This window comes from Cygnus atratus, chromosome 1 (genome assembly GCF_013377495.2).
Source record: "Cygnus atratus isolate AKBS03 ecotype Queensland, Australia chromosome 1, CAtr_DNAZoo_HiC_assembly, whole genome shotgun sequence".
Lineage (NCBI taxonomy): Eukaryota > Metazoa > Chordata > Aves > Anseriformes > Anatidae > Cygnus > Cygnus atratus.
This window is the reverse complement of record NC_066362.1, coordinates 64,690,397-65,177,735: the sequence shown is the minus strand read 5'-3', so window position 1 is coordinate 65,177,735 and position 487,339 is coordinate 64,690,397. Positions and strand designations below refer to the sequence as shown.

Here is a 487,339-nt window from a genome sequence, read left to right as displayed (position 1 = left end):
TACATCTGGGATTCAGTCACTCATTAGCAAAGCTGAAGTCACATTTATTTGGAAAACAGGCGAGAGACAAAGGGAACAGCTCACTTATCTCCACTTACCTGGCCCATGAGCTCCCAGGGTATTTGGGACACCCCTACGTTGATGCTTGCTCACATTTACCTTGCAGCAGCCCCTCTACGCCCACCCACACCACCACGTGCAGGGGGGAGCCGAGCCCCCCAGCAGGGTTGCCCCAGATCTGGGGCAGCAGATCCGACCCTGAGCCTGCTCTCGAGGAACAGCCACGCAGCTGCCCAGACCTCCTGCATGCCCACCGATCCTTGCCGTGCAGGGAGGGTACCAAGCAAGATGCACCGAGATTCACTGAAATGAAGACATGGCACAGAATTTTTAAATAATTTTATAATTTCCTGATGAACTTAGTCTGTGAATAAAAAAGAAGAAAAAAATGAACAAAGTGTTTATATTATCAAGGCAAAGTTGAATATAACACATTTTCTTTGCAGTTTCATTATCCTGTCAGTAACATGACTCCAGCGATAAAACACATACAAGTTGAAGGCAGCGTGCACACTTGCATCACGGACATCAATGTCTCCCGCTGCTGTTATTTCAAAAAGGAATTCAAGTACACTAGATCCCATACCCAAAGCCTGTCTCCCCCTCCACTAAAGTGCAACACGTCTCTTCCAAAGCAAACAAGGGACACAAATCTGCAGACTGGATGGAGCATCCCACAGCTTTTTCAGTCCTTGGGGCAATCCTCCAGATTGTCTCCCCCCAAACACACACTTTGTGAACCAGAACCTGGTGTGTGGCCCTCATCATTTACTGTCTTGGAGGGAAACAGCAATGTACTATTGTAGTGGGCTTGGAGCGGCATGTTAGACTAGCACAGGAGTTATTCCGCTGTTCATGGTCCCATTTGATTCATCCTCCTTCAGACTCTGAGCAGATAAAGGCATTCGCCACCCAAACCTCCCCAGATATACTGTAACAAGCGTCTCAGAAAGGGCCACGTGCAGCCAGCTGCCCATGAGCAGGCACAGAGGACAGGGCACATCCCAAGCACTGCCAAATGAAACGCAAGGGGTGGCTGCGCTTCATGAGGACTGAGGCTTGGCCATGTCCATGCACAGCTGGCAAGGTGGGGGAGATTAAAGGAACGAGGCCTACTTGTAAAATTTGGCTTCATGTTTGGATTTTAGATGATAACCACATTTCATAATAAAAGAGACTACACATGACTGATGAAGAGATCAATGTTTTTGTCAGTCCAAACGGAAAAAATAATGTTTTGAGCAATAAAACCAGACAAGCATTGAGAACCCAAGGCAGAAAAATCTACTTAAAAGCAAAATCAATTTACTTGACTTTCAGGATCCAAACTGGAAGTGCAAAGTGAGGACAAATAGCATATGATAATTAAATTTGAAAGAAAAAAAAAATAATTTAATGAAGTTCTTTACCTAGTATCATAGGCAAAGCAATTTGTGTTGTTTTTTTGTTTGTTTGTTTACATTACATGCCAGTTTATCCTCACATTGTTCCTTCTAGGTCTGAGGTAACCACAGCAGAAGGCAGCTGCTAGTCCTTTAATGTAACGTAAACTGCTGTGGATATTAAGTCATTACTGGACACAAGGAGATACAAGTCCGAAAATGGGCCTACACGCCACTCGTAACTATTCCAGCCAATCTGCACTTGCATGTGTCCCTGGCATTTACAGGTGCAATCCAGAAGACCGTGAAAATTTGGCCAAAGTGTCTGATCCATTTACATCAATGGTTCATATTTTAAGGGTCACCCGATGTAGGAGATTGTTACTAGAAAAGACTGATTTCCAAAATACTCCTTCATTCTGCCCATTTCTGTATTACACGTGTAGCATGTACAGTATAAAACTGGGAAAGCAGGAATTTACAATACAGGGTTCGTAACATTTTCGAAGAGGCCAAGCTCTCCTGGACCTCAAAAGCCTGCAAAAGGTCACTAGTTATAATTATAAGCCCACAAATCCTTTTCCGTACAATCCTGAGAGGAGGAGTCAAGGCTTTGTTGCTTCTGTACTTGAATTCCTTTTGATGAAATTTATTTTTCATATATTTTTAAAACACATCTTTTTCGGTTCTACTACTATCTTTTTTAATCCGACAACAGACACACATTGTTGGTAACTGCCCCAGCCTTAGGACCACACAGACAATATCGACAAGCAGAAAACAGAACAGGAGAAAACACCCCTGAAAAAGTCAGGAGAGATACTGATGACAGGGTTACAGCACTCACCACACACACTGGAAAAAGTCAGGATTTCTGTGTTTATGCTTTTGACACTAAAAAGTTTCAAAACAGTTTTTCTTTTACTTTTTCTTTTTCTTTTTCTTTTTTTTTTTTTTTAATAGTCAGTGGACACAGCCATTTTGTTCAGAAGGATTTGCTGATGTGTAAGGTTCCTCCCATATATGTGGAAAAAAACAATTAAAAACATTATTTTGCTTAAAAATCCCCCCAGACACTCGTTTTCCTCACTGTGCTGACAAGACTGATTGGCGGGGCTGCTCTCGCCAGCAGTGGCCGCCCAGGCCGCCCTTCGCCTGACCCTTCCACCCCACCAGCTTCACTGGGGCAGTGTTAGTTATCCATTGCCTTCTGCTTCCTCCCCGATTCCCTGTTTCAGTGCAGACATTGAGCTGAGTAGAGGCTTCCTTTAATGTCAGATGCCTTGATTGTACTATTTCCCTTTTTATTTCATTAGTGTCATTGAGAAATACATATGTTATTTTATGTAGTGAAATTTTTGCTTTACAATGGTATCAGCACACGGCTCTTCACATTCTTTGTAAAGAGCCCTTCAGTGCCAGATTGGCAGTTAGTACAGGAGTGGGGACTCAACCCTGTTAACCTTTTATCAGTTGCAGAAATTTCCCAACAAATTGAGCATTAGCAGCAGAATGGGTGGAACTAGAGGGCAAATGAAAATAGGTGCCCCTTTGGTTCAAAAAACAGGGTTATGTGTACAAGCTTATAACATTAATGCTCCCTTGTGCAAAATACTGAGAGCCACAAAGTACCAGCAAATCTGATAGAGAAGGTGTATTCCAGCAGTGCAACTGGAAACTGCAACAGTCTTGTGCATCGCATGACCTTCGCCTTCCATCCCCTGGACTTGGCAAAAATCGGATACTCCAGAGAGAGTTTGGCATTTTCTAGAGGGATAGCTGGTTAAAGGCAGTCAAAATGAGAGAGAATACCAGAAGCTTAGAGTTTCACTTGGGAGCACTCCAGTCAATTCTTCTTCCAATCACAAATAGTGCTAATGTTCTCACACTGCAACTCTAGTGTTATAATGTCCTTTTAGTGTTTTAAATGAGGCTTGATTCAGAGGAAAATATGTACTTGGGCTCATGGATATCATCAACATCATGGTTGGGGTGTCAGCTTTTACACTGTACATGGGCTTCTGGCTTGAGTTATTTTTTAGCCCAAACACAGCTAAAATTACCTATTTAATTTTCTACAGACAGCTTCTCAAGTCCTTACATCTCTGTTTGTCTACAAATGACAGCTTGTAAGAAAAAAAAAATCAAAGCAGTCAGGACTTTCACAACTCCCACAGCAAATGGAAGTTCACAGAAGAGGAGAAGAACAAGCAAGTTTCCCCAGGCACACTGGGAACTGGACAGGGGCCCATGAAGCAGGAAGGGCCCCCGAATTTCCCAGAAGTGCTGCAGTATAGGACTGTTGTGCTAGGAAACTGTCTGCATCTCCCTGGCTGCTGACACCTGGATAGCAGATTTTAAAGGAGCTGGGGAGGGTTAGGCAACTGGATGAACATCATGGTATATGCACACATATGGCCCTTCTGCATGTGCCTGATATGCAATTTTTTGATGGATTGCAATAACCAAATCCATTAATTACCCTAAGGCCAGCAGTGTGGCACTCCATACAAGCAAAAGGAAAAGCTTTCACTGGTCACGCTCAACAGTGACCAGCAGCATCTCCCAAATCCTATAGTTCCCCAAGCTATTCACTGTGACAAGATCTCTATCTACACAGGATCAGAGAGATTATCTGAAATAGTTCAATGGAGATCAAGTCGGATCAAGTCTGTTCCCAAATGAGATCTGCTCTCTCCCTGAAAGCACTTTACTGAGGTCTAAGATCAATGTTTAAGATGGTAAGTCTAGAAACCCCAGAAGATAACAGTAGTTAACGAGAAAACTTACAAAGGCCCAATAATCCAGATGGGAAGAACAGCAGGTGTGTGGCTTGCAGATAAAGACCAAATGGCCAGTGTGAAAACTAGCCAGGCTTGACAAATCCTTTCAGGGATGAAGCTGGGAGATGTGTAAACAGTGAGATTCACCTGGTTTCAGATGCATGGGTCCTAAACATGCTATCATGACCGCAACATGCCTTTTTCTGAGGCACTTTCCAACCTAGAAACAGAGCCTCAGGCTGGCAGCTGAGTTAAGGATGCACAAGAACCAGCACTGAAACTGGGAGCTTTCCTGTGATGTACGGGCAACGCAGCAAACAAATGCAATTGAAATAACAGCCAGAAATGACCACCCCTTGCTCCCATCCCCTCCCCCTTTCCCTGCAGCAGAAACGCTATCAAGGAACATCTCAGTAAGAGGTTTACAAGCAGGAGTCATTTGAACCATCGATAAGGGAAATTCCACAGCTTCTCACAGAGGAAGGATTGTTTTACAGCAGGGAACCAGGGCAGCTGGAGATTTGACCATATAAGTTAATGAGATAGTCAGGAGTGGTGGTGGTGGTGTGATGATGTTAGGCTGATGGCCCTGATGGTTTTACAGGCAGCATTAAATTCCTGGAGTGAGTAATTAGGGGTGATGAAGAAAAAGCAAGAGGAAAGATTTCAAAACAACTGCTCCTATCAAAACGTGCTGACTCAAATAATAGGACCAAAGGGGTGGTTCTGGTATGAGGCATGGCTCAGTGGTATGTACAGTCACTGTCTACATACCTTCCGGTATTTCCCCCTTGCAAACATTCAGGTTCCCATTACTCTCCTGTTCCATGAGAAAAAAAAAAAGCTTTGGGACACAGGCTGTTACTACACTGAGAACTAAAGCTACATGTCCCGATTTGCAAAGCGCTGGCAGTTCAAAACACGGAAAAGGCATGAACCACCTCTTCTTTGGAGACTTAGATATTTCTTCCCAGCAGACACCATGGTTATGGATACATTGCTTCTTTAGAATCATTACAGCAGAATGAATTTGGGTGTGATTTATTTCAATATAATCTATAGGTATAACAAGTTTTCAGTTTTGCCCAATTTTCAGTGGTTGAAAAGAAGACAGGGTACAGCTTCACTTATTCAAACTTTTGCTGGTCTCCTTTCTATTAGAAGCAATCAACCAGTCACTTCTAAGTATAAAAATACGGTGTGAAGCACCTACAGAGGAGCTGTGCCATAGATTTGAAAGACATAAGAAATGCAGTTTTTCTGAAAGGGTTTGAAACATTTTACTTAGCGTAGCAGTTTAGTGCTTAAGCTCAAAATAAAGTAAGTCATGGAATTAAACTGAGGGCTCTGAATGGGAGGTTTACTGAGAGAGATTATGAATGCTATAATCAGCTGATGTTTCTAAAACTTGTAAAATCTGTTAGAGTTACAGCAATGGCCACAGGAGTCAGAGGGTTCATAATTAGCTGGTGACTAGAAAGCCAAGATCTCATCCACTGCTGTGTTGATATTTGGTCTCCTTTCCCCCTCCCCTTGTTCTCTTAAGTAATATGAGAAAGCCCAAGGAGAATACCTCCTTTAAGGAGTACGCAGGGACTTGTTAAAGGGTTCTGTCCTGCAGATGCCCTCAGAAACACAACCACTGGCAACTAGGAGAAAAAACATGTCTCCCCTTTAATGCAGAGTCCAAGAATGAATGTGAAAGTCCTACCCATAAAACAGGATTCTGATTTGCTACCATAATGACAAATTGACCTACTATTTCAGGTCATATTACCTATCAGCAGGGGCTTGAATGAGTGTCAAAGATGGCTGAGAGCAAGAGTAAGGCCTCTCATATACATATAAGAATTGCACTGGTTTAGCTAAAGCCGTGATTTTATACCTATCTACTCCGCAGGGTGCCAACCCCAACAGAGATGCTCCTCTTTGTAAAAAGGGGTTATTGCTCTGAATTCAAACTCATTCCTTGTCAACCTAAGCTAAACCAAAATAAATTAAATTATAATTATAGTAAGAACTATGTTACCAATTTACCTAAATTAGTTTTAAAATTATACTTCTAAGCTAAATGATGCAATCTGCTCATGTACAAAATGCCTGAAACTATTCTGATGGCAGCTAGTGTTCACAAACCTGTGGCCTGAAAAATTAGCAATGGTCAAACTATACAAGTTAAACCTGGGAGCTGACCTGTTGACCACACCTGCTTGAACGGAGAGAGCTCTCTATAAAATAAGAACTTAAGAGGTACAGACCTATGATGAGAAACTTCAGCTGAAAAAAAAAAAAAACAAGAAGCCAACAGATGAAAACAGTTATCTGAAAATATGCCCCACTCAGCATTTCAGAGTCAAATCAGTGAACAATAAAAATCAAAGTTAAGTAAACAGAAAGTACCAGTATGCCTACCTTGTTTCCCAGCTGCTAGATGAAGTGACTAACAGGACCAAATAGGGAAACTTTCCTTTTCTCTCCTCTCTCTGTTATTTAAGAACATAAGAAGTATTGAGACAGGCAGTGAGACCTGAGCTAGCTAGCTGATACTGGCCAATTGTGAGCCATAAACAGAGCACACTCAGGTTTAGGTTTTAGCACTATGAAATTGAGGCTTTCAGCTTTTATGAAAAAAAAAAAAAAGAAAAAAGAAAAAAGAAGCAATAAATGAATGAAAGGCAAAGGCTACCCATGGAGAACTAGAGCTGCTTGCATTCAGTGGATCCCCTCTTCTTTGCTCAGGAGACTTGGAAGAGCTCTGCTTAGCTGCATCCAAAAGTCACAATACCATCAACAAAGTCAGTGGGGAATTGGATGCTAAAGTAGAAAGGCAGTGAGAAGCTGAACACAAGCATGATTGATTAATCACAGACTGGAAGAACCTAGAGAGCATGTAGTTTTTAGAGTTTGGTTTTTTTTTTTTTTTGCTTTTGTTTTCCTTGTAGAAGGTGCACCAGAAGTTTCTATTCCATTTTCTGTCTTTCATACTCCTCTCATGGCTCCTTGGACTGACTGGGCTTGGCCACTGGTGTGCTGCTCCAGCGGGGCCAGCGGCCGAGGTCATGATGACTCCTCAAGTGCATTGACGACTTGCTCCAGGATGTCAGGGCAGTGATCCGCTATCTGCTGTAAGATGGCATTGGCAAACTCCTGCAGCTCTGCGCTTTCCTTCTCGCCCTTTTCTAACTCGTCACGAAGCTGCAAGAAACACACAGAGCCACGATCATTCTCTTCTATTAAACATGTTCACTGTATAACAAGTCCTGCCCAACAGGCTCAGCTCTAAGCTAAAATGCCAGCTTTAGAAAGGCAGCTAGCAGAGTGCTCCACACTGGGCACTTCCAGGATTGACACCTTCCCTTGGTGGCTCCATCATCAGACTGCAGACACTGGGCAAGTTCTCCTCTCTTTATGTCACTTTTTCTAGTCTGCGGGACCAGATTTGTGACCTTCCCAGTAAAGGCCATGTCAACACGGGAAAAGTAAGTGGCTTACCTACTCCCAAATAGATTGTTTTATGATAAATATTAGAAAACCTTCCTCTGCAGAATGTTTTTTTCTGAAAGCAACTGTATTGCACAAAAAATACAGTATTTTGCTAGTATATTAAATAGTTTGACTTTTATTCATGAATAACAGGATGCAATTACTTAGGAATTACTTCCTATATGACATCAGTAGAAATGTTACATAACTATATGAAATACACGCAGTGACAACCAGAATTCTAACTTGTCTGTGGAAATAATCACTTTCAGATACGGTGCTTCCTCACTCAGTCATAAGGTTACCATACAGAATTGTGGTGGAGCATACATATTTGTTGTTTACTAACTATAAACTTCCTATTGGATTATTCTTTGTTCAGAGTAGTTGGCTCAGAATGAGACATGAAACTTCAAAACTTTATCTTATTCACTCTTTGTATCATCTACAAACTGTTTGTCCAACAAATGGTGTTACAAACCACACCACACAACACACTGGAATTTATGTGAACATAGTTTTTAGCTCTGAATCTAATGGCACTGCCAGAATTAGGGGCCCGCAGCCTTAGCAAAGAGCAGGAAACATCTGCCTTCAGTAACCTGTTTATCTGACCAGCAATTGATAAAGCCCATGCTGGCCTGTGAACTGTGCAGAAGAATCCCAAGTAAGGCTGTAATTTGTGCAAGCATTAAGGGATTACTGTAGTCAGAATGGTCTGAGGGTCTAACAGAACAAGGAGAAGCAGCATCTCTTACTAGCCCAGATGATATTGTTAAACAGATTGGATAAGCTTTCACGTATACAGCTTTTTCATATACCATATTGCAAAAAGCCTGCTCTGTTTTATCGGTGGTATTACTTCTTCTAATTCATTCTCTATAAATATAAGACAAGAATATTTGTAGCAGGTACATATTGGATTGGGCTCTGAAGTTCATTGCAAGCTTTTGCATTTAAAGATCTTTGTTGTTTTGAGCAGCTGTAGTGATTAGCTTATCAGCTTTTGAACCTTCCTTTAAATTTGATTTTTTGAGTTTATAATATTACCCTTCAGCCCTCTAACACTTCTTATTCTTAAGTTATTAATAGTTTTATTGGAACTCTACGGTGTTCATATGTGACACGGAAAGAATGTCACACTGGAATTTCTCATCTGTGAAGGGATACCTGCTCACCAGCATATTTTGTACTTCTATAACACTGATTGTTGTAGGTTTTAACAAGGAACAATGGTCAGGCAGCAGGACAACAGATCAGTTTACCTCAGTAACAGTGCAATGCAGGGGGAAAGGTTACATTTCTACAGCTAAAATTCTGTTCAGATAGATTTCTGCTTAGTGGTGGTATCAAGGAAAGATTGCTACGTTGTTACTGGAAGAAATACTGCCTATAACCAAACGGCCTAAGAATGACTATAGAATAAATACAAATGCTTTTTAGGGAAGCTATAGGATACACTTCTATAGACAAAAGTGAGAGAAAGGAAATTAAAAGGGCAGTCCAGCTCCACTACTCCCTTTACTAGGCAGGGTAGCATATAGTAAATTATTTGGGCTTTGCATGCTGAATGTTAGTTTAATGTGCTCTTATGTGCCTTGTTCCTACTGGCTGCCGTACTCACAGAACAGCTATATGAATCTGAGAGGGGCTTGTGCCAAGAATCACAATGCAAAAGCAACCCGATCCTGCTCCACAGAATGACATGAGCCGGGGAAGGGGGGAAACGAGCGGGAGGGGAGCACGCAGGGCTCTGTGAGGGCTCTCGGGGGAGCAGGGAGGGAATCCAGCAGGAACCCATCACGGCTCAGGAACGGCACGCTGCGGTTCTGCGATTAGCCTGGTTCCAGCAGCCTGGCAGAGTTATTAGTCAGAAACCTGCAATGGATGGCTAAGTCTAGGGGAGGTCCACTCAGCAAGCAGGATTGAAAGAGCTGGCACGGCCCGCCAGGAGCAGTGCTGCACGTGAGAAGCCAGGAGATGTGGTCTGAGGAGCTACGTCCCGAGTCTCTGGTTGCTCAGTCTAGTGAAACGCCAGTAGCTCACGTGGCCCCAGAAACAGCAGCCTACAAACCACCTACTGCTGGGAAATTCATGGGGCTGGTTTCAATATGAGACTCTGAGGCACGGCTTCCTTGGCTTCTGGGGCCAGAGCAAAAATTTCAGTGCCATTCATCAGAAGGTCGTGGAGGCTAGGGGAGACAGAGAGCAATGGGAGAAGAAGCAAATGATGTCATTCTCCTTTTCTTTATCCGTTCCCTTGCAGGAGCCTGTTCTGGGCTCTCGAGTCAGCAGAGGAGGACCAGGAGAGGGCAGTGTTAGCAGGGAAAGCACAGCCCGGGCTCCCCATGGGCCATGCTCCACCACCTTCTGAGCAGAGATCTGTCCTCCAGGTACACCAGCCAAACCTTCCACGTAAGACTCCAAGAAAGGACAAAAAAATGTAAAACATCAACAGAACTTAAAAGTACCTCGGTGATATTAACCTTCAGAAGTGAAAGGAGGTTGGTGGGCAAGGGAGAATCCTGTTGGCTGTTGTCCTCAGCCAAGGAGTACGGCAAAGTCAGTGACTTGTCAGTTTCTTGCTGCACAATTCATTTATGTGAAAGTATGCATAATACGAATATTTCTTATAAAATCAAGAGAAGCCCAACAACTTAAGCCCACACCAAAGCTGAAATAAATCAAATGCAATCAAACAAAAGTAACAAACTTAACCAGATGAAGAAAATATTCTCAAAAAGTAAGTTTTGGGCCATCAAGAGGAGACTGCTCTGAATGCTGAAGGCAAGCAATAATGCTCTGTAAATCAGCATAGACAGAAAGTCTGTGCAGCTGTCTGGCAGATGTCTGTGATGCAACATCTTTGAAATAAATAGCAATGACAGCCTCGCATCAAGTTTGCTAGCTTCAGAACCATGTAGGTTTAATAATGAGATTTCTACTTAAACAAAGTCATCTTAATTGACTGTGTGGCTGGTTACAGCATTTCTGTATCATCTATGTCATCTCTGTTTACATCATTCCTCCCAGAAACAGCTGTGACCAGCATACGTCACTCCTCATTCAGACAAGCTTCTTAATGGGGAACATCCGTGGTATAACTTGATTCACCTAGATGTTTGGCAGTCCAAAATTTAGAGAATTTCTTTAAAATTATTACTATCAGCTCTTCTCCTGGTAACCTAGGTTTTCTTCTTGTGAATGCAAGTGTAAACAGTGCTATGCCATTTTTCTATGAAAATAAAGAAGTGTTAACCGTCTTCTTCAGTTGGCATTTTCAGCTCTGAATATGATAAGACTCATACACTTGCCTCATAGAAATGACAAAAAAAGAGAAGGCCAGATATATTTGCCTAGTTGATGACAAGTAAAAATAGACGACTTGGAAAGAAAGGGATTGCAAGGACTCCCAAAGTGCTTCATAGCATTTATGCTTTATCTAGGGACAGAAGAACAGAAGGGACCTTCTGTGTCTCAGGGGGATGTAAGCTTGCAGATAACCTGCAACAGATTCAGACACTTTTCACCACTGTTGCCTTCCTGGGTTTAGAGCAAGTCATGATAGGAATGCTTTGCCATTTATAGTTAAACTTCACTAGTGAAAAATAAATAAATAAATTCACCATGAAATTACCTTGCATTTGTACTTTTCTGGTTCAAGATATTCTGGAAGTTATTTAAAGATTAATTGTCATTCAGAGGGAAAATAAGTTCATAGTTAAGAAATATGATGCCATGATTCTACTAGGTGAACCACAGGGCTGCTCCGCAGAGCCTCAGTGGCCTTTGCTTACCCTATCATGTATGCAAGGCAACATTAAGCTAAGAACCTTCTATATTTATTTATACAGAGGATATTCCCCCTGCAGCGCATTATTTTCCTCTCAGTAATTCTGCACAAACACGGATGAAAAAAAGGCAAATAAAAAAAAAATGTATCTCACGCAGATGAATTCTGGCTATGGACATTAAAGCTGAAAGTAGGAAAGGAATTGCTTGTAGAGAGAAGCACAAAGGCAAACTAACTGCAGGGCTTCTATAAGGCTATAATGTTGGGATCTCTAATCACATTTTCCCCAAAGTTCAGATGATTTTGCATCAGACTATGGCTACTCTGAAAAATAGTTTTAGAGCTTAAAATAACAGAAGTAACCAACAAAAAGAAATTCAACTGATTTATCTTAGCCTTTGCTTTGTCTGAAAATAAGTTAAACTACAGTGTACCTCGGGCAAATGTCAACAGTTTTTGCATCTTCCCAAACACACCAGTCTAAATATGTATGTTTGGAGTAATGAGAGCCAATTATATACAGCCCTTTATTTCTCAACTTTATTAGACTTAAAAAATGGCCCAAAGAATGGGTTAGGAATATAGAAATCCCAGTCTGCCAAACATTTTTTTCAAACGTATATCAAAAAGTTGTTTTTTTTTTTTTCCTGATTTAGACCCTTAAATACTTTTTTCTCTATCCAGAAATGTTTTCTTTTATCTTTTATCAAAATATTTAAAAAAATATTCATTTAAAAATTAAAATGAGATTTCAAGATAAGCATTCTGGCTTGCCTTTTTAGAGTAATACAAACTTTAAAAATATGCTTTAAATATATCTAAACACACTTTAATAGATTTCACCACCTATTTTGAGAAAAACACCCTTAAAAATTTGTTGAGGGCTTCTGAGGCATACATTTGAAAAACTTTGTACACGCGATTTATCCTGCATTTCTGAGCATCTCTAAGCTTTGCAAATAGCAGAAATATTATTTCTTTGGTAGTTCATGAAATTTAAAAATGAATAAATGGGAAGAAGGAATGAAATAAGGATTTGTAAGTTATATGTTGCATTTGGCTGGAAAAGTTTGCCTGTGAATCCTGTCCTTGCAGGTAACAAAGAGTAATGTTTGCCTGTGTCACAGGGCTACCGGTGAGGGCAAGGCGCCACCGTGCTGCACATACCTGGTACAGGTGAACCCCATTGCCCTCATCTGTAACTACTCACAATTTGGCATCTTACTGGGATGGTGAAAAGCAGTTAGGCAGCAACTTCCCCTGGTCTCGGTTGTTAAACATTACCTTATATGTCAGCTTACTCTCGTGAAGCAAGATGACTAGGCACCGCAATTAGTCTGTAATCCCCGCTTCATTCTGTACCTACACCTCGCCCCTTCCCTCCTCTGCTGGTGAATGGGGCTGCAGGGCTCCACTGGGACTCTGCGGAATTATTCAAGGCAGTGACTGATAGCAGCAATCACATGACAGGGAAACTCACCTATCTACACAACAAATCTGAAAAAAAAAAAACTCTTTTAAGTCCTTACTTACAACTTTTAAAAGGTTAGAAGACAGGGTCGAGGGTCCAGTTATGGTTTTGTACCTTCCAAGTGCTAAACACAGAGGAGAGGATAAAGCAGCGGGTTGTTAAATGAAATTAAGTTACATGCCTCCATTTATTTTAGGATCAGAGCTTGAGCTCTTCCTACTCGTTTCACATTACTTATTTCTCTTTAAGAGGAAGTTCAGGACTTTGTTTATTAAGAAGTGATGGAGAATCCTGATAGCTCGGAAATTTCTGACAGATATTCCAAGAAAGAAAATTCTGTGGAATATTTTGTTTTTGTACAACCCAGTGAGGCCAACAAGCAACACAAGGACGCAGCTGCTCCTGCGTGTGATTACCTTCATTCATGAAGGACACCCCACAGACCTCCCCAGCTGTCCCTCTACGCAAGCAAACCACAACCCCTAGCGATGTCTCATGCCAGTGGAGGCTGCAGAAGAACTCCTTGAGGACCACAGCATCTGAGAGAGGCACAGAGTAGCGGAACCTGTTACTAATAACAAAACGCATGGAGAGGTGAGCTGTCCTTAAACAAATGCGGTAATAGCTCAGAGGTTGACACTCCATCTGCTTGTAGGAACTGCCTGAAATGAGACCACACAACATTTTAGGCACTTGCCCCACCGAACACTTGACCTTATCCTGAAAGCAATGTTTTTCTCTTTATATCTCTTTCCAAAGTATGAATAATTAGAGTTATTGACTGATAGTATATATCTTAATTAACATTAATTATACTAATTCCATGCACAAATAAAAACGGACACTATTATATCAGAATCAACTTATGGATAGTGTTTGTAACTTCAATCAGTGTTTAAGAATTATGACACTGATTCCAAGTTCTTATCCTCACCCAAAACATTAATTTAATATAAAGGCTCCAAATGCTACTTACTGTAATAATTTTAGAGAGTTCCCGTATCCATTATTTTCCCAGCTAACCTCAGCAAGTACATTTGCACTTAAAGCAGTATATAAATTGTTGCAATTATTAATTCTAATTTCTAACAGAGACCAGAAGTGGGCTGTTTAACTTTAACATACATTATGCATTCCCATAGGATTACAAATTAAAAATAAATGACATAAATCAGGTGGGGGAGATAACAAGCTAATGGAAGAGCAGTCCAAGAAGGAACACAGGATAAACTCTGAAGTAATGTAGTAACTTGGAATTACTCAATGCAAAACCACAGAGTAATTTCTTTACAGAAACTAAGTAAGTAATTTCTCATAGATGATACAGAAGTAGGAACGCAAGGGGACTCTGAACAAAGAAGTATACAGGAAGTTTATAAAATAGATATTTGTAATTTAGAGTTAAGTTTATCCCACTTACAATATTGTTTGTATAACAAAATGTGTGTTTAATACTTGAAAAATTCAGCAGGGATATATGCCATTTTAAAATTGATTTTTAAAGCTACGTATATGCAGTCTGGTGTCCTTCTGTACGAAAAGCTTAACATTAACTCTGATGAGAGTGAAATGTGAGTCACGTACAATGTAAATTATGCTGCTCCTTGGAACTAAGCCATGACTAGTTAGCTGATGCAGCAGGTTTTGACTGATGCAGTGAAGTCACATTATTACCTTTTTCCTTCCTCTATTTTGAGCAGCCGAGAAGAGAAATTCCCAGTTTCTCAGGAGAGGATTAGTAACTAGGAATCCCTAGACAGTCTGTGCTTTGGCTGAAGCTTGTACACAGGGAGGGGAGGTAATCTTGCTTCACTACAAGGGCTCTTCTGTGACAATGAAATTTTTCAAAAGTGCTTCCCTCTCTCAACTCATGGCCGAAGCTATGGTACAACACTGGATTAGTAGTGGTGTGAGACTGCCTTCCATCACAAGTGTCCCCTGAGAGAGCACCTCATGGAAATAAGCCTGCCCAGCTCCTACAGGCTGCTGTTGGTGCCCAGATGACAATACAAATGGTGCTGGAAACACCTCTGGGGAAACAGGAAGAGGCCTATTGTGCAGAAAAAATGGTGCCTGGGGGTGGGCAGAAATAGCCAGGATGAATGAAGCCTGGACATGTCAGAGGTGGCTGGGAAGAGCCACTGATGGCTGGGAGCTAGGGAGCAAAATGCCACCCCCTACTACTTGCAGGGGTAAGAAAATTATTTTAATCAGACAGGTCCTTTTCTGATAAAGGTTTTTTTTTTTTTTTTTTTTTTTTTTCGCAGAATGACCTTCAGCTGGATTTGAAGTGATGAGAAACATTTTTTATACTGGTTAAGCTACTGACGGAATAAATACTGTTGTCTATCTGATTGCTGTATTAGGTTGTCTCTTTAATTTCTCACACTGCTGCCTTCCAGCCACAGTGCAGCACAGCACCAACAACATATTTAAATGATGGTTTTCAGCAAGTTCCTGTTTCTTTTCCATTCTTCCCTTTTGTAAAGATAAGAAAAAAAAACAAAAACTGAACTATAAATAAAAATGTGGAACATATCATTATGTTCTTAATGTCATTTCCTTTCATATAGGAACAAAATCCCTCACTTCAAGGCAACCATCTGAAATATGAAACGTAGCCGAAGTTCTACAGAGCCCAAGAATATTAACATAATGATATGTTTAGGGCAAAGTGAAAGAAAATATTATATTTAATCGAAATTGCTAGGATAATGCAATTATTTATAATGAATGAATGGAATTTTTATTTCTCAGTGTCAAGATTTGGAACATTCATCCTTCCTTCTGGTAACTCCAATTTTTTAATAAGGAAGGTTGAACAGGACATGAACTAGTCAAAGGAGGACAGTTCCAGCAACAGTGCTGGCTAAAATGTTTGGGTATATTGGGTCAGAACTGACTCAGAGTAATATTTTCCACCACATGAATAACTTAACGACATGGTTCGAAGCACCGTAGATTCCCTACTGCCCACAACTTAGTCTCATATACCCAGTTTAGATTAGTTTTTGTGATACCATATACTCATAAAATACTGCCTTCAGGACTTCATTAAAAGTGCACCAAAATTTTACTACAGTAATGCAGCTTTAGAAAATGTCTTTGAAAAAAGGCCAACAAAGTTAATTCAAACAATTATATAGCATTCTGGTCCCAGATTTTGATTAAAATCAATTGAAGTCACTAAGGAATACAGTTGAACTCAATGGTATCATATAGAAACTATTATACATGAAAGGTACCAATTATCAATCAAACTTTGAGAATCCACAAAATTATTTATGTGGCAACATAATCCCCTTTGAACTACGGTGTTGATGCTGGCAGATGCTCTTCCAACAATGACTTGTATGTTAGTTTCCGTGGGTCACTGCATATGTGCTAGAAGAGTGAAAAGCTTCCATCTACTTCATACACTGGTTTTACCTACCAAAAGAAGCCACAGAAAACGCCTACTATTTGTACCCAGGTCTGCCCAGCAGGTATGAAAAATCTAAAGAGTATTGACTACGAAACTCATCAATCTAAAGAGTATTGACTATTGGAAAACAGCAGGACCAACCTTCACCAATAATAGTTGCTGGAGTGGGAAATCACATCTCTAAAAGCAACAGCATGAAAATGAATTCTCAGCTATTTGTCAAAAAAGAAAAAAAGGAAACTATATAATCTAATTGGTGAGAAGTGGATACATTGGCATCACTCTTAAGTGTCATTGGTTTTCAGTTAAATGTATCCTCCCTAACCATGGTAACACTTCTTAACATTCAAGAGGATTAATTTTTTCCCACTGAAGCTTGTGAAGCATTATCTACAGAAGATCATATTAGAAGGGACAGGAGAGAATTTAATGCACTGGATTTGAAGTAATTTACAAAACTCATTAAAATTCCAAAGATGCAAAATGGGTATTCTGTCGTGGGCTTCTGCAAATCTGGAGAACTGACCCCTCCCTCCCATGGGAATACTTTAAACACAAAGGAAATTCTGCAATTAGAAACAGAAAAGCTCCACAGACATAAATGAAAAATGTGTTTTGTAAATTGAAATATATTATTAGTTTGTATTTTCCAACTGAAGCTTGTTAAATGCAATCTAAGTGAGCATGGGAAAGCAGAAGAGACTGCTATATTTTATTTTAGCAAATATTAATGATGCATGGCAATCACAAATGGAATAGTAACTTTAAACAACTGAGGGGATAGTAATGCAGAATTAAGGCAATAATGGGAGAGGACAGAAAAATCTAAGGACAACTTAGATCATTTCTTTTCTCACAATTTACATTTGAATGCTTTCTTCACTGGGTAACCCATAAATGTTGCTAGTAGACTAGCAAAGTTCAAATAACCTTTTATTAGACCAGGACACAGAACTGGAAAAAAACAGATGCTGTTTTGGGTAGACTGTTTATTCAGAAGGACTTGCCAAAGAAAGCCTTTTCCATTTTCTTCACCTATGCCTCTTGATTATAGAATCATAGAATGTCCCAAGTTGGAAGGGACCCACAAGGGTCATTGAGTCTAATTCCTAACAGACCTAATAGAAGACATCACCTAGTCACATTGGTCTTATATTCAAAGATCGTAACAGATAATAGACTAGCCAATTTCAGGTGTATCCAAACTTTGCCCACATACACCCTTTATTTTTGTTGTCAGAGATGGCCTCCCATACCGGTTTTACATTCATTGATTCATCTCAATCTGAAAGACATGCTGATTCAAAATCATGTGTCATGTTTTGATCTATAAAGTAGAAGCTGTACCTCTTTAATATATGAGGATGGCATGCATTATACTGAAAACCTTTTAATCCTGGATCAGCGAGTACAGAATCCCAGAGACAAAAAAATGCTGACTTAGTGCATAGGGGATAGCAGGCTCTGCTGGAAAAAGGAATGTGCCAAGCCTGTAGAGACAAATGTAGATATTGAATGAGGCACACAGCACATGTTGAATCAAGGAAATGTATGAAGACAGGTAGAAAGACAGAGACCAACTGTCTTGTACCATCTAGGTCCTGTTACAGGCATATTTATCTCTAGAGGTCTGCTCTTCTTTCCGAATTGTTAGACGTGCTCCTGTTGGCTTCCTGTAATTTAATTTCCGAGCTGCTGTCTCAAACTTTTGAATAAAAATTCAGCCTTGAATTGAAGGAAACATGCTTAAACATCACAGAAGAAGAAAACCAGAGCTGAAGTGTTCAGGTTGGACTCAAGATAGTGTTCACTGACCTGCAAATCCCCTTTTAATTACATTGGCCTTGCACTATTTCATCTACATACTGGGTGTGGTGTGTGTATATATATATATATATATACATACGTATACACAGAAGTGAATAATTTAGTAAAAGAACTGGCATTACAATTCAAAGTCAGGGTCAAAAGGACAAAATTAGTCACATTTATTTCTGGTACAAACTTCTTATATTCATTTAACTAATGTGTTTGTAATATAGGAGTAAAATTAAAAATTAAAATGTTGAAATAGGAAGGAATGAGAAAAAAGGGTTGTGGAGAATGATGGATTATAGTATGAAAACAAGAGATAAAAACTGCCAGTGAAGGGATTAAGGAAGGCAAGACATCACTAGAGTTGGGAGAAAGGGAGATTATTTCTGCAGCTGAATTATAGCTAGATTGACAGCCTCTGTAGAGACTTCATCAGACAAGCTGTTATTAAACCCTTTCAGTTCTGTATTCCAAAACTCCTGGAAATACAGTGTTGGATTTCTGAAATCACTCTGTGTGTATGTGTGTGTGTGTTCACATGTGCATGGGTTTGTTGCACTTAGCACAATGGGTCCAAACCTCAATTCAGGTATCTGGGCAAGGTAGTAATACAAAAAAAACAGAAAAAAAAAGTATTGATAGAACATACTATTGCAGATGGCAACACTGCTTATATTTACGTAAAGCGTGTGACTCATAAAAAGGTGCCAATTAAAATATAAATGATTAATGTCCTTTAAAAAAGATTTAAGATCCCCATGACTATGTTAAGTTATAAAGTACAGCTAAAATCTGTTAACAGGTAAAACATGGCAAAAGCGGTATCTTGTGTTAGTGGGTTAGATTTCCCTTGTGTATAAATATATGTCCTCAAACAGGGAAAAAAAGCAAATAAAATTCCACAATAAATAATAAAGGCAATAATTTCAAAAGGCATTGACTCCTTCCTCCAACTGAACGCTGGGTCTTTGCTACCTGTTTTCATGACTTAAGGAATGGTTTCACTTTTTGGTGTGGTGCATCACTGAGACCTACATCAACATTTCAGGCTTTTGTTCAGATCTTCAGACCACAAACTCACCTGCTCCTGGGTCATCTTCTGCAGCTCTTTCTCCCAAGCTGTCCGGTCATCATCCAGGTGGTAGGAAGCAGGTGGGGTGAGTCCACGCAGAATCAGGGGGTCACGGTCATGGCAGAGGGCTGTCAGATGTCCAATGTATAACTTCAACTTGCTGCGATTCTGATCGAGTTCTAAGAGGGGCTGAATTGTCTGAAATAAGAGAACAGAAATAGTCAAGAACTGTCTGAGACACAAGCAATGATGAAGGAAAAGATCAAGGACAAGGTTACATACTTGTTCAGCTTTATACTGAAAGAAACCTGAACACTCTCCCTCCCCACAGTATTCGTATCATTTAGTCCCATAACCATCCAGCACTGAGTCAGAAAGAAATGAAGGACATCAGGAGCAGAGACAGATGACAGCCATCTTACTGATATATGAAATAATGATGATATGGGGTGACAAACGAAACAGTATGAGTTAAATGGATTAAGTCTATTGATTATCCAGCAGCACTCAGTCAGCTATTTCAACTCCCTTCTTTAAAAAAAATATTTTTTTTGGATAAAAGGTACCTGTCAACAACAAAAGCAAGTGCAATTTAAATTCTACCTCATTTTACAAACAACCATTTCACTGTTACATAAGTATGCATTAAACATGTTCCAAAGAGTGACATTTCCAATGATGTCAAGTTGCTGGTTTCTAAGATGAACATCTCTCTACGGTAGAAACCGGAGAGATGTATCTTAACCAGAAAGTCTTCTGTTAGTTTTGAAAAGGTGATGACTTTCAATTACTATTGCAAGCCAGATTCTATACAACAGACTAAAAAAATAAAATCAAAGAACTCTAATGAGTACTATTTTATTTCATTATACATTACCTAATCTGAATCTAAAATTAGTTGCTCATTGCAAACCCTGGAATCATCCAGTTCCCACAAAAATTATCAGAAGAGCCATTTTTCATCTGCTTTACCAAAAAATAGAGTTCAAGTGGATAAATATATATGTGGAAACCCTCACTATGTCCCCACCCAAACTGTTTCATATTGTTCTTTGTATTCATGGGCATATATTCCAAAGTGCAGTATACAAAGCTTTGGCTCTAAGGTTTGCAGCTGATCAAAAATTAAAGAAGAACCAGGCACTGTGCCTCCACTCCGTAAAACGAGGTGTTGAAGCTAAGAGCACTGATGCGCACCAGCTACGAGAGCTGGAAAGCCTTGCTACAGTGCTGGCAACTTGTCTTCGTGTTCCCAGGCAGGGGCTGCACCTGCTCTCTGCTAACAGGCTGGGGATATCTTTTCAGTAGGACACCTCTGACCCGGCTAATGAATAAGGAGTGAGATAATCTCTGAGTCAACAGAAACAGGGTGCTGGCACCACTTTCAACAAAGACCCTGGCTTCGAGCCCTTTTAATAAGCCTGTCAGGGCTCACTTATTTTGTTTCTAACACTGTTCTACATGGATTAATTTCTGTAGAGTGAGAGGATCTGAGAGCGGTGGCTAAGCAGCTAACTAATGTCAAACTCCTTGTCCCACAGAGAGCCAGCTGCGCTCGACAGCCAGCATCAGAACATCAGGGTGGCGGCAGCGAAGACAAGCCAACGGCAGCCAGGCTGAAGGGACGGACAAGAAACCTGCAGAGAGAGTAAGCTCACGTGCCTTGTTATAAACCTTACCACTGTGTGTGGCCTTGGGGCGACATCTGTTTACAGATATGTACATGTATAAAAATATGGTTTGGTGTATCAAGACTGCAAACTGCAGCAGGGCAGACTACTGCTCTCTTGTATAGGGCAGTAGGAAGGGATATTTTAGTAACATCAGCACAGTCACACTTCACTTCCATCACCAAGTACAATGGTCTTTAACCAATTGCACCCATCAGCTTTGGTTGCTTGGTGAATTTACACTACCTATCCCAGTTTCTTATAATGTGTATCACGCGGATTATGATCTGAAAGCGCACTGCCTATACAGGTGTAAAAAAACCCTGTGACATTTCTAATTTAACTAATGTCTTTCCTTACTATTCGGTTTCTCCACAGGGGGAAGAATGACAGAAGATCACACCCTGGAAAAATACTGTTTCATTGAAATGTGGAAAATAAGTCGTCAATGTCTAATAAAGCTGACCAATCAACACAGTAGGTGCCTTGTATTCTCTTTCAGGTAACACATTCTATCAAATATCCATCAGATGTGCAAATTTCACTCTGTAAAGACCTGGACTTGCCAACCTTCCTGACTGTTCTTTGTGATAAAGAGAAAGCAGAGCTATCTGGCAAGTTGTGATGGAAGACTTTAATGTAAGAGTTGAATCTGATTGCTCGGGGATGTTCTTTCTGTACCCTTCCCCCTTACCTTGAGCAGCACGTTCCTCCCTTTCTGGAAATAGGCCAAATGAGGCATGTGAAAGTTCTTAACTAGCAGCGCTCCCAAAGCTGTTCACAGAGCAATCATTTCTCTCACTTGGAATCCATTAAACCCTGCCAGTCAAGTAGGAAATGCCCTTCTATTTGCGTTCCTGCCATATCTACTCTGAATTAGACACTTAGCAAAAGGCACCATGCTTCCCACGCAGCAGAGCTGCCACTGCCTTATCTCAAGAGGGTGTAAGAGCACTTGCTAAGTGGAAAGGCAGGGCGGTACTGGATGCATAAACCACATCATGCTCCCATGTTCAGCTCAGAGCTGTAGAGCTTTCTAAGAAAACAACGGGTAGACGGACCAAGCCCGGGAAATCTCTTCTAAAGCAGCCAATCTTCATTAGTCGCACTGATACGTTTGGACCATCCTCATCAAAGCATGGAATGAAGTCTGCTTAATGTACCACCTAGTTCTGAATACTGCAAATAGCCAGCTATGCGTGAAAGTTCATTTCACTAACAAAAGCAGTCACTACAATGCTGAAGTGGAGACACAAAATGTCTAACAAATCTCTGATACAAAACCAAAGCATCTCTTCTACCAAGAGATACAGACATTTCGGAAGGTGTTTCAAAACAAACCCAACTTGGTAACAACATGCTCAGTCTTTTCTGAGATTTCATACACACAAAAAAAACCTTTGAGCATGACAAATGGGAGTCTATTTGTAGCTCTGCAAGCCATTATGACAAAAATATGCTTTAGAATAAAATTAATACTGCTTCTTCAACTGTAGTTCTGCTGTTGCTGTACAACGGTCAGCTTAAATACAAGCAACTGTATTTAAAAGATTTTATGATAAAAGCCTGCATTTAAATTCATATATGTGCTGCATAGATAAGAAAAGGTACTTGTAACTGAATCTGGCTGGAAAGACTTATCTAAATGTTTAGTCACGTTTATTGTGAAAGATGAATACACCTTAGATACAGAGACTGTTGTGTCTAAAAGTTTGTCTGAACAGTGTCTAATGTAAATATGCAAAAACATGTAGGTAGTTATATGAGAAAGAAAGCCAGTGAATGGGTGGTATAAGTGCAGCAGTGTCGAACTGAGACAAATGCGATATTGACTATCCATAAATGTCTGCCGAGTAAAGTATGGTTTTAATCAACATGTAATAGGACTCAGTCACCACAACCACCAGCTTTAAATTACTGGTTCTCCAGGCAAAAGGACTAATGACCCAGTCACCTTTCTCCCTGCTAGAATTCCCTTCTTCTCCAAAGGAAGCAACCACTTTTCTTTGCCAGAACTAACTAATTAACTTTAGTTAGTTAATTTCAGAGAATATGTTTTAAATTTCTACTTTGCAATAAATCTGCAGCTCCCCATTTGGAGTGGAAGGAAGTCTTTTATGTGTCCAGTCTGTTTTTCCATTTGCATCAGTTGATCTAGAAAAGGTTAGTTGCTTACAGAACCTCCTTACCCCTCAGAATCACGCATATGGATCAACAGCCGTAATCTTTTTTCTTACAGAAACATACCTCTGAATCCTCTGGGCAAACAAAAAAGAAGAAAGTAACATCTTGACACAGCAGTGCTAATACAGAGTGCTATGCATACACTTGGCATCGGCACGACTGCTGTCATTAGCTTGCCTATGCTGCTTGCAACGTAACATTGCATGCGTTTGTATTCACTACAGAATGCAACAAGGCAGAGTAATGCAGATATGCGGTCTTCATTTTGCAACCAAATAATTCAGTAAACTTTTCTCCACTTACCGATAAATATTTGAGAGAATCTCTGAGGAACAGCTATATCAAGAAGAAAATGAAGAAAACAAAATGGAACTGATAAATAATCTCAGGGTCAAAGTAAATAAAGTGAGGTCAAAATATAACTAGATTTGCAAAAGTGTTTGAAAGAAGTGTGCACAGAAGGAATCAGGAAGTTTCCAAGGAACTAACTGGTTTGAGAAATGCTCTAGCTTGCTAACCTGGTCTGTGGACCTTGACTGTACTTTGTAGATTCTGCAAAGGCACAAAACCAATGACAATGATGACACCTTCAAAACTTCAGACTGGATATAGTAAATAGGCTTCGAAAAGAATCAAGTTAAATCAGGTAGCCCTTTATCTCTTATCTAGCACATCTATCATGCAAGCACAGCAAATTATTTTCAGCTCCAGTTTTCAGACTTTGTTGCTTACAGATGCTGCCCAACAAAGCTTGCTTCCCAAACTACCATTACACAGAAGATGGGCTTGAAGTCTCAGTAAATAGAGACTTGATTTGTTAAAAAGAAATTATTCCAAGGAGGACCTGAAAAATCTAAAAAAAGATGGAACGGATCATAGTGGGCTCTCAGATGCCTAAAGAAAAAAAGTCTCCTGTATCTGGGTTTTGTTACAGATATCATCATAAAAGAAAATTTTGCCAATATAGCAAAATTTCTTGTATTGTGAGATGTGGAAATAAACTAAGAAACAGAATGATACAGTCTGGAAGAATTTGCATGGCAAATTGAATTATGCCTTTTCCCTGCTCAAACCATTTGTATTTGTTTGGCAACAAATGCAAGGGTTCAACTATGATCATCGTGCAACCATTGAATGCAGTGGAGTTTTATGAGGCATGAATTTGGCTCAGAAAGTGCAAAGCTTTCCCAAATTCAGAACAATTTATCACTGATGTCTTCCCTTCATTATTTTAAATGGAAACAGAAGAAAGTTCTCAAAAAGACTCTGCCTGACCTCAGTTCAGTTCAGCTCAGTTCACTGCTGTACAGAGATACTTGGTTTCTTCAAGAGACCACAATACAAAGGCTCAAGGACAGGCTCAGTTTTCTTTAGATTTGTTTTAGAGACAAAAATGGATTTAAATCTAACCTTCATCATTTTCTCCTCATAAAACAAAACAAAACAACATGCGTGAGGAGGTGAAAGAGATTCTGGCTATTTTGACAGAGCTGTCTTACTCAGTTCATTTCTGACAGAATCAATTAGGAAGTCATTTTTATAAAGCAAATTCTTTTTGAAATTTTTATACACCATGAACAAATCCCATGGATTAATGATTTCCAGAGTTCACTCTCTTCATCTTGGGAAAAATCCAGACCAGAAGAATAGAAAAAGCACAAAACAGGGAAAGTAGTTTTTTGGTAAGTTCTCTCATTTAAGTAAAATCTTTTTGCCATAATGTAGGTGAATCAAATAATTGCAGTGGGTTGGTAGGATTCCTAAAGCACTGAAAAAATAGTTCAAAAATATTTTTCTACATAACAAATCCAGAAGTGCTTTTACATGACACTGGCAACTTTTGCTTACATGGGCCATGGAGCAAAATTTTGTGGGGAACCATGTTTGGAATAGCAGGGACTACTACAGATCAGAACTGAAATACACTGGCAGGACTGTGTGAAGCTTATAATTGGCACATTGGGAAATACTAAAGTTCAGCAATGGGGTACTTCAGCAGAGCTGAAGGGTTTCTCTACATACGGCGACTCCAGCTTGAATTTTACCTGTTTCATCAGTCCCTTGCTTTCAAAAGCAAGAGCATTCACCGAAATCCTCACCTACTAAATATAACTAATTGCGCTATGCATACATGGCATCTCTTTCTTCTGTAACAGTCCGTATGTCTCTTTCCTAGTTGAGTCAAAGGAGAGAAATTTGTGACTTAATTGCAAGATGAGATCAGAACATGCAACTCAAATGTTGTATTTATTTGTCTAAGTTTTCTTTTGTTTTCAAAATCTCTTGGGAATCTATCAACTCATCAACTTAACTCTCCTAAAAACAGGTGGAACTAAGTAGAGTAAGGTCTACAGAGAATCTAACATCTTCCACTGCTTTTTAATACGTCAATATCCACTTAATTTGAGAATGTCATTCCTATAAGTTGTGATAGTTATCAGGTTAAAATTTTCAATAATAAAATCAATTACAGAAAGCTGTGAAACTGGGTAGACAAACTTGGGATACTGAAAATTAGGATATCATCAAGAAAAAAAAAAGTATTCCTGTAGCAAATGAAAATGGTTCAACAAGCAAAGTGCTCACAGCTTGTACAATGACACTGTGGACTTAAAAAAGCATCCTCTTGATCAAACTTCTGAAGATGCAATTAAGGAAGTGAAAGTTTTGATTTCACAGAATACACTTTATTCAGATTCCTTCATCACAAGAATATTGTAACTTGAGAATAAGTAACAACAATCTGCTTATATTTTTAATCTGTTAAAATTTTCTAGCACTCATTCTTTTAATAAGAGTGAACATGAAAGCACGTATATTCCTTGCTATGCTGTAGCTTGTCTATTGCTTCTTCCTATTAGAAGAGATAAAAGGAAACAGCAGCTACAATGCTTTTGTTTGAAAGCCGAAAATTTTATCATATATACTGGGAGAATCTGTCCATGTGAATGCTTATGTATCAGGGACTGCATTCTTTCGTCTCCCTGCTGTCTGATACATTGTTAATGGAAAACAGAAGGCATTTCTTAAGTAGTCTACCAGAGAACACAATCAGTGTTCTTCCTGTTCAGATGAACTATAACCTCCCTGTTCACGGGTGATATGAATCTTCGTCTCGTCCCTCTCTAACACTGAGTCTTCATTCAGTTGTTTCAGCTCTATACCTGCTACATGACACTTTCAAAGCAAAGCCACATGAAGCCACAGTCTTCCTGGTTTGTCTGTCGTCAGGATTTCTTTGTGGAATTCTTTGCTCTCCATTCAAATGCAAATTTCTATTAATAAATATAAATACACACACATAAATATCTATATAAATTCTTCTCTATAAGTTGTATTAAACTAACAGATGTAGTTGGATTGCCTGTGGTGAGACTACTATGAGTTGGAACCTGGCATCTCTGTCAGTAATTACAAACTTCACCAGCCAGGAAAATACAGCGTCTAGATTGGCCACACGCCCTTATCAGTTTTTATTTTAGTCATATTTCTCTCAAGATTGTTTCCATAGTTAATAAATTGGAAAGCAGGTTTGGGCTTGATTCTTTCTCTACTCTAATGCTGTTCATCCTCCCCCATTTCTTTTCTCCTAACTTACAACTAAAAAGCATTGGCACACCCCGGCTGGCTGCAGCTACTCCACTTCTGTCTCTGTCCTGTCTATGAGTGCCAGAGCTCAACTTCACTCTCCTTTATGCTACCAACGGCATACTCACAGTGCGCAGAAGCTTCCTCCATGGTTGCACACTGGCATGTGGATGAAGGCTATAAGAAATCTAAATGACTAAGTAATTGGGAGATAGTACAGACTATCAAAAAAGTCTGTAAGTGACAACGCTCTCCTGGAAGTGGCCAGAAACAAATAAAAATGTTTGAGTATAGAATTCTTACTTGCTACAAAGAACAAGCTGTGAGTAGAAGAACATATTGAGCTGTAAATCAGAAAAGAAAATAACACACAGACCTGGAATAATCTGATTTGGTAGATATGAATGATAGCCTCTTTGCAATTGTTTTGCTGAAAAGCTCAAATCACTACAAAAAGAAACCAGCCATCTGTTTTGAATGTTTTAGAATATAAGTATCTACTTGTGTTCTTCTTTGATCTGTAAGAATAATAGGAAGACAGTGATACAATCCAGTTACACCTCTGTTGTGAGTGCTTAATTCATCCCAGAACTGCAGATTACAAAATTCCATCTGGAAATCTTAGTCTTATCTTTCTGGGATCAGAAAGAAGACTAACAGTGTATCAAGATCAGTTCTTTTGTGCTGCTAGATAAAACATTCTTGGACAGAGAATATATTCTTCCAATATAAAATAGTTATTAAGATAGCAAAATAGTATAGCTAAAAAAACCAAGCTAGCAAAAGAACTGTTCCCAGAAACAGGGAAAGGACTGGGAGCAGAACTTAATGCCTTTTTAAAGACAGCATTCTTCTCAGGCTGGCCCATCCCAGTCTAACAATACTCTATTTACTGGCTAAAAGATTGCATGCCAGTACAGGAACAGAATAAGAGAGAAGGTGGAAAGGAATGGTTTCCAAACTGGGATGACAGAACATTAATCATATAACAAAATACTAACGTTGATATCACTATCTCTTAAGTTGGTCACTCCAACGAAATGGTATTGTTACTTACACTGAAATAAGAAAGTCACTGCAAAACGCTTTCCATTATTCAGTCATTACAGTCAAAATGCTTGAAAAGGCTTGAAAAGAATAGATAACTGTTTGATAGGTAAATCAAACATTTTGATTTTGAACTGTACTTCTTGAGTGAACAGCTGTCAGTCCATGCACCCTCCTTGTGCCTCCCTGCCTGAGCTTGATGGCAGAGAAGTCTTTCAGTTTCGTGATTAACAAAGACGCCTACATAAACAGGGCTCCAGAAAAGCAGGGATGGAAGGCAGGTCCTGTGATTAACCAGGACAACTGTATTCAAAGTGCTACCCTTGTAAGGATTAATTAGTTACATCATCTTATTGGAGTGCATTGCACCAGGGTTCTTACTGCTACAAGTTTAGCCCATCTGGAAAGTGGGAGTGAGGAGTCCTGACTGTTACAGTATGACAAAACAAATCTGGCATCTTATCTCTCAGTCAGGCCAAGCGATAACGTTTAAATAAAGTAAGATTATTTCATGTAGCCGCCTTCAAATTTTGCACAGTGAATGTCTCTAAGGCAAGGCACATTCTTTCACAGTGATTTTACACATATGAAAGAACTATAACAGATATTATACAGATACACCACACAATCAATTTGTAGATTTTTACGGAGGAAGAAATAACCCTTCGGAAAACAAAAGATGACAATGAAAAGGAAGAGAACTGTCTAAAGAGTTTTGTTCAGTATGCTGGAATAGCAGCTCCTTGAAATATTTAACACATGGGTTATTTTCCCTTTTTTTGTGAAGGAATAGGATCTTGGAAAGAAAAATAAAATTATTAATAAATCAAGTTGAACACAAATCTAACACAATTTTGGGAACAAATTCAAAATGAGGTATCAGAATCACCATTATACCACTGTAACAACACAGTTTTAGGACATTGTGTAATAATATTACCTAGCACTTGTGTAGCACTTTTCCCAAGCAGAACTTACACTTCAAAAAACTTCAGCTCATTTTACGATTACAGAATTTGAGACAGAGAGAAAGAGAACAAGCGAGTGGTGGGAGACAATGCCAGGAAAGAATTTATCTTCTGAATCGTGGTCTAGTACCGTGTCCAGTAAAGTATATTGTAACATGAGTCAGGCATGAAAGTTTGATGTTTTTGACCACTCTGCATGATCTAACAATTAAAAAAACCATACTGAAAATAAATTTATTTAAAAAGCATCCGCAGAGAAGCTTATTAGGTCACAGTGTAGTAAGTGACAATACTGAGAACCTAAAAGAATTGTGACAGTAGGATGAGCAGCCCTCTATATGCTGCAAGCATAAAATGTGCCTCATGTTGAGAGAAAGATCACATTTATGCAGTGAATGAATGTCCATGTAATCATCTGAAAATGGATCTCATCATGAATAAGATATATCCTTTGCTGAAGGAAATCAGTATATTTATTCAAGCACCAAAGAGTGCATGAAAAAAATGAGTATTCTTCTCAAGCTTCCCAAAGTACAGGCACTTCTTCTGCAGTGTTCTCAATGAGAAGTTCATGGGGTTTGGCAACTCTGGTAAGGGTTGCATTAAGTCCTGAGATGTCATATCCTATCTCCCTCAATATCATTACTTCTGTCCCTCTTACTCTACCGTCATAGTAGCCACAGCTCTTCAGACTACTGTCATCTGTCTCCTACTTCTGCCACCACCCTCTAAATCTGTTTGAATAGCTAGGTGTGCTGCCTGACTAGGTGCCCATGCTTATGCATTTCCTTTCAGCTGTCAGATGAAAATAAATAAATACCCCCTCAAAAGGAAAGAAAAAGGAAATCATGAATGTTCATCTGGGGCATTCCTAAGGGTGAGAGAAAATTGCTCTGCAGACACCAGAAACATGGCTTACAAGCTTGAGCACTGAGTTGTTTTTTTTGTCTACATCTGCTTGTATCAACTTCTCTGGGAGCATAACTGTTTCTACTGTTTTTACTTCAAGACTTTTTAATACCTTTATCCTAACAGATGGAACACAGAAAGGTCATTCAAGCTACATTACCCTTGAATAGTCACAAATGTCTATTTAGTATAAGACTGTTTTTGGAAACAATTTATTCACAAGAGATGTCCTTTAGAATATTATAATCTAATGACGAGAAACTATACTTTAAAGAAATCAAACAATTCATTTCACAGAATCGCAGAATGGCCAAGGTTGGAAGGGACCTCTGATGATCATCCAGTCCAACCCCCCTGCTGAGCAGGATCACCTAGAGCACATTGCGCAGGATGGCATCCAGGCTGGTTTTGAATATCTCCAGAGAAGGAGACTCCACAACCTCTCTGAGCAATCTGTTCCGGTGCTGTCACCCTCACAGTAGGGAAGTGCCTTCTCATATTCAGCTGGAACCTCCTGTGCTTCAGTTTGTGCCCGTTGCCTCTCGTCCTGTTGCTGGGCACAACTGAAAAGAGACTGGCTCCATCCTCTTGACATACCCCCCTCAGATATTTATACACATTAATGAGGTCTCCCCTCAGTCTTCTCTTTTCCAGGCTGAACAGGCCCAGTTCTCTCAGCCTGTCCTTGTATAACAGGTGCTCCAGTCCTCTAACCATCTTAGCAGCCCTCCTCTGGACTTGCTCCAGTAGTTCCATGTCCCTCTTCTACTGGGGAGCCCATTAAACATATTGATGACTTTTTTTTTTTTTAAATTTCAGTTCTTAAGTTTGGATGACTCTTGTCTACAGGAAAACCTTAAGCAAAGCCAATTATAAAATTAAAAATATAGCCTTTCCTACGCAATACACACATGTAATCGGTTGATGTCGCCATTATAATTTACACTTTTTGACAAGAAATCTATGAAATTTACTTTACTCTTAGCACAGTTACGTTCTCTTAGCACAGTTACGTTCATAGATGAATCAGTAGATGGGAGAAGAAAAGAGAAAGATCTTTCTATCAGTGTTCGTTATATAATCTTCATTTTTGCTCTGGAATGAAAATCAGAATAATCCCTAAATTTTTACTTTTTTTTGACTGTTTTTCAGTTCTCAAAAACAATTTAAATATTTTCCTGTTATGTCACCATCTTCTTTCCACCACAGACATTAACTCTGAAATCTTAAAAAGATGTGTTAAATTATGCTAATGTCTTCAGGAGTCAACTAACAGTACTGACTGTTTCTGCATTAAAATTTGTGAAACTCAAGTATTAGAAAAACGTCACAAAAAGAGGTCTTTTGTCTTGCAAAGTTTTTTTTTTTTTTTTTTTTTTTACAGTAATAGTAATGTTCTAATATTTTCATCATCTTGAAAAATTTTATGTGCTCTAGTTTAATGCTAGATCTTTGGCTATTCCGCTGTTACTTTAACAAGCATAAAATTAATTTTCAGATTTTGTTCCTGGAATTCAAGCACAGCAAAGCCAAATGTTCTGCTCCTTAGCAGGCATATCCGTGACTTCAGATTTTTTTGGCAATCATTATTAGAAAATGCTTCCACAGAATGAGTTCCAAAATTGTATGGTGATGGCATCTCTTGGGTTCCAACTCCTACTGCAAGCCAGAGCCATGGAATATGGGAAGAGGAATGCTATATAACGGCATGCACGCTCAAAAACACAGACATAGTATGTATAAATTATAAACTGGGATAAATGTCTCAGTTCTCAGAGTTTCACTTTTGCTCTTTCTGTATTCTTACTCTTAGCACTTTTAACTTATCCTTGCTTTTCCACGTGTCCTTCATTCTGATTGCCTTTCACTCTTCTGACAGCTTTTATGTTACCCTATATCCACAACAGCCATTGAACAAAATCAGTTCTCCTTTTTGATGTGCAGAGGTAAGACAAGCAGATTTCTGAACCCTGCTCACACTTTCTCACATAGTAGATAGCATGGCTGTACTTAACAAGAAAATTAGATGAGTTGAGCAGCTTGAGAAATTTACGTATGGAAGCTCTGCTTCTTCTTTCCCACATATAGCATATACATGGCACATGTTTACAAGAATATACACATGCATACATACATATCGTTAATATGTATTAGATACCATAAAGTTTAAATTCCTATTAATTTTGATAAAAGTAATAACTGATTAAGCCATTGGCCAGACCATTTTAGTATTTGAGAAAGACACAGGGGCACCCTCATGAGAAAGCACATTCAAATATGCTTGGATATAGAGAAGCATAGAGCTCCATCTGGGGAATAAAAGGAGTCATGAGAAATTCAGACAGCAAGGAAATGAGAGAATCTGTCCTATAGAAAAAGGCTGGTATTCACATTGAACTGTAAATTACCATTCTATGAAACTACAGGTAGGGCACATATGTTTAGAAGTAGTACTGCATTTCAATGGAGCTGTATCTGACAGTGCTGTCATTTTTAGCATTAACATTTTCAGTCAATTCCAGAATTTGGAAGGGAAAAGGCCTTTTGTAATACATATATATATATACATATATATATATAATGTAGTTTGTTACTGTACATATTTTGGTGGATTCCATTATCTTCAGTATTGACCAGAGAAGATTGTATCTTCAGACCTAAAGGAATCTTACAAAAATAAAATTATCTCCAAGTCCTATGCTATTAGACACTTTTTGAAAGTCATTGTAACATATCCATTTCATTTAACACATGCAGATTAAGTACTTCATGGCTTAAAATCTTTTCTTTACAAAGGGAAGGAGCAGGAGTTTTTATTTGAATGTACGTGGAATATCATGATAAAAACATATACTTTGTTAGGAATAACAGGATTGGGAGGCATCAATCAACTATGCTTTTCTCCGTTGATGTATGCCAGACAAGACTTGAGACTGACATGTTTCTCAGATGAGATGCCTGTTAGGTGAGGATGCTGGCTGCCTCATTATTTTCACTAGGATATTCTGTAACATGCTTTCCTTGCTCTGCTGTCATAGCGTTGAAACTAAGGAAAATGCCTCAAGTACAAAGTAGAAGCATATACTGTATTTAATTGGTATGAGGAGCACCTATTCAGTAAACTAAGAAGTCATTCTCTTAGCACAGTTACGTTCATAGATGAATCAGTAGATGGGAGAAGAAAAGAGAAAGATCTTTCTATCAGTGTTCGTTATATAATCTTCATTTTTGCTCTGGAATGAAAATCAGAATAATCCCTACCTTCACAGCAAGTGTCTTCTTCCTTTTCATCATTTACTTACCTGATCATTCCTGTTTAATCGCCATGCCTCAGCAAAACTTTACAAGCATTCTCTCTAAAACCTTTAGCATCATATACTAACACGTAACCATTGCAAGAGCAGTGATTCAAAAAGAACGCAAAATCAACAATGAGACTAAATTAATGAAGCATAGTTTTTTCACTAAGAGATTTTCTCAGTTCAAACCCCAAGGCATGAAATTCAAGTTTGACAATGCCACAGTTGGATTAAATTTTCAGATGGTTGACTTGAAAAGACATATCTGATCTATAGTCAGACAGACATATAACCCTGCAGTTAATTGAGCAAGTGTGAAGAGATGAGAGTAACTTGTTCTTTCTTTCTTTTTTCTTTTTATTTTTTACAAATCTGATATAAAGTAATAATTTCCACAGAATTTTTCAGAAGAGTTTTCTTACAAATAATTGATATGGAAAAATCAAATTCTGAGAAAAGCTACAAAGAAACTCAAGTGGAATATTTTTTCTTAAAAAATACATGAAAAAGTTCCATATAAATTTTTAAACTATTATCATCACATCTCAATCCTTTAAAATACTGTAAGTACTTAAATAAATCTATTTTGCTTTAAAATTAATACTACAAGGCTCAAATTAATTCTATGCACTGTAGCCTTATAATCAATATCTGATCTTTGCAGCTCTGAATGAAGGCTCCTGGACAAGAAAGCGTTTTCTTCTTTGCTAGAAAATGGCTCTGTCCTGTGCACTGCCTTCTGTTCTGGAAATGTTTTTTTTTTTTTTTTTTTTTTTGCAGAGACAATTTGACAGCAGAAAAGATAAAAGTATGCGGGCAGATACAGAAAAACAAAATGCAGTTTAAATGACAAAGAGCTACCAATTTCTTCCCCATTTTTTTGAGAGAATGGACGATATGGGAGGAAGAGGGGAAGCTTAAGGGGATGTTACTCTTTGCCTTCAAATTTACAGACAATTTATATTCTGAATCAGTATCAAGAATCATCTGTTCTGAGCTGATAAATATTTGTGAGTATTTAGGTCAGCCTGTATGGCAGCAATCTCAGCAGCAGATCTCAACATGCTTAAAACCTTTAGGAGGAACATTATCTGCAGGAGGAACATAATCTCTGAGCAAATTTTTTACCAACCAGAATCGAAAAAGCATACATAGATTTGGCTACAGTGCAAACTACTTTGAAAAAGATTCTTACTGAAAACATTTCCTCTGTGAAGTTAATGATAAATTATGAGAGACATTTCCTGTTCTCTCATATGCACTAAGAGTTTGCTTTGCATATAAACTCAATTACATGCCCGGGAAAGTTTTCCCCACAACATCATGAAACAATGACATGATTATTAGAAGAAGAAAATCGCAAATGACAAATAAACACACAAGAAACACCCACATGCAGAGACTATGCAAGCAAGGGAGAAGGGGTACGCCCCGGTTTCATAATGCACGCAGCAGCAAGATGGCAGAGTGACTGTTGGAAACTTTTCTAATGGCAAGAGAAGTTGATTCTCACCGTTCTGAACAAAATGGCTGAGCTAAGAGCATCTGACTGGTTATGCCCAAATACCCTCCTCCTCATCCTAGTGGTGCAGAGGTGACATTGGGAGAAAAGCCCCAGAGCAGCGTGGGAATGAAATAAAGAGTTGGTTAGTATTTAAAGCACATATGTAAGTACGAATAGTAGTAAAAAGTGTGGTCTTAATTCCTTATGCAATATTCAAAGTTAGACTTTGAGGTACAGCTTGCTTTGCTTTCTTGTAGGCTTTGCTAACTTTTAAAATGCCCCTTTGCAAAAGGGAAAGTACAGTTGGACCCTCCTCCTGCCCTCTCCTTCCTGCTGCCCTCTCTTTGAGGCCTTTGCAAGAACTTCCTTAAATATTTAATCTTTTCATTTAATCTGTTAATGCTACACTGCATTCACTTGCAAGCATGTACTACAGTCACACCGTGGAAATGGCTTCATTTCACTCCACACTTGCAATGCAGAAACAACAGATATTCTAATATTTCATCTAAAACAAAGTTAGGAAAGCAATTTAATTTGTAGCCTTAACAATTGCACTTTCCTGAAGGAGCTAAAACCAACATTTTCCAAAAACATTTCAGGAAATTTAAAGACACTCAATTTGTAGTTCTTTCTTTATCATTTAGAGGAGGGTATTAAAACAAGATGCAGAAGGAAGTTGCTTTGAAAAAGAGAATTTTTCTGCTTTCCTTTGCACCCCTTATTATTTTCTGATACAGACATAAAGAGAAATATTTAATTATTTGTTTTTTTCAAGGTGAATATATATATATTTTTTTCATCCCTCCATTTTCCTCATAACTGAGTACCTCACTCAATTTCTGTATTTCACAAGGTTGGTGCTTAAAGGTCTAGAATGAGATGCCTTCCTTCAGATCTCAACAATTTCTAGCTCAGCCAGAGGGCAAAGAGGAGTGCCAAACATTCCTTCATTTTGTCAAGGCAGTGATTAATGATCGCTAATATTTTAATTAAATTGGAATGGATGAGATTACAACATGGGATATGCAATTACGTTGGCATTCTCTGTGCTACCCAAGGGATAGGTAATCTTTCTGATAGTTATCAAACACACGGCTGTGCTTCGTAAATGACACAAGAGGCTCCTCACTGCCTTGGAGATGGTAAATTGATTTTCCTTCAGTTCATGGCCCATTGAGTTTGTGAGGGAGCAGTCTGTGCTCATTTGGCACAGAGGCCAGGATTTCCTCATGGGAAATGAAGGGAACTGCTCATATACAATGCATAGATCAGAAAACTGATCCTGGAGCATGACTTCCTGCTACTGAAGACAAGAAACAGTCCTGGACACTCCACACATTCAAGCAGCAAACCTGAGTTACTAAAATCTGAATATGCTACACAGGACTCCAGTCTTGCATTTTAAGACAGTAGCATTTCTTTCTTCTCTTTCATTGTCTGCCCCCTCTTCTCCACCCACTTAATAACAGCTTGGTACCAGGAACTGTTTGTTCACATTTTGGGAGTTTTCAAGGAAGCCTGCACAACAGCAACATCAGTTTCTGTTTTATAACTGCACTGTGGAATGCTATTTTTGTTCCAAGGTACTGCAAGCATGTTGGGGAAAATTACATATGACTCAAAATAATCAGCCACCATAGTAAAATTACTTGTCAAGAGAAAAAGAGAGACACTTTACCTGGTCTGGGGAGGGCTTGTGGTTGGTTTGGTTGGAATGGGATGAGGATTTGAGGTGGTCATCCTCATAGTTGTCAGCCATCAGCTTCATACGGTTCTGAGTCTATGCAAGAAACAGAAGAATTTCAGCCTAACGTAGTCATAGAGACTAAAGAGACCATAGGCTATTTAGGCTATTCTGTATATCCAAAATCCATACATGTAAAAAAAAATTCACACAAAACATTAGTAGGTATTACTATACGAATAGGAAACACATTCAAACTAGTTCACTGTGAGGCAAAGTTAGTTTTGCAATTAACTGTCTCATCTGACTTTTACCTACTAAACCTGGTGCTGTAGATGTGTGTGCAAAGAAGCCAATTCCTTGTTAAAGAATCTTGGGATTAAGATTGAAACTCCAATTTGGAGAAAAAAACAATGAAAACATCAGTTGGATGTACTTAAGGAATTTAAAAAAAGAAGTCAGCTTAAAAAAAAATGGTAAACAAGGTGATAATAGTAGGAAAGTTGAATATTGATTATTAACTGAAAAAAAACATTTAATCTAAATATGCAACGCTGTTTTCAATTGATATACCAGACAGGACAAAAATCCTGAGATTACTGAACAATAAAAAAGCTTTCCTGTGAGGAAGTTAGAAAGTTAATAAATTAGTCTTTGGGAAGAAGAGGTGACGTAATAAAGATGTATAAAATTACGAACTGCATACAGTCAAGCAAAGAATTAACAAAATTTGAAATGAGTTTCTTTACTTTTCTTAGATTTTTTTCAACTTCGCAGGAAATGTCAAGATTCAAAAGATATATATATATATATTAATCACAAAATATAAAATACATATGGAATTATTGACTACTATATATATGGAAGATACATTTTGTATGAGTTTAAACACAAATGAAAATTCAAGGGGCACTTTCAGCTTGTACAAGGACAACTGACTGAGTACAAGGTTCTCCTGTTCTCCTTATTTCTAGGCAATACATTGTTTAAAAAGACAGGTAAAAATAAATTGAATACTACCTTAACATTACCACTCTAGTTAAGCAATTTCAATGAACATGAAAATACACTACATGGTTGTGTCTGCAAAGGAAAACGTTAGTGACATGAAGCCCTGTTAACATACAACTATCCTGAAGGGAGGTCCCCAGATACCTACAAACACACACACAGAGCTCACAAGAACCATTCAGACAGAAATAACACTCTGCAAGTAGATTTCAAAAGACAGCTGGATCTTGGGTCTTGCAATGTGAACTGCTGCCTTCGTGTCAGCTGCTTCAGTTGAGGTTGTCTGGCTGCCACTGTCACTGGGCTCTCACATCTGGAGCAGACCCCAAATGGAAAGATGGCATTTCCCAGTTTATAACGTAGATGAAGCCCCACTTTGAGCTTTGTAAAATTCCAGTATTACAAAAAGCCAAAAAGGCTAGCCAGACCTGTGTTAGATATGATACATAGTAAATTATGTATGTAAATTATGTATAGCTAGACATATTAAAATCATCAAAGATTTACTAAAATTAAATGTCTTAAATGAAAGCTCAAAGCTCACTGGAAAAATGCCAGTTGTTGATTCAATCTCTTCATAACTGAATGAATTTCTCATGGAAAAGTATAACTTTAATGAGTCTCAAGGCTAGAGAATGTAGATTCTAATTGACTGTACTCAGATCATTATAGAGAAGGTCCAGGGCTTGAATCTGGATTTGATTTTATTTTGGATTAATTTAACAAAAACTAATAACAAACTGAGCTTAAGCAATAAGCAATTTAATCACACGAAATCTTTATATTGTTTGCTCTGTTTTTTCAAACAAGTTTTGAATTCCAAGTCTGACTCATCATTCATAAATCATTACTTGAAGTGTTCTACATTAATACTTAAACAACCAGTTTACTGTCAAGGTACATTCACTATATTTATTATTTTATTACATTTAAGACTGGATATTTAATAAGTTCTTCTCTGCAAGGAGACCTATTGATTTTAAATGATTTTACCTTTCTTTGGAATTTTTTCATTTTGATAATAACTTTTCACATGACTTTCAATGTGTATGTGAATGGATCTGTTAAGAAGCAGAAGTTTACCAGAAGACTGGTACAAAACATTAACTTTTGTGACAAAAGAAAATAGCTACTCCCAGACAGAGGCAGCATACTTTATGCTATTGCATGTAAAAAATACTGTCTTAGTGCCAATATAGGAATGAAAGAATATACAGATCTAATCATCTGAAGCACAGCATCTCTCACAGAAAATTCTGAAGTGGAATTTAAGAGGTTGCATACCCCTGACATTTAACTTCAAGTAGAATATCCCACTATTAATACTTAACAGAAAGCGTGACAATAGGCTGAGAGAACTGGGCAGGTTTAGCCTGAGAAAGAGGAGGCTTCCTTAATTATTTTGATAGGAGGAAAGCCACATTCTTCCTGGAGGGGACAGGACAAGAGACAGTGGATACAAATTAGAAAACAGAAGGTTCTAGTTAGAGATCAGGAAAAACCTTTTCATAACAAGTATTATCCAGCACTAGAACAGGCATCTCCATCCTTGCAGATTCTCAAAACTCAACCGGACAAGGCCTTGAGCAGTCTGCTCTGATCAGACATGCTTTGAGCAGGTGGTTGGACTAGACGGTATGCAAAGGTCTATTCCAGTCTAAATTATGCTGTAATTCTTAGTATTTGGACTTTTCATTTTCAAATAATTATAGTTATCGAGGCTGGAGTTTTCAAAAGTGGAAAAAGCTCAGTTCCAAAATTCTTCCTCTTTGCACAAATATTTAGCTGCTTAGCTCCATTACAGCCCTTTGAATATTTAAGCCAGAACAATGTTTCCAACACCCCAATGATGACAAACATAAAGAATCAGTTCACCTAGAAGGAAGTTTTCTATGTTGCTCCTTTAATCCAACTTTAGCTTCCATTGTTTCTGCTGTTATTCTAAGAGAGCATGTGTCTGATACAAATGTCTTGGCAAGAAAACAACAAATTCAGTATTGTGATTTCCCTACAGGAACTAATTGACACATATATATCCTTGGAATGAGGCAAAAATTATGAAATGGAAGAAAAAAAGTTTATTTCCTGGTGTATACTACAAGTTATTTTCCAGCATTAAAGTTCTAAGCAGTGTTGCAGACATATTTCTAATATAACGTAACAATTTTCTAATTCTCTCTATGTCAGACATGGAAATAAAAAGCTTCTGATTTAGATTGAATGCTAACTGAAGAACTTCTAATTGGGAGATTTCAAAATAACTGGAAATACATGAACTGAATTTTCTCCTATTGCTTCTCTCCAGAAAAAAAAAATGTTCACACGGATGGAAATTTCTAGAGTACTGGCATATGGCTGTTGTAATGATTTAAAAACAAACCATTTACTTTATTGTGGGGAACCACTCCAACATCCTGCAGTCCTAAAATGCGTGTCATTGTGCTATTATACAATCCTCTCCCACCTTATGAGGTTATGGCTCAGATCCTAGGGCAAACATTTCTACATCACTGTAAAAAATATGAACAACAAAGTGGTTTAACCACTGTGTCCTGTGAGAAAATAAATGAGCAATGCAGACAAATCAGTTGTGTCAGGAGAACTTTTGTCTAAAACCTACAGAGCTTGTAATCAGAACTAGTGATGATAAGAACTGGATGTCAGATCCAAATTTTGCTTAAAAAATATAATTTGCCATTACAGGTACCTTCTTCATGCATGTGAAGATGAAACACTAGACTGAAAAAAAAAATACAAAACCCCACAAAACTCAGTAGGTTTCTTGATTTTTTCCAGAAGGTTTCTTTCTGTTTTGACAGAGTGGATTTCCTAAACTTATTCTTTGCCCTCCAGTCACAAAACAAACAAAAACAAAAAAGCACCAAAACCCCAAACAACATCAAACACACACACACACACATGAAACACACCCTGTCAAAGCCTTAGATATCAGTCTTCAGTCTCCCTGTAATCACTGCACAAAAGAACAGTCCCACAACCCTTTAGACTAGCGTCAATCCTCAAAATTATTGAAGAACCAATGCACAATTTCAGGCTCCTAACTGAAAGCCAGATAGCTTGCCACGAGAGGTCTGCAGGCCACATACAGTGAACTGCAGGTCTAGGACATAACATATGAAAAAAGCTTTCTCTAGTTATATATGACTATGCTAAAGAACACGCAGATCATGCCTGCCACCCCCTCACACTTCTTTTTTTCCCAGAACTTCTGCAGTCATTTTTTCACCTCCCTGATACACGTATCCTTAATGCCCTTCCTGTTCTAGTCATTACTTAACCTCGGCCCTTGTCCTATTCCTTGCTACAACAGGTGGTTATATTAAAAGAAAAAGCACCCTGAGAAAATATGAGATAAACTTGTTTTTAATTATAAATGTGAATGCTCAGCATTAACACTGCTTTTAAACGCGCTCTTTTCTTCTGTTGCTTCGTGGTTCTGCACTACACACTCACTGTTAACTGTATATTCCCCATACTTTTTCTGGTTATCATACAGTTTGTTTCTGCCTGCCTATTATATTCAATAAATGTTTGGGTAAACAAGGAAATTACCATGGAGCAGAGTGGTTCTAATGCAGCCAACACCTGAAAGCTTTCATTCCAAACAGCACTTGTATAATATTTTAGCTGCCAAAACTGTAGCCATGGTGAATTTTGTTTAAGTATCATTATGTTCCTACTTCATGGATGTACTGCTTCAAGGCAAACTCACCTGCAGGTTCCTAAGAGTAAGCTGTTTTATGTTCACTGCAGGCTACACCAGTAGCATGTTTGTGCACCTGTGTTCTGAACACCAAATTAATAGATTTTATCACAGCTAAATTACTATAAGAGAAAAAAATAGACCTCAAGCTGATCAACAATGTAGGAAAGTCAGATTCATATCCTGCTGGTAAAACCCAGAGGAGTGCTGCCCAGGACTGACAAGCTCTCTATAGTGGAATTCCACACATAAACTTGCAAACTACAATTTTAACTTCAGACATTGTTTATATTTTAGAGAATATTTTTATTTGAAAGCTTGTACTACGTTATATGTTGCAATGAGAATACATAGCTTTCTTAAGCATTTCAGCGGGATAGCTAGTGTTCTGGTAACCACGACACTGGCAAGTTTTTGAAACCAAATTTTATTTGAAGGAACAGCATACTTCTGTATCTCTGCACAAGACCTCTAATAAACATCAGATACTAGCTCATAAGCTATGTATTACCTATATTAATTTAGGCAGTTTCATACATTGCATTAACTTACTCAAAGAGTTCTCGTCAAATCTATTTCTCCACCATGGGACACTGTGGAAACCATGACATCAGTGACTGCTTCCTCATTTTTTGTAAAATACTTGAGTAATGTAATTCTGGCTTTGCTAACCAGTCTAAACAAGCTTTATTAATCCTTTAATGTAGAGTTTAAAAAAGCCCCACATTAAGTAAACATTAATATAATGACTGTACTTGTGACAAATGGATATGCGGTAGAGAGAGTGTGTCAGTGAGTTAAAGGAGTCATCCCATTTCTTTCATAGAATCATATGATTCAGCTCTCAGAGCTAGATGTTTCACTGAGAGCAAACACATATAACTGCAACAGTCTGAAAACTTTTTCTCTATTAATAACATAGCAATATATATATATTTTTCTAGGTCATTAGCCAAATCCAGTAACTGAAAATCATGCTCCTGCAAAGACTTTCAGATAGTCCTTTTTTCCTTTCTGAGAACACGCACTGAGACATACTCTCTGCAAATACCCAACCATCTCCCTGCTGGAATCTGGCTGCCAGAAACAATGAGAACAAACCCTCTTCACCTGTCATTACAACGTGATGCTGTGCATAACTACCTTGGGCATAATATCCACCTTGAGCATGGGGTCTCTGAGAGACTGCATCAATTGTTTTATTGAATGTGCCCTTTACATTCATAATATTTAATGGTCCAGGAGACATTTTTCAGATTTGTGAAGATATGGTACATGCTGAATTGTCATTTTTATTTATAAAGTTTAAAAGACACATCATTAGTAAGGTTTGTCTTTCCTTTTGGCTGTTTCATATCTGCAACTGAAATTGCACTATTAGCAGCAAACAAACACAATGTTCAGCTGAATACAAATGAAAAACCTTTTCATTACTGAAATTCTGTACATCCTGGAGTCTGTGTTTTAGCGACGGCGACAAAGAGCAAGTGTTCCATGCACCTGACGGGGGTTTTTCAAAGCCCACAGGATTTAACACAGATTCTACCTGAGATAAAGGCTTCTCCATCAACTATTGGCAATGTTACAACAATGTTACATTATAAAGTGAACGACTTTATCAGCTCAGTTAATTTCTCTATTTAGTTATTTCATTTTTCTGTTCATCTCCCCACCTGCAAAAATTACAGACAACCTTCATTCTGGAGAATTCATATTCAACTTCATATTCAAACTTTGAACTAAACTAATGGAGATCATTTGGATATGAAGTTCTCTCTGATGCTTGACATATGCAGATATATGTGGACGGATTTAAAAAACAATCTTTGAACCAAAACCTTCCTTGTACAGGAATGTGTCTCTTGGAGCTTTAATAGTTCCCTAGGAGATGAACAAATAACCAACTACAGGTTTGCCTGCTGACAAAGTTTACTGAAGTCTATTGCTCTGGATCCTCTCTGGTATAGAGAAAACCAGTGGTACGACTGACAACCTAAATCAGACCTTGTGCTTAGGATGCATTATTGTGTTATATCCACATGAGCATTATTCCATCTGTTCTTTTAGCCCTCATGTACTCTCTTTAAGAGACACATCAAGCTGTGTTTAGGTCTGACTGAACAGTGGTAATATAACTGCTTCTCTCGTATTTGTTTCACAAGGCCTGGAATCTACCAGACCCAGACTTAAAAGATAAAAAAACTTAAAGAATAAAATAATAATAATAATAAAAAACTTTTCATCTCATGGCTAACTACTCAGGAGCAAAACATATTTTTGTTCTTTGGCATCTTTTCATTACATGTAAGGGTGTTTGGCAGAAAGATCAGTAAGGTGTGTTTTGCTATACCTTAAAGACATGTCAACAAGGACTGAAGTCTAAGACCGTTTACCATCATATTGTAAACCTAATTTATACAGACTGGGTGACTTTAAAGCAGGATCTAAAGGCCAAATGCCATCCTGTGACAATATCCCCAAAGAATACTGGATCCCTCATACTACACAGCCCCCCAAAATTATTTATTGAAATTGATCTGAAGACAGCAAGCAAACCAAATGAACTGCTGTTTTAATTCTTAGGACAAAATCAAAGAACTGGTTCTATTTACCTTCCAGCAGTGAGCATATACAACCTCTCCATTCTAGGTTTAAAGTAAGCAGCTATTTTTATGAGCCTGCCCTATGGTACTACCTATCAGGGCAAGTCTGATCTCAGCTCCATGCCAGAGCAGAAAAGAAGGTCCTTGCTGTGCCTTTCCTGCCAGAGAAAGTATGAGCTGTAGCCTCTGCTGCCACATGCCCTGAAAGCAAAAATCAACTCATTTATTTAAATCAGCTTAACAGCAACTGGTTGTTGCTAAATCACACTGCTACATCCATTCTCCATCTATTGTGTAGTCCTCATTACTTCTTTCATCAGTTAAGAACTGATTTCTTTTGCAGACAGCATGGTTACACTTGAAGAGCATAGGAGTCCACTCATTTTATGCTAGCTAATGAAATCTGCGTGCTTTGGATTTGTATTCTACGTCTTCTAAGCATGGCCTTCAACCCTATAATAATCTCTTTCTCCAGTACTCCTCCCCCATGGTGTCTCCAGGCAAGAGTCAGCTGGGACCAGTGTGAAAGTATGTATGTTCTGAATGCCCAGGCATATGCATATGCTATAGCCAAACAAAATACATCACGACGCAGTTCTTCTTGCCTTTCTCTGTGTGGGAGCACTACTTTAGACTTTCTTCTCTTCTACCCAGCTGTGGATGTTAATTAATTTCCTGTAAGTTTCACGATCTTTGAGACTTCTTTCCTTCCATCAAATTTGGTTGGAATAGTCGATAAATTCAAAAGCTACTTGGTGGGGACTACAGATCGGGTAAACAAATGGACAGTGCTGTCATTTAAACTCTGCTATGGAGTACATTAAGATAAAAGCTGGTCCAAGCTAGTATGTTTTGCTCAAGTTGTAAAAGTTTGTATGTACTCTCTCTGTTCTGTAGTTTTCTGATGCTACTCTCCATGTCTTTTCTTTAAGACTCTGGGAGGCCAAATTGCTACAAATTCTCAAATGAAGAGCAGTGAAACTCATGTTTAGCTCATGTGTCTGCTGAATGTTTAATGTATACAGTTTATTCAGTCTCTTTAACTTACTTTGATGCACACCACTAAAGACAACTGACTTCAAGAAAAAAATGAAACGCTACTTCTATAGTAATGTGACAGGAAATACCATTCTTTGTCATGGTCCTCATTACTCAAACTGTTGAAAACTGATTGTACTTCTCCTCCTGCTCATTTTCCCCCCTCTCGTAGTGTGTTTGTGGGCCCAAGCTAAAAATCCCATTTTACATTTTATCATCTGTGAGAAAAATAAGGTGAAGCACAATTTGCTTATACATAGAGCATAAGCATTTCTAACAACTGTTGGTGATACATGTATTTTACAAAGGAAAATGAAAAAAATAAAAAATAGTCTCATTATGCTAAGTAATTCCAAGATTAAAAAAAAAAAAAGATTACTTTAAACTTGGGCAATTTAAGTAACAAGGTTAAGCACCAGAGATAGGTTTGTCTTACAAAATCTATAAATATCTGAAGGCAAAAACTCTAAATTACCTATATAGTACCCCACAGGACAGACAAATATTTCTATTACAAACTGGTTATTTTAAATTTTTTATTTTACATAGATAATGGGGCTTTCTGTTTTATTATAACTTGAAATTTCTCCTTCCCTTTTCACTTTGGCTTATCTCCACACCCTGCTCATTTTACTCTCTTCTGCCTTACTTCATCCCTCTTCCCTTCATTATTTTTTCTGTTTGGCTCTCCTTTCCAAAGTAAACCCACTTGCTTATCCTCAACTTAACACAGCTGCCTGTATAACCCCAAATGACTTACTCACTCTGCTTCTGTGTCATAGTCTTTCAAATAGTTTTTTTCAGAAAGTTTCTCAGTCCAGTGATACTTACAAAAACTGATTGGCAAAATCCCACCTAGGGCTTTATATGGAAGATGCATCCTATTGTAAAATCTTAAAACCTAAGTCATTATCATCTGCTTTGACAAAATCATTTGTAGGCCATCTGCTCAAGTATATATACTTACACCTTTCCTAGTTGATGTCATTTAAAAGTTTTCAAATCTTTGTCTATTGTGACTGCGTCTTTACAGTAAGTATAGTAAAAGTATTCAATTTTCCAGGTGCTTTTATTTTTTGAAGGTATATACTAGTGTTTTAACCACAGCTCTTTTAGCCTTACATATTTTCACTGTTATTTGACTCACCACTTCAATTGCATTTGCCTGCAGCTTCAAAGAGTTGTTAATAGCAAACCCCCTCTACGCAAGCTGTTCCTGGCAAAAAAAATAGTTATGTACAGATACGAATTCCTAGATTCTAAAGCGATGTGAGCTGCTCAGTATCATCTCAACACAGACTGTCTGTAACAGCCCAGAACCTAACTCTGGGTGTATACATGAATGTGTCTGTGTCTACATGATATAAACAGTGTTGATAGCAACATTTATGGAAAAAAAATCACAAACCTTTAAGACTATTTTGCATGTTCTGAAATTAAATTAAAAAGCTGTTGTGTATGAAAGACAGAAGAAGAAAAACAATGCTATTTTTTTTTTGCCTCACTTTCGTCTTTCAATCTAGGCAAAATTCCCCATATCATGGAGAGAAGAGTTGAAAGGGCATTTCCTTTGACAGCCAACAGGGCTTTGCTACCCTGATCTAAATTAATGCTAAGAATTCTCTTTGTATGGCCAATTATTAGGGCTGACATCCACGTAGAACAGCCCTGTCTCATAAGATTCATACAAACACACAGACATTACATTCCTGTCTGTCCGCACCATCTGTGCGTGTGGTCTGCAGACACAGAATTCCTGTCCATCTACACTGTCCCTGTGTTTGGTCCACAGAGGCAGAATTCCTGCCCAAGCACAAAGCAGCACATGTGCAATACAAGGTTGTGCAGATGACTCCTGTCCATCTGCCCTGCTATTGCATGCAGTATACAAGCAAGGGGAATCACAATAAATTAACAATTTTTTTCTTTTTTCCCCTGCAGAGGTTGGTTTTTAAGTCTGCATCAATGCTTAGATAATAGTACTAGCTGGAAAACTGGAGAAACAATCAGATTTTCTACTGCATTTGTGCCAAAATTATTCTTATTAAGGAAAAAGAAATTCATGGCACACAACATGTAGAAATATGCCAGTTTTGTCAGATAAGTTTACCTAAGGTGTCTGCATTTCATACATTACTCCTGCTACTGCCTTCTCTATTTCTAACCTGTTGTCTTTCTATGATTTACATTACATTATGCCATGAAATAGCAGTAGAGGCTCACCAACTGAGCACCATAAAGCACACTGTAAAGCTTAGAAAAATCTTAGAAAATTCCATCTCTGCTACAGAACCAGCAAAAGGAAAAGGTCTGTGGAACAAGATGAAAAACTAGGCAGACCATACCTTTGCTGTTTCTTCCTTAATGATCATTTTAGTGCAAAGTCATTAAACTTAGAGAGGTAATGGGAAAGCAGATAAGAGAGGAGAAAATCTTTTCATCATCTGATAGCAATGAAAAGGATAGAGATGGACAATGAGGAAATACTCTTAGCTTGTGCTCCCCAGTATCTCCCAGTCTGTGGATCCTTCTTTTTCCAGTCCAGGAGCAGGCACTTGCCTGTCTCTTTGTGAGATACAGAAGAGATACAAAATGAAAATTTGTGCATATAAATATTTTCCTGCCAAAGAGAAGAAAAATATAGAACAAGAAGGTACAGTACTTATTACTTCCACAGAGCAAATAAACCCATGCAGTCTTCCAAGTTTAAACAACTTATGTATGCATGTTTTCTTAAGGATCTCTATATTGCTTTTATTTTTTTTTTCCCAACAACATTAATGTCAGCAGTTGGCAGCAGTTTGGGTTTCTAGCTGAAACAAAGGAGGTGAGGCCAAGGTTTTATCTACTAGAGTTTTGGAGACGGAGGGCACACTGGCGTGGTGTCAGAAATTACAGTTAAGTTTCAGCTTAACGTGAAAAAAGTGGGAAGATTCATTTCTTAAACTATTAAAAGGATCAAGTATGGTGTAACAGTGAAACCGAGTGTTTAAAAAATTAAGTTCCCTCCTTAGTAAAAATCCCACTGTGAAAACAAGAGATGCCCGGGTTGTTCAAATCCTATGAAGAACTTGGCACGGGTCAGCTGTGAGAGCTCCATTTATTTTTTGTTTATTCAACTACAGGAAATATTTGTATTCACTCTAGGAAAGACAGGAATTGGTGGTAAACAGAAAGGGAACAAAAGACTGAGTTCTGTGATTGTAAAGTTGTGATCAAACAAAGAGAACAATACCTCTAATAAAGCAGCTATCCCTTAACCGGGGCTGTATTGAAGATAAAAGACCATTACTTCCCCCAGTACCGATACTTAAGATCAGACTTAATATTCATTTGGAGACAAAAGCATTATGGAAGTTGAGAGACTAATATTCACTTATTGATAACCTAAAATTGTGTGACATGTTATTGCAAAGGTAAATTTACTCATATATGAAACTGAACATGCTTTAGTACCTCATTGATCTTATCTCCATATGATAAACGTGTGATTTGACCATGTAAATTCAGATAGCAATCTTCTGTTATCTGAGTTTGAGACTTATTTGCTTTTACGCACAATCTTTAAAAGCATTTCTTGGTACTGAAAAGACTCAAACCTTTGGTACTATGTTTTAAGGAAAAGAAAGGGCAGGAGAGAAGCCATTCGTTTACTTTGAGTTCAATAAATGTCCACTCAGAGACAGCAGAACACAAATGCCCTAACACAATTTGTCAAAATCACTACCTCGTATTTGACAGCATTGTCCACAGACCTGCATTCATGGCAGGAATGGGAAGCAGGATCTCCATCAGTATCAACTTTCTCATCCTTATCTTTCAGAGTTGGCAGCTGTTAACAGAATCTTCACAACTTCCCAAGTCAGAAAGGAGCAAAAAAGTCTCCATCCTCTCCTTACACACATTTACAAATGTCAAGTGGCAAAAACATGATGGCTAGGGAAAAAAATACATGCCTTTTCTTTGGTTATGAATATTTCTTCATCTCAGAGAGCAGGGCATAGAGAACATACTGTACTTATGAAGGAATAAGAGTCGTGGATTTACTTAGCACCAAAACCTACTTGGATTCTTCAGAACGTAAGAGCATGAATTTAACAGAACTGAGGGGAGTCTGCAGCCATCAGCACCAGTCCATTTGCAGATGCTATCATAAGTAACTGATACCTAATTTCATAAACCTGTGACTGATTTTGATAAACCTGATATGCTATTCTACCAGTTTAGTATGCAAATTAGTGAAGGGTTAGAATCAAGAAACTAGATCTAATTGCCAGCATATATCTCAGTTTTCCAACTGCAATATGAAACTTCTATTTTATTCTGCACTATCTATTCACTAGCCTGAGATACAGTGTACTGGACTAGGCTCAGTTGGATTGATTCAGAAAGGGGAATTATTTTCAGAATTTCATGGAGCTTAATACAGTATATGATGAAAAACCTGTGGACAGAGATATTGCAGGGCATAAGCTGAAAAACATCCAAGACCGCTGTTCATCAACAGCTCACTATTTACTGAAGCTGAAGTACATTCTGTAGAGTTAAGACTTAATTTTCATTTAATTTGATGACGGGGATTATAATTCTCTATTGCCGGCTATGTATTTTTCCTTTTGCAAGCAAAAAACTCACTGATTTATTATGTTATTCCCCAGATAAAACCCCAAATATGCAACATATGCTATCTTATAGATCACTATTTTTCACTGCATATTTCTAGGCGCACAATTCTTTCCACCATTCCTCCTTCAAGTAAAGAACACAATTACTTGCATATTAATTTATACAACTGCTAATCTGCAATCTACTTGAAATCTACATCTTTTGTTTACCTCTATGAGACAAGCAGCCAACATGGATCTCTGACTTCTACCTTCTCCTTAAGTATTTTTGGAACACGTTGCATTATCTATCACCTCACCAGTTACAATTCTTATATGAATTAAAACCAGTACTAAAGCTGGTAAAACATTTTTGGCTTTCTGCCTCTACCTTTCTACCAGCTATCAATATGTGAATTTGATATCGGCTGTTCAATGGCATCTTTCACAGTAAACAGATTCAGAATCCCTTTGTAAGGAATATCCTCTGGAAAGTTAATGCAAGGCTTTTCTTCAAAGTCATTTTTGATTATTTGTCAATTCTTTAAAAATATTTGAAGAAATGGGGACTTCCATCACTTTTCCTGCAGTCTGATCCTTAATCATTTAATGCTACAGCCAGAAAGTTGCTATTTTTTTCCTTTCAGCTTACCTCCTCACAGTTTGTAAACTAATGATGTTTTACCTTACTTAGTAATGATTAGGACAAGTTTCCAGAATACAATTTTACAATACTCTGCTAGAAAACACCTGTAACAATGAATTAAATTTTGTAAAAATGTGTTATGTGAGCTATGCCTGTAGCAAAGATTCTGAAACTCTAAACTGATAGAAAGGCATCAGTAAACCCACTGAAGTGGGTTTCAGACAGTTGAAAGGCGAATTGCCACTTATTTAAGAGAGAACACTGAAGTGACACGTTCACTAGGCTTTTCATTCAAACAGAAGTAACCACAAGTAAAGTCTTGCTTTACAGCTTAAGTATGAAACTGTTCAATGTGTTGTGTCTTCCCTGTGCAATAATACCAATAAATGTAGGAACAGATAATCATAACATACCAAGTTGGCACATTTTGACTGGAGATGAAGTTAACAAGACATGTGTGTCTTCTAGACAATTGCTGATGCCAGGTAAAACAGCTTAAACTAATAAGAATTATTATTATAGAAAAAGACACATAAATCAAGTAAATATTAAGGATGATCACATGGTCATCTTGGAAAATCACTGTATTTTTACTGCATTACAAGTCATTCTAAATTTTCCTTTATTAGAACTGAAATTGTAGTGTTAAATCCCTTTTTCTTCACACACAATATATTCCCGGGTTTGTTTTTATCAGGATGAGATCTGATCTCATCCTCTTTGTCATCAAAACTTCAGAGTTCAGTAAACAATGTGTCTAAATGACAAGACTTAAATGTAATCATAAACTCTCTGTTTTTCCGGTCAGCATTCAAACATCATCAATCCAAATACCAAAACTGTGATGCCAAACCAGCCCAGCCACAAGAACCAGTTGTTGGAAAGTCTCAAATATTTTATCCCTGAGGCACATCCTGCCACTGGACAACAAACAGGAAGTCATTGTGTATGGACCCTTCCCAACTACCGCACAAGCTGTAACAGTCAAGCAAAAGAAGATGCACCCATAATTTTATTCCTTGAATTAAGGACTATTGGCAATCTCAAGCACTTCTAAACTGCTGGTTCTAAGCTTTTGTATCTATCTCATGAATTCATCAGCTAACAGAAAGACTGTCGGAAACTGAGGGTAGCTGTTTTCAACATAAAATTTATAGCACGGAAGTCTTATAAAAATTAATAAACACATGATCTGTTCCAACATCTTCTCTTTATTTAACCACAAAACAATGCCTATCTGATCAGTGGTTTGTGCCACGATAACTACAGAAAATCACCATGTAGTACAATTCCAATGTGAAATGACAATGGCTATATCTATACTGCACTAGTGTCCAGAAACAGTATTCACAGACTAAGGAATTACTATTTTTAGGTCCCAAACTAGGTTTCCGAGTAGAGTCTTCTGGAGCCACTGAGCACATCCATTGTTCTTAACTCATTACTACTTATTAGTAGTAAGAATAAGAAGAATAAGAAGCTTATTACTACTACTTAACTTATTACTACTCTCAAGCCAGTACTTCCCAGTGTGGGCTTAACAAGTATAACTGACGTCAAGAACCATCAGACTGGTTGCCACTTAATGGAGAAGGCAAATAAATGGGATGCAGTCTCTAAACTGCTAACCTAGATTTGTCCAGCAATCCTGATTTTCTAGCCAGGGACAACGATGCTTCAATAACTTAGGATGGGACTTTTTAATCCTTGAATGAGAGAGACTGTAAATGTGGCAGTGGATGCTGTCAACAATTATCCTATTAATTTATATTAATTTGTGCAAAGTTTTAGTGAATTAAAAAGCTGTAAAACTATAATATGAAAATCTTATTACATTCAATAAAATGGAGGAATATTTCTAATAGACTGAAAGAGATTTTTGAAAACTGAGATCAAAGATGGGAAATATCAGTCCATAGAGTATTTTTGTAATGTTACAAATGTCTGGAAAGAATGGGTAGCAAGCGCTGCTTTGTCATCCGAGTTCTAAAGCAATTTTAAAAACCTCAGTCCTTCAGTGAGGAAACGAACCTTGGCCTCCAAGCAAACCTACAGAACCACCATTGCAATGCCCTAAAAACTGCTGACTGAAGCCCTACTCAAGGCACAAGCAGAAAACAGGCATGGCTGTTTACAGCAGGGCCAACAGACAGTTTCTTTCTCTGGAACCATGAGGCCTGCTACAGCAAGGAACTTGCTTGAACATACATCATTATTTAGTAATACAAGAGGTAGAGTGTAAAGGTAAAAGGAGGAAGGAGAGGGGAATGAGTGTATATGTAATACCACAGGAAGATGAAATGCTGCCACAGAAGACTGCTGACACTGCACTGAATGCTGTTACTGTGCTAACAGATGATTAAAAATGATGGGAAAAAAGGCTGGAACACATGGCAAGGAGAAGGTAGTTTCTTTATGTTGTACTTCAAGGCTGTGTTCAAGGGCATGACAGAGCCTCGCTTTCTGTGTCTGCTTGGCTTTGTCAGGTTGCTCGGGTCTGTTCCTGGCAGAAGTCTCTGCTTGACAGAAACAATTACTGAGGAGCAATGACTGGCAAAGCAAGCAGTTCCGTGACTGATAATCTGGGTGGATTACAGGCCTTCGACAAAAGCCATGATGCTTAACTTTGACAGCTGGCAATGTTTGATGAGAGCCAATTAGTGGATATACATCCACTTCAGCCAGAAGTCTCTTCTGTTTCTAGTCCAATAGCTTCCTGAATAGGAAGTGTACAGAATGCTTTCCCTAACTTCTGTCTGCTCACAGATATGCCAGCTACACCATCATAACCACTAAAACCATACTATAAAAACTATGTATTTCGGCATCTGTGTATATTAAAGACTGTAGATTCAAATTTCGTAAAGCTGCATTTGACTCTTCAGATCGTGGTGGTGGTAGACCATGAAAAAAAAGATCACTTTGCCATGACTCTACATGCCCTACACTGTGTAAATGAGGTTGTAACAGCACTATTAAGGTACCAAGTCCACTACAAGTGGCAATATTTCTCAAAATGCTTCACTATTTCTTTAAAATTTCCTAGCAAAGTAATCTGTCCCTTGCTGTTTCAAACAGGTTACCACAACACTTGGAGAATACTAGCATTCAAAGAATACCTTCTGTTCTGCCCAATACTTGCAGGAACCTTTGATGTGCAAGTCCCTTTCAAACCTTTCTGTCTGTTCTTAGCTTTCTTATCACATGGGTTTTCTTTCCCCATTTTTTCATCTGTTTCCACTCTTGCTAGTGCAAGCATGCAGATACTGCAGCAAAAAAGATCAATAAAGGAAGATGAATCCAAGTTCCCTGATCTCATCACTTATTTCAAACATTTACTTTTGCCTTGTTTTCTCAGCTACGAAGTCACCACTACCACATTCAAAATAACTTAAAATACATCTTCCTATACTTCCTAAGTCCCCTTCTGACAGCATCATGATTTGAGAGGTACCTCCATTCATTAAACTCAGTGAGCACTATTGCACCACCAAGAACTCTCAGATGCTCTTGGAGAACAATGGTAGTTCTGTCACAGAAACAGCTACATTTAGTCATTATCTGCTGTGATTGTATCCATATCACCTGAAGATGAAATTCTTTTGCTGCTAGGATAATCATTCATCAGACATGGTTTCAAATCAGTGCAGCTAAGGCAAAGCAAAGACTAACTGCATTACTTACAGAATCTGTATTATTTCATCAGCAGGGTGGTAATAAAAACCTACAGAAGTGTGGTAGTTCTGATACAACTCCATGGCAGTGAGAGAAAAAAGCTTGCCTGTCAGCTGCCTCTGACCCATTTTACATTCTCCTGTTACAAAGAGAAATCACTCTAACCAGTGGAACTTCACTTTGGAAAAGTTCACAGCAGAGAAGTGTCAAGTGTCAGTGTGCTGGGTTTCCAGGGAAACAAGCAACAGTGGAAAACGAGTATTTTCAGGGGGGAGAAGCTATTCTAGAATCTAAAATTCTTTCCTTTTCCTCATGATGCCATGAACCACATTTACTTGACAAACGAATCTTTGCAGTACCTTGGCCTCATAAGGAAAGTCAGCCAAAATCTTTGCAGGAAAGAAGAACAAAGTAGCACAGAGAAAACATCTTTGAGACTTGAAAGTCTAGATTAAATATGTATTAAATATTGCATAAATGCTGAATATTACTAGTCATCACCAAATAATTTCTCTCAGTTTATGGGAATGGTAAATAACAGCCCCTCAATTCATGTTGGACTACAGAGGAAGGAATGATTATGATAAGGAGACGGAAGCAGAACAGAACTACACATATCAAAGATTCCTCTGAATGGCAAGCAGACTTAGTACATAACCCATACTTTCAATAGCATGAGGTTTCTTATCTCCCTTCACTAAGACAGAAAGGAGCTTTTTCACAAAGTTGAGAGTAACTGAACAAGAGCGTATATGGGTAAACAGGAAAGGTGAGGTACCAGATGAAATGGAAGCGCTGAGGGACAAAAAGTAGACATTACTGACGTACATTAGAATGAAGAAGAAGCCGAAGACAATGGTCAATTTTCTACTCTGTCAAAAGTGAAAGCTATCAAAAAAAAAAAAAAAAGCCAAGAAGATCAGAATCCTCATGCCTTTCTCTGTCTATCTTCCCTAAAGACTGTACTCAGTTGACTAACAAAATTAATTTCAATACCCAGATATTATCATTTTAGGTCAGAAAAGAAGAAACAAGATGGTACTCAGAAAAATCAGATGTCTTCAAATTTACTAATCCTGATAAACTCTTTGCTACTATAGTATAATCTACTGTAATGAAAGCTATTAATGATTATTTTTGGGAACCTGTGGGGATTCGTGGGGTTTTGGAAGACTCTGTTAAGGTTTCTGACACTGTCTCACATGACACACTCACGAACAACTTCAGGCTAAGGGAAAGCCTCATTTTGAGTTTTGTCCAGTTTTGGATACCACACTTGGAGAAAGAAATAGACAAATTAAATGAAATCTGAGAAAGCACAACAGGAGGGATCAGATATCTAGAAAACATGACATACGAAAACTGGAAGAACTGAGACTGCCCAATTTAAAGAAAAACACAGAGGAGATACCATCATAAACCAAAAGGGCTGCTAAAAATAGCTAAGAAACAAGTCTTTTTTCTTTCTTTCTTTCTTTCTTTCTTTCTTTCTATGCTCATACCAGATAGAAAAAAGTAGTAATGAGCTTAAATTGCAGTAAGGGAAATTACAGATCACAATGACATTATAATGATAAAGACAGATGAGCCATAGAAAAGACTTCTCAAGATTGAAAGTCTCCACTAAGTATTTAAGAAGAGATTACAGGTATAATTGGTTCTGCTTTAAAATGAGATGAATTTTCTATGATTAAAATATAAAAGTGTGGGCACTAAACCGTTTAGGAAATTATACTCCAAAGTAGTTATCAACTGTTCACTAACAAAATGGATGAATAAATGACGTGTGTTACATGAAGCTCTGTCCTGAGCCCAGTACTATTCAGTATTTTTTCATTAACAACCTGTGTGATAGAAGAAACTGTTTATGAAATATGAAGGAAGAAGCTTAGGTGAGTGATTTTGCAAGCATGCTGAAGTACAGGACCAAAACTCAAAATGTTCTTAAAAGACTGTGAAACTGACTGCAGGCAGAGGGGATACTCAATAGAGGGGTTTCCCTATCTTTTCTCCACCCAGCTGAAAGCACTGACCTAGAGGATAAGGGGCAACGGCAACAAGTCCCTGCCTGGTGTGGCAGGCACGTCTCCTCATGGACTTCCCAACCTTCCCACATGCCCGTGCACAATAGGCATGAAGCTTTGCAGGTTGATCTGAACGATATTGAGGAACACTGTACATCTGGCTTGGAGGTGACAAGGAAGTCACGTTGACCTGTGCCCTGCATTGAAACCGTTCCCACCAAGAAAAAAAAGATGGGTTGTTGCCATGGGAGACTCCCTTCTGAAGGGACAAGAAGGCCAAATATGTAGTCTGGACCCACTTCACAGGGAGGTCTACTGCCTCCCTGGGGCCTGTATTAGGGACGTGAAGAGAATGCTTTCTGTGCTCATTCAGCCCTCAGACTATTATCCATTATTGATATTTCAGGTAGCTGGTGATGAAGCTTCAAGATGAAGTCTGAGGGCAATCAAAAGAGACTTCAGAGTGTTGAGACAACAAGTTAAGGGGTCAGGAGCACAGGCGGTGTTTTCTTCTATCCCTCCAGTTGCAGGGACTGATGAGGTGAGGAACAGGAAGAGCCAGCAAATCAATATCTGGCTCCAAACCTGGTGTCACAGAAGAACTTTGGGGATTTTGACCATGGGTCATTTTACAAGACACCAGGCCTGCTGGCAATGGACAGGGTTCACCTGCCTCTAAGTGGGAAAAGGATCTTTGCTCAGGAGTTAGCAGGGCTCATTGACAGGGCTTTAAGCTAGATTTGAAGGGGGAAAGGGATAAAACTAAGCTTGACAGAGACAAGCCTGGGGGTGGTACAACAATGGTTATGGGATGGTGTGATAGCAAGATACATCAGTTTGCCGCCCAGTTGAGGTAGGGGTTATATAGCCATGTGGCACCAAAGGCACAAGGGATCACAATCACAAAAATTTTAGAAACTCTTCAGAAGGGATAGGTTAGGAAGGAGAGGCAGTGGGGTAGCCCTTGTATGTTAGGGAGTGTTTGTATTGTCTTGAGATTAATAATGGCGATGACAGGGTTGAATGTTTATGGGTAAGACTTAGGGGGAAGGCCAATGGGGCAGATGTCCTGGTGGGCATCTGTTATAAACTGCCTAACCAGGCCAAAGAGGCAGATGAAATATTCTACAAACAGCTGGGAGAAGTCTTGCAATTGCTAGCCCTTGTTCTCGTGGGGGATTTCAACTTACCAGATGTCTGCTGGAAATACAACACAGCAGAGAGTCTAGGAGGTTTCTAGAGCATGTGGAAGAAAACTTCCTGACACAGCTGGTGAGTGAGCCAAGTAGGGATGGTGCCCCGCTGGACCTCTTGCTCATAAATAGAGAAGAACTTGTGGATGATGTGAAGGTTGAAGGTCAACTTAGGCACAGTGATCATGAATTAACAGAGTTTTTGATTCTTGGAAAAGTAAGGAAAGGGGTTAGCAAAACTGCCACCCTGGACTTCTGGAGGGCAGACTTCAGCCTGTTAAGTAGACTGGTTGCCAGAGTCCCTTGGGAGGCAGTCCTGAAGGGCAAAGGTGTCCAGGAAGGGTGGACACTCTTCAAGAAAGAAATCCTAAAGACACAGGAGCAGGCCATTCCTACATGCTGAAAAATGAGCCAGCGTGGAAGAAGACTGGCCTGGCTGAACAGAGAGCTGTGGCTACAGCTCAGGAAGAAAAAGAGGGTTTATGACCTCTGGAAGAAGGGGCAGGCCACTCAGGAGGACTACAAAGATGTCATGAGGCTGTGCAGGGGCAAAATTAGAAGGGCTAAAGCCCAACTTGAACTCAATCTGGCTACTGCTGTTAAAGACAATTAAAAAATGTTTTTACAAACACATAAACAAGAAAAGGAAGACTAAGGAGAGTCTCCATCCTTTATTGGATGTGGGGGGAAACACACTGACAAGAGATGAGGAAAAGGATGAGGTACTTAATGACTTTTTTGCTTCAGTCTTTAGCATAAAGACCAGTTGTTCTCCACATACTCTGTTCCCTGAGATAGCAGATAGGGATAGGGAGCAGAATGATACCCTCATAATCAAAGAGGAAATGTTTAGTGACCTGCTCCTCCACTTAGATGTACACAAGTCTATGGGGCCAAATGGAAGGGGTACTGAGGGAGCTGGCAGAACTGCTCACCAAGCTGCTTTCCATCATCTATCAGCAGTCCTGGCTATCATGGGAGGTCCCAGTCAACTGTTGGCTAGCAAATGTGATGCCCATCTACAAGAAGGGCCAGAAGGAGGATCCCAGAAACTACAGGCCTGTCAGTCTGACCTTGGTGCTGGGGAAGCTCATGGAGCAGATTATCCTGAGCACGATCACACAATACTTACAGGACCACCCAGGTGATCAGGCCCAGTCAGCATGGGTTTAGGAAAGGCAGGTCCTGCTTGACGAACCTGATCTCCCTTCTACGACAACGTGATGCGCTCAGTGGTTGAGGGAGAGGCTGTGGATGTGGTCTAACTAGACTTCAGTAAGACTTTTGACACTGTTTCCCACAGCATTCTCCTAAAGAAGCTGGCTGCTCAAGGTTTAGATGGGTGTATGCTTTGTTGGATTAAAAACTGGCTGGGTGGCCAGAGTTGTGGTGAGTGGAGTTAAATCCAACTGGAGGCTGGTCACTAGTGGTGTCCCCCAGGGCTCAGTATCGGGGCGAGTTCTCTTCAATGATCTGGACGAGGGGATCGAGTACACACGTGGTAAGTTTGCAGATGACACCAAGTGCACAAGTGTTGATCTGCTCTAGGGTAGGAGGGCTCTGCAGAGGGATCTGGATAGATTGGACTGATGGGCCAAATGTATTAAGTTCAACAAGCATAAAGGCGTGGGGCACAACAACCCCATGCAATGCTACAGGCTAGGGAAAGAGTGGCTGAAAAGCTGTCTGGCGGAAAGGGACCTGAGGGCATTGGTCGACAGCCTTCTGAATATAAGCCAGCAGTGCGCTCAGGTGGACAAGAAAGCCAACAGCATCTCTTGCTGATACAAGAAGGCTTGTGTCAGAAATAGTGGGGCTAGCAAGACTAGGGAAATGATTGTCCCTCTGTACTCGGCTCTGGTGAGGTCGTACCTCGAATGCTGTGTTCAGTTTTGGGCCCCTCACTACAAGGAGGCCATCAAGGTGCTGGAGCATTTCCAAAGAAGGGCAACAAAGCTGGTGAAAGGTCTAGAGACCAAGTCTTACGAGGAGTGGCTAAGGGAGCTGGGGTTGTTTAGTTTGGAGAAAAGAAGGCTCAGGGGATACCTTATTGTATTTTACAATTACCTTAAAGGAGGTTGTAGCAAGGTGGGGATCAGGCTCTTCTCCCAAGCACCAAGTGATGATGGCCTCAAGTTGCACCAGGGTAGGTTTAGGTTGGATATTAGGAGAATTTTCTTTACTGAAAGGGTTGTGTGGCATTGGAACAGGCTGCCCAGGGAAGTGGTTGAGTCACCATCCCTGTAGGTCTTTAAGAAACAGATTTAGAACTTAGTAGCATGGCTTAGTGGTGGACTTCAGTACTAGGTTAAAGGTTGGACTAGATGATCTTAGAGGTCTTTTCCAACCTGAACGATTCTATGATTTGAAAATTATGTTAAGAAAAGGCAGTATAATACAAATGTACCCAGCAACCCAGTATGCACTGTAATCTGGAGTCACACCACTTAGAATGAAAATTTTGAGATCCCATCATCAGTAACACTGAATCAAGCTAGTTTCTGATAACTTCTGCAACAATATATTAAAAAAGAATTGGGAATAATTGTGAAATATACATAACAGAATCACAGAATCATAGATGGTTTAGGTTGGAAGGGACCTAAAAAGTTATTTAAAAACAATTTAATTGAATAACACTCCAAGCTCAGAAAACAGACACTGATACAGTTCAGAACCTCCTAACAATTTCAACACTATTACTTAACAATTAAGGCATAGTAGTGCCTCGAGATGTCGGTGAAGCTGGGCCCCCACTGTGCTAGACACTGTATTAGACACTGCACAAACACAGAAAATGACAATCTTTGCTCCAAATAACTCTTTGTAGAAAACCCCAAACTTCTGAGACTCAAAGCCCACAGACAGGAAAACCCCAGCCCATTCATGTATGCCTTCCACTTAAAACTCAAATCTACAAGAGTAGGACTTCACACTGGTATAACAAATATATCTTGATTTTTAAAACTTAGCCTGACTAGAAGATGAATAAATGGCAAATAGGCTCTTTTCTAACAGATGAGTGGTAGATGTGCTGCCACAAAGCAGGCCAGAGTTTGTTGGGACTCTTTCAATTCCAGCATGACACACATTGCAGGGACTTCTGTATGGCATATAATCTGAGCACACTGGCTGGCACTCGCCACACTACATCTGGACTTTGTTAGGTAACCTTCAGCTCTGTTTTTTTGCATCAGACCTGGCCCCCTCATGTGAAGCAGCCTCCCAACCACTCTTTCACTATGAGCTAGTCAAGGAGACAAAGTACTTTGGGAGGAAGTAAATTGGGACCACATTAGCTGGTGACCCTCGCCCTGCAATTGGCCTCCCTTTCCGATGATAGAGGAAATCCCTCATACAAACTGACAACCAATATGAAACAGGCAGCTCCATTTACTGGAAAGCCTGGTCAACGCTGAGTGCCTCATTAGGAAACGGTCTCTATATTGAGCCACATTCCTGCAATTCAGAGCCTAGAAACTCTAAATTAAAACAACATTGATGCCATATCCTCTTTCTGAAATGCCTCTCTTCATCCAAACTTTAACATACATACTTAAATAAATTAAAGACCCAAAATGTCTTTGGCAGTACTCCTTCCTTCTCTTTCACAGTAATACCCTTCCTGCACGAGTGGCTTGGAATGTGACAATGTTGAGAAGGGACAAAGGAGAATTAAAGCAAAGAATAACTGTGGAATCTTCCAGAGTCAGTATAACCTTTTCTTGATGAATGTGTGTGCCTTCACCTACAGTTTTAAGTGAGTAAAAATCACTTGAAATTGTGGGGCTGAAGAACTTGGACATTATTTTTTAAGATGTAAATTGAGGTTTATCAATAGACAGTTCTTGTTTTAGGAAAGAATTGCATCTTTATACCCCCTAAGAAAGGTCAATTAACAGTGAGTCAGTCTACTAACAGCAGAAGCTATTGTAGCCACACAATGATTATCAGCACAAGCAATGAAAAGGTATAATCTGAACCCCATGCATAGACAATTTGATCCATTCACATTCATTATTGCAGGGTAGTCAGAAAAAACACTTTTCTAAAACGTTATCTCTCTCAGAGGCTTTTTACCAGTTTGCAGTTGGGTTCAGAAATAAGGTCTATGGTATGTACCACAGTATGTGTAACTCTTCACACAAACCACCCGCTTCCGATATTGCTCAGCACTTCTGTTTGTGTCCTACATACATGGAAACGGGAACCTCTTAGTCAACTGTGCCTACCAGCCAACTGAAAGAGCTGCTTTCCCACAACCAACTGTAAGCGTTTCCTAGAAATGGGATGGACTGAAATATAACATGATTATCAGGGAGGTCAACAGTTCTGAAATAGTATTAAAGACACAAGGAAGGAATTAGAAAGGTCAGAATTCCAGATCTGAACCTGAAGGGTTGAATGAACTTTTTAAGATCCAGAATTGATTTTCAAAGTCTTCCAGAAGATCCTGATTAACTAGGATCACTTGCCTTTCTCGAACAGATGTGTTTAATACATCTACAAATTTAAATGACTTTTCATTCACAATTTCTACTGGAAATTTAGGAATTTCTACTGATGAAGAAGCACAGCAAAATACAAGGCTGTTGACCTGTCTGACCTGCACTAACCAAAGAGGACCACAAGGGCCAAGTACACCGATAACTTGCAAAACGTGGAAAAATGAAATTCCCTTTGACTATAGCTGTAATGAGGATCATGGAAAATTTAATAGCGTCTCTTCTGCACCATCTCCTACTTCTAGAGCTGTTAAATTCTGTACAATTTGAGTTGGTGACCTCAATGCAGAAAAAGTACATATCAAAGCTGCTGGTATTGAACAAATAAATGTGATGTCATCCCCTACAACTTAGAGAGTTGGTGAGTTCTCTGTTGGTATAATTACTGTCCCATGATAAGTAACTTTGAAAAGCTTTTCTTTCAATAGTATTGAAGGTGGCACACACACAAAAGGATAAAAGATGATACTTACATCCTTAAGATGTAGGATAGATTTTAGGGAGTGTATGTCAAGTCTCTGTTAGGTCAAATAAATATCTCTCAGGTAGAGCTTAAATATAGCACAGATTGTTTATCTATAAACATATATTCTACCTTAGGGACTGGGGATGGACTGGACTGTACCTTGCAGTACTTTTATCTGTGATTTTGTATTTGCTCTTATACTCCTTATATGTAATACTCTTATCAGGCATGTTTTGAGGAGATTACAATTTACAATTTGCTTTCTTCACAGTTCTTTTTAAGAGAAGGAACAACGACAAGTCTCTACAGCTGATGGCAGTTCTGGAACCAGAAGCTTCAAAGGCATTTGGATATTCCAACAAATTTTTTGAAAGAGTGCTACTGTTTCAAAACAGAGCATGTCAGCCCAGAATTGGTCTCACTTCATAGCAAGAACAATTTCAATTTCTTGTGCATTTGAAGTTTATTTTGGAAATGAATTATCCCATGCCTATGCACAAAAGCAGTTAGAATGGGCATCCTTAAGGGAAATGTCTTTTTAGGAACAGTATATATTATGTGACTTACCATCACTGAAAACTAATAATGTGAACTACAGCAATACTAAAAATCAACTACGTGAAACCTAAGTCACTACAGATAACCACAACATTAATACATAGATTGCATACACACAATCTTCGGTAGAAAAAAAAATCCCTAAAGATCATTCTGTCTACCAGCCAAGGATAATCAGAAGGAAACTCAGAAGGACAAGTTGCATGAAGTAGCTAGCATTTAAACTCAGGACAAGAATTACTAATAAAAATTTCCAATTTCTCTTAGAACAAGTATTAACATATCCTAAGGCTATTACGTCTACCAACAATTAAATGAAGAAAATAAGTACTTTACATTGCTGTGAACACTTCTGAATCCCATTCTAGTAGGAAGTCATTTGGATGACAAGTGAAAGTAAATGCAACTGTTGCTCAGAAGTAAATAAGTATACTGTATTTCCCGCTCATTTTAAAGCTGTTGTGAAACTATACAATTACTGTTGTCAAATTAAAATAATTGCCATCTTAAAAATACACAGCCAGTAACCTACTTGTGTTTCCTAAGGAAGAAGCAGAGAAATCCCTTATTACGTCAGAGACCTGGTTTTGTCTTACTGTTTTTGACCTCAACTGAAATCATCTGTTGATGAAATGCTGTGCATGATAAAACTTTTTGAAGACGGAATCAATGGTACTGAAGCAGTTGATACTGGACTGACAGCAGTATTACATGTTCTTACAGGGAATGTGGCATGGCACTAACACAGAAGAATCGAACAAAAGTGCTGAAGTGAAAAATCTACACAGATCCTGGATCTCTTATTGTCAGGGTTGCCTTCTGCTTCCACAGTGTTTTATCGGAAATATATTTTTCACTTTGCATTTAATACTGAAACAAAATTTTATGGGCTTGAATAGAAACATACTTTTTCTGATTGTTATACTAACACAGAAAGGCCTTAGGAACAGGAGAAGGACAGAAATAGAAATGGACCTATCTCCCCACCCACATGGCGTCCCAGATTCCACTCAAGTAACCAGCATTCCTTTATGAGCCTCTGTCACAGATTAGAAACCACAATAGAGACCGTGTGGTGTAATATGGTTCAATTTGACCTTTATGGCAAGGACAAATTTCATCCATTTATGCTTCCTCCCTGACAAGGCAAATATAGAACACCAAAAGAAGTATCACTCAATTTCCCTGAGTCTCTGGAAGTTAAGAATAAATGTCTTTTTCATTCACAGTTTCCTACATACTGTAGCACGTGTACGACAGAAGCAGTGACATAAGGAAACCCCTCTCATCATGGAGGCTGTTTAATTCCCACCATGTTTTAAAGTCTTCATGATCAGTAGCTAGTTTGAAATTGTTATTCATGTACTTTTTGTCCCAACAGACAAAGGGATTATATATTACTGTTTCCATCAACCAAGATAGTAACGTCACACCAAATTACTAACTGGTTTCTTTCCTCTCCCTCCTCTACCCACCTGCTGCTTGAGCTGTTGTACGAGGCGGTCTTTCTCTCGCTTGAGTGCAGCCACTTCATCTTGGGTCTTCTTCTTGGAAGATGAAAGTTCTAGCAGAGCAATATTGGCATCTTTTTCACTAATGGCAGCAAGAAGGGCTTCCTGTCTGAAAAACACAGATACATGATTATCCTGCAAAACTAGGAGCATTGAACAAAGAACCATAGACATACCATATACCACAAACATTGTAAGAGCGTGCAACTCTGCTGGGCAGAAATAAATGTGGTTGTTGCGGTTATGTCCATTGGTGGAGCAGGAAGTCAGACCCAGCTGCCTACCCCAAGATGACAGTGCTTATAGGATAAGAAAAACATATAATAAAGTTATCATTCTGCATTTGGCTCCTAAATTTTTTAATAACAACCATTTATTGCTTCTTCAGATGAACATTTTCATTCTTTATAATGTTCTAAACATTTCCAGAATGGATTTTAAGAATGCACACAGAAATACTTGACTAATCGTAAGACTTCCGTGCTAAATTATTGTTAGGTTATGCTGTCTACTCATGCAGCTATTTTAGAAGGAAGGTGGCATGTGACAAGTTTACTGAAATCACTTGAACAATACAGTGTATTCCCAGAAGCATACAATGACACAGACACTTTTGTGCTACATGACAGATGTTGAAATAGATGCCCTCAAGGATGCTTGATCTATTCTTTGACTTTTTTTGTGAGTAACTAACATAGTGATGAGCTCTTCAGATGCATATCTGAAGAGAAAGGTAGGCCTGCTCTCATCACAAACTTTTTTCAGCTTTGCAAAAATGTTGTAAGCAAAAAAATTCTGCAGTAATATAAGAACTCAATATAGAAATACCTCATCACACTCCTCCCCAATTGCAAAAAATCTCTCACAAATACCCTTGCAGTTCAGAAACATTTTGTAGATACTGGAAAGAGGGGAGACACAGATAATAACCCTGTCAATAAAACAGCAGTTCTCAAATGAACTCAAAGGATTGCTATATGTTAGGAAAACCAACTATTTCTGCCCTTTGACCTTAATTCTCACCTTTAGCTGCCATGCTCAAGTCAGGATGTGCAACAGGACATAAAGGAAAACTTTGACCTTATTCTCCAATAGGGGTGGCTTGTCCCCCCTCTCATAACTTAAGTATTCACCTTGTGAAGAAGGGATAGAATAGAAATCCTTTCTAACCTATTGTGGACATTTGAAAGATGGCATCATGCAGGAGTGACGAAGAAAGAGGAACTTGGAATATTACAGATTTCCTACCTACGTTTTCTTTAAAAATTTAGTTGCAAATGGAGCTAAAGTAGTAAAGATCCCAAATTCCCAAACGATCCAAATTTTGACCTCATTATAAAAAAAGCATATTAATGTTAATAATTTGAGGAAAATTTTTAAAGAATAACCAAAGGTGCTAAAATTATTCTGCTAATCATGTCAACAGCAATTATTATGCTAATAATATTGCATAAACAGTTGTTTATTAAAGATATAAGAAATGTTAAAGAAGCTTAGTGTAAACAATTAAGATTGATATTAATTATACCATTACATCCTTCTGTTGTCAAGATCTTTTTTAATCAGTGTCACCATCACAATCTGGTGAATTAGGATAACAATGGCAAACTGTTGAGGGTAGTATTGACACTTAATCTGCTTTTTCTAATTCATCTATTATCAATCCTTAAGGAGACTAAGAAGTCAGCTTTCTCATTTCCTTTCTGTATCCTCTTTCTAAACAACTTAATCTCAGTGACAAAACAAAAATACTTGATGCAAAAAGTACTCATTTGGCTCCCTGTGAGTGAAGACATGACTGAGAAAATTTGAAAAGAATGGGACAAATGGACGCTGCTACCATTTAATATTGATGTCTTAAACATATATATCCAATATATATCCTTGGGACTTTGAAACTGATGGCTTAGAAAGGGAACCAACTGGTACTACTGGAATACAGAAATTTTCATGTTAGATGCTGAAAGCCTCACAATTTTTATGACCTTGCATGAAAAGATGCATCTATTACTGCAGTGTGTCTGAGAACGGGGAGTGAAATAGTTCCATGAGCGAGTTCAGGGCTTAAATCAAGGGTATAGGGAGATGCATACCTAAATAAGTAGGACATAATCAGATTGCATTGGCTGAAGCGAGCTTGATGAAGAATTTACTGTCCTGGATAAATACTAATCCCCCCTCCAAACTGTAAGAATAACAGCACATGTATTTGCTTCTTGACCTTGCTCTTCTAAAAAGTCTGAACAACAGTTTTTCCTCTTTAAACACCCTCAACACATCATTTTAATAGAATGGGACCAAGCAGTGTCTACACATGCAGTTATGCTGACAGATCTGAGCAGACAGTAGCCTCTGAGAAGCTCAGGGTTGCAACCCTTTAACCCAGCACAACAGCAGCCAGCACAGCACTTTGAACCACAGATAAAAAAGAGTTATGTGAAAGGCATGTGCACTCCACAGCACCAGAGAAGAAGCCACTTCTCTTTGGGACTTGTAGGCATGAGACATCCCATTTAAAAAAACACTGTTATTTTTACAGGTGAAAAAACCTAAATACACAGCTTTCACTTGAAAGGTACAGAGTTTTGCTAAGACAATAGGTGAGTTGATGAGGTTCATTGATGAGAAAGTTCACGACTGCATTCATATCAATGACAGCTGGGAATGGAAGAACTTTTTCTTATGGCTAACAGATTAAGTGAGAAGAGGATGATGGTCTATGACCAGGCTTCCTTCCGATCCCAGTTTGTGACCATGCTCTTACAAATATTTATACCAGTTAAAGCTGAAGACCTCTGCACAGGCAGAGCATAAAAAAAACACTGCTAAGATGTGATCTCTGTTTGTCCCCTCTGTTGCTTCAATGACTGCTAGTTTTGCTGAAGTTACCCATATGCAGATGTTTGCTCTTATAAGGATCTCAACTAAAGCCATATATACAGTACATATATATATATAAAAGCAAAACAAAACAAAACAAAATAAACAAACAAACAAAAAATACCATGCATTACAAGAAGAAAAAGTGTGTATATCAACAGAAAAAAATTTTCACTACCTGACAGAAGAGTGGACATAAACAATGGATTTCTGTGGCTGGAATTCATCTCTGGATTTATACAAGCATTTTTTGTACATACTCACAGAGTAAGCTTGCCTTAGGTGGACTACCAACACATCAGAAACTTGACAGATCCTGTTTAGAGGGTACCTAGATATTGCCTAGACTGTATGTAGAAAGAACAGCACCTTACAGAATCACAGAATCATCTAGGTTGGAAGAGACCTCCAAGATCAGCTAGTCCAACCTCTGACCTGACACTAACAAGTCCTCCACTAAACCATATCACTAAGCTCTACATCTAAACATCCTTTTAAGACCTCCAGGGATGGTGACTCAACCACTTCCCTGGGCAGCCCATTCCAATGCCTAACAGCCCTTTTGGTAAAGAAGTTCTTCCTGATATCCAACCTAAACCTCCCCTGGCGCAACTTTAGCCCATTCCCCATCATCCTGTCACCAGGCACGTGGGAGAATAGACCAACCCCTACCTCGCTACAGCCTCCTTTAAGGTACCTATAGAGAGTGATAAAGTCGCCCATGAGCCTCCTCTTCTCCAGGCTGAACAATCCCAGCTCCCTCAGCCGCTCCTCGTAAGACTTGTTCTCCAGACCCCTCACCAGCTTCGTCGCCCTTCTCTGGACTCTCGAGCATCTCCATGTCCTTCTTGTAGTGAGGGGCCCAAAACTGAACACAGTACTCGAGGTGCGGCCTCACCAGAGACGAGTACAGGGGGACAATCACTTCCCTAGACCTGCTGGACACACTGCTTCTTATACAAGCCGGGATGCTGTGGCCTTCTTGGCCACCTGAGCATGCTGCTGGCTCATATTCAGCCGACTATCAACCAATACTCCCAGGTCCTTCTCTGCCAGGCAGCTTTCCAACCACTCATCTCCCAGCCTGTAGCTCTGCTTGGGGTTGTTGCGCCCCAGGTGCAGGACCCGGCACTTGGCCTTGTTGAACTTCATACAGTTGACCTCAGCCCATCAGTCCAGCCTATCCAGATCCTCCTGCAGAGCCTTCCTACTCTCCACCAGATCGACACACGCACCTAACTTGGTGTCATCTGCAAACTTACTGAGGGTGCACTCGATCCCCTCAACCAGATCATCGATAAAGATATTAAAGAGGACTGGCCCCAGTACTGAGCCCTGGGGGACACCACTAGTGACCGGCCTCCAACTGGATTTGACTCCATTCACCACAACTCTTTGGGCCCGGCCATCCAGCCAGTTTTTAACCCTACGAAGCGTACACCAGTCCAAGCCATGAGCAGCCAGTTTCTTGAGGAGAATGTTGTGGGAAACAGTGTCAAAAGCCTTACTGAAGTCAAGGTAGACCACATCCACAGCCTTTCCCTCATCCACTAAGCGAGTCACTTTGTCATAGAAGGAGATCAGGTTTGTAAGGCAGGACCTGCCTTTCGTAAACCCATGCTGACTGGGCCTGATCGCCTGGTTACCCTGTAAGTGCCGCGTGATGACACTCAAGACAATCTGCTCCATGAGCTTCCCTGGCACTGAGGTCAAACTAACAGGCCTATAGTTCCCCGGGTCTACCCTCCGGCCCTTCTTGTAGATGGGTGTCACGTTTGCTAGCCGTCAGTCGACTGGGACCTCCCCTGATAGCCAGGACTGCCGATAAATGATGGAAAGCGGCTTGGCCAGCTCCTCTGTCAGTTCCCTCAGTACCCTCGGGTGGATCCCATCCGGCCCCATCGACTTGCGTACATCCAAGTGCTGTAGCAGGTTGCCAACCATTTCCTCGCGGATAGTGAGGGCCACATCCTGCTCCCCATCCCCTTCCACCAGCTAAAAATTAAATTAAATTAAATTGTTAAATTATTAAAAATATAAATTAAATTATTAAATTATTAAAATTAAATTATTCCTTGTACTTCATGACATGATACCATAAAGTCAGGCATTTTTAGATGTTTTAGAATATTTGAAAGATAATCCAAATACATTTATTCTGTGGAGAAATACAGATACTCTGATGATCTAACAGAAATGAAGAGAAGAAGAAAAGAAAAGGTGCACATCAGAATCCCAGTTGCAGTGTCAAGATTATAGGTGTGGGAACAACTGATAATGGTTGCACTATTACTGCAACTTTGTTTCTGTTACTTTTTCTGTATGGAAAAGTATCCAGCTTTGGATGTCTGCCTGAAACATGAAAAATATCAATAGAATGAAGTGACAGAACATGATACACGACCTCTGCTTTTTCTGGCTATCGGTGTCCTGGGAAAGACAGACTGGTTCGGAGTTCTGGTAATTTTCACTTTCTTTACAGTAATCTGTTTTGATTCTAAAGAAACACTTATTCTTTTAATAGTAAATCCACAATCCTTGCTGATGATTCAGGACCAGAGCCAAGAATATCTCTGTAACAGTATCTATGTAGCCATTACTCTGGTATGGAAATTTGAGGTGCCTCAAATAGCATATAATGCATACCTTCTGCAATCAAATCCTTTGTTGCTCATCTCTACTTAAATGAAAACTCCAGGACCAGGACAATGAGATATGAGAAGCGATCTGTTATCAATTTATTGCTGCATAATACTAATCACAATGGCTTAGAAAAAAGCATCCTACTATCCGAAACTTCAGTTCTGCATTGTGTGTGAAATGGGGTTGTTGGTCAAGAAGTGGTGAGAAAGTTGTTGTTTCTTTCTGAATCTTTTCTGGAACTGATGTAAGATGAAGTTTGAACCAAAATAAGAAAAATATCCTCTGATGTGATACATGTATTCTAGCTGTACTTTTTAATTCTACAAGCTAATTGGATAATCTTTAATAAGAGAGAAGTATAAATTTCACTGTCACCTCTGCTGAAAGGAGACATGTCTGTAATGGTGCACTACTGTGTTCAGCAGAACCTAGAATTGCTAAAATGCTTCCAGAAGCCAGGAAAGAACAAATATCACCAAGTAAAATAAAATTTTTGTGTCTGAAGAGCAATACTAATTTCTAGTAGTTTCCCTTCTCAAGTGCTGCTATCCCCACACAGGCCAGAAGAACTTATGGTAAGATAGGTGAGGTTGTAAGAAGGAGAAAATGGGCTGCTGTGAGAAGGTTGCAGTAGCACATGAACAAACCTAGGTCAGAAGTGCTGGAGTCAGTAGTATAGGCTCAACTTCAGTTTAGGTAGCAGTCAGTGGTATAGCCTTTGCTTGGTCTGCAAAGTGTGTCTCTAGTTTACAACATTGCAAATGTCCTAAGAGGTAGGCAAAGCATGTACTTGCTGCAAAACCCAAGATGGTTGATCTTTTAAAATAACGTAGGTTAGGTCGGGTATTTCTGTGGCAACTGTAACTCAGCAGGGGGAACACCGCCTATAGGATGCAAGGAAATGGCCTCAAGTTGCACCAGTGGAGGTTTAGGTTGGATATGAGGAAGAATTTCTTAACAGAGAGGGTTGTGTCAGGCACTGGAAGGGGCTGCCCAGCGAAGTGGTGGAGTTCCCATCCCTGGAGGTATTTTAAGAGTTGTGTGGACACGGTGCTTAGGAACATGGTTTAGTGGTGGACTTGGTAGTGTTAGGTGAATGGTTGGATGTGGTGATCTTATGGGTCTTTTCCAACAGAAATGAGTGCATGATTCTATTTATCCCCCCATTTGGGCAGGTGCTGTAGCCTGTACCAAGGCTTTACTGCCACTCATAAGCAGTAAGGAGGCTTTAAAGTGGCCTAACTTAGTATTATCAGAACAAGATAATCTAGTGAAAATAGAATTAGGCTAAAAACACCTTTCACTGAATGGTAATTATGATTGCTACAGACTGGAATGGTACCAAGACAGATAAAATCAATTCAGCGGTGGATATATTCTGAAGCTCGATATGGCAATATAGCTGTCCTCTGGCATACTTCTGATTCACCCACCAGTCTCCCTTTTCTTAGCATTTCAGCTAGGACTGAGTTCTTACAGCTGATACCAAAGACAGTGATAATGAATGACTCCAACTCTAAGATACAGATGGATTCAGCGGACTGAAATATTTTATGGAAGGTGGTGAAGATTGCAGAGGTGAGAAGTCATTGAAAATTGCCATGACTGAATTTTTCTGATGGCAAATATTCTAAGCCTATGAAGCATTCCTGATGAGGTTGTCCTGTAGCATCTACTGGCTATCCTAATACTTTTGTCAAGACACAAAAAAGAACAGTATGCAAAAACACATCTCTTGAATGTAAATGTCTGTCTTTGGAAAGATAACAGGACAAGATGGCAACAGTTAAAATTTCATCTTGGTTTTCACTACAGGTCTTGAATCAAGGCAAAGCTTTAAGAACATCCCTCAGCCACAGAAAGCATTTTATTTCTTTTTGGTGAAAGCTAAAAAAGAGAACAATGTACTATTATACAACTATGTATTACTAAGACTGTAGAAATAGAAGGCATTAAGCAAATCAGTATTTTCTAAACCTCTCTGCAGCATAGAAGACAGGGCTTAAAGTTACGCAACACTTAAATTCAGATGCTGAAGAGTATTATTCTTAAAGACCACTTCAGCTGCAGTGACTTCAGTAAAAATGGCAGGTGCTAGCATCTTATATACCTGTTTACAGAGGCCCTAGAAAAAGACAAACACAGCAGAGATGAGATTTCTCATATGGGCTTAGGTGAGGATAAATAAGTGATCTGCAGCTTGAGTGACCAGGTGTTTGAATGAGCCTGGAAAATGGCAAACTGCAGCTCATACAGATTTAGTTACCAAGAACCACAGCATATTTTTGCAAACAGGGACATGAGACTTTCTAACTACTCAGTAATGCTCAGCACTGCAGGACTAATATGCTGATAATGAGTTGTAGCAGGGTAAGCCAAAGAAGATTTAAAAAGGTTCATCGACAACATTGTAAGTGTTTTAACTACCAGAGTAGCCATGCTTGTTCTCTGGCGTACAAATAATAATCAAATCAAGATGTCTTTAAATGGTTCCCTATAGCACTTGGTTTCAGGAGACCATGCAGTCCTTCACAGCTATTTCCTAGTAAAGGAGAGGAATCCTTTTGGCAAAAACTATCAGAAAATGAACTTTATAAAGAGGTTTTAAACTACACAGCACAGTTCTGAGGATGTTAACATAGGAATAATTATTAGCTGTATAATTAGGAGGAATAACAGGCTGCAATCAACACTTAATGATGCTTCAAAGCATAAATATTTTAAATATTCATTAAAATAACATTTACATATTTCAGGAAGAACACAAATTCTGTATATAAATGTTACAAACATATTATCTATATAATTTCAAATTATGAGATTCATTCCTATATGGAATATTTCTGAAAGTGCAAATGAAATAACTTAAAAGCAGTATTGAGATCAGCAGCAGCACTGATCTTAATGCCACTGAGGACTTGGGTTGATTATATGAAGTCTAGTTTCATTATACCTGCTCAGGCAGGTACAAGCTCTACAAGCTCACAGCAATCCAGTCACCTCCTTCAACGGAGACTGTTGCTCTTCTGTGAGGAATGACTGACTGACCTGCCAGGGTTCTCAACTTGGTATATTAGGATAAACTGTAATTATGCCTGGTATGCCTTTAATATGGAAGGTTTAGATGTAGAAAGGTTCTGCTATTTTATAAACTGTTTAGTCTCCAGCTGTACTGGCATCAGTCACCACAGAAGGAAAGAGCTACTAGTTGGACAGTACTTGCTTCAGTTGTGTGATTTTAGTTCACAGCATTTACTCAAAGCCTACAGAAAATGCTCATCGAACTTCTAATGTTTTTCTATCACAGATATTTGTAAGACTTAAAATGGCAAATCACCATTAAAATAAGAACTAAATTATTTGCATATGAATTAAAAACACCCCTCCCTTCGAAGTAACAACAACATAAAAAATTATCAAAGAGATTCTGATAAAATTTCCAGTTTTATGACAGACAGACATTTAGGCGGCAGCTTAGAACATAAAAGTGTTAGGACACAATATTTAGTAATTTCATAAGTTTAGTAGAATAACACTGTTTGGTTGGGTGACATTTGATAAACTATTAAAAAGTAATTAATAATATAATACACAAAACAGCTGACCCAATGGGATGGTTATCCTAGCATTAATGCCATACTTTTCATAATAAACTGTGTCAACGCATCTGCAATGGTAGTTCTAAACTCAGCGTTGTTTTTTTCCCCACTTTTTGTCTGGTTACAGAATATCTTCAGAAAATTAAGAAACTTAGACTGCTCTGAACCACATAAAGAGAATGCCAGATTCTGACACTCTGAGCCCCTGGCAACTGGAGCCCACCATCCTGCAACTCTGTTTACTGCACCTGCAGTACCTCTTAAGGAAGGAGGCAGCTCACACAGGATTCTAGACACTAAAATTAGGTTCTTAAACAACTTGGAAAAATACAGACAGGCAGATTAGAGAATACCATTTTAATATACTAACAGACCAGTGCTTTACTTGAAAACAGCTGCCAAATGCTGCACCAGCTACAATTTCATCAGTATTTAAGATGCTGCCATACAAAACACACGAAGAAGGAGTACAAACCCCTAGTGAGTAAAATACTTATCTAAAAGAAACAGTAGCAACATCGTGCTGCAATAAGGTAGGAAAAATGCAATATACTACCTGTTCTTTTAATTACAGCTGGCAGTATTCAAACCTCAGGCTGGAATTAATTTGGGAAATTAATTTGGAAATGGCAAAAAAAATGCAATTAATTTGGGAAATTATTTTTCCAAACACAAACATACACCCTCACTCAAAGGGATAATATTATTTCTTCCATTCTTGTACTTCCTTTCTGAATCAACAAGTTACCTTTGTCTTGTGTGGACAGCATTTCAACAGTCTCTCAACCCCATGATCTAAATTTTCACAGCTGCCATATTTACTCAAAGCCTACAGAAAACACTGATCAAGATTTTACTGCTTTTCTATCACAGACATTTCAAATGTGATAGATTCAAATTTAAAATGTCATTTAAAATGTCTGTGATATAAAATAGCAAATTACAATTATAATAAGAACTGTATTCTGTAAGAAAGAATTCAAACTGAGAAAAAAAATCAGGTCATTTGCCATCAGCAAATTGAAGCCTCCTGAATTTACACCTTTTCACTGTTCTCTTCAATGTCATCATATACAAGTGAACACAACTAGAAAACAAGAGATAAACATATACATTCTTTGTGAATAGAGATCTCTTCAGAATCTCTTCTCAGAATACATCTCTTGTGGTCACAAGAGATGCTCCTTTAATTTTCTATTGCACGAATAGCGTGATAATAGCAAATGTTGCCTTTAGACACAGGTAGCATTATCACATGTGCCGCACTTCTTAGAAAAAAAGTTTGCTAATATCACATTTGGACTTTTCTATGCAATTTTTCTCTAACATCCTAACTGCTTCGAATCACAGAAGCATCGTAGTCGTGCTCACGTCTCAGCTCTGAGTACTCAGAATTTCAGTACAGCTCTTGACTGTGCCTGCCAATGGTTCCAGAAGAAATTCTAAGGTTTGTGCAGAGGGACTTTCCAATCAACTCCTAGTTTACTAAACTATTTTTATTGATTAATTCCTCCAGTGACAGAGGGGCTTCTACACACAGCTGCTAGACTTACTGAGTATGAGCCTTACCTACTTGCCTCTGAAGAGCGGTGGATTCTGAAGATGGCACATTTTAGAATCCTGACATTTGATATTATAAGTGATTTGTCCCTATAAAGGGTAGTAGTATTTTTTTTTGCTTTTTTGTTGTTGTTGTTTTTTTTTTTTTTTTTTTTTTTAAGATAACTATCCTTGTTTGACCAGCCTTCGGTGTAGAAACCAGAGAAGAGGCAGACATACTCACAAGGCTTCTGAGTTCCACAGAGCTGGCTTTTCTGAGAAGGAATTCCTTGCACTGTCTGTCTTTTTCTACAGTTTAACAGCAGTGCAAATAGAGCATAAATTAAGGCATAATTTCCATCCAGGCAATACAGTCCACCAGAATATGTACAACAGATTTTGAAAAATGACATTATAAGAAAGGCAGCTCTTGTTTCTTTCCTGTGACACAGTCAAGTACAGGTTGAGCTTTGGCTTAGCGTGTGGTTTCATAATCAGCTTAAGCTGACATAAGACAGGGCTCTTGTTGAAGAAGTTGTTTCTGTCCTCCCATTTTCAGGTTCCTGCTCCCTCCCTGGTGTCAGCACTAGTGACTGTGTATCCCTGAAACCTGTTGATCCAGTTAAAACTTCACCCTGACTAAATAGGAGAAACCAAAATCTGTCCACAGGTTCCTTATCCCTAAAGGAACTGGAGCTCAAGACACTGTTACAGCGTCAAAGCTAGTACACTCCAAACTTAAGAATAAAAGTGAATCATGGAATTCACATTGATTATAACACATCAAACAACTACAATTGCTAGGGTGAAAACAATTGTTCTTTAACTAATTTTGTCTGCATGAATCACCCTCCAGGTGAAAGCTGGTAGAAAGAAATTTCAGCTGTGTCAGTCAACAATGATTGCAATACTGCGGTCTTGGTGTGGTCTTTGATCCTGTGAAAAGATCAAGCCATGACTTACAACATAGTTGGATTAAGAAACTATCCAACCTATAGACTTGAATCAAAGATTTTAACCGATGGAGAATTCACCTCCTTGCTAAATGACTATCATGACTGTTATTTCTGGTTGGTGTAATTATCACTTATTTTTGTATCTGTCTTGTTTCCATAATTGATATACTCATTCCAATATGTCATCATGCCTTCTTTTCTTTATATTTTATCAGTCTGCTCACTGGAAACTAAGGTGAAGGCATTCATTTACTTTCAGTATGATATGTATACTGTTGCTAATCCCAGCCCTGTCCCCACTGCATTGTGAGTTCCACTTCTTTTCCTGATCTTTTTATTTCATACATGTGTCTTATTATTTAATTTCCTTTGGATAATATAATACAAGATTAGTTATGACAATTCTTACTTTATTCCTGTAATGTCTGCCTCCAAAAAACAACTCTCTTTCCTGGTTATTTTTTAAGGTGATATGCAGACTGCTGCATACTCCTAATTTTGTTTGGATGCAGATAGACAGTCAGTTAGGTTTGTAACTCTTCCTTACACTTTCTTCCCTTTGTTTGGGATGCAAAGACCTCAAAGTTTTGTTTGGACTTTTCATTTATAAATTCCCTGCTTCCTTTACACTCAAATCCTTGAGTTCCTCTGTTCAATTTACTTGCAAATATTCTTAATTTTTCAAGTATTTTGTACAGCTTTTAAAAATTTAAATATATGTATACTCAATTCATGGTCACTCCAGATGAAGTTGGTTTTGGTGATGATTTCCTCTCTAGCATCATCAACACTAATTACAATCCTGAAGTCTTACAACAATGTTACTTCTTGGTGATCCAGTAAATATTTTGTCAAGAAGTGCCGCAATTTCTCTGATTTGTATCCAATAACTAAATGTCTGAGAAAAACACTTTTCTCCATTGTTATTTACCTCTACCACACCTCTATGGCTGAAGTAAATAGCAGGCTATCATCCACTCATTTTGTATAACTCCTTTTATGGTCCTGAAGTTATTAAGTCCTCATACTGTCACTTTTTTTTTCTTTTAAATTTCCTCAGAATCTCCTGTATCTTTAGTGTATGCCTACCATTTCTAGCTTTCCTGAACAACTTCTACACACATTCTAGCTGCGCATATTATCCTATTATCCATTAATTGCCATTATCCTGGTGACAACTGGTTTCATTTTACATACCAGATGTGTAGAGCTACTTCTTTTTGTTGTTCTTTTACAAACAACTCAATTTTCCTCTGCTCTTCAACAAATTTTCTCTCTAGAGTTACAGACTGCTTTCATTACTTACTGACTTTGACGACCAACCTGGATACATCTCTCCTAAATTCCTCCTCCTTCTTTGAGGGTTCTTTTGTATGCTTGTGCAAGCCTTTCTTCCAGAACCACTTTGTTTCATCTCTAAAAGATATATTTCCTCTAAGGTCAAACACAGCTTATGGGATTGTTTACATTACCTCTGCAAAGGATGTCTTAGCATTTGGTGATAGTAACTACAGCAGCACTAATGCTGACATCTGTTCCATCCTAATCCTAACACTTACTACCTGTACTTCAGTCTTTTCTCGTTGCTGCTGCTGCCCAGGGGATGGATTGAAAAGGGAGTATAAAAACTTCCAAGTGTCTGGATATGGCTAGGGATAGCAGCATCAGACAAAAAAGATGACGGAAGCAGTATCATTCAACACTGAGGCATCACTTTGCTTCCCGCTCCTGGTAGCTTCAATGACTGCTGTATTAGTGCTAAAAAAAAAAAAGTGTTTCTAAGCAAACAGAAGTTGTTGAAAGGTTCAAGGACAGGAATGGAGCAGTTGTCAGTGGTTATGGATAAAATTTGGATATGCTTAGTTTCGTAATTGCAACAGAAGAGGCCTGAGAAGTTTCATTTCCTTTCTTTTTCCAGACCAAGGTAGGTGCAGCTACCTGCAGACTCTCAGTGCAGAAGATTTGTTTGAATTGGCATTACAATATATTCTGATGAGTTCTGAAGATAAACAATTTTCCAAATGCTTACTCTAAAGCAGCTGGCATTCAACAGTACGTAGGAAGCATCCCACCCTCTTCTTCTCTGTTTTATCTCTATCCAGTCCCAACTCTGGGGAAGAATGAGAAGAAACTGGAGCTATATGCTGTAAAACAGTTTAAGAGACTGAGTATGCATGCTCTGCTCCAGAATAAGCACTGTTAAGCCTGATCTAAACCCTGAAAATAGACTCCTGACAACCCTTTATTATCAGATCCCTGCTCATCATGATATATGATGTTGTACAAAGCTTTTTTTTTCATGTACAGATTTAAGGTTTTATAAACAAATTAATGAAGACCAATAATCTCAAAATAAGCTTTTATTGTCTATGTTTTATAATGAGAAACAAGTGCATAAAAATTAAGCAACATGTTGAAAGTGACAGTAAGTCATTCATGTGTGAGGAAATTTGAAGAACAAACAAACAAACAAACCACCACCATTTTAGCACATATTCCAGCTAGCAACACCTTTTCTATCGAACAGATTTGAAGTTGTATTTATCCTTTACTTTAAAATTACATGAAACACCCATGAAAATCACTTCACTGAAGAAACATCACATGTAAATGTACAGCTGGACCTCTAGTATCTTCGAAAAAGTAAAAAACTCAGATTTCAAGCATATGAAATAGAAAGGAATATGATTACCTTAAAACAAACTTAAACCTGCTTGCTATCACAGAGTCCGTCTCTCAAGAAATCTTGTCTGCACTATGGATACCAGAAGGCATGGGAGCTTCCATTTTAATAAATTCTTGCTTGTTTTGATATAGATGCCCTTTAATTGGTTGTACTATTGCTAAGAAGTATAATTTGGCATCTACTTAGGTTTGAGATTTGTGGCTAGGTTAATTTCTTGCAATAAAAATTCTTGCTAAATTCCGAGTTGTTTAACTTCTATCTGCTTTACAGAAGAATTGAGCATATTTTCCAAGGCTGATTTCAGGATGAGAAGGTTAAGGCAGACATTTGAGCATGTTGCAAAGAAGAGGACTGCTTTCTAGGTTACAGCTTCTTCATTCTAATAGTATTATTTACAAAATATTAGACTTCTGTCTATTGTTTCCTTATAATGTCTAAACTATTTTAAATGATAAGATTAAGACAGACAAATTTGTTACAAGAATACACAATGGAGATTTACACTCAGTTGTATGGAGATTCACAGGGAACAATGGCAGAAAATAACTGAGGCAGGGTGAATGTGGGTGATATGGACAACTTCTGATTCTGAGACTATCCTTAAGTGATAGGTATTTTGCATAACACTGGGGAAAAAAAAACTGAGCATTTTGTGAGGTATATGGATCAATGAATGTACAAAAAAGTATAAAGATGCTTTATGTAGAATAAATCTTTTAAAAACTGAGATGGAAAGACCACCAACACATCTAACACAGGTGTTACATTTTTAAAGCTAACAACTGCTAACTGCAGAACACATAAACAAGCATAGTCAATTGAAATAGAAACATGACTAAGTATTTAAAACAGAAATGGAGCTGAGAGTTAAGATATATTCTTCATGCCTATCACTGGTGATCTGACAAAGAGCACATCATCTAACCACCTCTGTAAATACACAATACAGTGACATCCTGAGCTGAAGAGAGTCAGGTTTTCTTTCTCTCTCTCTCTTATTTATTTATTGTTAGCATTAAGGAAAAAGGGAAAAAGGAAAACAAAATCTTGCACACCTAAAGCTTGTTTTTTGCTAAGAGTACCATGACTGCACCATGATTTTCACTTCTTCACACAAGAAGCTGAAGGCGCTACACACGGTCACAACACTGAAGCAGTGAAGAAACGCCCGAGGAGCAAGAGGACCCCCCGATCGCCAAACCTCTCGCAGACACACAACACAGAGCTCTCGGGCAAGACAAGTGAAACTGCCCGCTCCGAGCAAACTCACTTTATGGATTTATGGCAGCCTCTAGTTAAAGCCCATCTGGGTTGCACGGGGGGGCCGGGACGACCATGTGCTGGTTACATTTTTGCCATTCCTGCTGCGGTATGGCATGAATAAATCACAGGGCTGAGGTCAGAACAGCCAGCCCATAAAGTGATTCATGGACCCAGCAGCACATTCCCCTAGGACTATGTACTTTATTACAGTAAACCTCAGAACAAGATACAATTTCCTGTCTCAAGGAGCAGCCTTTAAATCAGGACACCTGGACAGCCCTGCAACCACTTAAAGAAACAATAGGCCTCAGCCCCACCGCTGCCTCTCACGCTGGCCTGCGCTTGCCCCCAGCCTGTTGCGTTCGACAGTAAATACCACCTCTAGGAACAACCTCCTTCCGCAACAGATCACGGGGGGACGAGACTGTGGAGTAAACCTACTGATACCATCCTGTTCTTCAGCCGTAGCTTCCCCACCCAAGAAATACACGTTCTCCCGCTGTTACTTTTCTTTCCACTTGAGCTTTTAGTTCTCTTCTGCACTGTCAGAATTTGACCCAAAACGTTAAGGCAGCAAAGGAACTTGAAAGGTAATTCACTTGTTTCTCTATTAGTGAGCAGATCCTTCACCTACAATATTTCTTAGTTGCAAGCTGAAGAACCTGCTGTGCAATTTCAGTTACAATATGGATGTTCTCCTTGCAGTCTAGGGCACTGATCTGACTTTTGGTTTTGGCACCTGGAAAGCAACCCAAGTGGTGACAGAGATTATGGTATTGTTAGACTTCTGAAAACTCACAGTTTCAGCTAAGAGTAATGTTGCCTCTTATGCCACAAGTTACATTTTCAGGAGAAAGAATAACAGAAAACTCATTTTAAGCCAAGAAACAAAGCACTGGGTATTTTCTGCTCTAATTATTCTGGGGAGCCCTGTTTCTTAACACTGAAATCCCATAGACCCGTTGGCTGCAGAGGAGCAAGCTGTCATTGACCTGCCTTATACTCTTGTAGTCCCTCGGACTTGTAGTGCCTTGGTTAGGCATATGCTGGATGTATTTTTGCTGTTCTCCTTAGAAACAACGTGAAAAATTGCAAATGGAGGTTTCCCATGTCCACACAAATTGTGGCTACTAAAGTTGGACAGAAGAAGAATTTGCTTTGCTCCTTCAAATCCATAATGGATCATATGAAAGAAAGTTTCACACAGGTATACTTGTTCAGCACACATCATTCAACGAGGAGCATGAATAAGAAAAGAGAAGGAAGCTTCCTTTCAAGCATTTCATGGCTATGGCCATTCTGTAGAATCACTCTGCAAATAGTGGAAGAGATCCTGATTATTTTCACCCTTTGAGTTTCTTTCAAATCTTAAAATTGTAAACATAACAAGGTAACATTTCCTGAGAAGCTGCCTCATGAAAAACAGCCAGGAACATAAAGCTTACATATACTGAAACACACCTAAAAGACTTGATGACTTGGAGAGAATGAGAATGTAAGAGAAAGTGATAGAGAAGAGAGAGTTTTAGGGAAATTTAGGGGAGAATTCAAACATAGGAAGTAAAGAATGCTATTGAAATGGTCAAAGTAAAAAAAAAAATAAATCAAAAATCTAGATAAGGAAAGAGGAAAAGAGAAGGATTGGTAAAGCAGATGTAAGTAATACTAAACCCATCAGATTTGTCCAGGACGGAACCCTCTCAAAGCTATTTGCTTCATGATTACTTTTCCTACAAGTGAAAACAGTTATGTAGAAAACTACTTCCACCACCTCCTTATTTTCTTTTATTCTACTTAAAGGATATCCTTCACTGTTGTAGATTGTTTCAGAGCTTACAGCAAGCAGAATCAAGGCTTATTCATAGATTTTATCCCATATGATTTCCTGTACAGAACAAATACTTACATCGTATTCAGTTACTCCCACTGAACCCAGTGACTTGCTCTGGAGGATAAGAAAATCTCAGAAAGACAACCACTTGTGACTGAAAGCCATGAAGAATTAACTGTTATTCCTCTGAGTTTGTCCCAGTGGCTAGTCATTGCCAGTGTCAAAAAGTCAGGTCTCTTGCTAATCCTATTTTTTCTGGCCTCATTTGCTAGATACCGATCCTTGTTTTGACTGTTTGCTGGAATAAACATAGTTTTAATATCATTATTATTTCCTTTCTAGACATTAGAGCTCTACAGTATATCATAATAACCAAGAACTTACCATAAAATAAAATTCATATTCTATTCCTAGTCATTAATCCTACTTTTATATAGCCAAATTTTTTTTGCAGCCAATATCACACTGCTTTTTTCCATAACATCCCAACATCTTTTCCAAGCCATTCCTCTCAAAACAGTGTATAATAGTCTCCATATTATTCCAATTTATATCCCTAGTATTCAGATGCACTTTGTGTAAATGCATTCACATTAAAAGAAGCAATTTAAATTGTTATACACGACTTTTTAATGTTAGGTAATGTTATGATGTTTTATTTATCATCTGCAGGTTCTACTGACTGTTATTTTACACTTATCTACAGCTCACTAATAAAATGATTATTAGCATCAAGACTAGTACCAATATTAAGGAAGCTCAAACATAAATACCTCTACTCAGTTTTAATTGTAAATGGTAAATACTGATAATGCTCACTTTAAGAATATTGTCTGTTCAAAACTAGAAATATGATGGTAGGAATTGGTCATTTAGAGAAGTCAAATTTAAGGCAAAAAAATATTTGTATTGAACAAGTGGTTTGTTTTCTTTTAAGCAAACTTTGGATATAATAAAGGAACATTATGTGTTTTTGGCATGACATCTTACACAAACCAAGTTGACTGATATTAATTATCTAATTATTTCTTTACACTATAAGAATCCTTTATCAGATTATTCATTATTTTGCTCATAAATTGTAACAGTTAATCCAGTTAATCAACTTACAGCTAGTTAGTCATCCTGCCTCCTATTCTGCAACACTTCCACAACTTTAGCATTTCCTTAACTTCTAGAATTTCACCAGAATTCCAATATTTATTAAACTTTCAAGAAGCCAAAATTCCCTTCAGCCAATTCCTTTAAGTGTTCTTAGATACCAAAAATCTTGGCCTACCACCCCTAACACATGCATAACATCTTCAGCAGTTTCTTATATTGTAAATGGAGAGATATGGAATGCCATAGTGCTTTTCTAAGAAGAAAGGCAAAACATTTCTGTTCAATTCACGTGTGATCCAAAGAAATATGAAAAGATGTCTAAACAAGTCAAATAGTAATTTAGTCATATTACAAATACACAAAAGGGTTTAATTGAACTGAAGAAAAAACGGAACAAATTAACTTTGCTTTTCCAGTAATCTTAATCAAGCTGGCTGCTTTACTTTTACTTAACCAAACCCATAAAAGTTTTATAATTAAACAGCTTTTTAATAGTTTGAATGCTGGCATTAAAAAAAAAAAAGAAAAAAAAAGAAAACTCCATCAGTTCTTCACCACAGCATATATGAATGATGAAACCAAAGACAACACTCCTCTTGCAAAGGGGGTGCATTAGGAAAAGTGTTGCCAGCAGGTTGAGGGAGATGATCCCGCCCCTCTATTCAGCCCTGGTGAGGCTTCACCTGGAGTACTGTGTCAAGTTCTAGGCTCCCGACTAAAAGAGGGACATAGAGCTCCTGCAACAAGTCCAGCATAGGGCTATGAAGATGATTAGGGGACTGGAGCATCTCTCATACGAGGAGAGGCTGAGAGAGCTGGGTCTGATTAGCTTGGAGAAGGGAAGACTGAGAGGGGATCTGATCAACATATACAAGTATCTGAAGAGAGGGTGTCAAGAGGATGGTGCCAGAATCTTTTCAGTGGTGCCCAGCGACAGGACGAGAGTCAACAGGCACAAACTGAAGCACAGGAAGTTCTGTCTGAATATGAGGAAAAACTTCTTTAATGTGAGGGTGACAGAGTTCTAGAACAGGTTGCCCAGACAGGTTGTGGAGTCTCCTTCTCTGGAGATACTCAAAACCCATCTGGACATGATCCTGGGCAACATGCTCTAGGTGATCCTGCTTGGCATGGGGGTTGGACCAGATGACCTCCAGAGGTCCCTTCCAACCTCAACCATTCTTTGATTCTGTGATTCCCATTGACTTAATTTAGTAAGGGCTGTATTAAGAGAAATGATTCCCTCTGCCTTCTAAATGGCTTTAAAAATCACTAAATACTACTGAAAAACTTCCATCATTACAGCTATCTACTTAAAAATACACATAAAATCAGAAAAAAAAGTTGCAAAGTGAAATTTGCAGAGGTTAAGAAATGTAATCATAACACTATCTACTTGTAGGTATGCTTTATACTTTTTATTTGTCTTTTATTAAATGAACATATATAGGTTTGACCAAAGAGCCTATATGGCATTTCATCTTGACAAGCTTATTTATCGTAACAGCAATATATTCAGTGACTGTGGCAGGAGAGCACCTTAAGCTGCTTAACAAAATCAGATGAAACAGAAATTAGCACTGGCATACTCCAAAGAATTTTCTAGCTAATCATTTGCAGCAAAGTTTTTAGCTGTGACATACAGAATGGCGTCCACGGTTGAGTGAAAAAGCAAGTTTTTATTTTTAGGTTTTATCTAGAAAGGTATAATCTTATTTCTGAAAGCTCTGCCCGGTAATATTCTATTATCAACATGAGTTCAATGCATAACTAAGTCAAGAAGCAAAAGGAAATATAATTTATACTTTTTATTTCCTCACATGCCTTGCTTTTTTACTTACTTATGTGGTAAAGACAAAGTAATGGTAGCAAAGATTATGGTAATTAAGTAGAATAAATTGTAGAAGTGAGGAATCTCTCCTCCGTTCTCTCCATTTTACGGCAGCACTCTATATAACTTTCTATTCAAATGTAATTAATATCACATCTGTTTCTATCAAGACATTTGTTTTTGGTGTTTAGATCTGAGAGCTCAGTTGTGCAACAATAGTGTGCGCATCAGTGATACTGTGAAATGCTTAGAAACATGCCAAATTTACTAGATTTTTCCCGGTGGTATTTTTTAGGTTATAGCAAATACCAAGTGGACTCTTTTTTTTCTCTAGATGAGTGTGTCCTATGAAAGCTTTACCCGTGGTGTAGCTTGGTAACCAAAGTTTACCACAAGCCATAGCAAGGGGATTAACACGACTAGCTTTCATGTGGCTCCAGAGCTGTTACTGTGTTCCTCGGAGAGATCAGCGCCTTTTCGTCTCACTGCAAAGAGAACTGTGTGCTCAGGGGTCTATGAAAGACTCTCTTCCCCATCAGGACATTGACAGAGGCCACTGCATGTTCATAGCAGAGGTCACACTGAGGGGAGAAAAGCAAAAACAACCTGACTGGAACAGACACCTTCTTCACAGAAAAGTCAGTCATTCACGCTTTCAGTCTTGTACACCTCACTGCAAAAGATTTTGAAGTAGTTCACTTAAAAATAGAGCAAGGAGCCTGCTCTTGAAGCAGAAATAAAATACACACACTAAATATAACCTATTCCACCCTACTAGAAAATACTGCTTTGAGTAATGGCCCAAAAAACTCTCTGGGAAAAGGCATGTTTTAGAACAAGAAGGCTATCATGCTGTAGCAGTTTTACAACATTAAAGTTAATGGCAGTTTTTCATTAATATGGCTAGTCAATATTATTTTGTTTAAATTAGCATTTCACAATCTTTTGATGTCTCGAGTTAGCTACCTAATTGTAGACATTTTCTTTTCCTTTTCCAATAGCAAAGACTACTGAAAAGAGCAAAAGAATGCTACCTATGGGAGAATTTGTAGTTCTTATTAAGCCCTCCAGAATGAGGAGTGTTGGAGCCATAAACCAAAGCAGTGGAGGAAGAAAATGAGAGTTGAGAAGAAATCCCATGTTCTCCAAGAACAATGAGAATGGGTAGCGGAGGTCTGCCTGACCTCAGACAGGGCATTTCTTCCTCTCTCAAACAAAATGCTGTTTATGACCAATGAGCAATTCGACCATGAGAAACAAGATCAGACAATTTGCCTCCCCAAAGGTAGCAGATGAAAGCTGTGCTTATATCCACTGACACCTCTCTTTTTAATTTTCCATGCAATTGTATCACTAAAAGCTCTCATAGGTTCTGTGGAGTTTGCACAGTCAAAAAAAAAAAATCAAAATCAACAACATAAAATGAGTGGATCCAAATACTGCATGTGTATGATACCCACCCATACGCGTATCTGACGTTGAATAAACACACCTAAATGACATGGTAACTCTCCATAATTCTAAATAGCATTTTCTTAGAAAGTCTGAGAACTTTTCCAGAATCAGAATAGGTAAAGGTGGAATGTCCAGGCTACTCAGCAATTTTAGGAGGGGAGGGTGTGGGTAGAGAAGAAGGGGTTTTTTCAGTGCAATTTGGTTACAAAGCTTGTTTGCACAAGGCTGTGCTGGCCTCATGGTGACTATTCATAAGAGATCCCCAGAAGAGCTGTAAAGTCTGCCTATAGCCCAGGTGCTATAATTGCTGTCTGTCAAAACAGAGCTGTTTTCTCAGCAAACATTTCAGAATGCCCAATGCTAAGTTGATTAGTTTGGGGTTTTCTGGGGAGGAGTATAAGGATGATGATTGAGAGACAGAGTAAAACTGATGACTCGGAGACAAAACTTTGATTTCATTAAAACACTCCAGAGAGTGTTTAATTTCTCAGTTAAAAGAAAATTCCTGCCCTTTGAAGGGAAGGGAAGCAGGCAGTGAGAAGGAATTATTGCCAATAACATCCAATGTAAGAAACATGAATCAGTTCAAGAACCAAACAGATGGAGGTGCTATCAGTAATGAAAATGGCTTAGCTGCCCCTTGAGCATAGCGTTCATACAGTGAAACCATTCCCCGGCCACAGAGATGACTCCCTTTCAGCACACTCTGCATTCAGCACAAATAAAGCTCCTTCTTGGGGAATTTCAGACTTTTCTTGCACACAACAGCTTTGAGAGCCTCCATCTTCACACTAAGCCTATTTTGAATCCAGCCTGTTACGTGTTTGTAATGGGGAGAGACAGATCTGGCTCCCTCAGGTGCTGGCAGCAATGCTGACCACACAGAGCCTATTCAAACCACATAATGAGATCATCTACAGGATTTTTAAACAGGCTGAGCCTGTGCAGGTTCCAGACACCTGAGTATGTGAACTCTATAAAAAAAAACACTTCTTGCACGAAGCCTCACGCAGAAATGTTCGGGGTGGGAGAGGGGGGATAGTAGGCGGAGTTGGCACTAGGGGAAAAGGAAGGAAATGAGGAGCATATAACGGAGTGAGACTTCAGGCATCTTTTGCAATTAAAGAAACTCTTTACAGGCCCTTAAAGTGGCAGAAGGCATTACTTGTGTGTTTAGGCTGTGACTTACAACTTCCTACCTGGATAGCATGCTTAAGAAAGGCAACACAGATATAAGTCACCTATAACCATAGTACCCTCTCACAAACTTCTTTAGAAAGGACTTGGTGAAGCAAGTTCATAATAGCTCTTCCTGTACATTATCTGCACTTCTGTATCTTCCATTAGAAACCATTGCTCCTGAACACCCACAGTATTAAAGCAACTTCATTTGTACTGCTCAGGTTACATCAATGTCAACGCTTACTTGAAGTCCCACGGTCTTCAGGGTTTGGAATTTTGCCATAAAAATTCACTCCAGACTGAAACGTGGCAAATTAGGGCTCAGCCCCTCCTCATTTCCCAAGCAGTTTCACACAAATTTTTTTTACAAAAAAGCCTCTGCAAACATTTAAGATATTTTTGTTTTTCTCAAACTAGAAATGTCTTCAATTATTATTATTATTATATTTGACAAATGTTAATTGTAAAGTCTCAACATGTACACTGAAAGTTTTAATTAAAAACAAACATCTTGTTAAATCCAGTGCAGCATATGTTCTTACTAGCGTGCACCTCGTTTTAGCAACAGTTGATACGTCTAATAACCATAGAGGGCATGAGAATGGGTGATTAGAAGAGTAGCGCAAACAGTATAGGGAACAAGTAGTAACATTTTATGATTATTTAGAAAAAAAATATTGAAAGGGTAACTATGCTTAAGCATAGCAGTAATTTTAATAAATAATAAATAATGCAATGGAGTGATTGGAAAAAAAATCTGAGATTTAATACTGATTAACTAATTTAATGATTTCTAACAACACCGTGTGAAAAACTAGACTAATATTATTACTGGACCTTTTCAAGCTCATGGTCATTCCCAGCACTGTGGGAAAGCACCTGTGAAGCAGACAACATGCCAAAGGTCTTCAGAAAGCTCTCTGGCCCACTTAAAAAGGCATTTTCTTGTTATCACTCTCAGCATTGCAATCAGGCCTGATTCTCAAATCAGGCTCTTGCTCCATGAGTAGAATTCACCACCCAGATTTAAGTGTACACGTTCCCCTGGCAGCTAAAGAGGAATGTCAGGCATCTCACGATGGGATTAATGACATGCAACAAAATGGTAAACACTTTAATCAACAGGAGAGAGATCTAGAACTTGTTTTGTTCCTAGTTTTAGGAATTAAAACTATTGTCATGAGAGGATCTATCTGTAAAAGATGGATCCACAGCCCACAAGTGCACCTGAGGAAACACACCTGAGACAGGCATTTGTGCACAACTGACTGGATCAACTTTTACAGCATATGCATAAGAACTGAATGATGACAGAGAAAGGACATGGCAGTGATCACTACAGTGACTATCTACACCAATCCATTTTATAGCACTGCCCAGGAACTGTGAAATTCAGTTATGGTCCCTCCTTAGTCTCGGAAAGCTCAAACCCGCACTGAAAGACAGGTGCTGGAGTAACCAGGTTATCAGTATTCTAGGATGTGACCTTTTTATGCAGAAGGAAATACAAAACTGGAATCTTTACTGACAATACTCAACAAAATTCCTCATTTCACATTAAGCTATTACAAATGGTATGTCAGGTTTTTTATTGTTTTGGTTGTGCATTTATGATTTTTATGCTCTTAAACAAGCTTGTGCCAGGCAAACAGAATGCCCTCTTAAAAACGTGCAGAAGACAGGTTTGTATTTAAGAACAGTAAAAGAACATGTGGACTCCACAGAAATTCCGCAAAGCCTCCTTTGCACATCCAGCCAAAGGTGAAGTTTGAAAGTTAGGCCTCTGTACTCTGAAAACAACTGTATCAGATATAAAGAAACCAATAAAAGTTAGAGCCAATGCCAGTAAAAAGATGAAAGATCTGAAGAGTAGTCAAGTTGTTAGCCAGTGCAGTGGACCTCATAAATGCCAAAGAGCATTTTTGCAACATTCAGCTATGAATGTATGAATCTGTAAGTTAATAGAAAAAAAATGGATGCACTTATAAATACAGAATTGTATTAGACAGATTCTAGCAGGTTTTTAAGAGCAGTAGTCTTACATGCTGATTTCCATTCTAGAATTTGTTTTCCTTCTTTTCCTTTCTTTCCTAACTTGCACACAAATATTTCTCCTTTTGAATCGAGGAATGACCACATCAATGACACTGATGACCACATCAATGACAATGAGTCACTCCTTTTATATAAGGTTCCAAAATCTACCAAAAAAAAGGGGGGGGGGCATCATTTGCAGTTGGATAATCAATGACAATACCAACATATCTGAAATTTCAAGTCTACAACTGATATCTGAGCTGGCAAAGGACCTTTGGACTACAGCTTTAACAGCACTGTCCCACCATGAAATACATTCATTTAATGCAGATTGTATGCTGATCAGATCAAGACCTTATATGACATGCTAAGAAGTTACAGTAATAATGATTTTTGTGGATGTTTCCCTCTCTCAACAACAAAAAAAAAGGACACTTCTTGTGGTTCTGTATTGGCATCCTTTGTCTAAATCACAGGTTATTGCATAAAAAGGAGGATCACATGAATGATCAAATTAATGTCTTATCAACTAAATGGCTGCCACTCACTGCAATTTTTCTGTGTATTTCTGTTTTAGTAAGTTCACCAAGTTCAATGCATTGCCATTACAGACAACCATACCATATAATCACTTTAAAATGCAGTTCAATTTTCTCCTCAGTTCACTGCATCTATCTGAAGACTTCAAGAACTGTCATCAGTCTGCTGTCTAAGAGAACAGAATTCCAACTAGAACCAGAATGGGGCCCATGGCTTTAGCATGAGATTTTCTTAGGCTTGATGTAAAAGGTGGAGAGGTTTACAGTTCAGGATTACTCTACATTTTATGATTAGAAAGGATGTTTCTAGCCAAAGTCATGTTACACCGCAAGTTGTGGTAGCATCATATATAAAAAGAGTAACAGGAGGAAGGAGATTTTTTCTTATGAAGTTCCCTGAATAATCTAGATTAGTACGCCAGCAGAGAGAGAAATACTTTTAGAACTCTCAACTGGCATGTATATGGCAAGTCCTCCATATGCTCAACAGTGAAAATTACACAGCTCAAAATACTGTATGCAAGAAGCTGAAATACTACCTGCAGCACCACTTATTTTAAGTACTAAAATTGTATAGATCCAGGATTGGGCTCCAGTCAATTCTGTAGCCATTCTAGTATCATGGATGTAAATTCTCATGTTCTTACACTTCAGCAGATGAAATGACCTCTGCGATAACCTTTTCCACTCTAAAGAGATTTTTAAAAAATATAACTCACATCGCTTTTTGCATACAAATAAACAGTAGCAAACAGGATACAGTGGGGAAAGTTCACCCTGCAAAAACTGAGATGTCTCATTGCTGCAGCCACAAGACAATAAAAGAGATTGGTTGAGATTTTTACAAGTTCTGACGGCCAATTCCACTACTGCTGGCTTGCTCATAGGATTTAAATATCTGCATCTCAAGTTTTATAACTTGCCTCCCTAAGGAATTACTAAGCTTTTTTCCAGAGTCTGTTTAGAAGGGAAACCATTCAGTTTGGAAAAGACAGGACTAATGCGCTTACTCTGGGGGCTCTGGTTTTGGCTTAGTCCGCTCTTATTCCCTGTCAGACACAACAAGAGTACACTTGATTGCTGGGAGTCAACAATTTTAATCCATAAAGTTCAAACACCAGGATGCCAAGGACCAGACTTCACTCACAAGCATTACCATGTCAGGCTCTTATTTCCTGAAATTAATGGAAAAATCTGAGGTAAAGTAAGATAAAGTTACAATAAGGAGGAATGCAATCAGTGATTGCAGTCGTAGCAAAAGGGAATCAGATATTTCCACTGTAGGGAAACCTAAAGCAAATATCACTTTTCGGTTGAAAAGAACCACTGTGTGATCAAATTGCTTGAAAACTATTTGGAGGCACGTCTGAAGAAGCACCAAATCTGCTTCCTCCAATCAATTCTTGCTTTTTTTTCCTTTTTTTTTTTTTTTAATTAATTGACAGGGTAATTGAAGCAATCTCAAATCCAACTAAAAACTTAGATCTGATCCACTTTGACACTTGATAATATACAGAAGCACTGTACAGAAGAATGAGGCATTCTTAAGAGAAGCTGGATTAAAGCCATGTGACAAAAAAGATCTGCAGATTTTTAATGTTATCCCATACCTACCTACAGAAGAAATAGAATTCTGCTGCTTGTCTTTTCATGTAGAAAAAAATGATTTCCTTAGCATCTTCCTTGAATTATGCCACTGATTCCAAGTCCACTTGGCTCAAAGCTGTTTCCTTAATTTCAATACTTCCACAGATCTATTCCAGCTTTCCTATAATTTTGATCTTTTTCTATTTCTCTATTTCACATTATCTAGCAAGAACTTTTCTTTCAATGTGTAATACTATTACTCTGACTAGTACTCAGTTCCTGCTTCCTAAACAGACTAATCTTCCCTCATTGCCTGTATCTTCATTTCTCTTTCCATTTGTTATATTCCTCTTTAAATCTTTTTGGCATTCTTTATATTGACATTATCTAATCTGGGTGCCAAAAAGAGAAACACAATGTTTTACAATGATTTTTTTATACAATCTTTAAAATTCCCCAATGTCTTCCGTAATATTTTTATAATTGCCACCTCTCAGATTATGGTGACAATCACCATTATGCTTTTTTTCTTGGTTGTATTATTTTTTCCATTCTTAAGCAATCGACAATGTTGCATAGCATACATACATCTACTTGTGCAACTTTGTTCCAAAGCTTTATCTCAGCTTTTATCTTCATTGGCACAGTAACAGACATTTGCCATTAATATTGCTGTTACTATCAATTGAAAGATCTCATTTTGAATTTCTGGTATTTGAATTACATTTTTATTCCTAATACATTCAGTGATATAAGTCTGGATTCTAGTGGTACAAGTTAATAAAATGTTACTGCTTATGAGAATGTACGAACATGAGAAATGCCATAATGGGGCAGATGAATGATCCATCTACTACAATACTTTGTCTTTGAAAGCAGCAACTGAGATGCCGTTTAGGGAGAGCACTAATCATTTTCTGTGGTCTATTCACCTCATATTCTGTCAACATTGAGGATTATAGTATTAAGGATATTATAGGGCACATCCCTGTCTAATCTCATTCTAGTATCCACTTACAGACCTATTGTCCATGAATCTGTCTAAACCATGTTTGAACCTGCTGACACTTCCTCTACAGTGTTCTGTAGCCACAAAACTTCACTATCTGCTGCATAAAGAGGTGCTTTGACGGGTTTTAAACCAAACTTTAGTTTCACTGAGTAAAGCCCAATTCTCTTGCAAAATTTGGTTTATAACAGTCTTGCACCAAGCTTATCTGTAAGTAAGCTTTCATGAGCTCCTGCCTGCTTTGCAATGGATCCACCACAGAACACAGCTAAGCGCATCAGGCAAGTTGGTGGCATCCCCATGATCTTACTCAAAACTTACTTTGTCTCAAAATTGAAAAAACAGTCTCTTTAGTCTCTCCTCATAATGCAACTTCTCCATTTCCTTCATTATTTTATCTGCCCTCTCTATACCTTCTCTAATGCACTGCATCCTCACCTAAATGTGAAGACCAGAAGTGTCACAATACTGAAAATGAAGTCACTGAAAATGAAGCAGCGAAGTGATATCATTGTCTTGTTCTTGATAACCTCGCCGCACAGTATGGAAGCTATATTCTTCTTTTCAGAGCAGGTCGTTGATATTCAGCTTGCAGATCAGCTATACACCTGAGACACACTGGTCAAATCACTGAAATTAATTTTGTCTATCCTTGATTTGCCTACAAACAATATAGGGATAATACATACCTTCTTAACTTCAGTAACTTGATTAATATTTGGAAAATACTTCAGGTAATTTTAATTGCTTTACTGAAAGAAAGCAATGCCATATCTCAATTCCCACTAAGAGAACAGATTTCTGTAGCCTCTGGAAAGAGAAATAGCTGGAAAAAAAAGCCCTTTCTTCTTATTGTTAATCTCCTGAAGGAAATTACATCATTTACCCTATAATATCACTGTGAGATCTATGCAACCTTGGCTATACACCTATGCAAAATATATCTACGACATAAATACAACACAACAAGCATTACAGGCATCACTCATTCATAAAAGACACATAAGATAATCCCCCCAAAAAAGAAGGAATCTTAACAATTAGGATTAAAATCGACCTTGAATTATCATTGCAAATACACTGCATAGAAATGGCTGAAGTGCTTGAAAAGAGACACACACATTTCCTATAATTTTTAACAGCTATATGCTTGACCGAACAAAAACATCAGCTGTAGAATCTGATGTTTAAAACACCATAGGAAAATGTGAAGACAAAGTAGCTCTTTCTACTGACAACATTCTACTAAACTCCTAATGTGGAGCCTGATCCTTTTTAGCCATGTCATGCAACTTAACAATGCAAAATACAGCATGAAATGCAGGGTCAGCCCACAGGAAAGATCATCTGAGCTGAAAATAGAAAACGCTCATCTTCACCTCAGTCCTCTACTTATCAGAGAAGTGAAGCCTCCACACAAGTAGTCCTGTCCTCCTATACAACATCTGTGTCCTCTTGTCAACATCTGCAAGAATCAGAGCCCAAGGTGACGAATACCCTCTTCCCATTAAAAGCACATCCTTCTTCACTCAGAAAGTGGCACAGTACTACACCAGTAAGCACTGTTATACTGTCCTAACTTCCCCTATAAATACAAATTCAAAAAATAGTTTCTTGCTCTACTGAGTGTCCATGGAAAGGTGTTGGCAGTGGAAGGGCTGCAGGGGGAACCTCTGTGAGAAGAGGCCACGGGTTGCCTCTGTGCCAGACACAGCCAGCTCCTGCCTGCTCTGCAATGGATCCACCACAGGACACAGCTAAGCCCATCACGCAAGTTGGTGGCATCTCTGTGAAAGGGCAAGGAATGCCAGACAGGCAGAGGAAAAGCAGAAAAATATATACCAGAAAGAGTGAGAAACAGCAGTGTGAACACCAAGGTCAGAGAAAAAGGAGGAAGAGGTGCTCCAGTTGCAAAAGCAGATACCTGCTGCAGCTTGTGAAGAACCCATGCTGGAGCAGATTTTTTTTCCAGAAGGACTGCTGCCCCTTGGGGAGAATTCATGCTGGAGCAGGGTAAAAGCGTGAGAGGGATGAAGGGGCAGAGAGCAGCTCTGCTGAGGGTACCCGCCACATCTCTCCCTGCACCACTCAGAGGTGGGTAGAGTCTGGAGTGAGAGAGTCAACCCAAGTCAAGACTGATTTCCCCTTGACAGCAATTGGTAAGCAGTCTCCATCTCAACACATGAGCTTTCTCATCCTATTTTTCCTATTTTCACCCATGAAATATACTAAAAATTACAGTGTTAGAAAAAAAAAAAGAAAGAAAAAAAGCTTCATTTCTAATATGATACTGAACATACAAGAATCAACTTTCCAGTCTTAGCAGTACACATTTCCCCCCCCCCCCGCCAAATACACTTTTTTTGGCCAGCCAAAAGTAACAGCGATTTTGGCTCTACGCCATTAATATAATCAGTGATACCAAGAAACTTAATCATGATGACAGCAATGTCAATAAAGTCCTGGAAGAAGCCAAAGAAGTTTCTGTACAAACTTATTCAAAAGGAAACGTTCCCTAGACTAAATTGCTTCTCTTTAGCTGTACACATTTTCATGAAACATAACCTCATGCTATCCAGATGCTTTCTGTGGATGAGCAACCACCTTGTTTTCTGAGGACAATCTTCCCGAAGGAAAGAGGCATTTACTAAACAATAGTGAGAAACTATGGCAGAAGAGAATGGTTACTGGGCAGGACCAGCAACTCTGACACACCCTTACTCCTGAGTACGCTTAACAGAAAATGAAAAAGAAGAAGGAGAAAAAAAAAAAGAAGTGAATGAAAAATGATTTCTGGGCAGATAATTACTTGGTATTTTCTAACCCATAATCAAGTTTAAAAACAGTGTGCTCTGGTTTCCTTGAGAGAAAAAATATAGAAAGCTAAATATGAATGGACTGTGAAAGTTTAGCAATATTCATCAATATAAGTTCCTTCCTAAAGCATTAAGAAGTGTTTTTAACCAAGGCATGTCTGCTTTTCTACTTAATTTTTTGTTAGAATATATTGTTATCCTAATTCTCCTGAGAGTTAGAAGACATTACCTGTAGGCTAAAACCCCACAACTCAGTGAAAACTGAAAGGGAGATTAGATAGGAGACAAAGCTGATCTCCCTTATGCCCGAATACTGCCTAGAAGAAACCTGGAGATGAATTTTTACTTTTTATGCAATGCCTCCAGTTTCCAGAGTGTTTCGCCCCCCCCCCAGACCTTGCACAGAGGAAGGTGAGGAAGTTAAGACTCACACAGATAAATGGACCAACAGGACATCAGAGTCATTCTGAAGTGTGCACAAATGGGTTGTCTTCTATGGCAAACATTTCTATTTCGTATTTTATCTCCATGCTATGTAATTCCAGAATGAATGAGAAAATTTTAATTCTGTTCAGACAAGAATATTTGAACCCAGTGCTCCAACTTATTTTTGGGGAAATTTTCACAATACTGACCTGATCAAAACCAAAAAACAAAAACAAACAAACAAACAAAAAACAACAACCAAAAAAACCAACCAACTCTTTTCTGTGACAGATTCAAGAATGCCATTTGACAACCTTTCATTCTGTTAGAAGAAAAAAAAAAGATTTAAAGAAATAACATGGCCAGAGTTTATTAGCAACTCTACCCAGTACCACTGCTGGCTCTATTTGAGGGAGGCTCTTGAGAAAGAGTTGCAAGAGGTCAGACTAATTTTAGGGATTCATCAGTGGGCCATTTAAAAGCTAAATGGGGTAGCTTTTAAACAAATAAACTCCCTAAAAATCAAAAGAATGATAAAACAGATATACTCACTTGTATATTAATTTGTTTGTAAACCATGAACTACAACAATTACTTGCATAAAAAGTTATTCCTTCAGTACTGATGAAAGTTGTTAGAGCATTGACTGTACACCATATGAGATGCACTGGTACAGGTAACAAAGCAGTATAGTTCACCATTTAAGAAAGGACAGATCTAATCCGAAAGTGATTTGTTGCTTAGATGGCATAAGCAGGACTACTTGCTTCCCCATTTTTGCTAAAATTTGTAAATGTCTATGTGAACAGGGCTGATAAAGTAAGAATTTCTGGAATTCCTGAATTTCTTCCTGTGGAGGGGCATATACAGGAATCAAATAAATTGTATGAAAATAGGTCTCAATCTAATTGCTAACAATAAAACAAGCAAGTGAGGTTCTTATAAGGTCTTTACATGTTTCCCTTTGCTCCCAACACCCCTCACACTCCAATCCCCTCCATTAGAGTTAACTTTTCTCAAGGTTGGAATTTGGGTACCTACAAAACATACCAAAGTAACTGACATACAGTCTGATAAGTGCAAACATTGTCACAGTCATATAGACATACAGAGACAATTTGGGTCTATGGAATTAGGAAAAGCATCTATATATATACTAATACAAGTCATATTTATAATAACAAAATTGAATTCAGTCTAAGGATTGTACAAATGATTGTGCTGAGTTAGCCTGTTTTGTTAGGGCCAGAAGGGGGGTAGGGAGAAAAAAAACACACCACCTTTTACCAAAAGAGTTAAAATGCTATAAAAAAGTCTGTGTATGCAGCCCAGGTCTTATAAGGAAATGTTCTTAAACATCTATTTCTTGAAACACAAGGTTTCAATCAACAGCCACTGGAGACTCTGGGGTCACGATCTTCCCTGTATGCAACCCCCTCAATGTTCTGCATAAAGGTCAGAGAAGTTTACCCTCTAAGCATGAATTTGCCTTCCAAACACTTTGACTATGGAATAAACAGTTTCTAACCCAGACTGCGAAACTCCTAGCATTGTTTTCTAAGAAAAATGCAAACCCCATACTAAGAGATTTCATATTCACTTTCTGTAGACTCTACAAAATAAAGGTCTGTAAAATCTTGAACCTTTATTAAGTCTGCCAGCAACAAGTTGAGAACACCGTATGTTACAAGGTCCACTGAGTGCATACACTGTATTCCTCAGTTATCTGAAAGTGCTTCTTACAATTTGATATGCTAATATATCCATATAATGAACGCTCATGCTTGCCATCAGCTGAACTTGTATCAAAAATGAAATATTGTGAGGTTACAGATAAGCTGGAATATGATCTGATGGAAGACGTAAGTTTGAAGAATAAGTCAGAGAAGTAACACTTTTTAGCACCTAAAACAGTGAATGAAAACGCAAAACAATGCCTTAAGGATGCATCTGCAAATCCTGATTTGAATACTTTAAGGATTAAAAATTAAGGTCAAGAAATTTCTAATAAAGCACCACAAGAAGTCCAAGCTAAAATGGAAGAATTATATCCTGAAGAACTTCATACAGTATTTTAAAGGAAGCTACATTTTATTTTGCATTTGATAAGCATTCCAGCCCTGTTTCCACCATTGCTTCCATTTGATTGGGCTGTCTGGTGCCTGAACCCTACAGAGCTGCCATGCTGCACATAACACGATATATATTTCTTTAGTATCCGCTGGTGATAAGTTACATTACTGAAATTCGTCCAGGAAAGTATACCTGTTAATTTTACTTTAGATGGATTCTATTAAAACGTGAAAATCTTGGCAAGAACTGGAGTGAGACTTGCCCACTGTCTGGGTCCCTTTCCCACCCAGCCAACAGGGCAGACTTTTTAGTTCATTATCACCTCATCAGTGTTCCTGTCAGCTGCCAACAGTGAGAAAAGACTAAGCCACTCACTAATTCCTGGCCTTCCTGCCTCCACTGAAGGAGTAGTAAATCCAGAACATATGGATGCTCTTTAACCCCTCTCAATCCAGACACCTACTTTAATCAGTCTAATGAATCTGCTCAACTCAGAACAAAGATTGACTGGCAGATGCACAATGATGGAGGGATCAACTTGTTGCAGCTCAGCTCCAGCACAGAAAGCACTACTCTATCTCCAATACACTACTGTTACAGGAGGAAGCTGGAGAAAGGCACCAGTCCAACTGGCTCAAGAGTAGGATAGACCTTCTAGAGAAGAGAGGAAACCAGCAGAGGAAGGGATTGTGAAAAATGAAAAGATCATTAAACATTAAGATCTCATCATGAGAAATCATGAATGAATGAAGACCAGGAAACATTCACTCAATGCAAGGGCAATTTCTTATTTGGTAACAAGTTGCACTTCAAGCAACTGAACAGCTTGCTGTCAGTCAGTACACAAGACACAAGAACAACCTTGACTTGTGTCATCTCAGACTTTTCTGAACACGGATTGCCATTTCAATGCAGTAAGCCAGAAGAAAAACAACTTCACAAATATGGGAACATTTTTTGCCAGGTTCGTATGCTGAATTATACAGGGGAATTTAGTGAGTGTTGGGTACCATCATTATTTCTAGAAATGCTCTTGATTAAAGACTATAAAGACCATCCTACCCCTATATCTTTGATAAGAAAATTCTGTCCCTTCTCTTACAATTTTGAATGTTCAATTATAAGCCATGCACTTACAAATTCTACGCTACATCACCACAAGGTTTTAAATTTATGTATATAACCACAACATTAAAAGTTGTCAAATGAGGAATGTAAATCACAACAGTCCATTTATTCACTAACACAATGTGTTTAGTGCAAAACTTCATTCTAAGAGTGGCTTTCTATGTATAATTTGATAAAATTCATAATTTTGCTCCCTACCTTTAAAAGCCTTCAATAATGCTCACCCAAAGTTCCAGGATTAGAAGGCTCTTCTGGAAAAATCGAACAGTCAGCCTTGTGTGAGCAGGAGAAAGACTCTTTCAGCAATTGGCCAATTAAATTAGAACACAATCCCAGACTACCTTTAGGAAAACTACAAAGTATAGTAACTACAGAAAAAGATATCAAGTTTGGAGATATTAAGACATTTGGTATCACTCCAAGATGACCTCTTTTTGTGCTGAGAAGTTGTCTGACCAGACTGTACTCTTGTCCCTTAACTGATGTCAATAGGGATGGTGATAATTCAGTCATTTCTGGTGTGTGTTTTGGGATTCAGTTACCCAAATAATGGTATCTAATGCCGCATTAGCTGTCCTAGGATATGTAAGACATTCACAAGAGGCTGATAATGTGACACACAATATCTGGAAAATCTATGCCTTTCTGAAGCAGCACTTAGAGGTCCAGTGGGATATTCTAGTGCACCTGAAATGGCAATAGACACCGAAGTTCAGACAATGGATCTGCAGTACTGTTCTCCTTAAAACCAGTAATCAAGTTATCAACAGGTATCCCAGAGATATAAATTGGTTAAGAAAGGAGCTCATTTCTATCTTGTATGTACAGTGGTGGAAGTCTTGAAAAAATAATTCTTAGAGAGTAGGCACACTTAGGATGGTAGGCAGTGGTAGGCAGAAGACCAAGGTTCTGAAAGCCAACTAACCACAGAAGAGAAAGTGAAGACTTGAGGAAAAGAGAAGACAGGGAACAACACAGGTGTGCATCTTTTGGTGTCTGTCCTAATCAAAAAATCATCATTAATATTACCCTTTCAACAACACTTTAATAACTTTACTTTATTCACCTGCAATGGAATATAAACCATATTTATGGGAAAATACCCTCACCTCCTAGTAAATAAAATTTTATATTGGAGTGCAAATTGCCTTTTGGTACATAGTAAAATGTCTTCAGTGTGGTCTGGAGGTCACTCTGCTAAAGCAACCCAAATGGTTTTTTATGCCATTTAATTTTTCCATGCTGAGTTTTCCTTATCCATAAATAAGATAAATAATACTGACTTTTTTTCCAGAGGATCATTTTGAGAATTAACATGGCACTTTTAAGATTTTCAGATGGAAATTGCTCTGTAATGTAAAGTAGCATAGTTAAGAACCGAATGGCATAGCATAAATTAAAATTATAGAAGGTTGCATATATATATATGTTAATAAATCTATTCCTAGAGGTATTTTAAGGTCACAAGGAGAGAAGATATACTATTCTATTTTGGTCACCAAACTCTTGTTCATTAAAAGTTTAGGTGTGTATTTCCAAGTCACATGATGCTGCCACCAGGAATGTGATTTTTTTTGTTGTTGTTGTTCCTTCAGTTAATATTTTTAAAATACTTTTTCTAACACTTGTAGGATTTCCTTGGGAAAAGAGCAACAAAAAAGTTAGATTTTGTCCTTCACAATACATGTTCCAGATATATCAGTATATATAACGGAGATCAAAGTTTAACCAAAAATCTGTAACTGTTGGTCATGAGAAGTCAAATTCTCCATCTTTTCCAAGCAGGCATCTCCTGACAAACTTATGAGGCAAAAGTTCTGCTTATTAAGGTACAACGGCTTCAAAATATGAATGACTTGACAGTGGGAACAAGGAGTAAAGCAACTCTGAAAGAAAAGTAGAGGGTTTTATTCCATGCCTCATTCTATAATCTGACAGTAATCGAATGGGTATTTCTATGCTGCAAATAATAATCATTATAAAAATAATCATTTTTATAATTATAAAAAATAATCATTAAAGCATTCTAGCAAAATTATCAGAATCTCAGCAAATTAACTGTACTCATTTCTAAAATAAAAATGACACATACTCTACACAGGTCAAACAGAACACAAGCTATACATGTGCATCACATATACTTGAGTTTCTGCACAAAGAAAAAGTAGAACAGCAATCAGGCTAAGCTCTATGTACACTAAGGAAAATGCATTTCATTATTAGGACTCATTGGTATGAATAAAGCATACCTTGCTCTACTTTTTACATATTCATTCCCTATTGCTTTTTTTTTTAATTAGTCAGTAAAACAAACAAACAAAAGAAATCAGAATGGAGATCTATTAAAAGATAATGCATCTCCCATGTATGGGAATAAAACTTTTTTGTTATTCATATCACTGAGACAAAAACCAGATCATCGCCCAGTGTAATTTCTGTCTCCCTAAAACTGTATCTTTATTAAAGTTCCACAAGTTCTGGTTCAGAAATAGGTAACAAAAGAAGAATTTCTTACACTTTGCTATATTTAAGTTACACTGAGAGCATATTTGCCCATAAAATGGAACAAGAAATGTAGCATTTGTATAAATAATACACTTGAGGTAATGGAGATGTAAACATACACATCACAAAGCCATCTGGTGCACAGTTTTCCCCAAATTTCGGCACAAAGAGCATAAAGAAATGTGTTGTCCACTAGGGTTTCTCTAGGCATCTTTTGTACTTTTCATCTTCCCACACTGAGGAAGTGATACTCCAGTGCTCCATGTTGTAAAGGAGGCAAAAGGTCCAGCAGTTAAGACCACTGGAGTGAAGCCTTGGTAAGAGGTTGCCTGAAGTGATTCTGCATAGCTCCGTAGTTATTTGATTAACATTGACTCTAGCCCACAGGCTCCTTCTGTTTGGGCCAAATGCAATGCTGACACACTCTGCAGCTCAGCACCAAACACCCTTTCCATTCTTTAACAGTTTACTTGCATTTCTGTGTGCTGGTTTCTTTTGGCTCCAAAGACAGCTTCACCTGCAGGGTTTCGTTTTTCTGTTTGACACCTTGCTGTTGATTTTCCCTTATTGCACAAAAGAACTTGCTCCAGTGCCTCTTTCACAAATGCCTCTTTGTAGTAAATGAAAGCCTTAATGATCATATTTTGATTGTAGACTTGATTAATTTTGACTTCGATTAATTTGCGACCTTTGCTGAGATCTTTAGGGCTGGGAATTAGAGAGCACACTGTACCACTGTACTTTGGACATTGCAGGTTTGCCAATTTGTTTCATGCCTCATTTGTCATAAAACCTATGAAATTGTAGTCCAAAGCCAGCTTCATATTTTTCAAGGCGAGGCAAAAATGTATTTGTTTTTGTTTTAAATTAACATCTCCTTGCTAAATTCATCTAGTTTTTCAAACTCAAGACCAAAGCCTCACTAACAATGAGAATATAGCAAGCAAGACAAATCTGAAGATCAACTTATCAAAAGAGAACAGCTTGCTTCTCCACAATTACAGCACTAAAGTGGTAAGATAGGCATACTCAATTTTAGGCACAGGCATACAATAAAGAAAGAAAATAGGGATGTAGAAAGGATTTGCATGAGAACATGCTAGAAGAGAGAAATAAATGAGGATGCATATATCTTACTCGCACAACTTGTTCTATTAAACATTTGTCTCTTAAGTTATTTAAAAACATACAAACCTAATATCTTAAGATTTTAATTTCTGACATCACTGGAATTCTGTGGCCACATGATTCCTTCATGTGTGAAGGAATCACATCGTGTTTCTGGCTTCAGTTTACTTCTTTGAGAAACAACAACAAAATTTCTCTGTTTTTATGGAAAAGACGACTTTGATAAGCAAGATCCTTCAGTGAAAAGAACTAAACTGCACAGTATTATTATTAAAACTTGCATTATTGATATCTTTAGAAGATAATATGGCTAGCAGAAGTCATAACGACTTTCTCCAAATACCAGAAGATATCCTTGGCATTCTTTATAAGCTAACCAGGCTTAACCCTTTCACATCTCCAGCCTACTGAGGGCTTGAGAGGGAAAAAGAATTTTTAGCTATCTTTAACCAACAAACTGAATGATCTAAAAAAAAAGGTGGTTTCCCTTACATGAAGAATATTCAAAATGGATTACATACAAGAGCAAAATTTCCCTTTAGAAGTTGAATCTGCAAACCTGAGCTGGTATTAATAGAGAGAACTGAGCCCTCAGCATGATAAGTAAAACAAGTCCATATATATAATATATATATATTTTTACAAGAGACAATTTTGGTTCTTATAGACATTAACTCAGGGAAGTATATGATCTGTGCTAAAGAATCTGCAAGACAACACCCTCTCTATTCTGTTTCATCTCCATGAAAACATGCTCAACCATACCTAAGCTATTTGTGATAGGTTGGTGTCATCTGCGTGTAAATACCTTCAGGGAACAATATTCTACACCCTACCCACACCCTGCTCTTCAGTTTAGTGAGATCATTTTGAATTCTCATCTTGTTCTCCAAAGTGCCTTAATACCCACATTGGCATTTTGGCAATATGTCTTTTGCCTTGTCAGCCACATCATTAATGCACATTTTGAACAGTAGGAGACTTGGAGGAGACCTTTAAGAAAATCAGGTAATACAGGTTTCCATTTTGACAATGAACTAATTGTTCTTTTCCAGCTACCTGCTTATTCACTTTATAGTAGCTTAATCAGGAATATAATCTCTACTTTGCTGATGAGACAGTTCTGAGAGATAATGACAGAAATCCTCCTGAGATCAAAACATATCACATCTACTGTATTACCAATGGCATATGGGAACACCTTGTTGATTTGTCATGATTTAGTCTCCACAAATTCAGGTTATCTGTTACTTAACACTTTACTGTTTTCTGAGTATTTACAAATAATATTTTTTATTTACTCCAACGTATAGCTAGGAACTGAAGGTAGACTGATGAAATCCTTTGGCTGCTTAAAGCTACCTGCAGTTTCATAGCAGTATTGTTGGCCTCAGAGATTAAACTAAATGTTCAAACTAGTTGGTTTCTAGATTATTTAGCAAATACTATTTTATCATTTAGTTCAACTTAGAATCACAGAGTCATTAAGGTTGGAAAAGACCTCCAAGATCATATAAAAAGCTTGATTCCTAGCTTACATAGTGGATATAAACTAGTGTGATCTTTTATTTTCCAATGCTTTCTTGACGTAAGTTTTAAAGAGATAGTCTGTAGGAAAGAGCTGTAAAGTTCCAGCAGACTGAAAAAGAAATACAGGTTTATGGAAAGCTATAGCATTATCTGTTTCGTGCTTGAGCAAGGGCTATAAAAAGGGATCTAGGGGACACCAAATACAACATTGTGTTGAATTTTTCAGTCTTCCCTACAATTCTGTATGTTCTAGTGCCTAGTACTAAGAAAGATAGTTCTCTCTCTCCTGTAATCTACATGAACTATAATGCTATATATTGGACTGAGAGAACTGAATTAAGCAATGACAACAGCACACCTTAAAAAAGATGCTTTTAGGGTACTTAGTGTCTTCTCTTAGGATTTCCAAACAAACAGTTCTGGTCAATTTTCCTTTTTTTAACTCCTCTTATGACAGTCCCTTGTGCTGCACACAAGACACCGCCAAACAAACCAACAAGCTCTCAAACCCTCTCACTATGAGGTTTTCTCAGAGATTCCTTAGACTTGCAGATGATGCTTTTTATTTTGCCTAAAGGTCTCAAAGATACTGTTTGAGAAGGGAGGAAAACAAAAAGATATACTGAATATTACTTATTGTATATTCACATACAGAGCAATTTCAAAGATTATAGGGGCTGCCAACAATTTGGGTCATTTCCCCATTTTTCTTATATGACTCCCATTTCTTCTCAGTTTGTCCTCCAGGACTGTAGGGAACCAATTATTTGCTTTAGAGGTTATTTCTGTAATTAAAGTAAATTGACCTGACTTCTCTTGAAAGAGGAATTTCTGGTCAACTACAGAAAATAACATGAAGTTACTAAGCTTTGCCTTACCTACATCCCGCAAAGTTTCACTGCCATTTTAAAAACAATAAAAGAATGACTTACATATGCACAGTGGCCATATGAGCACATCTAACCTTTGAGATTTCCCTCCTTGTATTTTGAACTATGTTGACGATGTCCGGATGGGATTTACAATGGCTCAAAGCTACTATTGTTCACACTACATTAAATCTACAATATATGCAATGAGATACCATAATATTTTCACTTGGAACTTCTATTAACCCACAACTTGACTGTATTTAATGAAATATGTAGTGCTCACAGAGTTGATTTATATGCATCACTATTTACAGTGCGCGTTTATAAAAGAGTAAAAAGCACCCTAAGGAGCTCATGGTTCTTTCGACTTTAACAGAAAGTAAAAAGCGCCTGATTTGGTTTAGCTCAGTAACACCCCTGGAAGCCCCAGAATCTTATAGCTGGATTAGGAATGGCGACAGGAATCACTGATGCAGCTGAAACAGCTAGCATAGGAAATGTACTACTGCTACCAAACCTGCGCCAAAAAGCACTCATGCATATTTTATTTTTAAAACAAAGACCATAGTCATATTTATGTTTGTTGTATATGTATATATCAAGTATACAAAAACAATAAAAAGACATGCTGAAAACCAGGAAGTCCATTTCTGTCTGTGCTGTTCTAGAAATAATTGGAGTGGAGCATTCATACACCCAAAGGAAAATAACATAGATTCTCCTGAACAGATAAACCTTTACTTCTAAGAGAACTTCTGACTGTCTTTCATTACAGAAAGTGTATTTTAGAATATAGTAAGAGGAACAGTGCTTTTTTCCTGAAAAGGAACGCTGAATTATCTAGCAGAAGGTGGTATATTGGTGTTCTCAGAGCTATTTTACAAGCAATCTGCTTTATATATTAGTCAAAACAAATCTGTCACTGACTCCATTCTTCTGCCAGTTTAACATTAGTTAAGCTGAGTGATTATATCTAGAAAAAGGGATTATTATTTTTATTCTTTTAGATAAGATGATCTGTACAATACGCAGGTTATGGTAAACACAAACTTTCCCCAAAGTAATGGCAGTTGGGCAATGAAGAACACAGGGCACTAATGACTTCCAGGACACTGTCTTGTGCTGCACCTGCTCTAGGTTTGCAATAATGAATTAGAAAACTGAGAAAAGACAGGAAGGGTGTTCATTCGCTAGTGCTAGGACTGTGTTAGCCTAAAATGTTATACATTTTAGTACTCTCTATGTATGCCAAAGATCTCTACTGATGAGATTTTTCATGCTAATTTCTATAAGAATACTGTAATCTGTTAGTAGAAAAGAAAAAAAAAAATGAAACCTGTGCATTGTTAACACTAAGGCTATACGCTACGCTTTTTGCATTCTGTCTTGAAAGAGGTGTAATTTCATTGCACCATCTAGAAATTGTGTTCCAAGAACTACTCAAGGGATCACCTAGACTCAACCCAGACCCCGGAAAACATCCAGTAGAAAAAACACCTCCCGTGGAAAGGCATAGAAACAAGAGCACAGTGTAACTTACTTTTCAGGAAGTTAATGACTGGACCTCCTTTCCCCAACTCCTCCCTATAACATTAATAGTCATAGGAATTACTGAATGGAACAAACCTTTAACACCACCTGGTGTACTTTTCAGCAGTTGGTCCTGCTTCCAGGCCTGTCATGCCTCATTAAGATAGTACAGTACTTTCTCTATACAAGACTATTCTGGGGGACCATAGAATTCAAGATAAAATGAGATGGAGGTTTTATCATAAGACAGAATGGGACTGGGGCAAATAGTGCCAAGATTTTAGTATCTGAGAAAACCACAGAAGAAAAAATTTTTCAAGGAAGGTGAAGAGTGAAAACAAACCAATTACAAAATACATACATAACTTCTCAATAGTTAAAGAAATGGAGGAAACCACAACAATCCAATTCTGTCTGTGCTCGTATGGGGCACCTTGTTTACATAGGCTTCACTAAAGGTCTCACTTCTTTTCTACTTTGCAGTTTATCCTTTCTGCTAAACTTTAAGATTTACATTTAATAGTTCTCTCACCCACGTGAATCATATGACCAAAGAGCTTTGTACTGGTGCCCATAAATGGGTTGAGCTTTTCTGTTTCTTTCCATGATTCAGGATATTCTACAGTCAGTTTCACTGAAAACCAAGTGGCAGGCTGCCTCTGATATTATCGCCTTACTGATATCTAAGGCTGCTTGAAGGCTCACTGACAGTGCAGCAGGACAGAAAGGATAACAGACGTCAAAACCTTACTTGCCAAAAGAGGAAAAGTGCATAAGAGATTGTTTTCTATCAAGCTTTCAGCTGAATGAAATAATTACAGCAGAACCCACCAAATGTCAAGGTAACCGAGATCTACTGTCATGTTTATGAAGAGACTAATGGTTCACTATAGAGAGGAGAATTGTGAAAAAAAAAATGAAAATACATTTTCTAGCCCTTCAGTAACCTTTATCCTTACAAGACACACAACATATCTACACATAGTGTTTCAGCTTTCCTGTTGGCTTCTGTGGGACTCATTTTGAGATTAACAGCAGTTCCAAGTTCAGTTTATTTCCAGTCATTCAATCTTAATGTCTTTATTTTCCAGTAATTAGAAATGGGCATTTTTTCACATTTCAGACTACTGCAACTTAAATGTCAAAATTTTACTGGGTAAGTATATCAAAATAAAATAAACACATTTTTTTATGCTCAGAAATTAAAAAGGACAAAACAATGGGAATGGGATATTTTTTGTGTTCATTTTCACTTTGTGTCCTCCTACGAAATAGGCATTTTAATGAAAAAAAAAATCTAAGCTTGGAGGGGAAAGAAGAGGCTGCTGCCATGCACTTGTTCAGCTTTGCCCCAAACAGTAAATCCTATGTACATGGAGTGCCCCCTGTGGGACTGGAGATTACTTAAAATCACAACAGTAATTACAGGAGGAGTGCCGGCACCATTGCTGCAATTGCCCATTGGCCTGATATACCAAGTGGCTCACAGACCTTACAGTCTAGTTCAACATGATGAAGAGTTTGAGCTTGCTGTAGAAAGCCATACCTTGCAAATGCAAGGTTAAGATATTACTAATTTGTAGCACACACGACAAATGTGAATACACTTCAAACTATAGAGACAACCGTTTATATACGTAGAACATACACGTACTTCCTTTCTTCCTTTGCAACTAGGAATCACTCTTCTCCTCCGGAGAACTGTCATTAGACCATAGGCATAAAGTAAGACCCTATAATGACTCATTTCAACAGTGACAACATTTCTTTGATTTCCAAAAGCACATTTTCCAGTGCGCTGACAAGCTATTGGATGGACACTGATACTTTTTTTTTTTTTCAGGTTCTGCTCATCATGGATATATATAGCATGAAAAAATTTTGTTTGTTGAGTCTGTTTGCTGCGTTTGAATTACTTCACACATCATTTTGAACCAGCAAAAATTACTTTTCTGGCAAATAAACTCTGTGCCAATTAATCAGTTGCTTTTGGACCACTTTCAATTTCAAACTCCTACTCATACCTCCAGACAATACTGCTTTATTGCTGAGAGGATGAACTTTTTAGAAGATAAACAATCGTGGCTTTTGCTGACTTCTTTTTCTTATCTAACAGCCAAAAAATGAAAGTGTGGACTTATCAACCATCTACCAAATATTTTACGGAGACTTGCATGACATACAGGAAAACTGTAGCAGCGAGAAGGATGAACATAACACTGCCTAGGTTGGCATCTTGTTTTTAATAGTAGCCCTCATGTAGCTCGCAGCAGGCCTTCCAACTCATGGATAAAATAAAAAACGAATGCAATAGACAGCTTAATTAAGCTACACAGCCCTGGTTCATTTCTGATCACCCCCTACACTCTCTACCAAGTTAAACACTATCTGGTGGAAAAATGGGATGCATTCACGTAATTAAATACTACCGTGGTAAATATTCAAAAGACCACTCGAATAAATTAATGAGTAGTTAAAACGCATTTATGAGAGTTTGATTTTGAAACAAATTATGTTCTATTGTAACAATTCCTTTGTAATATCCTTGATTATTTTTAAAGAAAAAGAAAAGATAATAGTAAATTATTCTTGGACAAGTAATACACTTTGTGATGTGTGCCAGCAAGATCAAGGATTCAACTCTGACATGCCAACTACATTATATAAGTCTGCATCACTTGAATTACAGAGCTCGCAAAGACTTCAATTAGCAAGAAAGGGCATAATTCAGGAAAGGGCTGTCGGACAATTTTCTAGGTCTAAAAGAACAGATTGAGAAATGCTCCAGCTGGGATTTATTGACCTTGAAGCAGATGACTTGGGAGAATCTTCTGGTCCTTCTGACCAAAACAAAAGGCCTGCCTAGACAAAAAAAAATAAAAATAAAAAAGTCTCTTCTCTACATGCGGACACAGTGTCTGTTCTCCTTCCCTATAAGTAGAGAGTCCACTGCTACAGTTTTGGCAATTGCATGAACTCGGCCCCAGATTAGAATGTTTGTGCTCGGTTATTTTCACACACTGCCAAAATTTGCTGACAACACCAGGAGAAAAAAAGGGAAAGGAAAACTGGTGATTTTCAACAGTTTATAACTCAGCTCAGCCTAAGCAGGTTTTTATGGGACAAAGAACAGAGATTTCTCTGTAGACAGCACTTTATTCCTGCCTAATTTAAAAGATTTGCTGTGAATGATGGAAACATTAGAACTCCTTAAAGAAAACATAACAAAACAAAAATCCTAGCAGTTCACTAACGTGTTTTTTTTTTTTTACAGTAGATCATGTTTGTTGATATCAATAGAGAGACCATTATCTAGCTGTTTCATAATTATTTACAACAAAGATTTTTTTTTTAAAGAAAATAAAAATATTAGACTTAAAGGCAGAGGTGTTCAAAATACATAGTACTTCTTTAAGGAGATAAATTTCTTCCTTGGAATACTTCATATTTCTGCTGTTCTAATGCCACAGTAGTCACTAAAGAGTGTGAAACAATCTTCTCAGAGTTACAGAGTCAGTAGTAAACACAAGTTGTACTCTAAGAAATGTTATTTTAAATATATATTATCACTAACATAATACCTAACAACTTCCTATCACAGCCCCACGGTAGCTTTCTGGAGTAATCTTGCTGCTTTAACACTTTCTTTCAGTCCACATCCAGAATCTCCTAAAGCAGCATATCCTAAGCTATTTTTCTTGTATATTCCTCTCATTCTCCCCTACCTCATTAGTTGACTGTAGGGTCCAGGCTGTTAAACTTACACCTCTAACAAATTGCAAATTTAATCAGAGCTGCATTTGAGTATCTGAAACTTTTCCACTGAAGTGTGCCCTAAAACTCGGGCAACAATATTGCTTTATGGTAATCATGAAAAGTAGATGTACAGCAACTATTGTTTTCTGTTAAGGATATCAAAATCTGCTCAAATGCTTCACAAAACTGACTAATCATTCAGTTGCTGTTATTTTTTAATTGAGACAGTAGAAAACATTTTGTCAACATTAGAAACTTCTGCAAAACTGGAAAACAGCTGAGAAGAGTACTTTTCAAAAGAGGCATAGACTGGGAAAATGTGGCAACAAAGAATATACTGAGGTTCCTGTATATAAATATAAGATATTTAATTGACTGGGAGTCCTCACTAGAGACTTGTTTGCAACAGAGCCTCTCAGTGAGCATGAGTTTTTGAAGTTTGAATGCGTTTGGCAGCTTTATAGAACTTTAAGACAGATCAGCTATGTCTAAAACATGTTTAGCTAGTTAACTATACAAATGTAATGTTTTTTCCATCTTTCCGTCCATGTGCTGACAGCATTACCATTCTCTCCAGTGTTCTTCTTCCTTCTGAGGTACAATGGATCTACCAGTTTATGCAGTTCCCAATACTAAATTTCAGTACAATAGCTTTCCAGCAATAACTTACTTAGCTAAGAGAGGTCATCATTTAAAAGAAGCGAGTAGTTATATTGAAAGTGCTAGAGCTACACAATTTGAAATACATTTCAGGATATACTATACAATACGTTTATATTTTAATGAGAAGGTTTGGCAGAGCAGTTTGGCAGAAGAAAGTACTGCCAAGTGATTGGATATGGGATATATCTCCAGTTGCTTTGGATTCCCACATCACCTTAAGAGCTATTCTTCCCATCCCCCAGTACACCAACTCTCAAGCCAGTCAAATTTATAGCTCAATAAAACTTTTTTATTAAAAATAAGAAGTGTGGCTTTTAAGTACTGCAGTCTTCCAATGTCCCTATGCCAGGTCTAGATCAGACTGTAGTAGTTGAATATGATGTAGAAGAAGCTTGGCCCACTTTGCAGAGCACTCCTAAGTTAGAGTTTCAAGATCTAAGCCACCTCTCTTTCCATTTTGTAACAGCTGTTTTTCTATCCAAGAAAAGAAAAGGAAAGAAAAGGGAAAAGGGAAAAGAAAAGAACAAAAGGAAAGAAAAAATGAAAGGAAAAAGGAAAGAAAAAAGGAAAAAAGAAAATAAAGAAAAAAAGAAAAGAAAAAAGAAAAAGAAAAGAAAAAAGAAAAAATGAAAAGAAAAAAGAAAAGAAAAAAGAAAAGAAAAAAAAAGAAAAGAAAGAAGAAAAGAGGTTAGTATAGAAAAGCTAAATAAATAAATAATGGCTCACAAAAACCACAGTGGAGGAACCACTGCTGGTCCTGCCAATAAAAATGTTCCTTCTCTTTCAGGGCTGGCTAAACAACTGAAAGTGTTTCTAATGAACTGCTGGCAGCACTATCCATCATTGCACTAAATGGATTCATGTCTCCCTAAACTAACGATAACTATTCATCTATAATGCGCAGTCAGAAATTAGGAAGTATTTAAGCCTTAGAAGTCTAATTCCTCACTTTTCCCCATCTCAAAGCTTGGTTTCATTCAGGTCTCCTTATGTAAAGATGACAAGAGAAGTCTGATAGAGAAATTCAGTCTCAGTTCAAGTACCAATGAATCATCCACATGAGTCTGAAAAACACTTTAGCAGACCAGACATCTGCAGTATCATTTCAGCATTGCAACTATCTGACATTATGTTTGTCTCGTCCCTCCTTCCTTTTTATCATTTGTTACACTGATTTGTGTCTTCCCTTTAAGTAGATCATAGGCCACTCTAGACAAGATGGCACATTCGTAAGACTTAAAATAATTGGGTCCCAACAATTGTTTAGGAACATTGAAGATGCCATTGTGCAGATAATAGCTTTCTACTGCTAACGTTCAGAAGGAAGATGTGTTTTTGAGCCCCAACTCAAGTATGAAAGTAATGTAGATAATCCCTAGTCAGAAGTCACTTCTGAAGACTTGACTGATTATACAGATAGCTGCCTACAGAGACATATTTGTACAATGGTTGTCTTTAGGTCACTGGGGATCAGAGAAGAATTCAGAAATATCAATAAAACATGCTTCCAAATAATGGTAAGAAACACTTACTTCATCTCCAGGACTTCCTCCAAATGTTTTCTTCTTTCCGCTCGTAGGTTGGTCAAATGGGTTTCCTTCTCAGCTAAAGACTGTTGAGTAGAGGACAATTTTGCTTTCATAGACTCCAGCTCCTGCTTAACCTTCTCCATGGCCATCATCAGCTCTTCTACCTAAAACATTTTTGAGGAAGGCAGGAAGAGAGAAAAATAGTACAACGTGATCAACTTGAACTTACTAAAGGTCAAAACTAAATTAGAGTCCGAGGTTACCAATGCATGTACACTGCATAATACTGTAGACCAGAAGAAGCATCATCTAGCACTGTGTAAACTACACCCACACTTGATGGAAGCAGCATTATATTCTGTGGCTTAATATGATCTGGTGACTGGAACGTTACCGTTATAATACCATATTACACATCTTCAACTCTTCAATATTTCTATTTTAGAAAATGTACCACAAGGATAAATAGATGATCTATATGAATTAAGTTAGCTCAGAAAATCGCTAGGTATTAAATAGAACACATGAATAATATTCTGAAAATATTCTCTGTAAGTAATCCCTAAAAAGAAGCTACGTAGGTATTTAAGAATAAAGTTAAGAATGTTTCTTAAGTAGGGAGAGGACTGGGTTACCATGCAGATGTAAGTAAGGATACTTCCTCAAAATATCTGTTGAATAATGCTTATAACCACGTTTTGTAATTTAGCAACATAAATGACCTTCAAAGAGTTGCTGATAGCAGACTGGTAAAGAACAATGCTCTTATCTCCAGGTTATTACAAAATGGGAAAGGTTCACAATTATCATAATTGTAAGTTCTAGAATAGATACATTTACAGATGAATCTAGTTATATTTTGTTCTGTACTAGGAGTAGGTTTTGTCACAGCTACAGTTCATCACTTTAACATGTAAAACCACAATAAATGCTTAAGTATAGCTATATGTAGTATAAAAAAACTGGATATTTTAACAATAATTTTATAGTAATGTTAGATGGCACAGAGATTTCTTTCACCAACATCATCCTTATAGATTTTATCTATCACAACCAATCACTCATAAATAATTTTATAATGTGCTTCAAATGTGAGAAACTCGGATGTTACTATTGCACATGATCAAACATTTGTATAAATTTAGTATGACATTACAGCATTGTATTGCATATCCCCAGACAACAATCAACTTGTGCTTCAACCTAGAAGTGAATTACTGAAATTATATTAAGCTCAATTTCTACTTACATGTTTTTACAATGAGTTGGGAGCATCACTCACTATACAGGTACTAGAGGATGTAAGGTGTAGAATATACCACTGCTTGCTTTAATAAATCAAATACTCCAAAAGGCAGAGCTATTGGCTCAGGACAAGCATTGATAATCATATAATCATCCTCAATCAATGATAAAGCAAAACACTGTGATTTAGAATTAGAATATTCATAAAATCTAGCATAGACATACATTGCTTGAGGCAAAATGCCTATCTACTTCTGCTAAACTGCAGCTGACAATAGAAATTCTTGTGCTCAGCAAATTAAGAAAAATTTAAGAAATGTGATTATCAAAAACTATTCAAAATGTACAGCCAATACTTCATCCAGCAATCAGCAGACTGAAGGGGAATTTCAGTGATGCATAGTCAAAACTGGCTAGCATGCATAAAATAACCAAGTTTTCCTGTCTTGTTCATGTGCAAAACAATGACCAGAACCTCTGTCAATTTTTAAATAAACAAAGAGAAAGCTCCATAGAAAGAAATGGGGAAAAGTTAGAAAAGAAAGTAAAGAAAAACTGCAGAAACAATCAATAGCAAAAGTACTTCTGGGAAGAAAACTGATACCTAGAAAGAGAAAAATAGCAACATGCTGGGCAAGTGAAGGTGTACTAGGGTATCAACTTCTACTTCCTATGGCTGGATCAGAATTATCTACATAAACATTTTCCTTTAAATCAAGGAGAGAAGAGGCATGGCATCTATAAAATCCTCTGCTTTTAACAAAAAGCAACCTCAAATAAACAAGTCCCCAGCCAACTGCAACAATCTAAAAGGTTTGTGTCAATCTGTCAGTTGCCAAGACAAAACAATCTTTGAAGCAACAACTTTTCCATAATGAAGTTTGAAAGATTTCTGCCATCTGTCATTCCATTCCCAGTCATCCAAATTTGTGATACTAACACCAAAGGATCCGTTTGCTTGATGCAGATCTGTAGCATAACAGCTCTGTGCTACTAAGACACAATGAGGCTGGAGGCCAATAGCTAGGGCAAGGCAGTCACTGCTGGGTGGCAAGATCAAACTCTGCAGCAAAGGCTTATATTAATTGGAGTACTGACTACTGTGGATATTATATTCTTTTTCTAATCACTCCATTTGGTAATTTTTTCATTCTAAGGTTTTATTCTATGTTTGTGAACGTTAACATAAAATTGATCTAATCATATATTGGGAATAGACAAACTGTGAGTAGCTTTCACGTGGCACTAACAACTTTGCTCACTGAACTGTCATTACCTTCCATTCTGTCTAGAAGACATCATTTGTCATGCTACTTACTAAGGACAAAATTCACTGAAGTAGTAATGTCTGTATTTACAATAAAGACTTCATTGTTTGAATTCATCAAGCTATAGATATTCCATGGCAGCATTTCAATTAAACTTATAGAAAAACAAAACTTTTTATGTGGCAAGTTATGAATCTTAGTGCAGATTTGTTTATATGTCCCTGTAAGCAGTCCTCTGAGAAATGATACAGAAATAGTCACTGGAAGCAACTTCCTTGCAATAGATGTCTAATTTAGCCTATACAAGAAACTTTAAATCTACCCTTGATTTTTTTCCCCTGAGAGCATCTAATTAAATAACAAAGAAAGTGTTTGCCAATAACCAGAGTTTTCTGAGACATGCTGTTGACGTTTTCAATTTAACTCAAGGTAAGCTTGTGCCCTATGCCTAGAAAGTTTCTATTTCAGAATGTGTAAAGAGCATACTCTCACTCCTCTTCTCTCTGTGCTCAAATGATAGTATAATGACATGAAAGAATCCATAGTTCAAATGTAAATGGGGTTTCAATCATGCAGATGGTCCAAGCTGTTACTCTTGTTATATTTCTTTCCTTATTCTTTTTCTTTTCCTTCTGATCAAGTATTTGAATACTTTTATGATCAAGTGAAGAAGACTTTTTTAATGAAAGGTCTCAAAGGGCATGACAAAAGGGACTTGACTATTAGACTAAGAACCATGCATACTCCTAAACTGGAGATATGGTACCTCAGATGCAGTGATACATGGGAAACTTACAGTTTAATGTCTAACTACTGAAAAAAAAAAAAAAAAGATACATTTTCATTTTTCTGACTTAAGGAAAAAAATTGTATTTCTTCCAGTATAAATACAGGCACTGTGGATTATGGAATAGCTGTTTATGTTTATTAATGTATCTCAAAAGTTCCATGCAGAACACAAAAAGATGGGATTTTAGAAAACAAAGATAAAAGTACCAGTAGGAACAATTTATTTTCAGTGAGCATTTTATAAATCAATCACTAGAGATCTTGTTTTCAAAACCACCTCAGGAAGCTAACTTACATATTTAAAATTATTGGCTTTCTGAACATAGGCCTTTCTTGGATAAACAATGGATTAGTATTACAAGACAAAATGTACTAGAAATCTGTACTTCTGTCCAAAATGAATTAGGCCACCAAAACAAAAGGTCTTGAAATTACAAGTCAGTAGTAAGAATACTACAAGTCCTGAAAAAAATAATTAACATTTCTCATGAAGTTCCACTCAGTGTCTTAGAGGACTCTCTCCAACTTTTTTTCAGATCCTGAGTTTTTAAGCTATTTTTCATTTCACTGTGTACATTAATGAAATGATAAAGGGACTGCAAATTTCTGCATTATCTTTTACTGAGCTGAACTGATTAGACTGCAGGACAGAGAGAAAAGAAAGAAACAGACACGCAAAGAAAGACAAAGACAAGAGTTCTGGCTCCATGTAAACTTGTTTGGATACCAGAAAATTTTCCCAGAACAGATGTTAAGACATGGAAAAAGCACAGGCCAGACTTGGGACTTAAGTATGTAATTTAACTGCCTCAAGTAACATATTACAGGGAGAATGCATTGAGTCTGACATAACCTGGATTGCCAGCAGGACCAGATGGTTTGCTTAAATCACGAGCTAATAAACCTTTACACAAAATAAGAAGGAAATGAATTATGGTTTCATCACAGCCCCATTTTTGTTAAAGCAGTAGGGTGGCTTTAGGTACTCCTAAAGACCATAACCAAGACACTTAACTAAATTCTTGGCTATTCTGAATTGAGGGAACAACTTCCAAATTCTTATAGCTATTGGGACAGCTGATGGGTATAGCTTTTTGAGAGCTAAAATATCAAGAGGAGAATGAGAGAAATAAGTAAGCAGTAAAAGGAGAAATCTTAGTTTTCAGTAAAATTAGAATGTTATTTCTGGTTTGTATATTAACGACAGCCATCAACTGAAAGACCTGTTGAAAGCTCTGCCACACTGGCAGCAGAGCAGAATGGTACAGAGCAGAATGGCTCTGCCCCTACCACGTGCACAGCTCTGGCTCTGCATCAAGCCCCTCTTACTCACTACCACTGCAAGAACATGCATATTCTGGAAGGTGTACAGAGAAAGGGGGCACAGCTACTACCTTCTCTGTTATGCCAATGCTGTCACATTGTCACTAATCCTTTCGAAGCACATATGTGAGGTTAAGATGCTTTACCTCCGCTTTTATTCTGTAACTGTGAGTACTGTAAGGATATCCTAAGGTGAACAGATGTTCATCATGTAAAGAGAATGTTCTTCCCTACACTGTACATGCTCCACTTGTTCTGCATGGTCATTGTTAACAAACACTACCATGAGATACTACACAGACAAGTGAAAAAAATTTTTTTGAATGTTGGAATTCCTTAGCTGAGATCCTGCCTAAAGAAACTGGGAAATAAACATAGCAGAATGTTGTGCAACAGTTACAGTGTTTCTGTATATCACATTTTCCTCCATCCCAGAGGATGCCAGATTTGCAGCACCCCTTTTGCCAAAGTCAACCGTGTCTAGTATTACAGGGCTGTGGCAGACTGCATGTACTTAGAAGAACATTTTTTTTTGTTTTGTTTTGTTTTTTCACAATAAAGAGGGGAGTTGGTGTCAAAACTGAGAAACTGGCTGGTGGATTATCAGTTCTGAGACAAGGCAAGGTTTCTGATTATCTGTAATATATAGCAATAATTTTAGGGATAAACTATATATACAAGATTTTTAGAGATGAACTGCATGTTTCTTTACATTAATGTGTAGCCTTCTTAAGTCTTTGAGTCGCTGATGACTCTAGGCAATGAAGACTAATAGTCAGACTGACCAGAAGATATCTGACATTACAGAGTCACTCCTGTAGTACGCACAGAAACAGAAACACAGGAGTCTTTGTCAAGGAATATGTTACTTGAGTACCATCAGGAGTGATTTTTGCTCATATTCTGAGAGCCTTGTGCTCTTGGTATGAAAGAGAAGGAATCAAAGCTCACAGATGTTTGGAAAAGAGAAATGTCTCCTGAGCTTAGACATTAGGACTGAAGAAGTCACAGCTGTGTCCTGTTAGGATGTTTGGAGGTAGCTTTGACAGTTGTATCTCCTAAATGAGGGCTGTAAGCCATATAAATAAGCAATGGCCGGCTGCTGGGACAAGAGCTCTTGAGAAGGAAGCAATAATCCTCTCTGCTTAATACACACACAAAAAATGAGTCACACCAGGAAAAAAAAGTGAAAGACTGAATTCACATTTGTGTTAAGGACAGAAGCCTGTTGCAGTCTCCATCATCTGAAGACTATAATAGGTTAAAATTGTATTTTTACATTTTCCTGAGCTAGAACCTTTATCTGATGAAGTATATTCACTATGCTTTTTAACCCTTGCAACCATACCAAAGGAAGCTGACCAATTTTATTTTATGTGGATCTACAGTCATAGTAAACTGTCTTGTGTTTATCTTTGTGACTAGCAATGAAGTTCTCCAGTCCCTTGAGAACAGAGCAGCAATCACTACTTTGAAAGACAACAAACAATCTTGCCAAAAATTGGATTTAAAAATTGGATTTAAAAATTACTACATTACTACAATTTAAAAATCACTACAGCGGTAGACAAAGTAGAATTTAGCACACTTAGCACTTTCTGCAGAATTTTGCACATACAAATTTAGCACAATTTGTTAATCCAAACAACCTCTTCAGAAAAGTGGCTAATTCATGATACTGCAAGCACAGCTCTAAACAAAGACATCTTCAAAATAACTTGACCTTTCTTAGGGTACATCTGTGATTGCTGCTACAGTAGTAGTAGTAATTGGGCCAAAGGAAGCCTTTCAGCTCAGACTTATTACCAAAGGATCTAAGCTCACAAGCAGTCTGCAAACCACACTGACTTTCATTTCGTTGCATTTTAGATAGTTCCATGTTAACTGGGGTATGTCACCATGGCAGACTGAAATTTAGACATACCCTAATAATATTCCAAGTAAATATTTAATGCTGTGCTACACAGCACAGATTGTCAATTTATATAGTTACAGATTGACTCTCCAAAGAGAAAAATTCTGGGATGATATATTAACTCACTACATGTAGTGAAAAATGGTATGCTAATTCACCATTCAACTTCAACACTCTTCCCAGAAGATGTTAAGGATCATGAACAGTTATTATGTGAAAGCACATGCATTTACATGAAGGTTGAACATATGGCTAAAGTTTAACTGAAGAAGTACAGTCTCATTGGCAAGCTCAGGAAAGTTTCCACCTCTGCTAACTTGAGGAAGCAAATCTTTAGCATTGTAGTTAATAGAAAACAAAGATCAGAATCTAGTCACAGCAACTAAAAAGTAATCCCACTGTTCTGAGCCAGCTGAACTAAGGCTGAAATTCATTGAAGGCTTTGAAGGAATCTGATGATAAACAGCAGTACAGCAATGTCTGGAAGCTTTTGCGTCAATAGGAAATGTTTCAGAAAGAATCCTCAATTAAATTAACCTCAAATCTCTCTCTGTCATTCTTTTGTGTTTTTCTGTATAGGAGAATGGTCTAAAAATGAATACCATTTCTTTTCTTGCATTTAAGGTATTTTGGTGAAAAATCACTTGTCACAAAAAAGTGTTTTTCTAATTTATAAATTTAATATACAAGTCTTATGATTTTTTTCTAATGCTTTAATCTACATATTATTGTATTAAATTGCAACCTTAGATGCAAGTGTAAGATCACAACTCGAAAATGGAAAATAAATTCCAACTGGAAAAGTTACAGGACTAGCTTTAAGCAAATATTAAAGCAAGTATTTGCTCCAGTCCTTACAATTCCAAGTGAGCTTTACTGTAAAAATCTGCACGACTTTCTCTTTCGAAGCAGACTTAAAGGCAACTCAAGACTTTGATTTTTTTTCTTGAGCCAGAGCAAATAAAATACTATGTAGAATTAGGCACTTGAGGAAATACCATATCAGGTAGAGAGGTTGCAAGATGGAGTTTTCTCTAGAATGCTTGGCTATATTAAAGGAGATAATTTGAGATCAATACTTGTCTATTAAAAATTAAAAAGGAATAAAAATCCAGTCAAAACCATTGTTAAGATACCTCTTTGCATCAAATTTCCATGAAACAGTTTCCATCAATATTTCTCATTTCATTAAAATTAAAAGCTGGTTTATATGGAGAAATGCTCAATGTATATTTTGAACAGAAGCTAGCTATAATTTCAGTATCCCCAATTCTCTTAAAAGTCATCAAATTTTGCTCACTTTGCAACTGGGCAACAAGTTTAACAAAATTAAAAATTTGGTTTTTTTTTTTTCCACTACAATGTTAGAAAAAGATTTCTGTCCCAAAGTCATCTTTGGTTATGATTTTCTATTTGTTATTATTTTCTGTTAATTCTTCTTCACTGAAGAAAAAAATCCCTAAAGCCCCCCAAATAGGTATAGCTGAACACACCTATGACAAGAATAAAAACTGTACTCTGTTACACCTCCTAAAAAGTACATTACTGAAATCAGAAGGAATTACATAATTTCCCTGACATACTGAATCACCCTTCCCGTGTATGCAGTGTGACTTGATACCAATCTGGATACTTTTAAAGGGAGAGGCTACACAATCCATTGAATTACTCTGGGAGGAAGAAGTAAGTTTAGGGAGAAGCGTCACTTCTAAAATGACTGCCACCAGCTTCATTACCATGGACACAGTGCACCTTACATATCCAAAATACTTTCTCTAACCAAAGAAAAAAGAATCAGACAAAAGAATGAAAACATTCTAGATCTTGAAAAACAACGGCAAGACTTCAGGCTAACCATTTTGTTAAAATGTTCTAAAAACCATTTCTATCAGTAGAGGAAATTCAAACCCAACTTTTTAGTACAGATTTTAACTTAATATGAATTAAATACACATATGACTTTGTACGTGTATGTATATACATACTCTCACAAACCAGACTGAGTTTGGCAGACTGTTATAGAAAGGAGTTTTGCAGAAAATATTCAAGAGTTCAGCCAAATAGAGTGTAGACTGCTTAGAGAAATCAATGGGAAGCAATCAGGCTCCAGCAGCTTGGATAATTGCCTTGATCTTCAATCACTTGATTTATCAAACTTCTCAATAAGAGATAGAGAAGAACAGCCAAAAACATTAGTTAAAAGCAAACTATCCAGCATCTGTTATAGAGGAGACAAGATACTGACATTTCTACTGTGCTCAGAAAACAGCTGTAGGTAAGTAGCTCGTGAGAAATTCCACTTTATATTTCCCACTTACAGGGCCCTACAGGAGTCTCTACTAATATGTGAGAATTTGGGCTGTGAAATAACTCCAACATTAAACATATTTTAGAAAATATTTTAGATCTATTCCAGTAACAGAATAGCACAGCAAAAAGGAGATATGTTTAAATTTATTCTGCATTTTTAGAAGATACTTGATTATAGTCAGTGCTGAATGTTAGGGTCCAATACATAATAATTATGTTGTAAATGTATTTTCTATTCTTCCAAGAAAAACAGTTAAAGCAGTATATGTTAGGAAGTTTAAACAGGATCAGAATGGTGGTCTGATGGCAAGTGCAAATGAGAGGTATCATCCAAAACTTGGGTAGACTTTTTGTATAGAAACTTACGGATACAACAGAAAAGGCTCTTGGAGGCTGAACTGTATATTCAAACCTCTGCACACCCTGTACTTACAATAGGGAAATCTTGATGAACAGGAGGTGGGGAAAAAGGAAAGAACTGTGAAGGAAGTTCTAGCTGACTGACTTATTAACCAATTCCATATTTATTTTTCCTAAGAAACAGATGCAAATCCGGAAGTGGGCACATATGATAGAGAATTTCAAGAGTCTTGTTATCAACATATTTTACACATCATATGTGCATGACTGAAGATTAAAACCTGCTGAAATAGCTTATAAAGACATTGGGAGGAACAAATTAGCATAAGAAAGTACATTTAAACAATACATTACTATTACAATATTCAGTATTTTATTTCTTCTCAAAAGGCTAGGCAGAGAAACCTGCCATGTGCAGGATAAAAATAGACAGTGTATGACCATAGATAAAGCTATTTATAGCTGTAAGTTTATATACTTAACCTAAGTTAAAATTTCCCACTGAGAACTGTAACTTCAAAAAATGTTGATGAAAGGTGTCAAAATCAGACTGCTAACTCAGCAATTTCAATTTAAGTAACTACTTAAGGAAGAAAGCAAAGAACAAGCAATGGCTAGTCTTTCATGTGTTTATTTGCCATAACCTTTTAGGGTACGGAGTTGGATCTTAGCTGACACTGTATAGAGTGAGATAGCACTTAAGCAGGATTTGATATTCATGAGAGAACAGAGTTACACTATTATCAGCAGAGATACTACTGAAAACTCTGAAACTATTGCTTTTCAAATTTGAAGGAAATAAAATAGGATAGAGGATAAAATGTGATGGTCAGGCAGTACACCATCACACTCTTAGAAGTATCAGCCTACTGTAAAGGCCACAATAACAGCTTTTGGTAAAAACATTTTTGGCAATAACAGTAATACAATTTTGGTAAAAATAATACTAAGTAATTCCTGGCTCCATTTCTGTGTCCTGCTCCCACAATTCAATGCCTCCACAGGTGTGCTTCTGTTCTGTGTGGGGATCCATGAATGAGATTAGCAAATCGGTCCGTGTGAAAAAACTCATTCAAAAATATAAGATAATTACTAATGAATTAGGTCATTCCTCCATTTCACAACATGGCCCCAGCAAGACTCAGGCTGGTAAAACTGAAGGGATGGTCACTGAAGCATGGGGATAAAAGTGAGCAAAGAGAGGGAGGGCGCAAGCATCTCAGATTAGTACAATTGCTAATTTCCTGTATTTGTGAACTATGCCCTCCAGATTCAATTATGGATCAAAATGCAAGTAATTGTAATATTGTGTTCCTTGAGCCAAGGACCTGACACTACCTATTATTGTCACTGAATTATAAAATCTGAACTTCTGTTTCACTTTATTGCACAAAAAAGCCTTATTTTTTCATGAAGAAACACACTCCAAGCATTGTTCTGGGAATGGTGCTGATTATCATTAACATGATAAATACGATAAATTCCTGCCTCCTACTGCAATCTTATGGAAACTATTTAAAAAAAATAAAAAAGAGGTGTCCATATACCCATATACTTTCAGACTTCAGTCTAATAGGTTGAACTAATGGGATCAGGCAGAGCCTACAGCTATAAGTAATTTACAGTAATATTTACATACAGGATTCAACACGTGAAGCAACAAAACCAGCTGAATATACTGGAAATAAAGAAGTTGTTGAAGAACTTTCAAACCTTCATATCTGCGAAGCTTTTGTCAGCTGGAGAAATCTGGCCAAATATGAACCGTGTGTTAACACACTTAACCCTAACCCTTCACACACATGGCCAGGATATTCTCAAACACTGGATTAAAAAGAGCAAGGTTTTAGTCTGAAATGGGTATCTAAGGACCATGAAATCCTGAGTAGCTTCACATGCGGTGTATTTCAAATCTGAAGCCTGTAAAATAGCAGGAAACCACATATCATAAGATGATGGAGGGTAGGATTACACAACACAGGACTACAAGAACAACATTAAATATTGGGGTAGAGGTACACACAGAAGAGATGTCCTCATACCTTGAACCACTTAAAGCCAAAATGGTTGACCCCATGCACTGATTCATTAAACAGCTTCAGACAGGCAGTGAAGTGGCAGAATGATAGAAAACAAGATAAACAGAAGAGAGGAAAGAAAAAGCATGCATTTAAAAGCAAATTATAATCATTTTGGACGATATTAAAATTTCAAACACACACCATTCATATTTGGTCTAAGAATGTTTCTAACCCATTATTATCACTTGTAGAGGTCAAAAGATTAATATCCTACACAAAACAAAGCCTTGCCTTTGTAAAACTGTAAAGCTAAGAGTTTTTCACAATTCTACAAAAAAAAAAAAAAAGAAAACCTCACCAGAACATAAAACAAAGAAAGCATTCTCTTAAGTTATCGAAGAAATGAAAAATATTTGAAGGGAAGTTCCTTCCTCACTTTTGAGGTGAAAAGTAGCCACTTGCCATCAATCTATTACTTGACTAATCAAGACCAAAACAAAATCCTATCATTTTTTTTGCCCATCAGCTCTCCTGATGCTGACTGGAACAGGACACTGGTTATTTTTCCTTCGTGCTGCCTTGTTGGTCATGTTCTATAAAGTACAATGTGTCACAGCTGGTGGTTTAGTTCTTCTGCTGGAGTAAGACACAGCTGTCATAATCAGCGCTGGTATGGACTAGAGTTTTTCCTCTTCTGATCCCACTACTTTCAAGCCACCCTTCTTCCTCCTCACTTCCATCCTAACTACTACATCTAAATTCCTTTCCTGTTTACAATGCTATTGCCCACCATATTCCACCAATCTTTTCCCACAAATCTTACTTCTTTTGGCTCCCCTCCTGTCCTCACAGCCTCTCAGTGGTCCTCATGGCTTATCGACCCTCAAGCTGCACAGTTCCCTGCCTTGCCTCATCTTTCACATTGTAGACCCATTCAATCTATTTGCCAGTTGTCTCCCCTTTTCTCCAAGCTCTAACCATCTGACCTCATTGTTTGCCTCTCATCAGGCTTTGCTGGTGAATTCTTTGAAAAGTTTCCTTGCTGCCAAAACTGAAATTTGTGGATATTCCCTAAGCACTATTCTCTTTCTATATTTTAGTTTTAGGATGTCTCAAGTATAAATAAAATTTCACTTCTATAACAGTTTCCTGTTTTACTAACCCAGACTTATCTCTTCTCCACAATAAACCTGCCGCTAACAGCTCACAGTGGACAGACATCCACAAGGAGCTCATGCTAACAGGCTAAAAATGAGTCCCTCCTTTCCATCCCGTGACTGAAACGTTCCTCATTACTTCATTTCTTTTCATCTAGGACAGAACAGATTTCACATTTTTGTTAATCTCGATATCTTTGACTCAAACATCCTTGTACAAAGGTTATTTTGAAAAACTTGCAGAATTTCTTTTATGGAATATCTCTAATATCTGTTTTCCAATTGCACTATATTGCTATAATTCTTTGGCTGGGTTTCTTTTGTGTCTGAATCTGCAAAAAATCTTGTGCAGATTGGGACAATTTGTGCAGTAAACTTGTCTGTAGCTTTTATTTGCATTAATCTTAGTAGCATGCTTCTTTGCTAGGGAATCAAATATAAGTTACTCATCATCTACAAACTGTACTTCACCCACCCTTCACTTTAAATACTGAGATGACCTGTAATCAGCCACTAATACAAGCCAACATCATAATTATATTTTTGTAAATTTACAAGTTACATTTACCTTTGTAATTATTTCCCTAACTTCAGATACTTCTAATACCTACAAAATCAGCCTACAATCTTCTTCAAAACTCTCTCTCATAAACTCACTAAACCTTATGCATCTTGTTTTGTGTCTATAGCATAGCCATCACAAAAGGTTGAACTCTACGTGGCTTCTGTGTGCCCAAAGAATACAATTATCAATGTCCTCTAACAAAGAAATTAAAACATTATGACATCCTAGGTAACAAATTGCATGCTATTTTGGTTAATTTGCATCTCAGCACAGAGATGGTTAATTTGCATCTCAACGTAGTGAGATACATATTTTTCTTACAAGGAGATCTATTCTTTGATGTCCTATTCACTACCAAGGTAACATTTCTATAACAATTAAAAAAAAAAAAAAGTTTAGAAAGATGGCACTCTTCAAAGTGAACTCCATAAGGTTATCCAGAATCTTAGGATGTAGAAACCAGAATTATCCTCAATAATTCTACCAGCAAACAGTTGAGCTTAACTCTAGCCTGAAGTGAAAGAGTTGCTTCCTTCATGAAAACTTGGACTATTAACTAAAATACAAATATATTTGGAAAGCATGTGATATAAGAATACATGTTGAAAAAAAATTTTAAATGGTTTTAAAGTGCAGTTAGTCAGATCTTTTCAATTTAAATAACAAACAGAAAAAGTCATTGCAATGTAACTGACCCAATGCTCCTTGTTTGCTAATTATGGTCAAGTGAGGAACAGTGTAACTGTGGAAAAACACTGAAGAGGTTCACAAAACACACAGTAAGAATGTCAGGTTCAGCTTATTCTACTCAAAAGCTTTATCAAAATCTCACAGAAATTTTATTTACTACATATGGTGTGGTTTCTTAATGACTACTTATGGAGGTTAAAAATCTGACACATACATGACACTTTATCTAAGCAGTGGTACAGAATAAATTGATGCATAGAAATTTACACCTGTGGCTTCAACACACAAGTGTGTATTTTCTCTGTGTATTCTTTCCTTAAATCAAGAGAATTGTCTCTCTGTCTCTAGCTGTGCAACTGTAAATGATATGAGGCTGAAGTCCATACATATGACCATGCTAATAAAAATAAGCTTCTTCAAATATGCTCACTGAACAACACAGTGAGTGTAAACACCTTTACACATAGGAAGATAGACATGATGGGCAAGACTGGTCAGAAGAATTATTACAGAAAATAATATCTTAAAGCACAGGGTACCTTATATTTCTATTTTCAAGAAAATATTACCTATGAAAAACAAATCATCATGAATGCTTTGCAAACTTTATGGGTTCAGTTACCCTGTATTTGAACAGAGATAGCTGATCGTCAAAGAAAACCATCTGTGTTTCACAGTAAAGCAGGGGAAACAGTACTTTACTGTCTGGTTAGTTTCCTAAGAGAACTACCGTTGACTTTATGAGATTGCAGACCTGTTTCTCAGCATTGATCCTGGCTGACTCCTCTTGTGCTAGCACCATTTCCCGCTCTGCAGTTATCTGAACACTTTCTCTGAGTGCCTCTTCCAATTCTTCAATCCGATCATCCTTTTTACGTAGATTGTCCTGGAAAATGACGGGAGACTAGGTGAAGAAGACTTGTTTGGAATGACAGCCTTTTAATCAACCAAGTTTTATGCCAAGCAAAACGTGCTTCTCCCTACCAAGGCCCAACTGCAGGCAACTTATCTTCACACAAGGGAAAGAAAGATGAAGGAATGCAAGAATAGGAGGAAGATCACAGTAAAAAGAAGGAAAAAAGCTAGCAAAGCAGGTCCTCAACGCAAGAGTGTTTGCCCTCTGCATCAGACATACCAGTCTTGTCAGATCACGCAGCGTAGCTAAGCAAGGTTTGTTTGTAAATAAAGATTAGTATGGAGTTCCAAAGAAGGAGAGTAGCCAGAATTGGTGGGAAGGTAGCAGGCACGCAGAATTGCCCATTTGCTCACACATTCACCAGCAGGCATGGTACAAAGGGAAACATAGCACTGCAGTCTTGCAATTTGCCATTTCCAGATTCAGTGGGAGAAAAGCAAACATTAACCCAACGGAGTTTTCCATTGTTCACGTAAGTCTTTAAGGAAGTTTTTCATTAATAATTCTCTAGGAAATATGAAAGGTTCATCTGGGAAGCTCACATTGGGAACCTCAGACACCCAAGTATTAAGACTGTCTTAAAATACATCCTTCAATTAAGAGCATCTTCACAGTTGCAGGTTCGGAAGTCCAACCCATGTACGAAGACCACTGAAGAAAACCATAACTCTCCTCAGAAAATTTACCGTTCAATTGGTTTATACACGCAAAATAACTTAGAAAAATGATGTACAAAATAAATGGCATTCTTATTTGTTCAGGAGACCCTCCTTATCTTAACATTGCTAAGAAAATAAATGTCTATCTCCTGCCTCTGCTGTAGTGGCTTGGACAAAAGATTGCAGAGCAGACTGTCCTGACAGATATATGTGAATGTCTTGGAGCGTGGCTGCTTAACAAATCCATCAGAAAGGAGCTGCTTGACAGAAGATTTCTGCATTTCTCATCTTGCAGATCGTTTAGATCATATGGTTCAGATCAGATATTAATGCATGTTTAAGTTAACACAAAGGTCTTTTAGCCATCTCAGCAACAGAGGAGGAATGAAGTATTTTTCTCTTCGGTTTTTGCATTTCACTTTTTGCCAGATTTACCCCTTGGTTTTCTGTCCTTACAGAAATTTTCCACTCTCTCTGTGTTTCACACCATATAAAGAATAAGGAAAAAAGACAACTAGCTTGGAAGAAATTGACTTTGCAACCTTCGTAACACTAAAAATAGTCATTGGAGTTTAAAGAATGAGCCTTATATCTTAATTGCTGCTTCCTAGAACTTTGGATACCAGGGATACTGTCATATGAACATCATTTCTGGCGGTCTCATGACTATCACTTTTGAAGACAGCCTTTCAGCTGAGATGCAATGCTTTGTATCAGACTAGTGCAAGACCCCTTGCACCCCTGCCCTTATGTAGAGGAAGGCTAGTATTCAACCACTAGCAAAGGCAGAATAATTTGTTACACTTTGCAGATGGACAAGCTTTCCGCTGTTGGTGTGATCCAAAGTGGATCACAGGGCAAGTAACTGCTGATTTCTAAAGAAACAAATGGAGAGACTTTCATTTCAAAAAATCAGAGTTGCAGAGCATGTTTTCATATTTTTTGAATCCTTCTGAAACACTGATAAAGTCTTCCAAAACTGCTTCATGGTTATGATTAGCCTAACTGAAGATTCAAAAAAGTTTACAAAACACTCAGCACAGAATACTAACTGTGCCAGACATGAAAACTATTTACTTGCCAATCTGCATTCCATGAGAAATATCAGCTGTACTTCTTGATGTATTATTCATGGACAGACAAGGAAGTGTGAAAGTGCATCTCTCCATTTCAAACAACTGAAGTGGGAATGGTTCATTTGAACAGCTGCATGTAAAATGGAAACTTTTAAAATAACATTGCAGAAAACAAACATTATAACGTGTACTGTGTGCCCACTTTTCTTCATTACAGGCAAACATTTAAGAGGATAATTTGACACAGTAGAGTGCTCTGTTCAGACAGATAAATCCTTTAGGGACAGGGGGAAGAGTAATTGACGGTACCAAAACTGTTCAAGACAGTACCACACTACCTGCACCCGAAAAATCTGCAGTCACATATAATAACTTTTCCAAAAATATGTGAATTTTTACATATAGGTTCAAGATTTGCAAGTTAAAAAAAAAAAAAAAAAAGACAACAGTGTTAACTTAGAAAAAAATGCCTACAAGTAATCATTTTAAACTTCAGTTTAATATGAATTACCCATCCAGTAAGGTAAGTTTAGTTACAAAAGTTCACCTTCTGCCTCAGATAAACAAAAGAGCTCTGACAGCTTATGTTTGGTGCCACAATGGGTCTACCCACCTTACAAAATGACATCCATGTCTGGGTGGAGCAGAAGATTGCTGCTTAGCCAGACACCAGAAGGACTCCAAAGTGCAGAATAATTTCAGGAGACTTTTAAATAATTATTTTGTTTTCAACTCTTTTTTTTTTCCATGATTAAATAATCAGTATTTGATATTTTTTATTTTTAATACAAGCTGCTGTTTCAAACCAAATAGAGAAAAAGTAAACAAAAGCAAACTAGCATTTGCCTTTTAATGTACCAGCAATGTTTTCCCAACTGTTTGGCTCTAAACTCTAAAACATGATAGGCTCATGTTAACTTTCAACCTGTGCTGCTGCTTTCCTCTTTTTAATTACATTAAATATTTTATCCTTATTGTTACAAGCATTAAAATTTGGAGAAAGAACTGGGCTAATCGTAATTACCATTACCTAGCAAGTTATATTGGGAGTTTTCTATGGAAATAGAAGATTTTGATTTTTAATTCTACAAATTGTTCTGGCAAACTCAAAAACAAAACAAAACAAACAAAAAAACACCCCACCCTACCAAACAGGAACAAAATAACAGTTTTAGAATGGAACAGAGATCAGAACATGAACAGGATACAAATACGCCCTATCCAGATGATGAGGTTGTGATAATAAAGGTTATAACTGCAGGAAAAAGATAACTGTCATCTCATGATTTTTCATATGCTGCTAAAGTAGGTAACCCCAATGGTGAAATGGATTGATCCTCTGAAGTAGAGGCTTAGAGTACAACTTGTGTTGCTTCATATATACAATAGAGTGTGACAAAGAGGGCAAGTTTATTTTAATAGGATTGCAGAATGATAGATCATAGCAATCTCATTTCATGAAGCTTATACATGTGACTACAAAGAAAGAAAAAAAGTGTTTCTTACCTGTAGACTACCTGGATTCTTCAAGATGTATTACCTACCCTACATCTCAGTGACTCTCCCTTAGCTCTGCTCCCAAGTTCCGTAAGTGTGAGAGGCCATGGCAGAGAGGGAATTAAAGCAGGACAGGGGAGATAGCTCTGCCTTTATGCTCATTGGTAACACCACAATGAAAATGAAAATCCCAGTCGACACTGTGGGATTGCCAAGAGTTCAGCTCCAATACACATTTTTGCTACAAATTACTATGATCCTGTAGCTGACTTGTAAGCAAAACCCATTCCAATACATGTCCGTCTTAAGGCCTGAAAGGAAAAGGAGGTGTGACTGACACACATTTCTGGGCTTTTTCTTTCACTTCAGGAAGGAAGTGGTAGGATGTTCAAGTGATGCATATTAAAAGAATGTATCAATTTAATCTTTCCTGCATTCATGTAATGTGTAATCTGACATGAAGCTTTGTGAAAATGCATGAAATAGGATGGAAGTTTTCACCAAGGCATTTAGGTTCAATGAAGTCTGAGGTATCCTGGCAAACTTCTTCATAATCGTGTCTTGAACTAGATTCACAGAAGTTTTTATTGCTTAATTTCACTCTTTGAATTGAAATTAAGATGGATTTCTCCAGTTAACTCTTGGGAAAGATAAGTTAACAGTTTGCGAAAGCAATGAACTGCTTCTTTTGACTGTTAAAAACATTTCTAGGACTAGCCAATCACCTAGTTAGGGCAAGACCATTCTCATATAAACCCATAATACGTGTAATCATGCACATTTTGCCTTTTGTGCTTTCATAGATGAGAAATGCAGAACACAGTACTGCAGTGCTGATTGCACGACCGCACTGCCAAACGCAGAAGGAAAGATGCTATGACAAAATCAGAAGGCTGAACTTCAGAATTTTGCAACTGATGAATACAAATCAATTTGTTAATGAATCTTTACTGTTCTCTTCTTTGAAAAATATTTGTAAAAACCTGCAGGCCTTTTTAAGAAGGTCCTGAAGCTTTAAGTGAACATACAATGCTGTAGTACCAAAAGATGGTATTACAGTCTCATTTGATTTCAGAAGCAAATAATCATAGTGACGTTAAAGCTCAAGTGGACATGGTGAATTTCCTTCATTTGGTTCCACATGTTGATAAACTACTTCTAGAAGTCTCTGAACAAGAAAAGCATGAAAAAATGTTGCTCACAAACGGAGAAATCTCTCTTACACTGATTAGAAAATATTTTGACTTAGTAGGTTTTCAAGCATGTATATATTGAGTAAATGTTGAAAGACAGAACACGGTGGTACATAATCTGAACGGTAGTTATCATAGAATAGAGCTCAAAAAGAGCATTTGGGGTCCTTGTGCAACTCATCCAAAGCAGGAGATGCCCACTGTGAATTGTTTCTTTCTCTGTATTCATTATCATTTGCTGAAGAATATGGCAATAAAAGAAAAAAAACATGCTGTCTTGAAGAGTGGAATAAAAGAAGACTTTGTAAATTCCTAAAGAGGGAAATATGTCTAGGGTAGTTTATAGCTTTGTTCTAAGATGTTCATGAACCACAAATAAACACAGACCCAATATTAGAGATTCTGAAAACAAAGTAGCAGAGATGCTGGTACTTTATATATTGCTGGACATGAGCAAACAGTGGAATTGACAGAATGGTAACTACAAGTCCTAATGCTAGTATCAGTGTTGCATACAGCTGCCTATCAAGTCCCTGTCTCTCACAAAGTGAGCCAAAAAGGGTTTATTTGGAAGTATAGCAACAGCATATATAGTTACTGGGAGTTTCTGAATGAAAGAAGTCTGAGAGCTGAAGAGAACTGCCAAGTAGGAGATCCTCAAACAATGTTTCCATATCATTGGTGAGATCAGAGACTGAGATGCATGATGACCAATTCATTAGGACAACATATGTCAACAACTGAAAAATTATGTCTGCCAAATAAGACGTGGATTAGAATTCAAGCCTGACAAGTTGCATAAATGCAGAAAAATAACTTAAAGAGATAAAAGAAGAAAAATTGCAGTAGAAGAATTTAATTCCACTAGGGGTTGAGAGGGAAGTGTGATAAAGCTAGCCACAGCTTTACAAACATGAGGGACAGCAGAAGGGGTTGAACACGTTCTCTTGAGAGTACCATAATAAAAAAAGAGAAGACGCATACATCCAGAACATGTGTGCACTTGCGGATCATCAGTTGCAGAAAGAACAAAAAATATATTTCTAGCAGAAAGAGAATATTGATGAAAAATTATTTCCAACAGACAAAGGATAAGTATAATTGAATTAGTGCACTAAAATTAACTGTGAAAGGAAACCAACAGTTTGTGAGAAACGGCCTGTGATTTTTTGTTTTGAAAGAGAAAAGTAGTAGAAAAATGGAGTGGTGTTTGGACAACATTGTCCTTTGGGTATCACTGCTGCAGAGCAGGAGGACACGGACGAGTGATGCAGAGCTATAAAAGATGCCGCTGGCAATATCTGCTCTTGTACATGGGATGACTGCACAATTTAAGTGTTACATGTACGGACAATCACTTGAAAGAAAATCATTAACTTCTGTGCTTGAGCATATTTTATAAAATGCACAATAATGAAAACAGCCATATGTCTGTTCTACCCTGCACAAAGTCCTCATGACTGTCTACCTCATGGCTCTTAAGGAAGTCATCATGGCTACTAAGGAAAGAAAAAAATAAAAATATGTAGATAGTAAAATATGTCTGTAAGACATCATGACAAGTTTATGATGGGAAGCATATTGGGTGTCAAGATTACTTACGTAGAAGCTGACTGGTGTGTTGGGCATCTGTAAGGAAAGAAACACACCATGCTCTTCTCTCCATGTTAAGAAAATGAATACGGAACTAATTAATCTATTGGAAGTTATGTGCACTTATTTCTGTTCTTAAATATTGAGGTCACAAAGAAGCAGTAAAACAAATACAGAAGTGAGAATGCTACACAACGGTACTAGCACTAAAAGATACTAAAAGCAAAAATTTTAAAGTATATCAAGATGTAAATAGTGTTCTGTATGTAACACATGTACAATTGTAAGGGCAAAACAAGCACACATTGTTCCCTACAACACATTCATGTGGAAGAAGAAAAAAAAAATCATTTAAAGCCAAGAAACATATCAGTGGTAAAGACACATCACAACAGGTAATACCCAGATCCATATATATTACTATTAATGGATCCACTTTAAATGAAAGGGAAACAAAAGTTAGGAAAAAAAGTTAATCAAAAGAAAGTTTTGTAAGGAAAAAAACTTAGTTAAGAGAAACTTCTCACATTGTCTGCTTCTTGAACACATATTAAGTGTTTAGCAAAACTCGTACCTATTGTTATTATTTCCTGAAAGGGGCTAGAAATGTTTCTGAGCACTATATGTGTCCACAAATGTGTGAATGGTGCCAGCCATTCAGATTTTTTTTTCATCCAAGATATTTTATGTGCTCCCACTCACAGCTATGTTATTTTCAAAAAGCGTTTCCAGTATATATACAGCAGTTTTGTTCAACATCAGCAGCAATCTGAAATACACAGAGCTTGTGGGTAACAGTAAGAAAGGATCTTATCAATATTAGTTTATTATCTAATAAATCAATATTAGTTTAATTATGTCCACCTTAAAGCTTTGTACTTCCAATATCTCTCTCTGAAACTGAAGTGGAATTCCATTGCAATCTAGATTATTTATACACTACTTGAAGGAGGATGGAGAGGAAGGAGAAGAAAAGGCCCAACAGACAGCATTACACAGAGAGGCCTAAAAGGGAAAGGCATAACAGATTAAATCTACGAGAAACCAGCAACTTCTCTTACTGATAGCTACCACGCTTTTGACACTTCTTTCCTGTTACTCCAAGTTTGGCATGCCTAACACAGTAATCAGACAGGTATGTTGATTTTGTATATGCACTTTTCATTAGTAACAACCTAGACAGACTAAAGAACCTCGCCAATACTAACAACCAGGTTTACCATTTAGCAGCTCGTGTAGGGTGCCAACAGCTTTAACATTTACTTCAGCTGTTGCAAATTACCACATTTGTATTTTTTAGAACCTACAGGGACTATGCTTCTTTATAACCATAGTGGGTCACTGCACTGATTATTGGAATGAGACCTGAGGCTGACAATACTGCTGTGAAAGTGTTCTGAAGTGAGCAAAAGCAATAGATTTCTCTCTCTCTTTTTTTTTTTTTTTCTGTGAGAGGCTAATTGGGGAAATGCTATGTAAAAAGATTTCTTCTTCACACACAAATCAATACTATGACCCAAGGCACCTAAATTCGTATGAGATTACAGCAAAAAACAGTGACAGTTTTAACTAACCGCACTATTAATAAGAAGCTTGAACCCATAAGTTATTCCCTTGATATACCTCTATTCCTCTGAACTCTCCTTCACAACATCAGTCCTGTCATCATAATTGTACTAATATATCACAGTAGCTGTAAAACCTGCCTTTCTTTGCTCATTTTCAATTATTCAGCAGAAAAGAGCAGCGGAAGCAGCATGCTTGGACAGCCAGCTACAAGAGCATGTTTCTCTCTTTTCTCTTTTTCGTAGCTGAACTATATGACAAAAGATGCTAGTGATACACCACCACTGAGGAAATGTTTACCCAGCAGTTGATTCCACTGAATCTTTCTTGTTTTCTCAAGCTAGAAGGGAATTCCTGCAAGTTACCTCCTGTCTCATACATTCATTTTAGTCTCTGATACCCCTTTCTTGATTTTCATCAGAGTAGAATAGCCATTGTATTTGTGCTCTGACTGCAGAACTGTTTCCTTTACAGCAGCCATCAGTTCCTGGATAGGACTAACAGTCTAGTGAGATGCAAATGCTAACCACTATTCATTTTACTTAATGTAAAAAAGCTGTAATTACTTTCACCCCATGCAGGCCTTCTCCTACCTCCCCAGCTCCAAACAAGAGATGATCAATACCATTTCACATGTCAGAATTAAATCGTCAGTGGGTCTCACACCATGTGGGAACACAACACCCTAGCCTACCTGCAATGCCTCTGGATGCCAGATGCACCAAATTAAGTTAATTTCAAGGAAAAGATCTGTCTCAGTACATGCTGAATTCATCTGCTAACCAAACATATATACTGATTTAGGGAAATATTTGCTTAAAATATTAAAAACTTATTTTTCTTCTCTCTTCTTCTTTACCAGTAACTGCACAGATCAGCTTTATCACATATGAAAATCTAAGGATACACTTGAAAACAGGAAATGAACATGTTTATGTATTAAAAAAAACGAATCTGTCATGTACTTTAACCTATTGTTTATTACACAGGCGGTTTTACACATAGCTAGTAACTCAACAATAATGATTAATACTGTTCCAAAATAAACAGTTTTTCAACTTTAAAATGACTTGGTAAAGCAAAGAGAAAAACTTAACAGCTCATTTAAAAATGAATTTCTCATGTTCTTTTCTGAGAAAATAGCAAATGATGACTTTTGGTTAAGTTTTGTTCTGTCTGCATCCTGGTCAAAGGTCATCTAAGTCAATGTGAATTATGCTACTAACCAGAAACCCTTTAAAGAATGCCTTTCAGCCTATAATCTTCATGATAAAGTTAGGTATGACCTCATCTTGATATGGAATTCCAAGATGTTTCTTGCTCACTGGTACATCTTTCTGACTTGGATATAGTAACAGAATCTTTAAAAAAAGAATAGGCAAGAAAGACTGAAGAAGAACTAAATGACTTAGGTGCGTGGCAATAGTCAATTCACATGCAAGTATGGAACACTAAACCAGTTAGATACTGCAGATAAAAACACAATACTGAAAAAGATGAAAACTGGAATTTTAGATATTAATATAATCAGAAAATCATGAGTTGAAAATACTGAAATGAAGTATTTGAAAAGCTTCTTGTTGGTATATTTTCATTGCTACACTCATAGTATGATTTGAACAGGCAACAGCACCACAACATGCAGAAAAATTGCCACAGCAATTCAGTGGTATAAAAACCAAAAGGACAAGAAAGTGGAAATTCTTCACACTCTGAGATATTCTCCATTTTTTGTATGACATTTTTACTGTTTCTATAAAAGCCTGAAGTAGTTCAGAGGAAAGAGAAAAATAGTTATTATTTTTCTTTAGTCCTAAATATTCCAAAATTATCTTGTTCTCAGCCTGCAACGTTGCAAAAAACCTCCCTGGCTCCTGACTTCGCTCATTTCTTTTCCACATTCAAGTGTTTAAATTTATTTAATATCTGTTTGAATGGAAGCTTGTTCTTACGTTGATAACTTTTCTCCTTTTCTTTAACTTTTCTAAATTCACTATATGCTTTTTGAGGTGGACGGCCCACATCATTACCCATTATTCAAGAGGTGAATGCACTGCTGATGTACTTAATGGCATACTGATATTTTCTGTTTTATCCTTTAGTACTTCTCAACGTGTTTTTTTTTTTAATAATTTTGTTAACCAATATTTTCATGAAAATATTTATTCTAATTACAAGATTGTTGTCAAATATTAACACAGCTAGATCAGAACCTGCCATTGTACACATATAATTAAGATTGTTTCTCCTGACATATATTAATACGTTCTCAAACTGAATTTCACTTGCCTATTTATTGATGACTTGTAATTATGAGATACTTGTGGAACTATACAGATTATCTTCTATATAAGTATCCAGGACAAATTAATGTAACTCAGAAATTTAGCCTCATTTTCAGAAAATATTACATTTGCCATGGTGACCAGGTACATTATCTCAACATAAAGCAAGAACTGTACCATATAGATCTAGGATATTAAGGCGTATGAACTTATGACGCAACAATTGTTTACAGTTTAAGAGCATTCAATGGTTCTTCAAAAGGAGGAAGAGAGAGGTACAAGCATGGTGATTGGCATAGAAAAGAAAGCTCTGCATGAGAAGGGCATGGATGAGTGTTGTTGGGACACTGAATTCCATTAGCTTTTACTACCTCTCTTTTCATGCCTGGCTTTGGAAAACCATCTGACCTCAAGGACATCAAGCCTTAAGAATTAAAGCATCAGCAATAAAAGATATTGAGTTGCTGGAATGCATTCGGAGAAGAGCACTGAAGCTGTTGAAGGGACCAGAAAACAAGACTCAGGAGGAGTGGCTGAGGGAACTGGAGTTGCTCAGTCTGGAGAAGAGGAGGCTGAGGGGAGACCTCATCACTTTCTACAACTACCTGAAAGAAGATTGTAATGAGGTGGGTGTTAGTATCCTTTTTCAGTTGACAAGTGATTTCAAGTTGTGTCAGGGGAGGTTTTGGTTGAATATCAGGAAGAACTTTTTCACAGAAAGGGTTGTTAGGCAACAGAAAAAGCTGCCCAGAGAAGTGGTGGAGTCGCCATTCTTGGAAGTATTTAAGAGATGTGTGGATGTGGAGCTTAGAGACATGCTTAGGTGGTGGACTTTGTAGTGTTAGGTTGATGGTTAGAATTGATAGGTCTTATCCAACCTAAATGATCTTATGAAATGATTCTGCGGGGAAAAAAACACAATGTCCTAAACTTAATTTTCTGGTAAATTTTAACTGAACAGACATTTTCTAGAATGTTAAGAAGATAATGCTTTAATCATCAGTAAAAGACTAAGTGATACAAACAGAGGTGTGGTTTTTTTCCCACCACCTGTATTCAGATCCCACTGTATCTCAAAATTCAATAGCTGAAAGGACTGACGCTAAGTATTTCACAGCCTTCTGTCAATTACAAATACATGACTTGCAGCCTAAGCCTCAATGCCAGATAATATTTGCACATCACAGTAAGAGCAGTTGTTCATATACATATGAAGAGTGTGTAAAATTTCACTAAAGAGGAAAATTCAATAGGGAAAGTGCTCATTAAAGGCAGAATAGGCTTGTTTCTAGAAGGAAAACAGAGTATTTTAAGAATGACAGCAATTTGGGCACCTTGTTAAGCAAGGTTAAGGAATAATACTGAATTAGAATGAAATAAATCAGGTTTATTACTATGTGAAATCAATCAGAGGAAATGCCGAAGCATTTGTTGCCACAGGTATAGATCATATTAAAAAATAATCCATGTGTATCATTATGATTTTAAAATAAATTATGAACATTGTTTTTAGGTTCCCAGCATCACCCTATCCCCATTCCTTTTCTGTTGGTCAAACCAAGTAAAAGGCAGAATAGCAACTTTACTCAGCAATGAGACTATGAAATGAGTGGCAGCAATTGGACATGTCTATTCCCAGGCAGAAATGAGTTAGAAACAATTTTCAACACAGCAAGTAAAAAAAAAAGTCTAACAGAGAAAGAAAGAAAAAAAGAAAAAGAAAAAGAAAAGAAAGGGAAAATGCAAATTTATTGCCATTTCTCAGGCTCATGAAATAAAACACCAAAGTGAAAAGAGAGCTGTTTTTCCCCTTGAATGTACTCCTATTGTTTTGCTTAAATCTGGCCCTCAGTGTTTTCTGCTCTCAGGAGAGACCTCCTCGCAGGAACCACACCATGTTGTCAACAGTTACATTAATCTCTCTGACAGTTTTTAGGAAAGGAGTTTGAACTCAGATACTAATCTTGGAAAAAAAAAACCTTGCAAAAAACATCTAGTGGTTAAGGTTGCTGGCACACACTCAGCAGTCCAGTCTTCACAGTGCTTAGTTTCTGGCATATCATAAAGGGTACCAATGCTGCTCTTTGCCAAACAGGCAACAAGAGTACAAATAACAGGTTTCTTCTTCCACTGACACCTAATGTTTCTGCAGTAAGGACTGGGTGAAAGTGTGTCTGGAGAATAATATTCCTGATGGATCACAGAGAAATGTAAGGATGGAGGGAGTCCTCTTTCGTCTATGAAAAACTCTCAAGCCTTATAATAGCTTTCTCTCACTACAAATCTCAATTTGCAGTTAAGGAAACATTGGAATAATTGGGAGACTGCCTAATTCCAGTTGTAAGTAGTGACTTTCAGGACTTTTTTTCCAGCTGTCTGTTCAAAACTGCAGAGCATTTTTACATTATATAAGACGACAGAGTAACATGGTTCATCTTTTTTAAAGAAATGAAGGCAGTGTGTTACGTCTAGCCTGAACATAATAAATGTATGGTAAACTAAACTGTAAAGTGAAAACAAACAGAGCAGATGGTGAAGTGTCTGTCCAGGGAGACACTGATCCATTCTAAATGTCAGGTCTGTTCTCAGGCTTAGTTTCTGTAAACTTTATAGTAACAAGTACTCTGCAAGTAGTGCTCTCATCTGGTCAAATACAGAAGAAGGCAATTCCTTAACAATTCTTTAATGGCATAAACGTCTATTATAGAGAAATGACAGATTCTGTCTCTATAAGAACTGCCATAGCAATCTAAGAATAAGGCCATATATGTATTCCGATATTCAAAAATGTATATTAAATTTCAGTGGGAAGAAAAACATACATCTCCCTCCTTTAACACAAACAATTTTTATTGCAACAGAGAAATACATTCCTGAGACAATCATTTTTCTGTTCAAAAGTATATTATTTCAGTTGTTGCTTCAACATGCAACACTGCACACAACAGCAACAATAAGGTTATTCAGACCTTGTAAATATTCATCAGAAAAAAATGTTTTTCCTAGAACTTGACTAAAACTTGTCACCACAATTTGCTTATGGCTCACAGCTCACATTGTAAGAATGCTAAAACATCAAATCTCAGAAATACCAGAAAATTCAGAAATGGGATAGATAAATTTACACTTTTTAATGGTCACCCACACTACCATATACTCTGTTTGTATGCAGTTATTTGGAAATACAGATATCAGACTTCTGTATAGAAAACTGGGAGAACTAGTATTATAAACAGACCCAGATAAATACTCCTGAGGCTTAATGAGCATTACAGGTTGTCTTGATGAGCTTCCTTTTAGTAAATAAAGACCCACTGTCTTGCAAAGTCCTTCAAATCTGTGTGTAAAAGTCTAAGAGTTGAATAGTACTAAGACTCCTAATAATGGGACCTCATCTGAGCAGATGCTGCAGAACTTGACTTCATTCCTTTTTGTTTATCAAGAAGTTTTTGCTACCTTCTCCTGTTTACCTTCTGACAATGTTAGCAAGTCTTCATGATCTTCCTTGAAATAAAGTTGTTCTTCATGACTTCAAAAGAGAAAATAGAATTTTCCCATTAAGCTAGAAGCTCATTTTTATGTGCACTACTGTTTTGATGCAATTGGAACCCAGGCATGCCTAATTATGAATTTTTAATTCCTGAAAAAGGCTAAAATTCAAAGTAATCCCCAAATAGAAACTTCCCCTCACATTAAGTCATGACAAGCTTAGCTAAAAGGTCATCATTTTTGGAACTTCTCCCAGACATCCAGGAAAGTTAGGAAAAGCTCTCTTGACAGAGGGAGTTATGACATGATAAGAACAAGACCTAGTTTTTCTCCAGGCATCTGCCAGGGTTAAATGTTTGCTTGTGTCTACAGCAACTGCAGTGTGCTGAAAATTACAACCCTACAAATAAGCAACGTTTGTGGAACGTTGTATTTTCTGTAACATATTGTAAAAGCTGATGGAAATTAAAATTACTACTGGAATGCTACATCACTAACAAAGCATGATGCATATTAAAGTGACTACTGCATATGCATATTCAGTTTTCTAATGCATAGCCAGCTGTCACAGAATGTGTCGGAAAAAGGGATGGAGGGTCAATTGATCCCCAAACTACTTACTGGCTACCATTACATAGCCCAAATCTAAAAGGGGAAATAATTTGCATAGTCATCCATTAAGTTTTTTACGAGGCATGATTGTCCTTTAAATCCTGTATTTGTTCATATCTGCTGTGTTTTCATTAACAAAAGTTCTGTGTAATACCGGAAGCCAGACAATACAAATCCCATTCAGACTATGTGTGAACTTAGAATCACAGTTTTGCTTCATTATAAAGACTCAAAACAATGTTAAGTTCCATCCTTTGTGGTAAGCTATGGAATGATATAGTGACTAACAAGAAAAGTTAGACCTTCAAAAATGCCAATGAATTTCTTAAAAATTGAATTGCAAAGGGAATTCACATTCTCTCCATGCTTTATGTGCTAGGGGTTCTGTTCTAGAGGACAGAAGGATAACCTAGAATTGAATATACTATTTAATGAGATTAGAGCCACCTGAGCAAGAATGACACCTTCAAAGCTGGGCAATACTGAGAACTATCCACTAATAGTGAATCCACTAAGGCCCAGACTTCTTTCTGAGAAGGCATCTAAAAAGTACTGGGGCAGGAATGGAAAGAGAAAGAACGTTTTGATCTGAGTAATTCACAAAGGTGGATCTGAGCTCAGTGAGAAAATACATGTCTGATAGGTCAGATTGTTTTCTGTAATAAAATCTGTAGATGCAAGATGGCATGAAAAATGGGTTTCTACCAGGCTGAAATTGAGTATCTGACAGTTTCATGGGCCTTAACATGTTGAGCTGTACTATCCAAGGGATAAAGAAAGTATACTCCACTTAGCTGGCAGGCTAGGTTGGAATTTGATATGCCAGCAGTCTATATGGAAGAGAAATTAGCCAGGAACTCAGCACTTGAAATTCACTTATCCTAGAAAAACATGTAACACCATTTTACCTAGCATAACCAATTTGCTTCAAAGCTGATGATACCTACTAAGTTATGGAGGAAATCTTGAACTTCAAGTTTGGAGAGCTTTTCTTTAAATCCGTTTAAACTGTTTCTTCAGTAGCTTTGTATATACTGTCCAAAAGCAAGTTCATTGATTAATTAGGGAAGCATGATCTCTCTTCACTAATAGTTGAAAGAAGACAAACCAAACTTATCCTTCATCATGCCATATTACCATCAACAGATCAGACTAAAACACTTCAGCTATCTACCCTCAAAATCTGATCACAGTGTGTCAGGATGAAGTTCTCCAGTAATTTAAGACCAAATGCATTGGGCTTCACTTGGGTTTTCAGAGTTTTGAATTCTCTACTGACTGTATGTACATGCTATGGTGCCTCATTACAAACAGTTCCTGATACGTAAAGAATTCAGAAGGTTCAATTGATGAGAAGGTAATTTGATTACCTTTCCATTTTATCCAGATAAAATCATAACTGAAAAAAAGTTCCCCCAAAAAACTGTGAATCTGTTTAGACTGAAATTCAGTTCTTTCCACTATAAGGATATTTTTTCTTATTGAATACTCAATAGTTAGAAAAATCATATAATCACAAGGAAAAAAACAACAGTGTATATTTGCCTCTTTGCATATAATTTGTGGATTAGGAACTATATATTAAATTATCCAAATGTGGGTGTGTAAAAAAAAGAAAATAATTACTAAATTTATGCAGTATTACAGTTGCGTATTAAAGCATCCAAATATATTTTACACAGCTTATGGATATGCAGTTCATCAGCAGCAATTTGCTGGATTGCTGGATAGTTGCTGCAATATAGATACAATAGTAGACAACTCCAGCCACAAAATATTCTGAAAATTCCTCCTGAAAACTCTGGAAGATGCTGGAGGAATGGGACATGAAAATACACATACTACCTTCCAAATATTAGTTTCAAGTTCCTATTCAAGTATCTCGAAATTTCAGCAAATGTTACCTCTCTACAAAAAGATAGCATATCACTTCCTTTTCACAATAGCCAAGCTTTAGTTTCTTGAAGCAAAAATTTTCTACACCAGCCCTTGAGCCTCTTTTTTTATCCTGTTTATAGACCAGACACTCGTTAACCTCTCAGATCCCTGGAGAATTGAGGTTTAAGGGAACCCAGGAGGAAAAGACAAATTTGGAAACCCATTTATCCAGCTCACTAGAATTGAGACATTATGGTTTTCATTCTTCCCCCACTCCCCAAAATACCAAATTTCCATCATCAGAGCTTTCTGAATAAACGAACATTTTGTTACTGGACTCAGGAAGAAAGAAACCACATGCCTGTTAGGGACAGAGACAGGAGGAGTGGACTATGTGCTTGGGAGTGTGTTTATTTGACTGGATTGCAGACGGTCAACCAAAGAACATGCAGATCATATATTTTTAAGCATTTCATAATGTCTTATTATTAATTCCAGCCAAAACCACCAAGACCAAAATTATCTGAAATTGGTGCTTGTGTGTCCTGACCCCAAAGCCAACAATGGTTGCATAAAAAAAATCTATGTTCCTCTCAGGTTTAATTTTTTGTAATCAATTAGAAGGCAGTGCCCTTTAGAGTCTTTAGAGAAGACAGGTCTCCATAACTAACAAATTGAAATGTGGTCCTGGGTAAATTTTACTTCCAGGAAACCAAAATGTTGAAATCCTTGAGAGAGGGAGGCTATAAGCAGAGGGCTCTTCTAAAGGAAGGAGTTTTTATTGAACCTGTCACTTGTCATTAAACACTCCATATTTTACCATAGCCTGATATTTTCATTAGAGCATACAGACCTTTTTCATCCATGAATGAAAGCATTCCCTTCAGCCTTATGTTGAATATGGGGAAAGACTCCTTAAAATTGAGCCCACCCAAATGGGACAATTAGGTTCACAAAAGCAGAAAAGGAACCAGCGAAGGTCAAGTAATATTAACACCGTGATAACTTATTCATTTTAATTTTGAGTACCACATGTTACTTCAATCTTAAGTTCTAATTTGCATTTGTTAACATCTATTTTTATCTCAGAAATACTTACATATGATTATAGAGAAAGCAGCAGAACTACTGAAGACACCAGTGCAGAATAAAACACAGCCTAAGCAAAGTGGAAAAAATGCATATTGCTGTATAGAAATATCTGATTGGAAAAACCTGAATGTAAAAGGGTAAAGATAATGAAATTACACACTTTGACATATTTGTTCTCAACTGTAGCTTCCCTGTTAGACCTCCAACCTGCAACAAAATAACACTAGAGAAAAAGAAAAAAAAAATCAAACTTGGCTTCCTCAAAAGAGACAATTGTTATGTGTCTAGTTTCTATATTTAAGATGGTTATTCTGACATTGATATTAAAAAAGAGGAAATATTTACAGTAATTTTCTGCTAACTATGCTATTCCTGGTTTTATATCTATGATATCTCTACTACTAAAACACTTTGCAAGTAAAGAATTGGACAGTACATTCAAAAGACACGTGTACATTCTTAAACAACTCTGATACAAAGCAGTGTCGTTCATTAACATCACAATTTCTGAGTAAAAGCTGTATCACTGCTGTCACCAAAGCTATAAAATCTCATTGAAGTATCAGAAACATGTCTTAAAACTTAACTTAACAGGACTTAAAGTTACCAATAACCCGAATATCACTGTCTGTCCATTTCTATGTAATGTGTTTGTACAACTACACACGTAACTTATTGTTCTAAAGAAGAGCAATTTTAATATGCTAACAGGAGCTGTGAGAGAACAAATTTCAGGCTTTTTTTCAATGCATTCCATTTGTGTAACAGAAAGAAAAACGAAAAGGGAAGGAATAATGTTGGGGGAACAAGCCAGTACAGAAAGCGTTGCGTTTTAGAAACTGGAAGTACTACATCAAAAAAAAAAAAAAAAAAAGATCTTATGGAATAGTATCACCTGATAAATACAACATGCATATAGTTGAAAGACAGATGTCAAGTACTACTTTCCTTTTCAAACTTAAAATATAGATTTACACAAATACAGATTAGAAATCTAAACAAATATTAGATTATTTTTAGAAATTTTAAGACATTTCACTAATACAAGGACGATTGTGTTATTTCAATTTAAGCTGCCACATAACAAGAGCCTTGTGGATTGCCATAGCATTACAGCCACAAAACCCATTAGCAGATGTAGAAAACCCACATCCCAGCCTTTTATAAAAGTCTGTAGTTATGAAATCATTTTCATACACTTGGAACTTAACTATTTCAGTGCACTGCACATGTAGGACTTGAACTGAGGGGGAAAACCACAAAATGTTGCATCTGAGAGCATTCCACATGGACACGTTTCTGCGGTTCTTTCAGAAGTTCTTGAAGAGTTGAAACCTTCCCACTGGAATTTCACAGAACAGAGTAAAGAAGTATCTGTTTAAATTAAGGAGGGGATTTGTCTCTGCTAGTGAGCTCTTAGGATTTATTCTATGTCTTTAGCGTAGATGTAGCAAGAAACATAGCTGGTAACAAGAACCAGGATTTAATCTAGGATAACAAAGAAAATACCTATGAGAAGGCTTGCTCCCTAAGGAATTAGAAAACAATTTTAAAAGATCTTAAGGGCAGATTATGATTTCCATGTTTATTTTCACTTACCAATAAGAAAGTTATTTTTGTAAATCCAAGAAATCACAGGCAAAATATTTATTATTTCTTGGCATCATGGGATCTTCATTTTATTTCATGGCAATAGTTTAACATTTCTACGAGAACACTTGAAAACTTAACTGTTTGATAAACCACCCAGAGCTGATATCAACATAGAGCAGACTGAAAAATATTTCACTTGGTTTCATACTGGTGACTTTAATATGCCTAGACATATTTGAGATAACCAGTTAATTCTGTGTGGCAGGAGCATGTTACAATTTCAAAAATAATGCAAACTGTCTAGTAACCATACTGAGAGTTCATGGAGTAGGGTTTCGTTGTCAAGCAAGGCTGAGTAAACACAGAAAACAAGGTCCTTCAGTTACCCGAAAACAATTTCAATTTACTATAAAAATATTTACTTGGTTATCTTTCATTTGCTGAAGAATAGGCACCAATATAAGGTAATATCAGCTTGGAAAACACACAAAATAGCTAAAGAAAAATGCTATTAGAAGAGCAGTGAAGGAAGAAACATCACACCAAGCTCAACGTCAAAATGATCAAACTATTTCAATGATACACTTCATAACTGAGTTGACAGTTAGAAACCTTTTTTTCTTTTTCTGAAGATGGAGTAAGCTATGAAGAAAACGGAGAGGCTTCTTTCTTTGAAGTGCTCTGGGATAGATGTGTCCTTTTAAATAATGAATAACAAACTCGTATGTAACAGCTACGAAAATAGATCTGGGGGTGATGTAGCTAAGGCTGATTGTCCATACTACTTTTATTCAATTCTTATGTTACCTGAAGCTGTTGGGAGCTGTCGTTAAGATTATCCTCCCGTCTCCTGGCCTCCTCCAGCATCTGTGCACTCTTCTTCTTCTCTACTTGCTCTTTGTGCTTCAGATTTGCTACCTTCTTATTTTGATCTTTAACTTGCCTGTAAAAGAGAAGAGCATTCAGAATGCAGTCCAGCGTACGCTTCCAGTCAGGCCTAGCACTTGTGAGTTGTACTGACGAGAAGTGGTACCCTCAAACGTGGTGACTTTGTTTGCACACATTGTAAAAACCAAGTTTATCCTCAAGCGTTACCCTCAACTGTTAAGTCAACCTAAAGAACACTTCAATTTACTCACTACTATTAACTTAAATGTGGAAAGTTCTGCAACAAGAACCTTAAAATGATTATATAGTATATAACCTATTAATCAAAAGATGCATTTGTCTTCTTATGACTATGTGGTATGGGTTACGCAGAAATCTTTTCTCTGTTCATACACACGTGTGCAACGCATGCATCTAATAGTCCATTTTGCTATGGCTACCACTGTATCTAATGTAAGGATAATAGGAGGATTGAAAGGAACAAATACTGCAACATGATTTGAACATAGAAGAGTACCTACAAGATCTAGGCAGTCTGTTTCCAGAACTAAAGCTATTTATGTCTTTTCAAGCTCAAGTTCTACTTGTTTACTAAATATTTTGAGGAATTTCATATCCTTTCTTTTTACAGAAAGGATCAAGAAAGAGCAAGTAAGAGCAAACTATTTCAGAAAGCATAATTTCCTTTTCACTTGCATCTATGAATTATTTTTGATGATCCTGGCAACTACCATTGCCTGCAGACAGGGTTTGGCCTTTCTGGGCATTAAGACACATGGAGTATTGAATCTAATTACAGACCCTTTAATCTCAGCCTCCTGACCACAGGGAACTTAAGTTTAAACTTTTAGTCCAATCAAAACAAAACAGGCTAGCTTTGCTTCCTCAGCCCTTTTCTCCATAATTATATCTGGAGTTTGGATTTTGGAATAAAAGACAGATTCTTTGGTTGCAAGATTTCCCCAAAACATCATACAAGTAGTAGAGACAGCTCTTTAATTTACTGTTTAGAAAGCAGAATGATATACTAGCTTCCTATTTGGTATGTTATCCACACAGAGAAGGAAGAATGTTTCTTCTGTATTTCAGAATACTTTTAGAACAGATCACAAACAACTTTGCTTTAATATTTTCTTCAGAACTCATAACAACAGTATCATCGAGAACATATCTCCGCAATATATATATATATTCAAATTATGTGGCATATGGCTAGTCAGTGTTTTAAATTCTCACAAAAATGTAGGTTCAACACTGAGCTCTGCTTTTTGCAATGTAAGGCAACCGGAGATGGAAAAATTGCAAAGATAGCAAATTTTCCTTGGTGCTAAAAAAACTTCTATTAGTGAGAAAAAGTGCTGACATCCTCCAGAGACTAAGAAAAAAGGAAACTCCTTTTCTGATGATGTTAAAGAATTATTGGCATACTTAACTACCTTTTCCAACAGTTACAGCTGATTTGAGTCAGAATGCTTTTTAAACACTACTAGTGTAATTGTTAAGTTGCTCTAACCCAGTGCTACACACTGGTAATGGGCGCACTGCCCAGTTTGAAAGCAGACTTGCTCAGTGATTAAACAACTTATTGGAAATATTATATTGGCACCAGCTCAGCTTGTACAATACACGGCTCTAGCTGTCCTATAAAATAAACAGAGAAAGTACAGCTAAGTTAACACAGAAAATGAAAATATGCAAGCCTGACACATTCAGATCCACATAAGGATTCTTATTCAACATCTAAATTAAAAGTAAGGGAAATAAGTATTTTTGATATACTTGCAAACCTGGATTCATCTGCTGTAAAAATGGTATTTGTTACTGTAATCTACTGGTTAGATAAGAGAAAACAATATTAATAAAGCTATAACCCTGATCAAAACACGTATAGGGAAGATCATCTCCTGCACAGTCCAAAAATGTCTTCAAACAAAATATGCACTTCAAAGAAAGGAGTAATTATAAGGATCTGTGCTATTATGTATACCTTCTCATGTCTGAACCAAAATTAATGTCTTCCTAACAATTAGGTAGATATTCTGAGACAAATTCAAGCTTTCCTAAAGCAGTTTAAAAGATGTAGTCTTGAAATTACCTAGTGCTTATAATACTCATAGTAATGTTTGTAATTGCCATATTCTTTGGAAACTTGAATTTATGTTCAGGATACAACTGTCACTGTTCCTTTTTCAAAAAGCAACAAAAAGTTGGGCAATGAATCTTTCAAATGATACACGTATCTACAGCTTTATCTCACTGCTGGGTAGTCGTAGCATTGCTAGACCAAAATTTTGGATAATGACATTTTTTGAGGTATGGCTCCTAAAAATATTTAGCACTCAAAAGAAAAAAAATCTTTTCCAATGCTTAGAATCTTTCTCCATTTTTGCAATATGTCTTGCCAAGTACTGGTAGAATGGAATCTATCAGAGAAAACAAAGTAGAATCAAAATCAGGCTTCTAATATGAAAACAAACAAACAAAACCACCACCACCACCAACAAAAACACAACATCCATGCTTTTCCTTTATGAAATTCTGAATTTCTAGCAATGAGGAATTGCTGTTATCCTAAACACCATGGGAAGTGAATTAAAATATTCAAAATAAACAATAAAAACTTTCAAATGAGAAGTTTCCACATTTTCAAAGACTTTTTATATGGGGAGAATAATTTAAGCAATGGAAAACCAATGGAGAATCAAATATTCCTGAAAAGTGGAAAGAAGACTGATCTAATTCACTTTACTACCTGCAAGTGCTTTGGAATATTTTTCATTCCTTTAAGATTCAATTCCAATAAGATTAATTGCTTTACAGACCCTATTATTTATTAAGGTTTTAATGAAATTAATTTATTCCATGCTAAATTGAATATTTTTGCATTTTAATACTAATCTCATCATCTTTTACTGTTATGCACACCAGCATATATAGCTGTTAATTCTTTCCTCGTATGGATTTTTCATGCTACATGTTAATGTACTGTACGTTGTTATCATCTGGCTATCTTTTCTGGAGTAATTTCAGATGTTCTTCTTGTGAAACAGAAGATGACAAAATATTAACTGAAAGTATGTGGAAGTTAGTTAATTTTGAATTTTCTAATTATGTTTTAATTTTGTCCTTCAGTTATATACCCAAACCACAACTGCTTTTATACTAATCCAAGTGTAAGTATATATTTACAATGCATTAAAACCACTACAGAAGCTTATCTTCAAAATGAAATAAATGCATATACATACTGTATTTTGAATAATGAATGCATGTGTTAGGAAAAAATACACTGATTTCATGCACATCAAAAGATATTGCCTGTTTTATTCATCTTACTTGGTTTTTTGGAAAATATTTCTACGTTAAAAAGTAGACATACTGTCAGTCAGCCATGTCAGAAATACTGTGTTTAGCTAGAGCCTTCATTGATGTAGCATTACCACCACCCACAGGACAGTCCACAGTTGCTGCAGCTACTAATCCTGATGGACAGAGGAACTTCACTGGCTTTAAAGCACACTGTTTCTCAACATAATTAAACTGGTGCAGTATATATATATATATATATATATATAAAATCAACATTGCAAAAAATGTAAAATGTCTGTATGCAATGAATGAAGATCATAAGCACAGTAATATAGCTGAGGTGTGGGATTTTTTATTTGATTTTTTTTCTCTGTGTATAGTTTTGGTGCACAAATAAAAATGTTCACGTTTTGGAAAGTATAATAGAAGGAAAGGAGGAACTATTCCCAAAAATGCTACTTAACATGGAATATAAGAAAAAAATATTTTCAAAAAGTGTTGTTTTAGCTTTTAGTTGCTTAAAACTCACTTTACCTTATAAGTAGTTGATCACCTAACCACAGAGAAGAATGGCAGCATTTGGAAAGGTTAATTGCTTAACCTCAAGAAAAAGAAAATGATGAATGAAAGCTAAATAAGTGATGTAGGAAACAGGACTGACCACATCACATAGTCTCATCACCACAGCTGCACATCTGATTGACAGTCAAAGCAAAGCTGCCAAAGCTCGAGCTCCCTATCTTACTTAATGAAAAAATAGAATCAGGGAAGTAACATACTGCTGAAGATCTATCTGAAAGCTAGTATGTCTGGACTTCTTTTAGAGCCTAAGCATTATCTGGGGCTGGTCCTTTGCTTCATAGGGCACTATCAACAATCCCAGCTTCTAAAGTAGTTATACTACTGCTAAAAAAGAGGTGCATTAACTTACGAAGTAAAGGAAACAATAATTTCATTACAGTTTTCAGACAGCTTGGTCTAATATTATTAACTCTATTCCACTTCGTGTCTGAGATAAAAGTCCAGACAACATACTTTCAATGAGCTGCTTTAGTTCAGACGCACAGCTGGCTAACTCCAGCATCCAATGACTTCTGCTTGTGAGTCTCCTTCAACAACCTCTCATCATTTTGTTGCACTGTTTCTTGCTGTTCCGTAACATTTATATAACAAGCTAACACATGCCAATGAAAATATTAACAGATCCTGAGAATTTAACTGGTCTGCTGTATGTGAGTCAAGAAGTCCCACAGTGGCTTTAAGAGATGGAGAGGGTGGACTTCATTTCCTGAAGCTAGGAAATTTTGGTTTTTAAAACAAAGTGAGTGTTCAGATCAGCACTGGAGGGGACAAGGGATGAACATCAGGAAGGCTATGGGAAACCAGCTTGCCCCAAATTTTCGCAACAGGGGCCTAACAATGTCTGAAACAGTAGGTAGGGAAGTCAAATACTAGATGAAGTTCTCAACTCTACACGGGTTGTCTTCCTTCCTCGAAGTTACGAATCATATGCATGGTATCAATGGATGCTTTCTGGTGTTCAGCAAGCTAGTCATCTCACCTCTGTCTCTAGCTTAAAAAAATAAATAAAAAAAAAAGAGAGAAGTTTTTTTTTCCAGAAACAGCTGATAGGAAGATAGGGAAAGTGAAGCACATGGCATATAAATCTGGCACAAGTTAGAGAAACTCTGTACAATCAGAAACATGGTCTAAAACCCTTATATTGTTTAAAACCACCTTTAACAGAAATCCATTACCTGACACGCAAGCAATACATAAAGCTTATAGATAACACATTCCAAGAAGTGAGATAGCACAAGTTATTAATGGTATATGGTATGTTTCATGGGAAGATGTAAGCAAGTCCTAACCAGATCACTCTATCAGCCTGCAGTAGAGATAACAGCACCAACATGCTACCTTTGAACATTATTTCTCTGAGTAACTAAAGGCCTTCAAACTCAGGTCCAAGCTTCTCTGAGGTAAATGTGTCAACTGTCAAACACAACCAACCTTCCGTATTTCTCCATACAATGCATAATTACAATATACATTAATACATAATACATATTAATAAAACAATACAATATGTATTATGTATTTAAGTTTGCTCTTCATCTTATTGTTCTAAGCTCTCTGACTCATTCTAGCAGAAAACTAAAAAATGTAATCAAAACTACACACACTAAATCTGAATGTTACAGGTGCTTCTACTGTGAAGTGTTATTTCTCAGTGATCTCTAGGGAACATACGTTTATAGAAACATGGAAATAATTTTCCTCATGAAATGATGTAGCATCAACAGTCAGTGAATTTAAAGAAAGGTATGTAATAAATACAAGAACAAATAGAGAAATTTTACTAAAGATGAGAAGCACATGTGTCTCCAATGCATACTCTAAGCACTATCAGGCTATTCTATTTCAGAGAAAATATATTTTTTCCTTTCAATCTCTTGATTGAACAAAAACATAGAATAAAGGAGGCTATTCTCCAGTCAGGAGGTAGCAGCCCAATTACACACAAACAGTGGTGAAGTGTTCTCTTAGTATTCTCAAAACAACTGGAAGAAAAGAAAAATGTGCATTAATGAACTGGCTATAACTGAGGGATTAACAGCAGAGATTAACAGGAGATCTCTCATTTTAGTTCAACAAGTCCATAACAAATTAAAGAAACCATATGTTCACTTTTAGACAGGGTCAGATACAACATGCTAAAAAGAAGACTGAAGCAAAAAGCTTTAGCTAAGCATCTGTTGCACTACATGTTTTCATTCATCTGTACTTCCATCGTTGTAGATATAATCCGCAACAACTAATCACACCACTCTTTTAAAACTAAAGTGCAGCTTCCCAACTATTTAAACTCTCAAAATCTACTTAGTAGGAAGTAAGTTTTGTGATGAAAATAACGAATACATACCATAATTTCATAACTGATGATAAATTTGAAATCGGGTTTCAGAGATTAAATGTCTAATCAATTGAACATCAAGTTCTATAATTACCTTTAACCTTAAACCTTGCATGCTTTAATTTTTATTGAAGTTAAGAGCTTAAAAAGTACAAACTCAGAGCGAACCCTAAAACAGAGCTGTAAAATAATGATAGGGGTACTCCTTTGTTAAGGAAAATACTAATGCTTTAAGACCTTATGACCTGTTATGACCTTAATACCAGTATTCAGTAGTTCAACAAATAAGTTTGTTTTGTTGTATTTTTTCTTCTGCTTTTGTTAATTGAGCAAACAGATGCAAAGCCAAAAATGACATTTGTAAAATGGTTGATGAGGCCTCAGTGTGGATTCCTTCTCCCTGCTACATGCTGAGTTAGTTGAATTTGGCCCTAGCAGTGTAGGAAGAACTCCCAAAGGTGCTGTTCTTTTTACCTTCAACTCCAAATCATGAGCCAACCACCCTGTGAACAGATCACACACAGCCAGTCACTCTCTGCTCAAGAGACCTGCACAATTTGGCTGAAAAAAGTATTTTCTAAACAGCAATAAAATCTTCCTTATGAATGGCATCTTATTGAGGTTTCAGAGGGTATTTTTATGATCTAAGATCACACACATCTCTTTTAACTGCAGTCCCACCAGCCAGAAAAGAAAACAAATCAAAACAGAGCAGTTGTTTTCTTTCATAAGAGTATGCAATCTTTTCATTCCTGCTAGAATAATACCTGATACATACAATAATAATAAAAAAATGGAATGTAAAAATCAGCCATTGAAACAAAAACAAAAATTAAATATAACGTAGGGGGAATAAAATTCTAAAAGCAAAGCATTAAAAAACTATGCTAGAGTAGCTTATGTTTATTTTACATCATATATTAAACAAGCTATCAATAAGGAAAAGTCCTCTTCTAAAAGCTTTCATAAATGTGGGATAAGGGTTGTATATTATCCTGTTATTTTGAAATAGGTCACGTTAAAGAATCAAAATACATCTTACACTTTAAAGCTGACAGCTATTGAAAAAATAGTTTACAATGAAAGATATTAAAACGAGCAGTTGTTAAGGACAAAAAAAGAAAGCAAAATGAATGTACCAATTCAGTGGAAGAGGATTTCTGATACCAAAGAAAAATAAGCATGAGAACATTCAGAATCTTGACTGTGTAGGGAAGAAAAAAGTTAATAATAGCTCCAAGGAAATGATGTGAGAACAGAGATGCTAGCAGGACCATTCTGAAAAAAAAATATAAAACGGTTTGTTTCAGGGCTAAAAGCCTGCTGATTTTTACTGTACTGGGATGCCCAAATAAAGATCACATTCTTTATCTGTTCTCCTTAAAGACAAAATTGTTTTCAAGAAGAATCTTCCAAGCAGACTCTCACTATAGATGTAAACGGATAGGTGTTTATCCTGCTGGCTACAAAGCAGCAGTACCAAATTTGATGCTTCTGACAAGACCAAACTCTGCCATGCTCAGAGACCATACCGGGAAAAGTATGCAAAAATCATACGGTTGATTGCAAAGCAATGGCATCATGGCCATCAAATCGTATTTTGCTACAAGATCTTCATTAACATCAGAATCTGAGATGGGGAATATATAGCTCTATTTTGGTATCCAGTGGGTGAGACCGATTTCTGGTATGGAATGCAGACTACAATGTCTCAGGACTGCATGTTTCGCATATTTCCTTCTGGTGCTTAGCAAAGAGATTTATTATTAAGAGGTAACTCCTCATATGAAATACATTCTGTAGCACTGGCTTTGACAGCTCACATCAGGTTAATATGAAGAGTGCCCACTGAGATCATTTGTTACAGACTTTTGATTGCTTAGAAAATGGGGAACAGCAGCACTATTTGTAACAGACACACCACATACAGGGCTCAATTGCCTGTCTAAATAGTGCATATGGCTTAGTTCTTGTTCCTCTGATATAGCTGTAATACTGTCTTCTCAGTCTGTAGCTGTAGGTCTCTGGAGTTCTGATAGGAGAACTTCATGAGCCAAGTGAATGCAATGAAGTTTGTGGAGAACTGAGCGAGTACAGAACCTGTGTTGCAAGCAACACTTGAGAGCATCTCTTAATCAGATGTTTCTCTTATAGTCTTGGTAATGTGTGTGCACAATGTTACTGGCTGTGCATTTCAGGACTTCCACCATTTCACAATAAGTGGATCTTCTGCAGAACAAGTACGTCCATGAGCCTTTTGAATAAATACATTCTTTTGGACATTATCTGCATGAGCATGGAAAAAAATGTGCTGAAGTGAGTCCACAGGCACAAGACACGCCACGCTCCAGATTCCAAAATATATCGTCACTGATATCCTTAGTGATCATGAAATTTGTTAATTAAGTTATCTCTAGTTTAGAGTATCTGCTGAGGAAGATAAATTCTTTATCTAGAAAATTATATTACTCCAGTGAACTATTTTTTATTCCGTGACCTTGAGACAAATGAGACAAAATGAAGATTTGAATTGATTGCATTTGATCACTTTACCAAGACAACTGCCTTGATGCAGACTGTCACTGAGTTACAAGCAGGTATGAATCATTTATGACTCCTTCAATGAATTAATCTTCCAAGTAATCAGGAAACACTTATAATCTTAGGAAAGATCAACAAACAGCCTTTACTGTCAAAAGGAATATTCCTAATAGGAATCTCATGTGTTTTCTATAAATTGTCTCTGTATATGAAGTTATATGGTGCAGGTTGAGAGTATAACCCGTGTTGAAAATCTGACAAAAAATTATTGAGGCTATGGTCAAAAGGGGATACAGAAAGACAACAGAAGAGTTCAATACCCTTTCTACTTCAAAATATTACTAAAAATTTCTTTATCTGTTATTCAAAAAGCATCCTCCACTATTCCAAGATGCAGAAGAAAATATGCTCCTTCACCCCTAGAAAATTCAAGAAATCAACTACAATTCCTTTAAAGGTTTTGGTGTTTTTTTGTTGTTGATAGCTTTCAGCTTGTGCAGGTAGGTATAAATAAGAATGTATTAGTGGACAGTCCTTTTAACCTAATTAAATTAAAAAGACATGACACTTTAATTGGAAAATCACTATCTCTTGGATTAGGGATGGATTTTCCCTGCTGATATTTTCAAAATAGTAAGTGATGTATTTCTGTCCAATTGAAATATATATATATATATATATATATATATATATGGAAGATTATGTCTGTAACTGAAAACTATTAGCAATTCATAAGCACTCCTGAAACTGTTTCACGTCCTTCAAAGGAAATAAGACAAACATGCTGATTTGCCATGCTGATGGGATCTCAACTGCAGCTAATTTTTAGTGAGGCCTTTTTTTTTTTTTTTTTTTTTTTTTTGCCTCAGCAGGTGTTTATTCTGAGGAAAACAAACTTCAACTTGATAGCAGGAATGGTTCTGAGTTTGGGGATCTGCCGTTTCTTCAGAGACATAGAAAGGAAGCAAATAAAAAAATTGCATTCAATAAAAGTCTGAGGTACCCATAAGTGTAAGAGTGCTTTCTAATTTGTTAAGCAAGCAGGAGAATTATAAAACGTGAACTGGTGTTCTAGGCACTGTGTAAAACACTATTAGGTCCTGAATATGTGAATTAATTTCTGGAATGTAATTACAAATATTGTTTTTATATATTTGTTTGTTTGTTTTTAATAGTGTCTGCCATCACCCAAAGTTGCCCGGAAATAATTTTAGGGTATCAACCGCATCTCTACCAGTGCTACAAATAACAAAGAAATAACTGGAGAAACACCAACCACCTTGTTCCTGGACAAGAGAAGGGTGTTCTTTCTTTGAGCTTTTTGCAGTGGAGAAGACATGGATAGTGAAGGACGAAGCAACGCTGTACATCACATTGCAGAGCATAAATCACTGCCTATATCCCATCAGAAGAGTATGACTACACTAGGGACCCTAGGAGAGAAAGTGCTGCTGCATCTCATTTCCTTGGACAAGACTCTTCTAAGCAGTTCTAAGACAATTCATTGTGGGATCCTCTATGATTTGTTTAATGATATTAACAATAATGTGTCTACTGAAATATGTATTTCAGGTGTTGGCATCCAAACCAAGCACTCCTGACAAATTGAAACTAAGTTGCAAGGCCTTGCTTCTAAAACAGATCTTCAAATGTAGCATGGGAAATTTAACCAAAACAGACTGCTATCAAAAGCATCACATCACAACTTAGGAGAAAAATTAGAATAAATTGGGAATAGCACATACTTATTCATCCTATTTAACATTAACCAACAGAATAATGCTTTAAAACAATCCTCTAAATATTAGGAATTTGTTTACACTATAAGGTTTTTGCCCAAGTTACAATAATGTTTGAAGCTTTAAGCGTTAAATAATACAAAACAGACTCCTTCAGATACATTTCAGCTGTCATTTGTTCATGTGATCCAAGTATACCCATAAAAATCATGGAAGTAGGCAAAGGAAACAAACAATCAAATACTGAGTGCTTTGACCCATCCCTTTGAGCACTTGCATATTCCATATTAAATGTGAAATCTGTGCTGAAAGCAAGAGATATGAGAAAGGGAAGAAGGCATATCTTGAACTAAGAAGTAAAAAACAACAGTTACTTGCATCTTCTATGATCTAAAAAGATCTTCTATGCAAACTGCTGGAGAACAGACACCAAGCAATGCTAAAAGGAAAAACAAAAACCACCTTATCCTAATTAATGACATTATCATCCTTTAAAATATGTTATGTTAAATAATGAAGAAATGTTTACTTTTATATTCTTTATATATATTGCTACAAAGAGTTAGTACTGAAAATATTTCTTAGCTGTTTATTCAGATCTCTGTATAACATTGCCACCATGTTCTACCAGTAATATCAATGCAAAGTTACAGAATACAAACTCAAAAGTAAATTGAGGGTCTATATCTATGTAGTATTTGGTTACAAGAAAAAGCTATTAACGACATTACTGCTGGTATTTATTTGGTATGATTAGCTGAGGAATTCAAGTACATCCAGCATAACCAAGAATCCCACCAGCTGAAAATTCAGATTAAACAGTCATACTTTTTCTTTTTTAAACACTGCAGACTAAAGGAACTAAGGCTTGGTTTTTTGTTTTTTGTTTTTTTTTTGAATATTTTGAAATTTGTGTCTGTTGGCTCTTGCCATTTTACTGAACAACGTGAAAAGAGTCTGGCTGTCTCCCCTGTACCTTCCCATTAGATAGCCAAAAGACCACAGCATGATGTCCCACAAGGCTTGAATATAGCCAGTTCTCTCTGCCTCATCTCATATGTCACATGCTCCAGCACTTAGTCAACCGTGGCTGGCCTGCCGGCTGGACTCACTCTACTATCCCAATATCTTTCTTCTACTCAGAAGCCCCAAAACTCTTCCAGGTGCAGCCTCACAAGTACAAGGTAGAAGGAAGCAATCACTTCTTTTGACCTGCTGGCTATGCTCATGGTAATATAGCTCAGTATGCATTTTGGCCTTCTTCATACCAATGTGATACCGTTGACTTGTTCAACTTGTCCTAAACCACACCTCAGTCCCTCCCTACAAACCAGCCTTCTCGTTGGTTGGTCCTCAGCATGTACAGATGCAGGGGCTACTCAACCCCAGACGCAGAACTTTGCACTCGCCTTTACTGAACTTCATGAGGTTTCTGCCAGCCCATTTCTCCAGCCTGTCAAGGTCACCCTATAAAGCAGCCCTGCCCTCCAGCATATATTCCCTGTAACCACTCCCTGCCATTTGCTATCATCCTTGAAATTTTTGAGGACACAGAGTCTCATCATCCGCATCATTAAAAAAACATTAAACAGTGCTGATTCCCCTCTGAGCCAGTAATCTCATCATTGAAGGCAATCAGGTTGGTCAGGCATGATTTACGCTTGTAAAACCATACTGCCAGCTCCCTATCACCTTCTTGTCCTTCAGCTGCTTGAACACGGCTTTCAGGAGGATCTGCTCCAAAAACTTCACAATGACTGAAGTGACACTGGCTAACCTGTAACTCCTGTAATTCTCTGGACCCTCCTTCTCATCCTTTCTGAAAATAGGTATGATGTTTGCCAGACATCAGAAACACTCCCTGACAGCCATGAGCTTCTGAAGATGATAGAAAGAGTCCTTGCAATGATGTCAGCTGGCTCCCTCAGCAGCCTTGTATGTATCTGATCTGATTCCATCAACCTGCATATTTCTAATTTGCTTAAATAGTCTGTAACTTGGTCTTCCACTTCTGTGGGTAATGCTTTACTCCTGCAGACTCTGCCTCTAGGCTCAAGGACTTGGAGATCTGAAAGCAGTGATTATCAGTAAAAATTGATGAAAAGTTACTGAACTTCTCATCTTCTTCAGTAACATTTTAAGAAGGTCTCCTGTCCAATTGAATTCTCTGTAACTTTAGTAGTGTTTTCTTGTTGTTATTGTTTTTTCTCTGAGTCCAGGATCTGCTAAACCTTTTGGTAGTCAGTAATGCAAACATTTGTACAAAGACTAATCTAAAACACAGATTCACTATCTGTCCATATACCTACCTACCTTTCAGAGTTATGACAGAAATAAAAGTCTAACCATTTTCAAGGATACATTTTTTTGCACAAAAGTAAGCCATTAAAGAAGAGAAATAACATTCAGATTTTATTCCTTTGACTAAATATGATGTGACACATATGGGTTAGTCAAAATGTTTAATGTTGCATGAAGTTTGAATGATAATTTCAGTTAATCTTCTGATGGTGACATGCTAGACAACCTATTAACTTTACAGTTAACATAAAGACATGTTTTAAAATATATTCTAAATTAAGTCATATTTTGATTTTTCAAATAGTATGGTAGGAAGCTATCTTTTCTGTTATAGATAGAAAAAAAAGAAAAAAGAAAATTGTGAGGGGCTGCTCTAACTGCATTTGACTCAGCTCCTCAAAATTCACAGCCTCCTGTTGGCATACAAACATTCCGCCAGTGCCATATGCAGCCACAGGTCTTTCTGTGCTCCCTCGATTCTAATTCCCGCAGGAAAGCTGCACACTTCAGGAATACATGTACTGAAAACAGTAATAACAACAAAAAAAAACCCTAATTGGCTAATTAATTAGATTTCAGCAGGTAATAGGAAAGAAATCAGATCATACAAGACTACAGAAAAGGGAGAATTCTGAGATGACGTACAGCTGTGAATAATTGTACTTTGTTAAGATGCAGTGAAATGAGACAAGAAAAAAGGCCCTTTGTCAGAAAAGTGAGATTCCTCTTCGAATGGATGACGAAAATTCTGATAATCATTATTCCTAAAACAAATGCTAAAGACTATGACAGTAACGTGTTTTAATAAAAAACACAGTTCCATTTTGTGCTCTACACATTACTACCCAACCTTAACAGCCAACAAGTCTGACTCCTTCATTTTTTTGTTTCCCACTATCATCTTGTGGATGCTGTACTTCTTTTCCTCACTCAAAAGGAATGGAGAACTTCTACAAGTAAAGAGTACTTTTCTATGTAAAGAATTCCATAAAGCCATTACTGATTTAAGTAGAATTAAAGGAAAAATATGTGAAATTGAAAGCAACTATTAGAGGCCATTACATTTTAGAGACAACCAAGGAAATTTAAATGGAAACTCCTTTGAAAACAAAACTCTGCTGACCTAAAACTAACCACTGCTGATTCTACATGCTTGACATTTTTATCACTTGCTGCTGTGGTAAATGACCAGCATCATGGCAGAACAAAGACCAGAGTCTCCTGAAAGTAAGAAATTAAAGAGCCAGCCAAACTTCCAGTGAAATTGGTCCAGATTGCCCTGGCACTTTCTCAGAACACAGAAACACAGCTTTCTAGAGATACAGTATATGACACAGTTTATAAAGGTTATTTCCATAAGAACAAAAAAACTTTAGTACCATAGACAACTATTCATCTGTGTGCCTGTAATTAACTACTCCACATTTATGGTTTTTTTTTTTTTTTTTGCAGTTATTGAATAGTATCCTGAATTTTCTGAATTTGCTTAACTTTCTATGAAATATTATCTATCATTTTCTTATAGAAGGATGCTATGCTTTAAATACTTCTTTGGTGGTTAGATACGTAGCAGAAATTTAGGACTCTGGAAAAAGGACTGAAACCATTCCTTCAGATTTAGTACTTTGTTTTTACTTTGATTTTATAAGGCTATAATATCCTTGAGTTGCTATATTGACATTTAATTTTACATGGACACTCATAACAGGCTTCTATCTAGATCCATGCCACCAGCCTGCACTTATCTAATCGCCAAACCACTCTGCTGTGTGGAAATAAGGTTTACAGTATTTTTTATTACTTCCTATTGCATAAAATTCTCTTTGGTACAGCAAAGAATCCAGAAAACTTCTGGATTTCTATATCTTGCTATCTTTTTCTATTTTATAGTAATAACATCTCAACTTTTATGAAATGTATCCATAAGTACATAAGCTTGAAAGTACTGTAGCACATGACTTCATGGTGTTTTTCTAATTTTTCCACCACTGGGGCTAATGACACCAGAATAGTTTTATTGGTTTTCTTTTCTCTGGAACTCAACATTACATAGTTCTTTATGTAAAGCTCTCATCAACAGAGATGCTTAGCAAAAAATCCTTATGGAAAACTGAGTTAACACCCATGCCTTCTCAGTCTATTTTATTTACTACGAACCATTATGAAATCCACCCTAGACCCTTGGAATTTTAAACAGTAAGTACATGTCACAACAGCAATGATGACGTAGGTTAAATTATTGTTCTCGTTCACCAAGTTTATCAACAGGAGAGCTTAATAGATCAGACAATTCAGAAGTTTTGCACTGATAACAGTAAGCAAAGCTGTTCTTGATGAGAACAGATATCATTTAAAAGTATTTCTTCCTGTTTCTAGAAAACAAACATACCTAATGTACTTTTGCACATATTCAATTCTTTTACAGGAAGACACATTTTCTTTGATGTCCAAAACAAAATAAGTACTGTTACACCATTAGGAGAAAAAGAAGTTATGGCTCCCATAGTAGCTTCCAGTGTAGAATGGAACTTCATGGAATAGAATCATAGAATCATGAGTAAGCTATGTCTTCATATCTTGCAGCTAACAGTAATTAGGCAAACAATTAAATGCATAGGAAAGAAAAAGTTCTGCAACCCCTGTAATTTTCCTGTTGTCCGTAGAAGAGTATTTTCATTGTGTTTCTGGCCAGCAGGGATTTTGTTGTTCCAAGAGCAGTCACTCCAAATATTCCCTTACACCCCACATTTATTTTAACAAATACAGGAAAACCGCAGCAACTAGCCATCATAGCAATCAATTAAAAATATGTATCAATAATAAAACCACTAAGAAACTATGTGGACCAAATGGAGAATCTCTTCAACATCAGTCAGACAACTTTCCATCTCTCCAAAGATCCTAACACTTGGCCACCTCAAACTGCAGTCATATCTTCTCTAGACATATTTTATGTATTTTACAATATGTTCTGAATCAGAAAAAAAAAATCACCCAAACACCCTAAACCCCTCTCCTCTTCACCACAAATTCCAATATAGGTGCAGATTTGATAAAAGCCTATAGCCTATAGTATTGAAGCCGAAATATCTTTGACAGATGGCTTTTATAATATTTAGGACTCCATCAGCCAAACACAGCACATCAAACTCCATTCACAGGGGCAACCAGCAAACACAAACTACCCAATATAAGTACTACTCATGCAAGAAAAAACATGGTATCTATTTCAGATGAGAATGCTCACAGGGCAGAAAAGCTTCCTGGCAGTTCCGTTCTCAGGGAACTGAAAAAAGAGGGTCATTCAAGGATGGTCCTCCTTTCAACAGAAAGTACAAGTATGCCAGTACAACACACTAAAAACAGAAGGTATTGATGGACAACAGCATGATTAACTTCCAATCTTTTTCCAGTTTGTGGGAGGAAGGAAAATATGCAGCCAAGGCCACAAGTGCAACATCTGTGCCAAACCAAGGTCAAAACACTGACAGTTTAAAGGCGTCAGCAGCATCACGCCATCGTGGGATTCCATTTACCACCAGATTTTTCACAGTGTTAATCAGGAATAGAAAAGCCAGACATTGGTCAGTAACGCAGAACTTTAGGCTTTAAAGCAGAGGCTTTCTGGGCAAAGACACCGCCTGAAACAATTGCAGTCATTCTCTCATCAAGAGTCATGGATGCTTTCAACCAAACAAACTTTATCAGCAAAGACAAGAATCCAAAATGGTTTTTTTGAGTGTTTTAAAGGTAACTAGGGGTTATTAGGTCATGCATGCTCACTTACTGTATTACATAGGTCATAGAAATTTGTTCCCAGCTATACCTCTATTGAAATTCTGAATCTACATTTAATGACTGCTTTAAAACAAAGAAGTAAAAAAATTTCAGTCATGGCTACAATACTTCAAAATGTTGTCTTTTGATAGTTTTTTATTTTTTTTAGTAGCTTATAAATTTGTTGAAGGCACAAAGTGATCTTGCTAATTTATGTATCACCCTTAATTTCATTCCGATAGCACAATGCACTGAATATGCAACAATTATAGTATCATAGTTTCTAAAATTTCAGTTTCTGTTCTGAAACTGCACCAAAACTAGTTCTACAACAACACTACAAGATTTCAGACACAGATGCAATGGTAAAAATTCAACAGTTAAGGAAGCACAATGAATAGTATTTTAAAGCAACTAGTTTTGCAGTCAACAGCATGTATCACAGCTAAGAATATGGCTGAAGTTCAAGATTCTTTTTTTCTTGACATGACAGATAAAACCATAGATATTTAAATTGTTTTACGATCTTCTCCCCCTTCTTCCCTGTGTACTACAACATTGATTTACAGTGGCTTTAATACAAATTTTTCCTTCAAGTACAGATTTCTTCTAAACATCTGCCCTATCCAACCCATCCTCCTACACAGACTTGACCAAATCTCTGATCTTTTATTTTGTGGATCATGCAAATTAATGTGCAATCTTCCGTGAGATCTCAATTTTACCTTAATAGACAATAGTGTTATAAAAACCCTTATTAAAAATGAATACTGACCTTGACGTGAGGCTGAAGGAAGCAGCAAATCCAGGAAGGAGATGCGAAAGAAAAAGAGTTAGAGTTTGTGAAAACAGTGTCCAGAGATAAGACAGTTCAAGAATTCAGGACAAAACAAGCAGATCTAAATCAGGTAATGACACAAAGACACACAATCCTTCACAAACACAAAGAGCTGCGTGTTTTATAGACATCTAATAAAAAAAAAGAAAAAAGAAAAAAGAAGAAAAGGACACTTAGATTACACCATTTCACTCAGAGGCAACTTTCCGTAGACAAAATAGTCTGTAAGTCTATAATACACATATGAATTCTTGGAAAAAAGGAAAAAAAAACAACTGTAGAAAACTTCGGATTTATATCACATCACTAGCAAGTTTCCTTCTTCCAGAATTCTTGCTAACTTTGCAAAAACATCAAAGTTGACTGTCTGAGACGAGCCCTAAGATGTTCCTTAATGCCATCTTCTCCCAGGGGCTTATTTTGTCTCCATAATCAAGAAACATTTACTTTTTTTTTCCTGCTGATGACCCAGACTTGTCAAAAGGGAACAGAAGGTAAAAAAATACATAAAGTCTTCAAGTCCTGAAGACCTGTCAAAGCTAAAAGTTCATCTTTCTTAATGTTGACATTGAAGTCACCTTTCCAAAAGCAAAAAAGGAATCATCTGCCTCTTCCTACAGCGTTCTGTCTCAACTCTCCCACATACGGTGCAATCTAAAAACAATAATGATCAAATGGGCATATCTTTGACAGTTCTCTCCAACATTGTTCAATAGCAGGATTGGACAAACCAAAATGCTGGAGTTCTCTGTAAAACATGAGACCCCATAGGTTCATTATTGCTTCTTTTCATATATCTTCAATATCTTTTCATAGGCATCTGCTGTCAATTTCACTGATAACAGCAACGTAAGTCAACAAAGAGCCATAAATACAGATTATTTTATTTTGATTTTAAATTTTATTCTTTTTCTATCACCAAAAGAGAAAAAAAGTAAATGTCCTGCTGCCCAAAACATCAATTTGACTTCTACAGCACATGTTGTGCTTTGTTGATGGACAGATTTCTCTTTATAAAGGCCTAAAGGTAGGCTATTGTCTGGAGAAAATATTTCTATAGAACAGTCTAGTTGCTATATGCCTTATTACTCTGGCTATAAGGAACTATGTAAACGGAATTTAAAGTCCTTACCTCTGGCATAAATTTTACAATCAGCTATGTTGGATATTGAATTTGTACAAGCAGCAGTTTCAAAGTGAGTTTCAAAGTGTATTGTTGGTCTATAACAGATAAACTAGTGTAAAGATATATTTCTTAGGCTTTTAAATTCATATTCTTCATATGAGTTCTTCCAGGATTGCTGTTTTAAAGGCTGTGTTATTTGGGGACTTCAGGAAAGATGAGACTTGGAAAATGCCAAATACCACATACTCAGTGTTTGATCTTGAAGTAAGTCATAATGTTCCAAAAGCCTCAGTTAATTTGTATAGAAAATGGTGCAACTGTAATTCTGACTAAAATCCAAGACTATGCTCTCTAAACTGAACTATAGAACTATGTCTGGTCAATTACATTTATCAAAAGGGAACAGAAAAGTGAAAACAATGGCTTGGCTAGATGTGGGACTAAATAAGAAAGGAAAAAAGAGTTTCTCTCTTTTTATAGCTGTTATTGAATCCAGATTATGAAAGTTTAAGAATTCTCATTTGTGTTACAGGGACACTTTGTAGTTACTGCTTCCATTACGATGATATTATGATATTGTTTCTTCAAAATAACAGCAGAAAAAACTATAGGATAAAATCCAGGATAGTTCTGCAGTATTTGAATGAACCGCAATGTTCTTTCAACTGGCATTAAAAGGTAGTATCTTTTGTTGGCATAAGATGAAGGCAAAAGAGAATCTGAAAAGCTGTGCTGAGGTCACTTTCAATTTTCTCTACAGTACAGAAATATTATTTAGCCAGCTGCACAGGATTTGAATGGAGAATAATTATTGCTACATCTTCATTTTGCTATGGAATAAATTATTTCTTAGTAAGAAAAATGCATTTTGTGTTATCACTAGTCCCTTTTTCATGCTTTTACAAGGGTTCAAAATATTAAAAAAATATATGAAATAGGATTTTAGGATAATCGCAATATTTATCCAAACGAGGAATGTGTAAGTTGCCTTTGAAAGCACATTACAATTAGAAATAAATCTGGAACTGTGCTGGCACTCAAACTAACAATGAGGCAGACAGCTACAGTCGTCAGCAATATATTAGGAAAGTGAAGGGTGATCTGCAGCAGACCAGGGGAGCCCCCAGTGCAGGGGCCACATCAGTGAAATTGATCAGCACAGCACAGAAAGCGCCTGCCCCACGGAAGCAGCCCAAGCAAGCAGACCCAACACAGGGTGAAACACACTCATGACACGGCGAAGAAATACTTTTTGGTTTGCACTATTTCACTCTGAACAGGAACACACACTTGCAGCATTCCTTACAAGATCCAGCAGCAGCTCTTCAGCCCAGCCCCATTAATTGTGTACCCTGATGCAATTGTCACACCAGGAGACAATACATCAAATGGTAGTCTCAGAGAAATCCATTTTATTTTAAGATGCTAACTGATTAATCTTAAAGATACAGCCAATTTAAATACAATTTCTGGGCACAGACCAAAAGATGGTGAGGTGTGAATATTCAGTATTTTAATTAATGTATATATTTGAAAAGCTGTTTATCATGCTAGCTATAATCTTTTCCTCATGCTTGTATATAATAAAGAGTGGAATAGGTCTGCCACGTTAATCTCAGATGTACTTAGGGAGATGTTTATGTAATGATTTCTAGTCAACCTTTGAATTCTACTTGCTTGACAGTGAGTGATTGTGTACATTTACTACTTCGTATTTCCTTCAAAGTAATCTGACAGCGAAGAATACACACGTGATTTTCCTTGTGTCAGTTGGAAGTAGAAAGGCCATTTATGCTTTACCACTTCTGAAACCTTTTCTTGGTAAAAAAAAGAATGATGGCTGGTCTTTTCCTTTCTTTTTAGCTGATATTTAGAGGGATGGAGAAGAGACGCAAAGAGGTTTTTTTTGCACACACATGAGCACAAACATGAGCTTGGGTGTCCATGAAAAACCAACATTATTTCACTGGCATAGTGATGATTACTGGGTTTTCTTTTTGCTTTTACTGTGCTCCAAGACAACGTGAGGATTTATCACTTTTATCCTTACTGTGTCAGTTGTACAAAAAGGAATATATATACATATATATATATATTTACTCTTTACATATTAGCATTGTGAGTATGGGTACCCTCAGATTGCTTAAAGATGTTGACATAAACAATGAAAGACAGCTTTTAAAGAGGCGTAGCCAAGGCAGGTAACAATGAAACACCGATACGCAAACTAGGTTCATTATTTACATAATTTTCTTTCTCCCCTGATTTTATAATTATTTTAATTATATCATAGTTCTTACATTCCACTGATCTACCAGTTGTGTTGGGAGATATTTGCTAAATAAAACCCATCACTGGTATAATGCAGGCATCATCAGATGACAACTCCTATATTCATTACCGTTAATAGATGTGGGCAGGAGAAGGAATGCTTGATAACAACCCTGACTTAATGATAAAAACAATCAGAACTTTAACACTACAGTAAAGCTGGCAGGAATAGAAGCTTTCTAAAAAGCTCACAATGGATGCTTCTCCCTAGTTACAAGTATTGCTCTAGCATAAGATCCTTCTTGGAGGACACAAGATGCTTAGTCTGGGAAGACCAGATTAACCAATGCTTTCAGACTATTGCTGAATGCAATGGAGGATACAGCCTGCACACAGCTCTGTAGAGACGAATCACTGTTGAATAGTGTCATTCCTGCCTGCCTGAACATGGAATTTCATGCTTGAACACCAGATTAGGAGGTTCAGTGATGGGGTACCACAGCAAGCTCATTCAGCCACAGCCTGCACCAGCTCTGACTTCCTGATGTGCCAAGAGCTGGACTATTTGGGGTTCTGTGGCTATGTGTGTTTTTTTTAAACAGCTGTTTCTGCAGTAACACAAAGTTTCAGTTTCCCACAAAACAAAGGAAAAGGGAGAGAACGGGAAATAAAGGACAGCTAAATAAAGAACAAATGAAAAAAGGCTATACTATTATAAGAAAAAGGTGAGGATGGATTGAGGAGTCACCATAAAATCATTACAAGGGCTTCTTTATCTGATCCTCTCTACAGATGGATTTACAGTTGCTGGCAATCTCTCTCATCTTTTCTTAGAAGTAGGTTTCAAAAGTGATTTCAGTGTTGATCTTAAAGCACCTTAACAAAGGTTGACTTTCCGAAGGCAGACACGTGCCTTCTAAAAATCAGAATAATTTCAAATGTCTAAACTTAAATACCAATGCGTAAAAGTGTTTGTGTCTTGTATTCTTATCTGTTTACAGCAGTTATGGTGTTATAAAATCTATTATTTTTTCCCCTGTGAAACACCACGTGGGACTTCAGGCCTAATGTTCATTTTGTACAATTTAAAAACAAGACTGAAAAGAAAGGATTTCTTCATTTCCAAACTTGGAAATCATGAAAATCTTTACTTTTAATGTATTTGTGTGGTCATTGATGGAGCTGGACTAGTTATGGGCCTAATCACTCTTTACAAGACCTTATTCTCAAGTGCTTGTCAGGTATTAACAAATTCTGCTGAAATTTTCCATGAGAGGTGTCAGCCTCACCCTATTTTTTGGGGGGACAATTACAGCTGTGTCCTTTACACACCAAAGGCAGCATTCTTGTGGAAAAATGTGTTCATGTGGTTAAAGACCGTGTCACTTCACTGTGATATATCAGCTGCCAAAGGAGGTGAATTAATGTTACATGGCAATCTTCAATTTGGAATGTCTGAAATTTTGAGTGATTAAACTTAGAAACTTAATATTCACTTAATCTAGTGAAGGGAAGTAGATGAAAATCTTTAAATTTTGAAGGAGGTGAAGAAAAAGAGAGAAAAAAAAAAGTATGCACATGCATGCACCTGAAAATATAATCAACAACAGAGAATTCTGCTTTGTATTCATACCATGCAACCATGATATAAAAATACTCAATTTGCCTTTATGATTTAAAATACCCAAATGGATTAAAGTGTTTTAAATTGATACTTAATTATTTCATTTTTTCCTATGCCCAAATAAGAGTTCACGTTATTTTTGGATGACTTTAATGAGCCTTCCCATATTATAATACAGAATTACAGATATACCATCTCTCAAGGTTAAATTTAACTGTGATGATTATGAGTTTATAAATACCTTTTTGTTCTTTGATTTGACATCATCCCTTTCACTTTAAATTCCCTATATGCCCTGATGCAGTTCTTGTTTATAAATTCTCTTTTTAAATTCTTTTGAAATGCACAGAAGCATCCAACTTGAAAACCCTGAACAACTATTGGAAGATACGAGAAGTGGTTTGAAAATATGTATTTCAACTTCAAATTGTTGACTTAAGATAAGCTTAGGGCACAATTTACTACTATAGTTTTCTTTATACTAGTCTAAAAACGATAAATCTGATGAAACATGCAGTTAATTTCTCTCCTCCTCTACCTTCCACAGATGCAAACATACTGCCATCTTATAGACAGAGTAAGATACTTCCTTCTACTCTCCATGTTTTTCAGCATTCCTTCTGTATCACCCTATATTTTTGAACCTTTTGTTCTTTCTTGAGAAGAAATATTTAAGAGGAGGAGTATCTTTTAGCTTCAAAAAAGCTATACGTATCAAAAGTTTGAAGGTTTCTTCTTGAACAAGGCATCCTTAAATTCCTTCTAGAAAAACTCACCAAAATCTCTCCCTTAAAAGTCATCATCTTCAGCTGTCCTTAATGGGACTGCTGGTACTCCAAAGGTGGGCACTGTCTTCTTTTGGTCCCCAGTCAAAGTCAAGTTTCCTTCAGAAAAGAAGTGGTAGTGCCCTATGGGCTTACAAGGACTACCTATCCAATACAGTGAGCATACCAAGTTAAAATCAGGTTAAAGTCCGTAACTGGTATCAGGACTTCCATACATACTCACTCACTGCTTACTTCCGAAGCAACATCTACATATGTATTTACTGCTGCCTCTTAAGTACATACTTTTTTTTTCCTCTGTACAGGACAGAAAACACAATAAAACTTAAGAATGAGGCAATACTGACCTCTATCAATGACACATTTTAGCGCACTTGAGTTTTAGCTGGTTAGCAGAACTGATAGCAGAGATTAGAATCAAAGGTAAAGTAAAACACAGCAGAAAATTAGACTAAAAAGTACCAGTTTCTACAGAGTTTAAATTAAGAATAGCAGCAACCCTGCTTTGGACTGTGGTCATAACCACCGTGGCAGGACTTGAACGCAGAGACTGTTAGAGCTTGTATTTGACATAACTAGTTCCTGTTTAATCTAAGAAAACAAGCGTAATTGCAGCAGCCCCAAACAGCAGCAGCAGCAGCAGCCAGCAGTGACATTCCACCCCGTACGGAACAGTAGCCTTACAGAGCACTCACTTTCCCAGGAAGTCCCACACAAACCCCCCTACGTGTTGCGGTGCAGGGACCGACACCTGGTAGGGAGGGTGCAATTTGCGGGAGGCGTGCTTTCTGAGAAAAGGCATAGTCAAAAAACCCCCACACGTACAAAACAAAACAACTCGTGGAACCAGGATGTGACAATATAAATGGAAAGAAAAAGCAAGGAAGGAAACAAGACACAAAATGAAAAGTTACAGAGAGACAGGAGATTATGGAATGGCAATACAAAAAGCAAACAGTTCATTAGAAAAAAAGTGAATAACCAGACAGCTACAAAACCTCTACAGCACCACAACTGGGACAAAACCAAAACTTTTAGGGCTGTTCACCCATAGAAGAAATGGAAATTTATGGCCCACCCCCCCCCATAAAAAAAGCAAAATCCTGCTCACAGAGACTATAAATTAGTGAGTTTGTACTCTAAATATGATGTTGATACCAAAGTGTTTTTCAAAAGTTTGCATAGCATGCACCACATTTAATACATTATTTTTGGAAATCTTCCCTCCCATTCACAGTTGAAAAACAAAGTCCCCCACCCAGTAATTGCAACAGTTACTAAAGAGTGGAAGCATCTCCCCTTTTTTTTTTTTTAATCTGAACTAAAGGGAGTTTTGCAATCATTGAAAAGGTTTATAATGACAGTCTTCTGCTTTCCATTTCATCTTCCTCTCCTCCTACCTTTCTCCTTCTGTTTCACTGTACATACCTCTCTAACAGGTGATTCATTTCTTCTCTTCTATGGACAAAACCATGTTATTATTTCTCTTCTCCTCCTAGTCCAGTTGTCACATATAACTAGCATAAGGAAAAACTCCAGGGAGAGACTGTCTCTTTTGAAAAATCCCATTTTCATTAGTACAGTTACTCTCTGAACGCGACTTATTTCTTCTCATGTTGCCCTACATAGCATAATAACAGTTCCTAACAGACACAGCTATATTCACTCTTGTTTGCTGACAAATGCTTCTGCAAGCATTGAAATTCTTATTTACACAGAAGAGTTTGAACAGCTGTAGAGGCATTAGAAGTCATGATTTCTAGCTTACTCTGCATGGACTGGTTTAGGAAGGACTCTTACAAGGCAACATTATCAATTCTTTTCAAGAAACCAAGACTGTAGCTCTAGAACTTCCTCATAACATGCCTGGACATATCTGTTTAGCATGAAAGAATAATTTATAAACAAACATGGTAAACACTTACATTATACATATATATATATATAAACAACTATATATTTAATAGGCATGTTAAAATCTCTGCTTTATGTAAAAACTCACAAGTAGAAAGCAAGCTTTCAGAGAATAGAGATTGGGGGGGGCAATTGGAAAGAACTTAGGCAAAATAGAAAACTCAGCAATTATTCAGAAGATGAGAATGTACTAGTCACTACAAAGTATCTGAAATCTTGATATTGTTTTCCCCATATTGTGACTATATTGCAGTTCCACCTGAAAAATCATTGTTATTTTGCTAATTCACCACACTAACAATAGGTACCTTGGGTCTCCAGATCTTGAGGACCCTTTCCATTCCCACTTACAGTGGTTAATCCTAATGGCTCAGGAGCAGTCTGTCCCCACGTGCCCAAAGACAAACCGGCCCAGAAGAAGACCGGCCTGGCTGAACAGAGAGTTGTGGCTTGAGTTTAGGAGAAAAAAGAGGGTTTATAATCTTTGGAAAAGAGGGCGGGCCACTCACAAGGACTATAAGGATGTTGCGAGGCTGTGCAGGGACAAAATTAGAAAGGCCAAAGCTTATCTGGAGCTCAATCTGGCTACTGCCATTAAAGATAACAAAAAATGTTTTTATAAATACATCAACACAAAAAGAACGACTAAGGAGAATCTCCATCCTTTACTGGATGCGGGGGGAAGCTTAGTTACAAAAGATGAGGAAAAGGCTGAGGTGCTCAATGCCTTCTTTGCCTCAGTCTTTAGCGGCAAAACCAGTTGTTCTGTGGATACCCAGTACCCTGAGCTGGTGGAAGGGGATGGGGAGCAGGATGTGGCCTTCACTATCCGCGAGGAAATGGTTGGCAACCTGCTACAGCACTTGGATGTACGCAAGTCGATGGGGCCGGATGGGATCCACCCGAGGGTACTGAGGGAACTGACAGAGGAGCTGGCCAAGCCGCTTTCCATCATTTATCGGCAGTCCTGGCTATCAGGGGAGGTCCCAGTCGACTGACGGCTAGCAAACGTGACGCCCATCTACAAGAAGGGCTGGAGGGTAGACCCGGGGAACTATAGGCCTGTTAGTTTGACCTCAGTGCCAGGGAAGCTCATGGAGCAGATTGTCTTGAGTGTCATCACGTGGCACTTGCAGGGTAACCAGGCGATCAGGCCCAGTCAGCATGGGTTTAGGAAAGGCAGGTCCCGCCTGACAAACCTGATCTCCTTCTATGACAAAGTGACTCGCTTAGTGGATGAGGGAAAGGCTGTGGATGTGGTCTACCTTGACTTCAGTAAGGCTTTTGACACCGTTTCCCACAACATTCTCCTCAAGAAACTGGCTGCTCATGGCTTGGACTGGTGTACGCTTCGTAGGGTTAAAAACTGGCTGGATGGCCGGGCCCAAAGAGTTGTGGTGAATGGAGTCAAATCCAGTTGGAGGCCGGTCACTAGTGGTGTCCCCCAGGGCTCAGTGCTGGGGCCAGTCCTCTTTAATATCTTTATCGATGATCTGGTTGAGGGGATCGAGTGCACCCTCAGTAAGTTTGCAGATGACACCAAGTTAGGTGCGTGTGTCGATCTGGTGGAGAGTAGGAAGGCTCTGCAGGAGGATCTGGATAGGCTGGACTGATGGGCTGAGGCCAACTGTATGAAGTTCAACAAGGCCAAGTGCCGGGTCCTGCACCTGGGGCGCAACAACCCCAAGCAGAGCTACAGGCTGGGAGATGAGTGGTTGGAAAGCTGCCTGGCAGAGAAGGACCTGGGAGTATTGGTTGATAGTCGGCTGAATATGAGCCAGCAGCATGCTCAGATGGCCAAGAAGGCCAACAGCATCCCGGCTTGTATAAGAAGCAGTGTGTCCAGCAGGTCTAGGGAAGTGATTGTCCCCCTGTACTCGTCTCTGGTGAGGCCCCACCTCGAGTACTGTGTTCAGTTTTGGGCCCCTCGCTACAAGAAGGACATGGAGGTGCTCGAGAGAGTCCAGAGAAGGGCAACGAAGCTGGTGAGAGGTCTGGAGAACAAGTCTTATCAGGAGCAGCTGAGGGAGCTGGGATTGTTCAGCCTGGAGAAGAGGAGGCTCAGGGGCGACTTTATCACTCTCTATAGGTACCTTAAAGGAGGCTGTAGCGAGGTAGGGGTTGGTCTATTCTCCCACGTGCCTGGTGACAGGACGATGGGGAATGGGCTAAAGTTGCGCCAGGGGAGGTTTAGGTTGGATATTAGGAAGAACTTCTTCACCAAAAGGGTTGTTAGGCATTGGAATGGGCTGCCAGGGGAAGTGGTTGTCACCATCCCTGGAGGTCTTTAAAAGACGTTTAGATGTAGAGCTTAGTGATATGGTTTAGTGGAGGACTTGTTAGTGTTAGGTCAGAGGTTGGACTAGCTGATCTTGGAGGTCTCTTCCAACCTATATGATTCTGTGATTCTGCTAAAGAACATGAATATTCCCAGATTTTTTTTTCCTTGATTTACATGGCTGCAGTAAGTCACATGATAACAAAAGCAGTCTCCTCTTTGACATAGCTGAAATACATGTTAGAATTACTAGAAGCAAAAGAAAAGAAATATTCTATCTCAGTACTGGCAGGAAAGAAAACAAGCTAAAAAGAGAAGAGGGCACTCAATTTTTTTTTAAATAATAGGAGAGATCAGTTGGTAAGAAGGAATGGATAGCACTGAATAGCCAAAGTATTCCACAAAGCTGCTATGGAATGATGTCCAGTCATTTTGGGGTTTTATGCTTTCATTGACATAGCATAAGTTTGGTTTGTGACTGGTAAGCAGCAAGAAACAACCACTGTAGCACAGAAAACTCAATAACTGCTTTGCTGATCTCTGGAATTTCATCTTTCAAAGAAAAAGGGCCTTTATAACTCTTTAATGACTGGGTGCCAGTGCTTTTATCTGTAAAAGAGAAAAAGGTCCGGCTTTGTTTATCTTCTTTGTTATCATTTTGTAGACTATAAGCTATTTCGATTATAGGCTATTTATATGTATTCATTCAGTTTTTGACACTGAAAGTCCCAATCTGGACTGGAATTTCAGAATGCTAACGTAATTAAAAAAAAAAACAGTCGGACATATTAAAAACACGCATCAGAAAATTCTCTTCCTGCCATTCCATTCTCCTCTAGGAATCAGGTTGTAAGGTATGATTAATATTTCCAACTCACTTTTCCTAGTCAGTAATTCCTTCTGCACACAGAAAGAATTAAAGCACTATGAACAGATTTCTTCCCCGTACCTTAGTTCTTTTTGATGTTTGTTGCTCCTGACCCCCTTGTCAACTCGTAATAATGACATCGGGAATTCAGTGCCTGAGATAGACACCTGTAAGGGACTGAAAAATCCTGCAGAAAAACATGACTTGGAACTACTATTTAGCTTTCTTCAAGGCTATACTTAATGCACCTTCTCTACCAATCTATTGCCCAAATGCTCTGCTGAATACATGATGTATGGAATGGGCTGAAAGTTAAATTATTCAGAAAAAAGGGAAGATTGTTAGGAAGTTCATTATGTTCTCTTTTGAGTGTTTGAACTTATACCACAGGTGTAAGAAGTAACAAAACAAGATGATCCTTACAACCACAAAGAGAGAAGAAACCTAGCTGACAAGTTGAACTGCTCTATTACTTTCAGGAAAATAAGAATGCATCCTACAGTGAAAGATAGAGTTGAGTAAAGCTATTCAGTCCAGTAGTTTCACTGCAGTACAAGCAAATTATTTGAAGTTAGTGGACTCAGAGGATCTTCTACCCACAGGATTTATCACTGAGATTTTCTTGCACAAGATGAAGGAAGAAAAATGAAGGCACACAGCAGATGCTGCAGAAGTTAAAGAGATATCTAGACCTTCCCGTTAATGCTTTCTCTGAACACAGTGAAAACAATCTCAGATCCCTAGGGTGGACTTTCTATTAGCAGAGCTTCTTAGAACAGAATTTTTCAAATCATTCAGAGGAGCCCATTATTTGACTATCATCAACTAAATGAAAATCATTATCGCCCTTGTGAAGTACCTGAAAAATCTTCTCCTTAATTTCTCTCACCTCTCGGACACTAAACGCAGAGCAGTTAAACAGCAATAGGATAAAAATTAGAAAGACTATTCTGGCACAAGGCAAATGCAAAGGCGAATAATCAAATTTCCATTTTGCTCTTCTAAGTAAGTGATTCTTTATCATGAATGGTAGAGTAAAAAAAAAAAAAAAAAAACACAGGTATTTCTGCTTAGAAACTCTCTCTCGAACCATTAGAAGGTGAGAAAATAACAGAGAAGAGAATCTATTTCAGGTCATTCCCAAGATCTATTGGATTGTGATGCAGATGTCATGGAATCATAATACACTACCATTTTTGTTTGGGACATTCAAGAGTAGAAAAAATATCTCGATATCCTGCCTCCAACACAAAGATGGAAAATGTTTTATTACATTTGGTTTGGACAAACACAGATCTATTCATTCAGCTTTACATTAGCCAAACTTTACCTGTGTCTCTACCATAACAAAGAGTTTCAATGCCATTTGTCAGAAGAAGGTAACCATCATGAGTTCTTAGAAGTCATTTTTCCTGTTTGATTTTTTTGGGAGGGAGAAACATACCCGAGGAATTTATTAAACAAAATGAATAAATTGTTCTCCAAATACACTACAGCGCTGGCAACTTTTCCTACCATCTCCACTCCCTGACAGCTCTATCTACCCCTCTAGTTCTATCTGTATGAGCTCTGCTTTTGAACAACTAGTTAAAGAAAGCACCCAGTAAGAGACTTTTTCAATACTAAAATTAAGTACTGAAGCAGAAAAACGCTAAAGAGACTTTCCCAAAATAGACACTCCAAGGTTTCTGAGACAAGAAAAATGGAATAAGTTAGCTCTACCTTTAGGCAGCTCTTTTGTGACTAGTAGCTTTATACCATTCTCACCTTTCCAGTTCTGCAATCTTCTTATCCTTATCATTCTTCTCATTTTCCATCTCTTTCAAGATTTCCAGAAGGCGATCCACTTCAGCTTGAGCCTTGCCAGATTCTTCCCGATACCGTGTTACCTCCCGTTCCAGCTGCTGCATACGATCACTCAGCTCTGGACTGGTCCTCGCCTCAAGAGTTGCCTCATGAGCCTGTGAGAAAAAGGGTCAGGAAAAACACTTTACTCACACTCGTATTTTACAGATACTATAATGACTGCAAAACTATATCTACTTCAAATGAGAAGATTAATTATTAAGGAGAAATGAGCATAGTGTGCATATACCACTTTAAGTATGGGAAAATACTCTCCAGGAAGAGAAAAGTTCGGAAATGTTTAAAAATTATATATATATATATATATATATAGTTTAAAAATTTTAAGTGATTTTTAACTGAAACAGAACTGACAAAAAAAAAAGTAAAAATATGAAAAACATTAAATCTCTTTGAAAGGAAGGAAAAAGAAAATTCCTAAAATACACTTCTAAAACAGCGATATAACCATAGAATTAGATATCTGAGATATTTTTAAGCTGGATAATTTAGAAAACCAAATCACAGGTTAATAGCTTCCAATTAATAAATCTGTATGTGAAATTTCAGATAGATTTGCACAGACAGTGCTCTTGAACTGATGCCCTTGTTAGTTATCTCAGAAATATAGATTAATATGAATATGGCTACATAATGAAATTATCTTTGACTAGTTGTTTAGGAAGCATGTTTTAAAATCAGGCTATGAGGACAAGAAGCATCAGAGGACTGAGGATAAAATGGCTCCAACTAAGACCCTTTTAATTAATTAATTAAATTATTTTAAGTGGCCTGATTTGTTGTAAAAATGGCTAATTTATTAGTAAAATCAATTCAATGGTTCCCACACATAGCAAAGACAAAGGAAAGGCAGTATTTATGCTTGAGTTTAAACCAGCAGACTGAGGACTATCTTTTCAGGGTCCTAAGTGTAGTTGTCAGCTTGCATCAGGAGAGCTGGGCAAACCATACCTTCATAAGACATTCTCTCCCTCCCCCTACACCTGTGGATCTTGAGCTGCTATTTGATATTAATCAAAGCTACTTCCGAACTGCTCAAATTTGCTTTAGTGAATAGCAGGTTTGGCGGAGCTATTCCGCCAACCAAGACTGCCTGTGAACTCAAGGCCTTTCTTTTCCCTGGAACAAACCTACAACAGAATATAAAACTATTGACCTTTCCCCCTGTTGTGCAGCTTGGAAATTTATTTTACAAGCTGCAAATGTTCTGCTCCAAAGCACAGTAAGACTAGATCCAACAGGATAGGACTCTCTTACTTTTAAAGGCAACTGGACAGAACTGCAGCAAAATAAACCTCTGGGTTTAAGCTGCTGCTTCTCTAGAACCAACCAACAGCAAAGACACACTTGGAGAAAGCAGTTTAGTTATTCAGCAAAATGAGACTGAATGAAAATACCTATTCACTGACCTCAGCGTTTTAACCTTGGAATCTCCTGTTTTTAATTAAATCTGTTAAAGCCCACACCCTATTCTAGTGAAATTCTGCTGAATCTCAGAGCAGAGTGTTCCAGGACAGAAGCATGCCTCAATGCTGTTCTTTACTGGGAGTGTGAGATGGATCTGAGTTGCCCAAATACTGGAACACAGAATCATCTAGGTTGGAAGAGACCTCCAAGATCACCTAGTCCAACCTCTGACCTAACACTAACAAGTCCTCCACTAAACCATATCACTAAGCTCTACATCTAAACATCCTTTTAAGACCTCCAGGGATGGTGACAACCACTTCCCCTGGCAGCCCATTCCAATGCCTAACAACCCTTTCGGTAAAGAAGTTCTTCCTAATATCCAACCTAAAACTCCCCTGGCGCAACTTTAGCCCATTCCCCCTCATCCTGTCACCAGGCACGTGGGAGAACAGACCAACCCCCACCTTGCTACAGCCTCCTTTAAGGTACCTATAGAAAGCGATAAGGTCGCCCCCGAGCCTCCTCTTCTGACTAAGCAATCCCAGCTCCCTCAGCTGCTCCTGATAAGACTTGTTCTCCAGACCCTTCATCAGCTTTGCTGCCCTTCTTTGGAAAGGGCACACTCCAGCACCTCCATGTCCTTCTTGTAGTGAGGGGCCCAAAACTGAACACAGTACTCGAGGTGCGGTCTCACCAGAGCCGAGGAGTGCCAGAGCACTTCATGTTCCAGAGCCTTGGCCATGCAGCAGCCTGCCTGAGGGCCTATGCTAAACAGTTTTGGGTTTGTTTTATTTGAAGCAGGAGTTCCAGAAAACTGGATAACCTGCACAGTATTTTATCCTAGAACAAAATGCCTGACAACTACCAGGTCTCTGGGGCTGGGCTCTCTGCACATCCGCCCAACAACCACAGATCCTGGAAGAACAGAGCCCTTTCTGGAGGCCGTGTGTTTAGGCTCCCCACTTCTGAGAGACTTCCATGTCAAACCTCCCCACTCCTCTGTCACTGAGCTGTAAGTTTGAAAATCCTGCTTCTGAGCTGCTGAGCCAGCTCCAGATCCAAGTGCACCCCTGGTGAGCCTGAGAACTTTGTGAAACCTTTTGGAGTTACAGCTGCCTACGTTTCCACATTCCTTACCGCCAAATAAGCAGTTTGAATTAGAGCGCACTTTCCAAGGGTTCATGAGGCAAGTGGAAGTCTAAATAACGTGTTGCCAACACAATGTTGAGGCTGGGAAGACCTTGCAGCAATGAGACAGACAAGTGCATTAGTTCCACTGAACAGCCGCAGGCATCAGGGAACGTACTTTGTTTTTGAAAGAGTATCGTTGAGTGTTCCTGAAATGTGTTATCAGAAGAAAATGCAAGAAATCTGAAATGTTTGATCTCATTTCCTTTTCAATTATACCTACATTTCAAACAAAAACTCCATCATTCTCTCCCACTTGCTGGTTTGCAGGAACTGGGAATACTGTTTTTGAGGAGTGTCTATAAATCTATTGGAGGCATCTATTTTTTCCTAAGAGACACTGTGTATAGAGTTAAGTCTGGTTTTTCACCGGAGGCACAGCCTGAATTCTTCTATACTGGATTTGGGTATGTTCCCAACATCTCAAATTGTTTGTTTTAACAAATACTCCTCCAGGTTCTTTAAAGTCATCCAAAATACATACTCAGACAGTCAAGAACAGTGTTGTTTTTTTTGTGTCTTTTTGCTGTTGTTGTTGTTTTGTTTTTGTTTTTAATAAAAAAGCAAAGCTAGGCTGTTAGCATGGATTACAGACTTCTCTAATTCCAAAGAAGTTATAAGACCTAATGCAATTCTACAGTCAAGACAGTTCTGATTTATATTACTCCATGCTACTAAAAGCATCTCCACAACAACCCAAGAGACACTACCGAGAAGAGGAAATCAATTTTATTTTTTAGAAAATTAGCCAACAGCTCAGTGTGTCTGGTTCTTATAGAATGAAAGAGCTATTTACACGACATAAATTATTAGTTAAGACACGTAACACATGTTATTTGTATATAATGCACATAAGTATGGATACTTTCACCTAACACAAAGAGAATGTTATGTGATATGGTGTAAACTGGAGACCACTTCCTGAGCTGTGAATTACTGACTGAGTGACTTTGGTCCATTTTGTGGCTTATGTACAAAATACGTGTTACATGACCATATCTACAATCCTACTGGATTCATTTATTGTATAGGAGAGAAAACCAATGCATTTAGAGGTTTCCCACAAACTCACATCAAGATCTGAAACAGATGAAATTGGCTGCCTTCCCAGTGCAACATAGTGTGAAATAATTCAGCAGTGTATTAAAAAAAAAAAAGAAAAGTTGAACAGAAATAATGAATTCCTATATTCATAGTAGGAAAAAAAAAATCTAAAATCATACACAAAAAACTTTCCCTGCCCACCAAAGGTACAAAATTCCAAATACCATTTTCAAAACAGAATAGATATGTAAAGCGCCAAATGAATTAAAACAGTTTCTGCTGTATTAAGAGACCATAAAAAGAACGTATTGATAGGTCTGCTTTCAGGTCTGACTGAGGCTTGCTTGTAAATCTGCAGCCTCTTAATATAGTTACAAGCAAGTATGAAAATGTATAAATATATGATTAAAAAATAAATTGAAAAAACAACTTGCTTAGGGTGAAGGAAACACTGAACTTTCCTCTGACAAATGAGGTATACAACTGAAGGTGTGTCTACACAGGCCATTGAGTTTACCTGATTACAAGCTATTTAAAGCCTCTGTTACTATTACTGCTGGCCCTGTCATTAGCTCTTCAAATCTGATTCAGCATGGAGTCAAACAGGTGATTTCAACCTACTTTCAAGAGTGTTTTAAGCTTGCATGTTTCATTCTACATTAATCTGCATGAGAAACACACACCCAAATTTTAGCCAAAAAGCAGCACCTTCTTAAACTATGCTTTGATTAACAAAGCTCATCTGAGCAGTTTTCATCCCCTTCAGTGTAAATTTAATTCCAAATTCAAAGTGGTTCGGGACTGACAATAGTTGATCTTAACACTCTGGATTTGTTCTCAAAGTTCTTAAGAGTGACTATAAACTAAGAGGTGGTTTAACAGCTTTCTGCTTTTCTGCTCCTAGCCATTATTTCCCATCTGGAATGTGGTCAAGTGATGGGGCGAGCACTTCAGGTACCTACAGAATAAAAGAAAGAGTGATTGTTCCTCAAATAAACGTACTATAGCTTCTATTGCTTCCACAGAAAATCATTGGATAAAGCCAACTTCTGCATCTAGAGCAAAGATGAACAACGTTTCACAGAAATAACCACTATTTGCAGATGGAGAGGAGAAGAAGGCAAAACACATTGAGAAGAATTTTGTAAGTTAGTATTTCTCATGCCAAAAAACTCTTTACTAAGAGGAAAGGTGATCTTATACAGCTTAAAGTATGTCAGAGGCAAGAAAGAAAACAATAGCACAGATCTAATTCAAAAGTTCTAAAATATAAGTAAAAATTCCAAACATTATGACTAAGATTCCAAATCAATATTCCTAAAAGGTTAGCTAAATCAAACAGCAAATAATTCACAGCACTTTCTACTTTTACCTATGAACAGAGACAGTAAATTCAGTTTAACATTTCACATACAAATGTTGCCAAGAACTTTTGGCCACAAAGTAGAAGTTCCCAGGAATATGAAATCCCTTTTTAATTCACCCTCATACCTCCAAGTGTGCCTCACATCTCCTGAAAATAGTAAATGCATACACAAATATGAAAAAGTAACATTACTATTTATTGCAAAAGATAAGCACATATAACGATTTTTTTTCCTATTGTGACGGCAGCAATTTAAATGATAAAACATTTGCACTGACTTCCACCATGCCTTTATTAGTTTCGACAAAATTATATATTTGAAAGCAACCCTTTAGCTTCAATGTTCTAAACAACGTACTGTGATGGTTTTTCAAAAGGGTTGTGCTGGAAGTAAAAGGCTTAGTGAACTCTCTGATATACTTAGTACCAGAAAAAACTTTAGTCTGTCACAAGAAGTTGTTTTTTATCTTATTTTTAACAAATTCTTTTAAATCCCCTCCAGGAACTTTATGATCTTTATTAATGTGAATGTAAAACTTTGACACTTGAAAAGCAAGTATTTGGTTGGAATAATTTTATAAAGAACGCTGAAGGTCTAAATGAGAGGAAGATGTCTCAAGAGAACCCATTACTCTAAAAAGAAAACGAGAATGGAAACTTGTATTTTTCTGAAGAGATCAGAAAGATACGAATTCACATAGTTGATACTAAACATTACCAATTTGCTGTCTTTGGAAATTCCACCAACACAAAAAGTATAGAAGGAAAGAAAGGAAATATCCAAACTATGGTTGTCTTTGCAAGCATACTTCAGCATCCTTATGCATTCCTCTTCTGAATCACGCTTCAGTGACATGACCAAAAGCTAGTATTTTAAGAAACAGTGCTTCATTCTCTCTCTTCACGCACAGAAGAGATTTACTCAAAGAATCAGCAGATATTCAGTATTTGTGAGGATTTGGGGGGCTGGGAGGTTGATATTCAGTGTGTGGCTCTATGCCTTATTTACTCTGAAGTATACAAACCGAACTCTAAAAGAATGTATTTTCCCAGTTTTCTATCATGCGAATCATGACTGTAGGCTATTTGTTTGCAAACAGTAACTAACTTCACTTCATAACACCAGCATTATTATGAAGTTACCAGGATGTAAGGATGCACTATTATACCTACTGTGCAGGTAAAAGATTAAAAAAAATGCTAGGTATTTTTATTATTCACTTAATGCTTTCCTACTATTAGAAATATATATTTTCTAAATGGTAATCTTCTTCCTTATATACCTCTGGCTCATTCTCAGAATATTTTTCACAGAATACTGAAGATTGCAAGAGGCTGGTAGACAACATTTTAGTTATGAAATACTATAACAACCACCTCATAATCAAAAATTAGGAAGGCCACACAATGTTGCAACAGCCATTTCCTAGCTTTTGGATGTCTAATTTTTCAAAATTTATGTTATGTTCACAAGGCTTTTGGAAGGGGAGATAGAGTTGGTAAGTTTAATTTTTTAATTATGATAAAATCACGTATGGGGGAAAAACACCCCCCTAAATATTATATAAGATGATGTTGATAATATCATCATCCATCAACAAGGCTTGTACTTTAGAAAACACCCCACAGCTTCTGCCAGTTCTCTAAAGGGAATGTATCACTTGTACCTTAGCTTCCTTATTGGTTATATCATAGGTGGGAATAAAACACAGTTTGTTCAAACATTTTATATTTTCTGACTTTAGAGTAATGGAGACATTCAGAAATCTTGCATTTTATTAAAGATTTCACAAAAAATATGCTCTCCTGGGCACAGATTTTCCTGCCTATTTGCAATAAGTACAATCCTTTTGTGCTATAATTCATTTCTCCAACCTTTTGTCAATGTTTATTTGGCCAGGTTCAAATTCCTCTTCTCCTACCCAGGCGGATTCCACTAATCTGCCAGGTGTCCCCATCTTTCTCCTTCCACTTTCTTCAGGTTTGGGGACACAACCCCTTCCCCACACCATGTCCTCCCTGAGTCCCAGGTTCAATACAATTTTCCTGGTAATGTTATCTACTCATTCCCTCAGCAAAATCCAATCTGTTTTTCTCTTCCCAGGGGCTAAATTCCAGTACTGGCTTCCAATCCTAGCAGATTATTTGTCCTGACCTGTTCGGCACAATGAGATGCTGCTTCTTGCTTCTGCTGTATTTGTATCAAGCAGTTGCTTGGAACCAGCAAGGTATTTATTGAAGAGTTTACTTAGCATTTACTGCTGCTTGCTCAAATGACCAGACATAGAAAGCATTATGGCAATGATGAGAGAAAACAGTAAGTTCTTCCTTTCACTCCAGGCCAGGGTATAATCAATGCAGATATAATCCCTGGGAAGTTCTATTGCTAAGTCTGTATCTCTACTGAGCACGTGCAAATAGGCAATGCAATTAACTGTTAGCCAGTTTAGGTAGATTTAAACAGGGGCCTAATAAATACCTGTTATAAGGACCATATCCTTCCATAAGAAAAAACTACTGGTCTAAACAAAGAAAGATTAAAAACCAATCTATTATATATTTTGTTTTTGAAAACACTGAACTGTTATGGCTGAGAGATTATTTCAAGAAGACACAGTATCAAACAGTCTCACATTGAATCAAACAACAAATTTCAAATGACAGGTTTTACAAAATCATAAACAATTAATTATAGAATCTATTTAATAGGACACATTAAACACATTTAGTAACAGATTGTACCAATAGCCTAAGCTATAGCAGAAGAGGATGGCAAATTCCTTGGAAGTGAAGAAATGTATTAATTTAACAGAAAATTCCTGAGTGCCTGCTTTTCATACCTGAACGCACAATACCTTTGGGAAAAAATACTCTGTCATGAAATGCTAAATAATGTAAAAGCCATATACACTAAACTTATATCCTTTAAGGATGTTACTCTGTGTGCACCAAATACCTTAGAATACTTATTAATGACTTTTTCTTTATGTGTAATAAAAATTTCAAAATGCAGCATAGTAGTTTTTATGCTCTAATTGACACTTGGTTGTTATTTCTGATAGTTCTAGCAACTACTTTACCCTGTTGCACATGCAACTCTTTTTCTAAATCTAGTCATATAAAGGCATTCTAGTGTCCCCTTTACTAAAATAATTTTTAATACAGAATGTCACAAAAACTGGGAAAAAAAAAAAGCCCTGAAAAAGCACTGGGAATTTTCTAACCTTCCAATAATTGTTGTCAGGATAGACAGCTACATTTACCCTGAATACTGTCAAAAGTAACACAGATCATGTTACAAAACTTTCTGAAGGCAGTAACACAGCCTTCAGAAAGTTTTGTAACATGATGTTTTATGCATGCATTCACAAAGAAATCTCTGATGAAAAACACCTTGGATTACATAATTTGCAGCACCAAGATATTATTATACAAACACTCCTTGAAAGGAGTGCTCTTTGACATCAAACAGAAAGTTGGTGATACAATCCAAAAATAAACTGACATAATACCAGTGAGCTTATTAATGATTATATTTTTTTATGGAATCTTTTACTTGCTTTATCTTAATTATTATTTCTAATGCGCTGCTGCACATGGTGTTTCAGAATACCTTCATACAATAAGCTTGATTTGCATGGAAATTCTTCTGCTTTCTTGGTCTGAAAATGCACAGGCAATGGAGATGAAAGAAAAGCTACAGGAGATCACTGGCAGCAAAGGGAAACAAAAACATTGGCACAACATTAAGTTGTCCAAGCAAAATGAATTTACTAACACAGCCAAAAAGTAAAAGCATCTTATAAGACTTTTCTGAACCTCACTAGTCAGATGTACCATTGCATTTGTTTGTATCCCACTACATTACCCATACCCACAACACTAAGTAATTCACCGATATATGCTGTGGTAGCCCAAATATGAAAGCACAGGTGAATACACATCCAACACACAAAAACTTAAATGGAGTTGACAATGGCCTTACAGCCATTACTAAACAGCTTTTGTAACAAGAAGAATATGGAAAGGTACCCTTGTTCTAAATTTGATCATGATTTCTTACTGTAAGACTTTTGTCCAGTCCTCAAATCTTGAATGTAGTCCAGTGTGTGATGACAGATGACAAACAGCATCAGAGCCCATATAAGACTAACCAAGCCAAATCTTGGGAAAAATACAATTTGGGTCAATACTTCATTTAGTCTGTTTTTCCTGTCTTTTGAAAGATATTACCCTCTTTAACTTGAGGGAAGAACACCACAGCAGGAAAAAATCCTACAAGTGAGCCTGTTGAATCTTGAGGTATTTTCCTGGCAGGGAATCACTGTTAACATTTCTCTTATGAAAAGTCCCCAGAGCAGCACCAAGGGGAAGTTTGTTAACATATGGTTTGGGACTCTTTCTTTTCTCTACTCTTGATCCCTTTCAAATGAGCAAAATATCTAGAGGGAGAGAAACTATTCACTGGCAACAAAGACCTGCTCATCTTTGCTGGAACAAATTCTAATATTAGTAGGTCTCTCCCAGATTAGAAAAACAAAATGAAACAAAGCATATTGGCTGGGAAAGATGAGAAAGAAAAGGCTAGGAAAAGAAGACATCCTGAAGACAACACAACTAGAAGAAAACTTTGCCACTAGAAAAATATTACCAACACACTTCACAGAAAAAAACATCTTAAAAAGAAACACTTGGAGAGAACCCCCTATATTCGGTTTCCCTCTAATAATTCCATCTCAGCATAAAAGGAGACTATTTAATGTATGACATCAAACCATGTAAACTCAACAGGGATTTATGGCTAGCTTTCAGCATGCAGAATGTCCCATAGTATCTCCTGGTGGTAGGTTGACAAGTGAGCACAGAAGCAATGGCAGTAGAATAATAAGAACATTTAGCACAGAGATTTGCATAAACATAATATTGTTATTAAAGAAAAAACACCACCAACAACAGCAACCCCCCCAAACAAGATGAAAAACACTGAAGTTCTATTTGCTACAAAATAGTCATTAGTAAGAAAAAGAAGAGTAATGGTAAGAACTAGACAGCTAGAATCAGAAATTGGACACTGCCTACATGGAAAGAAAAATAATATCAGCAACTTTTCAGCATCCCTACGCTGCACTTGGTTTATAATATTTCACTTTAGTATAATGTTAAATATCTTTTACAGACAAGGTGGAAGCTTGCACTTCTCATGATTTCTTAAAGGCTCACTTTTTAGAGATTAGCAAGAGTTTTTTCCCAAGGACTGCCCAAATCTTATTTACTTCGTGGTTTAACAGTGCTCAAGTTCAATCTCTTTTGAACTTCTGAGGCTAATAAAGTTAACTGAAAGTACTCAAATTGTTCAGTAGAAATAAGAGGCAATGGAAACAACAGTGATATTAGACATATCTCTATTCATACTGTAAGGGAAAGAACTTAGAAGGAAAAGCTTCTTGTCATTTGCTGTTAAGAGCTACACAAGTGTCCTTCATTCATGTGTCTTATGCAAAAAAAGGCACTATGTTACTGCAATAAAACTTAACATAATAAAATTCTTCTGGTCAATGTTAATTCAGTTTTAGACTGAATCTCTTGTGCAGCCATTAGTAGTAAGGTTAATTATGGCAGTTATTTGCAATGGTTAACAACGCAGATGTGTAAAACTGGGTTTTTATAAAAGTTTTAAATTGGAGCTGGATTATCTATCATATAATTGTTTCAAGGATGACAAGAAACTAATCCACCTCGAAAATGTCAAACTGCCTGAATAGCTAATGCACTTAAAGAGAGAAACCCTTTAAAAATATTTTTCTACTTTTCTGCAAATGACAAAAGCCATTGGCAAATTAAAAACAGCTGGGAAAAGATTATTAAAGAAATACCTAAACTTACTCGTAACTATAAAACATATTCAAGTGGTTAACAACTATATTTTCTGCTGTAACAAAGAGAAACAGTAACTTGATTCTAGAAAGCAAGGAGGATCAGTGGTAGAAGTGGGCTCTTTCATCCAACATGAGGAAAGCAAGATACAGTTAATTACATGAAAGCACACTGGGATCCTGTAGCTGTAATTCCTTTCTAAGAAGCCAGACTAGAGTGACTTATTATCACCAAAAAATCTTTCCTTTGAATTTTCCTTGAATCAGAAGGATGCAGTTGTTGAATCAGAAGGATAACAGAATATTTTTTAAAATTAACAAGATATTGATACTTTCGTCTCAGTAGGACTTCAGAGAGCATTTTAGGCACTCTGGAAATAATTGCCTGAATGTCCCAGTGATCAATAATGTCTGAAGTAGAGGAGATATCCAGAGTATTACAGAAGGGCTTTATATCGTATATAGGTAGTAGTATGTTATGTATTTTCTTGCTTGTACAACTGAAACTATCCTGACTAACTGAGATCGTGTATCTTTTCTTTGGACATGAGGATGAGAATGTACTTGTGTTTACAATATAATGAACGTATACTATTCTCAGAACCAAATAAAGAATACAGTTATTTGTACCACAGCTGTCTTGCATAGTTAAGAGTGCTCTTTACATTTGAGCTATTTTCCTATTTTCAGCCTCAGGATAAAGATCACAGGAGAATAATTCATTCTCCTAATTATTTCCTGAAACAAAGAGAATAGATTATAAGAAGATAGGGTCTTATGAACTGGCTCAGTGTCCTTATGTAACATTATTGGATACCAGTTATTAAGCACAATCTTCTCTAAAATAGAATGAGCAGAGGTAGGCCTGAAAGTATTATAATGTAGAACTGTCACTGCAGTGCAAAGTAAGTGCATGTTCATCTTCTAGGTAGCAGTGCTTCACCAGATTTTGCTCACCCTTCACAGGTGCTTGCTTATACTATAGAGATGCTTAGTGCATATAGTGAGAAAGTGATCTCTGGAGAAGCAGTGAAAAGCAGTACATTTAAGAATGCTCAATATAAAACCACATTCTCTAAATAATTGAATTTCCACAACTGTTTTTCCATTATCTAACTTTACTTGTTATATACTCTCCCAGTTCATACTATATTATTTAAGTAATTGTAACAACATTCTCCACTGCATGTGTGTATCTACAAACTATTACTATTATCCAGATGCTATAAGAACATCTGGCTAATCTTAGCTACAATAATATATTCCTCAACTCGTTATCAGTAACACACTGACAAGGCGTGAAACTGCAATTCAAAAGAAAGGGTCCTTCAGGACTTCTGAAGCACTCACCCATTCTACGGTACATTGAAAACAACCTGTAAGACTGATCAAATGTGCACAACAACTATTTACTCTCGCTAATGTACTTTTCTGAACAATAGAACTATTTCTTGGGGGTAATAGAATTAAAAAGAAGGGAAAACATGAGTCTAGATATGTATATACGGAGTTTCACTCTCAGAATTCTTATGTGCGTTATTGTTGTGTCACCTTGCACTCACACAAAAGTACTGCTAAACAGCTCTTAACTGTTCCCTCAAAATTTAATCTCATATTCATCTGAAAAACTAGGACAGAGTTCCAGACTAGAGAGAGCACATGCACACCTCATTTTCCTGGCTAGGTATAAAGAAGTGACTAGGACTCCATAATCTAAAACTTAAATTTCTTTCAAATGTTGTATTTTGTATTGTTCTAATTTTATGAATAAAACCATTATTACTAGTTTGCTTACTGTGTTTTGTGCTTTTTTATTACCTACTCTTCTAAGTTAAAATCAAATTAATATTCCTCTAAAAAATATAGTATATGGGCTACTCACATCTAAAGAATGCTTGAAAGATTCTATTCAAATAAATTAGCTTGCCTGTAATGGTGTCCTACTCTGCTAAACTGCATATTCCTGCTTATCAACTGCGACTGGCAATGAGATTAAAACAAAAGATTAGACACTTCACTGGTGATATTCTTTTCATTTGTTTTTACGCATTCTCATGTGCCAACCATGCAACTGTATTTATCACATTAACACCTACACGTGCTGATAATTTATAAGTGAAATGTTTGGCTGTTAAAATGTTAGCTGTTACACCAGTTTAATGGCACAATAGCTACTGGGAACTGTACTGAAGCAAACTATGTGTCTAACTTCTAGTACCTGTTAAAATATACACAGTCAATAGCACTGTTGTTGCATGAAAATGAAGTCCAAAATTAGCACCAGTCTGAAAGTTACTTTCTGATAGGCTTAACTTGCAATATTGTTTGCATGGACACAGCTCCAGAGTACTTGCTGAAAAGCAATTCACAAACCCAAAGTTTTCTGTGTAGGCATGGACAGTTTGTCTAACACTTGATGTTTATTTTGCATATATAAATATGAAGTAAGATTACCTTCTTCAGTTGAGTTTCCATCTTCAAACATTCTTCCTTTTTCTGTTCCAATGCAATTTCCAGTGTCTTGAGCCTTGAATCTTTCTTCAGTCCCGATGAAGCTAAGGATGAAGCATGTTCCTTCAGATCCAGTAACGAGGTCTAAAATAAAAGATGCAAAATAGCTATCAAGTAAATACTTTCTATGTGTAACAGCTAGTTTTTTTGTGTTTTGTTTTTTTTTTTGTCTTCATTTTCTTCCTACCCCTTCACATGATGCTCAGGATCCAACTTAGAACAATGTATTTTGTTGGGATGTTCACTAGATGTTCACAGAGCTGACTTAAGACAGCTTGATTTAATTCAGGTTCTCAGGATCAAAATGAAACATTGTCTAAATTTGTTCCAAAATCATTTTTAAAGATGGAAGATTTTGCAAAGATTTTGCAAACTAGAACTAGTTCTTCAGTGAAAGTCATATGTAAGATAAAAAGCTTTTAAATAAAACCATATTCAAAAGTCATCTGTGTTTAGCAGATTTGGTCACTGTATCTAAAACTGAGTCTCCTCAAAGCTTTTTTTCCATAGAGCTGCTATGGGATGAAACTGATTTAAGCCACCCGTGTCCAGAAGAAATCTCAACTTTTTGCTTTCTGAACCATTTTTTGCGTTGTTTTTTTTTCCTGTTAAATGTTGACTTCCCTGTAGCACCTCCTAGATGCGTTTTTTGTATCATTTTAATTTGATAGTTTTGAAATAATATTGTAAGTAGACTTGAATGTTATTATTCCAAGAAAGGAACAGAATACTTTGATATATCTCTGATATAATCAGGCTAACTTTTCTAGCTGGTTGGTTCATTAACAACAACTAACCTAGTTACCAAAACCAGACTCTTGTGAGTCAAAAGAACTAGTTATATTGTTGGCAAAAAGGCATAAACACTATCTACTATCTGTATGCTTTCTGTGCCCACAGCTTTGATCTGCCTCTGTCCTTCCCCTTCTATATTTAGCCAGGAACAAGCTTGTTCTCAGTCGTCTTTAAGCATTGCTCCAGTAAATGCTATCATTGACCATTGGACATTCGCTGGTATAATTAACTGCTGCTAATAATGGGACTGTGTACTATCCATAAAAAGATCGTTCTGAAATGTTTATGATTTGAAAAATTCTCTAACGATGTATTTTTACTAGATAAACTTGTTGAAGGACCTTTACTGTAAAGGAACAGTTTTCTTCATCTAAGATATAATATATACATATAGAACAAACAACTCAAATATAACAGATTCATTTTGCTGGTCAACCTCTTTCTCTGTGAGATCTCCTTGCAAAATGCCAACTTTCTCTTTCAGGTCCTTAATGTCTTTTTTGTAGTTGTCAATCTCTTCCTGTTTTTCCCGTTCATCTCTGTCACGTTGCTCCTTTAGGCGCTCAATGGTCCTTTCCTGACAAAAGAAAGAACTCTGTGAGGAAAATCCATCTTAGTCATTCAAATTCTGAGGCTTCTTATCACAACACTTTACATAACGTAGAGAATGATGAGTGTAGGATACTGCAATTTATTTTGATTTTGTATAACAGATCCTCAAGAAAGAGAAAATTTGTCTTGAAAAATCGATGGATTCATTGCTAAAAAACATCAGGCTTTTTGTACCTGAAAGTTCACATTACTGCTAAAGTGTAACAAAATTTATCTGCTTATGATTACTAAAATTACCCTAGACTAGAACATGTTACGTATTGCTTCTTTATTTAAGTCTTATTTTTGAAGCATACAGTTAAGCCTGTGGTCCTTCAAATAGGAAGTGTGTAGTGCCTGTGTGACATCAGGATCAATGTGTGGTAAGAAAGGCAATAAAACAACTTTGCTATATACCAGATACCAACAGAGCCTTGGTTATCCTGGAAGCTGAAGAGGTGCAAGCGAATTCCCCAAGCTCAGTCAAAGCTTTACCATAGCTTTACATTTACATTTATAGAATCTGACAGGTGCTGTAACCCTGGTTCTCCAGGGATCAAGAAAAAATATACAGAAATTCTAAGAACCGCCCCACCAAAACAGAATAGACAAGGTTGTTCCCTCAATCACTATCTCCTGAGAACCGGGCAAGCATACAAAAATACAATGAGAATAAAAAAGCTGCAAATGAAGTGAGACTGAAATACAGCTACATCAGGATAGCTATGCATTTTGATTCAATACTTGGAACTAATTTCATATAGCTAAACTTTAAAAATAAAGTTATTATTAAAATATCTGAGGAATGAACATAAAATGAAATTAGATATTGGCTAGACTTTATAAAGAAAGAAGGAAAAAAGCAGATGAATGCACAGCTGCAATGTAGCGCATCCCACAAGAGCAACAAAGATGTACCATGCGAACAGAGGACAGCATGAGCAGGACCCAAGCATATAAGATGATATAAAGAACACATTTTTCTTTCACAAAAAAAAATATGGTAAGTAGCTGATGACTAGAGAAATAGCTTGTGGCTCAGCTCTGTCCTCAAGCCTTACTCGTAGTACTACAATCACACTGCGTGTTGCTATACAGGACGGCAGCCCAGGCTGCCACTCAGAATATCCTACAGTGCCCTCTAGTGAGAGATGCACCTCAGCAGAAACATCACTCCTGATGCCTCAGCTGTCAACGACAGAAGACTTACATTGCATAAAAGACTTCTTTTATGCACAGCCCAACAAACACATAGTAAAACTGACCATAGAGAGGTTATTAGTAGAAGGACCTTTATTCACTAAGGGACTTAGGCGTCAAACTCACTTTTTCTGCAAGTGCTTCTTCCAGCGTGGTCAAGGCAGTATCAGTATTTGTGGTGTCCGCCTGCAAAGATTTCACTCGATCCTTTAAGCTGCTCATTTGCTTTTCCTTGTCTCTTAACTGTTCTTGAAGATTTTCAATCTTAAAGAAGAAAATTAAATTTTAAGAAAATAGTGATCAAAACCATCCAAATCATCCAAAAATATTACATTTTTAAAAATGCTTTTAAAACAAAGGAAGTAGGTGAGGACATCATTTCTATAATCTTATGTGGAAACATCAAGCAATGCAATCAAAACCATCAAATATTAACAAAGAATCAGCAACCTTTTTGGAAACTGGGATAGAACTCAGGGCAAGAAAGTCTAAATATTTATCAAGGAAAATAAACTGAAATGAAGAAAGGGTATTATACCTAATTTCTGAGGATGTTGGGCACTGATTGAAGGATGTTTGAAGGAAACAATTAGGTTTGATATTAAGGAAAAGCTGTTGATGTAATAACATTATGAAAGGATAAAAGCTGAGAAAAACATTACTGAAGATATAAACAAAAAAAAAGGCTCTTAATTATTAAGAATCTGTTAAGTATTCTCCTAAGTATTTCCTTTGATACTGATGCATTCTCCACAATACTGGTACGCTGCTTTTTCATCTTACGAAGTGTTTTCCTATATGGTATACTAACACGAGGCATCATTCTCTGAGTAGAAAATATATCATCCTTGTTTTCTCCAGATGTAGAATTCAATTGATTTATGAGATCTGAATATATCTTTTGACAGACCAAGAGGACCCAAAGGTAAACTCGTATTATACATACACATGCATCATAAAGAACAGACACATTAGCACATTATCATTGCCTGTCGAAAACAAATTTATCAGCAAAGGATTAAAGTGGGTATAGATTTTTCTTTCTGCTGTTATTGCTGACAGGTTCTTCTTGCATCAGCAAACATAAATCATACACTGGAGAATGACATGTGGCAAGCAAGGTGCCTATCTTCAAAACAATTGTAGCAGGATATTATTTGAAATCCATTTATACAATAAGACAACCCCAAGGACTATCTAGTCCATTATTTAGTAAACTTTTTGAAAGCATTACTAGCCTTTTTGCTTCACCTGTCTAACAACAGTTAGAAGCTCTTCAGTTACTGGAAATACATCAAATATCCCCACTTTTTACTGCTCTACCCTGGAAGAACTGAGACATTGTGATCTAAGAGCAAACAGGTATTTAAAGCCATCAACTACTACTTTGTTCTCTATTAAAATCACCTCTGGACCATTGTTTTGTGAAACAGTCTAGATCAGTAACGATATATTTAAAAGAATCTGCAAGAGGCTGAACATTTAGTCACAAAAAATGGTAATTTATTATATGTGGAAGTTAGGAGGAAGAAGGGAAGAACCACCTAATTCAGGGAAACCCTTGCTAATGGTCTTCTGTAACTCAGGGCCACTGAAGAAATCTCCTGGTATAAGATACTCCATACTGGGTTGGGTTTTTTAATTTTTCTTATGTAAGCACCTGTAAACTTATAATCCAGCTTTATACACAGTTTATATATTACTGATAGCAGTAGAATAACATACATGTTTTGTTTTGTTTTTTTCCCCCAGTTTTTAAGGAATGTACTAAAATTGGTTTTAGTTTACCTTCCTCGTTGTTTTCTCTTAGAGGAAAAGTATTAGGCCTTCAAATTATGCTTAAAATTTTAAATTGAGCACAACAGAAATGACTTCATAAATTTTGAAGAGCACCAAAAAAGCATAACCTAGTAACATCTCATGTGACTTGGAAATAACTGAAAATTCCAACTTTTTAATGCACTCCCATCTATTATTTAATGCCCTAATAGCATATGCATGTAGCACACGGAGTCTGAGAGAGAACTCCAGCAGTTGTGAATGGAAGCCGTCATGGTGCCCACACATGCAGTTGCCAACTAGGTAACATCCCTGAGAGTAGCCTATGTGGCTGCTTTCGACCTTTGGAGCTTTCAGTGTCGTCAGCTGTCTAGACAGACTGGCTGTTTAGACAGCCAGCCATGAAAATACACTACAAAGAAGTGTGAGCTATTCTTAGACTTGTGTTTACTTCTAGAGGCGAAACACTCCAGCAAAGGCACCAACTGGCCAGAGAGGGGAGAGTGCAGAGTGACTTTCTGCTGTGAGCAAACTGCACACAAGAGACAGCTAAATAATTCACAACCAGCTATGTTAAGATGCTTGCCTAGGCAGCACAACCATTTGCACAAGCACAACATGCATTTACATGTGTGACGAACACTATTTACTGTGATGAGAGTAAAATAAAGCTATGTAACAGTGCTGTATATGACTAAAGCATCTTCCCATTACAACCGCACCCTGTCATATATATAAAAAAAAAAAAGGTTATATGCAAAAAGGATGAACTTATCTTTTCTTTCTGTCTACATACATGCTTTGCGGTCTGGAGTAATGAATGTTTTCTTTATCCTTCAGGGAACAGCAGGTACAATAAACTGTTCCAAGTCACACTAATACCTAGGCAGTATCAAAAAATAAACAAACAAACAAAAAACTAAAACAAGAACACAAAAACAAACAACAACAAACAAAACAAAAACAACAGCAACAAAAAAACAAAGCTACCTACAAATGTGCCTTTTGCAGAATGGGATAACTGATAGTTCCCAACAAGGATGTGCCTTTCAACTACAGAAAACTGGCTCAACTCATGAGTCCAAATTTAAACACTTATACAACACCAGATGCAGAATTTCCTTTACAAAATCACAATGAACAATAACTGAATTTCTTTATTCCATTTTTCTCCCAAACCTGCACCACTGAAACAAATAATAGCTAAACTATAGGTTATCCAAAATTATATAATCAGAAGAAAAAAGCAACTAATATTCTACACCTAGCCTTTGTAGTCTGTTAATATAAATGACTTTGCTATTATGACTTTGCAAGTCGTCTGAGTTCCCTCACTGAAAAGAATATATGATGTACCTCATCTTTGTTTTATCATCCTCTTTTCCTATACAACAGGAAAAATGAAAAAGTAACACCAAACAAATTCTCAAATAATTGACAGAAATAAAGCAGATGACCAAAATAGGGTCTTTTTCCCCAAAGAAAGATGAAATAAAATGCAACGGAATCTCCAAGCCCTCTGGAATACAGAAAGGGACAAGAACTGAAGGAGCACTGTTTAGTCTTGAAACAGTAAGATGACAAATTTTCCCTGAAATGTTCTAGAAACCTAGGAAACATATATATTTATGTACAAACTTTCTAAATAGGAAAAAAATATATATACTATCATTAGATTATTAATCGTATTTACTCTTCATATGCATACTTATTTTGAAGGGTAAAGACAGGGATCTTCTAGAAGCTTAGAAACACTAAGCTTACTATAAAGGTATACATACATACACTGGAATGATCTGCTCTGCATAGCAATTTCTTCAACAATAATGATTTACTGAAATCTTTTTCTCCAACTTTACCTGGTGTCAGGCACTATTTTGTTTCAACCTGGATGATTTACTCCTAGTTCTGTGAAACCAATTATTTCACTTTCCAGCCCTGAAGCACAGGAGTAGAGGCAAGAGAAGTTGCCTCTGGCATGCTGTTCCAAAGGCAAGGAAACTTCTACTTTTTGCAAATAGCAGTCCTACTGAAAACCCCATGCAAACACAAAGAACAAAAAACACCTCAGGGAATTAAATTAGACATATCTAGTTTAAGACCCATAAAGACCATTAGATTCCCTAATTCCTCTAGTTACAGGTTATCAGTAGATCCTTTGTACTATGCTTCAGCCAAGAAAAACTTTTGTAGAACCACCATAAACCCTGAGGTGTGGATAAATACAACACTCAAGAAGCTGAATTCTACTGTGCCAGTGACTTCCGCATCAGAATAAATACAGTGGGTTTGTGAATTGGTAATTCAATTTCTTTTTCTCTTGCTTCCTGTTACTGGAAAATATTTTTTTCCTCCTTCAAAATGTTTGTTTTTAATCAAAGATCAACAGCTTCCAACAGCTTCTTTCATGGACTGAAACATGATTTAACTGTATTTATGTTTCACTTCCAACTTTTAATTTTCTCTTTGATATTTTGCTTGTCTTCTAAAAGGAACAAAATGATGAAAAAAAGAAAAAAACAGTTTTAAGAGCCCTTTAAAAGTTAGATCATTCTTTTGCATATTCAAGGTCCTTTTCAATCTTGAGGAATTTCATTGCATATTCTGTTTGTAATTCCAATATCAAAATAACTAGCTATATCACTTACCTACAGACAAATCTTTCACCATACTTTTTTGTATAAACAGGGGAAAATGCTTATGTTCTGCACTTCCCCAACACAGCTCAGCAAAGAGATTGTTTTCATCAGTAATATTTCATCTTCATCTTAATGTACACTGAATATATAAAAGACAATCACTGTAACATAGGATAATATTCCTTGACTGTATTACAAGAGCAGATGTACATGAGAATACCTCAGGAGGCTGCTAAGCCTCCCACTTTTTGATCCCAGGTTTCATCCAGTGCAAGCAGTACTGTAAAAAGGACCTAAATAACCAGGTGGGACAAGAAGTTTTCTATTCTATTCCTATGGCAGAGCTGCACAAATAAATAAAAACTTTATATAAGTTGTGAGTTTTCTGAACAATTCTTCCATGGTTTTATAACAGCACTATTGGCCATGTCAGCTTCAGCGTCATTGACTAGAATATGATGGAATCTCACCAATTATAGGCAGAGGTGAGTCTGTCCATGTCAGGAATAACAACATGGAGGAGAAAAAAAAGATAGCGTGGGAGACAGAGTTGGCAACTTAGCAAGTATGTGATGATAAAACAGCTACAATTCTTTCTGGTTGAAGAGATGTCACTCCCTTCAATGGCAACGTAAGAATACAAATCCATTGCAAGAAGTTGATAGTCTGTAGTCATACTTTATTTTGCTACAATCCCACGATATCTGAGAAGCTGAGAAAGGTGGGGTTGCATCAGAATCAAGATGAGAATATAACAGTTACAACAGACAAGATCACATCATTGTATCTGACATATGCAAAAAAATGTTGCTTCAGAAGGGGTAAGGCATTTACACCAAAAAATTGAGAGGGAACTGAACTCATAAAATTTTGTTCCTAAAATGTGTTGGTCACCTTAAATCCCAAGAGACTGTTAAAGAAAAATTTACTATGAGTTTTATAAATATTACTATGCTTTTAAAGTAACTTTTGGAGACCAAAATGACAGCATATAAGCAAAGATTACTGGTCAGTTTTATAAGATTAAGCTCTAGTTTTATAGACGTCATACTAAAAATCTCATCATTATGATTGTCTTTCTATTGTGGATGGAGACACAAAATTTGATCTTTTGTACGTGTATTGGCTCTGTTTCAACCTCCAATATAAGGTGTTGCTATTCAAATCCAGAGTGAAATAAGATATGTCATTTGTGAATATCATTTGTATCACCGAGTTGTATCATTTAGACTGAAAGTAATATTCTTGCTATTAATTTTTATAGTTAAATTTTGAAGACTAGCAACAATGTGCTACGCTGAGGTTTCAGGCATACCGTGTCTTGTTCCAAGGGTGAGATTTTTAACCTGTTTTGAAGTTTAGTATAGATCAAAGAAATTTTTCTTTTTTTCACTAATGTTTTGGCAAACACAAGTGAGAGTTTCTTCCAAAGTTCATCCGCATTCAGTATGCTCTTTTTACTTTATGATTTAAGCAATGGATATAAATGCAGTTAAACTATTGTAAAGTAATACTCTTGTTCTTGAACAAGAATAAAAATGAACAAGCTAAAAATGATTCTGGAATACTTTGTATATCAGTTAATTGCATAAAATTTGTGAAGCATTAAGTCAATTAAAGACACTCTAAAAATGCAAGAAACCAGTGGTTGTCTCTCTCTCTTCAGTTTTCTCTAAAGATCAAATTCTGGACTACCGGTTAACACTTCAATGTAGGGATGGTGAAATGTTCAGTTAAGTGCTAAATCTGTTTGTTCAATTTACATTCCTCTTGCTACTCCTTGAAGACATGACTACTTTTTATTTTGCCTCACATGTAAGGTGTTTTTTTTCTTTTTACCACTCTCCTACTTCAATGCTTACCTGGAACATCGCTCTCTTTGCAACATCATACCAGAATACCAATTCAAAATGCCCTGATGTTGCTGAAACTAGTATACTGAGATTCTGGGATGTACGATGGGATCCCTTAACACCTTGATCTGTACTGGCATAAGAAAGAAACAGGCTAAAAGGGATGGGGAGAGTATGGAGGAGGACACAACTGAAAAAGAATTTGAGATTGGGAAACTCCAGCACAGGAGTACATCACACACAGTACATTCTTATTGACTTCCACCCAGGTCCAGTTATAATTCAGAATAACTTCCATGGGTGGAAAAAAAAAAAAAGAAAAAAAGAGAACAAAACCAAAACAGTTGCTTTTTCTGAAGATTAAATCTTTTTGCCATTTTTACTCTCATGATCTCCAATCTGATGAAAATCCTTAGAAATTAGCATGATGATCTTACAGTATTTCGTTTTACACAAATAAAACATTTTGTAGCTATGCAGCTTAGAAAGCACAAAGAATTTATTATTGTGGTTTCTGTTTAAACAAACAAACAACAACGCCAAATAAATCTATGGACCACAAACAGGCACGTTGCTTCTGCTTCCAAAGGAAGAAATGGTTATGAAGTGAAAACAATGCCTAAAAAAGAAATTGGGGAACTGCTAATCAAATCAACATTTTATTCTTGACCTGACTTTGTATTCACATTTATGCAATAATACTGACTTGAGAAAAGAATAGTATGGAGAAAGAAGAGCTGCTATAACAAAGCCTGACTTAATAACTTGTATAGACAGTTAATTATTTTGTACCTGTGGTGAAGGAGTCACAAACAATTGACACTGATCCAAAAGACTATTCTCTTTTCAGTGTTGTTTTTTTTTTCCACACAAAGGTGCTTTGCTAGCATATTTGTATCTACCAGAAAAATAGTTCATCTCTGTTTACAAAAATAATCTCTGAGGACATTTCCATCCCTTTGTTTTCTCTTGTCCTTCTTTCCCTCGCATACTTAATCACCCTCTGGTAGCTCCGGTTTGCTGACAGATCCCTGCAAAATTGAACTAATGAACTGTCGCCATAAGCTGAGTTACAATTATAGCATCTTCTGAATAGAAGAGAATTTTTCCTGTGCTATTGTATTCCCTATATCAAGCAGCATTTAAACCAGATGTTTCAGATCATACTCTCAGAATATAACTATTGTGTTTGCAGTCTTTCTGTCCTGCTAGTAAATAGATTGTGTTGGAAGGTTTGAAGGAAATTCAATCTTATTACCAAACTTTTCAGTTTCTGAAAACTTATGCTGAGAAGCATTTTCCTTATAAGCTTCTAAGGAGAATCTTGCAGAGTTCAAGTCAGAAAAAAAAAATAATAGAAGGAATGAAGACCTACAGACTGTAGACTGACTCTTGAGTTGGCAAATAACCTGAAATTCACATTTTCAAGGGAGCTAATTTACACATTCTTAAACATTGTCTCGGTTCCAAAGTATTTGCTTAGAAAAAATTACACATTAGCAATGAGTCACGTCCTTAGACAGCTGTAAAACAGTTAAATTTACTTAAGAAATTACTTCATTCTGAGGAGGCTTAATAATATCAATAGCCCAATCTACTCAGAAACAGTCTTTGTACTGTAAAAATCCTTCCATGGAGTGTTGGCCAATATAAGAGGGGTTTTTGAAGAGAGGGGCGCAGGAGGAGGCACTCTTTCTAACCCACAGATATTGGTTATATTGCAAAGCATACAGGTTTTAATATGAATGGACAATATTTAAAATGCAAATTAAATAACGAAAGTATAAAAGCTGATCATAAGAGATTTGTTTCAGCATTATCTGAGCCAAGTGGTTAATTACATAATCCAAAAAAACACATCTCTATCACTGTTTTATCTTAAAGCCTCACTTGCTGACCTCTTGGTTTTGCCAGTATTTATCAGCTAAGAACATGTATGCATTACCCACCAATATCAAGATTTCCAATTGGGTTGTTTGTTAAGACAATTCATTGTTTCCAACTTCAGGACAGTACTTTCATTCACCCATGTAATTTAATACAGAACAATGCTATCACAAATAGCAAAACAAATTCATTTAGACTCTGCTTCTCTTCTCCTAAAATGAAACACTAAGCTTATGTATTACTCATTTATTTCACATGTGATAAAATGTCACTTGCACTGAGAACCATAATCAAAATCAGCTGGTAATTTATTTCACAATCTAATTATGAATGACATCTATTTTGTTGAAATCCTGGCCTAATCATGAAGAATAGCATCATGCTAATTTTCCTTTCAGCTGTGTCCTGACATTTTGAAGCAATGTCTGTGACTATGCTTTCTAAAGATTTCCTCCTAAGAGCCACCAAATACAAATACATTGGGGAAGAAAAAAAAAAAAAAAAAAAACTGAACAACAACAAAACCACAACCATTTGGGGGATGTTTCCTCATTCCTGTACCAAGTTCCAGGAAGGATTTTGCTGATATATGTGCAGATTTGATTTAGGAAAGTTCCTTACAGAAAAAAAATACAAATACTATAATTAGGAGAATTTTTATATTGATGGTATCCAAACATTCAAAATACGGAAAACCAAAACTATGTCACTGTGGAAGAGTCTCTCCCTTTCTTACAAAAGGCTGATAAATCAAGGAAAACTTGGAACCAGTAAATGTCAACATAGATCTTACATTCTGTTTTACAAGAAACAGAGTAAAACTAAGAAATTGTGACATTCCTTTTGGAGTAGTTCAAGCTTTACAAGGCTACATAATGCTTAAAAAATGTAAAGTGAAAAACTTAGTAAATTATGAATTAAACTTCTACACTTGAATAAACCCTAAGTGCAGTGTTTCATTGAGTATTACTGTCAAATACTCTTCGTTCTATGGCAATTTGATCTCTCATACTCAGAAATACTGATGCTATTTTCTTGATGTGCTTTAGACTTTGATTTTGGTTCTACATAGAGTAAGGATACCGTAACTAGTGAAACATCCACTTAGCAGTATAGTGCTACAAATCACATACTCATCACAGAAAAAAAAGGAATGGAGAGGCTTAACTTGCAACGGCACTGCAATAGCTAAGAATGGAAAATGGAGAGCAGAGAAGACAAACACTGAGACAGACCAGTGGAAAGGATGGGAATATGGGGATTTAATGTTGACTAAAAGGAAATCCTCACAGCAAACTAAACTTCATTTTCATTTACATTATCATTAAGGATCACTCAAGCAATACAGCTCTATACCTTGAACGAAGATTTTAAATGAGATTTAGACAGTCAATTACATTGTCCAAATCACTGATTTATTAAAATGATCAAAGAAATACTGTAAGGTAAAACTGCCCTAAACCAGAGGGGAGAGCTCTGGAAAGGATAGATGTTTTTAACCCCATTGTAAAACATGCCCAAACCACTGTCATTATCCTGTTTCATTCTCCTTGAAAGGAAATACAATGATGAATAGGAAGGGAGGAGTAAGGTATTACTGTAAATACTAAACCCAAGAGTATGTATGTATATTTTGAGTATTTACCTATTATTGCTTTTACAGAATTACTTCAGAACACACAGTGACAGCTGACAAAAATATCAAACTCCCAAATAAAATTCTTTCATGGCCTGTGCTCCAAAGATGTATGAACCTAAGAACCCAATATATTAAATTAGTATCATCATTTGATCACATTGTTTTCCATTTTATACCACAGATTACTTTAGGCAAATCATCACTCTACTAAACCTAAAGGCTGGAAGAGTGGTTCTCTTTATGCAGAAGTTCTGTGTTTAAAACCATGCTCTACTCATCTTTGCTTGAAGATATGTAAGCCCTTCATCATGCAGAAGGGCATCCTAATTATCAACGTCATGTTGTTCTAGGACAACGCAATCTTAGTTGCTCCTCGTGACACTGCTCCATAGTGACCACATAGTGGAATGAAGTTTTCTTAACCTTTGCTTAAGTGAAGTCACAAGCTTGAAAGCTATTCATATACTTGTGCCTTATGACAGTCCTAATAACTGTATACATATTGAACAGACACCCAACTTAGAAGATTACCTAGCCTAGCGGATTCAAAACCCACTCTTGAAACCAGGAAATATTGATTTATACTGAAAAATTACTTCTGCCTTGTTGTAGTGAAGATCATTAAGTTGGCTAGTTGTATCAGTAATGTCTGTTCCAGACGCAGCTCAGACAATCCCCTGGGGAGCAGAAAACGCCTGGACAGCAATTCAGCGGTGACCAAAGTGTTGGAAATTCTGAAGTCTTGCAACCCAGAGAGCAATGAAAAGCCGTGTGAGGAAGACTGATGTAAGCAACCTCAAAAAAGGCATACGCCCTTGCTTTTCCTGTCTCTTCAATCATAAGGAACTTTGTATTTGTCTAGCATGACAGGGAACACACCAACAAAGCTTATTAGCTTTATCTTGCCAGAAAAACTACACGTTTAATTTATAATGAAACCAAGAGGCCCCAAAGTTGGCTGTTTTCCCAGATCCCTTCAAGAAACCAGAATTTGTCAGTCCCACTACCTATGAGTAATGTTCTGTCTTGCCAATCAAGAGGTTATCTCAAGGCACAAGAAGGACGTAATATTAAAATGCTCCTCTTTGAGGGATACTCAAAAAAATCCCTTCTGTATATGACAGATTTGCTGAATTGTGGTTTCAGTTTTTTGGAACATTGGAGCAGAGATAACACCAGAAACCCCACTGAGTTTTCTTGTAACACTGCTGGTGCTACCAATCTTATGTAACACTATTACAGCAATGCATATCAGTTGAAAACCCTACATTAGCCAGCTACAACAGCTGAACTACAGAACCAAAATCATTAACCCCACAGTCCTGTTTTCCTTCTCTCTTTGAAATTACCTATCTAAAAGGACAAGTGAATATTCATTATTAAAAAAAAAAAAAGGCAAGTACTCCAGTTACCAAAGGCAACAGGCAAGATTCTTTAATAACATCAGTATACGTCAAGAAAATGTTCTGTACATTACTATATCTCAAAATGAGAAATTGGCTTGCTATCTTTCACACACATCAGAACAGCACCTGATTTTTGAAAAGAGTATTATCATTCATCTGGGAATAGAGGTACATGTGTTACGTACGATCCAGATGTTTTTATTTTTACCGTGGTATCACACGGTGCTCCAAGCAAAAGAGAGAGCATATATTAAAGAGAGGGTTATATAAAAATAAAGCAACATATGCTCCAATTACAAATTCTAATTTATAATATAACCAGACATAACATTTGTTGTGAATCCAGTGGGTTTCTCTAACATAGTTGCTGCATTGGCAACCATAACTGTACACTAAAAATTACTGGATAACATAAAATGTGTTTTGTTTAAAACTGGTTTTTCAAATTTAAATTTTTCTTTCTGCACTAGGTCAACATGCTCCATATAATTTACTAAACAATCTTCAAAGTGCACATGAGTAAATTCACTTACAGATTTCACTACACTGAAATTTAATAACAGTGAGTTTTATGCAACTTTCAGATTTATTTTTAAAATGTGCATTTAAAAAACACATTTTTTGAGTTATTTTTCCAAATCCATGCAGTATTTATTTGGAATTCTCCATCCATCCTACATTTTAGGTGACTAGTAATAATACTTATTTAGATTATAATGATTGTGCTTTTCTGAATGATTCCACAAGGCACCGTAAAAAGAACAGATCACATAATCCTTGTGGCCAACATATCAAACATCATGGCCACTGTTGGTAAATTACCATTGTTAATGCTTTTTAAGAATAACCAGCCATATCATTATTTTTTCTTACAAATTTCTTAGAAGTCATACATGTATAAGTTAATAGGTGGCAAATTGCTTGAATAATGATTACAGAGTTAGGTTGATCCTACTGCAGCTGCTACCCTTATGAACAGATAATTGCAAGGAAAACAGCAGTAAGTGCATGCACTCTAAGTTCATATATGAAAACCTAAATCTAACTAAATGAAGAGAGCATTATTTGGATAATTTTATATAAATATAATTCTATATAAATACTAACTGCCCTCTGATTCTTGAAAAAATTCCACGAGAAGCTTAAGTGCTCCAGAATAATTATGCGATATTCAAATATACTCTTTCTGGTATACTGTAGAATCAAAGAATGTTTTGTTCTAATTTACATGAAAAAAAGAAAACACCAAGAATAAAACTGATATATGTTGAGCCTGGAAACTGTATTCGGAAAGATTTTTGATGAGGCTACAGAAATAATATTCAAAAAGGAAACTGAACAGGCTCCAGGTTTCTCCCAGTCTCCTGCATGATAAAATCACGATCTGTACACTGATAAAACATGAACTAGATGCTAGTGACTTGAAGAGGGGATCCACAAGACTCCCAGATACAAAATTTATCTCTCAAGTAGAAGAGGAAACCAGACACCTGAGGGATTCTAGAAAGAACAGATATACTCTGCAGAGTGCAGTCTGCTATCTCCAGGATATAGTGCAGAATATCAGAGACACTGCGGAAAGATACATCTGTGGAAACACTGAGGTAGGAACTTGGCCAATGTGCCTTGTGCCATCCCGTTGGTTAGAAAGTCCTTTCTTACAAGACAAGTGTGTTTTGTTCACAAAGCTACTAACATCCATGCAATGTGATACAACATGGCCAGGTGCCAGAGTGTGCTAGAAGTTTATGTAGGTCTGGGAAGAGGGAGTAAGTAGCTGGACTTGATAATAACATACCAACAGAATCCTTCCACTAGAACTAAACCATGCTCAGATCATTAACACTTTTCCTAATCAAAATTCTTAGAGCAATGAATGACAAGAAAAGGCACAAGGAGGAGCACTACCAGCAGGTCAAGGAAGGTGACACTTCCCTCTACATTAGCACTGGTAAGGCCATATATGGAGCACTGCATACGTGTCACCCAACTCAGCTGTGAAACATCTGTTCCTTTGGAAACCAAAACCCCTTAAAATGAGAATGCTGGAGTGCACCTCAAGCTACAACAAGACATCTGCCATGACTAATCTGGATTAGGCAAAAAGATCAGAAATATATTCCTTGCTGAGTCCCTGAAAAATACACTGTCACCTCTACCAGCAACTGTAAACTAAGGATACCTGCCACTGAAAAAACTGTCTGAAGCTATGCTTGTAAACCTTCTAGGACCAATATTCCAAATCAGAAAGATATGTGTTATTATATGGCTAAGAAATTATTTAAAAAGATCAAATCTCATGGGCTAAAGTCTTTCCTGAGAGGTATATGATATCTTGTTGACACTGAATCTGAAATGTTTTTAATAAACTCTAAGATCTTTTTGGTAATCAGACATCTTTAAACTTAAACTAAAAACCTACCCTAATAGACTCTTACTAGCTGCTGTATATTTAGAGAAAAATAAAAAACAAACAAACAAACAAAAACCATCATGCCAGTTGAGCTGGGCTGCAATTGCTCAAAAGTCTCAGTGGATTCTCAGAGAAGTAGGAAGTGAAAGAATAAGGGTAAGGGATCTTATTTTCAAAGTGTTCATGGCTCACTGTGAAATGAAAGTAAATTGTGTGTTGCATCCTCATTTCCCATGCGGAAATTAAACAACTAATCCCCCTGAATAGTGAAAATTAAGAAAACCCACAGGATCATTATGCCGAATTGGAACTCACAGAATGAAGACTCTGCAGTTGCCTTAGTTGCTTTCACTGCTACTACAATATTCTATCTAGTGATACTTTGATAGACATCAAGGACAAAAGGCTTGTCTAGTTTTTCCTATTATTACCCTAACAGAAGATAATCCCATCCCACATAGTAAAACACTTCTAAGAGGGTGTTCCTGAAAAGAAAAGTGACTATACCTCTTGGAAATTTCTAAAAGCCATACATTTCAAGTTTGCTGTGTTCAGTGATAACCAGCCAGCCTGTAATAGAAAGGTTGGAATGAAGGAAAAAGGAGCAGCAAAGGTCTGATATCCCTTCGGGGACACGGAGGGACAGGTCCCGTCATGACCCTCCAGGACACATCTTTGAGGTCACGACAGCCAGTTTTTATAAACAAGCTGGCACAACCCTGTGGGGACTCTACGTCCTCTTTGTGGTAGTTGAAATCTCTAAATTGGGTTTGGAACCAGTTCAGTGGCATGCATGGAGACATGGTGTAAAATGAGCGGAAGAATGGCTTTTTCTGACAGAAAAATATTTATGGAAATACGCCCAATCCCTGCTTATTAAGACACATTGTTCCTGAAGAAAAGTAACTATTTTATCAATCCTGTCTGAGCAGAGAACACATCAAATACTTTCATTCTGCCTCCCTGCAGAAGCTGGGCTGATTAGCAATCTAATATAATCTTGGAGCACTGTACAGTGCTCCTCCTTACATGCTCATAATTCAATCATGTAAAAAGCAGAGAATAAGCTTGCCCACAGGTATATTACCTAGGCAAAAAATTATCCGGTCTTAAATGAGAGGCCATATGATTACTCACTCTGTAAACATACATCTTTGATAGGACATTCTTACTTTGTTCTTCTCTATAGAGAAAGCAAAACCTGAAACTCAGACACACGCTGCAGGTTTGAACAGGTCATCAAGTGAAGTGTTAGTAATACAGGATTTTTAAGCACTAAGTGTCATCTTAGAGAATCTGAAAGGCATATCTAAAATTCCACCCTACATTTTATTAATTCTTAGAAAATCATATATTCATTCATCTGATAACGAATGTGAAGGCCACACCAGGGAAGATGAAACTACAATAAACTGAGTTAAGGTTTGAAAATGTAGTTCCTTCTCTATGTTCTCTTGTCTCTTCAGAGTTGCATCAGAAGAGATGCTTGAGGAGGCGAATCTACTTTATGGATGAGGGAATGGAAACAAAATTACCCTTAAAGTAAAAACACTGAACTTTAGAAGTTATGAATACTAAATCAACTCTGTTCTTGCAGTAACTATGACCAATACTGATTTTAAACAACAGAGTTATAAATTCAATTTGCAGTCCTTCTCTCCTGCTACACAATATTTCTTATCATTAAGCATAAATATTTGTTTTGATTTCTAAGCTTTTTGAAAAGTAGACAGAATTTATTTTCCTCTGGGGAAAGACAATGCTTCTTACTCAAAAGAGCAGGAGGAATGCACCTGGAGTCTTCCTGAATACTGGCTAAACAAGTAACATCACCATAGCCACAAAAAAATCTGTGTTCTTCCTCTACTTTATCACAGGTCAATTACCACACTATGTGTAGGGAGCTGCCAAAAAACACCCCTATGTTCAGACACTAGAACTTAATTTGCCTGCAGCTGCATTGCACAATGAAGGGAGTATTAACTACACTCCCAAAGACGAAACGTGCCCCTCCACCAAGCAAAGGGTGAACAATTCACTGCTTTTATATATATATATATGTATATATATATGTATATATATATGTGTGTATGTATATATACATACATATATATATATATAATTTTTTTTCTTCATTGTAACTGTTACTTACCTTTTGTCGCAAATGATACTTCTCTAAAATGCTTTGATTAGAAAGCACTGACCTTTTTTTCCCCACTCCTCTCCATTCTGTTCTACCAGCACTGACAGACAGATGTGGCAGAGAGAATAATGAAGCACAACTTAATCTTTTTCAGGTTCTGACTTGCTCAGAATGCTCCTCATTTTATTTTCTGATGTCTTCCCCTTATTTGGGTTTCTAACAACTGAAAATGAGATTTTATGCTAGATTTATTTTCAATGAATTAAAAAACAATAATCCCGAAGCTCTACAAAACAAAGATTTTCGTCAAAATTTCAGACATAAAGACCATTTCTGTAATGTCCAAATTTCTAGCATTTCTACTGTTTCTCTTGTCTCAAGTAAAGATGCTATCAACCACCTCCATTGTAGAAGCTTCCAGTTCTGGAAAGATTCCAGAACTGAAGATATGAAGCATGTGTTTTTCTCAGCAACCTGGAACATGTATTTTGGTACCTACTGGGTATCAGTAGTGATGCCTATTGTCATGTTAATTTTTCAGATTTTTGTTGCTCATAATCTTCTTCTGTGTCTTTTATTTGATCGTTAATCAGCCAGTAAACATTACTTTCTTCACCTGGATTTCAGAATGACCGAAAAGTATACTTTACTATATTAATAAAAGCGGTGAACTAGAATGATACTAACAGTTCATAAAACAAACCAGGCAATGGCCTATGTCAACGAATCCAAACAGAGACTCAATATCAAAGGGTGTATTTAAAATAATTTTTGTCTCAACAATGGAAATTGCAGAAATTTAGCACAACGCAATTTTGAACACCATACCAAAGTATTTCTTGTCAATGTCATCAGAATAGGTGATTACACATCTAAAACAGCCACAGAAAATATAAAAATTTAGAACAGAAGTCCAAATGCCCAGCATAGCCATACATCATTTGGCTATGCCTATATTATTAGTAGAGGTGACCTATGTAATCTTAAAAGAAAGTAAAAAACTTTTCCTAAATTGATGATATATAAGTTAATGATTTTCCAATAAATATTTTTCTTTGAACATCTTTATGATTTTAGTATTTGATACAATTTAATTTTTTTACCTAGCATTAAAAATATGTTAGAGTTCAAAATCTAGTTCATGAGAGCACACACTTCAAAACTATCCTCGATCTGCGCATATGCTGAAGGAAAAACAGTTGGTAAATTCTGATTAAATAGTATCTATTAATCAAATACTTTATTTGGTTAAATTCCTTCAACATGCCAGTACGTGTACCCCATTCTTCCTCATAACTGCAAGTAGCAGTTTTATGCTGCTGCTGCTGTTTTCAGAAATCCACAGAAAAACATTTCTTAACACTATACAAGATGAACACTTTTTTGTACCACACATCTTTCATAGTCATTCACTGTATTCACTTAAAATGCCTAAATACCGCTTAAATCACTTTGGTAAACTTAAAATAAGCATTTAATAACAGATAACTATGCCAGTAGAAAGATCTGCTGCTACCAGATCATCCAGATCTTCAATTAGAAACCTGATCTTTCTGAAATTACCAGTTTATAATCAGAGGGACAAATAAAAAAAACTACCGTCATTGTATGGATGTGAATGTTTAAAGGCTACACATTTTTTAAATGTAAATAAAATTCTGAACTGCCATTAGAAGATCTGAAAACACTTATATAAAGCATAAAAGAGGCTGTGCACTTCAATAAAAACGTACTTAAGAAATGCAAAAAGGTAAAAAAAAATAGAGGGTTTTTTCCTCTTTAAGAGAATAACATTCATATGAGAGGAGATACAGGCTTCTGAAGTTTCAGGCAGAGGGCTGACATAACTATCTGTAGAGTCAAAAACAGGAGAGACACATATCAGAACAAAATGAGATTTCAAAATTTTCTCTAGCACTTTAAGGTAACAGATTTTATGCAAGAAAGTGCAAAGCAGAATCTATAGAAATTCCCAGACTTAGTCTTAGATTTCAGGTCTGAAGTAACAATTAAGAAATTCAGTTGAAAGTCTAAAGGACTGAATTTGTGCTCATTTACCTTGGACCATACAAACCAAAAATAAATTCCATATTGCATCACAAACCTCAGGTTCAAGGATTGTCACCTGAATTCTCCATAAAAATATTCTAGGTTTGCTAATGATAGATACTGAAAACAATACCTTTGGCTTTAAAAACCTAACAATTTAATAGTTCATGTTAAAGAAAATGATTCCAACAACTTGAAGGCTAAAGCAAATTCAAATCTGTGTGTGATTCTAGTTAGCAGCAGGAAAGAGATATTTTTCTATAGACAGGGTATATGTTTCTTTGTTTAAGAAGTTCATAGACAGGTTTTCAAAAAGAGCTCAAATCACTTTTACAGTAATATTGTCCTTTGTTGAGCTATATAGGAAAACAAGAGCTAAAAAACTTCACATCTAAAAGTTTGGGACCTCACTTTCTTATCTGGAGAGATCAAGTACTTTTACATGAAATCAGCAGCAAACAAACCTCAAAATCAGGGTAGCCACATGAAGAGGCAAGATGAAACTGTCTTAATAATTGCTAGAGTGGTTTCAAGAAGTACAAGTACAGAAAACGAGCAAAAATAGGGCCTTCAGCACTGCTTATGAATGAACCAATAGAAGATCATTCTAAAGAGTTAAGTAGAATAAATGAGAAAAAAAAGCCAACAATGTAAGAGTAAATGAAAGTAAAATAACCTTGCTGACATTTAACATTTACAAAAATGTCTGATTCCCCGCTTCTTGGTTAAGCATTCTGCTGGGATCTCAATCAATGTTTGGAGTGTGCATGACCAATTTTGAAAACAAAGAGAAAGTACAGTACAAAAATTCGAAGTCTTTAAGTGTTCCACAAAGATGAAAAAGTCAAAAAGCGAGACCATGAACACTGGGAATAAGGCTGTTCTAGAATTATTAATAACACATATATGGCTAAACTCCATGGCTGAACTTCCATTCCCACATGAATTTTGCTGTAATGGAACTGATCATTACCTAAATGTTCATGATTTATAGCTACATACTCAAAGAAAAGGCATTGTCCAGGCTTGAGAAATTAATCAATATTCTGAACTATTAAAATTACAAGAACTCCATAGAATTGCTAAAGGATCTAGAAAAAAAAAAAGCACATTCAGAGCCTAATACATACATAACAAGATCCAAGAACATCTTATGTACAAATGCAAACAGAGAAAAAATTATTCCATAAACTAATATCTCTCTCTCTCTCTCTCTCTCTCTCTCTCTCTCTCTATATATATATATATATATATATATATATATATACACGTATTCATTGCCCTAGGATTCAAAGTCCTTTAGGAAACCTCTCTAATTTCTGTGTCAGGGTCTACATTTTTTTTTTACCCAGACCTCCGTAGTTTCAAAGACAAGGTCTACATTTTCTTATCCAGAAAGTTATGTAGGATAGTCTGAACTCTGATTATCCTTTTCTACAAGTTCCTGAGAAGAATTAAGCATGATATAACTGCATTTCTAATGAAAGTTATACCTACTGAATTCTTCTGAATTTTTCTCAGTAAATTACAGAGGAATAATCCTAATTGCTTCTACTGAGACAACCCTTCATTCATTTATTCACATACTGGTATCAGTCACACTGTACCCAATGCTTCACGTCAGTGCGGCTTTAAGGTGGTTGGTGTGAAAGGATTGATTTTCCATAAGACATGCGTCCTACAAATACTTCAGGCATTTTTTAACAGTGCAGTGCAACCAGAAGCAGCACCTGCACCCACTGAAAGGGAACATTTGCTTTAAAATTTTTTTCTTTTTTCTTCAAAACTTTAAATTGAAATTCATCATTCACCATCTTCTCATTAAGTGAACAGACTGAATCACTAACATCCAAAATGTAAATTCTAGTTCAGACGTCTTGACAAGCTTAGGAATGAGGCTGTGTCAAAGATGGGTATCTGACTTAGACATCTACAATCTTACCTTCTTCTGAAGAACATTAACTTTGCGTTCCTTCACCTCTAGCATGTCCTTCAGGTCATGGATCTCTCCTGCTTGTGTCCCTTTCTCCTCTGCTATCTCCTGAATCTGCTTTGTCTTCTTATTTAACATAGTCTCCTTCTCTTCCAGACGTAAGCGTAATGCATCCACCTAGATTCAGACATGCAGAAACGGTTTGTTTAGCAATGAAGGAGAGAACTTTTAAAAAGATAAACTGCTCTTCCACAAGGAAGTGTGTGCTATCAAATTACAAATAGATAGGAGACAAAACACTGAAAAAATCATGTTTTAATCTCCAGTTATATGACATTAATGTTCCTTCTTGAAGTATCTCGAACCATACCTCAGACATAGCTCAGTCTTACAGGATACAAGTTAGGCATTTTTCCCCCTCAAAGTAGAAGCCAGAAGAATACAATTCTTCTAAGCTGCAGAGGTTCTCTCATGCGTAGGAAAATCGACCCTTTTATTTGAAAGATTACTAATGTTCAGAGATTTAAATGTTTACTGTTAGTACCAAATAGTCACTTCGTATTCCAGGTTGTAATCAAAGTATTAGCTCAGCCTGGACGTAATGAAAACACAGGTCTGTGTGGCCACTTCAGATCAAAACATGGGAAGAGGGTTACTTTACAAGGGCTAAGAATATTTAGTTTAAATAGTAATGAAGCAGTTTAAATATATTTTTTTCTGTAGGATGCAGCTTTGTATTAAAGATAAAATGGAACAAATGACATGCTACAGGATATTGTGAATGCAATTTGGACACACAAACATACTTAAGAGTCTCAATAAACTTAGAAACACTCTCTGAGAATTCTGTGGTACCCTCAAACTTCAAAACTGCACATTGAGAAGCTTTTGCTTTTCCTTCTACAGTTCTCTCGCACAAATGAAACACAGAGCTCACAAGAAAAAAGAAATGGGAGAAGGAATCAGAGCTACCCGAATATAAATTTGATGAGAAAAAAAAGGTCACCACAGAGCACAGACTAATCTCAAACACCTTTGTAGAATACGAAATCCAACACCAGCAACCTGCTCAAGATAGCAACAGAAACCCACTGACCCCTATCCACTCAGCATTCAGACAAAGCTCAAATCTGCCAGCTTGGCTGCTAATCTTATTTGACAGTATCAGATTTGGTTCCTGTTAGCTGAAGCCATTACAGGACATCAGTCACACAGAGTAAACAGGGTGATTACTGAATTTCTTGGTCCTTCTGCACAGTGGAGACATGAAGTGAAAAGACGACAAGGACAACTCCAGCAAGGGGAAGAGTTTAGGTAGTCACTTGCTTATGGCATTTTGAGCAACATTTAGTTTTAATGAGTTATTCTAATTCCACTTTATTTCAATTTGCTAATGGAAAAGTTGTCTCTAAGGCTCTATGTTTACAGTATGTTACGCCCACAAAAGCCGTTGTTGTTTCGTCTGATTCTTTTTACACAGAGCAACAAGTCCTTGCCAGAGGGGAAAAGAACTGCCCTGTTCTTTCCATCAGCACTGCAGTCCTGCTGCCACCTTGATGTCTGGAGCCTTCTCACTTACACATACATTATTAAAAGCACATTCCTAACCTCTCACCCAGCAAGCAGTGCATGGAGTATATTTTGTAGTGATATTACAGTAACAGGTACTACCCAAATGTGATATATGGAATTGACACTGTTTGTAATGAAAAGTTTAGCAGGTGGAGCAGACTTTGCCTTCTTTTAAGAAACAGATTCAGAGATTGATTAGGTATGTCCTTCTCTGCATATACCTAATAGTAAAACTAATTGTCATTTTCATTCATACTTGAAGGGAAACTGAAAATCTCTCTCACAAGCATATCTACATACCCTCAACATTTGTGTTACAAAATATTTGAGACACTCCAGATGTCTACAGCAAAGTATTACATGAACACAGAACATCTGCAAACAGAAATTTATCCACAGAAAGCTTTCAATTTTCTGATTGATTATCCTCTTTGAACTCTATATTAGCTTATGGTTTGGGGTAAATTGCATTCCTGGTTTTATTTGTGTGAGGTCCCTGCCTAGGAAACCACAGAAAACACTTTCAGGAATATTTTCAAAGGCTGGCAGGATACACAGTCATCACCTTAACACTTTTCCTGGCAGAACACTGCACTTGTTTATTCATGTCAACTCAGTTTATGTATGGCATCCTCCCACAGTGACAAGAATTGAGGTCTGTGGGAGTCAGGTGATGCCAACTTCAACAAAGTCAGCTTAAGATTTTCTCTGCACATGGAAACGACTAGGCAAACAGCTACTGAGGTGCTGACGCCCCTTCTCCTGACTTCTGTGTCCTGGATGGTGTTGTCTTAACCCAGACTTAACCCAACTGCTTTCACAGTAATAGTCTGCTATGTCTTTAATTACGCATGGCAAGTAAAATCTTACAGCACAGCTCAGGCAACTGCTAGTTCTTCATAAAACAATGTGCTTGCTAACTTGGCCTGCACGTACCATCCAATTTTCCAAGAAGCTTTAGTAAAACAAGAACATTTCTGGCTGCCTTCAACACAATAGCCTTCCTAGACAGGCACCTCTTTTCAGCTGCATACCATACATAAGATTTTTCAATTTCTTCCTTGTAAGAAGCATGTACGAAAAACGGTGTTAGGAGCCACAGAATCACAGAATTTTCCTGTAGCAGTAAACAATACTCTGTGACTGTTCCTAATAGCCATATATAAAGCATGCAGAATTCTGAATTTCCAAGAAAAACTAGAACATTAGTAACTCCAATATTTACCAGAATTAACACAAGAAATTACATAATATTTAAACTAAATTTATTCTTAAGCCTTTTTTTTTTTTAAATCTTGGGTTTTATAATTAGTCTTAACTTTAAGAAGCAAATAACCAATTTATAGCTTAGGGAAATCACTAAAATTTTCAAAAGTCCACAGAAATTTTCAGAAGCGACCAAGGAGCTTGAGACAACAGGACTTAGGTTCCACATATTTTTTTCTTATTTTTCCCATCATCTCTAGCATGCACCAGCAATCAGGCTATTATTGTGATGCTGGTGGTTTGCACTTGGGTTTATGAAGATGTCAATGATGCCTAGAAAAAAACATACTTTACTCTGTTCCTGAGACTGAGTGACTCTTCACATCTGACTGCCATGTGATCAAGCCATGGTTGAACCATTCATTTGGATCTGTGAACAAGGCCATGCTCCATTCAGCCACATCAGAAGGTAGAATCTCCCACACATTTTATCTAAGGCCTGATTTCTTTCTAATGGCAAAATTCAAAATATTTATTCTCTGTTGTTCTTACTACACTATTGGCAGCAAAAGAAACAGACAGAGTATCAATCCTGAAATGTGTTAAGAGCTTGCTCTGACTTCTAACAAGAGCCAGCTACTTTATAAGGCAGATGTTGAAGTAATTCTCTCCTATCTATGTCAGCAGTCAGAATACAGAGATAATTGAGAAATGCACAAAGGAAGACATAAAAATATACTTGGTGTGTGAGGCGAAATGTTGTTTTTATGCTTCCACGGATAATGCTATATAAAGTATCCAAATACCTGAAATGAAAAATGACACTTTAAAAAGGATCACTTTTGTGATATTCTATTTGGTTTGTTTGAAAGACAGGAAACACAAAATGAGTTCAGCTGTTTCCCTGAGAGCATGGTCAGGAGTTAAATCTTAAAAGCTATGTTTACTGACTGATTTTGCATACTGTGGCAGTTCGCAGGACTTGATTCTCAATTTTTGACATTGATTATCTTAATAATTAAATTACATTTGACTCTTCAACTTGCTATACCAATTGCAGCAACATCCATTCTGGCATGTAGAAGTGAATTCTTTATGAACATGCAGCTCCCAGTTATCTGGGCAACTAAGATGACATGAGTACCTCACAGAGCTGAGGTGCACACACTGGGCCGAGCCTGTATGGTACTTCCTAGGCCTCTAAGCTCAAGGCAGGACTGATGTACTTACTATTTTCAGGGCCTGCTCAGGTCAGAAAACAGTTCCAACTCTTCTTCCACAATCTCTAGTACATGGTATTAAATAAACACAGTGAACACAGTCTTGTGCACTGAGAAAGATTGCAGGTGTCTGCATAGGTCTTAATGGGGCCTGTGCTAACAAGTCTTGCTGGAGACACCCAGCTCCCGTTCATACACACCTTATTAAATATGATCCACTCTCTAAATGCCTCTGGTTTGGGAGAGTCTACTACTATAATTCCAAAATGCCGGTAAAAGCCCCAGTAAAGTAAGAACTACAGAGAGTTCTGCGTTCTATTAAGACATTCAGAGCAAATAACATATGTCCTGAGGACCAAATTCATTTTTCTATTGAATATAAATCTGAATTTACCATCTGGAATAGACCAAGTACAGTACCATGCCAGCATGGACAGTATATAAATGGAAAGTTCTCACTGATTAATCTAACTTCCCATTGAAGTCACATACCTGCCAGCAATGAACTAAGCTAAAGGGCTCACTGGGACATAATACTAACGTTACATGGAAAAAAATCCAAAATAAATACTTACTTTTTGTTTTATTTACAAAAGGATTGTACACTTTTAGAGCTATTTTTAAAGGCTCCTTCAGAAAATGAAGAGTTAACCACAATATCCTCTCCACCCAATAGCCCTCAAGCTAAACACCCCACAAATAGGACACTGTTCTTTGTAGTTCTAGCAATGGCAGGTGTCATATGCATTTGAGACATTTTACTGACATCTTTTCCTCATCTATCTGCAGTTTTCTTTAATAGAAGACTAACTGGCAAAAGCTCATGAAGGTATGCTCTTTTCCCTCAAAATGTTTACTTAAATACAACCTTAAAATATCTCTTCCCTGTAAGTATTTCTGCCAATATATGGCAGAGAATGTACCTCTCCTCATCCTCCTAATTTCCTCTAGGTGTCTAAAGAGAAGGTCTAGAGATATTTTAACACTGACTGCTGCTGTCAACAACTCAGTGAGGCCAAGCAGGATCTCATGCTCCTACCCTGCTGCTAGTGAAAATTATTTTATAGGAAGATACACTTTCAGAAACAGTTGCATCACAGGATGCAACAAACATCTCAACAGTGTACTTTATCAATGCGTTTCGATCTTATGCTTGAGGGGATCACTCCTGAAAACAGAAGAAAGGTAATGTGCATGATGATTTAATTGTCGAGCTTTTTGTCAAATACATCAGCAAGGATGAAAAAGATGTGATTATCTTTCAAAAAGTATAAATATCTTGAAATTACATAAAAATTCTCATGAACATAAATGGATAATTCTAAATATTCAGCTTAACTCTGACACAAAGGAGTACTCTGATTAATCAACAGCACTTTTTATGTGTTCAATCCATGCCAGATTGCTACATTTTACTATGGAAAACACACTAGGCTGTATTTGAACTACTCTTCTAGAGAAGTGACATCATTCATAACTCCATAATCCATTTACGTCTGTCATAGAGGCATCATTCTAAAACACTACTGTTAATGTTTTAATTCCACAGCATCTGCTTACTGAAAGACAAGGACAGGAAGACAGATAGAAAATCATCCTTCACTGTTAGTGCAGTTATTTCAGTTAAGTTTCAGTTATGGTATCTGGAAGCAAAGTATGTGAATAACCTAAAAGCAGAGAGCAGAAAAACTCTCTTTTCAGGCACTTTTATTATTAAAGGTGTTCTCATGTTTCAGAGAAAGTGAGATTTGGTTTTGCATTCTAGTGCTATATGAGAAACCCATTTGGAAGAAACCAGTGATGAATAGACATTATCAGTGATTATATAGTAATATAGCAAATTAGAGAATAGAACATAAGGATTTTCTACAGTAAAAAAGAAAAAAAAAACAAACTACTGTGGCCTTCAGCTAAAATGACATCAAAATATTTTGAATAACTATCATGAGTGTCTATCAAGGGTATATAAAAACGTCTTTTTGTTTTTAAATAAGTTAAATTATGCACATTTTAGTTGAAGAAATACATTTACCTCCCATAACAGCTGAAATAATGACAATCAATGTTAAGACATGAACTTCAATAAAATCTACCAAAGCCTTTTAACTTGTTAAAAGTTAATTCTTGCAGGAACTTCATGTCATGAGCAGAAAAGTAGTGCCTTTTACTATATAGAAGGAAGAAGTTAAATGTTTTTCTAGCTTTGCAAGTTTGCCACAATACCCAGTGATTTATTTGTAATACTTTCAAACATTATAATGGATCAAAACCTACTATTTGTATTTTTTAATTGTTTGCTTACCTAATATCTACTTTCAACAATATTTTGAAAGGTAATTTCTATTCTTTTTTTTATTTATTTTTTTCCTAAATAAACATATACAAATCTAGGGTACATTCCTGACTAGCAAAAAAAATGAAGAAATTTAAAAAGAATTTTATGATTGTAAACTAACACGTTTTCACAGTTATACCAACGAATACCAATGAAACTAGTTGCAAGTAATAATCTAAAAGTATCAATATAAAATAAAATAAAAACAAATGCAAAATTAAGGTTTCTAGCTTGTAGAATTAAACCACAACTAAAATGGTCATTTAAATTAACTCACTCTATTTCTATTGCCAACAGGAAACTAGGAAGGAAAGGTTTGTTGTTGTTGTCGTTGTTTTTTATTTAATACACTTAAAAAATCATAGAATCATAGAATATCCCGAGTTGGAAGGGACCCATAAGGATCACCTAGTCCAACTCTTGGCACTGCACAGGTCTGCCCAAAGTTTAGACCATGTGACTAAGTGCACAGTCCAATCTCTTCTTAAATTCAGACAGGCTTGGTGCAGTGACTACGTCCCTGGGGAGCCTGTTCCAGTGTGCGACCACCCTCTTGGTGAAGAACCTCTTCCTGATGTCCAGCCTAAACTTCCCGCGCCTCAGCTTAACACCATTCCCACGGGTCCTATCACTGGTATTTACAGTGAACAGGTCACCTGCCTCTCCACTCCCCTTCGCGAGGAAGTTGTAGACTGCGATGAGGTCCCCCCTCAGCCTCCTCTTCTCCAGGCTGAACAGGCCCAGTTCAAAAAAAATAAACCAGAAAAGGTTTTGAGTGCATACTTTTCTCTTTTTGTTCCAGAGAACCTTAACAGCTCTCCGTCTGCTATCTCCTTGGTCAATCCAAGTTATTTACCTTTGTCAAGTTGTCTGTTAATAAAATCAAGTTTAAACATAAACCTTCATTTTCAACTTGTGCTTAAAATTTAAAATTGCTGCCTTTGTTTGACCTGGAGATGATCTTTGTCGGGTTTCTTTGCATTTCGTTCCTTATGTCAGTTAAATTTAATACCTAAAGATATTCTCTTTCCTGTAAGACTTGCATTGCTTATTGATGTTATGTTATGACTTTTATAGATGCTTTTGTTATGACTTTATAGATGTTACTTATGACTTTCACTGTCATATCTACAACAGTACTGTGTTAAAGGAACTACTATTTCTGCTCTTACATAAACCTGAGAACAATCAGAAAAGCCATCTTAGAACATCAAAGGACATTTGCTGCGTAATTTGATTTCTGCAGACAGCTAAGGCCATGCGCATCCATAGAGTTACTGAATGTGGCTAAAGGAAAGCTACATGAGGGTAAAAAGTTCAAATAAATTCTCTCACACTCTCGTATTATGAAATCTTTCTGCCACCATTAGCCACAAAATTTCTGCATGCCTATTTCCTAGCTCTTAGCTTTTTGCTATTATGCAGTAACAACCCAAAGATTTTTTGATGCATGACCGCCATCTTTTGGACTTCTCCTATCACTACAATTTTCCATGCCAGTGGATTGAAATGTTGCCTTCACTCAACATGTCATGCTTGTTTTTCAAGAATGTCCAGTAGTGTATATATTATACTTATTGCTCATTTGATATTTGAATATGCAGTCATCTTACACAATATGGGAATTTATTAAGAATTTTTTATCAGTTTTGAAAATATTATTCCGTTATCTTTGGATATGCTTCGTAAAGCGTGAAAGCCCGTATTTCAGGTATAAGCACAGGTTCACATGCAAGAGTTCCCGTACATGCTGATAGTAGTAGTAAAGCCACAGGAAGTTATATACTTCCTTTCTTTGATCTCTTTTAGCTATGAGATCACTGAAAATAAATCCCCCTAGCTCAGGCATTGCAACTTCCACTTTAGCTGTGCCTTGGAAGAATTATTGACTATATGTTAGAGGAGCATATTGTACAAGCGTACATTCATCCACAGGTACATATATGTTCACTTACACATACTTTCTTTACCATCAAAGCCCTGGCCAAGAGAACCCAAGCATGTAAGCAAAGAAACAACGTGCTCAAAACAAGCAGTATTGCATCATTATGGAATTGTATAACCTAAGCAAGAGGAAAAGAAATAATGCTCTTCATCTCTTGATCTGCAGAAAGTCATAAAGTACAGAACTGCCCATTTTACCTCTGTTTGCAGAATGGCAGCTCTTTGCTCTTTAGCTGTAAGAGACTCTTTCAGGACTTCAATATGCTGCTTGCTGTCAGAAAACTGATTTGTGAGGGTCTCCAGCTTTGTCTGCAAGGCTAGCAGCTCTGTGTCTTTGCGTGACAGCTCCTGTTTTACCTGACCGATCTGAAAAAGCAAAAAAAGGTGGGTAAAGGAAAAAATAATGATAAATTTGTATCATTGCTTCAAAAATAGTGATAAATTCACATAAGTAACAACAAACAGTATTATACCCTAAACTTGTCTCAAATAATTTTAAAGCCTTCAGTTATCTTGAATGAAGAGCCAGCAAAAATTTGTGTCATGAGCAGATGGTACAAGGAGAAAGAGAGGAGAGCAATAATGTTTTTTTTAAGAGATGTTCTTTTTTAACAGAGTCAATCTATTCTTAGCCATCTTTCAAAGGACTGACCAAAACCAGTTACTTAGCAGGGACAAGATTTTAATGAAGATGAAGCAAAACTGTAACAGCAATGTACCCTTATTCTGTAGCATCAGAAAAGATGAGATAGCTACAGGTTTCTCTTTAGAAGCATGACATTTGCTTTCAAATGTCAAACCATTGAGCTCTTCTATCCTCTCTGTCCACCCATCAATCCAGCCTCGTGTTTACAAGGTATGTAAAGATACCTTTATTTTTCCCACTCTTTAGGAAACTAGGATTTCACTCTTCTAAGAAACACCTTTAAATTTAGGAAAGATGCTTAAAGCAGATGCAGATATACTTCAAAACAATGATCAGAGGGCTGGAGCACCTCTTCTATGAATAAATGCTGAGAGAGCCTGGACTGTTTAACCTGGAGAAGGGAAGGCTACAGGGAGACCTCACTGCAGCCTTTCAATACTATAAGAAAGATGTAGGGAGATTTTTAACTAGGGCCTGCAGTGACAATTTTAAAGTTAGAGAGGGAAGGTTTAGATTAGATATTGGGAAGAAATTCTTCCTTATCAGGGTGGTGAGGCACTGGCACAGGCTGCCCAGAGAAGCTGTGGCTGCCCCCTTCCTGGAGGTGTTCAAGGCCAGGTTGGATGGGGCTTTGGACAGGAAGGTATCCCTGCCCATGGCAAAGGGGGATGATCTTCTGGGAATCTTCCAACCCAAACTTTCTGTGATTCTGTTAAAACCATTTTCGAAACCACACGTTGCTGAGAGCAGTTTCCTACGTTTAATTTAGTGAATTAAATCAGTATGGAAATTTATATTTATTTTAACATATGTAGGTTGGATTATCATTTAAAAATATAAACAGTATGAAATTTTAACAGTAAAGCACTAAGATGAGATGAAATCTCATTTTAAGCACAATCACCATTCAGGGCAATTTTGATGTAAACTTGGAGAAAGAGTATGTGTTTTTAATTCAAGAGGATATGGAACTCTGAAGGTAGACTTTGTCCAAGTTTATAACCAACTTTCTGGTTTGTGAAGTATGAATAAAATATGAATATATTACTCTTGCATATTATACAGTAGAGATGGGTATCTCTCTAAAAACTAAACAGTTTTCCCTTTTTTAACCTGAAAATTTTGTGATACTAAAAAAAACACATCCACCTCAAAAGTATTAATCTTCAATGCTTTAAAACAAAAATTAAAGGACATCATAGACTAAAAGAATTGTCCAGTTCATCTTCCGTTTTTGGGAATGTTTCAAGAACAAAAATAGATATAAGCTATAAATTGTATAAGCTATAAATTGAATTTTAAATCAAAATAAATGCAAGTACTACTAGAAATTACTGAAAGGCTTGGGTAAATGTGAATTTATCTTGACAACACTGTTTCAATAACAGACAATTTAACAAAGAGTAATAAAATAGCAACAAAAGATTTCATCAAGGACTCCTATATTCCAGTATGAAATGGCACATGGAAGAAGGGGAGAGGCAGAAGGAGGACATGTATCTCTTTAAAAAAAAAAGAAAAAAGGACAAAAATTAAAAAGCAACCCCACAAACTCTGTATTTAAGATGGAATTATGTGAAGGAATATGAAGAATTTAGTTTAGAGAACTATTAGATAGTTGATTGTTCGTTTAATTCAGACATTAATTGGTTGGTTTTTATACTTTTACTAAAGGCAAATATGTCCACAGAATGATTTCACCATCCATTTAAACAAGAGGATACAAAAGTATTGATGCTACCGGCACTACTTCTGCTGTCAGCTACTGACCAATACAACCAGTGGCACAGTGGAGCTAGGCACAGCAGAATAACTAGAACAATACAAACTATTTACTACTTGTTATGTTTCCTGCAGTATCTAAACAAAAAAGTCTCCTTAAAAACTTCAAATGACATGAACTTTTCAATTACTAGATAGCAAGAAATATAGCAAACCTTTCTCAACCTAGCTTAGTCTTTCTTTTTTTAAAAGAAATTCTCTTTGGGGTAGGCCATCTTAGAAGAGATGCTTACCCTAAATACTTGTGTTTTGATGAATTGTTCTCATCTGAACAGAACCACATTCATTTACATTAAAGTTCTGAAGTAGCACCCCAAGGTAATTATATTTAGAAATCCCTGTTTCGGAGAAGTAAGCCCACACTGCAAATGCATTAAACCTCTTGTGGAAGAATGCAGTGCAAAGGAAGTTAAAGTAGTAATGGATTTTCCCATCTCCTTGATGGGACACTATGAACACTCAGCAAATGCACTACCTTCTCAGCAAAGGAAGAGCCTAAGTTCATGCTGCTAATATGAAAAAAATCAGTTTTAAAAAGTGTTCAGCATCCAATTTCTGCCATTTTCTTGTGAAAGAATGTTAAGAGGGTTCAGCACATGATTTTGAAAAGTTATAAATTATTTTTATTCCATGAGGGAAAGCAAATCTCTTTGAAAGTCTGGCCCCAGAATGGGTGCTGAATGCTTTTGAAAATCTGTTTCAATAGAGAAAAATAACTTACTGATTAAATGAATCATACCATTAAAAAAACAAGCAATAGAACTAATATAAATGTTCAGTTGAAGAGTGATGTTATGGACACCAAAACCACGTGAATAAAATGCAGCTACAGGGCTGAGCAGGCTGTTAGTTCTATGGTTATATAAAGTTGTAAAGAAGGTAAGAGAAGAAAAGCTACCCCGAATGCAAGAGAGCTAGAAAGCCCCAGTGCATGGCCACTGCACACAAAAAATAAATCTTACGGCAGAGACCTCGGCCTGGAGACCAGCCACTCTTTTTTTCAGGTCCTCCCCTTGAACCTCTTTGGCACTTAGCTCTTCCTTCAGTTGCTCTACCTGTCACGACATTGTTATGCTTTAAATATTTATCATTTGCCATCTTCTAGTTAGCTTGTTTCAAACAAGTAACTAAAAGTGACAAAGAACTGAACAGAAGGATCAACATTGGTCACTCATTTTCTCGTCTATTCTTCATTAAGTCTTCTCAAAACAGAAGTTTTATGTCTCTGTGATTTCACATAGGCTGCCAGACAAATATTTGGTTATGAAATAAAGATGTATAGTTATGGTTATGTTTATATATGTCAAATATAGGGCACTTCACCCAACAGTTTTGAAACCGGAATTCATCAGGAAATCAGGAGAGGAAAAGGGAGGTTTTGCAGTAAAGAGAAAAAAAGTTAATTATCAAGATACAGCCACAGATGACTATACAATACAATATTGAAAGAAAACATGAACAATTTTTGTGCGTTTAAAAAACAGAGCAGGATAGCAAGATATAAAGAATGGAGCTGGTTATGACTCATGAGTGAATAGTTACCAAAAGGGAACAAATTTTCTGCAGGAAAAGTAATGAGCAGACGCAGTAAACAGAATAGACCCAGAAATTAATCAAGTAGCTGAACAGACAGATCTGTAAGAACACGGAGAGGAGAAGGAAAAATAAAAGTGTTGCTAATAAGGGAAGAAGAAAGGAAGGAAAGAATAAAGAAATGAAAAAGAATAAGGAAATTTAAAAAAAGGATAGAAAGAAGAAAAGCATCTCCTCCATTCCTAATTTGGAAGGGGGTATCCTTCAGTTCCTAGAAGCAAAACAGTAGGATAAAGGAGGAAAGTATAAAAGAATAGATGTGGTTATCTTGAGGTAAATCAGTGAGCTGATATGAGGGAACTGGAAGAAACATATACTTACTGTATGTTTCTTCTTTAGGGCAAGTAATAATTTTCCAAGAAACTTTCTCCAGCATTCTTTATATAAGACAAGTAACTTAAAGCATGATAAATGCAGTAGGTTAGAACTGTTCAGGACCTCGCAATTTTCAACCTCTGTTCCAGAGATTTGTGCACTGCTTTTAAGGAGTATGCACAAGTTACTAAGAAAAGCAGGACTGCTGACAATAAACCTAAATTTACCATGCAAGGGAGACTGAACCTTTATTAGAAGACATTAGGGTTCCCTACCTAAAAGACTGAGAAACACTTCTTTGAGAGAAACAAAGAAGCAATTGATATCTGTCTATAGTACAATTTTGGCTGTACACTGACATTGCAGTGTTCATCTTTACGTCTGAGGACCAACATATCTCACTGTTGTGTTTGTCCTGAGGCACAAATATTCCCAAGTGCATAAATTAATAGTGGCGTGACCACTGTTGTAGAATCTACCCATATTCTGACTCCACTACTAGAAGAAGAGCGTAATGGAAAGCTGTTATACTGACAGTTCATCTTCTTTTTAGCCTTTTTACATAATAAAACATAATTTATTCAACAGGTCACAAAAAGAAATACCCTTTTTTTTCCTCTCAATAGACTACATTTGAGAAGACTATAGACAAAATAAAACCTGAAACTATAATGGATTATCAGTGGTCTAAAGATAACCACAAAATACTTCTGAAATAAAAGAACTATCATAATGCTATTTTGAAATTTGTCTTTAAAATTCTCTTAATTATTTTAAAGGTATTTTATTGGCTTAGGACAACATACAAATAAACTCTATTTGCCAGCACTTGAATGGGAACCCTGATCACAGGTACTTTCCTTAGCTAAGATTTATTCTATCTGTTTCTTAAGGCTCATTTTATCTTACTACCGTCACTGTTTTCTCAATACCTTATTTTTCATGAATTTGGAATGACTACGGTACACCTCCATTTGCTTCATTTCCTCTTCACGCTCCTCTGTACTCAGAGCTCCATTTGACTTCAACATCTGAATCTCTTCTTCCAAATCCCGGAGGCCACGCTCCATGGAAGAAATTTTTGAATCCTGAAAAGAAGAGACAGATAGGGACATACAGCTAGATGATTTGGTAATATACCTTAAAAGTAAAATATGAAATAATTTGTTGGACATGTACCCACCCTTGAAATCTTGTCCCCAAGTTTTTACAGAAACAAATCTATACTTCCTTGCATAGCATCTGCCTGAGTGCTCAAATACTCATTTTTCAATTTTTTTATACCTTTCAAGGCAAACAAGGATTTAGTACTAAAAGGAAACATGGCTAGGGGCTTGGACACACTATACATAAAATAAATAAAGGACTATGAAAAAAGGTTGCCTTGTAATGCTAAGCAAGCATAAAACAGAGGAATTTAATTCTAATTGAATGAGCAGCGTAACATGGCTGCAAGAATGGGGGGAGAGAGAGAGAGAGAGAGAGAGAGAGAGAGAGAGAGAAGAAAAACAAAAGGTTTGTGTTAATAGTAATTTGCGCTGGGTCACAAATGGAGAACATAAAAAGCACCGTAAGCAAGGAAGAGGTGCAACAATCTTTTTTGTGTATATAAAGCAGGAAAGGATGTTCATGCATTCTGATTCATATACACAATATATAAAATATTTCTATCGTTTAAAAATATACATCTGGAACAATGAGAAAGCCTATTTACCATTATCTTCATGGTTCTACAGAATGAACCGAGGTTTTCAGTTTACTTGATTTACTGTTTCTTTAGAAGTCTTATGTGTTAGGAACAGCAAAACCCGATTCATACAGCACACAGAGTTGCATGCACATTTTCTATTACATGCATATGCATTTATGAAATGCAATCCATTAGAGTAGCCTTTTTTTTTTTTTTAAAACTCAGTGTCTTCAAAATATTCTTTCCTGAAATACAAGATTTCAAACTACCCTCCATTCTTATATAGACCAATCCTTCATTTTTTGTGTGTGATAATCAAAGCACAGCTGAATAAAAGCTTAAAAGACCTTCATATATATTTTTTTATTCATAAGATAACATTGTTCTAAAGGACCATTTTGAAGATATAGTCTGATTCCCTGCTTAATTTTTGATGCTTAAGTTAAAATTGGGAAAGCAGACTTTTGCTACAAAAAATTACAGAGGTATCAAGGTAAAGTTCTCCATTGTAATTTATAACAGTATCTTAATTTCAGCCCTCATATAATTTCCAAGAAATACCTGTGTTTCTCTTTTGATAATAAGACTGCTTATTGTTACCAGACGGTAAATTAGTTCTCATTGCTATGAACCATAAAAAATACTAATAAAAGAATGACAGTAAAAGAAAGGCTTTGAAAGCACAAAGCCGGGAAATGACTACAGAAAACACTGAGATGGAATGGATTGAGTTGGAAGGGAAAAAAGGAAGGAAACCAAAATAATAAGGTTCGGACAAAGAAGGAGGGAGAAAGAGAGGAAAATTCATCCAGAAAAGCTGCATTTAAGACGGCATACAGACATCTTTCTAGCTGTATGACCCATTCTTTAAGTGGATTTTGAGGTTGCAAATTGCTAATGTTGTTGACACATGGAAGGCGAAGCAATGACATTTCAAGGGTTGATAGTGTAAAAAGAAAGTAAACCACATCATCACAAAGAACCACTAATACATCACACTCATCTTTGCAATACAATGGACTCTTAGTTAACTGAAAGAAATCTCTATATGCTGTTGTAGGCAGGCAGTAAGCAGTTTTCATTGTGTCATGAAGCAGTTATGTGTCTTCCTTGATCAGTAATATAAAATAAAATAAAAAATAAATATATTTCTTTTAAATTAAATTCTTAAATTAAATTCTGTAAGAAGACTTACAAAAGAGTATGGTATTTGATGCAGTCGGTTTTCCTATGAAAACCTGTTTTACAAAGCATATGCTCTCCTACTGGCTATACACAACCATTTACCTTCATCTCAATAACAGTTTGCAGAGCCTTTGTCTTAGCTGAGTCAGGAGCATTTTCAAATCGTCGATGTATCTCCTGTGTCAGCAGAAAACAAAGCAAGAATTAGCCTAAAGGCATTTTGACCCATTTATCAAATACAAACAAAATTACTACAGCCTTCTCTTTCTAATTCATAGCATAATTCAACACTGCTTTCTGATGTTACCAGTTCCTGTATTTTGTTTTATGATCTCTCATATGAAAGAAAGGATACACAAATGTTCATTCAACAGAATCACCATCTCAGTTGAAAAGGCACAACAGTACTCACCATGTACTTACTCAAAATAAACTGCTAAAATGGCAGATGAATCCACTAAAAGAAAACTATGATCTACCTGGCAAGCTAATCTAAACGGATACTATTTTCATATGTAAGTGTCTACATCATTTATTTGACTAGATGCTTACTGAAAACAATAATGCTGTGGTTTCTGTTTCAACAGGCTATAGGGTGCAGCTGTGTTGATAAGCCTTTTTCAAATTTTTTACTCCAGAGTAGCAATGCTTAATGATGTAGGATGAAAATCTTTCTCCACTGGGGCTAGAATGCAGCCAAAAGTACATGACTGGCTATCACATTGCTCTAAAGATTGGAGTTTGCAAACAGGAGGATACAAATGTCCATGTGATATTTCTGTTGATACGAATTCACAGAGCCAGTATGCTTCAGAGAGCTCTCTATGAAATAAAATGACAGAAAGCAGAAATAGCTTGTTCTCCCATATATAGTAGGTAGATGTTTCAAACCAACAAATGGAAATACAAGAGTATTTCCAGAGAGAATACATATTCCACTTTTTCATTATTTGTGTTAAAATAATATTGTCCTTACAACAAACACTAATATTAAATGTAGGCACGTGAATATGTTTAGGATGTTAATATTATATGACATGAAAGTACTTTGGCGCCAAAAAGTTATGAACTGCAATATCAGTTAACCTAACAATCTGAGTACACACGCATAGTTTAGCCACCCATTACCCTCAAGCCCCTAGAAGACAAATCCAAAAAGCCATCCACAAACTTGTATTTTCAATACAGATGGTGAAGGATGAGAACATTTTATACGGTAGTCATACATGCAACTTGCTCCATACGATCAATTACTTGAATTAGAAAAGTAGAGTTGTACAGTGTTTTTAAAACACTGAAAACATTACTTATCTTTTAAGTTTCCAGAGTGGACACGGTAACTCTATTCATGTATTCATCAAACAGCATATCGTTGGAGAAGCATCCAGATACTTTACTGCTCTGGAATGGCAGTTCTGTAGTCTTTGATGAACTCCCAAATGCATTTACTATCTATTTGGTTGAAATGAACAGCACAGCTTGGAATGATCTATTGTGTAAGAGTACACAAACATTTGAATGAGAGTGACTTCTAATTATTCTTCAGCAGGGGCTCACATATCCCACATCCTCCACACCCTCTTTAGATTCTCAAAGTCTTTTCCTGTGATTCTCAGATTGAGAGGAACCAACAAGGCAAGACACACAGTGGCCTTTTTGTAAATGCACATGTAGCACACTGAGTGAGGTGGTATTTGAGAACACTCTTTGTAACACACACCCTATGTGCTATAACACCGAATTATTCTGTAACCTCTGCTCGACTATGAGAGCATCAACTGAAAATACACACATAAAACAACACTTCTCAAAGAATGACATAGCTTCGTTGAGAGAAAGCTAGTAAAAACTGTCCACAGTTGAAGACACCCCAGTCACATGTTGTGGGCATTCTCAAATTCACATCCACTTAAAAAAAAAAAAAAGTTACGGGGGAGGAGAAGAAAAGAGGGTTTGAGACCCTTAGATTTCAGGATTGAAAAGTTGCTTCTACTCAGGTTTGTTTCCTAACATCAAAACATATGTATGGGGAAAAATGAATCATTCTGAAAATGATTCTTCACCATTATGAGCTTTGATAAATCAAAAAGGTGAAAAGTATCCTATTCAGAATAGCATGAACTTTCACTAAATGCAGAAAGTTATGTCCCCAGCTGTCCCTGTCACGTCAGCGATACAAGCATCCAAGGACTGTTATTGTAGAAGAAAATGAAAAAGCTTGATAATAGAAAAGAAAAACAAACAAATTCCTGTGAACTTGTGGAAACTGAGAAAATGAAAGATAAAGAGGTCAAAAATGAATATGTCAGAAATCTATTTTGAACAAAATATTGTTTTTATTTTAGTGGTGCATTTATGTACTAGATCATTTCCAGTTGTGCAGAGACGTGGTCTCTGACCTTAGACCATACAAGCAACCTACTACAGAAATGCAGTAGATGAAACACCCAGTATGAGAACAGCATGTCATTAAAGGGATGCTGGCACAACAGTGTCTGCTTTTGACATTGCACAGCATTTTCCCAAATAGAAAATTATTTTAAGCTTTTTCTTTAGAAAGGCTGTCTCTCCACTGTCTAAAACGATGCTTTGCACAACAGCAAACTAAGCGTCCTACTTCTATCATCTTAAATAGCTTCACTGTAATTTGGGTGAATTATAACCTGCAGAAAGACAACACCTCCCACCTCTCAAGTGCATAGTAAGGACTTGATTTTGGCAACCTGCCTATGATTCTGACGAGTCTGAAAACAGGGCCACAGTCACACCGAACCTCCCTAGAACACAAACTTAAGTAGGGCTGCTGGAGGAACATCATGCAGAAACATCTTTCTTAACACTGAAATATAAGTTATGCACTTATCCATGTGGCAGAAAGGAGAGAGCTTAATATCTCTCTGACATATTCAGATTATATTGTGGACACACGCCACATAGAAGCTTGAAAATTAGCACTTTCATCTTCAAAACAGGACTCTGAACAATAATTAAAGTGCAGGGCCACATGTAGATATTAGGATCAGAAAAATACAAAACTAATCCTTTTTTCTCGTGACTTACCCATTCTGATCAAGTAATAAAACATCCTTCATTTCTTCTACCTTCATGCAGAAAAAACTTTCATATCTAACTGCTACTGTTCCATAACAGACTGATAAGATTCAACATTGTCTAACCTTTGAATCAAACTTAAATTATAATAAGGGATGAATTTTCACTTCAGCATTTCATCACTACCAATTTTTAATTAAGAATAGTTATTTTCCTTTTCTTCAAACAAGATATAAACTAAAGGTTTGTGTCTTATTACCTTGCATCTGCCAAGTAGGTCTACAAGGTAGTACTGTATCCCTGTGAGAAATAATACCCTAACTTTCTATCTAGCATAATTACATAGAACAGCTGATCAAATGCACTAAGAACATTAAATATGTAAAGGATATCTGTGATAATGTAATTTTAATGCACCCTAAAATATCTGAAGGATGACAAATTCTAAATGTGTTTAGTGTTTTTTTTTTCCTGACCAAGAAATGCATAAACAATTGGAAATTAGAGATTATAGTTTCAGAATTGAGGGAGTCCTCAATACTGAGCAGTATCAGCACTACATCTACAAAATATTAGCAACTTATACATATGCACATAATGATGAAGGGAGGAATTTATTCAGAACCTTTTCTTCCTAAACATCCTGGCCATATCATTCATTGCTACTCCCTCAGTTACTCCCACATCTGATTTTACAAGGAATTTGTCAGAAACATGAAAGTGCACTTTAAGTGATGACATTTTTAGGGAAGTAGGCTTCATGCTTAAAAATACAGCAACTTATCTTTCAGTGGTACCATGAGATAAGCACTTTCCAAATGCAGAAGAGGACACGCCTTCTATTTCCTGCAGAACCCACCTAATCAGACAGCATATATCTCATGGAGAATGAAGGAGAGAAATATTTGAAGTAGGTGCTCTTCCATGCATTGATTTGTTTTCAATAAAACAATGCCAAAAACTATGCAATGTGCAATTAAAAACACCACTGAAAACTCAGGAAAAAATAAAATAAAAAAAATCTTAACTAGCCTAACCATGCCTTTATATGGTCAAATACGATGTTCTGTGCAGCATGATCTTTGCATCATTCAGCAGACCGGATAGTTATCTAATGTTTGTTTTCATTCTCCAACATGTAGTCTAGGCCTTACTCAGAGAGCATTATACTTGTACTTAAAGCTTAGTTTCCCAGATGGCTTCTGTCAATCTTTCAGGGTGCTAAATTCTTTCAAAAATTTAGATGTGGTTTCTATTATAATGAAATGCAAATATTATAAACCAAAAGAAAATTTCAGGAATGTAGTTCAGTATCAGCATAAACTATCATTGTTACTTTCAGAAGCTATTTAATGTACCAAACAGATCTATAATTGTGTAGAAGGGCAAATTGTACCTGACTAACATGATTTTCCTCTACAATGAGATGACTGGCCTCATGGACAAGCAGTGAACAGTGGGTATGACATATCCTGAATTACTGGTGCCTTTGACATTGCCTCCAAACATCCATGTAGCCAAACTGGTGACACACAGACTGGATAAGTGGTTTATAAGGTAGGTGGAAAATTAGCTGGACCGTCAGGCTCAAACTGTGTTTGGTGGACAGCAATATAACGTCCAATAGGTAGCTGCTTACTACTGCCAATCCTTGGAGTTTGATACTGTGGCTGATACTGTACAGTTCCTTTATTAAGGATCCGGGTTATGGGATAGATTGCACTCTGCAGGTTTCCAGAGCATACGTAATTTTGGGAAGACATGAACTAGAGTAGTGTGCTCTTGCTGGAAGGAAAAATAGAAAAAAGACAACTGTATCCTGGGCTGTATTAGCAACAGTATAGACGCCATGATGAGGGAAGCAGATATTTCACTCTATCTGGCTCTTGTGAGACCACTCCTGGAGTATCGGGCCCAACTTTGGCCTCCCCAGCATTAGGAAGACATTTAAAAGCTGAATAGAGTCCAACAGACAGCCATCAAGATGGATAGTACCTGGAACATACGATATAAGAGGAGAGGATGAGAGAACCAGGTTGGTTCAGCTGAAAAGAAAAGGCTTGGGGGTGAATCTTGTTGATGTCTAGAGATATCTAATCAGAGACTGTAGGGAAGATGAAGACAAATTCTTCACAGAAGTGCACAGTGGAAGGATGAGAGTCAACAGCAAAAGATGTAACAGTAAATTTTGACTTACAATATGGAAAAAAATCTGTTAGGAGAGTAATCACATGCTGGAATAGGACTCAGAAAGGTTGTAGAATCCCCAACACTGGAGAGTCCCAAACTGAGCAGGAGGTTGCATGAAATGACTGTACTCTACAGAATACAATTATCTCTACTAATTGGGACCAGACAGTGACTGAGGAGTATCACAATTGTTTAGTTTCAAATTTTCTATGAGTATTTTTCAAGAAGTGCTCAAGCCCAGTAATTTGACCTATATTTCAACAACACATAAAACTGAACTGAAAAAAAGAATGTGCAATATGTAGTCCTCTATAATTTATCTCTTTAGTATTAGAGTTTGCAACTGAAAAAATACAGTTATAGAAGTTTGGAACCAATAATCATAGTAGTTTCTTCAGAAATTACTTCTGTATGTCTCATTTCCTGTATTTGTGAACACAATCAATGTAATTCCCCGAACAATAAATTATTCATATTAGTAATGAGCATAACTTTGAATCATATGCTGGAAATTCAACACAAATCAATAATGGAGGGTGACAGTTGCTTTGAAGCTCAGATACTCCTAGCTAAAGAAATTCATCTTTATGTTTTGCAATTTGATGAATACATTCAGCCAGTGATTTCAAAATCCAACCAAGAACTCAGATACTAGCACACACAAAATTCCTTTACAAAGGTATCACTTAAAGTGAAAACTAGAACACAGCTTCCAGTTCATCTCAATGTTCAAATCAGCAGAAAACAAATGCAAAATCCTCCAAAACTTCAGCAGTAGATTAAAAGCAGGCGACAAAGATGAGAGAGACCAATTAAGACCATTCTACTAGTTTTTAGCAGTAAGTCATTGTGTTGAAGTCTGACTACAGAAGTATAAATTCAAAAGATAAAGAAAAGTTGGTTAAAAAATAAAATACTATTAACTTATAACTTTATTTACATATGTGCTATTCAATCTTTTCTTCTCTCCTATTTAAGGAGCAATAAACCTATGTTTTCTACTTGTTTCTTAAATTAGCATCCAAATTGTTAATGGTATTTTCAAATTTTACTTTTATACTTTCCTGTACTGTGACATTTCACACTTACAGAAACAAAGTTCCAGCAGTATCGGCTCTACTGAAGAAAGGTGTAGGATAACGTTAACACTTCTAAAGAAAGTATACCTGAAGCTGTCTTTTGTAAATAAAGACAATCCTGTAAAACATATTGACAAGCAAAACCCTTGAATATAATGAAATATCAACAGACATTAAAGCTTAATTATTTTACTTATAAGCCCCAGCCAGGTTTCTGCCCTTGGAATTGTTTCAGATGGTTTTAAAAATCTCACCTAAGGGAGTCAGAGGTGCTGAAGTGAACTATTAGAAATTTTGCTTTTTGTAAATAAAAAAAAAAACATACCTATTTGAAGCTTCAGTAGCTCATTCATATAGCAATAATTTATTTGAAATAAGTGTATAACAGTAAATACAAAATTTAAATCTCTTTATAATTTTAGCCCTGTACGCTGAAAAAAGCATATGAATAAGCACATTGAAATTTTTGTGGATTGTTTCACATTGATGAGATGATAACTATTATACAGAGGGAAAAAAAAAAAACAAAACTTCATGGATAGCTGTAGTTCTGCTTTTTTCTATTCACTTAATACCTGTCCATTATTAAATAATTACCTAAACTCCATAAAAATCAGAAATTTGCTATATAAGAATTGGAAGGTGTTTATGATTTCTTTGTAGTCTGGAAAGACATGAAACAAATAAGTAATTTTTAACCCTAATTTTTCAACCTATTTTTTGAGGTTGAAAACTAGTTCTGAGAAGAAATATCATGCAACCAACCCCTAAACCAAGGAAGAATGAAAATAATTACTTTAAAAATATTTAACCATCATTCTTTTATAAAGGTCACATAACACTTTCCAAACTATAACACGATCAAATAAAAGCATGCATCATTTGTTCTTTGTACATTTTGCTCTCAAGTTGCAATAGCCCAAATTCTCGACTTTTGTTCTACAAAATTTCAATATGCTTGAAAACTAAAGAAATCCAGTGATTCTAACCAACACATGAACTATTTAAATTATCTTGATTTAAATAATTTCTCCCTGCCATCCTCAGCTAAAAAAATGAAGCAGCAACAGAACAAAGCAGGAACTTCATTTTTTAAATCATTAGAAAGATGTCCTGTACTACAATGGTATGAGAGTTCCAGTTTCTGAACCAGGCTATGTACTACTGCAAACCTCTCTCTAGAAGTGTGTCTTATTTATGTTGCAAAATCTTGGAATAGGACAAAAGCGTTCTTTGAGATAACTCTAATTGCTCTAATTAAAATTGCTAAATCCTTCTCTAAGCCTGGAGCAGAAAAGAGTAAGAATTTTAACACATGCATGGAAAAAGAACTTCTTTGCACAACTTGTCACAGTTAATTAAAATCTGCTCAGATAAGGCAAACAACCTTTCTTTTCACAGGGCATTTTAAAATGGCAAAATCACTGTTCAGCAGTCCTGAGATGGTACGTTTACACAGCACAGCCTACCTAACCTTCTCATTGAGCTCTGTGCTCCTCCTGTTTAGCTGTCACTGCATCAAATTAGATAATTTAAAGCTAAGCCAACTACATCTGTATTATAGCCTAGTGCGTCTGTTCTCTGCTGTGCCAGAAATACACTCTAAGTGGAAACACTGGAATGAGGGCTCAGAGAAATGTTGTGTTACTTCCTATAATAAAGTAAGCACTGTTTGATTCGAGAAAGCTACAAATACGGATCAGTCCTTTTAATAATGCCATACTAGATTACCATAAAACAGTTCACAAAGTGGACGTTGTGGGATTGCCATTTCAATACACTCTGAAGATGAAAACAAATAATAGCTTTTTCTGCCATAACCTCTATCCTTAAGCCCATTTTAAATGGCTGCCTCTATGAATGATCCATTTCAGTGACTGCTTTACATACAAAAACCTTTACCTGCTAAATACTGCATCCCTATCTCCTTAATTTAGTTTTGCACTTGGTAGTATTAAAAATGCATCATTTGAATGGACCCAATTATTTAAAATAATCAAAACGTCATACAACTAAACCTGTAATTTACTAACAAACAGTTTTTGTGATGCAAAATGCAAAGCTACTGCTGGTTACTCTTTCCTTGTTCCATACCATGCTATTATGCAAACCTTGAATGTAGAACTGACACAGGAAGAAACCTTCTAGGAATGTTGCCTCCATTCTCTTTTGGAATAGAAGGCGATAGCCAGCCATCTGTCCCAGAGCTGGATTCACAGTTTTCTTTCCTATATTTTTATGTCTAATTTTTGTCAATTAATTGAAATGGCTGTTTTCCTTCTTTATGATGAAATACATCACCACTCTGACTACTACATTGGCATCCCAATGAACGCCTCACCCCACTTTCAATGCCTGCTTGGCCTCAAAGTTTGCACCAATCACTCCCCTCTCCCAGGAGAACGCTAAGGCTACAAGATCACCATTTACCTTAAATGGAGAGTTGCCTCTGACCTCTTGTTGAAGGTGTTAACAACAGCCTCATACAATCTCTGCCACAACTCATTTGCAGGACTTACATATCCTTCACTGTAAGGACATGTTAGAACTTTCATGCAGGAAGAAGAACTTGCACTGTGCCTGACTTCTGTTGCACCTTTTCAGGAAAAACCAATGGTCAGAGCTATGTATGTTATCAGGACTCTCAATGCATGTTATATGAGGCACTATGGAATTAAAGGCTTCAGAGGAGTAACATATAGATACCACTGAGAACACTAGCCAATGAAAAGAGAACACATTTGGGAACTTCCTCTCATACATCCTTCTCAGTCCTTAGGATGGCAGACATCAAAGGCTATCCCTATCTGAGCGTAAGGAATGCAGTGATGTGTGAGTATATTCTGAGGACTCCAGTTAGTGCATGCTATAGCACTGCTGTGAGCAAAGATAGATTCGGTTGGTAGCGTGTATGTGTCCGGTAACAACCCAGAGACAAACAGCTCATCATCACGTGAACCACTATTGGAAAGTCTGTCCTGATAACCCTTGTGGAGGAATATGAAAATGGGACAACACCACTGAAGTCTACTGTATCTGACAATAACACACACTGAGCAGCCTATTTTTGTTCCCCCTGGGTAGAAACAATGCAGATGGTTTTGTTTTTATCCTTTCTTCTAGGCAGATGGGAAATTTGGCCCAGTTTTTTTTTTTTTTTCCAAAAACTCTTAAGAAGTTACTCTTTATTGACTGTGACACTATTAGTGTATAATCACAGGTCTTTGTTCATGTAAATATATTCCTAAAGATAGATAGTAATGAATAATTCAAAAGAGAAAGGATTAACCAAGTTGGTGTAATTGTGTTGGACTGTCCTTATGAAATGTACTTTGACCGTAGTACTCCTAGTCTCTAGAACATCAGATGTGGACACAATCACACAATATTCTTCCATAAATTGCACTGATATTTGATGTATCTATTACTCTGTGTAGTGGAGAAAAAACATATTTCTACTCAGTGCATTTAGCATTTTGGGAGGAGTGGGAAGGATGTCAAAAAGAGCACAGCAAGCTTCGTTATCTTTAGAGCTATGTGCTGTCACTGCCATCGCTGATCATTCCGCAGCAGGTGAGTTTGGAACAATGAAGTGGCAGTTAACGTCAGTCAGGAGCTATTCTGAAAGTTGTAGCTCCAGCTGCTGGATTTCATCAAGTATTTCTTGCTGGTATGATAATAATCTTGTTTCCGAAAGTTAGGTCTAAAATACCAACAGCAATATGAATAATTTTCACTAAGACTTGAGGGGTCCTCAAAATAGCAACATCTTTTTATAAGCTATGAAGCTTAAGCTTGTTTTCTAGGGAAGAGGAATGTGATGCAATCACACTGTCATCTGCTGAAGTCACTGCATCCAGATGTTCAATAAGACATTTAATTTTTCATTATTTTGTGTTCATGAGCAACTGCCCTCTGTATCAGCGAGTTGACAAATACAACCTACATTATGCTTGATACAGGATCTTTCCTTTGGATATGTAAGGAGAGATTACTTGAGCTTCATGGTATTCAGGACAACATTCGGAAAAAAATTCAAGAGAGTCAAACTGATAACAGAGATACCTCACACTATTTGAAGGAAAATCCGTTTCATAGGCTGGATATGGTAAACTGAGACAGTTTTCTGGGAGATTGTGAAAGACATAAAATATCTTTTACATGAGGAACAACTAAGTAGCAAATGACTTCAGCCTGCAAAAAGAAAGAACTTGAAAGGGACACGACAAAAATCCAAACTCACAACTGGCACAGAGAATCCCAGTAGTGATCACCTGTACACTGTCTTCCAGTGCAAGAACAAGGAGCCATCAATGAAGCTACTGGGAGACAGGTTCAAACCCCAAAGAAAAGAGAGCAGAACTACAGAACCACTTACAAGATGATGCCACAGCTGCAAAAGTCTACATGGGCTGAGTAAGACACTGACGCCGTACTTGGATGGCAGATCCATGGAGGATACTTAGCTGACAAATCACAAGAAGTTCAGTTTGGAAAATGGGAGAGTGTTACAGAAAAGTAACGTGTTTGCCCTGTTCTTACCTATTCCAAGGTGTCTGTGTATGGTCACTATTTGAAACAGAATACTGTTTCAATAAAGTGATCCTTGGCCAGAACCACTACAGCTATTCTTTAGTTACGTTCTTAGCTCAGACTTGTGGTTCTGTTAAGAATTTCTTTTCCTTTGGAAATCAGTGCAATCCTTTCTTCAATCACAGTAATAGCAGTAGCTGAAGAAATCAATTAATACGTATTTACTTTTGAAGGTCAGACTGCTGGCCGCTGCACCATCTGAGAGACCATCTGATGACCTTGAGTCACAACATCACCATCTGAATTACACATAAGCTTCAAAGTTGGAAAATAGAGGGATACCTTTTCCTCCAGAATGCAGACATTTATTATTATTCCTAGTATTTTTTTTAACCAAAAGTATAATACACATGTAACTCAGAAATAGTACCTGTGAATTCTGACACCTCAGAACTTGCTTTGACTAAGATGGTCAAAACTGCTACTGAAGTTTTTCTCAGCTTTTCTTATGTGTTAGAACATAAAGTATCCACAATGACCTCCCAGCTCTTGCATATCCCTTTGGGATATTACTGTTTCTTTTAACAGCAGTATTTAAAGAAGAGTTTAGCATACCTTTCCTGATACTGGAAATACCAGTTAAAGAACAATCAAGAAAGTAGATGGCTTTCTTCAAGACAGCTCAGAAACTGCATAGTTAGTATTTGGGGTATCAAAAGGCTAAAATAACTTACAGATTTGGAAATACAGATAAACATTCAGATAATGGAAGATTAGGTGAAGAAAGTGATGCAAATAGACCTAGGAAGATCTGCACACAGACCACTTCCAATTGTGGGATGGTGACATTAACTATGAACCAGATCTCGCAGAACACAGCAGCATGGTGCCCAAGAACTCTTCAAGTTTACTAGCTTGAGTCTACGAGCCTGAGGTAGTAAACTTGCTTCAGAGGTAGTCACCTAACAGTTCGGCAACATACCCTAATTTTCCCCAGCCTTCTGGACCCCCACACATGAGACTCATTGTCATGGTTTTGGCTGAGACAGAGTTAATTTTCTTTGTAGAGGCTTTTATGATGCTGTTTTGGATTTTCGATGGAAATAGTTTTGATAACACACCAATGGTTTTAGTTGTTGCATAACAGCCCTTACACCAAGTCAAGCACTTTTCAGCTTCTCGTGCTGCCTGCCAGCAAGGAGGCTACGGGTGCACCAGGAGCTGGGAGTGGATACAGCCAGAACAGCTGGCCCAGGCTCACCGAAGGAATGTCCCATACCACATGGCATCATGCTCAGAAATAAAAGCTGGGGGAAAGAAGGAGGAAGGGGGGGATGTTCAGGGTGATGGCATTTTTCCCAAGAAACCATTATGCATGCTGAGCCCTGCTTTCCTGGAAGTGGCTGAACTCCTGCTTGCTGATGGGAAGCAGAGAATGAATTCCTTGGTTTGCTTTGCTTGCATGCATGGCTTTTGCTTTACCCAGTAAACACTCTTTATCCCAGCCCATGAGTTCTCACACTTTTACCTTTCCTGTTCTCTCCCCCATCCCACCTGGGGAGAGTGAGCAAGTGGCTGGGTGGTGCTCAGCTGCCTGTTGGCATTAAATCACAGCTCTCGTGCAGACGAGCCTGAGTTGTCAGCATAGTCTAGCTTGGAGCTCAAGAATAACACATGGGTGCTAATGAACCCTCCTTGACAAGGCCCAGTTCAATATGGAAATAGCTTGGCATCTCTTACATAGCACCATGTCTCTGAGGCTCCTAGGGTGCTCAGCTTCAAGGCTGGATTCTGCACCCTATCAACAGCTTGAGCTACAAGTTACAGAATTCCCAGCTTATCCTTCTCAGTGCATTAGAAATGGGTTGGCAGTAAAGAGTAATTAAAGTATGTTAGATAAATGGCATTTGCACTTAGAAAATCAATGTCATCTCTACCTTCTCCAGGAAATCATTTACCATAAACATTAAGATTTAAATAATTGATGATTTCCAGACGTGTGAATGAAGAGAGAATTCTTATCTTTCAACATCTACCCATTATTGAGCAGAAACAAAAGAAACCGCATTCCTAAAAAAAATTACACAGCTCCTGCCAGCTTTTCATTTACGTTGCCGGACTTACAGCAGAAACAAATAGAAGCCATTTGGGGCTCTTCCTGAAATAGATACAAGAATTGGAACAGAATTATCATTGGTCGCTAAATAAAGGAAAAACTGTAGTGTAGAAACTCTGGAATCATATTATCTTCACTCCAGACGCTCAAGAGATTACTGCTCTAAAAAAACTAAATCTGGCCTAAATCTGACTCAGAAATGCAATGGGGTCTTGCTTTCTTATATAAATACTTATTACAAGAGCACAAGTACAATGGGTCGGGCCATGGAAAACATATAAGAGATATTAGGAAGTATTTATTTGCTCACAACACTCATTTCAAAAACCTTTTTGCAAGACCTTGCTTCCCCGCCTTCTTAGAGAGGGGGGTTAGATCTTGTGTATATGTCAGGCTTTCAAAAAAAAATGCTGAACCACAAAACAGATATACAATGTACAAAACAAGTCATAGATTCACATGCACACATTATACATACATCTATAGCTATCAATTCATGCATTCAATCTAGAGATGTATATTAAATAATCTTTACAGAAAATCATATAATTAGTGAATACGTGCCTGTGTAGATACATAACACACACTGAGTTACTAGCCTTTGAGAAGTCAGTATTAGAATGCTTTAGAAGGCTGGTTGACTACAAGTGGAAAATGCACTTAACGTCAAGGAATTTAATGACACTGGCTACACCACACCTTATTTATTTTCCTTTATTTTTCTAAGATACTCGTATTATCGGTATCCTAAATTTTACTGTAATTAGTTTGGGATAGTTAGTAGTGAAGAACGCCTGTCATCATACTACCCTACTACTGTGCGATACAGACGTAATAGCGTGTTTTCTTTTCTGTTTTAAGAGAAATGGGGGAAGGGATTGCAACATTTTCAGCAGTGTCCCTTTAAGTAATTTTTTTTTGGCTGTGCATCCAGGGCAGCTAATAGTTTTATCAAATACCCTTCACAGCAAGACGACTGTTTCCATGGAAACTGTAGAGCAATCATCCATTACTCCTGCAAAGATTTCTCTCAGCTCTCTCCTAAATACAGGTAGCTACTTTCACTGAAGCTAAAATTGAATGGAAGAATACATTTTACAGTCCATGTGTCAATTCACTTCCAGAGTTTCACATGGGGGCAATGGGGAAAGTGGGGCCTAAGGCACAAACCACAGGAAATCACACACAAGGAAGTTTTAAGACAGGGACAAATTCTGTTGTCTGCAATGTAAAATACAGCTTATAGACAGGATGTAAAATTCTTTCCTTACAGATGTGAAATGGAAAGGAGAGGAGATTGAGAACTAGAGATGAAGACCGGAGATGAACCCAGAGCTTGGTCACTTACCTCTCTCAGCATGTTGTTTTCTTTTTCCTTCTGTTCGAGAAGGCTCTCCAAGTGGTGTACATGCATCTCTGCTTCAGCCAACCGTCTTGTTCGCTCATGATCTTCCTCAGTGGCTTTTGCTGACAGACCTTTACTCTGCAGCATCTCCAGCAGCTTTTTGATGGACTCATCACGTGCATTTAAGGTCTGTTTCTGTGTCTCAATACGCAGTTCCATCTCTTCTAAGGTTTTACGTAGCAGGAAGAGTTCCTTGGCCTGGCGTTCATGCTCTGCATGAAGTCGTTGGAAGTTCTCCTCTGTCAGCTCTGCCACAAAGGGCTCACTGGTTCTAGTGCTGCTGTCCTGCTGAAACAGTTGATTCAGGTCCCGCTGGATCCGCAGTTCATCTTGGAGAGCCTGGATAGTCATCTGCATATGCTGAAAGAATAAACAAACAAAATCAGAGGATTCCCTCCACTGGAGAAATAAAAAGAACAATATGAACCACTTCAGTCTTCCTCAACTACCAACAAAGAGGAAACTTCAACACTGACAGAACAATATTGTTTTTTGAAAGCAGAATTTAAGAGAAGAAACTAGGTTTTCTATAGTACTTTCAAGTCCCTTCTTTTATGCATGGTAGAAGTTGTTTAACACTAGAAATCTTCCTGAGTGATACTCCCAATTCCACCAACCTGAGTGAGTCACCATTTCAAATCCAAAAATGTTGGTAGGCGAAATCTGAGAGCTTTGAATATTCTTTTTCCAAGTATTCGTCTATGCTACAGAAGAATTCTGCATAAGAAGTCCTAGATGAAAATTACTCTCTTGACAAAGCAAAGGGACACATGTCTATAAGAATATATGTACTATTTAATAAAATGTAATCAGCCACGGAGGCTCCCCTAGGTCTTCAGTAGTGACACTATACTTAGTACAGATCTCAGTTGACTTACAGATGAGGCTTTATCATGTCAAAAAGAAATACAACTACAGAAAAATGGATATATGCTGACTGGGGTGCATACAATTTTATGCATGAGGATCTTAGTAGAGAACAGAGACTGCTGCCTTACACATAAGAATGTGCAGTCAATCCAATGATCAGCAGTAATTTGTGGTTGTGCAAGACAATAAATCCTATCTCAATGACTATGAATACAGTGAGATAATATAAGTGCGATAAAATAGGAGAAGCACAGTTTGCCTGGGAAAAAGTCTTTACTTCATATATAGATAAACATTTGTGTTCCTCTCTGTAAGACAGAAGTATTAAGACAATAAGAGGGAAGTACTAACATGCTGAACAAAGGTCTGATACCAGGGATGAGATACCCACTGAGTGATATATCTCGACTCGCTTCTTGAGAGTGGCAGATGTGCTCACAATTTAGTCTGAATGTAAACAAGTCAGATGGCTTGTTCTCTGGGGTCTACTTTTGTATTACAGAAATCAACATCTGCAATACAGTTATTTCCAGTATTCACCAGGACTAAAGAATAAGTTAGTATTATAAACTGTTATCAGACTTGATGCAGGAAACACACTGTTAAGGTCTGTAATGTGAAGATGGTGCCTATTTCGTATGTTTGACATAAATTCAAGTAGCTCATTTCACTCAAACATTTGTGAAAGAGAAGATGTAAAAAGATTTAGGTTGAAATATTACTTCAAAAATGTATTTATCGCAATTACTATAAAGAATTCCTAAAGGATATTCAAAAACTGTCTGGACACAGTCGTGAGCAACCTGTTCTAGGTGGCCCTGCTTGACCAAGGGTGTTGGACCAGATGACCTCCAGAGGTTTCTTCCACCCTCAGCTATTTTGTAATTTTATGATACTATGAAAATACAATAGCTAGATATATGTACTGCAAATACTATATTCTCTCTTTAACACATTTTAGATTTAACAGTCAGATTGGTTGTATGGAATGATGCATAAAGGCAGTCAAATCCCATTTTCTTTACAAAGGTCAAAACTCCAGAAGAAGTACTTCTTTTGTGTTCTGGCCTATAAGAGGACAGTTCGGTTCTCTTAAGTGGTTGTCACTGAAAACTGGGCTGAAAACCAGCCACAGCAACACAGAGTCTTTCCAGCCAGATCTCTGATGCAGCTGATGGAGTGACTACACCAGTGCTGATCCTGGCACAATATAGGGTTGGGAATGTGCAGCCAAGGAGCTGGTAGAGACAAAAGTGGAACTATCCTTTATGTTATCAACATAAACTGAAATCAGCTTAAATGTGTAGCTTCATGACTGATTTAAGGTGCTATAATTGCCTTTTCTTCTATTTCAATAACACAATAGTTGGCAGTTAGTCATGCTATTAATCTAAAAAAATAGGTCATAGAATCTGTGTGATAACTTGGCACAGATTTATTAGGTTAGGGGATAATTAATTACTCTTCTTAAATGTAGATTGCATTTATATATTGGTAGGCACTCAGATTTATTTTCAAGTTGACATTCAATAGTACAAGAGAAGAATAGAAACATCTCAAGGGAATCAGTTTGGATTTGGAAACCTTTTTAGTCAACACTTTTTTTTTTTTTTAAATGCAGATTTCCATTTTCATTCTTTGTCATTCCTCCAAACCACAGCCAGAGTAAGAATGTCAGAAAACCTCTAAGCTTTCAACCTGAGGCACTACTACAAGTGTGCCAGCGTGCAGGTAGGCAATCAAAGCTACTACAATCTGTTCAATTAACATACAGTGATCGAGCTGTAAGAAAAAATCTACCGTGCTCATGAAAAGGTTTGCCTTATCTGTACCTATATAACATGAATAAAATCAGTAGAACTTACCAGCAGAAGCAAGAAAATATCCTTAAATTTCCTTAAACTTAAAACTAAATTACCTAACTAGATACAACTTTACAATTCCACAGGAGTTGATTCCATTTGTAAATATGGCTTTGAGAAGCCTTACTTATGCAGAGCCCAGCTGTGTGTTGTTCTTCCAGCTAACAAGCTCCCGCATGCTTCCACCTGCCTCTCCACATACTGCCTCCTCAGCATTTCCTTTCTCCCAAGCAAGAAAAGAGCTTCTTCTGAGCAACCACATCATCTACTAAATGAAATGACTTCCTCTACTCAGTGTTGTCTCGGAATCAAACTTCAGTTATTTATAAACATCAATGGACTAAACCACCACAACCAAATTCCTGCATTCGAATTTTAATCACTTGATCTGCTGCGAATCTCATTTCGGGTTACATAGGCAAATGTTGCGTCTCATAGACCCACAGAAATTATCTCCCCCAAAGCTGGGAAAGACCCTATTATAACTTCTGGGCCAAAGAACCAAAATCTGTCATACAATTCAGAAACAGGATGTGAAATAAAATTTAAATCCAATGACAAATGGCACATAAGGGAATCCATCAGTTTTAAGCAAGGAAAGAACTGGTCAGCAACTGCAATGAATGCAGTTTCCCAGGGAAAATTAAGAGCTATGGAAGAGAGGAGGGGTTAACCCTGATCACTCTTCTCCAAGCTGCTCAGCTGAAAAACTTCATTATGTGCAAAGGAGCTAGAAAACAAGCCACAGAATATTGTTCTATGCTTTAGACACCCACTCCTTTCCAACATGAAAGAGGTATGCAAAATGGGTTCTTTGCTCTGCTTTCCAACAAATTTTTATGATTTTCAGAATAATGAAACATTATTTAACCAACTTTTATTAGTTGGCATCATAAATAAACCAGTTTTTCAGTTATCATAGCTCTCCTTCCACATCATTTCAAAGAAAACGTCCTTTTCCCTCTGAAGGAGCAGACAAGTCTTATCAACTTCTCATCCATTTCTTAGACTTCACTTTTAAATCAGTGACTATCCCAGAAAGGCAAAATCTTTTCCACGTTCATATAATATTAGCCACCGATGTTAATTGGATTTCTAGGACCCTCAATCTGACTTAAAAAATACTGCTGAAATTATCTCATCTAGGAATAGACAAGTAAAAATACCTTTAATCCCACTGAGCTTGGTTACATCCTATTCTGCTGGGTAAAGTACCAATCACACTCCTCCATAGTTTAATAAAGTTAACGTAGTTAAAGCAATTATATTCGACCTGTACTTTGCTTGAAGCTTATTGCTCTTATTTCAGACCTTGAGGATTCCCTGTTTTTTCCAGTAATGAAAGTTGGTTTTTAAGCATCACTACAAATTATAACTACATCTGCAAATTACAAAGATATTTTTGGGAGCATATCTCCCTAGTAAGGGTATTTCTGGTTATGCCTAAAGTACTTCTGTCTTTGCAGTACTAAGCCCCTTTTGGCCCAATTCAAATGTAAACACCCAAGGTGCAAACAACCTCTTACCAGCTGTTCCTCTGCCTACCTTACCTCCATGGGGCAACTTAAAAGTTTGTTAATGGGGCTCTACACAAGGGCAAGGGCTGCCTTTCATCTGCAGCACAAAATTTACATCTGCAAGCAGAAGAACATGATTCAATCTCCTACTCTGCCTAACAGGATTCAAATTCACATGTCCCTCACCTTGGCAGATTGGTTACTTGAGTTTCCAACCTACAGTATGAATACAGTCAATGATACAGAAGTTCCTTGTATTCGGTTCACAAAAAATCCCTGTTGTTGTGGGCTTAGGGTAATGCAACACACCCCTTGCTGTACTGGTGAGTTTGGGAACCTTGCTGCAGGCTGCTCTGTTCACCTCTCCCCATCGAAGCTTTTCTATTTTGCATGAAATATTTAAAGAATCTGTAAGCCTGATGGAAATTACCGGAGAGCATAGTTTCGTATTCTATTTGGTTGCACACACAAACACAGAAAGACCTGAAGAGCAATTCTTCCAATTAATTTAAATGTTTATCATCTTACCATTCCAAAGGCAGTGGAAGAAGTGGATTTTAACATCCTGAGACTGAAAAGGGAATTTAGTCAATACTTTACAGCCAAGATCTCCATTTTAACCCTTAGATCAAAAAGGAGGCAAGCATTGCTACCAGCATGATTTTGAGAGAAAGAATTAAATTGTGCTACACTTCTAAAAGAAAGAATTCATACTCATACTGGCAAGACAGAGCTTGACCTACCAAGCTAAGGTGTTTAAGATTTCAATAAGCAGTTGTGTGTTTGTTTTTAATTGCCTTGTTTAGGTTATTCACACTGCAGATACTGTCTTTGTAACTACCTTAATACGATGCATAACTCGTCCCATCCTTTATTCAAGAAGGCTGAATGCCTAAATTAGAACTGTGGGATCTGCAATAGAGGCAAGGTACCTAGGCTTTGAACACTTCTGTAGTTAAGTTCTCTTTAATCTTCTGGATTTAAATTCTAAGTAGGTTAAGCACAGAAATCACAATTTTTAGAATACCAAGAAAAAAAAAATCAGTATGTTCTGGGGATACCTGTCAACAATCAGGAAAGAGGAAGCTAAGAACCTACCCTTCCCCAGCAACAAGGAAAAACATGACATGCAGTTATACAACACTGTGTCACAGAAATCCGTCACAGTGGGGTGGGAAGCATTTTTACATTCTGCAGAACTCATATATATATATATACACACACACACATATATATATGTGTGTGTATATATATATATATATGTACATCCTCTTACACTGGGAGAACACTGAGGCCTCTCATGTTCATGAGCAAGGGAATATGGGGTGGTGGCAAGGAAGGGGAGGAAAGAGGTCCCACTAAGATACATGTGCAGTATTAGTAGAGTTTCAGCCTAGGAAACAACTATTCAAGCTCTTGTTCACCATCTTCATGCATTCCAAACATACACGTTTGGTCAGCAGACAATAAGCTGGTTTGGGGTGGATCTCTAACAAGGAATTCTTACAGAAAGGACTGAGAGATTCTACTTTGTATAAATATCTGACTAGTGACTGGCTTAGAAATTTGAGCCTACATCTCTCAAATCAAAGTGCCATAAAGGGAAGCTGAATCTCAGCTCAAGGTCTTTGAATTAGACAAGATGCCCCTTACAATCTCTCACACTGCAGCATGCATCCCTGAGTAAGTCTATTTCCTGCTGAAGGGTTGATCTCATCTCACTCTTTTCTAATTTTTAATCAGAAGTTCCACTGCAGAGGGAAGAAATCTTTTCCTAACAAAAGTTTTGCTGATATTTGCAGATTCAATAAATTTTCTCATTAACATTATTGACAAACTTAGCTCCTGAAAATTTCCTGATTACTTCTACTGTAAAACCATAATGCCAAGACATCCTGTACTAAAAGACAGCTTTACGATGTACATGTATTTGGCAGTTTTCTGTGAATCTGCTCAGTGATCAAGCTGTTCTTCATGTAGAAAACAGTAAGTGCTTGGAAAGACATAGGACAAGTTTGCATTTGTTGTATCACATATTTCTGGGTACAACCCAGGGATGAAGGAAAAAAAAAAAAAAGAAAGAGACAGATCTAATGTGCTAATTGACCAAAAAACAGGTTTCTGAAGATGCCAGTTTATAGGTAATCTCTTTTATTCAGCCACCTCTTTTTATAGTTGGGGGTGAAAAAAAAAAAAAAAAAGACAAACTTAATGCCAGGAAAGCCCTTCAAAGTCTGAAATAGATACACTTGGAGTACCTAACAAAAACAGCCTTATTTTTATCTTTAGGTCAACGTGACTACATTGCTACTACTCTAAAAATACAGAAACAGTAATTACAGTATGTTTTATGTCCAAAGGACAATTCAGTAAGGTCTACCTTCAAATGTGGAGTAACAGCAAATGACAGAACCTACAGGAGTCCGTGAATGTGCTTTTCTTGCCAGTAAATCTGCATGCACAATCACAAAGTTTTGTATTATGACAATTCCTTTAGTGTTCTTCACAATGAAGGCATTTCAAACTTCAGTAAGAGGATGAACTCCATTAAGCTCAAAAGCGATCCCATGCCAAATGCTAGAACAGAGTTTGGTCACTATGGGAAATCACTCTCTCCCATTCTCAAAGAGTTAATGTTTTGGCAGCCTTTCTGGGAAATAGGTTCTGCTGAATGTACTGTAGAAGCAAAGGCCTGGCTATCTGAGGGAGTCCCTGCTGACATTCAGCTGCAGCCCACGCAAAGAAACTGAATAAAAGGGCTAATGTCAGGTGTCCAGCAGGGCTGGGATGAAACAGAACTTGCCAGTTCCAGAAACGCTACATATTCCCTTGTAAAATGGATCAGGGGCTTCAAAACCCTTATTTGAATGGAAATGAATGGATGATTTTTATAATGTTTAGCTCTGATAGAAAATACAGCTATGACTGTAATAGGATTTAAGTTGTGAGAGCCAAAGAAATAGACTTGTATGTTAAAGACAAACATACATTGCATTACCTCTGAAACAGCAGAAGGGCAAGATAATAAAAAAATGTTATAAAGAGCTTAAGTTGTCAGCAATACATTTTTCAGCTGAACTAGACTGACATAAAGTAACTCACTTGGTTTAAGGGGGCAGTGTGCAGCGTCCTCCCGTCTGTACAAAAACAAACGAAAAACCCCTACATGCACACATGCAAAACAGCAGAAATGAATTTAAACTCCAAAAGTAAGCAGACCAGAAACAACTGGTAAACTTGTAGCCACAGAAGAACCAAAACTGCAATTCATTAGCTTCATACTAAGTGTACAGGTAGATGGCATCAAAACAGCTGCAAGGTAAAACAAAAAATACAGTATACCAGTTATTCAGTGGCAAATGCTCACATGAAAAATATTCATCTACCATAAATATTAAACAGCTTATCTGGCAAAGGAAAAAAGTAAGCTATTTATATTTTCAAGGAGTAAAACAAGTATACGGGAAGTTTCTATAGAATACCTGATACACTAAAAAGCATAACTTATTTTGAAGAAATTTGTGCACATACTTTTTTTTTTTTTTTTGAGATTGTTTTCTCACCTGCTGTAAGAAACTTGTTAGTCCAGACCACAAAATTCGAGATCCAACATCTGCGGAAATATATTATGATTGCCACATAGGAACTAAACACATTGTTAAAGAGTAATTGATCTGTAAAAATAGCATTGATTTGTGACAGCACAAACATGGCTACACCTGGTTTAGATGACAGACATGACCATCATCTATCTACTTCAGCTTCAGAAGATGGGATTTCTAAACTCTGACAGAACCATCACTAAAGACAAAGTGTCACTGCAAAAGCGTAACAGACTTCATTAACAACACAGTGTTACTCTGTGTTGATGATGGAGATTCCAATGAGCCATCATTGTACAAATTTCTTGATCCATCCCTAGTAATAAATCATGATGTTAGGCTTTTCACAAAATCTTATTTCATGGGGAACGGGAGAAAAAAAGATCACTTCAATGTATTATAGACAACAGCAGAATTTCCATTTGATTTTTTTCTAGGTATGCCAATATGTTCTCTATAGTCACAGGTACAAACCTTGTGATCATGATCAAGAGATATCTGCAAAGCCGAAGTTACACTGCTGTAAGCATCATCCTGAGAAAGTGATTACTTTTTCTGACTAATAAGCATCAGCAACATACTAGCTAAGAACTTCCAGGTTCTGAAGATGAGTTCAGTTCTTGACTGAATGGGAGTAAAAGCCACATATTTATTGTGAGAATCATAAACCCGCAGAAGAAAATATAAGTCCAGTTATCAAGTCCTTGGTTTACAAGATTCTGCCCAAGTCTAGTTTCAGAAGTCTACAATCCTGGGCGCGGGAGAGGGGAACTGGGTGGGTAACTATCTACTTTCTCATGTGCATCTACACAGAAATTGACTGCAGAAACCAGGAACATAGGATGTAGTTCCCCTGTATGAACATAAGCTCTATCCCCTTCCTGCATATGCCTTACCAACACATAGGGCTACCAAAAAAACAGTACTGAAGAGTGAAAATGGGTACAGGGAAAAAAATAACGTATTTTTTCCTTTTCAGAAGTGTGCTTTTAAATGCATTTTAATACAGAAAGTCTTTAACAACATGTCTCTGTACTATCACAAACTATATTTTTCACCATGCAATACCAAGAAAAAGTAGATTCAAGGATTAGGGGATAACAATTGTCTGGTTAAGACAATTCCTAGTTGAGTTGTCTCAAACATTTATTTCTGCCACTTTATCACTGCCCAGAACCTCAGAAGATTCTGATGATGACAGTCTTAATCCCTAGTCCCCCAAGTGGAAAAGAAAGCTCATCCCATTCTGGGTTGTGATTTCTGTATTCTTCTGTATCAGGGAAGGGAAAAGGAGATGATAAGAAAGAGTAAACAGCATAACAAACACACCAGGAAGCTCAGCAGCTAAGGTGCTCCGGTGAACAAATAAGAGACATGTATTAAATATGTCAGATACTATTGAGAAAATCCCTGCCCAGGATATATTTACATGTATTTGTTCGCATTGCTAGGATTGAGGCATCTAAAGCAAATAACTAATGAAGGTAAAGAGAGCGCCCTATCTATCTACTTCAGCTTTTTTAACCTGCAGTTTTGCTGTAAAAAAGGATCGATAGTAGGTAAGCCAAGCAAACGACCAATACTGCTAAAATTAGTGTGTCGGGACTTATTATTGCCTTATCTAGCAGAGTGGGTGCACAGAAACACTGTTTCTCAGGGCCAGAAATCATCTTTGATGGACAATAAAAATAAACCTGTCATCATATGGACTGATAGAAAACATAAGGAAGTAAACCACATTGATTTCATCTTGTCCTGTATACTACCTTCAACGTTGCTGAAAGAGAATACCTGAGGAAAACCATAAGAGGGTGAATATATAGTAATAGTATAGTAATTCTTTTCTAGTATACTCTCCCAGCATCTGTAGCTGAGGGATTTCTTAAATCTGAGATGATATATTTGTGACAAAGCAATAATAAAATATAAACAATATGAACTAGCTCTATCCCTACACTGATTTTCACCAGGAGAAAGATTGGAAAATCAAAAATGGTCTACCAAGAAGCTACCTTGATGGTATACCAGTGTTTACACAGCAGAATGAAAAATCAATTCAGTCAAATGTAAACATGTTCAATTATTTAAACAATTTTTTTATGAATTAACTGTCATTTGACAAAAAAAATGACATTCTACAAATGAGCAACACTGACAATTTCTGTACTGATTTTAACCTCATTTAATTTCCCGTGAGACTATCCAAATTGGGTTAGTACTACACTACTTAAATACCATCTTTTATTTATATACAGATACAAGCTTTGATTATTTGCTTCTGTGCTGACAAAGAAGCAAAGCCCTTATGTATATGCAGTTTTATTCATTACAGAATCACAGAATGGTTGAGTTCGGAAGGGACCCCTGGGTCCATCTGGTCCAATCCCTGCTCAAGCAGGGCCACCCAGAACAGGTTGCCTGGGACCACCTCCAGGTGACTTTGGAAGGTCTCCAAGGAGGAGACTCCACAGCCTCTCTGGGCAACCTGTGCCAGCTCTCTGTCACCTGCACAGCACAGAAGGGCTGCCTGGTGTTCAGAGGGAACCTCCTGTGTTCCAGTTTGTGCCCACTGCCTCTTGTCCCAGCACCAGGCACCACTGAAAAGAGCCTGGCTCCATCCTCTTTGCACACTCCCTTCGGCTATTTACGGACAGTGATAAGATTGCCCCTTAGCCTCCTTTCTCACTGCAGGAAGGTAATTCATTACAATTTCTGTCTCCTTTATTTGGCAAGCACCAACTTCCTTTGTCACAAATTGTGTTGATAAAACGGGTCTTAACGTAAGAGGTTTCTGGAGGAGGAAAAAAAAACACAAACACACAAACATCAGACTGATCCATACTCAGGCCAGCCATTATAGATCTTATCGAACTCCATCTTATGGTGTTTTGCATGGCTATGCAACACACTAGAACTCAATTTCATCCACAGTATAGATTACTTCTAAATGTTGCATGAACTGAATAGGTGGAACAGGTGTTTAAGTGCCACATACAGATTTTGTGAACCCCTCAGCCCATGGAAGTAGTTAGAAATGATAATGGTACTTGAGAGAAGAAGAATATTAATATTTACATGTGTAGAAGTGCCTAATATTTTCAAATTAATAGCTTCTATATGAAACATGACTCATTTTGCTAATAGGAGCTCTTCTGCAAAAACATATTCTTATTAGCCAACTCTATTAGGGAGGTCAGCAAATACATCTTTCCATTAGCTGATGCAAGGAATCAATCCAAGATAAAAGGTGCTCTGCTATGGAACCTTTGATCTCATATTCAGTATTTTCCAGGATATGCGCACACATCAACCCTGAGCTCTAAAAAGGAAAAACAGCTGATCATTGATAATGAAAGAATAATATATAAAAAACAAATGCAAGGAAAGCAGTCAACTGCTTTATCCACATCAATTCCCATGCCATCTCCCACCCAAATTTAAAACCTTTTATACTAGGTGGTTTGGAGTGACTACAATATAAATATCAATACACATTTGCATGAACCAACATGAATATGATCAAAATATTTTGAATAACTTCTATGGCATGCATAAACCCTATTCGTCTCTAGGGTTTTATACCTCTAAAGGTATAAAATATGGAGTAGCCCTGATCTTCAAAGCTTTTTGAATATTTCAAGCTTACGATTCCTGTGGACTGATGCACCAATCACAGGGTAGGCTGTAACCAATACATTGATTTCAAAGAATTAGTTTTAATATCAAACAGTAAGCTTTTCAGCTTCTGCTTACCCACACACAGCAAAGTACTGTAAGCAACTTACTGCAGGTGAATACAATACTTAGTTCTTCCTGCCAGTCTGGAACACAGCATAGTGGCACCTACAGTTGTAAGTAATACTGGAAGATCTCATGACCTATCTGATGCTCACAGACTATAATTAGTGACCACAACAGTATTTTTTTCCAAACTTGTGGCATTTTGGTGGTTTAGGAAATACTCTCTCCAGAATGACAGGATTAAGGAGTTTTCAGACTATAGCAGGTTAATAAAAAGCATTGCTGTCCAGAAATTGAGTTACTGAGATGAGATTGCAAGAGCCCACTACCCAGTTGAAGAAATGAAAGATTTGCTAGCCCCACCAGACCAAATCATAAAACTTGGACAGAAGCTCACCAGCACTCTGAAAGCACTGAAATTTGTTGTTTTTAAAGAAGTTTTCTAGAGAAAGAAAAGCATCAAATGATATGGCCACAAATATGACTACATGCAGAACTTGATCCTTTGATCCTGTAAAATAATAGGACATGTGACATCCAGGATCTCATAAAAAACAAATGGCTGGTACTGTGCTGAAACTACGACACATGAAAAGTTTTTGCCAAGGGAGTCTTTGCAGTGTTCAACCAAGACAGGGACAGAACCAACAGCACAGAAGAGCTGTTGCCTCTCGGCTGCTCAGCCTGCATGCAGAATGAGGTTTTGCCAGCCTGCTCACATCCTACCCTGGGTCAAGCAGTTTGCAGCGACTGGGTGCAAATTCATTCCATGGCCAGGAGCTGGAATTGGGAGCTGGAAGCAAGAAAAGCATAGGAGATGGACAATAGGAATTAGGACATTGGCTGCTTATAATTTTCCTTGTTCTGATTAGACGGTAGTGTTGCAAGGGAAAAGTCAGCTTATGGAGCTGACTTTTAAGTACAGAGTGCTGAGACACTGTGTGGCCAACACACCATCCCACTGCTTCACAAGAAGATAGGACCAATTTGGTTACATCATGGTAATACTTCCATTCTTGCTTTACTTGCTCATAGTTTCTCCAATACGCCTCCTTAACTGCTTTCTATCCAATACATAACTGTAAGCATTGCATCTTCTCACATTTACAATCCTGTCAATTCTTCTGCAAGTTTCCTGAAAAAGCATCTGTGTGTGTTTTGCTTGTTTTAAGCCACAATATGAAATAATTGAAGACTTCCACCCTCAACTGGCCCAAATTCAAAAGGCCTAAAATAATATGAAACAAGAACATTGCCCAGGTGCATCATCAGTCACTACAGAGGACTATCATTTTTACACTGCTATATAAAAAAAAAAAGGAAAGAAAAACACCTTTAGTCCCTTAGTCATTCTCCCTTCTCAAAGCAGGAAGTATGGGCTTTTTCTTTTTTTTTTTTTTCTTTTTTTGAGTTATCAATGCACCAGTCAGCCACAATGGCAGCAATCACTTGATGTCTATCTTGCAAGATTAGGGCTTGAAGTTCTCACAACAAAATCACTTCCTTGCCACATGGAATATATGAATCCATTCCATCCTCATAGTTTTTCTCATTTTCTTCCAAATGCATGAAGGAAAAAAGTAGAAATTCATTATTTGTGACAGAACTTACAATAAAAAGCAATAAGCAGTGGGCCTCAATTAAACCTTTTCAAACCTGTTGCTTTTTGATACTACACATGTTATCTTCTCAGCTCTCAGCCACAAAATATTGGCTACATTCACAAATAAGGGACTTGAACATGTTTATTCTGGGTATGTCAAGTCTCTTATGCTGAGTGTAGTTTTGGGAAGACAGGCAGATGAAATGTGTTACTGGAATTTCGGGATAAATTTAGAATATGGCTGCAGTAATCATTGTCCCTGTGAAAGAACATTAAAAAAACACTGATCCCAATGCTCTGGCACTTACCCTCCTGCTGAAATGACAGGAGCGCCTTTGAGGGCAAAGCAGAGTGCAGCACATTGCACTACGTTATAAAGGAACATTCTGTGACCTATAAGAGGTAACACAACATCCCTTTGATTGAGTTCAAGCAATAAGCTCCTGTGCAAAAAACATGCGGTTCAACCACGCCAAGTGCAAGGTGCTGCACCTGGACTGGGGCATTCAAACTCCTGCTAGAAGTACCATGACAGTGGTAGATGCTTGGCTCACATGCTGCTTTGGAAGCACAATCAAGGATTTTCATTATGAAACTCTTTACTGGATCTTTTCATCTGTGGTGAAAATAGCAACACAGAAAAGTTTTCCATTTAGAAGAGTCGTTCTTCCCTGTAGACATCTTCCTAGCACTCAAGCCATGAGGTGCAGTAAGTTGGGTTCTCAGTAAGCATCAGAAATGCATCTTATCAAAATGAGAATTGGACTAGCTAAAAGGAACATCTGCAATAGGACGGACAACAAGAATGACTTTTGTCAGTGGAAAGCTTTACTACCATCCTGTCTAACCTTGCATATCATTCAAGGAATCAAGGGAACAGATAGAAGCACAAAAACAAGATCTGGGTTCACCATAATAAACATTAAACTACCAAACACTGAGAACAGTCTTGCATTTCCCATCAAAATGGATAGTTGGTGTAGACTATGTCCGTAAAATCATTTAGGGTAAAAATTGCTCTCCAAATGAATATTGGCTCTTAATACATTTTTCAGGAACTATGTATTCATGAATCATTACTACATGGTCATTCATGCAGTATATGTCATGCTGTTAGGCTTCTTGCAGAGCAATGACTGAAGTCACTTGCTTCTTAATATACCAGACTGAGAACACAATTGTTCAAGATCTGTAAAAATAGATATAAAATAGATAGAAATCTAGCTTTTTGGGTCTGGTTCAAATGCATTTATGCAAATTATCTTGTAACCAAGTGTTCTGCATTTAGAAATGATTCAGAGAAGCATCTTCATCTGTTGATACATCTCTATGAACAACTGTTAAGACAGAAAGGAGAATGGAATTCCCTGCTGTGAGTTTGAGGTGTCAATCCACCAACTTAAGCAAGAGTTTAAGCAAGGCACAAGCATCTGAACAAAGATACTAATCTCAGAGTCTGTTAATTCAGAACTATGAAGAAGAAGACTAGAAAGGGCTGGTAACAATGAGAATCTCATAACCTCATTTATCTAGTGTTACACATCTAGCTTCAGGGAGACAGAACAAGGTGGCTTCTGATGTCTAGCATTCTTGTCTGTTGGGTTTGTCCTAGGACATAGAAAGAATTAGGGAATGGATTTCCTCTAAGCCACCTCACTGCAAGATTGAAGGGCCAGTGCTAAGACTTATTTACAGTTTAAGGTACACTTCAGAATAACTGACTGAACTTTCCCTGAGAAATAAATATCCCCCCTCCTTCCCAGCCCCACACACTCTCTTGGCTTTACAGAAAGTACTCATTAGTCACGAAATAGAGCAAAAGTAAAATGCAGCAGTGTTTAATTCCTTTTTTTTCTTTCACTAAGAAAAAACAGATACCTAGACGAGCTTTACTAGACAGAAGACTCGTACATCTAATTAACACAGAAACCTGGAACATATTACTAAGGAACCACTCCACATTCCTGAACTTTATAGTCCTTTCATTCCTTTTAGATTCCATCTAACATTAACATATGTTTTACAATGCTCCTGCTGGTAGCACTGCTTGGAGATGCCCTTGATATGGAGACAAGCAGACGAGCCACAAGCTCAGGACTGAAACGAAGTGTCCTGAATTCTTGAAGACGCACGCACATTTCTCCCCTCTAATTAGACCCTCAAACACCCTAGTCCAGTCGAACAAACCTCAATTTCCATTAATGCAGCTGGAGCACAAACATGTAATTTCCAATAGCTATTTTTAACTAATGAGTACAACCAGATACGTACCTAAGCTTTCAGGGCCATTTGGTTTTGGTGTTAGGGCAAAACTGGGTTTTGCATTGTTTTGTTTCGCTTTTTTTAAGAGACTTTTTTTTATAAACTGCTTACAAACACACTGTTCTTGGAGAACAAGATATGAGAGAACAACCTTCTGTTTCCTTTATGCTCTTTGCTACTAAAAGTAGACAGCCATTTGTCATCTTGCTCTGCCACCAGATTAATTGACTGCTGTTTATATTGTATCCCTCCAAACAAAATTTTGAGGGATAAAAATCCACCTAAACTGGTAACTGCGTAATAGCTAGCATCAATAGCAAAATCCAATAGACAGCAAGGCTGGAAGCTAATCTATGCAGTTTTACAATTACCTTCTGGTCAGAGCCTAGTTATTATGTTCAGGCAGGCATGTGGTGGTTCTACCCTGCTGGGCAGCTGAACACCACAACCACTCCCTCACCCCCCCACCCAACCCAAAAGGAAAAATGGGAGAAAATACAATGTAAATGGCTCAAGGGTTGAGATAAGGACAGGAAGATCACTCACCACTGTCACGGGCAAAACAGACTCAGCATAGGGAGATTAATATGATTTACTGCCTATCACTAGCACTTTACTCACCTCAATTTCCACACTAACAGGGCCTAATATTGTTTTAGAGGAGGCAGTGCTGATTTTAGAAAATCTCAACACTTTGGTGTCTAGGTAGAAGACCCCAGAAACTGGTTCTCTGAAACACAGAAACTACACACTAGTCCAGCAAATAGAAAGCAGAAAAGCATCGTGCCCCAACAACTGCACCTGTATCTGGCTACACACACAAAATTCCTACAATTCTATTTTCCTAACATTTACTTCAACGTAGCTGATTTTCACAAAAGAACATCTTTTATGCCTATAATTTAAATTTCATAGCTTTTATATCATAGTCATACCATTCTTTTTGACTCACCTACCATGCTATGTCACAAAATAAAAGCCATTTTTGAAGTTCAACATTCAACTGCAGGCATGGTTTGAGGTTTTTTTGGTCACACTTGGTAATTTATTTGATTTTTATTCTATTTTTGTTTTCCTGAGAAAAATCTCATTAGATATTCTGACATAAAACATTCAATAAATGTAAAAGGATACTGGGTACCACAATATGCCTTTTTAAAAATAAAACACTATTATTTGATTAGGTTTACAATTAAAGGACATAACAGCTTCTGTTGGTTAACTTACTATGATCAATTCAAGAAAAAAAAATCAGCATCAATTTAACCTGAAAATAGGTGACTAATTTAAGTGATAGGAGTTGAAAAAATAACCATTTATTGTGGCTTGAAATTGTATATTATGCAGAATATGTGACAAAAGTGCTATTTTTAAAAATCCCTACTTCAGCTAGAGAAGAGTGACTTAGATCCTTAAAACACAGAAACCGTCAAAAGAACAGAATATATATATTTGAGGAATGAAACCATACAAATGTAACATTTCTTTAGTCAATATATAAAATATACAAATTAAACATCTCTGGAGAACACGCAAGCAAATGATGCAAACAAACTTCTATCAGTCAGAAGTCATGATCACTTTACCATCATTGCTTTTCCTGAACCTAGATCATCAATTCTTCAGGCAGCAACTGTCATTTTGATGCCTGTGCTTGTACATCAAGTGGAACAATGCAACACCAACTGTTACACACAATCACAATATAAACAGTAAATCAATGTGTTAAAGGAAAAAAGGACTTAGAGCAATAAATAATGAATGAATAACGGCTTTCACAAAAACATTACAGCTCTCGTGGTCTAAAGACCAGAGCACAAGACTTATATAGAGAGGCAGTAACTCCACCAGCTGATAAACCAAAACCAGCTCTCACAACACTAGTCCTGTTTAAGGCTTTCCTGTTTTTGTATTAAATATTTGCAATTATATACAAGCAAATAGAAAACCTTGATTATGTACTATAAAAACGTTTTATCTAAATTATGATTTTTAGAATCGAATATTGCACATTACATTCTTCCTATGCCATACTCACCGTTAAGTCATCACTATCCTACAGTTCTCTAACTCATGAAAGCTTGTTACATTAATAAGGAGGGGATATTATAGAGTGAGTTTATCTACAACTACCAGCCAGAACTTTTCTCTACTGAAACTGAGGAACATTACCCAGACCAAAATTTCTCAATTTCTTCTTAACCTAAAAGTGGCTGGTTTTGTTCCTTCCCCACTTACAAAAAAACAAACAAACAAAAATGAATTTTGTGTCCAAAAATTTGGTCTTCTCTCAGCTACATCAGTCAGTATAAAAAACTGTTACATATTGGAAAATTCTTTCCTATGAGGGTGGTGAGGCACTGGAGCAGGTTACCCAGAGAAGCTGTGGACACCCCATCCCTGGAGGTGTTCAAGGCCAGGCTGGATGGGGCTTTGGGCAGCCTGGGCTGGTGGGAGGTGTCCCTGTCCATAGCAGGAGGTTGGAACTGGATGATCTTTAAAGTCCCTTCCAACCCATACCGCTCTGTGATTTTATGATTCTCTAAAAGCATTATATAGGGATAATAACTTAGCTCTTCCTTGCACCTGATTTTAACACCCCACCAGAAAAAGGCGAAGGTATTGCTACACAGATAATCAGGGTATCTTACTGTAGCCCAAAAAAAGGAGAAAGTTCTACTACAGTAAGATGGACTTGAGTAGCGCAACTTTATGACAATGTCTAGCATCTATTTTAAAGTAAATATGGTAGCTCAAGCCTGTAGCAAATATGGTTTCCGAGTTTTCTTCTGAAAAATAAAGAATTTCTGTGAAAAAAATATGTGTATTAATGATGTAATAGTTAAGTAACAGGCATAATGGCACCTAGACACTAAATATACCTTCATTTTTATGGAAGACTATCAGATAGCCTTACTGGGACATTTGACAACATATTTTGAGGAAGACTTTAACCCTTAACATTTATTTGCATCATTTTCCTTGTAACAGAAGTATCCATGACTCACTGTTGACGCCATCCCATGGCAGGACACAACAACCTTCCTGTGCTTCTCAGCACTGTGACTGGCGATGATTCACCAGTAACTCACTCAGGCCAAGATTTCCTGTGATGCAGACTTCTGTGTGCACCAGTTTTTCAGTAGCCTTGCTTATTCTCAGTTTAACATCCACAGCAAGGTAATAAAAATGATGCCACGTACCTTGCCTCTATTATATAAAAGCACCTCTATTTATTCAGCCCAAACAAAACCTTTGGTTACATTCTAAAATTAAACGCAAGTCAAATATTCAAAAATACTAAGAGAATTATGGATTTTTTTTTTGTCTTCAGAACAGTTTGTATTAAAGACCAAGTTCAAAAGATAATCACTTGTCTTAGCCAACTGCATTTAAGGTTTTCCATGAGAAATTTCAAGAAGATTCAATCTTTTGTTGGTTTGTCTGTTCTCAAGATGTTTTCAGCAATAGGAAAATAAAATGAACAATAAGGCACTAAAAATAAACAACTATATTGCTACCGTGTCTTAAATGTAAAAGTATTCTTGATAGGTGATTTTAGGAGCAAAAAGATATAATTATCCTAAACTACTCTGATTGAAAAAATCCATTTATTTCTTAGGAAAGAATAACACAAGAACCTTGATTTCCAACAGTTCTCCTGCAGCCAATAGATGGTTATTATGTATGTTAATTTTACGTTATGGAAAATTAATGGATAGCAGCTAAGTAATGAAACCAGAGCTGAACTATTGATCCATTTACTGAATCCATTTATACACTTTCATAACTGAGTTCAAAAGGTAGTGCTAAAATTTATGGAGAAAGCTTTTCCTTTCCTAAGAACATATGAATAATAAAACTAGAAATAACTTTGAAATAAAACTGTTTTCTACAAATTATAATAGAAAAAAAAATCATTGGTAAAGAATGATTATGCTTTCAGAAATTAAAATTTAAAAGTTAAACAATTTCAAGGATGCTTTTAACAGACATGTGAGACTTCCTGAGCAGTTGTCTCAAACAAGAAGAGGTACTCCATTATCCTCATTTCCTCTATCAAACTTTAAGAAACAACATCCTTCATAGATGCTCTTCAGCCTCATAATATATTTTAGAAGCATTTGTAACGTAAGCTCATTGTCCATGTATAAGTATTCCTCAGTGGCAAGACCAGCTGTAACTTAAACGAACAAAAAAGTACAGAAATAGCCAAATGTTCAGAAGCTAGTATTCTTGATTTAAGTAACAAAATCAACTCTAGAAAGTATAGACAAAGCTCCTTAAACAATGAAAGAATTTTCTTACATGAAGTACCAAAACAAGTTCTTATGCTGTTCTAGAAAGGATGGAAACTGTATTTCCAACAAGCTTGTCTCTCTTCTCCAGGAGCCTGACTTTACTTTAAAATCCACCAAAAATATTAGCCTCATACTAGATTTTCCCAATACTGGTTGGTATAGAAGCTTCCCTGAAGAAATCTTCTCAGCCTGAGACCCTGCCACCCAAGCACGGGAGACTTTACTAACTCTTCTTCTACTTACAGCAAGACTAGCAACTATCAATGTGGTCAGTAAGAACAAAGACAGACAGGTCATTTGCTTCCACCTATTTACAGAAGAATGATCGGAGAAGACTGCTGATAGGCAGTTCCAGAGAAGAAGGGACATCATAATTCTCAAACCTGAACCCCCATTTATGTGTCTGATGAGTATAATAAAGAAACAATGAGTTAAAAATTCCTCTACTTCATTCTCTTTTTTTTTTTTTTTTTTTTCAGAGAAGAAGTAAAGGCTAAATTCCTTGCTGCTCCTTGCCAGGATAACTGCATGAATATTAACTTTTTTATTGAATAGCTATGCATTTACTAGTGAGAACATTCTTATGCTTCTTGCCAACACAGCTCTGCATATAAATTTTAAGCGATGACTGATCACCATTAACAATTTTTTGTACCAAAGCATTGTCTAATGCACTCAAGACAGAGATTGTTAGCCCTAACAGTACCTCATTAGTACACGCCCAGTCCCTCCATTTCCATGACATGTTTTACAAATGAACCCCCCATGTCTCCCTGCCACCAGTTTCTCCTCAAACACAAGGATACCCTATTTTAAAAAGTTACCTTAAAAATAAGGTAAGGGCTCCATGGAAGCAGGTAAGACATACAGAATGTTAACATAAATACAGACTTTCAAATAATCTCCATTTGTAATGTTCCTTCTCTCTTTAAATGATAGTCTACACGTCATCCCACTACTGATGATCATGCAGTACCTGCATATTGAATGGATTATCAGAGAACTCAAGGACTGTAGCTAGTTAAAGCTTTTTTGTTCTCTAGACCCCTCAGTTAGTGGCATGCTTAACTAATGTATGCAGAGAAGTCCAGTTGCAGCTCTGCAGGTCTCCCAAAGGATGGGTTCTTGAGTTTGCTGGCCACAGAAATAGTTTGTCCCCAAACTAGTATTTTCCCCTCTGCTGTTACAACATATCCACAAACAGTGGTTCTGAAAAACAGACTATGAGAAGAAACTGTCAAAATCAGATTCTGTCCATCAGGGAAGCAACAACAACAAAAACATACTTTCAGAAATGCCAAGTTCTATATAACTATGATGATGAAGTCCTTTACAAGGTAGCCTCTGTAATGTTGTTCCCCATAAGGATGAACGGATTATTTTGAAAACAGGCAAAGGATGATACTCCACAAAAATTGCAGCTCAAACCACATGGGCTAAAGCCTCCACAGATGTACAAAGCTCAACTGTATCCTGAAAGAACAAGGCAGCGGGAAAGAGAGAATCAGTTCTCACATGCCTGAATTTCTGCAGTCCTGCCTGCTGAGATAACAGCTATTAAGAAATCCACTGCTGTGGACAGATAGAGAGGAAGACAATAACCACATATGGTTAGCCTAATGTTAATACTTGTTTCCTGTTCTGTTGTGGGTTTGTGTTACTGACTTGTGGTATTCACAAACAAGTAGCACAAGAAGACTTTCTTTAGAAGGAAAATATCAAAGGTTACTCCAAGACTATTGTTATTTCATAGCTGAATTCCATCTGGATGGTAATCAAGAGTCAGTAATCAGCTACATTCATTTAGGACATTTCAGATATTTGTATCAAATGTGTTCATTTCTGAATACATTGAATACAAACATAAATTTCTGGGCATGGAGACATTTACCAGGTGCTAAATCTCCAAAATAAATGTTGGGAGGAGTACCTCTTACTGAGTCAGTCAGTTGATCAACCAATCCAGGACAAGAGACAACATCTGGTCTAAAAGTGAAATGAAAAGAGGAAAATGAATGGTGCTTATTTTAGTCAGACAAGTAGAACTTCCTCGGAAGTTGTAAATAAATTTCTAAAGGAAAGAATGTGCAAGGAAAAAAAAATCAAGCTGTCTGGACAGCACATAAAACTTCAAGAAAGCGATTATAAAAAGCAAATGCTATACCAAGATGAGTTTCCCTTCAGTGTATGCAAATAGAGGCATCAGGTAAGCAGAGAAACTATCCAGCAAGGCTCATCTCACAGCGAGGTAGGTAGAGGTATTCAGTGCAGGAGCTGGATGTCCTTTGAAGGAGGTGTGGGGTGGAAGAACTTTGAGATTCAACTTTGGCATAAATAAATTAAGAAGCTCTCTCTTCCATTTCTGTGTTGCTCTTTTATAAGCCATTTGTAATGGTGTACTTTCATGTTTATTCACAGTGTTTATTAACTGTTAACCAAGCATATTTGAATGGTGTCTTCAAGATAGTTAAGTTACAGGACTTTTATAATTCCATGGCTGCAAGAAATTTGTAAACAGACCATTATTTTAAGTAGCGTTCAGCCTTTATCACACTGCTCTGAGCACCCAAGCAATGACAACGCACTCTCAGAGAACATGAATGGACTAAGTTGAGAGCTGGAAGAAACATCTTCCTGTGAGCAGTAGTAACAGCAAAGGCTCTCCAGCATGGAACGAAGCACTGAAGAACTTATCTAGAGACCAAAATTTTTTGAAAGCTCTTAAGATTGCAACACTCTTTCATTCATGTGCAAAGATGCTGTCCTAAAACAGTTTTCAAAATTACTTGGATGAAGCTAACAGATCCACATTCTTGAGACCTATTTTAAAACGATACAGAGAAGTACTTTCAGAACAACAACGGACAGGCCCAGAAAACCAAAAAAACCTTACCACATCACATTCCTACTAATATGTGTATGCTTTCCTGTCATTCATAAAGATTCAAGAAAGGAGCCTCTCTGCAATTCTGAAGCAATCCTACTAAAATCTTGAGTAAACATACCACGTGATGCAGATTTTCCACCTTTGGCCAGATTCCCTGCACTGCAAGTTCATGAAAAGGAACTTGCTTTTATGAACATCATTCAAGACATCAGCACGAATATATGGAAGTTCCAAATCCATGAGTACCCCAGAAAAGCCAGTACAGCTGAAATCACATTAGACACAACCTGTGTTACCTTCTGCAACACTGTGGGGCTTGCAGAAGGAGAGATACATTAGCTGATCAGACCCACAGAACAGAAATAAACTCAAGACAATCCTGGAAGAAAAATCAAGATTATTCTCCTGGAATTGAAAGAGGCTGATCTCAGGTCTTCCCTAGTTAGCAAATGGAAAAAAATATCACCCAGTGAAATGCATTCTGAATGCCTCAGTCGTGATGTATCACTTAAAATGTCTCATTGTACAACTAGGATAACGACTGTTCCCTGCAAGCAGATTGCCAACTGCTAGTCCCCATTTTAGATATATGAGAAGCTAGTGAACCAAAGCCCAAAAACGTTGTAAGAGGGGGAACTGGAAATTATAATTTACTGAAAATGTTTTAGCCATCACCTGCAAATTATGTTTTATGACAGAGAGAAACGTCTGGCATGTTTCCCACACTCCTTGTATCTTAAGAATATTTATGCAAGAGAAGCATCTTTAGCAGACCAACAGTCCCATGTAATATAACTTGACCTAGCAGGAGGTTTAATTGCCTATTTCCCTGACACCAGTTAAAAATAGTACCCTTCATACAACGTGATTCAGACTGTGTGGATGGGAGGGGTCCCTGAAAAGGGAGGGTGAAAAAGAAGCCGGATGTCATATGCATGACTCTCAGTATCCAGCAAACAGGGATCCAAAATAAAGGCATTTCAGCCAGACACATGACTAACCAAAAGTCACTACCGATGGTGGACAGAGATTGAGGCAAAATGAATCATACGCTTCTCAATGAACACACAAAATATGCCAATGAGAGAACACAAACTGAGTATGTGGCTGAGCTATAACTCGTAGCCTGTACATAAAGATCACGAAAGATGACATTGCAATATACTGCAACAGATACACTGCAATATACTGCAATAGATACACTGCAAAGATACACTGCAATATCTGCCCAACATTTAAGAGGCTAAAGTAGGAGACAAAGTTGGCTTCTCTATGCAGTCAGCTGCATAGCAGTATCTGCCCCATCTAGAACTAGAACTGTCTCACAAGACCAAGCCCTCAGTAAGCGCTTATATATGAGGAGCTTTCACAGCAGGGGAATCTTCCAGGAGTGCTTTGAGTTGATCCCATTGAAAATAAGTACAAACAGTCTGAAGAGCTTCATGTTTTACAGTCCTACACAGGATAATGTTACAAGAGCATGTTCCTCCTCCATTCTTAACACATCTCGTCCCTTACAGTCCATACTGTCAGACTTGCAAACCTAGTGAACTCCCTGTAATCTCACCACTGCAACAAAATAATTCAAGGACACGTGAAAAAAGAAAATGTGCTTCAATGCCAGGATTTAATCACACTGATCCACTCAAGACCATATGGAAGCAAGAATATCCCACAGGGAAAAAGCCAGTTTCCACATGGTCAGCTTGTCTGGTGAGGCACACGGTTTAGAGGACAGGTGCAGAGTATTTGTCAGAGCAGCATTCAGGGGCAGAGGGCAGATTTCTGCACAGACTTTGAGGTAACTAGAATGCACTAACCACTTGCTACAAAAGATCCACAAGAACTGAAAACACACATGACAAGGGATACAGACATCCCCCTAAGCCCTGGGCACACAAGAAAGATGGTCTTTATCATTTAATAAAGCCATAAACTCAAGTAGGAATAACCTGACACAGAACACTAAGCGATTCTTTGACTCACCTCTTAGACTTGCTCCTGTACAGGAAGAGATATGAAAGATTTCAAAAGACTGATGGCTGAAGCAGCGAGCTCACCACCCAAAGAATCAAGAACAGAAGTGGAGAAGGCTCAGTGGTTTGTGACCAGTGGCCCAGCGACCAAACAACGGAAACTATAAATTCATGCCATTGCCCGTCTCCTTTATGGATGATATGTAGTACAAGAGTTGCACAGCAGCAAACAGCCTGGCATTAGGAACATGGCTGTTGAGAAAGAGAATTTCTTTCTCTAGCTTATGAGATTCCAGGAATAGAACTGCACTGCTGGTAAACCTGGTATTTACTCTCTTGGTCTGTGCCTCCAGGCAGAAAATGTAGAGGCCTATGGCCAGGAAGTCTTTTAGTATATTTTCAACACCTGTATCAGTTCACTTAAGATGACTGGAGGAAAAGATGTTAGAAGGTAGTAGAAGACTCCAATGAAATAGGCATGGTTTTGTGAAAGAAAAACCCCAGTGCTTTAGAGCAGAGGATAGTCTAGAAGTAGAAGGCAGATCACATGCAACTGGAGGCCATTATTTGGCAAAAGTAGCAGCTTTGTACTTTCTATTATCCTCCCTCTACATCACTCATAAATGAAGCTGATTCTTTCAGGATGGAAGGGATCTTCACTCGATGCCACAGGTCTTGGGAACAAGACTATATGGAGACACCATCAAAGGACTGACTTCATGCTAGACTTGCCAATTGTGGTCTACAGATTGGAGGAGAAATCAGAGTTGAATGGTTATGTAGACCTCAAACATTCAAGATCATTCTGGTTCAAGGCCAAAGCTGATGGATGTGTCCTGCAAATAACTATGTAGTGTCCCCTCCTTTCCATGAAAGGTATTAGACTTGATGCCGTTGTAAAACAAAGGTTTTCTCAGGGATATGGTCTTCCAAGAAAAAAAGAAGTATTTGTAAAGCAAAGAGAAAAAATGACTTAGAAACAGGTAAAAGGCAGGAAAGTAGAGTCTATGTGATGCCAGCTGTTGGTCAGCCCTGTGCCGCTAAAGATACCGTGTCAACTGCTAGCAATATTTCTTTTATACCTTACAGATACATAGAAATGTTGATCAGAGTCTAATTCACCTCCCACTTAAAGCAAGGTTAGTAGCAACACTAGATCAGGTCAGCTCCTCTCAAATATTTACCATCATTAATAGGTTGTGCCATAAAAACATGAATTAGAAACTTCATGTATATACCAAGCAATCATTGACATATGCCAATAGATTTTTCCTTTTAGCTTGTTTAAATAGAAAATAATTTGTATAGCATTTGTGCATAATCAGTCAAAAATATCAGCCTGGCTCATATACACAAGCAGTATTTCAAGCTAGAATTCCAAATCCTGTATATGTGCTACATGTATATATATAATAACACTGAGCACAGTTTATATCTGTTCAATAATAACTTTTCAACGTCACCACAAAAAACTTAAGCTCTATCCTACAGACCTGTATTACAAAAGCATATAGCATAGCACAACTGCCTCTGTCTCAGAAAAGCACGAATTCTCAGAGATCATCAAGAGTATTAAAGTAGCAAAACTTTACAGTACTGAGTTTTCAGACTCAATTACTTTCCTGCCTTGGTACTTCTCACAATTTAATTTGATTAAAACTAAACCAAGGCAAGAAAAGGCAGTGAAGATAATACATGCATCAGTGTTCATAAATCCCTAGCAACAGGGCTAAGTCCAATTCTTCCCCCTCAAAAAAACAAAAAAAACAGTTTATAAAGATTTACGCCTTCAAGACCACAATAATGCTGCACTTTTCACCAAAGATCAATAATACCACATCTTTCAATGCACCATCTCCTGCTTTTGTAAAAGCCTCTGCACTCCCTCAGGCAACCTCATTTCCTTTTCTATTTATCTGTTTGGAACACTAGCCAACTTCTATGCAATGGAAAACAGAAAACAGCTTAGCAAAAGACAGGTTTAACCAACCTAACAGGCAACAGCTGGAATGGAAAAAAAAAAAAAAAAAAGAAAGGAAAAGAAAAAAGACTTTAGTTTACTAGAATAATGGCTAGCAATGTTGGGATTTGTAGAAATGTATTGGCACATAAACCAAGACAGTGCAAAATGAAAGTTATAAAAGCTTCAATATATCAAGACTTAAAACACTCTAAAAGACATCAGAAAGGATCTTTGCTTTCCTTCCATTAACATTTAAGGTTTCTTGTTACAGATTAATGTAATGTGTTGAAGACCTTGCTGCTCCCTCCCTCTCCTCATAAATTTTCTTCAAGAAGTGTTTTCAGACAGCGAGTGAACAAATTATGTTTGTATTGTGGCACAGTAGATCAACTTGAAGGGAATCTAGCAGGCCAGGCTGTACACAGCTATTTTTACAATAGCTATTTTAGAAGAGCTTACTTCAAATTATCAGCTTTTTAAAACCTCTGGCAGCCCAGACTAAAAGTACAAATGCAATGAAACTGGTCTCAAGTCAGCTGCTTACTAATCAAGGGTCAATAGTCTCTCTGCATAAATCCCATTAGGAGCAAGTTAATTAGTAAGCAGTGAGCAATTAAAAACACATACAAAATACCATTCCATCCTGAGAAGGGTCTGACTCCCCCATCACTGCGACCCTGAGGACACTGTTTTTTCAGAGTTCAGAACATTTCTTTTGTGAGACACTTTGTACCTTTGGAAGCTGATATATCCACTGATTGCAAATTTGTAGCAGTCATGGCTATTAGTAATGCCATATAGATAGAGCATTTGGGACTGCTTCCTTAGTCTTTTTAGTATCTATTGCTTTGCATACATGCCCCTTCAAGAAGTTCTTTTACTCTTCAACTGTTTCTCATATACAAGAATAAACAAAATTCACATATATATGTGAATAAAAATATGTGGATAAAAGATACCATTAGAGAACTTTTATTTCTACGAAAATGATGTTCCAGAGCATGTTATATTTCCAGTCCTTCGATTAGACAGGTATTTTTTCTGAGTCAAGACAGAAACTGAACACCTTAACTTCTCCTAACGTCATCCCTGAGGTATGAAGCTTCATTTCTTCCACAGCTTATGCAGAAGAAGTAGCAGTTAAAAGAAATATTCAATTTTTTCCACCAACAGAAATGACAAGAGGACTTTTTTGGGACTCATTTGCTTGTGAGCACTAACTTCATATTACTGCCTGCGGTATTTTTGAGTCAAGCTGATTCTGTGAGATTAAGTACTTGGCTGACAGGATTTTTTACTTTAATTTAAAAAAATAAAAAAAACCCTCATAGTTTAAATTTTAACCTCAGCAAACTAGCCTGAATTCCATAAGCTGCATACTCCTACAAACACAAAAAAGGACATTACCATTTTCTTTGCACATAGACCTTCTGAAATGTACAGTTATTGAGGCTGCCCGGCATTGCAGGTGCTAGCTAAAGAGCCTACCACTCAGACTACCACTTCAGTGGTAAACAAGGAAAATGCCTGTACATAGAAAAAAAAAGAAAAAAAAAAAGCAGAACAAACATTAATTTGTTCATGAATTCAAAATGCCCTTCATAGCTAAATCACACAAACTCAGTGGAGACCACACGCCCTGAAGATCTCATTCAAAAGCCGCACAATTCAATGCACATCTCCTTTTCTCTTCTGCTCCCTTACAGGGTTAGAGATACACATCGGGATAGGAAGGAAAGCTTTAGGTTTATCTCCAATTTACCAAACTAAGAAGGTAACAGCTAAAAACTTCATATGTTTTCTTTAATATTTAGTTCTGTAATAGGAATTGAAGTGTAATATCACTAATTGGACTGTATTTTAAAATTCACAAGCACATTCTAAAACTCCAATAAACCAAAGATGTATCTAGCACATGAAATCTAGGCTTCAGTGTAAACAGTCATATTTACCTACATATCCATTATTTTCTGCTGTTTTTGTTAATTACTGCCATTGACAAGCATGTCCCTTGTAATTTTCTACCACGTTAGCAGAGGAAAGATGAGACAAAAAAAAACATCGACTTTTAGGTCACTCAGCCACGTTCACCAGGCAAAAGTATTGGAATGAACACTAAAAAGTTAAAATAATGCAGTTAGACCTCTGAAACACCAGTATGACATAATAGTTTGTCAGTGGGTACCTACATTTATCCAGACCTGACAAGCACCCTGATTCATCCATATCTGTGGAACATAATTCGATTACGTTGTTATAAACTTACATTCTACCACTCTACATTGAGTTCCTCCCTGAGAAAGATATGTTTAAAGACAAAAAAGTCTCTGCTAAAATTCAAATCAAGCTTTAGCATGCAGCACTATTTTACAGCACTGAAATGTAATTTCAGAGGCTGAAAATTTCCTAGCTGAAAGAGGCACTCCTTTCCAATTAAACACTTGCATCAGTCTAAGAGATCAACCCGTTCTCTAGACTGTATTGAACAAATACCCTTAGAAAAGCCTCTGCTCAGGCTATGTAGTACTGAAAAAAATACTGTGGCTTTGTGAATTAGTAAACAATAGCAGTTTGAAGCTCACACATTTACTTTTTCTGCTGCTTTGAGTATAAATTCCTGTATGTTACCTCCTTGAGTTTGAAGGTTTTATACAATAAATCATGTCAATAATTTTTCATTACTGATAAAACCTAATATTGAAGATTTTTAACTTTTAAGTCTTGAGCAGCAAAACTCATACCTAAAGAAATACAGAATTAATAAGTCAGCGGGAGGTAGACATGTATATCCACAAAGTTGCCTGAGATTGACTTCCTTAGAGGTATCTGAAGGATATTCCAGATATAACAGAGCAGAGAATATCCTTTTAGCCACATATTTTAAATTATTATTTTGAAAGTTGCAAAATGTTTACTAAACCAGAAAATGGCACCATTATTTTTTTAAGCGCTTACATATATGCCACCAAGGTGATTAAACGAGGTACCATAAGTTCTCTGTATATTTGAGACTTAAAATAATACCTGAAAATTATTTACTAGATAAGTTATTCTTCTTACAATAGATTTTTAAAGATTTAGAACAATATTCACTAGTATATTGCTTATTTTCAGGATAGTCAAATTCTACACAAGATTTTTTTTCCTTTTTAAACCACGGAGGTCTCTAAATTCAAACCACAAAGCTACATAGTCTAGCTAAATAAAGCATATAACAATATCTTATTTACACTGATAAACCATCAAAAATGAAAGTAATTGCAATAAAGCTACTATTACTCTAGAATATAACATCTAGATCACAAGATACTGTAGAGCAGTTTCCCAGTACCGAAGTGCCAGTTATTTCTCCAACCCCTATCAAAGGCACGACTTTGCTCAGTTACTGACTGGTCAATTAAGAGCTAACAAAAGTATTATTTGTGGATACTATTAATTTGTCAACTAGATTCTGCAACAGCTTCTCAGATATTTCTCTGCTTCTATACAAGGTCAATAAAATTACAAAAGGTGTGGAGAAGGTGTGTCGAGAATGAGAAAAACTATTCATTTGTTTTTTGCAGTAAGAGAAATAAATATCGTATAAAATTGTTAGCCAGTAGGTTACAAAACATACCCAATGGGATGAAATAAGTACTGTGGTACACATTGTCACATGATATCAGAAATTTACACAAGTTCATTCATGACAACCAGTAACAGCAATATTTACCTAAGCACAAAACACACAAAATGAAGATAAAATGGGTAGACTTTTTAAGCTACTTATAAACATTTCTTTCTATGGCTAAAGGAGACTCAAGAACTATAAGCTACATAAGTGATAAGAAAACAGTAATTTCTAAGATAAAATAAATGCAGTATCCAGATCTGCTAACCCAGTTATCTAAGGTGTATGTGTATGCATATATATATAAATATATATATATGTAAAGTTTACAAAGTTCCTATAGAGTCACCAAATGTTTACCAGCATATTAGAGGAAAAAGACTAATAATGACAGTAGTTAAATGCATATTCATGTTGGAATATGGCTATTATACTAAAATCAGCTATTGAAGATAATTAACACAAAAAGAATAATAATATCATTTGTTAAATCAGTAGCCAATTAATTACTTTCTTACAAAAGCATCAAAGGATTCATTAAGCATGAACATGAAAGGTACAGAGAAATCCAGATCCGGCTTAACGTGATTTATTTCCCTATTATTTTGTTCACTTAAAAAAAAATCCATTAAATTACTAACAAATTATTTAGCAGTTTGTTTTTCAGGGCAGGGAGGTTTTAGGCTGCTTTTCAGAGACCAATTCACTATTCTTTATACATGTCCAAATTCCGTCTTTTCATATTTGCTTGATTATAGCACCTTATTCCATGATTTACTCACCGTGATATTGTTTGCAGCAAAACCACTCCTATGTAGCCTTAGTCAGACAGACAAAAAGCACCAATAGTCTTTTAGAAACAGAACCCAAGAGTTCAGCCACTAAAGAATTCTTCCAAAAGGCATTAGATTGAGGAAGCAATCCAGACTTACACAGAACTGCAAGAACGCTGAAGGCAGCATTAGCTTCTAATGAGGAAGTACTTATCACTGGTTATTCGTAATATTTAGCCCAGCACTCCCTTTTCCACATTCCTGGGATGTTATGGGCTAGCCAGCAATACACGCAGCTCTGATCACAACTGCAGTGTGTGCAGGTGTCAAGGTGCTGGCAGCAGGGGGGCTGCAGGTGGAAAGGAGGCCGGAGGCTGCCCTGTGCCCAATGCAGTCGGTTACAGTGGCTCTGAGGTGGACCCACTGCAGGGCACAGCTGAGCCCATCAGCCAAATGCAGCAGGCACCTTGGTGAAACCGTATTTAAGAAAGGGCAGAAAATGCCACGTGGAGAGAGAAGGTAGAGAACAATAGAAGAAGTGACAGAATAGCCAGGTCAGAGGAGGAGCTCCATGTTGGAGCAGGTACACCCTAAAGAGACTGAAGCCCATGGAGAACCCATACTGGGACACATGAAAAGGGTGGGAAGGAAGGAGCAGCGGAGAGAAACTGCTCTGTCCTGGCCCCAACCCCTGACTGCCCCCTGCCTTGCTGAAGGCATTGAGTATAGTCTGAGGTGGCAACAAGCAGGGCAGAGAGGTGACTGGGGTAGTGAATTGGAGACCAGAAGTGGGGGGGGGAGGAGAGGTGTCTGGAGTGAAGCTGAGCCTGGGAAAGGAAGTCAGATGTCTTTCCCCGAGTACTTTAATGTTTGCCTTTTTTTGTTCCCCAGTAATTAAATATTTATGTTAATTTGCAACAAATTAAGTTAAATTCCCCACGTCAAGTCTGTTTTACCAGTGACAGTGATTGGTTAGTAATTTCCCTGTCTTTATTTCAACCCACAAGCTTTATTGCTCCTTGTCTCCCTATTTTCTCCCTGTCCCACTGGAGCGAGGGACCAAGAAGGCAGCTGTGTGGGTGCCTGGCTGCTAGCCAGAGCCAACCCACCACAGCAGCATTATAACAAGGTAATGCTAAAATGCCACAGCAACACTACACCATTTCAACCGAGTTCTACATCTCTGAAACTTACTATCCTTAAAATCACGTTACTTGATTACCAAACGTATAGCCACCAAAGATCAGCTTTACTTCAGTTGGGAAACAGTACCAGATAACGGTCATACTTGTGCTCGTTTTCTGAGAAATCTTTGTTTCCCTGAACCATGACTCCAAAAAGAGGCCTAAAGATTTAAATTCCAATTTCTTCACAGTTAACACAGCATAAGCTGCAGAGAAAAGATATGCATGTGGTAAAGTGCGTATGACAAACATCGCCAAAAAACGTTCAAGACATCAGTGAACAAATCTGTCTAAACTGACTAGTTAGAGTAAATAATGAACAGCAATCAGGCAGCTCTCTATTTCCACTGGTTTGGCATAAGCATGAACCTGCAACAAAAACACAAAATCTAAATCAAAAACACAACATTTCTAAATTTCTTTAATAGCTTTATGATTTGTGAAATCAGAAACTATAATTAAAAAAGCCAGAGCAAAATTCTACCAAACTGAAGGGTCACCTGCTTAGCATCTACACAAAGCATTATCGACATAAGGATGATTTTAACTTCTACATAATCCAAAGAATTGGATTATTAACATTGTTGTTAATATTGTATTATAAATATTAATTAATATTGTAATTATTAATATTGTAATTGTTAATATTGTATTATAAATATTGTTGTTTACTAGTCTTTACTAGTGGTCTTTGTGTACAGTCACACTGTGGGTATCCATACATCACTAAAACTGAAGATCGAGAGTTTTATCAGATAGTGCCTTGAAAGTGAGCACCCACATTCTGAGAGTACAGATATGTAGAACCATAAAGTAATATGGGCTGAAAGGGACACATGAAGTTTATCTAATCCAAAGTCCTGCTCAAAGCAGGGCAATGAAATCCATTTGCACAGCAGCTTGCCCAATCAAGCTTTGAATGTCTCCAAGATCAGAGATGCTGGTTAGCCTGTTAGAGTGTTTAATTACCCTAATGGTGAAAACTGCTGTTCCTTTTCTGCTGCACACCTCTGAGAAGTCTGCCTCCATCATCTTCACACTTTCCCATTGGGTAGCTGAAGACCACAAAAAGATGCCCGGAGCCTTATTTTCTCCAGACTGAGCAAATTCAGTTCTTTCAGGCTCTCATATGCCCTACAGTTCCCTAATCATTTTGGCTACCTGGTTGAGTCGCCCCAGAACACCACATTCCTTGCTGTAGTGCGAAGCAGAAAACTGGATATAGTACTCCAGATGTGGTCTCAAGTGCTGAATAGAAGCAGTAATTGCTTCCCTGAATCAGCTGACCATACTCTTGCTAATACAAAACAGCATACAGCTGGCCTTCTTCACCACAAGAGCACACTACTGCTCTACATTCACTTTGATGTCTACCCGGACCCACAGGCCCCTCATCAGGACTTTGTAGCCAGTCAGCCCCAGATCATCTGAGTGGATGGGCTTTTTCCCATTCCACGTGCAGTACTTTGCACTCACCTTTATGAAACGTTGTAAGGTTTCTGCCATTCCATTTTTCCAGCCTTATGAGGTCCCTCCAAGTAGCATTGCTGCCCTTTGATATAGCAACTGCTCCCCATAATGTGGCATCTGCAAATATGCAGAAAGTACACTCCCATCCTATTACCCAGGTCATTGATACAGATACTGAACAATACTCACCCAAGAATACTGCTAGTAACCAGACATCAGTCAGATTTTGTGTTGTTGCTGACCACCCTTTGAGCCTGGCAGCCCAGCCATGGAAGCGCACTCATTTGGTGTGTATTTTGCCAGTTCGGCAATAAACATGCTATGGGAGACCATGTCAAAGGCCTTGCTTAAGTGCAGGTAAACATCCACTGCATTCCCTTCACATGTTGGGCCCGTCACCTCAGAGAACATCATTAGGTTAGTCAGCCAAGAATTGCCCTTCATAAAACTATGCAGACTGCTCCCAGTCAACTTTTTGTCCTTCACACGCTCGTGTGTGGCTTCCAAGAGGATCTACTACGTAACCTTTCCAGAGACTGAGATTATGCTAAATGACCTGCAGTTCACTGTATCCTTTCTTTCCTGCATTGAAGGTGGGCATGGTGTTCGCCTTTTCCATTATCAGATAGTGCCAGTTAACCTCCTTGTTAATTTCAAGGTGAAAAAAAAAAGCGATAGCAAGATAGGATAGAGTTGGATATGATACATGTATGCAAATAAGATATCGATATTTAGTAAGCAGTATAGGGAACAACAGACCATATACTCTTCAGTTCCAAATCTCAGAATTTTAAGGACCTCAACCAAGACAAAAGGGAAGCCAAGGCATACATACAGCATCCACTTACAGATGAGTGAATCTCTCCAACTTTGCATGAAGCATTCACTCACACTGACTAAACAAGTACCAACGTCAAAGTACTCACGTGTATGAGTTTTTTCATGTGGCACTGACCCTTTCATGTAGAACGATCCACATCGGATGAGGCACTCAGAAGTCTTGGCGGACAGATGGCTGACAAATACAATGTCGGATACACTAGTTCTGATACTGACTCTCTCCAGAGGGAAGATGGGGATTCTACACTTTATTTGTTGATATAAAACGTGGTGGCAGTGGTGGGCAGTGGTGTCTTTATCTAACATCATAGAGGTGTACATATAGCCATAGTCAAGAACAAACGGGAGTGGGGGGATGACACACAACATGACAACAACTTTCAAATCCCACCCCATCTCTTGAAAGAGATCGCTTCGGGTGGGTGACTGAAGGGTCTGGAACTACACAGTAAGTTCAGATACTTACAAATATGCTGTCTCTCTTGCTCACATTCTTTACAGAAGTGGTCTCGTTCTTTTTTTTTTTCTTTTTCTTTTTTTTTTTTTGAAACAGAAGTCTATTTCCCAAACGGGGATATTAAGTGGAAAAAAAAAAAAAAAACAGAGAAAAGAGTTATGTTTCTTGGATACACTAAACACCCACTTTGATACAGAAAAGTTAGAAGTCTAGGCATTTCCACCATTAGAATCTCTAGCATTGAAAATGAAGCTCTCTGCAGAAAAAAGTAAAGATACCCTCAGTGTCCATAATGGTATGACCTCAGTGCTGTAGGGAAGGGAGAAAATAGGCTCTTCTAAACAGATTCACTACACTGAACTGTTGAGAAGATCTCAGACAAATATTTAAGCAGGTGCAGACAAGCATGGGCAATATACAGAACAGGTGAGATTGCAACAGTGTGTTTGTACTTTGGTGCTAAAGGTACATGAATATCAACAATGCAAAACTGAGCTATCACTTGAACAAATTAAAGACTATGAATGCAAGAGGAATTCAGAAGTGCTAGAACAATAAAACTTGTATGAACAAGCTGAGTAAAGGAACTGAAACTGCTTACCTACAAACCAATTTCATAAAATACAGTGGAACTACGAAGGGAAAAATCCAAAAGGAACAAGCCAGACAGAGATGAAAACATACAATTGCTTTAATGATGAGACATGCTAAACAGATTTTAGACTTTTAAAACAAATGCATGTTTTACACATAATATGCATACATATGCACACACATATATAAACATATTTAATAGAAAATAAACAGAAAATGTCTTGATATATCCAAAAGACATATTTTGAGTCAGTCTCACAAAGGAAATTAAGTAGAGAATGCCTTTAAAGTCTGAAAATAAAAGAGAAGGGGAGAGGAGAAAAAAAAAAGTTGCAGGACTGATGTCCTGATCAATACACCAAGATTCCCAGATCTAAATGAATGCTAGAGCTGGGAAGAAGATATCCATATAAATGAGTGAAGGTCAAGTAAGTGACCAAAGATCTTTCACAGCATAAAACCAGGGAAGGTATAATACTTGCAAGGTACTTATGCAAAGTAACATTTTTACAAGACAGTCATCATAAAGAAACTGAATCAATAGGCACTTGAAATTAGTGGTGAAAGATGCAAAAATCAGATTGATTGTTGAATATCTATTTTATAAACTTGAGAAGTGTTTCTGACAGCATGAATACACTGTGCAGCAGCTGAGAGGGACAGGAGTAAGAAATGCAAGAAAAACAGCCCTGCAGACCCCAAGGTCAGTGCAGGAGGAGGGTAGGAAGTGCTCCAGGCACTGGAGCTGAAGTTCCCCTGCAGACTGTGGAGAGGACCATGCTGGAGCAGACATCCATGCCACGGCCTATAGATACATCCTGAATGAAGATGCAGCTCACAGACAGCCCACACATTAGCAGGCTTCTGGCAGGAACTGTGGCCCATGGAGAGGAGCCCACGCTGGAGCAGGTTGTCTGGTAGGAACTGCAGCCTGCGTGGGACCCATGCTGGAGCAGCCTGTTCCCGAAGGACTGTACTTCATGGGAAGGACCCAAGCTGGAGCAATGTACATAGGACTGTAACCTGTGGGAGGGAATCCATACTGGAGCAGGGGAAAAGTGTGAGGAGGAAGAAGTGGTGGTGATGAAGCGTTATGTACTGATCACAGCCTCCCTTCCCTACCTCCCTGCACCACTTGGCGGGGACAAGAATAAGAGTCAGGAAGGAAGGAATTCGAGCCTGGAAAGAAGGTGTGGGTAGGGGGAAGGCATTTTTTAGTGCTGTCTGTTTCACACCATCCTACTCTATTTTTAATTGGCAATAAATCAAATTAATTTTCCCCAAGCCATCTCTGTTTTACCCATGACAGTAACTGGTGAGTGATCTCCCTGTCCTTACCTCAACCCACAAGCTTTCATCTTATTTTCTCCCCCATACTGCTGAGAAGGGGGAATGCCAGAACAGCTTGACAAGCCAGCCCACCACAAGAGGTGATGAAGAAGGAGCTCCTTTCGCTATCCTTGTTCTGGCAGGACCAGGATGAAATAAGATGACTGGTTAGAAAATAAAGCAGAGGGAGACTCAGCATGGTTTATGCCAATTGCTACAAGTTAAACACAGTTTGTATCTTCCATGACACCCACACACTGCAAAACATGACAAAGACGAAGGTGACAGAAACTGGAATGGAAAGGTTGTTATATAAGAAAGACAAAACTCACTGAAAATAACTGAGGAAAATAGATCATCTAGACTAGAGTAAATTTAAAGGCTAATCACTGATGCTGGACAAGCTGTTAGCTTATGTATTATACACATTCAGCTTATGTATTTATATACATTCAGGGGTGCTGAGAAAGACTTCTAACATCTAGAAAGAAATTGTAGTGATAACTGCTAAATCAGTTTACGACAAAAACCAACAAAGTTAAAATTTAGATTTTTAACAAAACGTAATTTTTTAGCACATTAAATTTACACCTGATATAAAAAGTTTTTAAAAATTCAGGTCTTTAACATTTAAAATCTGAACAAAGACACACATTTAATAAATTGGCTAAACTGATAGCGAATGAAGAATTACTAAGGGCAAATCAAAATAACATGGCTAACTGTACTCTGAAAAATTAATCTGTAAGGCTGTCCTAGGGAAAACCCTCAGGAGACTTGGGAGGCAAGGCAAGGCTACTGAAAAAGCTAACACGAAGATGGTCTGACCTGAATTGAAATTGAACAGTGAGCCAGAGGCAGAGCAGCTACGGAACTGCCATGCAGACTGAACACTCTTCTTGAAGTTTAAAAAAAAAATAATGTGACAGCATAAAGCTCACCACAAACTGTCATACAGATATGCCTCCATGTTGATTAATATTTTAAAAGTACCATCACCATCTGTACCATGAGAATAACTTCCTCCCTCACAGACATATTTAAAAAATAAATGATTGTCACGAGCATTTGTTCAGTGCTTTGAAACACATGAGTTTTGTGCATAGGTGTTAACACTAAAATCATAAAGAATCTGAGAAACAAATGCATCTAGTGAAGGTATTATCCAACGTTTATAAAATAAATCTGCAACAGAAGCAAAGCCACTGAAAAGCTGGGAGACAAAACAAATCAAAGCGATCTATGTCCTGAACCCAGGATTTGGAAAGATAACAGTTACACTTCTACAAATAACCTCGGATTTGTAGGAATACTGTCAAACGTAAGACCTGAAGGTCAATCTGGATCTAATGCACCTGGACTAAGACTCCTCCCTGGAAAGCCTGCATGATCAGTGAAGAAAATGAACACAGAGATAGCAACAGTCCAATAGCAATCATCATACCTGACATGCTTTCATTTTACCTCTAACAAAAGTATGGATGCCCTTGACTGTCAGGACAGAAGAGAGCACTCCAGTTGCTGACATGGAGAGTCTGTAGCAACCTTGTAAGCCTGGGCAGCTGATACTCTCAGCACCAGTATGTCCAGCAAGAACACATCAGTAATACCGGAAACAAAAGCAGGCAGGTTCCAGTCTCATCAGTACCAATATACTCAATACATTTTGGGGATGCAACGCTTTGGCTGTCTGAAAGTCCACCTAGTACTATTATATTTTACGGAATGTTTTTCCAGCTAAACTGATATGGGAAGTTCAATCACTGTGGAAGAACAAGAGATTTATAAAGGCTATATAAAGGTTACTATAAAGGCTTAGACAACCATAAAACTTAGATCACAGTAATAATTGCCCCAGAGACTGAGGATAATACCTTCTTTCACTGAACATTTTACAGACTTTTTTCTATCGTCTCATGAAGGTGAACCTAGCACTGCTAGATGGGAGCTGTACACTTCCTTTTCAGACCCAACCTAGGTCTATTCAGAAATTAAAAGGAAAGATGTCTTTTCAAAATAATCACAATTTTTGTACCCACTTAGAAAAAGACTTCCAGAAAATCATAATCATGTAACGGCCTGGGTTGGAAGGGACCTTAAAGATTATCTAGTTCCAACCCCACTACCATGGGCAGGGATGCCACCCACTAGCCTCAAACACCCCACGTGCCCCAAGCCCCATCCAGCCTGGCCCTGAACACCTCCAGGGATGGGGCAGCCACAGCTTCTCCGGGCAACTTGTGCTAGTGCCTCACCACCTCATTGTGAAGAAATGTATTTTCTGTATGTGTTTACATTTATTCTTTAACTAATGATGCTGGTGACTGTTAGTATGCTTACTGGAAGGCATAACTGAAACAGAATAAGGAGAGTTTTCAAAGCCTGTCAATTTAGCGTACAAACAATTACACACAACTTGATACTGTATTTGTATCTTACTCTTTCCATACCTTTCTGAAACAAGATGAGTACAGGAAGTCATCTTCATTTCTGATTTAGACTAGAAACGTAAGCACACATAATACACTATACCAATCAGTGTTTCAAAGAAAAATTATGACAGGATAATCCCGGTTGGAAAGGACAGCAGGATGTCATCTAGTTTAACCCCAGGCTCAAGTCAGGATCAGCTCTGAGATTACAACAAGTTTCTCAGGACTTTATCCAGTCAGGTCTTGAAAACCACCAAGGTTTTTCTCATATCTGATCATAACTTTTATGCCCATTGTTTCTCGCTCTTCCAGCATGCAACACTGCGAAGAGCTTGGTGGAACCTCCTCAATAACCTCCTTATAGCACGGACTGCTATTAGGTCTAAAGACCTTCTCCAGGGTAAGCAAGGCCCATTTCCTCAGCTTCTTCCCACAAGGCCTGTACTGCAGCCCACTACCCAGCTTAGTACCCCTCCAAGGAACTCACTAATTTGTATCTTCTTTGGATAGGGCAGCCCAAATCTGGATACAATATTCTACACATGGTTTCACAAGTGCTAAGCTGAAGGAGACAATGACTTCATCTGTTCGTAATAGCCTCCTCCTCCACTGCCAGGGCACACTCCTGGCTCACACTCAACTTGCTGTCCACCAGGCCCCCCAGGTCCTTTTCTGCAGAGCTGCTTCCCACGCAGCCCATCCCCATCCTCTGTTTCTGCAGGGGGCCTTCTTCCCACTCGTTGCTGAATCTCTAAAACTCCAGCCTGCTCATTCCTGCAGATTAGGTCTCTCTGACCAGCAGCTTTGCCCTAGAACATATCAACTAGTCCGCCCTGCTTGGTGTCATCGGCAATCTTAATGAAAGCTGACCATGTCACTTTCATCCCGGTCATTGATAAAGATGTTAATCAGGACTCAACTCATTACAAGAAATGGAGTAGATGTTAACTCATTAATCACTACCCAGGGTCTGAACATGCAAACAGCTTTTTACCCATGTGTCTGGCCAACCACTTTGACCACAGCATTCTAATCAGAGTTATGACAATATTGTGGGAGACTGTGATGAAAGCCTTGCTAAAGGCAGTATAAATGATACCCGGTTCCTTATTCCACAAATTCAGCCATTTTATCAGAGAAGGTAGTGAGGTCAGGCATTATTTACTCTTGGTAAATTCATGCTGACTGTTCCCTTCTTGTCTTTCACTTGTGCTGAAGTGTTTTCCAAAAGGACTCATCCCGCAGAATTCCCAGGGACTTGAAGTGAGGCACACCAGCCTGTGATCCCATGCCTTATCTTCATGAACCTAGAAGTGCCTTATCCCATGACCTAGACCGAAGACCAGATAACATCTACACTTCCCCAGTTGTTTGAGACCCCTTTGCAATTTCCATAGTCTTTTAAAGATGAGAGTAATAAGCCTTCCACTGGCATCAGCCAGCAATCTCAGCACCCTCAGTTTCATCCCATGATCTCACACGGATCAAGTTCTTCCAAGTAATCCCTGACTCAATGCTCATTCAATTCACTGCTGGTAGGTCTCCTTGAACCCAGGCTCTCATCAAAAAGGCCTGGTAGATCTTCTAGAGTACCTCAGCAGACTTGCATAGCACAGAAAGATGCAACATTTTGTTCAGATGTGTTATCTCTCTATTTGAATACTGTGGGAGAATGTAGGAAGCCAAGTGGGAAGGTTGAAGAGATTGAGTAATCGATCTACGGGCTCAAGACTAGACTGCATTTCACATTAAGAGTTCTTGAATAAATGTCTCAGTTCCACATCCAGGAGTTCAGGAAAGAATTCTTCATTCCCTTCCTCCATACTCGCTCAAGAATAGTAATTTTTCAGAAACTGAAGCATATTTTTACTCAGTTTATAAAACTGAAAGGAAAATTCTATCGTGATCTCCTGCTTCTGTCCATATGCTGTCTGGAAACAGATATTTTGAGTAGGAAATAAGTGAGATTTATTTTGTTCTAGAGTTTATTACAAAGCATGTTTTACAGTAATAAAAACATCATAATAGTTCTAAGGCTATATCTCAAATTTATTTCTTTCAGCCTTGTTGTTTAAGGAACAAATTCAGATGAAAAGGAACCCTTTTTTCCAAATCACTCCAACCAGAACAGTTCCCTGACACTCACTTCATCTGAAGCTATATAAAACCAGTACAACCAAGAGGGGACAGCCATGCCAAGTTACATAAGGTTAATGATAGTGGAAACAGAGCACTTTAAAAAGCAAATTCCATCCAAGAACTACATTGAAAATATGTGCCAAGTTCAGGACTTCCTATTAATTGGATGGCTTCATATTGAGCTAATTCTGCTTTATTCTACATATGTTGAATGTGTTCTCACATTATTATAATACCAACTGTTCTTCATTTGGTACAGAGACTGAATGGTGCTAATTAGGGGACTAAAATTGTATTGATTGTAACCACTGGTATTATCCACAGCATGTGGTAATTAAAGATCCATCAAGAACAAGCAGAAAACTTAGATCAGTGGGAAAATATAATTAAGGCAACAGCTATTTTTTGCTTTTGTTTGTGTGTGCGTTTTGTTCTGTTGTTTTTTTTTGCCCAGAGAGTTCTTGTCAGGTGTCAATCATCAAATTGGTCAAACATTTCCCTACAATTTATGACACTCACACTCTTCTGTTGGAGACCTGACTAATGGCCATTCAGAAAATGTACAAATCATAGTCAATATAAAATGTGCCTTGAACATGAGGTATTATAAAATCTCCATGATAAAAAGGGCTCTTCTCGTTTCCATGCAGGCCATTTAGATGTGTAGCTTGGATACACATGGGTGTGCACCTTAGGGCATAATCTGTTGCACAAAAAAATCAACTTGTGCAATTTAAATGATTCCAGTATCAAAAGTGATGTAAGAGCAATTGCGCTACTCATCTCCTAACAGCTAGCCCAATGCTGAAGGGAGAAAAGGAAGGACACGTATTTAAAAAACAAGAAAACAGCCCCAAAGACCACAAATCAAGAGATAAAGTTCTTTGGAAAGAAAAAAAAAAACCATCAGTTTTAGCTATCAAGTATTGCATATGAGGCTGCAGCTAATAATTACTATTTACTTCATTTAGCAGTACATCTCTCATGCCTTGTGCTTAATGTTTTCCATAGGTTTCCTCTTCTCATGACTTAACGTTGTACTGCTTAATATCACCTTTCAACGATGAAAAAAATGATGTGACAGACATTAATTCAGAACATGTTAAGAATAGGTTAGAAAGGAAGAAGCTTCCTACTGGAAATTTAATCAGCTTATGACAGTAATAACAGCTTTGTAACCTGAAGAAATACTAATACAGCATTGCTCATTACTTGTACTTCTGGTTTACGACTTATCATACAAGGGAACACATAGTATAAGTTACACCTGGAAGAACCTCAACCAGTTACTTTAGGATTAATAAAGACCATAAGCCACCAAATTCAAGTAGTCACGTGCTACCTTTTTAATTATGAAATATCTCACTACCTATTCTGATTTCCATTGGTTAAATTAACAAAAAATATCTATCTGAAGGGGACATTAAGGGCAGAAATATTGTCCATAAAATAAGAATTTTCACTTAAAAAAAAAAAAATCCCCTCTTGGAATGAAAAAGCGGTGAAAATATAAAAATATTAGAGTTAATATGACCCATTTTTCTGGAATAAATGTTATTTCTGCATTTTTGTAGTCTGCTATTCATGAAACACTCACTGTCTGATCAGATATGAAGTCCAAAAAAATTGCAGTGTTCAGCAGCAAAATCTCATCTCATTCTTTCAACTACACACAAGTCTGTATTGCACAGTGACCCATCCTGTTATTGATGCACTACTAAAAATTGATACCTCCCCTTACATGATTGACAAAATTAACTGTTACAGTTGCTCAATTACAGAGAAATACATGTTAACTCTGCAGGACAGATAAAGATCAACACATTCAAGAAAAGGTAGGAAAGAAAATATGTCCTGCTTCAAACCTTAGCTAAGGATATGGTAGAGCTCCTATGAATACATATCTGAAGAGCTCACAACACTTAATATATCCAATTACCTTATGAAGAAGGAGGCAATTTTGCTTTTTGATGGTTAGCACTGAGGACAAAAATTCTCCAATATCTCAAACTACAGCAACCACTAACTGCATGATTTTGAATAATCACATTATATCTAACCCAATTTAATGGTTTGGAAACATTTTACAATATGCATTCACTGACAGAAATAACACTTATCTTCCTGAGCGCTGAAATACTTAACTTCATCAGTATTTAAGTTCCTTTGAAGGTTCAAGCATTAGAAATTATACAAATGTGACTATATCCACAACAGCCTTTTATTTTGCAGCAATGGCACTGTCTGAAAGATCCTCAGATAGTCCCTACTTGTCACGTGTTGATTGGTTTCACACAACAGGTTTGGTGCGCATGAACTAAGTATGTAACAAAGGAAACTAAAGTAGCAGCTCTGCTTGAGATGCATACCAAATGCATCCCAATCCCTAATGGAGAAACGAAGTGAACTATGAATCACCCCTTTGGATAGCATAAAATCACACGTGCAGTAGGTTTAACAGCCAAACTGCACGCAGCGTACATGAAGAGGTCCTAGCACCAACAACTGTTTATCTATAATCAGGTGTTAAGGTGTTACTGCACCAAATAACTTGCTAACACATTCAACCAGTGAAGTACAGACCTACTTTTTCCAGACCAGCCTTCAAAGACTGTCTAGCATTCAGCACTTCACAAGGAAACATTAACATCTGTATTAACTGTAGAGGGAAGTGAATTAATGATTTCTTCCACAGGTTCCCAGTTTTTCAGATTAAAGAAGTCTGACATGAAACACTATAAACGGTTAATTAACAAAAAAGTGATGCTAAATATGAATTCATGATGATTCTCACAAAGAAAAGAGACAGACCTCAGACCTCTTAAAGGCAGACAGATTTGAGCTGATTCAGCCAAATGGAAAGAAGAAGAATCATTTCTGAATAACTATACGCTAAATTGATTCCACTTTGGGAAAACAAAGCATGCAGTTTTAAAAGGCTAGCCTTGAATGCATTCCCAGCCTTAGCAAAAAGTAAAAGCTTTTGCTAGATAGAAATGCTCACTTGGAACTTTCCTTAAATAGCAAACGTTAGGTTTTGAATCTTTTTTCTAGGGGGATGGGAGATAGAATGTAATGACAGTACAACCATCAAATTCATTCAACCGCTACATTCAAATGTTACATGTGAGGTGCAAAGTCCAATTTTAAAGTCAAATTGTGAAGATATTTAGTGATTTAAAACCATAATGCAAAAAAAGCCAGGTTTTGTAAGAGTAATGTTTTATAAGCTATTAGAGCTGGAAATAATCGTGGAACTGCTAGTAGGATCTCACTAGCATGTTACACAATTGCAAAAAGCAGACACCTCTGATATTACATACAAACCATAACCTGAGCACACAGCAGTACCCACATTCACTTCAACTCTTGGTCAAATATGTGCACAGAACTTGAATCATGGCCAAAGCACACTTATTAAAATTTTCCTTAGCGTCAAAACCATCTGCTAGTTCAAACCAGCATGAATTTGTTGTTAAGAAAAGTTTGGATCAACTCATTTTATTGCAAAATAGGGGTTAGGGTGTTGTTGTTTTTTTTCCCTCCAAAACACAGCACTGAAGATAATTCCATTCCTTGGAACCTTCCACACAATGAATGAGACCAGAGAAAGTCCAAACGCTCTCTGCAAAGAGGATTACAAAATGGTTGAGTGTTTCATTTTTCTTCTCTCACAAGAAATGCTTTTGATTGCACATATATAGAATAATATTTGCTTTCTAATATGAAAGTATATCTATGCTTCCTTAGAAAGTTCCCTCCTTTGAGTAACTAGGCTTAGGGATCTATTAAAATGGTTACACATTAACAGGCTCACAACCATATGGCCAAACTTGACCCATCAGATACCAGCTGAAGGAGAAAGCCTTAAAAATTGTCCTCCAAATCAAAGCATGATAATAATAATAATAATTTGATTTTACTCAACTGGCCAATAAAGACTGAGAAATTTCACAATCCTCAAAAATTAGCAGATCCTGTGGGTTCCCATTAATACATTAATCTGGATAGCGTTAACCTCCAGAAACATCTACATCCGTTGATTTTAACGCATACAAAAGAAAGTTTTCAGATATGCACATGTATTTGTTACCCTGACGTAGAACACACAAAGATTGCCATGCTTGGTCAAATTAAAGAATTATCTAGATTTTTTTTACTTATGCCCTCTCCCAGAGTTGTTCTCTCCTTCTTCATCAGGATCACTGAGCAGAACTATCAGAAAAGCACTGAAGTCTTGATTTTATGCTCTAATCTATTACTGTGCTCTACACGGTAAACACAGCGAAGTTTCTTAAACTCAACGGGGACAAATAATGAGTCACTGTACAGTATGATTCTCCACATTTAGTCAAATGAAGGAGATAAGCCAGTTGCTTCCTAACACTCCGGTGCAGGGCATAGCATTTTCTAATAATTACCTAATTAAAAGCTTTTACTATAATGCTGTTCTTATTTGCTCCCACTTCCTTTTTCTAGGATTCTTCTGGGGTTTATCATTTCAGTTAATCCTAATCCTTTCGTCATCCTCTGCATGGATTTGTTTCTATTATCCAGCAAACACTGAAACCACTTGCCAAAACCATTTTAAGGAACTTCATATATACATTTCTAGTCAATGTAAAAGCCAGACCCATAGTTAAGTCTTACTATGAACTGAGGGATTTCTTGTGGATCAGACAAAAAACTGTGTCCCACAAGCCTTCCATAAAACAAACCTTAGCCTTAAAAGAGAAAGGAGCGAATCATGACCTATACCTACAATGCAAATAAAACCCCCCTTTTTCTTCTGTATAAAAGGAAAACAAATCCAAGTCCCCTTCCATTTGTGTGCATAAGATGCACCTTCTGGCTCTTGAAAAGGAGGAAAAATACTTTCATTTTGTACCCCACTTGCAAGAAATTATTCAGTTTCAGCATTATATAGAAACCTTCAACCATAAAATCTAGCTCCCCACAGGGAAGCTGAAAGGATCTAGCCTAGGTTGCAGAAGTATGACCTCTCTTAAAGACAATGTCTGTCATCAACCTACTGCTTCTTTAGATCCGTTCTAAGGCATGAATTGATTACAGAACATCGGCATCATCTACAAATAAAACTTTATTTTCATAGCACGTTGGAGTTTCTTAGCTCTGTTACTTCTGACACTTCTAACATTTCCAGTAAAAGCTTAAGTAAAGTTCCAGTAAAGCTTTGGCACAGTGCTCCAAATCCTTTAGCAAATCAAGCATTTAGTATTTAACACTTCAACTTCTCAAAAAAGATGTAGTCAGAAGAATAAACCTCATGGAGGCTTATAACTAAGACTGCATGCTGGAACAGGCCATGTGGATATCTTGTCTCACTGGTGAGGAAAGCTCTGTTTTTCTCTAGTTGCTTTTGTTGCTTCATAGTTTATTTCTGTTCATCTGAGAACTGATATCCAGTTATACTGTAGAAGACATAATTAATTAGGCCAATGGTAATATATATAATTACATATATAATTATGCTTATATATATAATATATACACACACACATATATATGCTTTGTTTTCTCATAGTGACAAGGGTGATCTGCTATGGGACATGGTTACCTTCAGTATCAGGACTTGTTAAGCCAAGATGAACACGTGAGGACATTACAGGTCCTCACAGACAACATGCTACTACACAAACGTTTGTTTTAAAAGCTTTTCTCTCCCCTCAGTCAGAAATAAGCATCTGCAATTTGGGGCACAATTCCACTGGGAAAAAACAAACAAACAAACAAAACAGACCATTACTCAAGACTCCTGTAAAGGAAAAGGGTACATAAGGCTCACTGTACCACAATAGAGAATGTAGGACTTGCTTCCCAGTACTCTCCTCGCTCCCATCTTAAATGCCAGGAGCAATCAGCTATTGAAGAATCAGAACCTGTACACAGTACCTGAAGAAAAAAAGATTTTCACCTCTGAATGGTGGCAGTTCAGGTGCTGCCTTGGCTTAATGGCCAGGAAAAAGCAACCAAAGCGATCAGAAGAAATACATGACCCCTTATTCTTTGGAATCCATACCTGCACCTAACTAGAGGACCATCTCAAAAGTCACCAAGTAGCTAGTATCCGACAAGGATCAAAACCCCATAAACTTAATGTCAGTCACTGCTTCCTCATGTAGAAATCTGTGAGGGAATCCATGTAGAAATCTTGTGTCTGTGAAATGCTTAGATGGCAAAGGAGTATTTAGTGAAGTGCCTACTCCTTGATAGTGCTGCTCTTAAGAACATGAAGTATTTATTGGCCAGGAAAAAAACAACCATATTTAGCTCTGATACAGATACCAATGAGACTTAGTTAATCTTGAACTACCGTTCATTACTTGCTTGTTTTTTCCAAACCTTAGACCGTCTCCCTGCTTCTCTCCTCAGCCAAATGGGGTAGGGATGCAAGGGGTAAAAATAGAAGGCAAGAAGCAGTAAAGGGCTGCCCTGTAGAAGAAATGGATAGCAACACACTGTAGAACCTCAAAACAATGCAGGTACACAGCAGAAGATGTTAACAAAGCACTGTCTTAGAAAAATAAAATTTATTGTAACTTCTCTGCTTATTTGCAAAGCATTGAAGAAGATCTTTCTGTTGGACAGCTGACCTCCATCCCTTTCTCCCTCCCTCAAGAAAAAGCATGTTTTTCTTGTATTATGCATGAGACCAGAAAAGTCTTCACCCCCGTGAACTAGTCTTACCTTGCATGCTTGCAATGGACTGCCTGAGATCACTGGGAAACTATATATTGCTTTTAAATCGCTTTTGATTTTGTGGAATCAAATCCTGGAAGAATCTAAATGCCTCTGAACAGTTTCTCACCCTTGCTGACTTACAGTATTTATTTTCCAAGACACTGACAAGAATCATTAGATCTTAAAAGCAATCCACACAGGAGATGCAGGCAGCATAAAACAGCAAGGACTCTACCATTTCCCTCTGTTTCAAAAGGATTGACCAGCAGTCCCTACTCAGAGAAAAGCGAAAGAAGACCAATGTGCACACATTTAAGCCATTTAAAAACAATAGGAAATAGTAATGATACATATATCATTTTTTTAAAAGCTTATATATAAGCAAGTAGGAATTTTTAGCACAACCATCAAAAACTTAGGTTTACCGATGATAGTATATTACTTAGCATTCCAGTTTACAAATGAAGTTGCTGAAATTAAACTGAAGAAGCCAATCACATGGTATTTATTCCAGTAGCTGTTATACACTGCTAGAAGTTGAACTTCTCTAATTTCTGATGCAACGATCACTGGAAGAACTCTTAATAGGTGTTCTGTGCCAGTATTTTGGCATCTGATTAAGCTAATTTCAATTAGCACACGTGCAATAGGAAGAGTATTTTATGCTTTTAATTTATTTATTTTAAAAGAATCCAGTCTCTTCCAAGGGTGAATCCATAAAATGACTTTCTTAATGGAGTTCAACTGAAAAAATTCAATTCTCATTAAAATTCTTCAAGTATTGATCTAGATATTGCTAATGAATCTTTCCATATATTATTTCTTTTCTTTATGATTTAAATGTAAACACCAACTCTGCAGCTGCAAACGATTATTTATACTGGTGTGCTTCAGTTTCTGTCAATCAGGGCAAAAGTTTTTGGTGTTTAATCCAAGGCTTGAAAAGAAATACTATCATTCCCTTAGGATAAATAAAGGAAAACAAACTAAGTATTCTTTGGAAGCAAAGGTGACCATACAGGACAACACAACAGGGCATGACTGAGTTGCAAAGCTGTTAATGCACAGAGAAACTACTTCCACTTTGCAGTCTAAGGTACTATTGCAACCACTAGGCAGGTCAATCAGATTAACTCACATCAACACAGAATGATACTAACCATACTTTTCTTTGGATTTTGTTCACTACAAAAGGTGACTATGGTCTTTCCAAGAGGGCCAAATATAAATCTGCAAATACTGTCTAAAGACAGTTATGTGTATCTTGTGGGTTATGAAACAAATTTTGGCTGAAAAGACTTTCTTTTCAAGGTGTAAATTATCTTCAGGAAAAAAAACTGAGGTACAGTTATGACCCTCTGCATCCAGAATTCTTGCCTTTGTTCATTAGATTATGCCAAAATAATACAGAAAAAAAAATACAAAGTACTATCAATGTACAAAAAAACAAATCTGTAGTACAAAATAGCTATGCATACCTGCTGACGTGCCATTGTAATTTGATTTTTGTCAAGAAGCTCAAATCACCAGAGATTACTACTACCTTTGATAACTTATCCAACACAGTAATTGCTTTCTGAGTACAGAAATATCACTTCTAAACTCTTTTGCTCTCTAGCCTTTATCCGAGACTATCATATATAGAGAAATGTATTTACCCTAAATACATAAAGCTTCTGTCTTACCAATGGCTCAAGCATTACATAGACAGTTAACAAGATCTCAGGTACCTACTGTGCTTAAAAAAAAGTATTCCTTCCAACTATGAGCTTAGGGATGGTGGCCCACTCTACTGTGGGCCACCTTCAAGTCTATAAGACTTTCTAAAATCACCAGATTGGGGGGAAAAAAAGAAAAAAAGCTGCTCAATTTCAATTTTTGGCCTGGAAGGCATACATGAAGACTGGCATATGTACAATTGGTAGCGCTTCAACCCTTTTTCCATGGACTGGCAGTTCCATCAGAAGTGCTCCTCTACTTTCTACTTAAATCAATACCACACAGAAAAAGACAGACACACGAGAATACTAGATTTAGTATTAGAAAGCTCTAAGAGCAGTACAAGACCTCTACTAAAATGAACAGTAACGCAGGAATCTCTCTGCACTACTGCTATCAGCTCTCACTGTTCAGCTGCTCACCGAGTGACTAGCAGGAAGCTCGATCTGTTCCAAACCTGAGCCTGACACAGTTTCAAGATACATACCACATACTTTAGATAAAGAACGAACACTTTAGGGGAAAAACATTAAGGGAAAACAACCCCAATACCAGAATTAAGATAATGGCAAAAAAAAACCAACAATTTCTAGAGAAATCTAGTAATTCAGACATGACTTTTCAAAAATATACATACTGAATGGTGGAACAATATGCCCCAACCCCAGTTAGGGAGCTGAACAGCCTCACTACACAGCAGACAAAGAATTTTAAATAGCAGAGTAATCAAGTAATCCCTCTGCTAGCTTAACTGCAAAAAGCACAGGTAAACTACTAAAGAAGTTCAACTGATGCCACCTACTTTATTAAAAGCTGCTTTTAAGTTGGTAGTGTTCCCCTTGTTTTTTTTAATTAATCAAGTAGGGACCAGCTGTTCAGCCTATGCTAAAGTTAAAAGCAACTCAAAGATGGTTTTAGCTTATTAAGAAACATGGGAGAATCAAAGGGAACTTTGATAAGCACAAAATGTCTTATTTTTCTTCCCTGATAGAACTGCAAAGAAGCAGAACACAGAAGAGCCATCTCTTAGTATATTAAGTGACAATTTCTGAAGGCGCTACACAGTGCTGCAACTTCATAAATGCTTCATATTAAGCGCTCTTCAGGAGATAGCTTTGAGTTACTCTAAAAGAGAATTAAGTTATAATGTCACGTTTCAGCTGAGGAAAGACAGAGGGAACCTCAAAGCTAGCAGTGTTCTAGAGAAATGACAGATCTGTCATTGCCAAAATTATTTAAGTGTGATGTTGTGGGATACAGATAATGACTTTAAGCAATGGCTATGGAACTGCATATGGCACAATTAAAGATCCATGAAGGGAGAAAATCTGGCTTTCTATCAACTAATAACCAACTCAAGAATGGTACTAGTATTAGAAAGATACAGTATTAGGACAAACAAATCAAAACTTTTTAAATATATAACTAAACAAAACAAAAAGTAAAATCAGTGGAGAGGGAGAATGAATCTGATTTTACTCTTTAGAAGTTCAGCCAGTCTGACAACAGCAGCACCCAAAGCACCTAAGAAACTAACTTACGGATGACTGTGTTAAACAGTGAGATGCCCATTCAACGTGGTTGTTAAATGGAGACCACTTCTGACTGCGAGGATGTGATCACAAAAATCTGGAGAAGACTGCTGGAGAACACCAGCCACACTTTTCCATCTCAATAAAGTAGAATATTCTGTAACTGCTTACCCCAAGTCAGGTGAAATTCCTTTCAGACATATTTTCTTGGTTAAACTCTCTCACTCAGACATCCAAGGCCTCTAACCACAAAAAGACCACAAAAATACATCAAAGCAGAAAGATGTTTTCAGCCGTACCGCACTATTTCAGCCAAAACATAACTCAGACCTCAAACGGATCAGACAATGTGGTTAATTTCAATGCAGGGTGCTAGACATCAAGTTCACACTGCACTAGTTATTTTTAAGGACAATGACCTTGGTATATACAAGTTTCAACTGAAAGGAGTTCCTTTTTTCTCCCTAGTTCCACGTAGTCCATCACGGTCCAGTTTTTAGGGAAGTTATCACAGTGCCAAAAAACCCTCTGTTTTTCCTTCACTGTTCTGGCTTATAATGAAGAGATTTTCAGGTAACCTTTAAACCACACTCACACTAAAAAAAAAGAAAAAAAAACTACTTTTCAACTCAGAAATATACTTCCTACGAAATCATGCTGAGGAGAGCAACACCATGCCAAAAACAAGCTCCTGTTTATTGGCTCCATCAGCTCCTCCCTGGATATGCATGTGTTTGTTAACCTTTGAGAAATCATCTGGACTCTGCTTCTGGCTTCTTGTAAAGTGTAGCTGGATAACTAACCCACACCAGACTGCAGACTACTGTATTTTTCCAAGAACCTGCTAACTCCAGGAATATTTTCCATTTTAAGTTCTGAGCTCCTCAAAATGAGATGACAATGACATTCCCCATTTACCAAAAGAAAGTACTTTGTCTCTTCAAGATCAGTAACAAAGGATGAAAATGAAGTTCAGCATATGCTATGCTCCACAGCTGTTAATATTTGCTCAGAGTAGCTGATGAATACAGCTGTGCCGTCTCACAGCTGAAAACACCTCAACCAAGCAAGGCTTAAGCAGTCTCAAACCAAGTGAGGGCTACATGGATGCACGTGCATTACATTTTCAATATTATATCTAAGTTAGCCCTGCTAAGTAACATACTCTTTAATCTCCCTGTTAGTTTTTTCAGGAGTTCTGTTCCAATAATCACCATTTATTTGCACATGTTCACAAGAAATAGGAAAGAAAACTCAAAGACACCAATGCATGTTTCACGGGAGACTGAGGTAGCAATTAACCAAAGCTCATGTTTTCACATTTTTAATTTCCAGGACTAAAAGACAACAAAGTCTTTCAAAGTTGAGGTGACAAGAACAGTAGTAAAAAAATCCAATCAGAGACAATCAAGTGTGCAGAGAGGAGTAAAGAGCCAAGATCACAGCAAAGAGATTGCGATGACTATCAGATAATGGCATGAGTCAGCCAGCATCCTGGCTCTGTGAGTCAAGGCAGTTTTTAAACAATGCATTTGTCCTTAGCTAAACTTAATATACCACACAAGTCCTGCTCATGCAAAAAGGCTTTATTGAAAGGGATGTGCTGAAATACTGGTATAGAGATCTAAAATAATAGTTCCTGCAAGTACACTGAAAGATAATATAGCAGGAATATATTAAACTTGTTTGGGGGAGTGTAGAGGGTGGTAATGAACAGATTTCTCAGGTCCCCAACAGATCAGAGAAATCCCTTGTTCAGTGTCTAAACAGACAAGTCTGTTTAATTACAGTAAATCCTATTAAACTGATCTTCCTTATAAAGGCTGAAGTGACCAATTCCAACAGGCTATAGAAGACATAATGAATTCAGAGTTTAATTAGGACACACTGTTAGCTAACTATAATCTATTAATTAGCATTCTTAGTTTTTACAGCTCATTGCAATAATACCCGTTTACTTTTAAATTGCACCCTTCTCTTTTTGGACCAAAGTTATACAATTCTACCAGTGTGGTAGTAATTATAGTGATTGCCTAGAGAACAGCGGCCTGGAAAAATATCTGTAAATGTTTAATTAGGGGATAAAGGAAAGAAAAAAAAAACCCTCAGATAGCGAAATCAGTGTTCTCCAATGTAAACATATTCAGTAACCACTTAATCCATTCTAAACCAAACATTCATTTTTCTTGCCAGATTTTCCAAGCATTCTCAGGTGTCAAAACTGATTTGATAAAAATGTTGTCACTTTCAAAGACGTTCTCTTCAGCATGAAAACAGAACTTTAAAACCATGAAAAGGGAATTTGGGGCTTTAAATACCCACCTGCAGCTGAAATACAAGCAGCACCAGAAAGCTGAGTGTTTTCATGTTTTTTTTTATGTTTTCATTATACAGATGCACCAGCATCCTGATTTTAGCTGGGATAGAGTTAATTTTCTTTATAGTAGCTGGTATGGTGCTGTGTTTGGATTTAGGATGAGAATAATGTTGATAACATATGGGTGTTTTAGCTGTTGCAGAGCAGCGCTTACATCAAGCCAAGGACTTCTCAGCTTCTCATGCTGCCCTGCCAGCAAGGAGATTGGGGATGCAGCTGGAGCTGGGGGGGGAGGCAGCCAGGACAGCTGACCCCAGCTGGCCAAAGGGATGTCCTGTGCCACGTGGCATCATGATCAGCAGTAAAACTGGGAAGAATTGGCTGGGGGGACTGCTGTTGCTCAGGGACTGGCTGGGCATCAGTTGGCTGGTGTTGAACAAATGCATTTTGCGTCACTTTTTTGTTGCTGTTGTTTCTTTTCTTTGTGTGTTTGTTGGTTTGTTTTGTGTTTTTCTTTTTCTTCTTTTTTTTTTTTTTTGCTTTCTTCTTAAACTGTCCATCTCAACGCACAAGTTCTCACGCTTTCACTTTCACCCTTTTCAATTCTTCCCCCATCCCACTGGGGGGGGAGTGAGCAAACATCTGTTTGGCACTTAACTACTTACCAGTTTAAACCACAACAACCAGTATAACTGAAATCTTCACTGGGCTACTCCTAAGAAAATACTTCTGTAAGAAAATTATTTAACTTTAGGTTTTCTCCAACAAGACACAAAAATGAATAGAAAATATCACACATATTAACAAATACCACGCTGTGGTACTATCATTCAGTAAGAATAGTTATAAATGCATAAATTCATTAAATTGTTTCATGCTAACTCAGAAAAAGCAACTTACTATATTCAATTAAGTTTTTTAAAAAGTGAAGAGTCAAGAGAGTTTCAGTGCAGCAGATTATCACTAACCAAAATGAATCTACTATTTAAGTCACAGGTCACCTGAAAGTATAGTGTAACATGTCAAGTACTACCAGTACTATTTTTTTCCTCCAGCACTTTCCTTCTCCCTTTCATCTTCCCAAGCAAAACCAAAAAAAGCACTGCCTAAAATAGTAAATATACCTAAACAGCTTCAAAAGCATGACCATGCTTGAATTACAGAGGCCATTTCATTAAACCTTCTTGGATACTTTAAAAACTTTAAAAAAAGGGAAAGTAATTTTTCCATGGTGAGGGCTGACATGCATTTCAGGGAAACTTTCAGAACTGGACACCGGGCCTGTTTTCCATGAGGGTGGTGAGGTTTCTTACTGTTTGGCCACAAACAACTAAACAGGAGTATACCAGTAGCTACTTCAGGATTAAGCTAGCAAAAAGGTCTAGATGAGAAAACCGAAAAAACTTACTGTACGCAGAGTCGACTACAAAGAGACCTCAATTTTAACCAACATCTTGGGTTTATTTTAATCTAGAGATGCTTGTAAGACAGACAAGACAAAAGACGCCCAAGATTCTCTGTTCTTCTGCCTATTCTCTAACTAGCCAGACCACTACAAAAAAGAAACTGTAGAGTACTTTATGACAGTTGCATAACAAGATATGCACTGCTTATGACAAAAGATGAACAGGTATTAAACAGTACTACTTAAATGTAGCCAAGAACGCAGTTTATGTATTTGTGAAAGCTGTGGGACTGTAGGTTTTAACTAGAGATCTAAATTAAGACCAGTGTCATGTGAAGTTTGTTTTACTGGCAGTATGTCAACATTCAGCACCATTCCGTTGCATTTGGGGTCAGCAGTTAGTACATTCTGCCTCTCAGAGAATGCTTCATGAGGTAAGCACTACAGAAATGATTATGAGCAGGTTAAATTACTTCCAAAGGGAAAGCGAGTGGTTAGCATCAAACCCAGAGAAGAAGACGATAAACAAAGAAAAAACACAAGAAGCAGAAACGAGCACTGAAGAGGAAGCTTGCAAGTCTGACAAGAAACATTTAAAAAGAGGCTTGCAACTTGAAAACATTTTAATCATACCAATTGCCTGGGAGAAGCACCAAAATAATTTAGCTGTCTGTGTGACATGCAAGCTTATTAAACTCATTTAAATCATGCTACTGCACTAACACAACAGTGACATTAGATAACAAACCTGGTTTTCTTCTTGCAAAACTCTATACTGTTCCTTCCAAATGGTGATTTTTGAAGCTTCATCTTTCCTCAGAGCTCTCTCTTTTTTTAGCTCAGGACTCCAGAAGGTCTTGATACTGTTCATGGAAGAACTCAGCTTGCTCTCTTTCACCTCCACATCCTTGCGAAGCAGATCATTTTCCCTTAATACTTCTTTGAGTTGTGTCTGCAGATCCATTATTGTGTTATCCCTAGCCTGGCGCAGTGAGTGAGGCACGGTGGATGCCATACTCACTGGAGGGAGATGGTGCTCTCCAAATGCAATAGTATCGCTGGCAACTCCACTACTGGCAATGTTAGGGCTGCTACCCATTGCAGTCATCCTAACACCGTAAGGCAGCCGCCCCCCAGATCGGCCCAAAGTCATGGTGCTTTTCGGGGTGTCTGCACCCACATTCTCATGGTCACTTAGATACATAGGGCCAGATGTAGCATAGGCAGCGTTTAAGGACTGGATATTTTCCATAGAAAGGGTTTTCCCACTGCCGCCCCCAGTACTACTCCCAGAACTGCCTCCTGTGCTGTTGGTTCGACGATGGCCCAAGCGTGGTGACCGTGGCAGCCTTGGTGAACGCCCTGGGCTCTGGTTGCTTGCCTCAACCTTGCCAACTGACCGAGCACTTCCATACATGATTAAGCTGGTGGTGTGAGGCAGTTAGACAGGCATAAATCTGGGATGAGAGAAGTCCTACGAAGTTCTTCAGTGGTTTTAAGTCAGCTTAAGGCCAATCACAACTTATAAAAGATCCATTTGTCCATCTTTGGAGTCACATGCTCACGATGTTCAGGACCATATCTGTGCCAAGAAAAAGAACATATTAAAGATCCAGTTTATCAGAAAATATTTCATCCCATGTTAGAATAAGAGCATATTCTACTACCACTGTATTCCTCCAGCATCCTTTTAATTCCCACCAGCAATAAAAGTGATCTTTTATTTCAACCCTAACAGTTGAACTCAAAAAGGAACTTCTATTCTTGTTTTTCTGTTGTCATGTTATAAAGGTAAAGAGAATGAAAACCTCATCAGTTTTCAAGCCATAATTTTGTTGATCATGATCTGAACTCTACAAATGTTGAGTAACTTTTTTTCCCCACTGTTTCTAACTCACCCTTATCCTTTACCTGTTACTTTTCTGAGTAAAAGAGACTTAACCAAAATTTAAACCTCATTCAGTTGTATTTTTTCTTTCAAGCGCTGCTAGCTCCTGTAGGACAGTTTCTAAATCTAGCGCGTACCTACACTGAAAAATCGTTCCAATCTCTTACTTGTTCTCTAAACAAGACTTAAACCTTTGTTCAGGTTAAATAAATATTTTAATCAAAATATACTTCTCATTTATCAGCTCTGATTAATTCTATTAAATGCTATCATTCCAACAGCAGGGACCTCTCCAAAAATAGAACAGTACGACAACACCATGCTGTATTTCCCCCTCCCTGTTATTTTAAATATGGACATACAGCAAAATTCCGTATTTTATGCATATTTTGCCATTCTGTAAGTGTGCTAGCAAGTACCTCTTTGGCACAGGCACTGGGCTGACACCACAGATAGTCAAGATCTATCACAAGGGCAAGAAACAGGGATGAAATCTACTCTCACGACTGAGCTACAGCACTGTAGGACTATTCCCACCACTACCCAGTTCCCACTTTTTTTTTTAATTTATTTTTCCAGTAAAAACTATTTCAAGTCACTGTTGGGCTCAATTAAAATCAAAAATAAAACAAGACTGAAAGATTTCTGGTCTGATCTCTCCCCATTTGATGAAAGATGACCTAGTGGTGTCCAAAGTCACCATATATATTGTAACATCTCTCCTTTCACACTGGCTTTCATCCAGCCTCACCTTCTGCTAGGAAGTTCGGTTTGCCAGATATTAGGAATCAATCAATATTTGCAGCTCCTATTGCTGAGGGCATGTTTGTGTGTTGGGCAAGCAGACAAAATATTACAGTTAAGAGAAGAGTACACTTACAAAAAAATGTAGAACTTGGGGAGTGTGAGGGGAAGGTAGAGGAGGGTTGAAAACATTAAAAAATATTTGAAAAGTACTGGATGAGGGTAGAAAACAAGGGGGAGGTAGAAGTCTGATGAAGAAAAGACACATGATTCTTGCTCTCAGAAAAGAGTCACTACAGGAACACAATGCAAGAAACTGTTTAAACATGGAGTTTTAAATCACAAAACAAGATCAGAGTAGAACAGCTCCATTTACACGCTATTTCATGGAAAATACAACAGCATGAGTAATTTCACAAAGCTTATTGTGTAGCTGCTACTGTGCTTCATGAGCAGTGCTCAAGAAGTTCAAGTGCTCACTTTTTTTTTTTTTTTTTTTTTTTTTAAATAAGTGACAACCATAGCTACTCTGCTCAGTCTAGCAACAACATTGCTATGGAGCATTTTAAGCACACACATTTTAAGCATATGTAAAGTAAAAGAGGCCATGGAAAGATAGCCAGTGGCACTAATAATTGAAGTTCTTTGTTTTTTAAAAACAAGTTACAGATAGGAAGTTTCTTATACTTCAGCCAGGTATCCTTATGCAAAACGGTACAGAAATACAAACTACGAAACAGTGCCGACTTTGTTACACTGGAGTAACTTCAATAATCAAGACACTGTGCCCCAGATCTGGAAAGAAAACACTTTTTCCAAACAGAAAAGCTAGTTCAGACTAATCTCAGTGTTTGAGACATCTGAATGCTAAAAATGCTGCAATAGCAACCACTGAGCACTCAAAACAAGTTAGATATTTCTTTGACACTACAGAAATTACGTTCATCTGAGAGCTTGTCTTTATAAAGATTCTCACAAAAATTAATCCACAGTCCTTAATTTGCTAGAAACTCACCACTGTAAATCACTGTGAACTCATCCACTTAAACAGCTTTAAATGTTTCTGCCCAAACCAAAAATGTTTTATTTCATAAGTTTTAGCTAAAGCACTCTCCCCTCCAAAAACATGAAGTTTAAATGTTGCTACCAGTACGTTACTGAGGCATGCAGAAGCATCACCGAGTAAGTGCTTAACAACACGCAAGAAGCATGCAAAAGATTTAACTCCTTAGAAATGCTCTAAATCACCCCCAAAAAGGGAAAAGGGGAAAAAAAAAAGTTTAAACTCATGGAATTACTCTCTTTACTTTAGGTAATATTTTGTCAAACTATTCATAGCTTTTGAATGAATGAAAGTGACTAGTGTCCTTGGCAGGAAAGTCACTTCCCACGCAGTTGAACAGAGCTGGTCGCACACAAGGCACGGTTTCGCGGTGATGTTCCGACACAGCAGGCAGCAGATTAATCCTCTTCCAGCACAGCTGAAAACACCAGTTCTATACTAGCTCATCTCCTACCCCTTTTTCACAGGCAGGCATCCTCTCTATTAGTCCAAAAATAATAACAATAAATTAAGGAATTCAATCTATGAATAGCAACTGCTAGAATTTGCTACTGACTTAGAACATCATCAGATGTACAGACAGGACTCAGAGTGGGCACATGTGACACTCAGAGAAAGACATCAATTCTGTACATTACAGTGCACTCACATTTCAAAACGAACAAACAAACAAAAATAACCAACCAAAAAAAGGTCTTTGGAAACAAGAAAATCTAACCCACCACTACTTCTCTCGGAGTAAGAACTTTCATTATATAATTCTTACACTTGAAATTTGTGACTATTCCAAATACTAACTAAATACACCTTTCCAATCATGTTCCAGTATTTTCACTAACACAGAAACTTGTCGTGGTTCAGGAAAAAAAAATCACATTACAAGATAAATCATCTCAATTCCTCTTTTTAGATTTATTTTTTTTCTAGTAGCATTCATCGCTGGCCATTTCATTTTACTGCTATTAGGAATCCAGAAGCAGAAGTAGTTAACAGAAATCACACTAGCAAGAACATCTCTCACCCTGGAAACAGCAAAGTGAAGGAAACGACAGAAATGCCTCCTCTCATTTGCAATAGCAATTGATCAGGAAGAAGAAAGTTATAGATCTCTTCCAGTAATACAAGCATGGAAGACTTCAGAAAGCACCATAACCAGAAAAGTTAGTTTTTCAATATTCTGACCCACACTAGCATTTTATTAGGAGTCTCAGAAGTAGGGCCTCTGATCTTTCATTAATCCAAGATGCAGCACTTTCTTTTTTCCTCTGTGACTCGAGGTTTACTTGCAGATAGATCATCCCTTAACCTTACAGGGTGGTCAAAACCACAAGGAACACTGTTGAACTGTGACATGAATGCTTTGTAAATTCCCCTGTTGGTTTTAAAAATTTTCAGTCTTTTCTGTCAACACAGGAAGCCTCACCTATGATTAAAAAGCAAGATTATGAGCTGAAAGCATTTAAAAAAATAATAACAAAATGCTGAGGTCAGTGCTAAACCATTTTTCCCCTCAAGGTACGATGCATACTTTCACAGCTATGAAACAAAACTCTTTTGTTCACTCTTCATTCAGTGAACAAAAGCTTCCAAAGGGTATCATATCTGCAAGCTAATTAAAAATAATCCTAAAAAATTAACATCAGTCAAGCCAAAAACACCATACAGGTATCTAGAGATCGGCATAGCAGCTTTGCCAGTACAGAGACATGCAATCAACCTGCTTTAGGTATTAGTTGTAAATGCCATCTTGTGATCATGAACGAGATGAACACCAAGAACGGTAAAAAAAAAAAAAAAAAAAAAAAAAGCGTATAGTCTGACAAACATTTAAACGTACTACAGTGTAACTCATGGCAACTAAAATGAATCAATTTCATTAACAGAGCCCAGTTACGCCCAGTGAAAAGCAGCAGAGGATCGAGTCTCCTTCAAAACAGCAAAGCAGCTACTACTCCAAGAAGTCTCTCAATATCCAGAGCCATGCATCAGTACAAGTGGTTACCTACCTACTGCCCCAGAAGCCAGCATGCTGAAAGAGCAGGCAAACCGAATCTGCACAGCTTCACGGAAATGTATGTGTGCGGCAGTTACAAAGTGAGGGAAGGCATGAACAGGTACGCTAGTCTTGTGAAAAGATGTAGTGGTTTTCAACAAAAGGGCTTATTCAGGCATTCTAGAAGTGTAAGAATTTCTGGAGGGACCAGATTAATATCAGCTTCAGGATAAAGAACCCAACAAAATGAGACGCATTTACCAACACTGTCACACTCAGCCCCTATTTCTAGCATCGGATGTGAACCAATGGCTCGGAAAGCAGACATTCCTGGCTACACCTATCAGAAAACCTCTGTTAATGGTGCTTCAGTTTTGTCAATCTCCAGAGAATCTTTCTTATAAATATATAAAGCCTCTCACGCTCCTTCCCAACTCCCAGATCTCCAGGAAAAACAGTAATAACACAGTAACTACTTTTAGGTAAGGAAGCAAACCAAATACAGAAAAATGTATTGCAGAAGTGTAGGAATATCCCTGCTTACATTCGCTAAAACAAAAAGACTTTAAGGATAACCTTTGCAGCCTTCAGTAGGTAATGCTTCCTCAGAACTGGTTTGCTGCAGTTTCCATTCAGGACTGCCACATGCTGATGGACAAAAACACGTACAGAGCCAGCTCTGTAAGAGCATCACTGCCCGATACTCAGGGACCAACAGTGAATGAGGCAGGAAAACCCATCTTACAGCACAGTGATGCCTCCAATGTCTCCCATCAGTCACATACTCAGCTTCCAGAAGAATGAGCTTGCCTGTTCATTCCCTGTTTGCAGAAGGAGAGCTTTGTATGTCAGTTCTACTACAGCAACAAAGAAGTCAGCCTTTCCAAGGGTGGTCTGAATCTGACAATGTAGTGAGGCAGACACACTGGACTTCATTAACAAAGGTATCGATTTTTCACAATTAATACCCTCACAGTTAATCAAGATATGCAGTAGGACCTGCACTTTCCTGTTACTTTCTGGTGTGCGCCCCAAACTACAAAAGCCGGGGTATGCACTTTTTATAAAGAATGAAGATAAATGATATTTATCTTCCAGTTTGACTTCTAGGCTTGGAAGTTATTAGGTTTATCTGTCCTTTAAGTTTGACTTTTAGATTTGCAAAGTAAGAAAGCTTGCCAGTTTTCATAGCAAATTAGTGACTACTACACAGTAAAAGGGCAGAAGAAAGTTATCTTGGAAATTGTTTGCAAGCCAGCCAATGCTGGATACAAGGCACTGAACCCGTGGAATTCAGGGTTGTTTATCCATGTCAAAATACTTTTATCCTCGCTGCCTTGGCTGCAAGAAAGCAAGGGAGATTAACAAAACTAAGACAGAAGGACGACAGAAAAGTTACTCTTCATATTACGATTGATTCTCATTCCTGGATGTGTATGAATAGATGCCAAAGCACCAACATCTGTTTATGTCCAAGCCTTTTTAGTGTGTTGTGTGTTTTCTTTTTTTTTTTTTGAGTTCACCTACTTGAACATCTGCTGAGTTGACTGAAAGTCATGGTGCCCTTATTCTGCTTCAATGAACATAAGAAAATGTAAATTGATGTGTTCTCCCTCGCATATGTAGACAGAGAAATCTTCCTAAAAAAAAGAATCTCAAAAATCACTGAGAACGTGGCTTTGACATTTTGAAAATCATGTTCTGTAAAAGGCAGACATCCATGAACTCCGACCCTAACATTCTAAGGAAAATCCCAGCAGCCACGTATTAAAGGCGTGTTTTGTTGCTAAACCTAACTGACACTCCTGTTACACATTTTCTGAATTGGGAAGGTTAGCATAAATGGTACGCATGCACTTTAAATCACCGCATAACATGGAAACATCTTGATTATCTGTCCTTTGTAGATACTGTTCTGTTTCCCATTCTTCTCTTCCACGCTTTCAAGGTATTACATCCAGAACACACCGAATACAAACCAGAACAATTCACTGGCTTGCTAGTGAAGTTCTACCTCCTAAGCATACATTTCCTTTCATGAGATCTACTTGCTCCGCAAGAAGGACATGACTAGGACGACAGAACATGCCCTACTTTACAGCAGCTTCTCTGCAAAAGCAATTTCAATTGATATCAGGTTTTGCTGCTTATAATTCCAATTATTATTGGAAATGATAAAGGCACAAAGGGTACGTTTTCACCATCACAGCCTCATTCCTTTACATCTTCCTTCCTAAAAACTGAGAGCACAAAAAGAAAAAGCTCACTATTATTACAAAGATGCACATATTTCAGCTACAGCTTCGTTCACTCCTATTTACATACTCTGTGATACACCACTTGCTTATAAGCATTTTTTCTTACAGCTCTTGAGGTCAGCCTCAACTAGTGAGGGAACACAAGGTACGACTGATATTTCTAAAGGCCTTATCTCATTTTTCAGACTAAGGTGGTTCTGCTCACAACAAACTAAGAGTTAACCTGTCACTACATTTGCCTGCACAAGCAAATTCCTCCCCCTTGTCAGGTAGCTGTGCACCAGTAAAAATTTTTCTGTCTTCCACAGGAGAGCGGGGCAGATAGTTCTTAAGACTATCTGGACACCACGCTTAAAGGTTTCACAGGTACAGCAGAACTCTTGGACACTGTTCAAGCACCTATTCACTCCTTCAGTTTTGTCTTTCACTAGCGGCATCAAATTTGTTACAAGGTGTTTGGCACATGGTGCAGATACCATCACACACCGTGAATCGGCCTCAGTTGCGGGTTCTTGTCTGGGTTCACCAGAGAATGGACCCGATGGTCCCTCCCAGCCCTACCTTCTTAACACTGATATGCTTTCACAGGTCCACAGGCACATCGGGATTTGTGCTGGGCAATGAATGGGAGCTAAGTCCCTAAATTTAAAGTAAGTATGAGACAAAACCAACAAAATTTGGTATGCCTTTTTTTTTTAAAAAAAAAAAAAAAGACACTAAGACAAGAAGCAACAGAAGTCAGAGCGTGCATGTAAACTTACTAGTGATGAAACAGCCCCAATTAAAATAATTCTCACTCTTCAATTACCTAGGAGGTTAGAGACCTGTAGACATGGATTTGCTGTGTACAGCTGAAGAGGTTGTAGCCTGATTTTCAGTGTACCATCAATAAATACTGTGCACTTGTAGTACACATGGCTGTTTCTCTTTTTCCTCCAAGGTGGCACGCAACTAACAGCCAACTTCCCAGTACTGAAATCAGCAAGAAACAACCCTGAAAGTGATAGAGATGCTTTGAAAACCCAGAAGTACCTAGAAGCACTGCTGAATCTGCATAGACAGCTAGCCTAGGCTCTCCACAGGTAACATCAGCGCAAAGCGTGCTCCTTCTACAGAATTAGAACCACAGAATGGGACCTTAAAGACCATCTGGTTCCAACCCACTGCCACGGGCAGGGACACCACCCACTAGATCAGGTTGACCAAGGCCCCATCCATCCTGGCCTTGAACACCTCCAGGGATGGGGCAGCCACAGCTTCTCTGGATCTTTCTCTTAACATCTCTAGATGTTTCTCTTCGGAAACATCACTTTTCTTAAATCAACACTGGATTTTCTAGGCTCTCTTGGTCTATTGCTGCTATACAACAGCCCACGGGGTGACACAGTTACTCCAGCTTAGGTAGATGCCAACTGATAGACGACTCCTCACCTGAGTGCTCATACTGCAGGGTGGCCAGCAAGGATCACAAACATTAATAATTCTAGCAACTGGTTTGATTATTTGAACAGCTGCATCCATGCATCCATAAAGTTCTGGGCATACCATGCTCAGATAAAACAAGCTAAACCTGGTGAACCTACCTACAATTTTCAAAAGCCTTATCCAAGGAAGGATAACAGGGAGGGGTGAGGGCAATAACAGTGGAAGAGTATCCCGCTGCACAAAATAAGGAGTAATAGCAAAGAACTCATGCACTGGTTACGATCGCATGGTCAAATATTTCTATTCATACAGCAACACAGAAGACTGCTATCAGCACCTGAAAAAGTGGCAGACTCAGGAAAATAAAGTTTCTTTCATGACCAACATTGCAATTTAGTAAAAAGGTACAGGCCACGTACCTGCTTTTGTGCCAATGAGGCATTAACTGGATGGTAGAGATGAGACAAAATGTGGACAAAATTTCATAAAAGGTCAAGTTCAAAAACCCCAATGCTAAGACTTAGGAAAAATATGAAGCCTTCATATAGCCCACATAACACAAACCCAAAGAGAAGGAAAACTGCTAACATCCTTGGAGTGACCTGATTACAGCAAAATTGGCATGATGGACAATGTGGAGAAAGTTCAAATTATATCAAATATCACGACAGACTCAGGTTTTACCCAGCAGATCCGCAACTTTTTCTAGCTGAAGCCCTTCTTATGGATAGGATAAGATAGATAAGAACCAACAATTGCGTTACTAACTCTGCTCATGCTAGCATGGGCAAGGTGGTGATTTTTCTCTTCTAGCCTTGCTTGATACGCTGTAAGGGTGCTGACTCATACGTGACCCCAAACTGGGGCACGCATCTGAGCTTCTGCAGTTTTCAACCCCAAATACCCATGCGTGCTTTACAGGGATATGTCAGGCTGCAGTAACTCAGGAGGAGACGTATGTTCAGCCACCTACTGCTACAGATGCAGCGCTCTCTGGGAGAAAAGGAGGGCAAGGCAGAGGGTGGAGGTTACCGCTTCAAGACATCCTAGCTGGCCATTTCCTAAGAATCAGAGCTGTGCAGTCAAACTAGACAACTGTTTCTGGGTACAACCTGTTGGGTTTGAGGCAACACATTATTCACCCGACCTCCACCGACGTGTCCCCAAAAGGGGTCCGGATAAGATGCAGAATATTCTCTGCCCTTCCCACCCATTCTGTTTCGGTGCCCCCGCTCCCCGTGCTCTCGGGGCTCCACACGCCGCCTCCCCACCTCCGCGGCCGCTCCTTGACACCTTTCCCCGTCTCCAGCCCCCCCCGGTTCCGCGGGGCTCTCGCTCGGCGCCCGCCCGCCGGGGCGAGCTGCCCGCCCTGCCGCAGGGCTGCCGGCGGAACGAGCCGCGCGGGCGGCACCGGGGGCTGGCGGCACGGCCGAGACGGATGCGGCGGCTCCCGGCAGATGCCGGGACAAAGCCCGGTGCCCGCTGACACCCCCCGGGCAGGGCCGGACGGACACACGGACACACGGACCGGAGCGGCGGGCGGTGACAGCGTGCGGGGCCCGGCAGGGGGGAGGCCCCGCTCCCCGCTCCCCCCCCGCCGCCTTCCCCCGGCCCTGGCGGTCTCCCCGCCGCCCCCGGACCCACCTGAGCGGCGGCTCCCCGGCCGCCAGGCCCCGCCGCAGCCCCGGCACGGCCCTGCCCGGCGGCTGCCCGCGGCTACCGGCTCCCGCAGGCCCCGCCCCGCCGCTGGCTCCCCCCAGCGGCCGGTAAGGAGCGGCGGCGGCGCCCTCCCCCTCCCCTGCGGCCCCCGGCCCCCAGCGGGGCCCCTCACCTGCGCGGCGGCTGCCGCGGCACCGGCACCGGCAGCGGGCGGCGGCGTCGCCGTCACCCCGGCGCCCCCCGGCGCGAGCCCCGCGCGCCCCGCCCCCTGGCGGCCGCCCTGGCGCTGCGTCAGCTCCCGCGGGCGGTTTGGCTCCTCCGCCGCACCGTAGCGGCCCTCCCGCCTCGGCGCCTCTTCCTGCGCGCGGCGGCGGCGGCGGCGGCGGCAGGGCCCGGCACAGGTACGGGGCGCGAGGCGCCCGCGGGAGGGGCGGGGAGGGGGCGGGCGGGCGCGCGCGCGGGCAGGGCTGGCCCGGCCCGGCCCGGCCCGGCCCGCCGCATCCCCCACAGGGCTCACGCGTTTTCTGTTCTGGTTGGAATCAATTTCACGCGTAGCAGTTGTGTTTGGCGAAACTAGAGGCTTTCCTCAGTCACAGTCACGTAGGGTGTGCTTCCCCGCTGCTGAGAGGAGTTTAAAAGCCTCTCCTCGCTTTTCCTTGGGATGGCCGAAGTGGCTTGTACGTAAATGATGCGATCATGAATCAATCTGACGTATGTTTAGAAAGAAGTATCCACATAAATCATTTATTCTTAGGTATTTGAGAAATATTTTTGCCAGACCTTTTCTCCAGAACAAGCTCCTTTCTTTTCATAGAATCATAAAGATGTAAAACACCTCCAAGATCATCTGGCCCAACCGTCCCCCAGCACCAATGTCACCCACTAACCCATGTCCCCAAGCACCACGTCCAACCTTTCCCTGAACACCCCCAGGGACGGTGACCCCGCCACCTCCCTGGGCAACCCGTTCCAATGCCTGGCTGCTCTTTCTGAGGAGAAATGTCTCCTCATTTGCAACCGGAACCTCCCCTGGTGCAACTTGTGGCCGTTCCCTCTAGTCCTATCACTAGTTATCTACAAGAAGAGGCTGACCCCCAGCTCCCCACACCTTCCTTTCAGGTAGCTGTAGGGAGCAATGAGGTCTCCCCTGGGCCTCCTCCAGACTGCACAACCCCAGCTCCTTCAGCCGGTCCTCACAGGACTTATGTTCCAGGCCCTTCACCAGCTTCGTAGCCCTTCTCTGGACACACTCCAGCACCTCGATGTCTTTCTTGTAGTGAGGGGCCCAAAGCTGAACACAGCACTTGAGGTGCGGCCTCACCAGAGCAGAGTACAGGGGGACGATCACCTCCCTGGTCCTGCTGGCTACACTATTGATACAAGCCAGGATGCCGTTGGCCTTCTTGGCCACCTGGGCACACTGCTGGCTCATCCGTCTTTACAAACGTGAAATGAGCTGTTCAGGAGCGAATTGTTCACTTTTTGTAACTGTAAGGTGTTCAAGTTTCATGCCTGGAAAAAAGCTTGTATGCCAAACAAATTGTTTCTGTTTTCCTTAAGTTCTGCATATCGTCATAATAAGAGATTGCCTCTTATTGTAAACCTAGCTTATCATTTGTTGTTATAGGAGATTTTTTTCTTTATAATTTCATTAAAAGATTCTTTGTGAGAGAGTGCCAGGTAATTCATCTGATGAAACATCTTCTATACAAAATTATATAGTAATGCAAATAAAGCGAGAAGTGACATGAGATACGTGTATTCTTAGAAAGCAAATATATGTCAAATTTAGAATGTTTTGGAATGGTCTGTGCTGGTATTGATGTATTTTTAAGCAATAAAACTTTGTGGATCCTTTACAGGCAAAAGTGACAATGGGGCACAATTTTAAAACAGTGAACAAAATCATGTAGGAGAGAAGTAATTTATACCTAACATGACTATTAAGAATGCGTTTGGAGGAGTAACCAGCAAAACCAGAAAAATATGCAGTCTCAAGCACAGCAACACATACATTAAACTAATCCATTTGTATTGGAAGTGGGTTTGTAATTGGAGGGGAGGTAGGGTCCTATAACTACTTTCAAAGGATGTGTTGATGTTCACAAAGGCTGTCATAACAGGAAACTCACCATAATGGGGAGATAATTTTCTTATCCTGTGTTCCAGAAATGCAGGAATTTGCTGGATAGGCTTCATTTCAGATATTGGATGGTTTTGAATATTCTTAAAGAGAAGCACTCCCTCACAAATTTACCAAGTTTCTATGCTTAAGCTGGATAAAGGTTATAAAAATCTTTATGTGGTGCTCGTTACAGCATTAATAAGTTAAAAGTGTAACCTGAATTAGTGTGTTCTGGTTTGTGCAGGCAGGGTGTCATTGTCCCAAACATACCAGAAGTAAACCCAGTCCTGTCTGATAAACCTGAGGGTTAAAGGGATTTGCTTTTGAAGCCACACCCACAGATTCCACTGAATTAACTGGGACTGCTTGAAGGTATGTCAAATCTGAAACGTGTGTAACCGAGGAGAAATTGTTAACATTGTGTTCCTACGCCTTGAAAGCAAATACATTTTAACTACTACAGACAGCACAAACTTTCTGTGTTACATGTTTTCATTCTCTTTTTGGAGTGCTTTTACTGTAGAACATAGCCTAGATCAACAGCAATGAGAGGCATTGATAGGGTATAGGCAAGCATCAGAGGCCAACACTCAGATTTTTCTCAGCAGCTGCTCTGTTCACTACCCCCATACAAACCAATACACACTTTAGAGTGCTGTAGAAAATTAATATTTCATATCTGGTTTCCCCAAACAGCCTTTTTTTTGATCGAATACCTAATTTGTTGAAATTTTAAGCTTTCATTACTGACACTTAAAAAGCAATGTTAAACACAATAGTGGTAAAAGCTGTTAAGATTCTTTGCCTGTTCTAGTCTACCATGGCAGTGTTCTGAAGCACAGTGCAACGCCTGTAGTCTTGTGTGTGTTTTTCTCAGTGATAAGAAAACTTTCTGAGAACATTACCAGTTAAAATGAAAACAATTCCCCGTAAATAACTAATAATGGTCACAGTCACAAATGTAATAAATGATAATTCCTAGGTATCTCTAAACTATCCTCTAAATCATCCTCCATATATGAGGATATAAGAATATATGAACTTGAATTTTTAGTATTTAGACTTTTTAGTATTTAAAGGCAGTTTGAAAATATGGCTTTTTAGCACTGGTTTATGCATCAGGAAATCTCCTACCACTGCCCTAGAGGGTGTTTGAGGCTCTTTTGTTCTCTAGTCAATAGCTTATCGTTATTATCTACTTCAGTATTTTAATTTTTCATGTGAGTTAAAACACACGGGGAGAAGGGGAGAAAGGAAACAACATTCTGCTGAGGAGTGGAAATCTTGCCTTCCCTAGTTCCTGGTTCCGGTGTCGAGGGAGATTTATAATTCCATTTGCAGAATTAACATTTCTTTCTTCTGAACTCCTGCTCAAATAATTTTGAAATTGAAGTCCTGTCACTTTGAAATGCTCTGAGAATTGCTTGGAGACTTAGGGCCTTGCTGTGCTGCGTTTCGCCGGATTGAAAAAAGAAATCACATTGCTCCAATAGAATGTTTGGCTTAAACAAGATTCACAGCTGAAGCAAACTGTTGGTACAAGCAAAGCCTGAAACTAAACCAGCATCAGATGTCTCATTCACACAAGCTGTACAGTAAATCATAACTTGAATACAAACCACTGACATGTTTAAACTGTTTATTGCAAAGACGTGTATTGCTAGAATTTTCTAGTGGAATCGATCCATTAGATTAAAGCCATATGATGTGATGCTATTTTTAGTGGAATTCTGTGTTTCCTCATTCTCATTCAAAATCAAACCCCATACCTTATTCAGAGTTTTGTTAAAGCTGTATCTCTTTATAGAATTTAGACTGGCAATGGTGCACACCTGATAAAAACTTAAAGGGTTTAATATTGATTTCAGTTAAAGCAGTTTTACTTCAAACTGCCACCCACCTGCTGTGTGTGTGTAGATTTGTGGCAAACTGCTAACAGGGCTGTGTAGGCAAATGCACACATTTCTTGCATTGCTTTTTCTCCCACAGGCTTTATACTGATTAGGATCTGATTTAGGCTGCCTGGAGTGAAAAAAATATACAGTATTGTTCAAACTTTGATTTCCTCCACCACTCACTCCCTCACCTATTTTTTTCTCTCTCTAAATGTCTCCCTGCAATGGATGCAGTGGACTCTGCTTAAAAAGGGGAATAGCCTACCTAAATCACGAGTATATCTCCTGGTAATATGAATTTCTATACGTTCTCTTCCAAAACCAAATATGCTTACCACAAATTGCAGCTAACTTTTGATTGCAACATATTTAACTGTATAAGCACTATGCAATTACACAACTGCGTGACAGAAGATAACTATAGCCAACCAAAATTAAGGAAAATTTTAGCTACACCTAGTATAATATTGGTATTCACACTTGCCAAGGAAATGGCTACTATCCTTTTTTCTGAAAATTGCTTTGAAGTTCTTCCTAAAAATTTGGATTCCTTGTTTAGAGATCAGAAAAACAACTTGTTTGAAAAAGTGCTGGACGTGAAGTACAGTAGCAAAACATAGTATTTGTTAGGCCCCTACTGACTGTCAGATATCACTATCTGTTGAGGATTTTAAACTTTCTCCAACTGTTTTGATATCCCATCTGTCCTGTATGTAGATCGACTTGCCTTATATTTGTGTTGTATATAGAAGTCTTATATAGACTGGTAGACTAAAGTCAGCTGTACTCAGCATTTGTGCAAATACAATACAAGATAGCCTCTGTGGGCTCATACCGAAGTGTTGCTGCAGCTCCTTTGTGCTCCTGTTGTATAAGCTCTCAGCACCACTTCTCCAGCAGCACTGTGAAGTGGAAGCCCAGTTACCACTCGGCAATTGTTGGATACTGTCTTGGAAAAGGGTGCCATCTACTGAATTATCAGCACAGCTTCTTAAAACAGGTTCTGTACAGCTTCTGTATGATTTTCAGCTCTATGCGATTTATGTGATACTGTCATAACCCAAGACAATTATAGTCAAAACAATAATCTAAAATGAAGGTGAACAAATCAGGGTATGGACAAGTACTATTTTAGAAAGTTCCTTCTGCTTTTTATCGAAGTATTGGTGAATATTGAAAGCAACGTAGGAAGACAGTGCTGAAGGATGCAAAAGAGCGAGACGTTTTGGTTTTCCTTACCTAGAATGGTACAATGCATTCACGCTTATCTAAAAGGAAAATATATACGTATGTTACCAGTTTCATATTTAGAATAATGACTCAAAACATTTTGTTGGTGTTGTTCTAGTCTGATCTTATACAAGATCCAGATGCTGTGGAATTTTTATTTATTTATTTTACTAGCAAGAATAATTTATTTGTTCTTTAAATAAAATAATCATTTAATTCAATTCAAGCTCACCCTCATTGTTTTTAATGAATGAAGGACCAGAACAGCACCTCTGCTTCCCAGATGAAGCTAGCTATTTCTACCTGCATAGTATAACATATTTAAGAAGAGTTTTAACTGTTACAAAACATCACAAGACAAATTTCTAATTGGTCCTGCAGAAGTTCCATGGAGTGAGAATTACAATATTAATGTCTAATATATTGCAGTGGACTCGACACTTGCTGGACATTGGACTTCAACACCTTTTTGACATGTCTTCTTATGGACTGTTGGTCCTGTTATTTTCAGTGTTTGTATTTGCTTTTATCTTCAGGGATGCCTGAAAGTCAAGGGAAAGACAGCGAAAGCCACATCAGCAGCAGCAGTTCCAGCACTAGCAATTCAGTTGCTCGCTTTGGACAGGTCAGTTCCTTTGTCCCGAGAGGGAATTGGAAGTTCTGTGCTTGCACTTCTGGAAATCTGCTCTGCATATTTCCTCCTTTTAAAGTTGGATACTGTACCATAAAATAGCTCATTTTATTCTCTCGTATTGGAGATGGCTTGGCTCATGTTTACACACATTCTCAGTACTGGTTCAGAAAAGTAAACCGCTTTCATTCACCTACTTAAAAGAAATAAATTGGGGAAAAATGTACAATAATCAGTTTTCCTTTTTGGCAGCGAATTCCGTTCCCCACGATAGGCATTTATGCATAGTTGCTTAATGTGCACATATATTCTCCATTTTTCCTTACATCTTTTGGTAACAAGTTCACATTCTAGTACCAGAAAAAGACCAAATTATTCCCTTAAGTTTAAACAGAACCAAAGATAAATGCGTGAGGTTTGGCAGGCACTAGAACTAAATGGCACACACACTGTCAAATACTGTTCTACTGAGTGATGAGGCAGCCAATATGTGAATACACAATACTTATGATACAGGTGGTGAAATCTTTGTTCTGTCCCACATCATAACGTAGCAGCACAAGCTTTATCATGCTTGAATCCTTAAACATGCAATTAGGCCTCTCTAACCTTTGCAGAATGTAAATTGTATTTCTAGTAACACATGCAGCAAGTTACAACACTCTGGGCTTCCTGATGATACCAGTGGTGCTGGAGTTATCCAGAGGACCGTCACTGCACTAGGGGAATACGCTGAACACTACTCAATACATTTCTAGTTTGACTGGTTGCCTGAGCTGCTGTCCTCTCTGCCTTTGATGGAATATGGCGATAGAGTAAGGTTAAACGTTGGTTTTGTTGGAGTTTTTAAACATACTTTTCCTGTGAAGAATTATATTTTATTTTTGAAAGGTATGTACAAACATATACTTGTATGCTTATGTTAGGCAGCCATGACTAGGACTATGACCACGTTAAGATTTCAATAGGACACTAACAGACCTGTCTCATTTAAGTTCTTCTAATGTAAGTGATGCTTATGAAAAATGGAAAAAAATGCTACAGTTTAATAATTAGTGCTTGTATACATGTGACCTCAAGAATAAGGAAAAAAAAAAACAATATAATGCACAAGTGTATACACACACCCCAACTTGTCGGTTACACCCTGATTCTAAAAATGGATCACACGCCTCTTGAAAGAACAGTATTTGGAAAAATGGAATTAAGAATTGAAATGAGGAGAAGAGGGGGAGCTAATATGGAGGGAGTGAGAAATTTTGTCTTTGTTTTCATCAAGTGTCAATATACAGCAAATGAGTATCAAGCTATCCAGCATGCTCTTCGTCAGAAACTGGGTCCAGAATATATCAGCAGTCGACAAGCTGGAGGAGGACAAAAGGTATGAATAAACTTGCACAGATATTTCAACTCACATTTTTTCCAGGAGAACTACTGTAAAAATAATAAATAAATTAATAAAACGTTTTTGAAGTTAATTTCCCACTGGTAGCGCTATATGCAAATATGAAAGCAAAATCAGGATAGCATAAACTCTGGCTTTAACTTAGCCAAAGGTCCTTATACGCTTTAGGAAAAGCCACTTTTCAGTGCTTCATCCTTTAAAAGGGAATATTTGTCTACTTGTGGAACGTTAAGGTTTTTCCCAGAACTGGAATATATGAATCATTATATGACATTAGGTGCATTTTTACCTCTTTAGCATCTGCTACCTCTATTTCCATTAATTCAGTTCTGTTTTCAGTCAATTCCCCCCACCACAGCTGTTATCAGGAGAAGGTGAACTTAATCTGGACCATCATTCACATTATCCTAAATTTAGCTCCGTTTCTTCAGTGTAAGACAATCTGTAATCTCTTTTTAAAATAAATCATGTATATATATGTGTGCATATGTATATATATGTATGTATACATACATATATGCCTTTCTTTTCAGGTCTGCTACATTGAGGGTCACAAGGTAATCAGTCTGGCCAATGAGATGTTTGGCTTCAATGGCTGGGCTCATTCAGTCACTCAACAGAATGTTGGTAAGTACCTCTTTAGGATTAAAAAAAAAACAAAAAAAACTGTCTTCTTGTTTCACTATGAAGCCCTGAAGGAGAAGTCTTTCAGATAAGGACAAGAGTATCTATCCAAGGACATGGTCACTTCAAAGAGGGGGGATATATATTTTTTGGTATGTATTTTAAGTGTTAGAACCTGGCAAAAGGCATGTGGAATTTTCAGGTGTCTTAGCACCGAAAATTTAATTATAATGTAGGTTTTCTTTTCTATTTAGCTCTTGCACAGGAATATATCAAATTAATTATTCTAAGGGTGTTTATTAGCTATTCTAATCAAGTTTTGTGATCTCTCTGGGAACAGCCAGTCAAGAGTTATGACAATTAAACCATTTGTTTTAACACCCAGCAGCCCTGAGCCTACTGTCATTCTGACCTGTAATTTTTACATTCTAAAAAGTATCTCTGAGTTAATATTCTCCTAACCTTTAGGGTCCTTTTTTTTTTTTTTTTTCCCCCATACTGATTCCTCTTCTAGCAAATATTTTTGTAGTAGAAAGTTTTGGAAAAACACTTTCTAGGAAATGATCTTTGGATGTTCTTAAAGCTTAAGCTTCCCCTGTCCTGAAAGTTGAAATAGTGGCTTCTAGAGAAGCATTGTCCTTGCAGATCTGCTATGCTTAGATCCAAGTCAAGCTGTTGAAGTAGCTCAACCCAGCTGAGTAAATGTACATCTTTGCTTCTCTGCCCCACTCACAGCCACCCCATCACACCGCATCATACCCCCCACACTTTCAGGAATATTTCATACATGTGGCTGGTAGATTGTAGACATAAAACAAGTTATTTCATGGTTTTTCACCTAGTATGTACCACTTTTTTTTCCCCCTTTTCAGTCAAGAAAAGACTGATGTCATTCAAACTTTTTTTTCCCAAAATTATCCTATAACAAGTCATGCCTTAGCAGTTAAGAGACAGAAGATTGTTATACTTGTTTATAAACCCATGTATCAAAAAATGATTGCACCTCTGGCAAGTTTACAAAACAATTGATCAAGTGGACCAGATGAGTGCAGAAGTTTATACACACAATAGCAGGGTGCAAGTATATGGCAGGTCTAGACGCTGATAACCAGAAAACATAATGTAACATACTCAGAGCATATATTCAAGTTACCATTCTCAGCCCACAGTTAATATCTTGTAAATCATGCTCCATTTGGTAGAAGACACAGTATCTCAGGCCCGTTCAGCAAGTATGCTGCAGGTTTACAAATATCCTGAAGAAATGCGATAAGATCTACATGTGGATCAGAAGTCTTTTCTATTATTTAGGATGTTACATTTTTTTCCCCCCAGACTTTGTTGACCTCAACAATGGCAGGTTCTATGTGGGGGTCTGTGCATTCGTGAAAGTTCAGCTTAAGGTAAGTGGACTTTTTGTTTGCTCTGTCTGTAGCTGAGCAATTGCTTAAGGCTGGGAAAGAAAGTTCATGCGTAGGTCAGGCTGTGGTTCTCAAGAGTATTGCGTTATACCAGAGAATATAGTGGCGTCTAAAACATTGACCTTGCTATAGAACATCCAGCTAAGAGTGAATAATCAGGCTTAGGAAAGCACAGCATCTAATGAGAAGTGATAGATGTGCAGAATCTCCCTTAAACTTAGTTGTTTGTGTGTGTGTGTGTATTTTTTTTTAAATCTTACTGCAGGATGGGTCATACCATGAAGATGTAGGTTATGGTGTCAGTGAAGGCCTTAAGTCTAAGGCCTTGTCCTTAGAAAAGGCAAGAAAGGAGGCAGTAACAGATGGACTGAAGAGGGCGCTCAAGTAAGTGAAGATCTGTACTTGTACATTTGCAGAAGGGAATTGAGAGTTACCTACTGTTTTCGGTGACAATTAATTGTCTTTGTTTCTCAGGTGCTTTGGGAATGCTCTTGGGAACTGCATCCTAGACAAAGACTACCTACGAGCTGTGAATAAACTTCCACGTCAGGTGCAGTACATGGTCTTTTACAGCAGGGACTGTTAGATATTGATTGTTCCTGATCATTCGTGTTAAGAGGAATTTAAACAATAACATAAATGCATCTATTCCTGAATATTTCCTGCTATGAGATCCACAGCATTTTTGTGCTATTTTGATTGCATGAACTCTTTTACTGATTTCTTTCCTAGCATTTTACCAGAACTACTCCAAAGTTTAACCATTTGCATTAGGCAAGCTTCCTGTGGTGTGGAAACAGTATTCTACTCAAGATCATATGTGACGTTTAGTGCCATGTTGTTTAAGTCTCTCTTTAGTGCCAGTAATGCATACAGTTATGTCTGTGTTCATAATAGGTTAAATGCTACATCAGCAATTGTTCACTGTTTAAACTAGCTTTTTCTAGGTGTCATCTCCTACACATGCTGCAGTTGCTAAGCCCATTTAAGCTTTGTCAGTTGCACCAACTCATTTCATCACTCTCATCCAGCCACTTGTGCTTAAACGTTCATCAGCAGTGATACCACTGTCATTCACAGATTTGTCACAAATGAAATTAAAATCCTTGGGAGAGTAGTGTCTGTCAAGGCAGTGTGCATTGTATTTTGCCCTGTATAAGACAAGAGGCAAAACTGTTCTTTGTTTGTTCTCATTGACAGTGGTAGTACAATCTGATTTCACAGAATCACAGAATCGTCTAGGTTGGAAGAGACCTCCAAGATCATCTAGTCCAACCTCTGACCTAACACTAACAAGTCCTCCACTAAACCATATCACTAAGGGCTACATCTAAACGTCTTTTAAAGACCTCCAGGGATGGTGACTCAACCACCTCCCTGGGCAGCCCATTCCAATGCCTAACAACCCTTTTGGTAAAGAAGTTCTTCCTAATATCCAACCTAAACCTCCCCTGGTGCAACTTTAGCCCATTCCCCCTCGTCCTGTCACCAGGCACATGGGAGAATAGACCAACCCCCACCTCTCTACAGCCTCCTTTAAGGTACCTATAGAGAGCGATGAGGTCTCCCCTGAGCCTCCTCTTCTCCAGGCTAAACAACCCCAGCTCCCTCAACTTCCAATTTCTTACTTGGAATTTTAAAATCAAGATTTATATGACATATTCCTCTCATTGCTGGACTTTTTCAGGAATCAAAAAAAGGATAGAAGTTGACTTCATACAGTGACACGATTGGCAGTTGCTGGAAGAGGTGATAAGAGGTTGTAGGCAAAAAATAGCCAGACAGTACATCTATTATCTGCATGACCTACCCTAAAACAGATAAAGCTCCTGTGTGCATTTCTGCAAAATCAGGACTATTTCATTTAGTCCTGAAGTCTCTCAAGGTGACAGCCTGTATGTCAACCAGTGATCAGCAGGAAGAACTGTTCTCTACATTTTAGTGAGTTCTGGCAGAAAATAAGGAGTTTTTCCATGAGGAAGACTTCATCCTTCAGATAAAGTTACTTAAAATTAAGCAAAATCCATACGGTAGCAATATCAATGTGTGCGCTGATGGTTGTCTTGTCCTTTCACTAATCGTTATTCAAACCTCTGCAAAGCTCTAATGCACATCACCACCTAGATAGAAACTATACTCAGCATGGCCATTGCAAAAAAAGTTTAGTGTGCCTGTATTTTAGCTGTCAGAGGTCTGTTCATTGTTCTGTTTAGAATAGTTAACAAGTAGTTATTTTGGGAACAAAATTTTTGTACTGTGGTCTCAAGCAAAGTTAGTTTCAAAAGGTGATTTCAACTTTCAATGTAATCCAGTTGGGTCCTTCCCAAAAGAACACTGCAAAATACTAGATGCATTTTTGTTACAAAGGCGGAGCCTAAACCTTTAGACTGGATCCTAAAAAATTGTGGCTGTTGCCAGTTGCTTCAAAGTCTTACCACAGAAAAGCAAAAGAGGTAATTGTATTTTGTTCTTGTGATACATTAGCAGCACACAAGTGTCCCTGCAAATATCCTCTGCTTGGCTTCAAAATGTGTTGGTACCCGAAAGTTGCAACTGAATGATGAAAGCTGGGTGCATTAGACTTGGCTGCTGGAGAATAAAGAATAGTGTTAGGAAAATATACATTCTAACTTGCTTTAAACGCCTCAATAGTATATACTACTTAGCAAATGGTGCCTCTTTAATATAAGAATAGCTAGTTTGTACAGCTGATGGGTACATGCCGTTACTTTCCCTGCCATCACTATGGTTCTGAACAATACGGGTCTTTCTGAACAGTAATAAGCCACGTTACTTCTTGCTTTGCTTTTCAGGCTCCTTGCTTACCTTTAGGTTTCAGTTTGCAAGGAAGGAGCTGCAGTTACTCTACCCTCTGAAGTACTAGGTCAAACAGTGAACCTTCCGAGGTAACCAACACCATGGAGAAATGCCTCTTTTGGAGGTCTCTGGCCCAGAGAGAGAAAAAAAAAATGTATTGTACATTCCGTCGATGACAACAGTACTGTAAGCCCGTTCTTTCAGAGTTATCACAAAGTGTGCTTTGGCATAACGTAGCAGCACGTATTAGTATTAAAGGTGCCCTGGCTGTTAATTAACATTAATCTTGTTACCTCCTGATGTGTACCAGCTGGGGGCAGTAGGCCCCTAAGCAGTAACCTACCTTGCACATTGAGGAACAAGTAAGCCTTTTACCACTGCTGATCCATGGAGCTGCATAGGATGGTTACCTTCATCATAACGGGATCTACTAAACTCTGCTGGTCAGCCTGGAGCTCTAATATGGCTCTGTCTAGCTAACTTAGGCTGTAGGAACTGATCCAAATTAAAGATGAAACAGATTTCTGTTTTGCCAGGGTCATTTTTTATTAGTGGCATTGCCACAAACTTGTAAAATCACAGAGACAAACCATTTTGTCTTTAACAGAAACAGAGTACAATACCTTCCCCAGTGACCACATGCTCACAGAGCTATGCAAGTATCTGCCATTGTCCTTTAATACACATGTGAAAACAGAACTGGCAAAACTAACAGATGCCAACAACAGACTTGTGAGACTGAGGAGCTACAAAGTTCTTCTTCTATTCTCAGACGCAGCAAGCACAATATGGGGAGACATGAGATATCTGCCCTGAAGCACTCAACTATTAAACTGACACAAAGTTGCATGAATTTAGTGATAAACTACATCAGCGATGTATTGAAAATGCATTTTGGTTTCCTGTCTTACTGCTCCAGTTAGGGCAAACAAAATAAGATTTCCTAACTGAATATATAGAAAAATATATAGAAAAAGCCTGTGCATATTTCATTGAGTTGATGACAGAAATTTCTGAACATATTTTCTTTTTTTTCTGTTGTAGATACCCCCTGAGTTAGATTTGGTGAAAGCTAAAAGACAGGACTACGAGCCTGAAATTGAGAAAGCAAGATACAACAGCTGTTTGGAAAGGCAGAACACAGGATGGAGAGAGCACTGTGAGACGGCATCTACTTGTAAACCTAGTCACACAGAGGCTTCTGTAGTGACGGAAGATGAGAAACAGCCAAACAGTTCCAGGTGAGACCACTACTATGCATTTATTTTACAAGATATGTTACAAGTTACTGTTCCCTTTAAAACATGGGGATGGCCCAAAGTAGAAGATGCCATAAAATACCAGTTTAGTGGATTTTGCTTGCTGTTATTTCTTTATACAACTTTCTTCATAAAAGATAGTTGCTGAAATCCTATTTTAACTGATTTTGTGCTTACTTGGGGTAGGGGCAGAAATTCAGATTCCTTAGCTATTGAGTGTGATGCCACTTACCAGCGGAAATTGCGCCAAAAGCAGCTACAGCAACAGTTCCGGGAACAGATGGAGAAGAGATGTCAGGTTACAGAAGTCACTCCTAGCAGCAAACAGGGTAAGATGTGGCATTAAAAATTGACGGTTTTAATGATAGCTACTGGCAGGCACACATTATTCTTAGCACAGGAGCCTGACCAGTTTCTTTTGCTTCTGTACTCTACTATCACACACCTTTGAGACCAAAGGAAAGAGGATCATCATACTCGTTTCCCCACATTCTCAAAGTAACAGGAATGTCACCTCCAAAACTGCATAATAAAAACTGTAACCCTACAACCACTCTAAAGCTTCATGTAGCACAGCCATTGACACCTGTACCATTAACATGCTGCATCAGAGCTGAAGCTGCAGCACTTCATTGAGACTGGCAAACAAACCTTGCATTAACCACTAATAAGTTGGTCCTCACTCATGGGGAAGTCTGGACAGCTGTGTTGTAAGCAGGAACTTGGGGGCAGGGTAAAACAGGCTAAAAAACATCTTACAGTGGTGCAATTGCTCTTACTAGTCATCATCAGCATCTCACCATTCCACATACTGCTTCCAAAATGTAAGCAGTTGTGGGAAAAGAGGGTACCTGGTGGCAGCTGGTGATGATCATTTCAGACTTACACTCTGTTAAGGAGGAACAAGAGTTCTTCTGTACTTCTAACTTTAATCTTTGTGTTACCTCTGTCCAGCAACAGCCCATCCTCCTGTAAAACAGGACACTCCAGCAGCAGTACAACAGGAACTAGCAATAGAAGAAGATTTCTTTGCAGGTCAGCCAAAAATAATTAATGTTAATTAATTGTTATTGTTAAATCATGTTAAATCATTAACATTTATATTAACTCTTCGAAGTAGCATAAAGGTAAAAGTTGTGAAGAGGCTGGAATAATAGAAGTGTGAGTCTAACCCTGAGAGTTTAGCGATAATAACCTTGCTTGAATAGCAGGGAAATGATATTAAAGTGTACAAAAGATGAGATGCCCATCACTACAAGGGGTTTCACACCATGCCTTTCAGTAGAGCATGGTTATACACGTTTGGTAAAACCTTTTCTTGAAGCAATGTTGCACAGAAACAGAACATCTGCAGGGGCTGGGAGGAAAGTGTCTTTGCGTAACATAACTGGCTATTTGAGTTGCATACCACAGTGTGCGGACATTGCTGAAGTTCAGAGCACAGGGGGTAGTACTGTTCTCTGGTTGTGCACTGACATTTCACTTTTCTAGTGGCCACCACCCACTACAGGAGAGTGGGATGGTCCTGCAGTTATTGTTCCTGTAATACCATACTGTCACCTGTGGTTTCATCATCTTTTCATTCATTCTAGATGATCCTGAACTTTGGGACATTTCCTTGGAGACCACTGATCTTAACAAGATAATGGGTCACAAAATGGCAGGCCCATTAGCTGGACACCAGACACCAAAAACACCCTGTGGACATCATCAAATGATTACTCGTAACAGGACCCCTCAGAGAATGAATTATCACAAACCTCCTGCGAGACCTGCACAATTGCCGCCATCTGCTACTCGCATGAGCAACAGCCACGGTGCCGACCAGCATACACCAGGTACGTGCTATAATGAAATGACCACGTTCTTTCTGTCTTATAAACAGCTCCTGACTTTGAAAGCATTGCTAGATTGCTTTGAACACACTAGTTAAATTATTAATCTGGAGAGGGAGAAACATCCCTCTTTTCTCGGACCTGGCTGCGGACTGCTGTGATAGTGGGCTAGGACAACTATTTTTTCCACCCAACTATCCTCTGAAGGAAGAGCTAAATAATGACTCACTGAGCACTTACAGAAGCAGAGAAAAGCTTTAAGAAACTTCGATTTCTCACTGTCTCCCTGTTTAGCAGAGCCCAGCCCTCACAGAAGTCAAAGCTTGAAGAAAAGGAGGCTAGAACCTACATAGGACACCTGGTGGTACCGTTACCTACATACTGGGTTACATCAGAAGACTGCAGCTGGCTGTTCAAAGTACGTGAGGAAGACTAATCTATTAATAGATTGTCCTGTATGTTATGATGAAGCCACACAGAAGAGTCTAATACAACCAGCAAGAACTTCACGTGCTTTTGGGTTGTTACATATTTCAAATTTTTTCTATGAACAAGTAATCATTTGTACTTCTGCAGCATTGACTTACGGCTCTATTACAAGCTGGAGTTACAAGTAATTTGCCTGAAATTGTAACACGAGTAATCCTTAAAATGAGTTGCCATTCATCATTTCTTTCTTCCTCAGTGTTGTGTTTCAGCATACAGGAATGGTTTTTCAATAAAATAAGGGGGTGGGTTACGGTCACATGAATGCATACACACTGTGCTCTCCTGGTCCATGTGGCTGTTTGCAGCTGTGGCAGCGCCTGCCTCTCGTGTGGAGCCCAGCTGTTTGCCCTGGGGCTGCACAGACGTGTCAGAAGCGTCGCCCTTACCCTGACACAGCTCTGCCTCAGATTCTTCCTCAGTCGGACCCGATTCCTATCCAGCAGCAGCAGCGCAGCACCTTTGTTCACCTGTGCCAGGGCAGGAGCGTGCTGGGATTGCTGCTGAGGAGTACACAAAGCATCTCAGGCAGTTCCTTTGGATTCTTTGTAAAATGAAGGGGAGCTGCAGGTTTTTCTGATGTTTTAAATAAGCTTATAGTCATATCTTTAACACAAAAATAAACATGAAATTTGGAGAAAAACCATACTCGTTGCTCTTCATGCCTCATTATTATTCAAACAATTACAACTCATTTCCTGTTTAACATGCTCAAAGACACTGATGTGTTCTGACCAGGTGCGAGGAGGAAGCTAGAGACACCACTGCGCACAGCATTTGCTTTAACAGGGGGCAAAGGTTCCAGTGGGTTTTAAACAGTGTAAAGCAGCAGATATTCCTTCAAATAAGGTGAAAGAAAAGATTTTAGGCAGTGTTTAAGAACCACTCCCATGTCCAGGGTGAGAAGCCCTGCTCTGGAAAGGGAGCAGTTCTGCTGGGCAGCTACCTGGGCCCTTCCTCGTGTGGCAAAGCGGCTCAGCTGGAGCTCCTGCTGCCCGGGGGAGGAACCTGGCAGCACCACGGCAGTGTTCAAGCTGGCACCTGCGCTGGCAGCACTCTCCCTGGCAGGTGGCAGTTTGAGCTCCCCACGTGTCGATGCTGGTTCTGCATTACCTGAGGCCCAGAGGCAAGAGGCAATGATGATACAGCATGGCTGGAAGTTTGAGCTGAACCAGGAAAATTTACAAACTTTGGTTAGTCCAATGCCAAAACTGATGTCAGACTTGAAACAGGACCTCATTCCTGTGCTTTGCCATTCCTGGTTTATCTGGATGCGCCTCTTAAAGCAGTCTGTTACATTTGAGGCAGTAAGCATTTATTCCTGTTCCTCCTACTTCACCTTCGCCACTTTTCCTTTTTCCTTAAGTAAACTATTATCCACTTAATTCCCAAACAGGACAAAGAACAAGCATTGATTTAACGATGGAAATACAAGACAAGTTACAGTTAAATGTAATGTATTATACTTAGAAAATAGTTTCAGATTTCACCAATACTGGTTTCTCTCCAACTCAGGGCTGAGGCTCAGGAAAGAAATACATACCACATGTTTGAGTCATGCACCCACTGTTGAAATAAGATACCTGTAAGGAAGGGAATGCACAGACATACAGCATTACTGTATTCAACAAAGCCTCCCTCTCCAAACTTTTACAAGAGAAAAACCTAGAAGTCTAAAACAATTTCATCAGCTTTCTTGACTCCAGAACAGTGCAATTGTAGATATGTGTCTGCTAAGAGGAATCACTGCAATATACCTCATGGATTGGTCCTTTTTTTTTTTTTTTAAAAAAAAAAAAAGCAGTAAAGTTTATACTTGGAGCTTTTTCTTTAAGAACTTGAGCAGCATGACTCGTAACAGAAGCCTTTCTTAAAATGGAAAGAAATGCAGCAGTAATTAGTGTTTAGAAATGTCAAATAATTTCTGCAAGTTACAGCTGCTTGAGAATGACTCTGTAAAGTGGTTCTCCTCTTATACTGTGTACCAGTAGAGTCGCAAATTTGGAGATGGAATTCAGGTTAGATCTAGACTAAAGTTAGCCCCCAGCACCACAGGTGCTGCTCCCTTCCACCCAAGAGGAGAGTGATGGGCCCAGCAGAAGGGACTGTTCTCTGCCAGGGCAGGGGCTTCCCCAGCCCTTTTAGCACCCCTGCTCCAGCTTCATTGCCAAAAAGGAAGCACAGAACCGCGGCTGGTTACACTTTACCTGTGTTGCAGGCTGGGAGAGCAGCCAAGTTCCCGAGTGGCCTAGCTGAGTGTGTTTCAGTAACTGCATGACAGTCTCGGCCATGAGCACTCCCCTACTGCTCTGGGCATCATCCTGCATACCTTCTCCCTCCCTCTTCCTTAGCCTCTTGGACTCCTCCTCTCTGAAAGACTCATTCTATGAATTGCTCTTTGTAGTACCTTGTTTCAGAGAATTTTATTAGAAGGTCCAAGGCTCATTGATCACTGGTTTTGAGAAGTTAAGGGTCTCCTTGAAATGGGTTTCTTGTACTTTCCTGCGATAAATTGGATAACAGTTAAACCACTCCTGAAGCAGGAAGGAAAGGTTGGAACCTGCTGTTCAACAAGAAAACCCACGGCTCAACAAAAGCAGGTTTGGTTTATTTCAATGACTTCGTTCGATATTCTACAAAGGTAACAAATGACAGCACAAAGCGCAATCATACAAGAAGCGCAGTGCCTGGGTTTAGTGCAAAATATACAACTAACTACTACGGCCAGGGAAGCCCAAAGTTTCAATTCTTTTTATTTTTTTATTTTTTTATTTTTTTTTACAGTGTACATTGTTAAATAATGTAAAGAAAACGCTTGTAATTCAGAAACAGATTTTATGTGGAAAAAGATACTCAAAGTGTAATATTAAACAAAATAATTTAACAGTTCAGTAGCATTAGTTTATTCCTCTAGACTTCAGTTATTCATCCACAGGAGGGGAAGGGGGAATCAATGGTAAATAAAACCAGTTCTTGCATAACATGAAGTGAAAACGACCTCAAACTTATTAGATCAAAATTAAATAACCACGTGCTGCATTCAGCTGATTACTTCCCCTGTCATGAATATTCCCCTTGTTTCATTACTGCCGCAGGTTTGCAAAACTGCTCCTTTTCCTCGAGCACACCTCTCCCCTTACACTGGGTGTATTCAGGAAACTTCTCTGCATCCCGTCAGACCAAAGAGCAGAGGTTTTCTGTTCAACTTCAGCAGCAGGAACCCCTGTTTTCTGTCCCCCTTTCCACCACACTCACACCGTGAGCCTTGAGCCTCCTCTCCTGTAGCTCCAGTCTGCACTTTAGTTACAAAGAATAAACCCCCAAATCTAAGGAACTCAGAGCCCAGCCTCCTTGCCACTGGCTTTCACCCCCAGGCATTCCTCTCCACCTTGTACATGCCCTTGCTGCCAAAACTGCTTAAAAAAAAAAAGTGACAGGAAAGGAATGGACCTTGCGTGTTTGTAAAAATAAAAGCGAGAACATCCACAGACAGAAAAACTCCCTATTAAGGCTCCACGGGGGAACAGCACTCAGGGAAAAAAAAAAAAAAAAATCAGGCAAGTAACATCTCCTTGATGCACCACCTTCCAGGATACCAGTGAGCTACTCCCAAGTACCAGGAAGCAGTACTCTGATCCTTCACAGCTTTTTGCAGCACTACATAAATACTGGCTGGTATTATTTTTACTTTGAAGAGGAAACCAGTATTTTTAAATATGAAAAGGGAAAATGAACAAAGCAGAAGGTACAGTACAGTTACTAAGAGGTGACAGTTAGCTACAGTCCTGGTACCAGCTTGAAATTTGTTAGAGTGAACAAAATCATAAATCCTCCAAAATAAGACTGAGGAAACTTCTTGATGCCGGCTGTTTCAAGTGCATCCATTGCCGGCAATGGACGTTGCACCAGGACAGTTTATTCCTGGCTTAAATGGATTCAAAAAAAAAAAAAAGTAAGAAAAGCAATCCCAGCAGACAAGCCCATGCCAACGAGCAATGGCACCTCTCCCTCAAACCACATCCTGACCAAACATCTTCACCACTTCACAGGTGGAGTCAAACTGCATCTTAAATGGGACCCTTCCCAAAGACACACCTTCTCCCCATCCTCTCCATTTCTGATCCAGACCTCCTGCCTCTGTAGACAATATTGGTTAGTCTCAATTTAGCGTCACCTGCAACCCTCCATCCCACCCCCACCTGGCCCTCATCACAGCAGCAACTTCAGATCACCCACTCGGACAAGTTTCCCCAACACGCAGCACCTTGTTCCAATCCACTGCCTCAGTGACTTCGCCCTCCACGCACTTACTCTAAACAGCAACGGTATCGCTAAGAAAACTGCAATGTCCTGGTCACTAGGTACAAGTAATCCATCCATCCTTCTCTGAACTTGCCCTCCGTCCACCTCGGGGTCTGCTGGGAAGACAATGCTAACTGCAGAAGCAATAGAAGTCCAAGGCACTAAAATATCCAGCAAGCATACTGGGAGAACAGACAAGTATTCAAGTACATTAATTTATACAATTTTACATTCACATTTATTTATCTAATACAATGAAAATACAAAGGAAAAAGTTAAAGTGTCTCCAATAAGTATAAGGATATAGCTAGCTTTTTTTCCCATTTTTTCTTTTTAACTTTTTTAACCCTCTATATTCCACTCATTTTTAAACTACTGTTGTCCAACAACATTTATATATCACAGTGTTTCCACATCAAAACTGATGGTAAGTACATGTCCGCAGGGAACTTTTAAAATTTTTAAACAATTTAAATTGCTCTAATGCTGCAGTCAAAGCTGTTAATATCTTACTTAAAGCAGTAATGACCTATCAAGCACGGGCTGCACTGCAAGTCCATTCATGTGCCCCACCATTCTGGAGCCAAATACAATTGACTGGGGAGAGGGAGAGGAGGGGGATTTGGACAGCTTTTCTCCTGGTCTTGGATCTTCAGGGAGAGAAGAGAAGTGTGCTAAAGCCTCATGCTAGGATTCAACTCTCCCATCTCAACACGCGTGGATTCAGCCTCAAACCAGAGAGAAATTTTAGAGCAAGACTGCGTTAACTGACCCCATAACTTATCTTCACAGCTCTTGCTCCACACAAGAGCAGGACCCCTCAAGTCAAAAGAACTGTCCCATCGTAAGGATGCTGATCATCCTCCTCCCCCTTGTAAGCGTGTGGGGAAACCCCCTTTACATAGTTAACAGCAATGGTTGGAAAAGAGAAAATCATTCCCAGTCTGGCAAGCCACCAGTTCATTGCAGCACTAGGAGCTGATACAGGGCCCCATCTCCCTCCCCATGTCCTGTCCCGAGGTCTAGCCAGCACGGTGTCCGAGCGCAGCTAAGTGGTCCGCAGGTTGGAGCCTGGAGGGTTGCTGATAGATTTCTGCAAACTGCTGATGTTGAAGCTTTGCAAAGATGCGGCACCTACAGGCTGGAACTGGCCAAGTGGCTGCTGTGCTGGACCACCCGTCCCACTCCACGGAGCGGTGAAAGACGCTGCCGGATAACCATACTGCTGCGGAGGGCACATGGCCTTTGTGAAGGGACCTAAAGAGGTAGCTGATGCTGCAGAGATGGGCGTAGCACCCAGGGAAGATGTCATAGAGATACAGAGCTGACCTGGAGCCGAGAATTTTCTTGCCATTCCAGGGCCCTGAAAGAAAATTCAACCCTCAAGTTATACAACTGCTTAAAATCCACAGGCTATCCCCTTAGCCCACGGGCTCTTCCAAATGGCTGTTCGCAAGGATGCACTATGGCCTTACTCTTCAGTTATTCCCCTTCCCTTCCATAGCATGTAATATAATGCTGCACGTAAAAGATATACCCAACATCTTTAAGGCACAGTTGTCCAGGTTATGTGGCAACCATACTCTGCCTGCTGTTTGACACACTAATGAGACAGCAATGACAGTTGACAGTTTCTTCCTATAAACGTTTGTGGGTTAAATCTTACCTCATAGTTGCTATGCCCTTTGCCAACTTTCTTGCCAGACAGGTTCATGGCATCTCGGGCCCAATTATCTACCAGCTTGTGCAGGTCATCTGTAAAAGTCCCTTTTCGGCTAGAGGCAATAGCAGTAGGCTGAGACTGGGGTGCTTGGCTGTTCACTGTAGCCCCGACTGTGTTAGTGCTACTGGTCCCTAAAAGTACAAGAAACAGGAGTCAAAACTCAGGTTAAAGATCATCTTCCTCTAGTAAATGTAATAATTGTGGCAGTGGTACAACAACAGAGAGCCAGTTAAAATGCCATGCAGATCAAGTCTACATTTCAATTCCAAGACATGCTGAAGTAGGAACTACAAGGACTCCTACAGGCACATCTATTTCATGGATATGTTTGGTTTTCAAGAAGTGCTGCAAGTAGTCATCTTAAGAGGGAATGGTAGCAGCCTCTAGGTCTTTGCAGAAGAAAAAGGAGATTAGATTTCGGCACCAAATGACAAAAATCACATCATTCTCTCATCCTATACCTTTTAATTAGCAGCAACCACTATCAGCACAAGGCAACGCCACCTTGGAGGACAATACTGGATGCTGAACAAGGAGCAGTACAATCAGCATAGCCAGCTGCTCTGTAGAAAATTATCTCCACTACGTAAAATGAAGAGGAAAAATTCACCCAGATTACATAAAAAAGCCACAGTGAGAAACAGCAACTGTTGTTTCCAATAGCTGCCATAGTTATGTTCTTGAGAATAACCAGATGGGACTATCTTCATCCACCAAAGAGCCAGGATCAGCATGGGAAGCCTGCACTGCATTAAATTTCGCTTTTTGCCTCTGAAGGCATTTTTTTGCCATTATGTTCACATTTCCTATGTCAGAAGAACAAGCATTTCAGATGCAAATGACTAATGCAGCTTAAAGAAGGCAGAAACGAGAATAGTTCCTTGTCCCTGCTTTGAAAAGTTTTTCTGTTCACTGGGCTGACCGCAAGAACACAAAGAAAAACCTTCACAGAAATACCAGGGCTTGGTTCTGCTAGAAAGCTTGCTGAACAGCAGCCTGTAGAAAACATCGCAAAGCTTTGTTTTGGATAGCCTCCCTGCCCTACCCCTCTCTTGTAAACAAGAAACTTCACTCAAGTTTGAGCTTTTCAAAGGCAGCTACCAAAACAGTAATCAAAGCTGTATACCATCAAGGAAGCTTTCTGAATTCCTAGTGGTACTGCAAAGTGTCTTCACTTACAGATGTGGAAATGATGGTTAACCACTAGGCCTATAGTTGTGGTTTTTTTTGTTTTGTTTTTGTTTTCTGAAGGACACAGTAAAGGCAGAACAAATCCAGATTTCTCAAATCCATTTAGTACAAAACCAGTTAAAGCACCAAAAATAAGCATCCTGCCATTGCAGTGCTAAACCCTGCACTCACTGCGTGCACACACCCTCACCTGCATGGTGTTGGTTCTCAAAGCTCCTCAAACCTTTCTACTGGCTTGCTCTGAACACTGCAACTGGGAAGTCTAAGAAAACTTGAGTGTGTGGCAGAATTTCTGAAGAAAACCGATTAAAAGCGGAGCATGAAAAGCCCCGGCAATGAAAATCACCTCTGTATTGTAAGGGCCAAATGACAGTCCCTGTCTCCCGCCTGACAGCTAATTCACCTCCACCTGGCCACCAGCCTCATTCCTCGCAACCACAGTATCAAAGAGAGAACTGGCTCCAAACCCCTGCAGGAATGCTTCACATTAAGGAGTGAATCAGGAAGGTGACATACTTACTACGCAGGACAATTAAGCAAAGTGTTACTGCCTCTAGTGGTGCTGAAGAGGGAAAGATACGCATCCCACCCACCAGTTCCAACTCGAGCATGGAAGTGGCTCCCCGTGCGGGCGCCCACGGGTACAGGCAGGCAGACACATGCAACAGTACCCGCGGGAAGGAAAGCATTAGGTTCCCTGACCAGGGTGTGCAGCTGCAGCTCAGATGAACGGTAACAGAAACTCACTGTAAGGTGGCAAGGAAAAGTCTACAGTAAAATAATGAGAACCTGAAGCATGCAGCACACAGACAGTGCTCAGAATACAGTTATTTAATCAGAACTATGACGTGAAAGGTGAAATTAAAGACAAAACAAGCAAAACCAACAAAGAGGTACTCAAGAGGAGGCATCAAAACCAGTAACAACCACATTCCACCATGAGGGTTCATGCAGAGCTTGAAACACTCACTCTCATACTCTTCATGATGGCCAATATCTGGTTTTGGTATCTCACATTTCTGCTCTGATCAGTAAGCATACAGCTTATAATCTAGGCCCTAAGCTGAGGAGCTTCCTCAGGCCACAGAAAGAATAGAATTATTCAAGGAATATAATACAATGCATTCATCTGAAAATGTGAAAAGTCTTTTAGGAAATCTCAAGTGCTTTGGAATTGATTGGTTTCGGGTTTGGTTCAGGGTTTACAGCAGGTGGGAAAGGTGAGAGGCAATGAGAGCCTTGTCTACAAAATGATTTTGTTTCGGAGCTCCAGCCCCAGGTCGCAATCTGAAGCAGACCAGCCTATACTATTAGAGGCAAGCTATAAAATTACTGGAGCTCCTACAGTAACAATTTAAAAACTGCCCTCTCAGGAATTTCACGTTTTAGCTCTGATGTATTCACCACCTACCCAAGCTGCCATCCAGAAGAGTCTGAAGTGTTTCAGTTTGTAGCATTCAATGGGAAGAACCCCCCGCATTCCTGCTTGGTCACAGCAGCCGTCCCCAGTTCTGCTCTGAGGTGAGTGATCTGAAGTGAAAAGGCTTCTCCCTCTCCAGCCTGCTACCTACAATGCCTTTATTCAGCTCTTTTTTTTTTTTTTTTTAAATCTCCCCATAAGCCAACAGTGAAAAGGCACCTTCAAAATCTTAAATGGCACAACCACACCCAGGCTTTTCTAAGCATCTTACTTTTAGACACAGACTGGAGATCTGGGTCTGATGGCTCACTCTTACTCTTAAAATGTTGAAGGAGTCTCTGCAATTGGAGGTGGCAGAACCCATCAGAGAGGTAAACAAACCAGCTGCTCAAAGGTACGGTTTTAGCACGTCACAGTGAGCTGCTGACCCTGATGCTCTATTCACTGTCGTTAGCAGTGAGCAAAGAACTCCACAGTGAAGGTGAGGTTCTGCCTGCCTCCACCTTTCTGCAGAAGTAATAGCCACGCTGTATAAATATGCTAACAACAGAGTAGACATCAGAGGGCACAACAGAGACAGACAGATACTGTGCTGGAGACAGAGTCAGGGAGGTAAGGCTTCAGTGACCAGAAAAAGCCAATGAACAGCTTTACAATCAGGAACTGGAGATAACAGAAATAAGATAATTACTACAGAGCTGGTTGCAAGGACAGACTTTTTTCACCATCTTCCCTGAAGCACAAAGAGAGAGTCATTTGTTAAAGATAAGAGAAACAGCAAGAAATGTTTAGTATCAGCAAACAGTACAAAAAGCTTGGGGAGAAACAGAGAACATAGCACAGCACGGCTCTTGAAGTTACTACTGGGACATTCTAGGAAAAAATCCAAAGACTGGTCTGACAGTTTCATCAGCTGTACTTTCAGAGAAAGAAATGGTTCAGCCTCCTGCCTTTATTCTTCAGAATTCCCAAAATAGTGAAGAATGGCAGGAAGCATTATTGTTATCACAAAAGGAAAAACAAGTTCATCTTCCATTTTTTTCAGGACGTAGAAAGCACTTCACAGCTCTCAAGCTCGACCGTATCACAAAACGAGAAGAATTTGATAGGCCAAGTGCTTTCATAGTTTGTCACCCTATTTTCCCAAGTCTTCCCAGCTTCGTGGAACAGTTCAGACTTTCCCTGCCAAGCTGTACCGCTCTGTTTCTCCAGCTGCACAGTTAAAAGTATCAATTACCACACTGTTTCCTCAACACTGCTGATTTTAACCCAGCATCTTTTCCAGTTGTCACTCTCCACAACAGTCTGCAATAGCATTTCAAGGACAAGACTCCGGGAAGCAAGCAACTTGTAACAAGCTGGGAGCCAGGCCAAGCTGTACCATGCCTTCACAAGTATTACCTGCTTTTACAGGACAGCTACAAAACGCTTTTCAAAAGGAATCCATTTCCCTTAGCCCCAGTCCCACAAGCAAGGGATATACATGCCAAAGCACTCTTATAGCCAGATGATGTGCAATTTGCAGCAAGCCAAGGCCTCGTAGGAATATGACACTCATATGACACTAACTGATAGTCAGTTCACTGTCAAGTCCAGAAGCAGAATGGTCATTCTTTATACTCCCTACCCCAAAAAGGATAGGCCAGACCAGAGAATTTTAAAAAGCTAGCTTTGGTAAGCATTTCACTCCTTCTAAGAAAGGAGCCATAAGTCTTTGGATTGCAGATGTTAGTTGCACATCTGCACAGTAATGTACCTAAAATCCAATGAAGTGGGCTAGAGGTATAATTGCAAAACTTGGCAGCCAGGAAAAATTCTCCCCTCCCTCTGACTCACTCCTGTCTCAGAGGACTGGGTTGGTTGCATTGCAGCTGTCTCTGCAGAAGGCCAGGTCTAATTCCTGCACACGGTTCTCTGGCTGCCAACTGCAGCGAGACAGATGCTACAGATGCGTGGTACCGTCATGCAGTGCAGCAACTGAAGGTCTCTGTACAGCACTTAAAGCTTTCTCACACCAAGTCATTCCAGAGGGTGGGAAATAAATGTCAGAGCATTCAAAAGGTCTGGTCTGCAGAAGCAGCATGGGAGATGTCATAGCACTCCCCATCAAAAGCATCACATCAGCAGCCTCAGCTCAAGCATGTCATTACTTCAGAAAATCACATCAGAAGTTTAAGGCTCTCGTTTTAATCTGGCCTAAGGTAAGCACAAGTGAAAGGATTTTGAAAAAAGCTGCAAGGTAACTTGTGAGGGCTGACAGGATGTCTGACGATGGCTATTTCCCCACCTTTACTGCTATTTGTGTCATATTTAGTCTGTCTCCAATTCACAGTAAGAACTTCTAAATCTGGGGCTCATCTGAGTGTGCCTGGAAGTATTCTATAAATATTTTTTAAACCCTCAACACTTCAATCTTTAGCTATCCATCCGCTAATGAACACAAGAAGTCACTGCTAACTGCCTACAGGTGGCATCAATGCTCTGCACTGTAATCAGCACTAGTGCTGACAGCATTCAAAAACACCCAACTTGCACGGTAAGCATACTACTGGAGGAAGACAACACAGCCCTCCTGCTATCAGTTACAATAGTGCCCAACAAAGGAACAACTTGGAAAACAAACCTTCCTGTGTCCCACTAGAAAGAGTACTTCCCCTCCAAGTCTTATGTCAGCTAATATATGCTGAAACATAATTACTAAGCAGGCCAGAATAAAAGGCCCAGGCACTCACATATTGCAAGCTAACCCTGATTTCTGTTATCTCACTGAACTGCCCAGAAAAGTTTCCGCCAAAAGCTTGGAGAAATCAGTGTTTGTTATTATGGGTTTAACAAGAGAACACCTGACATGAGAACCCAAACTTCTAAAGGTGCACTAAGAGCAAAGAGCAGCTCAGCTGTGCCATGGAATGGGAGGGAATACAAGGTGGCAGATGAGAATGGGCTGCATGAAACAGATCCAGGCAGCAGAAGAAAACAAAAAGACAAAACAAAAAAACAGACAAGGAAGGAGTAAAGGTGTTACACACAAAGAGCCAAGCAGGGCGTACTCAGAAATCGGGTCCTCCTGCCACCAGGCTTGAACGTCACTCTCTCAGATGCACAGCTAAACTTCGCACAGCCTGTGAGAAAACAAAAACGGGAAGAACAGAGGAAGGAGAGGAGAAGAGACAGAACACCACTACAAGATGTTAGCAACTTGAGGTTGGAAGGGTGAAATGCATTAACATGGCACACAAGAATAAGCCTCAAAAGAGTGGACCAAAGAGTACGCAGACAACATACGAGTGAAGAGACTTGCCTTCAACAGCTGCAGACATTAGGCCAAGTTTGCTGGGTTAATCTCCAGTACATAACCCAACAATAGGGTTTCAATCAATAGGAAAGCCAAATGCCAGCAAACGCATCTAACTGTAAAAGATACTGTACAACTCTGGATGTAGGGAGATGAAAGTAGCTCCAAAATACTTGAAACAGTTCATTAAAAAAATCTCTAGAGAAAATTCTTCCAAAAAGTCCATTTCTGTTTTCCATTTGTACTTCTCCAATTTCAACAAAAAGTCATTTGATTTGATGCATTCAATCAGTCTACAGTAAAGCTTTTCAATAAGATAATACAGCAGAAAAACCGGAAGCAACTAAGTTCACAGAAGTAAAAGAATCCCCTTAATGAGTGGCAAGGAGAAAACAAACCTTCCCAAATATATCAGTGAGAAATGATTTGATAACATACTAACTAATTATAAGCAATTCTCAACTTGAGTAAAATTAATTTATTATTCCTATGCCATTCCATACTCCTACACTCTTACCCAGAATATCTCTAACCCATAATGCAAAATATGGGCCTTTTTTTTTTCTTTTATTGCTAAAAACATTATTAACAGAAACAGCCAAAGCCGTTAAATCCAAAAGCACTAAGTCTTCTGAAGTTTCCTACCGTTTCAATTATCTCTTAACACCAAAGCTGTTCTGCCCCTTCCTCAGTCTCACTTCACATTTGCACACACCTCCCCCCCGCACCTTCTCATCTGTCTCCTCATCCTTCCAGCCAACACTTTTTCCCCCAGGTCAGAAGAATATTGCTTGCTGCCATCACACTGCATTCTTTTGTGTCCTTCTTAGTGTTTTCATTAGGGTAGATGGGGCCATATGCTATCTATTTACTACTTCAACAATCTCAACATGCTTCACTTACGTGAGAAGCCTGAAATCTAGTTGCAAAAAAAGTCGTTATCAGTGTCCATGCATAGGGGTTAAATTCCCTATCTACTTTACAATGTGTATTAAATACCAAGTGTCATCAAGCTGACCATTCTTTCACCAGCAGCAAAGGTGCAAGACTTGATGCTAAGTCCATTTAAAGTCTTACCTTGGCCTGGTGCAGAAAGGCTTGGTACCGAAAGGGCACCATCACTTGTAAAGGCAGAGTAGAGATTTTCGCTAGAAGGTGAAGGTTTGAGGGGCTGTAACAAATGGTTCTGTCCAGTCTCTGGCACACTACCAGGAGGATGAAGAGTTTGCTGTGGGGGTAAGACTGATGGTGCACTCTGAGCTGATAGATTGCCTATAGGAAGAAAAAAGGCAAAACACATTGAATATTTCATTTTCTAAGCTTTTGTCATCATTTCCAAGGGAGAGAAAAAAAAATAGAACAGAGGGAAGTACGAGTGAGCTATTTTGTTAGTAATGCAGGAAGAAATGCAGGGCCAGGTTGCAGGGGGGAAGGATATTGCCCTCTGGACAAGCATGACATTCCCAGAGGGAGAGAGAGAGAGGTGCAGAGGAGGGACTACAGCAGTTCCTAAGAAAGTAGTAAGGCTAGAATAATTTTATGTACTTTAGTCTTAAGGGAACTCAGTGTTAGCTCACTGTCACATGCTCACACAGAGCTCCTCTATCACATAACAAAACAGAAGTGAGCCCACAGTGTGACTGGATACAGACCCTGCTGCATGACATGGGGCCGGCCCTCCAATGATGTTTACTCAATGCTACAGGATTTGAGGGACATATACAATTACACAGAAAGGATCTGACAACCACATCAATCAGTCACGGAACTATTTTCCAATTTATTATAAATACTGTTTTAATGAGAAAGGAAGCCTTGACAATTGAAACTTTCAATTTGGTAAGTATAAAGAATTGTGACTGGGGATAAGTGAAGAGACTAGTCCCACTCTCCAAAATCATTTTCAGGAGAAAATAACAGTTCATGAAAAAAAATCCCCGGTACACTAAATTTACACTAATTTACACTTTTCACTCCGGATAGGAGGGATTCCCAGTCCTCTTAGCCGGAGCCATATCACTAATATAAAAAAAAATTCTCAATTTTATAACTGCTCTTACAAAACTACATGATATACTTTCTGTATGTTTCAGTAGACTGCAAAAGCCACAAGCAAGACTATCAACTAGCAAAAGCAATTTAAGACTTCATAGTCCAGACAGTAGAGGAACTTGGGGCGGGGGGGGAAGGAGAGACAGGAGGGAAGGAGGTGGAAGAATCACATCCACCTGAAAGTGACAGATAGCACCATGTCAGTACTATCTTATCTAGAAAAAATGTAGAAAGCCTTACCTGATAGTTGAGGGCTCTTATTTCCCTGGGAACTGCTACGGCTGGACTTGCTGCCTTTTCCTTTAGTGGGTCGTCTTCTCCTTCCTGAAAGGGGTGCAGCTGGGGGAATAATTACTGCAGGCGGGACCTTTCCTAATTTTGTGTACAGTGATTCAATCTCCTGCTTCTGGCGACTCTGCAGCTCCTGGATCTCTTTAAGGTGCCTAACAAGTTACAAAAGAGTATGACTTTAAAAAAAAAAGTATGTACGCATGTGTGCATACAATCCTTCCCAGCTTGTTTGGTCAAACTTCCATTAACATTCAAGAACAGAGGAAATAAATCCCTTCCACAAATAACCACCGAATGCATACAGCAGAAGGCCTGTCTTTTTCCATTGTGCTTTAACACTGACTACAGTTCCAATACAAAGTTCCCAGTGCTGTATCATAAAACCAGAATAAACAGATGTACAAACAAGAACATACAGCTAACATAGAAGATCAAACCATACATCATAAATGTTACAGGAATAGTTAGATGACTCATTTTATGAGACACATGGCCTTGGAGGCCATACATTTGTATTGCACCATTCTTTTCAGATCAGAGCAGTTGCCAGCCGTCCTAAAAAGCCAGCTTTCAATATAAATTAGGAGGTCATAATCCTTGACTTCTGAGGTTTTTTTCTAAGTCAACAGGGATTATTCACGAAAAGGAGAACAAATACCATAAATGCATATTAGAAATGCTGAGTTGTGTGTCATTTTCAAGTGACACCAATATTTCTACTAACTACTGAATTTCAGTCCTATGCAAAAACTTCCATACATCTGCACAGATTTATCCAGTGTGGCAATCAATCTATATATAAACATGTGCAACAAGATTACAGGTTATAATATTAAGTATAGCAAGTGTGTATACCCATTGTTTGGAATCATAACGTATTAGTTCCTGCTAAAGGATTTTACTTTCCATATAAACACCAACAATGGGACCTGATGCTTAGCAAAGGTCTAGTGTTTTAAAGAAGTCTACCTTTTTTCTTTGTGAAAAGTAGAGTCCAGAGGAAATGAAAAGATATTCATATTAAGCATCTGCTACACATTTCATGCACACACAAGACAAAAGGAAGCCTTACTTCTCCCGTAATCGACGGAGTTCCAATTTCAAGTCTTCATCTTCAATATCAGACTCGTTGTCACTGCTCATGTAGGAAGAATTGAACGAGTTGCTAAGGCTCTGAACAGGGAGGCTGATCTTTGACCCCATGGGCTGGAGAGAGTCTGGGCTCCCTGAGCCGTCATCCACATCCTTAGCCATTCCACTCAAGAAGGCAGCCTCCAGCTCAGAGGATGGACCATTCAAATGTGGGGACTGCCTTGACTCCAACTCTTTCTTAGGAGCTGCAGCCGAAGAAGCAACTTGTTCCAAGTCCACGGAGAGAGGAAGAGTCATTGGCTCTTTCTCTGCACAGGTGACCTCATCCTGAGTCTTTGACACTGAAAAGCGCCCCACTTGATCTGTTGTTGTTGTTACCTGAAAGCGTCCAACCTTTGTAGGCTGACCAACATCTACTGGCAACTGCAGCCCAGGAACTGGCTGAGAAATAACATCTACCACATCCACAGAAGAGTCAGTGACAGCCTCACTTTTCCGACTGCCAGCCTGCTTTACCAGTGTACTCTCTGGACTACTGCCAGAAAGAGGCGAAGAATCAGAGGAGGTGGTTTCAAATTGCACCGGCTTAGTTTCAGGTTTGTCACTCTCTTTTAGCACATCATCCACTGCCACAGATACCTAGAACAGAAATGCAATCACACAGATCTTCTTAGTTCTTCCTCAACATGATGTTCTTATTTACCTCAAATACTAAAAATCATATGGGGGGAAAATAACTAGTTTCCCTGGAACGCCACAAAGCAAGCTTCTTCCCTCCAAGTAACACGGTGCCACACAAAACAGCAGTTCTAGATAGGCTGGATGATTAACTCCCAGAAAATCCCAACAGATTCAGAGGGGACTTGCATCACAATCAGGACTTCCTTCACATAAAGACCAAGGCCAACAGATACGCAGTTAATCCCTGACACGATCAAATGCTGGATTCACAAACTAGACCTTGTATAATCTAGTGCAATCCCTGCCATAAATGAGAACAGTGTCTGCACAAAACCCTTCGATCACAAGCTCAGTATAGGTATTTTCTCCTGATACGAAAGCCTTCAAAGAGGCACACTGAGCTGGCACTAGGCAGTAACTGCTCAGTGAGGATTCCGTATCAACAACTACATCAGTTTACCATCTCCCACCTGAAATCGTCCCATCTTAAGAACACCAGCTCCTGCTGCAGCAGCCATACCACTGCTCTCTCCACCACACGATGCTGAAGCTAAGAAAAAGGAGAATGGGATTGAGAAGAAAATTAGCAACAAGTTATTCACACTCCAACATTTCAAACTCAACTGTCAGCTGAGTATTTATGTCATGCTTTTGGATTCATGGAACCTGATCTCTTTTCTCAGCTTTGCTGTATAGAATTTTAAAATTGCATTTTGATATTAAGTATTTTTCTATGAAGTTTCCCTGTGCAGTACACTTGTCAAAAGTGCACTTCTTGATTGTAGTAAAAAAGCATATTGATTTCTAAAAAGGACGTGAAGTAGCCAAAGACTCAAGAACAACTGAAATTTATATAAGAATGAACTTAATTTTAGTTCGGTACCCACAGTGACTACCTAAATTTCAAATGCTGGCGACAGTTTCTTAATAGAAAAATGGTATGTTAAAGAAATGCTATAAACAACATTTACTCAAAGCAGTCTGAAGTCTGCAGAGCTGGATCCTTATATGTTGGCTCCTAATTTTATTGTTGTTTGCACTGGCAGTATAAGGTTACAAAGAAGCTGAGAAATAGCATTCTATATTTAATTCTATTGGACAGCTTGCTGTGTTTATTCAGCAACTTCCCAGTTCGTTTACTTTTACCACCTAAACTTCACCAGGCAAAAAACACTCATTTTCTAGCAGTAGTATGACTTCTATGGTATCATTACCTACCGACATACTATAATGGGACTATTTACTATTGTTTTTATTAGCTTTTGAAGGTTTGTCATTGAACATGAGGCACATGCAATTTGAATACTATTTACTAAATTAATCAGAAGTAATGTTAGTATCACATTAGCGGTTTCTTTTTTAAAAAATGAAGTGTTTTTTTTTTTTTTTTTTTTTAATTATGATGAGTAGGAGAATACTGATTGGAAAGCCTCAGGCTACTTTTGCAGTTTGGGTTGTTTGATTCTACCCCCTAACTCCATCCCCAACAATAAAAGTCATTTAGATTTGAAAGTCATTGATCATTCAGTATTCAACTGTTGATCATCTATCTAGTCATCCTTCAGTTGTTCTAAAGCAGCCAGAAGAATCTTTTTTGTTACTGTTTCTTTAATTTCTAGTTAACACCAATTTCTCTAACTAAATAGAAATGAAAGAGTAATTAGGAGGAGATATCCTACATACAGAACAGCATGACAACACAGAAGTTCTTACTGTTACTGCAGAGAATATGACGAGACAGAAAGCAGTGCCTTCAAATCCTGAAGCTGTACCTCAGAAGCATACTGGACATTCTTTGCAAGTCTTAATTTATTATTTTGGTCAGCTTCAAATACTGAATAATTTATTATAATATGCATGCATCATTCCCCTCTCGTGATCTACAGTGGAAAATTTCAGTTTAGTTACTAAAAACTAATACAATTCTTAAGGAAATACCATCGTATGACAGCTATATCCTTTCAAATTGCTAGTCTGTTCAATTTTGTATTATATCTCTGTACTAAGAAACCACCTGAAATAACAAAGGCTGTCTTACCTTCTTTCAGAGACTGTGTTGCTGTGGACACCAGCCCGGTAACCGTTGTAGATGCCACTGAGGGCACAGACTGCAAGTTCAAGGGGGAAAATAAAAATAAACTTATGAGAATCACAGTTTGAGTGAACCCTCAGCAAATCCACCATATTGCATATTACTGAATCTTTTAGTTCCATCAGGGTTAAAGAATGACCCATGACAGGACTAATGCAAGATCTTTTAATCTCCAAAACAAGCAACACCAGCAACAGATTTTGCATGCCTTACAACCCAAGACTGTCAGCAGTACCTCCCTTTTTACTCTGCAGAAGTAATGCATAAGTAGCCACTTGGAGATCATAATGTTAATCACTATCATTATTTTCTATCAAACTTCTACTATAGTCATGAGCATTTAGATCCACACGTTTAACAGCCCTCCCAAATTTACACTGACATAGCACATACTGCTTGTTTAACACCCTCTTTCCCCTTATCCCATAGTCACTTCCCCTTCTAGTTCAGTGATATTAATGACTTTGCCAAAAAGCTGTTAAGAACTAACACCAAAACCAGCCTCAAGAAATACAGTATCTATCGTAACGTACAGGTTTTCCCTATTTTGTTTGACTCAATCTTGCAAGCTGAAAGATGACTCTTCATTTTTATTTTTAAAAGTCTATGGACTAGTATAACGATATTAAAGGCAGTGATCTAAGTGCATCAACTTGAGAAAACACTGACGTTACTCAAGACTATTAACTGCTACCATTGCAAACGTACACAGGCAGGAGCAGATGTCACTGGAACCGTCTCTGGACTAAGGGTTCTTCTCAGCTTAGCATCCAGATCTTCCAGTGGCTGCTGGGACTGATGAGAGAGGAAAAAGTAAATAGGTGTCCCAGCTCAAGAGAAAAATATGTCACATTTCAGAAAACAGCCATATTTAACATTAAAATTTAAAGTAGTCAGCACAGCTTCCATATTTCTATCATGTTCTCTTCCTGTATGCTCACATTTCACATGTATAGCACAGTAAGACTGGGAACAATTTAAGCAATACGTTTGGTAAAAATAGAAAAAGAAGTGTTAACAGGAACTTCTGTTTTTCCTGAAGATAGCTGTTTGCATTCCTCCCTTAAGAATTGTGTAAAGATGCTGTAATCAAAGTACTTAACAGATAGGTGGGCTAATTTAATTCAGTAATACTGTAAAAATGACATTTTGTCTGAAATACTGTACAGTTCTCTTCACTCGTGCTTACAGGAAGAGATTTGCTTCAAGTAAACAAATGAGGAGCTGAGATATCAGAACAATCGGGAAATAAAGATTTCGTTATGAAATAATAGTAGCAAAATGAAGCTTGAAAGATTATTCTAAATACACCTTAAAAAGGCTCTTTTTATTCCTTATTAAGGAATTATTCCTTATTAAGGAATAAAAAGAACAGGTATTTAAGACTGAGGAACAAACTGTCCTAAACTGGTCTTGGGATGACACACATTTGAACTGCAAATTAGGAATCTGGTACTAAGGAAAAAAAAATTGTGTAATGAGCTATTGACAGAATCAGTACGGAAGGCACGCCTGTCTATTCCAAGACAAGTCGGTAATTTTCCAGACAGTTATTGTGTGACAGCAGCAAATGCTCTTAACAGTCAACTAGATTTGATCCAGTAAGTCTTCTCCAATTCCGTCTCACACTCCTAGACAGGCTTTAGAGTTCAAATGAGAGGTGAAATTAGGTAAACTGTTTGCAAAGGACAAGCAAGAGATCTCTATTTGTACCTTTCTTACCATAGATCCTACCAGAAAGACCTATGACAAACCTGAGGAAGCCTTTTGGAGCAGTCCTGTGGTTTGAGTCACTAAAGTGGCTACAACTGCTTTGAATTTGGGCAGAAGGATTACTAAGATACCCAGTTCCAAGAGATGACCAAAAAAAAGCACTGTGAACTTAATGTGACTTATTTTAACCAACTGCTTTCAGATCCATTTGCTACCATTGCTTGTGGTAAGAACACCTGCGAATTATCACCAAATTGGCATCTCCTCTTCGGCAAAATCGTACTTTAAAAAGAACTGGCTGAAAGGCACATAAAAAGCTTCTACCTCCAGCAGCTAGAGGGAAAAAAAATGTTGCTTGCTAACACCACCACCTCATAGCTCTACATAAGATGACCGGCTTCTTGCTCAGTTGGAGGCAGAAGATACCCATGCCTAATTACTCACATTCTGGTTGCTAGTAAGAATTACATAAAACGAAATATAGTAGCAGTCTCCTTTCTGTGACAGGTTTTGAGAGCAATGCATTCTCTTTCATAGTTTTCTTACATACAGAGAACAAGTATTTGCCTCCTTACACTGCATAATACTCTCCAAGCAGTGGACTGATCCTCATTGCTTTCAAAACATTGAAACGTACTTTTTGGAGGAAAAAAAAAAAGACAACCAAAAAAGACAACCAAAAAGTAACTCTGGACATGAAAGCCATCTGCAAGGACTCATTGATTAAGGCTGGACATAGTACTGTCATTGATTTGCATTTGCTCCATCAGGAGGACTGAGAAGGTGATAGAGCAAGAAAAGATAGGGTGAGATGCCAACTTTCAGCATTTTGTAATTTAGGCCTTCTAGACTGTTCCCATTCTAAACTCTAAGACATACTCCATGCAAACTTGTCTGAGAGATTCCTGGGATCACAAAATAATGACATTTATTGGGAGAACTGAAGAAACTATTGAATAAAGACAGCTGCTGCACAGACAGCACCGGAGGAAAAAAATGGAAAACAGAGAGGGACAATTAATGTCACAGCCAACAAAAAACACACGAAAGCAGCTAACGCCCTGCTGCTCGACTCTATTCATGCCCTTGGAACCAGGGAATACCATATTTCTCACATTTCAAAGATAGAAATGAAAATCCAATTCAAAAGGTATCTTTGAAGATCAGAATCCTAATACATATAATTCTGTTTTTACAGTTTTAGTTACAGAATGAGTCATGATAGCTCATTAACCAAAGTTGCTTTAACAGTTTAAATTATTTACAATTTTCTCAAACTATTCCTTTGTATGACAGTCAATTTAAACCCTTTCAGATAGAGGTTCTCACAGACTATTGTAAATCCCAAAAAAAGAACAGCTTGCAAAGAACTAAAACGACCTTTACAGTTCATTTTAAATTCACTTCCATAGGTGAAACTTGAATTCAAGAGCTCTATTTCAAGAGATGGGAGGGAGATTGTTACTAGAGCGTCAAGGAGCAGGACTTTATCAAGGTTAGCTCACAGTCTGCACTAAAATTCAGTGGTCAAGAAGATAAAAGAAATCAGGCCACGATGCTCATAAGTACTGTACAAGTTTTCATACTGTAGTTATTTAATTGGAAATACAAATTTAAAATTATTTTTTAAAAAATTAAAATTATAGTTAAAACTTAAAAATAATTCCTTTCTATGAAAGGGCAGATTCCAGTTCAAGTGTAGCTTTTGGACATGTATTCAAGGACTGTTCTCTGTGATCCAAAGCCACAGATGGAAGAGGTAAATACTATAAAAAGTATACATACATAGGTAGTGCTAGATTTACAACAAAATTACTTTGAGCCTTAAGCAGGCACCACTAGGTACACACTTGAATGAAATATCAATCAAATAAAAATTGAATTTAAAAATAGGATCATAATTCTCAAGTTGAGTACAGTTCTATAAAAAGCTGTCTGTTTATTCAGTCTTCTTTCTTTCAGAAGTAGCATATTGCCATCTCTTGATCTCATGGGTTTTGTCTGGTTATTTTTTCAGCTTTTCTTTGTATATTGAAGTGTATTCTTCCCATGTGACATTTCCTTGCACAGCATTTAGAAGATCCATAAAACAATTTTGTCTTAATTTTTTTTCATCTAGTTTTTCCTTTTTTAAAGAAAAGTGAAGACATTTCATCCTTGAGATCTTGACTTGACCACCTGTCCAATTCAGATATAAAACACCCAAGCTAACTGTTGCATACAAGGACAGAAACTGAACAAGGTTAAGCCACTGTTACATTTCAGCTCTTGTTTAGGGTCTAGAGCTTCACAGACCTTTTACAAATCTGAAAATCTATTGAAGTTAAGAGTCTAGTAATAACTGCAAAAAAAAAAAAATAAAACCAGGATTTCTCAAAGCCAGTAATTTTGTTTTTTCAATAACATTTATTTACAGCATATAGCTCTTTAGGGAAGCATCTTTTCATTGTAAGAAGAAAAGTTCAAGTTTATGCACGCACTCACCTGTGTTACATTTAAAAAAACTCTAAGGATCAGGTTAAAACACTAAATAACTCTGAGCCTGACTCATTGTTTCTGTACTTCAGACACTGGGTACAGCATCCCAAAGGGAGAGCTGTATCTCCAGTGCTAAAGCAACTGGCCACTGCTCCATTTACACAAAAGGGGTTACTCAGTCAAAAGAACAGAAAAACAGACATTAATAACATGCAATGGAGAGTTTAATCGAAACATGCTCTTTGAAAGAAAAAGAGGCAGATAAAAATCTGCTGAGTCGTGTAGCACCTGAGTTAGTGAAGGTCCCGGAAAAGGTGGCAGCGGCTCACTGGACGGAGTGCCAGCTGGAAGTTCAGAGCCTACTGGTAGCACCTATGATGAAGAGGAAACGCGAGTCCATCAGACACGAACAACAGGAGGATCAGACACCACGTTACAGTCAGTTGTGCTATATGACAGAGGCCTCTACATTTTTTCTGTGGAGACTTCCTTCCTGGAAAGTTAGCATCGAATCCTTGGGGAGTTTTGTGACAGTTGAAGTGTGTGTGTCAGGAGTGGGAGGGTTGTCTGGTTTTGTTGTTTTAATTCAGGCTGCCTTTGACTGGCCGCAATTACCAGTTTAAGCAAGTTGCTCTGCCCAGGAGCAGAGCATCTTGGCAACTTTATTTTCAAGTCTGTGAGAAATGCTACAACAATATTTGTTCATAAATAAAGCCTCTTGGAAACTTTTTTGAAGGGGTGCAGGAATGCACTCAACCTCCTCACAAAAGATCTATTTTAATGGCCCACTAACAACACCAAGCCATGTGCTGCTGGCAACCTGGTCCAAGCAATGACTTGAACAGAAACTGTCACGCTTGAGGATGTCTCCACTTGTTGAAAGCATATTTGAAAGCATCTTACACCAGTCTCCTGATCCATTACTGGTCTTGAACCTGAGGATGTTGATCACCCACAGAAGATGACTGGGCCATGCAACTGAATAAGGGGAAGTCATCCAGGTTACATGGAAGGGGTTAGAGAGACTGGAAAGGTTAGAATGAGGGATCAAAGCCTCCCAGCAAGGTCGGAGAGCACATTCCAGTTAGTTATTTCCATTGTTAGGGAAGTGAGAAGTCCTAGGAATTAAGCGATCCATTACACAATTTGCAATTCTTATTCTCAGCTGTGAAGGTTTGACCATGACTCTGAAGTTTCAGAAACACAGGATAGCCTTATGAGTTACAGTGCTGGTCAGCCAGCTTCCCTTCTGTGACAGCAAACACTGCTGGGTATGTGTAATCAGCCCAAAGTCTGCTCTGGTCCTCAGCAAACAGAACCAGTTCTCGCCTGCAGTCATGTTACCACAGCTTAACTAATGGTTCAGATTGCAGAAATAACTGACCAGTGAAGATACCTGCCACAATTATCTACCCTTCCCCAAATGTTGGGGTAGGAACTAAGCTAAGTTGTATTACCTCAGCTTGTGTGTGTGCTACGAACATACACATGGGCATTACTGTTTCTGATGCATGTTCACTTGTTCAGCTGTGGTAAATTAATCATTTTGTTTATAAATAAAAGGCAAAACATACTTTAAATACATTCATTAGACAAGTCAAAACATATTTACCGTGCAGGTTAACAGGTTGACCATAAACAAAATTAAATACCCCCCTTCCTCGACAGTCTAGTAAACCCCAGATAACTAATGCTTATTAAGCTCCTTAAAAACAACTCAAAGTGAAACTAAAGTTAAGTTTTGAAAAAAACACAAAGTAATTTAGAAGTGAAAGACTCAGAAAGGATAGTTTTCCTAGAACAGACATCAAAAACCTCAAATATTTATTACAATTAAATCCAAGCATTTTTAATTACAGGTTTGCAGTTAGCAGGTTTCTAACTGTTCCAAGCTATTCCTGAACCAGTAACTAGGTTTTACAGTTTTCTAATCTTTCTTTAATTCCCAGCTTCATTTCAATATAAATGCCTCTGTATCTAGATTTCTTCCCTAACTTCCTTGGCAAATATTCCTGCTCCTCCATAGCAGAAATTTTCTACCTTGCATTTGAACACAATCTAAAAGGGAAAGAAGTGCCCCACGGGGCAATAACACAATTTTGCTTAAAAAAATAACTGCTGAGTCCAAGTTGGTGAATCATTTACAATTCAAGGCAAGTGTTACACGGACATGACCTCCACTAGGTAAGAGGAAAAGATGACATTTCTAATATCTGCTGGGGTTCAGGAAAAAAACAGACGAGTCTCCAGAGTCTTAGCTCCATTCATTCAGTGTCCCCTTTTACATCTCCGTATCTTACTTCTCCATTAACTTTACTCCAGTGTGGTCTTGTTAAAGGTGGATTTAGAGGTCAACATGTAACCCATGGGATATCTGTAGATTTATACTCTCAGTAGCATCAGTATGGTTTACTTAATCTTCAAGGAAGAAAACCCAAGGTAGGGAAATAGAATATGAATGCGGCTGAGAGTAGCATAGCAGAACCAATCAAATAGAAAGGGATTCCTAGAAAACTGTAACAACTAAAATAAGGAGAAATCTTGGAGAGGCTGGTGAAATTCTCAAAGGTTATTGCTATAGCAGCTATAAAATTCCCTCAGGTCTCACAAACTTTGCATGTTAGTCTACTAACACACTATTATGATTAGCTGAAACCTCCTCATCCCATATAAAATTGATGAAATTATTTCACCAATTCTTTTCAGTGATCACATCTGGTTTCGTCTTAGAAAAATATCCATCTCCACACAGGAATGGTACCTTATTCATACCCCATCTGTCCCTTCACTTTTGTAAAAACAGCTGGGAAAGTAATAACGTCAGTCTGGTTGGCAAGGCACAGGGAGGAGTTCTGCTCCCTACCTCACCCTAGAAACTTAATTTATTTATCATAGGGCAAGGCAAGAAGCCTTAAGTTTGTTTCCTGTTGCCTTGCTCCCCTGAACAGAGCATTCAAGATTCCCCAAGGGGGAAGTATTAATGATTCTACCGCTAGCAGAAAAATACAGCAGCATCGGTGCTTTACAGCCTGGGAAAGAAGCCTCCAAGGACTTGGATGTGCTTCTAAGAGAAGCACAGAAACATAGAAAGGAAAAAAAAAAAGAACATTTTGGTTATGAAATCAGTGTTCAAAATAAGAGATAAATAAACTTAGATTTTAAAGTCCCAAGGAAGTACTGGCTCAAATACTAAGGGAAGAAGCATTTTCTACATCTGCTACATACACAATCACAGAGGAAGTGGGAGGAAGCTGTATTAGTAAGAGTACAAGGGAAATACTGTTAATAAATGGAGATGGTAGGAGCATTAACTCAGTTACAATGCCTTGAACATTAACCAGCTTCAGGTCATTTGGACAACTTAATAATATGCTTTAACTTTTGGTTAGCCCTGAAGTGGTCAGGCAGTTGGACTCAATGATCTCTGCAGGTCTCTTCTAACTGAACTATTCTATTCTAGTAACAAGGGTGGCTAAAGACAACAAAGTGTTGGTGAGTGGGGAAGAATGGTACAGAAACAAAAAGATGTGCACATTAAGGTTTTTCTTTTGTTAAAAACCTGAATGTTTCTTCAAGCACTTGCATTTAAGGTTTGAAAAGAAAAGGGCTAACAATGGTTTAAAATACTGAAATGCACTGGCAACAATTCATAAGAAAATAGCCAGCCTAATTTCACATACCTACACTTCTGGTTACTGAGCCAAGTAACAACTTCAATGACATCTCAAGTTGTTACTATACAATGTAGCTCAACACTTTATGAAACAGCGTTTGCACAGCACAATTCAGAAAAAAAAATGCTGTTTATGTTTTCAGATACTCTCATCTCTTCTAAATTTTTCAGAATACTGTTTTCACAAATCTAGCATTTGGAAGAGACTATCCAGGCACTATGTAAGGAACAGAGGACCAAAAAAAAAAAAAGAAAAAGCACTGTCAGGTTCATCCTTGCTTTCAAGGATCAGGCTAATGATAAGAAGCAAAGCTAAGCAATCACAACTACTTTGTGAAACATAAAACCTCCCTGACTCATTTTACTGATTATGGATAAAATATAAACCTATTTAAAGCAAGCCTCTCAAATGTCTATTTGGAAAAAGATAAACAAAAAACCACACGCTTCATGGTGCTTCACTCTTCATGGTTAGGAGTAAAAAAAATGAACAGTGACATTTGATAGCTCAGACACAATATAGAATTGAACATTTGTTTCAGCATGGACAGAAGAAAACACCTCTTGGGACAAATAAAACAAGATAAAATTTTCCTTCTGATCTTATAACCAAAGACATACTTGTCTAAAATACTTTGCTGGAAAAAAGAGATTCTGTTCAAAAAGGCTGTTTTCTACAATACTTGAATATTCACACAAACGTTGCATTTCTTACCGGTACCCTGCTAAGAGGGGGCTTTGAAGGAGAGGTGCCTGGTTTCACTACTGCTGTTGCAATGCTGCTTGGTGCCGCAATATAGCTGACCGGGGTGATCACTTGCCCAGGGGTGGCAACTGGTGTCAGCACTGGCAAGCCAGTTGGTCCAAGAGGCAAACTGCTTGGAGGTATACAAGTGCTAACGGACGTCAGGGGTTTAGTTGGTGCAACAGCGGTGGTTGGTATCCCAGGAATAACAGTAGTTTCCATTATCAGCGATGTCTCCAGAGATACTGATGGATGTGCTGTTCCCACGTTACTGTGTTCACTGAAGAGAGACCGTAGCTTTTCTTCCAGGGTCTTTATATCGTCAATACCAGGTGCTTTAGACTGAGCATCAGCATCGGCCTCCATACAGTGAACATGAGGTTGGTTGGGTAACGGAGCCGGTTGAGGCTGGCTGTGTATCAATGTTTGCTGTACTGCAGGCAAGTTAGTGACTGGCTGTGGTAAGACACCAGGCAAGGGAACCTGGGGCAACATAGATGTTGCACCTGGAATCTGGGGCAGGACAGGTGTTGATGTAATTGCTGATGGGATGAGTAAGGGATGTATCACTGGCTGAGTGACGGAACCACATACGCTTGTTGCTACAGAGGATGATAAAGGTGCAGAGACTGGAAGAGATAAGCCAGCTGCACTGCAGAGCTGTGATTTATCTACAGACTGCCCACTCTCAGGTAGTGATTGTGGAGCACTTACAACTGTTGTTTCTGCCAGGCTGGAGACAGAGCCACTAGTACTAAGCTGAGGAAGCTGTAAAGCCACATTCTGAGCCAGAGACAGGGCAACAGATGTCTGTGGTGCTGCTATACTACTTACTATTTGAGGAGCAGACTGAGATGTCACAGCTGGTGCAATGACACCAAGACCAGTGACACCAGCAACCTGGGTACCTGGCAGTGCCAAAGAAGCCGGTGTGCTGATGCTGGGGACAATGTCTCCAGTTACCGGCTGAGCAGGCTGGGACGTGACAGTTAAGGAGAAAGATGCAGGGGCGCTTACACTGGAAGCCACACCACCGGACTGCTGTCCAGATTGTGAGGCTGGAGGAGGGGAAACAGAGCTTGACACACTTGCACTTGGCGCAACTCCAGCAGCTGCACTTTCTGAAGGCAAAGTAACAGAACCTGGAAGAGAAACACCTGTGCTAGAGGGAACAGATATTGAAGCAGCAGCTACAGATGTGGGAGGTGCACCACTGCCTGCCATGGTAGAAAGCGCAGGTGGAAATGGTGGTATTGTTTGATTGAACACTGGAGGAGCTGTACTAGGTCCTTCTGTCATTTGAGCATGCCCCATCTCAGAGAAAGCTTGCTGCAAGCTCAGTGATGATGCAGAGTGGGAGAGATTCATTCCAGGACCATGTAGTGGAGATGCAGCAACTGAACGAAAAGAAAAATATCAACACTGTAATGAATTTTCCTAGTTGGATTGTTTCCTATTGCTAGACTAAGACCAAGTTTACCTCTCTGCATAAATCAAAAAATATATATATAAATCCAGGAACAAATTATAACCACAGAATTCAGGTTTCAGAGTCTTGCAGAGAGCCCATCAACATTTTTTCCTACAAGAATCCTGCATATCATCATCCAGATTATAACCACTCCTTACCAGCACAGTCATTTCCCTACTTCCAGGTACTTTAAGTGCTTAGGAGCTTGTCTGTTTACTTAACTAACTTCAGTTTTGAAGAACGTGTCTTAGCCTTCAGATTTTAAGAGTTCAGATAACTTACCCATATCCGGAGTTTCTTTTCCTCCAGGAATAGCAGAAGTGAAAAATCCCTGTTCTTTTAACCGACTCTCAGGGACAGGGCTGACAATAAACCGTCTTCCTGCAGAATGGACAACCTGGGTAAAGGAGCTAGGAGGAACCCCTAAACAGAAAGAAGTTGGATATTCAGTGATACAGAGCTGTAACAAAATACATAACCTGCAATATGGAATGTGAACTCCATCATACAAAATAAAAACCTGGCTGCACCCATCCGCTGAAACAGAAAAAGGTAACTGTTGAAAAAAAATCACAAAAGACTTACCTATTCTTTGTGGCATGGAAGATGTAGGATCTGGCTGTTTGAACTCTAATTTCTGTAAAGTAAGATAAAATTTAAAGTTCTATTCTGAAACAGAAACCCACAAGATAGTTCTTAAAATGCTAGCTTACTGAAATGTGGGCATTTAAGGTATGCAGTGCCATGGACCCAAGCACCATTACCAGACCAGTAGAATTTTGCCTAAACAAATGTCATTTATAGTGCTTTTATAACTTCTCGGTTTAGTGACTGTCAATGTAACAAATTGATCTAAGCATATTTTTTATAACAGGCAGTCCAGCCTATTTCCTTAAACATTCCATAGTTAAATAATTAAATAAATGGACGTTTCAAAGTAGTTCTAGAAATAAGGCAAAGATTCAGGAAATGTCACCCCTTATGATTCCCAACAACCAGCTTCAATACCAGTGCTCTCTAATTGACCCATCCAGTCTCTTAGTAGCCCACTGACCACAGAGGGCCTGACTCCAAGCTCTCAGTGTTTATGGAGCAGCAGAAAGCTGGGGATTTTAGTGCCCTGTCCTACAACAACCTCAAACCCAAGAAGCCTCAGCATTTAAGATTGTCTGCCTAGTGGTCTACTTGGAAATTCAGCACCTTCAGAAATGTTAGAACATGTCAAAAAACAATGGTTTAAGTTCTTTATCTTTCTAAATAAATTTTAGGCTTTCATCCTGATCTGAAGCTCTGGTATCTTTTCATTTCATTTTTAAGCTTTGATATTTCCCATGAAAGGATGTTTCAGTTCTAACTAGCTCTACTCACAAAACCATACCACCCAAAACCGAAAACATGAATAGCTAAGGTAATCCATCTTTTACATACCTGCGACCCTGGAAAGAAGCCATCCTCTTTTGTCCTCATACTCTCCAAACCCTGATCACCTTCTGGCTCCACACTTACATCCTCACTCAGCATTTCATCTGCTTTCTCAATAATCTCTCGCACCTGTTCTACAAATGAGTCTCTCTCAGTTGCTAAAATAAACTCATTCTGCACCTGTAAAGACAGCAGAAGAGCAATATTTTTTATTTATCACAAATTATTTCAAAACTATGTATTGAACATTGAGTGACCATAATTTAACTTTCAGTGTTACTGTTTGTCCTCCCTTCACCATTCTTATGCACAAGGTAAAGTTGATGACATCCTGGAGAGAAACAATTGCTTCTCATCATCTCCAGCACTGAAATATTTGCTCTGGTTTTCTCTTTGCTGTGGAACAACATTCAATCTCTTTTTCTACCTGTCACCTCAATCTTTCCTTAGCACAGTTAAATTGAAAATTAGCAACCTAATTTTACTGCCACATTTAAAGAAAGATATATTTAAAAAAAGAAATTTCTATATTGCAAGATGGATTCTGTCCTACTTTATTTCCATTCTGTACTGAACTTCTACTCTACTGAGGTTGCACATCACATCACTAGCTCCTGAAAGTCTGACTGCAGTACATAAACACAATTATGTTTCCTATTTGGTGAGAGGAAGCACGTTCAACCTATCAAGTTTCAACACACTGTACAGCTTTATAAAAATAAATACTGCTGCTTATGTTGGAGTAAACGAGGTTAAACAAGTACACTTTGCATTTAGACAGAAATTCTTAGTTTGTTAGTCTGACCCATGAGAAAATTCTGTGTCCTGAAATAATGCACAATAACAGCTTCACGGCATCAGTTACTCTACGAAACGTAAGTAAAGCTGTCAGTCACAGTATCTCTGTGTGGAAAGAGAGAGAAAGTGCCTTAGAGATAAAGCATGAGGCACTGTTCTCAACAGGTTTCTGGGATGCTGGTTCAGAAACCCAAGAAACAAGCATTATGTGCTTGTATTAGCCTTTGCAATGCAGAATACTTACTAATTAAAAAAACCTTCAGTACTTCAAGTAAAGTAGTGCCAGATACCTATGAGGTATGTGGAATAGACCTAATAATCTGACTAAAATGAATACTGAAAAAGTCTTATAACTGAAAGTTTCCTCGATATTCAACAAGAAAGTGATGAGCACAAAATTCTAGATAAGGTCATGTACTTTCAATGACGTGACTGTGCTTTGGAAACACAGTTCACTTGTTTTGTTTGCACTCATCAACTGTCTGCTCTTTAATCAAACATACTACTTTATTCCTCCATAGGATTAATTTAGATATAATACAATGTAAGATCTGTAATGCCTGCATATTTCTTGACACTTAATATCATGTAACTGACTTGTTTACACTGTCAATACACGTACATAGGCAAGAACCAACTTCCTCTTTCTTGGAAAGGCTTTCTCCTGAGCTTCTAATTTGGTTCCTTCTGAAAAAGTAGGAACCCAGCACAGACCACCTATTATTATTCTGCCACCTTTCTGTACCAAATGATGAATGCCACACAAGTGTCCAAGAAGCTGGGGAAAAGATACTGCTTTTTGTGTTACGTCCCGCTCCAACCCACTTCTCCATTTCAGTAACACTAAAGTGATCTCAGTTTCATTCAGATTGTGCCAGCACAGGAATATAAATTTCAATTAAAATAATTGTGGGAGGCTCTATTCCACACTACAAGGTACTTGCATTTAAACGTGTCCTATATATGTGTGTTTAAATGATAAGTTCTTTTCTATGTTTGACCAGTATCTGCTGAATGAGAGGCTTATTTGTTTACTTTGAGATACAATGGCTAGCTTAGTCAAAAGCAGCAGTAATTACTAACTTTCAGAAATGAGAAAAAAAAATTGATTCTCACTCCTTAAAGGGCAGAATCTTGATGTTTCTGTTAAGAACAGCAAAAACTCAAAAGCTTAAGCAAAAGTTTTAAAGATTTAGCAATGTTTTGGCCTTAGAAAAGCAAACAATTTATTTAGCTTTGTGGTGTTTTCAAAAAGTTGTCTGCAGTTTTTCCGAAAATTAGACTGTAAAAAAAATTAAAGCAGATATACTCAGTAAAAACTGAAATTTTAGGGTAAAAAAAAAAGTGACTCAAATGTTCACATGAACTAAGCATGCAGTATTAACTGTCAATTTCATACTCTACTCTGTGCCCACAGTCTCTAGCTGTACTTACAAAGCAATAAAGTGAGCACAGGAAAAAGAGGAAGCAGGCTATGCTACATGGAAAGAAGCAAGTGAGAAAATAAGACTGCTTATATTATTATTATGATTAAGACTGGACTCAATCTTTTATTTCTGAGACGTATCTTACCATAATCGAAGCTATTTCTTCAGGGTTGTCACCATCCAAATCGAATTTGAAAGTAACCATTTTCCGATTATGTGTCTCTAGCTGGCATTCCACTACCCGATCACCTTTATTTGAAACCTAAAGTAAAGAAATTATGAAAAGCATGAGAATATAAGGCTTGAGTTTTAAAGCCCATGGAGACAAACCAAAAGTACTGCTTTAAGATGAACACATTCTCTTTTTCTAGACTAATAAACGGTGCAATTTACTGCACTATTTTCCTGAGGATCTACTAATTACTCAAACATCCAAGGTTACCTTGTCCATACTTCTCTAGAACTCCTGATGCTCCCTTGTTCCTTTCTAGCTTACACGTCACTGGCCTAGCTTTACTAATAAGATTAAAGCAAATATTCAGGAATAGTCTGTGGAATCACTAGTGGCTATGCAAGCTGATTTTGCCATCTGCAATGCTCCCAAAAGCTCTTAATTATGACTTTTGGAATACTGACTCCAGAAGCAGAAGAAATACAGCGGATAGCTTGTGTGCTTAGAGGTGGCAGTGGGGGAACAGCAACATACCAAACAAGCACACAGAAGACACACATTCCTCAGAAGAAAATCAACTTTTGAAGTTCAAAAACGGGCAACAACATTACCAAACTGTCACTTAAGTTAAAAACAAAAACCACAACACTCACATTTAGAATTCTCAGTTTTGGCCTAGCAGTCTTCTCATGTCGAGAGCGACTGCGGACAGACCTCCGCATATGACGCTTGGTAGTCCTCCCTTCGTGTCTCCCACTAGAAGCAGGAACATTCTCATTGCCATCACTCATTCCTGAAGCAACATCAGAATGTGCACTAAAAAAAGCAACTTTGTATTAGTACCCATGCACTCCATAGCTGCAACAACAATACGGTTTACCCTGCCAGATGATACTCTCCTCAGGATAGCAGTGGCTGCCTGTTAATCACAGAGCAGGGGAGAAGAATTCTGTCAACCAATAAAGCTGCTTGAATAGTAATTATAAGAGTAATTACTTATGTATTTCTTGTAAGCTGAGCTGTACAAGTACATCTTCCAAATATGTTTTCAAGCTGTTTGAATTTTAAATTCAGTTTAAGTGCCAAAAGGACAGAAAAGCGTCCCTTACAGTCAATACAAAAGATTAGAAGTCACTGCACATGAACCTCTTCACTCCCTTCATCGTCTGCTGTAAATCAAACCTTTCTTCAACTCTCATTAAGCCTATTTTTCCTCTAGGAAGCTTATTCCCTCCTGTCCTCAGAGAACACCCCTACTGAAAAAGAAATATTCCCTGGTGAAAAAGAGGTCCCTAAAGATATTTCTTCCTTGGGTAATCTGTCACATGAAGTTGAAATTCAATACGGTGAAAAGAAATCCATGCTTACCTATCCATAGAGGAAGCCAAAGGAGTAGACTGAGCAGGCTGTGTTGATGGCAGAGACTCTGAAGGAGCCGTCTGTGAGACTCCTTGAGTGCCCTATGGAGAGAAACCTGTATCAAGAACTCCAAAGAACCCCCATCCTTTTGATGTCACCCATTAGTCTTTAATTTTTCCTCCCAAATCAGTTATAAAGCTAAAAGCACTGCCTTTTTAGAACTTCAAACAGCTGGCATCTAGAAAGCTCTAATTTACAAAAAGATTGGAGAGCAAACTGCAGTGAAGCAAATTATCATCCTGGGGAGGAGTGGGGGAAGGGCAGAAAATCAGCCATCCTTTCTACTGCTACGTGTCACTAGTTTGCCATGCAGCCATAGTCTTACTAACAGAATGTGCAAAAGGCAAGCCAATGCAGAACTCAAAGACGATTCAAATTCTCCCTAGCATCATCAATGCTGCAGGGAACGGGCATAACGAGAGGATCTCAAAGGCTATCAGTTGCAGTTTCTCATTGATATGGCAAAATATTCTACGGTACTAGCAAGAAGTGAAGTGTTAACAGGTTTTTGCCTGTAGGAGGCACACTCACTTCCCAACAGAACAGCCAGTGGCAACAAGGTCCCCACATTGGCATGACATTCTGCTGTAAGAAAAAGGTTATTTGAAACATTAATTTCCATCTGAAGACAAGCATGGAAGGGATTAGTTCCCCACACACATACACTGTACCATAATTCAAACACCCTAAATGTATTGTTACATTGTATTCAACATAATTACCTCCACAACTGCCTGCTGTGAAGAGGCGGACGAGGCCTGTTGCGCTAAACTCACTGTAGGCTGGGGCACTTGAACCTGTCCTCCTAGGTTGCCCATAGGAACTAAAACATTTTGCTCCACATACGGCTGCACAACAGGGGCAAGATAGCCTGGCTGAGCCATTACATCTGTGGGTAAGGGAGGGGACAGTACAGCAGAAGGAATGCTAACAGAAGCCACAGCAGAGGAAGGTGCAACACTTGAGTCTCCTGGGTACTGAGGCGGCAGCCGAGATGGAAAGCCCTGCAATAGAAATGAAGGAGTCAAGTTAGTGAATATCAGAGCTAATTAGGAAAAAAAAAAAAAAAAGTATCAGTTTCAGGGGCATCTTCTAACTTTCCTTTCTGTACTTATTCAAGTATTTCCAAAGACCATCTTTCCAGAGAAGCAGAGCAGCTGCTCAAATAGCCAAAGCCTAGCTTACAAGTCACCATGCTTCAACAAGCAAATTCCCACCCAAAATTTCAAGTCTTGGTCAAAACAATCTTCATATCCCAATTCTCTCCAGTTGCCTATGTGACTTAATATTTTAAGATCTGAGACTTGAAATTAGTTTGAAGAATTTTTAGTGTGAACTGCTTAGACCATGTTATGCAACTGCTGCTGATTCTCAAGACTAGCAGTAGCTCTATACAACTTTGTTCTAAAAGAACAATCATGCCAAGTCACAATTTCTGTCACTATTCATATTGCCATTTTTACAATGATTGCACGAAGTAGATTGAAGCAGTCCTTGCCGACCAGTCTAGCACTTCATGATTAGCATCAGGTACTTACTTTGTATTCAAGATCCATGTCTCCTGACTTATTTCTAGAAAATCAGTGTTGACCCCTCCCCACCTCCCTTCCCCTTCCCAGACTTGGTATGAAATACTGACATTGCTGAATATGCTGCCACAGATTCTCTTTCCAAAACACGACTCCTATATTTAAATCACAATGTTTTGGGTCTCTTTTTTTTATTCAAGTTGGCAGATCTCTTGGATATCCTCCTTTACACAGTTGTTGTCCAAAGTCCTGCACTATGTTTGTCATTTTAGACAAATTCCATTGCCAAATGTAAAAAAAAAAAAAAAAAATCAAAACACTAGGGTGTTAGAGGACACTTTTTCCTCTTTAAAAATGTCCTTGACCACACAACAGAATTCATCTTTGTGGCTCAGTGGCTCTCTTATGAGAAGTGAGTTGGCCAAGGCACACAGTTCTGAGCTGGCACCTTAGAGCAGGTGAATGTGGAGGGCAGGGGTGGGGAAGAGCTCTGCTGGCTTGCAACAATACCTGGTAAAGAGCATCTCCAGCAGGAAGTGAAGCTTCAGCAGCTTGTCCAATGCTGACTGGCAATCCCACGGACTGGACAGCCGGCTGTAGGAGCTGCGGGAGAACCTGGCTGGGCAACTGAGCCACAGGCTGCATCAGTGTGGGAAGCTGGCTAGGGACAACAGTTGATCCTACAGGGATAGCAGTTGCCGCAGCAGATGTTGCCAGCGTGAGCAGTGGCTGATTCATGCCACCTGGCATTGAAATGGGCAGCGACTGGAAACCCGGCTGAGCCACTGACACATGAGGAGCTGCTATGGGCAACTGAGAGACTGAGAACTGGGGAACCATGGAAGTTGGCAAGGGCTGTCCCATGGGTAGAAAGTGAGAGCCAACAGGGACTGATGGGGCAACTGATGGTTGAGGGAGAGAAGGTGCTGCAACAGGTAATTGAGGCTCGCCTTGGATGATCGACACTGGTTGGGAAACAGGAAGCTGGGGAGGTAAAGAAAATAGAGATAGATTTTTTTGTTTTTTAAGCAGGGTTGCAGAAAGCAGAATTTTTATGCATTAGTCAAAGAAAGAATTATTCAAGTTACAGCACTCTGTTAAAGTGGGTGGGGAGCACAGTTGGCAGAGTGGCTGGGAAGTTGTCTGGAGTTCCAAAAGGTCCTCACTTCGCAACACTTCCCCTGAAGAACTCCACAAGCTCTTGAAACAGACACCCACAGAGGGTGAAAGAGCAACATTAGAATACCCTGAAGCACTGACTTGTGCATAAACAGAATCCAATTCCCCTCAACTCTGTCCCCAGAGCCAAGCCTGTCCTCTTACAGGAAAGAAGCACAAATCTTTCAACAAATCTCTTAGCTTTGGGTATGGGGACTAAAGCAATGGAGAATGAAAAGCCACTGTGCCAGCATTCAGAGAATGGCAGTGGATATGTCAATTAAAGCCAGCAAATGATGCAACTTGAGAGACAGTTTAGATGAACAAGCAACAAAACAATAATTTTAAAAACAAAATCAAGGCTCACATGTTCAAGATAGAGATATGAGCCAAAATGAAGTAATACTCAGTAACAGAAGCTTCTTGACCAGGGAGTAAAGGAGAAGAGCTGAGTAAGAGAGATGACAAGAGAGGAGAAGGTAGTCCTTATGGTTCACTACCTAAGTATGTGAACATGTGTTTTACACACACAATGGTGCAGAAGATGTACATTCTATGGGAAGCAGAGAAATGACAAGTTCCTGAAAATGTATTCATAGTACTCCATTCATCAATATGCCTCATGATATTTTTGACAGTTTAAAGACCTTTGAGCATGGAAGTGCTATCCCTCCCTCAAACAAATTATTCATGACTGCCATGTGTGAAAGAAAGTTTCCAATACATATTTTCCAGCCAAACCAACAGTTGTAGTATACCAAGAACACTGCTGTCTGGATGAATGTTTTGGAACTATTAAGAGAAGACGATAAAAGTGAAAGTAGCAGCATATTTAATTTGCCAGCTGTGAAGAGAGATCTTCTGCTAGAAAGAAAAATACTGCTTACCTGTGTCCCAGCTGCTGCCTGAGGCATTGGCATAACCTGTGAAGTTTGAGTTTGAGAGACAGTTTGTGGGGGAGTGGCACCAGTAGAAACTGATGGCTGCTGCGGTAAGTATTGTCCAGGTTGCTGAGAAGAGGCTGGCTGCTGTGCATTCTGTAGCAGGGAAGAGAGGCAGAAGCTATTCTTAACGGCCAAAAAAGGAAGATTTAAAATTATATCTATTTAAATTTCAACTTTTATTCCCCGCTAAGTGACCTTAACGGTTCTTCTGAACATACTGAGTGAATTAAACTTTAACATTTCTTAGTATTACTAATAAAATTCCATTATCAGCACCAAATCTTGCAACAGGATTTTTGTTTCAGTGAAAACAAGAATGCAGATTCTATAAAGGGAAAGAGACAATTAAGAAGATACTATTTCAAGTTGGAAGAACTCATCAGAATGAGGTCTGTCTAGACAGTCCATCGCAAATCCTGATGTGCCCTTCCTTGCATGGCACCTCCACTGCAAGCTTAGTTAGGAGTTGGGGTAGACAGACATATGAGAAGAAGCATTAACATGATTCTAAAAACAAATTTCAAAAAGTAAACAAAATTAGAGGATTCTTCTTTTCTTGTCCAAAACTATGAGTTGAAGAGTAGACAGGGAAAGGCTGCTCCTTAAGGAGTCATCAAGTTCCTACACTGAAAACATTTTAATTCCAGGTTTAGAAACCCATCATACCTGCTGAGCGTGTTGGGTAGGCTGAGAAGGTACCGATGCACTACTTGAAGTTGACTGGCCTTGCACTTGTGTCTGGAGGGGAAAAAAAGAATCAGCTTAAAAAAACATATGGTTTCTGCAGCAGGCAGTTAAAATCATTTCTGCCTGGAATGATCTGGTTGTAATAGGTTTCTAGCTGTTCTTTCTGGACAAGTAGTTCATTTGGCCAAATTCCACTATGAAAACCAGAACAAAGTAGTGCCATCTGGAAAAGTACCAAACTCCATTTTAAGTCTTCCAAGACAACAAAGTCTTTGCAACCCAGATGCCCCGCGATATGAGACAGATCAGCCTACCATCTTCTTCCTCCACTGATGATGTGTTAACATCAGGATGCCGTGGTAGGTATGATAACTGGAAATAGAGGCATTAAAGTTTACCTTTTCCTGTGTTCTGAATACAGTTGCAGGGGAGGGGATAAAAGAAGGCTAGAAGAAAAAAAATCAAAGATGTACGGACTTCTAGACCAATAACAAAGTACTCAATACATGTATGTGTCATTTGTTCTTTTTGAGAAGCATGTCAAAATCCAAGTCAAAAGTCATTTCCAGACTCACTACCAGCCAAGAATTAGATTTGGAAGAATCTGGAGGTCCATGTTCTAGCTAAGACAGAATTTTGAATGAATAAGCAACAACAAAAAATGGCTGAGTGGCATACAAATGAATGTGAAAGATGCAGAGGAAAATGGAATGAATTTTCACCATTGTTTTTGTGAGTGACCTTTTTGATCAGATTCTGGAGACAATTAGAGACCTCCAGATAAGTTCCCTAAGCACGCACCACTTTGGTGAACTGCCTTTGTAAGAAACATCTGTTGCATAGGTATATCAGGAATATCTACTAAAATGTCTTAATCCTCTGAATATTCAGCTTGCAGAAGCTTATTGGGAAAAAAGTTTATTAAAAATACATTATTTTAATTATAAAAACTTTGGGAAGAGATGGCTGCCATTGAAAAGAGCCATTTTTTTTCTTTGTAGTTTTAGAAGCTTTTTGAGGCCCTTATTGGCTATAATATAAATATATTCTAGAACCCATTGCAATAATATCTGTTTGTATTGACTCAGTTTGTGTCTTTAGATTCTGATCTTTTAATGAATTAGATAAGAGCTCCTGGAACTTATATTCTGTAAAACAATCTGGATTCCTTATTATGTTTTCCAGGTGTATTTTTAATCTTCTGAAGTTTAGCAAGTTGTTTATGGAGAAACAATCCCAAAGTAATTTCAAACTCCTTGCACAGAAGCTTCAATCCACAAATTCTCCTACGCACAGAAGTTACTATCTATTACACTAGTGATTAAGCTGTTTCAGCTTTAACAAAACACCTTTGTATCCCATACAGAAAGGCTTAAGTACTTAGCTCTAGATCTTACCACAATAAACCAGAAACATTCTCCTCTTTCATCTAGAGGAATCACAAAACTGATAATACTGCAATAACTGAAATGTCAGAGTCCTCAATTCCAAGAACAACAGAAGGAACAAGAGAGAAGCTTAAAGTAAATCTTCCCTTTTCACCAAAAAAAAGAATAATCTTGTGAAAAGTTTCAGAATAGAAGCACAGACACAATACACATACTCCTCACATCCATGGTGTACAAACACATTACTGAAGGATATTACACTCACTACTGCAAGGACATTTACCATATATTGATAAAACACACACCTCCAGCTAAGCTTCAGGTCTCAAATTTTGCTTTTTCAAAAGGACACCACATTCTAGGCTTATAAGGCAGCAAAACCTACATTAACAGTCATTTGTACCACTAGTTTACTACTCTGCTTGTTTCCTTTCTTTAATGATCCTGGAAGTGCACTTCCAAATCCATGTACATGTAATATATACTGCACTCCATTCCGTTTTCTCCCCACTTCCTTCCCCCAAGCCTAGGAAAAACTTTCACAGCTTTCAACAGTCAGCAAGTTAACCCTTTTCATGCTGTTGTCCACTGAAATATTATTCATACAAATGCTCAACTTCAAATAACACATTCTCATCAAAAGCTGAAGAGCAGGAACAAAATACAAAGCAAATTTTACTATCAGTACTGATTCAAACTGCATGGAAGATGCATTTCATTAAACCCATTGGTTAACAGCCAGTTTGGTACTAAAGCTCTCTCTTTCCAAAACAGTAACTAGAACAAAAAACACTGACCACTCATTACCCTTAACACAAAAGCCCTACCAATACTTCACCCGAAGCTGAACACGGACTGAGAGGTTGCTGATGCCTCATTATTTAATTGCAACCTGTTCAGCTAAAGAAATCCTAGTACACCACTGACATCTTGTAAAGTCACCCCCACGAATGCTAAGAATTAGAACCACATGGAGCAAGTGTAAGAGCATGGCTCCCCTTTAAGTGCAAAGTATGATTTATAAAAAGCAAAGAAATTCTGGAAGGGTTTGCTCCTGTAACCTGAGGATAGAGTGCAGGTGGTCCTGATGAAAGCGAGGTGGACAAGGCCTGCTGAGTCGAGGCTCCCTGTTGGAAGCAGATGAAGAGCTGCGACTCTTGCAATACCTTCTGAGGCAGCTGAACAATGGGCAATGAGAAGTCTGAACCAAAAGCAGAAGATGAGCCCCCTGTAGGGGGAGGAGACTGGAAATCGCCAGTGTCAGAGGAAGTCATCTGTGAGGAATCACTGGAGTACTCTGGGCTTCCTTCTGGCCAGCTCCGCCTGGCAGAGCCCCCTCCGGGACCTGCTAACTCAGGACCAAGATAGTTATACTGCTCCTCTGTCACAGGCTGAAGCCGACCATGCAACCCTATGCCATGAGTGGATTCCTCTTGACTGGTCTCCATAGAGCCCCGGCGACTTCGGTAGACCCGTTGGGTTAAAATCGCCCCATCTGCTGGAGCAGAACTCGGTGTGTGCACATGGAACTCAAAGACACAGCTCGTTCTGCCATCACCGCTGTGCGAGAGCACAGCTGGGGCAGAGTGCGGAACAAATACCTGATGGAACGTCATCTGAGCAGGATCTGCACTCAGAGGAGCTGAAACACTGGATAATGGAGAAAGGGGACTCATCCCAGAATCCAGCCTCAGGTTCTGAACATGTCTTGCCAGGAATGCTTGCCCCGATTGATAGTCAAACCCAGAGCTTTGTGGAGGACCACCCTGCACATGCTTTGACTCAGGGACCTGCTTCAAATGTTGTTCAGTCACGTGAGAGTTATAAGCTACTTGATCATACTGCTCCGATACCTGTGATGGATAGTGCATGCCCACCAAATATACAGCTTCTGGATGCATTCTGTAGTGAGCATCCTCTGGAGGCGTTGGTCCAGATCTATAGTCACTGTGTACAGGAGCTGGCTCAAACACAGGATTAACTTGCACATGCAGAGGCTCTCCAGCGACTCTATGAGCTGTTGTGCCCAGCATAACCAATGCCTCTGGTGTCCAATTGGTGGGACTACCACCAGGTGGAACTAAACTCTGGCCAGTCTTCAGCAATGGCTGGAAGTGGCAAGTTTGGGCTTCCAAAAATGAAGTGCTCTTGCGCCGCTGAGCAACTGCCACCTTCGGCGGGCAGACAGGTGGTGGTGAGAAAGACACCGGCCGTTCATGAACGGTTGGGAAAAATATCTGTGAATCTGGGAACGTTGGTGTTCCCCCACGCGGATGCTGAGGCTGTATTGACATGAACAAGACAAGTAATTCATACATTAAAAGTGAAGCACATTAACATGCACAGTTCACGAGGCAGTTCTGTGAAGTAACTTTATAGAATGGCTATTCAATTCATGGTCAAAAACATACAATACTTAGGAAACTTAGATGAGTTGTAAATATCCATTAAATACATCCATGGCAGGCATAGCTACAAATGGAAACATTTGCTTGTGTTAAAGCTGCTTTTCCAGTCCAACTCCAATCATCCACTAAAAGAAACTAGCTTTGCTCATGACAATGGAATGAGATTTATTGTCGTGGGCTATCCGTTGTGGTCATTGCTTGAAATCCAATGTAACTCCTGACATTGCTGCCATATGGGCATATAAAAATTCAGAGTTTGATAGCAGCAACAGTGCAGAGCCTCTAGTTTGCATTTAGAAGATAAAGATGACGTGAAATCTTAGTATTATCTAATGTAAAAAACACAGTGCTAGTGTCCTGTCAGTAGTGTTCTCTGTATGATATCCAGAGAGCTAAAGACAGACCTTTTATGAGATAAGATTGAACCATTCCAGCCTACAGCTGAAAAAAACAAAAAAAAATCCACTATAAAACTGCATGATCTTTGGATTCTACCAAATTCAAACATCCCTTCTGATCACTTTGATCCATTTGCATCAGACTTTTTCACATAAGAAATCATCAGTCATTGAAACAAACCAACTTTTTCCTGGACAATAAGACATTCACAGGTTTAATAACAGCAAAGTCCTCAAGCAATTCCACTCCATATGATGTGCTATTACAGATTAGACTTATGTTAGTCAACACAATATAGGGAAAATTTCACTGGAGAGAGTTCTATATAAGAACACTAAACAATTTAGCAATGCTGCCTGTTTTCATCTTTGCCTACAGTATACTGAGAGAAGGTATTACCAACCCTAAAGGAAAAAAAATTGTTAAAGTCAGCAGCAAATATATCATCTTTAATACAGGTGCTACTTAAAACTTTTTCAAATTGCTGTTTCCACATTGTTCTGTTTCTTTTCCCCTCCCATCTTACAGAAAAGCAGCAGCAAATTTCCATATTGACCAATACTAACGAGACAGTCCCTACTCCTGTACTCTTGAAGAATTCTTCCTACACTTTGAAAATTAGTTCCATATACTTCAATTACAAACAAAAGTTTTCCAGAGCTTATTTTATGTAAATTAAAGCCCCAAACTGAAAACAGACTACCTCCTATCCTGCAAGCTATATTGCATCTGACCTTTTGGAACACATGGGGGTATGTATGGCTTCTTTCCATCAAGCACCAGCCAAAGTGTCAACTCCAATTAAAACTTAAAGAAAAGTCCTCAAAAGTATTAATACTCTGAATTTCTACTATCACTACACTACCTCAGCAAACCAAAGCTTCTAGAACAACCAGCCACAGCAACTAAGCTTTAAAAGCTGGTTTGTGCAATGCTTAATTAACACTGAATGCCTAAGAACTAGTCTTCCCCTTACCTTCTGTGGTACAACTGAATAATTTCCATTTATTTTTACTATCCTATCCTAAAATACAAAATAAAATGTTATCAGTGTTTGACTATTTAAGTGTACCACTTCTCAAGAAAACAAAAACAAAACAATCTAGCAGCACAGTAATTAGGAATGAAAAATTAACTTTTCATTTTTTCATTTTAAAAATGCCCGAAGCCTAGGATGTATTTAATGATAACTTATCTTACTGTGCCAGGAGGCAAATGGTAACACATACAGGACTGACAGAGAGGGAGGGCAGGCTGGAGCGTCGATGCTTGCGTGGAGAGGCAGAGTGCATGGGCAGGACACTTTCCAGGGCTTTAGAAAGCTTTTCTGCAAAGGTTTCTTCAGGGACAGTCCGAAGGTAGAAAGGAGAAAGAGGTGCAGACAGCGTTGGTGGTGGGGTGCAAGGAGCACTGAGAGGGATGCAGGACATAGAGGGAAGAGCAGGAAGGTGGGGGACACAAACTGACATGCTACGACCACGTTGAGGCTAAAGGAGGGAAACAAAAGTTAAGAATTGAACGCTTAAAAAAATAAAAACAAAACTAGCAAAAACTCTAATGAGATAGAAAAGAAATGCAGACACACAATGACAGGCCCAATACTGACTACTATGTGTGCAAAAAGATATGAGAATGCTGAATGAATGCCAACATACACCAGGAACAGGATATGCACCCCTAGGAGGACTCAAGTTTGCCTTAGGTTAGTGAACAATGAGGAAAGTTCCCTAGCACCCTTACAAGAGGCATGTGGAAGGCAGAAAAGAAAAGAGAATGTTTTCTCTGGGGCCATCAGTGTGGTCCATACTGTGTATTCACTCCATTTGGGAGTCTGACAAATAAAAAAGCCCTAAGTTACTGATGAGCTTTCGTTTATTCTTAGTTTAGCGAGTGGATGTGTGTTTGTACTTATCACCTCACCAGTCTCCCTGCTTGGGCACCTCCCTGAATTAAGTGAACTGTTTACAGTTGGCTCTTTATTAACTAAAATGTTACCATAAAAACTTTAACATCACATATTCTACAGCAAGAGTTGTGGAAGAAGTTGTTTTAATATGTGGAAAATTTAGGAAAAATTAGTCTTAGACTAGTGTTTTCCACACAGTGGGCCAATAAAATCACCAAGATTTTGTAATATTGCCACAATCCAGAAGGCCATAGGGTCAAAATCCAACCAAACTGGAAGAATCAGAATTAGACTTTTGTCTATTTGTTTGTGTGGTTTTTTTTTAGGGTGAATGGAAAGGTTATGTTTTAAAGAGACAGCCTTCAACTGCAAGATTTCCTTCTCTAATTATATGTGCTCCTCCTATGGATGTAATTTCTTAAGATAATTAAAATCAAATACAGAACTCCACGAAAAAAAAAGTCAAGATCTCTAGTGGAGATCTGATTTTAAGTATTTCTGATACAAGAAATCTTGCTAGACTGCTCAAGATTTTGGAACAGAGGCATACAGGACCTCAAAGGATTAAATATTTTACCCTTAATCTTCACCTGTTCCAAGTCAGTACTAGTTATACATGTAATTCCTGACTAATTTATCTAGCCTGTTCAGAAACCTCTACAGTACGTCTTTGCTGGTTAGAAAAAAAACCTTTTCCAACCAATAATTCCTTGCTCCTATTTAAGCTTTTTTTGTTGTTGTTGTATTTGACAACAGTGTTGTGATCTGATTAGCCTCTTCTTGTGTTATGGAAGAGCTTTCTTATGGAGAGCTTTCTCTCTCCTCAAGCTCATCTTCCATAGACTCAACTTAACTCTTTCAGTCTTCTCACATAAACCCTGTTTTGCGTATTCCTAGTTGTGTTTTTTTTTGTCACTCTCCTCTGAATTCTCTCCCAATTTACCCTCAACTTTCTTCATCAGGCAGGGTGTCCAGAATAGACTTACCAAAGGCCAAGAGCAACAGAACTACTTCACATAACATGATGTTTGCCTTTTTCACAACAGCATGATGTTTTTGACCATGTCCAGCTTGTGGTCCAATATAATCCCTGACTTTTTTTTTTTTTTTTTGGCAGAATTGCTGCCTAGTTGGTTGTTGCTCATCCTGTACTTGTGTAGCAGATTATTCCTGTTTAGGCATGAACCTTGCTCTTGTCCTGATTGAACTGCATTCTATTTCTTTTTAGGATCATTTCTCCAGTTGTCAATATCATTTTGACTTGTCATCCTGTCTTCCCAACAAACTGTTAGTAGTTCTTGCAGTGTTCTACTCCGTTCTGTCAACCTTCTGGTACCGCGGTCATCACCATAGAGCATGAGCACATTTTAGGAGTGAACTAAGCAGCTTGACTTTACATCTGTTATGTGCTTGTTTTCCCATCCCTCTCAAAAGATTATGGTCTTTCAAGCTGGAAGCTAGCCATCCCAAGGCAGTGAAATGGCTTCTGGTCCAAGATATGCTCGCACACCAAAATATGTCTTATCCAGAGCAAGAGCTTATTTAGAGGGCTTGAAAACTCATTTGCTCAGGGACTAGCAGTACCACACAGCTTCAGGCTCTGACTGAAACCAGGATGTTTTCCAAAAAGGTATGAACACCAATGATTCTGTAATCGAGTCCGCAAGCACAAGTACCAAAAAAGTGAGGACCCTCAAGTCTAACGTATCGCATCATCTCCCTGCATGGTATTACCACATAATAACAAAATGTCACTGCCTCAGGTTTTGATTCTTTAAAAAAAAAAAAAAAAAAAAGGACAAGGGAACCACTGAAGACAATGTAACAGTAGCAGAAGTTCTACTCCAGAGTTGGAATAGACTTCTGCATGGTCTCATACTCTTACCTAAAACATACCAAGGGAAAAACATACCAAAATAAAAGGGCAACACAAATGAACATAGTAGGAAAAGTATTTGTGCCCAGTGCAGACTTTCCAGGGTAAAGGAATATGCATGGCAACTGATGAGCAAATCAACGCAAGCTAGAAATAAAATTGGGAACAAGGGCGTGGGGTCTTTTCAGTCTGGAGTTCTCACATGCAGCATTCTATAACAGTTAAAAAGATCTTACCTTCAGAATCTGTAATCAAAGTCTCACAGAACATACATAGTAATTTCATATTTAAACAACAGCTCTGTTCTAGCCCCTCCTTCAAATCAAAGTAACAGCTTAACTTTAACCCCGGTAACTTCATATACACACAAAACACCTTCTCAGGTGAGATTTAGTGCTTATTTTCAGTCTTGTACTAGGAATGTTATTTACATCCATTAAAATCTCAACCCCAAAGCTTTTTTTTTTTTTTTTTTTTTTTAAAAAAAAGCTTTAAAGACAAATATACCCTTGTATTTTATTTAACTAGACTCGGTCACCTTATAAAAACAGGCCATTAACTGCTCCCATACAGAATTTGTATTGCATGCAAAACAAAACATACATGGAAGACTGCCTGACAGACTTTCCTCTCACCTTTAAAAAGAATGAAAAAACCAGCACCAAATATTTCCATGCATTTGTGATACTGTAAGTTCTGGCTTACCACTGCAGGTGGCTGATATCCTCCATGCTGTTGTGACTGCACTTGGCCAACTGAAGCTGCGTACCCCTGGACTGCAGCTGTTGAGATTGGCTGGTCATGTTGGGAACCATAAGACACAGTCTGTTGACTGCTCACACAAGATTCAGTATAAACAGATGACCCTTGGCCACTGTCAACTGTCCCGTCAGCTGCAGAAATTAAAGACAAAAATCTGCGTTTCAATAACTGCAGTCTTGTTTCATAACTTGAACGTATTATAATAGAATACTAGATTGCATTTGTTTCATGTCACATAGACTTTATAAGCATTTTACCTCTGCTAAAATTTATGTTGGTAGAAAAACTGAGTTTTTTTTTTCTTTCTCAATATAGTAACTCCTTACCAGTATGCCTTCCCCTAACCTCTGAAAAATCAGTAATTTCAGGAGTTCTTTGGAAAGATACTTAAAAGTAAATTATGCTCCCTATTAAACACTGAACGAGAAATAAAAATTTTAATTCCATTTGTCATGAATGATCTTTCAGTTTTGTTTTTATACTTCTATATAAAAATAAGTAAAAGTAATAAACAGGTTGGTTGTGCTGGCTGGTAGATGCACCTGAAGTAGGTATAATAGAGAACTTAAAATCTCTACTTCCTTAGGGCAGATAGCAATTTGATAATTTCACCACTCTAATATGGAACTTATCTAATATCATAATTCAGGTAGTTATTCAAATGTTGGGATGCCAGACAACACTCCCAACTTTTCCTCATCTGTTCATCTTTAGTATGTAGGACAGGAAATGAAACCTTTCCAGAAACTAAGTTCTGATCTGAACTGCTTGCAACAATCTAATTATCACCTTAAACAAAAGTTAGTGACAATTCGTAGAAGTATTTCTAATACATCTAACTGCATTAGTGCAAAAGTACGCAACCTTCTGCATGACAAGAATATATTGTCCCTGCAGGAGGGCACCAAGAACTAGAACATGCGTTCATACTTCAGGTGCCTGAGTTTGCTTAGCTTATTAACTTATAACAAAGGAAAATTATTTTGTGTTAAGACTGAACTGCAAATTACACAGTTGACTTGGCTCAGCTAAGGCACATGAATGCATCTTCTTTTGGTGTGCGTTCCATTGGCCTTATTTTCTTCAGCAGACAGCAACATCTTAAGATAATTAGTGCTATATCCACCAGAAGTTCAAGACTCTCTAATGGTGGGGGAAATAGTGTAAGTGCAAGAGTTCCTAAATAAATCAACTGACACACTTACAAAGAATGGATATACTGGGTTGCTGGAACTGAAGTTGTTGGTGTTGATCAGCTTCTGGTTCTTCAGGCTCCACTTGTGTAGAAACTGATGCTGAAGTAGTGGGGACAGGAGTAGTACCACTGACAGATACAGGATGCTTTGACCCTGCATGGGAAGCACTTGAGGGTTGCTGTTGCTCCAGCTGCTGCTTCTGACTACCTTCTTCCTGAAGCTTCTTCTCCTGTTCTTCTCGCACCAACTGACGCTGTTCTCGCTTTCGCTTAATCAAAGATACCCTGTCCTTGATAGCTTTCGCCATTGTCTTGTGATCCCCTTCACAGACATAGCCAGATTCCACCTGAAGGAGGATATATTCACAGAATTCAGACTGTCATAGACAGCCACTGTTGCGGTACTACAACATAAGCTATCACTCTCTTGCACTAACTTCTCAGTCACAAACTTCTGAAGTAGTTTTATTTCTAGACATTAACAGTAAATGCAGAGGCTGATCCTTCAATGTTTTGTAACACCACCACCACTTACCATTTCCTGTGCTACATCCTCTGGGACATCTCTCTCCAAGTCAAAGGAAAACTCTATTGCCTCATTATCTTTATATTTGCCCTTAAGTTTTTTGATGTCTTCAATTCGCAGCCAGAGTTTAATGGCAATTTTTTCTCCATCATCTTCCTCTGCTAGTTCTACCCGTACTCCAGTCTCTTCTTGGAAGAAAGCATGATTCAAAAGGTCCTTAATAGCATATCTAACATATTGGGAAAGAATGTAGAAAGCACACAGTTATTAGGTTTTCATAAATTATTAAGGAATGTCTTTGCCTGGTGATCTGCTAAATTTGTCTACATTTCATGCTTCCTCCCATTAATCCTCCCATTAATTTGACAGCTTACCATTCAGATTTCTATATAAAATCATGATGGAGAAATACAGTACAGATGCAGTAAAGCTATACATTGGTCAACAGAAATGCCCACAGATTTTACATCAACAGAACTGAATAGGCTATGTATTAATTAAAGAAGAAACAGTTTGGTTTTACTGAAGGTTAAGATCTAACACAACCCATAGTCCCCAAATCGGATCAGTAATAATTAAATATATATTTCAGTCTATTTCATGATATTGTCAGAAGTCTCATCTAGCTAATTCAATGAGAATTAGCTAAGCACCACATGATTTCTTTCATATTCTGTACTATCTTGAACCACTTCGACTTGTATCATTTGGCACAAATACCTTTGTCCAGAAGGTACCAAAGGTCAATTATGTTCTTATATACATAGCGTAACAGCAGTAGTCAAAAAGCTAATTGTTTAAGCTAAATGGCAAGGAAGAAGTGACATGCAGCCACAAAATTAACTCAGAATGGAAAAAAGACGTAATTATTTTAAACAGCTTTTAAGCTGTTGTTTTATGAATAGAAATTAAAAATACACAGCAAAACCATCAGATGTAAAACTTCAAGAACAAATAGAATGAAATTAATCTATATCCATAAACTGACAAAACAGGCTCCAAACAGGATAGTGGGAAGCTATAGATGGACAGAACGCTGAAGCATTCTTAAACTCAACACCCAGTAAGCAACAACTATGTAAATGTGGAAAGTGAAACAAAACCCACAAATAAGCCATTAGAGCAGCTACAGGTTTTCTGTAATGGTATAAGCTAATCACTTCAAGTAGATGTCATCTTGCAGAAAATTTGAATGAAAATGAGCAGGAAGAACTTATAAAATAAAGAGCCCTCAAAATAATCAGCCATAAATGTCTACAGAATCAAAGGGACAACAAAAAACAGGACTATGGAATGAGGAACCAACCAAATAAAATCATTATTACCTGGTAAAGTGGAAAGACTGTCATACACTATTTTACTGATGAGGTCAAAGCTTTAAAGGATCAGTAGAATTTGAGTAAAATGACTTGGATGGTTACTATAGCTTTTGCACTTTTCCTGGCATTAAGGCTGTAAAGCAAGTGTTAAATAAGAAGCTGCGAGAGAATAGATCCTGCAGAAGTAATAATAGCTTCCTAACTTCCATCAGACCCCAACAACTAACTGTATCTGGTATTATCACAGTTACAGAGTCAACAGTAATACCTCTATCTAGAAAGAAAACTTACCTTTCGCCTTTGTTTTGCCGAATGCATCCCTCAATAATCTCCTTCACTTCAGGGATTGCTACTTTATCAAAGCTGGCTGGCTTGACACCCTGGAACATACAAGTAACAACAAAAGAGCTGAAAGGCCCACTTGATTTAACTCTCAATTGTGCAAAAGTTCACATACAAACCAACTATTTTTATTCAATAGGTAACTGGCCCAAATTGCCCACTAGTGGAAATTACCAAGAAATCTGCCCCCAATCTTACTGTTCATCTATTTGCTAGTGAGTTTTTCAAACATGGATTTTTTTCCCCATTTCTTAATTAGACCTCCATTACAGTAGGTATTGGCAGTTAGGTGCCAAGTTATGTTAAGCATACCATTTAGTTTCTACAGAAGGCATGATGGTTAGGGAAGAATAAACATACTAGACTGGGAATGGAAATGTTTCCTACATAACGCTAATGCACAAACCCACATGATTAACTTAACAGTCTTCAAAGGATTCTGCTGCTTCCCAGAATGTTTCCAACATGCCATTATATGAACTAATTTTGGCAGAGTGATTTTAGGGGAAAAACATTAGCCCAGAATGATCTGACTGAATCATTAAATAACTTGGTCAGTGTTTAAAAAATAAAAAAAGACTTTCTTGTACCTTAGCTCTTCCTAGATCTACTAATCTCCAACCGTACTCTTGTATGATTACTGCTGAGTTCAGGAAAGTTAACAATATGCACCTTTCCAATTGCACTTCAACAACACATGACAATTCTTTCTCCAATACATGTTAAAGCCATTGGGGGGGGGGGGGGGGGGGGACAGAGGGAAACAAAATTTAACTTCAGTCAACTACTCATTTCAGTCAAGTAAATAAACCGTAAGATATGCTCAGTTGGGTATTCTGCAAGCACTGCAGGCACAGAAAGCCAAACTCCATCATTTAATCATGTCCAAAAGCTCTATTTCAGGAGGTCAGTTGTCCAACACAGCAAAATTTGGCACTCAATTTTACCTGATTCAGCCTTTAGCTTCAAATACTGTATTTTAGGACACAAGAGAGGATGGAGCCATCTTGTTTAAATGCTGTTATCTGAAGTGCCCAAACTTTCAAACCAAACAATCCTGAAATCAGTATAACTTGGCACACAATACTACATGTTACGAGCCTTCAGTTACTACCTACCACCTACATGGGACACATCTGACCCTGTGTCACTGGCGAATTGCAACTCAACAAGCGAAAAACCACAGAGTGTAAAGTACAGATACACATGAAGCAGTAATACAAGCAGCATGATCTGTGTCCTAACAAGGAAGTATTTATCTCAGCATACCACTAGATACCCCTCTCACCATTCTTCTATTGTCAGTAGCGAGGAAGCCTTGAAATGGAAAGGGTCAAGTCTCTGAATCACAGCCTTTGCAACTGCAGACCATCATTTAAGGGAACGTGGACTTAATATGACAGTAATTTTAATCTACATTCAGATACTGTTTTTCTTAGTAATTTTCATCTACGTTCAGATACCATTTTTCTTGGCCAAGCATTGCGTTACACTGAATTCAATATGCTCACTACCTAAGATACTCTCTACCACACTCTTCCAGGAGAGGGCATAGTGAACTTTAACAGATGCAAATGCAAGACTGGAGGTGCACAAGCACCCAGTCCTTCACTGAACAGTAGCATTTGCCATGATGTTGTACAAAGGTGTTGTGATCACATCTGGAATTTAAAAGAAAGGACAAGAACTACAGAAAGACGCAGATCTTTCACTTAAAAACTTCCTGTTAGAACAGCATTCTGGATTTTCTATTTCTTTGCTCTAAGATTTGCTCCTACGAAATTTTAGCAATTGAGATTCATAGAACTGAAGAGTATATTGTGACAAGAGTAAGCCCTGAAATACAGCCTGTCAGTGAACATTAAATTAATTCTTAAAAGTTTCAGTGAACATCAAACTTTTGAAGATCAGTGCCTCAGCTGGTAAGACACCACAGCAAAGATTGCCCGAGCAAATTTTAATACTGTAACCAGGTCACATCATAAGTCTCCAGCTACATGTCACAGAGCAATGCACTCTAAGAGATTCATAAAACTTGGTTTTGCATTTACTACTTGCATCAAGTACCCATTGCATTTGTCTCTGCTCATACAGCAATGATGAGTCAGAGACATCCACCTTTAACCATGGCCAAGTTTAAAATGGTCCCAGCTGCTCACGTTCATATGTGTACAAGATAGATCAAAATGCTCACCAACATGCACATATAGGCAGGCATAGTCTGTGCAATAGTTATTTGTGTGCTTGTTGAATAGATTTATATCTAAATTTGCCAGAGAAGTCACCTAAAATTTACCACATTCAATACTTCTAAATAGCCCAAGTTCCAGCCATACCAGCAGCCCACATGTATGTTCATTTATACTGTGGCAGTAAAAGGAAGGTGTCAGATCTGTGACATGATCTCATGTCAGAAAAACTGAAAACTAAGATGAATACAAGACAACTGGTACAACAACATTATTAACTTAAAGAAACCAGAATGTGAGCCTTCTTGTTGCCCATTTGACTACAAGCTCTGCTCTTGCACAATGCCAGGGGGAAAAAAATAAAATCTGTGATTCAGTCTGATACTATGTGTATCTCTATTCTGAAAGAAGTTAAATACTTGTGCAAAGTGTTTGGGACCTTCCATAAAGGCCATTTTGGATTATTCCTTTTTGTGAGTTCCAAAACAGTAGTTCAGTTAAGAAAACCCCTCCAAGACTCTTCCACCACACCTTCCACATTCCTGTTACTCAGAAAATCTGGGAGACCTTCAGACTAGGGCCTAAAACCAATACAGGACTAGGTATTCAAGCACCTTTCTTAGCTTCTTCCACAAAATTGCTGAACTCTAGTGCTGGCCAAGCATCCCTTATGTTAAAGTTTAGGCTGTTTAAGTAGCATCAGCCTTAAGAAAAAATTCCCCTCCAAGTGTTGCAAATGTCAAACTACTTCACAACACAAGACAGAAGATAGTATTAATGATAATCAATACATCAACCCAGAGATGCTTTTACAGCTTCATCACACCATCACAGAGAAAACAAAGGGGAGCCCTGCAATTCAAATAACCTTGATGTGTCCTTAAAAGCTCAGGAGCTGGGCAGCCAAGCATACTTTCATTAGATTCCAAACACAAAGGCGCTGAAGTACGTACTAAGCAACTCAGTGTTCCTGGTTTCAACACTTCACACTTACTGCAAGACTGTCACGTTCTTACACACTTCTCCTCATTCTCTCCCCAGTCTCCAAACTGCTTAGAAAAAACACACAATCCAATTTTTTTTTTTTAATCTATTTATCCCATTAATCAGAGCTAAATACCCAAATCCTACTAGCTTTTTTTTTGTCTTAATAATTTGCTAAGGAAATGAAAGGAAGAGCTCTTGCAAAGGAAAATAAAAGTGCAGGTAGGTATAACAGGCACACATGAAATCATAAACATTTTCCCAAGCTATTATCTACAACAGCATAAACTGGCACTGGTACTGAAGGCAGCAGTCTCCTGTTCTCCATTGCCCTTTTCCACACCCATGTCATTTCCCCCCCTCTTGCTGGCACAAACCTTTATACAGCTGCATAACAAACCAGATCACTGCATTTATCAGACTTGAAACAAACTCAGCCAGGTTCACTACATTGTGGCACAAACTCTGAGGCTTACAAAAGGAGCACTAGGGCTATAGCTAACAAGGGCAGAATCGCTTCCCTTGAAAGCAGTGCAAACTTTGAGTAAACTCACTAATTTTTACATTTTGAAAAGCCATCCAAAACTTTAAAATATGGGCACATATGTAAAGTAGCACAAGGTGCAACCGATGCAAAGCTGGGTATTTACTAACACTTATCTTAGTCTTCATTTTAAGCACAGGAAATTTCACGTTTCACTTAACTTAGATATGATAAATTTTGTGATTTTATCAGATTTAATCAGGTAAAAAAATTGAATTCCGAAATTGTAACATCCACATTTGTATAGTTATATGATCCACTAAAAGCAAGATCTGTTACTATTAAAAATTCCGTATTTTCAAAATATTTTAAACACAATAACTCCTCTTCACAATTTTTGCCTAGAAACATGGTATTTTGCACCAGTGCTCACCAAATAACTGAATCAGTGGTTTAACATCTCATTGTAATTCAAAAGATACTGAAAATATCATAAGAGAAGATACAATCAGTGCTGTATAACTTATTATACAAAAAAAAAAGAAAAAGCATCATGTGACCTCAGCAATCCTAATTTAAAAAAAAAGATGAAAAATAGCAACACAGCTTGGAAATAGCAGGAGCAACAAGTGTTCTAGCTTTGCTGTTCAGGATTTTAATGTACATTAGGAAGTTGCAGAAAAAGTATCATCGAGTTTAAAAGCTGAGGAATCATTCCATGCAAAGCAGTTCAGATTTGTTGAGAATTCTGATTCACCACCCCCCAAATCCTTTACTGCAGCTACACACAATTATTCTGGAGTTGACACTCTCACCTACCTCTTTAGTGCAATCCTTGTGAGAACAGCAACAACAGTGGGAATTAACAATTACAAATACGGGACAGATCTCTCTTTTTGTAAAATCCATCAGGAAAAGAGATGCACACACCAAAGAGTTAGCTGGGTGTTAATTTCCGATGGGAATCCGTTCGGCTGTGGACTTAACGCACAGCGGAGGGAAAGCAGACATCAAAGTTAGAAGGAAGCATTGTTTTCTGTTTGATACCCTTTGTACTTTCCCAAGTCCAGTACATGAGGCTGCAGAGATTCAAGCTCAATATCTGCTTTTGCCACTCAAATTCTGAATAGAAAGAATGAGTATAAGCAAGAGGTAAGCTTGTCCTTTCCTGCCTGCCCAGCTAGCTGCAAGGAGGAGGAAGAGGAGGCAGCACAGGGAGCCTTTACTTCCTGCATGTCCCCGCCTCCCCGGCTGGCTGCTCTCCTATTCTCCACCCAAGCTTTCTGCCATAGTTTACAGCTGCAGGAGGAACATCACCCAGCTCCACGCTGGCTTTGGCAGACGTACACTTCTGAACTGAAGGGAACGGATCAGTCAGTATGTTGCTCTGACCCAAGGTTGCTGGCACTAATTTTTTGCTAGAAGGGAAGGCAACTGCTGTTTCTCCTCTTCTTTCCACAGAGCTACATAAGTATACTTACAGCTGATAACTTCAATTTAATCCCAGAAGAACAAAAACTTGCACTAGGATAACACAGTATAGCCCGTCTCCCTCTTCCCTAACAATTACGTTTGCTACCATTGCTACCATCATCTGCTTTTCTTTTACTAGGTGCTTAACGTAAGGGAATAGGTATTTAAGGAGATTCTCAAACTGCTGGACAAATTTAGAAGGCTGTGTTGTTGCTTCTTTTATATCACGTGCAAGAATATAATCTGGAGTTATATTTCCCAACGCCTCTTGCTCTGTTCCAAACCCAACATGAAGTCTGTTGTTTTTTTCTTCCCCTGGTATCTAGTTTCAAACAGCTATTGCAGAGCTTGCTTTCTAATAAAATCAGTTGTTCACAGCTTCCAGGCTTTTTTTGGAAGGACAATAGCAGCAATGGTAAGAAAGCTCACATACACAGCTTTAAAGTGCGAAGTGAACAAACACATTTTGATAGCTAGTGAGGATAATTTAAAATTGAACGTAATAACAGTTCATCAAGAGCACTTCTCAACCCACAAAACAGCAGACTTAGTTCCCCAAGTATACCAAAGTTATACCAATATTGTTATACCACACAACACCAATGTTGCAAAGCAACACCTTTTCATCCTTCACTGGGCATTTTAGAAATCCCCTCCACCAACTGCAGTGAAATGTTAGAGATATCAAGGGAAAAGAGGTCCTAAAAGATACTATGTTGAGTGGCCTTCCAACTGCTTAGCTAGACTCTTACACCCTCACATCAACTATTAATTATCCCCTCAGTTTTAACAGTCCTTACTGCTATCTTCAATAAAGCACATCAGAATTTCACTTGCCAGTGTTTATAATTTGTTTGTCATTGTTACAGTGGCACTCAAACCCAATGACAGCGGGTTTTGTACAGTCAAAGCCAACCTACTTCCCAGGATCAGCACCTAACATTCAACACATTAAGGCTGCACTTTTCTGGGGTGCACCACATGAGATGTGAAGAATATTTGAAGTGTTTCAGCTTTTAATATGCACACAGTGTACCTGTCCCAGTCTAACCACAATGTTTGCTTGGCTCTTTGCAAAAGTACTTTAACTGCAGAGTTTGAGAGGAATTCTACCGTAACTGATTAATCTTCTCAAACAAAATGTTCAAACTCTGCAGTCCAGAGGCTAATAGAATCAGCAGCAAAGTCAAATCTCAAAAACAAAGTAATTAAAAGTCTCTATATTTTCTTTTTAGCTAAGTTGTTACCATGCTAGTTTGAGCCAGATCCAGGCTGCCACAACCCATTAATTCAAGGAAACTTGACAGAGCATATGATTCCAATGGAAAACAAGCCAAGGATCCTACCTCCTTCCCATAGTCTCACAGAAGCCCTCAGGCAACGGTATATATGGCATTTAAATTGCTTTACCCTATGATCTTCTAAAGGTCACCACTGGCTATTAGTTACTCACCCAGCCCTCAAAACCTACAAGTTTAACTATTTCACCCCCTTTTCCACATCTAATCCCTCATCCCAATACTGTTCTATCATCTAGAAACAATCTTTCAGACTTCTTTCCTTATCTCACACAGAGTACATCTATATCATAATTCTCATCCCAGTTCAACTGAATACCTGCCTATCTATTATGAAAAGACCTCACTCAGCATTTAGTCAGTTCAGAAGAGATACAGGTTGCCTACAGAAGCTGCATTTTATTGTTCTTGTTAAAAAGAACAAGATACAGTAGAGTTCAGAAAAAATTAAAATGATGCAGCACATTTAGCAGAAGTGAAAACTGAGCTTCTCTGATTTCAGTATTTCCATAGTAATTAATTCTGGACAATTGATAATTCTGTCAGGAATGAAATCAGTAAATCCTGCAGAATAAGCTCTGCACAAGATCAGTATCCTAACAGAGTAAACAGTAGTACTGCAGTACAAGCAATAGAAGCAGATGAAGGCTTTCAATGAGCTAGTCAGCTCACAAGCCTCTACTTAGACCATTGTCTTGGACAGTTTTGCCCTGTTCTGAAGAAAAGCAATGACTGCACATTTTGAACCTGATACCTTTTGAACTTGCCTAATCTACCACCAGCCAGACCAGAATTCCCCTCAACTATTTAAGAAAGCTCTACACCACTGAAATAGCTCAACCAGTGTCTTCAGTCTGCAGAAGCTGGAGATGCAACATTCACCCCCCTCTCCCCTCATCATACTGGCATGCAAGTAATCTAAGTCCCATGATTCTTAAATTTCTCCAAATCAGCAGTCTTCAAACTTGCAACAGATAACCGTGTATGTCCAGATTTCACACTCAGTTATGAAGACAGTGGAGGCAATGCGGTATTTATACAGGCCTGCTTGCCACAACCTGACTGATCAGTTTGGAAACTATTTTCTCTTCAGTGTACCATGTACTCTCAAACAATTTGAGATGTTAATAAAAACAAAAGGCTAGTCATATACTTAATAGTAAAAACATCCCATGCATACATGATTGAAGTTGTTATATGCCAAGATACATTTGCAATATAATCATTCTACCCATTCTAACTGTTTATTCTTTGAGTTGTGAAGTTGCTTAAGAGAAGTATCTAGTTATTTGTATGAGAATCTTTGGTAAAAAGAATAAATACATGTTCCTTGTCTGACTAGCTATCACATCTTGCTGTCACCTCCACATCCATATTCTACAACTGATCTCCAAGCCCACAAGCTGCAGGACAATTACACTGCCTGCTCATCCAACTGCTTTGCCAGCACCTCAATACTGTATGTTTTACTCAAAGCCAGAGAATTTAGTGTTAAAAGCCTTACAACTCCACGTACTTAAAATCCATCCCATCAGCAAATCTAATTTAAGAAGCTGAACTAGCACTAGTCTTAACTCTTTAGAGAAATCATTGGTTGTTTTCTTTCCCAGCACTCCCAAGTAAAAGGCTGTAACAATGTAAAAAACACTGTATTTGTGGTAATATTGAATTGTCATTTATACTATGCTAGATATACATCATACCTTACAATTACCACATTGACTAGTTACCTAGCCCAGCACACAAGGGTTTTTAGGTTTTTTAGACATGCAAGTTCTCACAACAGAACCTCCAGGTAAGTAAGAACATCAACCTGTTTCAAAAGTCTTAAGAATCTGAATCCCTTATGACTGACTAGTTGAATGGACAGTTTTAGGTAAGAAGTAGATGAACTAATCACAGCACCTCTCGTAACTGCAGCAACCCTCTCCAATGAATAGAAGAAATCACAATCTCTAGAATAGGGAATTTAGTAATCAAAAGGCAGAACACAATTTCTTCATGTATAGCTGTCAAACCATTATGATATAGCTGCATGTAATGGTGGAAAGGGCCTTGTTTAGAAACACACATGATAAGGATAGAAGTTCTTCCAAAACGACAGTGACTGCACAAGCAGACTGGGAACTAACTTGGCAGTTTTTATTCTTCCACAGGAGTATAAAGGTAAGATCAGCTTAATTTATCACACAGTTGTTAAACTTGACACTTAGAAGCAGGAGTACTGCCTTTGTTATCTGAACAAGAACATGCAGTGGTGCACATCGTGAGCTAGCTAAATGAGCCGTCGTTTTGCTGGGATTTTAGCTTGGAAACAGCTTTCAAAAAAAATGGGGGCATGCCTAGACACACATCTCAGTGCTATAAATATAGAAATGCCACAGTGACACAATATCAAAAACAAAAATGTCTTTCTTCTATTTTCAGTATGGAAAATATATTTTTGAAAAATCATATTATATTAGTTGCATTCTCTGCTTTAATTAGCTATCATTCTGACAGAAAAACATCATGTAGCACTCATTTTAGAATTTAAGTACAGCAATAATAATTCTAAAGCCACAGATAAGGTCCAGTGGACTTGGAATTGAATTAAAAAGAACAATCCGACATTGAATCTTTTCCATGGGGCATAAAAACATATTCACTGCCAGAACTACCGCTTAGAAGATAACTACTAAAAGGCCTAGGATAATGTTGCAAACTCCAAAAATAGTGCACAATTCAGACAATGCACCAAAAGTCACTATCTCACTATCCCTTTTATTTTCTGACTTATTAGAATAGGAGCGAGGGACTTCTATTTGCGTACCAAAAGATTCAGTTTCAGAGGAGGGTCCTAAGAAGTATCCCTGCTACTCGGAGAATTATGATGGTAATAGGTGGTAAGGTAGAATCATCTGAAAGGTATTTACCTTCAAAAGTCACAAGCTCAGTGTTAGGAAGCCGCAAAACACCTTCACTATAGAGAAAAGCAAGAGTCTTTTTTCCCTTTAGCATAAAAACATTACGCACAATAAGCAATGGAGTTTCTCATACACACTTTCAAGCTTGGTGTTTCTCTCATCGAAAACAGTGTAGGCAGGAAGACTAGGGAAGAGATCATCCCCTTGTACACAGAACTGGTGAGGCTCCACCTTGAATAGTATGTTCAGTCTTGGCCCCTCACTACAAGAAGGATAGTGAGTTGCTCGAGCACGTACAGAGAAGAGCACTGAAGCTGGTGAAGGGAGCAGAGAAATGGCTGAGCCCCCCAGAATTGGGGCTGTTCAGTCTGGAGAAGAGGAGACTGAGGGGAGACCTCATTGCTCTCTACAACTACCTGAAAGGAGGCTGTAACAAGGAGGGTGTCTGTCTCTCTTCACAGGTGAGAAGTGATAGGATGCAAGGAAATGGTCTCAAGTTGCACCAGGGAAGATTTAAAGTGGACATAGGAAGAATTTCTTCACAGAGAGGGTGGTCAGGCATTGGAATAGGCTGCCCAGAGAAGTGGAGGCATCACCATCACTGGAGGTATTCAAGATGTGAATGTGGCACTTAGGGGTGTGTTTTAGTGATGGGACAGCAGGTCAGGTTGATAGCTGGACTTGATGATCTTTAAGGTCTTTTCCAACCTAGACGATTCTATGATTCTCTACTTTTGAGAATAAACTACCTGCAAATTTTCATTCAATTTTGGTAGCTTTCACTGTTCTAATATGGGAACAAAACAAAGCATTCAAATAGGCATATATGCTCACATGTTATTGCCTGTTTTGGGAACAGCTCGGAGTAATTTGTAGAGACCTATATAGGGTTTCCATACAATTTTAGTGGAGTTCTGGCCTATGAATCACATAATATCTCAAAATAACTTTTTTTTTTTTAAACTCATTGCCCCTGTGAGCTTCTGCAAGACTAAAACTTTCCTGAAGTCAACCCATTTCTACCCAAGTGCAACTACAGCAGCACAGTTGTTAGGACAAGAAATAGCAGCCCATTCGTTGTTAATGTCAGTACTTTTGACTAGTGCTGACAAAAAAATATCAAGCTATCAGTCTCCCCATGGAAATCCTTAGTGTGCGACTTCGGTGATTCATTAATGGTTCTCCTAACACTGCAAAACCAGGCATTTTCAAACACTGACTACTTCTCTGTTCTTAAGAAAAGAGTCACCTTCCCATCTTTTGTTAAATTAAATTAACCACAGTTAATGTAAGAGCTATATAAATGTCTGTACAGGATAATATTAGATATTAGCATCACAATTTAACAAGGCCAGATCCTTTAGAGATATTGAAGTGTGTTGGTTTTGTGGTGGTTGTTTTTTTTTTTTTTTATATATATACATTGTTTACTCAATATACCATGGGCTAATGTAGGCTTATAAAAACACATTTAAGAAGTCTGCAATATAACCAAATTTTTGAATTTCACATCGAAAAAATGTATTAGATCTTGATTTTCTGCACCTCAGCTCATATCCTCCCCCCATTTTAGTTCCTGATCATTTTAAAATCATACATAATTTAAAATTAAGACAGATCCCAAGCTCAACAGTGATCAAAGTAAGAAAAATTCCCTTTCACTTCAACTAAATTCTTTTTTAAATACAATATTGACATAACAGTTTTAGCTGTAATCTAGAAGCTTTTGATGCTGAATAGTACAAATGCCTCTTAAGACAAACTCATAAACGTGATCTACTTTTAGAAAGGAATTCAGTTGAATGAGTCTTTTTACTTCCAACTTCAGATATATAACCTAGCTTTGTAAACTGTGTAGCATGTTACATTGCAGTGTTCTAGCTGTTTCCTGTTGTTTCTTACTTAGATCATTGTTATTTCTCTAAAAAGAGGGACTTAACTAAGACAAAACTTAAGATATTAATGCTTTGAGACCTAGTATTTCTATTTTGTAACCCCTTCCATTTTTAAGGTTATGTATTTCTGAACTGATGACTCAGTGACTGTACTTTCACTCAGGAAGATTCCACATTCTTAAAGAAATGCAGTTTAAAATGCTTGCAACAGAGCTGAATGGCTACAGAATACAAGCAGCAGAAGCTTACATACTCTTTAATCATAGAATCATATCACAGATGTTGATGCATCTCTGTTGATACAGCCCAGGATGCAGTTGGCCTCCTGGGCCGCAAGCACACACTGCCGGCTCATGTTGAGCTTTTGATCCACCAGAACCCCCAAGTCCTTCTCTGCAGGGCTGCTCTCAGTGAGTTCCTCTCCCAACCTGTCCTCTTGTACAGGTTGTCCTGACCCAGGTGCAGCACCTTGCACTTGGCCTTGTGAACCTCATTAAGCTCACATGGGCCCACTTTTCTAGCTTGTCCAAGTCCTTTTGGATGCATCCCTTCCTTCTGTTGTATCAACTGCACCACTCAGCTTGGTGTCCTCTGCAGACTTGCTGAGGGTGTACTTGATCCCACTGTCTATGTTGTTGATAAAGATACTGAACAGTACTGGTCCCAAGATGGACGCCTGAAGGGCACCACTAGTCACTGGCCTCCAACTGGACATAGAGACACTGACTGCAGGTCTCTCTCTGGCTATGGCCATCCAGCCACATTGAATTCATTATTTAATTCATTTAGTGTGATACTGAGGAATTACACCTGGTGTGCTTTTTTTTTTTTTTTCCTATTTGGTACTTAAGTGCCTGAATTTTCTTCTTTCAGTCAACACAATTACAATAATTTTCTCTTTCTTACTATGTTTCCTGTGCTTGGTTGGAGGCTCCGGGATTTTCAGTATGTGCTTTAACAAAAGACTACTTGCTTTATTAGAGGGTTCCCTTTCCCTGCTTTTCCAACATTCCTTACCAATGCTTATTCCCACTTGAAAACTTGGTAGGAGAGTCTCTATGTATATGAATGAGGCCAAGAAACTAAGTTATTCAAGGTAAAGGAACAGAGCTTTATGTACACTTAACAAATCTCAAATTGCTTCTAGAAAGTAAAATAGGATATTCATCAATATTCATTAGACAAGTAAAACTAATCACCAGTCTAAAGGTTAAGCATTTATATTTGCTGCCTCAGATGTCTTAAGGAAACAAAAAAGAAGACAGAGGTAGGATGACTTACCCATTTCATCTCTAAGGAAAACAGAGAATTTAGTTGATTAAGTAAGGCAATTATGATGTCTAACTTTTAAGTCACTAAAGAATAAATTAATTTAATCTCAACTGACCAAGCTGCAGCACTTCATAAGTGACTGGTTTCTAGCCAAGAGAATGACCTTCACTCTAACCAGTAAGCTTCAGTTCCCACAAGCTAGGGAAATTACAGCTTTTTAAACCAGTTAGACACTGCCTGGTCTGGTTACTCATTATGTACCTTGTTCCCTCAGGCCTTTTTTAAGCTCTGTACAACAGAGATGAAAAAAAGCTGTGCCCATTCTGTGGAACATTTCAGTACAGAACATTTTGTGTTTTACTTTGTTTTCTTAAGTCAAAATGCAAAATGTTTTTTTCTCCTCATCCTAAGGCTCAGAAGGCAGATATTTGTTTAGAGAAGAGACTGGACTTTTGATGAAGGCAAGGACAAGTCTAAAACTTCACTTTGTCCCAGTAAGTGTGAAGAAAATTAAGTATAGAGAACAAGACTATCAGGAAAATTTAAAAGGTAAGTTTATATAACGGGAGGGGGCAAAAAAAAATGTTCTGCTCACACTCATGTTAGATGATCAGTACATTTAAAACCGAGGATGGTCTTAACTTTTTTTGGAATTAACATGTTTGGATTTATGTTAGTGACAGTCATGCAAGAATGAGATGAATCTGCGTAATAAACCCCATTAACTGTCATTTTACTCATCCCGGGACTAGTCAATCATCTCGAAAATTTGACTTAGATATACAAGTATTAGAGATGGAGCAACCAGTACCTCTATGCACTTAGAAAAATAATCTCTGTGCTACAAAAAGAAAGCTTGCAGGAAACAGAGAATAGAAGTAACCAAGGTCTGTACCGCATCTGTGAGTAGAGAGCAAATGTAAGCCTAAAAAAAACATCAAAAAAAAAAAACAAACTAGCTTTTCAAGCAACTGCATGGGTTACATGTCACACCAGAGGCTGAGACAAAGCAGCTGAACCTATGCAGTTATGCCTTCACTGCGTTGCTTCCCAAACAGACTAAATTAAGAAATCATACTTAAGATGTCTGTTCTATAAATATCCGTTTTCATTTAAATACACGTATAGCCCGTTTCAAATATATTCTTGTGACAAAATAATTGAAATATGCATGAAACAGGTCAAAGAAAGAATACCAGTTGAGAGGAACGGTGTCAGACATGAAAATCTTCCCAAATTTTACCAAGATCTTATTTCACTTTTTTTTTTGTATAAATAATTATGTGACAATTAAGTACCATTATCACATTTTGCATTGAACTGCCTGTACTGCTTGATACGGTTCAGACTTGCAAAAAAAGGTGGGGGGCACTGCATAACCTAGTACTGCATCATACAGTTTGACACAGCTGTGACTGCACAACTGGGCAGGGGCAAAAAAAAATCACAGGAGCAGACAACACTACCTTAATGGGTAGCTTTAATTAATAGGTAGCTTACTTTCCAATTAAAGGCTTAGGTGTGTTTTTTCTGAGGTCATGTAGACAGCAATAAGTGCCCACTGGGTGCATTCAGTCCCAGCTGAAGAGACTTACTGATTAAACCACAGATTTTTTTTTTTAATAAGATAAAAATCCCAGAAATAGTAACTTCTTTAAGTACTAACTACTCATTTATTTAGAGCCATTTCCAAAGAACAGTAGAGGATAGCTTCAAAGAGGAATATATGCTTTTTGTGGAGACAGAATTGTAACATCATGTTCTGACGAAAACAGAGGGAGGCTAGACTCTTATACCTGAGCAAGAATACATGCAGGTATTTTCTATTCTAAAGAAACTGCTAGTGATAAGGTCTGGACTGAATGTGGTAGAGCGTGCAAATACAACCAGAGGTAAATACTTTGTGTTAAACTCTCCCTGACTGCTTTACCAGAACTGTAAAACAACGTAATACCTTGGCCCCTATAACTTGCAGACAGTTGTGTTTGTTTTTTTTTTTTTTTAAACTGGGCTTTTACTCAGATTCTTCTACTAAAAGAAGAATTCTTCTAAACAAAGTCAAGCCAGAAAACCAGTTTAACAATTGTTTTCCCTGCCAGGGAAAATTCAGGAACTTCACCCCAGCACTCCTTTATTAAGGAAAAATAGGAATTTCTCAATGAGCACATAGACAAGATAGACATCCTGCAAAATGACAGACTTGCGCAGCACTGCTGTTGTACACGATGCAAAGCAACAATAATCAGCTGGGCCAATAAGTCTCATCACAAAGACGAACTTCAGCCTTTAGATTTGATATCTACGTCTCTGCTTACCTAACTACTTCATCAGAAAACTGCTTCCAGAAAAAAAAAAAAAGAGAAGACCCTGAACAGAAGAGGTAGAACACCCATATATTCTGAGCAATCTTGGCAAATGCCTCAAGCCAATGCTGCAGTATCATGCATCAGCTAGAGCCATCCTAATCACAAAAGCAATAAGGTCAGAAAGCAACGCAGCTGAAGGCCATCCTAGAAGAGAGACCAACATACAGACAAAACAGGAGAGAAGAATGTAAGCTGGTAGTACCAAGTCCAGAGCTGACAGGACACCATAGACATTAAGACACCCTTTACAGGTTTCTCTCCTAAGCAATAGCTAGTGTCTAACCTAACACAGCAACTGTGCTTTTTACCAAGGCCAACAGTTCCTGCAAAAGGGTGGAGGGAAATCAAACAATTTAAATACTTATCTCCTGCACTCAGTGGTTGTATGTTTTGATCTTATTGCCTTTGGAGTTTCAGTGTTTATGACCTTTTTATGATCTTTTTTCATGATCTTTCAATGACAAACCGACATCACCATCTTTCCCTCTGGTCTTTGTATATGCATCTAGGTAAAATAATCCTTCCATTTAAGGCACAAACAGAACTACAGCTCCTACCTCCACAGTCCTAAACATTCCTAGAAAAGCAGCAAACTAGAGGTTTGAATTGGACGTGCTAACCATCTACCACAAACCACAATCACCTTCTAACCTAAGTTAAAAGGAAATGTTTTGGTAAGTACCTTTGAATGCATTCCTACAGGAAGTTTTCCCAATCCCTTCTGTTATTGATGGTTCACACACTGTCCTTCTAAGTGCTGAATTTCTCTGCTGATTCACCCCTCAACCACAACTACAGATACTGGCAAAATTCCTGAAGTATCCTTCAAAATGCGAGTAAGAAAATCTTATTTTCTTCTACAATGAGCAGAGGACAAGGGTAGAAAACTGTATGGCTCTTTTCACATTGGTAAAAAATACAAAGAGTATTTTATTTCGCTTTCATAACATGCTTGTGCTGCCCGTGTTATGGAAGGACCACTGAATTCTCCATTGTCATTTAAGACAGGTTTATGCTTCATTTCTAGATAATATCATTGTTTCTTCATTGAAAGTATTCCTTGAATGCTAATTCAAGTGTTTGTTTTGGATTTTGTTCTTTTTGTTTGTTTTAAAATAGACTGCTTTGTGACTGTAATGCAAAGAACAACAAACCCAAAGTCACCAAGATACACAGCCTTTCATTCTCTGCCTAGAAGCAGAGAAATGTACATTTCATTTTATTTTCTTGTCCTTTACTCTTTCTGAAATCAAGTAAATCTTTTCTTTCATACAAAAATGCATTTTAGAGATATCAAGCAGTAGATGAAACAGCAGGAAATAAAATCAATGAAATTCAATCTGTGAACCACCAACAGCAGAGAAGAGTAAAAAATGTATTAGGACAGACCAAAAAATTACCATTCAATGTTTCTCGTCCACTTAGAAGTTCAACAGTCAACCAAAAACAGTGGGGAGAAAGAAGTATCAAGTTTGTCATAGGTACAAGAAAGAAGTGGTAAGTAGAAATCCAGTAAGTCTCTATATAAATGTGTCTGCTACAAACCCCTACAAGACTTTCCAATTGCTAAGTACTTCACAGACCAGGGAAATGACAGACCTGGGGACTTCCAAGCCTGGGACTGTCCCAAAAGCTGATTACTCTCACCATAGCCCAGTCCCTAGCACACTTCAAGGAATGGAAGGGCAGCTGCATCAGATACCTGTTTGATATAAAGTACCCATCCATACTGAAATTATGTTTCTTTGGCTCTGGTCAATATACAAACCTCAGCATACTCGAAGATACCACTAAAACTGTTTTGCTAAGCTACTTTGTTTTCTTTCACTGATCCAGATAGCTTACAGGTCAGAACATGCACAGTTAACCACTAGATTTTACCCTTGTTCCTCTTGATTTAGAAGATTACAGTTAAGTTCACCAACATACCAAAAAATATACATATATATATATAAATAAAACATACTCTAACACCTGATCAAAGAAACACCTATTTTTTCTCTTCCTCCTCCTGTGCCTCTCCCACATTCCCCTTCAAGCAAGAAATCACATTTTATTTCACCAAGCCTTCCTTCAGAATTTATTGCTTCTACCATGAAGGCCCTTTCTCCCCGTCTGCAGTCAGCAATTATATCTGCCTTTTATACTGTGAGGTATCAGGAATAAGCATTTTTCCAGACCTCAGCAAGTCATTTGTTATTAAATCCTAAATTTCTCAAAGATAATACACACCAAAAGATTAACAGGAGTAACTTTCCTCAATTTGTAGACTAGTGAAAGTCATTTTCTCCCTCTGTATGTGTGCACAGATATTCTGAAAAAAACAGTGCAAGTTCTCGCTTCTCCAAATGGCCACCTCACTATGTTCTTTCTGAATGCTTAGATAAGGCGGCTGAATGTATGCAGTTAGTTTTACTATGCTGCTGTACTTCTCGTGGTACTGTTTTAGAGACCAGCTGTAGTAAATCAGCTGCAACCACTCTCAGAATTTCTAACATTAGTCTGCTTTGTATGTTCAAGGTCTGTGGGTTCTACTTAGTCTAGTCAAATGGGAAAAATTCAGCTCTTGATCACCTTTTCACCATTACTTGGTTTCATTAGTAACACTACTACCATATTTACCAGCACTTTTCAGAGTGAAATATCTTACTACTATTGATTAAGTATTTTCACTGCATAATTATGAAAAGTGCACCTGACACAGTAGCTAAGAGCCATCTGGTATTCAGTAAACTTAAAATCATTGTAAGTAACAATTTATGATTTGTCTTGGCAGGCTGCTACAGTAAAGTGCTCTGAATTTGTGAACCAGCTTTATTTTAGAGAACAAAGTTGCCAACTGATTTTCAGGACTGAAATACTACCCCCAACCCTTCAGTGGCTTAGAAAATAATGTTATTCTAATGTGTTTTCTTGTTGTTGTTGTTGCTGGGTATTTGTTGTCATTATTGTTAAATCCCAAGCTATACCTTCTAATATACTGAAGGAGTATCAACACATGCAAAATTTTATTTCCATTCACATACTTTACAGGCTTCTGATCAACCATTTGTACTCCCTTGCTAGCTGCCATAGCTTTAGAATCAGTAGCGGGGAGGAACTTACGCTGGTCACTCGACGGTAGATCTGCGCAGCATTTTGGCACTCAGAATAAGGATACTCAGACGTTGCCATCTCTAGCATACACATCCCAAAAGCATATACATCAACGGATTCATCATATTTCTCCTCATACATCTCGGGGGCCATGAACTCTGGGGTACCTTAAATTAAAAGAACGATTCAGACTCTAAATGTCTCAAAGCGAGCAGAGGCTGCTGGCGTTACTCACCGCAGGAGGAAGCAGTTGGGCAGACCTGTGAGACAAGAGAAAGTGGAGGCAAAAAGAAGAGGGAGGAAACCCTTAGTCACTCTGTTCCATCAACATACTTTGTGAGTCTTCCATTGCAAGGTCTTTATGGAATAAGAATGGCATGAAAGGGCTGATGTAATTCTCGTTTTATGCATGTTAGTGTAAGAATCAAAACAGACTGGATCAGGCATCAAATGGAGGGAAGGGGGATAGAAGAGGGGAAAACAGTCAGACTAGCCATAGGCTGCAAACCAAATACTAAGGAGAGTTAAGACACTTACCTTTTCTCCCTGTAAAAAAGGAGGCACATTAAACCTGTTTTCAAGAATTACCTGACTGCCCTCTGCTGCAAAAAAAGTAGTACTGGTAGGAGCCCACAGCTAGTCTCTGACCTAGTGCTCTCCACCTATTTTTTTCAGGCAGAATAGTTCAGGGAAGGCCTTGCAATGAAAAACTCTGTCGTTAAAACTTAATTCTTCATGAAAAAGGATAAAAAGTAATTTTCTGCAAAGGCCACTCACCAGAGCCCTCTTCTTCATATACTTACCTTCCCACCTGCAGTATATTTATAGGCCTACTGCAGATACAGGCATTAGTGAGGAACATCCTACAGTCAAAAATACTTAGAAATACAGAGAGATTGAGTTACAGGCATAGAGCGTGAGATTCAACAAGTCCCATTTAAAGAGTTTGAAGAAAATTTTTGCTCAAGGAAGCATCACTGCACCCTCTTTGCAGTCCAAAGGATTGCATTGCATGATCAGATTTACTTTAAGCCAGAGATGCAAGTTTGCTTGTTGTAAATTTAAGCACAGAAGTATTTCCTGCAGACACCAGATTCAAGACAGTTTACAAATCATTCAACAACCACATTGCTCCTTTTCACCACATGAAATCAGAAAAGAGAATGCAGTTGTAGCTACTTATCCAAAGGCTAGCTATTAACAGCAAGATACAAAGCTGTAATTTTCTAATGATAAGAGTATGTTTAAGAAAATCATTTTTTTTGGTATTGTATATTTTTCATTCCTACTAATACTATGACCTGGTTAAGAAGCAGGAAATATTTCAGTGACTCCTTGCAAAATAGTTTACAGGTATACATCATTGATCCCATCTGGGAATCTAGAACAGGACTGTTGAGTAATACTGCATTTTAGCAAGCTTAAATACTAGGAATAAAAGCAACTTAATTCCCTGCAGCCTACTCACCCAACTACAAGAACAAAGCTGATAAAACCAATTCTTTGAAGAATTCACAGGAAAGGTCATCCTAGTTCTATCAGCCCAATAGTTTATTTCTCAAAAAAAGGTCATTAGGGGATACTTAAGAACAAACCAAGTACAGGACTACACTTCCCCAGTGCACCCCCTTCCACAGTCTGGGGACTTCCTGAGTAAGACATTATACCACAATTTGCAATATTTTTATTTTTTTGATACATCTTAGTTTTTTATGACTCACAAAATGTAAGAGATTTAATATTAACACCTGGTGACAATCAAAAATATTAGTCATACAAATTAATGCTAGACTAAATATCAATGTTGTTTGGTCACCAAAATCCATTTGGACATTTCTTGAAGAGGCATACTAAAGGTGAGATTTATAGTTAAGAGAGGTTTTATCAACGGCGTTGCATGAAATTGTTGGGCAAGGCAGTAAATCTATACTGAAATACTTAATGTTAACATAAAAAAAAAAAAATCAAGAACGCAATCAGCATTTCAACATGTAATATCATCAGGAACAGCAAATGATCTCAACAGACGGGAAACCCAGCCTGCACATCTTCAGGCTTTGACCATGTACCTTTGAAACCGTATTTTTAAGGAAAGCTCTTAAGATTCAAGTTCCCAAGTATGTAGACTGGCTCGCCAGCCTTCAAAACAGTAGAGGCTTACCTATCACACTTTTGGCAAAAGAAGCTCGCTTCAGGGTTGCCAGACCAAGGTCTCCAATCTTGACTGATCCAGTGGGGCCAGTAATGAAGATGTTGTCACATTTTAAGTCTCTATGAATAATGGGAGGAGTGCGTGTGTGTAGAAATTGTAAGCCTTTCAGTATCTGACGGCACCAGCTTCGTAGTACTTTGATTTTCATCACTTTAAATCTTTTCAAATACCTAGTGAAAAATAATAGTACATTAAACAGGTTCCAACGTCAACCCATTGTCTTTCAAAATCAAGTTCTGCTACCAAGTAGCAGATTACGCTGTACCATTTGATGCTCTGAAGTGAAAAAGCAGTAATTAGAGAGATTCAGAAATTTCAGCTTCACCTTCTATTTTAAAAACTACCAATGCATTTCACAGTTTGAAGAGCTGAAGATGCACCCCCCCCCCCCAAAACATAAACTGACATATTGAGAATTTCTACCCAATTCCTTCTAACCAGGAGACTACAGTGCTGAAAGATAAAAGCAAAATACTTAATATATAGCTAATAATTCCTCTGCATACAAAGTCAATCTTAAGATAATTAGACATTTAGTTTGCTAAATCTCAAGGCACTGCTTCCCCAACAAAGAGTTAAAAACTTCTGTATTACACCTCCCTTATCTACTTATTTAAGAAGATTATTTCCCCCTACTTTTCATCCCATAACCACTTACCACTTAACCACTATAAATAGTTATAACCTTCTCCTTGATGAAACAGGGGGCAGGGGCAGTGGAGCCAAAGATGCTAACAAAGAACAAGTACTGAGCTGTTGCAAACTGCGTAAGAACTATGAAGTCATTATAGCTCAGTTATCAATATTGGTCCAAACTTTTTGATCAAGGACTCCAGATTACACTTTAAATCTACTTCAAATTTACTTGCTGAGTGGCTAAACAAATCAGAAATTCTCAGAGATCACCTCCCTGGTGTTATCCCACACGAGATGTGATCACCTGAATCTGACCAGTTGCTATTTCAAAACTATGGACAGATATGAACGTGAGAAAAAATCTTTTAAAATGTTATGCCAAAGAATTGATGGGAAAGAGTTTGTACATAATGTCAGCATACCTTAACTGTTCTAACAGCCTTAACTGTTCTAACATTGCTGCTTTCTAAAATCCATGTCAGAAGAGTCAAAAAATCTTTTCCAATCCTTGTGACAGAAGAGTGTGATCTTATCCTACTCCTTGACTTCAACAAATTAGAGATGCCACACGGTGAATAACCTATGACAGTATTCAAGTGTTTTTCAGCTGTGTATTCTCACTATGCCTCTCCAGGTAGAAGAGTTTAAAGTGAAGAATTCTTTTCTTTCTCCTTTTTAAAAAGTACGGGCTGAAATACATTTAGAGAAGGAGCTGCTGAAATAGTATGCCGCATACAGCAATAACTTTATTCTTATGTAGCCAATGTTACTCAGTTAAGTCTGACCAGTTTTACACTGCCACATGACTGGTGGTAAATTCCATGACCAGGATGGAATTCAGCAGATATATTCTTAAAACCAAGTCAGGTTCAATTATTCTGTGGCAGTGTTCAGTCTCTTCTGCCTATCCACTTAATCAGGAGCATAAATCTTGATAAAATTACTTGAATCAATGCCAACATAAAAATTCGATATATAAATCCCTTTAACTTCTCTGGTTCAAAGGGAGATCTGGAAAGCAAGTTGCGAGCAATAATTCTGCTGTGAAAACAGAACTGTAAAAGCAATCAGGACCTTGTTCCAGAAGGAATCTCAAAACAGAATGTAAAGACAGACAGGAAAAAGCCAAGCCAAGGAAGGAGACAAGCTGAAGGAGGTCCTGGATCACATCAGCTACCACTTGAATTCTTGCTATTGACACAATCCTCATTCATCTCTCTTGAGCCTGTTCCAAAGATCACATGGTAGGGGCACTTCAGTTCAGCATCTGGAATCCCTAATTACATTCTTGGTTTCAAATATGCTAGCCTACTGCCAGCTTCTCACTGTTAAAGGACCTGGGTCCAACCATCACCCAGCATCCTGCAGTGTTGCTATAATTTTTCCATAACACTGTCATAAACTAAGGCTCACGTCACTTAAGGCAGAAAGCATTTCAAAATGGAAATGTATAAATACTTAAAAGTACACGGACAGCCATATTAGCCAGTATGTTTTCAATTTTCCTAACATCATATGGTAAGTCACGTTAGGAGAGACCTCGGGAGGTCTCTGGTCTAAGCTCCCTTTCCATGCAGGGTCAGCGCGAAGTCATCCAGGTTAATTTGGGTTATATCCAGTCAGGTCTTGAGAGTCTCCAAGGATGGAGGCCGCACAGCCTCTTGGGGCAACCTACTCCACAGCCTTACTGTCCTCAGTGTAAAGGATTTTCTCCTTATACCCAGTCTGAACCTCTCCTGTTTCAACGTATGCCTGCTGTCTCTAATCCTCCCGCCATGCACTAAGGGAAAGAGCCTCTGACTTCTTCAGAGGCACTGGAAGACTGCTTCTATGTCTCCCCCAGAGGCTCCCCATCTTCAGGCTGAAGATGCCTAGTTTTCTCAGCCCTCCTCACACAGTATGTACTCCAGCCCCTGACCATCTTGGTGACCCTCAACTGAACTTGCTCTTACTTAATGTCATTCTTGGCTATTTTACAGTGTAGTAGTCCATTAAAGACAGGTATTTGATCTGAGCACAGAACAATCCTAATAGTTAACTACAATGAACAGAGAAAAACAAGAACTAGAGTTTGGCTGTCTCAATCTTTTCTTTTTTTTAAAGCAGGAAGGCTCGTGACCTATCACAGCATCTCATCTCCAGGAGCTAGAGGAAACCCTACTAAGTTAGCAGAAATAGTTACGAAGGCATGTACCCTATCAGATAATTAACACTTTCTTTTTAAGTAGACCAGAAGCACATACTACAGTGTCCTCAGGAAACAAGAGTAGAGGTTGAGACTTAAGTCTGTTCATTAGTTTTTTTAAACAAAGTGGTAACGATGGCTATGTCCCGAGTCTCAAAATAAGATATCACTTACATGAAAAGCAGATAATACAGACATACTGAAAATATACGGAAGTTATACTTAGTCAAATTTCATACGCTAAAACAAGTGCGCAGTACAAAACCAGGAATATGACACAGGTAAGTGAAATACTCAATGATATTAAATTTGGTGTTTCAGAAATTTCTCATACAATTTACCTGTCAGGTCTTAAGTGAAGTGGATGAGAATAAACTAAAATATAACAAAGTACACAATGGTGAAAAAAATGAAAGTCTACAGTTTAAAAGATAGCAATTAAAAAGAAAAATTGTTTTTTCTGGATAAAATAAAAAGACATTCATTATTCAGAGTACAAAATAATCCCAAGGCCAGCAAATCTAAAGTATTTCTTCCCATCAAAACATTATCTTATGGCTGTCTGTTATTACTGTCTTATGTTGCTCATGCTACTACACAACAAGACAATCCAAACATTACATTTGTGAGGGAAAGAACAGGGTAAGAAAGGGAGAAAAGAAAGTTACATCCAACACTACATACACTACCATGAAAATAGATAACTGTAAATAGAAGCACCTGTACAGAGCTGTAAAACCTTTATACTGCTTTAAGTACAGGACATAGAGCAATTGATCTATTACTTTATCTGAAATACTTTAAACAACCTTTAGAAAAACAAAAGCCATTCCCAAACATATGGATAAAGAAAAAGTTGTAACATCTTTAAACCTCCAGCACTATTTCAAGAGATAAACACTTCCATATAGTTACAATCCAGACTCCCAAGAGCATTTTTTCCTGCTTTAAGCATGTCCGTTTGCGGCTATCAATAAGCATCGCAAAAAAAAAAAAAGTTCACAGGCTATTTTAACCAAATAGACTGCAAATTGTTTCCAGCTCCTACAGTCTGCTCACATATTTAGGATCTGAATGCCTCTCCAAGACTTAAACGGGCACCACATTAAGACAATGACCCACAATACATGAATTTCAAATCCTGGCAATTTTAATTCCAGTAGATTTATGACAACTGGATGCTTCTGAACAAGCTCACATCTCTGCAAGATCGTACAGTGCAAGACAAAGGCATGATTTCTGTTTAACTCCCTCCAAGTTTTACACACCACTAGAGGGCCCTCACAGCAGTTTGATTTGCTGGTGTCTAACTCTGACTTAAAGACAGATCTAGCTTCACTCAACTACTTCACATGGCAAAATTGCAAATACTTTCAGGTTTTTCTCAGGTACTACTTCATGAAGTTTCAACTAAATAAAAAGGGTGTTTTGGGTTTTGTTTCTTTTTACATCCAAAGCCTCACGCCAAATAGAAGTCAGCTTGACAGGAAAGGGAAAAGGTCTGAAAAGTAAAAATAGAGCATTCTCTTTATGAGACCACAAAATCTTAGAGTTCTGCATGTGCTTACTAGGATATCACAAGGAAGAATCTGACAATTTTGCTAACCTAAAGAATAATCCATTGTACCCTACAGTACTAAGACTCTTCTTAAACAAGAATTTCCCTACAGAAGTTCAGTTCCCGCTAAAAGGGCTTTGTTCTTATCTATTCTGAATTATCATCTAGTGCTCTAATTTTGTGCTAATGTTTATCATATGCTTTGACACGGCTGAATTTACTTACGTTTTCAACGTTCCAGATGTCATGAGTTCCGTCACGAGAACAATACATTTTTTTCCTTTGACTGTAGACTCCCAGGAATCATAGAACCTGACAATATTGGGATGCTGAAGCCCTTTTAGCATCCCAGCTTCCTCTTTAAATCTTTGTCGCTCTGACTTGGACAGTTTCCGATCCTAATGAAAAAGAAAAGAAAGCTTTGCTTTATTGCTTAGAAAAGCAACAATCTGAAGAACAATTATGTACAAGCAATGAACAAGCATCAGCATCTTTTAAATGCCATTTTGCTCGCAGTTACCCTTAAATACTTTATTTAGAAGACATTCTATTATTGCTTGTTTAAATCATAATTTTCCTTACAGTCTGATTGCTCTCAGAGGTAAGACTAGGGAGGCTGGGAATTTTCTCCTCTTCCTGTTTCCCTCCCACACTCCAAAGAGGTTGTCTGACTTGAGGTAGAAGGGGAACATAACGTCCTAAAACATTCCAGTATTCAAGGACAGGCAAAACAGGATCATTTGAGGCACATTTCACAGATTTATATATATAAAGTTATTCCTTTGTGTATAGAATCCAGACCACTGGTAACAGACTGTATTAACTCTCCATGAAGAGAATAGTGCAACAAACCTAACATATGGGATGCACTTACAGTAGACAAATGGATTTGGGTTAGATTTTCTTAGATTAAAAGTATGACCTCATGATTGAGCAAGTTTCCTGTAATCTAGCATCAAGGAAAACAAGGACATAATTCACATTAGAGAGACAGCAAGCTTTTGGCCAGAGACGAACCATGAAAAAGCATTCCTGGACAATATTACTGTATGATCTACCAACAAATGGCTATCCAATATCTTCAGGAGTCTGACCAGCTATTTCCAGAACAAGTTGCAAGTCTCAAAAGGAGGAGAAAAAGCTTCCTTACATCTTTCAGTTTTGTCAGTTTACCAATGCATAGTCACACCAGTCAGCCTGATCAACTGACATGAATTGGATCCACATGCAGTATTCAGAACATCTCAGGATACGCTTAAAGACAAGAATTTTACAATCAGCATTTCTACCGGTTATTTACGAATAACTAGTGACCTTTGTCAAATCTGGGCAATAATTTTAAGTCACTCCATTTCAGATTTCCTTTTCAATTAGAAGGCAGTATAAGCATGCAGGGTTTACTCATACTGCTCACAACCTTCTGTTGTCCACCAGGCTGTAATTCCTTTTCCTTTGTTAAGGGTTAATGTGTTTTCTCAATACGATTCAGCCATATTAATATCTAAACCATCCTCTAGTCACTTAAATTATCAACATTTTCTAAGAGGCCCACACAGTATCTTTGGGCATGGACAGCCTACTTTATTTCCAGATGAAGCTCCAGTTTTCAGGAGTGTAAGAGTCTTCCAGGTGAAAGTTTGACAATAGGTTTGCAATTACTTCAGAGATCAGTAGCTTATCAGTGCTTATAACTGTCAATCACATATATTTGTGTGTTGTTTTTTTTTTTTTTTTTTTTAGGAAGATGCCAAATTCATGTCACAAATTTAATTAATAGGTATCAGGAGTTTTCAATCCTGAAACTATTTTTCTCTGCAAAATTAGCGCTACCACTTCCCCTCTGCAGATATTAGCACTACCACTTCCCCTCGCTCCTAAAGAAAGCATCCTTGCGCACGCATAAGTTTTGCTAGATCGTGTTTGCAGAAACACTAAGCAAATACCTAAATATTCACATCTGATGAGATTGTGTTGTGGTTTTTTGTGTGTGTTTTTTTTTTCTTAATATGGAAGGAATGCTTCTGTTTGAGCTGCCTTATACTGCTAATAGTTTTCCTTTCTTTACAATAAGCAGCAGCACAAATTCTGCCCAAAACCAATTTAATCCCGACTGTTACAAGCAGCTGTGATGCGGAAAAGCAATGAGCTGCTACAGGTACTTCAATCAACAGATCATATGCACATGCCTTAAGAAACTCAATACTTAAAACAGAACATAAAATTACAATAAAATAATAATTTTTGCAAGGGAAATGAAGCAAAGCGTTCTCAGCCTCTGCACTTTACCCATATACTTCATTTTAAAACCAGTGTATAGCTGTTAAGACTAATTACTATTTATAAATTATTAAAAAAAGGCTGCAACAATTACTTTTTTATATTACTTAATTTTAGCTATATAATATGAATACTTGCATTTATGTTTGTCCAAAAACTAGACTGTAGATGTACATTTGCATAAGTTTCCTTTATTTTGTGCATTTTTGTGCATGTTACCTACCTCAAACATTACTAACCAATTTTAGCCCACACTTGACATTAAGTTCTCATCTAAACCTGCGTAAGCCTGATCTCCCTTAAGGGCCTCATTCTGTCTTCCCTAGCACTGTACTACTGGCCCCAAATAGAAACTAACAAGTGCTAATCACTCTTATCAATGAACAGACTCCTAATGGGCACGCATATTTTGAGTCATTTCTCTTTCTGGTCACATTAATGGTAGAATCGTGTTCCTGCAAACATATCTGTGACGTTTAAAGCAGACACTCAACACTTCAATGCTGGCATTAATAGAAGAAAAAAAATCCAGACAACGACAATATACTAATTCAACACTTCTTTGAAAGTCATAGTGCCCTAATGAACTCAGACAAGTTGGGACACAAACACAGGCAAACAAACACAAATCCCACCCAGAGCAAACAGCTATGTTTTTGCAACCAAGGGAACATCACACCTTTCAGTAGTGCACTGCAACAGCAAAAGTTAACATTAAACAGAGCTGTAAGAAAAGGACAGAGAGGCCACCTGTTTCATAAGACTAGCAATGCATACTGCCTTTAACTACTCTCGTTTCCTTGGATCTTACACTCATCCATGACACGTATTTCTATTTCTTTCCCTAAAGGAACAGCTAGGTAGCAGAAAACAGTGAATGCACCTGAAAAAGCAAGAAAACTAGCAATCAAGAAAATACTAGACCTCGTGTACAATTATACCAACAAAATTAATCCGTACACACAGACTGGTGGTTATACTTGCACAAACTACCTTCCAATGCAAAATAGCGTACAGGCTAAGCAAAAGGAAGGCAGTGGGGCAAGGGTGGCTGTTGCACATCTCCACCTCTAACAAAACAGTAAAAAGCATCATTGTGTATCATTTAAAGCAAGCTATTACCTTTGATTAAATTGTATTAAAGGTGAATCAAATAAGATCTATATCCGCCGCGCCCTTTTTCCCTGCAGCTTGAGGTCTAAATAGTTTTATAGAAAGATCATAGCAGCATCTATTTGCTGCTTCCATCCAGAAGCAAAAACAGATTTCACAATTTGACATTTCAGTATCACAAAGCATAAGATTGGGTAAACAGTTTTAATGTTTTAACTTACATTTTTATTTTTAATAGTCAGAAACAAAACAAAAAAGGCATAAGATGCTTTTCTTAAGTCTAAGAAATAAATTTATAAAGAAGAAACCACTTTAAGAACAGCTAATAATATATGGCTTGATATTCTATCCTTCAAAGACCAATTTGTTTTGGAATTTCAACTAAAAATAAAAAAAAATGGACACCCTCCCTCCTCCCTCAGTCATTCCTTTTTTACCATATAATGAAGCAACCCCAGGCAGACAAGACAAACTCCTAAGCCTAGACATTAGCAAATCACATTCTCGCATCTCAGTTATAGCATGTGCTGAGCCGATATAGCACAAATATTTAAAAATATACAAGCTGTCAAACTCGAGGAGAGCTTGCTTCCTAAAATGGACTTAACTATCCTATAAATTGGGCAGCATTGTTCTTCCTGAACCGATAGCTTCCCCAAAGGACTCAAGTGCCACATCCCAATCACTGGGCTGCCCTTCGAACAAACTGAAACAGATGCATCAAGCCCACTCTGTTCATTTCATTCATTCCTTTCCACCTACATTAAATTGTTTTGACAAGCCAGGACAAACAGCAAGGCTTCCCAGCACGTGACCCACGGCTCTGCAGTGCCAGGGGCCTGAATAGAGAGAGGCACTAAGTGAAACAATTGTTTGGCTCAATACCATTCAATAACCTTTCCTCGGCAGTTTTCATTTATCCACGTACTTCCCTCTGACTTCTTTTGGTCAGGAAACAGCTATCAGAGGTACTTACATTATTCTACATAAGACAGGAATCTTGGCCATTTGTGATAAACCAGGTATTTCATCTGGAGGAGCGTGACTTAGAACTGTTACTACCTGCTTTCTATCCCTGTGCCTAGGTACCTTACATAAATGAAGAGGAAGAGAGAAAAACAGACACAGAACTAAACACTCCCCCACATAGATTAGCTGGTTTGCCAAGCCACAGAAAGTGAGGCACATCAGCAAAAGTTCTCTGTATTCCCTCAGTGACTTTTTTCAGCCAATGCTCAATATCTGTTCAGCATCCTTCTGAACGACGAAAGGAAATACATTTCTGACACCTAAATTAATCTTAAATTTCAGCGGGGTTGCTCATATACCAACTTCCTTCAGAACTTCCCAGCATTGTCGCAGAAACAGGGTGAGAAGAAAGGGCACCTACCTGCACAGCACACCATGCTGCCAGGCACACAGCATGCCTCAGCCACCTGAAGCTGCCTTCGGGAGGCACCATGCTCCACTCCGGCCAGCCGACCCTGCTCTGCTCACAGCAAGCTCAAGTAAGGGTCTCGCCCTCTGTCTTGCCCCAACATCCATTTTTCCTGACACTGAAGAGTACTGAAGTGGCCTGAGCTAGATTATAGGACAATTCAGTGATTCAAAAGAAAAATGTTTCAACACACTAATACGGTAGGCAGTCGACATCCAGAACTGCGGGTCAAATACTGAGTTTCAGAAGTCAGTGAAAGCAACTGTACCTGTTATGTAAACTATGAGCAAACATACTCTGTATTACAGAAAGAACCGACACGCTCAGTGGGCCTTAAATGGACACGAGTAAGCACTAAAGACACACCACGCTGCTCTCCAGCACATGGGCACAAGAGATCAAGCAAGCGGACAACAAGAGAAATACTCCACATGGCAGCAACTAGATCTACTCTCTGCTCATGCTATACATCTTAAAAGTTAATTGTACTCTGCTAAGGAACTCAAAGAGCTGCTCCCTCTTCCACAGTATGAGGAAGATACCCAACAGAGGAAAAAGACTGAGCACTTTACCTACTACAGACAGGTTTTGCTAGCTTTCTGCACGTCATGCCACTAGATCCAGAAATTCTGCATTGTTACATTGCTCGCACAGGTAGTGGGCTTTGGTTGGTTTGGGGTTTTGTATGTTTTTTTTAAAACTACTCTAGAGCAGCACTGTCTAGATTTTATCTAGGAGAGATGTGCTAGAAAACACCAGGCAAATTAGTAGGAAATTCTTCAAGTGATGTGCTCTGACAATGTACAGTCATGTCAGCTTTCAAAGCATTGTCGAATTACAGATAAACTGAATCACAACCAAGGTGAAATATCCAGCTCTGCTGAAGTCACACCAAGCGGCATTTTGTCAAGCTTTCCAAATGTCTGAAATTTGGGGGGAAGTTACTGCGGCTCCTAGCCTATTATTCAAAGGAAGAAGTAGTATACAGAACAGACAAACGTTCTTCTGTGTGCATTTGTGCAGCATATGAGAAAGGCTTTGCAAGCCTTTTAGGCAAGGTTAATGAGGGGTCATCAGAGGAGAAGCTAGCAAGACAGTGCTCTGATATTCAGGGCTGTTAATGGAACCAAGGCTTTGTAGGCTGCAGTGTTCTCATCCTGAAAAAATCTAGCAGTTAAAGAGGAAAAATGAGTACAGTGACCATTAAGCTAGATTAACAAAATATCAACAAAGAATGCACTGAGCTTAAAAATCATCCAGCGGTATGCAGTTCCTACCTAGGAATGGAATTCTGACTGCACAAGAACTGCATCTACTTTTCTGTGTCAACACAAACCACTTTAGACTTTCTAACGTTAAAAGACTAGGTAGAACACAAGAAAGAAAAAGGAAGGGGGGGGAGATACTGTTTAAAATGCATCTCTGTACAGAAACAGACATGAAAATGGATTAAGGATCTCCACATATCCTTCCACCAATATACCTTTCTACAAACCTTTGAACACAAAAAAACAGATTAAATGCAAAAAGCATCTGCTGTTGTAAAAGTATGCAAGAGGGTTTTTTTTTGTTGTTTGGCATACAGTTTCTCAAATGTTCAGAGCATTTGAGCACCCTGTTTGGAAGCAAAATTGTATAATATGATGCTCATAGAGTTACATAAATCTTTACCTAACCACAGAGTTAGGAATCAGGTCTGCAAACCATTCGCTGTTCAGGCAACTCCTGCTTCTTTGTACAGCTCTCCTACCTTCAAATAGTCCAGCCTTTCACAGGCAAGCCTCTGCCATGTAACATAGCAGGGGTTGCTTCCAAAATTTGAGTTTGATAATAATTTGGGGGCTCTGAGCACACAGGGGAAGACCATTAGCTGCCAAGGTTGTCAGCTGCAGAATAAAGCATTCAGAAAAGCAATATATTAAAACTGTGGCTACTGAGGACAATGAGTGCCACATTTGGATACCCCAACACAGTATACAAGAAGTCACTCTATCAAGAATTGCCAGAACACAGCTCTCAAGTGCTTCCAGACTGCACTCCACACACGTGGAATAATTTATTAAAAACAGACTGTCTTATTATACACACTGGTTGTTCTTTAGATAAATCAAATGTTATTTCTGCCAAAAATTATAAATACATTGGCCAAAAGATAAGCTAAGAAAAAAAAAGAAAAAAAAGCTACTTGCCAAAACCAGACAAAATTAAGAAAAGAGTCAGGCTTCCTTTCCACAAAGCAACATCTAAAATTCTTTTAGACTTCAGAAGGCTAGGCATCTCCCAGACATAAAACTCCTTAGGTGTCCCTCCAGCAGCCCGGGCGATTCATCCCCAGAAACAGCTCTGCAAAGATTTCTGGAAAGGTTTTTGAAAGAAAGGGTTTGCTTGCTACTTCAGTGTTGCTTCCTTGTCCACACTAGAAATCAAGATCAATCTCTGCTTGCATGAAGTCACGTGGCTTGCTGGAAGGGAAGAATACTTTCTTCTTGATATTAGGCTGCAAGTCCCAAAACAAAGACTTGTAATGGCAGAAAAGCAGGCAGTCATATCAATACAGAAGGATTAGTTAATAAGTACGTAAACCTGAGGAATTCAGTACTCCTATATTCTGGATGCTAACAACCAGCAATTTTCAGTTTCTTTCCTCCTCATCTTAATTTGAAGACTGAAGACAAAGTTCCTGGGATGGGCTGCAGAATGAAAGGCAACACCAGGTTAACACTTGCTGTAAGTACCATTTCATGTCCCTGCTTGGCAAGCCTCCACAAGGAGGTTCAACTTTATATAAGCTACAGACAGTTTTAGTGAGCAAGCAAATAATCCTAACACTAAAAGATAATGTACATATTTAACACAGCTGAAAGGAGGATGGTTAAAACAGTTATCTACTACACCTTTTAAACTTCATGATTAGGGGCAAATAATTTTATGTAGACTCCCTACTCAAGTAAGGCATCCAAAAAATGCTTTAAGTTTCAGGCAAGTACACAAGTCATCATCCTAAGTGAAAGGACAGGGGATTACTCGCAGTAAGTTGTATGGTTTCCCGGTGAAAAGAAGGTAACATATAGGTTATCATCTGCATTTTCATTTCTAGCATTTCAATGCACAAATCAGAATAGCACAGCAGACTTCCTCTTACCATGAACAGAGAGAAGCAATACAGCGAAGATGTGCAAGTTTAGTGCTGCTACCCAAAGGTCAGAATTCAAGAAACTGTACACGTTATCTTGACAGAGATGATACTTGGGTAAACTGATTGGGGGTGGAAGAAGAGGAGGCAAATGCAACTCAATAATCAAAAAGGGAGCAGACAAACCTTCATCAGTCAAAATTTAGACAAACTTCTCGTGAGAGTTTAACTGTTCTGGTGATTGGATGGAGAAAGTAGGTCAGTAAAAAAAACTCTGGGCTTTCCTTGTTTATTTGTATTTCTGAGGTGATTACTGACTCAGGACTTGAGTCAATAGGGTTCCTCCATTCATAAAAAAAACACACCACACAAGGAAACAAATAACACAAACACACATAAAATTGGCAAAAAGTGGACCACACAGGTCAGAAGCAGTCTGCAACATGGAGGTACTTCCATGTATCTTTGCACAACTGGCCTTTTCTGCTAACACACTGAATACAAAAATGTATGACTTGGAGGGGAGCTTCCAATTCTCTCTTGGAAGAGAATTATTTTTCCTGTTGTCTAAGCTTCATAGCAACAAATCCTATAAAAATCCGAAGCTAGATTTGAAATAGCTTGGTGATTTACTGAAAGCATTAGTAACTTTTTACTTTGTACTGAAAGACAGAATGAAGGCTGTTGTATTGTTGTTTTTTTTTTAATGTTTGTGTCAGAACTAGCAATATTATGCACACAAAAAAAATATTGCTGTCACTAAAAGGATTTAGTCTGAAGTCACATTTTTGAAAGAGGTGATGTTGAAGCTTCAGAAGATAAGAAATACAACTTCATCTTAACATTAAAGAGGGAGTATCCACAACCGAAGCCTACATCTTTCTATATGATTGAAAGATACTAGCACTGCTCCCCATTTTTCCTGCAACTGCTTGTTAGTTTTGATGAAGCTATGATTCATCAGCATGGGGGAAGCAGGGAGAACACCACCAATAGTTATATTCCTCTGTTGTGGTCTTTTCCCACTTTCATATATGCAGCACCCATGCCAGCAGGAACAGAAGCAGCATCTAAGACACCTGGTGGCAGCAATGTCATAGACTTGACCTATGCTTGAAGAGCCATCCTCACTGAGACACTCCTGATAACAAGGCATTAATACTGACCTATGTGCTTGTTGGTACCAAGTTCTAGCATTGTTAAACACAACTGACCTGTAACTAGTCACAACTATAAGCTTCTTCCAAGTCTTCAGCTAGAAAAAAAAAGTTGGCTTTCACAAAGACACTCAAGAACAGGTCTAGTTCTAATACAGCTATTGCTGTACAGGAAGCAGTCAGTACAGGAATAACTGCATCATGCAAAAACAAAGAGCTTAAACAAAGGAACGCTGCATCAGAACTGATCTCACTGACTCAGGTAGATATGAAGTCATTCTGCCTCACTTCCTCACACTGAACAAACAGCAGAAGTGGAATCAGAAGATAAGGAGCATGTAAATGCAACGTGCATCAGCAAAACAGCAGCAGAAAACAAACTTTTGCCCCTCTGCAGGGCAGCAGCAGTTTGTAACATTTCCTCTTTATGTAAGGTGACAAAAAAATTGCAACACTACCCCCAGAGTTTATCTTTTCGGACAGCAGCACTGGGAGGAATTTTTATTTCCAGCAGTGCCAAAGATGGTACACCAGTGCGCTTCGATACCACGCTCACTGGAGACAGACGGAAGCAAGCACGCTGCTTAAAGACTGGGACAACTGGATACATCCCAGGTCTCTCCAGAAAAGATACTGACAGAGAAAAGAACCTATACAGCTCCAAAAGAACTAGAACAGGGCTGGCTGACAGGCTTCCAAGATATGGACACTGTCTGATTTCTTAGCTTTCCACTTCAATTTTAAGAAACATGGGCATGACCAGGCAGTAAAGCACCTAGCTTTTCCCAGGAAAAATAAAAATAAAAATCACACCACCTGTGAGGTTGCTCCAGAACTACCCCGCGTGTAAATATACATTAATACAAGTCTATGTTACTCCTCTCCCCTCTTTATCTTGCCAGCCTTAATGTTTACAGGCAAAGTAAGTAGGCTGGGTTGAGGAACTGATCCAAGAACCAAATTCTACTTTTGCAGAAAATAATGACTACAACAAATCAATATACTGCCTAATCCCACAATTTCCTTCAGGAAATCCCAATTATTTCATTTGCACTCTTCACAGTGCAACATACAGCTATGACAGCTACACAGTAGCTTCAGAAAACTTATATTCATACTTTATCAAGTCTATTACGTACTTTTCCTTTGCTCTCTTCACAACCAATAGGAGAGAAAAATAAAACAGCAGATATGAAACCTACAGCTTTGGCATGACCTTCTCTGGAATCTCTCAGGTCATTGAAAATGTGGTCTAAAAATGGCAAGCAACTGTTTAGGCTTCAGTCATTTCTATTCTAGGGTTTCTCTAGGCAGCATTTGTGTTTCCTTACACAGAAGTCTGGGAAAAAAAATGCTGAAAGTTTTAGTTAATTTGTTCAGCCTCAAAGGATGAACATAAGGGACAGTAATTAAAATGCTGTGCTACACAGAAATAATCAGTACTAGAACAGAGAATTCTATCTATTTTCACTTTAACATTTCTATTTGATCCATGGAAGATAAAGGGGTAAGTTTGCTATCTGATATCAGCTCACAATAAGGCTTATGTCTAATATATATAGCTTATTAAAGAGTTGAAGTGCTAGCTGAACTGAATTCTTGATGAGCTATTAACAAGCTGGACCGTCTTATCACTTGGCTCAGATGGCTCATTAAAACTTTTGGAGCTCATGTCAATTCTCATTTTGTGCTGAAATGATTGCTTTGTTAGAGAGAGGGAAGTTACATTCAATCACCTCAGTTTAGTTTTACTGGGAAAACCCAACTCTCCATTTAGGGGGCGACAATACTGCAAGAAAAAAAGCCTCCTCCGTAACCCATTCTGTTTACCTTATTCATCTATTAACTCACAGTACCAAAAGAGCAACTGTCACTATTTTCATTTCACGTATTTCTGTATGACCGTAAGAATCCTTTATGAGTAGGCAAAAGCCTAGAACAGTAGGGTGAACCCTTAACCAGTTCCAATAGAGGCCAATCAATTTACAGAGTCGAAAACATACTACAATTCTTCATCCTAAGTATTTCACAAAACTACTGGACAATGGGAAGGGTTATCTATCTCCCTTTTTCTGTATGGTGACAAGCTGCACTGATGCGCTGGTTGGAAATGATACAGAAGTGTAAAGATGGCTCCCAAGACCTATAAGCGATACTTAAAACTACAAAAGATGAGCAAAGATGGACACACACACACACACTAGTAACATTCCTGTGCCACTGACTAGTTCCCTTACAAAAATCCCAGCATAAAACCAGAAGTGACAGACTTAACCTGGCTCAAGCATTTAAGTTTTCCCTACGGGCCTGCCCATGTTCTTCCAGTTGTAAAATTAACACACATCAGCCAACAATACACATTAGCTTCAAGTTTATATACAACATAGATACATATCCTGCACATGCAGCCTAATTATATCTTCCCAGCTTTGCTGCTTCTTCTGCAAATAAATCCAAAGTGAGTACTTCAATTACTTTACAAAACTGGGGATTATCAGTTATGACATATCAGGATGACACATGAAGTATAGGCCAAATACTGGCAGTCAGCAGAAAATCCTTACATAATAGGTAGAAAACTCCATGACAGAGATCTTTCTTTCATTATTAGATCTCTATTTCAATGTTCCTCCTAGGTTCATCAACAACTCCCCCCAAGTAAGGCAGATGAAATCATAAAGGGATCTCGTGTAGGGAAAGGTTAAAGAATTCCACCAATGGAGAGTTTTATGAGGTGACCAAAATTTGCATTCTAGATGAGGTCTTAGAAACAAGTTGCTTACGTGCTAGTATCAGTGCTAGCATGCCACAAATATCAAAGTCCTAAAATGAACTGGAGGAGCATTATCTTTTAATAAAAATAATGAAAATGCAACAATAATGTAGTCTTCCTATGATCTACCTTAATGCCCATCTTCCTCTCAACCTACTCATAAAAGAAAGCAGTAGTAAGTCTTCCATGGATACCTAGCACGAAGACTTAGGAAATCATGTTCTTCCATCATTCACATGTTTACTAGACTCTTGTGATGATACCATATGCATGAGACACCTGTGTTTACAGCTGACAATCAATATCAAATATAAATTTAAATGTATCAAATATAAATTTAAAAATATGCACATCACCTTTCATAGAGGAAGGAAAATGAGCGACGTTGAGCCAGGAGGAAGAAAACACTCAAAAGTTTAACAGTGGGAAAGTGGTGGGAAGAAAAACTACAAATACTAGTGGAGTCAAGCATACTAAGTATCCAGAAGCATAGCTGGCTTTACAGTGCAACTCTGAATAACTTTATAATGAGTTAAAATACAAAAGAAAACAATGTAATTGAAATGCAGCTGGACAGAGCAGTCAGCTTGTATCCTCTAAAGCAACTCAAGATACAATACATAGAAACAGTGAGCAGAACAATAAATCAAGGATAATAATATGCATGCCTTGGACATAAAAGGACTAAAATAAGTTGAAAAAACTTAAGAGTTGGATTAACCTCCAGGAAAAGGCTTCAACAACTAAAATGTGGTATTGTAAGAGTTGAGATGAAAGATTAACGACAGAGTAATCTCCAAGGTGATTCAAGGCAGACAGCTAGGGAAAAATACTAGAGGAAGTTTAGGATGAATACTTTGAATTCTTCTTAGCATTTGGAGAATATATATGGTACTACCGCCATTGGCAGGGCTATTCTGTATTGAACTAAGGCTTTCTCTGAAGAACGCTACTGGGAACATCCCGCATCGCTAGAAGGTCAAACATGACCTAAAAGACCTCAGATACTCACCGCAACCTAATGTATGAATCAGCTATTCAAATTTTTACAGCTTATCCAAAAAGTCTGTTTGTCATTATATCGTGCTTTAGCTAAATACTGTCCTTGGTCTGGTGCCATTCTTTCAATTGTTTGAACAGCAACACTGAACGAATGCCAAAGTAAAACTGTAAGATCTGTGGATACCATGGTCCAAAGGGTCTACCTTAAATAGAGCATCACAACCTGTAAAAATGTTTCCTTGTTTTCAACGTACCTCCTCTTTTGTCACACTGAAGCGTGAACTCTACCTGCAGTTCAACATTAATTGTGGTTGTGAACTGAAGAGCATCATCCCCCAAAGAGTTAAAGCTTTACTCTTTCCATACACTGAAATATCTGATGTTCTGCACATCATACACCAAAGTATTAACTTCAGTTAACACTGAAAAGGTTCCCTTAGCCAGAAAGTTATCTGGAAACATTTTTAGCACCATGGCTCCATCTAAAAGACATTCCCGTGTTCAGTAAGTCTGCATACACAAGAAGCCACAGAAGTAGGAATTCAAATAGAAGTGGTTTGTCAGAAAAGCTGCACAAGTGTTCTGGTACTGCATCCCTTGCTCCAGTGGCAATAACTACATTTCTGTGGGTAAGAGAAGTTAAGTGGATTTGAGGCATCCCGTATTTCTGTTTAAATTAAATTCCTTGCTCTATTTCACCACCCCTTGCAACATCCCAAGAAGGCAATTTTAATGAAGCTACAGAGTGTCATAGAGACCACTAGACACTCAGAGCTGGTTTTAGTCTCAAGTCTACCAGTTACTACTTTATCAAGTACACAGGCTTACTCTTGCTAGAAAGGATCATCCTTCCCCACTCTTGAGACAACCAAGGCTACCCAAGAACATTTTTTATCACAGGCAGAAACAGGATCTGGATGGATCTCAGGATAGGTATCTTATAGAGCAGCTATATTAACTTCCAGAATAAAGGCCTTCTGTCCAACTACTGGGCAACGGGATGCGAGTAAAAGCAAGAAGAAATCCACATAAGCAACAGTCTAGGAGTGCCCCAGAATCAGGTCCTGTTGCCATTCCCACATTTTCAATTAACTCAGAAATAACCCAAATGCCAAGATGAAGTTTCTAATCAAAACTGCTGGTGTTTGAATGCTTAATATCTAGAGATACTAATGAAAACCTCACCAATCCTTTCTGAAGCAATTTCAGATAGGTTTGTATTTTTTCTTCCACGAGATGCCACAACAATATAAAAACTTCTGCACAGGATGGCTCTGATCCAAATAGAGACCTTAGTACTTCCGATGGACAGCTATGTGAAACAGTCCCTTGGGGATCCAATTTTAAGACTGCTTTTGCTAGGGGATCAAAAGTGGAAGCATCATAGATTTACCTCCTCAAAAGACCATAAAGCTCTTGAGAAGACAACTGTCTCGTTGCCACCACAGCACTTCTGTGCTTAGAGCTTCACATCTCAGTGCACTACATAACACTTCATACTAATTAATACTAATTACTTAGAGCTTGGGCCACCAAACTGAATCCTTCCAGAAGGGACATCGAGGAAAGAAAAGTATCTGCTTCTAGTTTTCTCTGATTACCAAAACACAAGGGCCAGGCACAAGCACCTGCTGCAGCAGCACCTCAGAAATATGGGAAATAGACTTCAATAGCCAATAACAACATTAGAGTACAGAGTAGCAAGTTTTAAAACTCAAAATTTATGGTAACCGCACCAGCATCAATACTTAACAGCCTGTAATTGTGAAAGAAGAACAAGACCAACAGGCTGCCCAGTAAGCAGGAGTTGGACAGATTAATCACAGTCAAGAGTTAGTCCTACCTTCAAAGTTGTTAGCAGGCTGAAAAATTTATGAACAGACTTCTTCAGAATTAGTTGCAACATATCTGTCCACCAGAAACAGACATTCCCCCTTGTGATTTCACTTTGCAAGTAATAAAATCCAGACTTCGCTGCAAACAAAGGGCTGCAGTTCCACCCCTGCTTGCTCTTGCCCTGAGCACTTTGGCTACAGAGGCTGCTAGTTTTTTGATGCTATTTTAATCTCTTCTGTGCTTCCAACACATATTGAATCTCTCAAACTTTCTTGTGACTTGCCATTTTAAAGCATGCTTTCTCAGACAGACCCAGTGCCTGCGTTATCTTCAGCTGAAGGTCTGCATAACCAATCGGTTTGGATCTCCATCCGCACAGCAAATTAACGTACAGTGCAAACCAAATCAAGATAGCCCGAGCACTTTCAACTAAAATGCTGACTCAGTCCAAACGACTCCATTTCAGAATTAGTCACACATACAAGGCTGTAAGGTAGAAACTGAAATTTCTGTGCCACTATGAGCTCTTATCTCAACTGATTTCACAACACTTACACCTAAATAAGGACTTCACAAGAAATCTACTGGCAGTGATCACCTTTGTAAAAATTGGACACTTTTCTCCAAAATTCATGTTTTTCCAAAAAATAAACAGTGGAAAAAGATGGTATTGTAAGAGCGGGGTGAAACCTTAAGACGGTAGAAGAGACAATGGCTGCAAGCATCCAGAATTACGTAAGAGATGGAAGGGACCAATTTCCAGCTAATCCAAGGGATAACTGTCTCTTCCTACTGCAAGCTCCTGCCAACCCTTCCTCCCAAAGCACCTTCAAGTTTCTACTTCCCAGGAGGGGCAAACAGCATTAGACATAGCACAGACCTGACTCTGAGCTAATTAAAAAAGCATTTCCATACAGCGTGCTAGATTCTAAACACTAGAACAAAACTAAAAGTAGGCAAGTACTACTCTGATTGTAGCTATGTTTAGACTGTTTAGATTTCTTGCACTTGTTTCATTTACATACATTTCTTTCAGACTATTTTTCCTCTGCGCAATCATGACAACTATCGTTACACAAGAATCAAAACATCTCTACAACCCTGCAGCCTGTATAGCAACAGTGCTTGCTAGCGGCCCTACTTCACTTAAACCCTGAGTATCTAGTCCAGCTTGATGTGAAAAATCCAACAGGTATTTAAAAGGCCAAACTGCAAACATATCAACTCCTGTATTTTACAAAATATATTAGATTGAAAGGATAAAGATTCTAATTGCCAAATGCAGTAAAAACATATCCAATAACATCTTTCTCTCAGGCTTGTGGGAAAGCAGATGGATTTTAACAAGAGCATTTGCTTTTAAAATAAAAATTGCTTTGCAAGATCTGTATTTCCTATAATGAAAGCTATTTGAGCAGTATATTTTCACAGATGTTTGCATCAGACCGTCTACAACATGCCAGGCCCACAGCTAGCTCTCCATCATTGGAACTAAGCTGCAAGACTGCTGCTTCTGCAGAAATAGAGGCTGCTGTTCCACAGAAGATTTTCTACTTGGAAACTTCAATCCTTATTCCTCAGAGAAACTTATGTACTGATGGAGTATGCCTTTCCTGAGGATATCAAACTTTAATAGCTTAAACATCTGCAACAGAAACACGGGAACTGAATTATATCATACAGCCTACCTTGTATTTCCCATGCTGAGTTTGGCTTGTGCATGCTATATAAAAATAATTACACCATGAGCATTGGCTTTATGATTTACAAATATACGTGGAACAAACTCCTTCAGATGGCATCATAGACACTACCACATACCACTGGCAGACTATAACACTGATCAAGAGTTTGGAGTTTAAAAAGATAACAGAGGTTCCAGATAAGTCTCATATCAAAAATGCCACCTATTTTGAAGCTTCTTTATCTCAAGCATATTTATTTGGAAATACTTCTTCAGCACAAAGGCAACTCACCTGTCTCAACGCTGCTTTTAGGTCTCCTCTTGACAACTCTGAAGTACAAAAGCTCAAGAAGGCATTGGATGCAACACAGTAAGCACTTCTCTGAAGCACCTGCACCACCTTGGCTGAAGCTTCTGAAACAAGCTTGAAACAGACAGCTTGAAAACCTACAGCCCAAGTGGCTGAGGTATGCCAGTTGGGAAACAAAGCAGGATCTTATGACAGGAATCAAACTTAAGTGGTGCTACCTAATGTATTATTCCCACGTGTGCTGGTAAAAAATTGAACAGGAGATGACCATTATGTAAATACAGAGCATTAGCAACGCGTTTCTTCCAAAGTCAGCTGGAAAGTTATGTATTTGTGCTACAGAGTTGACTTCTCAATCTGCTCGACTGTACAGTCCAAAAAGTGCAGTAACTAGGGAGTTCAAAAAGCAGCTTCTAACACTGGATGAGAGACCTGTATTCATACTGTCAGAGGAAAAAAGACCTGATTGACATTCACGTTAAGCACATGCATCACACGCAGTGCACTAACTGAGAGCATTACAGCAAGCATACTCAACTGATTTCTCAGTTCTGGGCTCTCACACAGAGACTCTTTTCATTTCACTGCAGCCTGGGTTCAAACCAAACAGTTTTACAGCATTAGAAAAAATATTTCAGTAGTATTTCTAATGATTGAAGAGGATAAAGCTCATCAGGAAAGAGATGCATGTTGTCCTTATACTAAGATCAGAGGCTCTACTGAAGGAATCCAGCCCATCATGAACATGAAAGATTGTGCATGACTCATGAACGTGAAACATTATGCAAGCAATGTGTAATGGTAATGCAAAGAGTTTCAACTATATACAGCTTAATAATCATTTCAACCATTATTTTAAGAATTGTCACAGTCTCTTGCTCTGAACATTCAAACACTAAATCATTGCGGTGGGAGTTTTGCCAGCAAGGTCCAGAGGAGCTGCACAAGCATGCACCACATCTCTTCATGCCGCTCCATCTGAAGAACTCCCCCAAACTACTCCTCTGTTGCAGCTTCTGTTCAAGACCCAGAAAAGACAGACAGGCAACAGCTATCCTTGCAATTTCCAGGAGCACGCATTGATGAGTCCCAGACTCTCAAACTGTAAACCTGACACTAAACTAGAAGATGGCTGTTCAGATGAGACTCCAGTCAAAGGCTTGCTTGTGCTCTGATACCAGAGCAAGAGATCACACCATTAAATGTGTTTTTTTCAGCCATATATCAGAACGTGACATTGTAGACAACTTAGCAGTTTTTAAAAAGTCAGAGAACAGTAAGAACTGAAGTCCATCGAGATTCTGAAGCAAGGAAGTTGCAGACTTGTTTAAATATATCCATCTTCTAGTATACCCATAAACACCATCCATATGACAGAGAAAAGCACGCTGTTTCCATCATCTAGACCAGCCATGAAGATTCAAACAACAGACGTTTTCACTGAAGGACAGCTGCAATTCAAAGGCCAGAAAATTCTCATTAAAGGAGTCTAGAACAGCTTCAGCCTCCTTAGCTCCCGTTAGATCTCCCAAACCTCTCGAGCTGCAAATCATCTGTTTCATACTGGCTGCAAGGGCTTCTGTCCCACAGACACTGCATTAGGGAGCTCTACGAGCCACAAGAAAACCATTTCTGAAAACGCAACATGAATGCAAGAAAAAGCTAGATCTGTGCAGACAAAGCAACTCAACCAGACAAGGGTTTGTGTTGGTTGTCATTGGATGGGTTGTTGTTGTTGTTGTTTTGTTTGTGGCCTGTGAAGTCTAGGAGCTCGCATTTATTGTTCCGTTTTATAAAAGGGTTGACCATGGATATTCAGAATGCCTTAAATACCCCTTAGAAATTGTAAGCTTTTTAAAGCAACAAGCACAACCCCTCTGAAGGTCTAAGCAGCAGGTAGTTCAACCAATACCTGGCTGATTTCCATGCTTTTAGCATAAGTCTGTAGTTATTGCATGTTTTTGTTTTACTTCTAATTCCGTTTCCTTCCTATACACTGCAGTATTCATTAGTCAAGAACTAAGATCTCACTTTACAGAAATTTGCTGCAGAGAAGCTATTCTAAGTTAATGGCCATGCCCATTCTCTCATTAAAGTGTTTTTTCAGTCATGTACTTAGCACTCAAGTTTTTTATGGCACTTTGTTTCACATTATGCTCAGTAGCCCATGCAACACATTGCATTTTGCAAACACATAGCCAATGGCCATTGGCAGACTTCCATCTCCCCTTTCTCAATATTATTGGAATAAATCAAGGCTCATTTACACACGGACAGCAGCAAAACCCTCCGCAATCTGCAAAGTTAACCCCCTTAATTATCAGCATCAAGTAGATTTATTATCAATCTTGTTGCTCTTGATTCATCGTTAGCTAGGATCGCATCAAGCACCTCAGGTTTTTCCACTAGAAATCCAGATTGAAACACAGACTGAGGACTATCCAATGGCCAAACGACCGCTGGACAGTAGTCTGGATAAATGTTTTAACCTAATAAAACTACAAAAGGAAAGGAGGCAATTAGAAGGTTTCAGAGCAATCCTTTTAGGAATAGCACCAGTAAAACCCAGCAACAGTGGCTGAACCATCACCATCAGTATAAGATTTGCTTATACTCTAGGAAAAAAAAAAAAAAAACTTCACCTGAAAAAGAAATTCAAACTTAAATGCTCCAACTTCATTTCTTTTTCTTTCAATGAGTCTAGAGCTAAGATCATTCCTAAGAGATTCATAGTACAGCTTTATGTACTTCAAGTTGGAGTAATGCTTTCAGCCCTCTAAACTAACAATTTGGTCACCAGCTTGTGATCCCAGTGACTCCTGATAAACTCACAGCTGTTGGATTGAGTATTTATACATGAAACAACTGACGTATTTCCATCTGGTCTTCATGACAAGAGGATGACTATATAGAACAGCAAATCACTACCGCTTCCAAACAAAACTCAGGGAAGAGGAAAGGGAAACTGCTGAGCTGGACTGCCCTTGACCCACGGCACAAACAGACAACTCAGCTGTCACTTATGTTTTGGTCATCTGAGAAGCAGCAGAAAGTGTATCTGAAATGAGACACCCTATCCAACTGAAGCTCGTGTTAGTCCACGGGTTTCCCCCCCCCCCTTCCTAGAAAGAGATTTGGCTGGAGGAGGGGGAAGGGAGCAGGCAAGAGTAAAAAGCAAATTCCCAAGAGAACTGTATGCACATTTCCGTAAGACTGATTTACCAGCTGGAAAAGTCTATTTGAAAGAAGGCAGATCTGGGAGTTAAAATTTAAATGCAGGTTTTTAACTCTGCTCATCGGTCTTTTACATATGGTAGCCCAAACTCCGACATAGGTATAAAATCTACTTCATCCCGGATTGAAAAGGAAGGAAAAAAAAATCCTTGTTTTGCCAGACAGTATCCAGAGACCACAGAACAACACAGGAAAGCCAAAGCTAGGAAATAAAGCAAAAGTGTCATTGGCAATGACCGATACAGTGTTTTGTTTGGAGGGCAGAGGAGTGGTGGGGAGGAATTAGAATACTTCCTGAACAGGTAAGCAGCAAGAACAATTACCATTCCCGCACACAGGAACAAGAAAAAAAAGATGCCATTTCCGTGCGTATTATTGCCAGAGAAGATAAGGAAAGAAGTCAGAGGGAAAGTGGAAAATACTTTTGTACATCGTCAACTCGTTCTTTCCATTCTAAATTCCAATGCGAACTTCCTCAGATTTCATACTCCTTAAGTGACAAAACGTGCTTAAAACATCACCGTGCTTACAGCCTGCAGTTTTTAACGGCACTCACCCAAACCTACCCAGTTAATGTCTACCAGTTGAGTCATTATGCAGTAATTATCAGTGATTTTATATCGCAGTTACGCCCCTTCACATTTTACAAGTTTACCCAAACCATGTGGTTTGTTGCAAAAAGTCACCAAGATCAGAAGTTGAGCAACATATACTCTTGGATGTGATACAAGAGCAAAATCACAGAACACGAGCATAACTTGGGAATTCAGAATTGTCTTATAAGCTGCCACAGTAGAAGCCACAACTGTTTTTTGACAGAGGTCAAACCACCAAAGAACTTTAGTGAAGCAAACCTTCAGTTAAACAATTCAGTACACCAACCAGCAATTTGCAATAATAGTCAAATAATGGAGGCTACCACAAAAAGAATTTGGGGCGCTATTCTGCTGATGTTGAAAGTACAAGTATCTGTTTTAGCAGAGTGGATTCTGGCATACTCCCTTTGTTTACCCCTTCCTAATCTAAAGCTACTTGAGCTATTTTTTTCATAGAACTGGACCATTTCTTTACTTCACCATTTCTGAGAATTCACATTTCACTTGTGTTAACGTTCACACATGAAAACAGGACTGAGTTCTTACAGATTCTTTTGGACCCGTTTATCAGCAATCTAAAATTCAAAACACTACCACCATGGTCTAAAAACTAAGAATGCTTTGCTTTCTCTGGAAAAAAAAAAAAAAAAACAATAATTTCACAGCGTGGGTTTATCCAACAGAAATCATTTATAATGTTGGTACGATATCAGCTTACCCACATCTCTACACTTGGTGCTGCAATACAAAACTGCACTTTTTTCTCAGTCTTCTTCATGTTAATACTTTACTGCTCTTCATCTATAGACCTTAGCAGACAGATCCAGAAAGCCTTCTGGAACAGCTAGTCATTCACCACTAGCCAAGCCACAGGTGCTGTTTTGGGATAGATCTCTCCAAATCCAAAAATGGCCTTCGAACATCTAAACTACGATCACAAAGTTTTACCTTGGAGACAAAATCTGCAGGCTAATAATGTATTACAAAATACTAAAAAAACAAAGAGCAACAAACTTTTCATCTGTACTGACTGCTGCCATTATACAGCTCAGTCCGAATACACGTATAAAACGACTTTACATGCCCATGCAATTAACACAGATACTTAATTCACAAGTCTGTAAAAACTGAGAAACTGAGGCATGTTGAAATTAGGTGACTTATTAAAGTGTTATTAATTTAATAACACAAAAGGAGGTATTTTGGCGAAATAAATCCACAAGTATTACATTAAGACTACTTTCATGAAGTAGCCATTCACAGCAATGGCAATTTTCAGAATCAATTCACTGTTTTAAACTTGTGTAGTCCTAAAGCTTTACAACTCATGCCACGTACAACCCAAGAAACAAAAGTTTTTGCTATGCCCCACCTATCTTGCAAAAGTCTCTTCAATTCTCAAAGTTCTGTAGAAGAAACCACTTAAGTCAACCATGACGACAGATTTAAGCACCTCCAACACCAATGAATCATGGTTCAATTCTACCTAATTTTCTGAGATTTACACAAATTTGAGAAGTAAGATTTCTTACTGGGTGAGAAGAAAAACTTTTTTGAATCCTAGTTGCAAAATATATGCAAGAAAACTGGCTTTCTCATTTGAAATAGACAAACACTATCACATACATTTACAAATATACGTCCACCTAATTGGTCCATGTAGTCCTGTCCAGTTGCATTGATATGCTGTAATTTGTGCTGCATTATGCTTTTTTTACCCTTACCACATACACACACTTCCACAAACCCTAAATCCCATATGATGCATCCATACAGACACCCTAAAATCTCCAAGGACAGCAACTACAAGGAAAATGACCAGTCTGTCAACAGAATGAAAGTAGAAGTGAAAAGTGTATGACAGAGCTGCATTAGTACAACCTGACTACAGGAAGTTTTGGTTACAGGCGCACTACCTGAATAAATCGAGAAGTTAATTTTGGACATGATTGTTTTCATTACTCATACCCAGATAAAAGGGACAAAGTACTTGAACATTCTTAAATACCTGAATAATACCATAAAGCAACTGGAAAGATTTCCTCTCTTATACAGACAGAAAAAACGTAGTCCATAAACAACCAGATGCTTGCTAATTATTTGTTCTGTACATGAAATTTACTTCAGCCATGAATGTAACTCAGACCAGAATTCCCTGGGATCTTTTCCCTTTCTGCAAGCACAAAATGACTGCAACTGCAGGCTGAAATTCCTTCTTCTTCCCCCTCAGATTTCTCGCAATTTTATTTAGTTGCCACTACCCCGAGAAGTGCTGAACGTTCAAGCATGTAGTCTACAAAACCAAAAGGGCCACAAAGGAGACAAATACATGTTTTCCTAGAAGAATACCTCTTAAAAGCAGTTATTTTTAGGCAGATCTTCAGATATAGACCACACACAATCTATTAATATTCTACAGTATTTAAGCCTTCAGCAGCAACCCAGAGCTTCTTCTCTCCCCCTGTCCCGTTTTTGGTCCCAAGGGTAAATACAGAACCTCTCAGATACGTTAAGGCTTGGGTAATGAGAACAGCAAAGGAAACCCTACCACCACCTGAACCGGCTCACAGTTGCCATCAAGAGGCAACAAAAATCAAATTCAAGTACGGCGTCAGATTTTTTTTCCCCATGTGCTGACAACCTGCATTTCTGCTTTTCAGCTGCTTATCTGCAGACAAAAGCTCAAGCTGCTTGCAAAGGAAGTACAGAAAACCACAGAAGAAACATGCTAACAGTGTACTTAAAGTCTTCTATCAGACATTTTTGCAGGTTCTCCATTTTCAGCACACTGTTCCTAGCAAACCTAACAACTCACTAACCCTAAAGCAAGATAAACACAAATAAAGACCATGCCCTCACAGGACATTCTACATACTGCCCGTCTCTACTGGTCTATGTCCAGAGATGACAACATAAAAATAAATCAATCTTCTCAGACAATCTTTCTTACTCTAAGATCATTGTCTGAACAGACTGCTTTCTAAGAACCCTCCAATTCAAATTCAGTCTCACCTACCATAACTTTTCCTTAGGGAACACTCAAAGGCTCGGAGTCCATATCGGCTATAGGATAACGGAGCACACAAAGTTACCGCCTTGCATTTTTATATAGATACACAACTTGTATTTCCTGAATGAAAGTACAGTGTAAGCAGCTGAATAATGAAAGATGCAAACCAAAAATAGTTTCATGTTGGAAAATAACTGTAAGAATAAGATGAAGCAGATTTGAGAAACAGACATAACATTTTGCAGTATTTCAGCAAAACCTGCTAACAGTTCAGAAATTGCCATTAACAGATGCGTATTACATAAGTGTATACAGATTTGCAGATCCTTAAGATAATCAGCCTGGATTGCTGCAGCTCTTAATAGCAATATTTCTGGGTTATTGTTTGTATGTCATTAGTCTTCGCCAGGATAGAAGCTGTTTTCATAGCAGTCAAATGCATTCATACTGGGGTCATAAACTTGCCAGCAACAGTCAGCAAAGCAGAAACACATCACATGGTTACTCGGAGGAAAACGTCCAAGAAAACTGGGTAACACCACCAGCTGGACAGACATAAGCCATCATGAGACTCTATCAACCAGCCAAAACCAGATAAAACATACATAATTGTTGGTATCACTTTGTACTATCTTCCATTTAGCCAAGCATCCCTACACAGTTGTTTTAAACTTACCCTAGTTACATGGAGATCAGTATTCCTATTCTTTTCATGGTCTTCTAAATGGTGGTAATAACCCTCAGTCACTTAAATGAGGTGGTTTTTTTTGGTTTTTGTTTTGTTTTGTTTTGTTTTCCATCTGTAGTTGCTTGCTTTCTCTCGCTAGCCCCGAATCTGCTATCAGAATCCACCATCTTCAGCCACTGATGCCACGAAGTTAGGAATAGCTGAAACCATGCAGATAAAATAGACGATCTGGGAGAGCTAAACAGAAAAAACTAAGCTTGTATAAGGAGTCTAACAAAGCTTGGTTTTCCATACCATCTGCTGTCCTAAAAAAAACACCACAGTGCAGTAGCTGGCCATCAAAAGCTTCTATCCACGACCTCTTATTAAGAAGGGCAACAGGATCCAAACCATTCTGGAAGATGGCTCAGAACACAGCATCCACACCACAAGTTATCAGTTGTCAAAGTCTCCCCTTTGATTTAAATCTTACTGGTAACATGCTCGGAGGAATCCTGCCAACCACTGCAGAAATGAGAAGACTTGAAAACCACCATACTGATCTCGTCCTGAAAACAGATACTTCAGAGAACTGCTGCTCAGACTATTACAAATCATAGACCGGATGATTTCAGTACCACATTCTTGGGCACGCTGAGTACAAAAAGAAATGGCATCCTACATTAAAACACCCAGCCAGGTCCAGGGTCACTGACATCGCTTGAGAACTCATAGGTATTTTGTCTAAAGCACAGATGGCCATCAAGCACAGGCATGCTTTTTGCAAGATTTCTACATTCTGAGCAAGTATGCAGGTAGCAGTCCCGAAGATTCTGCTTAGACCTAAAGTGATAAATCTAAAGGTTGTAAGTTTCTCTGCCTGAGTGATTTAGAAGGCATTATCCTTGTGAAAAGTGCTTATCACTTTAGGTGAGCAATTCTTACGCAGAATCTTGAAGACAAAGAAAACCCCAACACAAGTACAATTTCTACCAAGCTGCAATTTCCTTTGCAAAAAAATAAGTATGTTAAATTGCCCACGATTCAGGCAAAGTAAAATGCAGTGCTGCTGGGAATTACCCAGGCAAATCTGGAAGCGCTTTAGAACAATCTGGATATGCGTAATGCATGTGTCATCACCAGGTGAAAATGGCAACTGAAACGAAGTTCAGAAGTATGCTTAAAAAATGACTCTGAATTCTTCTAGTCACTGTATTCCATCCCATTTTGTTCTGAATTATTAGAAAAAAATATTTAACATCTGTGATGATCTTGTTGTAAGAATCACCTTTTAGGGTAAGAGGAGAGCACCACACGACCTAGAACATTATTAACACACAGTTTATCCTTTGTAAATTGGAGTTCAGGAGTAGCCTGTAGGTTGTGCCCATAAAACAAGAAGCGAGCAAACTCCCTTTCTCAAAGATGACCTCAAGTGCCTATTGCCTGAGGCCACAGATTCAATCCTCATCACCTCTCCACCTCTCCTGCTTTCCCAAAGGGAATAATGAGGGAACTTTTTAGAATTTGCAACCAAACCCACACATTCCATGTCTAAGTTTTTTGAAAATTCCTAAACATGCTGAGGAAACTACAGGTAAAGTAGAAAGAGGACGCCTGTACTATCTTGACCAGAGACATCTGAACCCCATTTAAGTTTCGGTACAGAATCTAAACTGTTCTCAAAAGCATCTAGACGAAAGTCTCGGGAACTGCAAGCAGCCTACACAACACTTACAAATGCCGGTATAAGTTGAGTCTCATTGGTTAGGACAAGAATTTTCACACCTTATTTGAAGAGACTTTCAGATGCCCCAGATTAGGTAAAAGCCCTCAAAAAAAAAAAAAAAGCCCAAGAAATCAATTTTCAAGCAGCACAATAAATCCTGCTATTTAGAATAGGAATTGTGTATTAAATACACTGCAAGAATGTTCTTCCAGACATTGTACATGCACATCATGATCAAGTTAAAACCATGGAATCGTTATTTAAAGTTTAAGAGTCAAGAATAGTAACCCAGTACCATCTGCTATTAAAAAAACACATGCTCTGCCAAGAGAAAGTCTTATGCCCAGCTGCAAACTTGCATGGCATTTATTATTTCTCTTAAAGCCCAAACATTACAACCATTATGTCTGCATTTCCATTTTTCAAAAGTTTATAGTCCTCCAGATCAAGACAAGCTTAAAAACGTGAACCTGAAGAGTGGAACGGAAAAGTACTCAACTTTTATTTCAACTCAATTGTGATTCAGGAGAAACAGTTAGTAATCTCTGAAAAGTTGCTAGTCTTTACAGGATGTGAAAGTTTCTGAAGATGTGCATGACAGGAAGCATCACGGCTGCCCCTGCTTAGCACAGGCTTTGTCACATCCAGCATGGAGAAGCTGGGTAACAGCTGGAGCTGTGCTGTTTAACAAGCCGCTGGTATGAAACAAAACAACAAAATAAGAAAGAGGACGTGTGGCCCTGAGGGAAGTTACTAACCAAGAAGTACTGAAGCTACACTGCACCAGGCACTGCATCCATGGAGACAACCAGATCTGTTACTGCTTGTTTTATTTATTACTCTGCTAGACAGCTCTCAAAGGACCCTACACAGGATGTCTCCAGAGAGCTTTAGCAGGTTCCCTCCCCCCTTTCCAAGATGGATTGTGGTCCCAATATTTTCCCTTTAGACCTCAAAAAATTAGCTACAGAACCAAGTTTTTATTTTAAGCCACAGCAGCCCAAAACAAATCTCATTTAAGAGCATTAGTTCCACAGCTCTCCAAGACACATGAACTGACAAACATGACGTTTCCACAAGAAACACTGCATTTTCAGAACGTACACAGCTGATTGCAGTTATTGTCTTGCAACCAGCCAGTTATAAATTGAACCACAGCCAACCCTAAAAGTGATATCCCTTTGAGGTAAGATTATTTTCCTAAGTAGAGGTCTCCTAACAGCTGCAGCTCCAGAATGTACTTTAAAGCTCCCTTCTCTCTTTCAGGGTCACCTTTGTAAAGTCTGAAGGAGTCTGTCCACTGTTTATATTTCTGCAGGTAATTAGTCTGGCTCCTTTCCCATGTCATTTATCAACTTGTCAATTGTATCAATTACAGCACAAACACTCAGGAATATGGCTGGTTTTGTTCTTCAGCTAAAGGAGGAGTTTTCAAATCTGAGACCTGAAGCCAGTAAGTACCAGTAACTTGTTCTGCCACACAACAGGGAAAAGCAGCTGAAAATAAATTTAGACTTGATTGCAGAAGACTTCAAACTCTCTACATGTGCAGACTTAAAGAAATCCAGTGTAACCTGAAAATCAGTTTTGCAGCTTTTGCTTTCAGTGGTTTGGACTTTATTAGCTCCTCTGTGCTTAGCTCTACAGAGCCCCAATGACATTCACAGGAGTTATCACGTACCTTCGTTTATGAATATTTACAACAATCACACATCTAACACAAGTAGTAATGAACAGGATACATTTCAATGACTGTAACAGAAGCATATAACAGTTATGCTCACAGACCACTGGAGTATTTTAAACACTGATTAGAAGTACAGGGTAGGCACAGGAGTCACAATACTGGATTAGATTCAAGTTTGAACTGTTTCAGTAACAGTTTTATAAAACAAAATATTCAGAGTTAAAACAGTTACAATTGTCAAGGAACGCACATGTATTTCAGGCTGTTGACTATTCCTCCACAACAAGCAGAATGTAATCATTTTCTAATAGCATGTTAACAATCAGATGACTTCCAGGTCCACGCTTCTCAGCTTCCTCTCACTGCACAGAGGTTTTGATCTCGTTTTCCATTTTGTTTTAATGCAGCTATATGTGCATCACAGCTAGCATCTCTGCACTCAGGCTGGCCAGTGAGCAATATGCAACCAGCTTTAAAAAAAAGACTACAGGATGCCACAGTTATGTGATACAAGACCTTTTTTGGTTGTCAAACATGCAGCTTCTGAAACATTCCCAGCTCAGCCAGTTGAGAAAGCAAAGAGATTTTTTTAAGAATTATACTTTGACTTCAGTAGGCTGATACTTATCATGGTGAGCCTGCAGTCAAGAGGAGCCTCCTGAGCATAGAGGCTATATTCTGTCATTGTCTGTGCAAGTAGAACTCAGTACTAAGTATAGCTGTAACTAAGAAATAAAAACAGGTAGAATTAAAACTAAAGTGTCACTAAAAGTGAAGATGTACATCATATCTAAGCAACTTCCTGTATTTTGAGCTTAACTTTTGCACATTGTTACAGTCAAAAAAAAATCTGACATATGGAAATATTATTCAGCACCTCACTACTTCCTGCAATAAAGAGTGACGACCAGCTGCATTATCATTCCTACCAGACTGCACTACAGAATCTCACGGTTCACATTCAGTTATGTTTGTTCTCAACTGTTTTTCATAGCTATTGCCTATGGAAAACTCCACTGGTAAGCCAGAAGCATCTCATACACGATGCCTGATCTGTAATTTACAGTCTGCAACAGAATTGTGCTTCTTATACCCTACACTAGCTTATTACCCAGAAGATTCATAACTAAAGGAAACCAAATTCACATTCAGCTTCCCTTCAAAGCGTAACTAGCACAACACAACTTCTTGTACCATTCACCTTTCAAACTCACTGCCTAACTTCAGCAGCTCTGCCTTGCCTAAGGCAGACAGCACTCAGCCTCCTTTCTACCCCCAGCAGCTCAGGCACCCAGCATTAAGCACAGCAACCTGACGAATGCTGCACTGATGACAGAGTAAGAATGGCAGAGACATCAGCAAGAAGATGTATTTCCTCTCAAGGAAGGGAAGGCTGGTCAGTCACCAGTTACAGTTCATGAATACAAGGGACAGGAGTGATACAGCACTTACCAGACAAGCAGTGCAGTTCTTCTACGCATGCAGTTTACCAGCAATGTGTTTTCAACTAATGTAAATACCATTCTAGGAGCAATTTCTAGATCATGCTTCCTTTAAAAGAAAACACTATCCAAATGAAAGAAGGTAAGACTTCAAATCCCTGACAAATACAGTTCAAAAAAGAGCTCAATTTTCCTTCTGTACTTGAAGAGTTATGTATTTGATTGACAGAACCCAGGGCAGTAATTCCGCACAAAATTTTGCGGTCCAGCAAGTGACTGGACCGGCCTGTATTGCTCTGTAAACCAGAGGTTAAGTGACCATCTTTAGTTTAAAACTGACTCAAACTGAAACAGAGACTCAGAGAATAACACATTACCCCTAAGATTTGACTTTTACAGTCAGCTACGTGACTACCACCTTTGGCACAAGCCTACTACTTAACACAGATAATACAACAAGAAGATGCAGCACATTTTAGCCACATTACCTGAGCTGTACAGAGGTGTAAGAAGACTCGCTACTCAGAAGTGTAACTTCTTAAAGACTGAACAGCAACACGATTGTACAGGAAGAGATTTTAAATTAAATGGGAACAGTGGCAGTAACCACTTTTGCTGGCTTCTGCCTACTTAAAGACCATTAAAGCAGTAATCTTAACTACTACTTGACTAAATTTATGAGATGTGCTAATGACAACAGTAGGAGGCACACTTGACTCAGAATAACTAGAGCCAAGATGAACATATACAATGGGAATAAAAGTATGTTAATTCAGTGTGAGCCTTCAAAATTTCCTTGCAGCAACTGAAGCTGAGCACTGGCCCTAAGCAGTGCCTGCTGAGCTCTTCACAGCTCTGCCATGCTCCACTCCATGCAGGGCTGTATTTCAAATTTAAATACCTGCATCCAATATTTAAACTAGGTTCAGCTACAATCTGCTAATATGGACAGCTAAATTTAAACTAGGATTGTCCATCAGTCATACCTTCCTTAGAATTTTGTTAGACATCTATGAGCAACCTTGAAATACTTAATTCCTTCAAATCAAGCCTTCCCATCTTCCTCAGATGGAAGAAAATTAAGCCTTGGCCAGGATCTCCCATGCTGAAGACACTAACACAGTAAAGCTAACCCCAGCAGTTCATTCTCTCCTATTTCCACCACAATTCAGTACACCAAGCATAAGGGGCGTTACAGGCCACTGAAAAGCCTGCTTGTGGATATGGAGCAATACACTCCAAAGAATCATCACCAATTTGGGAACCTGAGCTGCATTTGATAAACAGCACCAGTTACATTGTCCATCATTATAAAGTCACTCTGCCAGAGACCATTACAAACTGTTCCATGCTGTCCTTGATCCACAAGGTTCCTACTGTAAGATTTGCTCCAATATTTAAGCACTAATTTACCTGAACTGAAAGCAGCTGGCATATTCCTTCCTTTCAAACAGCAGAGAACTTAAAGAAACTGACGCATTCAAGGTGTACTAGAAAAGCCTGAAAAGAACATGCTTCCAGAGAACTGTGATACACCTTTATCAACTTTGGGCAAGCCCAGAGATGGACAGCTCAACCTGCGTAATCCTGCCAAGCAGCCTTATCCTGGCAGAGCTACAGTCGTAGCATCGAAAGCTCTGGAGAGGTGGGACACCTTGGATGCCTATGCTTGCAAGCATAAACACTGGTAAGAAAAGATGCTTTATTGGCAAAGAACACATTTCAAGGCAATTAAAAATAAGCACAAGTAAGTTATGGCTGCTATAACATAGCATGGAAGAGTCATCTGAAGAAAGTCATTCATGTTTCCAACATAAAATAAATAGGCTTGGAAGGTTCACCCATCCTTGAGCCATGGCATTCTGGAAAACCAGTATGACATTTAAGTTTGTCTATCTTTGTGAAACTAGATTTTATTTTGATACAAGTCATGCATAAGGCATTTCACCACCCTGTCAACAGTTATTGTTTTCCTAGATAAAAAGAAGAGGATGTACCCATCACACCAACAACTCCCAGGTTCCTCCTTTTATTTCTAGATGCAAACAATAAAGCAGGACTTTACCTTAAAATATTCTACTAACTGTACAGTCTAGTTCCTATAGCAAACACTTTAACAGCTATAAAACTTATATTCATGTTTCAAAGAGGCATTTTGTATGCAGTCTCCTTATGAGAGGAAAGCTACAGCCTTCAAAGTAACTTAACCCAGAAGGTACTCTAATATACTTAGTCTCCAAGCGAAACACCAAACATCTCCCCCCTACAAACATTTTCATTCGAGCTTTCTGCAGTCTCACTATCATTTAAATTATTCAATTATTCAATCATCTGAAAGCTCAGCAACACACTCTTTAAAAACAAACTTCTTTATTAAGTTACTTCAAAGAAGGTGCTTCTTTAGACAACGTTTGCATAGTACTGAAGATGACTAGGACACTTCAGAGGTAATGTTAGTTGAAAGCGACCAATGTCAAGCTGACATTAGTTTCTGATCAGTAAGTACACTATAAAGACGAAAACAGATCCAGGGGTTAAAGTCACAGAACTCCAGAACTGCAAAGATTATGATTTCAAATAAAAGTCGTATCATTTTGGTGGATTACTAGTCTCCTCTCAGTTCAAACTGCATATGAAAAGCTTTAGCAGAGCCCAGCGCTTTTATTCAAAATTAACGCTCAAAAGACCACCACAGCAAGAACATAACTAGCATGTAGGAAGAGTGCATGCTGAAGGGTCTCAAAGAAAACTGGAAGTTTATTCTACACTTACTGACTGTGGAAGTAAGGGCAGTAATATAATAGTCAACCAAGGTACTGCTGGAATGCTTGAGCAATCATCCAAAAGCAAATATCAATACAAATTGAGAGATCTTTTAATAAATTGTCAGTTTCAGTGGAACAGATACAGAATTGCTTTCAAAGGTAACAAAGTTTTGGCCTAGTACTGCACTTCACCCCACTGAGCTATCTGCTTAGAGCCTCCTCAAAACCTCCTGGGATTTTGACCCAATGCTCTTTTGTCTGCCCTAAATTGCATGAGAACACACACAATAATAAAGCCATATTACATGAGTCCCCCTACAGATTGTGCTGAAGCAACCCTAAAAACAAGCGCTATCCTTTTAATTTAACACTGAGGCACTGAAAGCCAAATACTGCACCAAGTATTTGTTCCTGGTACTCCAGCTCTTCCCACTTCTTTTAAGGTTGTTGCACAGCAACCTGCCTCTCAGTTACACAAGCTCTGACTCGCATGAAATAAGGGTGTTCTTGTCATCGTTAGACTGGGCTTCTGCAGAATGCTGGCTCTGCTCTGGCTAGAAACTTGGTAGAAGAACAGTTTCTTACTCAGTTTAATCCACTCATTTGCAAACGTTAAGTTTAAGGTTTTGCAAAGCTTCAGAAAAGAGACTATTTTCCTCCTTGTACCTCTATCGAGTAAGAACCCGACATCTTAGAATGAAACAGTAACTGCAAAACTAAACCTGATGAACTACATGACTGTGTATATTCTAAGGTTACCTCCTACAAGGATCCACTGCCACAGACACATGAAATATCTGTGAAATTTACATGTTAATATTTTTCTAAGAAAAACACCTAAACAAATTGTGAAAAATTAATTCTAGCTCAAGTTGACGTTCCTTTACATTGCAACAGACACATTTTTCTTCTGCCTCCTTGAAGCCATGTGCAAGTATTTCTACAATCCTCCAAGTTTTCTTTTGTAGGTGTAAAATATAATTGTTTCTTTTAACATCTTGCAATGTATTTTCTGAAGATAAAAAGCTAAACAAATTATTCAGACTTTAAGGAAAGACTGCACCACCTTTCTTCCACAGGAACAGCTCAGCTGAGGTCTGCAGCTCCCCATCTAAATAAAGCAGACCTCAAAATCAATGGATTTTGTCGTTGTCAAGCATGCAGCTGAGTACCTCAGAGATGGAGCGTGCTTTGGTAATCTGCGATTTTTATTTACGTTACCTGTAGCTCGCACCAGGCGACTTCCACAGTGGTGTCTGTATCCAGTCCTTTATACACGGTCTTGAAAGAGCCTCTTCCGATCTCGATGTCAAACTTGAGGAAGCGGCCGTCAGGGGAGATGCCCACCGCCTTGGTCTCCAGCTCCTCGATGTCCTCCTGCTGCGTCCTCCGCTCCTCAAACTCCCGGCTGGCAGCCGAGGCACTGCCGGCGGCGCTGCTCGGGGGCAGCGCGGCGGCCTCGTCCTCCTCCTCTTTGGGCAGCAGCGGGGCGGCATCCTTGGCGGCGGGGGGCTCCTGAGCGCACTGTCCTTCCAGGGGGAGCGGGGCAGGCGGCGGCGGCTGCTGCAGCAGCGAGGGGGCCTGGGCGGCGCCGGCGGCGATGCCGGAGGTCCGGCCGGCACACTCGGGGGGAGACACCGAGGGAGCGGCGCTGCCTCCCGACACGGGGGCCGAGGGCGCCGCGGGCTGCAGGCTGGGCAGCTCCAAGGCCGTGGCGTTGGAGTCGCAGATGACGCTCCGGCGGAAGAAGCGGTGCTCGGTGGCGGCCGCCCCTCGGCTGTCCTTGTCCATGGTGTGGCGGCGCCGCCGGTACTCCTCGCTCCGGCCTCCGCTCCCCGCTCCGCCGCTCGCTCCGCCGGCGCCGGGGGCTCCGTGCTCGGCGGCGCCCAGCTTCTCCCCGACGGAGCTGTCCGAGCTGGAGCCGTTCTTGGGCGGCGGCGGCGGCGGCGCCAGGAAGCGGGGGGCCGGGGGGCCGCTCTCCGCGGCGCCCCCCGACATGGCGGCCGGGCGAGGCGGGGGCACGAAGGGGGGGGCGAGGGGCAGAGGCCGCTCAGCGAGCGGCGGGCGCGCCGGGCCGCCGCCGCGGGAGCTGCGAGGGAGGAGGAGGGTCCCGGGGGCTCCTCACAGCGGGGCTGGGAGGCGGCTGCTGGCGGGGCTGCGCCGGCGGGGTGCGTCCCCGCTCAGCGCCTGCATCCATCCTGCGGCGGGGCGCCGGGCAGCGGGGCCGACATGGAGCACCGCGAGCGGGGCCGGGACCGAGGGAGGCAGCGAGGGAGGGACGGAGGGAGAGGGGGGGAAAAACCCCGAGCCGCGGCCCCGGGGCTCAGCCCCGCCTCGCAGCGGCGCCCATGGCGGCCGCGGCCTCCGCCCGCCGCTCGGCGGCCACCGCCCGCGCCAGGCCGCGCTCCCCCAACGGCGGCGGCCTCGCGGGGAGCCCGGAACCCCTCCCGGTCCTCCCGGTCCTGCCGCCGCCGCCGCCGCCCCCCGCCCGCAGCCGCCCTCACCGGAGGCCGCCCAGCCGCCGCAGGTGAGCCGAGTCCCGGCGGGGCGGGGAGGCGGGCGCGCAGCGCAGCGGAGCCGCCCCGGGGCCGTCTGGGCGCTAAATGGCGCCGGGCGCCCGAAACCGACACACGGCGGGGGGGGCGGGGAGGGGGGAGCGCCGCACAACACGCCCCCTTCCGCGCCCGCTACTGCGCATGCGCGCCCGCCCCCCCCCCCTCCGCCGGGGTAGCGGAGCGTCCGCTCTGGCCGCCCCGCCCGCCGGGTGCTCGGGGAGTTGGCGGCGCCCGCCGTGCGCGGAGCTTCATGGGAGGTGTAGTTTTTTTTTTTGGGGGGGGGGCTGCGCCTGTAAGGCCGCAAAGGAGGTTTTGGGGGAACCCCTTTCTCCACAGGGGGAAGGAGGGTGATGTGGGGCGGGGGGGAGCGGCCCCCGGCTCTCCCTCCTTCACGCGGGGACAGCACTCACCCGCTGGGTGGGAGCGGGCGGTGGTACCACCACAGAGCAGATGCTACAGGAATGGCGAAGGCGGCCAGCCATGGGCGCCGCAGAACCCATGTTGCAACCCTTGGGAGCGTGAGGTGTTTGTCTTCACACTGCCTCCCTGCCTCACTGCTTCGAAATTTCGAGCAAAGATAACCCCTTAGGTGCACACACCATGTATGCACGAGGTAGTCTATTTTTGGCCCTTTTTTAATCTCAGTTTACATCATCCGCACATGCATCAATTGGCCAGGTAACCTAAAATGCAAATAACCAGCATGTAAACCGCGCTTGCAATTGTCTGAAAGAGTCAGCGTTTGCAGACTTTGCCCTGAAAATGATCATTACCCTACCACAGTTTGAGTCAAGGCTTTGGCAGCTATAGCGGCATAAAGGATGTACAACAGTCAGAAGAGCAGGAAGAGCCCACGTGAACGCTGACACAAATCAGGAACTGTCAGGTTAAAAAAGCATGGGTACACACGAGTCATCTACTTATTTATATCATGTTCCGCTTTCATAGTAATGTACCAAAACCAAGCACTTTCCTTCTTACGAGAACAGCCATTTGAAGACACTGGGAATGTACTGAAGGAGGCGTGAATGACTTGGTACCATGCCTTTTAGGCGACTATAATTAAAAAATACGTCAAGAAATAAAATGTTAGGAAATCTCCCTATGAAAATAATATGTTCTCAGGAGACACCCTGGCACTTCAAATACTTTTTTAAAAAAAAAAAAGTTACTTTTAAAACAGCAGTTTAGAGGAAGTTGTGCATTGTGTTGCTGATGTGAGGCCTGAACTCATTCTGCACAGCACAACACAAACGGCCCCTACAGAGCCCCGCAAGCCCCCAGTCACAAAATACCAACCGAAGCAATTCTCATATGCTTGTACTTCTCACCTAAAAAATGCAGTACTCCACGCTAATTGGAAGATTGTTGTTTTCTCTCTATCAGCTACTCTTTGTAACAGGAAACAAAATAATGATACAGTCTTCACGAAGGGGACAAAACGTACTTTGTTGTACAACTCTTCAGCAAAGACTTCTGCACTGTGTAAGCATTCTAGAGCTTGCCTTCACTGCAAAAGTTGATCTGAGTCGGTATATTCTTTGTGCTCCAGTAGAACTGCGTTGGCACAAGTGAGTAGATACTCTCCAAAACAAAGCTGAACTAAACAGCATAATTTGATTAGCAGCAAAGAGTGACCGGATCAAAACTGATTAACTCATAACTCAATCTGCTTTATCTTCACTGCCCTGTCAGTTCCAGCAATTGACCATTAACATCTTTAATACCAAGCAGGGTTTGGGTTCACTCAGCACTTGCCTACAGGTATTTGTGCATCTCTTCGTCACGGAATGAAGATTCATTTGTAGTGTCAGCAGGCATATCCATGCTAGCTTTGTACTATTAAGGGCAGTGGGGCATAGTAGCGGGACTCCAGCAAGGGTTTGCAGCCAAGGCCCCATTATCCACCCTGGTCTATGCCACCCTATCCTCACTGCTGTTGTTGCCTTCTGGAGCTACATTCAAGCAGAGGTCTGCTTTCCTCCCCTGCCTGCTGCGTTTTTGCAAACACTTTGGGTGGGATAAGTAGCAAACTCAAGAGTAGACAGCAGACCTCACTCCAGCCCGATGCCTGTTGTAACTTAATGAGCATATACCTAAAATAACACAGTGATAAATCATGCCTTGTGGTGTAAGCCTACAGCTTTCTTCGGTGAATTCCACTTGCAGTATCAGTCATCTTCGGCAGGCAGCTCCCAGGCCTGCACCCAGCCACGTACCTACCGTATGATCCACTGCAAAAGGTGCTTGGGCTGCAGCTGGGGAACCGCCTCCCTGCGGTCTACACGAATGGTTTAAATGCGACCTTGCGTGCAGCCCCTCTCTTACCCAACTGCTTTTCACCCATTGTTCTTAAATGTATTTTCTCTTAGTTAATTAAGCAAAATCTTTGTAGAAGAGACCTGAAGCCCTGGAGTGCATAGCCACAGGGGGCCTGAGGCAGCCTCCTACTAGAAAATTGTGGTAATTATGTAAAAAAGCACCTCCCCAGTGTCTGATCCAACACATTCCTTAGTGCTCTTGAAATTCAGTAAGGTTAGTCGTCTGGGCACAACGTGTTCAGTGAGGTCCCTAACACCCAGCTCTTCTCACTGGCTCCTCTTCTGGGCAGAGATGGGTATAGCAGTCACCCCTGGGCAAAAATAAAAAATAAAAAATAAAAAAATGGTTGAGCAGCTGACCTGGAGGTGGGAATGATGTATTTTGCCTTCTTTGACTCACAAAACGAAGTGGAATGATTTTGGCAACTACGTTTTATGTGGGTGTTGTTTTAATTTTGTCAACCTAAAAAAAGATGAATATAATAAAGAGCGCGGGGTTCCTTGCCCTTCAATTTTATTTTGTCTTTTTTAGTCTGTAAAAATGTGTTTAGGCTAAATGGAAAATTTCAGTATTGCAGCAAGATTTAATAAAGCATAAAGTAAATTCTATTTGTATTCTATGTTTAGAAACAAGTAATTAAAATAGTTTTAATGCCAGAGGTCCTCAGCCAATTAAAAATGACCTTTTCTCCTGTTGCTGTAAGAAAAATACACTGAAATAAGGAGTCTGACTGTACTTGAGAAATTACAGGCAAAGAGACTTAAAAGATCTTTTGATTGAATCCAAAGGGCTGACACTTGACATAGTAAAAATATCCTTCTTCTATCAAGCCTCTTTTAGTTACAGTCATCATGCTTAGATCAGTAATAGTTTAAAATATTACTCTGAATGAAGTGTGATTTTGAAGTTGACTGAATCAGAAACTTTTTTTTTCTGTTTTACTTTCTACAGTGAAATTTCATTCACCGTTAGCATTCCTGACCTGCCCATGTGACAAAGTATTAATGTGAAACAGCTATTCTCTATTTTCTCTTATGCAATGCATTATGCAATACAGAAGGCTATGCCATAATTTTGATGCATATGATTTTATTCTAGAACCTAAGTGCTTTTCAAAGAAAACTGTTCATGTCAGTTTTATTGCAGATTACAATGTTGCAGCTACAGTGCCATATAACAATAGTGACAAGCCAAATTTTTCGAGCAGTTTCTTCTTATTTCTTGATGCTTCTCGAATCTAGGCATATGCCACAGTGTTCATTCATGCTTCCTGATGCTGGAAGTTAGTGAAACCAAGTGTTTCAGGACTCCATGTTTGAGAAATCAGAGTATTTAACTTTCCAGATAATCTGGTTTGTTTTGTTTTCCCCCAGAAAAGCCAATTTTAATTGGAAACATTCTAAAACCTTACATTTCTTTTATTCTTTTATCTTTAATGAAATTTTGTACTTTCAAGTAGCTCTGGAAGTCAGGTCATTGATTATGAAATCATTCATTCTGAACTTTGGAAACATCTCCCTGATCCTTGGGTAGATTTAATTCTTCAGACTCTGTAATAGGTGATTCATCAGATGATGTTGGATGGTGAGTCCTGCCAAAACCTCTGAACGTGGGTAGTCTCTCAACAAGCAGAGAAGATGGGAACTGGAAAAAGAACAAGAATTACCAGTCTCTTAAGGCTCAGAAATATATGTCTCTCCTGAACTTTCCTGGTCTGCAGTCTGCTACTTCTGCAGCAAAGACAAGGACACGCCAGGACCAAGACACCTGGGCAGAGTGAGCTCTAACTAAAGGACCAGTGAAAGAGGCAGCCAGACTGCATAAGAAAGACTCAAGTCAGAGAAGTTGATTTTATGTGATATTTCTTATGCTTGAGAAAATGTTGACAGCCCTGCCATAAGCCTGGTGTGGAGCATGTTTTTATTTATCAGACGGAAACCTGCATTTTCCTTTCACACCCCTCATCCTAGCTACTAGAATAGAAAGCATAACTCTTTTTATAACCTTTCTTTCACCATTCTCTTGATCTACATTAACAAATATATTTCAGCCACGTGAAAGTAAATCAGTCAGAGAAACACTAGAAGGATACATTGCTGGTTTGTTATCTGTGTTTTTTAGTGACCAAAGTACAGATTTCAGTTACATTAGTAACCATTTTTAGTCTGGAGCTCATTGTAGCCTGTGCTGCAGTCTCCCTGTTGTTTATATCTTATCAACTATTGTATATTTTATTAGCACATCTATTTGTCTATGTATGCTCTCTGAACATAATCCCTTCAGATAAAGTCAAACAACAGGAACATGATAAAAGGACATTAAAAAAGCCTCAAACACTGAGTTTTACCAGAGGTGATACTCAGTTATTATACATGCGCTATTTCAAACTGTATCAAGCCGTAATGGGAGGTGCTGTGGCCAAATTTAATGTCATCCATACTGGGGGCAGTGGAAAATGTCTGCACATTTCATTCTTTCTGTCATCATTGTGGCTATTCTTGCAAACTTTCTTTACATAAAACGTTTGTGGAGTAGCCTAATAGTGAGTAAGTGTTGTGGAAGCGTGGCCATTTGCTGAAATCAGCATTGTGTTCTCCTTTTTTCTGTCTGTAGTGATGGCTCAGGATGTCTCATTTATCTTTTTCTCTCTGAAGCTTTAGGGAATTCTATGCTTCACAGCAGTGTCATAACACATCTAAAGCAAGCACAGAAGCAGGGGCACTGCTTTAATGAAGAGGAGCTGTTTGATGAAGGTAAGCGGAGGAAAGTGTGAAAAAGATGATGATGCTGTGTTTGTGACTGAATCTGCCCATGATGCTGTGGAGTGGCCAACCTGCCTTGCTTGCGGTTCGCCAGCCACAAGCTGATGAAAATCAATCGCTCACCCAGCAGGCCTGATCCTCTTCCTCTCTACAACAAAGTACAAAAATCAAACACTACTCATCTCAGTTGAGGGAAGAGCAGGCTTATAGTCTAGCGTAAAGAATTTCTTCATGTCCTTCAGAAGAATACTCTGGGCCGAATGCAAAGCATGACCTGTTTCTGTCCTATTTAACAAAATAGCAGTGTGTTGTGCACATGGCAGCACTCTGCACAGCCCTTACCACTTGCAGACTTACTTGGCTTGTTCTTCTTGCATGCTCTTGGGATCAGGAGTGAAGGCACAGACCTGAAACGTAATGCTGGCAATCTTCAGCTGATGCATGGCCTACTGCAGCTTTTTGTCAGTAGCGAGGGTGGTTATTGGTAATACACCATGCTGGTATTAAATGTGACTTACAACAAAGCCCCTTACCTGTTTGAACTCTGCTACACGTGTAAAGTTTTCACGCTCTTGTAGTTTCAGTGGTGTAATTACATTCTAATGAAAAAATATCCAGTGTAAACAAGCACTTGGGGACCACTGCCAGATGACACAGGTCAGAGAAGCTCTCATGTTGCTCAAATCTGTGTCCAAGGCTGGGCAGAGAATCAGGGAGCTGCAGCTGACTCGCAGACAGTGATGGATCTTTTGCTGTACTTGATCTTAGTGACATGCTCCAAGGAATCTACCTGGTGTTTATCAGAGGTCTTGTGAGGCTGATGGGTGTCTTAAAGCTCCAGGTGAGAATCCCAATGGAGAGGATATTTGGGTGGATTTGAAAACCAATATAAACTAGAGAAGTTCTCAGTTTCCTTTGCATCCATGTGATACTACCTTAATACAGACAGCCCTGACAGAACTGTCACAAATTGCTGATGGATGACTCCATCACAAAACACCAGCCTCTCCAAACTAGTGATGTATACAAGAACTCAACAAGTAACCTCAGATGGAGCAGAACTGAAGTCCACAGTTTGACCGTCTTTGAGATGTGACACATTTATAGAAGTGTTTAATGTACATATATATGACATCTATATTTCAAAGTTTTTCTCTCAGAAACAACTCGTTCAATTCATCTGCCTCTGATATCAACACAGTGGTTCTGCTGTTTCAGTCCTGAAACCTCAGCCTTTAAAAATATTTTTATTTCATATTTTTTCTTTGAAAACAACTCCTCCTCTCATACATCCCTCCACAAACTATTTACTGCCACCAATAGGTAGAATGCAAAGGTTTTGCCTTGTGGGAATAAAAACCAACATCACAGTGAAGACCAGACTATGCCTATAGTAAGGGCAATGTTTTTCTGCTCTGATAACTCCTCAACTGCCTTAGGTAGACAGGACAAAGCCTCAGGAAACAGGTATCTTTAGATACAGCCATGGCTTCAAAACTTTCATCTACACAAAGATTAAGTAGGCAGATTGTCCAGAGAAGGGTCTGTATAAAGGGCAAATTATTAAAGCTTTCTGATGAGTCAGGCTCATTTCCTCTAGTTGGTGCCACCCTGCCTGGGATGCAGGGCTTAACTACTCCTGGTGCCTCCAACGGAACCATGAGTTGTTTATTCCCAGCACCTTCTCCCCCCATCGTTACCCCCTCCACTGTGTCTGGAGACAGGATACGAATCTGCAAACACTTCAGCTGGGAAACAGTACTTAGTCCTATGAACAGTCCCATTGACAGTTTACATTGCAAACAACAGCAAGTGTCTGAAGGATCAGGTTCCCAGTGATTATGTGATTACAGGGACAGCCATTAAGATTCGAAACAATGCAGGTCATGAAAATGCAAATCATTCTGATCTCTCCTAAAGTACAAAAAATCTCCAAATCAAACATCAGTACCTAAAATTAGATCCACAATCAAGTGACAGAGATTACACAACATTCATTACAAGGTTTACCAGGATTTTCAAGCAGAAGGAAATATAGATCCACACATTAGGACTCCTAATATCACAGTAAGTAAATTACTTTTTAAAAACATCTTGCATTACAGGGAATATGTAATCTCAGGGGAACCAAACAGTCTCTGAGCAGCTTACACTTTTGGCTGTGGCCCAAGATACCATGAGGCACAAATCACACAAATGTCTCAGTTTGTGTAAATTCTGCGCTCAGCATCTGCAGGAGCTTTCTTCTTAACTGTAAAAATTTCCTAGTTGATGCTTTGTTTCGTTGCCCAAAATTCAAACATGATATATGTTGTCAGACACATAAGAAGAATAATGGTTATTCCTCGAACATGATTTTTTGTCCCCTACTGTACCATGTATGTAACATACCTCACATGAGGTATCGTGTATTGACAGTCAGTTCTAACACAAAACCATCAAAAAGGAGGACAACTACAATGCTGTGAAGATTTCTTCTTAATGAAGCTATCATTTACATCCTTCAAGGGCTTAAAGCTCTGTTAAAATGTAGGTAATTTTACCATACAATTATTCTTGAGGACTTGACATGTGATTTTTTGGGCATTATAGCAGTCTATAAATATTTAAAGCATAAAACCACAGAGAGGGTTCATGTAATACAAGAAAGTAATATTAGAACTACCACAGTGAACTGTGGAATGGAAAAATGGAAAAGTTTGAATATGTTTGAATGTGGAATAAGCTCGCAGTAAGACAGAGCTGATACTGCTTTACTTGTCATTATTTTGGTGGCAATCCCAAAACAGCATTCAAAATCTTCTGAGTTAAAACATGTAAAATGAGAGACACATTGGAACATGAAACTGATTATTTGTGCAAACTGCTGCAAACTGAATCCATCACCCTGGTTTTAAGAGTAATGAGTTCATCACTGTTAGTAAGTGGTATAGTTACAAATATTTGCTTAAAACAGCAACAACAACAAAACACGTCAGTTTACACTCTGAATATGGACACTTTCTTGATCATCCACCCCTCCTGTTTCAAAGCCGAGATGTACACCCTCTTTAGCACCTGTAAAACTGGTAGCACCTGTATACCATGCCAACGTATTAAGCTGTTCATATCATTTTATCAGTGTTGCTGAGGTCTTTGTGCAGGAGAGAGAAGTAACCACCACTATGGCATGGTTTCTGATCTGCTTGTTACCAGCTCAGCTCACTCAGCTGGCTGGTTTGGAGTTTTTAAAAATGCCAGCTGACAATGATATGCTCTAAATGTTGGAGTAAGCAATTGCATAACATATATTTAGCTTAGTGTCTAGATTCCTTTTTATTTCAAGTTTGCTTGTTAAGAATAAAATATTAAGAGGAGAGGAGAGGAGAGGAGAGGAGAGGAGAGGAGAGCAGAGCAGAGCAGAGCAGAGAAGAGAAGAGAAGAGAGAAGAGAAGAGAGAAGGAGAGAAGAGAGAAGCTGACCATAGACAGACAAGCAGCATTTATCTAAATCTATACTACACAATGCAGGCTCTGCTTGTGCAAGGGACACTCTTAGGCCAGACACATGATGTTGGGAATGCTAGAATCCCAACTATTTTTCATTTGATTCTCTATAAACCCTCCTGAAATAAACCAGAAATTATTATATATGGGAATTTTTCTTGTTAAATGCTCTTTTACCACTCAGAAATTTACTATGTGGATTTTGAGAACATTATATTTGCTTGAGGTCTGTAGATGTCCCATATCCCTAGACAGTTTCCCCCCACCAAACTGGCTCTTGTAACTCCAGGATTTTGAGAAGACCAACATAAAGACCTCCAGAGAGAGGTTCAGTATTCTAGGTGCTATGAATTCAGGAGGAGGATGAAATAATGAGGCAGTAAGTGAAAAAGAAAAAGAAAAAGAAAAAAAGAAAAAAAAGAAAAAGAAAAAGAAAAAGAAAAAGAAAAAGAAAAAGAAAAAGAAAAAGAAAAAGAAAAAGAAAAAGAAAAAGAAAAAGAAAAAAGAAAAAGTGTTGTCGAAACCCTCACAAAAGCTTCTGTATTTTTTTCTATTTAGAGAATGTGGTGAATAAACATCACTATCTTAATAATGGGTTTGACACTACATGGTAGATGAGATTTCTATCACAACAGTAGATTGCTGAAGGCAGATCACTGAACACTTATGTGAGAAAGGAACACGAAGAGCTTAGCTGAGCATAAGTAACCCACATTTTCTCCAGCAGTGTCAGCTTAGTAGTTTCCAGTCTAAAAACTATGCCTTTTTGTTCTTCACACTTGCCAGTGTGAGGTTGCCCTACTAACACATTCAACCTTGTCCCTTCTCTGTGCTCCTCAAGTAGATCACATCTTTGGATGGTTGAGACACATGCTACCTCTCTGTTAGCCATCTATGGATTGTTTTTCTACCTGGATTCCAGATTGCACAATGGGTACAATTACTGCTTACCTAATGTTTATTACAAAATCTGTGACAGCATTTTTTCCTCACTGCTCTGCAAGAGGAAATAGCATTTTATTTGAAATGCTGTGCTGAGTGTCAACATGAGAGGTGTTTTAAAAGAGCTGGGAAGTATGCTGTCAGGAAAATGTTTTCAGGCCTACCTTCCTCCCACATCCAACTGTGTTGAAATAATCAAATCTTATAACATTCGTACTTGGGAAGAGGATGACTAACAGCAGCTAATTACGGCTCAATCTGTTGCCCTCAGCAGCTATTGGTCTGAATCACACCTGTTGGCATGGAGGGGCACAGTGTGCAGTGTGGTGCTCTGGAGGCAACTTAATTTTCAGGGGCTTCTTGGGAGACAGTGACTGGGATGAGGACTCCACATGTTAAGAACCCTACAACAGAGGTGGCTAATACTGTATATGATGCAGCAGAAGGCCCGATCGCCCTGCCTCTGAGCCTCTGCAGGCCAGCCATGTCCTGCTGGGGACCCTGGGCCAGCCCATGCTGTACTGCATGGAAAGGAGAAGGTGGTTACTAATTTCTTCCTGCTTCACCCCCCTGCAGCCTAGGCTGAACCTAGCTCAGTGGTACTGGATATTAGATCCTGCTTTCCTCCCCAGTTTGCTGCTGCAGTAGCAAAGAGTTGGCAGAGGGCCTTCTGTATCATATTTGATCTGTTGACACATGCAGCAGTGCTGGACTCTAACACTGTAGGAGTTTCCGTCTGGAGAAATATGGTAGCCCTTCCTGCCTCCTCATTCCACTCCCTACGGAAAACCTCCCTCTTGTTTTCCCAAATTCTGGGCCAAATAAAATATACCAAAATAACACTGGAGACAGAGAAGGAATCTCTTGCCTCAAACTTGGCCTTGGAGCAACACATGCAACCGTGACTCGTCTCACAAGTGAAGTCAGCGGGTGGAAGCCAGGCAGGGTTTCATCAGCGGGGACTGCAGGTTCACCCTGGCTGCTATGCAAACAGATAACCCCCTTGTTTGTGGTGGCCAGAATGACCACTTTTGTCTGTTTTCATGCTAGGCTGAGTTCATGAGAGTTCACACATTATACACTTCAGCTGGCTAACTTAAAAACTTTCTAGGAAAGAAAGGGCCAGTAGGTCTTGAACCATGGTGGCGTAGCTGCCTGCTGGCCAATGTGTGGTGACATTTCACCATTGCACACAGAAGAGGCAGGAAAGTGATACTTTTATCAGTGTTAGAGATTCTGCCTCACCCTCAAAGCTTTTTATTGCTTTAAGGGCGTTCTCCTGAGTAATCACATAATTCTGCTGCACTTGAATAATGTATTCAACATCTGACATGAGCCAGAGGCTGGATTTCTATAGCATTACCCACCCCTCACAAAGCAACCATTATTATCCTGTCTATGCAGAGCACAGCTCTCTTCTAGGAAGTCTCTTGCATGTGGGGCAGCAAGGCCCCACACAGAGTTACTACAGAGCATCCTTTTTAACTTACTGCTCCACAGTATCATTCCAGGCCCGAACCGTTACATCGTCTCACCATCAGAGGCTGGGATTTGGCTCAGAGCTGGTGATGTAGTACAGTATTGTTCTTTACTTAGCAGTAAGATAAGCATTATTATCAAGCTTCTGTCATCACTGTCCAACCTGGGACACCTTTAATGCATCATTCTCCTGCACAGTTAGATTAGTGGTGCAGTCCCTTTAAGAGAGTCAGAGGCAGGTTTCTCTAAAATGCGGCTTTTCTGTCAATTTCTGCTAGGATGTGTGAGATGTGTGTTTGAAAAGCATATTAGTAAGTAAAACCATATTTAATTTACCTTGTCTTATATGGATTTTCATCTCTGTGTGCAATAATTGTCAAGACAATATGTCCAATGATAATGAATGACCACGTACCGTGTGCTGTAACTTCAGCTCTTTTTAGAGAGTTTTAATCTCTTCCTGATTTCCATCTGCCTCCTGTTCTAATGAAGGCCATATGGCTCTTCAGAGCCACCTATGTGCTAGCTAGATGGGATGTGAGTGTTTGAAATATCACTGTTCTTCTGAGGAAATTTCCATTCCAGGTATGAGCTGGCAAGTATGGGTTTACTGACTAGTAGCAGACATTTCTTGAATTCATGAAATTAAAAGTTGGTGAAAAGGGATCATCACCATAGTCTCACTGGACACCCTATTTAACTTGAGCTGTTCTGTGGGAGAACCTTTTCTCCCACATGACATCCCTAACCAGTGAAACCACATTGGAACTGTAGAGGTGTTCAGTATCTAAACAAAGTCCTGAAGATGCCATTCTGCAATTTATCTCCATCCCTTGGTGAGTGATATTGTGTTGGCTACTACAGGCAACAAACTAATTTACACCAGGTGAAGTTCTCAGCCTCCATTTTCTCCTCCTTTCTCTTACTTTCCTCATCTGGTATTGGCCTTACTGTTTTCAGGAGATTGAAGTTGCTTGTAAAAATGTATATATGAAATTTGTGTTCTGAGGAAGAAGTTTTCCCAGATGGTTTAACAGCCTTTCAGTGGTAGCATTGTTTGGCAGATGTCCAGGAAAGAACTTCGTGTCACTAGCTAGGTTTTCATACTTGATTCTGTTGTGCTCCCACCTTTATATGGAAACACTCAAGTGCCAATCACAAGACCCTTACTTGTGGATCTGGCCGTTACAGCAACCACCACGTCAATTCAGGAAGAGTGCTCTGTTTATCTACAGAGACATCAAGCTGACAATTGCATGAATGTTCATGTGATCATTGGTCAAGAAACAAGAAGAGTACTGTTAAAAATAAATAAATAAATAATAAAATGTGTAGGGAATCCAGCACTAGTCCACATTTCCTGCTACACAAGCCCTTTTTCACTTACCTAACTTCCTCCCATGTGAACTCCATGTTTCCTCACCTAATTCCTGACAAACAGCTTTGGCTTTCCTATTCTATGCCCCTCATTCTTTAGATTTTTCTTATAGATGTTATGGCTGAGATTTTTCACTTTTTGCTCCTTTTTAATCACACTCTCTCGCTCTTGCACTCAGCTCCTCCTGGTCAACCACCTCTGCCCACATTTCCGTCCTGCCATCCCACCTCGTGTGTCAGCACCACCTGCCCTCTCCTCTGAGCCTGCAGAGCCTCTGTCAGTGGAGGCCTTTAAGAACAGGTTCAACTCACACTTACCAGAAATAGCATAAGTACAGTTCATTCTGCCTTCAGGCAGGAAACCAATTAAAGGACTTACGGAGGCCCCTTCCAGACCTGCATCTTTCTCATTCTATTATCCTTCGCATTAGTGGGAGAGCAGTAATGGAGCCATACTTCTTGGCACAAGAGTTCCCAAGTGATTGTTATCTTGGACTCTTGGGCTTGCAGCTGGAGCTCCCCTTTCAGCTGCCTGCAGGCTGCAGCCAGTGCCAGCGCTCACGCTTGCCATTTAAGCTTCTCTGATGACTTAAACACCCGACCTTCTTCTCTCCGCACAGTTATCAAATTACTTTCATTTTCAGTCATTCTACATTTTCCAAGCACAATGTCCATAGGTACTTCTCTTATTTTAACAGGGGTCTTTCCCTGGAACTTCCGTGTTAGTCATCAGCGATTCCCTCCCACTCTTATTTCAGGCCTTTTGAGGCAACCATCGCTTGTGTGCACTGAAACCATGCAGCCCCTGCAGAGATCAGTTGGACTGCGGATATGTAATTGAGAAGTTTCATTCTTTTTGTTGTGTTGTGTGGTTTTCTTCTCATTTTCATGCCATTCTGCTGATATTTGTCTTTGCCTTTTCTGGTAATCCTGCAGGTAACCTGGGCAGCCCACAGCATTCCGCAACACATCCTGCAGCCATCTTGACTGTAACTACTCTTCCCATCAGCAGCCAAATTTGCTGTCAGGTAGGCAAAGAGAACATCCCATCCAAGCAATCCAGCCCTTCCAAAATTATTAATTTTTTCTTGCATTAAGTTCCTTGGTAAATAGGTTTATAAAGAGTAAAAAATGGCTTTACTACATGTAGAAAGATTTCAGAATAAATACCACAGTATAGCCATCCAGCTGCAAATTGCTGTTATATCTTCAGAACAATTAGCCTATTATACATCCTCTTCAAACCTGATCCCATCCCATAACCTTGGAGCCCAAAGTATAAAGCCATCCATTAACTTCCTTATACTTTGGATCAGCCCGCAAAAACAGCTTACTGTTCCAGGATCCTTCGCAATAGGGTTGCTCATTATCAGCCCTCAGCTATTGTGCTAACTGTTCCACACTGAGTACAAAAAGCAGCAAAAGGGTTTGCCTGTGGTTTTCTATTATTTTGAGCACTCTGGACTGAACTTACATCAATATTGTTATTGGTGTACTTAAAATAATAGCCAAAAGAATAGATGACTGGAAAAAGGTGAGGTGGTTTGGGGAGGAGGAGGAAATGCCAATGCTTGCTGGAAAAACAATTTATTTTTTTAAAAACAGCATTTCACTGAGGCAGGTTTTATGACAAGCACCACTGACTTCCATGGAATTGCTCCTAATTTGTAGTAGAACTCAGAAAAGAGTAGAAATTTTAAAGAGGTAGAAAAAAGTTGAAGCATATAAAAATTGAAAAAAAAAAAAAAAAGGATCTCTGAAGCAATCAGAAGTTTCCAGAACCATCGCACAGAGTCCAAAGCTCATGAGGTTTTTGAGCTTGTGCAGTCCTCTGAAGTAAAGCCATGCAGCTCACTGGGGAGAGAGCTCACAAAAGGCATTTTCAAAATCAGAAGTCTGACTGCCGTATGGTTTCCTTAGAAAATCAGGGTTGTCCCTGTGCTGTTAGTTAGTGTTTATTCACAACGGAGTACAACATGATGGGTATTAGTGGGTCATAATAATTCATTCCTTTGATTTTTGCCTATTCCATAACACTACTTCTGGCTAATCTTCAGTCTAAGAGGGAATCTGTGAGTGTAAAATATGATCTTTTTTTTTCTTCTTCTTCTTTTAGTTGTGCTCTATTTTATTTTTTTACATTCTTTTTCTGTGGTTCATTTTTCTAACTGTTTTTATTATTCATTTGATCACTGTTATGATGGAATACAGGAGCACATCAGATGGTCAGGTACACTTAGTCAGAGGTAAAAAACAAAAAACAAAACTGAGACCAAAATCCTGTGATGTGAACGGATTTTCTCTTTTTTCCCCGTCACTTCCGAAGAAAAGCTAGTTGTTATCACACCCTGTTCCACACAGGAGACAGCTCGCAGCAGGCTGCCCACACCAGGAGGGTCCTCCTCCATGTCCCAGTGCTGCTGGCAGTACCACCACTCTCTGGGTCCCCTTCACGTCTGCTTTAGGGCAATTGGAAGGCAAAAGGCAACTTCCTCTTTGGGGTGGGGGCTGGCAGAAGGACACACCATCCTTCTCCCCTGGGTGTTGCTCCTAGCAAGGCTTGCTGGCCCTCTGGGAAGCTGGTGGAGCAGCTGGTCCAGCTCTGTAATGAAAAATGCACAGGTGCCAGGAATTCGCCCGAGGGTATGGGTCCCAGATGAGAAATGCAAATTAGGAGGAGTAGATGCTGCTTCAGTCAGGGATGGATGGAGAGACCTGTCCAACACAAAGACAGGCCTTCCCCTAGGGTATCCGGCGCTTCTGCTGCGGCTGAAGGACGATAGGGATTTTTCTTATTTGATGGAAAATCCACTTTGCTTTGATTTATTGTGGGGAAAAAAAAGGCAAAAAAAAAGCTCAAAATGAGATGCTTTCAGGCAAGTGCTTATGCTGTTCATTATCATAGGCTGGCAGGAGGCAAGACGGGCCTGTGATGGTAAAGAACTGTGCCTTTCCTCTGTCAGCCGCACTTCATTCAAACTGCTTGTAAAGCTATTCCACTTTCTTTCCTCTTATTTCTCCTTACCGACTGAGGGATGCACACTGCCAGCAGCCCCTGGTGAGGAGGGAATACATCTGGTTGTGGTGTTTGGAATAGGAGAACAGGTACTGAAGGCTCAGTCTCAGTCTGCACAGGTGACCAGGATATAAATACCAGTTTCTAAGTAGGGTGTTTTCATTCAGGGCTGATGCTGTCTGACAGGAAAAAATCTAAACCTGTTCTCAGGTAAGGAGAACAGCACCTGAAACAGAAATTTTAATGTTGTGTGTAAATCAGGATGAAGTTTGATACTTAAAAATAGTGGATTTTGGAAGTCCTGTTTCAGGCATCTATAAGCAAGATGGTTACTCTACCATGCTAACTCATTATCTCCCAAACACTTTGTGTTTGCTATGGATCGTATATTGGGTAAGACTGTGATTTTCCTTTGTCTGTTGAGGTCTTGGTGCCCTTGTAACGCCTACATGATGGGCAGTCACAGATGCCTGACATAATCAGGTATCATGGCCAGTATTTCCACAAAACTGGTGATGTTTGTGAGAAATGCTTTTGTTATCATATTTCTTGGCTTCTACAGTCCAATCTTATTTTTTTTTTGTCAAAAGCAAACAAACAAAAAACAAGCAAACTACAAGTACCCTTCAAGTTCAGGGCATGTAAAAAAAAAAAAATCCTTTGGGAGTAATTTTTTTCTAGCATAGTGATAGATTTCACTAGGGAAAAAAATGTTTATTCCAAAGTAAACTGTTAGCATTCTAGGTCATTTTTATAGGTTTCTATCTATTATAATCTAATCACAACTATTTTTAGCACACCAGTGAAAAATAACATTAGACGGCGCTGATCTCCATAAGACAATTTGAGGCTCCCAGTCGAGTTTCTGCTGGGGAAGCATATCATAAAAAGCACCATCACAAATTTGCACCTTTGTTGCAGAGGCTGGCAGGCAGATCAAGGACTTAGAGGGCCTGCCATCTGAAGTCGCTTCAGCAGGAAGATGTACTGTCAGGGATCAGAACGGAGGGGGCTTTTGTTCTGCTGCTGGAGTAAGTGTTTGTAGATAAAAGGAGGATGCTGTGCCTGGGCCATCAACCTGACAGTTTTCAAGACATGAAATTCACTTAGAAGTAAGCATGGGATGGTGGGCTGGAAAATAAAATGCATGTATTTTTACTTCGCTTACTACCTTAAGTAGCATCCCGTTCACCTTATAAATGAATACTGATGCTTAGTTACCTCCTGGAATGGAGGATTCACAGCATCGTGATTAAACATCTGAAATTGCACAAGCATGGTAGCAGAAGTTTCGGGGCTACATTATAGTCACTGGGGATGTTTCCATTACCTTCATTATGTTTCAGTCAAGTCCTCAAGATGCCCAGAGTGCAAACATTTGGCCACCTGTCACAGATCCATATTTATAGACCCATCACCCTGGCAGACCTTTATAAACATGAATACAGGTACAATGTCATCTCTTATTCCTTGAGCAGCCCCTTCAGATCCCAGATGACATATATGGGGTAAGACGCTGGAAAGGGGAAAATTTTTAAAGCCTCAGTTCATCTTGTGCTGTGGCTAGAGAGGCAATTTTAGTTTTTGAATGTCTTTGATATCTTTTACATATGCAATAGAAAAAGCTTTTTAGATGTACTTTCTTCTGTGTCTCTGAAAAACAAAAAGAGTACGAAAAGAAAGAGAAGAAAGGATGCCTTACAATAAGACTTCAGCTTCTGTTGTTCAATTCTCAACACTCCTGGAATTCTCACTTTACCCATCATCCGTAGCCCACCTATACTCCTGCCAAGGAGTGACTTACACATATTATATACCCCATCCAAAGATCTCCAAGCACCTAGTGAAATTCAGCAGCTGATTATTTATCATATACACAAAGAACATTTTGCTCACTACTGCAATTCAGCCACATCTAGGATGGAAGACTGTTTAAGGCAGAAAGCAAGTATTATTTGAAGCATATAGTGGCAAATACCATGTTCTCAGTGAAACGAAGGGGGATTTTAGACAGAAATGAATTAATTGCACATCAAGGATGTTACCAGGATAAGAGAGATTTACATTTTGATAAAGTCCAGAAAGTGATACAGGATTTTAACTGACACAACTAGTTAAGTCCATGGTTTTACTTCTGAGCTGCAAGCTGCCACCTTGCAAACCACTCTTCCTGCTAATCAACATGCTGGAAATTGGCTCAGAGGAAAGTACTGCCAACACAGTTTTCTAATATTTTTTCAGAGAAGGGCGACTAACTGCACCTATATTTTGAGTGTCTCACAAGACGAGCTTGTGCCTGGAGAAGCAGACACAATAAATGACCACCCTGATACAATCCCACCCATAGGTCTCTGCCACAAGGTCTCTGCTTTCTGCCAGAGGATCTGAGTCATTTGTGGATCCCTGGGAAGCAAGGCTGGTGTCAAGGATAGCACCTTTCCCCCCTCTCTTCTATCTTGGCAGGCCCCTGCTTCACAGCTCAACCAGGATGGACGTGCTGTCACTTGGAAATACCAATGCTTTTGTTCATGCACATGCAAGGAGGGGTTGTGTCTTGTTCCTCTGGCTTCATTTGAATGCAGTTTAGTGGGTGCAGCAAAAAGTGGATACTCACTCAAGTAGAGATTCTGGCTTCATCTGTACCAGTGCTAATTTGAGGTAAATTTCTGACATCAAGTGATCAACTCCAAATATACTGCAGTATACATGAAAGCAAAATGTGGCCTTAAAGTACTAAATTTACTGTTGCTGCCTGCGTGACTGTCAGTGCTATAAGAAACATTTCAAAACATTTATCATCCCCAAAGACTAATTAAAGGTAAGCAATGCTTTAGCAACAGCTCACCCTTACAAACTGAAAATTAATTTCTGACGGGATACATGGCAGAATATCACTGTTGATGCTCTCTGATTGTTGTCGGTTGGTTCGTTTTTCCATTCATTCTTTTCCCTTACCTGCAGCGGGGTCTTCAGTGACAACAGTGAACAACTTACCTCAAGATGGGAGAAAATTCCCTGCAACTTCCATAATCAGCAAAGGTGCCTCAGATCTTTTAAGCAGATGACTTTGTGAGTAGCTAGCTATAGCTTGGCTATTGCAGTCAGATCCCAGCTTCAAGCACAAAATATTACAGGTGATCACACACACAGCTGTGGCCTCCCTGTTCACACAGGGCTTGGCTGTGCAGGTTGAAGAGCAGATGGGTGTTCAGTCCTATTACTCATTCACCTAAAGCTCAGCATTTTGCTTAATGCTTTGCTGTTTAAGATTGGAGTGGTCAGCACTCTGCAGATTTGAACCTGCTCTTCCTACCACATCAAAGGGTACTGGGGCAGATATGGATCTCCCACCAGTTTTAACTGGTATAAACTATGTGATAACAGATATGAACTGTGTTATTTAACTGGTAACTCACTAGGTGAGTTATGCCCCACTTAGTCTGTAGTGGAAGAGCAACAAAACCCATAATGGTTTGGAACCAGTAAGTAATATGACTGAAACACTAGAAAAGTGATTGGAAAGCCAGAATTAGTATACAATCAGTGGCCAGCATTGTATATTTAAGCATCAGTTATTACACAAGCTAATGCTGAGCTTAGCACAATGATCCTGATAAGGAGCTACTGTAACAAAACTCCTTATACTAGGAAGGATTATAACTTCACTTCCTAGCTGTAATCAGAAACAGCCCTGAAGAAATAAATGCAGTTATGCTGGTGTAAAAGCTCAGTATTAAGACTACAGGGCAAAAGAAAATCATGCTTTGTTTAGTGAATCCCTGCAATCTATTTTTTTTTCTGGATTCCCTCATCTCACAAGCGCATCTGGTGTTTTAGGAACATTGTATTCAACAGTGGTAAAAGGACACTAGGGCCAAGAATAACAAATGAAAAATGAAAACACTGGGGCCTCATGCTGATCTCATATGGGTGTAAATCAGAGGGATTCCAGCAAAGCCTTTGGAACCACACCAATGAAATACTTGTGTCTGATTCAGAGTGAAAACTGTAGAGACTAGTGATTTTCATCACGACTCACACTCAGGCCTGAAATTCTCCCATTCCACCAGGAAACGTTACTGCAAAAAGACCTCTTAAAGGGCTGCTCACAAATATCACAAATGCCGTGGAAGTGATAAAGCTAAAGCAAAAATATTTCAGTAGCTCTTGTGTCTGCACCTCGTAATGTAAAATACCTTTAAACCAGATTAAGCATAAGTTTTTGATTAGCAATTTGCAGCCCAAAAAGGGCGTTTGTCAGCAAATAAATACATATTTTGCACCTAATTACTGAATCAGTATATGGTTGCTCTTAAATCCTTTAAAGCCAGAGAAAAGTCTTTCCCCTGACTTCAGGGTGGGTTGGATGGCTCTCCAAACACAGTCTTCAGTAACATGACCTTCTGAATAATATACATTATTGAGCTTTGTATTTGGGGTCTTGACCTGAGGCATTGTCTTAATGGCAGCACTTGGAACACGTGGCAATTTAACTAAATAGACTGTCTTTAAAGTGTCAACAGGTCTCAGCAGTTGTTGATAAAACTGTTTGAAGACAGCAGACATTAAAACCTCTTCATCCCCCATTTGTTGTGGGGGGAGATTCTAGGAGGGAGGAACAATGTGATTATAAATGTCTGTACAAAAATAATCTGAGACTGGAAATTCTATTTTCCCCCAGAACCCAGCAGCAAGAAAGCAAAAGGACATTCAAGACACAGATATGATAGCAGCATTAAGTTTCCTAATCCCACTTTACACTGTAAACATCGATTATTTTACCTTGTTGCAATATACTTCCCAGGGATAAATCGTGTCAAATCAAAACCATTATAAAAACGTGGGTCTTCCCAGACACAGGATGCCAAACACTCAGTATGTTTTGTGCAATTGCCAGGTGCTGCTGTTTTAATTCAGTCCCATTGTACCTGTATTTTTACCTCCCTAAATAACTCCCTTCCTCCATCCTGTTTCAAAAGTCGGTGGAATCTCCCCCTCCCCTGCTCTGTCCCTTCAAGGCTGCTTTAAAGCTCGCTGTAGACAAGAGGACTTTTTGTGGATTTAAGGGGGCTTTGTAGGAGGCCTTGGCTTTAGCTATCCTCCACATGTTTTGCTCTTAAAACAGCTCTTTGCAAATTATGGCTTTCATTATCTTGCAGTCTTCGCTTTTGGAGTTGTCTACAGTTCTTCAGTACCCGGAGGCAAAGCAGCCCAGTGCTCCAGTTCCCACTGTACAAAATCTCTCCCTATTTTGCTCTGCTGTCCTCTAGGTGCTTTGCTACCTGAGGATGCCCTTTTAACGTCCCTTTTGCTGGGAGTCAGCATGCTGCTTGCTCTGTAAACAGAGGAATAACCTACTTAGGCTTGCCCCTTGTTTGACTTTGTATTCAATGAACATCAAGCCAAACAGCAGCTCAAATACCTGACCTTAGAGACTGAAGTTCAGTAAGAAACACTAAGATCTTGAGACAGAGGGTTTCATATTACTGACTCCTGTGTCTTTCATTGATTAGGGGTTTTACAACTGATAGTGGGTTTCAAGGTTTATTTGGAAACTCTGTCATGAGGGCAGGGGTGGGGGAGAGAGCAAGCAAGACTGAGGGTTTCTTTTATAGTTAGTGTGTGGTGTTAAAATGGGAATAAGCAAGGATGGCAGAAGGGAATGCCTTTAACAAGCCATTTCCTGACCTACCCTCAACTTGTCCTTAGGTCAGTTCTCTGTGGGGTCATGGGGTGGAGGGCTGGACGCTGGAGGGAGGGAGGCAGGCTACAAGACGGAATCTGAGAGGGGTTCATTGTAGAGGATTGGTTCACTTTCTGCAGAGCATATTTAGCTCCAGCTGAAGCAAATGGGAGCAATCTGAATATTCTGAATTAGTCCGTATGAGCAAGCCACTGCTGGGTTTGAGTTTCAAATTCTCAGCCCTTGGGAAAATGGCATACAGGTGAAATGCTGTTGCCACACAGGGCACTTTGCAGCATTTGTTCACAGAGTGCAAAATGTGCTGATGGTAAGCTCTGCTGCCAGGGCCAGATTCGGGAAAGACTCATTTCAAACAGAGAGGAACACCGGGAAGGGTACTAATATGGAAAGGGGCAAGAAGGGCGAGCATCCTTAGTTTGCCCATTTCCCAAGAGACGTGTTCAGAGAAGAATTCCAGAAGAAAAGCAAAGGAGCATGTACGAGGGAGTTTTAATTAGCTGAACTTTCCAAACTTTACCCTGGAAAATGGCCTCAAAGCTGCCAGGTCCAGCAAGGCTAGGAAACACTGCTGAGGCCCACATGCACAAGTCACATATGGACCAAGGCCATAAGCGCTGAAGTCAGTAGAAAGATCCACAGGGAAATTTAGATAGCAGCGAGTTTTAGGTTCAGAAGTTTCACAGAGGATGTTTAAGTAATCACTGGAGGACTCAGAAAAAAAGAATTTATTATGACTCCAAAAGACCACGCAGTGTTAGCAATGCTCATGTAACAGGGGTGTGTGCCTCTGCGTGCGCACACACACACACACGTACGTGCCTCCTGACCCACTGTTGTTGAAGTTTCAGGTATCCATCTGTCCTGAACTAATGAGATGAAAAGAGAGCATGAAGCAACCTGTAATTTCTGCAGGCTGCTGCTGAGGTGCAGCAGAGAAGGGGTGTAGACTGGAATGCACATAACCCCTTCCTAACCTTTCACGCCTTCCTCTGTAGGAGATAAGGACTGACATGGGATTTCTTTGTCCACCTGAGTTCCCAAAGAGCTCAAGGAAATGCCAGTGAGGCTGTAGCTTGACTTGGCTCCCCGTTTTTGGAATGGTACCTTCTCCTGCCAGGCCTGTGGTTAATAAATGTTCTTAACTCACCTTTGCAGTGGCAGGTGTTTGACTAAGGAAGATAAACACCAACAGTTCAGCACCCAGGAAACAGTGCTTAGACTTCAAGAACCTCTCTCTGAATAGGACATGGTTTCATCATTCCAAAGCAAGTCTCGGCTGCTAGGGTTTCTGGGAATTATCAGTAGCTTCTTAGCTATATGACCTTCAGCTGGTGGTCAGGAGGTGACCTTGGGCTCCCTACAGCCTGCTCTAATTTTAATCTATTCTCACTTTCTGATTGTGGCTCACCACAACATTTAAAAAATGTGAAGATTGTGCTAGAAGAATCTTTCTTGTCTAGCATCTGTCCTGGCTGTCTAGCTGGAAGTGGTGATTTTCTTTCAAGGACAGACAGAAAATTTGCTCTTAGTCAAACCACACAAAAATTACAGTCTGTGCCCCAGACTCCTATTATCAGTCCAAATCCACAGAAGATTATTCTGCTATTATTTCTCTCACTTGCACCCCTATGACCATTTTCACCTGTGCTGAATGAATGCAGACTGCCAACAGGTCAAACCTCTCCAATTATTCAATTGAAAAGAGTTCGGAGAGCAACAAGAGTGCTCAGAGGTCTATGAAATATAACCTATGAGGAAACTGCAAAGGAATTTTTGTTTTCTTAAATATAGAGAAGACTGAACAGAGACATGATAACAGTCCTCAAAAATGTAAACGACTTCACTAAAGAGGAAGGAAATAATCTCTTCTCTCCCACGTGGAGAGGATAAGAGTAACAGTCTAAAATTGCAGCAAGGATTTATTTATTTATTTATTTATTTGATTAGGTATTAGCAAAACCATTTCTAGCTGTAAGGGTGGTGATATAGAAGCACTGGGATAGGACACCTTGGAAATCTCCACAGCTGGAATGATTTTGGAGCAGGCTGGGGCAACATCTGTACTAATGGGACATGTACTGATCAGAGATCCTGATCAGAGATCAGGTCACTGATCTACTGGTACAGGAAAAGGAATCTGTGACTGCTTAAAATCCCTTCTAGCCTTGCTTTCATATAATTTAGTGATTCATTGGATAAGTATACATCCATTTGTCACCCTTTGGGAGAATTTTAGAAATATGCTTGCATCTTTGTGTTCTTAGTTTCTGGAGCCTTAAAATTATTCCCCTTCCAACTATGCTCTGTGGTTCTCTCCTGCTAAAGGTGAAACTAGTCCTGCCAGCCGGGAGCTAGAACCCTACCATTCATTGAAAGACAATGGGACTATTGCTCCTAAATAAATTGCAAAAAATATGGTCCTTTTGGCCAAACAGTTGCTTGCCTTCACTTTTGCGGTGGCATGCACGACAGCATTGCTGAGTTGTGATTTTCAGAGATGACCACCAGTGAAACACAGGAAATGGGATTTGGGCCAACAATGGTTAACAGGCTCAGTCTGTGGCTGCCACTGGCAACCACATCGGGTAGTTCTCTTGGTAGGCTGAGCAAACCCCATCTCCAGGCTGGTTCGGTTGCTCGTCCTTGCTGCTCGCGCTGGCTGGCTTCTCCAACATCTGCACTTTGACAGCTGAGAACCTTCCTCTAATTTCTAACCTTGCACCTTTTCTTGGCCAGTTTCTTAATTAGTTCCTGTGCTAATACTGTGTTTCCACTTCCTTGGTGTTTTCCAGTTTAGTGGATTTGTAGATGACATCAGTATTCCTCTTGTTTTTTATTCTGTTAAGCTAAATAAACCAAGCTTTTTTCATATCCTCTCAGAGACTCAGTTGAATGCACCCATAACAGAACAGTAGCACGCTCCTTTTCTGATATAATGAAGAGGTGGCCCAAAATTGTATGGTGGAGAAAGGGTGTCTCAGAAACAAAACACAACCACTTTTATAACACAAAATCAAGGCCTGTGAAGGGTTAAGAAGTGAAGTTGTGCTGTTATTTGCTCTCTTAGAAATGTAGTTGTCCTACAGAAACTCTTGTGGTCTCAGTTATGGTTCCCTCTTGAGCACCACAAGAAATCTGAGAGTTGTGGGGAGGAGTAATTCTTGCATCCATCTTTGCACAGCACGGCCTACTTTCTGCTGCTGGCAGTCTCTGCTGGCCAGAGCTGAGGCCTGAGAATTGCAGCTCTTCTTCCCACGTCCCCTTTGCAGAGGCCAACCCCACCGGTGGCACCAGCACTGCAACGCTGTGGTTACACATTCAACAGCAATGCTGCTTGAACCAGCTCATCCCCACCCATCTCCACTCCCAGCTGCTTTTTCCATTTCCCGCTGGGCGCCCTTCTGCTGCCAGCATAAGTGTTTGTGCAGTTATGTGCAGAACCAGGTCAGGGATTTGATCCCAGCCAAAAAAATAGCCTGGCAATTTTTATTTATTTATTTATTTATTTTCCCCAGCTGGAATAAGTTCTTCTGTCTGGTTTCTTGGGTGGCTGCGCAAGAACTTTGGCTGGCATATGGGAGGGAAGAGGACGGGGGTGGAAATAAGCAACTTTGCCATGCCTGCTCCTCCCAAGTGAACACGGCTCTTCCACATAGCCTCCCCTCCACTCTCAGCTAGCGTGGGCTGATCTTGCAAGGGAAATCATGTACTTGCTCTTTGTCATGCCCCAAGAACTCCCCACCCTCCTTTCAAGGAACGCTGCTCTTTCCCCATCCATCTGTAGTACATATTGCCAAAAAAGACTCTCTAACCAAATCAACATCCATTAAAACAGCTGGGTTTTGGAGGTCTCCCACTCATCTCATTTAATAAAAACAGTCTGGAAGAGTCACTGAGCGTAAATTTCGTGAGTGGTGCTACTCACATCACACAATCCCTTTTAGAAGTTGTGCTGCATTTTCTACGCCTTTGTCCTTGGACCATTGTAATAGTGCATTATGGCATCATAACAATTACTAGAAGGACAGTTTGAAAAGTTTAGCTCTTTGTCATCAGATTTAGCAACAAGTAAATCTTAGTTATATCAGTGTTCATTGAGGCATCCTTTCTTGGTAAGCTATTACAATTCAAGTTAAAATAAACCCACTTCATTCTTTTCTTTCATTTTCCAGTTCTGAGCTTTGCTATTGGTGACATACACAAAAAATTTCCAAGAAAAATGTTATTGTTTGAAGTTTTCTCATTCTAATGTGTTTGGCTCCAGACAGTCCAAGGGAGGTTGATACAACCATTATTGCTAACATGCTTTGCAGAAAAACTCTTTCATTCTGTCTTGGGAGAGCAAATTGGGAATCTAGTTTGACTGAAGTGAAGGACACAAGGATTACTGTAAAGTTTGACTGATTTCTGTAGGTATTCTGAGGACATAGTGCAAGACTATTACTCTTTGCAATACTTCTTTGGAGAGTAAGGAAAAAAACCCTATCATAGCATTTAGATACAGTGCTAAGAAAAACTGGTTATAAAAGGGCTTATTGTTATAGATCATGCAGTCTTGTCTGAAGATAGTTCACTAGTGATATTTGTCTATCTACCAAATAAAGTGGCAGATACTTCATTCCTGTCTGCCTACCAGAAGCTATTTTGGACTTGTTTTTATGCTTATGACATGTGGGGATTCAGAAACTTTGGCCAGACTTCATGGGTCATTCATTGGAGATTTGTCCACAAAGAACCTGCACAACATGAACTGCTTCTGACTCCCAGGAATGGCCTCAACAAACACAGTATATGCAGTATAAATTATCTATTAATAACCAAGACATATTTATAAATAGAGCAACCATAGTTTTTTTTTTTATTTTTATTTTATTTTTTTTGCATAGACTACACTAAGAAAAGTATTTTGAAACAGGTAACTTTCTATATTAACGTCTCTGCAATAGTGCACTTTCAGGGAGTTGTTTTTTAACATACAGACTCCCATCAGCACAGCAAGTCAATGGCAGCAGATGCCTGCATTTTGGTTTAAGTGCTCCTTAAAAAGAATAAAAAATAAAATTAAAAAGTCATCAGTTGCTGAAAAGTAGCAATGAGTAGCCTAACATAACATTCAAACAATCACCTAACTGACAGCAAGCCACAGGGATCTTAATTTTCATTCAAGAGTAGAAGCCATGAAGGTGGCTTTCATTGTGATTGTAGAGTCAGCCTCACCTAAACTTCCGTAAGCAGGGCATATCTTTTAAATGAACCAAAATCTTTTTGTCTCATTCTCTTTCAGAAGACGACAATAAATCTGAAAACTGACTGTTATAAAAACAAAAGAAAGCAAGAATACAGAAGCCAGTTGCTGTAGCTTCTGTTATACATTTTAGAAGGGAAGTAGTTGGTTTATAGAGTGCATGTCTAGGTGTTGGACAGGGGCCCAGATTTGGTCCAAACGACAATTCTGCCTTATGTTTTCAGCAGAAGAGTTATTGCTTTATCCCTTACTGTAAGTCAGAATTGCCAGGGATGTGGAACCTCCATATGGCCCAAAGGGCCTGAGGGGAAAAGGATCTGAACTATTAACTGCTCCCCAGTGAAAGAAATCTTGACCCACTGCACGTAGACATGTCATGGAGCAAAAGAGCTTTTGACAGTAGCAAAAACCTTTCTCCATAGGAACTGTGTGGGTACGCTCCTTTCCTTGCCCCCAATAAGCCTGTGGCTGGGTCAGCTCCCAGCTGGTTGATGTTAGCCCAAGGAGAGGCCAGAGGTGAGGGGTGAGCTGGGCAAGGCTGCAGCATCCCTAACCAAGGTGGGCTTAAGCTGCTGTGGAGCCACAGCCTAAGGGTCAAAAGAGCTGTGTCCTAGTCCTGCTTTTCTGCATGGCGTTGGCCACTTACTGGACATATCTCACCTCTTCATCTCATAGATCTGTAAGGAAGAAAAAAAAGCTGGTAGAGAGGAATTCAGGCAGAGTAAGTTCATCAGCACTTTGCAGTGAACTTGCAGTACTAAGCACTTGGTATTATCACTGCAAACCTGGGCCTTTGCTGGGAAGCATCAGTGTGACAGGATCGTCTACTGACAGAGTTGTCAGCACTTTTTATAAAGCTGGAGTACTAGGACATGCATTTGGTTAAACTGTTTAAACAGATTATATTACTTACCATACATTTTCCATGCTACTGTAACTGCAGAAATTGTCCTTCAAAAAGCCTGACAAACCTACCTGATCTGCAGGCAGTACAGAGTAGCAGAGTTTCTCTGAAACCTAGAGAATTGCACTGATTTTTCTGCCTGAGGTTTTCACTTAATACTTATTTTCCTATACTATGGCTCAATTCTGGCTGTATATATTTCCATTCTAGTGTCATTTGTAGTTGTTTTTAACTTCAGCGAAAAGCAGGATTTCATTCCAGCTGAGACCAGCCATATCAAATTCAAGCTGGAAAAAGTGTTGGGAAAGGGAAAGGAAGGGCATTTTGGCTGCGGAGAAAAATGAGAAGAAGTGACTACAAACAGAGTGAAGTGGAAATTTCATCTCAGCTGTAACAATATCTTTGCTGCAGCAGCAGCAGCTAGCTGGCACAACTTTCTGGACCTAATCTCTTTACCTGTTAGTTTTTCATCTGTACTCTCTGCTGCTTGCTGGTGAGGGAGGGCGAGCTGGGTATCGTTGCCGTGGCCGCACAGCCCATGCCAGGAACCTCTTGGTACACTGTCTGCATCACCGCATCCCAGCCCAAGTGAGCTCATGAGGCTCAGCTGGACTCTGAGAGGTAGCGCAGACACGTAACGAACACAACTGTCATGGAAAGTCTAAGAGGGACGCTTGTTCCACGCGCTGCCTGGACAATGAAGAATCGGCGTGCCACCCCCTCTCTCGGCCCCCAGCCGATGCCAAGGCGGGCGGCCAGCCGCCGGCAGATGAATAGCAGGTCTGTTCCAGCAGCTGCGCGTCCTGGTCCAGCGAGGAGAGAGGCTGCGGGAGCGCAGAGTGCCCCGCTCCTTGCGTGGTCCGCCGAGGAAGAGACCTGGGGGCAGCAGGATGGCCTCAGAAGGGGAGAGCATCAACCTTCAAGTGAGTCCATCTCGGGGAAATACCCGGGGGAGGGAGAAGTGGGAGGGAAGATCCCCGCTTTGGGGGAAATATCCATCCCTCCTACCACTTGCTCCTCAGCTTTCACAGCTAATCTCACTTGAAAACACATTGCTGCTTTTTTCCTCTGCTTTCCTTTGAAGAAAAGCCAGTGGCAGGATCTCTGCCCCTTTTCTGGCAGGAGCTATTACGAATCTTTTTCCAAAAGAGTCGGGGAAAGAAGTTGGGGATATTACTAAGAAGGGCTGCTTTTTGGGGGAATGAGAGGCAGCAGGGGCAGAAATTAAGAGTTCAGCTCTCAGAAGGAGGCAGCACATACTTTACAAGCTGCAAAAATCTGAGCCGTTCCTCATCTTACAAAGCCTTTCTCTGTTTGGCAGAAAGTGCTCCTGATCTGGAGAGGAGGAGGAGAAGTAAATACAGAAAATGCTGAGGGAGCGCAGAGGCCAGGGTTTCCTACGTGGGGTTTATAGAAAACAAAACTTCTTGATAAAGCTCTTTCAGTTCTCTGTGTTCCTCTTCTGGGTGTTTGTGTTTTTTAAGAAGGGTGTTTCTTGTGCTCAGCATGTGTTTTAGGAAAGGGCAACTGCCCAAGGCTTTGGAAAAAGAGACTGTTAGAGATGAAATGGAATCAAAACCCCAGATCACAAACACCTGTCAAACATCAGAAGTTCAAGTCCAGATTTGCACTTCAGCCAACTCCAGGGAAGGGGAGACCATGAAGCATTGCCTGGGTCACAGCTTCCAGCCCTGGGAAGGTCAGCAGCAGTGTCCAAATTCTGCAGCTGATTTTTCTGTCTGTAATGGTCTTAGCAGCCCTCAGACTTGAAAGTGGGGAAGTCTGTCTCAATTTTTAACTCTTTGGCCCACGTCAAAGAAGCCATAATGTAAGATTAGAACCCTTGGGAATAATTACATTATCCTAGTGCTAGATAAGTGGTCTAGAAAGAAGGACCAAAGATCCCCAATCCTGTAGAAAATAAGGCTCACCTCCCCTAAAATACAAGGTGCAGAGCAGTTTTTTAAGACCTTGTAACAGTTAAGTTCAGATAAGAGATACCATAACTAAGGAAAATATACAGGTGGCTTTGACAATTGTTGAAAATGTATTCTATGTAGCACTCAGAAAGAGAGACGTTAGGCTTTCCTAGAACTAGGTAAAAAGGGAAAAATATAGAAATCAGTAACCCAGAAACTGGGAACAGAAGGCACAGGAAAAAAAAAAAAAAAGGGCTAAATAAAAAGTCAAACTAACTCCTTGGATATTAAATATTTCTGCACAATGGAAAATTTCAGGTCTATATTGGATTTTTATCCCAGGTTTTATAGATGAAAAAATCAGCTTCACAGATTAAAATGCTCATAAACTATGGAAAAATCAGGACCTGAGATTTTTCTGCAGTCACACTTTTCTCTTTCAACCCGTTTTGACATTAAATGAAGAGCCAAAAGTGATCCTTGGAACCTTCAGCCAAAAGTAGTCTTTATAATGCTCAGAAAAGGTTAGTAAGCCCAAAAGGTCAATGTTCCCTTGAGTTACAATATTGAAAAGAGCATACAGACCTGTTTCTAGAACAGAAAGATGCAGAGTGTTTCTATCTACCTCTAAACAGGTTGCCAGAAGAAAAATCACGCTACTGAGATTTTCTCTATAACAATTTACAGGGATTTCATGAAGCCACCAGAAAGTACAAAATGTATACAAAGGCACACAGATTCCTGCATTCTTATGACCAGAAAATATGCAGGGCTGGAAGGGGAGGGAAAGAGCAATGCATAGAGCTGTACAGCTGAGACAAGCAGAGGGTCCTGGCATGACATGACTCAAGAAGTGTGGGATGAGGGGATTGATGGAGGGGGGTGGGGAAGAAGTCTTTCAGTAGAAAGTACATTTAAAAGCCTCTGCTGAGTCCCTGCTCTGAGCACGGACTGCAGAGCAGGTGTTTTCCTGGAAGTTTCCAGCTGTGGGTTTACGAGGATCTGGTGGGGACGTGTGCTGCACACTCAGGAGCGGTGATGTGTGACTTGCTTCTCCTCAGCTCCTGGCTGGAGTGGCAGGAACAGTTATGAATGTTAACTGTGATACAATACAGAAATAGGAATTTTTATTTATAGGGTCCCAGAACAGTTGCACCATAACTACTAGCATTTCTTACACAAGATTCGCATAGCCGGGCTTGAAAGGTAATGAGAAAATAAAAATCATATGAGCCTCTAGCACAGGGGAGAGATAGGAGATCAAGATTTAAGACATTTCTAAGGACGACTGATCAGTCACCCACTTTTTTGCTCATCCTAAAAGAGCAGAACAAGAGCTGACTAAGCAAAATTGAAAGTCTCCCTAACAGGAGGCACTCCTTCACCCAGCATGTTGTCAGCCTGTGGAATTTGCCATCTCCTGGAGCAGGTCAGAAAGACAAATATTGGAGCAACATTGAGAAGAGGTCAGGAAAATGTTATGACCAGTAACAATATTTACAGTTATGCAAGTGAGAAAAGGTACTTTCAAATCCCATAATCCAATGGCAGGATAAAAATAAAAACCCTTTTCAGCTCCCTACAGGCAATAGCACAGTTGCTGACCAGACTGCAAGTGGTATCTTGCATTAGAGAGCACTAGAGCAGATGTATGCCAACTGACCAGAAGTGAGACCTAGAACAGTTTTTTTACCAGCAAGAGGTATTTCCCATTAATCCACTGGCTCCCTCACAAAATTTTTCTTGTTCAGTGTGTTTCAAAGAAGTCTCTTTTCCAGTTTTGGCTTCTAGGAAGACTAACAGAACCTCAAATTGCACAGACAGACGCTAAAAGGAAATGAGGCTGAAAGGAAAAAAGAGCCACAAGGCTGTACAGCATCCTCACCAGATCCTATGCTAGCCAGCCAAGTGCTAAGACAAAGCTTAAATTAAAATATTTTAATTGGAAAGATTAGCTTACCTGTTAAAAGGTAAAACTTTAACACGAATTAATTTGAATAATGGATTTTTCTTACCAGATATTTCTATTTATGGCTTCCAAGCAAAAGTTTCATCTTCCCCTATTTAACATCTGGCATTGACAAGAAACTGAGCAGGCAGACCAATAATGTGATGAAATAGAGTATATCCCAAGACAGCTGGGATCAAAAAAACATGTTTGGGAGAGAAACAAAGGAAACAACATACAAAGTCCTATCACCAATTCCTTTTTGCTTCAGGAAACAAAGGCTTACAAATCAAGATAGTAGTGCAGCCTTGATAGTCACACTCTGGCTGATTTATCTGCACTTCTTTATGCTATTACTCCCCCTGACTCTCATCCCCTCCCCTTGCACAGAGATTTGCAGGGGGAGTGAGAGAGCCATACAGGGCTGTTCTTTTCAGCAGCAAAAGACCCATTAAATCTGTTTAGCTGTGTACCTCAGCTGCTGCAGTTCATGATTTGGCATCTTAACACAACCCTGTTTCATTGGTGATTTAAAGTAATGTACCAGACTTTGAATGGGAGCAACTGAGATGACATCCGTTCTACCACTCCTACCACAGTGGCAGAAACCAGGAGAAAGTCTGTGGGCAGCTGAAGTCAGTAACACTCACACATTATTGCCACAGCTTAGGTTTGTCAAAGCCCCAGATGAACACTGCAAAATGAGGCAAAGATTAGGGTTGAATCTAAACGGATCCAGAATTTTATTAGGTTTGTGTTTTTATATTTGCTAATTCATGAATGAGTGTTATGCTGTGTGTAAATGGGTGTTTAAAGGATGTGCATCGGATGAATGCCATCCACATTCATATTGCAAAAGAGACTATGTAGTGTATGTTGCTTCTTTCTTTTTATCGTTTCTTACTCCTTGGTTTAAAAAAATTTCTCATCCTCTGGGATGAGAAACAGAAATAATACATCACCATTTAGGGAATCATTCATACATCAAAAGTAAAAAGAGTAAACAGATAAAATAATCACTCTGGAAAACAGACCCTATGCTAAAATTTTTGGCTGAAGCTCTTTGGTGAATGCTTTGAATGCTATGTACATCTGCAGGAATAAAGACAGGTTTATAAGCAACTTTCAAGGGAAAAAAAGGTTTTAAATCATTGGATAAATTACTTCCAGTGCTCAGGTTTTGACCAGGTCAGCAGCAGGAAAATCTATCTGCAGACAGATAGAGTTAGCTGTAGGCCTAACGGGAGGGACTTCTCTAAAACGCCCACAAAACAAATGGAAAGTCCCACTTACCTCTGTAAATCCCATCTCCCACATCCCACTTTTGGTCTAGGCCTGATGAGTGAATGCAGTGAGTGTGTTAGACTTTTGGTTTTGCATTTGCTTGTGCCTTGAGGCTGTGACGTGCTTACAAGTTCTTGGCTTGGGCACTTATCTGCCTGCTTCTGCAGCAACAGCCAGCTTGTGCTTTCTAGTGCTGTAGGACCTTTACCCTCATTTAGCAATTTCCTAGAATGATGGCAATATAACATCACCAGCCAAGCAGTGTCCCTGCCCCAGTGGACTTCAGTAGTGTTATTTGGGTTCTGGGACAATCTGTGTGATTTGTGTTTGTATAACACCAGTCTGCAATGAGAGAGAGAGAAAAAAAAATCTTTCAGAAAGAAAATCTCAAATGCTTCAAAAATAATTATTACTGTGACATACATCATTGTAGTGCATGCAACTCAGCCATCAAGAGTTTGGGGAACTTACTCACCATGTTTTTAACAAAACTAATCCAGTTATTACAGCCCCCCTGGCATGATCCCACTCCCCACTGCCAGGGTGCACTCCACCTCCTGTGCCATTCATTTGACCATGGTAAAGCTGATTCAGGGAGCTAAACTCAGAGAAAACTCATCACTCTTTGTCAGGGTTTCTGGTCTGCTGTGCTGAACTGGTTCCTGACAGGATCAGACAAGGGCCAACACCCAGGAGAGGTAGGTCTGTGTGACCAGGAGAGCATGGGGAGGTAGCAGGTTCTCTCCTTCCAGCAGAAGCTGCCTCTCACTTCAGATCAATCAGTTGAAGGTCCAAGTCTGGGTGTAGCCAGCGGTAGGAGCAGGGAAGGTCCAAATGGTAGCAATGATTGCTTTCACTAGTGCACATCACTCAGATTGCAAGATTTCAGATTGCTGCTCGAGACTAAAGCCTTTCTAGGGCTAGCTAGAGGTTAAGGTGAAGAATCACCAAGCACTAGTCAGTCGACAGGCAGATATGAAATATGCTGTCACACTTAGGAGTGAGAATGATCCTGTGCTCTTCTCCCTCAGACCTGCAAAGTCTGTGTAGCATTACCTGTGCTGATTCCAGAGACTTGTAACTCTGACACTAGCAGACAGACAGCATGATGACAGGACGCTGAGAAGAAGGAGACTTTTTCTTAAGCCTGGGTAATGGGTCCTTTGTTCTCCAGCCAGATGTGGCATTTCTCCTCTACCCTGTACATTCCTCCCACCAACTCTAACTGGTCCCAGACTTCCAACTTAGAGAGAACATTCATATTTGTGCCCTTCCCAGACAAGGGGATTTTCTCATCTTTAGCAACTGAACCCCACATTTCAGGGTATATGGGGAAAATGAGGCACGTGGAGTTGATCAGATCCTTGGAGTTATCTCACAGAAATCAGTGGCTTTACACACTGGAGGCTGATCTGTCCCCTGGCGCTCCACCTTGCTGAGGGGTGGTAAAAGGCAAGTACCAATGTCTTAGTGAGAGAGGGAGTCTGATCCCATGCTGGCAAACCATGTCCACAGTGAAATTCTGCGTGTGAAGGTAAAGAAGGGCAAGGGATGTTGATAGAAAGCACATCAAGTAGTGAATTAGCCTGACTGACATATCGCTCATTAAATCTGTTCTCACTGACAGCATGCAGAGGCCTCCTGTAGAAGAGTACGAGGGACTCTTGCTAGAAAGGGTTCTTACACTGGGTTTAGGGCTAGAATAGGAATCTGATAGCACTGCAGCAGAAAGAAAAGGCATTGATGTGCTATTAGAACAGCAATTTCCTCTGATGTATCTAAAACATTGCCTGCCAGGACTTGGTGAGAACCTACCTGCAGTTGCACATAGGTCCACAGCAATGCTACATGTCAAAGCACCTCTTGGGAGACAAATTCATCTTTGACATATCTCCTCTGAAGCCAGGAGAGGCTCACAGGAAGAGACCTAAGTTCTTTAAGTCTGTTGTGGCAAGAATTTCAGAGTAACCCAGCTTAACTGGGAAACCCAGTTTAACTTGTATCATAGTCTTTGCTAGGGTTGTTGAACACTCATGCTGCCTCAGGCCCATACTGAGGTCCCACTGTGCTCTTTGGTGACAGTCCTTGCTCAGAAATGTTTCAGCAGTGGCCAGTGAATAAGAAAACAGGGCACAAAGTAAGGAGACGGAAGAAAAATGTTACCTGCCTGTACTGCCTGCTGTTGGACAGGGGTACTGCCACTTCCCTGAGGTAAGGGGAGAGGACCACGGAGGTCGGTGGCTACAAAAGCATAATCATTATAACAGACTTCTGTGCCTACTCTATAAATCTCCTACAACTGAAGCAGGGTAGTGGAGAGGAAGCAGGCCTGGGAGGCATGGGTCTTCCTGGGGGGTGGGAAGGACATGAAGCAGTTCAGGGGGCAACAAGACAGCGCCTGCGCAGTGCCAAAGGCTGAGGGGACACTCGGAGCTTTGTGTGGTGGTGGCCCCCTGCTCTGCCAAGAGAGGCAGTGAGCCATTGCTGCTGCACCCCATTTAGAGGACAAGGTCAGCTGGCAGCTGTACTAAACCAGCCCAGGACAGCCCTTTTCCACCTCCTGTGCATCAGGACCCCTTCCCCCTCATCCTGCAACCTTCCCCTCAGCAGCAGTCTTTAACAGCCCCATCTCTTGCCCTTTACCAGTTTTACACACTGAGATACAGACAAGTGTCTCCCACACCTGCACATCACAGATTTGAGGGCACAGGGCGTGGGTTTTATTTAGTGAGTATTCATGAGCCTGGTTATGGTCATGGTAACATACACTTCTCCTGGCTGGCCAATGTCAAACTCTTCCACTAAGCCATCTTTGAGTGTGGGAGTCCTTTACAATGTGAAGCACCTGCTAAACCATGGATAAATTGATTTTTGTGTCTTTTATCAAAAAGTTGCCTCCTGTGGCTTCATTCCATCCCATGCCTGAGAGCTGAACCATACCTCTGCTTCTCTGTTCACCTCCATCTGACAAGCAGGTACAGTTCCACCACTCATTTAGCCAGTAAAAATTGAAGCCTTCAGCCCAAGCTACCATTTCTCAGCCCTTCCTGAAAAATACATATTCATTTGTCATGTCTCTCTTCTGAGAGCCGGCAACAGGTTATGCTCCATGCATACAATAACCCCCACAAAAAAAAAAAAAGTGTGAACTTCTCTGAGTATGAAAGGACATGTGGGCATTTTCACTGCCATTTCCCCATCCTTGGCTTGTGAGTCAAATGTTTATAAAACTCTCTCCGAGAAAAGGGAGTACAAGAAAGGAGCTCCATGAAACTTAACACTACTGTAATCTGGATCGCCCCAGGTATGTAAACATGCAACAGAAACTTCTGAATTGTACACCAGAATGATGGAATAGCCCCAGTGCAGATGCTGCAAGATTCACATCACCAGTTACCATACATCTTGACACACACCTTTGAAGCAGGCAAATTATAATTCCTTGTCAAATTACATGAATCAGCTGTGTGATTCTATAATTATAGCTGTGAAAACCTTTATACTCGGGACCTTAGAACTTTCTATCCAAAATAACCCTTAGGGAAGAAATTTCTCATGAAGCTTCTTGGGTCAAGGTTCAGCGAGTGCTGGAAATTCTGGGGGAATCCTATCAGCTACTTTAGAGAAATGAGAACAAGAAAATGAGATGTTGTGTTGTTTTGTGGATTGTTTGGGCCCTTTTCTTTTTCTTTAGGTTTTTAATTTTTGTGAATATTTATGCATATTTGCAGGACTCTTCTCTTTGTAGCCACACAAGTCAAAGTAGTATTTTTGGGGAAACAAAAAAATCCCCAAACTCACCACAAACCTTAGTTATGTGAGAAAAATAACTGCCCCTACCATTCTGAAAAGAGTCAAAAGGCAACCAACCATTCTTTTGTAACCTATGTTTTTCTGAAGGAATGTTTCTATAGAAAATAAATACACTGAAATAATACGTACACAGGATTTTTGTGAGAACCAAGTTCTGTTGTCCTTAGTTCTCCAAGAATTTTGTAAATATCAGTGGATTTAATTTCACAGTCCCTACATGAAGAAAGAAGTGCTTTCTTGCTTATTTTGCAGATGGGTAAGTCAAGGCAGAGGCAGTTAAATGACCACTGATATATCCAAGAACATACAAGCAGAAAATGACAGAAGCAGGAAGGAATACCAGATCATCTCTGACTGAATACATGAATTGCCATGCAGCAGTGTGGTCTGTGGTTCTGTCTGTACTTTTCACTAACTAAAGTCTTAACCTCCACTTTTCCTTTTTTTTAAAAAAGAAATTGTTAAAAGATTGTTGTATTTAGTCATCGGAGAGCACTCTGTTACTTCACACAATGTAAAGTAAAACATTAATTGAAGAATTGAAGCAAACACAATTCCTACCCTGCTGAATGTAACTTCAACATCAATTGGAAACAAATTTTGTTGACAAGCTTTCAAAAGTACAGGCACACAGCTGTGTTTGCACCTCTTTCTTGGTGGAGCTATAGTCATGTTCAACCATGTTGGTGTAGGAAGCAAACCCCAAAGCCAAAGTGAAGCAAGCTAAATTAAATTAAACATAAATTCTGACTCAGAATGATCACACATGCTCTTGATGCCTCTATTCTACTTTAAGTTTGCACCCTTTTTTAGCTGATTCAAGATTAAATGTTCCTCCACATCCCTGTGTGACTTCAGGCTGCGTCTACATATTTTTGCTGACTGGAGCTGAAGCACTGACTGTGGGGAGGTTCATCCTCACCACCACCACCAAAGCAACTGCTCAAAGTAATCATTCTATCAAGACTGTCTGGGCTAGGAAACTTCCATTACTGAGTTTCTAAGCTAACCCAGATCATTGTGAAAGAGCTTGTTTAGGGAATGCGCAATTATGTCTTCCTCCAAGGAAGAATTAAGTCCCCTGTCTTCACGAGTCTGGACAGAGACAGAAATGGCAGCTCCTTTAGACAGGCCCTCATCCATCATATTGCAATGGAATAATTGTTCCCTTTCTTGGATTTTTCTTGGCTGGTCATCTTAGCAGAAGATCTAGTTCTTCTGGGATGATTTGGGAAGATCATAAGATTTACAATCTGGGTTCTTTCTATCTTAGAAGTAAAGAATAAGGAAAATAGATACAAACAGAAATACAACCCAAACCATTCCTGCATAACACCAGTGCTTGTTTTTCCTTATCTTTAGCCCACGGTGATACCTTGACTGGCAATCTACACTGATCAGAGAGACGTCCAGCAAAGAATTAATATGCCACAAGAAAATATAATAGGCTGCTGTTTTCCTCTCTTTTAATAGAAACAGATTTGAACTCCATTTTCATCTTCATGTGCTAGATTCTTGGGAGCTGATTCTGGACCAAAGCCTTAGCCAGTCCCCATTTTTGGCATGTGGCTGTGAAAAAGTTGCCCAAGGGAGTTGTGTCAAAGGGCTTTTACTTTGCTCTTAATGGCTCCACGTAGGGTCTGAAGGAATCTGAAGTGCTCACGAAATGTGGTTTCCCCTCTGGTGTTTGCTGTTCAGCTTGCTCAGCAGCTCAGTCGTTTAAAACCATTGTGAGTGGATTTAGCACTTGTGAAATAATGCTGGCCTATTCAGATCCAGAGAGGGATGGGCAAAATCCACCAGCACAATAGAAGCCCCTCTTCCCTCCTCCTCAGATGAGAAGCAAGGGTGCAACAGAGTTCAAGGGAGAAAACTATCATACCCAGGTGCAGCTACACAGATCCTGGGGGAAAGAGATATGGGCCTAACAAAATAAAAATATTAACACACGTTCAGAGGAGGTAAAAACCTCTGCATCACAGAAAAACAAACAAACAAACAAAATCCTTACGTATAGAAAGCAAATCATGAAGGAGAGAAAAAAAATTAGGGATAAGGTGAGTCTTATCCCTGATTAAAGGCCTGTCCCCTCCTCCTGCCCTGCAGTCAGGAGAGCAGACCCAGAAGAGAGCTCCAGTGGGGTGTGGTGCTTGGCAGCACAGCAGGAAAAGCTGGAGCTCGTCTTGGTTTGAGTTGCTTTGGTTGTGCAAGGATATTGATTTTCTTCTTTTGTGCCTGTGATTTAAGAAAGGCCAGAATCCCGCAAAACTCACAACTTGGCATGGTCTTGAGAAGAAAGAAGGAAAATCAGCAAAGAGCTCAGAGACCTATTACCTTCCTAGGGACACATGTAAAAATTCAGCCAAAGCTCAGAGTCCACAAATGGCAGATTATGCATGCCAGTAAGCAAAATGGGGTGAATAGACAGAGAGGACTGAGAGTCATGAAAGTCTGTCCCCAGAAATCGGAGAAGATGGAGCCCTCCGCTTCTTCCTAGTCTGAGCTACTAAGTATAGCAAGAGGCATGTTTCATCTCTGATCCATCTAACGCACAACTGTTCTGCTGAGATCATGAAAAAAAAAAAAAAAAAAAAAAGAAAAAGATAACTAGTGTCATCTCTGATGTGGACAGCGTTGCAGGCATGCTGTAGATCTGTATCTGTATGCAGAGATTTGAACTCAGGACCAGGCTCAGACAGGCAACTCCAGAGCAGATGGCAACAATGCTTGGTGGCTACTAATTAGGTTAGATTTTGGTGAGTGATGTGGAGCTGAGCAGTCCTCTGATTCATTTCCAGCCCCCTCTGTGCTACCTCCAGCCACAAGCCTCCAAGCACAACTCTGAGTTACTGAGCTGGGTCAGTCTCAGGGCAGACACTTTTTGGGCCATGACGAGATGGCAGTTCTCGAGGAACCCCAGGTGGGGAACAGGCTTGGGATCCGGACACAGGCCAGCATGGTGGTGGTGAACTCAGGTGTTTACAGCCAGGGTGGGGCAGGGGTTGAGCCCAGTGGGTCGTGTTAAAGCACTTCCTCTTGCCTCACTTGCACAATGCACAAACAGGGACATTATCTCTCCTGTGGGAGCAACTGACTCAGATGCTTGGCCAGCTGCAGGGAAAGGTGCCTCCATAGCTGCCAACAGCAAAGAGTAGTTTAAAAAAAAATAAATCCATCACTTTGTGGCTCCAAATGATAACAAAACAGCCCTCTTTTTTTTTTTTTTGTGCGATCCAAAAACGTTTTTTTCTTCCGTTGCTCTCCTCCCTGTTTTTTCCAATCTAAGAGCCCAATCTGTCTGTTTTTGGTGTGCCTAACATAGGTTTTTGGACACCCCCCATTTTTTTTATTTTACATATTATCAAATGATGTATGAAAAGTAAAGTTCAGCCAACTAAACCTCAAGGGAGTTATGCAAGAGCAAGTAGCACTGATATGTATTTTCAGCTTTACCATGAGCCCTGTACAATTAGCCATGTATGTCCATAGACTTCATACATCTGTTTATGAAGTACATTGTGGGTGCATTGTGCTGCAGATCTGGCTGGAGCAGTTTGAGAGGATGCTGTTTCCCAATGGCATGCTGCTATCCTTCAATCAGAAGACAATGCCTCTAGCCCCATTCTCCTCACCCCCTCTGAGAAATAAGGGGACAGCAACTAGCTGAGTAACTGCTCTGGCTATATCAGCCGTTTCCACATGCATACTGTATCAGTGCCCAGCACACGATGAGGCGCTTCTTCGTTTGTTATCATCTGCCCAGTGGGCGTAATTGTAAGGCAGATTCAGCAGAAACAAGAGCAACGCTTGTGGGAAGTTTGTCTGAGGACTAGCAAAATACAGAGACTAAGAGAAGGCTGTGATTTACTGATCACAATCTCTGTATGGGAGGATCTATGTCCTTTGAAGGGCTGCTTGTCCTCCTGGTGCATTGTGAAGGGCAGGTAGGCCTCTGTGAATCCTCTTAGCTGCATTATAGATAATATCCCGTGGGCCCAAAACTGTGGGAATATTGTATCTGTTACCAAGCAGCACTGGGTCTGCCTTTTGCCCAAGGCACCTGTATTACACACACAGTCAACGCTAACATGTTGATACCTGCGAGCAGAGGGAAATTCACATTCTGTGCTTAAATGCCGGAGGAGCTGAGGTGTTAGGATGTGTGAAATTAAGGTAGGGAGGGCAGGGAAGGAGAGGAAAGGCTTCGCAACTACAGACAATGTAATAGGTGTAGCTGAATGAAGGCCTTCAAGATAGAAGAGGTATCCTCTGAGGCAGCCTTTCTTCAGAAGGTAGATTACGAGGTAAAACCTTTTCAAAAGGCCCAATGAAAACAAGAATATTTGGTGCCAGGGTCAAGAGCTGAGAAGAACAACTGTAATGATTTCCCTAAATATTTATCTTCCTGTCAGGTAAATATAGATTAAGAGTCCCTGGTCATGATAATCATATTAACAGTTGGAGAGGAGTTTCTTTTGCCCATCTTCTCTGGTCACCTCATCATCAGCATCAAAACGGGTATCAGGATGCTCAGACAGGACATAAACTGTGAATAAGCATAAAGGGGCAAACTTGCATTTATTTTCAGTTTTGCAGAGAAACTGACTGTTAAAAGTGCACAGAAAGGCGCTACAAAACACCCTCAGCTAAAGCTGATCTGCTGCAATGACAGTGAGCTCTGCTGCAGGAGGCAGTAACCAGAAAAGGAAGAGTGTGATCAAAATTGAATGAACTTTGTGCTAGATGTGTGCAAATGTTAAAGCACAGGACTAAAACTGGGAGCTAGTATGAGCTGCCTCTCTGAGCCCATATCAATTAATGACAACTACAACAACCATGGCACTCCAAAGTACAAGGATCCAGTGCCTAGTCCATCCTGTATGGTCCTTTCTTTTTTCCTACTTCTTCCTACCCTTAATTCTCCTCAACTCTTTGATCCCTCCTCAAACATCCAGGAGTCCATTTGGGCACAGCTTTATGGCTGCACTCTTATAAGAATCCAGCTGCAGTACAAAATACAGACTGAGTGAATCCAAATGAAGTCCAGGGCATTTGTTCCATATCAGTGGTTCCCACTTATTTTGTCCCTCAGCCATCTTGAAGTGAGAAACGACAGGATAAACACCAGAAGCAGTAACAAAAGAGTCATAAGAAACTTGCAGTTCATGCAAATTTTGTTTCCCACTCTAGGGACTTATGAGGGTGTTTTGTGGTTGAATGAGAGTGCTTTTCAGAATACAACTATATTTGCAGAATTTGGGAATTAAATTATCAGAGAAAGGGTTATTCTGCTTTAATCTCCTCCCATTCCTATTCTGGCCCAGAGGCTTTTGCTTCCCCAATATAATCTCCTAGGAAGCCCTCATTTGCTACACCCCTTCCCAAAGGTCTCTCAAAGCAACATCCACCCAGGAGATCTCTGAAAAACACAATTGTCACTAAGGGGATTTGGGCCTCTTTAATTTCTGCCATGCTGTACTTTAGCTCCTCATTATAAAGTTAGCTCTTTAAGGTTCTTTGTCTCTGCAGGGTTGAAAGTTGCTGACTGAATGTCTGGCTCCAATTTTCCACCATTTTTCCTTTAACCGGCCATTCACAGCTAAGCAAAATGTTTGTATAATGCTATAAGATCCTTCACGTTAAACTTATTTAACTTTTTGAACCTGTTTTGCAAGGAGTTCATGAAAAAAAAAAAAAGCACAAATGAATAATAAGTCACCAGAAAAAAAATGCTAGCCTAATCTTTTAGTATAGAGCCTGAACTCTGGGTTGTTTTTTTGTTGTTGTTTTTGCTTTTTGACTTTTTTTTTCCTCTCTTTTCATGGAGAGAAGAGGACTGACATTGTTCTAATCTGAGAATTTAATTCCCAGGGACAGTGTATGAGAAAACAGCAGTAATACACAGAACACCCAGGAACAGTTGTTGAAAGTTTCTCAGGGTGTTACTTTTGGCAGGACATCAGGTTCCAATAAAAAACACTGAAAACACTAGACTAACAACAACAACAACAATAATAATATTTTACCACAGATGAAGTGTATTTTATCTGAGGGTCACAAAAGGCTTCTGGAAACAGCAAATGAGCTCCTTCAGGAGGTGTAAATGAAATTAATGCTCTGTGGATGTTTTCATAGGTTCACTTCTGTAGAAGACAGGCTATTTTGTGCAAAGTGTTAGAGGGTGCAGAAAGAAAAGAGTTAACATGTATAGCCAAGCGTGAAGCATTCTTTGTAGTGAACTTGCATAGATATAGTAACCTATTTTTTAATGTTTTCAGTAAATCAACTGCTGAAATTCCACATACACAACCTGAGCACCTGTCCACAAACCAGGTAACCAAGGGTTACACTGTGCAAATACACAAAGTACTGGGTGAATTCATGCACATCTATTTGGCTCTAATGTGAAACTCTATATGTTATGCTTGCAATTCCTGCTTGGCACCTTTTGTATGTTTTCTGGGACCAGTTTGAGACTTAAAAAATATAAAAATATGCACATACAAGTACATGAAAAGTTAGGGACTAGAAGTAAAAGTTCAGCATAGATCACTTGCAAACTGCTAGAAGCTTTGGATCCAAACCCACACTTTGCAGCATTAGGCTGTCTCTTCTAGGGAACCATTCCATGGTGCAGCTGCTTTTTACAAAATAAAAGATGCTGCTTCACTCCGGGCTACTGGTGAATCTCAGCCTGTACTTCGTATGTGATACTGTGAAGATGTTGCTGGTGTTATGCTGGCAAAACTCCCAGTGGAAGAACAGCTTTTACCAACCAAAGGAGTTGTTCATCAGTTTCGACAAAGAGAAGATATCGTGACATAAGCAGTCCAGAAAATACATTGCATCATTGACAGCTTTTATAGCTTAACTTGATTGCTTATGACTTTTTAGCACAAACACACAATCAAATATCGCTACACAGACCTTACCTAGGTTACTGTAAGAGGAGAGTGCATATTGAGATAAATGACACCTTTCCTTAGGGTCTCAGTGTGTATTTTCCATGAAAATTACTTCTTGCTCTTTGTAGTCATTTTTATGGTCACCACTGCCCTTATTTCCCGGCCCAGCACTCTCACCAGACAGCAAAAGCTGTTGAGAAGTCACTGGTGGTGTCCCTGACACACAGAAACACGAAAGTTGTAGTCACTGTTTACACGAAGGAAATTATGTGAAACAAGTCATGCTTCCTTTATGTCATAATGTTAACAACAGTAGCAATGAAGGTTTTGTTATGACACCCCCAGTCCAAGGTAATGACTAACAGACAGAAATTTGCATATCAGGATGATATAACAGCCTGCTGCTCCCCAAAAGGGGAGGTCCTGCTCTTCTTCAGCCCAGAACCCCTTGCTCCCTCCTTACCTCCTGCTCCCAGAGACACATCTCACCTTGCTTTTGTGTGGCATTTGACAGACCTTTCCATCAAACTATTCAGCTTATTAAAGTTGGACTAAATGTTTTTTTGTTTTGTTTTGTTTTGTTAAATTAGCTTGGCTTAATGAGCTAATTTGTCTCAGAACAGGGTCTTATGAAAAACAGAGTGTAGAAGAGCACAAGGCCCATAGCAGGAACATTTGCTTTGGACTCTGAGATCAGCATAGCTACAAGGTGCAACCCCCAGAGTTTTGCAGAAAATGCTTTCTTGCTGGTAGAATCATCGAATCATTCAGGTTGGAAAAAGACCTCTAAGATCATCTAGTCCAACCTTTAACCTAGTACTAAAGTCCACCACATGCTACTAGGTTCTATAGAATCACTATGGTAGTTTCACCACCTTATCACAGTGGTAGTTTCACTTCTTCTATATAGATGACCGTAGCTGCTTTCTGGGAGAATTTGTTCATGCCAGAAAGGAGACTAGCAGAATAACTGATATAATTCAGAAGCTACAAATATAGCTACAAATGGACACCTCAAGCTGTACCATGCAATCCCACGAAAGAATGAAGAAAGGCAATTAGAGCTGATGACACGTGACTGGAATAGCCTTTATGAGTTGAACATACCATGATGGCAAGACATCACAGCCACTAGGACCTGCGTAATGCTTTACTCACTGTCAGATATACCCACGTCTTCTCTGTGGATTGAAACAGTATCTATGACTATATGACTAAACTAAAGCATACAGAAGCACACCAGCCATCAGAGTTCACTGCAAAATTCTGACCGTTTTCTGTCTGGTTTTGCTTGCCCTAGACCTGGAGGGCACCTTGTCAGAATCCTTAAATAAGCTTCAGTGCTAACCCACTTGAGTGTTTTCACCTCCCGACAAATGCATGTGTGCTTGTTCCTTTCAGCACTCAGTTGCTGCACAGAGGTGACAGAAGATGTGGATGTGTAACTGCTATCCTTGGACATGGGTTAAAAGTTTATGAATTTGTCACAGCAGCTGTATTTGGAAGCTAAGTTCTGAAAAAATAAACTGTTCTCATCTGTCCAAAGTTTGGTTTTGAACAGCTCCATAGTTATGGTCAGAAAAGATTTTTGTGGTGTTAAAAGAATGGTTTGGAATTTCTTGTCCAGCCCTCTGCCCTCAAAACTTCGGAGATGACTCACTGGCACTCACCTCCATTCGTTACTGAGCTAAAACTTATTTTCTCGGTTTCATTTAAAGTTCCAGTCTGTGCCCTTTCAGAAGCAGAGCCTGTTCCAATATGAAAGAACAAACAGTGTTGGAAGTGCAACTCAGAATTCAAGTTTTCAAAAGCACTCATGTTAAATTCCGGCTGAGCTAACATGCACGTATGCACAGAGGCATTTGCACATATAAATCATGGTTTGCTTACATCTGGCACACGCAAAGAGCATACTGCTTGGCATACTGTTTAAATGTACCTCAGCTACTGGACTGCATTCAGGTCTGCAGATGATTTTGAAAAAGTTTCTTTCTAGACAGGAGACACTATGCCTTACTGAGTATTTAGTCGGTATTTGTATGGAACGAAGGTGGTTGCTGTTGCTCGCCATTTCCTCATGAAGTTTCTGCAGCCTTGCATCCATGGGATTATTGAGATGATAGGTGCTTTTCGCTCCTGCGAAGTAGAAGAGCTGTCTCCATATCCCATGTGTTTTTTACCCTGCACAAGTTAGAAGCAGCATTTACCAGCAGTCATACTTCTGAAGCTAACTGCAGAGCTTGACCAAGCCCCAATTCCAAGTGAAACTATCTAAAGGAGCAAGTAGCTACACCAGCGTACCCAGATTAAGTAGTTTACTGCAGTCTCACAGAAACTGCTCACCATTTTGCTTGCACATTGAGCCCCAACTACAGAAGGCCAGAAAAGTCCAAGCTAAAAATATCAAACTGGTGCTATACCCAGATTGCTTTTACCACCTTGTACCAAGTTAAGTGCACGTCAAGTGAATTTTCCAGAGTGGTTTGTGAAAACCCGTTAGCCAGTAAAACATTGATCGCAACTCTTTAAACTACTTTTTTGCTTTTTCCCCGGCAAGTGGGTCAGGTTCCTTTTGTATCCTAAATCTTAGCTTTTGAGAAAGGAGTATTTCTGTTACTCTTAACCTGGAAATTTACAATCTGCTCAGAACCGCTTTTGAGTTATGCAAGTCCAGATCTGTACTTCTTTCATAATTGTCTGCCATGGTAACAAACAGGGCAGTGCCACGTCTGGTCCCTCAAGCTCTGTACTCATGCCAAAGATAACCAGTTATACTAGCATAATTAATTTTGATGCATTAACAACCCAACAGTTTTTGTCTTCACTGGCCAGCATATTTGCCAGAAAGATTCAGCAAATGTAATTTTAAAAAAGTTCTTTCCTCTGCTGAAAGGGAGAGCAGTCTCTGAGTTTAAAGAACAGGTGAGGGATCCTCATTTAAGGATTAATCATCACTTTATAACTCCTGCAAAACGTACACTCCAGGCTCTAATTTAGCTATACACATTATCTGTGGCTTGCTAATTAAGAACAACATGAGTATTAACCTTTTTTCTTTTAGGTCCTTAAATTGCTGATTTAAAACTCCACTCAGTGTGAGAAGTAGTTCTGAATATCTGAAGTGTGAAATAGCAATGACATTAGCATCTTCAGCCAAACCCGCAGATGCTGGAAAGAAAGACATTTACATTTAATACCTCAACCTGTAACCTGAAGGACATCTGGAACTCCTCAAAACCAGCCACTGCTCTATGAAAGTGGGACTCCTCTCCTGTGGTGCAAAGCGGATTCACCACTTAATGCTATTTGTTGTTGTGAGCTTTAGCCTGAATTTCTCCTATACTTTGATAGTGCTTCTGAGTGGTTGTGATCATGGAAAGGTAGCTCATTTAGAATGACTAAGGCAACATTTCTTCTGATCACATATTACTAAGAAAGATGTGATTAACTTCATCTTCAGTACTGTGTAAAAAATTTTGACTTTCCAGGACTTTACCAGGACTTGGTAATAACTTTGTAGCTGCAGAATTGCTTTCTTAAAAATAAAAGGATTATAAACCAACGAGATCACATGCTGGACCAAATCAGAGTTCTCAACAATACACAGCACCATGGACGAGGATATGAGTAAGAGGAGATGAATGATAACCCTGGAGGTACTGGCAGAATGCAGCGTATGCACAGGAGCACAACAAGAGCAAGGGCAGGGCTGGAGACAGATGTTAGGTAAATTAGACACACTCAACCACGTCTCCATCACGCGGGGAAGCACGTGACCCTTCTCCTCTTGACTTTGATGAAGGGATGAAATACATAGATAGTTAAATCACTTTGGCTGCAACATCTGCAACACACAGTGGAGGTTCGCACTGGACCAGTCTGCTCTTACAGTTTCCTCAGTGTCAAGACATGATTGCAAGTAGACTGAAAACTCCTTCTAAAGATGACTGTGGTATATAGGGGCTTGGGGGCAAATGGTGGTGGGGCAGCATCTACTTCTGTTACTTGGACTTTCAGACATCTGCAAGGCACACACATTGCTTAGACCCATACTGCATTGACAGAGACAATATGGGAGTCTTTGGAATAGAAGGGAGTGAATGGAACGAAAACCATTTGTCCTGGACACCACTGCTAGATGGCATTGTGACCTTACTGCTTTCTTTGTATGGGATACTGGATTCCCAAAGGAAAGTAATTACCAGAAAGGTCCTTTCTGTGCATTTTCCAGGTACCTAAAATCCTTTTTGTCCTACAGAGTTGTCACTTCCACAGCACTGTGATTTCTCAGTCAGTTAAAGGATATATTCCAGAGTACAGACTTGCAAGCTTTCCAGAAACACCAGGTAGTCCAAATGGGGCTGCTTGCTCATTTAACTGTCAAATATACAGCTGAGGCAAGCAGTGCTTTCTCTGCTTTCCTCTCCATTCTAGGTGCACTCCAAGGGACTAAATGCAGTTTTAAAGGTGCAATAGCATTTATGGTCTGCCTGTAGCAAGCAGTAGCCATCCCTTACCCTAGCTGGAAAAGCTCAGATCCACTGCAGTGATTCTGCTAAGATTCCAATGACCTGACTGTTCACAGGCACAGGGTATTTTTGATAACAAGCCCTTAATTCTTCATCCTGCAGGCCCAGCTGGTCCACAGAGGCTGACATCATTTGACCACATACTGTAAGATACTAACCACTTGAACTTTTGCCAGAGTAAAACTTGATAGCTGAGCACTGATCAAGATCTCTTTCGGAATCAGCATCAACTATATATGGTACTATTCATCAGTGGCATGCATTCAATGTCTTTATGGAATTGGCCAACAGTCTTCTTTTTTTTTCCTCCTATGGATACATTTGCCAAGATGAAAAAATCTGAAAAAACGTAAACAATTTCCAATGTGTTTCCAACTGCTGAACTATGTTTTCTGAACCACATTGTTGAGTAGTGATATAAACTTAATGAATACTCTCTTGGGCTGCTATTCAAACAGTGATTCTCCATTTTCTTTTCCGATTATGATCTGTAAATCACTGAACATTAACATTATCGAATGGGGCTATACACAATCCGGGTTCATTACAAAGCAAGCACATTCCTCTCTCCAGGTTTAGAAATCTAGTCTGAAACAATTTTGACTGTTTTGGAATGAAGAATACTCTAGAAACAAAAACTGTCCATCTTTCCAAATATGTGCTGGTGTTGCTATTGCCAGTTTGACTCAACTGTGACATATACATATTTCACAGGAAAGTTTTTGGTTTTTTTTCCCCTCCAAGCAACTCAGTGTTCTCTAAGTTCTGTAAGAACTGATGATGAAATACTGAACAAGGTTTGTTAACATTTACTTGGGGCATTATAACAGCCTGGCCAGAAGTTTTAGTCAAAAAAATCATGATACAGAATCATTTTCTATTGGAAAAATAGAGTTTTCATAAAACTCTCAAAAGTTGTGTTGATTCAACCAAATTTGTGAAAGTTTTCCACCTAAATCTTTCACAATGAAGCATTTTATCTTTTCTTCTTGAAATGGCTGTCTATTTTGGATTTGATTGTCCTGGTATTTCATGTTACAAAGCATTTAAAATATTGTTGAGATTCATTAGAACATTTTCTCTTAACATAATATATATATTTCATTTATAAAGTTCTTTTCTCCCCTTCGACTTTTCTTTCCCAGACAATTTTGAAATGCTTAGCCATCATTCCTGATCAGAACAAAATAAACTGAATGTAACCAAGTAATCAGTGCATATTACGCACTCTTTTCTGGGTCTGAGCCACGCAGGACCTGGATGAGTTACAGCTTTCTGCAGAAAAGCTAGGCTCTTCAGCTCAGGCTGCAGGGACCCCCACGCTCAGCTTTGGATCTTGTCTAGTTAAAGATTTTGGTGTCGGTGCTGGCTATTGCAGCAGTTATCTATACTCACTGGATTCGGTAATCCTAGTGCAGTAAAACCCACCAACTGTGTGGCCTTACTAAATACGGAGCAAATTCCAAACTCTGTAGCAAGATATCTTTGTAGCTTTGACAAACACTTTATACTAATAATACACTGATTATTAAAATAGGAGAGTTCAGGTTTTGAGTGTGGCATGGAGAACTGAGATTTTCTGCAAGATGTATGTTTGCTTTTCCTGATCTTGGAAATATGATGAGCAGAAAGCTGTCAGTTTTCTACTATGCATTTATTGATTATGTATCTACTGGGTAAAATTCAAGCTTTCTCCAGCTGAATACAACAATCTTAACTACACTGTGAGAAAGTCAGTTATGGTTGTTAGGGCATGTAATTCAGGTTGTTGCAGGCAAACCCTGGAAAGAGTTGGAAACTTACCAGCCAAAACCAGCTAGTGCTCATGCTGTTCCAGCATATACCAAGAATCAACCTCTTTCTAACCCATTCTCAAAAGGCTAACCTGTTCATGCATTGTCTCAGAGAGCTGGGACGTAGAAGAGTGAAGAAGAGGAATATTTGGTTCAGGGTTTAACTCAGCAGCTACATCTCTGACTGCTTTCTTCTTACATTACTTCCAAATATGCAGACATCTCTGTAGATGTTTGCAATCTACAGTTCAGAAGCCCAGGATTAGCTGCAGCCTAGCAGCCAGAGAGATTTTATATGCTAAAGTCTGCCCTCCAAAAAAAGATGTCCCATCACACGTAATGGTATGCTGTGGGCTCCTCAGTAACTATTCAGATCTTCATAATTCATCACTATCTTCAAATTATCAAGAAATTATTACGTGCATGGAGCCACACACACAGCCCTCTGGCGCTCCTGGTTATTCATACACTTGAAAGATCCTGCAGAAGGCCACACACTGCTGAGACCAAGAGCTGGACAAAACACCTTCACGTGCTGTTCTGTGTTGCATGGTGTCAACGTAATCATTACAGGGAAAGTCAAAACAGGAAGAGCCTTCAGATGATTCAAGAGCCTGCCAGCTTGTCATGCAACTGCAGTACTATTAGTACAGCTTCACAGTCTTTCTCAAGAGGTTTTAGGCCTTGCATAACCCTACTGACCACCCACCTACGGCTTTCGGATTTCATTAAAATCTTGGTGAATCTATTACATAAAAGAAACTTTTGATGTCAGGACATGACCAGATCTGAATGATACACTGCCTTCACTGTATTTAACTCTGCAGTTCATTGTCTGTTCAAGTCATGCTAGATTGTTCATAGAGAGGAAAATAAAATATACAAATATACTGGAGAGATTTTAGAATGTGTGCATTCTGGCAGGAAGCTAGGCAAAAGCAGGTGAGAAGTCACTACAGGGGAAGTACAGTTTTTTTGTGTTTTTTTTTTTTTTTTAAATAATCCAGTACTAGCAGACATACTTCACCATCATCACGTGGCAAGGTTCTTATGAGCACCCCTGTTTTTAGAATCTCAAACTCCCACTTTTTGGGGTCAATATCCAGACCCCACAGAACTGTTTGAACAAAGCCTGTTACACAGATTACTTGGTTAAATTAAATACTTGACTAAGTTTTGACTATACCCCCATTGTAATAGATTGATAGAATAACCACTATATTAGCACTAAAGCTGAGTGAAGTTTGCCAGTGTACAGAAATGCATTTCAAAAATTCAGGAAGAGCAACAGATACTCACGAGTCTTTAGGGATCATTAAATTATGCGGGGTCGCCTTCTGTGTAAGGCTGATGCTATATTAATTTTCTTCTTCTGCACTGAATCCAGTAACTGGTATTTGGCTAGAGCATAAAAGGTGCCACATCTTCATTTGAAGGTTTCAAGAGGTGGAGATTTTACCCTGTCTCTTGGCAAGTTACCTTACTGTCTTCATTTCTAACTTAAAATCTAGATTCAGCTTCCTGCTATAGGTTTTTGTTATGCTTCCTCCAGCAATAATACACAGTTGCTTTAGGGTAGATTCTGCTACTTAATAAGTCAGAATCAAGCCTTTTTTAAGGTGGACAGCTGGATCTCTTTCAGTTTCCTATTTGAAGGCTTTTTTTTTTTTTTGTAGTATTTTCATAATTTGTATGGCTTTTTTCCTGTGCACTGCCAGATTTTCTGGATTTCTCAGCTACTAGAAAGCTTATTTCCCAAGTTATTCTGGGATTAAACTATTGAATTTTACAAACACAGCTCTGCTCCTGTCATGACTGTAGAGCTGCTATGCCCCACATCAAGCTCCTGTTCAGCTCTATTTTCGTTAGGACCCTTAAATCTGTTTCAGGATTATTGCCTTCCATTTGTGTAGTTCTTAATGCTCATAAACTGTACTTCATTTGTATTGTACCTAGCCATTAAAAAAAGACCAGATTATAGTTACTGATTATAACTGATTATAGTTACCTTTATCTACTATTTTATGTCAAATCAATGCAAACTTGCCTGACAAAACTATCTGGCATATGACCATGTTGATTAGAGTCAAGACTTAACCATATTGGATAAACTTAGGCTAGTTTCACCTTGTGACACACAAAGTTAAATGATCTGCTCTTACTTTTGCTATCTCTACAAATAAAATCTACATATTTTTTTTTAAAAATTTACTCCGTACATACTCCCTTAGCCATATGCATAGCCTCATGGCCTGCCTGCCTTTCATCACAGGCTACCTCTCATATATTCTGTTCTGCAGGCTTGCAAGTGTCTTTTGTACCTCTGTTTTAAGCCAGCTTTGGTCTCCAGAAATGACACAGGCAAAGAGACTGAACTCTCTCAGCAGCAGTCAACAGGTTGACCCTAGCTTGGATGGTTCCAGCTCTAATGCTTAACATCTATGCCAAATCCAGCTAGAGCACAAACTAATCCCAGGCACCAGACCATGCTACAGGAGCTAGTAAAGGGCTGTAAAGGACAATACATCTGCTCAAGCAGGATAGCATATAAAGCAATGGATGTTTCCAAATAATATTTTCTGAAATAAAAAAGTCAAAAAAAAAAAAACAAAAAAACAAGCCTCACATTATACTAGGCACAATACAGTATATCCTTTTTCCTTCTTTACAAGCTGAATACCATATCAAACTTTCACACGATTTGCCTCTACCATCAAACAAGCTGGATCACAATTACCCAGGTTATCTTGCCCTACAATTGAGTTAACTCTCCTGTAGACTCGAAGTTCCTCAGTGCACAAACACTTATGACAAGCTAGCAAGAGAAGGACACTCATCTCACAAAACTCTCTTCTGCATAACTGGTGCTATCTAGGCATGCCTTTTTTTTTTTTTTTTTTTAATTCTTTGTGGTTGCTGTTTAACATCTTTCTTAGTTACTTGGGAGGGTTGGAAAGTACTTCTGCATTCCCAGGAGGCATGATTACATCATCTGGCTTGTTTCTAAACACAAAAGAGAACTACCAAATATTTCTGCCTTTCCTGTATCGTTAAGACTTTCACCATCTTCTGCTAGCAAGCAGGCTATGTTTTTTTGGGAATTATTTTATTTCTGTTATCCTTTAAAATGCCTTACTGTCCTTAGGCTGAGATAGAGGTTTCATTTATTTATTTTTTTTATTTTTTTTGCTCCTGCTCAAGTCTCTACTCTTTATGTTTCCCCAGTCTCTAATTTACATAATTGTTGCCTCCTTCCTCTTTCTCCTCTTCCCCATCTATTTGATATATTTTTTAATAGCTGCCTTCACTTCCTCACTTAAGAAGGTGCTTCTAACCAAAGCAGTCCTTACTCACGATTATGAAACTGTTGTTTTTAGTAAACTTTTCTAGGATAATTTCCACCTTCCATTCACATTTTCCTGTCCAAATCAGTCCAAGTTTCTCTTCCCAGTCACTTTCTTTCATCATTTTCCTGGTTGCCTTGAGAAATAAGCCATTCAGAAACACTGAAAACTTGGCCATACAGAGAACTAGTAGACAGAACAGAAATTAAATCTTGTGTCTTTGCTAGAATTTGGGCAGGTTTGAATACTACGCATGATGAAAGACTCTTGGTTTAACATCTCAACAAGAAAAAAGGAGATTATTTTCAATGTCCTTTCAGAATGTGCTGGGGTTCAGTTCTTGTTCTAATTTAGTTTAAGTACTTAGCCATTAGCAGGAGTTGCTAGGCTTGCCCTGGCAGTCTCTTTTCTGGGAATTAACCAACTCTACTCAGCTCGAAAATTATTGGAAATCTGTTAGGCATTATTACTGGAGAAATGAAAAGTTACAGGGAAAATTAGATTACAAAGACTAGAAGTTCAAAGACGCAATAAAATACTGAGTACTTAATAAAGAACAAGCTTCTGAAATATGGTTAACAGTAATGATGATTAGATTGTGCTCTTAGTGAACTGTGTTAGATTGACAAGTCCCAGGGGAAAACACTAAAGCATGACATCAGTTTACCAGATTTTTTTTAAGTACATTGGTGAAGAAAACAAAACGTGTAGCATATCCAGAAAACTAAGAACAGATGAACATAGTTGACTAGTTCATGCTTTTCCTTCCTGTTAAACACTGCTGTTTGAGAAATATAGGGAAGCAAAGAACAAGCATTCCTAATGATACTGTAGAAGTTTACCAGGACTGAAATAGCTAATGGTTGTGAGATTAGGGTCTTGTTCACTACTGAAAACTGATGTAGCTAAGATAAAGCCTACGAACTTTACCCAGCTAATAATTTGTATACTTTTTTTTTTTTTTTTAATTTGAGGATAACTGTGATAACACACAGGAGTATTTACCCATGTATATACAGAGCTCCCAAATAGCTTTTCTGTTCTTCACTTAATTCAAACCTACTGCAATAGCTGGAAGAGAGACTATTGTTCCCAATTTTTCCCCCCTAATAGACATTATACAAACTTTGCTACAACATCATAGCTACTTACTTGATTTTAGTACTGCTATTCATGAAGAAAATAGAATAAAACAGGAAACTGGTATGAATGGCTGTCAGCAGGAAATATTTAAGTACATGTTGAGGGGAAATCAGGGCTTTGGTGTATGCACAGATCAGGGATCTGTCGGAAGGAAAACGACAATCCTCATTCTTAAGAAAAGACTGATTCATCCCAGGCATGTCTGCAGTTATAACATTACTTCAGGCAATATAACTGCTGCGAGGGCTGAGTTTTGTATTTTATATAGAGTGTTACATGGACAGTAATTCCTTTGGAGGAATTAAAAAAAAGTGGATATTTCCCCACCACCACTAAGGCAGCCACCTTGTATTACCTCATTTTTATGTTTATGATCTCGGATAAGAAAAAGATTCAGGAATTTCTGACTTCAATTTTTGCCAGCTAAGTAGACCAGTAACTTAAAGATTACATTACACTTTTCAGACTAAACTAAAACCCATAGTGTCCTATCTCCACTGAAGTCAACTTAGTCATCTTAAGAGCATGATGTTGAAATAACTGAGGAAAAAGTTGCACTGTTATGATGAAACTGAGAAAGTTTTTATCAAAAAAAATGGTTTAACTGGGGCAGAGAATGAAGCTAGCTACTAAATATTTTACTACAGAAAAAGATCTGGAACATATACAATTTGGTGCAGCAACGTGTTCATCTCCTATGCTATTGACAATTCTCTTTAAAAAAAACAGGTCACTGTTTTAAGAAATATTTGTAAGGAGTATATGTAGAGATAATACATTGCAGCTTGAAAGCAGTGTGCTTTTTAATGGTATCATTATTTCACATACTATGTAGATTGTTTTTCAACTTAGAAGATTTGTCAAATTGAGTGGCTGTACTTAGCCTTATGTTTATATTTCTCTACAGTTGAATGCTGAATTAGAGCCATCATTCCCTGTAACACACTGTTGCTTGGCTTTTTTTTTTTTTCCCATTGTTGCTTTACATGTTTCTTCAAGTCATGGGAAATTTTACGTGGGATGTAAATGGGATATAAACTTTTTTTGGTGTGTTTCTCCACCCCGCTTCTGGGAAAGGCTCTTCTGGAAAAAAACAAGAACAGGTAACGCAGATGACTATATAACACTTGTTCTCTACCTAGACTAATATAGATTTATCCTTACTTAACCTTCAGTATCCATCTTTAAAACATACCTTTAAAACCTCTAAGGA

The 487,339-nt window shown here is 38.7% G+C and overlaps 3 protein-coding genes across 16 annotated transcripts; 1 reads left to right on the top strand and 2 right to left on the bottom strand.

The window, feature by feature from the left end:
- Positions 1–393: 393 nt before the first annotated feature.
- Positions 394–307,911, bottom strand: ERC1 (ELKS/RAB6-interacting/CAST family member 1). Of its 6 annotated transcripts, none has more exons than XM_035550781.2 (19): positions 307,799–307,911; positions 297,345–298,178; positions 241,453–241,869; positions 227,238–227,312; positions 225,193–225,348; positions 223,324–223,407; positions 220,123–220,290; positions 211,657–211,824; positions 192,033–192,170; positions 190,552–190,692; positions 189,264–189,404; positions 175,830–176,023; positions 145,694–145,829; positions 126,192–126,323; positions 111,798–111,958; positions 63,662–63,806; positions 36,134–36,235; positions 19,293–19,481; positions 394–7,420 (listed from the first exon to the last, which is right to left on the bottom strand). In XM_035550781.2, the coding sequence occupies exons 2-19, from the start codon at positions 298,011–298,013 to the stop codon at positions 7,283–7,285; spliced, it is 3,354 nt and encodes a 1,117-aa protein (XP_035406674.1). In that variant the 5' UTR covers positions 298,014–298,178; positions 307,799–307,911; the 3' UTR covers positions 394–7,282. The 6 variants fall into 6 exon arrangements, with proteins under 6 accessions (XP_035406674.1, XP_035406675.1, XP_035406676.1 ...); XM_035550782.2 differs by lacking the exon at positions 307,799–307,911 and adding an exon at positions 307,612–307,715; XM_035550783.2 differs by lacking the exon at positions 223,324–223,407.
- Positions 307,912–307,951: 40 nt separating this feature from the next.
- RAD52 (RAD52 homolog, DNA repair protein) lies at positions 307,952–324,001 on the top strand. 4 transcript variants are annotated; one of them, XM_035550787.2, is made up of 13 exons: positions 307,952–308,027; positions 309,996–310,123; positions 313,413–313,501; positions 314,787–314,888; positions 315,446–315,539; positions 316,872–316,939; positions 317,223–317,341; positions 317,432–317,507; positions 320,819–321,015; positions 321,220–321,362; positions 321,988–322,068; positions 322,626–322,871; positions 323,163–324,001. In XM_035550787.2, the coding sequence occupies exons 3-13, from the start codon at positions 313,415–313,417 to the stop codon at positions 323,219–323,221; spliced, it is 1,272 nt and encodes a 423-aa protein (XP_035406680.1). In that variant the 5' UTR covers positions 307,952–308,027; positions 309,996–310,123; positions 313,413–313,414; the 3' UTR covers positions 323,222–324,001. The 4 variants fall into 4 exon arrangements, with proteins under 4 accessions (XP_035406680.1, XP_050570415.1, XP_050570414.1 ...); XM_035550788.2 differs by having other exon boundaries at positions 307,968–308,027; positions 323,166–323,994; XM_050714458.1 differs by lacking the exon at positions 309,996–310,123 and having other exon boundaries at positions 307,958–308,027; positions 323,166–323,994.
- Positions 324,002–325,941: 1,940 nt separating this feature from the next.
- WNK1 (WNK lysine deficient protein kinase 1) lies at positions 325,942–432,256 on the bottom strand. 6 transcript variants are annotated; one of them, XM_035550716.2, is made up of 30 exons: positions 430,879–432,256; positions 398,030–398,202; positions 393,375–393,595; positions 391,223–391,380; positions 373,200–373,288; positions 371,599–371,818; positions 371,074–371,410; positions 369,812–369,999; positions 366,554–366,811; positions 364,371–364,799; positions 361,109–361,180; positions 360,386–360,535; positions 358,851–359,324; positions 357,534–357,815; positions 356,761–356,852; positions 356,046–356,208; positions 355,366–355,482; positions 353,002–353,175; positions 352,159–352,210; positions 351,856–351,996; positions 350,073–351,499; positions 345,973–346,056; positions 342,202–342,288; positions 341,440–341,509; positions 339,872–339,951; positions 338,701–339,359; positions 337,578–337,780; positions 336,363–336,557; positions 329,323–329,510; positions 325,942–329,019 (listed from the first exon to the last, which is right to left on the bottom strand). In XM_035550716.2, the coding sequence occupies exons 1-30, from the start codon at positions 431,653–431,655 to the stop codon at positions 328,705–328,707; spliced, it is 7,875 nt and encodes a 2,624-aa protein (XP_035406609.1). In that variant the 5' UTR covers positions 431,656–432,256; the 3' UTR covers positions 325,942–328,704. The 6 variants fall into 6 exon arrangements, with proteins under 6 accessions (XP_035406609.1, XP_035406604.1, XP_035406606.1 ...); XM_035550711.2 differs by lacking the exons at positions 364,371–364,799; positions 366,554–366,811 and having other exon boundaries at positions 430,879–432,042; XM_035550713.2 differs by lacking the exons at positions 364,371–364,799; positions 366,554–366,811 and having other exon boundaries at positions 358,851–358,967; positions 430,879–432,041.
- Positions 432,257–487,339: the final 55,083 nt, after the last annotated feature.

What these genes read in the sequence shown, in the direction of transcription:
- RAD52 (XM_035550787.2), top strand. Translation starts at nt 313,415, where the DNA reads ATGCCTGAAAGTCAAGGGAAAGACAGCGAAAGCCACATCAGCAGCAGC. An exon ending in GGACTGAAGAGGGCGCTCAA is followed by an intron (nt 317,342 to 317,431) that starts GTAAGTGAAGAT and finishes TTTGTTTCTCAG; the next exon opens with GTGCTTTGGGAATGCTCTTG. An exon ending in TGAATAAACTTCCACGTCAG is followed by an intron (nt 317,508 to 320,818) that starts GTGCAGTACATG and finishes TTTCTGTTGTAG; the next exon opens with ATACCCCCTGAGTTAGATTT.
- WNK1 (XM_035550716.2), bottom strand. Translation starts at nt 431,655, where the DNA reads ATGTCGGGGGGCGCCGCGGAGAGCGGCCCCCCGGCCCCCCGCTTCCTG. An exon ending in CTACCCAACACGCTCAGCAG is followed by an intron (nt 360,536 to 361,108) that starts GTATGATGGGTT and finishes TCCCTGCTACAG; the next exon opens with AATGCACAGCAGCCAGCCTC. An exon ending in CTCCGTCGATTACGGGAGAA is followed by an intron (nt 337,781 to 338,700) that starts GTAAGGCTTCCT and finishes GTAACTTGTTAG; the next exon opens with GCACCTTAAAGAGATCCAGG.
- ERC1 (XM_035550781.2), bottom strand. Translation starts at nt 298,013, where the DNA reads ATGTATGGAAGTGCTCGGTCAGTTGGCAAGGTTGAGGCAAGCAACCAG. An exon ending in CTGCCATTCTGCAAACAGAG is followed by an intron (nt 211,825 to 220,122) that starts GTAAAATGGGCA and finishes GTCTGAATCTAG; the next exon opens with GTGGATGCATTACGCTTACG. An exon ending in TACAACAGCTCAAGCAGCAG is followed by an intron (nt 36,236 to 63,661) that starts GTGGGTAGAGGA and finishes TTTCTTGCATAG; the next exon opens with ACTCAGAACCGTATGAAGCT.